Source organism: Lissotriton helveticus, chromosome 2_1 (assembly GCF_964261635.1).
Source record: "Lissotriton helveticus chromosome 2_1, aLisHel1.1, whole genome shotgun sequence".
In the NCBI taxonomy this organism is placed as follows: domain Eukaryota; kingdom Metazoa; phylum Chordata; class Amphibia; order Caudata; family Salamandridae; genus Lissotriton; species Lissotriton helveticus.
The window spans coordinates 1,416,450,371-1,417,027,086 of NC_136059.1; the positions used below are offsets into that span (position 1 = coordinate 1,416,450,371).

Below are 576,716 nucleotides of genomic sequence, written 5' to 3' on the forward strand. Positions count from 1 at the left end.
ACCATAAGGGGGCATAGTAGATCCTCGCTGACCCCCTAGGTTTGATGTGGAGGTTTTAAAAGGGCCCCGCGGTGCAAAAAAAAATAATAATAATAATAATCGAACGGCTGAATGGATTTGCACGAAACTTGGTAAAATATTAGGGACTGGTAGCCCGATGTGCCTTTGCTATGTCTCAATATATGTGCTTCAGTGCATTTTGAGAAATTAACGTTCAAAAACAAGATATATATCTGTAACAGCGCTCCGCTTCGCGGAGATAAAATTATATGTGTATTACCTAGCTGTTGCTAACACCAGTTAGCGACGGCTAGTAGGAGATAGCGACCATCTTGGGTCCCACTTTGCATGTGAGTGATATTTATCACTAATGACATGCAAAGTGGGCATGCCAAGATGTTAGCGACTGGAAACAGTCGCTAACATCGCTATCTCCTATTATCAACTTTTGGAAATATTCGAGATAAGCGCGAATATCTCCAAAAAGTAACAGCTGCCCTGAGCAGTTCTTAGCCATGTTATCCAATGGGAGGTGGATAACATGGCTAAGAGCATTAGCTCGGTAATGCATGAATATCGCGGAGTTTTCAGCGACATTAATGCATTGCGCTCGTTTTTTATCGTATTTGCGATAAACCTTGATAATAGCAAGGTTTATCTGCGATAATTTCTGACGGTAAAAAAATCTTTGCAATGCATCGTTAGGGATAAATATCGCTTAACTTTGGTAATATGCCCCAACGTCTGTTAACGTTCGATTCGAAGGAAATCAGGAATTGTTGAAAAACATTGTGTGCGCCATCTTGTCTTTTTTCAAATGCCACACTTTTGTCGTGCACGGCAGCCATTTTAGATGCCTTGACCAGATCCACTCTGTGAACGCTGTCGATCCTTAGCATGGCTCCCCACCCTCGCAAGCATCTCCCCCAGGCAGTGGTCACCCCCGCTCTCTGTTTTATGCATGGGTAATAAACCTCCCCCCATCTGCGCTGTTCTTCCCTGAGAATCACACCCTGTGCCCGCCCGACACCTCCCTTTCGCCCTATTCACTACCGCACCCTCTGACACTCCTTTTCCTCTGTGTCCGATTGTCCAGGCCGGTCCTAGGCTATCAGCTAGCCCTGCAGATGTAGTTTATGGCCACAGCTGTAAAGAATCACCCGTCTTCAAAGGAGTTATAGTAGATCAAGGCCCACACTCGATGAGATCCGTCACAGCAGAAGCGTTGCTATTATCTGAAAACCATTCTGTATTGTGATTGGGGAGGGGACCGAGCGTGAAGCGGAAGATTCCAGGGATGACTCTTTGTACATCAAAGTTTTTACAATTATGTGTCACATTAAAAATATATAGCACTCCGACAAAGTAGTAAGATTATAAAACTTTAATAATTTATAAATATATACAAGAAAACAAAAATAGTAATAACATATAAACATTTTTAGAGAAAAACAACGAAGTAGCGGTCGGCTGTGCGAATAGTCCCAACGCAGCACAACGTCCAGATTTCCGGCGTGGGGCGTCGCGGGGGGTGGGTGATCAGTAGCAAACTGTTGTGCGAATAGTTCCAAGGCAGCAGAACGCGCCGAAATCTAGATGACACAAAAGTGATGTCTAGTAAGTTGCCACTCAGCAAATAACGGCGTGGGGCGTCGCGGGGGGTGGGTCATCAGTAGCAAACTGTTGTGCGAATAGTTCCAAGGCAGCAGAACGATGGCACCAAGGTGATGTCCAGTAAGTTGCCGCACTGGTTTTGGTATCCTACAATGCTGCTCCGAATAACGGCGTGGAGCGCCCCGGGGGAGGCGGCGTGAACGGGCCTCTCCAGGTGGAGTCTCGTCTGTTGTAGTGGGGCGCCCCTTTACCGTTTCAGTTGCCATTCCGTCCGCTTTTGGTCCACTGTGTCAAAATCCGCCATTCAGCTGAGTTGCGCCCACTCTTGCGGTGCAGCGATAGGCGGCTGTCACAGGACTCTCAAAATGGCGGCAGGCTGTTTCCTTTTTGGGCCTGGTCCACTGAAATGGCCCTGGGACACCTTGGAAATCGGACGCTTGTCTGCTAGGTCTTGGACCCCATTCTCGAAAGCGTCCCCTCCGCCTTGAGAATTCATCAAAAGTTTTGGGGGCCCCGACTCCTGCAGGCTTCTGGTGGGGAGCGGCTGCCATGATTGCTCGCGGAATGACCACGACGGAGCTACGAGATGGTGGTGCTCTCATGGTGACGCCAGCTTCAGTCTGAAACATCCAGAAACAAGGTGGGGCTTTCATCGTTTGGGGGAAAAAAAACAGTTTTCATCCAATGAAAAGTGTTGTTTTTAGGTCATATGATCAAGCCTTCCATCATTAGGAAACCAAAAGTAAAATGAACCAATGAAAAGTTTTATAAACAAGTCACATGACCTGTTATGCGGCATAGGGTATAAAATGCGGAGAAAATACGTTGGCACGTGAGGCGGCGTCAGTAGCGGACCGATGTGCGAATAGGCCGAAGGCAATACAACGCGCCAAGATCCGGATGGCATCGAGGTGGTGTCATAGTTGAGAGTTCTGAGCAGCGGTTGTAACACTGTCTGAAGCTTATTTGCAGCTGCTGCAGCTTCACTACGCGCCAAGATCCGGATGGCACCGAGGTGGTGTGTAGGAAGTTGCCGCACTGGTGTGGCCATCCTACAATGCTGAAAGTCGGCGTGGGGCGCCCCGTTGGCCTGTGAGTTTGCGTCAGTAGCGGACCGATGTGCGAATAGGCCGAAGGCAGCACAACGCGCCAAGATCCGGATGGCACCGAGGTGGTGTCTAGTAAGTTGTCGCACTTCTGTGGCCATCCTACAATGTTGAAAGTCGGCGTGGGGCGCCCCGTTGGCCTGTGAGATGGTGTCAGTAGCGGACTGATGTGTGAATGGGGCCAAAGGCAGCGCAACAATATTTTCTACTATATTTCCGGTGTAGAAGAGACCACAAGGCGCTGAGATGCCAAGATCCGGATGGCACCGAGGTGGTGTGTAGCAAGTTGCCGCACTGGTGTGGCCATCCTACAATGCTGAAAGTCGGCGTGGGGCGCCCCGTTGGCCTGTGAGATGGCGTCAGTAGCGGACCGATGTGCGAATAGGCCGAAGGCAGCACAACAATATTTTCTGACTGACACCACAAGGCGCTGAGATGCCAAGATCCGGATGGCACCGAGGTGATGTCTAAGTTGCGGACTGATGTGCGAATGGGGCCAAAGGCAGCGTAACAATATTTTTTGTATGGAAGATACCACTAGGCGTTGAGATGCCAAGATTCGGATGGCACTGAGGTGATGTCTAGCAAGTTGGTGTGGTCATCCTACAATGCTGAAACTCGGCGTGGGTCACCCCATTAGCCTGTGAGATGGCGTCAGTAGCGGACCGATGTGCGAATAGGCCGAAGGCAGCACAACGCGCCAAGATCCGGATGTCACCGTGGTGGTTTCATAGTTGAGAGGCACTTCATCTGCAGTGGGGCGCCGAGATCCGGATGGCACCGAGGTGATGTCTAGCAAGTTGCTGTACTGGTGTGGTCATCCTACAATGCTGAAACTCGGCGTGGGTCGCCCCATTAGCCTGTGAGATGGCGTCAGTAGCGGACCGATGTACGAATAGGCCGAAGGCAGCACAACGCGCCAAGATCCGGATGTCACCGTGGTGGTTTCATAGTTGAGAGGCACTTCATCTGCAGTGGGGCGCCGAGATCCGGATGGCACCGAGGTGATGTCTAGCAAGTTGCTGTACTGGTGTGGTCATCCTACAATGCTGAAACTCGGCGTGGGTCGCCCCATTAGCCTGTGAGATGGCGTCAGTAGCGGACCGATGTGCGAATAGGCCGAAGGCAGCACAACGCGCCAAGATCCGGATGTCACCGTGGTGGTTTCATAGTTGAGAGGCACTTCATCTGCAGTGGGGCGCCGAGATCCGGATGGCACCGAGGTGATGTCTAGCAAGTTGATGTACTTGTGTGGTCATCCTACAATGCTGAAACTCGGCGTGGGTCGCCCCATTAGCCTGTGAGATAGCTGTTCTTTGGATTTGGGCCTGGGTCGTCTGCTGTAGTGGGGCGCCCCTTTACCGTTTCAGTTGCCATTCAGCTGAGTTTCGGCTGCTCTTGATGCTACAGCGACAGGCGGCTGCAACAGGACTCTCAAAATGGCGGCCTGTTCTTTGGATTTGGGCCTGGTCCACTAAAATGGCCCTGGGACACCTTAGAACTCGGACGCTCGATTTTTTTTTCCTTTCCTGTACATGCAAAAAAAGGTAAATGCCCGGTACGTTACACGCTTCATCTGCCACGATGAACTCTCTAGAGGAACCGAAAAAAAATATAGTTGTGGTAACTATACCATGCATCGTCATATGGAGAGGTGGCACCAATTAATTATAGTGCTGCATAAAAGAGAGATTTGGAGGAGAACCCCTGACCTGCTAGTACATTCATCAAAGAAGTGGCACTGAGAGCTTCAGAGGCAAGGGAAACGGTCCCAAATATTTAGAAGAACTTTGGAAAGATTAAAATGACATGTTTAGATTGTGGCAAATTTATTTCATGTGGACATCTGAGTGTTACTCTAATAAATACAGCATATGAACATCATCATAGTCGATGGTTGGTAGAGACATTTTGACTATATCCTGGACCTGCCCGTCCTCGCCCAAAATGGCGCCAGAATAAATGGGACTCGTAACTCCTTGTTGTGTACTGGTTGCAGAACCTTGAAATCACGAGATACGTATGCAGTTTTGAAGCACATGGCGGGCGGGGACGAGAATTGATTGAATATTTCGACATCCCTATTGATATTAAGTTCTGATGTGTTATTGATTACTGTACTGTTGAAAGTTCGAATTAACGTCACCCATGGTACTTGCCCGCAAATGTATATCTAGATAATTTTATTGTAACTGGCCCTGTCGTATTTTAATTATAAAATGTACGTCCACCGATTCCGTAACTGTTAGACACCTTAGTTCTTGCAACCTAATGGCCCGCCCGTTACGTTCCTCTACAGTGTAAATGTCTATTCATCATATACGATTACAGTTTGCTCCGTGGCCGGCCCACGTGGTTATAGGCTTGTATTTGTATAATGAAATTTTCACAATAAAGGTTTTTAAAAGAAAACATGGTAGTAGTATATACATTGGTAAAGTTTTTAATAATAGTCACTGTTTTAGAATCATTAAAAGGCAAGTGAAATAAAGCAGACCAATTACATGAAGGGTAAAAGGTATAATACGAAGGAACGCAGTAAAGATAAATGGTCAAGGGCTGTTGTGTTTTCTATTCCTGCAACATAAAGTGATCGATAAGAATCTCATATTCAGGCGTATCGGCGACTAAGACAGCAGGTCGACCCTCTTTTGCTCAACGGCTCCGTCATGGGACGAAGAAACGCTCTTTTTCTCGAAAAAAGAATATATTTTACTTGCAGGACAGTTGTAAAATTTCCGGGAAAGTACATTAGCCTGGAACATTATAACATATATTTAAGAAAAAATAATGTTCGGAAGTAATGAAAAGCGTAATTTTTAGGTCATATGACCAAGCCTTTCATCATTACAATAAGAAAAGTAAAATGAACCAATGAAAAGTTTTATTAACAAGTCACATGACTTGTTATGCTTACGTTACGCGCTGCGCGCCCCGGATGACTTCCGGATGCGCTAACGCGGCGCGTCATATGACGCATTACGCGACAACGCAGGTACAGAATATAGTCAAAATGTCTCCACCAACCAGCGGTCGGAACACAACCCCTTTCAGCAGGCTAAATAGTTCTGTTAAATGACAACAGAAGGGACAGGCAACAAGAACCATCAGTCAAAGAGGGGAGGGCTAGTTCTTCTCTACCGGGTTACATTGGGGCGCTACCGGAACTGATCGAATTGGTAGTCTACAGTGTTTCTGGATGTTTCAGACTGAAGCTGGGGTTAGCATGAGAGCAGCACCATTTCGTAGCTCCGTCGTGGTCATTCCGCAACCAATCATGGCAGCCGTTCTTTATCGTTATTTTGGGCGGGGTGGGTGGCGGAGCCGAGCTGTTTTGCAGCCATCATTGTGTGGAGTTCAGTTCATCTCACTAGTTTTGTATTTGTCATGAGGGGTTGTTCCTAATGTTTCTATTTTAGCGAGGTCAAAAAGAGATCCCATTAGTGGCCTACTGATTTTGCTCGATTCCTTTTCTTTTTTTTTACACGATTTTTCGTTATCTGCAAAGACTAAACAGAGTATTGCGACTCTGTGTTTGTTTGTAAATAGAGAATGAACCAAAGAGAACTAATTCTAAAACAGTAAATACTTGGATAACAATGAATCAAATGGAGAGAGAAGCAGGCACGACGGATTACAATGGGGGCAAAGACCTGCGTTAACTACCTTTCACTATCTGCAAAGAGAGAGTACTCCTAATAGAAATGAGGGGGGGGGGCACCATTCAAAGCAGATCAGTGTGCATAAACACGAAAATGTTTTCACTTACCACGTACTTGACATTCGACAGCTTATGATATTTGCTATTAAAAAACCATTGAAATTCACTGAAAAAACCATAGGTTATAGACCATATATAGTTAGGAATTAGCATTTACAAAACCTTGAAAATTCACTGAAAAAACCATAGGTTATAGACCATATATAGTTAGGAATTAGCATTTAAAAAACCTTATTTTACTCACACAAAACCATTGAAATTCCATATATAGTTAGTTGCACTAACTATATATCGCGCACCTGCAATCCACTGCTGATGATGTCACATATTACATCATTCATGACATGGTCAGTGACATCACTGATGACATCACTGATGACATCTCAAATGACATCACTGATGACATCACTGATGACAACATCCAGTGACTGTATGTTTCTGTAAAGTTAAAATGTGTCTTACATATTGAAGAATGAGTGGAAGTATAAGTGTCTGGACAAAGGATTTAGTAGGTGCATGACTGAATGCATGAGTGAGTGATTAAATGTGTCTCACTGAGTGCATGGGTTAGTGACTAAAGTGTCTTAATTTGTGCATCATTATGTCTGTTGTTCTGTAAACTGCTGCATGTTTTGATCAGTAGCTATATGATTAACTATATGGGTTACTGATTGATTGTCCAAGTATTTGTATGGGAGACTGAGTGTGTGTGTGGCTGGCTGGGAGGTGTGTGACTCTGTGCAGATCAATGTGTACTTGTATCAATGATTGTATAACAAGGTAAGTATGTGTTAGTATATGTTTGAAAATGTAAGGTGCTCTATGTTTAACTGTATAGACAAGAAAATGGAAGTGTCATTGATTCTTTACAGGACTGACTAGGTGTGTGAGTAACTCCATGGATGAGTGGCAGACTGTGAGTGTCTGTATAGGTGTATGAGTGCATATGATAGTGTTGTAAAGATGAGTGATTGTATGTATGAATGATAGTATGGGTGAATGAGTGAAGGTGTGTGTAGACGTAGGAATCAGTGAGTGCGTATGTAGTAACTAGTATTGGTGTGTCAATGGTTTCAAAAATTATATTCTGTATTTAACACTGGGTGAAACAGAGGTTATATTAAAATGTGAGGAGATGCATTGTATTGTCACATGAATGATATCATCAGTGATGTGGTCATTGATGTCAAATGAGATGTCATCAGTGATGTCATCAGTGATGTCATTTGAGATGTCATCAGTGATGTCATCAGTGATGTCACTGACCATGTCATGAATGATGTAATATGTGACATCATCAGCAGTGGATTGCAGGTGCGCGATATATAGTTAGTGCAACTAACTATATATGGAATTTCAATGGTTTTGTGTGAGTAAAATAAGGTTTTTTAAATGCTAATTCCTAACTATATATGGTCTATAACCTATGGTTTTTTCAGTGAATTTTCAAGGTTTTGTAAATGCTAATTCCTAACTATATATGGTCTATAACCTATGGTTTTTTCAGTGAATATATATATATATATATATATTACCTACCGGCGATAGCCAGTAGGTATATATATTTAGGATTGTTTTCCATAGGGAAATTGCAACATTCTATTGGGAATAACTTTGGCGCCGGTTGAGTAATCTTCCTGAAATTTTCCTTAACTTTGCCTTGCGACGCTCCGCTCCTTCCCTGAAAGTTTGAGGGGGATTGGTCAAGCGGGGGCCGAGATAAAAGGGGGGTCCCAAAACGTGTTTTCCCCATGTTAATTTCCATAGGGTGGTTGGACTCACTTTTAGCCCGAACGGCTGAATGGTTTTCCACCAAACTTGGCAAAATTGTAGGGACTGGTAGCCCGATGTGCCTTTGCTATGTCTCAAGATATGTGCTCCAGTGGTTTTTACGAAAATTAACTTTGAAAAAATATATATTGGGCTACATTGGGCTATATATATATGTTAGAGCCCAAATGTAGCCCAATGTAGCCCAAACATGGCCACCAGAGACAAAAAAAACAAATGTAGCCCAAATATCAGCCAGATGTAGCCCAACTATAGCCCAATGACAGAATATCCCAGAGTGTTCTAAAGAACAACTAGAGCGCTAACAGTCTTACTTATGACAAAAGTATGGCACACCTGAAGTCATCTTGATTGGAATAAAGTGTTAACACTTAAAACATTTAATTTGCAAAGGAACAAAATGAGGGGATTCATTTTGCCATAGAAATTATGATTAGTGCTGAAGAAAGAAAAATTAGGGCACATTTTGAGTGACTTCTCAAATCCTCTTATATTTCATTAAAAAAATTCTGATATGCAGTCTCCCAAGATGGCCACCAGAGACAAAAGAGCCCAAATGTAGCCCAAATATCAGCTAGATGTAGCCCAACTATAGCCCAATGACAGAATGTCCCAGAGTGTTCTAAAGAACAACTAGAATGCTAACAGTCTTACTTATGACAAAAGTATGGCACACCTGAAGTCATCTTGATTGGAATAAAGTGGTAACACTTAATACATTTAATTTGAAAAGGAACAAAATGAGGGGTTTCATTTTGCCATAGAAATTTTATATATATATATATATATATATATATATATATATTCACTGAAAAAAACATAGGTTACACACCAGTTATAGTTAGGAATTAGCATTTAAAAAACCTTTGAAATTCACTGGAAAAAACATAGGTTTCACACCAGTTATAGTTAGCTGGAAATTTTACTCGCATAAAACCATTGAAATTCCCACGTTATAGTTAGTTGGACTCACTATAACTTGCACGTCTGCAATGCACTGTTGATGACGTCACATATTACATCACTCATGCATATATTTAAATATTTAAACATTACTCGCTAATATATGTATTCACTAAGATACACTTAATAAGCCAGTTAACCAATCAATTTTTGTTTTTAAAACACTGAAAAAACCATAGGTTTCAGACCTTATATAGTTAGGAATTAGCATTTAAAAAACCTTTGAAATTCACTGAAAAAACCATAGGTTTCAGGCCTTATATAGTTATGAATTAGCATTTAAAAAACCTTTGAAATTCACTGAAAAAACCATAGGTTTCAGGCCTTATATAGTTAGGAATCAGCATTTAAAAAACCTTTGAAATTCACTGAAAAAACCATAGGTTTCAGGTCTTATATAGTTAGGAATTAGCATTTAAAAAAACCTTTGAAATTCACTGAAAAAACCATAGGTTTCAGGAGTTATATAGTTAGGTATTAGTTTTTAAAAAACCTTTGAAATTCACTCAAAAAACTATAAGTTTTAGTGGTGTTATAGTTAGCTGGACATTTTACTCATACAAAACCAATGAAATTGCTCCTATATAGTTAGTTGTACTAACTATATTTCGCGCACCCGCAATCCAATGCTGATGATGTCACATATTAGATCATTCATGACACGGTCAGTGACATCACTGATGACATCTCAAATGACATCACTGATGACACCACTGATGACATCATCCACGTGACAATCACATACACCTTTTCATACACTATTACAATTTTTCATCACTGTAAAATACAGAGTATCATATTTAAATCCATTGTCACAGCAATACAAGTATCTAAAAATCCACTCAGTGATTCATAGATGTATACACACATCTAATCACTTACCTATGGATTCACTCATACATGCTGTCAATGAACAATAGAACACTATCAAAAATACTTATACATCTATATCGACATTAAACAACAGCACGCATCCTATTCACATATGAAGTCATCCTACTCACTTATGCAAACAATGGATCATACTTACATATTTACTTAGCAAAACACTTATACAAACACCACTTCTTCTATTCATTTAGATAGTAAGTCATACTTAGTGAATTATAAAATCATTATTACAAGTATACAGTTATCCATACAGTCACTCACACAATCATTGTGTCTTATGTATACTTATTTATATACAACAACTGACACATACACTGCCTTTTATTTTTCTAGTTTGTTGGACCTGTACCTTTGAGAAATATATTTGCTCATCACCACACCCATAAAGAGATTCCCTCACCCAAACTGTTAGAACATGTAGTTTTAACTTCATATATCTACTGAATCAACTATTCACACATCTTTGGACAGTCACACACCCGCCACCGAACCACACACACTTTCACACTCCCATACAAATACTCAGTTAACTAATCAATAACTAATATAGACTTTCACATAGCTAGTAACCAACTGTAGAATCAGTTTACACAACAACTGACAAAGTGATACAGATATTCACACAGTTTAGTCACTATCCACTATATTTAGTGAGACATTATAAATTGGTCAAGTAAACAGTCAATTACACTGCTACTAAATCCTCCATCCAAATATTTATTTATATATATCCACTCATTCTTCAATGTAAATTGCTATATATATAATGCATATTTAAATAACAAAGCAAACCACATTCACTGGATGATGTCATCAGTGATGTCATTTGAGATGTCATCAGTGATGTCACTGACCATGTCATGAATGATCTAATATGTGACATCATCAGCAGTGGATTGCGGGTGCGCGAAATATAGTTAGTACAACTAACTATATAGGAGCAATTTCATTGGTTTTGTATGAGTAAAATGTCCAGCTAACTATAACACCACTAAAACTTATAGTTTTTTGAGTGAATTTCAAAGGTTTTTTAAAAACGAATTCCTAACTATATAACTCCTGAAACCTATGGTTTTTTCAGTGAATATATATATATATATATATATATATCAATTACCAAGTCCTCGAAACACCTCCGACCAGGAAAAGCCGGCGAAGAAGAAGAACAGACCACAATAAATCGGCAAGATATTCCGTTTATTTTCTTTTTGCCAAGTTTGACAAAGATGACGCGTTTCGGTCGCCAGTAGGTAGCTATAGTTAAGACCATATTTCCATCCAAAAAGATTTTTTGGACTCGTTTAACGAATTTTCACAAAATGTTCCCAAAAAAGTGTCTTAGTGAGTTTTGTGCATGGAAAGTATCAGAGTCATCATGTGGGAGCCGAGAAAAGCAGGGGGGCAAAAAAATGTATTTCCCATGTTAATTCCCATAGGAGCTTTAGACACGGCTGCAGCCCAAACAGCTGGACGGAATTACATGAAAATTTGTCAGGAAGGTAGAGTTTGGATCGCAGATCATGCTTTCTGCTATCCAGTGTAAATCCGTTCAGTAGTTGCTCACAAATCTAGGGAAATCCAAATTTGTTTATGTGCGATCGCAGCCAATTCAAGAATAATAATAAGGTTGTGCAGGGAAATGCAGAGCTCCGATTGGCTGCCAACACTTCAACCAGGAAGTATTGACATCTATTTTGGGACTCTGCTTCAGCTGAGTTCCACATAAAAAAAAAGAAAAAAGAACTGGGAGAGCTAGGAATGCCCTGACCCCAATGCCTTGGTCTTGGAGTCCCAGAAGGACCCCGGCAGTGCAGAAACGCATTAAAAGAAAGAATTGCAACGCATTTGCAGCAACAAAGATATTGGAGGCCCATGTGGCTAGATGCTTGTCTAAGTTCATTGAAAATTCCAAATACCTCGAACCGAACCAAGCCGGCTTCCGGCCTGCCCACTCTACAGAATCGGTAATTCTGGCGGTGATGGACACACTAAGAGCCAACGCTGACAAGGGAACCCCGCAGGCACTTGTGCTGTTAGATCTGTCGGCCGCGTTCGACACGGTCAATCATAACATCTTAATGCACCGTGTCGAACAAGCGGGGATCCGGGGAACAGCACATGGGTGGATAAAATCCTTTTTGACAGGTAGAACTCAGGCGGTGTGTCTTGGGAATTACACTGCCCCTAACCTGACTACCTCATGCGGAGTTCCTCAGGGTTCATCCTTATCCCATTGTTGTTCAATCTGTACATTCGCCCCCTGATTCACTCACTCAAGGCTAGGAACGCAACTGTATTCAACTATGCCGAAGACCTTCAGTTGGTCTTTAAGCTAGATTCCCAAAATGCGGCCGCTGAATTCCAAGCTACAATGCTGCATATTCAAGGTTGGATGGACCAGAACCAACTAAAGCTTAACCCCGGGAAAACCGAATTGGTGTTGCCTGGGAAGAGTCTCACTAGTTGGGGACCTCACTTTTGGCCGGGCGAATTAGGCCCCCCTCCTGTTCCGTCCCTATCAGTGAAAAGTCTTGGAGTGACCATAGACTCTGATCTCTCCTTGAGGGGCCATGTGGGCACGGCCATCTCTTCCTCTCTGTTCCAACTACGAAAAATAAGAAAGATCGCCTATCTGTTATCTCATCAAGCTTTGATCCAGGTGGTGATTGCGCTGGTACTCTCCCGCCTTGACTTTTCCAATTCTCTGTATACCGGCATCCCTCTTGGTCTGGTAAACCGCCTACAAATAATTCAGAATCAGGCGGCGAGATTGATCTATAGGCAGCCAAGATGGCAGTCTGCCAGGATGTTACTGCGCACTTTACATTGGCTACCTATGGCACAACGCTCCGCATTCAAATCGGGCTGTATAATCTTTAAGGCTTTGCATTGCACCAGTCCTAGATTTCTTAACAGCTTAATCTCGAGACATGTCCCCACTCGCAATCTTCGTCCCGCCCATCTTCACCTTTTGTCTATCCCATCAATCAAATTAAAACGACTAGGCGGGCATAGGTTTGCCTATTTGCCCCCAGGCTCTGGAACTCATTCCGACTCTCAGTCAGGAACTGTGATAGTCTCTTGGGATTCAGAAAAGCCTTAAAAACCTGGCTCTTTGGACAAACTGTTTAAACTGGAACCCCGCAGCGGCTAATGTAGGAACAGCGCCAAGAGACCTATGGTGTAAGTGCGCTTGACAAATTCATCTTAACATAACATAACATAACAAAATAACAAAAATTAAAAACACAAGCGCAGGTTCCCACACTTGTTTAGAATAGAGCCCCTAGGAGGGCATTTTTTAACAAAAAGATGCGGGCGCACTGGGCCCCCCTCCTTAGGCTCTTGGAGCCCCAGGGAACACCACCTTCCCAGGACTTTATTTGTAAGAAAAGGAGAGGGCTCATTGGGCCTCCTCCAGAGGCTTTCTAAGCAACGGCGACAACTACCTCCCCAGGGCTAAACAAACATTGATAAGGGGTGAGTAGACCCCCCGATTCCCAGGATCCACCACCTCTCCGGGTTTTCACAAAACATCATTGGCTTAACACCCCAACTGGGACTCCTTAACATCTGGGATGCTATAGGACCTCACGGAAGTGGAGCAACAAATGACCCTGCTGGGAAACACACTGGTGAAATGCACAATTGCAATGAAATGGAGGTTGAAGAAAGGCCATCACCGTAGGGTTGGACTAAGGAATTAGACAAGTGTATGATAGCAGAAAAAGAGGTGTTTAAATCAAGAGGCTGCCCTAAAAAATGGGGAAAAAATGGAGCAAGTGGAATGTATACCGGGGTGACCTGTGTATCTCACCTACCAGTGAGATTGTGATGAGGGACAATACCCGAACCACAATGGGACTTAACGACTGATTTACTACTGATTCCTATTGACTGTATGACAAATGTAACCGTATAACTGAATACAAACCAAGAAATGTGACTTACTTGTTTGAAATCAATAAAAGGAGTTTTTAAAAAAACACCATTGGGGGGCCCGGCGGACCCGCTCTGGTCCCTGGGATTTTCACCTACACAGGGTGGCTGGTGAACAAGAAAGAAGGGGGACCGCCACTTCCCCAGGGCCGGCTCCTGCTATGTCCTAGGGTGCCCACCCCTGGGCAAAAGCTGTTTGCTTTTCCTTAGCGTGAGCTTTGACAGCTCCCGCCATGCATAAGCAAACACTACGGTTCCAGCAGGCAAGAACTGTCAAAGTGCTGCTGGAAGAAGAGGTGCCATCTATTTCCCTGCCCACAGACATGCGGGCAGGGACAGAAATGATAAGATTGCTCCTGCATGGAAGGAGCTGCCTTTCCAGCAGCTACCTCCATGCAGCAGCAATGCCAACTCCCGCAAGAGGCTGGGAACTGGCTTGGAGCACAGGGGTCCTTTGGCTCCCCCTGCAGTTCCCATGCTGCACAATGGGTGCCCGGGGTACCCAGGAAATATGGTCAGGCCCTGAATGATGGGGTCCCTGGGGCTCAAATTGGCCCAAGGAGGGGGGCCGCGCAGCCTCCCTCCCCCATTTGTTTGTAGGAAAATCCCAGGGGATTTATTTATTTATTTATTTAAACCATTTGTAGAGCGCCTGGTTACTCAAAGACAGAGTGTCCCGCGCTGAAAACTGCAAAGAAGCTCAAAGGAAGTAGCACAGGTGAGGCAAGCATGGGCTGGGGAAGGGAAATGGACTAAGTACATGGGAAAAGAAAAGTTTTCAGTTTTCCCCGGAACCTGATAGCAGAGGGTTCCATTCGTAGCTCAAGGGGGAGCTCGTTCCAGCACTTGGCAGCCAAATAACTGAACGAGCGGCCACCCATCCTGGCTCTGGTGATTTTAGGGATTTTAAAAACCATTGTTCCAGAAGATCTCAAATTCCTGGTAGGACGATGTATTGTTAAAAGGCGTTGTAGGTATCCTGGACCAGTGCCATGTGCGATTCGGTGGGCAAAGCATAAGGATTTGAATTTAATTCGTTCCTTAATGGGAAGCCAATGTAGTTTGGACAAAGCAGATTTCCCTGAAGCTCTGCGAGGAATTTTGAGCACAAGGCGCGCAGCGGCATTCTGAGCACACTGGAGTTGGTGAATTCCTTTTTTGCTCAAACCAAGTAGCAGGGCGTTCCCATAGTCCAGATGGGGAGTTACTAGGGCATGGACAGTGGTCTTCCTGGAGTCCATAGCAAGGAGATCTAATACCTTCCGGAGGCCTCTCAGTACGCTGAAGCACTTAGCCGTGACCATATCAGATAGCCGAGACAGCAGCGTTGAGTGCAGCACGGTGTCAAAGGCTGCACTTAGATCTAAAAGTACCAACGCTGCTGTCTCTCCCTCGTCCACTATGTGCCGAAGACTCTCAGTGGAAAAAAGTAGGGCTGACTCAGTAGAGTGTCCCGCTCTGAAGCCTGATTGTGAGGGGTGCAGGAGAGAGTGTTCTTTCAGATAACTCATGAGCTGCCTGTTCACTACTTTTTCCACAATCTTAGCACAAAATGGGAGGAGGGAAATAGGTTGAAGATTTTGAAACTGGGAGATGTGGATGTTGGCCTTTTTTTTTAGGGAAATGACTTGAGCGGTTTTCCAAGCATCTAGTACCTGGCACTCTTGAAAGGAGAGTGACACAATAGGACTAATATAGTCAATTATTGTGGTCTCCAAGACTCCTTTACAGCGAGTCGGCGGACAGACATCGCTGGGGGAGCCAGATTGTATACTGTTTGCGATGCTAAGTAGCTCTTGTTTCTCAGGAGTGATGAAACACGTGAGACCAGGAGTCCCCGTGTTGCTGTTGTTAATAGCTTCAGGTTTACTCAAACTGGCCTCTTCCTTTATAAAAGTAGCATGGATTTTATCGATCTTGCTTACGAAAAAGTCAGCAATGGAGTCACATAGTTCTTTCGAGTAAATGTCTTGTGCTTCCAATCTAGTTGGAATCGTGAGTTCTTTATAGATCGAAAAGAGTTCTTTGGTGGGGTTATCAGCTAAATCTATTCTACTTTTAAGATGGCAGCTTTTTTCCGATCTCACTAGTTTATGGTATTTATTTAGTTCCTTCTTCTTTTTTTTTTTTTAGACCAACGGTCCCAGATTTTTTTTAATTTCACAAATCAAAACGTAAAACAAGCCAGTAGATCATACAATGTCATAGAAACGACAATCATTACCCAGTCGGTAACATTTTCGACATTTCGGTCGCATATAGGTGAAAATAAACAGTAGCCAGGGAAGATGCTTTAATCCGCAATTCTCAGTCTCAGGAGAAATCTTAGGTTGCAGTGCCTGCAGCGTATGTCACTGCAGAAGGGCCAAAGTGTTCATGATAGTCAACAGCAGTTGTTCCAGGCTGTGTTCCCTGGGTGGCACGGACGATGTCAGAGACAGGAATCACATCCCACAGTACCATATGGGATACAGGGCTATAGACGCATGATCATGGCAATATTGAATAAACATTGAAGAAAAGTGAAATGGAACGGGAGAAATCAACATCATCATGAGCGCAGCAGAAACAATGCCAACTGCCAATCAAGAAAATAAAGGAGAAAAATAAATAAATAAATAAATAATAGGGAAATAACGAAAGTAGGAGGGGAAGCACATCAATAACAATCGGACTAGTGTTTGCGTGTACAGCAGTGTATCGGTGACACTAATGTTTTATGTAACGCTGTATGTGGACAGTGTGGGGACGGGAATGGTCGTGGATTGAGGATCGCTGCGGCCATGTGGCGGTAGGGGGGAATAATAGCAAACAGACTTTGTCGGGCGTTGCCCCAGCGGCCGGGGGGGGGAGGGGGGAGAGGCACTTCGGGGTTTAGTTCCTTCTTATATATTAGTTTATCTTCAAGATTTTAGTGTTTTCTCCAGCTGCGCTCTGGAGTTTTGCATCTAGCTCTGGCAAGCTTAAGGTTTTCTGAAAACCAAGGAGCGGTTATGGATTGTTTAACCGGGGGTTTAGATGTCCAAGGGGCTATCTCATCCAGAGCAGTGGTCAACCATTTTTCATAATTTATCCAGGCCTCCTGAAGGGAGTTGCTTTGCGGGGGGGGGATTTTTTTGAAGGGCCTGTCTGAAGGCATCTTGGTTAAACTTTTTCCAATTTCTAAGCTTCAAGGAGGGAGGGTTAGAAAGTCTGTTTTCTGTAAGGGTATTATCAACCAGAAACGGGATGACGAAGTGATCCGACCAAATTATTCTAACCGAGGGGAAGATCGTAATACCCTCCCAATTGGCAAAGATAGGATCCAGGAGATGGCCATGTTGGTTCGATGGGGCATCAGATTGTAGTTTCAGCCCTAGTGATGCCAGAGCTGTCGCCACCTCCTGTGCCTCCTTACATTCCCTATCGTCAAAATGAAGGTTTAAATCACCTAAAATTATAAACTTTTTGTATCGGAGAGCTGGCTGCATGATAAGGTCTAAAAGCTGACTATCAAATTGTCTAGCTACTCCAGGCGGCCGGTATACCAATAGACCATTAATGATATTTCTCGGTCCGAGTTTAATGGTGAATAAACCACTTTCACTATGAAGTAAAGTGGCTTTCACTAAGGTACAATCTATCTCTGACTTATGAATGAGTGCTATCCCTCCCCCTCTTTGCTTATGTCTATCTAAACGAAGTAGGCAGTAGCCAGGGGGTGTAGCCTCCAGCGCTTCTGGAGATGATTCCTCGTCCAACCACATCTCGGTTAAGAAAAGCACATCGGGATTATTAGTGATTAATAAATCATATATTTCCAGTTTGTGTTTTCTCAACGACCTGCAGTTTAATAGTATCATATTAGGTTCAGATGTAACCTGTATATTGCTCTTAGGGGATTGAAAAATCTGGTCACAAAAGTCACAAGCCCTAGGTAATAGATCGGGTTGATAGCTGTGATCACAGCAGTTTGCCACACTAGGGCGTAATATAAGAAGCTCATGTTTAGTATATTGCATATAGTGTCTTACCGGTTCCGAGATATCGGATGGCATCAGGGGACTAAGAGTAATTAAGGAAATCAAAAAGGGGGGAGTGAAGAGGTGATGCCGGTGGGCACCGAGGTGGGCACGTCCTCCTCTTATCAGGGTTTTTGGTTAATCAGAAAGGGCCACCTCACATTAGGTGGATGTGTATCCAGATGTCATTGGAATACACCATCTTTGTTAAAATACCCCTCACACACCAAAAGGGCCCTTGGTGTCATGCTTCATCATCGGGGTCTTCCCGTCCCGCTGCGGGGCGGGGCAGTGCTGCGACAAGCGGATACGCTGGAGCACCTTTAGATGGAGGTGCTATGTGTTGGGAGTGAGTGTCAGTGGGGTCAGGGGTGATATAGAGTGTGAGTTAAAAAATACCTGGCCTAGTGGAAAAAAATAATTTTATTAAACACTGGCTGGTATTATTAAAAGAAAAAGTGAAACGGAGAGATGGAGCAGGTTAATGGGCTCTCTCTCCTAAGTGGGTCAACATGTTTCGAGGCGCGGGGCCTCTTCGTCAGGACCTAGGGGAGATCCCCCTGTCACTCACTAATGTTTCTCCACATGGGTAGAAAAAAGTGTATTTACAAAAAGTGAAAAAAATACGACTATGTGAGTAACTACAATTTAATAATTACAACACATATATGCTACCACACTAATAATGTAGTATGCCTGCAAGGTAAGGATAACAGATTAAAAATGCGCCGATCCCAAGGTGCGCTTAACTCTAATATACCTGTAATAGAAAATGAGAAACACACACAAATATACAAGGTGGGGGATCGTGTATAAGCATTGAAGATTGCTGTAGTATTTCTTCAGCACACACACAGTCAGTCACACAGACAATAAGTAGCACACAAAGGTTGAGAATAGCCAGGGCTTAGGGATATAGAAATGCATACTTACTCTTGACAAAAGTAATGATATGGTCATGCAAATACACACCATTAAAGTTATAGGGGGCTGGAAGGGATTGGACTTAAGGGGAATCTATACATGATATATATACACACCATTTAAATTTCAGGGATTGAACTTACAGGGAATTTTTACTGCAGTGCATGTATGCTTCAGTGGCAGAACACCCAACGTTGTTCTTTTGATAAGAGGTCTCTATCATTTGGGAAAGCCTCAATGACAGTCCACTTGAGGTCATGGACACTGTGTGTCCTACTGTGTGTATTTGCATGACCATATCATTACTTTTGTCAAGACTCTCCTCTGTAACATGTCAGTACAGTGTAACTCCATCCTCTCCAGTCCTCTCACAATGGACATCTCAGCTCTAACTACACATTGCCATATACAGATTACCGATACATATGGTGAAATTAATTCTATACTAGCCTCTCGAGCCACACAATGCTTAAAAACCTGACGGTATGGTCATTTCGTCATAGCGAGCATGAACGCTACAAGGGGACCACTATGCACATGCGCGCCGGCATCAGTGTCTGCCCGCCGCGCATGCGTGTTAGTGTAGTTGCTCCGGCACATGCGCAGTGACCACACGGTTAGAGCTTTGTGCCGAAGCGGATCAAACTCACTGGTCCGGGAACCCAGCCAGCTATAACTTGCTTTTCACACAAGAAGAGTGGCAACGATTGATATTATTTGGGTACCCGACCTGAAAAACCAACCCCTAATGGCTTTATCTAACAGTCCAACATGGCCGCCGCCTAAGTTACTTTTCTGGCCCCTTATATTCGGCGGGCTTTTCCGCTAGGCTTAATTAAGCAATTATCCAATTACTAACAAGTATATAAACATGCCGCCCTCTGCCTCCCTCATATCCACGGAAGCCGCGGACGAAGGAGGAAGCACAAGCGTGCTAGGGGCACAGTAAGTACGGCATAGCCGTCTCTAGGGAGATGATCCCAGCCTAACCTGGTTTAGCAAAACCATACCACTTGGAGGACTGGATTACATTATATATCCCCTCTTCTCCCTCTCTGCAGTTGAAACCCCACCATACCCTTCAGTCTTGAGCTGGCTCATGAGGCATTGACCCCCCATTTGATAAGTATGCATTTCTATATCCCTAAGCCCTGGCTATTCTCAACCTTTGTGTGCTACTTATTGTCTGTGTGACTGACTGTGTGTGTGCTGAAGAAATACTACAGCAATCTTCAATGCTTATACACGATCCCCCACCTTGTATATTTGTGTGTGTTTCTCATTTTCTATTACAGGTATATTAGAGTTAAGCGCACCTTGGGATCGGCGCATTTTTAATCTGTTATCCTTACCTTGCAGGCATACTACATTATTAGTGTGGTAGCATATATGTGTTGTAATTATTAAATTGTAGTTACTCACATAGTCGTATTTTTTTCACTTTTTGTAAATACACTTTTTTCTACCCATGTGGAGAAACATTAGTGAGTGACAGGGGGATCTCCCCTAGGTCCTGACAAAGAGGCCCCGCGCCTCGAAACATGTTGACCCACTTAGGAGAGAGAGCCCATTAACCTGCTCCATCTCTCCGTTTCACTTTTTCTTTTAATAATACCAGCCAGTGTTTAATAAAATTCTTTTTTTCCACTAGGCCAGGTATTTTTTAACTCACACTCTATATCACCCCTGACCCCACTGACACTCACTCCCAACACATAGCACCTCCATCTAAAGGTGCTCCAGCGTATCCGCTTGTCGCAGCACTGCCCCGCCCCGCAGCGGGACGGGAAGACCCCGATGATGAAGCATGACACCAAGGGCCCTTTTGGTGTGTGAGGGGTATTTTAACAAAGATGGTGTATTCCAATGACATCTGGATACACATCCACCTAATGTGACTAAGAGTAATCACCGCTCGCCCCGGTCTGTCGCGGACGGGCACAGACGGGCTGGACTCTGGCTTGACTCCGGCGCGAATACGGCACGCCCGCTGAACGCGTCCGCTGCGCGGAGCCATAGCCGTTTGTTTTTATACTGTTGCCTCTCGCCCCAAGGGAGGATAACCCTACCCAAGATGGCCGCTGCACTAACTCCGCCCGTGCCCCAGGTCAAGCAGCCCTAAAATCGGCCAGACCCTCTGTGGGAGACAGCGCTAAGTGGGGTGAGTGTAAGCCAATACAATTTAAAATCAAGATAAAAAGATGCCTTCACCCGAAATCGGTGTAGACAGCAGCGTCGCGCTAAATCCGCGCGCTAGTGCAGGGGGGAAAGGACACAAAGGGCAGTGCACACAAAGGTGGTTTAAAATAGGAGCAAATAGAAAAGAATGACTGCCCGGCTCAAGCCTCAGGCGACAATTGCAGATTTCTCGCGATTTTGTCCTTCTACTGTTTTTATACTGTTGCCTCTCGCCCCAAGGGAGGATAACCCTACCCAAGATGGCCGCCGCACTAACTCCGCCCGTGCCCCAGGTCAAGCAGCCCTAAAATCGGCCGGACCCTCTGTGGGAGACAGCGCTAAGTGGGGTGAGTGTAAGCCAATACAATTTAAAATCAAGATAAAAAGATGCCTTCACCCGAAATCGGTGTAGACAGCAGCGTCGCGCTAAATCCGCGCGCTAGTGCAGGGGGTAAAGGACACAAAGGGCAGTGCACACAAAGGTAGTTTAAAATAGGAGCAAATAGAAAAGAATGACTGCCCGGCTCAAGCCTCAGGCGACAATTGCAGATTTCCCTGGGGCAAAAATAGGCCAGAAAATGGGGCTGCAGGGCTCCCCTCCCTCATTAAAGAAATGTACATTTTATGGCCTGGTCTCAGGGGATAAACCCTGCTTCCTTTGTTTAAATCTGGGCCCTGAGGAATGGGGTCCCCGGGACAGAATCAGCCCAGGGAGGGGGTACCGTACGGCCCACTCAGCAACTCAGGCACCCTCTAAAAGATCCACTCAGACACTAATACATCCACCCACAGACCCACTCAGAGTCTCATGCACTCACTCACAGACCCAATGAGACACTCATACATCCATTCACAGATCCACTCATAGAGTCAGATGCTCACAGATCCACTCAGCAATTCATGCACCCACTCACAGTCCAACTCAGACACTCACGCACCCACTCAAAGGCCCAGTCAGACACTCCTGCACTCCCACAGAGACTCACTCACACACTCATGGAAGCACTCACAAAACCACTTAGAAACTTTTGCACCTATTCAAAGTCCACTGAGACACTCACTCAGGCACTCATGTACCCACTCAGACACTAACACTCACAAACACATTCACTCATGTAACCACTCACACACCCAGTGAGATACTCACGCACTGTCTCACACACCAACTGAGTACTCATACGCTCACTCACACATTTACTCTTAAAGGTTACAGTCAGGAAATAAAATGTAAAAACCTTAGAATTTTACTTTAAAAAACCAAAGGTTACAGAGACGTTATAGTGAGGAAACATTAAAAAAAAACGTAGAAATTCACTGAATAAATCTAAGGTTACAAGGAAGTTATAATTAGGAAATAGAATTAAAAAACCATAGAAATTCATTGAAAAGAACACTTCTGATTTTATGATATTATGGAACACAGAAATTGCATGTTTTGTGTCAGCCATCAAAACTTCGCTTTGGCCTGTTGCTGATAACATTTTCTTGATGTCTTCAGAGTGAAGTCTGTCCTGTGAATGTTCTTAGAATCTTTAGAAGAGTGACGTGAATTCAAATGGCTTCTTCCTGTGCTGAGCAGGTCCAATATTCACAGTACTCACGCCCCACGTCTTCCCGTACACAAAGCTCTGACCTGTGAGGAACAACATTATATCAGTTACTTAACCATATGGCAATCAATTGCTTACAAATTTGCTAAATCCAATGACAAAATGATCTATGATGTATTACATTAGGGGTAAATCTGGTTGCTGTGATCTGTCCGATGAGATATAGAAATGTAGACAGGTAAATATCAATCATAAGGAGATGGTTTCTGCAGGATTTTGGAGTGGTACCAAAACAAAGAGATTGAGCCACATACCATCTCACTAGTCATCAGCGATGAAATTCAGGCCTATAGAGATGTCTACTGATTTACTGTTCGATGGCTCACATTACGAGGGACCTGGCATTTCCAATAAACCTCTAACCGAAGTTTCCAGCTTCATTGGGATTACAAAATGTACAGTCACTCAGTGGATTTGTGTTCAAGCCAGGACTTGAGTGACAAACCAGAGAAAGAATTTGGCATTACGATGGGGACCAGGTATCGAATTAAATATGCTTTGTCAACCAATGACCTATCATGTACAATGGTGTTTTTGTGACGAGGAGAGAACAGTGCAAGCACATGCATGTGCAATATTCAACCACAAATAATTTAGAAAGCAAACAATTGCTCTTCAATGTGTACAGTAAGTGTTGAGATTGGTCTGGGGCAAACAGTCCTAACAACAGATGTTTTCCATCTGTGAAATGATCCTGAAATGCTTAGGTCACCTGTGTACAGTCAACATTTGGACTTGCAGGGGCTCAACGAAGATCCCACAAGAAAAGCTGTCCATGCAGTAGATAAAAGGATACTCAAACAGGATCGTAACTAAAGTCAAGGGCTCGGTAGTACATATATTGGGAATGCAAGCTTCCTTTAAAAGGGAGAGTTCTATGGAAAAGGCAATGTGATCTGTTATAAGTCAAGGTGCAGTGTTAGTTGAGCATTCGATGTCCACAAAGATCTGTCTAACCCAAGACTTGCTCTGCCGAGTCATGTGTGAGATGTCATCAAACAATACAAGCTCCACTATACGAAGAAATTAGTAAATAAAGAATATTCAGCTGCAAATCAGTTGACACAGACTTTACTTAATAAAATGCTTTGCAAATGACAACAAGCAACAGGGCTATGACAGGACTCCGCTGAATTAACATAAATCAGATGGAGGCGGAAATATATACACAAATAAAGAACAATATCTCTGTAGTATCCTCCCCAGCCAGGGAGCATGCAAAATGAATATGCCACACGCAGATCTCTGTACCAGATGTCTTTATTCCTCAGCATACGATCACACACTGTACTCTCCGTACGTGATAACCATTAATAACCACACCTTAACACCTCCCAGCATGTTACGGAATTCCTGTGTTGAGTTTGCCCTGAATTGCAAGGGTCCTAGCAGACAATCTCATAACACTATGGGGGCCATTATGATGTTGTGCGGATCGCCACAGCCCCGCAGGCGGTGGCGATCCACACGCCATCACAACACAATTTACCCCACCATATTACTATGGGGGGGGGGCCGCAGTGTACGGAAAGTTCGCCATTCGTATTAGTATGCCTGCAGTGGGTATGCCTTTCCATGGCGGAGACTTCGCCATGGAAAGGCATGCAGACATTGGGGGCCTGTTGCGGGCCCCGTGGGGGGCAGTGGGTGCCTACACTTAGGGGGTATCTATGGTATCCACGCACAAGGTGGCAGGCACCATGCGGTCCCTGTCACGTTGTGCCTGTCAATGCACTGAATGCAAATTCAACATTGTGGGGGTGCTGTTTACAGCACCGCCCGCCACAATGTTGAAGATGTGGGATGCGACTGCCAGGGTGGCGGTAGCATCCTAATTAGCCTAGCAGGACCGTCGCACCTCTGGCAGTCAGTCCCCGCCCGCCATCGTAATGGGGACCTATATCTCCCCCTTTCTTAAATAAAAAGTACAAACAACAGTCATGTTACCTTTCCTCAATAAGTCGCTGAAGCGCTCGCACTAGTCGGCCAGATCAAGTGGTATGAGACGGTTGAGACTCTCTCATTGTGCACCAATGGTACTGGGTCTGGTGCTTGATCTGGACTGTTAGGCGGGAGCACCTCATTCATGATTACAGGTGCTGACTAACGTTGAGGTAGGTACTTAAAAGTGTGATGAATCCAGTGAGGTGGACTCTCCGGGACAATGTACTGTCACCATGTGTCCTTTGCATGTCACAACCCTCATAGGATCGACAGCCGCTTACAGTGACCATCTGAATGCTCAGAGACACATTGTGGCCTATGGTAGTCAGAGCCTGTCTGACACAGAACATACTAAAACCCAGCCGGAGAAGGAGAGTCTTGCTGTGGTTGATTCTATATGGAAAACGTTTCACTATCATTACAGGCCATCAAGCACTGCTCACCATTTTTAGAAACTCGAAAGCCAAGATGCTCCCTCACATTGAGAGGTGGGGATTACGACTGCATGAGTACAACTATACCACTGTACACAAACAGGGTAAAGATCAGAACCCTGCTGATGACTTTTCACAAGTATTGTTGCATTCTCACAGTTTAACATCCAAAACCTCTAAAGAGTACATTAACTTCATTGTGAGGTCAAGCGTGCCAGCAGCCCTATCCATTAAACAGATTATTGCTGCTTCTAATGCTGATAAGAACATGGTTATCCTCAAAGACATAATTTCAACTCAATACTGTTTTTGTGCGTCACTGTATAAACTGAAATGTCAAAAACCTGCCTGAACCCGCGCAGTTTACTTTATGAGACAGTAGAAAGAAAGTGTTGTGGAAACTGCGGAGGCGGCTATCAGCAACTCCCTTACTCCGAAGATGACTGATTCAATCATTTATTTTGCTTTGTGTGTGACACCCCCACCATGAAGGGCAACAGTGAGCTGCATGTCTCAACAGCTGTAAAGTTTCAACAGAATACTAAATTCAAGATGACAGACAGAAAAATGCAGCAGCGAACAAGTAAGGAGAGCAGCAAGTTAAGTGTGGTTAATTGGGGCCAAATGAAGGTAAATCAAATTTGCGAATCCTTAATAGCGAATTTACCAATTCGCTATTGAGGACTCGCAAAATTGAATGTAGGTAGGAATCGCTAAAATATTAGCGAATCCTTAATATTCCTTAGTAGCGAATCGCAAATTGAGATTCGTTAATAAAGAATACCTACCCATTCATTCCTATGGGCTAGGAGGCCGAAAGGAATGAATGGGAAGATATTTTCCATTTGCGATTCGCTATTAGAAAATCGCAAATAGTGGGCGCGCTATTTCAAGGGTGCCAGGGTGTCAAAAGGACACCCTGTTGTACCCCTGAAATGTACATGTGTGCACATGTGGTGCACATGCATGCCCTAAGGGCATGAACGTGTGCCACATGGCACTTTAAAAAAAGCAAAAAAGTGCTTTTTTTAAAGGCAATCGCTAATTACCACCAACTTCAAGTTGGTGGTAATTACCAATTCCTTAAGGCTAAAGTGCACTTTCTTTTGTGCTACTTACATTGCATTTAAGGAATCGTAATTTGGGATTCCTTAAATGCAAGAGCAAAAAAAGGAATCGCAATTTTGCGATTCCTTATTTTGATAGTAGTTTTAAACTCACCTACATTGCTCGCAGCCAAATAGGGATCGCAAATGCTGAAATTTCAGCGTTGGCGCTCCCTATTTGGCCACCTACATCTGGCCCATAGTGACTTAAAGGTGAGTGCAAGATTAAAAAATACTGGGGGGGAATCAGAGCTGCCAGAAAAGATACCAAAATACTGGCCACGTGGCGCAGGGTTCAAAGGCATACAAACGTTTGAGAAAAACTGTAATACCGGTCAATGTACAAGACGTTTGACCTGGTGCGTAGGCCCATATGAGAAATATTGTATCTTGAAGGTTCTTAGGAAATTGTATTGGGGTCCACGGAGGAGGAGAAACACTTGTTTCCCACATAACTCAGCATGGGTATACAAGCAGCTGAGTGGTAAAAACCCTTGTTCAAGAAACACTGGGCTATTCAATATTGGATATATAAATATTTGCCATACTAATTCCACATTATAACTACTAAAGCTGTAGATGTTACTGAAACGGGTTCCCCATTACCCAAGGCTGACAATGTAGTAGTCAGTCCGAAATTAGCCAGTCAGTGTTTTGGCAAACTCTCCATCGAACCTGGCCGCTACTGTAACACAAGACCTTAGATTAGTTCCAAATGCTCTCACTCTAGCAGCATCATAAGCAAGTGGAGGCTCTAACTAAAAAACTAGAATTTAGAAACTATCCTAAACCGATCTTAACAAAAAGTTATAAAAGGACAAAGAACCAACACAGAGAGGGACTCCTGCAAAATAAAGAAAACCCTCAAGAAAATGAAACACTGACGTGTAACAACCTTTAATGCAGTATCTAATCTTTTTAAAAACCTAGTACGTAAGAACTGGAGAATAGTAAACTCGGGCAGTTTGAATTGGCCTATACCACGCTTTGCCCATCAAAAGACAAAAGAACCTTAGGGATCATCTAATTCACACCCAACTAAAGAAGAACGTTGTAAGGCAGGAAACAATTTCAACAATGCTAGGATTTCCTCCCATTCCCGGACACTATCCATGTGCACCTGCTTAGTTTGCCCTCTAAGAACAACTACAAAAGTACTACAGCTCACACCAAATTTCATATGGACTTTGAAGAGACACACACATTGTAAAACATCACACGCTATCTACATGATCACCTGCCTGTGCGGCTTAAGATATATAGTCATGAAATGTAGAAAAGTCAAGATACGCATTTGTTAGCACAGTACCAACATAAGTTGCAACAGAGCGACAACAAAAATGAGCCACCCTTTCATCACCACAAAACACTCAACTGAGGATTTGAGGTGGGTGATTTTGGAATCCCTAGATTATATATACACAAATGCTGAAAGAAAATTACTATAAAAGGAACAGCGTAGGGTCTACAGTCTAGGCACAGCCCACAAAGGATAAACAAATAAGGTGAGGGTTTTAGTGTATAGGAAGACTAGGTGCTCAGCAAATTTGTGTTACGTGCGTCAGGATAACCTAGTGGGGATGGTGCTAACCAGGAAGGGGAGACCCTTATAACCTCTCAATGTATGTAGGGAAGACCTTACAGCAATACAGTCGAGCTAAAACCTGTGCACACATACATGATAAAACAAGTAAATACAATTGTTGACATAAGCGATATACACAGAGTTCTTGACTGTAGCTGGAAGTTCTTTATTGTGGTGAAAAATGCAACCAGCCAACACGTGTTTCGTCAGGGAAGAGTAGTCCCTTGATTCTTCAGGGCTGTAGAGAGTTGCGTGACCTCAGTAATGACCCAGGGCCGGTGATAATTCCAACCCGGCAGGGCACGCTTAATGTAAAGTAGCAATTTAAAGTATAATACTTTGAGTGTCTGTCAGAATCCGAGTGATGCCACGTATGTGGAAAGCCGGTGATAATTCCAACCCGGCTATCTTGATGAGTATCTACTAATGGGTTGCCAGTAGATCGTGGTGGTCTTAGTTTCAATATCACAAGTTGCGAGTGCCGCGAGTAGGGGATAGGTCAAGTCTGAGTCCAAATCGATTACGTATATTAGCAGTGCTACTTTCAAACGGGTGGAGTCTGTAAATTATTGATGGCGTAGTCCAGGCATAACACGGGTGTGTGCTGCCAAAGTCCTGTCTATGTGAGAATAATTATGCGTCCTTGCAGCACCGGTTTGATCGTGGGAGTGTGCCCACAAAGGACTCAATGACAATATTTCTTGGGGATTAGTCATTTGAAATTGGCGCCATCTAGATTACATACTTTTCCGGGAATTTATAAGCGAATAGACAACAAGAGACCCGAAAAATGTATCTCTCTCCCAAGAAAACACTGTTTCACAACACAGACCCCCAGGATATAGCCGCATGAATTAGCAAATTTAGCGGCACAAATATGGAATTTAGCGGCATTTTTGCCGCCCTTTATTTTAATCATAATCATTCATTTTCAGCCTCAAACCAATGGGAACTGTTTTAGCAGAGTATTCCACTTTGAATAGGCAACCTGGGATATGGAACAGAGGAAGCAGTCCACAGGCGAAGGCTCCTTAACCACCGCCTCCCCTTTTACACACCCACCAGGCATTTCCGCTCTGCCCAACTTTGCCCTCCATTCATTCAGGCATCCACCAAGCAAGGTCAGACACCCACAAATACCCATAAGCGAGGGGAATACGTTTGGACAATGAATGCAGATTTCGCTTTCTTGGTAGAAGAGCACAGTGCATGAACAGGTGAGTGGACCAGTAGAGAGGTGCTTGTGGGCTCGTCCTATGTTATAACCTGCAGAGGGATTTTACTTCGGGGACAGTGCAAAGCCAAGAGGACAGGCAGCTGGTTCTGCTTTGGAAGTGTTATACACCCATTCAATGTTTTCCTGAGTATTAAAGTTAATTTTATTGAGTCAGCTCATGTACAAACCATCATTTATGAGGTTGGAGTCTCTGCTTCACTCTACGCGTAGGCGTGCACTGGTAGGGGGAAGGTTCTGTGCATCTTCTAGTTTGAATCTAATTTAGCTTCTAAGGACACGAGCGAGCCGTGTTGCTTTCAGAAGACATAGCATTGCCTGGTTGGCCCATCCTAAAGATCTGCCTCTGGATTCCGGAAAGAATCAGAATCTACAGGAAGGTTCTCTGCCTCACCTACAAATTCCACACCAATCCATCCATGCAACAAAGAATCCCCTTAAACACCATACAAAAACATGCGGATGCACCAAACTCCTCCTCAGCTCCACCCTGCAACTACCTGCATAAGTAGCAATAACAAATGCCATGAACACCAGACTCGCAAAATAAGTGCGAGCTCTCGCCATATTGTCCTCGAGCCAGGTACGGGGATCAGGGACAGGAAGAGGTTAGGGTACAATGGTCATATCTACATTTCAATGCAGTTCACCCCTTGAAAAGAGGATAGGAAAGGGCTAGTTTATGCAGTAAACTCCTATGCCCTCATATGGCGCCCCTCAGACCAGCTGCAAAGCATCATGTTATCTCCACAGAGAAGACGACGGAATCATCGAGTGTTCTGTCCAATGGTAGCACGCGTTCATTCAGCCTTCCAAAGGTCGCTGGACAGACAGAAAGTTGGTTTGCAGTGTGCTTTACACGCCACATATGTAAAAAACACAAAGAGAAGCGAAAATAACGGATCTTACAAAGGTGCAGAAATTATATTTAGTCCTAATATACGAGTAAACCAAGCACAACGCTAGAAACCAAACACCTCTACCCCGTAATTCTTTATTTTTTGTAATTAATCTTTGTTTCCTGTGTACAGACCAGAACGCAACATTGCAAAGAGGGCTTGCAGTACATTGTACAAACAAAATATTTGTTATGAATTAACATTTACACGAAGTTGAGGAGGGGGTATGTAACTATCTATAATCAGACTTAATAACAACAGCTAAAACAGGAGGATTTCTCAGGCACTTTTGTAAAAATCGCAGCATTTTTACAAAAGTGCCGATTTCACGGCAAACCAACGAAATCGCGATATCCTGGAGGGTCTGATTAAGAGCACATCACATATATTAAGATTAGTGACTCCTACATTCAACCACCATTTAATTTATGATCACTCTTTAAGATCAAAAGGTTCCATTACACCTTTAGAACCGGATGATTACACAGAAGTACAATCTTAATGACTTTAAAATAGTCACTAACACTGATACCTTGGGGGTACCAGTGAGCATCAACCACATTTTTTAGATCGGATAGCATAATTTTAAGTCTCCCGTGGGCATGACAAAACTGCTCTAAGTCCCCCAGGGACTGCATTTTTTGTTGTTGATCTCAATAAATGAAATTTGCATTCAACTACCATTGAATTCATGATTATTCTATAAGATAAAAAAAGGTTCCATTACACCTGTAGAACCAAATGTTTAGTACAATCTTAATGACTTATGAATAGTACAGGGTGTGGTCGCTATTGTAGATACCCCAGGGGCACCAGCAAACATCAACCTCTGTTTCAAGATCTCATAACGTCATTCTAAGAGCCCCTCCTGTCTTCCTGTTTTACAGTTTGGGAATACCTGGCAAGGAGCACAATGCTATAAAAGCTGGCAGCTCCGGCCACATGCTTTAAAATGCAGACTGGAGAAGATGTGTCATGGAGTGCACACTGAAGGACTAAGGTAAAGGTTTAAGATTTAAGATTTAGTTTATTGTACAGTTAATAAAAACTCACAATATTTAAAAACATACAGGGGTATATTATCAACACAGGCGATAAAATTATCGCTGCTTTTATCGGCAGAAAACTGCCGCTAAAGCAGCTTTTGCGGCAGAAAACTGCCGCTAAAGCCGCTTTTGCGGCAGTTTTCTGCCGATAAAAGCAGCGATAATTCTATCGCCTGTGTTGATAATATGCCCCACAGTTCTAAAAACAATCAGTGGCAAGAATTTTTCACTTAAAATAGCGGGTGGATTCCCCTTATTAGTTAATAAAAGCACAATTTGGTATTGTACTGTCCTTAAGGGCGGCTGGATGCTAGCAGTTTTTTTGTTTTAGCTAGTGCTTACGGTAGACCCTTCGGCTGTTTCTTTTAGTCTTTTGGCCACAATGTCAAAAAATCTCGTTATTCTGCAATTTAACTGAGTTTCTCCGGGATTAAAGCAGAGCATCACAGCCTGTCTACAGCTTGTTATTCCCTGCTGATTCCATAGGGGCCGAAGCAGGGAGCGTCTTATGTCCAAGAAAGTTTTGCAGATGCAGATAATGTGCATCAGGTCCTCTTTTCCAGAGCAACAAAATCTGCAACTATTTGCTGCGTTTTCTCTTTTCCAGGGTGCTAAGTGAGGCCTTATGGGTATATTGCCAAGGCGCATATTGAGGAACTTATTTTTTGTTGTATGAGTAAGGCCCGTCGTTAAGTACTGTTGTGGTTTAAGAGCTGTGTAGCCTTCCAACACCACCCATCCATGTGCTCTCTTGGCAAGAGTTGCTTTGTCCTCGTTGGATGAGACCATCTTGGTGACTTTCACTACCGTTTTTTTGAAAGTCTTGGGGTCTGTTGCTGACTCCCATAAGTTTGTTAGTCCTAGGGTCTCCAGTGATTCCATTAGATAGTTCCTTGCTGGTGAGTTATCTCTAATGGACAGTTCGGTCCAGAGGTGGGCGTTTAAAGATCCGTGCTCAGCATCTCTGATTTTCCGCCAGCTTTTGATATAAGCGCCTCTTCTCTCCACCGTTTGTTTCTGCAACCCGAATTCAAGACGAATTTGAGCGGGCGATGCATAGGTAGGCAGGTGGAATATTGCCCTGTAGACTCGACTGATGATATTGTCTAGTGTCGTTGCGTCTCTGCCACGCATGGGTTCGCTGCCATAGGTGAGCATTGGATGTAATCGAGCTCTTATTACCTGTAGTAGAGGGCCCAATGTCCGGTCGGGAAGAGCTTTCTGCAGCGGCTTTATTGACAAGTGGAATGTCGTGCCCTTTCGTCGGATGGCCTCTAGTTGTTGTTTGAATGAGCCGTTGCGATCTAGTGTGACTCCCAGGTACTTGTAGGAGGTTACCTGCTCTAGCTTCTGTCCGTTCAGTAGCCATGTGAAGTTCCGTTTTCTGTGGTGATTTATTGTCATAATTTTAGTTTTATTTAGGTTGATTGTCAATGAATTTTTTTGGGAGAACGTATTGGTTTGGTCCAGCAGGTGTTGGAGGCCGATAGGGGACCGGCTTATAAGGACTAAATCATCTGCGTAGAGGAGGTTTGACAGTGTGGTATTGCCCAGCCGTGGTGCATGAGATTGAACTACCCCTAGCTCACCGGGGAGGTCTGCGAGGAAGAGGTTGAACAGCGTTGGGGCTAAGACGCAGCCTTGTTTTAATCCTTTGCTGGTCCCAATTTCTCGTGAGAGGTGCGTGCCAGGTCCCAGTTTTATCCTGACCCAGGTGTTACTGTGTAGCAGTATTAGCTGCTGTAGAAGTGGGCCTGGAATTCCCCAATCGCTCAATTTCTGCCAGAGTTTGCAGCGGTCTACATGGTCGAATGCTGCGCTGTAGTCGATAAAACACAGGAACAGAGAGGTCTTAGTGACTTTTGCCGTGTCTGCCAGGAGAGTTAAGGTAAAGGGGAACTACAACTGGAGGATGACTCTCTAAACGTCTCCACAATAGGCAAAGTAAGTTTGAAACCCCTTTCACTCCTTCATCTGTTTATAACCTTCCAATCTCCAATTTTTATAGTGTCTCCTTTCTAATGAAAGGAATAGTAATACTGTGCTCCTGCCCACACCTATAAAGACCTTCTAAAACGGAAACTAGGGTACGCTGCAGAAACCTTACAAGACAGTTTTCTAGAAGTTTCTAAAGGGGTACTAACTGGACATTCTTTACTACTTCACTCCCTTAAAAACAACGTACTTAACATTGCGATCACCAATTCCTTTACCCTTACTGTTCGTTTTCAAAGCAATGTCTATGTTTATATCTACCTAGACTCAAACTCCTTATCATTTTGAAATAAAGTGAGATCTACACAGCATAAGTTGTCTGAAATTTGCGTAGAGGAGGCTTTGATAATAGAGCCCCCCTAAATTAAGATCCATCCTAGTATGGAATACATGAGCATTTATTACATTTGCTTTGATAGACGAACAACCCCAAAAGGTTTGAAGATGTTCGCATTTAATGGAGCACAAATACACCTTTACAGAAATCATTGGGTGCATGCATTGTTAGAAATATGGGACTACATCAGTACTAGATTCTAATACATAAGTCGTTGTTCTCCATGTCTTTTTGCCTCCTTCTAAGACTGGACAAAGAGTCCCATATGACCCAAAAAAGAAATAAACGTCAAAAGTTGGAGGGAAAGTGTCCCATTTGATTTGATTTAATTTGACTTCTTGAAGTGATCCTATAAAACCACCTTCCGGTCCTGACGAAAGCAAATGACCAATAGGGTGCAAAGTTGGCTGAAACATGTTGAGGTGGTTCTTCCAGAGATAGATGTAAGAGACACCTAATACTTTTCTTTTCACATCTCACATTTTTTAATCATACCACTACCTTGATTTTCTTAATAAAATGTGTCCTTTCTAAAGGTAGAAGGTATTTTCAACTTTCTTTCCTCACATGGTGGATCCCATATGGTCTCAGATTCAAGAGACAATCCCTCCTGGTGGAGGAAAAGACCCAATGATGTGACGATCAGTGGCTAAGTACACCAATGGGAGACATGTCTTTGCCGGAACAACACGGTTGAGGGTCTCACAACAATTTTGGTGCTGCCCACCCCACCCCCTTACTCATCACAACTCTTCCACTCATTTTGATTTTGCACAAAACGCAGTCACTCACAGTGCCAGAAAGTCAACGGTTGTAGTGGGATGACCAATTACTTCATGCTGTATGCTATAGTGGTTGGAAATAAAATGTGAATGACCCATGAACATGCCAATGAGTGAAGAGGGTTGACTGTATGTGAAATATGTATTATTTTTTTAATTAATTGTTTCGGTTACATAAGGCTGACAAGACAACCAACGCTGTCTCTAGATCAGCCCTTAAAAGGACAAGGCTTACACACGAAATGACACAACATGAAATCTTTACAAAAGACTTTAATGAGTGTGCTTATTCAAATTGCTAATGCTTTTGTGAAAAGGAGCAACTAATAGTTTGTTTTCATTTCACTCAATTGCTGAAGCTATAAAGTTAATTGAGATCATTAATAATAGCCGATTATTTGCACACACAATTGCCAATTCAATTCTTTCCTGTAAATGCCCATTGCACACCTTTTTATTCCAAAAGTTTTATGTTATTGTTTTCACTTCCGTACTGGCAAATGCATATTTATCCAAGCACGCTAGTGGGAAATACAAGCTGTATTGTTCCGTCCATATACTGTGATTTTTAAACATTCTGTAGCAAGCTGGAATGCAATGGCTAACACATTTCCTGCAGCTCCCTTTCATTGTCTGTAAAGATGCTAGGACACCGCGTTAGGTGTTAAACTTATTTATTAAATGCCGGAGCGCCGGGGCTGGCTTCCTCTAGCTCTCGCGCCAGAGAACAATGACCCCGCCTACCACATCCTGTGACGTGGTTCCTGTTCCGCTAAAGGAACACTAGAGCGCTACCACATCTCCCCCCTTTATGCACCATAAACAAATGTACAAAGTCTTACTTCCAGTCCATTTCATAGTCCTTGAATCTCTCAGGTACCTTAATTCTCCTCCCCGCTCGAGTCTCCACTCTCTCTCATTCCTTCTCTCTTCTCCCGTTGTCTCATGTTCTCTTCTTTCTCTCGTACCTTCTACTTCCTCGTCCTTCGTCTTCCTTTCACTCCCTTCTTCTCCTCTGCTTCTTCCTCCCGTCGTTTCACTCCGCTCTCTTTCTGTACCTGCCCTTAGTCCTTCTGTTCCTTTCTCATTCCTTCCTGTCCTTTCTTCACCTTCACTTTCTCCTTCCTCCAAGACATCCTCTGTTCCTTCTTCTACATCATCTTCCCATTTCAGTATCTTGCTGCATTTAGCCATTCTGTCCATCGACCAAATCTTACCATCGCTCAGGAGAGCCGATCTGGCGTAGGGTTCCACCACTTTTAGGGGAGGTGAGAACTTGCTCTCTCCCTTTCTCTTCATGATGGCTAACTTCACCCTTACCCAATCACCTTTGTCCAGTTCTGTGCTGTGAGTGTTCCGTCTTCTGTTGTAGTGAGACGTGTAGACTTCCTGAGCTCTCTCCAAATTTTTCCTGACCACCGCCGGTGACCACTTGCTCTGGACAATCAACTTCCTCCACGCTGCATTGTCCTTGGTGAACGCTTCTCTGCCTCTTAGGATCTTGAAGGGGCTGTAGCCTGTGCTACCCGGTGTGATTCGGTATGCCCAAATCATCTTCTCAAGCTCCTTTTCCCAATCCATTCCATCTTCAATGGCTGCCTGTATGGTGCCCATGATCACCCTATTGAAACGTTCCACTTGGCCGTTCCCCGCCGGGTGGTAGATCGGGGTGTGTTTCACTTCAATTCCGTTTCTTTTGGTGAAGGCTGTCCATTTTTCCGAAGTGAACTGGGGTCCATTGTCGCAGGTGATGATCTTTGGGATTCCTTCGCTGACAAACGTGGTGCGCAAAAACTTTATCACGGCTTCAGTGTCCACTCGCTCCAAGATTTGTATCTCAGGCCATTTAGAATACCTATCGATGGCAACCACCACATATTTTTGAGTGCCTTCCTTGTTCAGAACTGGCCCCATTATGTCCACCGACAACATCTCCCATGGCCCATCTGGAATCGGAAACCTTCCCAGCGGTGGTCTCAGCATGCTCTGAGCTTTGTCCGACTTTGCACAAGACTCGCAAGAGCGCACATGTCTTTCCACCTGCGCGTCGATGGCAGGCCACCAGTATGCTTGCCTGGCCAAGGCTTTCGTTTTTGTGATTCCCTGGTGCCCTTCATGTAGCAAGGACATCAGTCGTTCCAACAAGTCTCTGGGCGGTACCACCTTGTCCCCTCGGAGTAAGAATGTTGGATTTTCAGCCAAGGACAGTTCCTCTCGGACTTCCCAGTACCTCTTCAGTTCCTCCTTTAAGTGTCTTTTCTCTGGCCAGCCGTGAACTACATAACCTTTTACAGCTACTAAGTCTGTATCTTCACCGTAGGCCTCCTCCCATTCCTGGGCGCTTATCACCTCTTCAGTGTCCTGGATGGTGGCTACCACGTACCCATCCCATTCTTGTCTTTCCTCGTTCCGTGCTTCTTCCATGGCGGCTGCCCTACTTAGGAAGTCGGCTACTTTGTTCTGTGGTCCTGGAATGTGCTCGACTTCATAAACATAGTCCAATAGCCGTAGAGTCATCTTGGCTATCCTGGGTGTAGCATGGTCATGTCCGCTTGATGTTAGTACGCGAATCAATGGCTTGTGGTCGGTTCTCACGAGGAACTTGGCGCCCCACAAGTATTGTCTAAACTTCTCGACCGCCCAGACCACTGCCAGCATTTCTTTCTCCACCACACTGAACTTCTCCTCATTGGGTGAGAGCGAGCGGGAGGCGAAGCTGACAGTCGACATCTCTCCTGACTCCTCCTTCTGCATCAGTACAGCTCCCAAGCCTCGATCGCTGGCGTCCGTGGTGAGAATAGACTCCGCTTTGGGGTCGAATCCTTTGAGGGGAATGGCTGTTCCCATTTCCTGCTTGAGCGCGTCGAACTCGGTTTGCTCTTCCTTCCCCCATTGGAACCGGTTCTTTTCCTTGAGCAGTTGCCGTATGTGGTGCGTCTTTGTAGCGAAGTGAGGAATGAATTTGCTGTAGTATTCGGCCATTCCTAGGAATGACCGAACATCCTCTTTCTTTTCCGGGGTGGGTGCTTCCATGATGGCTCTCATGTTTGTTTTCTTCGGAGTTATCCCTTGCCCGCTCACCTCATGTCCGAGGTATGTGACTGACTGGACGCCCAGATTGCATTTGGTCCATTCGGCGGTCAATCCACTGTCCTGCAGCTTCTGTAGTACTTTGTGAAGTTTCACATTGTGTTCTTGCCTCGACTTCCCCATCACCAGAATGTCATCTTGAAAGAAGAGAACGTCTTTCAGGTCTTTCAGGAGCTTGTGCATGATTTTCTGGAACACGGCAGCGGCTGAAGCTAGGCCGAAGGGCATCCTCACGAACTCGTAGCACCCGAATGGCGTGATGAACGACGTGAGGTGGGTGCACGACGGATGGAGTTTGACCTGATGGTAGGCCGACGAGAGGTCCACCGTGGAGAACCATGCGACGTCCTTCGTTTTCGCCAGCATTTCACTGATGCGTGGTAAGGGGAATTTGTCTATGACAATGTTTTTGTTTAACTCTCTTAAGTCCACGCAGAGACGTACCTTGCCATTGGGCTTTTGGGCTACAATCAGGGGCGACAGCCACTCTGCGCTCTCTATCGCCCTAATGACTCCTTCCTTTTCTAGCCTTTCTAGTTCTGTTTGTACTGCCTCCCTGCTGCGGAACGGAATGTTCCTCACTTTGTGGACGACTGGTACTGCCCCTTCTTTCAGTTTGATGAGGTGTGTGTACTTGCCCAGCTCACCGATCTGCCCGTTGAATACCTTGGGATATGTCTTCCGCCACAGCTGTACGTCTTCCTTGATTTCCATATCCATGAGCAGGATTTTCTCTATGCCTCCTGGGTTGAGCTGGATCCCCAAGGCTCCTTGGTCCTTCCAACTCAGTACGGACGGGCCTCTCTCTGCAACGTACAGCTTGCACTGCGCATGACGGCCTCTGAATTCAAACAAGAGCGGGCAGTAGCCTAGCATGGGGATCTTTTGTCCAGTGTACGTTACCGGTCTCACATCCATGGGTAGGAGTGCTCCTTTGACCCTTGACGCAAAGTTGTCTTCCCACACCTGCCTCTGGACGATCGAGATGGGCGCTCCACTGTCCGCGATCATCTCCAAGGGTATTCCTCCTATGTGCATATCAAGCCTGGGCTTGTCTGAGTTGGAACCATCCATCTCCAGAATCTGGACGTCAATGTACAGGAATTCCTCCTCCTCCCCTTTGTCGTCCTGATCGCTGGAATCGTCTCGCTGATCCTGGTCCACCAAACGCACCACTGTATCCTTCGGTTTCCTGCGACACACCTTCTCGTAGTGTCCAAAGATGTTGCAATACGAACATCTAGCTTTGAAAGCAGGGCACGCCTTGTCGTTTCCTAGGTGGTTAGTGCTCCCACACCTGTAACACTGTTTTTTTCCTGTCTTGTGTGACTTGCTGTCCACCTGTGATTTGTTGGGGAAATCAGCTCTATTTCCTCCCTGGGTCTTCCTCGTCTCATTTTGCTTCCAACGGTCGTTTCTGTTTGGCGCCATTATTCTACACACCGCTTGCGATTCCTGGGCGTCTCTCTTCGCTGCTTGAGCGCACCTTCTCGATAGCTCTGCTTTCTTTACCATCGCCCAGATTTCCTTGAGTGGAGCGTCGCCGTTCACCCACAATTTCTCCTGTATGTGGGCACTAGAGGTATGCATGATAATTTGGTCCCTGATGAATTCATCCAGCAGTCCTCCAAATCTGCACGTGACAGCTAGCTTTCTCAGCGCTACAACATATTCATCCACTGACTCTCCGCTCTTCTGCTTCCTCTGAAAGAAGTTAAATCTGTCAATGGCGACGCACACCACAGGCCTGTAATGTGCGTCCAAGTCTTCGATGGCATGATCAAATACCTCCGTGTCCGTTGCGGCTCTTTCTCCTTTCACAATCGTGTCGTAGATCCTGAGCCCTTCTGGACCCAAGTTGTGGAGCAGAATCTTCTTTTTCCTCTTACTCGAGAATGGGGTGTCGCCTTCTTCTTCTAGCGCCTCCAGATAGTTAAGGAAGTACCTCTTCCAGTCTTCCCATTTCCTTTCCGGTTCTCCGCTTTTCGTGAGGAATGGAACCAGTTGGGTGAGGGATGTGCTCTGGCTCGCCATGGCTGGGGCGTTCCTCCTGGGCTTTGGTACAGTGACTGTTTGCCTGGACGGACTCCCTGGGGCGTCTTGCTCTCCTCCCTCGTCCTCTCTGTGCTCTCCCTCGCTGTCCTCTCCCAGTCCACTCTCTGTGGTGAGAGTTGTGGCTCGTGAGCTGCCTCCCACCTTCTTACTCGATGGGCCTGCGGTCTCCGCCAGCGTGCGCCTCTTCTCTCTGGTGCTGAGGCACTTCGAGGGCTTACCGTGATGTTGGCCAGGTACTTAGTGGATCCTCGTGGTGACGTCTGCAGCCTCGCAGTGCACACTACCCCCTCGGGATATAGTTTCTTCGGGCTGTGGCCTTTCCTGGGCTCTGGTGACTGTGTGGGGCCCCCTTCTGGCTTGTGTGCGTTTTCGGGCGTTTTTGGCGCTCTTTCCACGCTCTTTGCTGCCTTGCCGGCTCCTCTGCCGCGCTCCGTGTCCGTTTTTCGTATCTCACGCAAGATGCGTGCAATCGCAGGGGTCACGTGCGTTCGGGTATTAGTTATCCCATCCTCGTCGCCATTGTAAAGATGCTAGGACACCGCGTTAGGTGTTAAACTTATTTATTAAATGCCGGAGCGCCGGGGCTGGCTTCCTCTAGCTCTCGCGCCAGAGAACAATGACCCCGCCTACCACATCCTGTGACGTGGTTCCTGTTCTGCTAAAGGAACACTAGAGCGCTACCACATTGTCTGACGCTAAAATCATGATTAAAATTGAACATATTTTGAATGAACATGTTCAGAATGTTTAGCTGCCGAGAGGCATAATGAGAGAGTTTCAGAGCTTTTAACTCTCCCTTAGTACAGGACACCTGTACTTTGCAGCTACCAGTGGCGTCCAGGACCGTTTCCCATCCCAGCAATCTGATCACACTTTCCGTGTGGATATGATTGTACATCTAGCTGCAGTGTTTTGACTGACCAGGGCTGCCATGAGGGAAGTGGCTGGGAAGGGTGGGTGCCCAGTCAGAAGACAAGCATTTTGCTGTTCTGCCCCTTCACAGTGGAAGTAGTCGGCATCTTACTCTGAATGTGACAACTTGGATAGTTGGATTTGGAGAGGAATAAAGCTTGGAAGTATTGTAAGGTGTGTATAATGTCACCGGACTTGATTGGGTTGAGACAGGAGGGTATATGCACTGGAAGACAATATGGGAAAAGCTGAATTGTCAAATGTTAAGTAAAAAGGGGGGCAGGCTGTGGGTATAGAGCTGTTGAGTGGAGGTGAAGGGACAGTTAAGCAGCGTTAGCTAGTTGTGAGGACATAAATATCGTGTTTAACAAAGCCAAAGGTTTGTGTTAATGGTAAACTAACTTGCTCCTGATTGAAGTGGCCTCATTGGACTACAGTACAATATAGAACCTCTTTTGTAATCGTTAATATAACATAAAATAAGAACAATTTTTTTTTCATGAGATAGACCATCCTTAATTTAATATCAGACTTGTTAAATTGCATACACTTGGTAACGCATTTCTAATAGAATGTATTTAAAGATGGCCGCCACGTGGGAAGCAGGTTGCTTTAATGGACGCACACGCATGTCCCCATGGGCGCATCATTGTCCTCAGCTGAAGGAGAGTGAGCGACTCGGCATTTACCCTACAAAAGACGGGAACCCTGGCACCACCGCTATCTTTGGGAGAGAGAACCAGGGGTAGGCGCTGACCGCGAGGAAACAATGACATATCAGTAAGCAGAATAATATGCTACCGTATTTTCCTTTTTATTGTGCTACTATACCTGTTTCCGGTCAATGAACGGGTGCAGTGTTCTTGCATTACATGGGGGCCATATAGGGTCACAGGAAGAGTAAAACCCATTTAAAAGCGCTATATCTAGAGATCTATGATTCACATTAGGTATCAGTTCATAGATAAGTAGATATAACACAATTTGCAGTGCTAACTCTGTAATTGCATGAAACAAGCCTATGACTTAGTTGACACTTTAGGGCTTGGCACAGTTGGTCCTGGTGTAACGACAATCAGCCTATGTGCCACAATAATGTTTGTATGATTATGCCTAAATATAAATGTTGTTTTGTCTCTTGCTCCCGCAGGTACACGATAATAAGATCTCATAAATTCCACAAACTCCTGAGACTAACCTTGGGTGAAACATACATTTTATTTAGGAGTACATTTTTTGAGGCAAATTATATGAACTTTCCTCAAATCTAGATAGCAGTGCATTTTTTTGTGCTGGCTCTGAAGAAATGCCAAGTGACTTTCAAAGGCAGATGGGCGTACAGACCATGTGTGGATCAGACAGTAACTAAGATTCAATTGGTCCGTTTGTTTTTAGCGTTGTCGTAGAACACTACATGATTTATTAAAGATTAAGCTTAGTGTTTTCTACAGGCAATTTTAACGTATTCCTTCGCAACCCACTACCTCCTTCATTGCACTGAAACTGAGCATAAAACATATCTCCACCAAATTGCCCCGACAAGAGGCTTCCGCTGGGCATTGCACCACCCTCCTAGCATGGAGCAGATCACGACGATGAAGCATGCCACCTATGTGGGTTAGGCCTCTTCCATCCTGACATTTATCATCAGTGAAGATGACACAAAATTATGAATTAATTCCGCTTAGTCAATATAGGAGTAGAATATCTCAGATGTCACACATTTGGTTATAGGATTGTTATTCTTAACACACCCAGCACCTGTCTCGCCATTACCTTCCTGCCAATCACAAGTAAAAATGGAGGTTCTCCTGTTTACCACTTTTTCCACTGTCTCCTCAGTTATGTCCCAAGGCCAATCGTGCATACTCCAGTGTTCGCTCACCTTAATGGGCCATCTCATGTGGACCCTCCCCTGTATGCTCTTCTTCACCCTGTGCCCCGGCAATCCCTGTGTGCCCAACTACACTGTCTGTACCCTTCTATCTGTTGCCCTTACTGGCTCCTACCTGCTGCCTACTGGTTGTCCTGGCTGTTCTAGGCTCTTCCATTAAGCATTCTGCTTTCAGAGGTGGGGAGAGATCATCCTCTGCAAATGCATCAAGCAGTCTCCTGCTGTGTCAAAGCCGCCTCCTCCAGGGGACTCAGTGGTGGTGCCCTTGCCCCGTCGCAACAGTTCACTCTACTCAAAGCCTCTGCTGCCACTCAGCTGAGGGGACACCTTTGCTCTTGTTCTTAGTGCTTACAGAGGTAGTCAGTGATCCCAGTAGCAATGCTGTTCTACTCCTTCCTCTACTGTCAGGACTGTATCCTTTACCTCCACAGACACTGCCCTTTTTCAGTATGTAAGTATTTGGATTATAGTTGACATAGATTTTGAACCATTGTAGTGAATTTCTGACATTACCATGAAACCTATGCCATCAGCCACAATGTCTTAGATATATGTTAAAGAGCAGCAGCAAAGAGGCAATCCTTACAGGTCTAGATCATGGCCGGACTGGCTACCGGGCGTTTTGGCATGCTGCCAAGCTGGAGGCTGATGTCACTGCGGTGGGGGCTGATTTCGTTGATGGAGACCTACTTGTGCTTCGAAATAAACAAAGCAAAACGAATTTTGTTCAGCACACGCAGGTCCCCATCAACGAAATCAGCCCGGTAGCCAGTCCGGCCCTGGTCCAGATACTTGAGTACATCCTCAGCTCTTGGTATATTTTATTTCTTTAACTGAGATGTATTGATGGCCATGAGATGATTTCAGCTATTGCTTGGGAGTGTGTGTTGCCCTTGCAGCCCCCTCTTGACCATGACTAGCAGAATGGAATGGTCTTAGATGTCAGGCATCAGCTGCAAGATATTCTGCAGGTAGCAAAGCAGTACATATTGGTTTCAGCAATGTTCTCTGCTCTTTTCTGTAAAGTTACTATAGCAATGTATGTGCTTTTTTTGGATAGTGTGAGATTGCTAGTGTTCTCAAAACCTAATAAACTCCAAGTGCTTCCAAGAGCTTCAAGTTCCTGTTTTTAAGTAAGTCTCCCTTTGTGTATGTCATATGTACACGAGTGAAGCCTTCCTTGCCTTTATTGTTAAAAAGGTCACCAAAGGTGTGTATGCTGAGATTAAAAACCTACTCGCCACAGACCACTTAACTCAATATCCCAATAACTCAAACATGAACGCATCACAGTGGAAAGATAAATCGGTAACCTGTCAAAACAAGACCACACTTCTCCCTACCTTCTTGGGCAAAAATAAAATAGCTTTGGATATTAAAGAATGAAAGTTAATCGCAAGAGTCATACCTGGGGCGTAACCAGCATAATTTGGCAGAAGCCCACAGTTGCTCCAATATATAATTTTCCCTTGTCTCTTGCTGTCCTGTGTACCACAGGTTGTTGTCCGTGCTTTCACAGGTTTATCTTGCTGGGTGACTTTCAAGGGTGCCCTTTGAGGAGAACGAGCTCTAGGGAAGGTACGAGCACTTGCTGGGCACTGGAAGAAAACAAATGGGCAAAAGTGAACCGTTATTGATGATAACCACACTAGATTTAACTGTGCGCATACCACATATAAGATAACTCTTATCCGCCATTTTACTTAGAGTTCACCACAACTCCTAGCTTCCATTGGCTTCATTTTGGCCATGGAAAGAGATGCACATCATTGTACGAATCTATGCCTCGCTACTATGGATATTGTGGCATGACTTTATGATTGTGAGGTGCGAAATATGGTGTTGCGTGGTAGGGTTTAAGAGTATGAACCCAGTCATCAACTTACATGTGATAATAAGGTTGGTACATTATTTGCAAAGATTTAAAGCAGTGTCATGATGTCAAGAAGCATTGCATCAAACCAAAATGTCCAGCCTTAATTAACATAGTACCTTTCAGACCAGAGCATGTACTGCACAGATGTCCAACACAAGAGGGCCAGATCCATCACAAACGTACAGGATAACCACATAAAACAAATGTACCTGAACTGAATTTAAATGGAAGTTATTTACAAAGTCAGTAACGATCCTTAAATTTTGACCCGCGTTCAGCTCCTTTGGACATATGTTGGGCTCACCTAATCTACTATATGAGGTCTCATTTGAACTAGCTCAATCTTTCTTTGGGCATTGGTCTGATCATAATATGTGCTGTACTTTCCAACATCTCTAACTCTTACTGGTGTGACATTCTTAGTCTTTAAGAAAATAGGAGAGAGCCAAAACATTTTAATTACTGATATGTAATGCTCCGTAGGCCGAGTACATCATATAAAGTGCACTTTACCTTGATCACAGAGCAATGTAATTGGAACAGAGTGTATTTGGATTTTTTACAGAAGCATTCTAATACAGTGGTGAACTACATATCAATTTTTGGACGTCAAAGTGATTTAAAAATGCTCAACATATGTTACATTTTTAAGCTTCAGCTTTGCTGGGGAGAAAATCCTGCAGAGTTATATTAAGACTAGACTGTAGAATATGGTCTGATTCATACAATTCTCTGCACACTTTGGTTCAACTGAGATGCACAAAACGTGCCACCTGTTGGCATGATGTTAGATTATAATTCACATCATCAGGATTTTTGGACATTTAGATCAGACAGTTTGCAAGTTTGGAGGATTTTCTGCACTAGTATGTTTAAGTTTAAGGATGGAAACACAGGTGTTCCAAGCAGCAAGTAAAAGTTTACTGACAGGGTGATTAACAGCCGGGAAAACATATTTTTGCTGGTATTTGAAAGTCCTCCTAATGGATTTTCTATAAAATCAGCTCATTTAACAATAGTGACGCAGAAAGACTGTACTAAGTGAAAATTGGTCTAATTTACAAAGATTTTGCATATTGCAGCGCCGCAAGTCTTTTTGCAGTGCTGCCCTACGCCAAATCAAAAGGGCAGGGATGTGCCGTATTCCTGAAATATGGCGCATAATTGTCCTTTCTACCAATGCCGGCGCATAAATTGGTGCCTAGCGCCAACGCAGGCACACTTGCACCATGGTGCAAGGGTATCTGTGTTGTTAGCACTATTTTTTTGAGCAGGAAGGGGCACCTTCCCGTACAAAAATAACTGTTATACCTCCCCTGGGGAGGCGCACGGTTTTGACGCATTCCCAGATTTACACTGTGTTGTAAATCCAGAACTGTGTTTAATACCATATGTGTTGAGTGAGAACACCCACCACCATGTCCATGGGACGTCTCTCCAACACAGTGTTAGGCAACGCAGCGACTTGCACTGCTTTACCTTACACCATATCTATGAGGCCATGAAAAACCGCGCATGGTGGCTTTTCATGGCCTTGTAGATATGGCTTTGTGCAGCCGGAAGGTAAAAAAAAGTGATGTTTCTGCAGCGCATAGGGCTTGTAAATAAGTCCCCAAAGCTCTCCCTTATTTACTGAGGGTGTAAGGGAAAGTGATCCACCCCACAAGTACACATGCTTTTGAGATGGAGAAAATAAGTGAAAAAGGTAATTTAGACCACTTTTAGCTGGCAGAAAATCCACTGGCATAGGGTTAAGGCTTAGGCATAGAACCTACAATCATTTATATTCCCATGCGTAGGAATTTAGGGCATTTTTAATCCCAAAACCTAACTTTACAAAATCATAGATGTGAGCATACCAAAAAAGGTATTCTTTTTTTGTGAATTGGCACCATAGTAAACTATATAAAACATAATGGGCCAGATGTAGGCAAATTCAATTTAGTAAGTTCTTAATAACGATTTTTACCGGATCGCTATTAAGGACTCGCTAAATTGAATGTAGGTAGGAATCGCTAGAATATTAGCGATTCCTTAATATTCCTTAATAACGAATCGGTAATTGAGTTTCGTTATTAAGGAATACCTAGCCATTCACTCCTATGGGCTAGGAGGCCGATAGAAATGAATGGGAAGATATTCACTATTTGCGATTCGGTATTACAGAATCGCAAATAGCAGGAGCTATTTCAAGGGTGCCAGGGTGTCCAAAGGACACCCTGTTGCACCCCTGAAATGTGCATGTGTGCACATGTGGCGCACATACATGCCCTAAGGGCATGGATGTGTGCCACATGGCACTTTTAAAAAAGCAAAAAAGTGTTTTTTTAAAGGAAATCGCTACTTACCACCAACTTGAAGTTGGTGGTAATTAGCGATTCCTTAAGGCTGAAGTGCACTTTTGTTAGAGCTACTTACATTGCATTTAAGGAATCGCTATTTCCGATTCCTTAAATGCAAGAGCAGAATAAGGAACCGCAATTTTGCGATTCCTTATTTTGCAAGTAGGTTGAAACTCACCTACATTGCTCTCAGCCAAATACCGGTCGGTAACGCTGAAATTCTGCAAATTTCTGCGTTACTGCTCGTTATTTGGCCACCTACATCTGGCCCTATATCAGTGACTTACTTTTTTGGGATGGTGTAAGAGGCTGGCAGTTTTAAAACTGGTGACTTTGGGGTTCCAATTCCTTGCGATTCTCTTTCATGTAAATGTGATCAAATGCTGTATTTTTAGAATTTGGAGATTCTTCCTTTGCAGATTAAAGAAGTGGATAACTAGTCATTTTGCCATACAGTACTGTGACTGTCGAGTTTCCTGCCCAGAAATTCCTTTACCTTCTAATGTGCTGCTGAATCACAAAAATACATGAAATATACTTTTTTTCTTGCCACTTCGTACATTGTTCCTAAATATGTCTAACTTCTACTCTTCCTGGCTCAGGAGGGTATTTTCAGAGGAAGAGAGAGGGATGGGGTTGTTTTCTCTTCCTTACTCAATAATATATTTTCAGTTATTTTATTATTACGATGTATTTTAGGTTGTAATGTCCTGGGTTCCTCCGACTTGATGTGTTCTTTAACAGACTTTTATTTCTTGTACTCTAGAGTCATACCTCCTAGATTCACCAGGTCCTATTTTGGATGGGGTGGGGACTTTAATATCACTATGGACAATGAGCTTGACAGATCATCTAAATGTAGCAACACATCAACACCGAAATCAAGAAGACAACTGGCAATTATGTTGTATAACTTGGGCCTAGTAGATATATGGGGTGAGGGCAAAAGTACAGAAAGTCGTTACCTTTATCAGTTTCAAATATGGGCACCATGAAAGTACTGACTACATTTTGATTGACAAACACACAACCGAGATGGGTAAGTCTGCGACCTACATTCCACCAACATTATCGGACCACTCTGCCATAACCTTGACACTCTCGATAAAACAGTACTTTTGGACGAAACTAACATCAGTCAACTTAATGATAAAACAAAATACTATTTTGAGAAAGTATGTTCTAATAATCTCAGTTTAGTATGGGATGCGTACAAAAAAATTATTAGAGGGATCGTTTCAAAGCTAGTTTACAATCGAAATGTAAAGAGTCGAGGTGTAGAGAAAAACCTTTTAAATAATATAGCTGGGAAGCCACAATAAACGCTCCCTTGAGAATCCAGAATTTGAGATCCAAGCTGAAATTATCACAGGGTCGATTTAGAACAGAGGTAGACAAAAGAATACAGGAAAGCTGGAGAGACAGCAAGTTACAACATTTCGAATTTGGGGAAATGAGCAGAGCTATGTTATCCCTGAAAACTAATTTAGATTAAACTACAAACCATATAGGCTGGGAAATAGGTCCAGTAAAGGGGGAGGTGGTCCGCGCATTAAAGGAGATACATGAGATCATGTTACTTCACCTAACTGCTCTCTATACAGAGGCCATAGAACCTGATCTCCCAAACATCAGGGAATGGCTGCCCAATATAAATCTGCCAAGACTGGGGAATTCAAAAGTTTTGGATCTGGAGGGAGACATAGATGGAGAAAAGTTAGAATAGATGGGCCAACTTAAAAATGGAAAGGCAGCGGGTCCAGATGGAATCCCTCAAGAGCTGTACAAAACATTGAAGATCCACTTGGCCCTTTTCTGGAAAGCTTTTTTTACCCAAATGTATGTAGGCTGGGAAATACCTTCGTCATGGCACCAAGCCACGATTGTAATGATTGTAAAAACTAAGAAAGACCCATCTATCTCATATTGATACAGACCCATCTCCCTATTAAACTGCAATTATAAGTTCTTCACAGGTATTATAGCAAAGGGTCTAGCTACGGTTATTAGCTCTGCGATTCACCTAGACTAGCAGAAACCACTAATAGCTCAATGCAATAGCCACCCGAGACACTGCCAAATCCTTGGATATGTTAAGCTGAATGTACCTCTGGGTGGCATTAAATGCCTTCGGCCTTAGTAGTAAATTAATCAATGTAATTGAACGCCTCTATAGATCACCTACAGCCAGCATACTAATTAATGTGAGTCTAACCAGGTCCTTCTCAATCTTGAGTGGGACCAGGCAGGAATGCCTTTTATCTCCACTATTATTACACATTGAACCTTTTGCTCAGAAAATTGACCAGGATAGATCCATTTTACTATTTACTGCCCTGGGCTTGGAGTTGAAGATCGCACTGTACGCAGATTACATCATTTTGCAATCAACTAATCCTGGGTATTTGGTTCCAAAGTTAGAAACCCATGCTGAAACATTTGGGTACATCTTGGGATACTCAATAAATGAAAAAAAGACTGAGATTATGAAATGGGCAAATGCAGAGGGCACTAAAGGGATTCAGGAGGCCAAGGAGCAGATACGATAGTTGGGGATCATTGTGCTATGACGAAAGTGTCTGATTCTAAGCTATCTGCCTGCGTTTGGGTCCCTTCTCTGCCAGTGCCCGTATTTCCACCATCCCTGTATTTGCCAATGTAATGACAGTGCCTGCGTCTGCCCCTATCACAGAGGTGATTCCCCTGCCCTGTGTCATTGGTCGAATGACTGTGCCACTGCATTCCATACAGCTGGCCGAGTTCGCAGTATCCACTATCTATTGTCTGCAATGCTATCCTCTTGTCCTGCCCCCCCCCCCGCTCTGCCGCAAATTTTTGTCATCAATCTTAAAAAAAAAAACTTAGGCTCCAATTCGCAAAGTCGGCACGGGTGAACATACAAGGGCCGATTTCCATGTGCAATCACACAAGCAGGCAAAAAAGGGGCAAACATTACCTGTGATGCCATTGATTTCGCATTTTGGCTGAACTCCAAGGAATTGTATTCTGATCGTGTTTGATCTTTACATTATTAAACTTATCTAAACATAGCAAGATAAAGCATAAACTAAAAAGCAACTGCCCCTTGTTTAAGTCCGCGTGCGCTAAATGGTAGTTGCACAAAACATCACGCGCAATCAAGTGCTTGCTAAATACACAGATTGATGCTCTAATCAGTGGATATACAAAAGGTAAAATAAACAAGCTGTTACTATGATTCTTTCTTGTGCACAATCGTTTAAGCAAACAAAAAGCGAAGGAAAAAACTCTCGTTGAAACTGCACATGCACAGAAATAAAAAAGCATCCAATTAACATAAAACATAGAAACCAGCGCACACTGGCTGACGCCTAATGTAAGCAAAGGATGTGTGTGACTTTAGTCATTTCACTTTCTTTTATTAGCAGCAGCTGCTGCTCTGTCGCTGTAAGTAAGCCTTAAAGGAAACGACGTGTATGTAATCACCTCCTGTTCGGCCATGTCACTGTGATTGAGGAAACACCGAACGTGCAAAGAATGAAACCACGCACATTCCAGCATTTTGGAAGAGAAAAAGTGGTATCCTTAAAAAAACAATAATCGGGAGAATGTATTTTCTTCATTGATTTGTATCGAATCAGAAGCAGTGTGAGGAGGGAGACACCAAAATAGACACATTTGGCTTCAAAAATCGGGAGTATCCCTCCTGAATCGTGACTCTAGGCATGTATGCAACCATGATATAAAACATGTGATCATATATTACATCCGCTGCCGCGGGTCCCCAAAGCTCTATCACTCGCTATTCATACATATAATTCCCCATTTAGGGGAATTATATAGGGGAGAGGTGTGGCGCCGCGGCCAGGGCGACTGACGCTGGATTCTGGGGACCACGGTTCGATCTCCGGCGGCAGGTTAGCCCAGCACCATGTGACTCTGGGCAATAGCTCGCTTAATCTTCCCGACGGCCCCCAGCGCCTAGAGACCCTTATGGGTGATTGTGTGCTATACAAATGTGGACTTTACCATTTGTAAAGCTATGGTATTAGTGCGTGCTCAGGATGTGGTATGTGCGACAAGGTAAAACAGGGGGCGGGGTGTACTGCAGCACACGCCACTATGAAGCACATATGCCACTTTCCCACAATCTCATCCACATCCCATAAGCAGTGGCATTACACAACCAGCATTTACAATGCAATGGTTTTGCCTTTGTTAAAGTTAGAACTATTGGCATTGCTCTTGACATTATTTTTATTTATGGTTTTTTTAACATAAATAAATGGCATTGTCATTTACAATGCCACTAGCTTTATCTCTCGCAAATGACACACACAAACACCCACAGAGAGCCCCCCAAACACACACAGAGCCCCCCCACACACACACCCACACAGAGCCCCCACACACACAGCCACACAAAGCCCCCCACACACACAGCCACACAAAGCCCCCCACACACACCCACACAGAGCCCTCCACACACACCCACACAGAGCCCCCCCACACACCTTCTGGCCCATTATCTTTTCTCCTCATCAAAATAACTGCCACGCCCCTTTCTTTGTTCTGAAAATGTGCCTACATGTAAGAGTGCAAGAGGCTAAAATGTGAATCCACATGTGTTTAAGAGACCCATGGAACTTCAGTTCTAATTGATATCCTGATGCCGGTAAGCAGAAATGTCAGCAATAGATGTTGGCATTCTTTACATGCATTTCACTTGTCGCCGTAAAGCTCTACTTTCGCCTCTATTATGATGTTTCACCTTGAAAACACAGTGGCACTCTTCGAGTTGGTGGCACCCAGTAGAACACAGGAGCAAGGACTTCACACTACCTAAAATACATGGACGAGCTACAAATGATCACGTTCGCTGTCCCATGATAGCTACAGCACAACAGCTAAATAAATGGCATTGTCATTTACAATGCCAATAGCTTAATCTCTCGCAAATGCCACCCACATACACCCACACAGAGCCCCTCCACACAGAGCTCCCCCCACAGACACAGGGCCCCCCACACAGAGCCCCCCACACACAGCTCCCCACACACAGCTACACAGAGCCCCCACACACACTGCGAGCCCCCCCACACACCCACACAGAGCCCTCCACACACCCACACAGAGCCCCCCACACAGAGCCCTCCCACACACCCACACAGAGCCCCCCCACACACCCACACAGAGCCCCTCACACAGAGCCCTCCACACACCCACACAGAGCCCCCTACACACCCACACAGAGCCCCCCCCCACACACTGCGAGCCCCCTCCAGGCAAAACCTAAAAAATGCAAGTCCCAAATATTCATGGATTTACCACAAACATAGCACCTTTACGCAGGACCAGAAGCAATTACACCATGAGGCATTTAAAAGTTTCAGTACATTAGTTATTCAGTTGCCATGAAATAATGCTTTAGGCCCTGGAACACCAATGGTAAACACACGTAGCCGCCTGTCTCAGTCCCTGTGTTTTTATCTATTTATTTATGCAACTTTATATAGCGCGGACTTTACCCGAAGGTGTCAGAGCGCTTCACAGTAGTACCAATAATGAAATGAATGTGTGGTGACTTGTGGTGACATCGAGTTGCATCACTAGCCTGTGACATACGAGAAGGTCGTGTTTTTCAGCTGGCAAATGACGGAAGTAGAGTGCCCCATAGGGTCTGCTTCAGTGTTCATTGTTGGCTTTACCGGGGAATGCCCTGGCATTCTTCAAGCACTGCTCTTCATGCACACTCTCGTCCTTCAATTCCCTCCCCTAGTACTCTTCCCACACGGTCTCCTCCTCTTACACTACACTCTTCCCACCAGTCCCTCGCCCTTCGTCTGTTGTGAAGAAGATTGTCTATTGAGCAAGTGCTTGCTTGACTGTTTGTTTATTTTGCCTTTTAATTCGAGTAGCCTTTTTTCGCATTCAGTTGGGCCAGACTAGAAGCGATTTTGGGGAACCTTTAGTGGCCCCAACCCAAACATCACTCTCTTTAGTTAAGCTTAAAGGGCACTTTTGTCTGACACGAAACACACTTTCCTCTCCCTTCCACTGAAGCAGCTGCAGTTCGCCGTGAGTAACTAAACTTGGAGTCAGAGGAAAATGTGGTTCCTGGCTTTATCCCAATACAGGGTATTGTGGCGCATCGTCCATCGGCATAGAGTGAAGTTTCTTACCTGTTGGAAAGGGAGAGGAGTTTAAGCTGATTAGTGGTAACAGCAGCTGGACAGAGAGCAGCAGCAGGAATGAGCTATCCTCAATGACCCTCTGCGTTTAACCCGCCCTTTTCCGAAACGATCAGCTGAGATAGGCCCTGGGACTGTTTGTGTAGCCCACACAACCAATTAGAGTAAAGTACTGGACTCGTTTATTGCTCTTACTCCAGAGCGCGCCTCTTGCAAAGAAAGTCACGTAACTGCGCGGAATCCCAAAACGACAATGGGCACAGTTTATTTTTCCTCCCTCTTCTATTTAATTTTCGCACCATTGCACTTCGGGCAGTTTACGGAAAGGGACGGCTTTTCAAGTAACCGTCACTGCTCCTCCCTCCTTGGCAGGGAGTGCAATGAGGGCGGGTGCCGTCAATGCCAGCACAGATTCGGGGGCGTTCCCGAGAACAGGCTTTCGGCTGACGTAGCCAAAAGCCAAAAATTCTCGGGAACGCCCCCGAATCTGGTCCGAGATTGACGGACAGAGCCCTCTCCCAATGGCAGCGGAAGCATTTACGGGCCGGAAACACGGGGGGGGGGGCGGGAACGGGGCACACACGGACAGCGGGAGGGGGGCGGGATATCAAATCAAAATGCAGAGCACTCACCTGGACTTCTTGGAGCAACGAGAAGTCGACGGGCCCTGGCGCCATCTTCGGCGGAATGAGAGAACACGCCCTGACAGAAAAAAAAAAAACAACACGCCCACCGCCGAGATGAGCGCACAGAGGGGCGGAGAGCGAAAAATTCTCGGGAACGCCCCCGAATCTGGTCCGGCCTTGACGGACAGATCTCTGTTCCAATGGCTAGCCTCCATTTATGGAGCTAGCCAATGGAAAGATAGGGCGGATTCAAGTGTCCCTTACTGAAGACTACAGATTTCTCCTGGGGGCGGAGCTAAAGCTCCGTGCCCCAGGCAAAACCTAAAAATGGTTTAACAATTCATCAACAGAAAATGATGCTGACAATATTGCTGAAGAGATCTGCAGGCAGCACAGGTAACAAAGGGAGGCGTCCCCCAGACTAGTGAAGGAGAAGATAGTATGTAATGTCCCAGGGCCGATTGATTGAAGTACTGTCACAGTTTTCAGCAGAGAAAAGTATTCTGGCATAGCCAAGAGGATGAACAATCGGGAGAGGTTTAGGTGCACGCAAACATTTGGAGATGGAACAGCGTCTCTTTCGTGTGCAACGTGGAAGTGAACATGACAAATGTAATTATAATTAAGCTGGCGCAATGGTGAATCACATGCAGGATATAAAATAAGTAGTCCGGAGAAGAACAGATAATGACCTACTGAGCAAGTAAACTATAGTTGGCCGGTGCTCCATTAACCAAGAGGAAATAACGTGAGGGTGATGAAACGAGTAAGAGAAAATATTTGGAAACTAGGATTTTGGATAACATAAACTAGAGAAAGTGGACAATAAATCATTTTCTGAACTATTATGACCTCTGGAGAACCTAATACAAACTTTTTCTTTAAAACTCATATGAGTCATACTGTTTTTTGGCACAAATGCACAAACTCTTTTGCGGAATCGACATTTCATTGGAGTGGAAGTGGTTGTCTGTTGTCTCAGGTTATACCGATTGTTAAAGGCCTGCTCCCTTGTTACAGGCTTTCGCCTGTTTACAGCCCTGAACCAGAGTAATAGGCCCCAGCTGCAGTTTAAGGCCTATAATGAGGAAGAGGGCCTTTAACAAACGGTAAAGCCGAAAGCAGAAGTGCTATCGGGTTATTAGAACAGCGCATCAACTTAGGGTAGAATGTTCTAAATTAAAAAGGGACAAACAGAAAGACAAACGTTGTAATGTTTGAGCAGAAGGCTTACACAAGGCATTATTAGCCTTGAGCAGCTCCATTGTATTCACTGGAGCTTTCAACACTCAAATCTTCTAGTAAAGGTTTTGGGGAAGCACAGAAAAACTATAAACATGGGCATAGAAAACATTGCATGCTTGGCAGGGCTGTGCCACAAGGCATTCTGTCTCATGTTCTTACACTAATAACCAGAAATATTGCTTTTAAAGATCTGGCACCTTTATAGAATCTCTTTTTTTCTCTGATTTGTGGGGCAAGCACCATAGGTTGCTCTTCAGCATGGTGTCTCTGTCAGGTAAGCAAGGATCCCAAGATGGTGGCTTTCTCATCTCCTCTTTGACTGCTTCGATGGTTTGGATGGCCTCTGTTGTTCGAGGGTCCCCATCGCAAATGTAATATCTCATTGTGTCTTGATATTTGCCATCCTTTGGGTAGAAATATCCTGGAAAAGAACAAAACAGAAGCAAAAAACGGTAGTTAAACAGGCTGAATAAACTGCTCCAATTGAACATTTAAAGTGGGCTGCAAACTCAGCCCTGCCTCACATACTTGCTAATACATAATGCTGTGATAGTGGTTTAATCTAGTGATTGGGATTTGGATAAATACAGGTAAAATAAATATTGCTTGCATTACACCTAACCGAAATCCACTGCAGTAAATTCTAAACTGACAATTCTACTAGAATTTAGTTTTTTTAGTTGTTAATCTCATTTAATGGGTTTCTGCCCTGGAGTGAATCATTAAAATGTTTTCAATGTTTTTATTATATTATTTATTCTTTCATTTTTTTATCCACTCAAAAGAAATCCACTTTATCTCACCTCAGTTGACAAATTGAAAATTGAAAGACTAGTAAAAGCGGAAGGACAACCCCAACATTTACAGATTTATTTGTTGACGTGTAAATAGCACCAAATGGCATAACAACTAACAGGCTGACACAATCAGGTACTCCAGGAGAGTACTGTTGCTGTGGATGTGAAAATTCAGTCCCGTGGTTTCTTGTTTTTTTTTTGTCCTCATTTGCCTCAGCCCTCTTAGGAAAAGCGCCGACCACCATGCGTGTCTTTTCTGAACAAGATCAGGGGTCTTTGTATGAATGTAAACCCGGACCAGGACACGATTGGATGACTGGCGGAAGGAACATCCAGAGACAGAGGGTAGAAGAGTTTACTTCACCGAGGTAGTTTTCAACCTTTCGGACCATACTGTTTGCCGAAGAGACCTGAGGGACTGGTCCATGGAGCTGGAAAAAGGCATAATCATAGGACCCGGGGGGGGAAAAAGAAAGAAAAAAAACCCGGTCACCCTATTTCCAACATACCAGAAGATCCCAAAATGCAAGCTTTTTCTTACTGCAGGATCTAGCCAAGTCCACCCTAGATACCTCATAAAGCGAAGTCAGCCAGCCTCCTCCTCCTGAGCTTTTTCCACCCCAGTCTGGTCGCTTTATATTTCCAGATAAAGGAGTTTAGTTCCCGTTTGCTTTTCTCTATTTGCTTGGTATCAAAAACCAAAGGGATAGAATTAAAGAGAAATGTAAGTTTAGGCAGGATGGACATCTTTACTATATTAATCCTCCCCAGAATGGATAAGGGGAGAAGAGCCCAAGATTTCATCTGCTTTTGACACTCCCTGAACACGCGATCTAGATTGTGTTCAGGAATCTTCCCAACCTCTTGCGTAATTCTAATCCCCAAGTAACGCAAAGAGGATCCTATACTAAGTTGTGAGTTGGGAATATTGCAGGCCATGATTTCAGTTTTATTGGCGTTTATTTCATAGCCCGAGATCTTACCAAATTCCACCGCCGGTTGATAACTGTTGGGTAAGCTAAGTCGGGATCAGCTGTCAAAATGAGGATATCATCTGCATATAGGTCCACCCGCTTTTCCCATCCTCCGAATTTGAAGGGAGCGATGTTAAGATCTTCCCTAATAACCTGTGCAAATGGTTTGATGTAAAGATTAAAAAGGAGAGGGGAAAGCGGGCAGCCCTGCTTTGTACCCCTTGTGATCTTAAATATCTCTGTCAGAGAGCTGTTTACTAACAGTCTGGCAGTCGAGGCCTTGTACAAGAGTTCAATAGCTCAGCAGAATCTATCTCCTAGATTGAATTTCGACATAACCTCAGACAGGTACGCCCAATTGACCCTATCAAAGGCTTTGTTTGCATCGAGAGTTAGAACGGCCAACGGAAGTGAAAAGGTGGATGCCATATCAATAGGACCGACCGAATCGTACGTAAGATCCGCTAATTTACGCCCTTTGATGAAACCCTTTTGATCTGGGTGAATAATGGTACCAGCAACACCCCCCAACCTATTTGACAAGATGGTAGCAAAGATTTTTAAATCACTGTTGAGGAGTGAAATGGGGCGATACGACCCACAATCAGTCAGATCCTTACCAGGTTTAAGGATCAGCACTACTGTGGCCTCACTCCATGAACTGGGAGGATCGTCACCCTTAATGAGTACATTATTAAAGACTTTCACCAAAATAGGGATAATATCCTCCTTAAGTAGATGGTACAACTCTCCTGGTAAACCGTCTGGGCCAGCGGCCTTCCCTAGTTTGGACTGGGAGATAGCCTTGCTAACTTCCTCATCAGTAATCTCAAGCTCCAATCCTATCTTCTGGTCATTTCAAATTTTGGGTAAGGAGACCCCATCTAACCAAGTTTTCCTCTTTACAGTATCGACAATGATATCTTTTTTATTTTTTATTTATTGTTTTATGCAAGGAAAAAACAGTAAATACAAATCAAATATTTCACAATATTACAGTCACCTAGATAAGTTCATCAGACACCATTATCATAGTGCAAATCATAGAACAAATCATATCTGGAGCATCCCCAAATCCTAGATCCATTCAGTAATAGGTGCCCATATCTTCACTCCCTTAACCCTCCTCTTTAAGCCTTTGGTTTTATAGATAGCCAATTCCAAATTGTACATTGACAATAATATTTCACTCCAGCTGAAAAAAGAAGGAGGGTCAGGATTAATCCAGTCTCTTGTAATACAAGCTCGTATCACAGCCATGCAAATAAAAAGGAAACATGTAGCTTTTGGTCTTAGCTGACCCATAGTTCCTGAGCTACAGCCAATCAATACCATCTCAGCGGTTATGCTAATTGTACATCTCAAAATTACCCCCAAAAAAGTTCAATATGATGAAAAAATTCAGCAAGCTTAGGGCATTGAAAAAACATATGTACCGCATCAGCGGCATGTAGGCCACATCTGTTGCATTTAATCCCCGTTGTCGTACTCCATTTGGAGATCTTACTAGGGGTATAATATAAATCATGTATGCACATAAAATATTGTGATCTCATCATCCCAGTTATAAGAACTTGATTGGCTAACGTAATAGATTCAGAAAAATTGATTTCTGGTATCCCAACCTTGTTTACCCATTTTACTCGGCAATTTTCCAGGTCATCCGGAAATTCCTGCATCTAACACGAGTAAAATAGGCCAATTGATGTCTTTTTTGTCATATGCTCGATAAGGGGGATTTTACTCATTTGATGGTCTAATGATGATCCTACGTTCTGTAAAAAGCTACGAATTTTCAGGTATTTAAAAAAGTTATTTTTTGGTAAAGCGAACTTGATCTGTAAATCATTAAAAGAAACTAAGTGACCTTCTTTAAACAAGTCCCCTAAATGACAAATTCCTTTAGTACCCCATCTAATAGCTACTAAATCACAAAAATTATGGGGTAGTAGACCAGGTGCTTTAAAGGGTGTTTATATATTTAATTTTGCTATACCCAAATGTCTACCTCACTATTTTCCAGACGGCATATGCCACTTTCAGACTCTTAAATTTGGTCTTCTTGAAGTAACTAGGTTCAATTACCTTCAAGAAGCAAGCTTTCATCTCTTCGCCCATGACTAACTCATAAATTGATGGGGTATTGCAAAGAAGGATACAAGCTTTATCCCCAATTATAAGTGGACTAATAGATTGAAGAGTTGCAGCAACATAATAAAATAAAGAAATACGGGATAATCCACCCACCACACTCTTTAGAAAGGATCATTTTTTTGTAAGCTTTGCATTGCCGTTTGTAACCCCACAAAAATCTGGAGGTTGCCCTTTCTAAATTTTTAAAACAAGCAAGAGGAAATTCAATGGGTATTGTACGAAACATATATAACAATTTAGGTAGAATGAACATTTTTAATATGTTGCTCTGCCGTATAATGATAAGTAGAGATGGTCTAATCTTTCTAATGTCAGATTAATTTTAGCCACTGCCGGATTAATATTCAATTCAGGGATGTTAGAGACTAGAAGTGAGATCTTAATTCCCAGATAAGTAACTTCTGGGACAAGTGGAATATTAATAGGCGGGTTGTCTCCAACATACAGAGTCTGAGTTTTTGAGAGATTCAACTTATACCCAGAGAAGGATCCAAACTGTGCAGCTAAATCATTAATAGCTGGTAGCGCAGTTTCAATATCTGTTGTGACAACCACAATGTCATCCGCGTAAGCTAGGGCTCGATAATTTGTATGGGCTAGGTGAATTGGTTTTATTATTTCAGCCAAATTTAAGCGATTAACAAAAGGATCGATATAAAACGCAAAAAGTACCGGGGAGCACAGACACCCTTGTCGCGTGACACGGGTGATTGAGAATGGGGAAGAAGTTTGACCATTCAAACGAATAGATGCCGTAGGGAGATGATACATAGTTTTTAAGGCAGATAAAATACCTGGACCCAATCCCTTTCTGATTAGAATGTCCCACATATATGCCCAGGCAACTCTGTTGAATGCTTTCTCAGAATTCAACAGGGTTACACCAATAGTGGAGCGAGTTGCCTGAGCCCGATCCAGAAAAGTGATCAAACGGCGGATATGATCCGCTGTGTCACGTGCAGGAATAAATCTGTGTTGAAATTTCGACACAAGTGGTGTAATGACTCTAGAAAGACGTGTTGCTAAGATCTTGGAGTAAACCTTGCTATCCGCATTAATCAGTGATATGGGAGACGAAATGAGGATGGGAGCAAGGGAGGTTTGTCTTTTTTAAGAAAAACTGTGATTACTGATTCTTGCCACAAGGGTGGAGCCTTCCCTTTTTGAGCCTCCGTAAACAGTATAATTAATTATTGTTTTAGAATGTTACGAAAAAACCTAAAAAATTCAAGAGGAATAGCATCAGGTCCAACAGCTTTGCCAGATGCTAGTGACATTAGGGATAATTCTATTTCTTCCACGTGATAGGGGAATCCAATAGTTCAGACTCTTCTAATGATAAAGTAATATTGGGCAAGGAATCAATTAAATCTATTACCCTTTTTTCAATATCACTAGAAACATCTTCTGTATATAAATTGCAATAGAATTCACGAAAAAAAACAATACATCCGATGGATTGTCATGTAGCTTCCCTGAGTCATCCATGATCTTATCTATATTAGCGAATACCGCCTTCTGTCGAAGTCTTTTGGCTAAAAGCTTGCCTGAATTTTCCCCCACCTCATACAGCTCCGATCTATAAACTGCAATTTTTTGAGCCAGTTTCGTGGCAAAGCCCTGATAAATCCTGGCTTTTTGTACAACTAAGTCCTTTGAAATTTGCTCAGTGCACATCCCTCTGCTGCAGGCCATCATTAACTGAATTTCAATCTCTCGCAACTTGGTCATCTCAGCTTCGTCCACCTTCCTAATTTCCCACTGCTTATTTATTGAGTAACTTAAAAGCATCCCACACAATCTCAATTGATGTTGAACATTGATTATTCTCAAAAAATTCAGGGATCCATTTCCCCATATGTTCAGTATAAAGGGGTGTCGTAAAGAAGCTTCCGTTCAAAAGACCAAGGCTTCGGAGATTGTCTAGGATTAAGATCCAAATCAAGAATTATAGGGTTATGGTGGGAAATTAGTTGAGGGACAATTTCAAACCTAATGTTTGCAGTAGTATTAATGAATCGAGCCGTAGCAAAGAAGCAGTCTAATCGGAAATGTTTCTTGTGCGGAGCAGAGAAAAAAGTGCTCCCAGGGGTACCCCCTCCCTTTAAATATCCTACGTCCACTAACCCAAATTCATCGATAATCCCTTTGGTGGCCTTAAACACATTTTTTTTTCCTACCAGCGTAATGACAGTTACTAGAGATATCACATTTCCCATCCAGGTGTAGGTTAAAATCCCCACATAGGAGTAAAGGAGATGGCCACAAAGCTAATTCAATGCTCAATTGATTCAACATTTCCAGACCATCAGAATTGGGGCCATAGATGGAACAAATAGTCAACGGTGTGGCCTCCAATCGTAATTACATAATCACCCATCGCCCCAACGGGTCTTCTTTAACTCGTTTGCATAGCCCCAACCCATACCGCTTTAATTTAGCAACTCCTCTTATAGTAGAGCCGTGTCGAGTACAACCTGCTAATTCTAATCCTAGTTCTTTAAGCCAGTTTCTATTCTTCCACGGTATATGGGTTTCTAAAATACACAAGACGTCAATTCTCATAGTTTTCAGTATTTGAGCCATTATACCCCTTTTCCTCTTGTCGTTAAGACCGCAAATATTCCAAGAACATATTGTAAATCTACCCATCTTCACATCTGAATGAAAATATAGCATAAAGAACAGAACAGGCAATGCTCACTATGAAAATAACTACGGCATCAAAATAATACAAAATGGCGAACTCTAGAACTTGATTTGCACAAAACATTCTTTTACTGTTTTTCCTTGCCCCACACACCAAACCCCTTCCCACCTCCCCCACCCAATTCCTCTTCCCAACCACCCCCCACCCTCAGTGAACCCACCCAATGGAGACTTAAGGACCATGTCCTCAGTGATGGTAAGTGACCGTGTAGTGAGTGAATCCCGCCGTGTCCCGTAACCTATACCCTATGCCCTATGCCCTATCTACAGCCCATCACCAGACTACAGTCAGCCTCTCTTCGTATACCTTATTCCTGTTGCCATGTCATCAAATATTACAGGAAAAAAACTAATAACAGTTTCTAAAAGCACAGGAGAGCTAACCCAAACAATTTACGAAATGCACATCACATCATATCCAAAAACTCCTGTGCCTTAATTTCAGAAAAAAAATATGTTGTTTTCTCTTTATAAATCACTTTCAATTTGGCAGGGTTTAATGAAAAACACCTGCCCCCCTTTAGATTGAATAGGTGATATCATTTGCCTTAAGCGCCACCTCTGTTGTACAGTCACCTGACAAAAGTCCGGGTGCACGAAAAAGTCCCATCCATTGCCTTTCCTAGGCCGTGCTGGCCTGGCCAAATCATAGAGAATTTCACGAAGCAAATAATTCTGGAGACATATGAGAATTGCTCTTGGTTTCTCATCCCCACCTCCTGAATTTGGTTTCTGCACAAAAGGGAACCTATGAGCTCTTATAATCTCCTTATCCTAGTTCCAATCCTTTAAATTTGGGAAGGCAGTTGTAAATAGTTCCACCCCGAACCGTCGCGTATCGTTCCCCTCACTACCTTCCGGTATGCCTAGGACGCGTACATTGTTTCTACGTGCACGATTCTACAAGTCAGTGAGTTTCCCATCTACGTCCTGCCCAGTTTTCTGTAGTGTGGTTATAGAAGATTTTTGCGCAGAAAGTTGGTCCTCAACTGACGAAATCCGCTCCTCTGCTTCGTGTACTCTAGTAGTTACCTCTGTACATGACTTGGCAATGCGACGTACAGTGTTCTGCAGCTTACGTACCGCCCCCTGGGTCCGCAGCCCTTCAGCTTTGGTCTCCTCCCTATGCGCCATAATGATTTTATAAATAGTTATGAGTAATCTCGCCTTCTGGTTCAGCTTCATCGCCTACTTCGCCTTGATTGGCCTGCATACTGGGCGAGGTATCCCATTGAGGTAGATCAACCATGCTGGGTCTAGCGTTTGCAAGCGGTTTCAGTGATCCAGGTACTTTACGGACTGTATCTTGACCATCTTGGTTAGTTGCAGAATCTAGACTTAGAATGTTGTCTTCCAAAGATAAATTACCATCCTCAGCCCAGTCGCCCGAGTAACACAATCTGTCATTCTCATCTCATTCTCTGAGGTGACAGATACATCAGACATAGAATAGAATTGCCCCCCAGAACCGGCTGACTCTCCATCATTAACAGGTACCATTCCTATGCCATTATCTTGGTTGTCATGGTCATCTTTCCTATTCACTTGAGGTACCGGTACCTTCATTACGTCTAAGGACCCAGAAATCCCAGGAGTCACCTTCTCGGCAACATACAGACCCATATCTGGGGGGGTTTCAGTAGCGTTTGCAGCGGTTTTAGGAGAGACTCTAGAAGAGACTCTAACTTTATCCACGGCCTGACACAGTTCGGCCAGCGCGTCTTCTGCCGCATCTTGAGGCAGAGGCATCGACAGTAGCAACGTCATCACAATAGGTTCAGGAGTTGTCCCAGCAGTTGTCCCGTCAGTTGCTTTGCTGCCCCCACCTGAGAAAAAGGATGTAGGGGCTGTTTGTTTACCGGGTGGCGCAGTCTTTTTCTTAAAAATATCAGGTACTGTGCGTTCTTTTACCACAGTATCTGGCTGAGCCCCCATTTGCCCATTAAAGACACTGTGGACATTGAACCCATCCTCACCGCTTTTACTACTGGGTGGGTTGGGGGAACTTGGATAAATTACAGCATTTGATGCAATTAGGTTGCCAGATCGTCCTACCCCTTCTGTAATTGCCCCAATTGATGTGCTCCCACTCGCGGTAGCAGCAGCTGCTATGACCGCAGCCTTTGTCTTGGCCCCTCTTCCCTTTGGAGCCATTACTGCTTTGGAAACAAAGGGGAAACCAGAATCCACAAAGTAAGCTCAAGCACTCTAGTACAGCCCCGAGAGAGAGTCTCCACAAATAAAAAAAGTTGTTCCAGACTCACTGTACCGCACACAGACTCCGACCTCTTCCGATTTACTCTGACCGAGTCTTCAGATGCCTTCAACTGCCTCTCCTCTCTGCTCCTACTCCACTACAAACTCGCCGCACCTCAGAGCGGCTTCCTCCGCTGATGTACTCTGCCACGAGGCTTTCCGTGAGCTCCGCTCCACGTACTGGTGCTGTCAGGTTCTGGGGTCAAGTTTTGACATACAGCCTCGAGCACTCCGATTCAAAAAAGAAGAAACACACGGACTCCGACACGCCGCTTCAGCGGGTCACGAAGGGCACACTGTATCCAGGCGTGCCTGCCTCTCCGAGCCGCTCCGGGCGTGGATACCCCTCAGCACGCCACTTCAGGTGAAACACAAGCTCAAGCACGACTCTTCAACTGCTACAGGTGAGGGTGGACTCCAGCACGCTCACGGCAGCTCACGAACAAACCACTGCCTCCAGGCGTACGGCAAACTCTAAACCGCTCCGCAATATTTTTTCCAGGCGCGGGTACCCCACAGCACGTCGCTTCAGGTAAGGATGGACTCCAGCATGCCGCTCGCAAGGGATATACTGCTTCCTACGCTCCACAGTATTTTCTCAGGAGCGGATAGCCCTCAGCACGCCATTTCAGGTAAGAGCGAGCTCAAGCACACCGCTTCAACTGCAGACACAGGTAAGGACAGGCTCCAGGCGGGACTGCTCACTCACGACCTCTCACTCGGCCACACACGCGGCCGCCATCTTTCCCTACAATGATATCTTCCTTCCATATCTTTTGGAAGAAATCCCAAAATGCATCACCGATATTCAAATTAGATAGGCGGGGAGAGGTCTCACCCTCTACCATGATCTTACTTATGTAATTTTGCATCTGGTCAGATTTTGTTTTCCAGGCAAGTGACTTGCCAGCTGCCTCTCCAAATTCGAAATGGGAGATTTTACTCACTTCCCATCTACGGGCAATTCTTTCTTGCAGAGTAGATTCGAGTTGTTTTTTAAGAGAGTCTAATCTTTTACGATCCTCACTAGAGTCAATGTAAATACCTACTTTCTGCTCAATGATATTCATCTCTACTTCTAGGCCCTTGATGGCATCCCTAAATTTCTTCTTTCTATAGGAGGCTCTATTAGTAATAGAGCCTCGCCAGAAGGCTTTCAAAGCATCCCAGACGATGGAAGCCTTAGTCGAATGTAGATTTATCTCGAGAAAGTACTTAGTCTCGATACGGAGGAAACTGATTTCATCATCCTTTAGCAAGATAGTGCGATCGAAAGACCAAGAACTATGAAGATGCTGCTGTGTAGGTATCAGATTAAAAGAAATTGCGGAGTGGTCGGAGAGGTGAGAAGGCAGATAAACAATATCTTGAACTGAGTCTTTGAGGCTGTAGCTGAAAGGGGCATAGTCTATTCTAGACTTGTGTTTATACTTTAGGTTTTTAAACGATACTCCCAATTGATCTCCAGCCCTTTCCCTCCATATGTCAGATAGCACTATTAAAAGTAGTTGTCGCAACTTAGAGGGAACAGTAGCTCTTGAATTTGGGGATTTGTCTAGCAGAGGGTCTAACACAATATTGAAGTCTCCGACCCAGATTACGGGGTCCAGAAAGTCTAAAAGAAGAGAGCGGATAGCGTCTAAGTATGACGGATCATCCTGATTTGGGCCATAATACCCCCCCAGGGAGATAGGCATGCCCCCTAGGGAAACTCTCAATATAAGCCATCTACCGCTACGGTCTTCCCTGCATTCCAAAATTTGTGCCATGGCTGTTTTTTTAAATATGAAAAGTAGCCCTCTGATATTTGCTGTTTGATCTGTGTAGATAAAAGTTTCACTTCGTCTCTGGTTTTTTAGTAAGGCGATAGTCTCAGACTTAAGGAGATACGTTTCCTGGATGGCAATGACCTGCGCCTGGGAGTCTCTCAGATATTGAAGTATTCTATCCCTTCTACCCTTCATGCGCAGGCCATTGACATTCCAGGACAAACATTGAAGCGATGTCATAGAACCATATCTTCCCTACCATCCCCGCCTGTAAAAGCCTCCTACCATACCCTGAATCCAGTCCTGTCTTGACCCCAAAAAGCTACTGGATCCTCTGAAACTCATCCTGCATCGGGCTAAAAAGTACTTGGTACACAAAGAACGCCAACAAATGAGGAATTTTTACCCTTTCACCCCCCGTGACCCCCCCCCTCCCTTGGGAAACCCATCCCTAATTATTCTGGCTTGGTGTATAACCAGAATTTACGTCCTCCAGCTACCTCTCTCTACTCCTCTTCCCTAAACCCTAAACTATATCGCACACGCTAAGAAAACTAAAAGAAGAAACAAATAAAAGCAAATAAGAGTTAGGCACAGATTACCTCCTGCCTTAATCAGAGTGAGGGTGTATTTCTGGACCCCATAAATTCTATTAACAGTGAGACTTACAAGACATAGGGTCATAGGGTTAATCCCAGAAAGGTGATGAGCTTGACTTTTAACCATTAAATTATACTGTGCATTATATAAATCCTGTTTTACTTTCTTCTTCCCCTTTTTTTCCCTTTTGTTTTTCCTTCTTCCTTTTTGTCCCCTTTTTGTGCTTTCCCCTTTCCCTTCAACCCATTTATTTCCTTCTTTTTTTCCCCCTGAAATGAATTAATGGAAGTAACCATTATCTCAGCCCAAAATGGATTCATTCCTTCTCACGAGAGATGTCCCTTAAAGATGTCAACAAATCATCAGCCTCATCTGGAGATCTGATGTTGTACATTTTATTATTGTACATAATTTTCAAAAAGGCGGGAAATCTCATTTGAACCGTAGCACCCAAAGACCTAAATTTCTCCATTCTTTGGCCCAGTTCCCATTGGCAATGCAGAGTAACTTTGGATAGATCAGAACGTACCTCAAATGGAAAGTCTGGACCCTTTAATGATTTTACTTTTGTGATGTATTCCTATAGGTTCTGTATCGATCCCCATATTCCTGACCCTATTCTGGTTAACAAGTTAACTAGCAGCCATCCCATGAGGCAGAAAACCCCCATGATGCAGGAACCGTTATCTGATAAAGCCACACTACGGCACAGGAACGTGTTATCTGATTAGGTCATAACGCTTGCCATCTAATTAGACAAGCGATATTCCTCCAGCCCCTGATAAGGCATACGGAGTTCTCAAAACAAATCAAACCTATGACAGACCTGGGAAAAACCCTGCGGCCATTGTTTTGATTTCACCGAGAACTTCAGCAAAAGAATGTGCTAACGACCAGGTTGTATGACATCCTTATTGACGTATCTATGTCCATCCTTACGTCAATCTCGGCACCTTAAAGGTATAAATATTACCGATATTGCCCTATGCAAACACACGCGGTGGTGACGAGATCGGAGCAGCCAGACTTGCCGAAGCCCAGAGCAGAGCAGACCCCGCTGGCGCAGCCCCGCCTTCCTGACGCGCTGAGAACGAGACGCTGCTTTCTCCTGCCGAGAAATCCAGCTCCGGCGCTTCCGGGTAGCCCTCGCAGGCAGCCTGGAATATCGAGACCAGTGACGAGAGATACCATCCCTCATTCATCCTAGATTCCAGGTACAGAACTGAATAACCCCTTGCAGAGAATTCTTTAGTCAGTCACTTGGCAAAACAAACTTAACTTAAACTGTAACTTTCTATTCCCGCCCACGTATTAGGCTTAGGTCAGGTACACGGGGTAGGCGTAGTTAGAAACACCAGTTGAGTACGATTAGTCAAATGTAAATGTGTATGTATTCATTTTATTCATTTTAAACCTTCATATGGCTTAGAAACCATATCAATGTTTTTACAGTATTATTTTATACTTCTGCTTTTATTGTATGCACTTTACTTAACCATAAGTATTGCAATAATATCGATCCATTTCTCTTGTATGAGAAAAGAGACTGATCAATAAATAACATCTTTTATTGAACACGCCCGTCTCTTCCTTTTCTCTACAATCTGGTGAGACTAAGAATGCACGTACTGACTGAGTAAAATAAGTCGTCTTTTGTTTTCACACGACTCTAGAGATACACTCTTGATTAGGGGAGAGCAAAGTTGTCATGTTCTATGGTTGTCAGAAACTAAATCCCTTCTTGTCTATCCAGGGAGGTTCAACTCCTCCTTGCCTATTCGAGAAAGTTTCTAGTGAACTCTGAGCTAGCTGGCAAAACCCAAAACTTTAAGTCTAATATCGACAGTAGTAGACCTAGTTAACGTCTGGTCTAGGCCTATACTATTGAAGGTATTATTCCAATGCGCAGAGCCTATTGGGATAATAGGAACTACACTACACTTTCAGGGCTAAGTTTAAGATCTTCTCCTTTCATGAATAAGTAAGAAAGTTAATTAGAATCTTTCTTGGTTTTGTCCTAGCAGCATTTAGTCGAAAAGGATCTCTGTGAACCCTTTGAATATCCTGCTCCAGAAGATCAACAGGGTCCTCCAGATTCAGCGACTCCTTTAAGTCCTGTATTGTTAGTGTAAAATCTTTACATTGTTGAGTCTTTGTTATCTTGATATTATACAGAGAAACTGGAACTATGTATATGAACATGTCTACTTCTATATCAAACGGTTAATTCAAAGTAAGTTACCTAAAAAGTGGAAGACGCACCTTAAGGGTTCAAACAAGAGGTTCCCACTTTGACCACTGTTTGTGTCCTAGGTTTCTCATTGGTGCTCCCTCATGTGGAGAAAGAAGAGACCCCTGTTCTGTGTTGGTGTAAGTCTGTAGTTTTACTCACTAACAGTCTTTGATAAAATGAGGAGCAGGCCTCCTAGACACTCCATGTTCACCTAAACACTGCACTGTGGGCTGTCTATCTAACACAAGCTGTGTGGTGTTCTCGCTCTTTCAGGGAACAAAAACTTTGCTCTGGGTTACAAATGAGTCTTGGGAGGGTTCCTTAAATTTAACGTGCTCATGCTACAAGCATATTTTAAAAACATGACTTGTAAAGACCTTAATCGGGTGACTGTTGACATGTTTTACAGCCCTTGTAACTTCAGTAATTTCATCAAGACCTGAGGACCATTAATGAGAGACTTTGTCTCCAGATATACTCCAAATTAAATAAAACCACAATCAATGCAGACCGGTTCAATAGTGCCCGATGTCACTAGACATGCGCCACATCCGGACAGAATTCTGCGAATTTGGTCAGGTTGGACTGGGAGTTAGCACGCTAGGTCGCAGTGCACCGGCACCTTCCTTGTCACTTTATCGGTTCTATTTTTGTCTTGGGGCGGTAAAGGGAACATAAGTCGCTTTCCAAGACATTTTAATAAAAAAGTAAACATCTATTACAGTGAAGCAAGGCAACAAGGAGCCCGAGTGTCACAAAAGGAGCAGTTAGACCACAACAAAGTGAGGAAAACAGGCTGCAGAAATAGGGAACAACCGAAGCCCAGCAATTTAAGGAAGTTGTTCTGAAAGCAAATTGGATAGCAGATGCCCATAGAGCATTTTAACAAGAATGTCAAAACAATATCTCTGTCTTGGCTGTTGGGTTTTATGGAATATTTAACCATACAGTAGCCAGCGAATTCAGTCTCCAGACATTTTTAATATATTCTTACATTTTAAATTATTAAGTACAATTGAAAACACATCAGAAATCGCATTAAGGAGGAAATGACGTACCCATGTAATGCATGTAAGCCAATTATTAAATCCAGTCACCGCAAGACAAACACAAACTTTCTCCTGTGACAGGTGTATTCCAGTAGGGTGACAGCACTGTAGGGCAGGTTGACTACAAAATAATGCCTCCGAACTCCTTAGTGTGGCAAAACCTCTCCTGAGCAGAAATCGAGACAGTCATTAACTTTTTTCGACCAAAAGATTCAGTGGGTCAGCCGCTCGTCTGATCTCTTTCTGGGGGGTGCTGACCATCTTAAACCAGAGGGTCGCAGTCCACGACAGGGGGTGTCAAGCACTAGCATTCTTTGCCCCCTTGTTTACCATGTGAGGGGGCAGCCTGCACTCAGAGGTAGCCATGAAGGTGAACTATGAATGCAACCACAGCGTTATGAATTAGAATATATTTTCAGAGTTCTTTGAGTGTTCAGAAGCACAGAGTAGCAAGATGATGCCCTGGACTATTGTTACTAGTGACTGGTTAATGTTTTCTTCTCCTGTTCCAGCAAGGGTTTATGGTTATAGGTATCATTACCGGAACAATGAAGATACCATCATAACGCGCCAATTCTTCCAGTGGATCAATACTTATTTGATTATTCGATTTGCCAGCACCTCTAGATGTTGAATGGATCGAAGGGCACGTGACTTAACAAAGACATCATCTCTTCAAAGTCGCTACACAAATCAGTACTCGCTCAAATAACTGTGCTCTTTGAAAGTGGTGGAGAGTGAAAGTGAGGGGGGAGAGGGAAAAAGGAGAGAGAGAGGGAAAGTGAGGGGGAGAGAGGGAAAGAGGAGAGAGAGAGGGAAAGTGGAGGGAGAGAGGGAAAGAGGAGAGGGAAAGTGTAGAGAGAGAGAGAGAGTCTACCACGAATCTTGTGAACCACCAGCCTCTTTATCTTGACTGAAGGCTTCCTTGCCTTCCTGGAACCTCCCTCATTGGCCTGAAATGTTTCTATCACCGTAGACTTAATCCAGTGCCCTTGAGCAAAAGAGTGCCAGGATTTCCGGCATCACAAACATTTCAACAGGCGCGATTCAGGTGAAGACACCAGATTTTTAACGCAAACATGGCTTTATATTAGGGATCTCCTGCTTCAATTGCTTTAGTTTCAGTTTTTGTTAATAGGAAAAATGAAGGCATTGGAAATCTCACTCTTTATACTTTCGAAATATTGGGTTGTTTGGCATCGGCACTCGCGCTGTCTCAGCAGATCGGGCGTTTGTGACATTAAATGAAGACGGATGGGTGACCATGAGAAATGTACTTAAAGACTCTCAAGAATCATCCATTTTCCTCAGTAATTTTCACGACTTTCAATCCATTGGAGTCTCATTCCCTGTCTTTGTTCTCCTCATCCCATTCCTAACTCTAGGCTCACGGAGGCCCTGAGCAGGGAGTGTAGGTAGGGGGCCCGAGGCCGCCAAATCCCTGCCAGGGGCCGCCACGCAAATATGTATCTAAGGATATATATTGGCGTGGCGGCCCCTGGGGTTTGGCGGCCCTGTGCAGGTGCACAGTTTGCACATGCCTTAGGCCGGCCCTGCTCATGATGTGGTCCTACCTCCAGGCAGCCCCTTTATAATTAAAAAATATAAAGCCTTACCTTACCGGGTCCTGAAACCCGCTCCCGCGCGCTACATCAACGCCTGGCAGTGGCGGTGTCCCAACAGGAAGCAGCCACAGGCAGCCTCTCTCCCCTCCCCTAAGCCAATCACAACGCTGCAATGGCAGTGTTGTGATTGGTGCGACGCAGCAGAGAGCGCCCCAGCCGGGCCATTTTCTCTCAACAGTCAGTAACAACAACAGTGGGCAAGGCCCCGAGAAGGACCGCCCGCCCCCAATCAGGCACTCCAGGCACTTCTGCTTTCTCACAGTGCGAGAAGCAAAAACATAAGATGGTAGTTTTACCATTTTATGTTTCTGCTTCTTGCACTGCGAAAAAGCAGTAGGGCGACACTCAAACGCCCCTATGGAGGAGCCGTCACTGTGTGCCAGAATACTCAAACCCAAATGATTCGTTTTAATAATGAGGGTGGTTGAAGAGACTTATAAGATGGAAAGTGGTGCCATGTGATGCTGCGAAATGTATTGAAAGAGTGACCTATTCCTACTTCAGGTTCCCTTTGTAAGGCTATATTACTACAGACCCTTCACAGACAGGTACTGGCTGTACATTTTGCACATGGTTAACATCTGATTTTTCATTCCAGGCTGCACCTTCCAGACGATGGAAAACAATATTGATAATGAGGGAGCACCAAGAAAAATACTAAGGGGCTCATTAGGATGGCGAGCGGAGGCACCTCCACGGTGCTGGCGGAAAATATCATTTTCCGCACACGACAGCAGCAGTCCTTGCGCCCGCCATACTACAATGGGCAAATATAGCCCATTTCCCATCTGCCAAGGTGCGACATGAACCACCATAAAAATGACGTCCCATACGTCGTACAAATCATGATGCCCCAAACAGCCCGTCACACCGCAGCGGAGAAACCACCCAACCGGAGATGGCGGAAGCACGACAGCGGAGCTCGTAACCAGACTCCTGGTCCCCTCCACCCGGTCTGGATCGCAATGGATCCAGCTCTATAAGCCTCCACTGCTGTACCTGATTCACTACCAGCAAATAATGGACCATCACGGACAACGCCCCAGGTGCGCAATCACACAACTCTGCATACAACCGCAACACACAACTCCTGGGCTGATATACAGTTCCTGTCCACATCAGACACACTGGTGGGGACAGGAACACATCCCCAGGTGTACCCACACATGTCCTACCTGTCCCAAAATCACCCATCTGCTTCTGGGTCACCCATCAACCGCAAAATCACAGCAATGTTCCCGTCACATCACTGCAGCCGTGCAGACGTGTGAAAACCTGCTCACAATGTAGTAGGCAGGGTCAGCGCCAGGCATGGGCAGTCCACAAAGACTTGCAGGGCCCCACCTCCACCCTTCACACACTACGCCCCTCACACCCATTTGGGAACATGCTGTGTGCTCCTCCTGCACAATTCATCTTCCAGGTGTACCCAGACCCTGCACCACACACACCAAACAACCAGGGAACCTGTCTCAGAAGGTGGGGATGAAAAGGAACACCCTGCACAGAAGCTCAGGGGCAGGGCATTCCTCTTCCTCACACCTACCCTCCACTCATGTTAAGCAAACTGAGTCCAATCACAAAATAAAGACTCACACTGCATATGAACAACCACTGAACTGTCCATACTGCCTGTCAAGTCACTCAGACACACCCCACACTAACACACAGCCACATACACATACCAGATGTCAGTAGCAATGTAGGACAATAAATGGGCTAGTCAAAAGTGAAGTTGACAGTGCTGGAAAGCCATGGAGCAAGCCCCAAAGCATGTGTACGCCACTTGCAAGAGAAGGAACATATCACACCACCCTTATGCCATCAAATCAGACATAGTTTGCACAGTGAGTAAAATTAAATCAAAGTGAACTCTGTGCAACAACTTAGGGAGACATCAAGGCAAGCCATGCAGGAATGATATGAAGTGTCTGAAGTCAAATAGTGATCAGCCACACATCTGTGTCAACTTACTTGACATGTGTATGTCATCAACACAACACACATGTCTCATTGTCACACTCTCTGGCATCAAACACAAGTTGGATCACTTACGCATACCCCCCCTCTACCTACCTCACACCTGCAGCACTCAACACCAGTGTTAAACACACAGAATGGTGCAAATTATGTCCTGTGAGTACACTGACAACCAAACATACTCCCTGGGGTGCATCCGCAAACATCACAAACACTCAGGGAATGCCTAACCAATGCTGACACAAAAACAAAACCTCACAAACAACATACACAGAAGTCCAACAAGCCCACATATGGCCAACCAAACAGTGGAAAGGCAATGGGACCCCAGACAGAACAGGAGTACACAACATTGTCACTCGGGACCAATGCACGGACACCATACCTCAACACAAACAAAAAGTGCATAATCTCAAAACAATCATGAACACAAACTGGGATCAATGGGACAATAAGCTAACACAGACAGAGACACCACACCACCCATCAAGTCAACATGGTGTCATAGTGTACCACATACATGCACATGCACAATCCTGACAAGTGAGAAAAAACAAGGACCCCCTGAACAATGGATAGTTCAATTCCTAGGACAGGGACTTAAACTCCTAGGCAATGTCAATAAAGCAAACAATATACACAGTATCTATGACATTAAGAAGACCAAGGAAGACGGAAAAAATATATTCAAAGTTGTTACCATTTTAATAATTTCTTCTCATATTATCTAATCAAATTATATTTATACAAAACATTTAAAAAATGAAACATAATATGTAACACATCGCATTTAATCAATATGTATAAATAAAAGGTTAAAAAGTGGCAATATCTTCATTAACCCAACGTGCGTTTCGGAGTATATAACGCCTTCTTCAGGGTACTCTTGATTCTAATAAACGGCTGATAAAAATGCAGTGCACCGAATGTGCAACGATGTCTTATTTATTTGAAAATAAACGGTTTCACAAAAAGGTCGGATGTCTGGGTATCAAACAAGCCTCGTGTAGGTATATTTGAAAAGCAACCTGGTCCCGCTAAATGTTAAAATCAGTAGTTTGATATTCTGGAAAGCCTCTTGCGATAGAAGAGATTCAACGAAGAAACTGGAACAAGCGCTAGATATGCGATAGTGTTCCAAATATGTAGCTCAATAGGCATACACAGTAAAGGATTTATATGATAAAAGGAGGCTTCCGGTAGGACCAGGCAGAGGATGGCTGCTGGTAATGCCTTTGGAAAAGAGTATCCACACGGACAGCACTGCATGCAGGCCAAGCAGTGTGTGCACACCAACCAAATCAGTAGCACATACATCTCAGTGTCACACCATGTACTCCCACAACACAAAGCAGCACAGCACACCCAGAATGGGTAGCAGTACCTCAGCAAACACACATACAGCTAACCCACCACTCACAGATGCACAACTCAGGGACACCCAGGTGCAAACAACATGACCAGAACACTGTGCAGCACAAACAGTCGCACTGTGCATGAGCAACCATGACTGCAAACCAGTAGCAGTAAATCACACACAACTAATTGGTTAACTGTCCTGAGTGGCACGTTGGTCCTGTGCACAGATCAGCACCACAAAGCATAGTGTAACAAAGGAAGTTGTGGGGAGGCTCACACACTGGCAACCCAAGGGGTAGGTGACATGACGTTAAAGTGGTGTGTACGTCAGTAGTGGACAAGTCAGGAGTGTATATACACAAATACATTGAGGAGTCACTCACAATGGGTAGGCATGAGAAGCAAAGCTAGGGGATGGTATGACTCCACATTCCACATACCATACTGGAGTAAAAAATGGCTCAAGTGACAACTATGCCTGAGAAAACTCACCAACAATGTCAGTGTGGCTGAGCAGGTCTGCACAGTGAGCACAAACATGGCTGATCAACAAAACACAACACATACTTGGCTGTCACACACTCTGCATACTCACAACTGGCAGCAACAACAAGTAGGTGTCCCCCAGGAGTGCAAGGACACACCAACACACTGCGCAGTGCACAACCTACAACTCCTACATGTACACACAATCACAAGCACATGGCTGACAATTCAAACAAACAGGCACTCAGCTCCTGGGTCATACATGTCTGCAGTTGGCATTGCAGGGGCACACACACATCAACACTACTGACAAAGTCACCCCCTTCACACTACATGACCACTCAAGTGCACACATTCAAATCTATCCGTGTGACTAGGAATACAGGCCATCACAAGATGACCATACATCAACACTGCTGTTTACACATCAAGAAAGATCCCACAGACCCTGGCCAGCCTGCCTGTAATCCTGTGGATCGAATTCCCCTCTGTGCTGGTAGTGCATCCTAACATGACGTGTACAATTTAGCAAACCTGACCATATGATGAGTATGATAATAGTAGATCATCACAAACACCCATCATTACACCCTCAAGCCTCAGAATGAAGAAGAACTAAAGTGCCCCTCACCACTGATAAACCCTGAAAAGTAAAAGAAGCAATTGGCAATGTCAAAGTGCCATACAGAGCATGTGTCACATGAAACCACACCCATACAGAAAAGTTTTTACTAAGCAATGACACTGACAAATCAGACAACAGGAGTAACTGTCTGTATTACATATTACCCAGTTAGGCATCAGAAGTAGACAACAGCAAGGCCAGTGGCCAGTCCATAGTTCAAAGTAGGCACATGTGTTTATGAGAACCTGCACAGGGAATGGGCATCCATAGTTACAAACAGCAAGGCCAGTGGCCAGTCCATAGTTCAAAGTAGGCACATGTGTGCATGAGAAGCTGCACAGAGAATGGGCAAACAGAGTGACAAACAGCAAGGCCAGTGGCCAGTCCATAGTTCAAAGTAGGCACATGTGTGCATGAGAAGCTGCACAGGGAATGGGAGTCCATAGTTACAAACAGCAAGGCCAGTGGCCAGTCCATAGTTCATAGCAGGCACATGTGTGCATGAGAATCTTCACAGGGAATGGGGGATACTGTACACAAACAGGAGGCTAACTATCTTTGCAACAACGAAGGGAAGATTCCATATTTCTACATACTCCCTAAGATGCATAAGAACAAGCATCCCCCGCCTGGAAGACCCATTGTATCAGGCATTGGATCGGTCTTAGAACCTCTATCAAAGTTTTGTGATATATTTTTGAGGCCTCTAGTTCAAAAAACTTCAACATACTTGAAGGATACCAAGAATGTCCTACAACTACTAAACCAGGTGACAATTGACGACGAAACCATACTTGTCAGTCTAGATATAGAGAGCCTTTATACGAGCATACCGCAGGATGACACTTTGAAAGTACTAGAAAATGCCCTGAAAAAAGAGGTCTGGACAAACAGAACTCCAAGGAACTTTATCTTGGAATGTGCTAGACTAGCACTCAAAAAGAACTATTTCGAGTTTGAGGGTACCTTGTACCTCCAAATAGGTGGAACATCGATGGGAAGCACATTTGCCCCAAGCGTGGTGGGTCTGTATGTGTATGACTTCGAGGAGAGATTCATCTTAAGTGACCAGAACCCTTTCGCATCACACATCCTCCTCTGGAAGCGCTATATAGATGATGTGCTGACTATATGGCAAGGACCAGAAGAATCACTCCTGGCATTCCTACAGTGGATCAATACTCTGGATAACAATCTGAAATTCACACATACTAAGGATCCCACGACTCTGACCTTCCTGGATCTAACGATCACCAAAGAGGGAGGGCATTTGGAAACCAAGACCCATTTTAAACCTACTGCTAAGAACAACCTCCTGAAATTCGAGAGTTTCCACCCGAGACCCCTGAAAGAGAACCTCCCTTACGGTCAATATTTAAGAATTAGAAGGAATTGTAGCAAACTCAGTGATTACCGTAAACAGGCAGGTGATTTAACCACTAAACTCCAAGCAAGGGGTTACCCAGACACTATCCTCAAGAAATCCCAGCAACGTGCAAGGAACCAGCCACGAGAAGCACTACTAGAGAATAATACTAAAGAACAAGCTGGAACACCACTGACTTGCGTAACCACTTTTTGTACTGCATCAAACCTAGTGTCCAAATCCATAAACAAACATTGGAAAATAATAAACACAGGCAATTTAAAATGGGACAAACCCTTATTTTCCTACAAAAGAGCAAGGAGCACATGTGACAATGTAGTCAACACCAGACCAAAGAAGAAAAAAACTGAAGAAAACCCTACAGTACTTAACGCATGGGGCTTACCCAAGGTCATGGGACATTACAAATGTGGGAATTGCAGTGTCTGTCCCCTCACAGAGAACACTAAGACATTGAATCTGGAGGAAGGCAAAATCTGGACTATCAGATCGCATACCAATTGTAATAGCTCACATGTGGTGTACTTAATCACCTGTCCCTGCAAGTTACGGTATGTTGGCATGACCAGCAGGAGGATCAAGCTACGCATATGTGAACACCGTAGTACGATCCGTTGTCAGAAAACAATGACAAAACTCACAGAACATTTTTTGTCTATGAAACATGGCCCGGATGACATCAGATGGACTGTCATAGAACAAGTTGAGAAAGAGTCCAACCTCTTCGAAAAGGAAAAACGTTGGGTCTACAGACTGGCCACACACAAGACCGGCCTGAACGATAATATTCCTTGGAATTCAATACAGAACTAGTTTCCTCACGCATAACTTTGGGATTCCACTGTTATTTATCCTGTTTCCTGTACATGTATGACCCGCACTGGCCCTTGTACATTATAATGGTGTAATATAATCATGCTATCAAGTTATCATATTCTTTGAAATACTTGTAATTACCAACTGACCCGCTAGCTGGTTTTTCGAGTTGCACTTGTTTAAACACTGTAAAATGCACAGCTGACCCACGAGCGCTCACGCTCTGAATTCCGAGTCGCACTCGATATAATACACAACCGGCCCACGAACGTTCCCGCTCTGATTGGCCACCCGTAGTCACATGTAATTTCTCCACACACCCCCACGCCCCAGCCTCCCCATTGGTCTAAACACCGATGACGCTTTGGAGCTGACCGCGCCCAACCCGGAAGCTTCCCTTTCAACTACCGCTTCGGCGGCTCCTCTCAGTAACACACGGAGCACTCGCGGAGACGGTTAGGTGCAAACGGCGCCCTCCTTTCCTTTTACAAGTAAGACTGTCCCACTCAGGGGGAACCCATTAATTGTGGGTTCTTTCATGTTGGCATATCCTCAAACTCTGTGTGTTACTTTCTTGCCAGATCGTAACGAGGAAAGTGCCAGTCCCGAGTTCGCTCATGGAGCATTGAGTAGTAACGCTCCCAGTAAGACGTTCCGTCTTCCTCTACCCACACCTCTTATGTGCATGCTCCGTATACCGAGCACTTTCGCTCTTGTGTTATTATGTGGTCATTGTGGCACGTCCAGATTGGGGTTTTTAAATCACACATTGTTTACGTTTTGATTGAATGCTGTTTTAATCACGCGATGTCGTTTTTCACCACCACAACGACTTCGCTATCTCAGCCACTGAGACACAACACCCACGATTTCGCCCACAAGTGTTCTCAACACTAAGCGATCTCTGTATCCATGATACATTGGGTGCGCTACCACGTGGTATTTAACTCGCTGGTTGCCGCGGTACTGGGACTTACCTCACATGTCCCTCACATCAAAAATTATTGATGAACGATGATGTACATCACAAATCACTTATCGTGTATTATATGTGTGTTATATATATGTTAGTTCGTTATCCACAACCCTTTTCCCTCATTTTTTCCACAGGCTTTTTCTACAAATCAAAGAAGAATACAGCCCTTTGGAGATTCATTTTTAGTCTCTCCTTGCGTTACATACGAGGATAGGGTGCGCCTTAGCGTGCGTACACCGTCCCTTATGTATTCCATGGTCCTGACGAAAACCTGTTAAATTTACACATAGGTAGAAACATGTAGACCTTTTTAATCACACACCCTGTATTATAGTTTTTTTTCACCGACAGCCTTCCTAATTGGGCAACAGGTGCCTTTTTGTTTTTAATATTATTCGTTACACCCCAGAATAAATCACGTAAGTGGGCAGTACCGAATATTTTTAATATCACTTAGTTTCCTCTTTTTTCACACATAAAAATTAAATCCCGCTCCACTGTAATCAGGTGTCGCAGCACACCTGGATGGCATTCGGCTATCCGGGTGGGACCCCGATGATGAAGCATGTCACCAACTAGGTTGGTGAGTGAGGGGTCTTCCAAAGGACAAAGGAAGTCCTTCATTTGGATTGTGGTTAACACACAGACCCGCCTCCACTGAGTATTGGGTATATCCTCTAGGTGTAACTCCCTTATTGTTGTTTACTGATACTGTACACTGCCATGGGAAGCAACACAGCTAGGGGGATAACAATGGGCAGTCCAGGCACCGCTGTGGGAGAGACTGTCTCCCAAACGGAGGGGGACATAGCCTCAGACTTGGCTGCCAGTCGGACTGGGAGGTGGCTGATTGTCAGGGACAGTTGGAGGACTGGACCAGGAAGAGAGAGGACCAGCTGAGGTAGAGGCATCAGTGGCTTTTGGGAGCCATCGGGCTGCTTGGACCGGGTGGTGTGGTGGCACGTGGAGGCGGAGACATGCTGCAGTGAGACACAGTGTGTGAGGTAGAATGTGGAGAGACGCCTTTCCACTTCTTGGGGATTCAATAGGTGTTGGACCTGGCCCTTTTGGCAGGTTCACCCCGAAACTTTTTGCTTTTTCCTAGCCTGTTTCTGTGACCTGGTGTGGATGATTTTAGGCCTCTGCGCACTTTTTCACTGTGGTACAGTGTAAAGTGCGTTTGCTCTCTGTGTATGTATGGTGAGTGACCTGCCCTCCCATAGGAATGAACGGGGAATATGTATGTCCATGGTAGTTCCTGATGTGTGGGGAGTGCAGGGTCGAGTTTGATATGTGTGAACTCGTGAGATTGAATGCTGCGTAATGGTGTATGCGGCATGGTTGTGTCTCGTCTAGAAGTACCACTTTTAGAAGTTGGCATATTTGTGTAGTGAGTCTGCTGGCACGTGATTGGCTGGTGAGCCTGGCCCAGATTTCCTGGGCCTGCTTGTGGATTGACTGTCTGGTTTGAGTGTGACAGGGGCTGCAGAGCCCCAGGAGGTTGTCTGAGTCAGCCCGTGGATGAAAGGCAGCATCTGCTGCCAGGGAAGTGGGAGGAGATTAGCACCTGATAGTGAAGGGCTGTGCCTGCCTGCCACAATGCTGGCTCCACCCCCCGCTGGGTGACTGTCACCTCTGTCCCTGATACTGAAGGGACTTCCCTATAACCAGTCCTAGCTGGTTCTCACACTGCCTACACAAAGACTTCAAAGACTTTTCACTGTATAAGAAGGGGCTGTGTCCTCTTCCAAAAGGTTCTTGTTTCTGACTTGAATCTACCAGGGGCGGGCGCTGCCCAGCCTCTGGATGCCTGGAGGACTTCTGGGGGACCCCTCTGCCTTGCCTGGGCTGATGGGGGGACTTGACTTTGCCCTGGGCCCTGCCCAGCCCCTGGACACTTGATGGACTTGCCCTGGGATCCTTTGGACCTTCTTCTTATCCCCCCAGGACTTTGCTGCATCTCCTGGAAGACTTTACTGGACTTTGGATGTCCTTATAGCGCTGGGGGCGCTGTAGATTGATTCTTAGCGCTGATAGCGCTTTATTTTTAATCCTGGGCTTGAGGGCGCGTGTTCTTGCCCCTTTAGCGCTTTGGAGCGCTTTATCTTGCCCAAGCGCTTAGTAGCCCACCCGGCATTGCCCCGTGTTCTCACCGCCGCGGCCTGGGGGCCTGGAATTGAATAGGAGCCGCGTAGAGAGAAACGAAGAGGCCGCGACCCGATTGGGCGAGCCACGAGGAGAGCCGCGCTCTGATTGGCCCTTTGCCGTGGGCCTGCCCCCAGAGCCGTGCTCCAATTGGTCGATTCACCCCGCGTCATAGGGGCCTGGTCCAGGAGCCGCGCTGCGATTGGCTGACTCCTGGAAGCTGCGTGACAAGTGTGGAGGCTCGCCTCACGAGCCGCGACCTGATTGGCCCATTGGTGAGGGGCTGCTGCGGAGACGTCGAGGAGACCCGGAGAGTGGTGATGGCCGCTGCGGGGCTCCCATGCCCGAGAGGGAGCCCCGAGAGAAGAGAGGAGGAAGCGTGGCCTGCGGCTGTGGCTCCCGGTGCTGAGGGAGCCCTAGGGAGAGCGAGGAGACCGGCCGCCAGACCCGGTGAGTGTGTGGCAGCCGAGGAGAAGGGGGGGTCGGGACACATTGTCGATGCCCGCCCCCCTCCAGGTAGCGCGATCTCGCGCTCGTTGTTGACAAGGAGTGAGGGCTTCAAGGGCGGCCTTGGTTGGCAGTGGGTCGCCCCAACGTGTTTTGAGAGCTCCGTGGGGCCCAGTGTTGGCGGTGCAAGAAGGGCGGCCCCGGTTGGCAGCGGGTCGCCCCAACGTTGTCTAGAGCCCCGAGAGGCTCCCTGGGGGCATGTTTGTTACGAGCCCAGTGTGGCTCAGAGGGCCATTTTTGTGGTTAGAGCCACGGAGGCTCTAGGGGACATACATGATGTACGAGTCCAGCGAGACTCGAGGGCCATATTAGATAGAGCGGGTGTCGGGGCACATTGCCGGTGCCCGCCCTCTCCTGTCTGCGAGGAATGTGTTTTCAGAGCCTGTGTGGCTCCAGCATTTGGCCGCAGTGTGATGTCAGAGCCTGTGTGGCTCCAACGATTGAGCGCAGTTCTGTCCCTGAGGGCTAGTGAGAGCCCTGCCGCAGTTCTGCATCCCAGCTGCCCAGCAATTAGTGGGCAGCTGCACCGTTTAGGTCTTGTGTGTTCCCAGGTGCCCAGCAAGTAGTGGGCACCTGCTACGTTTAGGCTTGTGCTTGGACTGGCGCTGCATAGCAGCGCCCCCTGACATTGAGACTCAGGGCGTCCTAGCCCCAACAAGGCCAGTTGGCCTAGGGACTGCCACAGGTGGTGGCTTATGTAAGATTGTATAGTTTTTATTCCTGCATCTCTGAATGTTTTTAGACATCATGTGACTTTTGCGCTATTGTATTGTTATGGTACCTCTGAATGTATTTTTATTGCATCATGTGCTTTGTTCTTAACACCGCTGAATGTGTAGGTTTATGCATCATGTGTTTCCCTTTACTACTCCTCTGAATGTGTTTTATGCATCATGAGTAATGTGTTCTTTCTTAGACCCCTAAATGCTGTGTGATACTTAGGTGGTTGTTCTTTTTTAGTACGTGTGGCCCTAGTGAGGTCCTGGTCCCCGGCGTGACATCCTCCTAAGGTGTTTAGGGTTGCGTAGGTGGTACTTACCTGTCCCCAGTAGTTACTGGATGTGATTTACAACTGTTATCCTTTTTGCTATACTTATTCTAAGTTCTATAAGTGCTATTTCTATATCTACAAAGTGTTGATTCTGACAGTGGCCCATGTGGCCCTGTCCTGTACATAATCCCTTATGAATGTTGCCCGTGCCAGTTGGCACAATGTACATGTGTGATTTTTATCTGATGTGTTTTGACAATACAAAAGTTATTTTAATATAACCTTGTGTGGAGTTCCTTTTGTGGTGTGCCTAGTATGTTGTTGCTGTTGTGTGCTGGCGCAAATGCTTTACACATCGCCTCCGAGTTTAGCCTCACTGCTCGTGCCAAGCTACCAAGGGGGTGAGCAGGGGTTATCTTGGCGTGTGACTCCCTCGCCCTGACTAGAATGGTGGTTTCTGCCTGGCTTTGGCGTCAGCCTTAGCCTACCAGAAATAGACAGTTCTAACAATGTTGGTCAGCGGTGCGGATTTGGACTTGTGTTTGCGCAGTGCTACAGCGACAACTGGCTGCATTACAAAACTCTGCATTTTTCAGATAATCACATGTTTGGGATTATTGTTTATGATTTTGTTTTTCCTCAAGAGTGTCATTTTCAGATGGTGTTCCTGCGCTTTATGTTTAGTGGCAGATGAGAGAAAATGACAGGGCGGGACGCCAGTAGAGGGGGAGGTTCCCATAGATTAGGAATCCCTTGCTGGGTCCAGTGTCCAATCCCTATTCCTGTCCCTGTGTGGGTAGATGGAAGAGAGGGAGTGTGGAGAAGAAGTGACTTGCTTGGCAGGGTGGTTATCCCCTGAGTGTAGCGTGTGTGTCTGGATTCCCCAGTATGGTAGGATCCAGTGGTGGCAGCTAAAATGTGTCCAGTGCGTGTAGTCCAATTCCCAGTTCCCAGAGTATGGTGCCTGGTGCTCAGTAAGAGGGGTACAGGTTGAGAGTCAGGGGCAGTGAGGAACTGTCTCACCAGTCTTGAGGGGGAGTGTGTGGATGAGTGCTGTGTTGAACTGGAGGAGTTGGTGTGAGGTTTTTTTAAGGAGCTTGCACGTGAGGTGTACCTCTGGTGGTGTGCAGGAGGTCCTGCAGGGGCACTGGACAAGAAGGTGGATGTCTGGCGGTGTGCTAGATGTCTTGCAGAGGCATTAGGGAGTGATTCTAAAAGTAGTGGCTTGTGTATCTGATGATCCTGTGTAGGTGAAGAGGTTCATGTGTAGCCCAGCTAGGTCCCATTAGGATGGTAGGGGTGTAGGGGCTCACGTCCTGTCTCAGTGGAGGCGGAGTGAATGTGGGACGGTGTGTCTCACGTTAGCCTGAAACCCTGTCTCAGGGCCTGGAGGGTTCCCTAAGGGAGCGCCAGGTCAGGGGCCTAGGCTGTACTTACAAGTCATTTGAGGAGGATCTTCCTGTGTCAGGAGGACGGGGAGTGTCTGTAACCAGAACTCCGGCGGTCCTGGTGTTTGGCTTCCAGGGGTACCGCTCCAAGGTGGGAGGGTGCAGAACTCTGGAAGGGGGTGCAGAGGGACAGTGTCCTTACTTCTGACCCCGGTGCAACCTAAGGGTTTAGATCCTAGGTTGGGAGATTAGGAAACTTCTAGGTCAAGAGGAACTCTACCAAAGTGGATCAGCTGAAGAGATTGAGGGGGCTGCCCTTGCTGTGTGTTCTGGGGCCCACCTGCAGTTTGTTGTTTCCACTAAGGTAGAGGAAAGGGGATTTTGCTGTGTGCTGTGTCCCCCCACCTGCTTGAAGAGGGACTGTGCTGTGTGCTTTGTACCCCAGAAGTGGAATAGTTTCCAGGAGGTAGACCAGTGATGGAGTGAGGTCCTGATCTGGTAGGAGAATTGTGTTCTGGTGAGTGCTCCCCTGTGAGGGTGCGGGAACCCAGAAGTAGAAATAGGGTGGGGCATGCTTGCCCGTGACCTCTGGTCAGCCTGAGGGGGTGGTCCCTAGGTTGAAGGATCAGTGGTAGTTGTAGCTACACTGAGAGAGAGAGTGGAGAATGGCTATTGTGTGCCAGGGGTTACTGCCCCCCACTCTGTGGATTGGTTAGGACCTGTGATTTGGATGGCCTAGGGCCTGGTCCTGGCTGTGGATGACTAGTGTGTACCAGTGGGGTACCCTAGTTGTGCCAGAGAGCTTTCGTTGGGGGAAATCTATGTAGGTTCAGAGTGGCGAAAACTGGAAGGTGTCCCTGCCTTGCGGGCCCGTGTCCGTGTTTTGTCGCCCAAAGCAAGGAAGCCCATCAGTGGAGTGATTGGTCTACCCTGCGTTTTGGCTGGAAGGGGGTTGTGTTGGACCTGGCCCTTTTGGCAGGTTCACCCTGAAACTTTTTGCTTTTTCCTAGCCTGTTTCTGTGACCTGGTGTGGATTATTTTAGGCCTCTGCGCACTTTTTCACTGTGGTACAGTGTAAAGTGCGTGTGCTCTCTGTGTATGTATGGTGAGTGACCTGCCCTCCCATAGGAATGAATGGGGAATATGTATGCCCATGGTAGTTCCTGATGTGTGGGGAGTGCAGGGTCGAGTTTGATATGTGTGAACTCGTGAGATTGAATGCTGCGTAATGGTGTATGCGGCATGGTTGTGTCTAGTCTAGAAGTACCACTTTTAGAAGTTGACATATTTGTGTAGTGAGTCTGCTGGCACGTGATTGGCTGGTGAGCCTGGCCCAGAGTGCCTGGGCCTGCTTGTGGATTGACTGTCTGGTTTGAGTGTGACAGGGGCTGCGGAGCCCCAGGAGGTTGTCCGAGTCAGCCTGTGGATGAAAGGCAGCATCTGCTGCCAGGGAAGTGGGAGGAGATTAGCACCTGATAGTGAAGGGCTGTGCCTGCCTGCCACAATGCTGGCTCCACCCCCCCATCCTGGGTGACTGTCACCTCTGTCCCTGATACTGAAGGGACTTCCCTATAACCAGTCCTAGCTGGTTCTCACACTGCCTACACAAAGACTTCAAAGACTTTTCACTGTATAAGAAGGGGCTGTGTCCCCTTCCAAAAGGTTCTTGTTTCTGACTTGAATCTACCAGGGGCGGGCGCTGCCCAGCCCCTGGATGCCTGGAGGACTTCTGGTGGACCCCTCTGCCTTGCCTGGGCTGATGGGGGGACTTGGCTTTGCCCTGGGCCCTGCCCAGCCCCTGGACACTTGATGGACTTGCCCTGGGATCCTTTGGACCTTCTTCTTATCCCCCCAGGACTTTGCTGCATTTCCTGGAAGACTTTACTGGACTTTGGATGTCCTTATAGCGCTGGGGGCGCTGTAGATTGATTCTTAGCGCTGGTAGCGCTTTATTTTTAATCCTGGGCTTGAGGGCGCGTGTTCTTGCCCCTTTAGCGCTTTGGAGCGCTTTATCTTGCCCAAGCGCTTAGTAGCGCTTTTATTTGCATATTTAATGGAAGCCGGTGCCCACCCGGCATTGCCCCGTGTTCTCACCGCCGCGGCCTGGGGGCCTGGAATTGACTAGGAGCCGCGTAGAGAGAAACGAAGAGGCCGGGACCCAATTGGCCGAGCCACGAGGAGAGCCGCGCTCTGATTGGCCCTTTGCCGTGGGCCTGCCCCCAGAGCCGCGCTCCAATTGGTCGATTCGCCCCGCGTCATAGGGGCCTGGTCCAGGAGCCGCGCTGCGATTGGCTGACTCCTGGAAGCTGCGTGACGAGTGTGGAGGCTCACCTCACGAGCCGCGACCTGATTGGCCCATTGGTGAGGAGCTGCTGCGGAGACGTCGAGGAGACCCGGAGAGTGGTGATGGCCGCTGCGGGGCTCCCATGCCCGAGAGGGAGCCCCGAGAGAAGAGAGGAGGAAGCGTGGCCTGCGGCTGGGGCTCCCAGGTGCTGAGGGAGCCCCAGGGAGAGAGAGGAGACCGGCTGCCAGACCGGGTGAGTGTGTGGCAGCCGAGGAGAAGGGGGGGCGTCGGGACACATTGTCGGTGTCCGCCCCCCCCAGGTAGCGCGATCTCGCGCTCGCTGTTGACAAGGCGTGAGGGCTTCAAGGGCGGCCCCGGTTGGCAGTGGGTCGCCCCAACGTGTTTTGAGAGCTCCGTGGGGCCCAGTGTTGGCGGTGCAAGAAGGGCGGCCCCGGTTGGCAGTGGGTCGCCCCAACGTTGTCTAGAGCCCCGAGAGGCTCCCTGGGGGCATGTTTGTTACGAGCCCAGCGTGGCTCAGAGGGCCATTTTTGTGGTTAGAGCCACGGAGGCTCTAGGGGACATACATGATGTATAAGCCCAGCGAGGCTCGAGGGCCATATTAGATAGAAGGGGCGTCGGGGCCCATTGCCGGTGCCTGCCCTCTCCTGTCTGCGAGGAATGTGTTTTCAGAGCCTGTGTGGCTCCAGCATTTGGCCGCAGTGTGATGTCAGAGCCTGTGTGGCTCCAACGATTGAGCACAGTTCTGTCCCTGAGGGCTAGTGAGAGCCCTGCCGCAGTTCTGCATCCCAGCTGCCCAGCAATTAGTGGGCAGCTGCACCGTTTAGGTCTTGTGTGTTCCCAGGTGCTCAGCAAGTAGTGGGCACCTGCTACGTTTAGGCTTGTGCTTGGACTGGCGCTGCATGGCAGCGCCCGTGACATTGAGACTCAGGGCGTCCTAGCCCCAACAAGGCCAGTTGGCCTAGGGACTGCCACAGGTGGTGGCTTATGTATGGTTGTGCGCAATTGTATGGTTTTTATTCCTGCACCTCTGAATGTTTTTAGACATCATGTGACTTTTGCGCTATTGTATTGTTATGGTACCTCTGAATGTATTTTTATTGCATCATGTGCTTTGTTCTTAACACTGCTGAATGTGTAGGTTTATGCATCATGTGTTTCCCTTCACTACTCCTCTGAATGTGTTTTATGCATCATAGGTAATGTGTTCTTTCTTAGACCCCCAAATGCTGTGTGATACTTAGGTGGTTGTTCTTTTTTAGTACAGGTGGTCCTAGTGAGGTCCTGGTCCCCGGTGTGACATCCTCCTAAGGTGTTTAGGGTTGCGTAGGTGGTACTTACCTGTCCCCAGTAGTTACTAGATGTGATTTACAACTGTTATCCTTTTTGCTATACTTATTCTAAGTTCTATAAGTGCTATTTCTATATCTACAAAGTGTTGATTCTGACAGTGGCCCATGTGGCCCTGTCCTGTACATAATCCCTTATGAATGTTGCCCGTGCCAGTTGGCACAATGTACATGTGTGATTTTTATCTGATGTGTTTTGACAATACAAAAGTTATTTTAATATAACCTTGTGTGGAGTTCCTTTTTTGCTGTGCCTAGTATGTTGTTGCTGTTGTGTGCTGGCGCAAATGCTTTACACATCGCCTTCGAGTTTAGCCTCACTGCTCGTGCCAAGCTCCCAAGGGGGTGAGCAGGGGTTATCTTGGCGTGTGACTCCCTCGCCCTGACTAGAATGGTGGTTTCTGCCTGGCTTTGGCGTCAGCCTTAGCCTACCAGAAATAGACAGTTCTGACAATAGGTAATGATTGTCTTTGTAGGAGTGGGAAGTGTGGGGGGCACAACAGACTAACTCTCTACCACAGGTGCATCAGGTGCAGGTGGTGGCCCTCTTTCTGGGGATCTGCTGAATTGGGCGGTATGCTTGGCCTGGCCTTGCCTTTTCCCCTCCATCCCCTGTTGGCCAGGTGACCCCCCTACAGTGCCCTCCTTTCCCAGCTTCACAGGGGTGTGGGTGGGAGTTGAGGTTGTGGGTGAATCTGCCTTAGATTGCTTTTTCTGTGGACTCTTAGCAGGCATCAGCTTCACAGCAGGCATGGCAACTGTCTGCCTGTCTTTGGGAGATGCTTTTGGGACAGGCGTGTCCTTGGATGAGGCTGATTTTGAGGCATGTGAGCCTTAGGCCTGCTTCTTGGCTTGATGCCCCTGAGTGGCACCTGAAGGGCTTTTGCTTTTGCACACCTGTTTCACTTTAGTTTGTTTGGGGGATGGTGTCGGTGCTCTGGCCTGCTTGGGGTGCTGCTGTTGGGTGCTGCGTGTGGTGTACCTGGAGCCGGTGGGCTGTGGTGTGTGGTCACTCTCGTCAGATGTAGCCACTGGCAGGGGGGGTTGCCAAAGGGACCGGAGCTGGACTCAGAGTCTGTGACAGCTGAATGGCTTCTGTCACTATGGAGGACAAAGTCTGGACAGTCCTGTGTAGCCCACCCACGTCTGAATGAATGCCCTCCATGAAGGCAACTACCTGTGCCAACTTCTTGTCATGGTCTTGGAAGGCATTCAGGAGAGTTGTCTGACTGCACACACAGCTGGCACAAAAGGTCCACCGCCTCAACACTGAGGGCAGCAGGGGAGGCAGTACCTGGGGGAAGGACACTCTTTCCGTCTTACTGGTGCGAGCACATGCAGCACTAGTGGAAGTAGCTGGGAGGGTGGGCACTGGACGATGTGTGGTGGAAGAGGAGGCAGATTTCCCACTCCCTGTGCCGCCAACATCGAGGAGTCACCGCTGGCGTCAGATGATGTAGAGGTTGGTGTTTCTGGGCGTGATTCCTCAAGGACACTCCTGCCCTCCTCCGAGGCGCTGGTCACATCAGTGTCAGTGAGATCATATGTAGCAGTCGTGCAAGATGCCTTACCACTGGTGTCCGTCCCATGTCCTTCTGTGCCCTCGGTAGATGCTAAGAGAAACAGAGATGGAGGTTCAGTTTATTGCCATACACACAAACAACTTATGCAAGCAAAGCACACAACAAGATGATGATACCCCCAAGTTGCACACCACCCTGTGCAGTCACATTGTGCAACCTTCATAAAAAACTCAAAATATGCATGGTAAGATGCACACTTGGCATTATTGACCCATGTGATGTCCACACAGCCAAATAGATTGCCAGTGCCTCCGTGTAACCTCATATACAGATCCCTGTGAGCATACCTAGGTCCCTGTGGGTGAAAAAGATGCACATGCCAACATGTTGTCACAGTCACATATAGAGTCAACATAAGGGGAAAACACAGATACAGACTCCAAAATGTCATGTAGCAATGGCCATGAGCTCCTGACATCCACCATGTCATGCTTTGGTGCACAACTATAGTTGCACATTGGTGTCAGATGTGTAGTTCTCACAATTTTGAGCTCAGGCACTACACACATTGATGAAAGCACACTGAGATGAGGCACACTGCCGTTCGCTACCATGGGATGTCCCTGACTCACCTAATGCAGCCGATGCCATAAGGCCACAACTCAGAATGCAACGTCAAGGGCCATTACATCAATGACATGAGAAAGTACACGTAGCGAAAATGCATGACAGATGCACCCAACACAGAGGCCACTTACAAGCCATTGCATCACACTAGCAACATCACAGAGCTCAGCACTGGCTCAGGGTTGGAATACATGCAGTCACTCACAACCAAAGTCACCCGTCCCAGAATATTCACCCCCAGCTTGCTGCTGAGGGGCCCTCAAATGTTCATCCGGCTGTGTCACAGCCAAGATGCGAGCCATTAATGGTGTCATGCTCCTGAGTGCCAACCTGTCAGTCCGAGGGAGCAGCCCCAGCATCATCTCTGCCACGTTTTAGCTCAGCTGGCAGATGCCATAGCACCTCTTGTAACAGTGTGTGTGCCGTCGGTTGGAGACACCCAGAGCTTGCACCTTGTGTGCAATGGCCCTCCATACGGCCTTCAGCTGGTGGACATTGAGCTGTAGGCATGGGAGACAAGGGGAGCAAATTTCAGTGACACTGGGTTATGTACTACTGTGTCTCAATAAAGGAGCATGCACACACTCAGCACAGCTATTCAGATATGTTTAGCAGAGACAATACAGCATGACACATAGTACATTAGCATGAGATAATCATACCTAGATGCATGCAGGTGTGCGGATGGACACAGTACCCATCTCATACACATGCAGAATGCCAACACAGAAAGCAAGGTGAAGATGGCCCAAATCTGTAATGCTGTATGTGAGGTAGCAAGACATACATTACATTGCAAATGATGATTTGGGGCAGACTCACTGTGTCCGACACTGCACACCCCTCAATGCCTTGGCCTGTGAATGGCTACCTGTATCATGGAGGTCACATATAGGGACATGGTCTTATAATCTCACATCCTTATCACAAGGTCTGTCTTGTGTAATCCACAGGCGTAGGATAGCTCATTGAGGAATAGGGTAGCAGACAACCAATATGTATCACTCTGTCCATTCAGTGGTGGGTCCCTGACAAATTGGGCAGTAACTGTGCAGGCCAGGGGGCTCACGCTGCGGTCTAACGTGGGCCATCAGAACTATCCCATGCATGTACAATATGAGAGGGCAAACAGTGCCTACACATGGGAGTCAGAAAACATAATGATGAAAATGGAAGGGGGACATTTCAAAAGTACAACAATCTGCTGTGTCGTAGGTGAATTTCCACCAAGACTGTCACCCTCTGGCATTTCACTGTTGTACATAATGCTGACATATCCATGGTGGCAATATTAAGTCAGACACACTTCCATCAGTACCCTCTGGAAGGAAACTCTTTGTAATGTCACAGATGAGCCTGTGAAGAACCTCATGGACCCAAACATCCATTAGCACAGGCCATTTCTGCCCTTACTCCCACTTACCAAACTTGCAGTGTCACCGTATGGCTGCAAAAACACTGCATGTCCCTCCCACCCTGATATGCAGCCAGGGAAATGTGTAAAATAGGCTACAAACCCCTTTCCCCTGAAGTCAGCATGCTAGGCAGTGTATCACACATACCCTCACTCTCAGGCACATACTGCAGCAGATCAACTTCATTTGTGCACTCCCTGCACTCCCCTACTTTCACTCTGAAACACTTACCATGACATCAGGAGCACCTTATAGCCTCCCATGCTGTGTGAGCACCTCGTCCACCAGGACCTCCAGCTCCTCTGTGGTGAAGGGACGGGCCCTGATGTTTTCAGTCCTTGCCATCACAGGGTGCAGGAGACAGGAACAGCAGCAGTTAGTGGTGAGGTGTGTCAGTCAGCAGTGTCTGGAAGCAGTGGAAATGTGTGGCTCTCTCCCACACATATATAGCCCCCTGGGGTTGTTTCAGTGGTACTAAGCTGCTGCAATTGGTCAGGTCAGCTTTTTTCAAATGCATTCAATGACCGGGCCCGCGGTAGCGGAGCACGCCTACCGAGATTTTAAAAATCGCATTTGGCTACTGCGATTACGGATCCCATTGTCTGTAAGGGCATGGGTATTCGTGGTGACACACCGCAGGGGCCAGGTGGTTGCTACCGCGATCGTGCATCTTACACTTGCATCCAATGACCGGCCCGCGGTAGAGGGAGCATGCCTACCGCTTTTTTCAAAGTTACATTTTGTTACCGTGATTGCGCTTCCCATTGGCTGTAAGGGCATGGGCATTGGCGGTGGTACACCGCAGGGGCCAGGCGGTCGCTACTGTGATTTAGCAGCTTGATATTGGTGCCCATGGCTGTGATTGTGGTGGCAGAGCACACCAACTGGCATTTTACAATTTGTATATCACTACCGCAATTGCGGTGGGCATTGGCGTTGGCACACCGCTGGGGCCAGGCGATTGCTACCGTGATTTGACCGCTTGAGATTGGCGCCCATGGCTGTGATTGTGGTAGCAGAGCCCACCAACCTCCATTTTACAATGTGTATATCACTACCGCAACTGCAGTGGGCATTGGCGATGACACACGACAGGGGCCAGGTGTCACTACGGTGATTTGACCGCCTGATATTGGTGCTCATGGCCGTGATTGTAGTGGCGGTGCACACTTATGGTACCTATGGACACTTCATGCAGTGGCAGTGTCAATGGCCAGTTCAAAACATTGTACAGTAGACACATGAATCATGCCACCAGATAGTGCTAAGCAATGCTAGTGTGACATTTAGCCCACTGATGATTACACATGCCATGTCAGTGCACAGGATTACATATACGGGCATGTACTCACTCACATGTCACCTATAAAATTGTTGTGCATGTACACACATTTGAGGTGTGATGGACTCTCACAGGTGTACACATTTCACTGTGTGAGATGGCTAAGCAACATACAGTAATGAAAGTATGACAACATAATATGTCTATTTCACTGTGTAGATTGCTGAACTCATGATATTACTTGTTGTTTGTGCACACACTGTGAACATTGTGTTGTTAACGGGTGCCCTGTTTGACTTACTCAAGAAGATGTGGCAGGTACATCAGCTACATAGAGGCTAGCAGTGTTGCTGTCTCACATATGTGCTGTGTCTACTACTCTCAGGGCTGGTGACAAAAGATGTTGAAATGTACCTTTTGGAATTCACATAGTCTGATTCTGTTTTGGGTGTACTCACTGTGCGAATACTGGACAAGTGAGCAACTAGTTTAGATCAAGGTGTTCCTACACGTGAGTTGTGCTGTAAGCTGAAGAGTTTTTGCCAGTCATTGTTGGCGCTGTCTCAGTGAACACATAAGATGTTGGACACATCACATAGGGGGATTTAATTGACATGTGTGCCCTTTCATCTCACCTAGGAGACGACCAAATGTGCATCGTCCATTCACAGTGCTGGCGGACATGGAGGATGAGGACATCATACGGAAATTCTGTCTGGATCGATCTATCCTTCAAGACCTATGTGCTTGGTTGGAGCCCCATCTGAGGCCTCGCAGAACCTATCCGACTGCTTTGACACCAACGTATAAGGTGATGGCGGCCCTGCATTTCTTTGCTACTGGTTCATTCCAGTAATAATAATCCACATTTGTAAAGTGCAAACACTCACCCTTAAGGGTCTCTAGGCGCTGGGGGGCATCGGGAAGATTAAGCAAGCTATTGCCCAGAGTCACATGGTGCTGGGCTAATCTGCCGCTGGCGCAGGGGATCGAACCATGATCCCCAGATTCCAGCATCAGTCACCGTGGCTGCAGTGCCACACCTCTTCCCTCATACACGGTGTCCACTGCAGGTGGGATGTCGCAACCTATGTTCAGCATGGTGCTACGTGATGTCCTGTCCACTATGATGACCTACAAGGACCGATACAACCATTTACCCAGGAGGCATGAATTGGCGGCTGTGAAGGGTGATTTTATGTCCTTGGCCACATCCCTAATGTTGTTGGTGCCATTGACTGCACACATGTTGGCCTGGTCCACCACAGTGAGGTACTGGGTTTTTAAGCACCGGCACAGAACCGGTAACCCAGCGGTGTCAGGGTACACCCAGAGACCTCGAGTTCTTCCTGATTTAGACCACAGAAACTCAGAGTCTTCTAGGTGAAGTCAAGGATCGATTTTATTGGCTGCAACCAAAGTAACAAGTGTCCTAGAAGTACAACACATAGGAAGTATGTTCTCAGGAGACTGCTCGATTTTACAAAGTCAGGCTTCTCTCTTTATACAGAATATTCAGCTTCAGGCAAACATTGTTCGAATTTGTAGTATGTCATTTACAGTTATTGGTTACAAAGAAAAAGCAGAGTCGTGATGACATGTACATATTTCACGTCGTGCTGCCCACAACAAATCACCCGGCAAGGCCCAACATTTCATCAGATATCGGTGGACCCCCAATAAAACAGGCACCTCCCCACCATAAAGTAAGTGAAGCAAAAGAGTAGAGACAGATGTGAGCAAGATACGGCAGGTGTGCGCGCTGAAATGGTTTTATGGCTTGTTGAGCCTTGATGCTATCTTGCTCGGCCACTGGGAGGGGAACTGACCTAACGAGTTCGGCCTGGGGCAATGGTTCCAACTTGCACAGGTCATAGGAAAGTCGATTAAGGAGTATGTGTCCTTGTGGAATTGAATTCAGCTGGATTAAGGCCTATGTAAAGGGCAACACAGAAATGGAAGCCAAGGGTTCAGAACGCAAATGACGATTTCGAGGTGAAATCGTCATTCGAATATGCTGAAAATATTTGTACATGGTGTGCTCGTCATTCTCGGTTTTTCGATACCAAATTCGTCATGTTTCGACGAAGTTTAATTCTCGAGTCAAGAATAATTACACGAGTCCAGAAGTTTCAGAACCACAAATCCTCCTTTTGCCCTTACATAGGCAATTAATCTGTCCTCATGCTAATCTGAGTCCAGATCTATATTCCTAAAGTCATTGAGATGTTGCATTAGCATCATTCTAGTACTTAGTTCATCTCTTGATACAGGTTTCCTTACACATGATGTGACACAGAGGCCACATACTGCAGGATCACACTGCACGCATAGACAGAACAGGAAAAGAATGGCTAAGACCATCCCAATGACTATCAGGATTTTCCATCCCCGGGCGGATATCAGTTCCCAGAACCATCCCATTAACGACCAATCTCCTTTGTCCACATGAATAGATTCGGAAATCTTATGTAGTTTGGAGATGGCCTGGTACACCGTTGGAGCGTTATCTGGGATAAAAACGCAGCAACTCGATTGGATCAATCTGCATACCCCACCTCGGTCTGCAAGTATGACACCTAACGCGACCCTGTTCTGAAGGGTCATAAGTCGATCTGACTGGAGCTCAGCAGTCAAGTTACTAAGGGCACCAGCAGTTTCAATCACGGTGGACTCAACTACCCTTGTCAATTGCCTTATGTTCCTGCTGTTAGCCATGGATCCCCAGAACGGCAGAAAACCCTTTGCAAAGTCCCCAAATTCTTGACCTGCAGTGTCCTCTTCACTCAAGACACCTCTAACTATCCTTGTCCTGTGGTAGTCTGCCGCTGCTGTGTAGGTGGGAGGCAACAGGAAGGAAACAAAACATGAGCCCAAAAAGTCAGGGGGCAACCATGTATAGGCTCTATCGTGGCAGATGAAATAGGTACCCTTAGCTGCTAAAAACGCAGGGGAAGTCTGAGATCCAAACACATACGTTTCAGTACAGACACTCTTCCCTAACTGAGCCCTGGGATTCGTGCCATTATCTTGCAGACACAGATGACCCTGATGGGGTACAACCCAAATCGGGGACGATCACTTAGCTTGCTGTTTCTCACTCAGAGTAGCTCCATATCCAGTCATGTTCCATCCTATGTATACTAGTGTCTCATCTCTCGGGATAGTCTCATGAGAAATACCTTCCTTGATCATGTCTACTATACCCTTGACTAGAGCACTTTTTCTAGGATTGTCTGTTACAGAACGTAGGGGGTAGATTTCGTGTGCATATATGAACATTGTCCTATATGCCCATACAGAACCATTGCGACTGAATGGCAGGACCAGATAAGGGATACCTTTATCCGTTGTGTGAGGCATAAGACCACACACCCAACAGTTAGTTGTGTTCATTACGAGTTGGTGTTGGTGCAAGAGCTGAACAAAGGAGTTATTAATGAACTCCAATCTCCTATTGGATTCATGGTCAGGCAGAGGGTGAAAAGAATGGGAGGAAACAGTAGGAGGAGGTATGGGTGATGCAGTGGGTGCAAATGTTACACGAAAAGAGAATAAAACATAACTTATCAAAAATATCATTACGCTGAATAGCATAAAAATACATAATATTATAAAACTTTTCTTTGTCATCACGTTACATAATTTCAAGTTCGTTCGTTTGGCAGGTCTCTCCATATCGGGAAACTCCATCCTCTCTAAAGTGCTGCCCGCGGTGGGAGGTTGCCTCTGCTAAGGGATGCTTCTGTCAGTCTAGGACAACTCCCTTGGACCAACCAGAACTACCGACCTAACGTCGTCAGCTGCACCCCAAAGACTTTAATCAACCGCGGCCCTAGCAGCGGAACCCGGATGGCGGTTCGAAAAACAAAAATGAGCAAGTTTCTTAGATGGGAGAGCTGCACTTTCAAAAATAGTACTTGGGAGGTCTCAAATTATATCGTTGTTTTCCAGGTATTGTCTGATCCTGGAACAAAAGGTCAGGCTCTGTAGTGTTCAATCGCTTCGATGGTGGCACGGCTTTGTGCGAAATGTTCTCACTTTCTTGTTCAGAGTCAGTTCTTTTTACAGGCAAATCATTAAAAGGGACGGCATGTGGCACGGTATCAGGTTTTGGGTCAGCGACACCCTGCTGGACCCACTGGTCATAAGGCAGAGGAAAAGGGATTTTCTTACAATGGATCCCGTGGACCCAGTTGGCCTTCCCCTAAACCCGAACGGCTGATCTTGTAGAAAGAAGGACGAGGTAAGGCCCGGTCCACCTGGGCTGGTCGTTCTTCGTTCTTTGAAAGTTTCTGGCAAGAATCCAGGAACCAGGGTCAATGGCGTGACCCGGAGTCTCAGAGACCGGTGGCAGGGTGTTGTGGACCTGTTGATGCAAAACACGCAATTTAGCCGTCAATTCATACAGATAATCAAACAAAACAGGGTGTTCCAGTTCACTAAATTTTGTGGGTCTAGGCACTCCCCATATGTTGGCTGGCCGGCCAAAAACGATCTCGTACGGGCTAAGTTTCACTCGTGAATGCACAGTCATTCTTGTGGACAAGAGTGCTAAGGGTAGAGCATCAGGCCATTTAAGACCTGTGCTCGCTTGGATTTTGGCCAGTTTAAGTTTTAAAGTGCCATTGTAACATTCTACTAATCCAGCTGATTGGGGGTGATTTGCAGCGTGGAACTTCTGCCGAATACCTAGTCCCTCGCATACTCTCTTCATCACACGACCCACAAATTCACTTCCATTATCAGACCAGACCATTCTAGGCATTCCAAACCTGGGGAAGTACTCTTTCACAAGGGCTTTCGCTGTGGACAAGGCAGTATTGTCTTTTAGGGGATAGGCTTCTACCCATCTTGAGAAAGCACAAACAACAACGAGTACGTATTTTAAGTTGTTGCACCTCTCCATGTGGATGAAATCTAGCTGCAAAACCTCGAATGGATACGTAGGAGGTGCAAAATGACCAGCTGGAGTTGGGGTTCCCCTACCAGGATTGTGTTTCAGACATACCATGCAATTCTTGACAACATTCTCTGCACACTTGGGAATTCCTGAATTTTGCCATACTTGGGCCAACAACTCGCAAATCCCTTTCACGCTGATATGAGCCATTCCATGAGCCATCGTAACCACTGCAAGCACATATGCATCGGGTAACAACCATCTCTGATGCTCTGTCAATTCAATCCAACAACCATTGGCATCCATTCTACCCGTACTTTCTCTCCACGTGCTCAACTCTTTCTCTGTGGCCTCAGCTTGGATGGACTTCACACTCTCTATCGTGTCTTCACACATTCCAACATCACCAGTCCATCTTGCAGGGCCTGCAACATACATTCGGCTCATTACATTCTTTGCCGTTTCTTTCGCGATCTCATCAGCAAATGCATTTCCACGACCAACATCATCAGTCACCTTCTTGTGAGCACTACATTTCACAATCGCCATTTGCAGAGGCAAGGTCAATGATTCAAGAAGCTCATTCACCAACTGACCATGCTGAATCTTAGCTCCATGCGAAGTCAGGAACCCACGTTCTCTCCACAATCGTCCAAAACTGTGAGCCACTCCAAATGCATACTGACTATCAGTGTAGACAGTCACTTTCATTCCTTTAGACAACACACATGCTCTCGTGAGTGCAATTAATTCTGCTGCTTGAGCTGAACCATGTGGCACTCGTGCAGTTTCAACAATTGTGTGCAAAGTCGTGACAGCATACGCTGCAGTCGCGTTACCATTCGGGAGCTTGAAGCATGAACCATCCACCCATAATGTACCATCACATTCAGCGAGAGGAGTGTCGGATAGATCTACTCTCCCTTTCGTCTCTTCCTCTGTTCTGAGAAAACAATCATGCTGTTCTGAAGCATCTGATTCCTCTACAATTGGCAACAACGTAGCTAGGTTTAAGGTACTGCACCTTTTTATGTGCACATGACTTGCTAACAGCGTCAATTCGTAACTTGACAACCGAGCACAAGTTAAGTGCTGTGTCTTAGTTCTATTCAACAATGTGTCTACTGCATGTGGGACCATCACGACTAGTGTATTATTCATTACTAGACCAGCAGACTGCCGAATAGAGACAGCTGCTGCTGCTGTGGCTCTTAAACAACTTGGTAATGCTTTAGCTACCAGATCCAAAGTCGACGAAAAATAGGCACATGGACGCTGCCTACCTCCAAACAACTGAGTCAACACAGACAATGCACAGCCCTCCTTCTCGTGGACATACAATGTGAAAGGCTTACTGTAGTTGGGAGTACCTAACACAGGAGCCGAACATAATGCTGTGCGCAATTCGAGAAAACTTTTCTGACACTCTTCAGACCAAGGGATGGGATTGGGTGTATTTTTACACGTTAATGCCACCAAGGGTTTGGCCAATAACGAAAAATTTGGAATCCACTGTCTACAGTACGATGTAATGCCCAGGAAAGCACGCACTTCTCTCTGTGTTTTTGGCACACTCAATTTCGCTATTGCCTGAATTCTTTCTGGGGTCAGTTTCCTTCCCTCCTTCGATAAGAGGTGACCTAGGTAGGTCACTTCTTGTCGGCAATATTGCAGTTTGGAAAGTGACACCTTGTGATGTAAATCACACAGATGACGCAATAATGACAGCGTGGCCTTTTTACAAATCTCCTCAGTATCTGCAGCAATGAGCAAATCATCCACATACTGTACAAGAGTAGCACCTTTAGGTAAAACAATCGTATCAAGCTGTGTTTTTAGAGCTTGACTGTATATTGATGGACTTTCACAGTAGCCCTGAGGAGCGCGTTTAAAGCGGAAGCTGCGACCTCCTAAACTGAAGGAAAAAATATCCCTGCTCTCCTCAGCAATCGGGATGCTGAAGAAAGCATTCTTCAGGTCAAGCACCGAAAACCAAGAGGCAGAGGCTGGAATCATAGTCAATAATGTGGTAATGTCGGGGACAACTGGGAATTGTGGCACAACTATTTTATTCACCTCTCTAAGGTCAATCACGAATCTGTACACAGGTGGCTGAGAAGGGTCAGTTCATTTTAAAACAGGCAGAACAGGACTATTGCAAACATTGCCTCGTGTTTCTTCAATCACATCTTTTTTAATCAATTCGTAAACGATCGCTAGCAAAGCTTTTTCACCCTCACTAGATATCCTATATTGTGGAATTCGTGGCATTCGAACATTGGCTTTCAATGTTACAACATATGGTGGTATTTCCAAAAGACCTACATCATTAGGACCGGTGGCCCAAAGAATATTTGGAAGAAACGACAATTCTGCTGGAAGTGTATCCCTCGACAAATACATGGGAGAAACCACTTTCTTACCTAAAGTAAGTTGTACTCCTGAAGGAGAACAGTACAAAGTCGCATACAATCTTTTTAACAAATCCAATCCCAGCAAGTTTTTGCCACAACCTGTTGTCAGAATAAGGGGTGCTTCTAATTCACAAGGATCAACAGAAAGGGACAAAGGGTCAGAAATCGGATTTCTAACTGGGCCGCCAGAAAAACCTACAGAAACGTTAATTTTGCCAGACAAAGGTGCGCCAGGGAGTTTGGAGTGCATAATAGAACTCTTTGTAGCACCAGTATCCAACAGAAAAGGCTCTGACACACCTGATGTAATCACCTCAACGTAAGGTCCACTCTGATCTACTGGAACTGAAACAACTCCCTCTCTTTGTCTATGGCTGTCCTAGCAATGATTACCCTCCAAATACTCATCTTCTGTATAATAATCATCAACATAGTATTGAGCTGTCCTGTCAGATGCGTTGTTCTGCTGATTGAACCTATTCATAGAATTCTGTGGTGGAAGGGGACGTGTGTTTAGGGGGATGTTTCCGCGTCCTCTACCTCTAGGCGCTTGCTGAACACCACGACCTCTTACACCAGAAGCACCATTTGCACGTTGTAACAAAATAGGACAACTATACTTGAAATGACCCTCTTCTTTGCAATATGAACACTGGTTGGGGCCTACAGGGACACGTGGCTGAGTGTACTCGACTCTTTGCGAGTTCCTCTGATACTGTTGAGGCTGCTGAAAATTATTCTGGTAGTGATTCTGGCTACCATTATTCTGATTACCACCACCACATGGCGGATATGCTTGCTGTAGCAAAACCTTCGTTTTCAACTCCTTAGTTTTCTTTTCTGCTCTATCTTTCTCGTCCTTGTCTCTATTTTCGTAATATTGTGCAGTAGCCAATATCTGGGCTGAAGATGAGACTGCCCAAGAACTTTCTGAATTCTTTAACTTTTTACACAATTCTGGAAGCAGATTGTGCACGAATTTATCGACAAACAATCTCTGACCACCTTCTGTGCTCATATCTTGACCGCTGTGGTCGACAAATGTTTCTTCAAACCTGGTGAAGAAATCTGAGACAGTTTCTTCTTTCTTCTGCTTGCATGCAGACAACTTATCCCAATTTACACGTATTGCAGGCATTATCGTTTTCATGTAATCAACTATTTTACCAGGGAGTTCTGCTATCAAAGGCTCAGGCTTAGCACCACCAACTTGTCGGGCATCTGCAGCGGCAATATTAGCCCATGAGTCACCTAAGTCCTGATCATGATCTATATGACGAATTTTACCCCATAAAGGCTGTGGAACAACATTCCCAAATAGCATATCGATATCGGCTAAATTCATTATACATGACCCAGCAGTTTGCGACAACTCTTTGTAATACCCTGCAGGATTTTTACGCAGATCAGGTAATGTCTGTTTGAGTGCTAAAACTTCAGCTCGTTTCCATGGGACATGTACCCATACACGCTGAAAGTGTGGCAGAATAGGTGGGTTAGCAGTTGTGTCACCCTCTCTCCATTGTGGGGGAACTTATCTCATAGGGTATTGTCGCGCCTTTTTCCTACTAGATGCACCAGGCTCAGATTGTGACCCAGAACTGCTCCCCTTACTCCGATATGATAACAATATTTCAACCGCTTTCTCTACATCAGGACCTACAATCATGCCTTCTCCAAATTTAAACCGTACACGACACAACTCTTGCGGGTTGCATTCCAGATCATTGTCTTCCAAATCCTCACAAAGAAAAACACACATCTGTTCGAAAACATATCTCTGCGTCGGTGCTTCCCATTGATGGAAGACTTCCATGACAGACTCTACATCATATTTTACAGTGTCCATAACCCATTTCCGTGCTAAACGATTCAATGTGTCTCTCTCTTCATAGTCAGGCAGTCGACTTCGCAACTGTCTTCGTCCCATGTTAGGGGTCGTAGTAGGCGACCCAAAAAGAGGTGTGAAAAGGTTAGTAACAGTGCTGGCCATTTTCTGCCGAATGGAAGGTGAAACTGAAGGAAGAACGGGTGGAAAAACGGGGTGAAATAAGGCAGGGGCAGAGACAACAGCAGAGGAGGCGTCACGGGAAATAGAAGGAGCACTAGGCAAAATCGTAGAGGGAGCATTAGGAGAAGTAAAAAGTACAGTAGGCAAAATCGTAGAAAGCGCAGGTGGAGCAGATGTGGTTGGTGGGCCTGAAGCAGGCTGCACCATAGAGACAGGAGTCAGCTGGAGAACAGCTGGTGGGTGCTGTGGAGGAACAGGAGGCGTAGGTTGCACAACTAAAGGTTGCGGGGGTGCCGTGGCATTTTGCGCATAGGGGGGTGGCGAATTTAGTAAATGTGACATTAATGGGTCTTTTTCACGCTCTTTTGCTGCCTCTTGCTGAAGAGACGGCAAAACTGGATAGCATTTGTCCATTGCCATTTTACGTTGCCTGTGCAACTGCTCACTCATCTGCTCTTCTTCATTGTCTTTAAACTGTATAGCAGCTTGCATTACTGAGAGTCCCCCTTCTCTCTTATTTTTCTTAGCTAATTTGATTTCCTTTTGTTTGGCTTCTTTACGCCATAAGCGGAAAGAGTCAAACATCGCCGGCCGGGCTTTCTTTTTAAAGAGTTTAACTTCAAGGTTGTCTAAGATTTCGGTATCAAATATACCATATTGGGGCCATTTTAAAACACCATCTTTCCTGGTGTATTTGATCCACACTTCGTTGTATGTGATGGGGCCTACCCCATGTTTGACATATAGCTCGTAAGTCGGAGTTCCAACCGGAGGAACCGGACATGAGTCCTCCAATCGGGAGTCCCTATTATTATAACCAAGACAAAACAAATTTCCAAGTCCAAGACTAGGCATCTTCGCTCTCTAGTCTAGTTCCAAACTTCAAAGGATTATCAATTACGATATTTCTCGTGAATACACGAGTCCTTCGGTTTTGGTGCTTGCAAGTACCAACAAATTATCCCAAAGGATACCCAAGACTAAGACCAACTAAGGACTGGGAGACGCTCCACTTATACTTAACTGAGATATCGATGACGTCACCAGAAGACTCGTCTTAGTGTTTCGCTCTACCAAACTTCAAGGGTCCAAATCAGGGCGAAAGCCAGGGCAGCAGTCCTCTGTAGCCGTTGGGAAGCGGGTAACCTCGCAGCAAAGACCTTCGGACCACGTCGACATGCAGGGGTCGATGAGGTGGTTGGCCGTCCTCCGGAATTTCCACACAAAGCTCCTCACGAACCTCTGGCTGACTGGTACCACTGGAATCGAGCCCAACGTTGGGCGCCAGCTGAGGTACTGGGTTTTTAAGGACCGGCACAGAACCGGTAACCCAGCGGTGTCAGGGTACACCCAGAGACCTCGAGTTCTTCCTGATTTAGGCCACAGAAACTCAGAGTCTTCTAGGTGAAGTCAAGGATCGATTTTATTGGCTGCAACCAAAGTAACAAGTGTCCTAGAAGTACAACACACAGGAAGTATGTTCTCAGGAGACAGCTCGATTTTACAAAGTCAGGCTTCTCTCTTTATACAGAATATTCAGCTTCAGGCAAACATTCTTCGAATTTGTAGTATGTCATTTACAGTTATTGGTTACAAAGAAAAAGCAGAGTCATGATGACATGTACATATTTCACGTCGTGCTGCCCACAACAAATCACCCGGCAAGGCCCAACATTTCATCAGATATCGGTGGACCCCCAATAAAACAGGCACCTCCCCACCATAAAGTAAGTGAAGCAAAAGAGTAGAGACAGATGTGAGCAAGATACGGCAGGTGTGCGTGCTGAAATGGTTTTATGGCTTGTTGAGCCTTGATGCTATCTTGCTCGGCCACTGGGAGGGGAACTGACCTAACGAGTTCGGCCTGGGGCAATGGTTCCAACTTGCACAGGTCATAGGAAAGTCGATTAAGGAGTATGTGTCCTTGTGGAATTGAATTCAGCTGGATTAAGGCCTATGTAAAGGGCAACACAGAAATGGAAGCCAAGGGTTCAGAACGCAAATGACGAATATGCTGAAAATATTTGTACATGGTGTGCTCGTCATTCTCGGTTTTTCGATACCAAATTCGTCATGTTTCGACGAAGTTTAATTCTCGAGTCCAGAATAATTACACGAGTCCAGAAGTTTCAGAACCACAACAGGCACATCTACAGGAATCTGAAGCATTTCCATTCCATCAATGTGCAAGTAGTATGCCAGGTGGATATGATAATCTCACATTTCAGTGTCAAATTTCCAGGATCAGCCCACGATTCCTACATCCTGCATAACAGCATCGTACCACAACTGATGGCAAATCTACATTCAGATCGTGCGTGCATTGTGGATGAGTACACAGAGTCAAGTAGTGTGCTGTATGTGTGACATGCTGTTCTCAACTACTGTTTATATTACAATATTGGTCTGTGTATCTCACACCTAGGTGACTCTGCATATCCCAACTGGCCTTGGTTGCTGAGCCCATTGAGGAATCCCAGGACCCCGGGGGATGTCCGCTACAATGATCCCCATAGGAGGACACGTTGTGTGGTGGAGCGTACTTTTGGTCTACTTAAGTCATGATTTCGCTGCCTGGACAAGACCGGAGGTGCACTGATGTACTCTCCCCAAAAGGCGTGTTAGATCGTAGTTGCATGCTGCATGCTCCACAACCTGGTCTTGCACAAGAAGATCCCCCTGCTCCCGGACGATGATGAGCAGCCGTGGCCCTGCCTGCAAACCCCCACATGTCCAGTGACGAGGATAGTGGAGAGGAGGAAGGTGTTGACCTGCGTCAACAGCTCATCAACCGCTACTTCCCTTGAAGGTGAGTGAAAACATACAATGGTGCCATTGTCTGCTGATTTTGTTGTTGGTGAAAAGGCCTAGGTGAGCTTTGTGACTGCTGCCTGTTGTTGGCTCTGTGCTGGCTGCTAATGTGTCTGGGACAGGGTAGTCATGCACAGCTACAGGATCTCTATGTTGGTACTGTTGCTCATTGTAATGTATGTAGATGTGAGTACCTTGATGACAAATGTTGTGTAATGGCTGTGATGCCATCACCTGACAAGTGAATAGTGTTCTCTTGTGTTTTCCTAGGACCCTTCAGCCTCTCAATGCCTAAAAACAATCATTGTTCCTGGTACATTGTAAACAGAGTCAACATTGTACATTGTGTGATAAACATGGTGCTGACACAAAAACATAGGTTAATAAGAGTATTTATTTACAATGGGTATATGTGACAGGCAAGTGAATATTTACTCAAAGATGAAAAGTGAATCAATGAGTTGTCAGCGATGGTAGATGAGACAATCGAGTAGTCACCACATTGATGTGGTGACCCAGTCCAACAGACGCATGCTACTAACCTGGCAGTGTGGGTAAGGACAGTCAACAAAGTCAATGGCAAGGTGAAGAGGGGTGCCATCATTGCTGGCTCCATGACTGACATTTGGCTGGTGCTTTCCCACCGGATCCTCCCTGGGATTTCTTTGAACGGCCCCTTGAACATTTGGCAGGAGGGGCCTCCGCTGTGGGCTCAGCAGGGTCTGAGGACTCACCCCACTCTGTGGCCGCAGGGAAGGTGGGGGAACTGTCATCCTGCGAGCCACTGGAGGGAGATGGAGCTGTTGTTTGGGCTGCAGGGCTGTCTCTCAAAACCCCCACAAGCTGGCCCAAGAGGTCCACTATTTGCCCCATGCAGGTGTCTAGGGACCTCAGCAGCAGGCAGAGCTCACAGGAATCTTAAAGAGCCTGGCCCATGTGTCCATGGGCTCATTCATAGGCCCTAAGGACTCTGGCGATGTTTGCCAGGGCTCCGGTCCCAGTGTGCGGTTGGGTTTGACACCCTGTTGCCCTCCCACCTGCCCTTCTGTTCTGGACCTGTGGCATCACCACTCTATGCACCCACGTACTCTCCCTGCCCTCCACAGATTGTGGAATGGGGTGGTCATCCTCTGAGGCAGGGAGAGTGTTGCAGGCAGCACTGCTGGTGGTGGTAGTGGAGGCCGCACAGGTCATTACAGCAGGGGTCAACGTAGTTGTTGTTGTTGCTGAGGTGGTAGTGGGGCGACAGTGGGGTTCTGGGGCCTGTTGCGCCCTGGCATGCCTGATGGGCCAGCTTTTGGCTCCGTATCTAAGAAATCTAGGGTGTCTGCATCAGAGAGTCCATGTTCCGGGGCTGGAGACTGGCTCTGCAGGTTGGTGTGATCATCTTCTGCTGTCAGTTTTTGATCACATGTGGAACAGAGGGGAAATGGTCAATGAAGTCCACCCCTCAAGCTTGGTGTTAGATGTTTCTTATTTACAAGTTATACACCACACAGTTTACATTGATATCACATTGTATGTCTGCACAGTACTGTGCATCATTCCATGATGTGGAGGTACATACATTACTTGTCCATGGTGTGACATGGCATTAGATAGCATGTGCCACGTGCAGATTTTGTGATTACAAGGACATATTGTCATCTAACCCCTAGCAGCACAACGACTTTATGTGAAGCATCTTTGTTGACTACTCTGCATTGAAGACGTTACATCTGAGCATGAACTAGACATTGTAATACCTTTGTCATGTCATGTGCTTTGCTTTCTTTGTAATACAGACCATGCTTGTTTTGTTTTCATATGGGCCTTGATGCTCTGCCCCAATGGCACTTACAGATAGCATTCAGTGTTGTGCATGATTGTGCACTGGATTTCTTCAACATGTGAATTGGTGAGTCACACTTTGGTTTCTGTAACAGTTACATACGCTTAGCTGTCTGCACACTGTAAGTGGCAATTGGATCTGTGCTAATTTTGGTGGGAAGTGAGGGCTGGTGTCGTCATATGCCTCCATGCTTTTTGAGAGAAATGGCAGGGTGCATGCACGGTCTACTTAGCTGTTCTGTGGCACATTTGGGTGGAATTATGACACATCTTTTTGGGAGTGTGGTGGAGTGCTCCATCCTGCTGGGCTGTGGGACAAGGGGGCCTGTTGGGAGTTGCAGTACTGGCTTCCCACCCACAAACACCCCTCCCTAGGAAGATGGCTACCGACCTGTAACTTTGATGAGTGAGATTCAATGTCTGCCACATGGTTGTGGGTGGGTGGGAGACTACTACATCTTGCTCAGCTTTGGAACAAGGGGACCTGGTGGAAGTTGTAATGCTGGCCTCCAACCCACACACACCCATCCCTGTGAAGATGGCTACCTACATGTTAGTTTGATGAGAGTAATGTAATGGCTGCCACATGCTTCTGGGTGGGGAGGGGTGGGTGTTCCACCTTGCTGAGCTGTGGGACAAGGGGGCCTGGTGGGAGTTGGAGTGCTGGCTTCCCACCCACAAACACCCCTCCCTGTGCAAATGTCTACCTACCTGTGAAGTTGAGCAGAGGGAGGGAATAGGTTACACATGGCTCTTGGGTGGGGGGAGTGTTCCATCCTTCTCGGGGGTGAGACAAGAGAGCATAAGATGGCTACCTACCTGTTAGGTGAAGGAGAGCAATGCAATAGCTGCCACATGGTTCTGGGTGGGGGGAGTGTTCCATCTTGCTGCGCTGTGGGACAAGGGTGCCTGGTAGGAGTTGTAGTACTGGCCTCCCATCCACGAACACCCCTCTCTGTTGAGATGGCTACCTACCTGTAAGTTTGGTTGGTGGGATACAATGGCTGCTACATGCTTCTGGGTGGGGTGGGGTGGGTGCTCCACCTTGCTGAACTGTGGGACATGGGGGCCTGTTGGGAGTTGTGGTACTGGCTTCCCACCTACAAACACCCCTCCCTGTTAAGATGGCTACCTACATGTAAGTTTGGTTGGTGGGATACAATGGCTGCCACATGCTTCTGGATGGGGTGGGGTGGGTGCTCCACCTTGCTGAACTGTGGGAAATGGGGACCTGTTGGGAGTCGTGGTTCTGGCTTCCCACCCACAAACACCCCTCCCTGTTAAGATGGCTACCTAACTGTAAGTTTGGTTGGTGGGATACAATTGCTGCCACATGCTTATGAGTGGGATAGAGTGCTCCATCTTGCTGAGCTGTGGAACAAGGGTGCCTGGTGGGAGTTGTAGTGCTGGCTACCTGTACACATGCCCCATGGTAATGTTGCTAGCTACCTTTGGTGTAAATCAGAGGGAGTGAATGTTGGATTTTTAAGACATGTGTTGGGAAGAGTGCGGTGCAGATAAAAGGAATTGGGCCTAGGAGGTGTAGCTTTGTAGTTGTGCAAGACAGTACATAGCAGTGTGATGGTGGACATTTGTTTGTACTTACCAGCCTCTAGTCCCCCAGCTACTCCTGTGAGACTCTATGGATGCAGTATGGCAAGCACCTTCTCCTCCCTACAGTGAATGTTCTTGGTGGAATGGGAGGGCCACCCCCAGTCATCTAAGCCAACTGACGGTTCTTGTAGTTCTTTGCTTTCACCTTCCTCTTCAGGTCAGGCCACCACTTTATGAACTCATTCTTGGTTTCTTGGTACGTGGGGTGGTCCCTACTGCATTGACCTTGTTGGCTATCCTTCCCCACATTTGTACTCTGGTGGCTAATGGTGTCTGTTGGACAAACAATTGTGGTTCTACTCTCATTATCTCATCTGCCACGATTGACAACTCATTGTCAGTGAATTTGGGCATTTTCTTTCGTGCCATGGTGTGTGATGTTCAAATGGTTTGAGGTGCAGGTGTGAGGGTGGTGGGGGTGAGGTAGGTGGGGTGGAGTGAGTGTTGTTGTGCTGGTGAGATATATGGTGGTTTGCCTCTCCAATGTGCTGAAGGGTTTAGTTTCTTCAGGGCTGGATTAGTGCAAAGGATTCTGGTCAGGGAAGGGGCAGGTTTTATACTCACCTATGTGGGTCTGTCAAAATGGTGTATTGCTGTCAGATGTGTTGTGTGATTTGTATTATTTTAGTTGCCATGGGGGTGTGTCCTTGGGGTGTGTTAGGTGTTTTTGGAGACTGAGCTAGTTTGATGTTTTCACTTGGTGGCCTTGTTGTGTGTTTTTTTTGTCGACCGTCATAATAGTTCCTGTGCGTCCACGGCGGTGGGTATGCAACAGCCCTTCCGCCTGCTCTCCCATTCATCACGGTCAGCAATCGCGGCCGTCGGAAACAGCGGATCATTCCGCTGTCACCTCAATGGTATCCTAATTGTGCGTGTGGTTCACTCCGCTGGCCTTGCGGCAGGTTTGGGTTTTTCCGCAGAGAATCCGACCGTCGCAGATGGATTTTTACCTGCTCCGCCCGCTACTGGCGGTCTTTTGTGGCATCGTTCCGCCGTTGGTCTGATTTTTCTGGCGGCTGATCTTAATCTGACCGCCGGTTTTCCCGCGATACCTGCGGACAGTTCATTTCCGATGCCATGGTGGTCGGAATGTTTTTCCCCGCGCCGTCCTAATAGATCCCTAACAGTGAAGTTCCAGTGATGGGAACTACAACCCCCAGCCTAAAGGGAGGAATACACACACCGATGTGCAGAAACAAATCTCCTCATGACACTAAGGCATATTTTAGAAATATTTTAATCAAGGATTTGTTGACTCTACTTCTAGATGGAAATTAGTGCCACTTACCAGATATTTAATGAATGTATCAGTAAGTGGACATAAAGTCAGATGAAGTAAATGCACACCTAACAGCATCCACTGTATTGGTCGTGTTTCCATCGCCTACCACTGATGGGCTCATCAGTGGTATTCTAAGGGGCAGTAGATTTATGACAAGACCGGAGGCTAAGATTATTGCAAACGTCTTTATTGTGCCACCACAGCAGCTCCTTTAAAGAACAAAGAACATTAACAAAGTTCTAAGAATCCAACAAAGGGCCAGAACCACCAGCCATCTTCCTTCTTTTTTGCTTCGGCTCAAACAGATAAGTCTTGTGTGCTGTTGCTCTTGCTGTTGTATGAATACTAAGCATTTGTAAATTGATTAGAGTTTGTTTGCTGTGATGAATCAGGCATGTATGAGTGTAATTTAAAATAAGAGCCGAAATGGCAATGTATCTATGCTACAGCCTATTTATACTGTTTGGGATTCGTGAGGTTTTATTATTTAAATTGTTTGACGGCTTGTTGAAATCTTGTTCATGAAATTGGCATTAATTTGTGAGCCGCGTCACGATGCTCTAGCTCACGTGCATGTGAAGCATGTAGCGCTATGTCAAAATGTATGCTTGGATTGCAAATTTGTAGGAGCGGGGAACGCAATTCAATTAGGAGTGCCCCACTGTATCAGTATTTCCCAAGCCTTTATGTTTTTTCGTGTTTCCATCGCCTACCACTGATGGGTTCAGGCAGTATTCTAAGAGGCAGTAGATTCTTAGCACATTCACGCATTGAGATCACGAAGCTTACAACTGAGAAAACATCTCATATCTGTTTATGAAACCATTCCATGTGCTTCGGCGGTAAAGAAACAGTCAGATTATCAGAGGCATTGCACATGAAATGTCAGTGTGGGCTACATACGACTAGCATCTAAAATTATGGTACACTTGTGCGCAGACTAAGAAACAGAGGGGGATATATACAATGAAGTGGCAGTGTGTGTCATTAGCCTACTGGGCTTAACGACAAGCTCCACCACTTCAGGAAACGCAAGGCTTCACCATATTTACAAGAATGCGGTGCAGCCTTGCGTTTCCCCCTGCGATGGCACTAAGTTTAACAACTTAGCGCCAACGCGGGCACCCTTGCACCAGAGTGTAAGGGTGTCTGCGTGCATAGGTATAGGAAGGTGTCCTTTCCTGCACATAAACAGTCCTAAATGCAATTTTGTAACTTTCATTTGTGGTGCTTCATGCAGCACCCATGTAAGTTACAAAATGGCATTTTTAAAAAAGGTTTGTTTATGTACAGGAAGGGACACCTTCCTGTACATAAACAAACCATGGCATTTTGCTTTTTCCACGTGTGCTGCACAAGGCTGAACACAAGAAAAAAGCAAAAATGTGGAGAAATAATGCATTTCTCCTTGTTTCGCCAACTTAAGAACAGGCTTTTCCTGGTCTTAATTTTGGAACTGCCTCCTATGTACGCCACCCTTGTACATAGGGGGCAGCGTCAAATGCAATGGGTGTTGCGGTGGAACGCCCACCACAACACCCACTGCATGCCCCTTTCAGGTGAAGCATAGCGTGATAGGGTGCCGTATGTACAAGTCAGTGTCAAGCCACGGCTTAACGCTGCCTTGTACAAAAGGCAAGGCCCCTATCGCCACGGGCACATCACAAAAAGTGTTGTTCCTGTGGCGATAGGGGCTTGTACATATGCCCCAGAGTATAGTGTAGCAAAGTGTTCAGCATATAGGTTACAATAGCTGAATATAGTGTTGCAACACAGTACTGGGACAAGTGTGTGTGCTTGTCCGTAAACAACTATTCTGTATTCACTATAAACTTCCTAGAACAAGGTGATATTTACAGTGTGGCTGTCATATGAATCTTTCTGAGCACTATAAGGTTGCACAAAAGGAGTACCTTTGTTTATGTTTCGATCAGGCACTTGCCGTGCGTAGGTATTTATTTCTGGATGACCAAAGGTCTTGTTGATACGTTGTCTGGGGCCTGGCAATGCACATTCTTCTCCGTTCACGGACAAAGTTAGTTGAGGAGGCTTTGGCTGTCCTGGTTCATGGGTGAGGAGCCTGTGTGTGGCATTGCCGTATGTATCCCCAACCACACTTCGCAGCTTTGGAACATACCCTGTGAATCTTGGGAAGAAATTGTAATTCATGTGAGACTGAGATGGATATCACTCCATGGAAAAGTTTATTTCAACAAAGTTGAGGCAACAAAAGACGGCTAAATAGAATCATTGTTCTGCGAATTCCTATGCTCAAACAAAAAGCTCTGCTTACTACCCGTTTCTATTTTTCAAAAACGTCTTGCTTCTCGCTGAATGCGTATGCCTATGCTGGAAGGGTTGTGGATGATTCTCTTTTTTTAATGACATGCAGAATCTTTCCCAGTTCTTCACCAACCATCCTATTTCAAACAAAAGGCATCTGCAACAAACAGTTCTTCTGGGCTAAATCTACCTTCCACCGTCTCAAATCTAGATGAGGTTTGACAGCTACTACCCCACCATAACCCATTGCTGATGGCTCGGAGGTTGTCTAAGGCAACATTTGAAAGGGACTTTGCCTTAATTTCCAGACACCCCAAAAGCTGTGAACATTCTCCTCCCTTCTGAATACTTGAAGAAAGGGCCTGGAAATCCTTGACCAAGGATTGGAAACCATACAGTGCATACAGTTCTGCCCTCATACATATGCTTAACCCAGCAAATTCTCTTTTCCAAGCGCCTTCCACATTTGTATCCATTCGGTCAGATATTATAATATCCTCTGCTAAAAGGGAAGGTTGTCCTACCAAGTTAGCTAAGAGAGGGCCTATGACCAAAGATTGGTGAAACTCTAGTTCACTCTTGGCCAGAGTTTACTCATACATCTTGGGACCAAAACTCTATCCGGATCCTTCCATATCTTTTCTAAAAGCCCCTGCATGGCCAGGATGGAAAGGAAGTCCTTTAAAAAAGGCAAAATCATTCCCCATTGTGACATCTGGGCGCTGCAATAAAAGCTTCTTCAGTGGCAAATAAGTTTGTTGAGGAAGCAATTTAAATGCAAAACCTTTCGCTTTTGGAACATGTATATGTTGTGATTTTAAGTATTTTTGAAAACTATTTTGGTATTTTATGCTCTATCTGCTCAATAAATGGCGATGGACACCCTTGTCAATATAATTCAAGTTGCAGCATTTTAAGCAACGCTATGGATCACCCGAATTTTCACAAGAACTGCTTCTCTTTGTGTGGTGAACCAGTGTATTATTTATATTTGCAGAGTGTATTTTTTAACCAACACCCCTAACAAGATGAAACAATAGAATAATACTGTGCACACACACAATGTTTTTATGGAAAAAACAGTAAAATGCTTAGGCCCAGATGTACTCATGTTTTTTGTCGTGGGCATGTCATTTTTTGGCACAGCAATGATGCAAAGTCTTATTTGTGATTTACAAGGGCACTCAAATCTAGATTTGCATTGAGTTGTGTGGCTCGTAAAAATAAATGTAGCGCAAGGCAGCGCTGCCTTGCATTATCATGCATCAGGTAGGTGTTACATGGCTGGCGCCTGGATGTTCCTGTGCATCCACTCATGTATTTTAACAAAGACCCATATTTAAAAAGAGTTTAAACATGGGCTGGTGCCAGAATGGTGCTCCTACCTAAGCTTTATGTATCAAGGGCAAATATCTTCATTTCTCCTTGTTTTGCTTATCACTTTTTAAAAGTAGGTATTTTCTTGTCTAACCATCCTGTGTACTTCTGCCTTTTGTATATTCCCTGTCTGGGTTTAGAGTGACAGGAGCAGGAGATATGCATTCACACTAGATTGACACAAGGGGAGTTTGAGGTTTGTTCTGTCTTTCCTGGTGGCTCAAAGCCAGGCTGATTAGACCTAGCTGCATATAGAGTAGTGGGAGGAGTATTGCATATTGCGACCTCCTGACTGCTGCAACACTGCCAAGGAACGGACGTTCCCTGACGGCTGTGGCAGGGCAATTGTCCGACCGCCCTGATTGTTATACGGCGGTCGGGAGACCTTGCACTGCCAGACTCATAATCGACTCCAAAGTGTCTTCTTTTGTTCCATGTCACAGCTGTAACCTAACAATGGCATCCAAACATGGGGCCAACTTGAGGTGGGAGAGGAGGGGATTGGTCAACAAGAGGAGAGAATGTGAGGGGTATTGAGGGCCCGGGGGTGAGTCAGCAGCAGTTATATATAAGGGAACAGCCAGTTCTGGGACAATCAGAGCAAGATTTTACTGTTACCGCCACCCCCCAAGCACAGGTCCCCTGCCTTGGGGTGAGCACAGGACCTAGCCTACTTCAGTGAGGGGAGGGGGGCATGCCCGTCACCTAATGTCATGAGGAGGAGGGGATGTCTCCCGATCAGACTCAAGAAATTGGGACAGTAGCTGCTTGCAGACCAGGACCATGGGGCAGCAGCTAAGGCCCAAAGCATCCTCCTTATGCAGGGCAATCACCTCAGCTTCGCCCCAGCACTTCATCACAGCCATCCAATCTGCACTACAAGGGGGAACCACGGTCTTCTATCACAATGTGACAGTGCGTTTTGCCAAGGCTAGGGCCAGCTCTGTGAATCAGGCCACAATTTTGAATTTCTTCTGAAGTTTGTAGATTCCCAGCGCTACCGCCTCCCATGTGTCTAATAGCAGACGGCCAGTGGTTTAGTCTACAGTGTATAGAATTTCATGCCATTACTGGCAGAGGCTGGGGCAGTCCCTCAATACGTGTTTGAGGTACGCTGCTGGGGCCTGACACCGGGTACATGCGTCTGGGGCCCTTGGGAAGATGCGATGGAAGTGCTGTGGTGAAAGATAGGCTCTGTGAGGCACATAAAGTTAGATCAATTCTAGCGCTGCGTTGTGGGAGATCTTATTTTGATGTCCCAATAGCCTCATCTACTCCTTGTCATGCACAGCCTTACCGAAGTCCTCCTGCCAGGCATCACGGAGGGATTGGAAATGAAGTTGAGGGTGCATAACTATATCCTTTGTAAGTCATGTTACCAGTCACCTTCCGGCACCCAGTGTGTGGAAGCTGTGTACAAGAGCATTAGAGGATAGTTCGGAGTTATCGACATGCCAGCGCTCTCTCAAGAGGTTATGGAGGAGGTCATATGTTAGAAACTGACCCCGGTGTAGGCCATGTGAAGACATCAGTTACCTTCTATTTTCACACTCCATGATTGAGTAAAAGATTTTAGTTATTTCTCTGGTTATGGGTTAACTGATCAAACCTGTGCCCATGACATACTACCCTTATTAACAAATTGTTGTACTACCTATTGACCACTAGAATATTGTGCGACAAGAATATTGAAGGACAAATTACCGATATACCGCATATAGGCAAGTATACGTTTTCTATTTCTAACTCCACAACAACGTACCTTGAGGTATATATACCACATAGGCAAATATATGTGGAGTTGGGTACAGAAAATCTAGAGTCACTTACTTGTTTATATTTTCTTTTCAATATGTTGTCCTCAATAGTATGTCCCTTTGATATTCTAGGGCCGATATTCAGGATGCGCACCAAACAAATCACTTATTTTCTATTCACACTCTCTACATTTGAGCAGAAGATCTTAGTTCTCTCTCTGGTTATAAGGTAACTGATCAACCTGTGCCTGCAACAAACACCCCCTTATTTTAAACCACGTACATTCTATTCTCACCCTCCATGATTGAGTTGAAGATTTAAGTTTGTTCTCTCGGCATTAGGTAACTGATCAAAACTGTGACTCCTACTCATGTTGTATGCATACATTTGAACAAGTGACTTTTGATATGTGCTGAGATTTAAATAACATACTTAGGTATTAACATTATGAGGATATATTAAAAACATATGACAATGAATATAAATAATGTATTATCTAATGTTGCCATTTTTTTTTAAGGGTGGGAAATCGAATCTGGATTTTATGACAACAGTGAATTTTGTGACGATGAATATTTGTCCTATAAAAATGCATATACTTAGCTATTAATTCTTTCTGAGTGAATTGTTTACTTTACAATAGAAAGCAGAGTATATAATGATGTCAAAGCTCTAACTAGAAATGTATACCTATACCAAACATTTTTCAGATCACAATGAGCAAAGGAGAGTTTGATTTCCATCATTCTAACACATGCACCCATGCTTTTTTTCAAATATAGGTGAGACAACGGAACCTTCAAGTATAACCATATGAACTAATGAAATAACATTAATTGGGATATCTACCTTCATTATTTCATATAATTGCATAAAATATACAATTTACTTTGCAAAATTGTAAAACATAATCTGTTACTAGCTCAATACTTAATTTAGCCGTTAACAAAGTAAAAGTTATCAACAAATTAATGAACAGAAATATTCAGCTTTTTGGCAGAAATCTAAACCAGAATCACTGAGAAGCATTACAGCTCCTTGTCAAGATCAAAGATGGCTAGCTCACTGTGGAAGAATCAATTGGTTTTGGGAATGATAATTCATACATTCAGCATTGTCAAGAAATCATATATTATACCATCCGATGAAATGGGGAATCCTCCTAATAATCCTAATTAAGTGACGGGACACCTTCCTGAATTAAATGATGGCTATACTGTTAAGGGCACTATTCCTTCACTTATTATGGCTGATACTGCAACTGGGGTAAAGTATTAAAATATATAATGTGATTTCAGATCATTTCCCCATTCTAGAGGAAATCAGGTTAGCATACCACTTGCACCTAACCAGGGAACTGCTGGATGCAGATTGGATGTTCTTCTAGCAAAAACTAATTACATGAACGCAGTTAAAAAAATATTTGCCATATAAAAAAAACAATTGAATACAGATTACATTCATATCTTTATTAGGTGCAGTAAACTAGAAACATTAAAACGTTTCAGAAAATATACACCTAGTGAAAGGTGTGAATATAATGTAGATAATTGTTCTGTAGTGTGTAATGAATTTTCAAAAGTTTAAAGTACATCTAAATCACAGGGAAATGGAAAATAAGATCTCTATATATTAAGGGACTAAGTTTAGGGAGTTGAAAAACAAAATGGGCTCTACGCCTTGAACAATAGATTTCAGAAAGGCCTACCTTAGATTCACTGATAAATGGTACCATATGCATGACCATCAACCAGCATCAATGATTTGTAAGACTATGGATTAATAAAAGAACTTATAAGATTAATACATCTTTACTCGAAAAAAGAAATGACTATTTTGCAAAGCATCTTTGTGATACATATAATACTCATCACCTGCGTTATAACCAGACAATGTGTATGTGAGATAAAGTGCCCTCTGTCATACATTATACGGATATTGCAAGTCACCAAGGAGTCCCTTGACCATATAAGCGAATGAGGTCCAAGGCTGAGTTCCAGTATAAGGATATATAACTCAGAGGCGGCACTTGACACCTGTAGAGGCTCTAGATTGTTTGTGCAAGAAAGAACAGCCAAGTGATGTGGGAATTTATTGTCTAATTGCTCTAGTTGTGGAATGGCCGAATATGGAAAACCTCATTCCAGTCTATCGGTGAACAACCGTTACAACGAAACTTTTACAACGCACTACCATTACAACGCAGTCATTACAACGCAAACTATTACAACGCATTGCTCTGGGGGGCGCTCTAGGATAGGGAATAGGTTAATTTACTATCCAATAACCTTCCCTAGTGTCCACGGGGACTGGAGTTGGAATAGTAAATTAAACTATTCACTATCCAGCACCCCAAAGCGCTATGCGTTGTAATGGACTGCGATGTAAAAACCGCGTTGTAAAGGCAGGCGTTGTAATAGCCTGCGTTGTAACATCATACATCCCAGTCTATCACATGGGGTTTCAGCAAAGGTTTGGTACAACTGATAACCTAAAAGTGATTTCTTTAGTAATACACCAGCTTGTTCACTTCAGGGAAAGCACATTTATTGCTGTTTCATGGATTACAGGGAAACCTTGTGATGGGGTTGAATAATCCATAGTCTCAGGCAAGTTCAGAGCTTGGGATATCACGGATACCCTTTTGAGAACCATTGATTAATTGTATGTGAATATATTAGTTATAGTGAAGAAGGTTCTGAAATTATTTATGTCAACCTGAAACTCGAGCAGGGATGTGTGCTGGCAGCCTTGTTATTCAATCTCTACTCCCCCATCTCCCAGTTTCCCATTCAGCATACCACCGAATTGTATTTAATCACATAGTATATAACCTTAATATTGAATTTTAAATATCGTGCTACCAAAATATTATAGCTAGAACACGGACTGACAAAATATTGTGAAAGTAAATATATATAGTTAACTTCACTTTTACGTAACTTGACGCTATAGGCATATTAAGAGTACTTCATTGTGGAGATATGAAGAGTAAATTAACCTTCACAATCCTTAGAAGTCAATGTTTATGCTAAAATATTTTGACAGGATGATATTCTTGTGCTTGATATTCTGATGTTCAAACGATCATATAGCAAAGGACTTATAAAGGGCACTGGGTGCCGTGATTAGATAAAACAAAGCTATCAGTCTTGGTCAACATACATACAACCAAAATATTGGTATTTAGTCAGAGGTGTGGGAGGGCTGCCAGGTGGTGGTTGGATTCAACCGATTGTTAGAGAGAAGAGAGATACAGTACTCCTAGATCTTTTGCCATTTTGGTTATAAACTGTTGCAATGACTAATGGGCTTAGTGAAGTGAATGCAGGTTTAGAATGTTGAGTTTGCGGTTACACTAAGATGGATAAAGACGTGTAATACTAATCTCCCTGTGTGGCATAGTCATTGGCGGGTACACAGACCCTGGTGACATTGCCTGGTGAGCACGCTACAACTGGCAATGAGATAGGGGGAAAATAACCTGAAGATTGTCCTAGAGCGTTTGCCATGGTCCAGCAAACTGCTTGTGCATGTCATGTGTGCCTCGGTCGAAGTGCAGAATTAACGTTGTGCATAGGTTGGGGTCAACGCGCACTTCCAGCCAATGTGAAGCATTTGAAGCTAACAAAAGCTTCAGTGAGAAATCTATACATCGTTGGACAATAACCCCCTGGGTAGGCCGTATAGAGCGGTACCGGACTACTAAACAACCTAAAGCTATTCATCAGACAGAGTGATAAAGTGAAAGGGGGATATAACCAGGTTTTGAAAAAGATGCCTGAAAGCACAGCAATTCAAATACAAGAATCGGTCATCTACATTCCATAACGGAGTAAAGAGAGTCATCATATCACAGCGTTGGGTGGAGTAGCCCCTGAGGATGTGCCTGTGGTTGTACTCATGGAATTGTCCATACACACAGCGGCATACCACTAAAGCTGCCGGTTGGTTGCTCGAACCACTCCAAAGGTCTCCAGAAAAGTAAAGGGCTTCAATAGAGACCAAGAGGGATGTAAAGGTTCCACAGACTATCCAAGATGAGCCCTAGGCCAGCGCAGCATAGGGCCTTGAAGATGGCATGGATGAAGGGGTCCTAGTGGACAGTAGGCTGTGTCCGAGAGAACTACATCCTCAGTATCACCAAAATCTCATAAATGATTGCAATGCCACTGTCGTCTTGAAACCACCACTACCAGTCAATACCTTAAAAAAGCAAGATATTGGCAACATAGACTGCTTGGATCGAAACATTTGATGAGGTCATTAATGTGATAAAAGAAGCATATACCTTAAGAATTTGCTGGCGTAGGTGTAAAAGAAGTCATAAAGAAAATGCTGTGAGCTGACGAAATTACATACTATCAAATCAAAGCATCCTTGAGTCTCAAGTTCAATCAAATGCTAAATGTAGATTAGGAAAGGTGGATTTTTTGTCAAGAATGTCCGAAGGTTGGTTAAACCATTGACAAATTTGTTGAGAGAATGGATACGCTCATCAAACAAAGTAAGTTCAATAAGTCTCAGAGTTATTGATGGATGCCTGTCAGATTAATTCAGACGATGAATACTGAGAGAAAGTCTTAGTCTGGAGCAAGTTCTAATGGCTGCTAGAGCTGAAGAACGTGTTGATCGACAAGCTGCTGACATGGAGGTTGGAGTTGCCCAGAGTGAGTCAGTCATGAACCTGAAAAGTAAGCCAAAGCACAAAGCAGAAGGAAATAGAGTGATGTCTCCACGAAAAAAGAAGTTGTGCTTCAGGTGTGGATTTTTTTTCCTCACAACGGTAATTGTCCTGCCATTGGACAGATCTGTAAAGGCTGTGGGAAGGAGAACCATTTTGTAATGGCACAAAGATAAAATTGCCACCAGAACGTTCCGAAGGCGACATTCGACGCCCACCCACAAGGCCAAGTGACCCCATCAAACGAAGTTGATCATCTAAATTATTGTCAAACAGTTCTTCATTATCAATATCAAGTGAAAGTGAACAAGGTGGTTGTGCAGTGTCGATGTTTACCTCAGAGAAACGTGCGCATGTTGGACTGGCTGCATGTGAAGAAAAATACAGGTCAAAGAAAAGTCGAAATGAAAAGTACCAAAGTAATTCAAACATTTTCTGAGCATTATACTGAAAGTAAACAGTTGCTTAATACCTTTTATTATCGACAATGGTGCGTCAATAAACATTATGCCAGAGGAGAAATACAGTGAACAATCTCCATTGACACGACCTATGCCATCGAAAATCAAAGTGCATTAATGGGCTGCATCAACGGCATTAAAAAGTCAAGTTTCATTTGTAGCAGTGATAAAACTGTGTGTTTACCCAGCTTCAGCACTGCTGCTGATATATGAAATATAAAATGTATCAGGAAATAGTAAGTCAGCTCCCTTCATTGTTTCATGGGTTAGGAAAAAGACCATAAAAATACAATTACATATTAATGAGGATGTCTGTCCTATTGCTTAAAGATACAGACAAATTGCATTTCATCTACAGTAAGCTGTTGAAAAAGAATTTGACTACTCACTCAAACATTTTATCATTTAGCATTTCACTGGGTTGTCCGATAGTGGTAGTACCTAAAAAGGACAGTGAAGGAGTTGTACACATCTTTGTTGACATGTGTCAAGTGACCAAGGCAATTGAAAGAGAACAACATTCAGAACCCCACATTGCCGACATAATAACACAATTAAACAGTGTGAAGGTCTTCTTTCTCCTTGATGTGAATAAAGGATAGCATTAGTTGGAACATGAGGAGAATTGCAGGTACATTACAATCTTTTCTACACTTTGGTCTGTTCCATTATAAAAGACATAGGGCCCGATGTAGGTAACAGGGAAATACAGATTCCTAAATATCAAATTTTACCGATTCGGTATTTAGAAATCGGTATTTCAGATGTAGATAAGAATTCGGTAAAAAATACTGAATTCTTAATATTCGTTATTTCCGAATCGGTAATTGAGATTCAGTAATAACGAATACCTAGCCATTCATTCTTATGGGCTTGGAGGCCCATAGGAATGAATGTGAAGACATTCGGTATTACCGATTCGGTAATAGCGAATCGGTAATACCGGGAGGTATTTCAAGGGTGACAGGGACAACTTGAAGCTGGTGGTAATTACCGATTCCTTAAGGCCCAAAAGCACTCTTTTATGTGCTTTCTACATTGCATTTAAGGAATCGGTATTACCGATTCCTTAAATGCAAGGCCAAATCGGAATCGGTATTAAGGAATCGGTATTTACCGATTCTTTAACACCAAATCCTTCCCTACATCACGAATGCCTAAATACCGGTCGGTAACGGTGAAATTTGCCAAATTTCACCCTTACCGACCGGTATTTGGGCCACCTACATATGGCACTAAGTTCAATGAGTCAACAGCTGCGGAGCTTGTTCAAGATGTCATTCGACATATCATACAGCCTGTCATGAATGCTTTCAATTATAGTGATGACATTTTGATTTTCTGAGTTACAAAGGAGCACGATAAAGCCATCAAGCAATTGTGTTGTCTGCTCTGATGCAAGTTCAACTTTGAATGCTGAGAAATGTGAGTTCCATAAAACAAAGTGAAAATTCTTTGGCCATATCTTGTCTGATGGGGGTATGACACCGATCCAGCTACAGTGCAGGCATTGTCAACTGCCAGTCCCCCAAAGATGCTTCCATGTTATGATCATTCCTTGGCATGGCCAACTACTGTTCTGAATATATACGAGCGTTGCCACTGTCAGCGCTCTATTTGGAGACTTGGTGAAAAATAATGTTTTATTTCATTGGTCAAATGAATTCCAGCACAGCTTCAAGAAAATTGTTCAAGCTAATGAGAACGCTAATGAAAAAGCATCCTTTGATCCAAAGCTTCAATCCAAGGTTTTTGTTGACAATAGTCCCATTGGGCTAGAGTCCAGGGTTCTCCAAACCGGTCCTGGAGGGCCGGATCCATGCCAGATTTTTAAAATAACTACATGTATCTAAATGGGGATATGCACAAAATCTGGCATGGATCTGGCCCTCCAGGACCGGTTTGGAGACCCCTGGGTTAGACACAATCCTTGCACAGCACAGCCGACACGCAAATCCTCGAGACATATTGCGGCATATGCAAGCAGAAGTTTATCACAACCCGAAAAAGAAAGTTTAGCAGGGGTGTGGATTTGTGAACATGTTCACATATGCTTATATGGAATGCTTTTCACACTTGTGACAGATCATCAAGCATTCTTGATCATCTTTGGCAATCCAAAGGCAAAGATGCCTCCTCGCATTAAATATTGGGGTCTGCGATTACAAGAATTCAACTACGCAATCGTGCATCTGTCCAGGGAAAGATAAAAACCCTGCTGACTACTTTTCACAAGTGCCTCTACAGTGCCATGGTACTTCTTCCAACGGCTAAAGCCTACAAGTTTTATTGTGAAATCAAGCACACCAGCTGCCATTTCACTGAAACAAATTGTCACTGTCATGAGTCCAGATAGTGACCTGTTAAAACTAAAAGACATTATTACGGATCAGTCTTGGAACCAGCACACCGACTTCCTACCAGTGATAGAGAGCACCAGAAGTTTAAAAATGTCACAGATGAACTGTCCATTACTCATGAAGGCATTTTCCTGGGAGGTTAGAGAATTGTTATTCTAGAAAGTCTGCAACAACAGATAATTGAAGTGGTCCATGGAGGACATCAACACAAAATGAGCTCTCAGAGACAGAGTCTGATTTGCTTAATGAGACAGTTTTTTATATAACTGGCTTTAATCGAAAACCACTCACCACACCTTTAACATGTCAAGAGTTGCCAAAGCATGTATGGGAAAGAATTGCAGTTGACTTCTTTGGTCATCTTGACAATGGACATCACCTGATAGTGATTGTTGATGAATACTCCCATTTTCCATTGATCGAAGATCTCTACTCTATCACTTAAGAAAGAGTCATCAAAAGATTAGATGGCATCTTTGCGACATGAGGTGTTCCTGTGATCTTAAAATCTGACAACATCCCACCTTTCCACAATGAGAATTCAGTGACTTTATCAGTCATCTTAATGTGAAGCATCAGAAGAGCACACCTCTTTGGCCACTTTATGAGTACTTTTAAGAAAGCTGTTCTGCGGGTTGTATTGGAAAATCTCAACCTTAAAACTGCCTTGAATTCTACTCTTCGAGCTTACAGTTCGGCCCCTCACTTAACCACAGGTAGGACTCCTGCAACCTTAGTGTGCGGGAGAGCCATGACAACCAAGTTACCTCAGTGAGCCAACAAACGATCAAGTGCTAAGGAAGAAACCTGTATATCAGGCTTGGATCCATAAAGAAAAATGAAGGCCTATGCAGACAAGCGCTGATATGCAAAAGACATTACTTTCTCTAGAGGAGATGGAGTGCTTGTCCATCATTCTAGAAGACAAAAATCTGATGGTCCCTTCGATACTGAGCCCTTGCATGATGTGACGTGCAAAGGGCACATGGTGACTGCCAAAAAGCCTGGGAAGTCCATTACGCGAGATTCCTTCCATTTCCAACATGTGGCTCTTTGCTCATCAGGCACTGATGTCATGGTAGAGACCGGGTCTGAAAGGACAACTGACATTACCTTTCCCGCAGTTGTTCCTACATCACCAATGCAGATCACGGACACTTCTACTTCCTGTCCCTAGTTTCCAACAACACGATCAGGACGTGTGATCAAAGCGCCACAAAGACTCATCGAAGAACTATGATTATATACATGATTTTAAAAAGGTTTTTTATTTAACAGAGGGGGCGATGTAGTGTCATGTGAGTTAGCAATGAGAGTACCCTTTTGGCTCCTGATGGAATCCGTAGAACTGTAATATGTGTGTTAGAGCGTAGTGAGGTGAATGAAGGTTTAGAATGTTAAGTTTGTGGTTACACACAGATGGATAAAGACATTTAATACTATGCTCAATATGTGGTGTAGTCATTGGTGGGTTCTCAGGCTAGGAAGGACACTACATCTGGCACCTCCTGTCACAGTTCTCAGATTGTGTCTGGAACATCAACTGTTATTTGTGACTGAGGATGCTTCTGCCTTAGCATAGTCCTAGATCTTCCTAAAGACACCACTACTTAGGCAAAGGATGTGTAGCAGTGTTATGACCAGGAACACTTTTGACACTGCTCTTCCACTGTTGCTAGTCCCATCTTCTAAGAATGTGACACAGAAATGGTTAAAGAGCCCAGAGTGTGCTGGGCTCACGAATATTCTGTTTTTGAGTGCTACTAATCTTTGAGGGCCGGGCTACAAAACAAACTGCTGCATTAGGCTTAGTTCTCCAACCTTTGTCCAACCCATTCCTAGTTCTGGACACTCTTCAAAACATGTCATGCTTTTTACATTTCTGCTCATCATCATCATTAAACTGTAGCCTGTCAGAGCACTGGTTACAGATGAGGGAACACAGCCCCCGGCATGTGAAACAAGCTCATCAGGCACTCAAACTGCAAAAGTAGGCCTGCGGTCATCCCAAATCAAAGAATGCTGGACTAACCATCTGTTCCGAACAAACAAAAGAGAAAGTGAGCAGATCAATCTGTTGGCAATGGGTCTTCCTCTTGTCTCAAAGGCAACGACAGAGCCAACTGATACCATAAGGACTGACCCTTCAGTAACTATAGGTAAAGGTAAAGGTAAGTATACTTGTAAAGCGCACTGTTACTCCATCTCGGAGTGTCCTGGTGCTGTATACCGCTGGGGAACCTGTCCTGGCTTTCCCTGTGAGATGGTCCCTCCTGGGCACCTCCAAGGTGAAGCCAGGCATCCCCGGCGCTGCTGGGGCCGTTGTGGAGATTAAGCAAGCTATTGCCCAGAGTTGCATAGTAGGACCCATGGTTAGCGTAGGCACCTCGGCGAGAATTATCAAGTCCGCGGACATTGATCCAAGACCCTGCCGCGTCGGGAATAGAACCCTGGTGCCGGGCTGATTTCTGCTTCAGGGTCTGCCCCTCTAACCAGTGAGCCACACTTCTCCACACTTCTATAGGCATCCTACCCACCTCAGAGGCTAGTATGCCTCCAGGTGAGAAACCAGAACAGTAGGACTACAATATCTCTGAGAGGCTATGCAAATTAACCCTCATCCCAAAATACAAGTCTTGTGGGTAGTTTGACCTAATCAATAGAGGCACAATGCTCCGTATGGTGCAGGACATTCTGACTTTATGGCACATTAAAACAACAGCTGTTTAAACAGGTGATTTTTGCCATAGTCTGACATCTAACACAGAAGAATCTACCATAAACATCAAGGAAAATCAACTGCTTGCCGAGCATATTTGGAAGAAGAAACCGTCTTTTGGAAAATGGAGTATCAAGATCTCACTTCATGAGGATGCTGCATATCCTCAAGTTGTAATGCCTAGCCTCCCTGATCAAAGGCGTCTTCTCACAATTCCATCTAGAGCAAAGAGAAAACAAGAAATGTTGGTCCTTAGAGGGGCAAGGAGCCTCTCAGTGTCAACATCAAGCCCCAAGGTCAATAACAGCAGCAGCAACGGTGACTTGAAGTGGTCCCATAGCCAAATTCCAACTTATTGGGCACAGCTTCTGGGCACACTGCAACCAAACAGCTACGAAAAGCATTGACAAGAAAAACTAACTATTCCAGCAATTTTCTCTGCCTCCAAGGAGAAACGGAGGGGGAAAAAGATATTTGCTTTTTTGGAAGGGCAGCAAGTCTTATTGAATGCCTGTCCTGCGGAGATTACAGAGTCAATTGCAGAGGGAGGGGATAGCACTGAAAACACAGAGTTATCGAGGCATAATATTACTGCTACTACTGACATGATTTTAACCCCTGGTTTAGGGGTCAGTGAGGTTCTGATTAAGCAGAGTAATCCTCAGATTGCGAATGTCACCGGTGTGGAAGATATTATTTCAAAAGGTATAGAACAAACTGCTAAACCCCAGACGCAAACAGAAACTTCGCAGGAGGAAGAACACTTACAGGCAACGGCATATTCACAGGAAGGTGAATCTGGGGACTTTTTTCCCTCTCGGAACATTCTACTACTTCGTCGTGTGAAGATCTAGTGTTGCAATATTCTAGACAGATGAACATGGCTGATGATAGCGCTCACAGTAGTATCTGTTTGGGGGACTCAGGTGATTTTATCGAGGGTAGCCCCCATACAATGCAGAAAAAATGTGATACTATTTTGGATCTGGGGGGTGCACACACTGACCAACTACATTCCTTCAAAAAGAATATACTGATGAAGATATTACTTTATCAATGGTATATCAGTCCATTATGTCCTATCGAGATGAGACATGAGAGGAGAGCCAAAGGGTGCAAAATTCATGTCATAAGTTGCAGAATTCAGTACGACGGTTGGTCAAATCTCAGGCAGATTTTGCTTCAAGGTTCACCGAGGCAGAGACTAGAATTTCAAATTTGGAAGATGAACTGGTACAACAGAAGGTAATGACAGAGTCACTACGTAACATTAAAGAAGACACACAATGGCTGATTTTGAAAACAGGGCTCGACGAAATAATTTGAGACAGATGCAAAATCCAGAAGGGAAAGAGGGAAATGACCCTCGCAAGTTTATAGTTGAACTTTGTAAAAATGCCTTTCCTGAACATACTAAATGGGACTGGGACAGGGAAATTCAAAGAGCACATAGATTTCATTTTAATGTCCGCCCCCGGGCAGGTCAGGTTGAGGCTAAGCCTAGATACTTTCTGATTTCTTTCAATAGTTTTTTAGCTAGAGAGGAGGTCTTCTTGTTGGCACATCCTGATAAGGAAAGGGTTGGAGAGGGGTTTGAGTTTTTTGCTACTCCTGACTTTTGTCGATATACAATGGAGAGTCGTTGGCAGCTTCGTCAGCTTATCGCTAAATTTCAGGCCAAGGGGGCTCAAGCTTATTTAAAGTGTTGTAATTCTATCTAGGACCCTAATTCGATATTCCTGATTTATGCCCTTATGTGGTTATAATAAATAATATCCTTATAAAGGCATAAGAATCATATCCATATTTAGTCATAGCCCATGCTGTCCAAATTAAGCAAGGCTACTTCCCCAGACTCCTAGAAAGTACAACGAGTTCTGTAACCAAACCAAACCTCCAGCAACCTGGGAATTCCCCATGGCTTTTGTTTTGATTTGTCCTAGAACTCCTGTGAGCACTGTAAGAATGGTCAGTTCTTAGTGACATCTTTATTGACGTCTTATGTCCAATCTTACGTTACACCCGGCACCTTTCAGGTATTTTGGGAGTTGTAGTGCCGAACTAAGGCCAATGCAAAGTCCTCAGATGGACCCCAGCGGGTCGTTCCATCCTCAATCCTGCGCTGCTGTCTCCCAAATACAGCTCAGTAGATCTCAAGCCTCTGGGCCCCCAAAGTTACCAGGGTAGGGCTCTCCTGGCGGCGTGGCTACCGCCTAAACATCATGCTCAAGGTTGCCAAACAGTAGGAAAGCACTCTGACAGCAGTGCTATGCTTTACGCTTTTTATTAGGTACGGATGTCATGGCGCACTGAATTGTCCCGATATCTTGGCCTTATGCGTTTCAAAGTGTGTGACTTCTTCATCAGAGGCATACCGGAAACAAGCCTTTAATCCGGCACACCCTCTTCTTTATACAATCTAATTCTCCGCCCACAGATGGGCCGCTCCCAAGAGACAAGGCATGTTGGGAGTTGTAGTGCCGAACTAAGGCCAATGCAAAGTCCTCGAATGGACCCCAGCGGGTCGTTCCATCCTCAATCCTGCGCTGCTGTCTCCCAAATACGGCTCAGTAGATCTCAAGCCGCTGAGCCCCCAAAGTTACCAGGGTAGTGCTCTCCTGGCGGCGTGGCAACTGCCTATACATCATGCTCAAGGTTGCCCAACAGTAGGAAATCACTCTGACAGCAGTGCGATGCTTTACGCTTTTTATTAGGTATGGATGTCATGGCGAGCTGGATTGTCCCGGTATCTTGGCCTAACGCGTTTCAAAGTGCGTGACTTCTTCATCAGAGGCATACCGGAAACAAGCCTTTCATCCAGCACACCCTCTTCTTTATACAATCTAATTTTCCGCCCACAGATGGGCCGCTCCCAAGAGACAAGGCATGTTGGGAGTTGTAGTGCCAAACTAAGGCCAAAGCAAAGTCCTCAGATGGACCCCAGCGGGTCGTTCCATCCTCAATCCTGTGCTGCTGTCTCCCAAATACGGCTCAGTAGATCTCAAGCCGCTGGGCCCCCAAAGTTACCAGGGTAGTGCTCTCCTGGCGGCGTGGCTACCGCCTCAAACATCATGCTCAAGGTTGCCCAACAGTAGGAAAGCACTCTGACAGCAGTGCGATGCTTTACGCTTTTTATTAGGTACGGATGTCATGGCGTGCTGGATTGTCCCGGTATCTTGGCCTAACGCGTTTCAAAGTGAGTGACTTCTTCATCAGAGGCATACCGGAAACAAGCCTTTCATCCGGCACACCCTCTTCTTTATACAATCTAATTGTCCGCCCACAGATGGGCCGCTCCCAAGTGACAAGGCATGTTGGGAGTTGCAGTGCCAAACTAAGTTCAAGGCAAAGTCCTCAGATGGACCCCAGTGGGTCGTTCCATCCTCAATCCTGCGCTGCTGTCTCCCAAATACGGCTCAGTAGATCTCTAGCCGCTGGGCCCCCAAAGTTACCATGGTAGTGCTCTCCTGGCGGTGTGGCTACCGCCTAAACATCATGCTCAAGGTTGCCCAACAGTAGGAAAGCACTCTTACAGCAGTGCGATGCTTTATGCTTTTTATTAGGTACGGTTGTCATGGCGCGCTGGATTGTCCCGGTATCTTGGCCTAACGCGTTTCAAAGTGCGTGACTTCTTCATCAGAGGCATACCGGAAACAAGCCTTTCATCCGGCACACCCTCTTCTTTATACAATCTAATTGTCCGCCCACAGATTGGCCGCTCCCAAGTGACAAGGCATGTTGGGAGTTGTAGTGCCGAACTAAGTTCAAGGAAAAGTCCTCACATGGACCCCAGCGGGTCGTTCCATCCTCAATCCTGCGCTGCTGTCTCCCAAATACGGCTCAGTAGATCTCAAGCCGCTGGGCCCCCAAAGTTACCAGGGTAGTGCTCTCCTGGCGGCGTGGCTACCGCCTAAACATCATGCTCAAGGTTGCCCAACAGTAGGAAAGCACTCTTACAGCAGTGCAATGCTTTACGCTTTTTATTAGGTATGGTTGTCATGGCGCGCTGGATTGTCCCGGTATCTTGGCCTAACGCGTTTCAAAGTGTGTGACTTCTTCATCAGAGGCATACCGGAAACAAGCCTTTCATCCGGCACACCCTCTTCTTTATACAATCTAATTGTCCGCCCACAGATGGGCCGCTCCCAAGAGACAAGGCATGTTGGGAGTTGTAGTGCCGAACTAAGGCCAATGCAAAGTCCTCAGATGGACCCCAGCGGGTTGTTCCATCCTTAATCCTGCGCTGCTGTCTCCCAAATACGGCTCAGTAGATCTCAAGCCGCTGGGCCCCCAAAGTTACCAGGGTAGTGCTCTCCTGGCGGCGTGGCTACCGCCTAAACATCATGCTCAAGGTTGCCCAACAGTAGGAAAGCACTCTGACAGCAGTGCGATGCTTTACGCTTTTTATTAGGTACGGATGTCATGGCGCGCTGGATTGTCCCGGTATCTTGGCCTAACGCGTTTCAAAGTGCGTGACTTCTTCATCAGAGGCATACTGGAAACAAGCCTTTCATCCGGCACACCCTCTTCTTTATACAATCTAATTGTCCGCCCACAGATGGGCCGCTCCCAAGAGACAAGGCATGTTGGCAGTTGTAGTGCTGAACTACGGCCAATGCAAAGTCCTCAGATGGACCCCAGCGGGTCGTTCCATCCTCAATCCTGCGCTGCTGTGTCCCAAATACGGCTCAGTAGATCTCAAGCTGCTGGGCCCCCAAAGTTACCAGGGTAGTGCTCTCCTGGCGGCGTGGCTACCGCCTAAACATCATGCTCAAGGTTGCCCAACAGTAGGAAAGCACTCTGACAGCAGTGCGATGCTTTATGCTTTTTATTAGGTACGGATGTCATGGCGCGCTGGATTGTCCCGGTATCTTGGCCTAACGCATTTCAAAGTGTGTGACTTCTTCATCAGAGGCATACCGGACAAGCCTTTCATCCGGCACACCCTCTTCTTTATACAATCTAATTCTCCGCCCACAGATGGGCCGCTCCCAAGAGACAAGGCATGTGGGGAGTTGTAGTGCCGAACTACGGCTAATGCAAAGTCCTCAGATGGACCCCAGCGGGTCGTTCCATCCTCAATCCTGCGCTGCTGTCTCCCAAATATGGCTCAGTAGATCTCAAGCCGCTGGGCCCTCAAAGTTACCAGGGTAGTGCTCTCCTGGCGGCATGGCTACCGCCTAAACATCATGCTCAAAGTTGCCCAACAGTAGGAAAGCACTCTGACAGCAGTGCGATGCTTTACGCTTTTTATTAGGTACGGATGCCATGGCGCGCTGGATTGTCCCGGTATCTTGGCCTAACGCGTTTCAAAGTGTGTGACTTCTTCATCAGAAGCTTACCAGAAACAAGCCTTTCATCCGGCACACCCTCTTCTTTATACAATCTAATTGTCCGCCCAGAGATGGGCCGCTCCCAAGAGACAAGGCATGTTGGGAGTTGTAGTGCCAAACTAAGGCCAATGCAAAGTCCTCAGATGGACCCCAGCGGGTCGTTCCATCCTCAATCCTGCGCTGCTGCCTCCTAAATACGGCTCAGTAGATCTCAAGCCGCTGGGCCCCCAAAGTTACCAGGGTAGTGCTCTCCTGGCGGCGTGGTTACCACCTAAACATCATGCTCAAGGTTGCCCAACTGTAGGAAAGCACTCTGACAGCAGTGCGATGCTTTACGCTTTTTATTAGGTACGGTTGTCATGGCGCGCTGAATTGTCCCGGTATCTTGGCCTAACGCGTTTCAAAGTGCGTGACTTCTTCATCAGAGGCATACCGGAAACAAGCCTTTCATCCGGCACACCCTCTTCTTTATACAATCTAATGTCCGCCCACAGATGGGCCGCTCCCAAGAGACAAGGCATGTTGGGAGTTGTAGTGCCGAACTAAGGCTAATGCAAAGTCCTCAGATGGACCCCAGCGGGTCGTTCCATCCTCAATCCTGCGCTGCTGTCTCCCAAATACGGCTCAGTAGATCTCAAGCCGCTGGGCCCCCAAAGTTACCAGGGTAGTGCTCTCCTGGCGGTGTAGCTACCGCCTAAACATCATGCTCAAGGTTGCCCAACAGTAGGAAAGCACTCTTACAGCAGTGCAATGCTTTACGCTTTTTATTAGGTACGGATGTCATGGCGCGCTGGATTGTCCCGGTATCTTGGCCTAATGCGTTTCAAAGTGCGTGACTTCTTCATCAAAGGCATACTGGAAACAAGCCTTTCATCCGGCACACCCTCTTCTTTATACAATCTAATTGTCAGCCCACAGATGGGCCGCTCCCAAGAGACAAGGCATGTTGGCAGTTGTAGTGCCGAAATAAGGCCAATGCAAAGTCCTCAGATGGACCCCAGCGGGTCGTTCCATCCTCAATCCTGCGCTGCTGTCTCCCAAATACGGCTCAGTAGATCTCAAGCCGCTGGGCCCCCAAAGTTACCAGGGTAGTGCTCTCCTGGCGGCGTAGCTACCGCCTAAACATCATGCTCAAGGTTGCCCAACAGTAGGAAAGCACTCTGACAGCAGCGCGATGCTTTACGCTTTTTATTTGGTACGGATGTCATGGCGCGCTGGATTGTCCCGGTATCTTGGCCTAATGCGTTTCAAAGTGCGTGACTTCTTCATCAGAGGCATACTGGAAACAAGCCTTTCATCCGGCACACCCTCTTCTTTATACAATCTAATTGTCCGCCCACAGATGGGCCGCTCCCAAGAGACAAGGCATGTTGGCAGTTGTAGTGCCGAACTAAGGCCAATGCAAAGCCCTCAGATGGACCCCAGCGGGTCGTTCCATCCTCAATCCTGCGCTGCTGTCTCCCAAATACGGCTCAGGAGATCTCAAGCTGCTGGGCCCCAAAAGTTACCAGGGTAGTGCTCTCCTGGCGGCGTGGCTACTGCCTAGACATCATGCTCAAGTTTGCCCAACAGTAGGAAAGCACTCTGACAGCAGTGCGATGCTTTACGCTTTTTATTAGGTACGGATGTCATGGCGTGCTGGATTGTCCCGGTATCTTGGCCTAAGGCGTTTCAAAATGAGTGACTTCTTCATCAGAGGCATACCGGAAACAAGCCTTTCATCTGGCACACCCTCTTCTTTATACAATCTAATTGTCCGCCCACAGATGGGCCGCTCCCAAGTGACAAGGCATGTTGGGAGTTGTAGTGCCAAACTAAGTTCAAGGCAAAGTCCTCAGATGGACCCCAGCGGGTCGTTCCATCCTCAATCCTGCGCTGCTGTCTCCCAAATACGGCTCAGTAGATCTCTAGCCGCTGGGCCCCCAAAGTTACCAGGGTAGTGCTCTCCTGGCAGTGTGGCTACCGCCTAAACATCATGCTCAAGGTTGCCCAACAGTAGGAAAGCACTCTTACAGCAGTGCGATGCTTTATGCTTTTTTATTAGGTACGGTTGTCATGGCGTGCTGGATTGTCCCGGTATCTTGGCCTAACGCGTTTCAAAGTGTGTGACTTCTTCATCAGAGACATACCGGAAACAAGCCTTTCATCCGGCACACCCTCTTCTTTATACAATCTAATTGTCCGCCCACAGATGGGCCGCTTCCAAGAGACAAGGCATGTTGGGAGTTGTAGTGCCGAACTAAGGCCAATGCAAAGTCCTCAGATGGACCCCAGCGGGTTGTTCCATCCTTAATCCTGCGCTGCTGTCTCCCAAATATGGCTCAGTAGATCTCAAGCTGCTGGGTCCCAAAAGTTACCAGGGTAGTGCTCTCCTGGCGGCGTGGCTACCGCCTAAACATCATGCTCAAGGTTGCCCAACAGTAGGAAAGCACTCTGACAGCAGTGCGATGCTTTACGCTTTTTATTAGGTACAGATGTCATGGCGCGCTGGATTGTCCCGGTATCTTGGCCTAACGCGTTTCAAAGTGCGTGACTTTTTCATCAGAGGCATACTGGAAAAAAGCCTTTCATCCGGCACACCCTCTTCTTTATACAATTTAATTGTCCGCCCACAGATGGGCCGCTCCCAAGAGACAAGGCATGTTGGGAGTTGTAGTGCCGAACTAAGGCTAATGCAAAGTCCTCAGATGGACCCCAGCGGGTCGTTCCATCCTCAATCCTGCGCTGCTGTCTCCCAAATACGGCTCAGTAGATCTCAAGCCGCTGGGCCCCCAAAGTTACCAGGGTAGTGCTCTCCTGGCGGCGTGGCTACCGCCTAAACATCATGCTCAAGGTTGCCCAACAGTAGGAAAGCACTCTGACAGCAGTGCGATGCTTTACGCTTTTTATTAGGTACGGATGTCATGGCGCGCTGGATTGTCCCGGTATCTTGGCCTAACGCGTTTCAAAGTGCGTGACTTCTTCATCAGAGGCATACTGGAAACAAGCCTTTCATCCGGCACACCCTCTTCTTTATACAATCTAATTGTCCGCCCACAGATGGGCCGCTCCCAAGAGACAAGGCATGTTGGCAGTTGTAGTGCTGAACTACGGCCAATGCAAAGTCCTCAGATGGACCCCAGCGGGTCGTTCCATCCTCAATCCTGCGCTGCTGTGTCCCAAATACGGCTCAGTAGATCTCAAGCTGCTGGGCCCCCAAAGTTACCAGGGTAGTGCTCTCCTGGCGGCGTGGCTACCGCCTAAACATCATGCTCAAGGTTGCCCAACAGTAGGAAAGCACTCTGACAGCAGTGCAATGCTTTATGCTTTTTATTAGGTACGGATGTCATGGCGCGCTGGATTGTCCCGGTATCTTGGCCTAACGCATTTCAAAGTGTGTGACTTCTTCATCAGAGGCATACCGGACAAGCCTTTCATCCGGCACACCCTCTTCTTTATACAATCTAATTGTCCACCCACAGATGGGTCGCTCCCAAGAGACAAGGCATGTTGGCAGTTGTAGTGCCGAACTAAGGCCAATGCAAAGTCCTCAGATGGACCCCAGCGGGTCGTTCCATCCTCAATCCTGCGCTGCTGTCTCCCAAATACAACTCAGTAGATCTCAAGCCGCTGGTCCCCCAAAGTTACCAGGGTAGTGCTCTCCTGGCGGCATGGCTACCGCCTAAATATCATGCTCAAGGTTGCCCAGCAGTAGGAAAGCACTCTGACAGCAGTGCGATGCTTTACGCTTTTTATTAGGTACGGATGCCATGGCGCGCTGGATTGTCCCGGTATCTTGGCCTAACGCGTTTCAAAGTGTGTGACTTCTTCATCAGAAGCTTACCAGAAACAAGCCTTTCATCCGGCACACCCTCTTCTTTATACAATCTAATTGTCTGCCCAGAGATGGGCCGCTCCCAAGAGACAAGGCATGTTGGGAGTTGTAGTGCCAAACTAAGGCCAATGCAAAGTCCTCAGATGGACCCCAGCGGGTCGTTCCATCCTCAATCCTGCGCTGCTGCCTCCTAAATACGGCTCAGTAGATCTCAAGCCGCTGGGCCCCCAAAGTTACCAGGGTAGTGCTCTCCTGGCGGCGTGGTTACCACCTAAACATCATGCTCAAGGTTGCCCAACTGTAGGAAAGCACTCTGACAGCAGTGCGATGCTTTACGCTTTTTATTAGGTACGGTTGTCATGGCGCGCTGAATTGTCCCGGTATCTTGGCCTAACGCGTTTCAAAGTGCGTGACTTCTTCATCAGAGGCATACCGGAAACAAGCCTTTCATCCGGCACACCCTCTTCTTTATACAATCTAATTGTCCGCCCACAGATGGGCCGCTCCCAAGAGACAAGGCATGTTGGGAGTTGTAGTGCCGAACTAAGGCTAATGCAAAGTCCTCAGATGGACCCCAGCGGGTCGTTCCATCCTCAATCCTGCGCTGCTGTCTCCCAAATACGGCTCAGTAGATCTCAAGCCGCTGGGCCCCCAAAGTTACCAGGGTAGTGCTCTCCTGGCGGCGTGGCTACCGCCTAAACATCATGCTCAAGGTTGCCCAACAGTAGGAAAGCACTCTGACAGCAGTGCGATGCTTTACGCTTTTTATTAGGTACGGATGTCATGGCGCGCTGGATTGTCCCGGTATCTTGGCCTAACGCGTTTCAAAGTGCGTGACTTCTTCATCAGAGGCATACTGGAAACAAGCCTTTCATCCGGCACACCCTCTTCTTTATACAATCTAATTGTCCGCCCACAGATGGGCCGCTCCCAAGAGACAAGGCATGTTGGCAGTTGTAGTGCTGAACTACGGCCAATGCAAAGTCCTCAGATGGACCCCAGCGGGTCGTTCCATCCTCAATCCTGCGCTGCTGTGTCCCAAATACGGCTCAGTAGATCTCAAGCTGCTGGGCCCCCAAAGTTACCAGGGTAGTGCTCTCCTGGCGGCGTGGCTACCGCCTAAACATCATGCTCAAGGTTGCCCAACAGTAGGAAAGCACTCTGACAGCAGTGCAATGCTTTATGCTTTTTATTAGGTACGGATGTCATGGCGCGCTGGATTGTCCCGGTATCTTGGCCTAACGCATTTCAAAGTGTGTGACTTCTTCATCAGAGGCATACCGGACAAGCCTTTCATCCGGCACACCCTCTTCTTTATACAATCTAATTGTCCACCCACAGATGGGTCGCTCCCAAGAGACAAGGCATGTTGGCAGTTGTAGTGCCGAACTAAGGCCAATGCAAAGTCCTCAGATGGACCCCAGCGGGTCGTTCCATCCTCAATCCTGCGCTGCTGTCTCCCAAATACAACTCAGTAGATCTCAAGCCGCTGGTCCCCCAAAGTTACCAGGGTAGTGCTCTCCTGGCGGCATGGCTACCGCCTAAATATCATGCTCAAGGTTGCCCAGCAGTAGGAAAGCACTCTGACAGCAGTGCGATGCTTTACGCTTTTTATTAGGTACGGATGCCATGGCGCGCTGGATTGTCCCGGTATCTTGGCCTAACGCGTTTCAAAGTGTGTGACTTCTTCATCAGAAGCTTACCAGAAACAAGCCTTTCATCCGGCACACCCTCTTCTTTATACAATCTAATTGTCTGCCCAGAGATGGGCCGCTCCCAAGAGACAAGGCATGTTGGGAGTTGTAGTGCCAAACTAAGGCCAATGCAAAGTCCTCAGATGGACCCCAGCGGGTCGTTCCATCCTCAATCCTGCGCTGCTGCCTCCTAAATACGGCTCAGTAGATCTCAAGCCGCTGGGCCCCCAAAGTTACCAGGGTAGTGCTCTCCTGGCGGCGTGGTTACCACCTAAACATCATGCTCAAGGTTGCCCAACTGTAGGAAAGCACTCTGACAGCAGTGCGATGCTTTACGCTTTTTATTAGGTACGGTTGTCATGGCGCGCTGAATTGTCCCGGTATCTTGGCCTAACGCGTTTCAAAGTGCGTGACTTCTTCATCAGAGGCATACCGGAAACAAGCCTTTCATCCGGCACACCCTCTTCTTTATACAATCTAATTGTCCGCCCACAGATGGGCCGCTCCCAAGAGACAAGGCATGTTGGGAGTTGTAGTGCCGAACTAAGGCTAATGCAAAGTCCTCAGATGGACCCCAGCGGGTCGTTCCATCCTCAATCCTGCGCTGCTGTCTCCCAAATACGGCTCAGTAGATCTCAAGCCGCTGGGCCCCCAAAGTTACCAGGGTAGTGCTCTCCTGGCGGTGTAGCTACCGCCTAAACATCATGCTCAAGGTTGCCCAACAGTAGGAAAGCACTCTTACAGCAGTGCAATGCTTTACGCTTTTTATTAGGTACGGATGTCATGGCGCGCTGGATTGTCCCGGTATCTTGGCCTAACGCGTTTCAAAGTGCGTGACTTCTTCATCAGAGGCATACTGGAAACAAGCCTTTCATCCGGCACACCCTCTTCTTTATACAATCTAATTGTCAGCCCACAGATGGGCCGCTCCCAAGAGACAAGGCATGTTGGCAGTTGTAGTGCCGAACTAAGGCCAATGCAAAGTCCTCAGATGGACCCCAGCGGGTCGTTCCATTCTCAATCCTGCGCTGCTGTCTCCCAAATACGGCTCAGTAGATCTCAAGCCGCTGGGCCCCCAAAGTTACCAGGGTAGTGCTCTCCTGGCGGCGTAGCTACCGCCTAAACATCATGCTCAAGGTTGCCCAACAGTAGGAAAGCACTCTGACAGCAGTGCGATGCTTTACGCTTTTTATTTGGTACGGATGTCATGGCGCGCTGGATTGTCCCGGTATCTTGGCCTAATGCGTTTCAAAGTGCGTGACTTCTTCATCAGAGGCATACTGGAAACAAGCCTTTCATCCGGCACACCCTCTTCTTTATACAATCTAATTGTCCGCCCACAGATGGGCCGCTCCCAAGAGACAAGGCATGTTGGCAGTTGTAGTGCCGAACTAAGGCCAATGCAAAGCCCTCAGATGGACCCCAGCGGGTCGTTCCATCCTCAATCCTGCGCTGCTGTCTCCCAAATACGGCTCAGTAGATCTCAAGCCGCTGGGCCCCCAAAGTTACCAGGGTAGTGCTCTCCTGGCGGCGTGGCTACTGCCTAAACATCATGCTCAAGGTTGCCCAACAGTAGGAAAGCACTCTGACAGCAGTGCGATGCTTTACGCTTTTTATTAGGTACGGATGTCATGGCGCTTTGGATTGTCCCGGTATCTTGGCCTAATGCGTTTCAAAGTGCGTGACTTCTTCATCAGAGGCATACCGGAAACAAGCCTTTCATCCGGCACACCCTCTTCTTTATATAATCTCATTGTCCGCCCACAGATGGGCCGCTCCCAAGAGACAAGGCATGTTGGCAGTTGTAGTGCCGAACTAAGGCCAATGCAAAGTCCTCAGATGGACCCCAGCGGGTCGTTCCATCCTCAATCCTGCGCTGCTGTCTCCCAAATACGGCTCAGTAGATCTAAAGCCGCTGGGCCCCCAAAGTTATCAGGGTAGTGCTCTCCTGGCGGCGTGGCTACCGCCTAAATATCATGCTCAAGGTTTCCCAGCAGTAGGAAAGCACTCTGACAGCAGTGCGATGCTTTACGCTTTTTATTAAGTACGGATGCCATGGCGCGCTGGATTGTCCCGGTATCTTGGCCTAACGCGTTTCAAAGTGTGTGACTTCTTCATCAGAAGCATACCGGAAACAAGCCTTTCGTCTGGCACACCCTCTTCTTTATACAATCTAATTGTCTGCCCACAGATGGGCCGCTCCCAAGAGACAAGGCATGTTGGGAGTTGTAGTGCCCAACTAAGGCCAATGCAAAGTCCTCAGATGGACCCCAGCGGGTCGTTCCATCCTCAATCCTGCGCTGCTGCCTCCCAAATACGGCTCAGTAGATCTCAAGCCGCTGGGCCCCCAAAGTTACCAGGGTAGTGCTCTCCTGGCGGCAAGGCTACCACCTAAACATCATGCTCAAGGTTGCCCAACAGTAGGAAAGCACTCTGACAGCAGTGCGATGCTTTACGCTTTTTATTAGGTACGGTTGTCATGGCGCGCTGAATTGTCCTGGTATCTTGGCCTAACGCGTTTCAAAGTGCGTGACTTTTTCATCAGAGGCATACCGGAAACAAGCCTTTCATCCGGCACACCCTCTTCTTTATACAATTTAATTGTCCGCCCACAGATGGGCCGCTCCCAAGAGACAAGGAATGTTGGGAGTTGTAGTGCCGAACTAAGGTCAATGCAAAGTCCTCACATGGACCCCAGCGGGTCGTTCCATCCTCACTCCTGCGCTGCTGTCTCCCAAATACGGCTCAGTAGATCTCAAGCCGCTGTGCCCCCAAAGTTACTAGGGTAGTGCTCTCCTGGCGGCGTGGCTACCGCCTAAACATCATGCTCAAGGTTGCCCAACAGTAGGAAAGCACTCTGACAGCAGTGCGATGCTTTACGCTTTTGATTAGGTACGGATGTCATGGCGCACTGGATTGTCCCGGTATCTTGGCCTAACGCGTTTCAAAGTGCGTGACTTCTTCATCAGAGGCATACCGGAAACAAGCCTTTCATCCGGCACACCCTCTTCTTTATACAATCTAATAGTCCGCCCACAGATGGGCCGCTCCCAAGAGACAAGGCATGTTGGGAGTTGTAGTGCCGAACTAAGGCTAATGCAAAGTCCTCAGATGGACCCCAGCGGGTCGTTCCATCCTCAATCCTGCGCTGCTGTCTCCCAAATACGGCTAAGTAGATCTCAAGCCGCTGGGCCCCCAAAGTTACCAGGGTAGTGCTCTCCTGGCGGCGTGGCTACCGCCTAAACATCATGCTCAAGGTTGCCCAACAGTAGGAAAGCACTCTGACAGCAGTGCGATGCTTTACGCTTTTTATTAGGTACGGATGTAATGGCGCGTTGGATTATCCCGGTATCTTGGCCTAACGCGTTTCAAAGTGCGTGACTTCTTCATCAGAGGCATACCGGAAACAAGCCATTCATCCGGCACACCCTCTTCTTTATACAATCTAATTGTCCGCACACAGATGGGCCGCTCCCAAGAGACAAGGCATGTTGGTAGTTGTAGTGCCGAACTAAGGCCAATGCAAAGTCCTCAGATGGACCCCAGCGGGTCGTTCCATCCTCAATCCTGCGCTGCTGTCTCCCAAATACGGCTCAGTAGATCTCAAGCCGCTGGGCCCCCAAAGTTACCAGGGTAGTGCTCTCCTGGCGGCGTGGCTACCGCCTAAATATCATGCTTAAGGTTGCCCAGCAGTAGGAAAGCACTCTGACAGCAGTGCGATGCGTTACGCTTTTTATTAGGTACGGATGCCATGGCGCGCTGGATTGTCCCGGTATCTTGGCCTAACGCGTTTCAAAGTGCGTGACTTCTTCATCAGAGGCATACCGGAAACAAGCCTTTCATCCGGCACACCCTCTTCTTTATACAATCTAATTGTCCGCCCAGAGATGGGCCGCTCCCAAGAGACAAGGCATGTTGGGAGTTGTAGTGCCAAACAAGGCCAATGCAAAGTCCTCAGATGGACCCCAGCGGGTCGTGCCATCCTCACTCCTGCGCTGCTGTCTCCCAAATACGGCTCAGTAGATCTCAAGCCGCTGGGCCCCCAAAGTTACCAGGGTAGTGCTCTCCTGGCGGCGTGGCTACCGCCTAAACATCCTGCTCAAGGTTGCCCAACAGTAGGAAAGCACTCTGACAGCAGTGCGATGCTTTACGCTTTTTATTAGGTACGGATGTCATGGTGCGCTGGATTGTCCCGGTATCTTAGCCTAACGTGTTTCAAAGTGCGTGACATCTTCATCAGAGGCATACCGGAAACAAGCCTTTCATCCGGCACACCCTCTTCTTTATACAATCTAATTGTCCGCCCACAGATGGGCCGCTCCCAAGAGACAAGGCATGTTGGGAGTTGTGTGTGTTAGTGAGTGAATGACTGTCTCACTAGTGTCTTTATCAGTAACTACATATGTTTTAATGTAGTATATGTGAATATTGATGTATATTAGTGAGTATATGTGAGAATAAGAGATTGTAAGAGTTCCTGTTTAAATAAGTATGTTTTTCTATAAGTGATTGTTTAAGAGAGTAAGTATGTGTAGGTTTCCTTAGAAGTAAGGTGGTAGTGTGTGTATAGCTGTATATGCAAATAAATGGATGTTCAATAGTTTATTTGCATGTGTGAGTATGTGTGAGAGTATCTTTTGGATGACTGTCGGTGTGTAACAGAATGTATAGGTGTATCACGACATATGATGAGTAAGTATATGTATGAGTCACTATATATAACTGTTGGTGAATGAGTGGATGTGTACATAGATGTGGAATTATTGAATTTGTTCTTGTAACTGGTATGGGTATCTCCATTTTTTTGAAAATTTTAGTTTCTATTATTGAATATGTGTTTCAAGGGTTACATTACAGTGAAAGGAGGTCCGTCAGTCTGTCACAAGGATGGTGTCATTAGTGATGTCATGAGTGATGTCACTGACCATGTCATGAGTGATGTAATATGTGACATCATCAGCAGTGCATTGCATGCGCAAGTTATAGTGAGTCCAACTAACTATAACGTGGAAATTTCAATGGTTTTATGCGAGTAAAATTTCCAGGTAACTATAACTGGTGTAAAACCTATGGTTTTTTCAGTGAATTTAATAGGTTTTTTAAATGCTAATTCCTAACTATAAATGGTGTGAAACCGATGTTTTTTTTACGTGGATTTTAATGGTTTTTTAATAGCAAATCTTAATAGGTATAGAAAGTGAAACATTTTAAAACGAATTTTATATTGTATAAATATGTTAAAAAAAATATATATATTTTTTTTATTTGTAACCCCGGGGCGCTCCCGGGGCGCGTACCGGTGAACGCACGGGTAAGCGCAATGTTACGGCGCGCCCCGGGGCGCGTACCGGGGAGCGTCCTGTTAGCGCTATTCTCGCGAACAAAAACAACATCGTGACGTTTCGCGTAACCGCGTGATGCATCATATGACGCACAGCGTAATCGCAACCGAAAGCACGCGATCGCCTACGATCGCGAAACGTCCTGACGCGCTTACGCTACGCACCCGCGGGCGTGCCCCGGAGCGCGACTACGGGCGCGCCCCGGTGCACGTAGCGTAAGCGCTTCGGGTCATGTGACCTGAAAATAACACTTTCTATTGGTGCAGAATAGTTTTGGTTTCCAAATGAGTATAGCCTGGGTCTTGTGACCAACCTGGGTCTTGTGACCTGAAAATAACACTTTCTATTGGTGCAGAACAGTTTTGGTTTTCAAATGAGTAAAGCCTGGGTCTTGTGACCTGAAAATAACACTTCTGATTGGTTCAGCACAGTTTTTTTTCCAAATGCTAAAAACCCCCACCTTTCTTCCTCACTCTGACTTTGTCTTTTGACTGAGGAAGACCTGTTTCATCTACAGAGACAATTCTTTTGTACTTTGAAATGGCTACTGTAGCAGCAGCTGGAGCATCTGCACCACCACCACCACCACAACCACCAAGAGGACCACCACAACAATACATTGCTGGTGGAGAAGAGGAGGAGGAGGAAGAGGAAGAGGAGGAGGGGAGCAGATGGCTGCCGGAAGAAATTACCCCATACAAGCCAAAAGAACACATTGTATGGGAGTTTTTTTCTCTTCCAGAGGGCAAGAAAAAAGTTAATGCGGCCAAGGTAACATGTCGAATCTGTGGTGCAGAACTCTCAAGGGGCAATCCAGATAAAAAATATTCATTTGGGAATCATACCATGGTTCGGCATATGACCCGGAAGCATCCTGCTAACTATTCTCGTGCAGAGATCAGGGAACTGGCCAGTCACCTCCCCCAGTGTTCAAGGGGACCAGCTCAAAAAGAAAGCAACCCAGTCAATCGGACCCAGAAACAACGGAGACGATGCCTTGCATTCAGCAACAATTTGGTACTTTTAGAATCACTTGTACTGAATGTGGCAAGCTCATCGCCTATGGTGAAAAGAGTGTAAAGCTGATCGTCTTTGCTGGTCAGAATCACATTTGCCCCAAACAAAAGAAGTAATTTTTTTCATTTTTTGTTTTTTGCTCCAGTTGAGCCATTTTCAATTCCCTTTCTCTTTGTTTCTTCCCATGAAAAATACAAAAAAATATAAAACTGTTTTGAAAAGCCAAAAAAAGTACAAAATGTTCAAAAAACATTAACAAAAAAAAAATCAACAAAAAGAATTTAAAAAAAAGTTCTTTTCAGAACTACCTTTCATTTATAAAATTAAACCTATATTTTTAAAGGATCTCTGTCAATTTTTTGTCCTTAGGGTACGCGTACCGGGGCGCGCCCCGCAAAAAAATAGAAAAAAAAATGTAATGCAGCAGTTAGCATGAGGGAAGGACACAAAGAGAGTTATGTTAAGAGAAAAAGAGCTACAAGATGACCACAGAGGGATTGTTTATTACATAGTAAAAAATAGAGAAGGTGTAATTGGATGAAAGTGAGAAAAGTAAAATGACTAAAGGAGCGAAAGAAAGGAAGAGAGAGGAAGAACACTAAAGTAGAGATAGTGTGAGACTGTGATTGGCTGTTAAAAGTAAAAGAAAGGACAGTAAAAAATGGAGAATGAAGGGTAGTGGCGGAACCACGATAAATGAAGAACGATGAGGGAAAGTGAGAAAAGACCAGGTAGTATAAGTAAAGAGGGGTGAAAGAGGGAGAAAAATTGAATTAGGATAACACATGGGGAGTGACAAAGAGAGAGGACAAAGAGAGTAAAGGAAACAGTACCTGAATGGGCTTGAGTAAAACAGCAAAAAAAGATAAGTAATGCAGTGTGTGTGACTTATAGGTAGTCAGTGGGTGTAGGTCGGAGTGTGGGTGTGTAAGGTGTGTCTGTGGGTGTGGTTGTGTGGAGTGTTTTGGTGTGGGTGGAGGTGAGGGTATGTGAAATATGTGTGAGAAGTGTATGAGTGTGGGGTGTATATGTGTTCGATGTATGTGTGTGTATGGAATATGTGTGTATTTTTGAAGAGTGTGTGTGGGAGGTTTTTTTGTGTGTATGAGGTGTGTGTGTGGTGTGTGTGTGGGGTGTATGTTACAGGTGTGTGTATGTGTTGGGAGGGGGGTGAGGTGTATGTGTAGGAGTAAGGTAATAAATTAAGAAAAAGAGAATGAGTGAAGAAGCAAAGGAAGGGAACAGAGGGTAAGTTAAGTAAAGAATAGGGATCGAAAGAAGTTGAATATGAGAGGGGAAATAGGGAAAGGGGAGTAAACATGTAGAATAAGAATAAGTGAGAGAAACAGAGTAAAGATACAGGAGTGAGGTAGATTGAGAAAATGTTAGTGACCTTAACCCCTTTAAAGCGTTGTAAATAGACCTCCCCAGTGCTGCGCTGTCCATTGGAACTAGTGCTGAATGGACGTCCAACGGTCGTGCGCAGCACTGGGGAGGTAGTGGCCGTGACGACCGTTGGCCGACGGCAGCAATTAAGGGGTTAAAGCAAAGGGTGATGACAAACTACATTTTTTTAGTCACACTTACCATATAATAAATGTAACTTTAATTAATTTTTTTTTACTACACTTTGTATCTGTGAAAGAGAGAAGAAAAAATAAGTTATAATTAGTAAAATATGTATTTTAAATTAAAAGATACAAATGAAGAGGTTAAAAATCATAACGCTCTATTTAGAAATAAAGTTAGAGTGAAGGACACAGAAACGGAAATAAACTAAGGTAGAAGGACAAAAAGAGAGAAAAAGAAATAGAAGGAGAGCAAATTACAAAGAGTAAGGCATATAGATTCACTGACAAAAAGAGAGAGAAGCTGGCAGCAGAATACAAAGTTCCCCAGGAAGAGTGTGACAACGTGGAGCGCGGAGTTGGTATAGTCAGTACCGTGACTGGAAGGGTTCCCTAGTCGGAACTTAGAGAGCCTCACACACCCAGAGTATTAGGTGTGGAACACACCCTTACTGGAGGGTGTCCAGTGTCATCATCGACTCACTGCCCCTCGTCAGACCGGCGCTGCAATATCTGACGGAGTAACCAAAAGGTACTCTTTTGACGGGGTTCTTTTAGTTCCTTGCCGATGGTGGGTGTGAGTGAGGATGAAGAAAAGTGTAGTCAGTGCAAATGTGAGTGAAGGTTAAAAAAGGTAAACAGTCCACCCTCAATTTTATTAACGTGGCTGGTTCCTTAGTTAAAAGGGGTGAGAGGGGAGCTAGAGGCCGTATGGGTATACAGAACACTAACTCAACCCCCTAGTGTGGTCAACATGTTTCTCGCCAACCGGCGATTCGTCAGGACCTCAATAAAGTACTACACAAAAAATAAATAAAAAACAAATATGGACTCAATGCTCATGCACTATGATGAAGGCAAATACAACCTCTCTGGGTCGGAGGACAAGAGGGCCACGGGGTCCTGCTCTATTTAGGCGACCCTGAAGGGAATGAAATAAGGCCTCGCAGCATACTCCCGTGAGGCCAGCGCTCTTAGGTAAGATGCACCTTCAATGAAGCGCTGGTACGGCGGGACACCTACCCCTCATGCTCAAAAAAAAAAAAAAAAAAAAAGAGAGAGAAGAACAGAGAAATGAAATGAAGGTAAGAAAGATACTAAAACAATGTGAGTTAGCAAAACTAAATCAGGAAACAGAACTAAGTAAAAAGATAATGACTGAGACAGAAAACAGTCTAATTAAGGATGCATTTAGAAGATTGAGGAATAGAAGATAACTGAGAGTAAGTGAAGAACAGTCATAGAGTGAAAGGATGAAGGGAGACAGGATAATATACAACGATTGAGGGAAATGGACTGATGAAGTTATAAGGTAGACACACTAAGAGAAAAACTGAGTGAGGTGGAGTACAATGAGTGAGAAAAGGAAATGAGTAAGTGAGCAAAAAGAAGGAAAGAGAGGAGAAGACGACTAAACCAGTGATACTGAGAGAAAATAATTTGGTGATGAAAGTAAAGAGAAGGACATTGAAAGAAAGGAAATGAGGGATAGTAATGGAACCAGAGTAAAAGAAATGGGATGAAGAACGATGAGAGAGGAGCAGTGAAGTTGTTGTAAAAGAAGTGATAGAAGGTAGATAAACACAAGTGAAAATAACACAAGTAGAGTGCGGCACTGAGGACATAGAAGTAGTGAACGAAAAATAGAGAGAAGAGGTCAAAAGTAAGGAGCAAACAAAGATAAGCTAGGGAGAGTGGGTGATTTATAGTGATAGAGTGCAATAATACTGCTGAGTGAGTAAACAGGAATTACTAAAAGAGCAAAGGAGGAAAATACGGAAAAGAGAAGTAAAGCAGAGAGACTGAAGCTGAAAAGTTATGCAAGGGAGAGACGGGATACACACAGTTGAAATGAGAATGAGGGGTTGTCAAATAAGTGGAGTAAGGGAACGGGGGTTACAGGAGTGAGAGAAAGACATTATAAATGAGTAAAAAGAGCTGAAAGAGGATGGAAAAAGGAAAGTAAGTGTCACAGAATGGGAATACAATTTAATTTACACAATCCAAAGTATAAAATAACTTGTACAACATGTTACATAGTTTATTTTTGCTGTTCTCAGAATATATTGAATTTCACTTAAAACAGTGAGTTCAAATTACTCATCATATGACAGCGGGAGAAAAAACACAATCTAAAAGATTGTGTTTTTAAAAAAAACTTAAATACTGACAAATGACAAATGTACGCTAAAGTTAGATTGACTTACTTTTCCTTGAGGCCAAATACTGTATCATGGTGGTCCTTTTCTCGTTGGAAAGTACTTTGCTGTTCACTTAAAAATCCATTTCATCGACTTTCTATAAGAAAAGCTCCAAGAACATCTGAAATATTTTCAATATTTTCATATACTCCTTTTTTTCAGTCATGACTCTTTACTCATTCCTGCACCTTTCCATTTGGCCAAATAGTGTCAGATGTATGAGTATATGTTCAAATTAATTCTAAGGCACTCTGAAATGACCTTTTTCCCGACGTTCTGAAAGAAAGGCTCTACAACATTTTCACAATATTTAAGTATTTGTAAAACCATCTCTGACTCACTCATGTTCATCATTTTGTATAATACTAACATCACTTACTATGACATCCACTTACAGTACCTATATGACAAGTCAATTTTTTATATTGCCTGGATCACTTTTACTCAGAATATATTTTTAAACAGCAAAATAACCTTTATTAACTGCTCCCGTCTTCATTAGCCAATTACTTTTACCTAAATTTTGGCTGTAAAAACACTAGGTATGAATTTATAAAGCCAAAAGGCAAACGTTGTTTGAAAGTCAAATGAGTGTTGTTACATTGGGTCCAACCTTTAAAAGTTTTTAAATAGCATGTGTAATGCCCTGATGTTGTAGAAGGACCATCATGAAAAATAATAGCTGCAGTTTCAAAGGTTCTTCCTGATATCGATAACTGAGAAGCCAGAAAATTTTTAATAGAAGTTGTCAATTTAGTTCCATCAGGTCTACATCGTTGGAACATTAAAATGACATAGTGGCCATAATTTTGTAGAAATAATGTGGACAGCATTGTAGACTTACATTGGGTACACACCATATTGTGATCCGCTGCTTTAACTAGATTAGTAAAAGACACTGATCTGCAGTCTGGTAAAGTCAAATATATAAATCTTTCAGAGTCTATTCTAGTACTACTTGATGAAGCACAGTTATCACAGTCATGTTGCCATTGATAAGAAAGGTTAAAAAGATTGTTTATATCTACTCCTTCATCTTTCAATACATCAAACATATACATTAAAAATTCCTGACAATCCTGCTGAATTATCTGTGAAAATTGATTTTGACCTGAACATATGTCTACAAGATTCCTAATTTCTGTTTTTCCTCTATCACTACTACATTTCTCTAACACAGAATTCAATAAACGGCACAATGTTTGTTCCCGATTTTCGACAATCTGTTTTTGTAAATTTTGAAGAAAAAAAACAACATTAACTACTACATTAGCATAGCAGTTGACACCAGAACTGTTTCAAACTGAAATCCAACAACATCCTCAACAGAATCCTTTTTCCTTCTGCTTACAATTACAGTTTCATCTACTTTTTGTCTTTTTGCTACTACCTCACTGCAATTACTCTCATTTCTTCTTTTTCGGCCTACCACACATTTTTCAATCAGAGGATATTGAGGCAAATGTGGAGCATACTCTCTTCTTAACCTATTGTATTCTTTAACACAATCTAGATCAGCACAAATCTTTGTTTCATCACACTCAATCAAGTACAATCCTGATAAAGTTCTGACTCGTGATAAAGCCACATATGCCATACCCTCTTTAAACACAGAACTTCCAATGTTCACCAAAGCACTATCTACACTTAAACCTTGAGATTTATGAATTGTCACTGCATATGCCAAACAAATAGGAAACTGTTTTCGGCGAACATATAAGTCTTTCACGAGCAAAAATCTAGCTGAACAACGACAAATTTGTTCTATTTCATCAATGCCATCAAATTTAATTTTTATAATTTCAATTCCATCTCTATTTTTGTAATTCACAAAACCAACAACATGACCCATTGCTCCATTTACCAGACCTCTTTCAACATTTAAATGTCTTCGCAAAATGACAGGACAATTCAAACACACATTCAGAGTCTTTTCAAAACCAGCAGTTTTAGATATACTCTTCTCTAATGATTCCAATTTTGATTTCAAATTTTCAGACAAAACAATTGTTGCTCCCATATGCTCTATTTTATCTGTAGCTTCCAGTTTCACTATCTCTTCATTTTCTAAATTTAACATTTTGTTGTTGAACATGGAACATTCTTTCAGAGTTGGCATCAAACATATGGCAGATTTCCTCTCGTTAATTTTCTTAAAAACATTCTCTGGAAGAATGTTTTCATTTGGGTACAAATTTGAAATTAACCGTCCATGTAAAGCTTCTTTCCCTTGCTGACTTATTTTTCCTACTCTTACGTCTTGTAAAATATTTTTATAATCTTCATCCTTTGCCTGCCGCATATTTTGAAGCAGTTCTGCATATTTGAAGTTTAACCATATATTAACGTTTCCAATGCTTCCTAGACACTTCCTGGTATCTTCATGCGTGAGCATTTTGAACACAGGTTGTCCTTTCACTGGAGTCAACTGCAGTAGATCTCCAAAAACAATAATATGTTTTCCTCCAAATAAGACATCATAGTCTGTTCTAAGAATTTCTTGCATTCTCAAATGCACAAAAGCAAGCATTATATTTGACACCATGCTTACTTCATCAATGATAAGAAGTTTCATTTTCTTCAGGACTCTCGAAACTTCGGAACACGCATCTCCAGATAGCTTGTGATATTGCAATTTGTTATCTTGCTCCACTGGCAGCATCAGTAAACGATGTAAAGTAATCCCTTTAATATTATGTGCTGCCAGCCCAGTTGGAGCGGTAACAACACAAGACAGCAGTGATTCAGTTCTCTTCTGCAGATAAGATGCAATTGCTTTAATCAGAAAACTTTTTCCAGTTCCCGCTTCTCCACTCACGTACAGTCGGACAGGCTTAAATGATGTACATGAGCACTCTTTCTTCTCATGACTCAATCCATGTTCAGCCTGTTCTGTGACTTCGTCATATATCAGTTTCTGCTCAACGTTTAATTGTTTCACCAAATCTTCTAAATTAATTACATCCTCTTGAGCTTGCTCCATAGCTCTTTCCACCTCATCCATGGCAGTGGCAGCTTCATTTTGGATAATTGGTCCTCCTAGTGGATCCTGACTCAATGAAGCAGAACTCTGACGGCCTTGAGAACTTTCTCTCGCAATCTCTGCGGAAAATTTTTGCTTCTTGCTCTATTTATTCATTCAACATTCACAGATAATTTGGAAAAACAGGACATTCTATGGTATACTTCGTTGCAATAAAAGAGTCTTCATAACAGAGAAAATCTCCAAGTAGTTCCTCTTCTTCTCGCCATGGTTTAAAGAGTTGCAAAAGAGCCAAATAGTAAAATTCTCTTTTGTCTGGATTTTCACAACTCAATTTTCGATGATTAATCAAATGACCTTTTCTCTGTTTCACTAGACATCCTTCACATCCAATGCCAGCATATATTCCATTATTGATATCTTCTCTGATGTTCCTCTTATAAATATAGCTTTGAAGAACTTCATAGAGACAAACGTTCTCAAGATGAGGACTTCTATTTGGATAGTATGTATCCAACATGTTTGTCTTCAAAATATCTGTACTTTCTGGTTCTTTCTCCGCCAAATACTCTATCTCTTGTACAGATTTCAAAACTCGATTTCGTGTTGCAGCAAGACCTATACTCACCCAAATGATGGTTCTAGATTTGGCATAGAGACTTGCTGACGACAATCGATCAGAACATTCATATGCTCCAATTTCTTGATGCGACAACATCTTCAGACTGTAACTGTATAATTTCTTGCTTAGACTCTTTTCATGTGAAATGTCCTCCCACATTTCCTTCAGTTCTGTCTTTTCTTTTTTTGTGATGTAAGACGTCACATATCGAGCCACAGCAATAGAGTTGTCAGCAACGAACTGAATATCCATGTTAGTATTCCATATGGACAAAATCACTGGGTTGTAGTCGTTGATGTACTTGGACTCTTCGTTTCTTTTTAAATTGTATGTATTTTTTGGTGATTTCCTCGTCACAGTATGTCTCAAAGAAGACATCAAATTATTTACTCTTCCTTTAGAAATCACTTGTCGTGGAAAGCCGAAACGACATTTTGTGTAGAACTTGTCCTTGTTTCTGAATTTTCGACTACAGTACTTTCCACAACGATGGGATTGAAAGCGTAAAACTTGTTGCCTTAAACTGTTTTCCTCTGTAGTTTTCGGAACAGCACATGTTGAATACTCTTCAATGAAGCTCATCACTGTCTCATCCGAATCTGTTCCAAATTTGGGTGCATCTTTAATCCATAACAACATATGTATGTGAGGAGCACCTCTCGCTTGATACTCCTTTCTCCAAAAGAAATCCAAAACCTCTCCAAGGGGAGGATTTTTTTTGTTGGTAATAAAAGACATCATAGCTTCAAATCTATGATTGAAATATCTGCATACATTCACTGGATCCAAAGAACACAGTTCTCCAGGTGTTTTGATTTCTATATTTGGTATATTTGCATTTGCCTCTCGTAGAAATTGAAGTAAGTCGTCCCATGCATACTCGGCACAGCTAAGAGTGAGGAACCATGTAGGAGTTCCTAAGTTTCTTAGCATACATTTCAATTCCCCATGACGACGGTACCAATACTCGTTTGTACCATGCTGACATGCCATGAAATTGATTGGATGAGATTCTAAAATATTATCTTGCAGATTCACTTTCTCCATAAAGTCCCTCGCCGAAACATTTTGCAGATGTGCTCCACTTTTCAGTATATGGTTTACTGCATAAGAAAGCCCAGACAAGTCACTTTCATACAGTAGATGAAACAAATAGGGAATGCATTGACGAAACCTTGAATCTTCAGCATATAATCTTACAGTTCGATATTCAGATGCAGGAATTTGAAGTGGTCGATCATCATATCGTCCACCTCGACCTGTTGGAAATAGCTGTGGAAAACAACGAGCTTCCAAACTTTGTTCCCATACACTAATGGGACTTCCTTTTGCTGCTTTCATTTGAAACAATTCAATTGCATTCCCCATTACTTCTTTGGAATGCAAAGGATGAACAGTATAATGTTCATATATTTCTTCACTTCTAGACACATCAACTTTTTCAATGTGGCCGCCTGAACAATCACTGTCTTCGTCTGCAGCTGTTTCCTCTGCTGCAACACATACATCTTTGTAATACTCATTGTTTTTGACTAAATACAACGTTGCCTTTTTGACTTTCCTAACATCCACAAAATCTTGCCAGATTTTTTTATTTACTCTTTGTCGGAACCCCATTAACTAGAATAACTAAAGGTTCCTCTTCTACTTTTTCTATACCAATTGTATCAATATTTTTTTTTAAATCTAGGGGCAAATAAACAACTCTTCCCTTTAATCCTCTCTGCAAATCTGTAGGAGGCAATTTCCCTATCTTAGGCTCCATGCGAACAATTGCCTGAAAAGGATGGACACATTGAATCAAAATAGACTCATATGTATTTAAATCCATCAATTCACGGGGAATGTCTACCAACTCCAGATTATTATCAACAGCTCTAGCAGGCATTCTGTTTTGATTTAATTTATTATAACAATATTTACAAATACGCTGATCAGAACTCAAATCAAAACAATTCTCCACCCACAAATAAGTTGCAAAATCTTTCCACTCATAATTATTCATCTTTTCACTTTTTAAATATAAATCAACTAATCTAGTTTGATGCTTATAATGACTTCGTCGACAACACACACAAGTAAAATTCGACCTTTCACTTGATTTCACCTTAAACCTGGTAATTTCCTGCTCAAACTTTTCTGTATTTGAAATCTGTACATTGTCTTCCACATTACCTTGAATTGCTGTGTCAATTTCTACACTGTCCTCTTTTTCACGAAAATAACAAATCTCAATTTCTTCACAAATCTTCTTCACATCTAATTCAGTTCCATGCAAAAGAGCACTGTTTAATTGTTTAAGCTTAAGTGCTGGACTTTTTGCATAATACAACATTCTCACTAATTTCCTCATTTTGGTATGATGCACTGCTAACATCCTAAAATGATGAAAAACACTCTGACAGACTTTTCTAGAAAGACAAGCCAGTGAATGCCCTTGCAAACCTGTGTTTTCTCTCACTCTGCAAGGATCTAAGTCTTGCAACAACTTCACTTTCTGCTTTAGACTTTTCTTACTATATGTACGTAAGAAATTACAAAACAAATCAATTGATTCCTGTCGCACACTACAAATACTACTACACTTCCAAGTGTACACTGGACCCTTAGTACGTCTCCCTAAAACTTCATCAGTTAACACCTCTTCTGGTTCTCTAGGCAGAAGTTTCTCTTTTTCAATCGGACAACCGTCTTTCACTTCATACGCTCGACCACAGGTGTCAACTGCATGCACTAAATCATTATCCTGGAAGTAACTCTCCTCATTAAAAAATGGCTCACAACTTGAACTGTGCATCCATTCTCCCGAAAAAAACTTTACAAAAATTAGTCCGATTAATTACTCTTTTCCATCTACTGTTTGATTTGAAAACATCAATTGTCTTGTTAAGTGTCCTAATTCTATTGATTATTAAAATAAATAATTTTTTCTTAACTTCAAAAGCCTGATCAACAATCTTCTCTACACTTTTCTTTTTCTTATAAAAAGCAGCTCTCTGTTTACCTTTCCTAATGTTTTTTAACAAATTTAAAATCACCCTACTGCGAAACATTCATTTACGAATGTCTCTAAACTGATTCTGCCTTCTATTCCTATACATATTATTCTCTCCTGCTCTAGTTGTAGAATTCTTTGAGGGTCTCTCCTTCCTTTTCAAATTTACTCTCTCATTCTCTTTTTCTACATGCTGTCAATCATTTTTTTGCGATGTACATATGTTACATATGAAAGACTTAGTTCTCTTACCAGGAGCTTTGTTCCTGTTTTTTGAAGTATTTGTTGTGGAAGAGTGCTGTAATTCCGTTGCTCTTTTTGTTTTTTTGCGGTTATCTTCTTTTCTTCGCCTTTCCCTTGAAGGCATTTTGTCTTACTCTTGAAATCTTGATTCCAATCTGTGTTAAAGAAAAAAATAGCACATTATAGATCACTATTACCACACAACAAAGCAATGACAAAAACCAAACAGTCTATTCAGGGTTACAGATCAAGTCAGGATTCTCCAGGGGTGCAGAAGAGGTGAGGCCTGTATTGAAGAGTGTAGTGGAACACAGCTCTGTCCACAGGTACAAAGTAGGTGAGACCTGTGTCTAAGAGTCCAGTAGGGGATAGACTTCATAAAGTCTAGTCCAATGCACTCTTATACACAGGCTTCACCACCTATGCTTCCCAGGAAAGACCTCTCTCCCACTACAGTCTTGAACATAGATCTCACCTCCTCTGTCCCTCTGGATATGCCTCACCTCATCTCCACAATCTACTTCCTAATCTCAGGTGAAACAGGTGACATGATTGTGAAAAGATCATTTTTTTTTAATGTAATCATGCACACACAATTTATTCTGTCTCAAAAATGTAAAACACATTACTTTGCCCTATAAATGTTTCAGTAGTGTAATGAAAAGCTTATACATATCACCTTATCTCTGTTTTTCAAATTTCATTCTAAAAAAAGATTATGAGGCCTAAGCAGGACTGCTCATGTGATGAATCCTGTCCAGGGGAGCACAAAACGTGAGGCTTCTGTCCAAGAATGCAGTGGACAGGACTAAACTGGAGTAGTGTGCAAGAAAAAGATGAGCCTCATTTATAAAACCATGCGTCAGTTTTGCGCTACTGATGCGTCACTTTTTGTGACGCATTGGCGGCATAAAACATATGCCTTGTTGCACCATATTTAAAAAGTGACGCATGTAGGTAGATGCGTCATTTTTTAAACCTCTGCACCACATTATACCTCGGTCAAGTGTAATGTACTTTACAATGATGTTACCTGTGTTAACTCAGTGTAGGAACCATATTCAGTTTGTTTGCATAGAGGAATTGTATTTTGTAAAATAGTGAGGTTTCAGTAATGACATGGAATGCTTGTACATAGGACCTGTGCTGTGTTTCCTAAATGTGATGTCAAAAACGATTTTGGGGAAAATGAATGGCTTTTACATTTTTGAGTATAATGTGGCGTTGATGGCACTTTTTCCTCAAACTGCCTTGGTATATTCCAATATATGCCAAAGACAGAAATGGAAGTGGTCCAATCAATTTTGTCCACAATTTGAGAAAGCACGGAAACATGTGAATATTCCTCCTGAATTTAAGACTGTGCATTGGTACCTAAATCAGCCACAGAACCCAAAAGCCCTTTTCAGGGCTACCCTATCTCTGATCACTCCAAATGATTATCTTTTTCTAACTTTTTTCACTATTTTTCACCATAGTACGCTCCCCGGTACGCTTCCCGGTGCGCGTACCGGGCGCTCCCCCCGCGAAAAATAAAAAAAAATTTTTGTTGCCTATTTGGGCCTCCTAAGACCTCCTCAGAAAACCTAGAGGGTCAAGGAGTGCCTACGATGCCCCCTTATACCCATTCCCAACGTTGTTTGTCCTCCATTTTCTGTCTTAAATCTACCGAAAACAAAATGGAGGACTGCCGTAGCGCTGCCGGTACGCGTGCCGCGGCGCGCACCGGGAAGCGCTCTAAAAAAAATGTAAAAGTTAATTTACATAAAAACCACTGGAGACACTTTCACCAAATATAGAATAGCTCATACTACATACCAATCCCTACCATTTTCCCAAATTCGATGGAATTCCATTGAGCCATTTAGCCTGTAGACCTCTCTAAATACCCTGAGGTAAATTACTTCACAAAAACACATCTGAAGTGTTAGAATTTACAACCAATTAAAATGTTACTTTCATTTTCTACTTTTTTTTCCTGACATTTGATTGGTTATGTACATGAATATAAATGAAAAATGAGAGGGAAACACGGCCATTTTGACTACAACTACCTGAGGTACATCTTGAAAGGATTTTCGCATTTTGTCTTCTTCACCTCTCTGTAAAGTAAGTTGATAATTTGTAAGGGGCACTTTAAGTTAATTTGTAAAAACGTTTTCTGATAGTTATTTACTGTCCCTCTGCTATAGTTATAGATAGAGATAGGCTCCTCTGTTATATTTATGGATTGACTTAGTCTTCTCTGCTATAATTATGAATTTACTTACGCTTCTTCACAGGCACTTTTTTATATTTCTACTTCCTGCCTGTTACCATACACTGCCCAAAGTTAACTTCACTGTTAAAAAATCAAACCTACCTGTCTGAACTTAAACCCAACAGTGCCATATTTCTACTGATTTATTTTTTTTTAATGCAAATTTCAGCACAAAAATGGAAGGAGAACAAAACGTTTCCTTTGAAATTGTCCTAGAGATGAACAATGAAGAAATCATTGAACCCAATGACTTGGAATTCATGGATGAATCACGGGACCATGAACTTCTACAATGTGTAGAATCTGTGGATTTGTTAATTCAATATGAGGACGTTTCTGACAGTCAAATGATAGAAGTTATGTTTAATTTAGAAAAAGAATCTGAAAAATAAATGTATATTTAATAATTCTAAAATTGTTTGAGACATTATTCATTTTTATATGTAATTCTTAAACTAGTACCAAATTGATTATAATGTAGAGTCAGACTTATAGTATACTGTGCAACTTTTTTGGTTTACATAGTAATTTTGCTCATAGATACTTCCTTTCTCCCACTATATTATCTCCAATGTGTATTTGACATCTCTTTTTCATCTCCTGCCTCCATGTTCTTTCTGCTTTCCTGGCAGACTATGGTCTGGATTCCATATACCACAATAACTTCTATAACAACATGCAAATTATCTACAGAGGAAATGGTGTACATTGAATTTAAGAATCTGCATTGGTACCTACATGTTGGTACTTAAATCACCCACACAACACAACAACTCTATTCAGAGATACCCTACCTCTAAGCACTTTAAATGATTATTTTAGTGTTTCACTGAGTTTTCCCCATGTGTGGGGGTGGGGGAGGTGTGTGTGGGGGATATGCGGGGTGTGTCTGTGAGGTGTATATGTGTGTGTGTGTGTGTGTCTGGGGGGGATGAGGTGTATAGGTGTGTGGGGTATGTGGGTGTGGGTGGGGATATGGGTGTGTAAGGTGTGTGTGTGGGTGTGGGTGTGTGGGGTGTTTGGGTATAGCTGGGAGTGTGGGTGTGTGAGGTGTGTGTGGGGTGTGTGTGGGTGTGGGGGGTATGTGTGTAGGATGTGTATGTATGTGTGGGATGTGTGGATGTGTCTGTGAGGTGTGTGTGTGGGGGGGGTTGTGTGTGGGATATGTGGGATGTGTCTGTGAGGTATCTGTGTGTGCATGTGTGTGTGTGTGTGTGTTGGGGGGGTTAGGTGTGTGTTTGAGTGTGGGTGTGTGGGATGTGGGTGTGGGTGTGGATGTGTAAGGTGTCGGTGTCGGTGTGGGAATGTGGGGTGTTTGGGTGTGGGTGGAGGTGTGCATGTGTGAGGTGTGTGTGGGGAGTGTGTGGGTGTGGGGGTGTGGGGTTGTGTGCGTGTGGGTGTGTGTGGGACGTACTTGTAGGTACCTAAAACAGCCACAGAACCCAAAAGCTCTTTTTAGAGATACCCTACCTGTAATCACTCAAAATGATTATTTTACACTATTATTTTCACTATTTTTCACCAAAGTACGCTCCCCGGCACGCTCCCCGGTACGCGTACCGGGCGCTCCCCCCGCGAAAATCGAAAAAAACATTTAAAAAATGTGTCCCGCAAGAACCTTTCTATGGCCCCCACATCAAACCTAGGGGGTCAGGGGGGAGTGTACCCTGCCCCCTTTTGGTCATTTCCCCGTTTTGTTTTTAGCCACCTCTTGTGTCTCGGTCCCACAAGGTTTTGGACTATGAATTGCGGCGCTCCTCGTCGCGAGAACGCCCCCCTCTACTTTGGTGGCCACGGACCCACCTACCCAGGGTGCGTGGAGTTGGAAGTTTCATTGCAGGCATGGTGATTAAGCGAAACGCTGCTGTTTTTCTCCAGTTCAGCCCACTACGGGGAATGCATAATTTTAATATAGAACCGGCTGCCATCACTTTGAACAAGAATTCCACCAAGGTAAAGAACTCTGTGGCCCAGAATGCACTGTCGTTAGAAGGGCGGAGAGAGTGACGTGCAAAGTGCAGCTGTGGGCGTCTGTATTAAAGACCAGTGATCAAGGGCAGTGGCCCGAAACATGTATGGCGTATTTTTGAACTTGGAGGGAGTAACGCGCTTTCTGCTTACCTGCAATAAAGTATGAAAATGCTTCCACTGTGTTGGCGTTCTCGAAGCAAGTGAACCTTTGTTTTGGACTATGCATTGCGGCGCTCCTCGTCGCGAGAACGCACCCCTCTACTTTGGTGGCCACGGACCCACCTACCCAGGGTGCGTGGAGTTGGAAGTTTCATTGCAGGCACGGTGATTAAGCGAAACGCTGCTGTTTTTCTCCAGTTCAGCCCACTACGGGGAATGCATAATTTTAATATATAACCGGCTGCCATCACTTTGAACAAGAATTCCACCAAGGTAAAGAACTCTGTGGCCCAGAATGCACTGTCGTTAGAAGGGCGGGTATAGAGTGACGTGCAAAGTGCAGCTGTGGGCGTCTGTATTAAAGACCAGTGATCAAGGGCAGTGGCCCGAAACATGTATGGCGAATTTTTGAACTTGGAGGGAGTAACGCGCTTTCTGCTTACCTGCAATAAAGTATGAAAATGCTTCCACTGTGTTGGCGTTCTCGAAGCAAGTGAACCTTTGTTTTGAATATATATATATATATATATATATATATATATTCACTGAAAAAACCATAGGTTATAGACCATATATAGTTAGGAATTAGCATTTAAAAAACCTTATTTTACTCACACAAAACCATTGAAATTCCATATATAGTTAGTTGCACTAACTATATATTGCGCACCCGCAATCCACTGCTGATCATGTCACATATTACATCATTCATGACATGGTCAGTGACATCACTGATGACATCACTGATGACATCTCAAATGACATCACTGATGACATCACTGATGACAACATCCAGTGACTATGTTTCTGTAAAGTTAAAATATGTCTTACATATTGAAGAATGAGTGGATGTATAAGTGTCTGGACGAAGGATTTAGTAGGTGCATGACTGAATGTATGAGTGAGTGATTAAATGTGTCTCACTGAGTGCATGGGTTAGTGACTAAACTGTCTTAATTTGTGCATCATTATGTCTGTTGTTCTGTAAACTGCTGCATGTGTTGATCAGTAGCTATATGAGTAACTATATGGGTTATTGATTGATTGCCCAAGTATTTGCATGGGAGACTGAGTGTGTGTGTGGCTGGATGGGAGGTGTGTGACTCTGTACAGATCAATGTGTACTTGTATCAATGATTGTATAAGAGAGTAAGTATGTGTTAGTATATGGTTGAAAACGTAAGGTGCTCTATGTTTAACTGTATAGAGTAGAAAATGGAAGTGTGATTGATTCTTTACAGGACTGACTAGGTGTGTGAGTAACTCCATGGATGAGTGGCAGAGTGTGAGTGTCTGTATAGGTGTATGAGTGCATATGATTGTGTTGTAAACATGAGTGATTGTATGTATGAATGATTGTATGGGTGAATGAGTGAATGTGTGTGTAGACGTAGGAATCAGTGAGTACGTATGTAGTAACTAGTATTGGTGTGTCAATGGTTTCAAAAATTATACTCTGTTTTTAACACTGGGTGAAACAGAGGTTATATTAAAATGTGAAGAGATGCATTGTATTGTCACATGAATAATATCATCAGTGATGTGGTCATTGATGTCAAATGAGATGTCATCAGTGATGTCATCAGTGATGTCATTTGAGATGTCATCAGTGATGTCATCAGTGATGTCACTGACCATGTCATGAATGATGTAATATGTGACATGATCAGCAGTGGATTGCGGGTGCGCAATATATAGTTAGTGCAACTAACTATATATGGAATTTCAATGGTTTTGTGTGAGTAAAATAAGGTTTTTTAAATGCTAATTCCTAACTATATATGGTCTATAACCTATGGTTTTTTCAGTGAATTTTCAAGGTTTTGTAAATGCTAATTCCTAACTATATATGGTCTATAACCTATGGTTTTTTCAGTGAATTTCAATGGTTTTTTAATAGCAAATATCATAAGCTGTCGAATGTCAAGTACGTGGTAAGTGAAAACATTTTCGTGTTTATGCACACTGATCTGCTTTGAATGGTGCCCCCCCCCCTCATTTCTATTAGGAGTACTCTCTCTTTGCAGATAGTGAAAGGTAGTTAACGCAGGCCTTTGCCCCCGTTGTAATCCGTCGTGCCTGCTTCTCTCTCCATTTGATTGATTGTTATCCAAGTATTTACTGTTTTAGAATTAGTTCTCTTTGGTTCATTCTCTATTTACAAACAAACACAGAGTCGCAATACTCTGTTTAGTCTTTGCAGATAACGAAAAATCGTGTAAAAAAAAGAAAAGGAATCGAGCAAAATCAGTAGGCCACTAATGGGATCTCTTTTTGACCTCGCTAAAATAGAAACATTAGGAACAACCCCTCATGACAAATACAAAACTAGTGAGATGAACTGAACTCCACACAATGATGGCTGCAAAACAGCTCGGCTCCGCCACCCACCCCGCCCAAAATAACGATAAAGAGCGGCTGCCATGATTGGTTGCGGAATGGCCACGACGGAGCTACGAAATGATGCTGCTCTCATGCTAACCCCAGCTTCAGTCTGAAACATCCAGAAACACTGTAGACTACCAATTCGATCAGTTCCGGTAGCGCCCCAATGTAACCCGGTAGAGAAGAACTAGCCCTCCCCTCTTTGACTGATGGTTCTTGTTGCCTGTCCCTTCTGTTGTCATTTAACAGAACTATTTAGCCTGCTGAAAGGGGTTGTGTTCCGACCGCTGGTTGGTGGAGACATTTTGACTATATTCTGGACCTGCGTTGTCGCGTAATGCGTCATATGACGCGCCGCGTTAGCGCATCCGGAAGTCATCCGGGGCGCGCAGCGCGTAACGTAAGCATAACAAGTCATGTGACTTGTTAATAAAACTTTTCATTGGTTCATTTTACTTTTCTTATTGTAATGATGAAAGGCTTGGTCATATGACCTAAAAATTACGCTTTTCATTACTTCCGAACATTATTTTTTCTTAAATATATGTTATAATGTTCCAGACTAATGTACTTTCCCGGAAATTTTACAACTGTCCTGCAAGTAAAATATATTCTTTTTTCGAGAAAAAGAGCGTTTCTTCGTCCCATGATGGAGCCGTTGAGCAAAAGAGGGTCGACCTGCTGTCTTAGTCGCCGATACGCCTGAATATGAGATTCTTATCGATCACTTTATGTTGCAGGAATAGAAAACACAACAGCCCTTGACCATTTATCTTTACTGCGTTCCTTCGTATTATACCTTTTACCCTTCATGTAATTGGTCTGCTTTATTTCACTTGCCTTTTAATGATTCTAAAACAGTGACTATTATTACAAACTTTACCAATGTATATACTACTACCATGTTTTCTTTTAAAAACCTTTATTGTGAAAATTTCATTATACAAATACGAGCCTATAACCACGTGGGCCGGCCACGGAGCAAACTGTAATCGTATGTGATGAGTAGACATTTACACTGTAGAGGAACGTAACGGGCGGGCCATTAGGTTGCAAGAACTAAGGTGTCTAACAGTTACGGAATCGGTGGACGTACATTTTATAATTAAAATACGACAGGGCCAGTTACAATAAAATTATCTAGATATACATTTGCGGGCAAGTACCATGGGTGACGTTAATTCGAACTTTCAACAGTACAGTAATCAATAACACATCAGAACTTAATATCAATAGGGATGTCGAAATATTCAATCAATTCTCGTCCCCGCCCGCCATGTGCTTCAAAACTGCATACGTATCTCGTGATTTCAAGGTTCTGCAACCAGTACACAACAAGGAGTTACGAGTCCCATTTATTCCGGCGCCATTTTGGGCGAGGACGGGCAGGTCCAGGATATAGTCAAAATGTCTCTACCAACCATCGACTATGATGATGTTCATATGCTGTATTTATTAGAGTAACACTCATCTGTCCACATGAAATTAATTTGCCACAATCTAAACATGTCATTTTAATCTTTCCAAAGTTCTTCTAAAAATTTGGGACCGTTTCCCTTGCCTCTGAAGCTCTCAGTGCCACTTCTTTGATGAATGTACTAGCAGGTCAGGGGTTCTCCTCCAAATCTCTCTTTTATGCAGCACTATAATTAATTGGTGCCACCTCTCCATATGACGATGCATGGTATAGTTACCACAACTATATTTTTTTTTGGTTCCTCTGGAGAGTTCATCGTGGCAGATGAAGCGTGTAACGTACCGGGCATTTACCTTTTTTTGCATGTACAGGAAAGGAAAAAAAAATCGAGCGTCCGAGTTCTAATGTGTCCCAGGGCCATTTTAGTGGAGGACATGATACAGCGATAATGCCCTGGATAAGGACACTTCCTTCGGGCACCCCACGCCGTCTTTCGGCGCAGCATTGTAGGATGGCCACACCAGTGCGGCAACTTGCTAGACACCACCTCGGTGCCATCCGGATCTCGGCGCCCCACTGCAGATGAACTGCCTCCACATGGAGAAGCGGGAGAGGCTCGTTTGCGCCGCCTCCCCCCCCCCCTTCGGGCACCCCACGCCGACTTTCGGCGCAGCATTGTAGGATGGCCACACCAGTGCGGCAACTTGCTGGACACCACCTCGGTGCCAACCGAATCTCAGCGCCTTGTGTTGTCTTCCATTCCGAAAATATTGTTGGCAGCATTTTGAAAGGAAAGACAAACAGCCGTTTGTGGCCCTCACTACACCGTTCTCCTAGTGAGTCTCACATTGTTACATTTAGGAAGAATGTTGAAGAGTAGTATGTTGAAAATCTGAAGCCATTGTTATACAAACTCTCAACCAGCCTTGGATGGAAAAATCCTGAAGAATGTACAAACTGAAAACCAGTTTTTCTCTGTATAGCATCAGCAGCAACGCTTGAGTCAGCTTTGTGTGAAGCCGCCATTTTGATTCAATCAATAGCGTCCCCCTGCACACATTCAGGGACCTGGTCGTGTCTTCAGGTCAAACGGATTGTGGGACAAGATGCACAAAGGAAAAGGAAAAAAGTTCCGCCGGACCCCGGGAGGTGGCCGCCTATGTCATGGGCGATCTTAGGCCACACCAGGGCAATAGTGAAGCTGCAGCAGGTGCAAATAAGCTTCAGACAGTGTTACAAGCGCTGCTCAGAACTCTCAACTATGACACCACCTCGGTGCCATCCGGATCTTGGCGCCTTGTGCTGGTTCCGGCCTATTCACACATCGGTCCGCTACTGACGCCACCTCACAGGCCAACGGGGCACCCCACGCCGACTTTCGGCGCAGCATTGTAGGATGGCCACACCAGTGCGGCAAATTGCTGGACACCACCTCGGTGCCATCCAGATCTCGGCGCGTTGTGCTGCCTTCGGCCTATTCGCCACAAGTGCGCACGCAACTCAGCTGCATAGCGAGTGAAACACCAAGGGGCGCCCCACTGCAGCCGAGGAACCTCCATCTTGGGGGCGACGCACAGCATCACATTGCTTTCCAATGCAGTCAGATCCTCAAACAGCCCCCACTGACTGACGCGAACTCACAGGCCAACGGGGCGCCCCACGCCGACTTTCGGCGCAGCATTGTAGGATGGCCACACCAGTGCGGCAAGTTGCTGGACACCACCTCGGTGCCATCCGGATCTTGGCGCGTTGTGCTGCCTTTGGCCCCATTCGCACATCAGTCCGCTACTGACGCCATCTCACAGGCTAATGGGGCGCCCCACGCCGACTTTCAGCATTGTAGGATGACCACACCAGTACAGCAACTTGCTAGACATCACCTCGGTGCCATCCGGATCTCGGCGCCCCACTGCAGATGAAGTGCCTCTCAACTATGAAACCACCACTGTGACATCCGGATCTTGGCGCGTTGTGCTGCCTTCGGCCTATTCGCACATCGGTCCGCTACTGACGCCATCTCACAGGCTAATGGGGCGACCCACGCCGAGTTTCAGCATTGTAGGATGACCACACCAGTGCAGCAACTTGCTAGACATCACCTCGGTGCCATCCGAATCTTGGCATCTCAACGCCTAGTGGTATCTTCCATACAGAAAATATTGTTACGCTACCTTTGGCCCCATTCGCACATCAGTCCGCAACTTAGACATCACCTCGGTGCCATCCGGATCTTGGCATCTCAGCGCCTTGTGGTGTCAGTCAGAAAATATTGTTGCGCTGCCTTTGGCCCCATTCGCACATCAGTCCGCTACTGACACCATCTCACAGGCCAACAGGGCGCCCCACGCCGACTTTCAGCATTGTAGGATGGCCACACCAGTGCGGCAACTTACTAGACACCACCTCGGTGCCATCCGGATCTTGGCGCGTTGTGCTGCCTTCGGCCTATTCGCACATCGGTCCGCTACTGACGCAAACTCACAGGCCAACGGGGCGCCCCACGCCGACTTTCAACATTGTAGGATGGCCACACCAGTGCTGCAACTTGCTGGACACCACCTCGGTGCCATCCGGATCTTGGCGCGCTGTGTTGCCTTCGGCCTATTCGCACATCGGTCCGCTACTGACGCCGCCTCACGTGCCAACGTATTTTCTCCGCATTTTATACCCTATGCCGCATAACAGGTCATGTGACTTGTTTATAAAACTTTTCATTGGTTCATTTTACTTTTGGTTTCCTAATGATGGAAGGCTTGATCATATGACCTAAAAACAACACTTTTCATTGGATGAAAACTTTTTTTTTTTCCAAACGATGAAAGCCCCACCTTGTTTCTGGATGTTTCAGACTGAAGCTGGCGTCAGCATGAGAGCACCACCATCTCGTAGCTCCGTCGTAGTCATTCCGCGAGCAATCATGGCAGCCGCTCCCCACCAGAAGCCTGCAGGAGTCGGGGCCCCCAAAACTTTTGATGAATTCTCAAGGCGGAGGGGACGCTTTCGAGAATGGGGTCCAAGACCTAGCAGACAAGCGTCCGATTTCCAAGGTGTCCCAGGGCCATTTCAGTGGACCAGGCCCAAAAAGGAAAGAGCCTGCCGCCATTTTGAGAGTCCTGTGACAGCCGCCTATCGCTGCACCGCAAGAGTGGGCGCAACTCAGCTGAATTGCGGCTTTTGACACAGTGGACCAAAAACGGACGGAATGGCAACTGAAACGGTAAAGGGGCGCCCCACTACAACAGATGACACTCCACCTGGAGAGGCCCGTTCACGCCGCCTCCCCCGGGGCGCCCCACGCCGTTATTCGGAGCAGCATTGTAGGATACCAAAACCAGTGCGGCAACTTACTGGACATCACCTTGGTGCCATCGTTCTGCTGCCTTGGAACTATTCGCACAACAGTTTGCTACTGAAGACCCACCCCCGCGACGCCCCACGCCGTTATTTGCTGGGTGGCAACTTACTAGACATCACTTTCGTGTCATCTAGATTTCAGCGCGTTCTGCTGCCTTGGAACTATTCGCACAACAGTTTGCTACTGATGACCCGCCCCACGCCGGAAATCTGGACGTTGTGCTGCGTTGGGACTATTCGCACAGCCGACCGCTACTTCGTTGTTTTTCCCTAAAAATGTTTATATGTTATTACTATTTTTGTTTTCTTGTATATATTTATAAATTATTAAAGTTTTATAATCTTACTACTTTGTCGGAGTGCTATATATTTTTAATGTGACACATAATTGTAAAAACTTTGATGTACAAAGAGTCATCCCTGGAATCTTCCGCTTCACGCTCGGTCCCCTCCCCAATCACAATACAGGATGGTTTTCAGATAATAGCAACGCTTCTGCTGTGACGGATCTCATCGAGTGTGGGCCTTGATCTACTATAACTCCTTTGAAGAGGGGTGAATCTTTACAGCTGTGGCCATAAACTACATCTGCAGGGCTAGCTGATACCCTAGGACCAGCCTGGACAATCGGACACAGAGGAAAAGGAGTGTCAGAGGGTGCAGTAGTGAATAGGGCGAAAGGGAGGTGTCGGGCGGGCACAGGGTGTGATTCTCAGGAAAGAGCAGCGCAGATGGGGGGAGGTTTATTACCCATGCATAAGACAGAGAGCGGGGGTGACCACTGCCTGGGGGAGATGCTTGCGAGGGTGGGGAGCCATGCTAAGGATCGACAGCGTGCACAGAGTGGGTCTGGTCAAGGCATCTAAAATGGCTGCCGTGCACGACAAAAGTGTGGCATTTGAAAAAAGACAAGATGGCGCAGACAATGTTTTTCAACACTTCCTGATTTCCTTCGAATCGAACGTTAACAGACGTTGGGGCATATTACCAAAGTTAAGCGATATTTATCCCTAACGATGCATTGCAAAGATTTTTTTACCGTCAGAAATTATCGCAGATAAACCTTGCTATTATCAAAGTTTATCGCAAATACGATAAAAACCGACCGCAATGCATTAATATCGCTGAAAACTCAGCGATATTCATGCATTACCGAGCTAATCCTCTTAGCCATGTTATCCACCTCCCATAGGATAACATGGCTAAGAACTGCTCAGGGCAGCTGTTACTTTTTGGAGATATTCGCGCTTATCTCGAATATTTCCAAAAGTTGATAATAGGAGATAGCGATGTTAGCGACTGTTTCCAGTCGCTAACATCTTGGCATGCCCACTTTGCATGTCATTAGTGATAAATATCACTCACATGCAAAGTGGGGCCCAAGATGGTCGCTATCTCCTACTAGCCGTCGCTAACTGGTGTTAGCAACAGCTAGGTAATACAGATATAATTTTATCTCCGCGAAGCGGAGCGCTGTTACAGATATATATCTTGTTTTTGAACGTTAATTTCTCAAAATGCACTGAAGCACATATATTGAGACCTAGCAAAGGCACATCGGGCTACCAGTCCCTAATATTTTACCAAGTTTCGTGCAAATCCATTCAGCCGTTCGATTATTATTATTATTTATTTTTTTTGCCCCGCGGGGCCCTTTTAAAACCTCCACATCAAACCTAGGGGATCAGCGAGGATCTACTATGCCCCCTTATGGTCATTTGCCCCTTCGCTTTGGCCTCCTCTTGTCTCTCGATCCTACCGAGAGACAAGATGGCGGCCGCTACGGACTGTTTGGAATGTTTACAGACACCGGAGAGCCAATCAGCTTCGCTTCGCAAAGCTCCGTAACGCGAAAAGTACGCGAAGCGGTGCGCTGTTACAGATATATATCTTTTTTTGAACGTTAATTTCTCAAAATCCACTGAAGCACATATATTGAGACCTAGCAAAGGCACATCGGGCTACCAGTCCCTACAATTTTGCCAAGTTTCGTGCAAATCCATTCAGCCGTAAGATTATTATTATAATTTTTTTTTTTGCCCCGCGGGGCCCTTTTAAAACCTCCACATCAAACCTAGGGGGTCAGCGAGGATCTACTATTCCCCCTTATGGTCATTTGCCCCTTCGCTTTGGCCTCCTCTTGTCTCTCGATCCTACCGAGAGACAAGATGGCGGCCACTACGGACTGTTTGCGGCCACTACGGACTGTTTGGAATGTTGACAGACGCCGGAGAACCAATCAGCTTCGCTTCACAAAGCTCCGTTGCGCGAAAAGTACGCGTCCTAGGCCGCTGCCCGGTCCGCGCTTACAGATATATATCTTTTTTTAAACGTTAATTTCTCAAAATCCACTGGAGCACATATATTGAGACCTACAAAAGGCACATCGGGCTACCAGTCCCTACAATTTTGCCAAGTTTCGTGCAAATCCATTCAGCCGTTCGGGCTAAAAGTGAGGCCAACCGCCCTATGGAAATTAACATGGGAAAAACGCGTTTTGGGACCCCCCTTTTTTCTCGGCCCCCCCTTGACGAACCCCCCCCAAATTTTCAAAGGCTGCTCAGAAACAAAATGTGCCATTTTCCTGAAAATTTCAGCCAATTCCGTCCACAAACGGCAAAGTTATTAGACATAGAATTTTCAAAAATCCCATAGAGAAAAAATCCTAACTATATATACCTACTGGCGACCGCCAGTAGGTAATATTCACTGAAAAAACCATAGGTTATAGACCATATATAGTTAGGAATTAGCATTTAGAAAACCTTATTTTACTCACACAAAACCATTGAAATTCCATATATAGTTAGTTGCACTAACTATATATCGCGCACCTGCAATCCACTGCTGATGATGTCACATATTACATCATTCATGACATGGTCAGTGACATCACTGATGACATCACTGATGACATCTCAAATGACATCACTGATGACATCACTGATGACATCTCATTTGACATTACTGATCACATCACTGATGACATCATTCATGTGATGATACAATGAACCTCTTCAGACTCTAATATAACCTTAGATACACTCAGTGTAAACAGACACTCACAGACTGTCACTCATCCATGGAGTTACTCACACACCTAGTCAGTCTTGCAAAGAATCAATCACACCTCGATTTCCTCAACTATATAGTTATACACACCTTACTTATTGGAACATATAATAACACATATTTACTCTGTTATACAATCCCTGATACAAGTTCACAATAATCCATACAGCCACTCACACATTCACTGGCTCTTATGCACAGTTATTTATATATGTCAACTATCACATGTACTGTGTTTTACATATGTACTTACTTTGACATGTAGCACTGAGATATCCATTCACTCACCAATACACTCATGCACACAGTCAACCGCCCATACAGATGTTTCCACATGCACTTTTGAACCCATACATCTAGTGAATCAACTGCTCACACATCTATGCACAGAGTCATACACCTCCCAGACACCCACACACACACTCAGTCTCCCATACAAATACTTGGGCAACTAATCAATAACCCATATAGTTAGTCATATAGCTAATGATCAACACATGCATCAGATTACAAAACAACAGACACAATGATGCACAATTTAAAACAGTTTAGTCACTAACCCATGCACTCAGTGAGACACATTTAATCACTCACTTATACAGTCAGTCATGCACCTACTAAATCCTTCATCCAGACACTTATACATCCACTCATTCTTCAATATGTAAGACATATTTTAACTTTACAGAAGCATACAGTCACTGGATGTTGTCATCAGTGATGTCATCAGTGATGTCATTTGAGATGTCATCAGTGATGTCATCAGTGATGTCACTGACCATGTCATGAATGATGTAATATGTGACATCATCAGCAGTGGATTGCAGGTGCGCGATATATAGTTAGTGCAACTAACTATATATGGAATTTCAATGGTTTTGTGTGAGTAAAATAAGGTTTTCTAAATGCTAATTCCTAACTATATATGGTCTATAACCTATGGTTTTTTCAGTGAATTTTCAAGGTTTTGTAAATGCTAATTCCTAACTATATATGGTCTATAACCTATGGTTTTTTCTGTGAATTTCATTGGTTTTTTAACAGCTAATATCTGTAGCTGTAAAATGTATTCTTCTTTAAATCCAAAAATATATTTTATATGTTTATGAATAATTTTTTTTTTAAATATTTTTTTTTCTTCGTTCCCGCTTCGCGAATCGGGAAGCTTCCCGTTAGCTGACCTTGATGCCGCGAAATAGACCGCGAGCCGGTAAACGTTTCTTTACCGCAAGTGCCGCGTTAGAAAACAACATCGTGACGCCTCCCGTCCGCATGACGTTCCACGTTGTCGCGTGATACGTCATATGACGTGCTACGTTAGCGAACTGGTACGCGAAGCGAGTGCCAAAGCGCAGGTTTCTGGAAGCAAACCGGGAGGCCCTGCAAAGCGCTTAACGTAAACACAGCAAGTCATGTGACTTGGTAATAACACTTTTCATTGGTTCATTTCACTTTTGGTTTCCTAATGATGTAAGACTAGGTCATATAATCTAAAATGAACACTTTTGATTGGTTGAGAACTCTTGTTTTTCCCAAATGATGAAAATCCCTCCTTCTTTCCTCACTCTGACTTTCATCATTGTGAGAGAAAGACCCTTTGTGATCACTGAGCAATGGCTTCTTTAGTAGCTTCAGCTGGTGCTTCCCCACCACCTCCACCACATCCAAGGAAGAGTGGACCACCTGCTCAAGTTGTAATTCAACAAGAAGAAGAAGAAGAGGAACAGGAGGACGAGCACGAAGAGAGGCAGTTTTTGCCTGAGCAGCCCAAGACGTCTCACCGGAAAGAAAACTTCATTTGGCAATTTTTTAAAATTCCCAAAGGTCAGAAAAAAGTAAATGCAAGATACGTAACTTGCCTTATATGTCAAGATAGACTGTCCAGAGGGACCGACAAAAAATACAGTTTCGGAAACTACACAATGCATCGCCATATGACTAGGTGGCATCCTAACAACTACAGTGCTGCACAGTTTCGGAACGACCTAGATAATCTCCCTATTATGGCCAGAAGATCTGTTGTACCGGAAGTAACGGGACCAGAGGGCAGGGAGATGGTGCCAAATATACAAATGAGATTTGGTGAAGTAAAACACACCTGCGTATTTTGCGATGGATTCATTTCCTACGGAGAAAGAAGCATCACTCTGATCAACAGAGCTATTGACTATCATATGCAAGTTTGTCCGAAACGCCCAAAATAATAAATACTTCTTTTTTTTGTTTTGTTGCTCCTGTTGAGCCCTTTACAATGAATCGTTTTCATTGCCCCCTCCAAGAAAAACCCAAAAAAATATAAAACTGTTCCGAAAAATTCAAAAACAGTAAAAAAATGTTCAGAAAAATAAAAAAAAAAGTTCTTTTCAGAACTACCTCCCCGTTATTAAAAAATTGGTACAATATTTGGAACTGTGCCAACCTCTATTTCTCTTAGTTCGCTTCCTAGTTCGCTCGCTGGTACGCGAACTGGAAGCGAACCAAAAACAGTAAGTATAAGGGAAGGAAACACACACTTATGTTAAAAGAAAGACAGCTATAGGGGAGTAAACTAGAGATACTATTACCCATAATCCACTACTGATGATGTCACATATTACATCATTCATGACATGCTCAGTGACATCATCAGCAGAGGATTGCGGGTTTTTTGGCAACATGCCTTATCCACGGTTTAATAACGCTGCCTTTTGCTTTATATAAGTTTTCAAATTGTATGAAATATATACCAATAGGTCTTTATGAACCTTTAGGTAGTGCTTTTGTTCATGAGGTCTGGTCGCTTCCATACACATACAGATGTTTCAAAGATGATCAAGAAGTTTATCTGAATGGAGAGGAATGCACTGAGACGCCAGATCATTCACTAATGTGTAGGCACATACAGTTACACGATTCATGCAACAAACACCGACCAAATATGGCTTGCGTGTTGCAAGGCACGCCAGTTCCTGCTATCATCCCCAAGTTCAAGTTGTTGGAAAATGGTAGTTATTTGATGCTCAATAATGAAGATTGTTCTGAGTTAATTAAAAGTATTCCTTTTATCGTAACAGTAAGTGAACGGGTTATTTGCTGCAGAAATGTTCTATTTCCTCCCACACATGAACATAGGGAGTTTTCAATCTGGCCACAAATACCAACCTTGGGACACGTTTCAACGGCATGACAAGAATAAGAGCTCTTTTGTCTCAGAGAGAGGTGGCCTTGAGTTCGGCCCGTGAAACTTTCGTACTTCACATAGCGAACACCCGTACACAGGTTTGCCTTTCAATTTCAGCAACATGTTTCCGACTATCTTTAACGCATCCTCCACAAAATCCCTGGCACACTTTTTTAAAGTTGTTACCAGTGGTCTCGTGACTTCATTTGAGAAAATCTTTGGAGTCATCCCTGCTCCCTTTCATTGTATTTTCTGCACTCTGGTTCGTGGATTGGCATTTTTACTTGCATTACCAGCGGACGCTCTTGTGCTTTTTTACATTTTTAAATATGGATGTCCCTCCTATGCAACCTCCGACCCTGCAGCTGCTGACACTGTTCCGCAATCGCATGCTAGAATATTATGGCACAATGCCGTTGGCGATATTAAGCACGGCATATGGATTATCTTTTCGGTTCTCCTACTTCACCTGTGTCCAGCCTGTATTTCACTGCCTGACCTGTGATTTCGATTGGGCCATTGATTTGTGTCTCTGCGGACCGGTTTCTCCTGACGTCGACTTTAATCAGCTGATGACTCCTATCATTACTCACGAGTTGATTTGTCCTGGCGAAAGGATTATGGCTGTGGCATTGATGCATGGACTACTTGGTCCCTGGAATTTACTGGCGGCAGCACAGTCTTTCTTGGAACACAGCTTTCTTGAAAACCCACCGAGCTGTCCTCTGATGGTGATAGAGGATCCGGTGCTGGGAGAGCACGTATGTTCTTTTCCGCTTTTAAATTGGATGGCTGAACTGTTTTCGGATGAAGACGGTGACTTCCTATTGGAGGCTGTTGCAGCTTATTTTGCATACACAGTTATGTCATAGACCTTTTTCATGTTTGATATGCTGAGTACTAGCATTTCATTGACAATTCATTGACTTATTTGTCAAGTTTTTATTATTTACCTTGCCTATTGGCTTAAGACTCGATAAAGTACTTGGCTGTTTTATTTTTCTTTAGCATTGAATTTTCCTAGTTTTTAATGCTTTACCTTGCGGACCGTCCACATATAAACTTGCAATCTGCTCTCATGAGATGGCACTTCTATTATCTTATTCAGTTCGTTTCCGGATCATGAGGAGGTGTCATCTAGGTCCTGGATATCTTTACACCGTGTTAAGTTAGCATGGGCTCATTACCGGTTTAAACGCCATTTTTCCTTTTTTGCAACTTCTGCACACGACACTTAGTTGTTGCTTTAGCTTTCCACCTAGTAGTTCATCGTGGTTTACATGAGAATAATATGTTATTGGTCTACTATCTGCTTTACTTGTTAAACTATATCTGTACAGCGAGTGCTAAAGTTTCAAGAACAACACGATACAGAATTGTTATGAGGTCTGATCTCCACGACTTCATACTCATAACATAAGTGCAACTTCTGCCAATTCTGGGCATGAGGCGGGTTTTATATTGCTTTGCCGAACACACATACACAACAGTTGATGCGGTTCACATGAAGAGAGAGCTGGTGTATGCTGATGTGATTCCTTCAAATCTAAGACACTAAAGTATGGGCACGCCCTAAACCAACACAAAGAGACCTTCTTAGCAAATAATATAATATGTGTATTAGGGAGGGTGAGATATAAGCAGCCGCGGGCCGTGGAGGGAGTTACGATGGGGCAGGGAGGCGGGGAGGGGGAGAAGCAGGGTGGAGCCCTCTCTACCTTGCCCCTCCCCCTCCCCGCCTCCCTGCCCCACCGTAACTCCCTCCACGGCCCGCGGCTGCTTATAAGTGTTGCTAACTCTTATTCATTTACAGCATGTTAACATACTGTCACCATTCGCTTTTTATGTACTAGTAACTATGCTGGTAATTTTGCTACTGATAATATGTGTACTTGTATTCTCCACCCTGCTTCTCCCCCTCCCCGCCTCCCTGCCTCACCGTAACTCCCTCCACGGCCCGCGGCTGCTTATAAGTGTTGCTAACTCTTATTCATTTACAGCATGTTAACATACTATCACCATTCACTTTTTATGTACTAGTAACTATGCTGGTAATTTTGCTACTGATAATATGTGTACTTTTATTATCTAAGGTACTACGCCTGAGAAGACGGCATTAGTAAATAAACATTTCAAATACACATGTGTTCTTCTTAACTCCATGTTCTGGTTTCTAAGAAATCTATAACGACCGACTGTTCATGAGTTCCACGTATCCTGAGGTACTATAAGTTCATATTCTGGATTGTCTAAACATTGAGAGTTTGTTATATCCAATGTGACACTGTACCTAGCTTGCTAAATAGTTTTTGATTACTAACGTGACTTTTGGGACACCCTAATTCGCCGAGGTTCCAATCCTCTGTCCACAGTTCTGTGTGAGAACAGAAACCCTGCGACAGGGGCACCCCCGACCCTTGCTGGAGCTTCATCACACTTGCGATACAACTCCAGCAATGCGCCACCTTTACGGCACAGATACATCACGCATCTGTGCTGTTTTTGCCCCATGATGCGCCGCATTGTAAATGCAGCACACCATAGGTGACGGAACAGCGGCACAGAATGACTAACACATCCCTGGTGATGCGCCAGTCATCATAAATCTATCCCTATGCTTCTTATCTTGTTAGAGATGAACCGCCATATGTATCATCAAAGTTATTTGCATTTCCTAAATAGCGAACTTTAAGGAATAAATAGCGATTCTTTACCATTCCTAGTTTGCGATGAGCTATTTGCTAATTAGCCGAATGTAGCCCAATGAAGCCCAATGTAGCCCAATGTAGCCCAAAGATGGCCGCCAGACACACAAAAAAACAAATGTAGCCCAAATATCAGCCAGATGTAGCCCAACTATAGCCCAGTGACAGAATGACCAATCAGCTTCGCAAACCTCCGTTACGCGAAGCGGAGCGCTGTTACAGATATATATCTTTTTTTGAACGTTAATTTCTCAAAATCCACTGGAGCACATATATTGAGACCTAGCAAAGGCACATCGGGCTACCAGTCCCTAATATTTTGCCAAGTTTCGTGCAAATCCATTCAGCCGTTCAATTATTATTTTTATTATTTTTTTTTGCCCCGCGGGGCCCTTTTAAAACCTCCACATCAAACCTAGGGGGTCAGCGAGGATCTACTATGCCCCCTTATAGTTATTTCCCCCTTTGTTTTGACCTCCTCTTGTCTCTCGATCCTACCGAGAGACAAGATGGCGGCCGCTACGGACTGTTTGGAATGTTGACAGACGCCGGAGAACCAATCAGCTTCGCTTCACAAAGCTCCGTTGCGCGAAAAGTCCGCGAACCAGAGCGCTAACCGGTCCGCTGTTACAGATATATATCTTTTTTTAAACGTTAATTTCTCAAAATCCACTGGAGCACATATATTGAGACCTACAAAAGGCACATCGGGCTACCAGTCCCTACAATTTTGCCAAGTTTCGTGCAAATCCATTCAGCCGTTCGGGCTAAAAGTGAGGCCAACCGCCCTATGGAAAACTCAATGTTAAAAACACGTTTTGGGACCCCCCTTTTTTCTCGGCCCCCACTGGACGAACCCCCCCCAAATTTTCAAGGGCTGCTCAGAAACAAAATGTGCCATTTTCCTGAAAATTTCAGGCAATTCCGTCCACAAACGCCAAAGTTATTAGACATAGAATTTTCAATAAACCCATAGAGAAAAAATCCTAACTATATATACCTACTGGCGACCGCCAGTAGGTAATATATATATATATATATATATATATATATATATATTACCTACTGGCGGTCGCCAGTAGGTATATATAGTTAGGATTTTTTCTCTAAGGGATTTTTGAAAATTCTATGTCTAATAACTTTGGCGTTTGTGGACGGAATTGGCTGAAATTTTCAGGAAAATGGCACATTTTGTTTCTGAGCAGCCCCTGAAAATTTTGGGGGGGTTCGTCAAGGGGGGGCCGAGAAAAAAGGGGGTCCCAAAACGCGTTTTTCCCATGTTAATTTCCATAGGGCGGTTGGCCTAAATTTTAGCCCGAACGGCTGAATGGATTTGCACGAAACTTGGCAAAATTGTAGGGACTGGTAGCCCGATGTGCCTTTTGTAGGTCTCAATATATGTGCTCCAGTGGATTTTGAGAAATTAACGTTTAAAAAAAGATATATATCTGTAACAGCGGACTGGGCAGCGGCCCAGGACGCGTACTTTTCGCGCAACGGAGCTTTGTGAAGCGAAGCTGATTGGTTCTCCGGCGTCTGTCAACATTCCAAACAGTCCGTAGCGGCCGCCATCTTGTCTCTCGGTAGGATCGAGAGACAAGAGGAGGTCAAAACAAAGGGGGAAATAACTATAAGGGGGCATAGTAGATCCTCGCTGACCCCCTAGGTTTGATGTGGAGGTTTTAAAAGGGCCCCGCGGGGCAAAAAAAAATAATAATAATAATAATCGAACGGCTGAATGGATTTGCACGAAACTTGGCAAAATATTAGGGACTGGTAGCCCGATGTGCCTTTGCTAGGTCTCAATATATGTGCTCCAGTGGATTTTGAGAAATTAACGTTCAAAAATATATATATCTGTAACAGCGCTCCGCTTCGCGTAACGGAGGTTTGCGAAGCTGATTGGTCATTCTGTCACTGGGCTATAGTTGGGCTACATCTGGCTGATATTTGGGCTACATTTGTTTTTTTGTGTGTCTGGTGGCCATCCTTGGGCTACATTGGGCTACATTGGGCTTCATTGGGCTACATTCGGCTAATTAGCAAATAGCTCATCGCAAACTAGGAATGGTAAAGAATCGCTATTTATTCCTTAAAGTTCGCTATTTAGGAAATGCAAAAAACTTTGATGATACATATGGCGGTTCATCTCTAACAAGATAAGAAGCATAGGGATAGATTTATGATGACTGGCGCATCACCAGGGATGTGTTAGTCATTCTGTGCCGCTGTTCCGTCACCTATGGTGTGCTGCATTTACAATGCGGCGCATCATGGGGCAAAAACAGCACAGATGCGTGATGTATCTGTGCCGTAAAGGTGGCGCATTGCTGGAGTTGTATCGCAAGTGTGATGAAGCTCCAGCAAGGGTCGGGGGTGCCCCTGTCGCAGGGTTTCTGTTCTCACACAGAACTGTGGACAGAGGATTGGAACCTCGGCGAATGCATTGCTGGAGTTGTATCGCAAGTGTGATGAAGCTCCAGCAAGGGTCGGGGGTGCCCCTGTCGCAGGGTTTCTGTTCTCACACAGAACTGTGGACAGAGGATTGGAACCTCGGCGAATTAGGGTGTCCCAAAACTCACGTTAGTAATCAAAAACTCCTTAGCAAGCTAGGTACAGTGTCACATTGGATATAACAAACTCTCAATGTTTAGACAATCCAGAATATGAACTTATAGTACCTCAGGAAACGTGGAACTCATGAACAGTCGGTCGTTATAGATTTCTTAGAAACCAGAACATGGAGTTAAGAAGAACAGATGTGTATTTGAAATGTTTATTTACTAATGCCGTCTTCTCAGGCGTAGTACCTTAGATAATAAAAGTACACATATTATCAGTAGCAAAATTACCAGCATAGTTACTAGTACATAAAAAGTGAATGGTGATAGTATGTTAACATGCTGTAAATGAATAAGAGTTAGCAACACTTATAAGCAGCCGCGGGCCGTGGAGGGAGTTACGGTGAGGCAGGGAGGCGGGGAGGGGGAGAAGCAGGGTGGAGAATACAAGTACACATATTATCAGTAGCAAAATTACCAGCATAGTTACTAGTACATAAAAAGCGAATGGTGACAGTATGTTAACATGCTGTAAATGAATAAGAGTTAGCAACACTTATAAGCAGCCGCGGGCCGTGGAGGGAGTTACGGTGGGGCAGGGAGGCGGGGAGGGGGAGGGGCAAGGTAGAGAGGGCTCCACCCTGCTTCTCCCCCTCCCCGCCTCCCTGCCCCATCGTAACTCCCTCCACGGCCCGCGGCTGCTTATATCTCACCCTCCCTAATACACATATTATATTATTTGCTAAGAAGGTCTCTTTGTGTTGGTTTAGGGCGTGCCCATACTTTAGTGTCTTAGATTTGAAGGAATCACATCAGCATACACCAGCTCTCTCTTCATGTGAACCGCATCAACTGTTGTGTATGTGTGTTCGGCAAAGCAATATAAAACCCGCCTCATGCCCAGAATTGGCAGAAGTTGCACTTATGTTATGAGTATGAAGTCGTGGAGATCAGACCTCATAACAATTCTGTATCGTGTTGTTCTTGAAACTTTAGCACTCGCTGTACAGATATAGTTTAACAAGTAAAGCATATAGTAGACCAATAACATATTATTCTCATGTAAACCACGATGAACTACTAGGTGGAAAGCTAAAGCAACAACTAAGTGTCGTGTGCAGAAGTTGCAAAAAAGGAAAAATGGCGTTTAAACCGGTAATGAGCCCATGCTAACTTAACACGGTGTAAAGATATCCAGGACCTAGATGACACCTCCCCATGATCCGGAAACGAACTGAATAAGATAATAGAAGTGCCATCTCATGAGAGCAGATTGCAAGTTTATATGTGGACGGTCCGCAAGGTAAAGCATTAAAAACTAGGAAAATTTAATGCTAAAGAAAAATAAAACAGCCAAGTACTTTATCGAGTCTTAAGCCAATAGGCAAGGTAAATAATAAAAACTTGACAAACAAGTCAATGAATTGTCAATGAAATGCTAGTACTCAGCATATCAAACATGAAAAAGGTCTATGACATAACTGTGTATGCAAAATAAGCTGCAACAGCCTCCAATAGGAAGTCACCGTCTTCATCCGAAAACAGTTCAGCCATCCAATTTAAAAGCGGAAAAGAACATACGTGCTCTCCCAGCACCGGATCCTCTATCACCATCAGAGGACAGCTCGGTGGGTTTTCAAGAAAGCTCTGTTCCAAGAAAGACTGTGCTGCCGCCAGTAAATTCCAGGGACCAAGTAGTCCATGCATCAATGCCACAGCCATAATCCTTTCGCCAGGACAAACCAACTCGTGAGTAATGATAGGAGTCATCAGCTGATTAAAGTTGACGTCAGGAGAAACCGGTCCGCAGAGACACAAATCAATGGCCCAATCGAAATCACAGGTCAGGCAGTGAAATACAGGCTGGACACAGGTGAAGTAGGAGAATCGAAAAGATAATCCATATGCCGTGCTTAATATCGCCAACGGCATTGTGCCATAATATTCTAGCATGCGATTGCGGAACAGTGTCAGCAGCTGCAGGGTGGGAGGTTGCATAGGAGGGACATCCATATTTAAAAATGTAAAAAAGCACAAGAGCGTCCGCTGGTAATGCAAGTAAAAATGCCAATCCACGAACCAGAGTGGAGAAAATAGAATGAAAGGAAGCAGGGATGACTCCAAAGATTTTCTCAAATGAAGTCACGAGACCACTGGTAACAACTTTAAAAAAGTGCGCCAGGGACTTTGTGGAGGATGCGTTAAAGATAGTCGGAAACATGTTGCTGAAATTGAAAGGCAAATCTTAATTGAAAAGGGTGTGCACCTCTGTACGGGTGTTCGCTATGTGAAGTACGAAAGTTTCACGGGCCGAACTCAAGGCCACCTCTCTCTGAGACAAAAGAGCTCTTATTCTTGCCATGCCGTTGAAACGTGTCCCAAGGTTGGTATTTGTGGCCAGATTGAAAACTCCCTATGTTCATGTGTGGGAGGAAATAGAACATTTCTGCAGCAAATAACCCGTTCACTTACTGTTACGATAAAAGGAATACTTTTAATTAACTCAGAACAATCTTCATTATTGAGCATCAAATAACTACCATTTTCCAACAACTTGAGCGTGGGGATGATAGCAGGAACTGGCGTGCCTTGCAACACGCAAGCCATATTTGGTCGGTGTTTGTTGCATGAACCGTGTAACTGTATGTGCCTACACATTAGTGAATGATCTGGCGTCTCAGTGCATTCCTCTCCATTCAGATAAACTTCTTGATCATCTTTGAAACATCTGTATGTGTATGGAAGCGACCAGACCTCATGAAGAAAAGCACTACCTAAAGGTTCATAACGACCTATTGGTATATATTTCATACAATTTGAAAACTTATATAAAGCAAAAGGCAGCGTTATTAAACCGTGGATAAGGCATGTTGCCAAAAAACCCGCAATCCTCTGCTGATGATGTCACTGAGCATGTCATGAATGATGTAATATGTGACATCATCAGCAGTGGATTACGGGTAATAGTATCTCTAGTTTACTCCCCTATAGCTGTCTTTCTTTTAACATAAGTGTCTGTTTCCTTCCCTTATACTTACTGTTTTTGGTTCGCTTCCGGTTCGCGTACCGGCGAGCGAACTGGGAAGCGAACTAAGAGAAATAGAGGTTGGCACAGTTCCAAATATTGTACCAATTTTTTAATAACGGGGAGGTAGTTCTGAAAAGAACTTTTTTTTTTATTTTTCTGAACATTTTTTTACTGTTTTTGAATTTTTCGGAACAGTTTTATATTTTTTGGGGTTTTTCTTGGAGGGGGCAATGAAAACGATTCATTGTAAAGGGCTCAACAGGAGCAACAAAACAAAAAAAAGGAAGTATTTATTATTTTGGGCGTTTCGTACAAACTTGCATATTTTAGTCAATAGCTCTGTTGATCAGAGTGATGCTTTTTTCTCCGTAGGAAATGAATCCATCGCAAAATACGCAGATGTGTTTTACATCACCAAATCTCATTTGTATATTTGGCACCATCTCCCTGCCCTCTGGTCCCGTTACTTCCGGTACAACAGATCTTCTGGCCATAATAGGGAGATTATCTAGGTCGTTCCGAAACTGTGCAGCACTGTAGTTGTTAGGATGCCACCTAGTCATATGGCGATGCATTGTGTAGTTTCCGAAACTGTATTTTTTGTCGGTCCCTCTGGACAGTCTATCTTGACATATAAGGCAAGTTACGTATCTTGCATTTACTTTTTTCTGACCTTTGGGAATTTTAAAAAATAGCCAAATGAAGTTTTCTTTCCGGTGAGACGTCCTGGGCTGCTCAGGCAAAAACTGCCTCTCTTCGTGCTCGTCCTCCTGTTCCTCTTCTTCTTCTTCTTGTTGAATTATAACTTGAGCAGGTGGTCCACTCTTCCTTGGATGTGGTGGAGGTGGTGGGGAAGCACCAGCTGAAGCTACTAAAGAAGCCATTGCTCAGTGATCACAAAGGGTCTTTCTCTCACAATGATGAAAGTCAGAGTGAGGAAAGAAGGAGGGATTTTCATCATTTGGGAAAAACAAGAGTTCTCAACCAATCAAAAGTGTTCATTTTAGATTATATGACCTAGTCTTACATCATTAGGAAACCAAAAGTGAAATGAACCAATGAAAAGTGTTATTACCAAGTCACATGACTTGCTGTGTTTACGTTAAGCGCTTTGCAGGGCCTCCCGGTTTGCTTCCAGAAACCTGCGCTTTGCGACTCGCTTCGCGTACCAGTTCGCTAACGTAGTACGTCATATGACGTATCACGCGACAACGTGAAACGTCATGCGGACGGGAGGCGTCACGATGTTGTTTTGTAACGCGGCACTTGCAGTCAAGAAACGTTTACCGGCTCGCGGTCTATTTCGCGGCATCAAGGTCAGCTAACGGGAAGCTTCCCGATTTGCGAAGCGGGAACGAAGAAAAAAAAATATTTAAAAAAAAAATTATTCATAAACATATAAAATATATTTTTGGATTTAAAGAAGAATACATTTTACAGCTACAGATATTAGCTGTTAAAAAACCAATGAAATTCACAGAAAAAACCATAGGTTATAGACCATATATAGTTAGGAATTAGCATTTACAAAACCTTGAAAATTCACTGAAAAAACCATAGTTTATAGACCATATATAGTTAGGAATTAGCATTTACAAAACCTTGAAAATTCACTGAAAAAACCATAGGTTATAGACCATATATAGTTAGGAATTAGCATTTAAAAAACCTTATTTTACTCACACAAAACCATTGAAATTCCATATATAGTTAGTTGCACTAACTATATATCGCGCACCCGCAATCCACTGCTGATCATGTCACATATTACATCATTCATGACATGGTCAGTGACATCACTGATGACATCACTGATGACATCTCAAATGACATCACTGATGACATCACTGATGACATCTCAAATGACATCACTGATGACATCACTGATGACATCTCAAATGACATCACTGATGACATCACTGATGACATCTCATTTGACATTACTGATCACATCACTGATGACATCATTCATGTGATAATACGATAAACCTCTTCAGACTCTAATATAACCTTAGATACACTCAGTGTAAACAGACACTCATAGACTGTCACTCATCCATGGAGTTACTCAGACACTTAGTCAGTCATGCAAAGAATCAATCACACCTCCATTTCCTCAACTATACAGTTATACACACCTTACTTATTCAAACATATACTGAAACATATTTACTCACTTATACAATCCTGGATACAAGTTCACAATGATCCATACAGCCACTCACACATTCACTGGCTCTTATGCACAGTTATTTATATATGGTAACTCTCACATGTACTGTGTTTTACATATGTACTTACTTTGACATGTAGCACTGAGATATCCATTCACTCACCAATACACTCATGCACACAGTCAACCGCCCATACAGCTGTTTCCACATGCACTTTTGAACCCATACATCCAGTCAATCAACTGCTCACACATCTATGCAGAGAGTCATACACCTCCCAGCCACCCACACACAAACTCAGTCTCCCATACAAATGCTTGGGCAACCAATCAATAACCCATACAGTTAATCATATAGCTAATGATCAACACATGCAGCAGTTTACAGAACAACAGACATAATGATGCACAAATTAAGACAGTTTAGTCACTAACCCATGCACTCAGTGAGACACATTTAATCAGTCACTCATACAGTCAGCCATGCCCCTACTAAATCCTTCATCAAGACACTTATACATCCATTCATTCTTCAATATGTAAGACATATTTTAACTTTACAGAATTATACAGTCACTGGATGACGTCATCAGTGATGTCATCAGTGATGTCATTTGAGATGTCATCAGTGATGTCATCAGTGATGTCACTGACCATGTCATGAATGATGTAATATGTGACATGATCAGCAGTGGATTGCGGGTGCGCGATATATAGTTAGTGCAACTAACTATATATGGAATTTCAATGGTTTTGTGTGAGTAAAATAAGGTTTTTTAAATGCTAATTCCTAACTATATATGGTCTATAACCTATGGTTTTTTCAGTGAATTTTCAAGGTTTTGTAAATGCTAATTCCTAACTATATATGGTCTATAACCTATGGTTATTTCAGTGAATATATATATATATATATTCACTGAAAAAACCATAGGTTTAACACTTGTTATAGTTAGGAATTAGCATTTAAAAAACCTTTGAAATTCACTGAAAAAACCATAGGTTTCACAATCGTTATAGTTAGGAATTAGCATTTAAAAAACCTTTGAAATTCACTGAAAAAACCATAGGTTTCACACCAGTTATAGTTAGCTGAACATTTTACTCATACAAAACCATTGAAATTCCCACGTTATAGTTAGTCGGACTCATTATAACTCGCGCGCCTGCAATCCACTGCTGATGATGTCACATATTACATCATTCATGACATGGTCAGTAACATCACTGATGACATCACTGATGACATCTCAAATGACATCACTGATGACATCACTGATGTCACAGTGACAATACGATGCACCTCCTCACACTCTAATCTAACCTTTGATACACCCAGTGTTAAATACAAACTACCATTCCTGAAACTATTGACACACCAATACCAGTTACTACATACGCACTCACTGATTTCTAGGTCTACACACTCATCCACTCATTCACCCATACAATCACTCATACATACAGTCACTCATCAATACAACACTATCATATGCACTCAAACACCTATACAGACACTCACACACTGCCACTCATCCATGGAGTTACTCACACACCTAGTCAGTCATGCAAAGAATCAATCACACTACCATTTCCTCATCTATACAGTTATACAGACAACACCTCAGATATACAAACATATACTAACACATACTTACTCTCTTATACAATCACTGATACAAGTACACATTGATCCATACAGCCACTCACACAATAACTGGCTCTCATGTATAGTCATTTATATATGCCAACTCTCACATGCACTGTATTTTACATATGTATTTACTTGGACATGTAGCACTGAGATATCCATTCACTCACCACACAGCCATGCACACAGTCAACCACCCATACAGCTGTTTCCTCATGCACTTTTGAACCCATACACCTAGTGCATCAACTGCTCACACATCTATGCACAGAGTCACACACCTCCCAGCCACCCACACACATACTTAGCCTCACATACAAATACTTGGGCAACCAATCAATAACCCATATAGCCACTTATATAGCTATTGATCAACACATGTAATAGCTTATACAACAACAGACATACTGGTGCACACATTCAGACAGTTTAGTCACTAACGAATGCATTCAGTAAGACACATTTAATCACTCACTAATACAGTCAATCACGCACCAACTAAATCCTTCAAACAGACACTTATACACCCACTCATTCTTAAATATGTAAAACATATTTAAACTTTACAGAAACACAGTCACTGGATGATGTCATCAGTGATGTCATCAGTGATGTCATTTGAGATGTCATCATTGATGTCATTTGAGATGTCATCAGTGATGTCATCAGTGATGTCACTGACCATGTCATGAATGATGTAATATGTGGCATCATCAGCAGTGGATTGAGGGCGCGCAAGTTATAGTGAGTCCAACTAACTATAACGTGGGAATGTATGAGTAAAATGTTCAGCTAACTATAACTGGTGTGAAACCTATGGTTTTTTCAGTGAATTTCAAAGGTTTTTTAAATGCTAATTCCTAACTATAACGAGTTTGTAACCTATGGTTTTTAAAGTGAATTATTACGTTTTTTTAATAGCTATTTTTTATAGCTATTAATTATTATATTTTTTATAAAATTATTTAAATAATGTATATTTTTCTAAAATTAATTTTTCAATGTATTTTTCCTGTGTTTTTTTTTTATCATTTTACCCCGGAGCGCTCAGGGTACGCGCACCCGTAAACGCACCCGTAAACGTAGCGTAAGCGCTATTCCCGCGAGCGGACAAAAATATAAGTATGTATTTAAAGTAAATAATAATGGAAGACATTCAGTGGCATACTCATAAAAGTAGTATTTTTGATTTTAAATAACCGTATTTTAACTTTAAACGCATTTCTGAAAATCTAGCAAAACGTCATTCAGACGCGCCGTGTAAGCGACCCCGGAAGCGCCTACATACGTGCCTCGTAAGCACCCCCGTAAGCGCTCCGGAGCACGTAGCGTAAGCGCGTCAAGTCATGTGACCTTAAAATAACACTTTTCATTGGTTCATAACAGTTTTTTTCCACAAATATTGAAAGTCCCCACCCATATCCCTCACTACCTCTTTGCAATTGCTAAGAGAACACCTCTTGCCTGCTTCTGCTTCTAATTTTGGAGAGATGGCTGATTTACAAAACACTTCCTCTGATTCTGATCAATTCCTGCCTGAGGATCCTCCTACCAGGAAAGTGAAATAACACTTCATTTGTAAGTTTTTTACATTCCCCGAAGGGGAAAAAAGGTGAATGCACCAAAGGTGTGCTGTAAAATTTGTGGCACCACCTTATCACGGAGCAATCCTAATGAAAAATATAGTTTTGGAAATGCCACTTTAATTAGGCATGTGCAGAGAAGACACCCAAACAACTTTTCCAGAGAGAGTGTCAGGGACCTGGCACAGAATGCACCGAGAGATGGGGCCAGCACCTCGACTGGTGGTGCAACAGCTTTGGGAAGAGAAGGTGGAAGAATGATCCCGAACGTGCAGCCGGTGTTTGCACGCATCAAAATTCTATGCATGGACTGCGATGAACTGCTCTGTTATGGGGAGCAGAGTATTGAACTGATTGCTCGGAGGAGACAGGAACACCGCTGCCCTCCCCATCCCTAATTTTTCCCCTTTTTTTTGCTCCTGTTGAGCAGTTTTGGAATCCCTGGTTTTGTTTTTTCCCTGAAAAAAATACAAAAAAAATATAAAATCGTTATAAAAAAGTATAAAAAAAATATTTAAAAAAAACAAGGAAAAAAAAGTTATTTTCAGAACTAACTCCAATTCTCCAAAAAGAGCTATATTCTTTACAGATTTTTCAATTCTTTTTTTCAGAGAATGTGTACTGAATAAATGAATGAATGAAATGAGTGAATGATGGGGAGAAAGTGACGGAGCGAACAAGTGACAGAAGAGGAGTGAGAGAAGGTGAGTTGTAAACAAGAGTGAGTCGAAGTGGAGTGAACAAAGGAGAGTGACAGGGAGTGACGGAAAGAAATGAGTCAAGGTGAAAAAAGGGTATTGATATTGAGGGAAAGAGGGTGAGGGAGGATAGAGTAATGGGAGTGAGAGTAAGGCAAGGGGAGTGAGGGAGAAGGAAGGTGGAGTGAGTGAGAGTGAGTTGATGACAGTGAGGGTTTGAAGATGAGTGAGGGTGATTGAAGGGAAGTGAGAGTGAGAGTATAGAGGGAGTCAGGGTAAGACAGACGGAGTGAGAGGAGACCAGTGAAGAAGTGAGAGGGCAGAGGGAATGTGAGAAGGAGTGAGTGAAGTGGAGTACGGTGAGTAAGGGAAGGGGAATGAGTGAATGAGCGAAGGAAGGGAAGAGAGTGGAAGGGGAGTGAAGAAGGGGAACTGAAAGAAAGTGAATGTGGGAGGGGAGTGAGGGGAAGGGGAGTAAACATGGGGAATGAGGATAAGTGAGGGAAGCGGAGTAAGAGAACGGGGCTGATGGAGGGTGAGAGAAGAGCAATGAGGTTGAGGAAAGAGTAGTGGATAAAGGCAAGTGAGCGTGAGACAAGGGGAATGAGGGAGTGAAGAGTCAGAGGGAATGAGGGAGCGAGGAGACAGAGGGAATGAAGAAAAGAGTGAGAGAAGGGGACTGAGTGAGGGAGCAAAGAAAGGTAAGTGAGGGAGTGTGGGAGAGTTAAAGGGAGTGAGCATCAGGGAAGAGGAGTAAGAGAGAGAGGGGACGGAGAGAGTGAGGCTAAGAGAGAGGGAGTGAGGAAAGGGGAGTGAAGAAGTGAGAGGACAGAGGGAGTGAGAGAGCGAGTGAGTGAAGTGGAGTAAGGTGAGTGAGGGAAGGGGAATGAGTGAGGGAGCGAAGGAAGTGAAAAGAGTGGAAGAGAAGTAAAGCAGGGGGACTGAAAAAAGATGAGTGTGGGAGGGGAGTGAGGGAAAGAGGAGTAAACATGGGGAATGAGAATAAATGAGGGAAGTGGAGTGAGGGAACGGGGTTTAGAATGGGTGAGAGAAGAGTACTGAGGTTAAGGAAAAGAGTGATGAGAAAGTAAATTTTGTTTGTCAAACTTACCTTATAAGAAATGTACACTTAATTACATATTTTTACTAAATTTAATATCTGTGGAAGAGGAAAAAACAAGTTATAATTTTTATAATATATATTTCAAAATACAAGAGACAAGGCAGGAGATTAAAAGTCAAAAAAGGGTACTAAGAGATAAAGTAGGAGTGAAGGACACAGAAAGGGCAACAAAGGAATGGTGAAGGACAGAGAGAGGGAAAAAGAAATAGAGGGTGAGCATATTACTAAGAGGATAATGAGGTGGATAGATTCAGTGACAGAGAGAAAGAGAGGGAGAGAGAAATGAACTGAAGGTGAGTAAGATACTAAAGGAATGTGAGTTAGCAAAACTAAATGAGGAAAGCGGAGTAAGGAAAGGGGAGTGAGTGAGAGGGAAGGGGGAGTGAGTGAGGGTGCATTCACGACAATGACGGATGGAAGGTGAGTGAGAGTGAGTGAAGGGGTGTGAGAGAGTGAGGGGACAATGGGAGTGAGGGTAAAAGAGAGGGAGTGAGGGAAGAGGAGTTAAAAAGTGAGAGGGCAGAGTGAGTGAGAGAAGGAGTGAGTAAAGTGGAGTAAGGTGACTGAGAGAAGGGGAATTACTGAGGGAGCAAAGGAAGGAAAGAAGGGGAAGGGGAATGAAGCAGAGGAACTGGGAAAAGGTGACTGTAGGAGGACAGTGAGGGTAAGGGGAGTTAAGGATGGGGAATGAGGATAAGTGAGGGAAGTTGAGTAAGGGAACGGGGGTGAGGGAGGGTGAGAGAAGAGCAGTGAGGTTGAGGAAAGAGGAGTGATAGAGGGTGGATAAAGGCGAGTGAGCGTAAGACAAGGGGAGTGAGTTAGTGAGGACATAGAGGTAGTAAAGGAAGGAGTGAGAAAAGGAGACTAAGTAAGGGAGCATAGAAAGAAAAATAAGGGAGTGTTCGTGAGTTAAAGGGAGTGAGTGTGAGGGAAGGGGGGTGACAAAGTGAGGGGATGGAGGGAGTGAGAGTAAGAGTGAGAGAGTGAGAGAAGGGGAGTGAGGATGTAAGAGGAGAGAGGGAGTGAGAGAAGTAGTGAATGAAGTTGAGTAAGGTGACTGAGGGAAGGGGAATTACTGAGGGAGCAAAAGATAGAAAGAAGGGGAAGGGGAGTGAAGTAGAGTGACTGAGAGCTGGTAAGTGGTGGAGGGGAGAGAGGGGAAGGGGCGTGAAGGAATGGGGAATGAGAGGTAGTGAGGGAAGTGGAGTAAGGGAACGGGGTGAAGGAGAGTGAGAGAAGGGCAGTGAGGGTGAGTAAAGAGGGATGATAGAGGGTGGATAAAGGCAAGTGAGTGTGAGACAAGGGGAGTGAGGGAGTGAGGGGATAGAGGGAGTGAAGAAAAGAGTGATAAAAAGGGACTGAGTGAGGGGGCAAAGAAAGATAAGTAAGGGAGTGTGGCTGAGTTATAGGGAGTGAGCGTGATGGAAGAGGAGTAAGAGAGTGAGAGGATGGAGAGAGTGAGGGTAAGAAAGAGAAAGTGAGTGAGGATGTGAGAGGACAGTGGAAGTGAGAGAAGGAGTCAGTAAAGTGGAGTAAGGTGAGTGAGGGAATGGGAATGACTGAGGGAGCAAAGGAAGGGAAGAGAGGGGAAGGGAAGTGAAGCAGGGAGACTAAAAGAAGGTGAGTGTGGGAGGTGAGTGAGGGGAAGGGGAGTGAACATGGGGAATGAGGATAAGTAAGGAAAGTGGAGTAAGGCAATGGGGGTTAGGATGGGTGAGAGAAGAGTACTGAGGTTAAGGAAAAGAGTGATGAGAAAGTACATTTTGTTTGTCAAACTTACCTTATAAGTAATGTAAACTTAATGACATATGTTTAATACATTTAATATCTGTGGAAAAGGAAAAAAAATACTTATAATTTTTATTATTTATATTTCAAAATGCAAGAGACAAGGCAGGAGATTAAAAGTCATAAAAAAGATACTAAGAGATAAAGGAGTGAAGGACACAGAAAGAGAAACAAAGGAATAACGAAGAACAGAGAGAGGGGAAAAGAATAGAGGGAGAGCACATTACTAAGAGGATAATGAGGCGGATAGATTCAGTGACAGAGAGCAAGAGAGGGAGAGAGAAATGAACTGAAGGTGAGTAAGATACTACAGGAATGTGAGTTATCAGAACTAATGGCGGAAAGGGAAGTAAGGAAAGGGGAGTAAGTGACAGGGAAGGGGGAGTGAGTGAGGGTGCATTCACGACAATGAGGAATGGAAGGTGGGTGAGAGTGAGTAAAGGGGTGTGAGAGAGTGAGGGGATAGAGGAAGTGAGGGTAACAAAGAGGGAGTAAGGGAAGAGGAGTGAGGAAGTGAGAGGGCAGAGAGAATGAGAGAAGGAGTGAGTAAAGTGGAGTAAGGTGAGTGAGAGAAGGGGAATTACTGAGGGAGCAAAGGAAGGAAAGAAGGGGAAGGGGAGTGAAGCAGAGGAACTGGGAAAAGGTGACTGTAGGAGGACAGTGAGGGTAAGGGGAGTTAAGGATGGGGAATGAGGATAAGTGAGGGAAGTGGAATAAGGGAAGGGAGGTGAGGGAGGGTGAGAGAAGGGCAGTGAGGTTGAGGAAAGAGGGGTGATATAGGGTTGAAAAAGGTGATTGAGCGTGAGACAAGGGGAGTATAATATATATTTCAAAATACAAAATACAAAATAACTTGTAGAACATGTTATATGGTTTATTTTTGCTGTTCTCAGAATATATTGAATTTCACTTAAAACAGTGAGTTCAATACTACTCATCATATGACAGCGGGCAAAAAAAAACACAATCTACAAAAGATGATGTTTAAAAAACCCATACAACGTTTCAATAAATAATGTAAAATTTAGAAAAAACATATCTTAACCCACTTTTGATCCACATACTTTTCCACAAGGCCAAATAGTATATGAAAAGTCCTTTTCTTTGGAAATTACTCAATAGTACTCTAAAACTTCCATTAACCCGCGTTTCTGAAAGAAAAGCTCCAACATCTTTTACATCATGTTACAATAGTTATATTTCCACCTCTGGCTCACTCATGATTAACATTTCCTATAATAGTGATATCACTCACTATGTGATACACTTACACTACCTCTATGACAACAGAAGTTTTTTTATTATCTTGATCACTCTCACTCACAAAGTAATTTTGAACAGCAGACTAAGTTTTATTAACTGCTCCAATCTTCATAGGCCAATTACCTTTCCTAAAATTTCGGTTGTAAAAACACTAGGTAAGAATTTTGTAAGTCAAAAGGCAAACGTTGTTTGAAAGTCAATTAAGTATCATTACAATTAGTCCAGCCTTTTTGACATTTTAAATAAGCTGTGTAATGTCCTGATGTTGTCAAAGGACCATCATGGAAAATAATTGCTGCAGTTGCAAAGGTTATTCCTGAAATTGATAATTGAGAAGCCACAACATTTTTAATTAAAGTTGTCAATGTAGTTCCATCAGGTCTACATCGTTGGAACATTAAAATTACATACTGTCCATATCTTCGTATAAATAATGTTGATAGCATTGCAGATTTACATTGAGTACAGACCATGTTTTGATTTGCTTCTCTAACTAGATTATTAAAAGACACTGATTTGCAGGATGGTAAAGTCAAATATATAAATCTTTCAGTGTCTATTGTAGTAGTACTTGAAAAGGAACAATTGTCGCAGTTATGCTGCCATTTATAAGAAAGGCCAAAAAGATTTTCAACATCTATACCTTCATCTTGCAATACAACAAGCATAAACATTAGAAATTCCTGACAATCTTGCTGAATATTCTGTGAAAATTGATTTAGACCAGAACATATGTCTAAAACATTTCGAATTTCAGAAACACTTTCTATTTTTGTTCTATCACTGCTACATTTCTGAAACACAGAATTCAACAAACAAAAAAATCTTTGATCCCGATTTTCAACAATCTGTTCTTGTTAAGTTTGGAGAGAAAAAAACAACATCAACCACTACATTAGCATAGCAGTTGACACCAGAACTGTTTTCAAACTGAAATTCAACAACATCTTTAACTGAATCCTTTTCCTTTCTGCTTACAATTACTGGTTCATCTACTTTTTTTCTTTTTGCTACAACTTCACTACAATTTTTCTCATTTCTTCTTTTTCGGCCTACTACACGCTTTTCAAATAGAGAATATTGAGGTAAATTTGGTGCATACTCTCTTCTTAACCTATTATATTCTTTTACACAATTTAGATCTGCACTAATCTTTGTCTCATCAAAATCAATCAAGTACAATCCAGTTAAAGTTCTGACTCGAGATAAAGCAACATATGCCATACCCTCCTTGAACACAGAACTTCCAATATTCACCAAAGCACTATCTACACTTAAACCTTGAGATTTATGAATAGTCACTGCATATGCCAAAGAAACAGGAAACTGTTTTCGGCGGGAATATAAATCTTTCACAAGCAAAAATCGAGCAGAACAATGACTGATTTGTTGTACTTCTTCAATACCATCAAATTTAATTTTTATAAATTCAATTCCATCTCTATTTCGGTAATTCACAAAATCAACAACATGACCCCTTGCTCCATTTACTAAACCTCTTTCCACATGTAAATTCCGTTGTAAAATTATACGGCAATTTAAAGATGCATACAGAGTCTTTTCCAAACCAGCAGTTTTAGATATTGTCTTCTCTAAAGAATCCAATTTTGATTTCAACTTTTCTGACAAAATAATAGTTGCTCCTTCATGCGCTATTTTATCAATAGCTTCCAGTTTCACAATCTCTTGATTTTCTAACTTTAACATTTTGTTGTTGAAGATTGAACATTCTTGCAGAGTTGGCATCAAGCATATGACAGATTTGTTTTCAGGAATTTTCTTTAAAATATTCTCTGGGAGAATGTTTTCGTTTGGAAACAAATTTGAAATTAATCGTCCATGTAAAGCTTCTTTGCCATGCTCACTTACTTTTCCAATTCTTACATCTTATAGAATATTTTTATAATCTTCATCCTTTGCCTGTCGCATATTTTGAAGCAGTTCTGCATATTTGAAATTTAACCATATGTTAACATTTCCAATGCTTCCTAGGCACTTCCTGGTATCTTCATGCATAAGCTTTTTAAACACTGGTTGTCCTTTCACTGGAGTTAGCTGCAGTAGATCTCCAAAAACAATGATGTGTTTGCCTCCAAATAACACATCATACTCTGTTTTAAGAATTTCTTGCATTCTTAAATGCACAAAAGCAAGCATTACATTTCATACCATGCTTACCTCATCATTTTCATTTTCTTTAGGACTCTTGAAACTTCACAACAAGCTTCTCCAGATAGCTTGTGTTATTGTAATTTATTATCATGCTCTACTGGCAGCATCAATAAACGATGTAAAGTAATCCCTTTAATGTTATGTGCTGCCAACCCAGTTGGAGCGGTAACAACACAAGACAGCGATGACTCCGTTCTTTTCTGCAGATAAGTTGCAATTGCTTTAATCAGAAAACTTTTTCCAGTTCCTGCTTCTCCACTCACATACAGTCGGACAGGTATAAATGATGTACATGAGCACTCTTTTTTCTCATGACATAAACCATGCTCAATCTGTTCTGTGACTTCGTCATATATTTGTCTCTGCCCAACGTTTAGTTCTTTTTCCAAATCTTCTAAGTTAACTACATCCTCCTGAGCTTGTTCCATGGCTCTTTCCACTTCATCCATGGCAGTGGCAGCTTCATTTTGGATACGTGGTCCTCCGAGTGGATCCTGACACAATGAAGCAGAACTCTGACTGTCTTTGAGAACTGTCTCTAGCAATCTCTGCTGCAATTGTAGCTTCTTGCTGTATTTCCTTGTTCAACATTTGCAGATAATTTGAAAAAACAGGACATTCTATGGTATCCTTGGTTGCATTGAACGAATCTTCATAACTGAGAAAATCTCCAAGTAGTTCCTCTTCTGTACGCCATGGCTTAAAGAGTTGCAAAAGAGCTAAATAGTAAAATTCCCTTTTGTCAGGAGATTCACAACTCAATTTTCGATGATTAGACAAATGGCCTTTTCTTTGTTTCACCAGACAGCCTTCACATCCAATTACAGCATATACACCTTTATTGATATCTTGTGTGATGTTCCTCTTAAAAGTATAGGTTTGCAGAACTTCATAGAGACAAACGTTCTCAAGATGACTACTTCTATTTGGATAGTATGTATCCAACATGTTTGTCTTCAAAATATCTGTACTGTTTGGTTCTTTCTACGCCAAATACTCAATTTCTTGTACAGATTTCAAAACTCGGTTTCATGTTGCAGCAAGACCTAGACTCACCCAAATGATGGTTCTAGATTTGGTATATAGACTTGCTGATGATAACCAATCAGAACATTCATATGCTCCAATTTCTCGATGCGTCAACATCTTCAGACTGTAACTGTATAATTTCTTACTTAGACTCTTTGCATGTGAAATTTCCTCCCACATTTCCTTCAGTTCCGTCTTTTCTGATTTTGTGATGTAAGTAAGGGTGGGCGGGCAACTTTGCTACGCCCACGAAGTGGGCGTAGTGTTGCCTACTTCGCCCTTTGCAAAGTAGGCGAAGCAGGCAACACTACGCCCACTTTGTGGGCGTAGCGAAGTTGCCCGCCACCCGCCTCCCTCCCGCCCTCCCTAAATGCTTACAATAATTTATGAAATAACTATAAAACCACTTACCTTGTCCTGCCGCGTCCCCGGGGCTCCTGCTCGTCTCGTGAGAAATGCGCATGCGCGGCCGCCTGCGCATGCGCATTAGCATCCAGGACGCGCGCGCCGGCGGCGCAATGACGAGCGGGAGCCCTGGGGACGTGGCAGGACAAGGTAAGTGGTTTTATAATTATTTCATAAATTATTGTAAGCATTTAGGGAGGGCGGGAGGGAGGCGGGTGGCGCGTAGTGGGGCTACGCGAAGTGCGTGGGTGGGCGTAGTGTTTTGCCCACTTTGCGTAGCTTCACGAAGCCCCACTACGCCCACTACGCCCACCCTTAGATGTAAGACGTCACATATTGAGCCACAGCAACAGAGTTGTCAGCAACATATTGAATATCCATGTTAGCATTCCACATGGACATAATGACTGGGTTGTAGTCGTTTATGTATTTGGACTCTTCATTTCTTCTTAGGTTGTATGTATTTTTCGGTGATTTTCTTGTCACAGTATGTCGCAGAGAAGACATAAAATTATTCACTCTTCCTTTCGATGTTACTGGACGTGGAAATGCAAAACGACATTTTGTGTAGAACTTGTCCTTGGATTTGTATTTTCCACAACGATGGGTTTGAAAGCGTAAAACTTGATGTCTTAAATTGTTTTCTTCTGTACTTTTCGAAACAGCACATGTAGAATACTGTTCAATGAAACTCATCACTTTCTCATCCGAATCTGTTCCAAATTTGGGTGCATCTTTGATCCATAGCAGCATATGTATATGAGGAGCACCTCTTGCTTGATACTCCTTTCTCCAAAAGAAATACAAAACCTCTCCAAGAGGAGGATTTTTTTTCGTTTGAGATAAAAGACATCATAGCTTCAAACCTATGATTGAAATACCTGCATACATTAACTGGATCCAAAGAGCACAGTTCTCCAGGTGTCTTGTATTCAATATTTTCAATGTTTTTATTTGCCTCTCGTAGAAATTGAAGTAAGTCTTCCCAAGCATACTCAGCACAGCTAAGAGTGAGGAACCATGTAGGAGTTCCTAAGTTTCTTAGCATACATTTCAATTCCCCATGACGACGGTACCAATACTCGTTAGTACCACGCTGACATGCCATGAGATTAATTAGCTGAGATTCCAAAACACTGTCTTGCAGTTTGACTTTATTCTTAAAGTCCCTTGCCGAAACATATTGCAGATGTACTCCACTTTTCAGTTTATGGTTCACTGCATAAGAAAGTCCAGACAAGTCACTCTCAAACAGTAGATGAAACAAATATGGAATGCATTGACGAAACCTTGGATCTTCTGCATATAATCTTAAAGTCCGGTATTCAGATGCAGGAATTTGAACAGGTCGGTCGTCATATCGTCCACCTTGACCTGTTGGAAATAACTGTGGAAAACAACGAGCTTCCAAACTTTCTTCCCATACACTAATGGGACTTCCTTTTGCTTCTTTCATTTGAAACAAGTCAATAGCATTCCCCATTACTTCTTTGGAATGCAATGGATGAACACTATAATGTTCATAAATTTCTTCACTTCTAGAGACATCAACTTTTTCAATTTGCCCAGCTGAGAAATCACTGTCCTCTTCTACAGTTGTTTCCTCTTCTCCAACATATACATTTTTGTAGTAGTGCCTATTTTTTACCAAATACAACGTTGCCTTTTTGACTTTCCTAACATCCACTAATTCTTGCCAGATTTTTTTACTCTTTGTTGGAACACCATTAACTAGAATAACCAGAGGTTCCTCTTCTACTTTTTCTACACCAATTGTATCAATATTTTTCTTAAAATCTAGAGGCAAATAAACAACTCTTCCCTTTAATCCTCTCTGTAAATATGAAGGAGGCAATTTCCCTGTCTTAGGCTTCATGCGAACAATAGCCTGAAAAGGATGCACACATTGAATCAGAATAGACTCATAGGTATTTAAATCCATCAATTCAGAAGGAATGTCTACCAACTCCAGATTATTATGAACATGTCTAGCAGGCATTCTGTTTTCATTTAATTTATTATAACAATATTTACAAATACGTTGATTAGAACCCAAATCAAAACAATTTTCTACCAACAAATAAGTTGCAAAATCCTTCCACTCATTATTATTTTCCATTTCACTTTTTACATATAAATCAACTAACCTAGTCTGATTCTTATAATGAGTTCTTCGACAACACACACAAGAAAAATTAGGCCTTTCACTTGAATTGACCTTAAACTTTGTAATTTCATGGTCAAATTTTTCTGTTCTTGAAATCTGTACATTCCCTTCCACATTACCTTCTATTACTGGATCAGTTTCTGCACTGTCCTCTTTTTCACCAAAATAACAAAACTCAATTTCTTCACAAATGTTCTTCACATCTAATTCAGATCCATGCAAAAGAGCACTGTTTAACTGTTTTAGCTTAAGTGCTGGACTTTTTGCATAATACAACCTTCTCACTAATTTCCTCACTTTATTATGATGCACTGCTAACATCCTAAAATTGTGAAAAACACTCTGACATACTTTTCTTGAAAGACAAGCCAGTAAATGGCCATGCAAACTTGTTTTTTCTCTCACTCTGCAAGCATCTAACTCTTGCAACATTTTCATCTTTTGTTTTAGACTTTTCTTAGTATATGTCCGTAAGAAATTGAAAAACAAATCAATTGAATCCTGTCGCACACTACAAATACTACTACAATTCCAAGTATACACTGGAGCCTTAGGACATCTCCCTAAAACTTCATCAGCTAACACCTCTTCTGCATTTCTAGGCACAATTTTTCTTTTTCAACCGGACAACCGTCCTTCACCTCATATGCTCGACCACTGGTGTCAACTGCATGCACCAAATCATTATCCTGAAAGTAACTTTCTTCATTAAAAAATGGCTCACAACTTGAACTATGCTTCCATTCTCCAGAAAAAACATCACAAAAATTAGTCCGATTAATTACTCTTTTCCACTTACATTTTGATTTGAAAACATTGATTACCTTATCTAGTGTACAAATTCTATTGATTACTAAACCATATCATTTATTTTTCACTTTAAATGCCTGATCCACAATCTTCACTATGCTTTTTTTTTACTGTAAAAAGCACTCTTCTTTTGATACATCTTTACATTTTTTAATACATTTAAAACAATTCTGGTATAAAACATTTGTCTACGAATGTCAATAAATTGATTTCTCCGTCTATTGCTATAGAGAATATCATCTCCTTCTACAGGTCTAACATTTTTTGAGGGGCACAGTTTTTTCTTTGTATTTAGAGACAAAACTCTTTGTTTGCTTACCAGGAGCATTCTTTTTGTTCATTGAAGATTGTGTTTTAGATGAATCTTCTATTTGTGTTTTCTTGGACCATAAATCATGTTTATACATTTTTTGTCATCTTTCTTTCGTCTGCATATTCTTTTATCTTTCTATAGGTGATTACAATATGTGGTAAAGAAAAAATAATATATTATAGACCACTACAAACATACTACATAGCAATTACAATAAGTAAACGATATAAACACCAGTTTACAACATAAGTAAGTTTATACCACAGCAACAATGCAGTACAGTTTCATTATTAATCTCACTCTCTGCCTGCACCATCTCACTCTGTGCCTGTGTCTCATGTCACTCTATGCCTGTGTCTCATGTCACTCTGTGCCTGTGTCTCATCTCACTCTGTGCCTGTGTCTCATCTCAGTCTGTACCTGCCCCATCTCTCTCTTTGTGTGTGTCATTTCTCCCTTTGCATGTCTCATCTCACTCTATGCCTGTGCCTCATCTCACTCTGTGCCTGTGTCTCATCTCACTCTGAGCCTGTGTGTCATCTCACTCTGTGCCTGCCCCATCTCTCTCTCTTTGTGTTTGTCATTTGTCTGTTTGTGTGTGTCTCATGTCACTCTGGTAAATGTTTTATGGTAAAAAGTATGGCTTTAACATTTTTGACAAGGATCACACTGAATGTCTGTATGAAATAAGGAATTATATTTTCACTTTTGTCAATAATGTCACCTGTGTCCGCTCACAGTTTGCATCTCTAAACTTAAAGGGTACTCTGTGCTTGTGTCTCACCTCACTCTGTGCCTGCGTGTCATCTCACTCTGTGCCTGCCTCATCTCTCTCTTTGTGTGTGTCATTTGGTAAAATGTCTGGCTTTAAAATTTTGGACAAGGATCACACTGAGTGTCTGTATGAAATAAGGAATTATATTTTCAAATTTTTCAACAATGTCACCTGTGTCAGCTCACAGTTTGCAAAATAGGAGAAGTAGATGGGCTTTTGTAATATATCATCTCCCCCTATCCTCTTTTTTCATTCTGTAGATAATATCAACTACTACTATATCCAGACTGAACAAATGGGATATTTGTAGTTCTGAGCGTTGACCCAAAACAGGACACCTCTCCCGTTTTTAATGATTTAGACCTCAGAATGAACACCTGAGTGTGATACTTTTATATATATCTTGAGGTAAGATACTGTTAGCCTATAGATTGGGTCATACTGAACATTGACCACTAAAAGTACTATAACTTTTGAATACTTGATGCATCAAAAGTTTCCATTTTTTAATTTTTTCGCTTCCCACATGATTACCTGCACAACCACCAGTATAAAGTATTCAATATATAAATAAAAACCGGCATGCTTGAGAAATGTTAACTTTAGAAATGTCTGATCTGTAGAAATGTCAATATTGGTAAGGTAGACCAGTAGGAATCAGATGCTGTAGCCCACGGAGAGAATAACTTTTGCCTACATAGTTTGTGACAGCCATATACATTAGATAAATGTTTAAAGATACTGTGTATATGTTTCATCATTATGTAGTAATTTTGTGTTTCTTTATAGAAACTGTCCTGAAGAAGGTTTTTTAACCGAAACGCCACAGACTTGTGTTCTCATGAACATTTTTAAACGTATTATGTAATAACTGTATAACATGATGTACTCTACAATTGTATGTTTTTTTTTTAACTTGCTCAGAATGTGTAATAAACTCATGTTTAATTTTTTAATTTTGTTGTAGTGTCTTAACCTGTCACAAACTTTCATGAAATTGTCACTGAGTGCTTGATATTACTGCATGCGGTTGTCTAATAATAAAATTGATAGATATAGGATTTGTTGTAATTTAGATAACATTATCTGAGATACTTGGTGGTTGTGTCTAGAAATCATATTAGTGCAGTGGGTACCAAATCCCGGGTGATTATTCCCACGGGCATCCTTGATTTCAGGGACATTGTAACTTTTCTTCTCATTCCCCTGGTCCCAGACCGCATTTTAGGGGGCCTCCTATACTTTCTTTGGAATTTAAAAAATCAGCAATCATTTCTTCTCTTTCAAGGGCACTGAATCTCAACCACTTTTTTTTCATAACTCCTACTTTCAAACTGCCATTTCATTTCCACAACTCATCTGAATACAACCACATCTACCTTGAAGATGCCAAAAGTCTGGATTGTGGGTCATAGCTTTGTTCACTGGAGTGAAAAATATGCAGCTAACAGAGGTATTCCCAATCTTGATTTACCAAATGTGGATATTATGTGGATTGGCCAGAGAGGATTGAGATGTCACCAATTGATACCATTGGTAAAATCATTTATGCATCTACCACACCCTGACCTCATAATTGTGCACTGTGGTGGAAATGACCTGGGCACTTTGACTGGGGTAGGTCTGGAAATGCTTTTAAAGGACATCTTTGGGCAATTGATGTCACTTTTTCCAAAAACTGCCTTTGTATATTCTAATATATGCCAAAGGCAAAAATGGAACGGGTCCAACCAATTTTGTCCACAGATTGAGAAAGCAAGGAAACATGTGAATAAATCTGTTTCTGCTTTCCTCAGAGACTATGGTATGGGTTCCATATAGCACAACAACTTGCGTTACAACATGCAAGGCATCTATAGGAGACATGGTGTACATTTTACAGATGAGGGAAATAGAGTCTTCCTCCTGAATTTTAGACTCTGCATCGGTACCTACTTGTAGGTACAAAAAACACCCACATAACACAACAGCTCTTTTCAGAGCTACCCTACCTCTAAGCACTCTAAATTATTTTTTTACTCTAATTTTTTACACTGTTTTTCCCCGTGATGCGCTCAGGGTACGCGTACCGGGAAGCGTACATGGGAACGGACCCAGCGCTTACCCCGTGAATTTTTTTTTAAAAAAAATCGTTTTTTTGCCCTTCATGGTCCTTCTAGGCCCCCCTCAGAAAACTTAGGGGGTCAGGGGATGTCTACCCTGCCCCCTTTTAATCATTTCCCCTTTTTTTTTACACCTCTTGTGTCTCGATTCTACCGAGACACAAGATGGCGGACTCTCCGGACTGTTTGGAATGTTGACAGACACCCGAGAGCCAATAAACTTTCCGCTCGCGTACTTCCGTTGCGCGCCGGGTGCGCTCCCCGGTACGCGTACCGGGAAGCACTCGCAGCGCGCAAAATGATATATATTTGTTTTTGAAGTTGCTTTTCATAAAAACCACTTGAGCAATTTCAAACAAATATGGAAAAGGCCCTACTACGTACCAGTCCCTACCATTTTGCCAAGTTTGGTGTAATTCCGTTCAGCCATTCGGGCTGTAGCCGTGTCTAAATGTCCTATGGAAAATTGCATGGGGAAAACACATTTGAAAGTGTTGAAATTTAGAACCAATTAAAATGTTACTTTGGTTTTGAATTTGTGTGTGATGAAGTTTAATTTGTATGTATATATCTAAAATGAGAGGAAAACACGGCCATTTTGTGATACTACGGTCTGAGGTACATTTATGAGGAATTTTTGGTGCTCAATTTCTGGTGTTTGATTTACACAGTACTAACTCTTCTCCTACGTTCAAAAAGGTGAGTTGTTAATTTGTAAGGGGAACTATGTTCTACACTTTAAGATAATTTGAAAAATGTTTTCTGTTAGTTATTTACAGTCTTTCTGTTATAATTATGGATTATGATAGGATTCATCACATGCAGTGCTTTATATTTCTAGTTCCTGCCTGATACTATACACTGACCAATTAATTTTAAAGAACTAAATACTTGATAAAGCTAGATTTATACTAAGTATTACTAAAAACGATAAATGAAAGTGATTATTTTTTTATGCAATTTACAGCAAGAAATTTCAAAATAAAATGGATCACACTGAAGAGACCATGGAAATTTCTTTTGAATTTTCAACTACATTTATTGAAATTCTAAATGTCCCGGATATTGACAGCACCAATAATGAAATATTTTCACAAGGAGGAGATGACATGAATGATTTTTTTGATCAGTCTCTTGACGGCGAATTTATCGAATGTTTGGAAACCATAGAGTTACAAGAATCATCATTGCAGACTTTTCATGAGGAGAATCCTGATGATATGATTGAAGAGGAAATTCCTGATGAGGACATGTAACTAGTTCTTTTAAATTATGAAAATTCAGAAGAATAAATTTATATTTAGAAATTAAAAATTGTTTGAGACATTATTCATTTTCATTTGTAATTTATGAGGTTGTAGCGAAGTGATTGTAGTATAAAGTGAGACTTATAGTACAGAGTGCAACATTTTTATGTTACATAGTAAGTTTACTCATATTTACTTCCCTTCTCCCACTATATTATCTCCAATGTGTATTTGACATCTCTTCTTCATTTCCTGCCTCCTTTCTCTCACTGTCTGTCTCTGGTGCACCCTATCGCCACCATTTTGTGTAGTTACAGAAGAGAGTGAAATATAATAGTTCAGAACATGAAAAGGGGGCAGGGTAGAGTGCCCCTCACCCCTAGGCCTTCTCAGGCAGTCCCAAAAGGATATGTTTCTGCTTTCTTGAGAGACTATGGTATGAGTTCCATATACCACAATAACTTGCATTACAACATGCAAGATATCTACAGAGGAAACGGTGTACATTTCTCAGATGAGGGGAACAGAGTCTTTCTCTTCAATTTTAGACTCTGCATCAGTACCTACTTGTAGGTACTTAAATCACCCACAAAACACAACAGCTCTTTTTAGAGCTACCCTACCTCTAAGCACTCCAAATTCTTATTTTACACTATTTTCTTTCACTGTTTTTCCCTGTGGTACGCTCTAGGTACGTGTACCAGGAAGCGTACATGGTAACGCACCCAGCGCTTACCCCGCGAAAAAAAAAAATATATATAGTTTTTTTGCCCTTCAGGGTCCTTCTAGGCCCCCCTCAGAAAACCTAGGGGGTCAGGGGGTGCCTACGCTGCCCCCTTATAATCATTTCCCCTTTTTAGGTCTCGCACCTGCGAACGGATCGCGAAAGCGATCCGTCGGTGCGAGACTCTTTTGTAATCGTTTTACCTTTCAAGGAGGTACAGGGAGCGACAAGAGATGTGCACGCGCGGCCTGCCGTAATCCGATCAAGTCGCGCGCGCGTTCAACATCTCCTGTCTCTCTCCGCACCTCTCTCAGCACGTGACTTGCGCCCCCTCCGCTGTCCAACAATGCTTGCTGGTCCCCTCGCCTTTAAACATTCACCGGCTGCAAGGGGGGGGGCTCCTCTGACGGCAGCAGGACGTCTGTGGCTCTTTCGGCTGGTGGCCCCGGGCTCTCCACACTCCACGGGAGCCCCGGGCCACGGGAGGGTGTCCCTTCTTCTTCCGGGCGGGCGCTGGCCAATCACAGTGCGGCGGCGGCCGTCACTCAACGTTAGCCTCGCTGTCGTGCTCCCTCCTCTATGGTGCGCGCGCACCACTAGTTTTATTCATTGGAAAGGCTACTTACCTAGTGAATGCTCCTGAAATCTGCCTCTTCTATGCATGCTTTAACTTGGTATGTTGAATCCTTTCTGAAGAAGCTGGGTGCTTCCGGAGGGGGCTGAAGGTATGTGACTTTGTACCTGCCAAATCAAGAATCACTGTGACCACACGGCACAAGTACATAGTGTTTGCCACCACAGCCTAAATGTTCCTAAATGTTCACCACACATGACCGTTGAGGACGCCTTCTGTGAGTGCCTGTGACACTCTGCACTGCCCTTAGTGAACACGGGCTGGCGGTGCACAGAGCCCTCACAGTGCAAAAGCACAGTGCAGCACAGCAGAAGAGGACATGCACATTCATTCGGAGTAAACCGATTTAAGAATGCACAACTCAAAAGGTCAGCAGCAAAGAAACACACCTCTGTGTACAGCTGCCTGCATTCACATCCTTTACTAGACAAAACGTCACCGTGTACCCAGTCGTGCATGTATAGCAGAGCTGTCAGTAGGCAACATCGGTACAAAACAGCAGAAAACTTAAGTGCACACACCTCTCTCTGCTTACAAAGGAGCCTGGGAGTGCTGGCAGCCCTAGTGTGCAACGGAATGCCTGACGATGCATGTCACATTAGGTGTGCAACTCTGCACACACTAATCGGAGCTCCGAGTGAAGGCTCGCACACAGCCCTCGTAGGCTGCATAGAAAGCAGAATTTCCAGTGCCCCTCACATTGTCTCAGCCCTCCCAGACTTTTATACACAGTAGCGTTGCCTATCCTCCTTTTAAGAAAGGGCATCAGATGTTTGTTGTTTTGGTAACATTTCTTTCAAAGCGCTTAAATTATGCGTGCTTTTTAAGACTTTATAAACCTATTGTTTTGCTTTAAAACCAAAGCACGCTCGGGAAACAGAATGCTTTTACAGAAACAAAACAGTACTATAAAAACATTGCTTCCATCAGTGTGTGTAATTTTGAGTAGAAGCTATCCTTTGCTTATGTAATTTTATAACAGGCGAAATAAATTACTCGCTTTTAATAATTTTGTTTCCTGCAGCACTTCTTTGTACTTATTTTATCTTGGAAATGTTGCTGATTTCTTGGCTTTCTCTCGCAAAACTTTCTGCATTAGAGTCGCTGTTAAAAATTATTTGTAGACCCACAAAAAACCCACCCAACTAACTGCTGATGTTTTTAAAATTCACAATTAAAATTAGAATTTTGTTTTCAATTGGCGTGTAAACACTCCACATTTAGGGTCTTTTCTATTTTAATATTTTCAGTAATATGGTACACCTTTTTTGTTTTTCTTCAACCACTCCACTATCTACATTACTTTCAGCTAACTTCCTTTAGCTGGCAGCACATGGCACCTCTGCTAACTCTTAAAACAAGCACTGGCGTTGCCAATAGATCTCGCAGTAGGAAAGTTGGAGCTATTACAATTGCAAATAACAATGCCTTTTATTTTTGTCTTAAAAACCAAAACATAAATAAAGGCATTGTCATTTACAATGACCATAGCTCTAACTCACTTAAATGCGAGACATATTGCATTGCAAATGATTGTCTTTTATTTCATATGGGAAACAGTTCCACTGGTATTACTGAAGATACTCGTCCCTTTCTTCTGCAGGCCCATGTTTCACCTCTTTTATGGCCGTCCTATTTTGTCTATATTATTATACTTAATGCATGCCACTTCTGTTAGTGTTATTTGCTCAGGGAGTGTCTTAGGGGCACTACATATGAATCCTCTTAGCTATTGCAGCTCATGGACGGGGTCCTGACCTTTGTAACTCTGTAGACCCCCTCGACAGTTATGCAAGCTCTTATTTACTTGTCGCCATTACCGGCCTCTCTTATCAGCTTGTACTGTTCAGTCCGGCTATATTTCCGGTGATTGCATTCGAAGTTTATACCATTTTTGTGCCCCTTCCAGAGCACCAATTTAATTCTTCAGTATGCGCAATACCAGCAAAATCAACATAAAAAATGTAATGAATTGAACAGTGCATATTTAAATATTCATATTATTACATCTAGTAAACTATAACCTCCTCTTTCAGTGCTATAATATATTTTCGAGCTGCGGGCCCCGTACTGTAATAGAACTGTCATGAGTCTGTGGGAATTTGTGACAGAGATTGCACTGCCAATGCTGGCGCAGAGAGGATGTCCGCAGTCCCTCGGAGTGTGTGCGGTGCCCCCTTCCCCGGCACTGTCGCGCCGTCAGCCAGTTTGTCAGTCAGCTGGTGGCTCGCTGAGGTGCTGCGCGAGCGCCTGCACATCACCTCGCGCTCAAGGAAGGCCGGGGACTGTCCTGTCTGCTGCCTCACCACGCGCCGACGCCCGCGCATGACTGCCGCTTTTATGCCAGATAATGTACACCGCGGAATCCTGCCTACTCGCTCGTCTTCGCTGTATAAACTCCTTTCCTGCTGGAATAGGCAGAAACAGCAGTTTTCTTTGCAAGCTCTTATTGGGCTGTGTCATTGCATATTTCACAGTGTTTTCTATTTCCGAACACTTGCGCTGTATTGGCAGGAAGTCATAATAAAAACAAATATTTGGAAGGAGGGAAGGCTGTCAAAGATTAAGAGTTAGGAATGGGGTGGCCACAAACCGCTTATTTGAAGAAAAAAGTGCGAAGGAACAACAAGAACTGTGTGCAAACAGAAGAAGGTCCCCTTGTCTCTAGCTACCCGCCCCCAGCTCCCCGATGATAATTGCAGCAGGCGCAGGGGTGCTTCTAGTCGGAAGAGAGGGAGGTAGAGAGAGGGAAAATAAGAGAGGGTGAATGGATTTAGAGAGAGAGATTGAGCGAGGAGATTGAAGAACAGCAGTGGTCTGTGCTGATAATTCACTTGAGATGGTCGTCAGGAGCCAAATACGTTTTCACTCGATAGTTACTGCATTGGGCTGAAGTGTGTTGTTTATGCTGTCATAACAGATGTACTTCTAATGGGAATTCTCGCTAGAAGCTTTAATTTTGTATCAATAATTCAGGCCCTGTGGTCTTAGGTTCTGTTTCCATGAAATGAGCCGTAACTACAAGCACGTGAAGCGCCGCGCTTGCCAAGTGCTATGTGGAACATGAGGGCTACACTACATCATGCAGCAGTTAACATTGGCCCTCATATTTTTACATTCCTACTGTGGCAACCGATCCGGCTGATGAGAAATGTTTCACTGGTTCGTTCGATGATTCGCTTCTTGGCAATTGGTGTATTTAATAAAAACTGTATTGTTGGGCTAATGCAGTTCTCATGACTTAATGTTATTTGGTAATGGTCGCTTTATTTTTCGTTTCCCATATGAATTAAGCTGCAATGTGAACAAGACGGAGGGAAGGCAGAGAAGGGGAGCGGGGAGGAGAAATGCGACACGGCGGGCATGGGAGGGGGCCGAGCTGCAATGAGGGTGTGAAGCAGCAGGGGCCTGGGGGAAGCTGGCTGGGGAGGGAGAGAGATTGAGCGAGGAGATTGAAGAACAGCAGTGGTCTGTGCTGATAATTCACTTGAGATGGTCGTCAGGAGCCAAATACGTTTTCACTCGATAGTTACTGCATCGGGCTGAAGTGTGTTGTTTATGCTGTCATAACAGATGTACTTCTAATGGGAATTCTCGCTAGAAGCTTTAAGATGTAGAGATCAAGATGTAGAAGATAAATTGTGCGTATATTTGAAGACTAAGAGTTCGGAGTGTGGAAACAGCACTTATGTTGGCTCGGAAACACATTCCGTTTGAATGACTGAGCAGACTAGTTAGGTAACACGGGGAAACTGAATGTATAAAAAAAAGAAGAACTGAGGAGACATCGCAGACAACAAGGGCAAAAAGAAATAGCAATCCGTGGGGGAGAGAGCGGAGGGGGATGGTGTGTGGGGGCCGGCCTGCCGGCCGGCCAGCCGGCCATGATTAATTAGGGGAGGAGAAGCCTTAGGGGAGGAGAAGCCGCAGAGCGCACGCTGGGCGAAGCCCTTTGATGTGCTGTGCGGCCGTGAATGCGCGTGCTTGTTTGTTCACGTCATTCACGTGAACTGTAAGAAAACCGCAGTGCAAGAAGCCCTTAGTTTGACGAGGATTTCGAGCACTTGAATTCTCGATCCCTCAATGCGCTTGCGCGCATTGTAGGTCACGAGACCTAAAAAAAGTTTGGTTCACAGAAAAATAATATGTATTTTAAGGGTGCCGCTGCACCCCACGTGCCTTTAGTTTCAGTGCCTATAACCATGATGATAATTCCAACTGGTGCAGTTAACTTTTCTAAACTGTGAGCTCTCCTTACAGCCTTTCAGACACAGTAATGTTGTTTCTTTTCTTTTTAATGAACGGCACCACATTTGACATGTTTACACCTTGTCTGAGCTGGTTTTATCAAAAGGAGTAGATATTATGTTCCTGTGTCTCAAAAGCTGGAAGGGCTGGCATGCTGTCAGTAGACGGTACATTATTTGTGTTTTAGTAAATTATATACTTTACGCAAAACTTAAGGCTAGTATGCTTATGGCATTTTACTACATTAAAGCAGAACTTGCCATTCACTGACGTTGTCCCATCCCTTCCAGCTTTTCACACGTAATAACATGGTATCTCCTCATTTTACTGAAGGTCTATTTAGATACTCTATTTTATTTTAAATATGTGTTTGACCATAATGTGGATTAAAGCTGAAAAGAGCCTCCATATATGCTATTAGCTCAGTTGTCTGTTCTATTAAAATATGTGGTGGTTTATTTGTTATATTTAATTTGTTATTGCAAGCATCAGGGCACCGCGTTTAGGCTACATGTTTTCTTTTTTTGTAAAAATAAAAGTATGGCAAGATCTATTGATTTTTGCAAATGCTCGTTCTTTATAATGGCCCATCAGTTTTCCAGCAAGTTATACAACATAAAATTGCTGACTGCCAGTGAATTCTCCCATAACTGAAGCCACAGTGCTTCCGTAATATTCTAATGTACTTTGGCCGGAAAGCGAGGTCGCATTAGCTACTGATCTGTAAAGTTCAAGTTTGGCTAAATGTCTGCCATGTCAGCACTTTAGAAATTGAAGGCAAATGACAATTTGTGATGTGTGTCTGGGCACGTTCATTTCATGAGTTACTAAGCGAATACTGTAGATTGTTTATGTAATGTAAGTGAGCTATTCCTTTTTTTAAACTATTGTTTTTAGGTCTCGCCTCAGACAGCATTTGTTGCCTTCATTGTCACTTATTTCCTTACTTCTCATTGGTCAGTGTGCGTTGGATTAATTTTCTTCTTCTGGTGTTTGGCCCTTGGATGCAGCATTTACCAGGTTCTAATTAATTGCTTTGTCAGGATCTTTCTGCTGCTCACCTCTGATTCGGGTACTTTTTTTTTTTATTTGCCCCTTCTTCCGCCATCGTCGTTTCCTTATTGTCGTTGCTTGCCGGTTGCTGCTTGCACTTGCTCTCTCCACCAGCTCTGCCAAGTATCACGCATCAGGCATTAGATTAACGCATTTCAGTGCGGTGGTCCGCATCACAGCACTGAAATGCACAGAAACGCATATTACGCTTAGCGCCTGCCTCAGTTGTCAAGCCGTAGTAGCTCTGATAATGCTGACTAAACTAAAGGAGTGGAAGCACGCCATGTCTCCTGCATGCTGCTCCTGGCAGTCTTGGGGGCTGGCTGAGCTAGTAGCTGCTAACTGACTTAGCTGCTACAATTTGTTGATAAAAGGATAAGATTTCCGCTGTAGCCTTCATTGTGACTGTTGTCACATGGCCACGCCTAATGGGCGCGCACTGCGGGATGTCACACTCTGCTGCCACCAGCTGCAGTTAAATTTGTGGGAGGCCAGCTAAGCTGAGTGCAGTAAATCATGGTAGCGCCGGCGCTGCTTGGTGGTAAATTCAAATCGACGACCCCACGACAGCAGGACCCAACCTCACGGAACCCAACAGCCACTGGAGCCCACACTGTGCAGTTTCCTGCTGCTGAACCTGAGAGAGTGAGTCTGATGGCCGGCCGACTTGGCACATGTTTGCAGAGGGAGTGACGGGGTCAGGACTCTAAGGAGGCTGACAGTCGGCCTGTAAACCCAAATTGCCATGGCTCGCAAGTAAGTGTCAGTGCGTTTAAATCTAATTTGCTTTTAAATTAAGCTCTTAGCTCGCGATTAGCTACCTGCTGGTCAATGTAGTTCTGCAGTTGTCACTGGTGGTGTCAGCGGGCAGCTGTGACTTTTAAGTGTGTGCCTCAGCTGCCTGTCAGGCTGTCTTGCGCAAATTCCATGCTGTCTGCTGCCTCTATCTTGCATCATGGACGATCGGGAGTTCACACTGAGCGTGTCCCTTTCTCCACAAGGTAAATTGGCTCCCACTCATAGCCACCGATAGAGTTTTGTATTTTATTCTACTAGCGGGATGTACTGTTTAGAAATCGAAATATTGGTACTTTCCAAACTAAAATGCCTTTTTTAATAAAGTAGAGAATATAGAGTTGTGAAGGCTCTAACACAGATCTAACTTGTCACTGGAAACGGCCACAAAAACTCTGTAGTTTGCCAGCCAGCCCCCTTTTTCTAATTTTCCCCCACCATGTTATCAGGGGTTACAAGAACCTAAGTTTTCCCACCATACCCACCCTCTTCACTTCCCTCTCCATGACATGGATGTTCTGTAGTGAGCTCAGGATTCTTCTCGGTTAGACTGATCACAGCACTGTCATAATTCCAATAACTCTGCTCTCCCCCTCCTTGACTCTGGTCTTTCGTGTCTGATGGAAGTGCTTAGAAGCAGGAACTCTGGGTCATATGCATTGTCCATGCTGCTCAGTCTTTCCACCAGGGAGCTCGAATGGTTCTTTCTCACTCAGCATGCCCCTTGCCACCACTTTACTTCCTAAGTGCCCATCCATTTCTGGTGCCTTGTAGGAGTTTTAAGATCTTCTTAGTGTCTCGTTGCTCAATTGGGTGTAATTTCTGATATTTATGTTTCCCCTTAGTAATGCTTGATTTTGTTCATGAGATAGTGTCACTCAGTCGTTCAATTGTCACTCATAATTACACCGAAATTATGAAAATGTCACATCGAAATCTGATACCTTGGCAGCTATTCTCCACTTGTTATGCTTTTCCATGGAATGTTTTAAATGTAAAACTGAGTCTTGTACCAATGTAATTAACTTGTTGACCGAATGTGGCATATTAAGGTAAGTACGTTTTTAGGTCTCGCCTAGGCAGCGCTTGCTCTGTCTCTACGAGGCATGCTGTATCCAGGATATGTGGATAAAGCGCCGCTTACTTCCCGCCCATCTTTTCAAATGGCTTCTGTCACTGTCCTTTGTAAATGGTGGCTTTTCATTGGTCATTAGGCTTTCTAGTACCTCCTTAGTACCGCCTTGTCTTTTCTTGTAACCTTCCATGAGGAAACCCCCTTTTACATGTGTTGTTACACCCTATGCTTTAATTACAGCCTCAAGGCACTACTTTCTTAAAAGCCTCCAGCCAGGACACTCACTTAGTCCTAAACTAGATTGGCAGTTATTACTTTACTCGCTAGCACATCTCACGTTTATATTAGACCTTCTATAAATTTCCCTTCATCAGCTTCACAGAGTACAACCTAATCTGGAATTAATATAATAATTATTTTGTCACATTTCAAAGCTACTAATTGTATACATGGACATAGCTATTTGAATGTACCCGTGGTACTGTCTTGCATGCACTGCATTATGGGTAGGGTAGATTTACCATATCTTCAAAGTTTGATGCTCACTAGGGACCTCTGGGCACAGCTTGTGCTACTGCACTTAGACAAACAGTGCTGGTGCCTTGCTCACTAGGGACATCTAGCGCAGCTTGTGGTACTGCACCTAGAAAAACAGTGCTGGTGCCTTGCTCACTAGGGACATCTAGGCGCAGCTTGCTGTACTGCACCTACCACATCTGTTATTTTAGACCTATAAATTTCCCTTCATCAGTTCCACATAGAGTACAACCTAATCTGGAATTAATATAAGAATAATTTTGTCACATTTCAAAGCGACTAATTGTATTTGTACTTTGTACTTATATTCGTTGCTTATGAGAAAGTAGTCTGGCAGTAACTGCGCCTCTTTTACTGCCAGCCTTGCTGTTCATAAGCAAGGACTATAAGCACAAAGTGCGTGTTTAGGCACCGCTTGTTTCCCTTTGGAAAGATCTCAATTTATATTCACTGAAACTACGACCCTCCCCCCAGCCCCTTACTTGCAGGATTCTTAAAGGTACCACCCCATCATCCGTGCTATTTAACCCAGCGCATGACATCTCTGTGAGCTTTCACCTCACTGTCACCTCTCACTGTGTTGTAGTTCACTATTTGTATGGATTACACCCATCTGTTATTGATTGCCACTTTGCAGTTCTGCCTCACAAGAATACACCAGTGGATTCCTTATGCTTTTCAGAAACTAGAATTCCCTCACCGTGGCTCATTCGTGCTTCTTCACTAGGCAGTGCACCACTTGCAACCGCCCCAAGCCACTCTAAATCTCAGCCTCCGTGTCCAGAGCGGCATAATAAAGGTGCATTAAATATGCTTTTTGGAAAAACCAAGAAAGATTAATGTACTCATAACACAGAATATGTTTTGTTTGCCATGTCATGCATGCATTAGTACTTTCAGACATTAGTGGGGACAGTCCCACCATCTAGTTATTTCACTTCTTATTTTGCTAAAAGGGCATCGCACTTCATTATCATTAGGGTAAAGGAAATCTGACAGCATTACCCTTTGGCTGGCCACATGCTTATCCTATGGCTACCAACGATGATCATATAATGTACTACCTATGCTGCACCACATTCAAACGACTCATATGCATATAAGAACATCTTAAAATAGCCCCTGGGTCCGCATTTAACCAAAGCAAATATGCTATCAGTAAAAATGAAATGAAAAAACAAGCAAGACCAATTTTTCACTCGATGCCTAGAACATTTACTTACATTTAAGTGTGGGGTGGGGCACTCTTTACAGAGATGTATTGGCTAGGTTAAAACAGCGCTTGTCTCTTCCCCCCTCTCACCCTCACACTCACCCCTTCACCCTCACACACGCTCACCCTCACACACGCTCACTCACCCTCACTTTCCCTTACAGCCTCACACCCCTCACCCTCACAACCCTCTCACCCTCACACCCTCACCCACCACATCACTCAGGAACACCACCGCATCACTCGGGGACACCACCACATCACTCAGAGACACCACTCAGGGGTACCATCACGTCACTCAGGGACACCACCAGGTCACTCAGGGACACCACCACGTCACTCGGGGACACCACCACATCACTCGGGGACACCACCACATCACTCGGGGACACCACCACATCACTCAGGGACACCACCACATCACTCAGGGACACCACCACATCACTCAGGGACACCACAACATCAGCTAACCATTCACAAACAATGTTCATATACCAATTGCAAATTTAAAAAAAAATTAATGCAAAGCATTGTCATTTACAATGCCAGTAACTCAAACTTTAATGCTGCGAGACCTATTGCATTGTAAATGCTTGTTATTTTCACCTCTTGTGTCTCGATTCTACCGAGACACAAGATGGCGGACTCTCCGGACTGTTTAGAATGTTGACAGACACCCGAGAGCCAATCAGCTTTCTGCTCGCGCACTTCCGTGGCGCGCCGGGTGCGCTCCCGAGTACGCGTACCGGTAAGCGCTGGAAGCGCGCATATAGATATACATATGTTTTTGAACTTCATTTTCGTAAAAACCACTGGAGCAATTTTCACCAAATATAGAAAAGGCACTGCTGCGTACCAGTCCCTACAATTTTGCAAAGTTTGGTGTAATTCCGTTCAGCGGTTCGGGCTGTAGCCTTGTCTATTCGTCCTATGGAAATTAACATGGGAAAAACACATTTTGGGACCCCCCTTTTTTCTCGGCCCCCACTTCACGAATCCCCCTGAAACTTTCAGGGAAGGGGCGGAGCCGAGCTGGCCTAAATTTTGGAAAATTACACCCAAATTCCTCAACCGGCGCCAAAGTTATTCCCAATAGAATGTTGCGGATTTCCTATGGTAGCTAGGTCCTAACTATAACTACCTAATATATATATATATATATATATATATATATATATATATAGATATATATATATATATATATCGTTGTAGCGTTTTTTAAATATGCAAAATGTTCAAATATTGTGTGAAAATTATGTTTGAATAATTAGAGCTTTAATAATGCATAGAGTTGTAACCAATGAACTGAAGAGGTTGCACCTGACACAAGTTATCTAGGTCACTTAAAGTGTAAATAGTGGAATGAATAGGCATACCACAGTTTTGTGTAATACACCATTATTTTAAAATGGATGCAGTTTCTAGTGTTCTATTCAAATTCTGATCATTCCCCCTCCCAATCAATGCCCCACTGCTAAGCCATCTCTCACCTTGTTTCAGCAGAACATCAAATGACTGATGTTAATGTATTAGCGATTTATAACAGTTGTTAGAAACACATAAATTGAATGAAGCTTCCATCGTGTACCCAAAGTATCAGCTCAATTCAACATAAGCTTTATTCAACTTTTGAACAAACTATTAAAGCACACAAAATATAATAACAGGTAATATTCAAAGAACAAATCATAAAAAATATGCAGATTAGATGCAATTAAAAAACGTACCCACTAGTATTTAAAACCGAATTCAAAGTCGAGACATGACGTAGAAAGAAATTATATAATTGTCTACAAAAGCACACATTGGAACATGCCTGCAATTCGAAAACGTGTCCATCAGAGTGTATAGTGAATTACAAGTCATAAATGTTTCTCAGTCTCATTGAGGCTTTCAAAAAGCTGACTAAATACAAAATAAGTTCTCTCAAGAGCAGTTAGAGATACATGAGAGCAGGGCACACTTGGGAAAAGTGTGCCCGCTTTAATATAGGAATATTATAGGCCTTCCTATGGAACGGACAAAAAGTTCAGAACACATTAAAGTGCAGAGTATCCTGCAGACACATATTTTCGAGGCAGCAAGGTTGAAGAATATGGGGGCATATTACCAAGCAATAGTGATAATTATTGCTATTGCTTGGTTAGAGACAAAATTTTACCGCTGAGCTGCGGCGATTTTTATCGCAGATAAACCTTGGTATTACCAAGGTTTATCGCAAATGCGATAAAAAACGGCCGCAATGCATGAATATTGCTGAAAAGTCAGCGATATTCATGCATTACCGAGCTAATGCTCTTAGCCATGTTATCCACCTCCCATTGGATAACATGGCTAAGAACTGCTCAGGGCAGGTGTTAGCTTTTGGAGATATTCGCGCTGACATGCAAAGTGGGGCCCAAGATGGTCGCTATCTCCTACTAGCTGTCGCTAACTGGTGTTAGCGACAGCTAGGTAATAGGGAGATAATTTTATCTCCGCTTTCTTGGCTTTTAGAACCAAAAAAGCGGAGATAAACCCCCTTGATAATATGCCCCATGGTCCCCATTCCTGCTACAGGAAAAAACTAACAGAAAGTGATATAGATCCATCCTAAATCTAGTTAGCAAGAAACAGTAATAATTCAGCCCTTCTGTTAGGTTTGAAAATCCCATTCCTGCAATGTACTCGTTTCATGCTATACTAGGTTAGCAATGTGCAGCTAAATAGACGCCATTTGTATTCACATTATGCAACTCACTGAGTTATCCTCGTAATGTGCAGACTTCAGTTAGCAAGTGTGACTCCATTTTTTATTTCGTAATCCCTATTAGGCTGCATAGACTGTGCCTGAACTAGTCCTCATTACTCCTATTGCTTCACTCAACAGAACACTGTATTTCATTATTATTTTCTCTTCTGTTCAAGGCTGTTTTTCGATTTACTAATGAATAGGCCATTCTGCCCTCGCATGCCTATACGAGTGTCTAGTCCTGCTCCCACGTTAGGAGACACTGAGGCTCAGCACGGTAACCTTTGAGTTGCCGATAACATGTACCCATCTGGCAGGTGGTAGCTCATCCCTCTGTGCCCTCTTTGTTCATGTTCGGCCTAGGCCGGTAACTTTCCACTGTGGGGCGTGTCTGGAGGCTTTTGGGAAGAATTATTAAGTGTTGTAGACTGTTGGTGAGCCAGTCCCTCAGCAGACATCTTAGGGTGCAGGTCAGATTGGACTCCTCTGCAGAGTATTGCAAATAAATGTATGTTTGCATTCTCTACTGTCTGACTGACTCTTCATTATTTTTTTTTATAATTCTTTTTATTAACAATCATCGACATAAAACATACAGTACAAAGGATTAGGCATGTGTTCAAACAGTGGAGTCAGACAAGAAGTACAGTCGGAAGGAGTTGCACAACAGAAAGTATTTAGCAGAACGAAGGCTGCAACAGACAAGCATACCGTTGAAAAATAAAACGTTCCTATCCTGTGGGGGGTGTAATGACCAGTGCATCTACGATATCTTGAACCTCAAAGTGACAAGAAGGGACAAGCAGGATCCAATTAAGTGGAGCCCAATAAAAGGATAGCACTCGATATTAGAGGCTATAAACGAACCATAAAGGCAAAAAGGCAGCAGTCCAGCATTTTAAAGATTGTGCACACCTGTCTCTAACTCAGGAATTCCATACGACTTTTTAAACCAAACGTAGATCAAAAAACGTTTGCAGAAGGACTAATAACAACGAAAATACAAGAGATAGGAATCTATTTGTCTTGGTAAAGATGGGAGTATTTTGAAGATACCATTGAAACGCGTCGACGCTTTTTAGATGACATAATCTGTAAGGGAATATGGTCTTGGTATCTGACAAATAGAAGTTTAACCAGACTATGCTTTCACTGATTTAGACGATATGTCCTTGCTAATGACTAATGACTAATTTAGGAGTCTAAAATTGTGTTTTCTCTTGTCAATGTGTTTGTATTTTTATGTTTATGAAATGGTGAAATATGTGTTGAAATGATATTATGGAACATATGTAATGTATCAATATATTCTTTGGATTAATTTAGTTGTTTTTATGTGATTTTAATTAAAGAAACACTTTTGCACTGTTCTAATAGAAGTGTTAGAGTTTTTATTAATTTTTATGTCCATTGAATTGAGTGAAAATTCTTTTTTATTCATGTGATAGTTGTTTTATTAGTAGTGATAGTGTGTAAACCATTCAGATCTATTTGAAAGGGAATTAAATTGGAACTTGTGAAGAGTACCTCATCCCTTTGGTCAGAAAGGGATCTCTCTCTATAACATATACAATAAGTACAAATACAGCATTACTTTACATTGGATGCTACGGAGTAGGGTCTTCATCATCATTAACACTCCGTGGCAGGTTATATATGTTTCCCCGGTACGAATTCCAGGGGTTCCAGATTTTGGACCACTTTTGGGGGCAGCCTCGTGTTACGTAGACTGTCTTTTCCCTGTAAATGCACCAATTGTGGTCTTTTTTCCAGTCTACAATCTTAGGTGCATGTGGCGCTCCCCAGAGCTGCACAATATTCCTTGTGGCTACCATCAGCCCAAGTATGACCCATTGCGTTAGGTGATTGTTTCGGTCTGTCTGCTCCCAGATGTTCAGGAGGCGCCTACGAACCTCTGGGCAGAGAGCAACTGCCATCACTTATTTAAGTACATCATGTATCTTTTGCCAGTAGGATTGAATGTGCTCGCATTCCCAAATTATGTGGATAAATGTGCCTAACTTTGTGCAGCCCCTTCTACAGTCTCTCCCCCGCTGCCTCCCCCCCCCCCGGGGTACTCCCATGCACAGCAGCCACTGTCCTGTTACATACACTCTATGGAGAATCTTAAGTTGCACTAACCTGAGACTTGCGGGAATTGCGACCACCCTCGGGGAGGACACTGCTTCCTGCCACTCCTCATCATCTTTTTCGATACCATCCCAAGCCATTTATCTCGCAGTGCGTGTAGGGGGTTTTCCATATTATTAATCAGTTTTTTAATAAATTAATGATATTGTTTTTTTGGGTAGTGACCATCGAGAATCCTGTCTTCCAGTGGGGAAGCTTCAGGATGGGAGGATCCCCGTGGGAGGATTGATTGGAGTGCGTGTTGAGCCTGAGTGTATCAAAAGTGTTCAGAGTTAGCCAGTTCGTGTTGTTGTTGAAGTGTGGTAAAGGGCTACACCTCTCCCTTATCCCATAGGTCCCTGATACGCGAGATCCCAATCAGTTCCCATTTGTCAAATCCCTCTGATTTCCATAAGGCACCCAGCATTTGGGAATCCCACAATGGTGTAGCTAGTGTGGGTTGCTGCCCCCAACCAAGTCATCTGTTGGCCGAGTGCCAGACAGTAACCGAGTGTCCGGTAGGGCCTGAAAGTGGGTATCTACCCGGTTTTGAATAGAGCACTCAACGGTAATTCCCCCCTGGGAGGAGCCACCTGTCCATGTTGTATCCAGGGTCGTCAGGGCGACCATAAATGCCATGATAATAGCCGCCAAATGTGCTGCCCAATAGTATTTCTTGATATCAGGTAGGTTGATACCCCCATCATACCAGTTGAGAGCGAGTTTATGCAGTGCGATACTTGGTTTCCCATCCCACAATAGATCTCTCTGGTGTCCCTCGATTTCTTTAAAGTACGAGTTTGAGACCGGGTCTGACGAGTTTTGCAGTACATATAAAAACCAGTGTAACAACTTAATTTTAAAAAGAGCTGCTTTGCCCAGCAGCGATAGAGGAAGTGTCTTCCAGTTGGTTATATCTTGCTTGAGTATCTGTAATGGTAGAACAAGATTACGATGGGGTGGATCTCACCTGAGGTCAGAGAGGAGAGACTTCTGCCAGTTAACACTGAAACCGGAGTACCTGCCGAATATAGCCAGGATGTCAAGCACTGCAATCAGGGATTTTGAGGGGGAGGTAAGGTACAGCAGTATGTCGTCCACATATAGGGAAATACGGTCTTCCCATTCCAGAGATCACCGCAAACTGCGGACAACCGGATCTCTTCGGATCCATGCTGCGAGTGGTTCCAGGGCCAGCCCAAACAGTAGTGGTAAAAGGGGGCATCCCTGGAGAGTACTAAGTTGAAATGTGTCTGATTTCTTGTCATGGACTACGACTTGTGCCATAGGCTCATGATAGAGGAGACGTATCCACAGTATAAACCCTGGGCCAAATCCAGTATCAAATGCCATGGTGGCATCAAGAGAGACAAATACAGCCTGTTCTTGAAAGGTGACTGGCCTGCCCAGAACACCATGGACCCTGCGTAGGTTCAGAGACGTATTTCTATGCGACATAAAGCCTGATTGATCCGGGTGTACTAGGTCCTTTATTACTTTTACTAGTCGAGTAGCTAGAAGCTTGGCCAGGATTTTAGGTTCCGCATTAAGGAGCGAGATAGGACGATAAGACGCTCTGTCGGCTATAGATTTACCTTCTTTGTGGATTGTAACTATAATAGCTATCCTCTGGTCTAACAGTAATGATCCCTGCTCCCAGCTCTCCTCATACATGGTCTTTAAATATGGGGCTAGGTTATCAGGTCTAAGTTTGTAAACCTCAATAGGAATGCCATTGGGGCCCGGTGCCTTACCGGAGTTTAGCAACCGTATCACAAGTGCTATTTCATCCACAGTCACGGCGCTATCCAAAAATCAGTGACCGAAAGTGTGGGGAGAGAGATGTCTCTCAGGAGTTCGGTGGAAACATCTCCATTAGTTGGCACTATGGACGTATAGATGGTGTGAAAGTAGTCGGCAAACTGGTTGACAATGGCCTGTGGGTCCGTTATGGGACTCATTTCTGCGTTTCTGAGCTCAGGGACCAGTCTGCTGGCCCTATCTTTTTTATCCAACCAGGCTATCAGTTTCCCTGCCTTGTGACCCAGCTCATAGAGTCTGCCCATCTTGTCCCTCCCCAATGTTTTGGCCTTATCAGTCACTAGTTCCTCATAGGTATCTTGTATAAGACGGAGCAAGTGGACCGCCTCAGGTGTGACGTCCGTTTCTAATTCTCATTCTATACAGTAAATCTCCGCCTCCGTGTCTGAGATGTCTTTTTGCCTGTCCTTTTTCATTCCTGATATTAATGAAAGGGCTTGTCCCCAGATCACTGATTTAAAGGCATCCCACAAAATTTGAGAAGATTTCACCATCCCCACATTCTCCAGGAAGTAATCCTCAATGGCTTTGATCAGTTCTTTCCATATTTGGGGGTCTCGTAGATACCATGGGGTGATGGGGGCGATTCTTCCCACCTGTGTTCCGTTGAGAACTAGATGTACCCACAGCGGGGAGTGGTCAGAGATATCCCTAGCTAAGTGTCTGATTTCATGGATGTTAGTGATCTGTGGTGCGGGGACTATAATGTAGTCCAGTCTGGAGAGACTATTGTGTGCCCCAGAGTGAAATGTATGTTGTGTTTTATCTGGGTTGTACGCTCTCTAGCCATCAGCCAGCCACATGGCCTTAAAAACTCCGGCAGCCAGCGTGCAGACTGTCCCAAATCTCGGGGGTGGGGGTCGAACTAATGTGCCTGAGACTACGGAATTAAAATCACCGCCAAGCACCAGCAACCCATCGGTAGTCCTAGTAGAATAGCACTAAGGTCTTTAAATGTGGTGGTTTGCAGGCCCTGCGGTACGTAGATTGACATTAGAATAACAGTTTGTCCCTTGCATGTGCCTGCGACCCCAATATATCTTCCCCGATCATCAGACCAAGTGGAGTTCACCGTAAGAGGGAAAGATTTATTCATCATGATGCCCACACCTCGTGAACTAGATGTGAAGCCCACATGTGCAATCATTGTGAAGCTCCATCTATGCATTGCCTTACACGAATTCCCAGCCAGTTGTGTTTCTTGGAGCATAACAATGTCTGGAGTGTATCTCCTGACCTGCTGGAGAACAACACTATGTTTGATCTTGTCCCCAAGTCCGTTAACATTCCAACTTAAGATTTTAACTTTCTTTCCCACTGCGCACACATGACGTTTGAGATAGATGTCTAAGCCCCCTACAGTGAGGTCTACCTGTATTGTCGATGTACAAATCAAAACAATGAATAAACAACAATCCCCCACCCAACAACCCCCCTCCCTGCTCCCCTGCGCCTTGGGCATGAAACTGCCCATTGAAAACTTGCAGAGTGCCTGTCGCCCTAGTAAATAACTAAAGGTTGTTAAAGGTGGAGCGGTTTTGTCCCGTCCCCCTATGCCTCGCCTACAAATTGCCATTGTATAGTCCCCACAGGAATAGAAGGAGTCAATTAAAAAAAGTATCAGGTGGTTGGCTCAAAAAGAGGCCCCCCAAATGATCCCTAACCACCCTCAATCCCCAATACCTGAACCTCTGTCCCTCAGTGTCATAGGTGCCCTTGAATGTTGGTCCACATGCTATGTCTTTTCAGCCCCGTTGTTGGGAGGCGGGGTCGTCACCATCACCGTTGTTGTCAGTGGGTCGGATTATCCGGCTCTCCAGCCAGTCAGATGCAGCCTCAGGGTGCTCGAAGAACCTGGCTCGCCCAACAGATTCTACACGAAGGCACGCCGGGAAGAGCATCGCATATTTATACCCCTTCTCCCTGAGCTTCATCTTCAACCCCAGGAAGGATCATCTCTTTTTCTGCACCATTTGTGTGAAGTCTGGGAAGAAGATGACGGGGCCTTGTCGATGTAGAGTGGTGGTGCTGTTCTGGCTGCTTGAAGGATCACATCCCTGTCTCTGAAGTTTAGAACTCTTGCCAACATTGAACGTGGGGGGGGCCCTGGCCTAGGGCGTCCCCCCGGGACCCTATGCGCCCTCTAGACAACAACAAATTTGCTGAGGCCTTTAGGTTGTAGGTGTTTAAGGATGAGGTCCTCTACAAATAAGTCCGGTGACTGTCCCTCTGCCTTCTCCGGCACTCCCAAAATACTCAGGTTATTCCACCGAAGCCACCCTTCGTAATCATCCAGCTTAAGTTCTGTGAACCTATGGAACAACTGAAGGTCTTGAAGGTCGCTCTGGATCTGCGAGACAACTCCAATCAGGCTTGTTGCTGTGATTTCCACTTGTTTGACCTTTTCGTTCACTTTAGTAAGATCTGCACAAATTAGGTTTACGTCAATTGAAAGCGTGTCCATATTATGCTCGAGGGAGGTCTTCATGCCCAAGATAGCTTCCATAACATCTTTGAGGGTCAAGTCTGGACTCTCACCTGTGGAATCAGCCATAGGTTTACTTCTGGTGTGAGGGTCTTGCGGTGACTCCCTGGAGAAGGTGTAGCGGTCATGTTCTTACAGGCCCAATCCAAACGGGTCTCGAAACTGCGGCCAACATGGAGGTCGGAGCTCGGGAGACCCCGATCGCTGCACCACACACCGCCCTTCACAGATTACTTCCTGTGGACGTCGTATTATGTATGTGGATAGTCGTAGGGGAGGCACAGGTGACGGAGAAGACGTGTTAAGCGGCCATCGCGGTTTGCTGCTTGGCCACCGACTCTTCATTATTGTGTGAAGGCATAGCAGGTGGTTGTAAGTAACCCGAGTGGCCCCTAATGACCACTTCTTTCACTTCCTAGACTTTGCAAGGTTCCCTTAATGTACTTAAGCCAGGGGATGTAATGGGAAAGAGTCAAGGGACAAGCAATCCTTTAAAATATCCTTATTCAGTTTTGTCTCAACCCTAAACCAAATATCTATCCAAAGGGAAATAGGACAAAACGCGGTAATATCAGTTGTGTAGCCAAAAACAATTATTCATGCACTGCAAATGTTGAAAAGCTTTGGGGACACATAAAAGTCGTCTCAAGAAAATATTTTCTACAGTCAACAGCTGAGTCTGATTGGTATACCCCCAGACCTCACTCCCATAGACTACCTTTGAAATGTATTAGGCTATATATACCTGTAATAAATCCCTAATGGGCCTCCTGCCCAACCTCAAGGCCAAGTTTTCAAAACTGCAGCGTTGGTCCTTATATGGTTAGGATTATAGCTGTGGAGAATTTTTTCTCTTTGGTGCCCAGATTGAAGGAGAAAGGAGTTTTGGAGTTATGCCAACTTCCCAATGCTGGGTCCTCCTTCAAGGTTTATTACTGTGCAGTCCTGAATTAATCTGGAGAGTAAGTATGAATACGGAAACTTGAATGCATATGTTTTGTTATGCTGGAGTTCTGATTTTGTGGTGAGCTGTTTAGTTATGTGATGATGATTGTGGCTTTAATTGGTGGGTTGATTACCATTTTGATATTGTACTATTTGTACTTGTAAACCCATGTGATGTTGTTTTGTTTACAGTAAAATATTTAGTTGGTTATCTGATTTTGTTGAAAATCCAAGATCTCGAGATATTGTTACCTTGTCTGTATTGTGGTGTGTAGAGCGAGGCAGCACTTAAACATCGGTTGGGACCAGTATTAAAGAATTTCCTTCTTTCAGGTTTTAGAGATTAAGGGACAGCTGTACAACCATTCCATTTTGCGAGTCGCAAATTGCGTTGTTTTGTGACTCGCAAAATGGAATGTACAATAGTGTCTCAGACACTGTTTGCGACTCCCAACGGGGTCGCAAATGACCTGCCTTATTAATATTCATGAGGCAGATTGCAATTTTCAACGCCATTGGGAATGGCCAGCACTCACAGGGATGGTGGCCTGCTGGGGTCAGCAGACCACCAGGTCTGTGACTATTTTTTTAAATAAAGATTTTTTTTTTTAATGCCCCACGTTTTCCATAAAGGAAAATGAAATGCATCTAAAAAAGAAAAACAAAATGTTTATTTTTAATTTTTTAAGAGCAGGCAGTCTGCCTGCTCTTGAAGAAACAATTTCTCTACCATTCACAAAGGGGAAGGGGTCCCCTGGGGACCCTTTCCCATTTGCGAGTGGCTTTCCACCTTTTTGAAATAGGTGGTAAACCGCAAGTGTTTCGCGACGCAAGCACAACAATCGTACATAGAAGTGTAACTCACTTTTAGGAAGGGACGCCCATGGAATGCCCTTTCCTAATAGCAGGTTGCAAACCCTATTTTGCGAGTCGGTAATAGGTTAACGACTCGCAAAATAGGGTTTGTACATTGCACAGACCTATTTTGCGATTGCAAACAGGACGATTTCCGGTTTGAGACTGCAAAAAAACGGTTGTACATCTGACCCTAAATTTGCATTACCATGTTTGCCCTGAGTGCACGGGTATTGTACATTAAGTAAGGAATTAAAATTCTGCTCGACAGAAGTTTCCTAGCAAGAACTCAATATGCAGTTTGAGATTCAAGCGTGTTCTCTGGTATTGTTTTCTCTGTTTGCTCGAAATCGGGTTTTTACCACTTAGAGTATTCTGACTTGTGAAATACTGATTTATTTAACATTCTAGAGTAAAACAACAAGGGGTTTATTCATTTCTAGAGGTTCATTGTAGCTCTGTATTTATTTCCCTGTTTGAGGAGCAACCACACTGTAAGTGTGTGCTCAGCCAGGTTGGTTGTTAACCAGCATAAGCTGTGCTATGATAGGTTTTTGCATTTGTTTTTGCATTTGTTTTTGCATGATAGATTGACATTTGACTGAGTCGCGCTGCAATTGGCTGTTTTCTAGCTAAGTTCTTTTTTAGCATTATTTGGACTTTTTAGGTTGTTTTTAGCTTGGAGTACGTGTAAACATGAATGGGGTTTTTACAAAACTTAAAACTAAGGGGCATATTCTCAAGGAGCTATCACCGAGTTAACTGCACTTTATCGCAGCCAAAGTCGCGATAAAGTTATCGCCCCATTCACAAGCTGGTGCTAACAGCCCATAGAACCAGTTTACCTGCAATAGCAGCAGCAAAAGTCCTCGCCACAGATGACTCCAGCAACTATCAATAATGAGATGCAGAGTAGGCGTTCCAGTGCAAAAAGGCGCGACAGCACCACTCTGCAACATTCTCAACGACCAGCCAGATTGGCGATACGACCACAAAACATGCGATAAGGCGCATTAGCAGCAGGAAACAAACACCTCCTCTGATCTGGTGTAAAGTCGGACCACAGCCTGTACCAGAATAGGGAGCCCAGCCCAGAGCCACACCCGAAGGGCAACAGTTGCCATGGAGCCACTGATCATGCAACTCGGAGCCCCAGCAGGACCACAACACCCACCGCCACCACCCCCAGGGCCCTCCCTCCCCCGGCCCAAGACATGCCACATCAACTACACAGAATCATGTACCAAATAATCCACCTAATGTCGCACAATCACATCTGGTTACATGCATGAGAGGTCACAAAAATGAGCATCACACATTCACCTTCAAAGCAACAAATGAAAATGTATTAAAATAAACACAGAACAGAAATGAAGACACATGGCGGCTCCCCTCTGGACAATCCGTAGGTCACAGCCTGCAAGACAAAAATCACGATGAGAAGGTGTGTCCTGAGCACATCAAGGGACAGAGAGAGAGCGAGAAAGAGAGGGTAATAGACGGACAGAGAGGGGGAGAGAGAGATAGACGGACAGAGAGGGGAGAGAGAGAGGGGGAGAGAAAGATAGATGGACAGAGAGGGGGAGAGGAAGATAGACTGACAGAGTGGAGGAGAGAGAGATAGCCGGACAAAGTGGGGAGGGAAAGATAGACCGACAGAGAGGGGGAGAGATCGACGGACAGAGTGCGGGAGAGCGATAGATGGAAAGAGAGGGGGAGAGAGAGAGATAGACGGACAGAGAGGGAGAGAGAGAGAAAGACGGACAGAGTGGGGGAGAGAGAGATAGCCAGACAGAGTGGGGGAGAGAGAGATAGACGGACAGAGTAGGGGAGAGAGAGCTGAACAGAGTGGGGGAGAGAGATATAGACAGACAGAGAAGGGGGAGAGAGATAGATGGACAGAGTGGGGGAGAGAGAGATAGCCGGACAGAGAGGGGGAGAGAGAGACACAGAGAAAAAAAGAGAGGGACAGCTAGAGAGAGTGCCGACACTGCGCACCCTGGCCACACTGCTCACCTTCTGCCACCGGTGTGTCTCCAACCACGTGCCGGTATGTAGTGCAGTTCACCAGGTCCCACATCTGAGACAGACCCGTCATCTGAATCAGAGTCCAGATACATGAATGGCACAGTACATACAATTGCACACATCATCGCCTGTCCACCCCTGCGCACCCAGGCAGCTGCACTCCAGCCTCTCTCGCCACCTAGCAGTGCATCCCCGCCCCTGCACACCCAGGCAGCTGCAACCCAGCCCCTCCTGCCACCAAGCGGTACAAGCCCACCCCTGCGCACCCAGGCCTCACTGCTCACCTTCCGCCACGGGCGTGTAGAAAAGAGGGCCCACCATGTGCCGCTGAAAGCCACAAGCCCGGGGTCTGCGGACATGGCCCCCTCTACATCATGCAGCTCCACTCCGCTGGCCACCAGGTCTTACTTTTGATGCTGGATTTTGATTTCGCCATGGCAGAGGACATGCCAGTGCATAGGGCATCATCGCAGGCTGCACACCCGCTCAGCCCTTGAGGTGCGACTAACCCTGTGAACCACGAGGCCAATCCACGTGGCGGTAGGCCCCCACTGTCTGCTGGCTCAGGCTACACTGCGGTCCAGCAGGGCACACAAAACCTGAGCAGTCGGCACTGCCGGGACGGGGCATCATTGCAGGTTGCACACCCGCTCCGCACTTACGCTGCCCCTACCTCAGTGCACCGAAAGTCACCATCCTGTGGCAGTGTGCCTGTGCCAGCCACAGTGTATCCGGTGACAGCAAGTCTGTGCCCCGCTAGTCATGGACCCTCTATGATTGAGTATTGTGGTGCAGACGCCTTCATGTCACCTCCGGGCCTGCGGAATGTGATATTGCAGGCCCCTGGGCCCCCAGGCCTAAATGCACACCACACGGATACATCCCGAGAGAGGTTGGAAATGGCGTCGAGCACGTGCGCCCAACCCCTTTTTATTGGCAGGGTCACTTGTGCTGTGATGCATGTGCTAGATTAGTGTGGTGTGGGTGTACACCAGGCGTGAGGGATTGGCTGCGGCATGCTGATAACTAGATCTGTGAGCAGCAAATCACTACAGGGAAGTCCTGGCACATGTAGCGTTGTTGACCCCCCCCTGTGTGCGTAAACGTAGTGGGCTGGCCTGACGTATACCAGTCCAGCGTAAGAGTTTGAACAATGACCCTGGGGCTCTGGGCGTTGTTCCGTACGGAGCTGGACAAGGAAGTTACAAATGCGTGTGTCGCTTTTGTTGCGTCGGTGCCACCCAGACAACTTTCGGCAATGTGTCGCCCTGTGACCCAAGTCCAATGACATGAGCCACATGGATGTAAGAGGAATACACTGACCCTACATTCATCAATACTACCACCAGTGAAGCACTTACTAAATGGTATTGCATGGCAACAAAGAAAGAATAACAACAAATCTACTAAGAAATCTTTTAGGGGCTGGTTAAAGGCCAGACTAGACAATGAAGAGAAGGGATGGATTGGACAAAATGGAAAGTGTTAAACATTCGTTGCTATTGTTACAGAAACAGAACAGGCCAAAAGAAAAGAAAGATGAAGGAGATTCAGATGATGAGGTCAAATTCTTCAGTGAGTTGCTGATTTCGAGACCTCCTCCGTACGGCGACAGACAGGTAGAGCCGACACAGTCTACTGTTGGGAGTCGTGGAGGGGGCGACACAGCAGTGGTAAAAGCTCCTATTGGAGTTGTACCAAGTGCCCTATTAGAAGATGCAGTCACAGTGGCAATGCCTAATACAAGTGGGACGCAGCACACTGCAGAGACAGTGGTGATGGAGCCACCTTCTAAGGAAATCTTTAGTAGGATCCTTAAGATGGAATTTAGAGAAAGTCTTCAGACTACTGATATATAATGGTGATGAAAGTTGATATTTTATCATACAGATATCCTGATGATACAGAAAACCCTCTTGCTGTGCAATAAGACGCCCTACCTAGGGCGCTTCGGCTTTGTCCAGACTTACCACTCTGGCTTTACTAGAGGATCTCGGGGGTTGTGATATTAATCTATTGCAGAGTGTCATTTGTTCATAAACAGTCTTGGTCTGACCCCTTGGGCAGGTATTTAGTGGTGACAGGCACGCTATACGGTGAACGCCTCGCTCTAGTCTGTGTGTATGCCCCCCTCCCTTGTTGTCAACCTTGGTGGAGCGAGTGACTTCCCTTTGGGCTGAGCTTCCGCAGGGTCTACTGTTATCTGGGGGCGACTAGAATGATGTCATGTGCCCTTCATTGAATAGATGGCGTAGCCCTGGCCGCAGACTGGCATGCGCAAGTCAAAACTCCAAGCGATGACCCAGGGATTGGGGTGAGTTGATACCTGGCGGAAATTGCACCCAGCTGTGCATGAATACACATACTTCTCGAACATACATGACTCTTTCTCCCACCTTGTTTATATATTTATCTCTGCTCCTCACATCCACAAAATAGAGACATCCGAGATCTTGCCAGAAGCTTGTCTGATCATTTTCCAGCTACGCTGGCATGGCATTTAGGCCTTGGGCACTCCCCACCCAGCTGACGCCTCTCGACATGGCTACTACAAGATGATCCCTACCACCACCAGATGCATACCACCCTTACTGAATATTTTTCCCATAATATCGGCACTGTGGACTCCCCTGGAACTCTTTGGGAGGCCATGAAGCCAACGCTAAGGGAGTAGACATCGCTTTTTGCACCGCGCTGTGTCGACAGTGCCAGGAGAAGCTGCCCCGCACTCAGGGCCCAAATCATTGACTTAGAACGCAGAAGTAGAGATGTTGATGGCAGGGTAGCTGGCCACCAGCTCTCCATGACACAACAGATATACGCTAGAGATCTGTTGGACGAAGCCGAAATGTATTGGCTTGCCACGCGTAGCCACATATATCAGTGGGGGGATAACTCTAGTGCCCTTTTGCATTGCCTGTGCCAGCAGATGCTCTGACCAGTGAATCTTCCTGAAATCCTGGGAACGACAGGCAAGGGGTTTACAGACTCTGCTTGTATTGCTACCTGCTTTGCTGATTATTTCACAGACTTAAACACTCCACGGGAGACTCTCCCTGCAGCTTCTGTTGATCGGTTTTTGGCTGATCAGCCCCGAGGTCCCTGTCAGACTCTGTGCGTGACGACCTAGATACCCCAAATACGATTGAGGAAGTTCAGAGTGGCCTTGCGGATATGCACTCAGGTAAATCCCCGGGCCCAAACGGGTTTCCTTGCGAGTTCTGCAAGAAATACTCTTCTCAAATATCAACACATTTTTTGGCGGCTGAGGTGGAAGAAGGCCACCTCCCGGCTGATTGGCGTCATGCTGAAACAGTGATCTTCTTAAAACCAGGTCGACCCCCAGAACTGCATGCCTCATATAGACCGATCTCCCTACTCAATGTGGTGGCAAAACTCTTAGCCAAAATCATTGCGAATCGCATTGGCCCACACATAACAACATTAGTCCATCCTGACCAGGCGGGCTTTATGCCCAGTCGTGCCACCCGACACAGTATTCGTCACGCACATAATGCTATAGCCTCTGTAGATTGGCTGAATGAGCCGGCTGAGCTCCTTCTTGCTGATATTGATAAGGCCTTCAATTCCCTCAGCTAGACCTACCTCTTTGTACTCTTGAACCCCCTTGACATCGGCCCTTGACTTCTTAAATATATTGGCCTCCTATACACTGATATCACCGCCTTGGTACGGATCACTGACTCAGTCTCGCGGCTGTTTCGCATCTGCAGAAGCACTAGGCAGGGATGCCCTTTATCTCCCTATCTTTACGCACTTGCCATGGAGCTACTTGCTGCGTGGGTAAGAATCAATGCCCAGGTGCAATGCTTCCCGTGGTCATGTGAGGTCTCTGATCGCATAGCGTTGTAACCGGTGATGTATAGTCCTTTTTCATACGGCCAAATTGATCTGGCCCACGTCTACTTCAAATGATGCAAATTTTCAGCCAAAACTCCGGTCTCTATATGAATGCTCGTAAGTCATTCCTGTGGCCTCTGCGTGGGGATGATCAGCTCGGGACTTGGAGGCAAGAGGTGACGGTGGTGTCAGGTGGCTTTAAGTATCTTGGGGTGTCCTTGTCTTCGTCCCAACCCCTCTCCTGGACTAAGAATCTGGACCTTCTGTTGCCTTAAATCAGAAAGCAGGTGGGCCCTTGGTCACATCTGCCCCTGTCACATTGTTTGGCAGATCGGCTATTTTTAAAATGGTCTCGCTACCTTGCCTTCTCTACCAACTTCAAAACCATCCCTACCCAATACCACATACATGGTTTCGGCAATTAAATTCAGTCCTTAGTCATTTCCTTTGGGGTGGGGGGCTCCGTGCGTGTCGCACTACAAACATGCTTTCAGTCCACATACTATGGGAGCTTTGAAACCCCAGACATCCAGGCCTATCATGCAGCGTCCCACCTCCTCATTTTAAATGATTGGTGGTACGGAGTAGACGAGACCCTGCCTATGCTGTTGAGCGTTAGTTAATGGACTCTAAATCTCTACACACGATTCTATACTCTAGCGCGATGCTCAAGCCGCTACCGCCCGTAACCTGGACGATTTTTGTGATTTGGCGACAAGCACTGCGCAGGATGGGGTGGTGGGGCAAACTCACAAAAGAGACTCCTCTTTGGCCCAATGGCCTCTTACCGCAATTGCATGAACTGTGGGGATTCATAGGCTGGGACACTATTGGAATCTCAACGGTTGGCGCTGTCCTCCATGGTCGGACTCTGAAGTCATTCCAACAGTTACAATCTGACTTTCAAATGCCTCGGTCCCAATTTTATAGGTATCTGCAATTTCGCAACGCATTCTCCCCATACTTTGCTCTGCAAGACACCATTCCCGACTTTAATCCCATTGAGGCCAAAGTGTTTCTAGGTGAGATGGGTGCACACAAAATTATAGCATTATACCGCACTTTGGTCACTAACAGCCACACTACACTCCACAAGACCAGAGAGGCCTGGCAGGAAGACTTAGATCCACTTGATGAGGACAACTGGGTTGAGGCTCTTGAGTCCCCATGCGGTGCGTACATTGCTGTGCGCCTTTCGACTTCTACAATTTAAATATCTCTACCGGCTATACTTTACTCGCTACTGGCTTTGGTGCGTTGGGATGATTGCATCCCCCTTGTGCCTGCACTGCGGCTTGGCCGAGGGCACTTTCCTTCACATGATATGGGACTGTACTGCTTTATCGTGGTTTTGGCATGGGGTGCTGACTTTTCTCTTTGAGGTTCTGGGGTGGGATGTTCCACGTCACCGCAATAACTATGCTTCACATCACCGAGGGGATTGGAGGTAATAGTTACAAAAGACATATGCTATTCCTAGGGCTTACTCTGGCTAAGTGTGACATTGCTAAGGCTTGAAAAGTGACTCTCCTGTCATCTGTTGGGGTCTGGAAACAGGGCCTTGACTTCGCCATGGAGTTGGAAATTCTGATTTTTAATGCCGGGGTTGTCCCCAGAAACACCCAAAAAATATAGAAGCATTGGGACGATTATCGGTGTCTGTATCTTGAACCTATCCCTCCAGCAACTTGTACCGATGATTCGCCATTAAGATCAAAAGTTGGGTACTCTTAATGTGAATAACTGTATTTATACTCAAAATCACGTTTGGAGTCTCTGGTTGATAATGTATACATGGAAGTTGCGACACTGCTGTTTTTTTTTGTTTAGAATGTTCATATACGTTTAATCCAGTCTTGTACATCCTCATTTTCTCGATGAATGTATAGTGTAAAAGTTGACATCTGTATTAATGCAATGCTACGTATACAATGTATTGCCCTGGGACTCCCTGGGTGTATTGTGTCTTTCAACAATAAAATCTGTTGGGAAAAGAAAAAAAAGTTGATATTTGATCAAAGAAGCAGCGAGGCGTGCCAATGGAGCACAAGATGCTGGGTCCGGTAGGTCAGTGGACTAATGGAGCCACTGCAGGGGCCTGTGTTCGACCTCATGGTCACAGGTTCAAATCCCGGCAGATCCACTCAACCTTTCATCCATCTGAGGTCGATAAAATGAGTACCATTGAGTTGGGTAACAATGAACATCTGTTATTCAGCGCCAAGTTGCCTATGGGTGAACGTGCACTTTACAAATACACATCTTATGTTAAGATAAATTAGGAGAATTGGCAGATGAATTAGATGTTGAAATAAGTAAAATGAAGAATGTCAAAGGAAACTACTAAATGAATTTACCATACAATGAAATAAAGGAGAAAAGGAGATGGGTCTTCTTAAATTGAGAGCCCATATTAAAGATATGGTTGGCAAAACACAAGCCTGAAGTGATTTAAAGAAATATTCAGAAAAAATAACAAAGGGACGGTAAATAACAAAAAAATAAAGAACAGTGATGGGAAAGTGGGAAAAAATATAGCGAGTGATTAAGGAATGGGAATAAGTACGGAGGAGGAGTTTCCTTTAATAGAATTGCACAGATGGACTTTGGTGCATGTACCTTGAACAAGGGCAGGTTTGTTTGCCTTTATGCATAACTTTCCAAAGTTGAGAAAAAACCCAGCAAAGGGGTATGATGAGGTCCATAAATTAATATTTCTTTCTCAAAAGCTGTGGACAGATTTGAGTTCAGTGTTTGAAATTGTTGTTTAAGGAAATTTGTGGCTGGGGCGTAAGGTGGCTGAAGGGTGGCCAACAAAGAAACCACTTAGACAGGGTCCTAATAATGCACCATTGACAGATGTGGCTAATAACTATAAGGCAAAGATTGAGAATTTAAAGAAACAAATTCCAGAAAGATATATAAATTGGGAACAGATTTTGAGGAGAACATAAGAGTCTAAAGAGTCAGTGCATTCCTATTATGAGAGGATGATGCAGATATTAAAAAAGCTAAATGGAGTGGAAAATCCAGAGAAAGACGCTGTTGGAGATTTTGTTTCTCCTTCCACATATGGGTGAGATTAGCAATTACATTCAGCAAAATGAATTGAGCTATTCAACAAAGGGCATTGATGACATTTTGAAACTGGCTAGAAACAGTAGTGATTTGATTATCTTGAAAACAAACATAAAAGCTGAGAGAGAAACTGCTGATTGCTCAGACAAAGCACTATGAAAGGAGTGAGATGGGTTCAAATATACATTTTGCGGGGTTTAGCCGACTGGCAATGTCTGCCGGAGCTCCAGCAGCCCGAAATGTATCCTGACCGGAATCTTGCCCTTCACGCCACCATCTGTTGCTCGTTAACAGTGCCAGCCGCTTCATTTACGCTGTCCTTGCCCGAGTTGAGAGGTGAGTAAGACCTCTGACCCTCGGTCTAGGTCCACTCTCTCCCTGCAGCTCCGCTGTGCCGTCTCCTGACCTACAGATCCCGACCTCCTCCTGGGAGGTTCAAGGCTGTTGCCCGCGCCTGCTGCCCGCTCCAACTGGCAACCGGACTGCCCTCAGCCTGCTTCACGCCCTGCAGCCACCGTAACCGTTTTCAGCAGCTTTTTATTATACTTTTGTTATATTATTTTGCCCTGCTGTGCCACCACTGTTATTGTGTCCATTGTGTTCCAGCATTTATTTCCACCTCTGTTCTTTGCCTGCCTCCATACCGCTGCTGCTGCCCCTGCGGCCCTCCCCCGGAACACCCACGCTCCCGCCTCCCAGCCTCTCCTCCCTTCCCCCTCCCCTACTTAATGGTGGCCGCTGCATGGGCGCAGGAAGCTGGCGTGTCATAGGCAAGCCCGTCTGTGTACGTCCGCGACCCGACCACGACCAGCGCCAGGGAGCCTGGATCTCCCACCATCCACCGCTACAGCATAGCCACCCTCCACACACTCAACCCCGGAAGACTCAGGAACTACCAACAGGCCACGTCAAACAAGACCCACGGCCAGTTCTCCTGCATTCACTGCCGCCAGACCTTCACCGTCACCCCGGTCAACAACACTCCTGACGCCAACACCGGCAACACCCTAAGATGCGTCCTCCTCAACATGCGCTCCATGCACAAACAAGCCGTGGAGATATGGAACCTACTCGACTCTCTCTCGCCCGACATCGCCTTCTTCAAAGAGCCCTGGACCAACGCCTCCTCCACCCTCGACATCAACACCGCCATCCCGGACGGATATAAGATCCAGAGGAAGGACCGCTCCATCCCCCTTACCACCTCCAGCGAAACCTTCCCCCCCGCTGAACACCTGCAATTCCAGATCCAGACCAGCCTTAACTCCACACTCCGGGGCACCCCCGCCTACAGAACCCCCCCCGGCCCCAGGCCCCCTTCGCCGCCACCATCACCGACCTCTGCGTACCCCACGCCATCGCCCCAATGAACTACATACTTATTAGAGACCTGAACTTTCACCTCAACTATCCCAACTCCACCACCCTACGTGAAAACCTCGCCAACACTGGACTCAAACAACTTGTCACCACACCGACCCACAGAGCAGAACACACCCTTGACCCCATCTTCACAATAGGAAACAGCGTCCACATCAGCCACACAACGCAACCCTCATGGACCGGCACCACTGCGAACACTTCCTCGTCGACAAACCCAAGCCATCCAAACCAGTCCCACGCCCACCTCAAATCTGATTGTTGGATGTAATTCAGAAGCCAGAAGAAATGGCAGTTGTAAAGTGTCAAGCCCATAAGGCTGACAAAGATTTGGTTACATTAGGAAACAAGTATGCTGACCAAATGGAAAGGTATTTTGCTTTGCAGGAAGAGACCATAATTCAGGAAAATGAAGTTGAAATAATCGCAAATGGTGATGTTACGCAGAGTTCAAATAATGTAAACTTATTTTAAGGATCTAAAGTGACAGTTCCAATTGAATGTGGGTTCAGATGAAGAGTTGGAACTCCAGAAGCCCAGTTACCAAATGTTTAGAGTAAAGGACTGTTGACATGTAAAAGAGTGAATCATGGGTGGCAGCAAGAAGAAATAGACTTTGATCAAGTAAAATGATGAGCTTGACAAGTTGAAAATCGGAGTTAAAAAGACCTCCTTTGGAAGAAGAAAACTTGCTGTGGAAAGAGGAGCTAAAAGAAAGTCTGAACAATATACAAGATCAAGTGAGATCTGAAGTTCTGGGAGAAATCAAGAACTGAAGACTGACATTGAAGAAGTAAACGCTAAAGAAATTCTCAAGAAGAGAACTTGTAAGCAAAAACACTCTGAGCCAGAATCAAAAACCGGAAAACAGTCAGCCTGGGACTAAGGAGAGTGAAACATTACCTGGTAAAAGGTCAGCCAGATGGGGAGTTTCTAGTCATAAGTATGATTCTCTAGAGTTGGTATATGTGGCTACAATATCAAAGGATGTGACAGATGAAGATGATTAATTCCCATTGAACAGGTGACTTGATTACTATGAGAATGACCAAGATCTGGTGTCTGCTACAGAGGGAAAATCACCTTGAGGGTAAATTAGAGACCTTGAAATATTGGATTTTGACAAAAATCAAGATAAGACGGAGAAATTATGTTTAAAGCTTGACAATACTGGGGCAAATGGATACATCAACTGGACTACCCGAAAGAAGGTTTGCCTATGTACATCAATGGAATGTGTATGCACCATGGGTGTGGTCTCAACCACCATTTGTATGTATTCAAAACTAGCACATGCAGTAATACCTTGTACCACTGGATAAAAGTCTGGAGCTGTAAATTGTTTGACCTTAAAAATCACTAAAGTTGACTGTCAAAAAGAAAAGCTTGACAATACTAAAAGAGATTATATCCAATGAAAATCCTATGAGCCGATTTACTGGAGCTGATTTTGATTTGAAGTTTTTCTCATTAACAAGAACTGAGATTTGAAGCTGAAGAACTTTTTAGGAGGAGAAAATGAACTAGATATTTTTGCTATTACTTTTTCCTGCCAATGCTATAACAGAAGAAGATAAAGAAGAACTTGATTTGGGCTACAAGAATTTTGTTACGCCACTTGCTGTAAAATTTTAGGAATGACATTATTCACTTTAATATTAATTGGCATGTTAGTGAGCTTACTAACTCCCATGGGAAATGTTTCAGAACATATAGTTATTGATGCTGCATTTATAAATACCCATAAGGAATTTGGATAAGAAATATCAGTACATGACAAGCATTTAGTAAGTGGTTTTAGAGATAATGCGTATTCAAGAATGATCAGCAAAAATTTTAAGAATATGATGGTCAATGGCTGTTTTGTGTGCACTTTTCTTCCTAAGTCAACTGAGGAAGGAGCAACTTATGAGCAACTGGAGCTTGCTTACTCACTTTCCTGCAATGTGGCTGTTGCTATCTTAAATCATGAGGAGTTCCTTTCTTAATGCCTGACTGATTTTAATGTGACAATGGAAAAGTTAGATTCTCAAGTTTCCAGATTGAGAAAGGAGAGGGGAAATATGTGTGATAAGGTGTAGTCATATGGAAGAAGGTATGTCAGTATTTGTTGGTGAAAGCAAATGTGATCAAATCTATGAAGTTGGTGATGAGTTTCTAACTTGGAGAGAACCTGTAACAATGGGAATGTATTATGTTTGTGGGAAGACTGCTTATTTTAATTTGCCAAAGAATTGGGTGGGTTCATGTTCTTTAGCCACCAATCCTATAATGTATTATGTGGAGGAGTAGGTCAAGGAACACAGTTTGAGGAGAATGACGAGATGGTTTGGGTAAGTGGTTTTGGGCATATTGAAGACTAATATTCCTCTTACGGGAATAGTTGTGAATGATGTCAAGATTAGACGTTTGTCTAGAATTGTGGATAGACTTTGTAAGAAAGTGCCCTCTTTTTGCATGGTTGCCCCCACTTTTTGCCAAACTGCTGATATACTTTGACTGAGTGTGCCCTGGGTTCCTGCCAAACAGGTACCCAGGGCCTATGTTCTTTCCCTAAAAACTGCATTAAGACAAAACCCAATTGCACTCTTTGGCCACATGTCAGTCCCGTGTAAATGGTACCATAGTTTCCAATGGCAATGTGCCAGGGAAGGCCTATAAGGGCTGCAGCACTTGTTGTGCCACCCTTAGAGGTGTGTACCTTTAAACGCACACACACTGTCATTGCAGGCTGCATGTTTTGGTTCAGAACAAAGATAAGAGTCAACATGGCACACATCCCTGTGTGCCATGCCTACAAACTACTGCCCTGCAATAGGTCAGCCACCCCTCTAGCTGGGTGCACCATACCAGTGGTGAGGGTCCAGGTGCATGAGCCCTGTACCCCTACAATGTCTAAATCAATGCTTAGGCAACATAGGTGCAGTACTGCCATTAAGAGTATATGGTGCTGGGAGTTTGGCATTACAAACTCCACAGCACCATAATGGCTGGACTGAAAATTGTGAAGTTTGGTATCACACTTCTCAGCACATTAAACCCACATTGATGCCAGTGTGCAATCTAATGAAAAATGCACTCAGAGTGCATCTTAGAGATGCTCCCTGAAAAACAACTTAAGTCTACTATCCTGGCTGAGTGGCTGCTCACCACCAGCTGCCGCCACCAGACATGTTTCTGGACCCCTGGTTCGGGAGCCTGCCACTCTCTGGGACCTGAAACAATGCACATCCTGGGACGAGCCAAGCCACCTTCCCCAGGATGGGCAGGGCCCACAAAGAGGAAGCTTCAAAGGGTTGCCATCTTTGTGACCTAACCAGTCATTTGCTGTTTCCAACAACTGGCCCCCACTGGTTCTGACCCCCACTTAGGGTGGAAGAATCAGTGGGAAAACCAATTGAGGAAGGGAGGTGTGACCGCCTTTGCCAGCCCACCCCTCAAGTGGGGGAGGCGAGGTGAAGCTCACTCTCAGTCCCTGCCATCATGCAGGTGGGGGGACCCAGCCAACCAGAGAGAGGCATTTGTTCCCCCTCCCACTGGAGGATGGCATAATAGGGGGTGTACCCACCCCAAGTACTGGACCCATTGGTCCCAAACTTTACTTACCTGTAACGCCCCTAAATCTAATATTCAGGGGCAACCCTGAACTTCACCTCCCCAGACAAGAACTGACCAGAAGAAGAGAATAAGAAGGACCGAAGAAGCCATGCTGAACTAAGAAGAGGAGGACGCCCACTGACTTGGCCCTAGCCCGACTGGCCGGTCTGCATCTCGAACCTACTCTAGCAAAATCCTGGTGTGTTCTGCAGCCAGCAGCCCTCAAGAACCCGAAGGACCTGCTCTGCCTTCCAAACCCAAGACTTTCTCTTCTGTGAGCACCAGATTTGCTCACCAACAGACTCTGGCCATATCCGCAAGTCTGCACCACTCGGCACCCAACGCCCACGGCACAAATTCGAGTGGCCCAACACCATGAGGAGGTCTCTTTGGTGATCTTGACCAGAGATCTGGTCATCTCTGACGTGCCTTGAATCCCTAATCGATGCCTGCAGCCCCTTTCTGGAGGATCTCCCTCAACTGCGACCAGAGCTGGTAAGAAAACCCAACGACTAAAGACACCCCTGCACCTCACGTCCCACGGCCTTGGATGGCCCATCCGATGGTCTCCCAGCATCCCCAGGCATCCCAACTTACCGCTCCAACCAGTGGTCACCTCCAGAAGATCTTCTTCCCCGAGCCTACAGTCTTTGTTGCAACTGGAGAATCCCTATTGAAATCAACGGGGAACCTGATGCCAAAACAGCACCCTGCACCCAGCCGCCCCTGCGCCGCTGTGGGTGCACTTTGGGTGCTAACTTGGATCCCCCTTTGCCCTGAGCCTAACACCAGGAGCTTTGCTCCCACAACCTTATGGCCTGCTCGTGAGCAGCCACCAACCGGAGGCCTCCCTATTCCCAATTGGATAACATTGGGTCTCAGCACTCTGCATCCGGCCACCCTAGTGCAGCTGAGGGTGCTTTGACAGTGCATCCTTGACCCTGGGGAAACCCTGGTTCTAACCCCAGAAAACTAACTCCCAAACCCAAGTACTTACCTTGAAACCGATAACCTTATTTCGTCCAATAGGACTGCATTGACTGCTTTCTTGTGAAAGTTGTTGTGTGGAGTTGGTATTGTATGAGAACTTAAAAAACTGCAAATATCTAACAACTGCATTACTTACCTTTTCTCTAGGAAATGTCCCAGTGAGATATCTGGGCATATCACACTGAATACAAAAGTTAATCCATAAAGTAATCTGAGAAGTAATCAAAAGTAATCTAACAGTAATTTCCACTGTATTCAAAGTTGTTACAAACCTGTAACAAAGTCATGTTCATTCAGCTTGCTTGAATTGTTCAACCTGCATTGAAAAGTACCATTTACACTTACCTGTGCCATGCTTGCTTAATTCTAGAAAATAAACATATCTAAATAATATTTTTATACAAACAAATGTGTCTTTGAGTGAGTGACATCATTTCTTGCCTGAGTGTGTACAACAAATGCTTCACACTACCACAAATAGAGTGTAAGGTGCTATCTACTTTTACCTCTGCCTACCTTTGAGGTTCCATTGGACTCTGTGCACACTATACCTCATTTTGGTAAAGTAAATACAGAGCCAGCTTCCTGCAACTTGCCATAAATACAGCAGGGTGTCTTAAGCTGGTGACTGTAGCGATGTTGGCAACTAGAGAAATAGCAATGCAGAACCATCTTACCTTTGATGTTATTTCGGTGAAAGAGGGCACAGTATATAAGGTAATTGGGGCAAAGAAGTGTTCTACCTATGTCCCTGATTATAGTGGGGTGGTTGACTCATACATTACTAACATACCTTATCTGACACATGGATTAGATCATTAGTATAGTTAGGTGTCTGGGAAAGTAGGGTCCTAGATAAAGAAAATACAGAGGCCCTGATTCCGAATACGGCGGTCCGTAGGACCACTGTAGCCACGGTGGCAGTGCGGGCACAGACGCACCGGCAGTCTGACCAGCCTATTACATCTTGGGCAGTCAGATTGACATTGCACCGCCAGGGATTAGAGACCCCTGGAGGTGGCATGGCATTCTTGAGGCCGCAATATGCTGGGCTGGACCACCGTGATCTTGCCAAGCATATTACGAGTTTCATCTCTGCCACTGTTTTCATTGCGGTTACAACTCCATGAAACTTGTGGTAGAGAGGAAACAAAGAGGGCCTGAAGGGCCCCCTGTTGCATCTAGGCAATGGGGTGCATGCAGAAGGGCCAATGTTGTGCCCCTCCCCTGTGTGCCTGCACCCCAGTACCTGCACAGCATGGACTGCACCAGTCCATGTTGTGCAAGTACTACCTTTGATGTTCTCATTGCAGTGCCTATTTACATAGGCACCATTGTGGGACCACCAAAGAAGTGCCCTCCAGTGCCTGCAAATATCATAATCTGGCGGCTGGTGTGCACACAGGTTTGGCAGTGTGAGAGTGGGAGAGTGGCAGTCCAGCTCCATTGCCAAACTCATAATCTGCCCCCAAGTGTTTTTTTTTAGAATAGGTGAGTAGCTAAGTAGTAATGGCGATGGGGTTCTACAAGCTGTTCTAACACCAATAATAATAATGTTGATTTGTGCCATTACTTTCTTTTTCTTATTAATACTAATGTAGTGTGCAGTGAATGAAATCATAATAAAAAAGAAAAACACACAAGGCAATATAAAATCTCGAAAAAGGAGGAGAAGATTACTATTTTCAGGTGGATAATTATCTGGATCGAACGTTCCAACAGATGAGAAGTACGGGGGAGGGTGCTCGGATAACTAAAAAGCTGAAGACTCCAAAGATTAATACTTAATTAATAAAAATCTTAAAGGTGTTTTTAGTTACTATTAAAATAATTATAGGAAGAAGTGCTGTGGCATTTTTGAAATATGTCAAATGTGCAAATATTGTGTGAAAATTATGTTTGAATAATTGGAGTTTTAATAACGCATAGAGTTGTAACCAATGAACTAATGATGTTGCATCTGAAATGCATTACCTAGGTCATTTAGAAGTATAAATAATGCTATGAATAATTATCCCACATTTTCATATAACATGACATTATTTTAAAATGGATGCAGTTTCTAGTATACTATCCAACTTCTTCTGCTCATCATCTCCCCCACCCAGTCAGTGTACCTCTGCAAATCCGTCTTTCCCAATGTTTGCCTGAGCATCAAGTTAATGACTTAAATTTAATAGCGATATATAACATTTGAAAGAAAAGGTGTATTGCGAATGAAGCTTCCATCGTTTACCTAAAGTGTCATTTTCAAGGACTTCCGCTGGAGTGTTAGGGTAGTTGTGCTAATTCGATGAGCCATTTGTTAAAAAATGTTTCATTTGTATTACACATTTCAGGAGTGCAGTTGCTGAGGAAGCAAGCGGAAGATTTCTATTACCTTAAGAAATGGGTTAGTGCTAAATAATTGTGTAGTTTTTAATCATAACGTTGTTGCTTTTGATTTGTCAAATGTGACCCTAACCAGGATTATACCATGCTGAATTTGCAGAATCTATTATTAACTTGTGTGATTTGTCTATGAAACAGTAGGGATTCTATTTTCGTGGTATTCTTTTACTATTTTCATTGTTGGTGACTTGCCATGGGGCTCTTTTGCTTCAGTACTCTTTCTGAGTTTGACACTTAACATGTATGCTTAAGATTCTGCCTAACTAGGGTTTTTGATTTTGTATTTATCTGTACTTCTGTAATAAATATACTTTTTTCACTATTTATGATCTAGAGCCCAGTCTTTTATGCTTCTAATATTTTATTAAGTTTAACGCTGCAAAATTGTGTTTTTCCTGATGAGGAGTGTAGTCTCGAACCACTAGATCAACTGGAGACAGTAGAGACAAATTATTTTGGTAAATATTGGGTGGTAAAATATTGGGGTTCAGGTTGTTATTGGGGTTTGGCTCCCACACGGTATTCCAAAGTGTAAATGTAGAACAGGGAATTGAAAAAACAAGCATTTGCAATGCAATTGGTCTTGCCTTTGGGACCTTATATGTACTTAGCAATGCAACACATTAGACTGGGTGCTCAAACATCTACTGTTCTTTAACATGAAGAGAAAGTAAGCACCTAACTGCGTGACACGCCAGGTATGGGAACCCATGGAGAGAAATATTGCCTTTCAACCAGGAAATGGTATAGTCCAAAGCTCTGTTTTTAATATAAAATCAGGGCCTTCGGTGGTCATATCACTGAAAATGCAAGATTTGAAAAAAATATTATTGTCTACGGATGCTCGTGGAAGACAATTTCTATGGTCTGAAATCTAGAGAATGCTAAAGTGATTCTGGTATTTTACTGACCTCTGCTGGTCGTTTTCTATCAAGAAAGTTAAATAGAGGCAGGTGCCAGAAAAAAAAAAGGAAAGTCCCTCAGCAGAAAGCAATTCTGGTATTTTACTGACCTCTGTTGGTCGATTTCTGCCAAGACAGTTAGAGGCAGTTGAACAGAAAAAATAAGTCCCTAAGCGGAAGGAGGCAAGTCATAGGGCTGATCTCCGGAGCCCAAAAAAGTATATACACACATAAGTATATACTAAAGTATATACAAGAGGTGCGGCTTTGGGGTGGCAGATTTTTTTTTGTATTATTTGGTGGCGCAGTGCGCATATGTGTACCCTTGGTTTCACCCTGATGCCAGGATACCCCATTTGTGGCCAGAGGCTGACTCGGCGCTCCCGTCCTCCCTAAGGGTCTTCCCCGAGACCCACAGGACATACAGCCATTATCCACTACTTGCTGGGCCTGGGACAAACTTCGACGCCTCTTACTGCTCGAGAAACTGTACTCGCCAGCATTGCCGTTGCCCAACCCCCACTGGCTCCCCATCACAGGCGACTCGGTGGTGTGACACACGCTCTCCAAATATCAACTATGCACTGTAGGTGACCTTTTCCCGGACGGACATGCCTTTTCCCTCACTGAAGATCCCCGCTTCACGGACAGGACCTTCATGGACTCATTCGCACTGACCAGACTTCGTTCGATGCTTCGGGCAGAATTTCCCACATTTCCGCTCCCTCCTGATGACACCCCCGCGCTCACATTCATAATACAACACCAGACTGGGGCGCATGTAGTGTCTAAGCTATACAAGCTGTGTCTGGCCTCAATTCCCTCACTCGACACTAAGGTGCGCGCTGACTGGGAAGGCGACCTGGGTATACCAATCACAGACGACCAGTGGGCGGCGTGCTGTGCCACCACAGGGGATGTGTCCATTAATGCCAGACACAAACTTATACATTTTAAGTTCCTCAGGAGAGCATACCACACTCCGGCACTCGCCCACAGAATTGATCCAAGCAGACCGCACACCTGCCCTAAATGCCACGGCCCGCAGGCTGACTTTGCCCACCTTTCCTGGACCTGACCGAAACTACACGCCTACTGGCTGCAGGTGCATCGGGTTTTAGGGGAAATGCTTGAAATGGTTCTTCAACCCACCCCTGAAATTGCGCTACTTGGGTATGTAGCCGAGTTCCCGCGCCCGTTCCGGAGGTTGGCATCCATTGGCTTCCTTCTAGCTAAGCGTGAAGTGGCACTGCTATGGTGTGCTAGACGAGCTCCCACTGTCCGCACTTGGCTTCGTAGCATGGCATACTGCAATGTGAACAGCGTTGAGTACTCTGAGACGGTTCCAACAGCCTCCAGGCCGCTAGATATCTGGGGGCCATTTCGGAAATATATAGCAAAGATTACCCGGGAGGCGCAATCCCAATCTATTTATTCCTTTGTTCCTACGGGGGTGGGGTAAGCAGTATCACAGCAACACTAGAAAACTACTTCTGGCACTGTTTGACACTGGGGCATACTTGCTTGGCACTACTGGGCCACATGGCTGTCTGCACTGGTTCTTCTATGTGTACTCTCTATGGCCACACTGAGTGTTGCCTTCTTACTAGGTGGTTCCGGCGTCCTCTGGCTGGCAATTGACGAAAGATGGATCTGAGACTAACAGGCAGGTTGCTCTATTTGATATGTACCACGCTGTATCCAAGTCAAGATATTGTGCTGACTGGTTTGGTCGCTGCTGCTCGCAACTTTATTGTTCTCCAACGCTCTATGTACTTGTGTGACCGCTTTTTCTTTATTTCTCTTACGGTTTACCTTTTGATTTCTTTTTTTATAAAAAAGCGAAATTGTATTATCGCTACGAGTCATTCGGACAGTTTGCAATCCCGATGTATTGCGCCCCAAACTCGACTTTACTGCCGACAGCTTCTCATTTATGTGTGTAACAACTCAATGTATGTAATGATTGGATTGCTATTCTGTGTAATAAACAGATTTTTTTAAAAAAGTATATACAAGAGATCTTGAATGCTTGACCTTAAAACTGACACTTCAATGAGCTGAGAGTCTAAACTACTTTTCTCTCTACCAGGGTAACGTAATTCATAGTGAGAGACAGTGAGAAACGTAGAAACCTATACTAGACTTCAGGCTCCACTATCCTCCACCCAGCACCTTCCACAAGTAGGAAGTACACATTCAAAATGTTCCTAAGTACCCGGAAAGCAACTTTATAGTATGCTATATGCCATAAAATCCACCTTATAAAAAATCTGTCACGTTGTTGTTTTAAACAATCTTTGGTTTGCTGCCACGTCCGCCAAAAAAGGAAGTAAGCAAAATAGTAACCTGTCATGTTAATACGATGGCAAGATGGCCACTAGGGACCCGTCCAGACGTTAGCCAGTGAGAAAATGGTCTCTACACACTATGCCCCAATGTTACACGGTAAAGAAGAGTGACTCGTTTTGTGTATTTTTTTCTCAATATCACTTATTCTAGTCCAATTAAAAAAAATCTGCACATAAAACAAGTCAAGTAAACCTCTTTGTACAAAAACATTTTCTACAAACCACATTTTAAAGGTTCTCTGAGCAAGCTAACTCTAAATGAATAAGAGGTCCAGAGGACAAAAGGAGCTCTTGCCCTGCAGTCAGACATGCCTGCGGTGCCCTAGCAAGTAATATGGGTTTCCAGAGTCTCGCACGGGTATTATATATTAATAGAGGACTTGACCTCAGTGGCACAGAGCGTTTTTAGTTATTTTACAAAAGTGCTCTTACCCGGGGATGTAGCTGGGATCAAACGAAGGGAAGATAGCCTCTCTAATGTGTGGCAGAACGACGGGCATCTTCCCACACTCCCCTCGTTGGGTTTTCTTCGGTGAATGTTCCGCTTTCAGCCTGCGAGCGTGGCATGTGTTTCAGAGTGATCGTGGTGGCTGCAGGGTGTTGTCCTGCGAGGTAGCAACCGGAGGCTCCTAGTTTTTTGTTTTCACAACCATCCGGATCACAAGCTCTCGGTAGAACACGGGAGGGTAAAAATCGGCCAAAAAAGAGGAATTCAAAATTTAACAGAAATATTAATCCAAAAACGAAGTTTTAAAAATGTAGGAATACAATTTCTAACTTTAAGTTCATAATCAAAGGTAATTTCTTTCCACTAGAGATTATACTATTTACAATGTTTATTTAGACAAGAAAAAGTAAATGGAATGTTCGGGGAAAACAACGCTTTTCAACAAGCGCTTCTACTGTGATTGGCTACAGCCACATTCTGGATTGTGTTTGTCATTGTTTGGTCACTTTTTAAGTGTTCGGTGGGTTACGAAGGTCGGTAAGAAGGGTTTGTGATGCCTGGCAGGAAGGAACCACTGGTCGTGTGATACAACTAAATTAGCTTGAAAGAAGCAAGCACTCGCATTACAACAGACGCCCGTGTTTACAGTTGCTATAGCGACACTAGAAACGAAGAAATTCACATGTAAAGGCCACCATCTGGTGGTCATCTGTCAATACTGCTGCACTGTAGACGTCGATAAGAAATAGCTTGCATTATTTTCTACGGGTTTATCTTAAACAAGTATACCGAATTTCTTGTATTTTTTCTCTCCTGTACTCATATACTAAATTTATTGACTTTAATGACGCAAAGATGAGTGCAGACGAGCGGCATGTGTTTCTAAAACTATCAATAGTGACAAACACCAGCCACGGCTGCCGATTTTGCTGTAGCGACGGAAGGTTTGTGGGGGAAGTGTAATTTACCTTACTTCAGGGAGCGGAGTAAAGCGAATTTTTCACCATGTCCAGCACTGATGACGCGAGGGTCCAGTGGGCCAGTAGACCTTTGTACTATCTACCCATTCCTATGTGACTCTTAGAGTATATCCATTTGTATCTCCTCCTTATGTGACTTTACATCTTGTACATTTGCAATTTTTTCTGTTTTAGCCTTTATGTAACGCATGTAATCTAAATCCTTATGTTTCTCAACTGGTTCTTATGTAAAGCGCTCTGACACCTTCAGGTAAAGTTCGCGCTATATAAAATCGCAAAAATAAATAAATGTTACAAAGGGGGGGTCTGCCCTCCCGCTGCACGCCACGGCAGTGCTCGGAAGCGCACTGTGAAATAATCCACACCCACACGCTATTCGTACTTAGCGCGGACTGCCGTCCCAGATCCGCTTTCTTTATTTTATTTATTACGCGTTCAGGCCCGCCGGCGTGAACTCAGGGGCAGGGCTAATAACCCGCACCGGCGGGGAAAAACTGGTGCGCCAACTGTTACATCCCATCTCAACTCAGTCTTCGACCATGGTGTGAAAAGTCTGATTGTTCACTTACTTAACAGGCGCATTCTCTTAGGCGCGTGCTCGTTGGCGGGTTTGCTCTCAGTGCATACCTGGTGGCCCCTCTGCTAGCCAGGGGTGTGGGGGCCGGTGTCCCTGGGGTAGGGGCCACGTCTCGGTTGGCCTCGGTGACACTTGGGCTTTCCGACGCGGGAGGTTCGTCAGACTGTCGATCCTCAGCCCTTGGGGGATTGTCCGGACGCTTTTCAGTCTCCTCCGTGTTGTTCTCGCCGGTGGGGAGGGGGACAGGAGGATCTATTTGCTTGAACCAAGAGATGCTGCGGGTCACCCGTTCTCCAGCTTTCTCGACAGTCACCATTGTTCCTTGCGGCCGATCACTGTCCAGTGTCTTTGTTCGTAGCTTCTGTGGAATTTGCCTCCTGGTCTTCTGTCCCTCAGGATGACCGTGTCCCCGGGCCCGAGTGGGTGGACGGCCGCTCTCCGGGCTCGACTGGCCTGGCTGTTGCGATTCTCTCTTCTTCGGAACGCTAGTTTTTCGTCATATGGAGGTGGGGACCACCCGGGGGCAACGGGAATACAGTCCCGGCGTGGGCCGGAGAACATGAGCGTCCATGGAGCCTGTCACGTTGAACAGTGTGGCATGCTCCGGTATTCCTCTAGGAACCTCTGAAGTGCTTGCTCGGGTTCATTCTGTTCTGCCACTGCGATGCAAATCGATTTGTTTATTGTCCGCACAAACCGTTCAATCTCCCCGTTTGCTTGTGGCCATTGTGGGGTGATGAGCCGGTGTTGGATTCCGTGGTGGTGCATGAATTCACGAAATTCGAGTCCTTGGAATGGGGGTCCGTTGTCGCTGTGGAGTTCCTTTGGACATCCGAACATTCCGAATATCTTCTCCAGAGCGGGGCCAACATGCAGAAAAGCTGTTGAGGTCACTAACTCTACTATTGGGTATTTCGAGTAACTGTCAATGAGGGCTAATGTGACTCGCCCATCAGGAAAACCCCCTTTTTCCCAGTGGCTCTCCCCATGCTCTTCTGTGTGGATGGGTGCTGGTTTCTCGGGTCCGCTTGTGATTTGGCTTGACGGGCACTTGCAGACTAGTTCTTCGATCCGGGCATCCATTTCTGGAAACCAGACTTTCTCTCATGCGGGCTTTCATTCATTCTGTACCTTTGTGACCTCCGTGAGCCAGTTGTATTGCCTGCAGTTGCAGGGAAGCTGGGATGACGATCCGAGTCCCTCAGAGGAGGAGTCCCCCTTGGGTGAGGCTCAGTTTGTTCCTTATTCGCCACATGTGCACCAGGCTTTCCTTTTCTGGGCTAGACCATGTGTTCGCTGACTGAAGAAATTGTCTCCATAGCCCGCCTTGGATGGTGTTCTGGACGTAGGACGTCATCGGGTCATCCTTGGCCGCAGCGGTTATTTCTTCCAGTGTTAGTGCCCGGGGGCATGTCAGGGCTGCTAGCATGTCCAGGTGTGATTCTGTGTTATCGCTGTTCTGTTCTTCCTTTTCTTCTTTGGTTATGTCTGGCTGCCTTGACAGGAAGTCAGCTGGGTTCTTGGCCCCAGGTCGGTAGACCACCTCCATGTCGTAGTGTTGGAGCCTGATAGCCCACCTCTCGATGCTTGGGGGAGGGTGGGGCGCTGATCCTTTGAAGAGCGGCAACAGGGGTTGATGGTCTGTGACAACGGTAAAGGGGTGTCCACAGACGTATAAGTGGAAATATCTGCATCCCCATCAGATCGCCAGGGCCTCCCGTTCAATCTGCGAGTATCGCTTCTCCGTTGGCGTGAGCGCTTTGCTAGTGTAGGCTAGGGCAGCCCATCTCCCTGGTTCTTGTTCTTGCGTGAGGACTGCCCCTAGGCCTACAGGGCTGGCGTCTACAAGTATCTCGGTCCTCTTGGCGGGGTCAAAGTACACCAGTGTGGTGTGGTCGAGGAGCGCTTTCTTGACAGCTTGAAATGCTGTCTCTTCAGCCTGACCCCATCGCCACATGGCGTCAGCTCGGGTGAGGCTCCTGAGAGGCTCCGCAAGGGTGGCCAGGTCGGGGATGCAGCGGCCGCAGTACGTGGCCATTTCCAAGAAGCTACAGACCTCGGCGACTGAGAGCGGTGCAGCAGTGGTCTTGATCACTTGGGATTTCCGGGGGTCAACTTGTATGCCCTCTTGCGTGAAGGTGTATCAACATATTTCAATTGCCTGTTGGAATAGCAGGCACTTCTCCCTGTGCAATGTGACTCTGTGTTCTGATAGTCACTTCAGTGTCGCTCTCAAGGGTTGGTATTGCTCTTCAACCGTCTTTGAGTGGATAAGGATGTTGTCACTCACATTCAGAACACCAGGGAGTTCGACCAGGATTTCTTTCACTGCGTTTTGGAAGATCTCTGCATCGGATGATATGCTGAAATTCAGTCTGTTATATCTCCTGAGGCCTAGGTGGGTGCTGAACGTGTTGATGTACCGGCTGTCTTTGGCAAGTGTCAGTTGGTGGTATCCAGCATTTAGATCTAGTTGTGAGAACCACCGGAAGCCGTTTAGATCAGCTACGATGTAATCCATGGTTGGTGTTAGGTGACGTTCACGCCAAATTGCCTTGTTCGGGAGGCGCATATCTATGCACAGCCTGATCCTTCCTGGCTGACGGGGTTTTTCGGCTATTACCATGGGCGACACCCATGGTGCGGGTCCTGACACCTTCTCGATGACTCCCTGGTCTTTGAGCTTTTGTAGCTCCTCCTCTCCCAGCGACCGGAGGTGAAATGGGATCCTCGTGTGTCTCAGCGCTGTCGGTGGGACGGAGGTGTCTATATGTAGCTTGATTGGAGCCCTCTTGATCTCACCTAGCCCTTTGAATAGGTCTTTGAACTGGTCGAGCAGTTCTGCTGTCTGGTCTAGTTGTACTTTCCTGGCAAACATTATCAGCCCCCGGTCTGTTCGGCTGCGTGGCTGCTGAGTAGCGTGTCCACCTCTTGGTCGATCACGTGGATATCAATGGTGATTTTGACACTTCCTGACTGTACTGGCACAGTCATCTTGCCTTTCAGCAGTAGTGGCGTGTCACTGCGGTATGCAAATATTTGGCTTTCGACGGTCTGAGTGCAGGTTTGGGCATCAGCTTGTTGTACTGCTCTATTCCCATCACTATTACCGAGGCGCCGGTGTCGATCACTGCATTGACATCAGACCCAGCAACTTGAACTGTGCAGCGGGGTTGGGGTTGTCGTCTGCTCTTTAAGGATTTGGTGAATGAGACTAGATTTGTTTCTCCTTCGTCCTCTGACGTGGACGCATCCTCTTGGTAGGCAGGTTGTTCTCTCTTCTTGTTCCCAGATTGAAATGTCAACAAGACTTGCAACAGCTGGCGGACCATTTGTCTCATTGGTTTCGGCTGAGTCCCTTCCCTACGCTGCATTTTCCACCTGCACATGGTTGCGAAGTGATTTGAAGTTCCGTAGTTGGTGCATGTCTTCCCTTGTACCGGGCATGACTGCGAGGGGTGTTCCTCATACCCACAGTAACCGCAGTGGGTCTTCGGGGTCTGTGGCTGACGCTCTCGTTGCCTGTAGGACCTGTCTTTTGTCCTGACTGCATCTGCCTTATCCGTCTTTACCGTGGCACCCTTCTCTGGCCCTCTCATCAAGGCTACGTCCATCTCTTCTGCCCGTGCTGCAGACAAGTCATGGGACCGTGCTAGCACCAGGATGTTGTTCATTAGTATGTTCGGTTGCCTTAAGATGAGGCCGTGTAGGGTCTTACTGCGTATCCTTAGGATCAGCTGGGCTGTGATTTCTTCAGCTGCTAAATCCACGAGGTGCGTTGCGGCCAGCTCCGGATTCGCCTTCCCTTTGCTTTGCTTGTCTAAGCTTAAAGTGTTCAAAATCCGGGTTCATTTGGGGGTCAAAGTGGGCGTTCAAAGCGGTGACTGCTGCAGCATAGTCATCGGGGGGGCCTGTGTCCGGTAGGTGCTTGAACAGGAGGTAGCTCTCTTCTCCTGCATAGTGAAGTAGAAGTGATCGCTTCACTGCTCCGTCCTTTTCGCGCGTCACGATTAAGTAGTTCTCTAGGCGGCCAAGCCACGTTTGCCATCAAGGTGTGGCTGTGGTGGTGTCTGCAGACTCACTGAATGGAGGCAAGATGCCAAACGGAGGGTGGTGTGGTGCCGCCGGTGCTGGGGCCTGGGCAGCGCCGCCCTGATCTCCCATCTCGCCTGGCGTGGGCGCGGTTTGATGGCTTCTTGAGGGGGCTTGCTGCTGACGGGTGGCTTGCTGGAGTCGGTGCCACTGCACATAGCATTGTGCAGGCTTGTGTGCGGGCCAGTGTTTGGTACTCACTCAGACTGGAGTACCAGGGCATCTCTGTGGCTCTCCTCAGGTGTGTCCACACGTGGTATTGATGGTATGCCAGGTGAATGCGACAGGGAGCAGCTATGTGTGCTACTTTGGTTGGTTAAACACTATTGCCACGGTCGTGATTGCACTGGGTGGGGCCCACGTGGTAGGTCTGCTGATGTCTGCGAGAGCCTCGTGGCTCTAACCTTCCCAGTGCTGCTTGGTGCTGTCAGTTTTCCTTTTTTTTTTTCTCTGCCACTATGCTGGGGCATACCACCCTCGTCGCCAGTGTTACAACGTGGGGTCTGCCCTCCCGCTTCGCACCACGGCAGTGCGCACTGTGAAATAATCCACACCCACACGCTAGTGGTACTTAACGCAGACTACCGTCGCAGTTCTGCTTTCTTTATTTTATTTATTACGCGTTCACGCCTGCCGCGTGAACGTAGGGGCGGGGCTAAGGAACTCCCACCCGCGGGGAAAAGATGGTGTGTCAACTGTTACAGCCATGAGGCTCCTGGCAGAAAACGGCCTCATGGACCTCATGAGAGGCCGGGTGGGGAGCGCGACCTGCGCTGCATCATGGGGGGCGTGGCTGTCACGATCCTCGCGTGTTCGCCGCCGCAAGGCAGCGGCAAGAAAAGGCTTCAGAGGTGGGGGGGCGGTGGGGCAAAGGAGACCCCCACAAACAGGGGAAAACAGGGGGCTTGGGGGAGCGCCCCTCCCTGTCTTTTCTGGCACAGAAGTCTTTGGGCCCTCTGGTGTCACAGGGGACACAGATGCTGCAGGTGGAATTTGGGGGCCGGGACCAGTAGGAGGTGCCCCTGAGGTGTAGGAATAGGAAAGTTTGGGGGAGGACTAAGAAGGCAGATCATGGGCAGGAGGAAGGGGGGTCAGTGTCAAGGGTGGGCGGGTAACAGCCTGGGGGGAGGTATTGTTTTTGTGAGAAGTTGGCCTGGTATATGATGCTCACTAGTTCTAGTGATCACCTTGTACCATGCCAAGCAACCCTTATGATGATTGGTTGTAAGTCAACCTTATAGACCAGCTATCCTAGTAGCGTGGACAAAGAAGTCTTAGGCTAAACTCTGTAAAGGCATGTGAAGCAAGCTGTTTTACCATACACAATCCCCTTGAATACCAAATGAAAGGACACCACACAGATATATATTGAAAATATATATATTTATTTACTACAATTATCCCCTATACTCTTTATGAGCACAGAAGCAAATGCGTTAAAACAAAACACAGTTTAAATACACAAAAGTTGCACAATATGGATGAGCCCTAGGGGCCACTTAAACCATATACTAAAATAGTGGTATAAGAACCACCAATGGGAAAGGAAAGAGGCCTAGGGCCTGGGGAATCGCTGGAGCTGTTCGGGACTAGCAGTGATGAAGTCTGGAAAGGCCCCCGGGACTCGGGTGCAGTGCTTAAAGTGCACGCATGCACCAATGTTAAGTAAACGGTGCGTAAAAGTTACAAAGTTAGTGTTTAAGGAACCTTCTGATGGACCTAGAAGGACAAAACTTTAGAACTAGGCACTAGAGGTGTGTATCAGTGTAGGAACACCGGCGTTGCTGAGTTACCTCACCCACAGGAAGCGGATGCACAGGTGCCAAGTCGTGTCGGGTTTCGTCACGCAGGTCGATGGTGCCTGGAGATGAAGATGCTGCAGGCGGGTCGTCGAGGAGAGTTCCGGTGGATCCAAGGATGGATCTGAAGATGTGAAGACCTGAAAGCAGAGGGGACAATGTTCAAAGTCACTAGCCAGTGACTACCGTGGAACCAGGATGGAACCAGGCGATGTAGGGTGCAAACAGGTGAAGAGGTGCAGCTTGTCTTCGCAGCCACGTGGGCACGAAGAGGTCAAGGATATTTGATATTTATTGGTTTTTGTAAAGCGCTTCTTTCGCTCCGGAGGGAGCATCTTGGCGCTAGGCCCACAGCAGATCTACTTGGATAGCATGGATCAGATAGCTGCGAGAACTGAGGAGTCAGATTGAGAGTAAATCCATGTCTTCAGGTATTTCCTGAAAAGGCTTTCTGAGGGGGCATGCCTAAGATTAGGGGGGAGGCGATTCCATGCCCTAACAGCAAGGAATAAAAAGGTCTTTCCACCCTTTGTTTTTAATTTGATTCGGGGTTCAGAGATGAAATTAGCGCCTGATGACCTCAAGCAGCGAGTTGGAGTATAACGCTGAACGTCCAGAAGTCGATCACGAGCTGTCGCATAAAGGCTCTAGCTGATGGCGGTGTCGGCAACTTGATTGGAGCAAACAGGCCTTGGCTAATGCAAGCCACGCAGGTAGTGGAAAAAAGCTTATCACTCGGACCAGCAAGGTCAGAGCGGGTGCTCCTTTTCAGGGGAGCAAGGGCCAGTCTGGAGCAATCAGACCAGCGGTGTAGTTTGTAGATTTCGTTGCCAAGATGGCCGCTAGCCACGTGGCAAGTGGCCGGGATGGCACGTCGAGTAGCAAAGTGCAAAAGGACCCCACGCAGATTGTGGAGATGCTGGGGGGCTGATCTTTGGTGCAAATGCTGCTCGGTGGTGGGGCTTCTCAAACCCCAAAGCACACCGTCAAGGGTGCCTCGGGTGCTGCGCAGTCAGCTTCTCTGGGGTCTTTCAAGATGGCCGGTCTCACGTCTCTTGGTGCCTCCACGGGTTTCTTCTTTGCAGGGACTGTGGATCGGGCGGTGAGAAGTCTGGGAGTCTGGGTCTTGTCAGGCTCTGGGCTCGGGCTCCGGCGGGAGGCGGCGGCAAAGCAGATGTCGAGTTGCTGGTTGGTGCCTGTGTTCACAGGGTGGTCACTCCTTGGCCACAAGGGAGATTCTCTTCCGTCTTCTGTGCAGCAGAATGTCGAAGTCCAGTCTTCTTCTGTATTTCAAGTTGATTCAGGATGATCTGAAGTCTCAGGACACAGCTCCCACTCTTATTCGAATCTGGGGGGCCGGATCACCTACTAGGTCCCTCCTCTGGGTGGAACCAGGAAGGGGGGTGGTTACACCCCCTTTCCTTTGTCCAGTTTCGCGCCAGGACTGGGGCTGGAAAGCCCCAGCACCGGTTTGAACTGGCCTATGCACAGGGACACCTTGTGTGCCCCAGGCATGTCTGTTTCTTTTCAGCCCTGTCCTACCCAATACACAAAATCCTGTCTGGAGTGGTGCTAGCACCTCCCCAGGCAGGAAACCCTTTGTCCAAGCTGCCCTCACTGGAAGGACTCCCAGCAGCAGGAGGTCAGACTTGTGTCTGTGGTGGCAGCATCCATTTTGAGATGCTAAGGCTCTGTTTAACTTTAACCGGGGTTCAGGCTAGGTACATGTCGTGTCCCTCTAGAAGGGTGGAATGCTACCCCCGTCGCCAGAACTGGCGAGGGGGTAGTATTCCAATTCGTATGACACCTTACTCGACATGTTTTGATAAAGCCAAACCCAAGATAGCATTTAACCGCGAGGATTATAATGCACTTAAGAGTATATGGTATGGCAATATCATGGAACAGCTAAAGGACATGGTTCCGAAAGCTGCAGACAGGCTCAGCTCATGCCAGAGCACCATCTCACATATTTCCAAGCACTCTGCCTCCAGGATTGATGAGGCCTTCCATAGGAGTGGCTGATAGGAACATATGTGTCCATTTTAGGTTAGATATAGGCATACTATACTTAAGTAAGGGGTGATTACACCGACTTACCCCAGCTGAGTGATCAGCCAGTTGTGTCAAATATGGAGGCCAGGCCAGGGGTGCCACAATACGTGCTGCAGCCCCTGGTAGGCCTTGGAAGCACCTATGCCCTGGGTACCTAGGGTACACTGTTACAGGGGCCAATAAGGTGAACCAGTTCCAATTTTGCAATGCACCTAATGTGCATTGGCATTACTTTAGAGAGAGAACAGCAGGCTGTGGGTCTGATTAGCAGGCCCACAGCCACATTAAGTCATAAACCAGTGAAGCAAAAAGCAAAAATTTGGGGTGACCATAGGATAGCAGACCCTACTCTCCTACACAACCCCCCCCCAAATGCAGGGACATTAGACTAACCTTGACCAGTTGTGTCTTCATGTTCTAAGTGGAAGTACCTGGAGAGACCATTTGCATTACCATGGTCAGTCCCTGGGCGTTGCTCCACTGTAAAGTCCATCCCCTGTAGGGAAATGGACCACCTGAGCAGTTTGGGGTTTTCACCCTTCATCTGATTAAGCCATAAGAGGGGCTTATGGTCGGTCTGAATCTTGAAGTGAGTGCCAAACAAGTATGGTCTCAACTTTTTCAGGGCCCACACCACAGCAAAGGCCTCCCTCTCAATGGCTGACCAACGTTTCTCTCTGGGGGTCAGCCTTCTGCTAATAAAAGCAATGGGCAGGTCTTGACCATCTACATTAAGTTGTGAAAGCACAGCTCCCACTCCCAACTCAGAAGCATCTGTTTGGACAATGAACCCTCTTGAGTAGTCAGGACTCTTCAGGATAGGTACAGAGCACATGGCCTTCTTCAGGTCATCAAATGCCTTTTGACAGTTTACTGTCCACTGAACCTTTTTGGGCATCTTCTTGGATGTCAGATCATTAAGAGGAGTCACAATGGACCCATAGTTCTTAACAAACTTCCTGTAGTACCCAGTCAGGCCCAAGAAAGCTCTGACCTGAGTCTGGGTAGTTGGAGGGGACCAGTCCTTTATGGTCTGGATCTTACTCTCCAGGGGTTGAACTTGGCCTCCACCTACAAGGTGGCCCAAGTATACAACTTTACTCTGCCCTGTCTGGCACTTGGTGACCTTGATAGTGAGGCCTGCCTTTTGCAGGGACTCTAGCACTTCCTTCAGGTGGACCAGGTGATCCTCCCAGGTGGAGCTGAAGACAGCAATATCATCCAGATATGCTGTGCAAAAGTCATCCAACCCAGTAAGGACTTGATTCATCAACCTTTGGAAGGTGGCAGGTGCATTTTTCAAACCAAAGGGCATCACCACAAATTGGTAATGCCCACCTGGGGTAGAAAATGCTGTCTTGGCTTTAGACTCCTCAGCTAACCTGATTTGCCAGTAGCCAGCTGTCAAGTCAAATGTGCTCAAATACTTGGCAGAAGCCAATTTGTCTATGAGCTCATCTGCCCTTGGAATAGGGTGTGCATCTGTCCTGGTGACAGCATTGAGTCATCTGTAATCCACAAAGAACATCATCTCTCTCTTTCCATCTTTGGTGTGAGGTTTGGGGACCAGAACCACTGGGCTAGCCCAGGGTCTCTCTGAAGGCTCAATAACACCTAATTCCAGCATCTTTTGCACCTCAGTCTTGATACAATCTCTGACATGGTCAGGTTGCCTGTAAATCTTGTTTTTCACAGGAAGACTGTCACCAGTGTCCACCACATGGGTACACCAGTTAGTCTGACTGGGTGTCAGGGAGAACATATGTCTATATGACTGCAAAACTTGTCTACAGTCATTTTGCTGATGTTCAGTGAGGCTGCCATCTAAGGCCACACCATCAACTGAGCCATCCTCAGGGTTCTGAGTCAGCAGGTCTGGGAGAGGGTCACTCTCTTCCTCCTGCCCCTCATCTGTAGCCATGAGCAAGCCCATGTCTGCCCTGTCAACATATGCTTTCAGCCTGATAACATGGAGCACCCTGTGGGGGCTCCTGGGAGTTCCTAGGTCCACCAAGTAGGTAACCTCTCCCTTCTTTTCAATGATAGTATGGGGTCCAGACCATTTGTCTTGGAGTGCTGCTGGGGCCACTGGCTCCAACACCCATATTTTATGTCCAGGCTGGTACTCAGTCAAGACAGCCTTTTGGTCATGCCAAGCTTTCTGTAATTCTTGGCTAGCCTCAAGGTTTTTTGATGCCTTCTCCATGAACTCAGCCATCCTGGAGCGGAGACCAAGTACATAGTCCACTATGTCTTGTTTGGGCTTTTTGAGAGGTAACTCCCATCCTTCCCTCACCAAACACAGGGGTCCTCTTACAGGGTGCCCAAACAACAATTCAAAGGGGGTGAATCCAACCCCCTTTTATGGGACCTCTCTGTAAGCAAACAGAAGGCGGGGTAGAAGGATGTCCCATCTTCGCCTGAGCTTTTCTGGTAATCCTTGGATCATACCCTTTAGGGTCTTGTTAAATCGTTCAACAAGCCCATTGCATTGTGGATGATAGGGAGTGGTGAACTTGTAGTTGACACCACATTCCTTCCACATAGCTGTTAAGTATCCTGACATGAAGTTGGCACCTCTATCAGATACTACCTCCTTAGGAAACCCCACTCTGGAGAAAACTCCAAGTAAAGCCCTGGCCACAACAGGAGCTGTTGTGGTCCTAAGTGGAATTGCCTCTGGGTACCTGGTGGCATGGTCATCCACCACCAGTATGAATCTGTGCCCAGATGCTGTAGGGGGGATCCATTGGACCTACAATATCAATCCCCACTCTTTCAAAGGGGACCCCCACCACAGGTAGTGGTATCGGGGGGGTCTTTGTTGTTCCACCTGCTTTGCCACTGGCTTGGCAGGTTACACAGGAGCGACAAAACTCCTTTGTATCTTCAGACATATGAGGCCAGTGAAAGTGAGAGACAAGCCTGTCCCAAGTCTTATTCTGGCCTAGGTGTCCTGCTAAGGGAATATCATGGGCCAAGGTAAGAAGGAAGCCCCTAAATTGCAGAGGTATGACCAACCTCCTGGTTGTACCAGGCTTGGGGTCTCTACCCTCTGAATAAAGGAGCCCATCATCCCTATATACTTTATGGGTACCTTGAGCATTCCCAGCAGCCTCAGCAGAAGCCTGCTGTCTGAGGGGTTCAAGAGAAGGACAGGTTAACTGAGCCTGCCCCAAGTCTGCCCTAGAAGGTCCCCCTGTCCCCAGAAACTCAACCTGATCAGGTTCAAGCTCTTCAGGGACAGTTCCTTCAGGGGTCTCAAGATCATCTTCCAGTGAAGGCTGATCCTCACTTGTAGGCAGTTGGGAAGGCACAGCCTTTACCCTCCTGTTCTTCTTCTTGGAAGGTACTTGGTCCATTGTTCCAGGATCCAAGACCTGAGGTTCAGAGAGGCACTTTTTGGCCTGTGACCTGGTCACAGCAAGGACATGTGATGATATCCCTAACATCTCTGCATGAGTCCTGTACTCAACTTCTGACCATAGAGAGTTCTCCAGGTCATTGCCCAACAAACATTCTACTGGGAGATCAGCACTAACCACAACTCTTTTTAGGCCAGTTACCCCTCCCCAGGAAAAGTTAACAAGTGCCACACTATGTGTAGTAGTGACATTGCTGGCATTGGTCACCAGGTAATTATCACCTGGGATGTATTGTCCAGGGTCCACAAAGCTAGGTGTCACCATGGTGACACTGGCACATGTGTCCCTGTATGCTTGAGCTACTTTTTCATTAATCAAAGGCATCTGCCTGTACTTGCCCAGATTACTGGGACTGACAGTAGTGGACAAATCAATCTCCACATCACAAATCAGAACAGCCTGTGTAGGGGTTCTGACTAGGCCAGAATCTCCCTCAGTTCCCAAGGTGATACCTACTACCCCCTTAGTTTGTGGACCAACACTGCTGACTGTACTATTGGGTGCGGGTGCCTTAGGGGCTGCAGTGTTGGGGGCTCCACCCTTTTTACACTCACTGGCCCAGTGAGAGGTGTTTTTACAAGTACTACACCAGTGTTTTCTTTGACCTTCTTTCTTCTTCTTCTTGGAAGTTTGGGACCCACCCTCAGTATTAGTTTGGGGCCCTGTTGAAGACTTCTGGTCTTTAGCTTTCTGCTCCCCACCCTTCTGGTCTGTTTTCGTTTGGTCACCACCCTGGTTCTGGTTCTGGTTCTTTTGCTTAACTCTGGTTCTAACCCATTTGTCTGCCCTCTTTCCCAATTCTTGGGGAGAGGTTAGATCTGAGTCAACCAAATGTTGATGCAACTGCTGGTTCTGACAATTATTTAAAACTTGTTCTCTCATAAGCAAATTGTACAATCCTTCATAGTCTGTAACCTTACTTCCCAGCAACCAGCCCCCCAGAGCCTTAGTGGCACATTCAACAAATTCAGACCAGTCCTGAGTCTGTGTCTTCTGGGTGTCTCTGAACATTAACCTGTACTGTTCAGTGGTTAAGCCTAACCCATCATTTAGAGCACCCTTCAGGACCAGGTAGTTTCTAGAATCCCCATCACTAACTGCGAGGAGTCTGTCTCGGCCTCTACCTTCAAAGGAGAGCCACAAGATTGCTGCCCACTGCTCCTGAGGGATCTGCTGTACTCTGCATGCTCTCTCAAGTGCAGTCATCCATGTGGATATCATCCCCAGCTTTGTAGGGGGTCACAATCTTATTCAGGTTTCTATTGTCATAGGACCTGTCTTTATCCTTAGGGATAGTGCTGCCACCAGTGGATCCTAATCCACTCTCTCTAGGCTGTCTTGCTCTAGCAAGCTTCTCTTTGGCCAGGGCAACTTCTAATTGTGTGGGGGTGGCTGGAAGGTGTGTGACTCTATGCATAGATGTGTGAGCAGTTTATTCACTAGGTGTATGAGTTCAAGAGTGCATGTGGAAACAGCTACATGGGCAGTTGACTGTGTGCATGAGTGTATTGATGAGTGAATGGATATCTCAATGCTACATGTCATAGTAAGTACATATGTAAAACACAGTACATGTGGGAGTTGGCATATATAAATAACTGTGCATGAGAGCCACTGAATGAGTGAGTGGTTGTATCGATCATTGTGAACTTGTATCATGGATTGTATAAGAGAGTAAATATGTGTTAGTATATGTTTCAATAAGTAAGGTGTATTTAACTGTATAGTTGAAGAAATGGAGGTGAGATTGTTTCTTTGCATGACTGACTGGGTGTGTGAGTAACTCCATGGATGAGTGGCAGTGTGTGAGTGTCTGTATACACTGAGTGTATCTAAGGTTATATTAGAGTCTGAAGAGGTTTATCGTATTAGCACAAGAATGATGTCAAATGAGATGTCATCAGTGATGTCATCAGTGATGTCATTTGAGATGTCATCAGTGATGTCATCAGTGATGTCACTGACCATGTCATGAATGATGTAATATGTGACATGATCAGCAGTGGATTGCGGGTGCGCGATATATAGTTAGTGCAACTAACTATATATGGAATTTCAATGGTTTTGTGTGAGTAAAATAAGGTTTTTTAAATGCTAATTCCTAACTATATATGGTCTATAACCTATGGTTTTTTCAGTGAATTTTCAAGGTTTTGTAAATGCTAATTCCTAACTATATATGGTCTATAACCTATGGTTTTTTCAGTGAATTTCAATGGTTTTTTAATAGCAAATATCATAAGCTGTCGAATGTCAAGTACGTTGTAAGTGAAAACATTTTCGTGTTTATGCACACTGATCTGCTTTGAATGGTGCCCCCCCCCCTCATTTCTATTAGGAGTACTCTCTCTTTGCAGATAGTGAAAGGTAGTTAACGCAGGCCTTTGCCCCCGTTGTAATCCGTCGTGCCTGCTTCTCTCTCCATTTGATTGATTGTTATCCAAGTATTTACTGTTTTAGAATTAGTTCTCTTTGGTTCATTCTCTATTTACAAACAAACACAGAGTCGCAATACTCTGTTTAGTCTTTGCAGATAACGAAAAATCGTGTAAAAAAAAAGAAAAGGAATCGAGCAAAATCAGTAGGCCACTAATGGGATCTCTTTTTGACCTCGCTAAAATAGAAACATTAGGAACAACCCCTCATGACAAATACAAAACTAGTGAGATGAACTGAACTCCACACAATGATGGCTGCAAAACAGCTCGGCTCCGCCACCCACCCCGCCCAAAATAACGATAAAGAACGGCTGCCATGATTGGTTGCGGAATGACCACGACGGAGCTACGAAATGGTGCTGCTCTCATGCTAACCCCAGCTTCAGTCTGAAACATCCAGAAACACTGTAGACTACCAATTCGATCAGTTCCGGTAGCGCCCCAATGTAACCCGGTAGAGAAGAACTAGCCCTCCCCTCTTTGACTGATGGTTCTTGTTGCCTGTCCCTTCTGTTGTCATTTAACAGAACTATTTAGCCTGCTGAAAGGGGTTGTGTTCCGACCGCTGGTTGGTGGAGACATTTTGACTATATTCTGTACCTGCGTTGTCGCGTAATGCGTCATATGACGCGCCGCGTTAGCGCATCCGGAAGTCATCCGGGGCGCGCAGCGCGTAACGTAAGCATAACAAGTCATGTGACTTGTTAATAAAACTTTTCATTGGTTCATTTTACTTTTCTTATTGTAATGATGAAAGGCTTGGTCATATGACCTAAAAATTACGCTTTTCATTACTTCCGAACATTATTTTATCTTAAATATATGTTATAATGTTCCAGGCTAATGTACTTTCCCGGAAATTTTACAACTGTCCTGCAAGTAAAATATATTCTTTTTTCGAGAAAAAGAGCGTTTCTTCGTCCCATGACGGAGCCGTTGAGCAAAAGAGGGTCGACCTGCTGTCTTAGTCGCCGATACGCCTGAATATGAGATTCTTATCGATCACTTTATGTTGCAGGAATAGAAAACACAACAGCCCTTGACCATTTATCTTTACTGCGTTCCTTCGTATTATACCTTTTACCCTTCATGTAATTGGTCTGCTTTATTTCACTTGCCTTTTAATGATTCTAAAACAGTCACTATTATTAAAAACGTTACCAATGTATATACTACTACCATGTTTTCTTTTAAAAACCTTTATTGTGAAAATTTCATTATACAAATACGAGCCTATAAACACGTGGGCCTGCCACAGAGCAAACTGTAATCGTATATGATGAACAGACATTTACACTGTAGAGGAACGTAACGGGCGGGCCATTAGGTTGCAAGAACTAAGGTGTCTAACAGTTACGGAATCGGTGGACGTACATTTTATAATTAAAATACGACAGGGCCAGTTACAATAAAATTATCTAGATATACATTTGCGGGCAAGTACCACGGGTGACGTTAATTCGAACTTTCAACAGTACAGTAATCAATAACACATCAGAACTTAATATCAATAGGGATGTCGAAATATTCAATCAATTCTCGTCCCCGCCCGCCATGTGCTTCAAAACTGCATACGTATCTCGTGATTTCAAGGTTCTGCAACCAGTACACAACAAGGAGTTACGAGTCCCATTTATTCCGGCGCCATTTTGGGCGAGGACGGGCAGGTCCAGGATATAGTCAAAATGTCTCTACCAACCATCGACTATGATGATGTTCATATGCTGTATTTATTAGAGTAACACTCATCTGTCCACATGAAATTAATTTGCCACAATCTAAACATGTCATTTTAATCTTTCCAAAGTTCTTCTAAATATTTGGGACCGTTTCCCTTGCCTCTGAAGCTCTCAGTGCCACTTCTTTGATGAATGTACTAGCAGGTCAGGGGTTCTCCTCCAAATCTCTCTTTTATGCAGCACTATAATTAATTGGTGCCACCTCTCCATATGACGATGCATGGTATAGTTACCACAACTATATATTTTTTTGGTTCCTCTGGAGAGTTCATCGTGGCAGATGAAGCGTGTAACGTACCGGGCATTTACCTTTTTTTGCATGTACAGGAAAGGAAAAAAAAATCGAGCATCCGAGTTCTAAGGTGTCCCAGGGCCATTTTAGTGGACCAGGCCCAAATCCAAAGAACAGGCCGCCATTTTGAGAGTCTTCTTGCAGCCACCTGTCGCTGTAGCATCAAGAGCAGCCGAAACTCAGCTGAATGGCAACTGAAACGGTAAAGGGGCGCCCCACTACAGCAGACGAGCCTCCACCTAGGAAGGCCCATTCACGCCGGCCCCCCCCCCCTTCGGGCACCCCACGCCGTTATTCGGAGCAGTATTGTAGGATGGCCACACCAGTGCGGCAACTTGCTAGACATCACCTCGGTGGTAACCGAATCTCAACGCCTTTTGGTGTCTTCTATTCAAAAAACATTGTTATGCTGCCTTCGACCTATTCGCCGCAAGTGCGCACAGAACTCAACTGCATAGCTTGCTAGACACCACCTCGGTGCCATCCGGATCTTGGAATGTCAGCACCTTTTGGTGTCTTCTCTTCAGAAAATATTGTTGCGCTGCCTTTGGCCCCATTCGCACATCAGTCCGCTACTGACGCCATCTCACAGGCTAATGGGGCGCCCCACGCCGACTTTCAGCATTGTAGAATGACCACACCAGTACAGCAACTTGCTAGACATCACCTCGGTGCCATCCGGATCTCGGCGCCCCACTGCAGATGAAGTGCCTCTCAACTATGAAACCACCACGGTGACATCCGGATCTTGGCGCGTTGTGCTGCCTTCGGCCTATTCGCACATCGGTCCGCTACTGACGCCATCTCACAGGCTAATGGGGCGACCCACGCCGAGTTTCACCATTGTAGGATGACCACACCAGTACAGCAACTTGCTAGACATCACCTCGGTGCCATCCGAATCTTGGCATCTCAACGCCTAGTGGTATCTTCCATACAAAAAATATTGTTACGCTGCCTTTGGCCCCATTCGCACATCAGTCCGCAACTTAGACATCACCTCGGTGCCATCCGGATCTTGGCATCTCAGCGCCTTGTGGTGTCAGTCAGAAAATATTGTTGCGCTGCCTTTGGCCCCATTCGCACATCGGTCCGCTACTGACGCCATCTCACAGGCCAACGGGGCGCCCCACGCCGACTTTCAACATTGTAGGATGGCCACAGAAGTGCGACAACTTACTAGACACCACCTCGGTGCCATCCGGATCTTGGCGCGTTGTGCTGCCTTCGGCCTATTCGCACATCGGTCCGCTACTGACGCCATCTCACAGGCCAACGGGGCGCCCCACGCCGACTTTCAGCATTGTTGGATGGCCACACCAGTGCGGCAACTTACTAGACACCACCTCGGTGCCATCCGGATCTTGGCGCGTTGTGCTGCCTTCGGCCTATTCGCACATCGGTCCGCTACTGACGCAAACTCACAGGCCAACGGGGCGCCCCACGCCAACTTTCAGCATTGTAGGATGGCCACACCAGTGCTGCAACTTGCTGGACACCACCTCGGTGCCATCCGGATCTTGGCGCGTTGTATTGCCTTCGGCCTATTCGCACATCGGTCCGCTACTGACGCCGCCTCACGTGCCAACGTATTTTCTCCGCATTTTATACCCTATGCCGCATAACAGGTCATGTGACTTGTTTATAAAACTTTTCATTGGTTCATTTTACTTTTGGTTTCCTAATGATGGAAGGCTTGATCATATGACCTAAAAACAACACTTTTCATTGGATGAAAACTTTTTTTTTTTCCCAAACGATGAAAGCCCCACCTTGTTTCTGGATGTTTCAGACTAAACTGGCGTCAGCATGAGAGCACCACCATCTCGTAGCTCCGTCGTGGTCATTCCGCGAGCAATCATGGCAGCCGCTCCCCACCAGAAGCCTGCAGGAGTCGGGGCCCCCAAAACTTTTGATGAATTCTCAAGGCGGAGGGGACGCTTTCGAGAATGGGGTCCAAGACCTAGCAGACAAGCGTCCGATTTCCAAGGTGTCCCAGGGCCATTTCAGTGGACCAGGCCCAAAAAGGAAAGAGCCTGCCGCCATTTTGAGAGTCCTGTGACAGCCGCCTATCGCTGCACCGCAAGAGTGGGCGCAACTCAGCTGAATTGCGGCTTTTGACACAGTGGACCAAAAACGGACGGAATGGCAACTGAAACGGTAAAGGGGCGCCCCACTACAACAGATGACACTCCACCTGGAGAGGCCCGTTCACGCCGCCTCCCCCGGGGCGCCCCACGCTGTTATTCGGAGCAGCATTGTAGGATACCAAAACCAGTGCGGCAACTTACTGGACATCACCTTGGTGCCATCGTTCTGCTGCCTTGGAACTATTCGCACAACAGTTTGCTACTGATGACCCACCCCCCGCGACGCCCCACGCCGTTATTTGCTGGGTGGCAACTTACTAGACATCACTTTCGTGTCATCTAGATTTCGGCGCGTTCTGCTGCCTTGGAACTATTCGCACAACAGTTTGCTACTGATGACACACCCCCCGCGACGCCCCACGCCGGAAATCTGGACGTTGTGCTGCGTTGGGACTATTCGCACAGCCGACCGCTACTTCGTTGTTTTTCCCTAAAAATGTTTATATGTTATTACTATTTTTGTTTTCTTGTATATATTTATAAATTATTAAAGTTTTATAATCTTACTACTTTGTCGGAGTGCTATATATTTTTAATGTGACACATAATTGTAAAAACTTTGATGTACAAAGAGTCATCCCTGGAATCTTCCGCTTCACGCTCGGTCCCCTCCCCAATCACAATACAGGATGGTTTTCAGATAATAGCAACGCTTCTGCTGTGACGGATCTCATCGAGTGTGGGCCTTGATCTACTATAACTCCTTTGAAGAGGGGTGATTCTTTACAGCTGTGGCCATAAACTACATCTGCAGGGCTATCTGATAGCCTAGGACCGGCCTGGACAATCGGACACAGAGGAAAAGGAGTGTCAGAGGGTGCGGTAGTGAATAGGGCGAAAGGGAGGTGTCGGGCAGGCACAGGGTGTGATTCTCAGGGAAGAGCAGCGCAGATGGGGGGAGGTTTATTACCCATGCATAAGACAGAGAGCGGGGGTGACCACTGCCTGGGTGAGATGCTTGCGAGGGTGGGGAGCCATGCTAAGGATCGACAGCGTGCACAGAGTGGGTCTGGTCAAGGCATCTAAAATGGCTGCCGTGCACGACAAAAGTGTGGCATTTGAAAAAAGACAAGATGGCGCAGACAATGTTTTTCAACACTTCCTGATTTCCTTCGAATCGAACGTTAACAGACGTTGGGGCATATTACCAAAGTTAAGCGATATTTATCCCTAACGATGCATTGCAAAGATTTTTTTACCGTCAGAAATTATCGCAGATAAACCTTGCTATTATCAAGGTTTATCGCAAATACGATAAAAAACGACCGCAATGCATTAATATCACTGAAAACTCAGCGATATTCATGCATTACCGAGCTAATGCTCTTAGCCATGTTATCCACCTCCCATTGGATAACATGGCTAAGAACTGCTCAGGGCAGCTGTTACTTTTTGGAGATATTCGCGCTTATCTCGAATATTTCCAAAAGTTGATAATAGGAGATAGCGATGTTAGCGACTGTTTCCAGTCGCTAACATCTTGGCATGCCCACTTTGCATGTCATTAGTGATAAATATCACTCACATGCAAAGTGGGGCCCAAGATGGTCGCTATCTCCTACTAGCCGTCGCTAACTGGTGTTAGCAACAGCTAGGTAATACAGATATAATTTTATGTCCGCGAAGCGGAGCGCTGTTACAGATATATATCTTGTTTTTGAACGTTAATTTCTCAAAATGCACTGAAGCACATATATTGAGACCTAGCAAAGGCACATCGGGCTACCAGTCCCTAATATTTTACCAAGTTTCGTGCAAATCCATTCAGCCGTTCGATTATTATTATTATTTATTTTTTTTGCCCCGCGGGGCCCTTTTAAAACCTCCACATCAAACCTAGGGGGTCAGCGAGGATCTACTATGCCCCCTTATGGTCATTTGCCCCTTCGCTTTGGCCTCCTCTTGTCTCTCGATCCTACCGAGAGACAAGATGGCGGCCGCTACGTACTGTTTGGAATGTTTACAGACACCGGAGAGCCAATCAGCTTCGCTTCGCAAAGCTCCGTAACGCGAAAAGTACGCGAAGCGGTGCGCTGTTACAGATATATATCTTTTTTTGAACGTTAATTTCTCAAAATCCACTGAAGCACATATATTGAGACCTAGCAAAGGCACATCGGGCTACCAGTCCCTACAATTTTGCCAAGTTTCGTGCAAATCCATTCAGCCGTTCGATTATTATTATTATTTTTTTTGTTTGCCCCGCGGGGCCCTTTTAAAACCTCCACATCAAACCTAGGGGGTCAGCGAGGATCTACTATTCCCCCTTATGGTCATTTGCCCCTTCGCTTTGGCCTCCTCTTGTCTCTCGATCCTACCGAGAGACAAGATGGCGGCCGCTACGGACTGTTTGGAATGTTGACAGACGCCGGAGAACCAATCAGCTTCGCTTCACAAAGCTCCGTTGCGCGAAAAGTACGCGTCCTGGAGCGCTGCCCGGTCCGCTGTTACAGATATATATCTTTTTTTAAACGTTAATTTCTCAAAATCCACTGTAGCACATATATTGAGACCTACAAAAGGCACATCGGGCTACCAGTCCCTACAATTTTGCCAAGTTTCGTGCAAATCCATTCAGCCGTTCGGGCTAAAAGTGAGGCCAACCGCCCTATGGAAAACTCAATGTTAAAAACACGTTTTGGGACCCCCTTTTTTCTCGACCCCCCCTGGACGAACCCCCCCCCAATTTTCAGGGGCTGCTCAGAAACAAAATGTGCCATTTTCCTGAAAATTTCAGCCAATTCCGTCCACAAACGCCAAAGTTATTAGACATAGAATTTTCAAAAAACCCATAGAGAAAAAATCCTAACTATATATACCTACTGGCGACTCTTTGCAAAAGGACGATTCTATCGAAATCAAAATTGTCGACAACGTCGTTGTTCAAGACAAGGAGGCATACATGCGGGAAGCCTACTCGCAATTACAAAACCAGGAATACTACGAGAAACTAAAGACCAACCCTTTACCCAAACTAAAAGAAGATCTAGATACGAAATTGGATTTATGGTTTGCACAAAAATTATTGGATTTTGAAGAATACAAATATCTGCAAACAAAATACCCTAAAATGGCAACAATTTATTTTCTGCCCAAGATCCATAAACATCCCACTAGACCACCAGGAAGACCGATAATTTCTGCCAAAGGGGCACTATTAGAACCCATTGCCAACTATATTGATGTCTTTTTATTACCCTATGTAAAGGGTTTAACATCTTACATAAAAGACACTGGCGATATGTTGAGAAGACTACAGGATACTCCATGGCAACCCACGTACAAATTGATTACAATGGATGTAATATCTCTATATTCCAACATTGAAAACAAAATTGGCATGGAAGCATGTAAATCCTTCCTTAAAGACAGAAGTATACAACTGGCCGATCACAGCAACATGCTGCTGGAGATGATCTCGATGTGCCTGGAGCAAAATATCTTCTTATTTGGAAATGAAATCTATCGCCAAGCGAAAGGCACAGCGATGGGCTTTTCTTTTAGCCCTTCGTATGCCTGTCTGACAATGGGGCACTGGGAAAAGACATGGGCTTGGAGATCAGAAAACGACCAAGCTGTTCAAAAAACCATAGCTTGGTTGCGATATATAGACGATTTGCTACTCATTTGGGAAGGAACCAATGATGAGTTTGAAAAGTACTTTGAAATTTTGAACAATTCCAGTTTCGGTTTAAATTTCACCTACACCATCAGTGACTCCAGGGTTGTGTTTTTAGACACTGAGATTTTCGTCAAAGACAATGTTCTGCACACTACATTGCATCGAAAAAGCACCGCCACTAATGCGGTTCTTCATGCTCAGAGTTTTCATCAATCCAGTCTCCTGCGAAACATCCCGTATGGAGAATTTCTCCGAATCAAAAGAATATGTTCCATTGAAAAGGATGGACAAAAACACAAAGACCTAGCCAGGAACAGATTTTTAAAAAGGAAATACAATCCAGCATGGATACAAACTGCCTCCAATCGTTCAACAATGATAAAAAGAACTGATTTATTGGCGGATAAATCAAAACCAAAAGAGGATGAAGTAGATAAAATCCGTTTCATCACCACTCATTCAACGGCCAACCAAGCCATTAAAAAGATTCTTCAAAAAAATTGGCACATTCTCCATATGGACCCTACAGTATCTCAAATTGTAGGAGATCACCCAAATGTAACTTATCGAAGGGCAAAAAATCTGAAAGACAAATTGATTCATAGCCATTTTCAGGAACAAAAGAAACCGGAAGCATGGCGCAGACCCAAAGGATTTTACAAATGCTCAGGATGCAAAGTCTGTTGCATTGCCAAGACGACCAAGGAGATACAAATGGCTAACAAAAAAACTTGGAAAATTGAACAATTAATTAATTGCAAAACTCAATTTGTTGTTTATGCCCTTGAGTGCCCTTGTTCTCAGAAGTACATTGGAAGCACCAAAAAAGAACTCAAACTTCGGATTTTAGAGCATGTCCGTGCCACAATCAATTGTGATCGGAGTAACGCCATGGCGAAACATATGAAAAAGGAACACAAAAGTGATTGGAAATCCTTAATCTTCTACGGAATCGAAAGCGTTGGACCAAATCGAAGAGGTGGAGATCGTGAATTGGTGATGAGACAAAAAGAGTCCAAACATATTATGAATTTCCGCACCCTGAGCCCGTTTGGGCACAATCAGGACGAAGAACTACATTGCCATCTGTAAAGTTGCTCTTATCAGAGAATGACTGATGCCCACTGAGTATCCAATAATGTTTTTTAACAAAACTTTATTCTCACTATAATGTTTTTTCAGGACATATTGGATTACATAGTCAAATGCACAAGTATGGTTTAAGGTGCAGTACTGGTTTGCCCACTAGAGGGCGGTAATTTACAATTATTATTTATTTGAGTCGATATTGTTTCCAATGCATAAATCAAATGCATAATGGTTGAACTTGTGCGCAAATGGCAAAAATGGTTAAAAGCCCACTGGAGGGCTTCAATAATGGTTACGTAGCGAAAACGAAATTTTCTTTATGGTTTAATCATAATATCAATGCATGAAGTAAATGCTTTAGGTACAAGTTGAATAGAATCTAACTATATGTTTTGGAAAATGATTAACAAATTGCTAATCTGCACCACGTATGAAAGAAATTGCACAAATTTAATTCACTAAACTACATGTCCCAGAATACCTGTACAAGTTACAGGAAGTGATGTAATTCGAAAGGGTACCACCCCCCTTTCCCCTTTTTTTTCTTTTAATCAGTAAAATGGTGTCAAGCACATTTACCTGTGAGCAAGGTCTCCGTAGAGACCGAAACGCGTAGGGTTATGCTGGTTGCTGATTAAAGAAATTATATTCTGACTTCAAACCCGGTGTTGGTTTTGGATTTCTGTTACACGGGAGTGCATGAGGAAACGACTTCCCTACGGGAAAAACTGAATTGATGTAAATCGCAGCGGGTCCTGCTGCGCCTCGCGTGCACCACCCTAGAGCACCCGGGAGCCTCCGAGCTTGGGCCAGATCGAATTTGCTTTTAAAAGAAGGCTCGGGTGAACGCCGACATTGAAAGGCTGAAGACGAACGTTTGGCGGAATAAACGGAGAGGGAACCTGCTGGTGCAGGCTGGAAACGGGAGACGGCGGTTCCGGAGGGAGCGAGTCTTTCCGAAGTACCCTGTTGCCGGTAAGCGACCCAGACGTGCTCCGCCTGTATTGTCATTTGAGAACTAGTTTTACTTTACAGAACTGTCGGTTGGTCTCCTTAACAGTCCATTTCACTGTTCATAAACAATACGAGTGAGATAATACTCGGGGAACCAGATCTCTGAATATTGACAGTGTAAAAGAGACTGGCAGCAGTTTCACAGTGACTGAAGGAGCCGTGTACAACTCTAATAATCAGTTGAAATTTCCATTCAAAAACAGCCTGAAATTTTGTGAATAACCAGCAAACCATGGATAAAAGAGAGGCATCACGAACCACTCTGATACAAACTTGCTTTGAGGAAGATTTAGCCACAACAAGTAACGGAGCTGGCGCACGTAAATCAGATGTGAGAAATAAATTACGTGCATGGGAAAAATTATCAAAAAAAGAAATTAACAAGTGGTGGGAGGTTGCAGCCCTCAAAAAATATTTGGATGTGAACCGCATTCCGCGGGGACTACGCATTAGTTTGATGCCCAATCATCAAGACACCAGCAACGAATTACTAACGGAGTGGGGTGAATTCATTTTGAAATCGTCATTAGGACTAATGGAGATTCTTGTAAAACATATACAAATAGCTCTGGAAAAAATCACTAAACAGCTAAAAGAAATGGAACAAGAATTAGCTAAAATTGAATTAAATCCGGAAATGAAAAAATTCAAAGAAGATTTGGAAACATTTATTGAAAAACACGAGGAAAATGTTAGAACCAGGAAACAAACAAAGTTCCAAAGAGATAAGGAAGATTATGAGGATGGACGTATTTTTACGTATGCCAGAAAATACGACAGATTCAGAGATAATGAATTTGGAAGCATGTCCTCAGTCTCCTCCATTGTTTCAACAGAACCAAGCCTTAGTGGGGGGGGGGGAAGAATTAAGAGAAGCCAGAGCAAGAAATTCTTTTTTAGGCGATCTGAAACTGGCTCTCAACCAAAAGACTTGGGAAAAAACAATGGGTCCCTCCAGATACACAAATCCAAAAGGCAGAGGGAGGGGAAGAGGACGGGGAAGCACACCCCAAAACAAACAAGGAGAGGCAAGCGCAAATACGGCACAAGCTTCTGGCCAAGAACGCGTGGGAACTCTGACACGCAATATGAGGAAAAAATGGAATGCATAAATAACATCAATGAATTTCCAGAAACAAATCCCAATATGGTAAATACTGATCCAAATCAGCATGATCCATCTAAGGATCAAGAACTACAAGTCATTAACTTATCATCAAGACAACTAAGTGAATTGGAACTGAAGGTTCTACAACGTGGCATGAATTTTTGCCCTACGAGTGGTATGAATTTAGCTGAGACACGGATAGACCTCTATAAATTCATAAGAAAGATTAAACTTGCCAAACTTTTCATTGATAAACCGGATATGGCCAATTACAGGAGAAAAACCATACAACCAACCGTTCAGATTCCCTTGGAGGATGCTGAACACTTTGTAAACTTGATGGAATTAAGCCAAACGCCCCGGGAAGGAGGTGAACAAGTACAAACTTATTGCACACAACTAGGAGCAGGAATCTCAAATTTAAAACCAAAGTCCAGATTTTACCCACAACTCCCTCCTGGGAATAAAATTGATTTCTTCCAGGAATGCGTTGTAAAAGACCTTTATCAACTAAACCTTCCACCCACTAAAGACAATTTCTCGAGACAAGAACGCCAAGCACTGAACTCTTTGCAAAAGGACGATTCTATCGAAATCAAAATTGCCGACAAGGGTGGCAACGTCGTTGTTCAAGACAAGGAGGCATACATGCGGGAAGCCTACTCGCAATTACAAAACCAGGAATACTACGAGAAACTAAAGACCAACCCTTTACCCAAACTAAAAGAAGATCTAGATACGAAATTGGATTTATGGTTTGCACAAAAATTATTGGATTTTGAAGAATACAAATATCTGCAAACAAAATACCCTAAAATGGCAACAATTTATTTTCTGCCCAAGATCCATAAACATCCCACTAGACCACCAGGAAGACCGATAATTTCTGCCAAAGGGGCACTATTAGAACCCATTGCCAACTATATTGATGTCTTTTTATTACCCTATGTAAAGGGTTTAACATCTTACATAAAAGACACTGGCGATATGTTGAGAAGACTACAGGATACTCCATGGCAACCCACGTACAAATTGATTACAATGGATGTAATATCTCTATATTCCAACATTGAAAACAAAATTGGCATGGAAGCATGTAAATCCTTCCTTAAAGACAGAAGTATACAACTGGCCGATCACAGCAACATGCTGCTGGAGATGATCTCGATGTGCCTGGAGCAAAATATCTTCTTATTTGGAAATGAAATCTATCGCCAAGCGAAAGGCACAGCGATGGGCTTTTCTTTTAGCCCTTCGTATGCCTGTCTGACAATGGGGCACTGGGAAAAGACATGGGCTTGGAGATCAGAAAACGACCAAGCTGTTCAAAAAACCATAGCTTGGTTGCGATATATAGACGATTTGCTACTCATTTGGGAAGGAACCAATGATGAGTTTGAAAAGTACTTTGAAATTTTGAACAATTCCAGTTTCGGTTTAAATTTCACCTACACCATCAGTGACTCCAGGGTTGTGTTTTTAGACACTGAGATTTTCGTCAAAGACAATGTTCTGCACACTACATTGCATCGAAAAAGCACCGCCACTAATGCGGTTCTTCATGCTCAGAGTTTTCATCAATCCAGTCTCCTGCGAAACATCCCGTATGGAGAATTTCTCCGAATCAAAAGAATATGTTCCATTGAAAAGGATGGACAAAAACACAAAGACCTAGCCAGGAACAGATTTTTAAAAAGGAAATACAATCCAGCATGGATACAAACTGCCTCCAATCGTTCAACAATGATAAAAAGAACTGATTTATTGGCGGATAAATCAAAACCAAAAGAGGATGAAGTAGATAAAATCCGTTTCATCACCACTCATTCAACGGCCAACCAAGCCATTAAAAAGATTCTTCAAAAAAATTGGCACATTCTCCATATGGACCCTACAGTATCTCAAATTGTAGGAGATCACCCAAATGTAACTTATCGAAGGGCAAAAAATCTGAAAGACAAATTGATTCATAGCCATTTTCAGGAACAAAAGAAACCGGAAGCATGGCGCAGACCCAAAGGATTTTACAAATGCTCAGGATGCAAAGTCTGTTGCATTGCCAAGACGACCAAGGAGATACAAATGGCTAACAAAAAAACTTGGAAAATTGAACAATTAATTAATTGCAAAACTCAATTTGTTGTTTATGCCCTTGAGTGCCCTTGTTCTCAGAAGTACATTGGAAGCACCAAAAAAGAACTCAAACTTCGGATTTTAGAGCATGTCCGTGCCACAATCAATTGTGATCGGAGTAACGCCATGGCGAAACATATGGAGAAGGAACACAAAAGTGATTGGAAATCCTTAATCTTCTACGGAATCGAAAGCGTTGGACCAAATCGAAGAGGTGGAGATCGTGAATTGGTGATGAGACAAAAAGAGTCCAAACATACTATGAATTTCCGCACCCTGAGCCCGTTTGGGCACAATCAGGACAAAGAACTACATTGCCATCTGTAAAGTTGCTCTTATCAGAGAATGACTGATGCCCACTGAGTATCCAATAATGTTTTTTAACAAAACTTTATTCTCACTATAATGTTTTTTCAGGACATATTGGATTACATAGTCAAATGCACAAGTATGGTTTAAGGTGCAGTACTGGTTTGCCCACTAGAGGGCGGTAATTTACAATTATTATTTATTTGAGTCGATATTGTTTCCAATGCATAAATCAAATGCATAATGGTTGAACTTGTGCGCAAATGGCAAAAATGGTTAAAAGCCCACTGGAGGGCTTCAATAATGGTTACGTAGCGAAAACGAAATTTTCTTTATGGTTTAATCATAATATCAATGCATGAAGTAAATGCTTTAGGTACAAGTTGAATAGAATCTAACTATATGTTTTGGAAAATGATTAACAAATTGCTAATCTGCACCACGTATGAAAGAAATTGCACAAATTTAATTCACTAAACCACATGTCCCAGAATACCTGTACAAGTTACAGGAAGTGATGTAATTCGAAAGGGTACCACCCCCCTTTCCCCTTTTTTTTCTTTTAATCAGTAAAATGGTGTCAAGCACATTTACCTGTGAGCAAGGTCTCCGTAGAGACCGAAACGCGTAGGGTTATGCTGGTTGCTGATTAAAGAAATTATATTCTGACTTCAAACCCGGTGTTGGTTTTGGATTTCTGTTACACGGGAGTGCATGAGGAAACGACTTCCCTACGGGAAAAACTGAATTGATATATATATATATATATATATATTAGAGCAAATTGCGCAAGCGCTTCGGGAGGGCTCACTACTTCATCCGACCCTCCGGTCTGTATTAGGCTCCTCTGCAATGTTCACAGGTTCCCTTGAATTAAAATTGGGTCCGACGCGTTTCAGGGCCACAAACGCCCCTTCCTCATGGACTGTGCGCAGTTCAACACCATGTTCACTTCACGCTGGTCAAACGCGTTTTAGTTTGAGCAGCTGCCGTCGTCCTCCCTGAGTGGGTGGAGTATGGCAACACCGGGACTCTTGGTCAACGTAGTCCTGTGAAGTCAAACAAAATAGTAACCTTAAGTAGGCTGGCATGTCTGCACTTTCATTACTGTCATTAAGATCCTTAAGTAGGATGGGAGGGAAGCTGCGGGCATCACGTTTCATTCAAATGGATGTTGCGCTGACAGGCGAGTGTGCTTGATCTCGCCTCAGTCTATTAGGACAGGATACATGTTCCGCCATCAGAGTGGAGCTCCTTCCGCGACCAAGGCTGGCCGCCTGAATATAGTAGAGCAAATTGCGCAAGCGCTTCGGGAGGGCTCACCACTTCATCCGACCCTCCGGTCTGTATTAGGCTCCTCTGCAATGTTCACAGGTTCCCTTGAATTAAAATTGGGTCCGACGCGTTTCGGGGCCACAAACGCCCCTTCCTCATGGACTGTGCGCAGTTCAACACCATGTTCTCTTCACACTGGTCAAACGCGTTTTAGTTTGAGCAGCTGGCGTCGTCCTTCCTGAGTGGGTGGAGTCTGGCAACACCGGGACTCTTGGTCAACGTAGTCCTGTGAAGTGAAACAAAATAGTAACCTTAAGTAGGCTGGCGTGTCTGCACTTTCATTACTGTCATTAAGATCCTTAAGTAGGATGGGAGGGAAGCTGCGGGCATCACGTTTTATTCAAATGGATGTTGCGCTGACAGGCGAGTGTGCTTGATCTCGCCTCAGTCTATTAGGACAGGATACATGTTCCGCCATCAGAGTGGAGCTCCTTCCGCGACCAAGGCTGGCCGCCTGAATATAGTAGAGCAAATTGCGCAAGCGCTTCGGGAGGGCTCACCACTTCATCCGACCCTCCGGTCTGTATTAGGCTCCTCTGCAATGTTCACAGGTTCCCTTGAATTAAAATTGGGTCCAACGTGCTTCGGGGCCACAAACGCCCCTTCCTTATGGACTGTGCGCAGTTCAACACCATGTTCTCTTCACGCTGGTCAAACGCGTTTTAGTTTGAGCAGCTGGCGTCGTCCTCCTTGAGTGGGTGGAGTCTGGCAACACCGGGACTCTTGGTCAACGTAGTCCAGTGAAGTGAAACAAAATAGTAACCTTAAGTAGGCTGGCGTGTCTGCACTTTCATTACTGTTATTAAGATCCTTAAGTAGGATGGGAGGGAAGCTGCGGGCATCACGTTTTATTCAAATGGATGTTGTGCTGACAGGCGAGTGTGCTTGATCTCGCCTCAGTCTCTTAGGACAGGATACATGTTCCGCCATCAGAGTGGAGCTCCTTCCGCGACCAAGGCTGGCCGCCTGAATATAGTAGAGCAAATTGCGCAAGCGCTTCGGGAGGGCTCACCATTTCATCCGATCCTCCGGTCTGTATTAGGCTCCTCTGCAATGTTCACAGGTTCCCTTGAATTAAAATTGGGTCCTACGCGTTTCGGGGTCACAAACGCCCCTTCCTCATGGACTGTGCGCAGTTCAACACCATGTTCTCTTCACGCTGGTCAAACGCGTTTTAGTTTGAGCAGCTGGCGTTGTCCTCTCTGAGTGGGTGGAGTCTGGCAACACCGGGACTCTTGGTCAACGTAGTCCTGTGAAGTGAAACAAAATAGTAACCTTAAGTAGGCTGGCGTGTCTGCACTTTCATTACTGTCATTAAGATCCTTAAGTAGGATAGGAGGGAAGCTGCGGGCATCACGTTTTATTCAAATGGATGTTGCGCTGACAGGCGAGTGTGCTTGATCTCGCCTCAGTCTCTTAGGACAGGATACATGTTCCGCCATCAGAGTGGAGCTCCTTCCGCGACCAAGGCTGGCCGCCTGAATATAGTAGAGCAAATTGCGCAAGCGCTTCGGGAGGGCTCACCACTTCATCCGACCCTCCGATCTGTATTAGGCTCCTCTGCAATGTTGACAGGTTCCCTTGAATTAAAATTGGGTCCGACGCGTTTCGGGCCACAAACGCCCCTTCCTCATGGACTGTGCGCAGTTCAACACCATGTTCTCTTCACACTGGTCAAACGCGTTTTAGTTTGAGCAGCTGGCGTCGTCCTTCCTGAGTGGGTGGAGTCTGGCAACACCGGGACTCTTGGTCAACGTAGTCCTGTGAAGTGAAACAAAATAGTAACCTTAAGTAGGCTGGCGTGTCTGCACTTTCATTACTGTCATTAAGATCCTTAAGTAGGATGGGAGGGAAGCTGCGGGCATCACGTTTTATTCAAATGGATGTTGCGCTGACAGGCGAGTGTGCTTGATCTCGCCTCAGTCTATTAGGACAGGATACATGTTCCACCATCAGAGTGGAGCTCCTTCCGCGACCAAGGCTGGCCGCCTGAATATAGTAGAGCAAATTGCGCAAGCGCTTCGGGAGGGCTCACCACTTCATCCGACCCTCCGGTCTGTATTAGGCTCCTCTGCAATGTTCACAGGTTCCCTTGAATTAAAATTGGGTCCAACGTGCTTCGGGGCCACAAACGCCCCTTCCTTATGGACTGTGCGCAGTTCAACACCATGTTCTCTTCACGCTGGTCAAACGCGTTTTAGTTTGAGCAGCTGGCGTCGTCCTCCTTGAGTGGGTAGAGTCTGGCAACACCGGGACTCTTAGTCAACGTAGTCCAGTGAAGTGAAACAAAATAGTGACCTTAAGTAGGCTGGCGTGTCTGCACTTTCATTACTGTCATTAAGATCCTTAAGTAGGATGGGAGGGAAGCTGCGGGCATCACGTTTTATTCAAATGGATGTTGTGCTGACAGGCGAGTGTGCTTGATCTCGCCTCAGTCTCTTAGGACAGGATACATGTTCCGCCATCAGAGTGGAGCTCCTTCCGCGACCAAGGCTGGCCGCCTGAATATAGTAGAGCAAATTGCGCAAGCGCTTCGGGAGGGCTCACCACTTCATCCGATCCTCCGGTCTGTATTAGGCTCCTCTGCAATGTTCACAGGTTCCCTTGAATTAAAATTGGGTCCGACGCGTTTCGGGGTCACAAACGCCCCTTCCTCATGGACTGTGCGCAGTTCAACACCATGTTCTCTTCACGCTGGTCAAACGCGTTTTAGTTTGAGCAGCTGGCGTTGTCCTCCCTGAGTGGGTGGAGTCTGGCAACACTGGGACTCTTGGTCAACGTAGTCCTGTGAAGTGAAACAAAATAGTAACCTTAAGTAGGCTGGCGTGTCTGCACTTTCATTACTGTCATTAAGATCCTTAAGTAGGATAGGAGGGAAGCTGCGGGCATCACGTTTTATTCAAATGGATGTTGCGCTGACAGGCGAGTGTGCTTGATCTCGCCTCAGTCTCTTAGGACAGGATACATGTTCCGCCATCAGAGTGGAGCTCCTTCCGCGACCAAGGCTGGCCGCCTGAATATAGTAGAGCAAATTGCGCAAGCGCTTCGGGAGGGTTCACCACTTCATCCGACCCTCCGATCTGTATTAGGCTCCTCTGCAATGTTGACAGGTTCCCTTGAATTAAAATTGGGTCCAACGCGTTTCGGGGCCACAAACGCCCCTTCCTCATGGACTGTGCGCAGTTCAACACCATGTTCTCTTCACGCTGGTCAAACGCGTTTTAGTTTGAGCAGCTGGCGTTGTCCTCCCTGAGTGGGTGGAGTCTGGCAACACCGGGACTCTTGGTCAACGTAGTCCTGTGAAGTGAAACAAAATAGTAACCTTAAGTAGGCTGGCGTGTCTGCACTTTCATTACTGTCATTAAGATCCTTAAGTAGGATGGGAGGGAAGCTGCGGGCATCACGTTTTATTCAAATGGATGTTGCTCTGACAGGCGAGTGTGCTTGATCTCGCCTCAGTCTCTTAGGACAGGATACATGTTCCGCCATCAGAGAGGAGCTCCTTCCGCGACCAAGGCTGGCCTCCTGAATATAGTAGAGCAAATTGCGCAAGCGCTTCGGGAGGGCTCACCACTTCATTCGACCCTCCGGTCTGTATTAGGCTCCTCTGCAATGTTCACAGGTTCCCTTGAATTAAAATTGGGTCCGACGCGTTTCGGGGCCACAAACGCCCCTTCCTCATGGACTGTGCGCAGTTCAACACCATGTTCTCTTCACGCTGGTCAAACGCGTTTTAGTTTGAGCAGCTGGCGTCGTCCTCCCTGAGTGGGTGGAGTCTGGCAACACCGGGACTCTTGGTCAACGTAGTCCTGTGAAGTGAAACAAAATAGTAACCTTAAGTAGGCTGGCGTGTCTGCACTTTCATTACTGTCATTAAGATCCTTAAGTAGGATGGGAGGGAAGCTGGGGGCATCACGTTTTATTCAAATGGATGTTGCGCTGACAGGCGAGTGTGCTTGATCTCGCCTCAGTCTCTTAGGACAGGATACATGTTCCGCCATCAGAGTGGAGCTCCTTCCGCGACCAAGGCTGGCCCCCGAATATAGTAGAGCAGACACGCCAACCTACTCAAGGTTACTATTTTGTTTCACTTCACAGGACTACGTTGACCAGAAGTCCCGGTGTTGCCAAACTCCACCCACTCAGGGAGGACGACGCCAGCTGCTCAAACTAAGACGTGTTTGACTAGCGTGAAGCGAACATGGTGTTTAACTGCGCACAGTCCATGAGGAAGGGGCGTTTGTGGCCCCGAAACGCGTCGGACCCAATTTTAACTTAAGGGAATCTGTGAGCATTACAGAGGAGCTAAATTACAGACCGGAGGGTCGGATGAAGCGGTGAGCCCTCCCAAAGCGCTTGCGCATTTGCTCTACTATATTCAGGCGGCCAGCCTTGGTCGCGGAAGGAGCTCCTCTCTGATGGCGGAACTTGTATCCTGTCCTAAGAGACTGAGGCGATAACACACACACTCGCCTATCAGCGCAACATTCAATTTGAGTAAAATGTGATGCCCGCAGGCTCCCTACCATCCTACTTAAGGATCTTAATGACAGTAATGAAAGTGCAGACACGCCAACCTACTCAAGGTTACTATTTTGTTTCACTTCACAGGACTACGTTGACCAGAAGTCCCGGTGTTGCCAAACTCCACCCACTCAGGGAGGACGACGCCAGCTGCTCAAACTAAGACGTGTTTGACTAGCGTGAAGCGAACATGGTGTTGAACTGCGCACAGTCCATGAGGAAGGGACGTTTGTGGCCCCGAAACGCGTCGGACCCAATTTTAACTTAAGGGAATCTGTGAACATTGCAGAGGAGCCAAATTACAGACCGGAGGGTCGGATGAAGCGGTGAGCCCTCCCGAAGCGCTTGCGCATTTGCTCTACTATATTCAGGCGGCCAGCCTTGGTCGCGGAAGGAGCTCCACTCTGATGGCGGAACTTGTATCCTGTCCTAAGAGACTGAGGCGATAACACACACACTCGCCTATCAGCGCAACATCCAATTTGAATAAAATGTGATGCCCGCAGCCTCCCTACCATCCTACTTAAGGATCCTAATGACAGTAATGAAAGTGCAGACACGCCAACCTACTCAAGGTCACTATTTTGTTTCACTTCACAGGACTACGTTGACCAGAAGTCCCGGTGTTGCCAAACTCCACCCACTCAGGGTGGACGACGTTAGCTGCTCAAACTAAGACGTGTTTGACTAGCGTGAAGCGAACATGGTGTTGAACTGCGCACAGTCCATGAGGAAGGGGCGTTTGTGGCCCCGAAACGCGTCGGACCCAATTTTAACTTAAGGGAATCTGTGAACATTGCAGAGGAGCCAAATTACAGACCGGAGGGTCGGATGAAGCGGTGAGCCCTCCCGAAGCGCTTGCGCATTTGCTTTACTATATTCAGGCGGCCAGCCTTGGTCGCGGAAGGAGCTCCACTCTGATGGCGGAACTTGTATCCTGTCCTAAGAGACTGAGGCGATAACACACACACTCGCCTATCAGCGCAACATCCAAGTTGAATAAAATGTGATGCCCGCAGCCTCCCTACCATCCTACTTAAGGATCTTAATGACAGTAATGAAAGTGCAGACACGCCAACCTACTCAAGGTTACTATTTTGTTTCACTTCACAGGACTACGTTGACCAGAAGTCCCGGTGTTGCCAAACTCCACCCACTCAGGGAGGACGACGCCAGCTGCTCAAACTAAGACGTGTTTGACTAGCGTGAAGCGAACATGGTGTTGAACTGCGCACAGTCCATGAGGAAGGGGCGTTTGTGGCCCCGAAACGCGTCGGACCCAATTTTAACTTAAGGGAATCTGTGAACATTGCAGAGGAGCCAAATTACAGACCGGAGGGTCGGATGAAGCGGTGAGCCCTCCCGAAGCGCTTGCGCATTTGCTCTACTATATTCAGGCGGCCACCCTTGGTCGCGGAAGGAGCTCCACTCTGATGGCGGAACTTGTATTCTGTCCTAAGAATTTGAATTTGAATTTAAAAAGCTTGTATAGCGCAGCGTACACCATACGGTTTCTTGGCGCTTTTGGAGGCATGGAGAACAGAGGAAAAAGGGACAGTTAATGTGGGAAGGCCTGAACGAACAGAAGAGTTTTCAGGCCCTTACGGAAGAGGGAGTATTGCTTGGTCGCTCGTAGGTGGTCAGGGAGGGAATTCCAAAATACGGGGGCCAAAACAGAAAAATTGGAACCTCCCCATTTTTTCCTGTTATAGCGAGGAACCTGTAGAAGGGACTGAGAAGATGATCGGAGCTGTCTAGTGGGGACATAATCTTTTAATAGGGAGGAAATTAAGGCCGGAGCCGTTCCCTGCCGTGCCTGAAAAGCCATGCAGCCAGTCTTGAAGAGAGACCGTTGCAGAACAGGCAACCAGTGCAGCGCCTTCAGCAATGGTGTAGAATGATGGAAACGGGGGAGGCCATACACCAGCCGAGCTGCCTGGTTCTGCACAAGCTGGAGTTTACGTAGGCTATATGCCGGGATGCCGTTGTAAAGGGCATTGGCATAATCTAGCCGGGAGATCACCAGGGCAGACATGATGAGTTTGAGTGCCAGCGGGGAAAAGAACCGGGAGACAGAGCGAATAGTGCGGAGCATCAGAAAGCAAGAAGAAACAACAGAACTGATTTGTGAGTGGAGGGTAAGCTGATTGTTAATTTTAATGCCAAGGGTCTTAACCATGGAAGAAGGGACAGGAGGGGGACCAAGAGTAGAGGGCCAGAAAGAAGAGTTCCAGGGACTGGAAGAGCCACCCGTGAGCACCAACTCGGTTTTGTCTGGGTTCAGCTTCAGATGGTTGTGGCTCATCCAGTCCCTGATGAAAATCATAATAGCTTGAAAGTTAGAAATAGCGTGAGGGGAAGAAGAGAGGTTGAAGACAAGCTGGAGGTCATCTGCATAATTATATACAGAGACCTCCCGCTGCTGAAGTGCAAAGATGAGAGGATAGATATAAAGATTAAACAATAAAGGGGAAAGAGAAGAACCCTGGGGGACACCACAAGTGATCTTAAGTGAAGCTGCCGTGAACTCCCCCAGCCGGACCGCCTGGGTGCGATCCCGCAGGAAGGACGAGAGCCAAACTAGTGCTGAGCCCCCGATTCCCGCCGCTCCGATACGTGAAAGCAAGATGGAATGATCCACCGTATCAAAAGCGGCGGAGAGATCGAGGAGCACCAGGGCTTGATGTTTGTTTTGGTCCCAGCCCTCCCTGAGGTTATTCAGGACCAACACCACGACGGACTCAGTGGAATGCTTGGGACGGAAACCAGCTTGGCAGGGCGCCAAGCCTCCCGTAGCCTCTACATGGGCACTGAGAACCGAGGCAACATAGCGCTCGAGCACCTTGCCCAGGTATGGCAACAAGGAGATGGGCCGATAGTTGATAAGGATAGCTGGATCGGCACCTGGTTTCTTCAAGATGGTCACGATGGTGGCCGCTTTAAGGGCTGGGGTCACAACCCCTTGTGAGAGGGAACTGTTAAGAAAGGTGATCGGGGCTGTGTACAAACGGAAAAAATTTGTTGTAGGATACGGGCCGGACAGATATCCACAGGGGAGCCTGATTTGACTTTAAGAAGTGTTTCCCGAAACACTTCTTCCGTGATGGGAGGGATTGAGGTTAGACAAGGCGGAAGGATCGGCGGGAGGGGGTCAACGTAAGAGGCAGAAGGAGGAGGGATGTTGTTCTTGATATTAGAGATTTTATCAAGAAAATAAACATTCAAAGAATCACAGAGGGGTTGAGTGGGAGGGGGTTTAGACATGCTCCTATCTGAGAAAGCTAGCTCGTGTACAATGAAAAAAATTTCTCGCGGTTGATTTTCTGCTGTTAACATTTTTGCTGAGAAATAAGCGGTTTTGGCTCCTAAAATAGCTTTTTTGTACTCTAGCCGTAGTGTGAGGTAACAGGTTTTCAATAAGGGGAAATAATCCCTTCTCCATAACCTCTCAGCGCGCCGGAGAGACAATTTTTTTTCCTTTAAGTCTTTGTCAAACCACCGATTCGCCTCCTTGGGTCTTTTGATTGATATCCGGCGTAGGGGGGCTGATAAGTTGCAGCCTTCCACAAGCCAGGTGTCAATCCCAGTAGCTTGGGATGACGATGGTAAGCCAGCTAAATCGGGTGCGGAGACTAGGAGGGAAGATGATAGTGAGGTCGGATCGACACGGTTCCAATTCCGTGCCCAGATGTTTTTTTCCAGCGAGATCTTGACTGATAGGTTAAGGTGAAGGGAGAAGAAAATCAAGGCATGATCAGACCATGAACAAGGGGACACTGATATGGAGGAAATGAAGTAGTTAAGAGACCAGACTTGGTCTAACACGTGTCCACCAATATGTGTGGGGATTTGGATGCGGGGGATAAAGTTTAATGACTGAAGCAATTCAGTAAATTGCTTTGAAGCAGGGCATTCTGATGGATCGTTGGGCCAGTAGTTGAAATCACCCAATATAAGGACAGAGGCATGATTGACCGCTAGCGTGGCCACTAGGTCCTGAAATGCTGATGTAAAATGGAGAGTATTCTGGGGTGGTCGATAAGTTAGTAAACAGATGAGTGGAGGGGAAAAGATGACAGAGCGAGCCACGAGGTACTCAACAGAGTCAATAGGAGAAGAGGGGAGGAGTTGAAAGTTGTACTCTGATCTGGCAATGAGTGCCACGCCGCCTCCTTTTTTCCCTGCAGGACGATCGACCCGAAGGGCCGCGTAAGCAGAGGGGAGGGCCTGAGAGACTGAGGCGATAACACACACACTCGCCTATCAGCGCAAAATCCAATTTGAATAAAATGTGATGCCCGCAGCCTCCCTACCATCCTACTTAAGGATCTTAATGACAGTAATGAAAGTGCAGACACGCCAACCTAGTCAAGGTTACTATTTTGTTTCACTTCACAGGACTACGTTGACCAGAAGTCCCGGTGTTGCCAAACTCCACCCACTCAGGGAGGACGACGCCAGCTGCTCAAACTAAGACGTGTTTGACTAGCGTGAAGCGAACATGCTGTTGAACTGCGCACAGTCCATGAGGAAGGGGCGTTTGTGGCCCCGAAACCCGTCGGACCCAATTTTAACTTAAGGGAATATGTGAACATTGCAGAGGAGCCAAATTACAGACCGGAGGGTCGGATGAAGCGGTGAGCCCTCCCGAAGCGCTTGCGCATTTGCTCTACTATATTCAGGCGGCCAGCCTTGGTCGCGGAAGGAGCTCCACTCTGATGGCGGAACTTGTATCCTGTCCTAAGAGACTGAGGCGATAACACACACACTCGCCTATCAGCGCAACATCCAATTTGAATAAAATGTGATGCCTGCAGCCTCCCTACCATCCTACTTAAGGATCTTAATGACAGTAATGAAAGTGCAGACACGCCAACCTACTCAAGGTTACTATTTTGTTTCACTTCACAGGACTACGTTGACCAGAAGTCCCGGTGTTGCCAAACTCCACCCACTCAGGGAGGACGACGCCAGCTGCTCAAACTAAGACGTGTTTGACTAGCGTGAAGCGAACATGGTGTTGAACTGCGCACAGTCCATGAGGAAGGGGCGTTTGTGGCCCCGAAACGCGTTGGACCCAATTTTAACTTAAGGGAATCTGTGAACATTGCAGAGGAGCCAAATTACAGACCGGAGGGTCGGATGAAGCGGTGAGCCCTCCCGAAGCGCTTGCGCATTTGCTCTACTATATATATATATATATATATATATATCCACCGATTCGGTTCTCAATTGCAGACCCCTGGCGCTCCCGTCTCTGGTGCCGTACTCCTCAGCAGAGCCACGCTTTAATTTATTCAACAAACCTCCTTAGTTAAGGAAATGAGTACGCACTCACAAAGTTCTCCGTTTCCCATAGTTTTATTTGCAGTAATTTCCAGTAAACAAGCAAATAAATCCAATCCGACGCGTTTCGCTACAAACGTGTAGCATGCTCACTGTTAATGCTATGAAAAATGTTGAGCCCCTCCTATTTCTACGGAGGTCCCGCCAAACATTCTCTTTTGATTGCATCACTTCCTGTTACTAATACCGGAAGCAACTTGGGAAATGTAGTTTTTATACGCCATCTTACGTGTCACTATCTATTGAGGAATCTGGTATTATTTAATCAATGTTTTTCTATCTTTTTTTTGTGTGTGTATATTTTATGTATCTCATCTATGATCTACCTTGAAAAATTCCAGGGACGCCTATTTACTTTTAATAACGTATTACCGACCGTTTACGGCACTTGGTAAAGTCTTTGAAGAAGCTGAATAAAGGCATGATGGGTTTAGTAGTCCAGCATATAAAAACAGTTCATTTTGACCCACAGTGGGTTCCGCATTCACTGCATTCCTTTAAAGCATATTATTTCCTTGGTAGGAACCTGAAAGAGAAAGCGAGTTCATTACGTTAGGCTGGTTTCGCTGCATCAGATAGAAGAAGTTTCCGCCCCAGCCTCTCAGTTACCCAGGATGGTGCAGTCCTGCCACGGCGCGGGCCGCAGTGTAAATTGTTTGAAAACAATGGCCCTGAAGCTTTTACAGAATGCACTCAGCCACCAGCCTGCCATCCGGCCTTCAAAGACAACTCGCATCCCCTTCAAGGTAAAAGTAATTAGCCTGACGCTTTTCAAGACTCTTGGTCTATCTTCAGAGGCAGCTTACACGTGAGTGCGAAGGTTCTTATTTATTCAAATTCTACATGCTCAATGATTGGTTCATGTTCCTCAGTGGGCGGCATGCAGTTGGTGACAGAATAAAGGAATGATGGGCTTAGTAGTCCAGCATATAAAAACAGTTCATTTTGACCCAGAGTGGATTCCGCATTCACTGCATTCCGTTAAAGCATATTATTTCCTTGGTAGGAACTTGAAAGAGAAAGCTAGTTCATTACGTTGGGCTGGCTTCGCTGCATCAGACAGAAGAAGTTTCCGCCCCAGCCTCTCAGTCACCCAGAATGGTGCAGTCCTGTCACGGCGCGGGCCGCCGTGTAAATAGTTTGACAAAGGCTCGCCAATGGGACTAACTATTCCAGCATGCACAGCAATGGAGTTTGCACTAAGCAACGCCCACTGAGGGCACGTACTATACAAATCAGCATGCTAGAGCGTTCTGCAAGACTTTCTTTCAGCTGCCTTTGAAGAAGTAAAGACTTCAAAACGCGTCGGCACATGTACTTTTAAAGACCGGAATAATTCTGTTGGTTGCCATTAACTAATAAACCGCATGGTTTTAACAGCTTGTAGAGTGCATCCAGAACTGCTTTGGGCATTTTGTTGGACATATATATATATATATATATCGTTGATCGTGAACAAGGTATTTGTAATACCGAAACGCGTAGGTCTTAACATCTGCCTGAGTTTGTGGAATATGAAAAAATAAAAATTGCAAAATTGGCCCGTGGAGTGCGACCCATTTTGTCCCTTTGAGAGGGAACAGTGGCAAATATTACCTACTGGCGGTCGCCAGTAGGTATATATAGTTAGGATTTTTTCTCTATGGGTTTTTTGAAAATTCTATGTCTAATAACTTTGGCGTTTGTGGACGGAATCGGCTGAAATTTTCAGGAAAATGGCACATTTTGTTTCTGAGCAGCCCTTGAAAATTTGGGGGGGGTTCGTCCAGTGGGGGCCGAGAAAAAAGGGGGGTCCCAAAACGTGTTTTTAACATTGAGTTTTCCATAGGGCGGTTGGCCTCACTTTTAGCCCGAACGGCTGAATGGATTTGCACGAAACTTGGCAAAATTGTAGGGACTGGTAGCCCGATGTGCCTTTTGTAGGTCTCAATATATGTGCTCCAGTGGATTTTGAGAAATTAACGTTTAAAAAAAGATATATATCTGTAACAGCGGACCGGTTAGCGCTCTGGTTCGCGGACTTTTCGCGCAACGGAGCTTTGTGAAGCGAAGCTGATTGGTTCTCCGGCGTCTGTCAACATTCCAAACAGTCCGTAGCGGCCGCCATCTTGTCTCTCGGTAGGATCGAGAGACAAGAGGAGGTCAAAACAAAGGGGGAAATAACTATAAGGGGGCATAGTAGATCCTCGCTGACCCCCTAGGTTTGATGTGGAGGTTTTAAAAGGGCCCCGCGGGGCAAAAAAAAATAATAATAATAATAATCGAACGGCTGAATGGATTTGCACGAAACTTGGCAAAATTGTAGGGACTGGTAGCCCGATGTGCCTTTGCTAGGTCTCAATATATGTGCTTCAGTGGATTTTGAGAAATTAACGTTCAAAAAAAGATATATATCTGTAACAGCGCACCGCTTCGCGTACTTTTCGCGTTACGGAGCTTTGCGAAGCGAAGCTGATTGGCTCTCCGGTGTCTGTAAACATTCCAAACAGTACGTAGCGGCCGCCATCTTGTCTCTCGGTAGGATCGAGAGACAAGAGGAGGCCAAAGCGAAGGGGCAAATGACCATAAGGGGGCATAGTAGATCCTCGCTGACCCCCTAGGTTTGATGTGGAGGTTTTAAAAGGGCCCCGCGGGGCAAAAAAAAAAATAATAATAATAATCGAACGGCTGATGACCATAAGGGGGCATAGTAGATCCTCGCTGACCCCCTAGGTTTGATGTGGAGGTTTTAAAAGGGCCCCGCGGGGCAAAAAAAAAAAATAATAATAATAATCGAACGGCTGAATGGATTTGCACGAAACTTGGTAAAATATTAGGGACTGGTAGCCCGATGTGCCTTTGCTATGTCTCAATATATGTGCTTCAGTGCATTTTGAGAAATTAACGTTCAAAAACAAGATATATATCTGTAACAGCGCTCCGCTTCGCGGAGATAAAATTATATGTGTATTACCTAGCTGTTGCTAACACCAGTTAGCGACGGCTAGTAGGAGATAGCGACCATCTTGGGTCCCACTTTGCATGTGAGTGATATTTATCACTAATGACATGCAAAGTGGGCATGCCAAGATGTTAGCGACTGGAAACAGTCGCTAACATCGCTATCTCCTATTATCAACTTTTGGAAATATTCGAGATAAGCGCGAATATCTCCAAAAAGTAACAGCTGCCCTGAGCAGTTCTTAGCCATGTTATCCAATGGGAGGTGGATAACATGGCTAAGAGCATTAGCTCGGTAATGCATGAATATCGCGGAGTTTTCAGCGACATTAATGCATTGCGCTCGTTTTTTATCGTATTTGCGATAAACCTTGATAATAGCAAGGTTTATCTGCGATAATTTCTGACGGTAAAAAAATCTTTGCAATGCATCGTTAGGGATAAATATCGCTTAACTTTGGTAATATGCCCCAACGTCTGTTAACGTTCGATTCGAAGGAAATCAGGAATTGTTGAAAAACATTGTGTGCGCCATCTTGTCTTTTTTCAAATGCCACACTTTTGTCGTGCACGGCAGCCATTTTAGATGCCTTGACCAGATCCACTCTGTGAACGCTGTCGATCCTTAGCATGGCTCCCCACCCTCGCAAGCATCTCCCCCAGGCAGTGGTCACCCCCGCTCTCTGTTTTATGCATGGGTAATAAACCTCCCCCCATCTGCGCTGTTCTTCCCTGAGAATCACACCCTGTGCCCGCCCGACACCTCCCTTTCGCCCTATTCACTACCGCACCCTCTGACACTCCTTTTCCTCTGTGTCCGATTGTCCAGGCCGGTCCTAGGCTATCAGCTAGCCCTGCAGATGTAGTTTATGGCCACAGCTGTAAAGAATCACCCGTCTTCAAAGGAGTTATAGTAGATCAAGGCCCACACTCGATGAGATCCGTCACAGCAGAAGCGTTGCTATTATCTGAAAACCATTCTGTATTGTGATTGGGGAGGGGACCGAGCGTGAAGCGGAAGATTCCAGGGATGACTCTTTGTACATCAAAGTTTTTACAATTATGTGTCACATTAAAAATATATAGCACTCCGACAAAGTAGTAAGATTATAAAACTTTAATAATTTATAAATATATACAAGAAAACAAAAATAGTAATAACATATAAACATTTTTAGAGAAAAACAACGAAGTAGCGGTCGGCTGTGCGAATAGTCCCAACGCAGCACAACGTCCAGATTTCCGGCGTGGGGCGTCGCGGGGGGTGGGTGATCAGTAGCAAACTGTTGTGCGAATAGTTCCAAGGCAGCAGAACGCGCCGAAATCTAGATGACACAAAAGTGATGTCTAGTAAGTTGCCACCCAGCAAATAACGGCGTGGGGCGTCGCGGGGGGTGGGTCATCAGTAGCAAACTGTTGTGCGAATAGTTCCAAGGCAGCAGAACGATGGCACCAAGGTGATGTCCAGTAAGTTGCCGCACTGGTTTTGGTATCCTACAATGCTGCTCCGAATAACGGCGTGGAGCGCCCCGGGGGAGGCGGCGTGAACGGGCCTCTCCAGGTGGAGTCTCGTCTGTTGTAGTGGGGCGCCCCTTTACCGTTTCAGTTGCCATTCCGTCCGCTTTTGGTCCACTGTGTCAAAATCCGCCATTCAGCTGAGTTGCGCCCACTCTTGCGGTGCAGCGATAGGCGGCTGTCACAGGACTCTCAAAATGGCGGCAGGCTGTTTCCTTTTTGGGCCTGGTCCACTGAAATGGCCCTGGGACACCTTGGAAATCGGACGCTTGTCTGCTAGGTCTTGGACCCCATTCTCGAAAGCGTCCCCTCCGCCTTGAGAATTCATCAAAAGTTTTGGGGGCCCCGACTCCTGCAGGCTTCTGGTGGGGAGCGGCTGCCATGATTGCTCGCGGAATGACCACGACGGAGCTACGAGATGGTGGTGCTCTCATGGTGACGCCAGCTTCAGTCTGAAACATCCAGAAACAAGGTGGGGCTTTCATCGTTTGGGGGAAAAAAAAAGTTTTCATCCAATGAAAAGTGTTATTTTTAGGTCATATGATCAAGCCTTCCATCATTAGGAAACCAAAAGTAAAATGAACCAATGAAAAGTTTTATAAACAAGTCACATGACCTGTTATGCTGCATAGGGTATAAAATGCGGAGAAAATACGTTGGCACGTGAGGCGGCGTCAGTAGCGGACCGATGTGCGAATAGGCCGAAGGCAATACAACGCGCCAAGATCCGGATGGCATCGAGGTGGTGTCATAGTTGAGAGTTCTGAGCAGCGGTTGTAACACTGTCTGAAGCTTATTTGCAGCTGCTGCAGCTTCACTACGCGCCAAGATCCGGATGGCACCGAGGTGGTGTGTAGGAAGTTGCCGCACTGGTGTGGCCATCCTACAATGCTGAAAGTCGGCGTGGGGCGCCCCGTTGGCCTGTGAGTTTGCGTCAGTAGCGGACCGATGTGCGAATAGGCCGAAGGCAGCACAACGCGCCAAGATCCGGATGGCACCGAGGTGGTGTCTAGTAAGTTGTCGCACTTCTGTGGCCATCCTACAATGTTGAAAGTCGGCGTGGGGCGCCCCGTTGGCCTGTGAGATGGTGTCAGTAGCGGACTGATGTGTGAATGGGGCCAAAGGCAGCGCAACAATATTTTCTACTATATTTCCGGTGTAGAAGAGACCACAAGGCGCTGAGATGCCAAGATCCGGATGGCACCGAGGTGGTGTGTAGCAAGTTGCCGCACTGGTGTGGCCATCCTACAATGCTGAAAGTCGGCGTGGGGCGCCCCGTTGGCCTGTGAGATGGCGTCAGTAGCGGACCGATGTGCGAATAGGCCGAAGGCAGCACAACAATATTTTCTGACTGACACCACAAGGCGCTGAGATGCCAAGATCCGGATGGCACCGAGGTGATGTCTAAGTTGCGGACTGATGTGCGAATGGGGCCAAAGGCAGCGTAACAATATTTTTTGTATGGAAGATACCACTAGGCGTTGAGATGCCAAGATTCGGATGGCACTGAGGTGATGTCTAGCAAGTTGGTGTGGTCATCCTACAATGCTGAAACTCGGCGTGGGTCACCCCATTAGCCTGTGAGATGGCGTCAGTAGCGGACCGATGTGCGAATAGGCCGAAGGCAGCACAACGCGCCAAGATCCGGATGTCACCGTGGTGGTTTCATAGTTGAGAGGCACTTCATCTGCAGTGGGGCGCCGAGATCCGGATGGCACCGAGGTGATGTCTAGCAAGTTGCTGTACTGGTGTGGTCATCCTACAATGCTGAAACTCGGCGTGGGTCGCCCCATTAGCCTGTGAGATGGCGTCAGTAGCGGACCGATGTGCGAATAGGCCGAAGGCAGCACAACGCGCCAAGATCCGGATGTCACCGTGGTGGTTTCATAGTTGAGAGGCACTTCATCTGCAGTGGGGCGCCGAGATCCGGATGGCACCGAGGTGATGTCTAGCAAGTTGCTGTACTGGTGTGGTCATCCTACAATGCTGAAACTCGGCGTGGGTCGCCCCATTAGCCTGTGAGATGGCGTCAGTAGCGGACCGATGTGCGAATAGGCCGAAGGCAGCACAACGCGCCAAGATCCGGATGTCACCGTGGTGGTTTCATAGTTGAGAGGCACTTCATCTGCAGTGGGGCGCCGAGATCCGGATGGCACCGAGGTGATGTCTAGCAAGTTGCTGTACTTGTGTGGTCATCCTACAATGCTGAAACTCGGCGTGGGTCGCCCCATTAGCCTGTGAGATAGCAGTTCTTTGGATTTGGGCCTGGCTCGTCTGCTGTAGTGGGGCGCCCCTTTACCGTTTCAGTTGCCATTCAGCTGAGTTTCGGCTGCTCTTGATGCTACAGCGACAGGCGGCTGCAACAGGACTCTCAAAATGGCGGCCTGTTCTTTGGATTTGGGCCTGGTCCACTAAAATGGCCCTGGGACACCTTAGAACTCGGACGCTCGATTTTTTTTTCCTTTCCTGTACATGCAAAAAAAGGTAAATGCCCGGTACGTTACACGCTTCATCTGCCACGATGAACTCTCTAGAGGAACCGAAAAAAAATATAGTTGTGGTAACTATACCATGCATCGTCATATGGAGAGGTGGCACCAATTAATTATAGTGCTGCATAAAAGAGAGATTTGGAGGAGAACCCCTGACCTGCTAGTACATTCATCAAAGAAGTGGCACTGAGAGCTTCAGAGGCAAGGGAAACGGTCCCAAATATTTAGAAGAACTTTGGAAAGATTAAAATGACATGTTTAGATTGTGGCAAATTTATTTCATGTGGACATCTGAGTGTTACTCTAATAAATACAGCATATGAACATCATCATAGTCGATGGTTGGTAGAGACATTTTGACTATATCCTGGACCTGCCCGTCCTCGCCCAAAATGGCGCCAGAATAAATGGGACTCGTAACTCCTTGTTGTGTACTGGTTGCAGAACCTTGAAATCACGAGATACGTATGCAGTTTTGAAGCACATGGCGGGCGGGGACGAGAATTGATTGAATATTTCGACATCCCTATTGATATTAAGTTCTGATGTGTTATTGATTACTGTACTGTTGAAAGTTCGAATTAACGTCACCCATGGTACTTGCCCGCAAATGTATATCTAGATAATTTTATTGTAACTGGCCCTGTCGTATTTTAATTATAAAATGTACGTCCACCGATTCCGTAACTGTTAGACACCTTAGTTCTTGCAACCTAATGGCCCGCCCGTTACGTTCCTCTACAGTGTAAATGTCTATTCATCATATACGATTACAGTTTGCTCCGTGGCCGGCCCACGTGGTTATAGGCTCGTATTTGTATAATGAAATTTTCACAATAAAGGTTTTTAGAAGAAAACATGGTAGTAGTATATACATTGGTAAAGTTTTTAATAATAGTCACTGTTTTAGAATCATTAAAAGGCAAGTGAAATAAAGCAGACCAATTACATGAAGGGTAAAAGGTATAATACGAAGGAACGCAGTAAAGATAAATGGTCAAGGGCTGTTGTGTTTTCTATTCCTGCAACATAAAGTGATCGATAAGAATCTCATATTCAGGCGTATCGGCGACTAAGACAGCAGGTCGACCCTCTTTTGCTCAACGGCTCCGTCATGGGACGAAGAAACGCTCTTTTTCTCGAAAAAAGAATATATTTTACTTGCAGGACAGTTGTAAAATTTCCGGGAAAGTACATTAGCCTGGAACATTATAACATATATTTAAGAAAAAATAATGTTCGGAAGTAATGAAAAGCGTAATTTTTAGGTCATATGACCAAGCCTTTCATCATTACAATAAGAAAAGTAAAATGAACCAATGAAAAGTTTTATTAACAAGTCACATGACTTGTTATGCTTACGTTACGCGCTGCGCGCCCCGGATGACTTCCGGATGCGCTAACGCGGCGCGTCATATGACGCATTACGCGACAACGCAGGTACAGAATATAGTCAAAATGTCTCCACCAACCAGCGGTCGGAACACAACCCCTTTCAGCAGGCTAAATAGTTCTGTTAAATGACAACAGAAGGGACAGGCAACAAGAACCATCAGTCAAAGAGGGGAGGGCTAGTTCTTCTCTACCGGGTTACATTGGGGCGCTACCGGAACTGATCGAATTGGTAGTCTACAGTGTTTCTGGATGTTTCAGACTGAAGCTGGGGTTAGCATGAGAGCAGCACCATTTCGTAGCTCCGTCGTGGTCATTCCGCAACCAATCATGGCAGCCGTTCTTTATCGTTATTTTGGGCGGGGTGGGTGGCGGAGCAGAGCTGTTTTGCAGCCATCATTGTGTGGAGTTCAGTTCATCTCACTAGTTTTGTATTTGTCATGAGGGGTTGTTCCTAATGTTTCTATTTTAGCGAGGTCAAAAAGAGATCCCATTAGTGGCCTACTGATTTTGCTCGATTCCTTTTCTTTTTTTTTACACGATTTTTCGTTATCTGCAAAGACTAAACAGAGTATTGCGACTCTGTGTTTGTTTGTAAATAGAGAATGAACCAAAGAGAACTAATTCTAAAACAGTAAATACTTGGATAACAATGAATCAAATGGAGAGAGAAGCAGGCACGACGGATTACAATGGGGGCAAAGACCTGCGTTAACTACCTTTCACTATCTGCAAAGAGAGAGTACTCCTAATAGAAATGAGGGGGGGGGGCACCATTCAAAGCAGATCAGTGTGCATAAACACGAAAATGTTTTCACTTACCACGTACTTGACATTCGACAGCTTATGATATTTGCTATTAAAAAACCATTGAAATTCACTGAAAAAACCATAGGTTATAGACCATATATAGTTAGGAATTAGCATTTACAAAACCTTGAAAATTCACTGAAAAAACCATAGGTTATAGACCATATATAGTTAGGAATTAGCATTTAAAAAACCTTATTTTACTCACACAAAACCATTGAAATTCCATATATAGTTAGTTGCACTAACTATATATCGCGCACCTGCAATCCACTGCTGATGATGTCACATATTACATCATTCATGACATGGTCAGTGACATCACTGATGACATCACTGATGACATCTCAAATGACATCACTGATGACATCACTGATGACAACATCCAGTGACTGTATGTTTCTGTAAAGTTAAAATGTGTCTTACATATTGAAGAATGAGTGGAAGTATAAGTGTCTGGACAAAGGATTTAGTAGGTGCATGACTGAATGCATGAGTGAGTGATTAAATGTGTCTCACTGAGTGCATGGGTTAGTGACTAAAGTGTCTTAATTTGTGCATCATTATGTCTGTTGTTCTGTAAACTGCTGCATGTTTTGATCAGTAGCTATATGATTAACTATATGGGTTACTGATTGATTGTCCAAGTATTTGTATGGGAGACTGAGTGTGTGTGTGGCTGGCTGGGAGGTGTGTGACTCTGTGCAGATCAATGTGTACTTGTATCAATGATTGTATAACAAGGTAAGTATGTGTTAGTATATGTTTGAAAATGTAAGGTGCTCTATGTTTAACTGTATAGACAAGAAAATGGAAGTGTCATTGATTCTTTACAGGACTGACTAGGTGTGTGAGTAACTCCATGGATGAGTGGCAGACTGTGAGTGTCTGTATAGGTGTATGAGTGCATATGATAGTGTTGTAAAGATGAGTGATTGTATGTATGAATGATAGTATGGGTGAATGAGTGAAGGTGTGTGTAGACGTAGGAATCAGTGAGTGCGTATGTAGTAACTAGTATTGGTGTGTCAATGGTTTCAAAAATTATATTCTGTATTTAACACTGGGTGAAACAGAGGTTATATTAAAATGTGAGGAGATGCATTGTATTGTCACATGAATGATATCATCAGTGATGTGGTCATTGATGTCAAATGAGATGTCATCAGTGATGTCATCAGTGATGTCATTTGAGATGTCATCAGTGATGTCATCAGTGATGTCACTGACCATGTCATGAATGATGTAATATGTGACATCATCAGCAGTGGATTGCAGGTGCGCGATATATAGTTAGTGCAACTAACTATATATGGAATTTCAATGGTTTTGTGTGAGTAAAATAAGGTTTTTTAAATGCTAATTCCTAACTATATATGGTCTATAACCTATGGTTTTTTCAGTGAATTTTCAAGGTTTTGTAAATGCTAATTCCTAACTATATATGGTCTATAACCTATGGTTTTTTCAGTGAATATATATATATATATATATATATCTCTGACTCAATCCTCAATTCCAAATGCTTCATATAATATATATATCCACAGCCTTGGCTCGATTTTGTGGTCCAATGGCGCTCTACCCACCGGTGCCATGACTTCCAAGCAGAGCCACGCTTTGATGTATTCCACAATCTTTTTATTTTGTTGTCATTGCTCCAGCATTACGAAGTAAAAAACCAACGCGTTTCGCAACCAAATGTCACTTGTTCACGGTGAACAAGCAACATTTGGTTGCGAAACTTCGTAATGCTGGGGCAATGACAACAAAATAAAAAGATTGGGAAGAAACCTTTGTGAGTGCTGACTTATTCTCTTGGTAAAAGAGAGTTGTGGAATATATATATTACCTACTGGCGGTCGCCAGTAGGTAGTTATAGTTAGGATCGATTTCTATAGGGAAATTGCAACATTCTATTTGGAATAACTTTGGCGTCGGTTGAGGAATCAGCCTGAATTTTTCAGCAACTTTGCCTCGGGGCGCTCCGCTCCTTCCCTGAAAGTTTGGGGGGCATTTGTCAAGTGGGGGCCGAGATAAAAGGGGGTCCCAAAACGGGTTTTCCCCATGTTAATTTCCATAGGGCGGTCTGTCGCACTTTTAGCTCGAACGGCAGAATGGATTTTCACCAAACTTGGCAAAATTGTAGGGACTGGTAGCCCGATGTGCCTTTGCTATGTCTCAAGATATGTGCTCCAGAGGATTTTGAGTAATTTAGGTTAAAAAAATGTATATATCTAGAGCCGCGCCCCGGTACGCGTACCGGGGAGCGCTCCGGGCGCGCCACGCGACTTGCACACGGCAAGCTGATTGGCTCTCGGGTGTCTGTAAACATTCGAAATAGTCCGCAGCGGCCGCCATCTTGTGTCTCGGTAGGATCGAGACACAAGAGGTGGTAAAAACAAAAGGGAAAATAATGAAAAGGGGGCAGGGTAGACCCCCCTGGCCCACTAGGTTTGATGTGGGGGCCATAAAAGGGTCCCTCGGGTAAAAAGAAAAAGTAATTTTTTTTCGATTTTCGCGGGGGGAGCGCCTGGTACGCGCACCGGGGAGCGTACCGGGGAGCGTACTTTGGTGAAAAATAGTGAAAATAATAGTGTAAAATAATCATTTTGAGTGATTACAGGTAGGGTAGCTCTGAAAAGAGCTTTTGGGTTCTGTGGCTGTTTTAGGTACCTACAAGTATGTCCCACACACACCCACACAACCCTACACCCCCACAGTCACACACTCCCCACAAACACATTACACACGCACACCTCCACCCACACCCAAACACCCCACAGCCCCACACCGACACCTTATACATCCACACCCACAACCACACATCCCACACACCTAGACACACACACACACCTCACCCCCCCAACACACACACGCACACACAGATACCTCACAGACACACCTCACACATCCCACACACCGCCCCGACACACACACGCACACCTCACAGACACATCCACACATCTCACACATACACACTCATCCTATACACATACTCCCCACACCCACACAGACCCCAAACACACCTCACACACCCACACTTCCACCTACACCGAAACACCCCACACACCCACACCCACACACACACTTTACACACCCACATCCCCACCCACACCCACATACCCCACACAGATATACACCTCATCCCCCCCAGACACACACACACACATACACCTCACAGACACACCCCGCACATCCCCCACACACACCTCCCCCACCCCCACACATGGGGAAAACTCAGTGAAACACTAAAATATTAATTTAAAGTGCTTAGAGGTAGGGTATCTCTGAATAGAGTTGTTGTGTTGTGTGGGTGATTTAAGTACCAACATGTAGGTACCAATGCAGAGTCTTAAATTCAATGTACACCGTTTACTCTGTAGATATTTTGCATGTTGTTATAGAAGTTATTGTGGTATATGGAATACATACCATAGTCTGTCAGGAAAACATAAAGAACATGGAGGCAGGAGATGAAAAAGAGATGTCAAATACACTTTGGAGATAATATAGTGAGAGAAAGGAAGTATCTATGAGGAAAATTACTAAGTAAAACAAAAAAGTTGCACAGTATACTATAAGTCTCACATTATATTATATTCATTTTGGTACTATTTCATTGATTACATATAAAAAAGAATAATGTCTGGAACAATTTTTAATTATTAAATATAAATTTATTGCTCTGATTTTTCAAAATTTAATAAGACTTCCAACATTGTGTCGTCGGGAATGTCCTCATTTGGATTACATGATTCCATTTCTTCCACATATTTCAGAAACTCTTCATCAAGAGACTGATCCAAAAAATCTGAATCGTTATTCTCTTCCTCTGGATTGTCCTGAAGATCAAGTTCGAATTAAATATTACATTTATTTTGATCTCCTTCCATTATGTTGCTGTAAATTGCATTAAAAAAAAATATATCAGTAGAGATAGGGCACTGTTGGGTTTAAGTTCAGACAGGTAGTTTTGATTTTTTAACAGTGAAGTTATCTTTGGGCAGTGTATGGTATCAGGCTGGAAGTAGAAATATAAAAAAGTGTATGTGATGAAACCTAAGTAAATTCATAATTATACAAGACAAGCCTAAATCCATCCATAACTATAACAGAGAAGTCTATCTAAATCTATAACTATTACAGAGGGATAGTATATAACTATCAGAAAAAGTTTTCCATATTAACTTAAAGTGCACAATATACTTCATTTTTCAAAATAACAACTTACCTTTAAAAAGAAGTTGAAGTTATTAGTGAAAATCCTTTTGAAATGTACACCAGGAAGTAGTAGTCAAAATGGCTGTGTTTCCCTCTCTATAAGTAAAGAATTCCCTCATGGTCTTGTTTATTTTCCTCTAGACATTTAGTTCCTACTTTCAAACAAAAAAGCCCTTCAAAGCATGGCCAGTACAAGAGTGTATTGCATTTATATTTTTATTTTATATTCATTTTTTACTTTTTCTTTTCATTTCAAATTCATATTTCAAAAAGTGTTTTTTTTGGAATCCATATATCAAAAACATTTACATAGCATATACAAACATTTAAAATGAGAGATTCAAATGTATCTACATTATACCACACAAAGAGCACACCTAACATTCAAACAACTTACACACATCCTAATACATTCACTCAAAATAAATTCTGTATCCTGTATCTGAGGAGTCACAGATATTAGTGTGAACTGTCACGCTAGGTCTACGCGTTTCGGTGGGATGGAACCACCTTCCTCAGGACCCTTGACAGAACAGAGTTCTTCCCAACAGTTTGTGCTCTCTGTATGAGTATCCTAGCACGAGTTTTAGGCGATGACTTCTAACGAACAACACTTCTTTTCAAATGGGTACTTAGACCTTATTAAAATTCTCATACGTCTTGAGTTTCATAACATATATATCCTTATTTGATGTTCCATCAATTGGTATTAGTGCCCTTGTGATCTCATATGGAGTGTTGGTCCAATATTATTAAATAAGGTTGACCTTCAATTTTTTCAGCATTCTAAGTTTTCATTGGCAAAGAATCTGATGTCTACCAACACGGGTAAACCTTCACACGCGGTCAATCGCCGCTTCACAATAATCCAGTTACAATAACTCTGCTCCCACTCTCTTTCTTTATATATATTCAGGTACATAACCAATCAAATGTCAGGTAAAAAAAGTAGAAAATGAAAGTAACATTTTAATTGGTTGTCAATTCTAACACTTCAGATGTGTTTTTGTGAAGTAATTTACCTCAGGGTATTTAGAGAGGTCTACAGGCTAAATGGCTCAATGGAATTCCATCGAATTTGGGGAAATGGTAGGGATTGGTATGTAGTATGAGCTATTCTATATTTGCTGAAAGTGTCTCCAGTGGTTTTTATGTAAATTAACTTTTAACATTTTTTTAGAGCGCTTCCCGGTGCGCGCCCCGGTACGCGTACCGGCAGCGCTACCGGAGTCCTCCATTTTGTGTTTCGGTAGATTTCAGACAGAAAATGGAGGACAAACAACGTTGGGAATGGGTATAAGGGGGCATTGTAGGCACTGCTTGACCCTCTAGGTTTTCTGAGGGGGTCTTAGGAGGCCGAAATAGGCAAACAAGAAAAAAAAAGGTTTTATTTTTCGCGGGGGGAGCGCCCGGTACGCGCACCGGGAAGCGTACCGGGGAGCGTACTATAGTGAAAAATAGTGAAAAAAGTTAGAAAAAGATAATCATTTGGGGTGATCAGAGATAGGGTAGCCCTGAAAAGGGCTTTTGGGTTCTGTGGCTGATTTAGGTACCTACAAGTAGGTACCAATGCACAGTCTTAAATTCAGGAGGAATATTCTATTCCCTTCATCTGAGAAGTGCACACCATCTTCTCTGTAAATATCTTGCATGTTGTAACGCAACTTGTTGTTGTATATTGAACCCATTCCATAGTCTCTCATGTAAGCAGAAACAGATTTATTCACATGTTTCCGTGCTTTTTCAAATTGTGGACAAAATTGGTTGGACCACTTCCATTTCTGCCTTTGGCATATATTGGAATATACCAAGGCAGTTTGTGGAAAAAGTGCCATCAATTGATCAAAGGTGTCCTTTAAAAGCATTTCCAGACCTACACCAGTCAAAGTGCCCAAGTCATTTCCTCCACAGTGCACAATTAACAGGTCAGGGTGTGGCAAATGCAAAAAGGTTTTCACCAATGGAATCAATTGGTGACATTTTAATCCTCTATGGCCAATCCATTTGATGTTCACGTTTGATAAATCAAGGTTGTGAACATTTCTGGTACTAGCATACCTTTGAGCCCAGTGGATATAGCTATGTCCAATAATCCAGACAGAATACATGGTGAGAGGAGATTCTGATGCAGTCAGATGAAGTGTGGAAAAGAAATGGCAGTTGGAACAATAGGAGGTTGCAACAAAAAAAACCTGTGGAGTTTCAGTGCTTGGCAATGATTGGTAGAATGAGATAGGTGAAAACTGAAAGTTAGGGTGCATGGTTGTGTTCTGTGTAAGAAGTAATTTGAATGGTTAAAAAAAAGTCATTTAAAGAAACATGGCACCAGATAAGCTGGTGTATTTGCAGGTCAAACATCCTTGCAGAGGTGATTTGCAACATTGTAGAATAAACGTTTAACCCTGGCAGCTCAGTGAGGAAGAAGTTGCTATGGTAACAGGTAGAAAAGGCTGAGGGGGGGAAGGGTGTTGGTTTGAAAATACAGAGGGAAGAGTTTTGATTGGTTACCATGAGGAATATGTGTGTACAATTAGAGGATTTCTGTGCCTTTATGGTTTGCAGTGCCTGGAGAACATACCTTTTGCTCTGCTAAAGAAATATTGGTGTGTGTATCTGACACTGTTCTGAATCTCCTAAAGCATTTGTAAAGGTGAGTTATGATTCATTTAATATACATAGAGACTTGTATACTCTATGGAGAAGATTTGGAAGCAAATTGTGGTTTTTTAATGTTGCTTTGTGTCATGCTTTTTGATAATGCCTGGTAAAAAGTTTTTACGGCATAGAGGAATTGTATTTTGTAAAATTGTGACGTTTTAGTAGTGATATGGAATGCTTTTATTTGGGACCTGTGCTGTGTTTTTTAAATGTGAAGTCAAAAACGATTTTGTGAAAAATGAATGGATTTTACATTTTTTAAAAGGAATGAAGAATGTGTGTATGTTTAAAGAAACACATTTGACTCTTTACAATGATGTTACCTGTGTTAACTCAGTGTAGGAAGCATATTGAGTTTGTTTGCATAGAGGAATTGTATTTTGTAAAATTGTGAAGCTTCATGTGCAAGATTTTGCCTCAGTCTTATCCCTGCTGTGAGGCAGATGGTTGTAAATATGATCTGTGCTGTGTTTCCTAAATGTGATGTCAAAAACGATTTTGGGGAAAATAAATGGATTTTACATTTTTTAAAGGGAATAAAGAATGTGTGCATGTTTAAAGAAATATATTTGACTCTTTACAATGATGTTACCTGTGTTAACTCAGTGTAGGAAGCATATTGAGTTTGTTTGCATAGAGGAATTGTATTTTGTAAAATTGTGAAGCTTCATGTGAAAGCGTTAATTGTATTTTGTAAAATTGTGAATTTTTAGTCGTGACATGGAATGCTTCTACATAGGACCTGTGCTGTGTTTTGTAAATGTGATGTAAAAAACGATTTTGGGGAAAATAAATAGTTTTTACATTTTTTAAAAGGAATAAAGAATGTGTGCATGTTTAATAGAAATACATTTGACTCTTTACAATGATGTTACCTGTGTTAACTCAGTGTAGGAAGCATATTGAGTTTGTTTGCATAGAGGAATTGTATTTTGTAAAATTGTGAAGCTTCATGTGCAAGATTTTGCCTCAGTCTTATCCCTGCTGTGAGGCAGATGGTTGTAAATATGATCTGTGTTGTGTTTCCTAAATGTGATGTCAAAAACGATTTTGGGGAAAATAAATGGATTTTACATTTTTGAGTATAATGTGGCGCAAAGGTTTAAAAAATGACGCATACATGCGTCACTTTTTAAATATGGGAAAAAAAGATACATGTTTGGGCTTTCCTGGGGAGCCTAGGTGGTGAGGATTGTATCTAAGTGTGCAGTGGACTAGGCTTCATGTAGCATATCCCTGTCTGCATTCTTAGACATAGGTGTCAATTTGACTCTTTACAATGATGTTAGCTGTGTTTTAAAACAGTGTAGGAAGCATATTGAGTTTGTTTGCATAGAGGAATTGTATTTTGTAAAATTGTGAAGCTCCATGAGAAAGCGTTTGCCTCACTCTTATTCCTGTTGTGAGGCAGGTGCAAGATTTTGCCTCAGTCTTATCCCTGCTGTGAGGCAGATGATTGTAAATAGGATCTGTGCTGTGTTTTCTAAATGTAATGTCAAAAACGATTTTGGGGAAAATAAATGGTTTTTACATTTTTGAGTATAATGTGGCGCAGAGGTTTAAAAAGTGACGTATCTACCTACATGCGTTAATTTTTAAATATGGGGCAAAAAAGGTACTTGTTTGGGCTTTCCTGGGGAGCATAGGTGTTGAGGCTTGTGTCTAAGAATGCAGTGGACTAGGCTTCATGAAGCCTATCTCTGCTGCATTCTTAGACACAGGTGTTTTGAGGCAAAATCTTGCACTTGTCTCACAACAGGAATAAGACTGAGGCAAACGCTTTCTCATGGAGCTTCACAATTTTACAAAATACAATTCCTCTATGTAAACAAACTCAATATGCTTCCTGCACTGAGTTAAAACACAGGTAACATCATTGTAAAGAGTCAAATTGACACCTGTCTCTAAGAATGCAGACAGGGATATGTTTCATGAAGCCTAGTCCACTGCACTCTTAGATATAAGCCTCACCACCTAGGCTCCCCAGGAAAGCCCAAACATGTACCTTTTCCCCCCCATATTTTAAAAGTGACGCATGTAGGTAGATGCGTCATTTTTTAAACCTTTGTGCCACATTATACTCAAAAATGTAAAAACCATTTATTTTCCCCAAAATTGTTTTTGACATCACATTTAGGAAATACAGCACAGATCATATTTACAATCATCTGCCTCACAACATGGATAAGACTGAGGCAAAATCTTGCACCTGCCTCACAACAGGAATAAGACTGAGGCAAACGCTTTCACATGGAGCTTCACAATTTTACAAAATACAATTCCTCTAAGCAAACAAACTCAATATGCTTCCTACACTGATTTAAAACACAGCTAACATCACTGTAAAGAGTCAAATTGACACCTGCGTCTAAAAATGCAGACAGGTATATGCTTCATGAAGCCTAGTCCACTGCACTCTACGACACAAGCTTCACCACCTACGCTCCCCAGGAAAACCCAAACAAGTAACTTTTTGCTCCATATTTAAAAATTGATGCATGTAGGTAGATGCGTCACTTTTTAAACCTCTGCGCCACATTATAATCAAAAATGTAAAAACCAATCATTTTCTCCAAAATCGTTTTTGACATCACATTTAGGAAACACAGCACAGATCCTATTTACAATCATCTGCCTCACAGCAGGGATAAGACTGAGGCAAAATCTTGCACCTGCCTCACAACAGGAATAAGACTGAGGCAAACGCTTTCTCATGGAGCTTCACAATTTTATAAAATACAATTCTATATAACTATATAACTCTATATTTTCTCGGGAAGCATAGGTGGTGAAGCCTGTGTATAAGAGTGCAGTGGACTTAGACATAGGTCTGATCTTCTTTGTACTTGTGGACAGAGCTGTCTTCCACAATACTTTTTAATACAGGCCTCACCTTTTGTGCACCACTGGAGAATCCTCACCTGATCTGTAACCCTGTATAGATCGTTTGCTTTTTGTCATTGCTTTGTTATTTGGTAATAGTGGTCTATAATGTGCTACTGTTTTTCTTTAACACAGATTGAAATCGTTATTTGAAGAAAAAGCAAAGATGCCCACAAAGGAAAGGACAAAGAAACAACGTAACCGGGAAAAATCAAAAACAGCAACGGAATTACAGCATTCTTCCACAACAGATACTTCAAAAAACAGGAACAAAGCTCCTGGTAAGACAACTAAGTCTTTTTTACGTAACATATGTACATCCAAAAAAAATGATGGACATTATGTAGAAAAAGAAAATGAGAGAGTAAAATTGAAAAGGAAGGAGAGAACTTCAAAGAATCCTAAAACTGGAGCAGGAGAGAATAATATGTATAGGAATAGAAGGCAGAATCAGTTTAGAGACATTCGTAGACGAATGTTTCGCAATAGAGTGGTTTTAAATTTGTTAAAAAACATTAGGAAAGGTAAACAGAGAGCTGCTTTTTATAAGAAAAAGAAAAATGTAGAGAAGATTGTTGAGCAGGCTTTTGAAGTTAAGAAAAAATTATTTATTTTAATAATCAATAGAATTAGGACACTTAACAAGACAATTGATGTTTTCAAATCAAACAGTAGATGGAAAAGAGTAATTAATCGGACTAATTTTTGTAAAGTTTTTTCTGGAGAATGGATGCACAGTTCAAGTTGTGAGCCATTTTTTAATGAGGAGAGTTACTTCCAGGAGAATGATTTAGTGCATGCAGTTGACACCAGTGGTCGAGCGTATGAAGTGAAAGACGGTTGTCCGATTGAAAAAGAGAAACTTGTGTCTAGAGAACCAGAAGGGGTGTTATCTGATGGAGTTTTAGGGAGACGTACTAAGGGTCCAGTGTACACTTGGAAGTGTAGTAGTATTTGTAGTGTGCGACAGGAATCAATTGATTTGTTTTGTAATTTCTTACGTACATATAGTAAAAAAAGTATAAAGCAGAAAGTGAAGTTGTTGCAAGACTTAGATCCTTGCAGAGTGAGAGGAATCACAGGTTTGCAAGGCCATTCACTGGCTTGTCTTTCTAGAAAAGTCTGTCAGAGTGTTTTTCATCATTTTAGGATGTTAGCAGTGCATCATACCAAAATGAGGAAATTAGTGAGAATGTTGTATTATGCAAAAAGTCCAGCACTTAAGCTTAAACAATTAAACAGTGCTCTTTTGCATGGAACAGAATTAGATGTGAAGAAGATTTGTGAAGAAATTGAGATTTGTTATTTTCGTGAACAAGAGGACAGTGTAGAAATTGAGACAGCAATTCAAGGTAATGTGGAAGACAATGTACAGATTTTGAATACAGAAAAGTTTGAGCAGGAAATTACCAGGTTTAAGGTGAAATCAAGTGAAAGGCCGAATTTTACTTGTGTGTGTTGTCGACGAAGTCATTATAAGATTCAGACTAGGTTAGTTGATTTATATGCAAAAAGTGAAAAGGTGGATAATTATGAGTGGAAAGATTTAGCAACTTATTTGTGGGTGGAGAATTCTTTTGATTTGAGTTCTGATCAGCGTATTTGTAAATATTGTTATGACAAATTAAATCAAAACAGAATGCCTGCTAGAGCTGTTCATAATAATCTGGAGTTGGTAGACATTCCCCGTGAATTGATGGATTTAAATACATATGAGTCTATTTTGATTCAATGTGTCCACCCTTTTCAGGCAATTGTTCGCATGGAGCCTAAGATAGGGAAATTGCCTCCTTCAGATTTGCAGAGAGGATTAAAGGGAAGAGTTGTTTATTTGCCTCTTGATTTCAAAAGAAATATTGATACAATTGGTATAGAAAAAGTAGAAGAAGAACCTTTAGTTATTCTAGTTAATGGGGTTCCAACAAAGAGTAAAAAAATCTGGCAAGATTTAGTGGATGTTAGGAAAGTCAAAAAGGCAACGTTGTATTTAGTCAAAAACAATGAGTACTACAAAGATGTATGTGTTGCAGCAGAGGAAACAGCTGCAGATGAAGACAGTGATTGTTCAGGCGGCCAAATTGAAAAAGTTGATGTGTCTAGAAGTGAAGAAATATATGAACATTATACTGTTCATCCTTTGCATTCCAAAGAAGTAATGGGGAATGCAATTGAATTGTTTCAAATGAAAACAGCAAAAGGAAGTCCCATTAGTGTATGGGAAGAAAGTTTGGAAGCTCGTTGTTTTCCACAGCTATTTCCTACAGGTCGAGGTGGACGATATGACGATCGACCACTTCAAATTCCTGCATCTGAATATCGAACTGTAAGATTATATGCTGAAGATGCAAGGTTTCGTCAATGCATTCCCTATTTGTTTCATCTACTGTATGAAAGTGACTTGTCTGGGCTTTCTTATGCAGTAAACCATATTCTGAAAAGTGGAGCACATCTACAAAATGTTTTGGCGAGGGATTTTATGGAGAAAGTGAATCTGCAAGATAATATTTTAGAATCTCATCTAATCAATCTCATGGCATGTCAGCGTGGTACAAATGAGTATTGGTACCGTCGCCATGGGGAATTGAAATGTATGCTAAGAAACTTAGGAACTCCTACATGGTTCCTCACTCTTAGCTGTGCCGAGTATGCATGGGAGGACTTACTTCAATTTCTACGAGAGGCCAATGCTAATATACAAAATATAGAATTCAAAACACCTGGAGAACTGTGTTCTTTGGATCCAGTGAATGTATGCAGATATTTCAATCATAGATTTGAAGCTATGATGTCTTTTATTACCAACAAAAAAAATCCTCCCCTTGGAGAGGTTTTGGATTTCTTTTGGAGAAAGGAGTATCAAGCGAGAGGTGCTCCTCACATACATATGTTGTTATGGATTAAAGATGCACCCAAACTTGGAACAGATTCAGATGAGACAGTCATGAGTTTCATTGAAGAGTATTCAACATGTGCTGTTCCGAAAACTACGGAAGAAAACAGTTTAAGGCAACAAGTTTTACGCTTTCAATCCCATCGTTGTGGAAAGTACTGTCGTCGAAAATTCAGAAACAAGGACAAGTTCTACACAAAATGTCGTTTCGCTTTTCCACGACCAGTGATTTCTAAAGGAAGAGTAAATAATTTAATGTCTTCTCTGCGACATACTGTGACGAGGAAATCACCAAAAAATACATACAATTTAAAAAGAGACGAAGAGTCCAAGTACATCAACGACTACAATCCAGTGATTTTGTCCATGTGGAATGCTAACATGGATATTCAATTCGTTGCTGATAACTCTATTGCTGTAGCTCGATATGTGACGTCTTACATCACAAAAAAAGAAAAGACAGAACTGAAGGAAATGTGGGAGGACATTTCACATGAAAAGAGTCTAAGCAAGAAATTGTACAGTTACAGTCTGAAGATGTTGTCGCATCGAGAAATTGGAGCATATGAATGTTCTGATCGATTGTAGTCAGCAAGTCTCTATGCCAAATCTAGAACCATCATTTGGGTGAGTCTAGGTCTTGCTGCAACACGAAATCGAGTTTTGAAATCTGTACAAGAGATAGAGTATTTGGCGGAGAAAGAACCAGAAAGTACAGATATTTTGAAGACAAACATGTTGGATACATACTATCCAAATAGAAGTCATCACCTTGAGAACACTTGTCTCTATGAAGTTCTGCAAAGATATATTTATAAGAGGAACATCAGAGAAGATATCAATAATGGAATATATGGAGTCATTGGATGTGAAGGATGTCTAGTGAAACAGAAAAAAGGTCATTTGATTAATCATCGCAAATTGAGTTGTGATAATCCAGATAAAAGAGAATTTTATTGTTTGGCTCTTTTGCAACTGTTTAAACCATGGCGTGAAGAAGAGGAACATCTTGGAGATTTTCTCTGTTATGAAGACTCCTTTAATGCAACGAAGGATACCATAGAATGTCCTGTTTTTCCAAATTATCTGCAAATGTTGAATGAAGAAATAGAGCAAGAAGCCACAATTGCTGCAGAGATTGCGAGAGACAGTTCTCAAGGTAGTCAGAGTTCTGCTTCATTGAGTCAGGATCCACTAGGAGGACCAATTATCCAAAATGAAGCTGCTACTGCCATGGATGAGGTGGAAAGAGCTATGGAACAAGCTCAAGATGATGAAGTTAACTTAGAAGATTTGGTGAAACAACTAAACCTTGAGCAGAAACAGATATATGACGAAGTCAGAGAACAGGTTGAACATGGATTCAGTCATGAGAAAAAAGAGTGCTCATGTACATCATTTAAGCCTGTCCAACTGTACGTGAGTGGAGAAGCGGGAACTGGAAAAAGTTTTCTGATTAAAGCCATTGCAACTTATCTGCAGAAAAGGACTGAATCACCGCTGTCTTGTGTTGTTACTGCTCCAACTGGGCTGGCAGCACATAACATTAAAGGGATTACTTTACATTGTTTACTGATGCTGCCAGTGGAGCATGATAACAAATTGCAATATCACAAGCTATCTGGAGATGCGTGTTCCGAAGTTTCGAGAGTCCTGAAGAAAATGAAACTTCTTATCATTGATGAAGTAAGCATGGTGTCAAATATAATGCTTGCTTTTGTGCATTTGAGAATGCAAGAAATTCTTAGAACAGACTATGATGTCTTATTTGGAGGAAAACATATTATTGTTTTTGGAGATCTACTGCAGTTGACTCCAGTGAAAGGACAACCTGTGTTCAAAATGCTCACGCATGAAGATACCAGGAAGTGCCTAGGAAGCATTGGAAACGTTAATATATGGTTAAACTTCAAATATGCAGAACTGCTTCAAAATATGCGGCAGGCAAAGGATGAAGATTGTAAAAATATTTTACAAGATGTAAGAGTAGGAAAAATAAGTCAGCAAGGGAAAGAAGCTTTACATGGACAGTTAATTTCTAATTTGTACCCAAATGAAAACATTCTTCCAGAGAATATTTTTAAGAAAATTAACGAGAAGAAATCTGCCATATGTTTGATGCCTACTCTGAAAGAATGTTCCATGTTCAACATCAAAATGCTGAAGTTAGAAAATGAAGAGATAGTGAAACTGGAAGCTATTAATAAAATAGAGCATATGGGAGCAACAATTATTTTGTCAGAAAATGTGAAATCAAAATTGGATTCATTGGAGAAGACTATATCTAAAACTGCTGGTTTTGAAAAGACTCTGAATGTTTGTTTGAATTGTCGTGTCATTTTGAGAAGGAATTTAAATGTTGAAAGAGGTCTGGTAAATGGAGCAATGGGTCATGTTGTTGGTTTTGTAAATTACAAAAATAGAGATGGAATTGAAATTATAAAAATTAAATTTGATGGCATTGATGAAATAGAACACATTTGTCGTTGTTCAGCTAGATTTTTGCTCGTGAAAGACTTATATGTTCGCCGAAAACAGTTTCCTATTTGTTTGGCATATGCGGTGACAATTCATAAATCTCAAGGTTTAAGTGTAGATAGCGCTTTGGTGAACATTGGAAGTTCTGTGTTTAAAGAGGGTATGGCATATGTGGCTTTATCACGAGTCAGAACTTTATCAGGATTGTACTTGATTGAGTGTGATGAAACAAAGATTTGTGCAGATCTAGATTGTGTTAAAGAATACAATAGGTTAAGAAGAGAGTATGCTCCACATTTGCCTCAATATCCTCTGATTGAAAAACGTGTGGTAGGCCGAAAAAGAAGAAATGAGAGTAATTGCAGTGAGGTAGTAGCAAAAAGACAAAAAGTAGATGAAACTGTAATGGTAAGCAGAAGGAAAAAGGATTCTGTTGAGGATGTTGTTGGATTTCAGTTTGAAAACAGTTCTGGTGTCAACTGCTATGCTAATGTAGTAGTTAATGTTGGTTTTTTTCTTCAAAATTTACAAAAACAGATTGTCGAAAATCGGGAACAAACATTGTGCTGTTTATTGAATTCTGTGTTAGAGAAATGTAGTAGTGATAGAGGAAAAATAGAAAGTGTTTCAGAAATTAGGAATCTTGTAGACATATGTTCAGGTCAAAATCAATTTTCACAGATAATTCAGCAGGATTGTCAGGAATTTTTAATGTATATGTTTGATGTATTAGAAGATGAAGGAGTAGATATAAAAAATATTTTTAACCTTTCTTATCAATGGCAACATGACTGTGATAACTGTGCTTCATCAAGTACTACTAGAATAGACAGTGAAAGATTTATATATTTGACTTTACCAGACTGCAAATCAGTGCCTTTTAATATTCTAGTTAAAGCAGCTGATCACAATATGGTGTGTACCCAATGTAAGTCTACAATGCTGTCCACATTATTTCTACAAAATTATGGTCACTATGTCATTTTAATGTTCCAACGATGTAGACCTGATGGAACTAAATTGACAACTTCTATTAAAAATTTCGTTGCTTCTCAATTATCGATATCAGGAAGAACCTTTGCAACTGTAGCTATTATTTTTCATGACGGTCCTTCTACAACATCAGGGCATTACACATGCTATTTAAAAACTTCTAAAGGTTGGACCCAATGTAACGACACTCATTTGACTTTCAAACAACGTTTGCCTTTTGGCTTTATAAATTCATACCTAGTAGTATTTTTACAGCCAAAATTTAGGTAAAGGTAATTGGCCTATGAAGACGGGAGGAGTACTGATATATACTCATACATCTGACACTATTTGGCCAAATGGAAAGGTGCAGGAATGAGTAAAGAGTCATGACTGAAAAAAAGTAGTATATGAAAATATTGAAAATATTTCAGATGTTCTTGGAGTTTTTCTTCTAGAAAGTCGATGAAATGGATTTTTTACTGAACAGCAAAGTACTTTGCAACGAGAAAAGGACCTCCATGATATACTATTTGGCCTCAAGGAAAAGTAAGTCAATCAAAGATTAGTGTACATTTGTCATTTGTTAGTATCTAAGGGTTTTTTAAAACACAATCTTTTAGATTGTGTTTTTTTTCCCGCTGTCATATGATGAGTAATTTGAACTCACTGTTTTAAGTGAAATTCAATATATTCTGAGAACAGCAAAAATAAACTATGTAACATGTTGTACAAGTTATTCTATACTTTGGATTGTGTAAATTAAATTGTATTCCCATTCTCTGACACTCACTTTCCTTTTTCCGTCCTCTTTCAGCTCTTTTAACTCACTTATAATGTCTTTCTCTCACTCTCTGTAACCCCCGTTCCCTTACTCCACTTCTTTGACAACCCCTCATTTTCATTTCAACTGTCTGCATCACCTCTCTCCCTTGCATAACTTTTCAGCTTTCAGTCTCTCTGCTTTACTTCCCTTTTCCGTATTTTCCTCCTTTGCTCTTTTAGTAATTCCTGTTTACTCACTCAGCACTATTATCGCACTCTATCACTATAAATCACCCACTCTCCCTCGCTTATCTTTGTTTGCTCCTTACTTTTGACCTTTTCTATCTATTTTTCGTTCACTACTTCTATGTCCTCAGTGCCTCACTCTTCTTGTGTTATGTTCACTTCTGTTTATCTACCTTCTATCATTTCTTTTACAACAACTTCACTGCTCCTCTCTCATCGCTCTTCATCCCATTTCTTTTACTCTGGTTCCATTACTATCTCTCATTTCCTATGTTTCACACTGTTATGATTTTTAACCTCTTCATTTGTATCTTTTAATTTAAAATACATATTTTACTAATTATAACTTATTTTTTCTGCTCTCTTTTACAGATATAAAATGTACTAAAAAAATGTAATTAAAGTTACATTTATTATATGGTAAGTGTGACTAAAAAAATGTAGTTTGTCATCACCCTTTGCTTAAGCTCACTAATATTTTCTCAACCAACCTCACTCCTGTTTCTTTACTCTGCTTCCCTCACTTATTCTTATTCTCCATGTTTACTCCAATTTCTCTATTTCCCCTCTCATATTCAACTTATTTCAGTCCCTATTCTTTACTTCACTTACCCTCTGTTCTCTTCCTTTGCTTCTTCACTCATTCTGTTTTTCTTAATTATTTACCTTACTCCTACACACACACCTCATCCCCGTCCCAACACATACACACACCTCTGACATACACCACACACACACATCACACACACACCTCATACATAGAAAAAAATCCCCCCACACAGAAACTTCATATACACACACACATCCCATTCAGGTACTGTTACCTTTATTTTCTCTGTCTTTTGTGTTTGTCACTCCCCATCTCTTATCCTAATTCAATTTTTCACTGTCTTTCACCCCTCTTTACTTATAGTAACTGGTCTTTTCTTACCCTCCCTCACCGTTATTCATTTATCCCAGTTACGCCACTACCGTTCATTCTCAATTTTTTTCTGTCCTATCGTTTTCTTTCAACACCCACTCACATTCTCCCACTATCTCTAGTTTAGTGTTCTTCCTCTCTCTTCCCTTCTTTCGCCTGTTTAGTGATTTTACTCTTCTCATTTTCACCCTATTACACATTGTCTGTTTTTCACTATGTAGTAAACAATCCCTCTGTGTTTCTCCCTCTAGCTCTCTTTCTCTTAACATTACTCTCTTTGTGTTCTTCCCTCATGCTAACTCCTTCATTAATTTTTTTTTCTTTTTTTTTTTGTGCGCTCCCCGGTGCGCGCCCCGGTGCACGTACCGGTACGCGTACCCTGCAGAAAAAAGATTGATACAGATTCTTTAAAAATATAGGTTTATTTTTATAAAGTAAAGGTAGTTCTAAAAAGAACTGTTTTTTTTCTTCTTTTTGTTGTTTTATATTTTTTTAGACTTTTTAAAACGATTTTATATTTTTTGGGGGGGTTTTTCAGGGGAAAAACAAAAACAGGGTTTCCAAAACTGCTCAACAGGAGCAAAAAAATGTGAACATTTAGGGACTGGCAGGGCAGCGGTGTTCTTGTTTCTTTATGGCAATGAGTTCAACACTCTGCTCCCCATAGCAGAGCAGTTCGTCACACTGCGTGCACAGAAATTTGATGCCTGCAAACACCGGCTGTATGTTAGGGACCATTCTTCCACGGAGTGGTCCCGAAGGTGTTGCTCCACCAGTGGAGGTGCTGCCGCCATCTGTGGGTAAATTCCGTGCCAGCTCCCTGACACTCTCCCTGGCAAAAATCTTTGGGTGTCTTCTTTTGACATGCCTGATTAAATTGGCATTTCCGAAACTATATTTTTTTAGAGGATTGCCTCTGGATAAAGTACTGCCACATATTTTGCAGGTTACTTTTGGAGCATTGACTTTTTTTTGTCCTTCAGGGATGTCATAGAATTTCCAGATGAAATGGTCTTTTTTCTTCTGTTGAGGAGGGCTCCTCATCCAAAAATCCGTCGGAATCACTGCTGGATGACTCCCTTGCAGCCATTGCTGTAGATCAGGAAAGTAGGAGATGAAGACAGTACACAGAACAGCTCTTGCTCTCTCCAAGTACAAAGCAATAGTGAGAGAAATGGGTGGGTTTCACACAATTTGGAGAAAAAAAAAGTTCTGAACCAATGAAAAGTGTTATTTTAAAGTCACATGGCTTGACGCGCTTACGCTACGCGCCCTGGGGCGCGTCCCGGGGCGTGTATCGTAAGCGCATCGGTGCGCTTACGTTGCGCGATCGTATTCGCTTCCGGGTGCGCTTACGCGGTGCGTCATAAGACGCATTTCGCGGCTACGCGATACGTGTCTTATGACGCAAGACGTGGCGGCTACGCGATACGTCACGATGTTGTTTTCGTTCGCGGCAATAGCGCTATCAGGGCGCTCACCTGTACGCGCCCCGGGGCGCGCCGTAACATTGCGCTTACCCGTGCGTTCACCGGTACGCGCCCCGGGAGCGCCCCAGGATGAAAAATACAAAAAAAATACCAAAAAAAAGACATATTTATACAATATAAAATTCGCTTTAAAATGTATTATTTTTTATACCTATAAAGATTTGCTATTAAAAAACCATTGAAATTCACTGAAAAAACCATAGGTTTCACACCAGTTATAGTTAGGAATTAGCATTAAAAAAAACCTATTAAATTCACTGAAAACACCATAGGTTTTACACCAGTTATAGTTAGCTGGAAGTTTTACTCGCATAAAACCATTGAAATTCCCACGTTATAGTTAGTTGGACTCACTATAACTTGCGCATGCAATGCATTGCTGATGACGTCACATATTACATCACTCATGACATGGTCAGTGACATCACTCATGACATCACTGATGACACCATCCTTGTGACAGAGTGACAGACCTCCTTTCACTGTAATGTAACCCTTGAAACACATATTCAAAAATAGAAAATAAAATTTTCAAACAAAATGGAAATACCCATACCAGTTACAACAACCAATTCAATAATTCCACCATCTATATATACATCCACTCATTCACCAACAGTTCTATATAGTCACTCATACATATACTCACTCATCATATGTAGTGATACACCTATACATCCTGTTACACACTGACAGGCATCCAAAAGTTACTCACACACATACTCACACATGCAAATAAACTATTGAACATCTATTCATTTGCATATATAGCTATACACACACTACCACTTTACTTCTAAGGAAACTTACACATACTTACTGTCTTAAACAATCACTTATAGAAACACATACTAATTTAAACAGGGACTCTTAGAATCCCTCACTCTCACATATACTCACTTATATACATCAATATTCACATATACTAGATTAAAACATATGTAGTTACTGATAAAAATACTAGTGAGACAGTCATTCACTCACTAACACACACATATACACACTCATCCACCCATACAGTCTTGCACATATGCTGTCTTCAAAACACATACAAAGAGAGAGTCGGTAATTCATGCATCTATGTGCTAAGTAATACCCCCACCAAACCATACAAACACTCATACTAATACTAATAAAAACATCTAATAACCCATATACATACACATGTACCTACTCACCAACCCATGCAGCCACTTATACAGAAAGTGAAACAATAATACATATATTTAAATATTTAAACATTACTCACTAATATTTATTTTTCAGAAAGACACACATTCACTGGATGGTGTCATCAGTGATGTCATGAGTGATGTCACTGACCATGTCATGAGTGATGTAATATGTGACGTCATCAGCAATGCATTGCACGCGCAAGTTATAGTGAGTCCAACTAACTATAACGTGGGAATTTCAATGGTTTTATGCGAGTAAAACTTCCTGCTAACTATAACTGGTGTAAAACCTATGGTTTTTTCAGTGAATTTAATAGTTTTTTTTAATGCTAATTCCTAACTATAACTGGTGTGAAACCTATGGTTTTTTCAGTGAATATATATATATATATATATATCGGACTCAATCCTCAATTCCAAATGCTTCACAAGAAGTAGGCACGGACTCCTTCCAAGTGTAATTGTGGTTTTTTTTAGTTAATACATGTAAATAAACTAAATGCTTTGTCCATGACGTGATTTGACCGCAACCATGCAGTCTTGATCACATGATCGCGCTGTGGATACTAACATTCTTTTAACCTCTTGTGTAACAAGTGCTACTCACTCATAGAATAGGCAATAGACTTCAATTTTCAATGTTAATTATACATAGTTGTACGGAATCATGATATAATTTCAGTTTTTTCCAAACATCTAAAATATGGAATGAATAAATATGTCATTATTAACTTGTACCTAAAAATGATGTGCAAAGCAAATGATGAATATACCTTAATCCTCAAACTTTTGCTGCTGCAAATATCTAATATTGCCAACCTTCTTAAAGTGCAATGTGCTCACCAAAGTGCGAAAAATGTGCCACAGTGCTACGTAAGGGAAATATAGCAGCATCATAATGTTTTTCTCCAGAAGTTTTACAATGCTCTGAACCTTCAAAATCCAGCTCTCTTTAGATTGAATAGATTATTGTGCATAGAGTGGCCAGTGCAAGAATTTAAAAGGACGGAATCTTACTCCTCAGAATCATTTGCCTATTTGAAATCGTACCATGTTGTACTGCTCTGGGTTTATACCCACCATATTGCTCCATAAATGCATTTTTATTTTTAAGGTACCTTCAATCTAATCGCCTCAGTACTAACTGTTGTCAATACACATGTAACACAACCTATAAAACATTCTTAAATGCTAGTGTACTATATACAATAATCACTGTAGAAAGACTTCTTACTTTCATTTCATGTGTGAGGGCGATGGTTAAAACTTCCATTGAATATTATTTGAAAATTGATAGCTTCATTGTGGTATTGATAATTGGGTTACAGTGCTAAGCGCGTTACTCCACATTATAAAGTGACTTGTGCTTAAATTCTATTCAGAAATCTTTTTTTAAATGTAGGTAAGATATACAATGCAATTAAAAACGTGATTTTGACTTCACACCGAATCTAGATCACAGCATCACTATACTTAAATATATATCGTTGTTGGGAGCCATCTTGGACCAGGCTGCCCATAGGATTTTCTGTGCTACCTTTCTCCCATTTTCTTTACTGTCGATTGTTTTGTTGCCAGTGCTGAGCTCCATTTGGGTTTAAGTTGCCCTCCAGGTTTTCAGCGTGTTTTCATGCTCATAGCCAGCCCACCTTTTAGGAGATGGGCTATTGCAACATTAAGAGTCAGCGTCTGCCCTGGATTCGGCTCTCATGAGGAGTGTTAGTCTCCTGTCACTCTGTTGCAAGAATTAGCAGTATTCTTCTTCCTCTTATTTCCTTGTATGCCGTAACACAGCGTGGAGGTACCTGGCTCCATTATCTTTGGGAGCCATCTTGGACGAGGCGGGCCATAGTGTTTCATTGATTCTATGTGTTACCTATCTCCCATTTTTCTTTAATGTTGATTGTTTGGTTGCCAGTTTTCCCATCTGGAGGGGAAGCTTTTCAGTGGAGAGGGGAATTCAAAATTTGCAAACATACGTGACAAGAATTTTCAATTCTATTAAGGACAAGGAGGCGAGGATTATGCTTTCTCATTTCTTTAATGAAATGCTCAGCAGCCAATAAAAATAACCAAAAACTACATTTCCCATGAACATTAGGGAATGACCATAGAGACTACAGTATAAAAGGTCCCAACATTAGTCCTTCGTCCTCTTTCTTTGTTGTGGAAACAGTTCAAGGTCAAAATACAATCCAATGTAGAAAAACAATAACAACTCCAAACACGCCGCAGAAATCCAAAGGATCTGGAAGCAGGCATTAGAAGAACTCTGGGTCCGTGAACCAGGAGAATGATGAACTTCAGGAGGAAGGCGGCAAACTCTACTTCGGGTCTGAACCTGAAAGAGATATAGAGCCGTAACATCCAAATAATGCAAGAGAGTCAAAAGTAATCCAGGGGGGAAAAGAACAAGGAACAAAAGATTCGCAATAACATCAAATAAATTGCAGAATATAACCATGCAAATCAAAACATAGGGTGGGATAATCCTCGCCTCCTTGTCCTTAATAGAATTGAAAATTCTTGTCACGTATGTTTGCAAATTTTGAATTCTATGTCAGGACAGGAGGCTCCGATTATGGTTGTTTTAAGCTGTTCCACCACCACAGAAGCAACACTATCAATTGGCTTGTAATAAAACGATTTGAAAACTGAATCAGAAGACCAATCTGCGGCCTTCATAATGTCAAAAAGAGTAACCCCCATGGAAAAGGCTTTAGAAGCCATTGCTCCACGGGCAGAATGTGCACCAAACACAGATACATCAATGCCCGCTTCGGACATAAGCCAACGCACCCAGCGCGCCAGAGTAGCTGGAGCGACAGGGCGAAATGGTTTCTGTAATGCAATTAACAATTGACCCTGCATGTCTGAACGTAAAGAAGCAGTACTCACCTCATAATCTTTCAGGCACTGCACAACACAAAGATTGGGATGTGCGGGAAAAGACGGGTAAGTAATGAGAGTAGTATTACACTTAGTCCGTCTGGAAAGGCGAAAAGAAACACCTTCAGGCGTGAAACTGCGACCCGCGAGATCTAAGGCGCGGACATCCGATACACGCTTACAAGATAGAAGACATAGCAACATGGTCAACTTAGCGGACAGTTGTTTACGGGACAAGAATGAATTGGAGGGCCAGGCCTCCAAGAACCGCAGTACAATGGAAACATCCCATAGAGAGACATACTTAGAAGTGGGAGGTTTCGAGAGACGAATAGCTTTAAGCAATTTAGAAATGAAGGGGTGTTCCCCAGCCGGTTTGCCATCAATTTGGACGTGGCCAGCTGAAATAGCGGAACGGAAATTATTGACCGTCCTATAAGCCAGACCTGAAGAAGCCAGAGACGCCAAAAAATTAATGATCAAACAGACATCCGCTGAAACGGGATCAACTTCCCGTTGAGCACACCAATCGCACCACCGCTTCCAAGCACCTTTGTATTGCTTGTGAGTATTGGGAGACCATGCCTCACTAATGAACTTGGAAGCGTCGCTCGAAATGCCCGAGATCGTCCAGCGATCCCCGAGATTCGGCACGCCAGCAACTGGAGAGAGCCTGATAGAATCAGGGGATGCGGATCTTCTAGAGGATCCAACAAAAGATTCCCCTTCTGGGGAAGAAGGAGAGGTGGCTCGCAACACATTTCCAGGAGAACCGGGAACCAAGCTTGAGCCCTCCAGAGCGGAGCAATCAGAATCAGATCCGCTCGAAACCGTTTGGTGTAAGCCAGAACCCTGGGAAGGATCATGAATGGGGGAAACGCATAGCACAGAGTCGACGGCCAATGCTGAAGAAAAGCATCCGTGGCTAGAGCTAGCGGATCCGGCCTCCAACTGTAAAACATCGGTAGTTGTGTGTTGAGGCGAGAGGCAAACAGGTCTATGCGACACCGACCCCAAAGCCGAAGAATGGAACGGAACACTCGAGGATGAAGCCTCCAGTCGCTGAAATCCCGAAGATGTCTGGAGTGCCAATCCGCAACTTGATTGTTGCAACCCGGAAGGTACTCCGCAATAACAGTGATCCTCTGCTGTAGACAAAAATGCCAAAAATCCTTGGTAATCTCCGCCAACACCTTGGACCGAGTCCCGCCCAGTTTGTTGACATATCGGACTGCGGACACGTTGTCCATCCGGAGAAGAATGCAGCAACTGGTTTGACGCGGAGAGAAACACTTGATCGCAAATGAACCCGCTAGGAGTTCCAGACAATTTATGTGGAGCGACAACTCCTGAGGGGACCAACGACCTCCCGTCGAGACAGGGCCGCAACGGGCTCCCCAACCCCATTGACTGGCATCGGATTCTATCACCAGTTCCGGTGACGCCCCAAATAAAGCTCGACCATTCCAGGCCTCCATGTGGTCCAGCCACCACTGCATCTCCCACTTCACTTCCTCCGACAGAGGAATTTGATCTGAGTACCTGAGACCTTTCCGGAGATGCTGAATCTTCAGACGCTGCATTGCTCTGTAATGGAGGGGACCCGGAAAGATCGCTTGAATTGAAGAGGCCAACAGACCGACCACACGTGCCAACGATCTCAGTGACACAGTCTGTCTGGAAATAATAGACATCAATTCCCTCTTGATGTAACAAATCTTTTGTCTGGGCAAGAGGAGCTGGCAAGAGACAGAGTCTATCTGGAAACCCAGGAAATCTATAGACTGAGTGGGAGTCAAAACTGATTTCGGAATATTGATCAGAAACCCGAGAGATTGCAAAAGACCGATGGACCACTGCAGATGTAGCAGAAGCCGGTCCGGACAATCCGCCATAAGGAGAATATCGTCCAAATAAATAATCAGTCTGACACCCCGAGCTCGCAGATGTTCCACAACTGGTCTCAGTAGTTTCGTGAAGCACCATGGTGCCGACGAAAGGCCGAACGGGAGAACTTGATATTTGTACCAAACTCCCTGCCACTGAAACTGGAGAAACCGACGATGAGGCTTGAAAATCGGTATCGACAGATACGCATCTTTGAGATCCAGGCGCACCATCCAGTCCTCCTCGCGCAGGAGATCCCGCAAGAGATGGATGCCCTCCATTTTGAAGTGCCGGTAAACCACCCCACCGTTGAAGTCTTTCAGGTTGAGAACCAGACGAGATCCGCGTCCCTTCTTCTCGACCAGAAAGACTGAGCTGGCAAACCCCAACGGATGACGGACGGTCGGAAGAATCGCCCCTTTTTGGAGAAGAACATCTATTTCCTCGGAGAGGCAAGCTTGATCTTGAAGGGAAAAACTTAAACAAGGGGGAGGACGGGTCTGATGCACAGGGTGATAGAACTCTATCTTGAAACCTTGTACTGTTTCTAGCACCCATGCATCGTTGGAGATCATGCGCCAGTTTTCGAGAAAAAACTGTATCCGACCCCCCAACATCACATCGCAAGCATGAATCAGGCTCACCTGCTGAGTTGGAGTCCTGGTAGTGTCCTTGTTGTCCTCCGGATCGACCTTTTCCATATTGGCCCTTCCCCTTGCGGGAAGGATAGAAGTTAGCTCTGGTGGAGTATCCTGAGTCATGTGCTCCCCCACGATGAGAGGGGTTACCTCGGTTGGACTGTTGATCTGAGCCACGGCCGAACGAGCGTCCACGACCTCGTCCGGCCCTGGCAAAAACCGGACGCATAGCCCGGTGCAAGGACGCTTGCGCTTTGTCAATGCCACTGAAAGTTGAAACAAACTTAGTGAGTTCCTTTAGGAAGGGCTGTCCAAATAAGAGACCCTGCGCGTCAGGACCAGACTCCGACGTTGCAAGTTCGGACAGCTTCAGATCCAACTTCAAAAGAATTGACCTGCGGCGTTCGGCAGACACAGCGCAATTGGCATTACCCAACTGGCAGATTGCTCTTTGAGCCCATTCGATCAACTCGTCCGGGTCCACAAGAGCTGAGGCCTCCTTCGCCTGAAAGCCGAGATCAAGGATCTTGGTAAGAGGCCCAAGCATGTCCAACATCTTGTCCTGACAAGATCGCCACGAACGGTCAAGGCCCTTTTTCGGGTCCTTAGCATATTTCTTCAAATGTGTGACCATCATAGGGTCGACCTCCGGTGTCTCAGCCAAATGGTCAGCGAGGTCGGGCCTCGGACATTCCGAGCGGAGTCGTGCACGGATCGAAGCCTCAAAAGGCTGCCGAATATGGGCCTGAATGTAGGCTGCCACAACAGGCGAAGGCAACCATGAAGATGAATTTGGATGTAAAATGTCCGCTGGCTCAAATGTGAGCACCGAAGGACGTTCTGGAGCGTCCACAAAATGCTCCTTACGGACACGCTTTTTTGGCGGGGGCGAAGCATGGTCCGAAGACGTGGAAGAGTGCACATTGTCCGAATCAGTATCATGAGGAACAGAAGCACTGGAAGGCTTATTCGCCAACGTCTTGGCCAGTCTCTGGAAGTCTGATTTATGGGGATTAACTGGTGACTTTGTGGATTTTTTTGAAGGAGGCAGCCATCCCTGTTGCTGCGCATACATAGTTAAATGACGCTTTAGAGGATTAATTGCATGTACCAGTGCTTTATTAACCGACTGCTGGACTCCCTTGTCCAATTCCTCCACCAAATGATGCTCCATAGAGCCTTCTTCCTCATCCCCATAGTAGTAGTCATCATCTGCGTCATAATAATCTGCCATTGTATACAAATGCAAAACTCAGAGCCCACTAGATGACCACAAGAATACGGAGTGCGAATAACACAAGTCAAGGGGGAGTGTGAAACCCCACAGCAGGCTTAGAAAATAGAGCAGGCCTAAACCTTCACTCAAAACCAATTTAAATGTGGAGGGAGCAAAAGCCTGCGCAGACCAAAAAACACTCTAGGCAGAGCCTATGCATATAAAGATACAACCGGTGGCCTTTCCTGAGCACCGGCGTCAGTAGGGTCGAAAGTTCAACAAGCTGTGGGCGTGAACGCTCAAAGAACGTTCCTTCACTCAACCGGCGTGTGGAGAAACCCCCAATGCCGGAAATAATGCAGCGCGCATGCGCGAACTGCCGCCCGAGAACTCCGGCTCGAGAGCGCTCGCGCTCCCCTCGCGAGCCGGCAACCCAGCTCCCGCTCCACCAAAGGCAACCGGGCACAAACGGCCAGGCGCAGGGAGGCGAACACACGCTCCCAAGGGACACGCTGCAACGGACGATGAAACTACCCAAAACATACGAAAAAACGGAGCCGGAATGCTCCAAGCAGGCACAAATACCGCGCGTCAGAAAGACAGAGCAGCGGAATACAAAGGCAAGTGAAAGTCACAACAATAGTACAATAAAGTCAGCAATATGTATGAGAGTAAAGATAAAAAGACTTAACTGGCTGCGGAGCAGCAAAGAAAGAGGACGAAGGACTAATGTTGGGACCTTTTATACTGTAGTCTCTATGGTCATTCCCTAATGTTCATGGGAAATGTAGTTTTTGGTTATTTTTATTGGCTGCTGAGCATTTCATTAAAGAAATGAGAAAGCATAATCGGAGCCTCCTGTCCTGACATAGAATTGCTGTGCTCTAGTTTGATTTAAGTTGCTCTCCACGTGTCGTCATGCCCATAACCATGCCCCCTTTTAGGAGGCAGAATATTTTAGCACTAGACACACATACAGTGGTAATGCCTAATTACGAATGCACATCAATCTGTAAGGTCCTCCAGATCATAGTATAACAAAATTCTACCATGCCACTCGTCGCATATGGAGTCCCCATTCGCTGTAATTACCAGCCTCCTAAGTCCAGACTTGTTGGTCTGTCCTCTATTAATTTTGATTGGCCTTGAAAAAGTCCATGGGACGAAACAAGTGTCAGCTGCCAATGTTTTTTTTACTACTTACAGGAGAAGGAAAACAGAAAATAAAGAGAAAAGGAAAATTGAAATGGACTTTTTGTGATTACTAATATGGTCAATGCCCTGTAAACAGTATGGACTCCTTTGGGTGTGCCTCAGCATTTGTGTATGCAGAATATTTTAACATGAAAGGTGTGTGTCTGCATTGGAATCAGCTTTCATGAGGATCTTTAGTCTGCTGCAATATGTTGCAAGAATTTGCAGTATTCTCCTTCCTCTTTTTTTCCGTGTATGCGGCTACACCGCATGGAGGTGCCTGGCTCCACTATCTTTGGGAGCCATCTTGAACGAGGATGACTATAGTGTTTTATTGGTTTTATTTGTAACCTTTCTCCCACTTTTCATTAATGTTGATTGGTTGGCAGTGCTCCCATCTGGAGGGGAAGCCTTCCAGTAAGGAGGGGAGTTGCTGGTCTCCAGTTTGATTTAAGTTGTTCTCCTGTTTTTCAGAGTGTCGTCATGCCCATTTTCACACTCCCTTTTAGGAGGTGGGCTATTTTAACTTGAAGGGTGCGCATCCACATGCAGCAGGCGCACCACTGAAGTGCCAAAAGCTTGCCTGAGGCAAGCTCATCTGCGGCCGTCTGAGCCTGGACGGATGGTTGTTTTGGGTCAGCCCCCACACACCATACCAGACAGGAACGGTTGGATTACTTAGTGACCTTGCCTGATGCCTATAGCCATTCATTGAACCTTTGCAATACAGAAGCTTGTTGCAAATGTTGCTGCTTTTCAGTTGTGGCACCCACGCCTTCGTTAGCTGAGGTAAGTTTGGCATAACAGTTGCAGAACTTTGTTAAGTTTTTCTCCCTTAACTGTAGGTCGTTAGTAAAACATAAATTTGAGGTTCATGATTTTATTCAGAAGCAAGGATCGTATGCAATATTTCTGACAGAGACATGGTTAAATGAGGACTCTTCCCCAGACATACTGCAAGCTATTCCTCAAGGTCACGCTATTGTTAGGCTGGACAGGTCGGTGCAGAGAGGGGGAGGAATTGCTACAACTCTTTAAGAAAGGACTGCACTGCACCTTTTCTGGCCTCTAAATTGACAGCTGCAAAGTGTCCTTCATCTCTTTGGCTCGCACCAAATGTTGCTGTGTCAGGGACCTAGCTATATCACTCTTTGGGTCCTTTGTCAAATTTTTCACCTTTCTAGCAGATACCCTGTCTCCTTTAGTTCTCCGATACTCCAATTTCTTGATGGTAGGTGATTTTAATTTACACTTTGATAATGTCAGCTGTCTGGTAGTTAAGGCACTAATAGGCAACCTGGACAGTTTACAACTTATCCAGTTAGTCCTTAGTCCTATGCACATATTACTGCAGATTCTTGACGTATTTTCCAATCTCATTCAACTCGAGATCGGGTCACACTTCCCTCTAGGCTGGTCAGACAATCTTGCCATTCCTAAATTTGTCTCTGTGATGGGGCGGGACAACACAGTGAGGAGACAAAGACAAATGGGGACTGCTATACCTCTTTCTCCTCCTCTTGTCCCCTTTCAGCAGGAAGATTGGCTCCCTCAATCCCAAACTTTATTGTCCGCTGGCGAGGAACAGGCAGCAGGCGCCTTTAACTGGGGCTTCCTACAGAACAAAACTCCACCCCCTCATGAGGTCATCGCGCCTGGTCCGTCAAAGGAAGGAGACTTCAGGAAGATGACGTACAGCGTTACCGGAGGAGTAGAAGACGAAGAGTGGAGAACCCGAGAGAGTGACCAAACCATAGAAGAAGACGAGGAAGAGCGAAGAACGCGCCCCGGTACCATCCCGCCAAAGCCAGGAGGCCACCGGCACCACGAGCCGCCCTGCCAGGTCCCCAGAGGAGGAGCATGGCTGGAACAGGTACGGGGCAAGGTAGCGGGCTGGGTTGGGAAAAGAGACCCCCTGACCGCGTGAAACCTGTAGTGTAAATACTCCCTGTACATAAACTCCATCTTTCCTCCCACGAGCACTAGAGCACCCATCCTCGTCGTTTGTGTGCGAATTCACGCTATGCACAAAAGAAAGGTGTCTCCCTCACCCCCGGTCCCTGGTACCTAAATTACATAGTAGGACGGTTGTCCTGACATACATTTCTTTGTTTCCTTTTTGGTTGCGACGGGCTACTGCCACTGCCACGAGTCATTTTGTGCTACACTTATTCTAAGTTCTAGAAGTGCTATTTCTGCTAAGTGTTGATTCTGACAGTGGCCCACGTGGCCCTGTCCTGGTGTAAATAATCCCTTGTGAATATTGCCCGTGCCAGTTGGCACAATGTATATTATGTGATTGCTATCTGATGTGTTTTGACAATACAAAAGTTATTTTTATATAACCTTGTGTGGAGTTCCTCTTGTGGTGTGCCTAGGATGTTGTTGCTGTTGTGTGCGTGCGAAAATGCTTTACACATTGCCTCCGGGATAAGCCTGTCTGCTCGTGCCAAGCTACCAAGGGGGTGAGCAGGGGTTATCTTGGAGTGGGACCCCCTTGCCCTGACTAGAATGGTGGTTTCTGCCTGGCTTTGGCGTAAGCCTTAGCCAACCAGAAATCCCAGGTCTAACAGCGCCCATGTCACATAGGCATCCATCTTGTAACTTCACACCCGGTAATCACAGTCCCTCTGGGTCGTCCCGCCCACCACCTCTTTTAACGTGGAAACTGCATATAAATCAGGCAAGCATGCCTCTACCGACCTCAGTGTTACTTTTGACACTGTGTCCCACAACATTTTGATTGAAAGATTGTGGAGCTGCAGTATCAGTAGCAAGCCTTTTCTTTGGTTTGCCTAATTTTTGCAAGGATGCACCTTTCAAATTTCTCAAAAATCTTTCTATTTTAGGGTGTTCCCTCTGCTGCAAGGGGTGCCTCAGTGATGTTCCCTGAGTCCAGCCCTCTATAACATTTACTCCCCTCCCCCCTGGCTGAGGTCTTCCAATGCTTTGGGTTTGCCATCATCTCATATACGTATAATACTCAGCTTTTTATAACTCTCTCGCAAGACAGAAACCAAATGGCCTCCCATCTATGCCTGTGTCTTTCAGAAGTTGCAACCTGGATGAACTCCACATGTTTAAAACTGAACGCGGGTAAGACTGAGGTGTTGAACTTGGGTAAGCAGCCCATATATTTGGTATTCTGCTTGGAGGCCCAACCGCCTAAGCTCACTACTCCTCCCCAAGCCAAAGAGCAAAATCTAGGTATTTGGTTTGATGATAAATTATCTTTTAATATCCAAATTATCACATTAGCTGGGAAATGCTTCAGGCTGTTAAAACCCCTAAAGAAAATTCAATTCTTTCTTCCAGTGTTTTCTAATAAAAATAACTGCAGTTCAAGCTCTGATTATATCCAGGGTGGACTACTGCAATTTTCTCTACCTAGGCCTGTCCCCAGTGGCGTCACTAGGGGGGTGCGGGGGTGTGGCCCCCGTGCTGAGCTCCTCTGACGTGTCATGCGTGCCACCACCATCGCGCTTAGAATGAGTGGAGACAGTCTGTCTCGGCAGGGGAGTGCTGCTGGGCCGGCGATTTGCAGAACCCCTACGCTATGGTAGGGGCCCATTATCATACTATTTATTCATTTACTGTATTCTGGGCACAGCTGTGGGAACTTTTAAGTGTCTCGATTAATATTCTTTCATGGCGCTAGAAATGCATTTTGAAGGTTTTAACTAACTGTACAATAAATGTTCTTACACAAGGTCGCGTGCATTGCTTCTAAGCATGGGGAGATTTATTATTTGTTCAGGATCACAGTATGTTGATCCGACGCCCAGACTCAAACCTGGTTCCCCGTTCTAAAGCCTGCAGCTCTGGCCCTAAAGCCACATCCTGGGCCCTGGGCAGGGGAAGGGTGGCAGGTAGGTAGAAGCCATTTGATAGCTCCGCTGGTGAGCTTTACGTTCTATCAGCGCCTCGAGCTGAACAGGAGTCCGGTATGGGCCTGGCTTGAGCTTTCACTGCCTCGCCAGGCCCGGACAGGCCGTTTCGGGCACCAGGCAATCCCCCGGTGCGCCGCAATGGTGGGGGCCGGTTTTGGGCCCTGGGGGCCATTTTTGTTACAGGGCTGTTTTTGCAGCTCGGCCCTGTAACAAAATCGGCCGAAAACCGACCCCGGCAAAGAGCTCGGTCGCACCCCAGGGGGCCGGCCGAGCACTTTGCCAGGGCCGGTTTTGGTTCTCAGTCCAGCCCTGTGCCTCGTCCACCTCTGATAATAACTCCCCTGGGTTTCAGGAGCACCCACGTGCTTCATTGTGTCTGTACCGTGCGCCACAGGTCGCTTGTATTAGAAAGTAGACGGGAACCGATGTACATTGAACCAAGAGCCCTGCCTTATTATGTAGTTGTTAGGAAAGAGAAGGTTAACAAGTGATGCGTCATATTTATTAGCTTTCGATGACTGATAAGGCCTTTCCCTTAGTAACTCCCGCCACCACCGGTGTCCCTTAGGCACAGGCCCAGCACCCCTAATCACCTTGAGTTCCCAAAATAGGTCATGCGGGCATCCTTTTGACACCCTGGCTGAAGGCGCGTGAGCAGCTTGCGCCAATAACGCAATAACTCACAGAATGATGGCAATAAAAAGTGAGGAAGGAAGATCCGAAAACAAGCAGCGTTATCTACGTTGTAGCCCGAGCAGTCATGTGTGCCTCCTATGTAAACAGTGACATCATTTTGCTCCTTGACCAGGGCCGGCCTAAGGCATGTGCAAGCTGTGCACCTGCACAGGGCCGCCAAACCCCAGGTGCCGCCACGCCAATATATATCCTTAGATACATATTTGCGTGGCGGCCCCTGGCAGGGATTTGGCGGCCTCGGGCCCCCTACCTACACTCCCTGCTCAGGGCCTCCGTGAGCCTAGAGCCGGCCCTGCCTTGACGCAAGTCCGAATAGAATGTGCAGGGATATTATTGATGGAACAGTCCGTGGATAGTTCGCATTATAATTACGCACCGGGTGACACCAACCCTAGTGACGCCACTGCCTGTCCCAATCACGATTAAGCAGACCCCAAAGTGTCCAGAATGCTGCCGCACGGTTACTGCTTAACCTTCCTAAAGGTGCTTCCATCGAGGCTGACCTAAGCAAGTGTATTGACTCCCGGTGAGGAAGAGAATTGCATTTGACGCCCTCTGCTACTGCTACAAGGTATCATCTAACCATGGCCCACACTATCTTCATTGCTGGTTAAACCATTTGTTCCTTCCAGAAATCTCAGATCGGCTGAAGCTAAGCTCACCATCCTTCCGAAATGTAAAAGAGTCTGAATCGGCTGTAGTTCATTCAGCTACCTGGCGCCAAAAATCTGGAAATATCTTTCTCTTACAATCTTACAGACCCAACCTGAAGCTCATTTCAGAAAAAAAGCTAAAAACTCGGTTTTTCATGTCTGGTTGTTAATGGTTCCAGCTCTGTGTGTGCTCTTTTCTCATGGGAACAGGATCCTACAGCTGGGACACTTAATTTGAAGTAGCTATGCGCTTTACAAATTGCATCATTATTATTAAGTACATCTACTTACTCACCTTTCGATCTTTCGGTTTGATATTTTGTGCTCAATATTTCCATACCAAGCTATTATGTCTTTGATATTTAGGGAGCATGCCTATGTACTGTATAGCATTGGAACACTTGTTGTGTCAACGTGTATTAAAATGTGAGTACATCTAGGTAAATAATGCCATAAACCAAGCCCATGCTATATATTTTCTTTCCTTTCCCTATCAATTGACTTTTCTTGAAACATAATTAATTCAAAACTGTCCTCTATTGCAGCTAAAGTCCAGCAGCACTCATTGTGTCCTTCACACACTGTTTAATAATTCAACTAGCTATCCAGGCTGAAACTGCACTAATGGATAAACCCTACACTGGGCAGGATTGTTTGAAGGTGTTACAGGATGGATTACAGGATGGGTTACACAGTCTAACAAACTGCATTTGTATTTAATAATGTGTGGCAGTTCACTGAAAACACAAGATTTTTAGGCATTAATTAATCTAAATCGATTTTACCATAAATACAGTTCACACCATAAACTGAATTGTCACTGTTATTGGCTTAGGGCCAACTGAGAAGAACATGAGGAGTGAGGACTGACCACAAAGTCACCACTAGCCCAGCAGATATTCTGGAAATAATTTGTTTTCTGTGAAAGCAGGTATCAAAAACAGTTCTTGAAGAAATTCCACATTGCTTGGTCTCCATAACATTATTGGGCACATCAAGGATTCTGTCCTGACACCACTAAGAAAATGTGTCCACTATAATACAATAAGAACAAATGAGTCTGTCCTCGGGCCATTCTATCCCGGAAGGTATTCAGAGCCTATCCCCATGTGGGAATAATGCCAGATAATGAGGATATTGTGAGGGTGCAACTCCTATTATAATTACACCGAAGGCAACAACACATAATGTGAGGTACCAAGACACATCTACCTAAGTGGAAGATATTGTAGTACCCATAGAGTATACAAACATATAATCGCATGCTTTATGCCACATATGCTGCCCCGAATCCCTGTATACACGGTTTTGTGTTATTGCGATATTCTTATTTTTGCTAGAGCCTACGATGTTAGACCCCTAAAGTGACCTTTAATAGGCATGGTAGCAGTGTTTTCAGAGGCTTCAGGAAGATGATCAGTCTGCAGCCAGTAAGCCTTTCTGGATTAGAAAAGAGTGCAGAAGCCTGATGTGATGGACCTGGGCTGATCACGAACCCAGGATTGAAGGTAGTGATACATTGGTGGAAGTGACATTTGATGTAGGTAGAATTGAACTGATGCAAGTGGAAAGGGGCTCAGATGATGAGAGTGGGGAGCTCCTACCCCTTATCCTTCATGCCATACTTTGGTATTTGGCAATTGTGGGCCATCCATTTAATATAGACTGGGATATTTGTTGCCAGAGTTGAGCCCTGCATTGCAAACAGATTGGATTTTACTGCACTGCCCTTAGGTTTTCCTGGACCATGGTCATTCAGTCTGCATTTCTATTTACATTTTGGGACTTCTTGCAGAGCTTTGATAATGTGCATATATTCACAAATGCAAAATAAACAAATGATGGATGAAATGCTGAACAATGCAAACATTCACACACGGTTACAAAGATCTGGGTTTAATCCATTGTTCTTTTGCTCACCACACCATACCAATTTGGACCCAACCATATGCAAATCAGTCTTGACCCTGTTCCTCATGGGAACAGTCCAGCCCAAACTGCCAAGCCAGGTCTTCCCTGGACGGGAAACAAGCATCCTGGGACCGGTTTCGGGGCATCACTCCATATCAGCCAGACTAGCTTGAACCCCGAAACCGGTCCTAGGATGCTTGTTACTGGTCCAGGGAGGACCTGGCCTGACAGTTCGGGCTTGACTGCACCCATGGGGAACAGGGTCAAGGCTGATTTTCATATAGCAGGGTCTAAACTGGAATGGTGTGGCGGGCAAAGAAATGATGGAATTAACCGAGATCTGTGACTGGGGTGAATGTTCGATTGATTTAGCATACCATCCATCATCTGTTCTTTTTGCATTTGTTGCCCTAATTGGGAAGGGTATGCCTACACGTGGGTCCCGTGCTCACTACGCCACCAGATTCAAGCTATCCTGGCTGATGAGGGGTGAATCCCCGAAACCGGTCCTAGGATGCTTGTTTCTGGTCCAGGGAGGACCTGGCCTGGTAGTTCGTGCTGGTTCGTGCTGGGGGCAAGTAATTAAGGATAAGGCGGGCTCTTTGACACCAAAAATACCCATTGCTAATGGATTAAGACAGGGATGCGTGTTGGCCCCACAGCTTTTTTCGATCTTCCTGTCAGATCTTCCGGCACATTTAGAGGTGGAGGGTAGCGCCAGCCCCAAAATGGATGGCAATAAAATACCCTGCTTATTGTATGCTGACGACCTGGTGATAGTAGACCAGACCGAGAGGGGCCTCCAAAGGAAGCTTAATGCTTTCAATACATATTGTGCCAGTAAACACTTAACAATCAATTTGGATAAAACCAAAACCCTATGCTTCGGGAAAAAGAAAAGCAAATTTACTTGGTATGTAGGTGATCTCAAACTGGAGACAGTTAATGAATATCGCTATCTGGGCTTATGGTTCGATAGGGCGTTAAATTGGAACTCCCACCTGGATACCCAAAAAGCAAAGGCACTCTCTTCCATATGTGGTCTTAAAAGGTTTAATGGGGTCTATGGAGAGATGTCACACCGACCTATGCTGAGAGCTTTCGAAGCTATGATTCCTTCTCAAGTTTTGTATGGCGTTGAGATCCTTTATTTGAGCGGTAAGGGATCCTGGGACGTGATAGAGGGAAATTGCTTAAAAAGGCTCTTATCTCTTCCCCAATCTTCGATGATACAAGCCATCAGGATAGAAATAGGCACAAAATCGTGGAAAATACAAACCCAGTTGGCTGTGATTAGATTCTGGAAGAGATTGGAAGACCCCGAAAGCCAAAAAGTAGCACATTGGTGTCGCAATGAAATACTAAGAAGCGAGCTAAAATGGGCAAAGGCCTGCAGGGACAAACTGAAAGGAATCTGTAACTCATTAGAGTTAGATTGGGTCGAGGAAACGCTTCAGGTCCAAAATACCAAAGGGGAGCTGAAGCAAAGGGGGAAGGAAGTTTCTAAATCGATTGATATAGGATATCTAACAAAGAAAAAATCAGTGGCGCATATGATAAATGTTTGGTCCAACGAAAACTGGTTCCCCTACCTTGATAGATTACCTAACCGCGGGCTCAGGCAAGAGATCCTGAGGTGTCGAATTGGGATTAACCCGTGGATAATAAACAAAGAGCTTAAATTAAAATTGTTAGATCAAGAAGGTCGTTGCAGGTGTAAGTTGGGAACCAAGGGAGACTGGTCGCATATTCTATTGGACTGTCTGTTACTCCTTGAGCAGAGAAAACTATGGCTGCGCCCAGTTTTCCTAAAATATGGAATAAAAACAAGGTTGCAGGCAGCCAGCCTTCTAACAGAAATACCCTTTATTGATATTGTAATCGCCCTTGGGAAATTTTTAAAGGTAGCCCTGAGTGCATTGAGAACTAAGGAAAAAAGTAGTACTGTATGAATTCTAACTATTGAAACTGTTATGGTGGTAAGAAAGTGAATAGGTTTTAACTTTTATAATCAAGTTTTAAGGTATTTGCAATTTTTTTACTGGTTGTTAGTATTTTATAGTGTGGACTTTGTATTTTTGAAAATGAAATGTAGAATTGCTTTTTAAAGAACAACATCTTTTTTTAAAATAACCAAATATTTACTGTAGTCACCCCCTATTGCGTTATGCTCACTGCCTTGTTTAAAGACTACGGTCATAATAAACATACATTTTGACTTGACTTGACTCGTGCTGGACTGTTCCCATGGGGAACAGGGTCAAGACTGATTTGCATATGGCTGAATCTAAACTGGAATGGCGTGGTGGACAAAAAAAAGATGGATTTAACTGAGATCTGTGACTGGGGGTGAATGTTTGATTGATTCAGCATTCCGTCGATCATCAGTTCTTTTTGTATATATTCTCAAAGCCATCAAGAAGGGGAGTCGGGAAGTGAAATGCTACACCCACAAAGTCAGGTTATGTTTAAAACTTAACTCTCATGAAGAAGGGCAAAGTCTTACTACTTTGGCTGAGGAAAAGTATTACGTTAACCAACACACTACCTGAAGTTAAATGCATTGCCCAAGATGTATTGGACTAAAGGTTGCAGGGAATTGTGTTTCCCTGCTGTCACTCTGGGATGGTGCGAATAATGACAGGCCTGAAATACAATAACCAACACTTAGAAGTCTCCTGCCATTTATTCTCCACATGTCCACCTTACCTGTCTTGCTGCTTAACCACATCGACGCTGAGGTACACCTCTCGTACGCTCATGACGAGCTGAGCTCGTCATGAACCGCGCGTTTTTTAAAACTTTAGCGCACAGCGGGAAAATGCACCGCACCAATGCAGTTAAAGCATTCAAGAATAAGATGTACAAAGTGCTAAAAAGTCACCAGCAAGCAAAGGTAAGTGGCTTCTGTGCAGCAAACGATCCAAACTGGTGAACCTTTACCTTGCCGCACCTTACAATTGAGATAATACAACAGGTTATACCTTTACAGCTGACTGTTTTACACCATTGTACCTTGCGACGAAAAAGTGCTCATAAGTATTGTTTTATACATGTGTGTATGTGTGAGCACCGGGGTACCCACCAAATACGAAATATGCTGGCAATGTGTGCCAGCTGGGGAGCTGGATGGGGCCACAGGGACCCTGGGGTTCCCTCAGCTAATATTAAATATGTGGGTGTCCCGAGTGGGCGCTGGGATACATACAACAGTAGATTTATTTTAATAAAAGTGAATATTAAAGGAGTGGCAGGGCTGCTTGTGGTCCGAAATGCATAGGGACGCTGCCACTTACCTGCAACATTGTTTCCACTGCTGTTTTCTAGGCTTGGAGTCACACAGACTCAGTATCCCAGCAACTCCACCGCCTCTACACGCGCTGAAAAAGCACCAGCCGTCCCAGGAGCGGGGTTGATCGTCACACCGCCACTTGCCTGCCACATTGTATCCATGGCTGTTTCCAAGGCTGTGAGTCACCCGGACTCAGTATCCCAGCAACCCCTCCACCTCTACACGCGCTAAAAAAGCGCCGGCGGTCCTCCAGCATGTGGCGCGTGCGGAGACGCACCGCCCTGGATAAGGGTGACCCATCAACGCCCATCATTGCTGGGAGGAGGGCGGGCTGGGCCACCCCCCTAATGCCTTGTATTTGGCCATCCCACACCGTCCCACTTCTGAGATGGTAAAATGGAAGGCGAACTCAAATGAACCAGGGGTGAAATCATCAATATGCTAGACTCTCTACTTCTAAGAGCGGTGGCTGGCCTCTCAAAAGAGATTGAGATTAAGGAGTGGCGCCTCTCGCTTGAGGAGGCAAGATCCTGCCCGGACTTTTCTGGACCTGGCTCTTTCCTACCTACCTCAACCCCTGTGTTGCATTCTTGCTTTTCCTGTGCTTGTTTATTCTCTGTAATTTACCCATTGTGCTGGAGCCTGGAATGTGTGATGCGTGCTTGCATCCTACATCCTTGGTTCCAGATTCTACTCCAACTGTATTTTATCTCCTGCATCTTCAGCCTAACGGATGCGCTGTGCTTCTTCCATATAACTTGAAATAAACTACAATTTTTATATAAAGGAGCCTCTTACTTTTTTACACTGGCGACGGAGGAACCCTCATCTATTTTCTGCCACATCTCTTCGAAGCACAGGAGCAGAAATATAAAGAATCCACGTTATTATCATCAGATGTTGTTCTGTCTACTTCAGGAAGGAAACGGAGTATTTCCTACTTATTTTCCTGTTACTCTGGTGAAGCTGCGCTAAGTATTCAACTTATTATTGATTTCTTCGTGTTTTCCTTGGTTTTCTTCGTGAAAACGGCAACTGCGCTACGTCAGCAAACACCGACGCTTGGACCAATCAGCATCTTACAGTGTTTGCTACTCCTGATTGGCTATTGGGAACCAGTCTCTGTGAGTCATCAAGCGTCATCGCGCATTATCACGCATTGCATCCCAAGCCTTTGCGCAGCACGCAGGCCTGCCGTGTTTGTTGCCATAGCAACCAAATCACCGAGAGTGTGTTACACGAAGGATTACTTCAATTTCACCGGGCAAGCACATTTAAATCATTTTGCTCGAACCGGAAAGATAAAGGTACTGTTTTACACGCACACTCTCATTGCGTGTGTTCCTATAATTATTTATTTTTAAAAAATAATTTTTATGGACATAAACTTGAAAATTTTTCATCATCAATACTGTTTTGGGAATATTATTTTTGTGACTTAAATTATTACTACTTGGCTCCAAACTACTTCTATATTCCAAGTTTTATTCTGAAATTTTTGTAGAATCCTCAGTGGAAGTTTGTACTACTTTTATTATACTGCCATCTACTGGATATTTTAGTAAAAATTTTTGTTTCATTTCTATTAGTGTTATTTTCAGGTAGTTATTTTGATATTCATTTCTTCCTACTTCCAACATGCAATTTGATCCGCCATCAAAATTTTTACAGTCTAAGGGTGATCCACCCATTCCATGGACAAGATGGAAAGAACATTTTTTACATATCTCAAAGCCATGGATGGAGAACGCATGTCTGCGGAGAGGAAAAAGAACATATTTCTACACTGTCTCGGCTCAGAAGGGCAATTAGTTTTTAGAACCTTACCTCATGTAAGATCTGGGGGTGATAGCAATGTTTATGACGAAGCAGTTTCTAGGATTGAAGGGAGATTTAAGCCTATTACTAGTGTCGCACTAAATAGGTTTAAGTTTTATACCAGAGTTCAAGATGAAAAAGAATGTTTTGATGATTTTCTTACAGCTTTACGTGCATTATCTTTACATTGTAACTTTGGCCTTATGACAGACGAAATGATCAGAGATCAGATCATTGTACACGTAAAGAGTAAGAATGCCAACAGAAATGATGGGAGGGCTAGACAAATCTTTTGCTTTAGGTGTGGTAATCCTGACCACGTTGCTTCTTTTCCACATTGTCCAGCTATTACTAGACAATGTAATAAATGTGGACGCTCTGGACATTTTTCCAAAATGTGTAAGACTCCTACAAGACCGTTCCAAGACACTAAAAGGTCTTCCTTTCCTACATATAAACGTCCTTCTGGAAATGTATCATATGTCAATGACGAAGCTTGTATTGATTCAGATATTAAGGAATTTGGTATTGTCGTTTCTGTACAGGAATTTATAGACTTATCTCAAACAGACACATTATCTTCTCCTAAGAGTCCTGTTACGATTTTGGGCAAAATATTAGAGCTTATGGTTGACTCCTGTTCTCCTTGGACCATTATCACACATGAGTATTGTATTAAGTCCTTTGGGGATTTAATTGATATTGATTCTTTATCGAAGCCTGATATAGGTGGTTTCAATTTTGATGGGTCCAGGATCAATTTTATTGGCTTCAAGGAAGTTGTGCTTACGATCAAAAGTAATTCTGCTAATATAAAACTTTATGTTGCAAGGAAGGGAGTGAATGTATTGGGGTGGAGGGATCAAGCAAAACTTGGTGTTTCCTTAAACCCTAGGCTTAAAGATCCTGTGTTAGTTCTGGCTATATCTGATGGAGACTCTACTGAATCACCTGAGTTTACAGAAATCTCTAGTATCTTTCCTAAAGTATTTTCTGACAAATTAGGCAAATTGAACGGGTTTAGTCACAGGATCATGGTCAAACCCAATTCTGTACCTGTTAAACAGAAATTAAGGGGAGTGCCGATTAGTATTAGGGACGAACTTAGAGACATGCTTGATTCCATGGTGAAAGATGATATAATTGAGGAAGTGGAATCGTCCGAATGGGTTTCCCCCATTGTTTTGGCCATTAAACCCGATAAAAGTATTAGGCTATGTGTGGATTTAAGGGCACTTAATAAGAGCTTGGTTACGGATTGTCACCCACTTCCTAACATAAATGAAATGCTTTGCATGTTAGATGGGGCTAGTGTATTCTCAACATTAGACCTTAGATCTGCTTATCACCAGATCGAACTCACTGAAGACTCTAAACAATTTACTGCATTCATCACCCCTCATGGATTATTTCTGTTTAAGAGAATGCCATTCGGTCTGGCGTCAGCTGCTTCAGTGTTTCAAAGGGCAATGTATCACATTTTTAAAGACCTAACATTTGTTAAATGCTTTCAAGATGATATTCTTGTATTTTCCAAAAATAACTGTGAACATCATGCTCATCTTAAGGATGTCTGTGCAAAGTTAGAACTTTTTGGTTTAACTATTAAGGCCAGCAAATGTAAATTCTTCTGTAAATCGGTAGAATATTTGGGACATACCCTCTCTGGAGAAGGTGTGGTACCAAAAAAAAATCTTGTAGATGCCATTATGAAAGCACCAGCCCCTGATACTAAAGAAAAATTGCTCTCTTTTGCGGGGTTATGCGAATATTATAGTAAATTCATTCAAAATTTCGCTAACAAGATGGAACCCTTAAGAGAACTGACTAGGAATTCTGCCAAATTTGTGTGGACGGACAGGCAAGATGTTGCTTTCAAACAAATTAAGAGTGAGATTGTTAATGCTCCTACACTTAAATCATTTTGTATTAATGAGAGATGTATCATCACTGTGGACGCTAGTTTGTATGGCATTGGTGCTGTGTTGAATCAGAGTGCTGGGAAGGATGAATGGTGCGTAGCTTTTGCTTCTAGAACCTTATCTTCCACCGAAAGAAGATACTCTGTTATCGAAAAGGAGTTACTAGCCTGCATTTGGACTGTGGAACATTTTAGAAATTATGTGTGGGGGAACAGATTTGTTTTGAGAACGGATCACAAACCGTTAGTAGGAATTTTGTCCCCTGGGGGTGGTTGGAACTCGACTGCAAGGATTGCTCGTTTGTCTTCACGTCTTCAAGAAAAACGACTTTGAGGTCATATATGTTCCTGGAAAAAGCAATGTCACGGCAGATTTTCTTTCCAGGTTACCATGTAATGTTGATAAGGTTTCTACCATTGACCTGGATGTTGATGTAGTTGCTTCCATTGAAGATTGTATATCTCAAGAGTTCTTAACTTTAACTGAGGAAGAATGGTTTAAAGAAATGGGAAAAGATTCTATTTGTCAACAAATTTTGGACTTTGTAAAAGATGGATGGCCAAATAGTAAGTCCATTCCTACTGACTTGGCTTCTTTTTCCCAGGTTGCTTCGGAGATTGAAGAGTTTGGTGGTCTTCTTTTCAAAACTGGTAAGCTAATTCCCCCTGCCTCTTTACAAGAGAAGATTTTGTTGTTGGCCCACCAAGGTCATATTGGTATGTCATCTATGAAACGTCTGGTTAGAGAAAACTTCTGGTGGCCGGGCATTGACAAAATGATTGATAGGATGGTAAGGGAATGTTCTCAGTGTATTAGCAGCGATAAAATGCTTCATTTGTCTTCTGCTCCTCTCAAACCTGTAGATTGGCCTAAATTCCCTTGGCAAAAGGTGGCTTTTGACATCTCCGGCCCTTTTAAACAGTTGCCTTTGAATGCCCGTTTTGCCCTAGTTTTGGTAGATTACCATTCGAAATGGCCGGAAGTTAAATTTGTAAGTAATGTTTCTTCTCAGGCTGTTTTACTTTTCTTGAAAGAGACCTTTGCTAGGGAAGGTTTTCCTGAGACCTTTGTCACTGATAATGGTACGCAGCTGATTTCTTCTGAAGTAGAACAATTCCTCGACAGCTGTGGCATTAAACATCATACTGTTTCTTTATATGAACCTAGGGAGAATGGTCAGGTAGAACGTTTTAATCGTGTCCTCAAGGATTGCATTACTGGGATTGGTTCTTCTGACGATTCTTGGTTGAATGTGGTCAGGAATAGACTCTGGGTCTATCGCATCACTCCTCACTCCGTCACAGGTGTGAGTCCTTTCAAACTTCTAAAGGGTAGAGAACCAACTTCTGTCATTTGCCCCTGGTGGGTTAAAAAGCTTAATAAGAATGATTCTAAAGTTGATGTTGAAAGTGTTGCTAAACGTGTTGAAAATAAGCAACAATGTATGAAAGTTGTATTTGATTCAAAAATGAATGTCAAACTTCATGATTTTGTTGTAGGTGAGTGGGTGAGGGTAAAAAAACCTGGATTTCTGGTTAAAGGATCTTCTAAATTTTTCCCTCCCATTAAAGTGGTCAAAGTGTTCAAAAACAGTGTTGCCACACAAGATGGTAGAGTTTGGAATGTTCGTAGGGTGGCAAGATGTCCCAATTCCTCTAACTCTTTTCCATCACCATCATGTGCGCAAGTTAATGTATCTCCTCATGTGAAAGTAAATGGATCTTCCCAAAGTTTTCCCCATAAAGATTTGTCCGTTGCTTCTAGGGTCAAATCTGATGTTAGACCTAAGAAAACACCTAGTAGGTATCTGTGTTAAATTTTCTTTATAGGGATAAGATGTGTTGCATTCTTGCTTTTCCTGTGCTTGTTTATTCTCTGTAATTTACCCATTGTGCTGGAGCCTGGAATGTGTGATGCGTGCTTGCATCCTACATCCTTGGTTCCAGATTCTACTCCAACTGTATTTTATCTCCTGCATCTTCAGCCTAACGGATGTGCTGTGCTTCTTCCATACAACTTGAAATAAACTACAATTTTTATATAAAGGAGCCTCTTACTTTTTTACACCCTGCAGTACCTGCTGGCATTGTTTCATCTTCAGATATTGGTTTAGAACCCCAATCTCATTCTCAAGATAGCCCACTGATTGAACCTCCAGGAAAAAAGAGGAGGGGGAGGGTGAAGAAAATCATTGCACCAAAGACTGCACCAAAGACTGCACCAAAGATTGCAAGACCCTTGAAACCTAGCGATTGAGACACTGAGTCACTTCTTATGTCCTGTTTGGGGGTCACACCACAGTTGTTTGACGATCTATGTGGGAAGCTGGAACATGCTTTTTCTCTCCTCTTACAACCTCTTTTAACAAGACTGAGAAAAATAGAGGACTCTGTGTCTTTGTTGTGTAGAAGTCTTCCCACCTGTGCCGTGGGAGGGGGGGGAAGGTGAGGCAGGCACAGAGGATCCGAAGATGTGCCGGTCAATATCTAAAAAGAAGGTGAAAACTCACTTATTGGTTCATTTACAGGCCAGGACGCAAAATACTAATTTTAGATTTCTACAGTCAGATTATATTACGCTGCCCCAAGTATAAGAATGATTAATGTGAACTCTACCTATCTATCGTTTGGTACGAATCTTCAACATAGATATATTTTAATGGGATTTTGTTTAAATTATATCCCCCTTACGTCAGGTCATCCGGCCAAAACCTATGTGATTACTGCACTCCCATTCTGCCCTTGTGACAAGCGATCCATCCAGAACAATCTTCATTTTTTGTTCTTTTGTAAATTTTATAGTGACGAAAGAAAAAGATTCATTGTCCCCTGTATTTGTAAAATGAATTTTGAACAATGTCGTGTAGCCTTTTACTATTTTCGGCTATTGTCTGATCCCTTTACATGTTTCTCTTTGGCCTCGTTCTTTTTATCTGCTTTGAGTAAAAGGAGCGGTACAAAAGGGGGTGGTGATGGACGGAGCATCTGAACCAATCAAACACTCACACCCAGTCAACAGATCTGGGTTTAATCCATCACTGTTCTTTAGCCCACTCTGCCACCCCAGTTCAGACATGGCCATATGCAAATCAGTCTGATCCTGTGCCTCATGGGAACAGTCCAGCCCGAACTGCCAAGCCATGCCTTCCCTGGACCGGAAACAAGCTTCCTAGGACAAGTTTCTGGTATTTCAGCCGTCTTCAGCCAGGTTTGCTTGAATCCAGTGGCAAAGTGATCAAGGGACTCACGTCTGAGCATACCCTGCCAACTTATGGCAAACAAAGCGGTACAAAAGGGGGTGGTGATGGACGGAGCATCTGAGCTAATCAAACGCTCACACCCAGTCAACAGATCTGGGTTTAATCCATCACCGTTCTTTAGCCCACTCTGCCACCCCAGTTCAGACATGGCCATATGCAAATCAGTCTGACCCTGTGCCTCATGGGAACAGTCCAGCCCGAACTGCCAAGCCATGCCTTTCCTGGACCGGAATCAAGCTTCCTAGGACCGGTTTCTGGCATTTCAGCTGTCTTCAGCCAGGCTTGCTTGAATCCAGTGGCAAAGTGAGCAAGGGACTCAACGTCTGAGCATACCCTGCCAACTTATGGTGAACAAAGCGGTACATGAGGCACAGGGTCAGACTGATTTGCATATGGCCATGTCTGAACTGGGCTGGCAGAGTGGGCTAAAGAATGGTGATGGATTAAACTCAGATCTGTTGACTGGGTGTAAGTATTTGATTGGTTCAGATGCTCCGTCCATCACCACCCCCTTTTGAACCTCTCAGTAACAGCAAGCAGCGCCAACTTGGTGCTGTGTCGTGGATTGAAACCATTCTGAGAACTATCCAGAATTTGATAAGTCTCCAGAAAATTTGATAAGGTGGTGTTAATTAATGTGTGTCTCAGTGAATTTAGCGAGAAATGGCAGTAAGGAGATAGGACGAAAAATGGCTGGTTTGGAAGCATCCAAAGCAAGTTTTTTCAAAAGGGGAATGACTTTAGCATACTTCCAAGAAGCCGGTACCAATGCTGATGCCAAGGAAAGATCTATTAGCTGGAGACAGAGTGGAAAAGGACAATCCGGAAATTTAAGAAACAGAGCCGGCTGAAGGGGATCAGCTGGTGAGCCTGATTTGACTTTGTTGCAGAGAATCTGTAGCTGTTCAAAGCATAGCAGAGGAAGAAGGTGGCGCATGGCGGGGGGAACTAGTATGAACCTCTAACCTTAAATCCCTAGTATCAGAGGTAAAGTTAGAGTAAATATGTTCTACCTTACTAATACTTTGTCAGTTCCTCGCATTGGGGATTAGAAGCTATACAGGGCTCCGCTGCAAATGCGGGTTTCGTGAGACCATTGAGCAGAGAGAAGATGATTTTTGCAGGGTTACTACTGCTTTTTATTTCATTTGCAAAGTACTTGGCCCTAGATTACTGAATCAATGTATGATAGGACTTAATGGCTGCTCTGGTAAGTGTTTTTTAGAAGGATCGTTAGAAGTGTCTCCCGGTGCGTTCAAGAACCATGCAGTTTTTCTGGCTGAAATTAATGTCTCATTAAACCAAGGGCTGGCTTGCTTTCTCTAACTACAGGTTGATCTGTTAGGATGCATGTCAAGAGCATGAGTAAGCCAGTCATGGAAGAGACTATTTGCTGTCTCCACATTAGAGGTCAATTGGGGGCACTTCATTTGAAGATCTAGAAACTTGTTGGAATCAAGCTTGTGCCATGGGCGTTTAGAAATGGGGTCTGAGTAAGAGGGCTGTTTAAGGCCTTCTAAGCAAATGGATATAGAAATGAAAAAATGGTCTGTCCAAGTCATAGGGAGAGGGGTGCAGACTTTTAACAGGTAAAGGTTAGAAAAGATAGGGTTCAAGTAGGTCTTAGCGTGTGGCACCAGAGACACGTTGCATCATCTGGCATGCTGCAAGATTATCTAAAAAATTGGTGATATCGCTGTCCTGGCAGGCATCCAGATGAAGATTAAGATCACCCACAATATTGAATTTAGCTGACTAAATGGTCAGTGTGGCAACCAAATTAGTCAGTGCCTCCCTAAATGATTTGGATGAGCCAGGATGTTGATAAATTAGCAGTCCCAAAAAGGTAAAGTTATTATTAAGCGCAATTTTAAAGAGAGCGCTTTCACAATAGGGAATACTCCAGAATCTAAGGTTACAGGTATAGGTCTCTATTTAAAAATCATTGCAATGCCCGAACCTCTACTGCCCACTCTATAAAGGTCTTCAAAACATAGCCTTGGGGAAGAGCCACAACAGGTTCTGCTATGGTGTCCAGGTCTCCGTCAGAAACACAATATCTGGGGTCTGAGCCTGAATCAGGTCAAACACCTTGGCATGGAGCGGCAGTTCAGACTGAGTTTGTATTCGGTGGCAAGTGGGGGCGCTTATTAGTAGGGCCAACATCACTGGTCTTAAAGCCACAGAGCTTGCAGTGGAAAGATCGCCCATCTGGGATCCAGTCATGCTAATTGCTAAGTGTAGACCGAGTTTTGAAAGAAAGAAGCTCCATCTGAGAATAGACTTACCTGTGAGCATTTGGATATGCAGAGTGGCTGGCTGCTGGCGATGTCCAGGTGCGGACGGGCGTAGATGCGCCTTCCTTAGACGCGGCACGCCTGCTGCGCGCGTCCGAGCTGCGGCTTGCAGAAAGTACCCCGGGGGCTCAACAGGGTCCTCCCGTGCTCGCCTCTGAATTGACACAAACAACCAATCAGCGCGAAGCAAAGCCGTCAGGCTGAAATGCTAACAAGGAACTTCAAAAGAGTAAAAAGGTCGCAACACGAAATAAGCAGCAGCATTTTGACAATGTCATTTGTGGAGATGTCTTCCATTTGTATTGCTTGAAGGATTTAAATTAATAATGCTGATGTTGTGTGTGGAAGGAATGAGAACAATTTGTGTGGAAAAAGAACTGACTCATGATTAGTGGGGTTGTTGACAGATGACCTACGAGTACGTGAGTTTCTTCAGCAATGGCAACCTGAAGGGTTGGCACAGCTTCATCAGTAAAGAGTATAAAGTTCATACTTTTGTCCTCAGTGGGAGTACAGTTTCTTCCTTCAAATATTCTTCCTGTGGGACCCAAGATAATTGCGAGCTGAATGTTAAGAATGAACTGGCCCCTGCAAAGGGGATGGTCATGTTCAATCAATCAATCAATCAATCAATCAATCAAAAACTTGTATAGCGCGCTACTCACCCGGAAGGGTCTCAAGGCGCTTGGGGGAAGGGGGTCACTACTGCTCAAACAGCCAGGTCTTGAGTTGTCTCCTGAAGGCGAGGTGGTCCTGGGTCAGCCGAAGGTGGATGGGGAGGGAGTTCCATGTCTTGGCCGCCAGGTAGGAGAAGGATCTGCCTCCGGCGGTGGCTCTTCGGATGCGTGGTACGGCGGCGAGGGCGAGGCTGGCGGACGTGGCTGGCGGGTGGGCGTGTGGAAGGTCAGGCGGTCGTTGAGGTACTTGGGGCCTAGGTTGTGGAGAGACTTGTGTGCGTGGGTGAGGAGCCTGAAGGTGATCCTCTTGTTGACGGGGAGCCAGTGTAGGTTCCTCAGGTGGCTGGAGATGTGGCTGCGTCGAGGTATGTCCAGGATGAGTCGGGCTGAGGCGTTCTGGATGCGTTGTAGTCTTTTCTGTAGCTTGGCTGTGGTTCCGGCGTAGAGGGTGTTTCCGTAGTCCAGCCGGCTGGTGACGAGGGCCTGGGTGACCGTCTTCCTGGTTTCGATCGGGATCCATCTGAAGATCTTGCGGAGCATGCGGAGGGTGTGAAAGCAAGAAGAGGAGACGGCGTTGACTTGTCTGGTCATTGAGAGGGAGGAGTCCAGGATGAAGCCCAGGTTGCGGCGTGGTCTGTCGGCTTGGGGGCGGTGCCCAGGGCTGGGGGCCACCAGGAGTCGTCCCAGGCGGTGGGTGATGGTCCAAGGATGAGGACTTCCGTCTTGTCTGAGTTCAGTTTCAAGCGGCTGTTCTTCATCCACTCGGCGACGTCTTTCATCCCTTCGTGGAGGCTGGTTCTGGCGGTGTCAGGGTCTCTGGTGAGGGAGAGGATCAACTGGGTGTCGTCAGCGTAGGAGATGATGTTGAGGTTGTGTTGGCGTGCGATGGCTGCGAGAGGTCTCATGTAGATGTTGAAGAGGGTGGGGCTGAGTGATGATCCTTGCGGGACGCCGCAGATGACTTCGCTTGCCTCGGAACGAAACGGGGGGAGGCGGACTCTCTGTGTTCTTCCAGCCAGGAACGAGATGATCCATTTCAATGCCTTCTCTTGGATGCCGGTGTTGCTGAGGCGTTGGACTAGGGTGCGGTGGCAGACAGTGTCGAACGCGGCGGAGAGGTCCAGGAGGATGAGTGCCGCTGTTTCCCCGTTGTCGAGAAGGGCTCGGATGTCGTCGGTGGCTGCGATGAGGGCGGTCTCGGTGCTGTGGTTGGCTCTGAAACCGGACTGCGAGGGGTCGAGGGATCCATTCGTCTCGAGGAAGGCGGCAAGCTGTCTGTTGGCGATCTTCTCGATGACTTTGGCAGGAAACGGGAGGAGTGAGATGGGGCGGAAGTTCTTGAGGTCGGTGGGGTCCGCTGTTGGTTTCTTCAGGAGGGCGCTGAGCTCGGCGTGCTTCCATCTCTCCGGGAAGGTGGCGGTGTTGAAGGAGGTGTTGATGACGTCTCGGAGTTGGGGTGCGATGGTGGAGTCGGCCTTGTTGAAGACGTGGTGGGGACAGGGGTCGGTCGGAGATCCGGAGTGGATGGTGTTCATCATGCGGGCTGTGTCTTCGGTGGTCACTGCGGTCCAGGTGCGGAGGGTCGTGGCGGGGTGCGTTGGTTCGGCGGTAGGGTGCGAGGATGGTGTGCCGAAGCTGTTGTGGATGTCGGCAATCTTGCGGTGGAAGAACGAGGCGAGGGAGTCGCAGAGATCTTGTGAAGGGGTGATGTCGTTGTTGCCGGTGCTGGGGTTGGAGAACTCCTTGACGATGCTGAAGAGTTCCTTGCTGTCGTGGGCGTTGTTGTCCAGTCGATCCTTCAGTGATTTCTTCTTGTTGATGCAGATGAGCTGGTGGTGCTTGCGGGTGCGTGTTTGAGGGCGGTCATGTTGTCAGTGGTCCGGTCGATGAGCCAGGCTTTCTCGAGGGTGCGGCAGGTTTTCTTGGAGTCCTTGAGTTCGTCGGTGAACCAGGGGGCCTTCTTGCTTCTCGGTTTGCTGGGGGGTTCTTCAGTGGTGCGAGGCCGTCAGCGCAGGCTGTCAGCCACTGCGTGAAGTTGCGGGCTGCTTCGTTGGGGTCTGGTGTGCTGGCAGGTGGGTTCTGGCTGAGGGAGGTGGTGAGCTGGTCGGCGGTGATCTTGCTCCAGCTTCTGCGAGGAACCTGTTGCGGGTGGTGGTGGGTAGTGGTTTTTCTGAAGCTGAAGTGGACGCAGCTGTGGTCGGTCCAGTGAAGTCCGGTGGAGTGGCTGAAGGCGATGTGCTTGCTGGACGAGAAGACGGGGTCAAGCGTGTGGCCGGCGTAGTGGGTGGGGGTGTTGACCAGTTGCTTGAGTCTGAGGTTTGCGAGGTTGTCCAGCAGGGCGGCGGTGTTGCGGTCCTTGTTGTTCTCCAGGTGGAAGTTGAAGTCCCCTAGGAGGATGTAGTCGGCGGAGGGGAGGGCGTGTGGGCTGATGAAGTCCGTGATGTCTTCGCTGAATTGCGTGCGTGGTCCCGGTGTCTGTAGATGAGGGTGCCTCCGAGGGTCGTCTTTGGGTCGGTGTGAATCTGGAAGTGGAGGTGTTCAGCGGCGGTGAAGGTGTCGTCGGCGTCGGTCGTGATGCGGATGGTGTTCTTGTGGATGATGGCAATGCCTCCTCCGGTCTGGTTGACGCGGTCCCTCCTGATGATCTTGTATCCGTCTGGGAAGGCGATGGCGATGTCGGGGGATGAGGAGGCGTTCATCCAGGTTTCGGTGAGGAACGCGACGTCTGGTGATGTTGTGTCGAGCAGGTCCCAGAGCTCGACGGCGTGTCTGTGGACGGAGCGGGTGTTGAGCAGGACGCACTTGAGATCGCTGCTGGGGTTTGGCCTTGCTGGTGCGGTGCATGTTTGGAGGCAGGTGAACTTGCAGGTTGTGCAGGTGAAGGGTCCGTGGAAGCGTTTCGGGGCGGCTCGGCAGCAGGCGGGGTTTCGGCCGGCATTCAGTGGGTAGAGGGCGGCGGCGTTGTAGGTCAGTCGGGTCGTCTTGCGTCGGTGGGGGCCATGGGTTCTGGCGCTGGGCGCGGACGGGCGCGGACGGGCGCAGACGGGCTTACCTTTGGTGTGCCTTCGGCACACAATCGGCGCGCCCGCTGCGCGTGACCGCTGCGCGTACGCGCGGTCGCCATTTATGGCGAAGTGGGAGGGAGGGAGGAGCAGCTGGGAGGCAGGAGCGGGGAGGGCACAGAAGGAAAAGGGGGCGTGGCCGCTAGCACGGCGGCAGGAAGCGGGTAGCGGGGCGGGCGGACACAATACAAACACGGCACTGGGGGTACAGAATGCAAAAGGGAATAACCAGAAGGGGACGAAACGATTAAACAGCAGTAAAGGGAAAAAAACTGTCATTATACGGCACAGATGGTGAGAATGCAGACAAAGTGATGAAAAAACGGCACAAATGGGGAAAAAGCTTACAGAGTGATGAAAAACGGCACAAAAGGGGAAAAATAGGTACAGCACACGCAGTTGCGGCGAGGGTCGGGATCAGCGAGGCAGAGGGTCGGGTTAGCGAGGCAGGCTCTGCGAGCGGCAGTGGGGCGAGGAGCACACGCAGCAGCTGGTGGCCGTGAGGCACGGGGGTGTCCTGTTTGCTGTTAACGTTGCATTGCGTGACTCAGATGTCTGGAAAGAGAAATTTTTTGGTACCTTGTAGAAAGATAGGTGAACGTGAACATTTCTTATCTGAGTTGAAAGCCTACCATAGGAGTTTTCTGCCAAGACTAAGAAGGTTAAGATTTGTTATACCTTGATATTTCAATTCTGAGATGCATCTTCAAGTCTACATCTACTTTGAGCTTTGAAATTGTAATGATGCTATTTCAAATTAAGACACAATGAGAACCATTGTACAGTGTGTAGGGCAGGGGTCTCCAACCTTTTCTGTAGTGAGAGCTACTTCTGATCAGCGAAAACCATCGTGAGCTACTAGAGGCCAACCAGCTAGCGCATTTTACAAGAGATCCCCCTCGACACCCTCGCAGTGCAACCAAGCACAAACGCCATAGTCGTCACAGTACTGCCTGCTAACCTGCTGAAAAGTACTTTTCTCTATTCACTCTGACACATCCTGGATTAGAACCTTTCAAATAGTTACCCAAATATGACACTGGAATGCGAAAACTCTCACACAAGAGCTCTCAGCCTGGCTAGGAATGTGGTATCATACAATCAGTACAGGCAGCACCATGGACAACTGACCAGTCCTTGACAACTAAAGGGCAAGGCTGTCGCACCCATCTGTGATTAGAAGTAATATAAACACCTAATAGAATATATAGCGTTCTACTTGGTACATGTACTCGCTCCCAGGGTCCATCACAACTTGATATATGTAACCGGTTCTCAACTGGACTCCACGCACCATAATCACCTCCTTGTCCAATATAAATGTTCTTCATAAAGCGCTGCGCTGCTCACTTGCAATTAGTTCCACACTATTCTATGGCTTTTTGTCCACTGAACGGCCTACTAGCTAGTCAGAGGCACCTTGGACCTGTTGCTGATGGCATTGCTACAATCAGATACATCTTATCCAGATTTGTACCTCTCTAAACATTTGTGTTCCAGGGTGTGGGTCCGCCCATGGCACACCTCACTCCTCCCGCTCTATATAACATTTGCATTGGAACTGGCATCTCTGATACCCTCCGACAGCAGGGGCATGTAGGTATTGAACCAAATACATCCCTCGTGGTACCTTTAGGTGCCACATGGACTCTGTCCTGCAGTAATGCGAGAGGGGAAAGTTTACTTCTGTTCCACCAGTTGTACCCACGGTGCAGCACACAACCTGGGGTCCTCTTGAGGAATACTGTAGCAGAGCTGTAAGACAGCTGTCTGCAGTGCTCTTAATGTAGCACTGAACCTGCACCTTAGAAAGCTAAGGGCGGAGCTGAAGTTGCTTTTCCAATCCTTTTCCATTTAGGGTGTTTCTGTCCCCTGCTGATGGAGAAATCCAGCCTTTTTTTTTTTTAAGTCAACCGAGGTATTCGGTAGCAGACCCAGCAGCGCTCCAGCTGTCTCTAGGCACCAGCATTCACACCACAAGAAGCTGCCTCGAATCCATGAATAATGGTCTACTAAAATATGTAAATGTACATTTCTGTTGCTCGATTGTTAAAATGCACACCAGGTATTGACAGCAGTCTTTATTATGAGTGTAAGAATCACGGGGTAGGAGACATCAAGCAGGGAAAATTACCCTTTCAGGCCAGGCAGACTGCTCTTGAGTTTTTTTTTCCCTCGCTGCCCCTCCAGCTGCCACTACTCGCAAACTAACAAACTAAGAAATCACAACTTTTTGTGGCCAGGACTTACCAATTGATCGGCTGCTCCTCACGCAAATCAGATACGTGGTGCTGGAAAGGTAGGCTACTTACACGCTACCAAACTTTCCGGGCCCCTTCTAGCACACGTTGTGCGGGGTAAAAGTGCGGTGCCACACTGCAAAAGATCGAGGCAGGTGGCGCAGAGATCACTCCGATGACGAACTACATCATACTCTTAAGCCCAGCCCAGCTATTTATTGCTTCCTGACTATTGTCCTGTCCCCGGTTTCTTTGTACTGTCCTAATTCAACAACTGCTGCCTGCCTGCAGAGGTTGAAAGGAGCACTTTGGGTGCTCTGTGGGCGAGGTCGGGTGCGATGGAAGCTTGTATAGCGCCGAAACGCCTTTCCAGGCTCTACATTACCTCAGAGTTCATCCCTCCACCGGGAGGAGCTGCTCCTTTCGGTGAGCTACGGAGGCGCGGGTGGTTGAGAGCTGCCCCGCATCAGTGATGTCCACAGTGCGGTGAGGAGCATGGGGGTGTGGGCCAGCGCCGATCACCACTCGCCAAGGCCTCAGTGACTTGAAAAGGTAGGCTGCTTAAACGCTACCAAACTTTCCGGCCCCTTCTAGCACACGTTGTGCAGGTTAACTTAAAAGCGTGGTGCCAGACTGCAAAAGGGCGAGGCAGGTGGCGCAGAGATCACGCAGATGACGAACTACGTCGTACTCTTAAGCCCGGCCCAGCTAACTTCAATTCAGCCTATCGGAGCAGCTCATTTTGGTGAGGGCGGGCAACGGCTATTAAAAAAAACCAGAAAAACGTAAAATGACCAGAAGAGGTTACAAAACTAGGATGGAGCGAGCTACTCACCGGACCTCGGCGAGCTACCGGTAGCTCGCGATCGACAGGTTGGAGATGCCTGGTGTAGGGCATAGCTCATTTGCACCTCTAGTTGGAGATACACAAGTGATTTTGCCACAGTGTCTTGAATGCACTGTATTCACTCAAGCAGATGTTCAAGTGCACCAATGTGAGAGGCATTATCTTCAGACCTGATAAGGGAAACAAGCTCTATAATTTCCTGAGGGTCATTAGTCAATGGAAATAACTCATGCTGACAGTGTTGAATGTGAAGGTTTGATTGTATAGTCATTCAAAGACTTAACTCTGTGGGTGATTTTAAGAGCCTGCTGCTACATTCAGTGGTCAACAAGTTTGGACAGCTTGTTTTACTCTTTTGATTTTACTAGTTGTAGTCTTTTATTCATAATGGTAAGTGCAGGTGGGCTTTGGCATCAGAAAATACTTCAGAACAGTCCCTCAAAATGACATAAGTTGCTTACGCTTAAAGAAACATAGGAGGTATTGAATGAAAGGTGAAAGAAAAATGTGCTGACCCAACAAACAATGACAGGAAAACATTGGCACAGGAAAGCAAAGTATGAAAAGGCTTGGAAATACGAATGCCAAGGACACCCGTTTACAAGGATAGCAGTTCTAAGGAAAGGCTCATTGGAAATGGTGGGGCTGTCACGAAGATGGTAGCTTCATTTTTTTTTTTTTTTAAATATTTTTATTAACATTTTCAAAGTACTCACAGTACATCATGAGGCATTTGGTAGCGTCATAGTGGGACAAATACACTATGAAAGAAAGACAAACAAAATAGACTGCTTCCACATGCCTGGAACAATGAGGATGCTAGTACAATTGACATTGTCCAGATGTAAGTCCAAGGAAAAAACTGGAGGGATAAACTGTGGCTTTGGTACGTGGATGGAGAGGGAGGGGAAGAAGAAGAGGGGTGGAGACAATGTCCGGGATGCAGGATCATGGATAATGTCTGGATAGCAGCCGCTACAAGCCAGGAGGGGGGGCGCATTGAGCGTACAGCGGTTATCTGTTGGAGTGAACCTCCAGTCGGGGTGCAGGCGGCGGCGCATGTTGAAGTTTTCAGGCGACTGCTGGTGGGCGTGGACGGGGGAGGGGGGAGATAGGGGGGGCGCGAATGGCAATCATCGCCAATGGACCCTATTGCGGTGTAGGTGTTGTCTGGATCGCGGGAGGGGGCAGGGAAGTATCGGGGGTTGGGCACACATGCGCCTGTTTAAACTGGTGAGATAGCATGGCCCACTCCAGGTATATGGGGTGCTTGCGGTTGCCCTTGGCTTCCTCCTCTCGCAGGAGTTCCTCTTCCGCTAGTGCCCATTTCTGTACTGCCCCCACCCATGCTTCCAAAGGGGGTCCCGAAGTTGCCCGCCATTGCATGGCGATGTTTCTTTTAGCTAGAAGCAGGGACAATGCCGCGAAGCGGACCTGTACTTTGTGTGTTTTTGGTCTACGGAATATCCCCAGGGCAACTGCTTCCCAGGAGTCTAAGTCTGCGAGTCCCGTGAGTGTGCGGACAGAGGCGAGTATGGTGGACCAATATGACTGCAATATGAGCTCCAAAACATGTGTAGGAAGTGTGCGTCTGGTGAATGACATCTAGGGCAGAGGAATTGCGTATCGGGGTAGAAGCGCTGTAGTCATGCTGGTGTCTGATATGCTCTGTGTAAGATGTAAATCTGAATGTTCTTGAATCTCACGTTTCTGGACACCTTCTTAGGGAATTCTAGCGCCCTGACCCACTCCCCGTCATGTAGCTTGCGTCCGAATTCGTCCTCCCAGGTGACTCTCAAAGTGAGTAAGGGCTTGTGCGCAAGCTCGCGAATTGACTTATACAGCCAGGTAACAAGATGTCGGCCTATGCCCATGTACAGGATGGTGTGGACGACTGGGTGTGTCGCGGGTTGTCCGAGGCGAAGATCACAATGTGGCCAAAAGGTGGTGATAAGTTGTCGGTGGGTTAGAAACTGTCCAGGGGGGAGGTCATAGTCCTCCATGAGCTGTTTGTATGGGCGAAGCTGCCCTTCCGCAACAACCCCTCCACCTCCGTGATCTCGGATGCCGTCCACACACGGAGCATTGTGGGCACGAATTAAGTCTCTCCGGTTGGCCAGCCGACCAGCGGCAGCCGTGGGGAGTAGCACGGGGTCCCTGCCGCGATGTGATGGATCCATTGCATACATCGGCGAGCCACCGATACCTGCAAGGGATAGGTCCGGCGGGGGTTGGTGCCCCGGGAGTAGTAGCCGATGGAGCTCGGGGACGGGAATAGGGCCCTGCATAGTGTGGGTCTCCCCGGTATGCCGACTTGCCGTCCAGTACGACAGCCACTGAAGCTGTGCGGCCAGAAAATACGACTCAAAGGCGGGGGCGCCTAGACCCCCCTGGATGGTAAGTAGCTGTAGTTTGGTGAGCGCGATAAGGTGTCGGCCTGTCCCCCAAATGAGCGCACGGAGGAGTGCATCTAGTTCACGGAAGAAGCTACTCGGTGGGATAACGGGCAGATTTGTAAAGTAATATAATAGTCGAGGAACGATGATCATCTTGGCTATGGCCACCCTACCGATTGGTGTCATCGGAAGGCATCTCCAAAAATCCACTGACGACCGAATGCCTGCCAACACCTGACGGTGATTGCCCTCGTAGATGTCAGTGGGAGAGTGGTATAGGCGGACCCCGAGATAACGGGGAGTGCCCGTGCTCCAGCACAAAGTTTGTGGACCGATGTGTATCTCTCGTGGGGCTAGGGAGTGATGAAGGGGATAGATTGTGGATTTGTCCCAGTTTACCTGGAGGCCAGATGCCTCCGCGAACTCCGCCAAGGCCGTCCATATGGGTGTCAGGTCCGCAGCGATATCCCTAATATATAGAAGGAGGTCGTCCATGTACATGGAAACGCAGTGGACCGTGTCCGCTATTGGTATACTCCAGGCGGTTCCCTCTTGGCGTAGGCGGATTGCCAGGGGTTCCACCGCCAGGGCAAAGATCAGAGGGGACAGGGGGCAGCCATGCCTAGTACCCCTCCTGACCGGCAGCAGGGATGAAATGTGTCAACCCAGCCGGACCCGAGACGTAAGGTTCGTGTATAACAGGTTGGTGTATCGCAGAAGGGTGGGACCTATCCCCGCCCGTCGCAAGACAGCGAATAAGTATGGCCAGGTTAAGGTGTCAAAGGCCTTTTCAAGGTCAAGGATAATACAGGCCGCACGGGGGAAAGTGTCCCCTACCTGATCCTGAACGTGGAACAATCGTCTGATGTTCTGGGATGTGTTTCTGCCGGGGACGAATCCGCATTGGTCTGGATGGACCAAGGGACGTAGCATTTGTTCATACCGAGTTGCTAGAATTCTACCCAGGATCTTGCAATCGGCAGAGAGGAGTGTGGGGCGGTAGGACAATTGTTGGGGATCTCGGAGCGATTTAAGGAACGTTACTATGACAGACTCTCGAAGAGATCCCGGAAGTTCTCCTTTCTCAAATGCGTCCAGAAACATAGCGGTCAGATGGGGGACCAAAAGGGCAAAAAAAGTGCTGCAGTACTCGAGGGGCAGGCCATCTAGACCCGGCGCCTTGTTCCATGCTAGAGCGCGTATCGCGCCAGAGACATCCGCCGCCGATATTTTGCCATCTAGGGTGTCCCTATTGGCATCTGTGATATGCGGGATCGGGAGGGGGTCCAAGAAATGGCTGGTCGGTCCCTGCCTAAGGTTGTCAGAGTGTCATAAACCACAGCATAATGTTGCTGAAATGCGTTTAAAATGTCTAGTTGGGAGCGCACCAGGACTCCCGCGGGTGTCAGGATCTCCGTAATGGGTTTGGTGTCAGTATCTTGCTTCGCTAACCATGCTAAGAGCGTACCCGTTTGGTCCCGTTCTTTATGTACCCGGGTGGCGTATGCGGGAAAGTTACATTTGCGCAGATTCGTCAGAGCCGTGGAGTACTGCGTTTTGGCTTCCGCCACCTGGGCCGCTGTCGCAGCATCCGCATCCTCCTTTTTCGTGAGTGTTGCCAGCTTGTGTTCAGTGTCGACAAGTGTGCGTTCCAGCGTGCGGCGGACCCCTACCACTTGTTTGATGCATGTCCCTCGGGCCACTACTTTATACGCGTCCCATTCCACTAGTCTGGATGAGGCGGACCCTGTGTTATGAGCGAAGTATTCCTGGATACTTTGTGCATGGTCGTGCCGGAATGTCTGGTCGGTGAGGCAGTTCCGTGGGAGGCGCCATGTGGGCACCGGTGGGTGGGAAGGTCTCCATTGGATGCGTAATATGTGTGCGTCGTGGTCGGAGACTATCCGGCCCAAGTAGTCAGAGTGTTAAACCTGAGGTATCAGGGATGAGGTGCATAAAAATCTGCCTAACCGGACACGTAAATTATGGGGGATGGAATGAAATGAGTAAAGCTTTGTGTGAGGGTGATGGGCTCTCCACGCATCTACTAGCGCCCAGTGACTAACCCAGCGGCGGAAGCGCTCTGACCGTGTATGGGCCGGGGAGTGTGGTGGAGGCGGGTGTGATCTGTCAAGTGCAACGTCGAGTTCACAGTTGTAGTCGCCCCTTAAAACCCAGGGGAGGGATGAAAATGGAGCCAGCGCACCCGAGAGGGAGTCCCAGAACTTATCCTGTTCAGTATTTGGGGCATATATGCTGCCTAGCTGAATGGGTTGCCCGTCTAGCAGTCCCTCCAACAGGGCGTACCGTCCCTCCCTGTCCACCACCCTGCGGGTTTCCTGAAAGGGGGTGCCCGGGCGCACCCAAATGAGTGCGCCGCGCGCGAACGCCGAGTAGGATGTGGCACAGATAGTGCCGCGCCAGCGGGACCGGAGCTTGTCAACTTCTGGCGCCGTGAGGTGCGTCTCTTGGAGGAACGCGATTTGCGCATGTTAGCGTTTGATATAAGCATATGTGGCATATTTCTTGCGCGGTGTATGAATGCCCCGGGCATTTAGGGTGTGAAGGCTGACATCTGCGCACTGCATTGGGAGGTTTGGTAGGTTGGCCCCGCGCCGGGGAGCGCGATCGTGAAGGTGAGAGGCATGGACTCTAAGTATGGCTGAGCCGCATTGTTCCTACTGGAGGTCTCCGCCCATTCCCGCCCGGGTGTGCTGGCTGTCCTGCTGTACATGTCTCCTGTGAGGTGCAAGGGGTAGGAAAACAGGGTATAGAATACTCGTAACTGGTTGGGAAAACTAGCCCAATACGTGGGGCGTATCTGAGAACTTGATACGTCCAAACTAGCGCTCATAGTGCGAGAGAGCGAACAAACAATGCATGCGGGTGGCAGTGCGTGTCTGCGAGGCGAGATCCCGCAGGGGCGTTGGTAGGAGTAATGTTGGTTGTTGGAGAGTGTCGTATGGAGAGTGTGTCGCGACGTCTGGCGCCAGCATCTTCCTGGCAGAAGCACCTGGGCCCAGGCGCCCTTCGGTGTCGGCGGCCTCCAGAGTACAGCGTTCATCGTTCAGTTCCCTCAGCGGAGGGTATCAGTAAGGGGTGGAGTGGCCGGAGGAAGGGTAATAGAGTCAGCTGTGGGATGGGCACCGTTGCTGTCATCCTCGCTTCACGGCGAGAAAAGGTGGGGAACCCCCTCAGCGTCTTCCTCAGACTGGGGAGCCCCTAGATCAGTAACAGCCTGGAGGGTCTGGCGGCATTCTCGCATGATCTGTTTGAGGTCCGGGGAGTCCACCACATGGCGTCCCGTAGGCTCCCTCCAGGTATGTTGTGCTTGTGACTGAGGCTGTTGCGGAAAAGAAGTGCGTGGTTCCAGCGTATATGACTTTCAGGCAGGCGTTGGTCGGCGTTTCACCTCCAGGAAGGAGGCTCTAAGTTTTTGTACTGCTTTGGCGTAGTCTGGGAATATCATAATGTGCTGGTTTTCGACCAGCAGTGGACCCGGCACCTGGCGGCCCGTAGTACCGCGCCATGGTCTTGAAAATGGAGGAACTTCGCCAGCAGGGGGCGGGGGGCGTTGCCGGGAGGCGGCTTGCCTGATGGGACCAGGTGAGCACGCTTTATGGAGAAGAAAGCTGTGCGGGCGGTCCTTCGACGGGGTGAAGGATTTGACCCATGTATTTGATGGGATGCGTCCCCTCAACGCCCTCCGGAAGACCCAGCACCCGTATGTTGCAGCGCCGGGAACGCTCTTCCAAATCATCCAGGCGATCCTCCACGGTAGCCAGACATCCCAAGGTTGTGCGAAGAGTTTGCTGTTGCACGCTTAGGGTGGGTTGTATGTCTGCGCGTGTTCGCTCCCCCTCCTTCACCCTATCAGCCAACTTACGGTGATCATCACGGATTAGGTTGATGTCCATGGTGAGGGTGCCGAGGCGTTCCTCCACGGAGGCCCTGGAGAGTTCAATGGCTGCCAGGACTTGGTCTAATTTGTCCGAGATGGTTGGGTCTGGCTGGGCCGTGGGTGCTTTAGGGAGCGTGTTGGTTCTGGGCTGGTTCTCAGGTGCTGTCTCCGGGACTGATGTCTGTTGGGTAGCACTGGGTTTCCCCATGATGCCAGCCGCAGGTCTCGTACGCACCTCCTGAAGGGCGAGACGCGGTGGCAGGGCTAAGTCAGCGTGTCCCCGGGAGGCCGTGGCCCTGTTGGTGGACCTCTTGATATAGGGGGCGTAGTGCGCCCGTAGATCGCCTCCCCCCCAACGGGGTAAGCTCCGTCGCACCACCAGCCGTGGACTGTGGGGTGGCCGCGTCGCACATCACCGGATCCGAGACACCACTGTGGCCTGGTGACTTACACCACGGGTGGGAACTGTCCAGATACCCACCCACCGAGTCTTGTGAGGAGGGTGGCCGGTGTCCACCTGTTCAATGCACCTGGAGCATCCGGCCAAGGTCCGGCAAGGAGTTGGCTGCAAGCTGGCCCCCCAAGTGGCGTGGCCGGGCAGGGGCGGGGGAAACAGTCGCAGGGGTAGCGGAGAGCCAGCGGCACGTTTCTCACCCTCTGTGCCTCCACACGCCGGGTCTTCCGGATAGCCTGGCCACTGGATGTAGGGAGCGTCACCGGATGGGCGCCAACAGGGGGTCGGGTGGTCTTTTTGGTGCGGAGCCGCGCAGCCAGCAGCCGGGGGGGGGTTCTCCAGGTCACCCCATGTCGGGATACTGCTGGGGCCTCGTGACTCTCTCCCAGGGAGGAGGGGGGCCCGTTGATTGGGGCCCGCGAAGGAGGGTGGCCGGCTCCGGTCTGCTCAGGGTGGAGGAGTCGGCTGTATTCTGGCCCCTCGAGTGGCATAGCTGGATAGGAGGGGGGTTGCAGGAGTAGCGGAGAGTCTATGGTGTGTCACTTATCTGCCGTGCCTCCACGCGTTGGTGTCCCTGTGGCTGTCGGTCGCAGGGAGCGTGTCCTCATGGGTGCCATCTTGGTGTCAGGCCAGCGTTGGCGCGAAGAAGCGTGGCCAGCAAGGGGGGGCACTTAAATGCACCCTGCTCCGGGCCCGTCTCCCGCAGACAGCGGGGTATGGACCCCCCGAAGCTGGTGGGCGAAGATTGTCTCGCGGCGGCGCCGTCGGCAGCACAGGGCGCCGCCGTCAGTCACCGGCCTTCTCCGGTTTGCCCCCGGTATGCAGCAGAGTTGTGGCGGGTGGCAGCTAGGAACGCGGCGGGAGCCCCACGCACCGCTCGGGTGTCCAGCGCTTGCCAGAACCACCCCCGGCGGGATATTTCAGGCTCCGCTCCACTCCACAGGTTAGTCCGGGCTAGTATCGGGTGTCCGCCATGTTGGGTCCAAGTTCGAGATCAGATGCCATCGGCCACATCTCCGCAGATAGCGTGGAATGGCGCCTTCCGTCAGCATCCACAGGAGCAGCGAGGAGTCCGCCGTCAGCGTGATGCTTTTTCTCCCCTGGACGACAAGGTGGTACAAACTTCTAGGCCGCCCAGTCGCGAAGCCTCAGTAGACCGCGGCCGCCATCGTGGCTCGCTTAGCCACGCCCCCACTAAGATGGTAGCTTCATGACCAAAAAGCAGAATTAGCAACAATACGGTTGCTATGGTATGGAAAGCAGCAGAGGAAAATGTTAAAGTTCTCTTATCAGTAGGTCCTTCGTCAGAAGCTTTCTTAGCAAGGGTGGTCCCTTGCCCCTTTTCATAAGAGTGTTCTTGTTAGACCTGGCATGGTTTGCCCCCTAACATTATGCCATGGGAGGAAGATCCTTCTCCTACCTGGCAGCTAAAACCTGGAATTCACTTCCCATTCACCTTTGCCTCACTCAGAACCACCTAGCATTCAGAAAACAACTTAAAACTTGGATATTCGACAAGTAATTCCCCACCCTTCCTCAAGCGCCTTGAGACCCTCTGGGTATGTAGCGCGCTATATAAATTTTTCTGACTTGACTTGACTTGACTTGACTTTGTTTTTGCTAGTCTTAGGTGCCTGTGCATTTTACCACTGACAACCAGTGGTAAAGTGCTTGTGCTTTCTCCTTGAAACATGTTAGATTGGCTTATACCTAATTAGCATATTTAATTTACTTGTAAGTTTCAAGTAAAGCGACACTTCCCGTGCCATGGGCCTGTATATTAAATGTTGCTAGTTAGGCCTGCAGCACTGATTGTGCCACCCACTTAAGTAGCACTTTAAACTTGTGTCAGGTCTGCTATTACAAATGGTGTGGGCAGTTTCTAAACTGCTCATTCCAAATACATTAAAGTCATCCCTAGGTTAGGCCCTGGACAGCCCAGTGGGTAGGGTGCAATGTATTTTAAAAGTAGGACATGTACATGTACGTTTTACATGTCCTGGTAGTTAAAAACTCTTAAATGAGTTTTTCTCTTCTTCATGGCCCACCTCTCCCATTGGATAACATTAGAGGTAACCTATTACATTTTGTGTGTTTAATTACCAAAAGAAAATAGGAAGCTGGTTCATGTTTGGTGCCTGCGGAATTGTAATGAAAAATCCCAATTTATGGTGAAATCAGAAGTCAATTTACAATTTTGAAAATGCCTCTTTTAGAAAGTTGACATGTTCTTGCCTTAGCCATTTGTACCTTCAGTCTGTCTCTAGATCATATGACTAGGTGTAGTTGACTGTTGGGCTTTATGTATGCCTCTTAGACAGCCACATACAATGGGGACTTTAGGTATGACAGAAAGGGACATCACTGGCAGGATGGGAGGGAGGAGATGGGCCCAGCACCACTTACACCAGGCTATGTCCTGTCTCCTGCATACACCCTGTAGTTTGTCTGGAGCCAACTAGGAAAGCAGGGTGCCTGTGTACTTCAAAGGCATGCCTCAAGAAGTTTCTCCCTACTTCAAAGCCACAACTGGGTATAAATACTGAACCTCAGACACCAACACTTCAGTGCACTTCTGGACCTGTGGATGTACTGCCTGGAAGAAGGACTGCTGTGCTGCTGAAAGGACTGCAACTCTGCTGGACTGCTACTCTGAAGGACTTCTGCCCTGCTGTGCTGACCTGATGCCCTTATGCCTGAGTGAGAAGGACTGGACCTGCATCTCTTGAGCCCAGAACCCAGAGTTACTCTAAGGGCTAGTAGGCTGGCCTCTTAATCTGAAGCCTCTAGGACACAACAGCCTTGCACTTGCACCTGGACTCTGCCATCTGTGAGTCTTTCATCTTGGAAGTTTTTGGAAGTGGGCTGAGAGATGCCAACCTCTGTAGATGCAGTGGAACCGAAGCATCTCCTCTGCTATGCAGCACAAACTCAAGCAGAACTGACACATCGCCGCTGCTGCATGGATTGGGCCCATTACAAAGACGGGCATCACATCGCAGCTCATCGAAAACACTGCTGCTGATGGATCCTCAGCTCAGGCCCTCACATCCATTGTCAACAGCAGCCTCGAAAATGACACTGGATTCCGCATCGCAGCCTTGCCGCTTCTCGGAACCAATGTATCGCCTTGCCTACACCCACATCCCCGACGCCGGACTTTGTATCGCAAGTCATGTTGACTGGAATGACATAAGCCCTCACATCACAGCCTCGCGGCAAATCTAAACCAGTGCATCGCTTTGGCTTCCCGACACATCTTCAACTCGGATTCTCACAACATTCTGCAAACCCAGATTTAAGGTACTCTGTTCAGCCGCCTTAATTGGGGCACTGTAGCCAGCCCGTGCTCTGTCCCAGTTAGCCTGAACTTGTGACTTTATCCTGTCTGGCACGTCCAGATATTCACAGTTGGAGCTTTGCGCCTTTGGTGTTATTTTCCCTAAAATATTTAAAATTGCATATCTCTGGTTTATCTGATTGGATTTTTTTGTAGTTTTGGCCTTGTTTTATTTATTAAAGAAAGTTCTATTTTTTTAACATGTTGTGTTGCCCTTTTTAGTATGGTGTTTTCATTTTATTATTGTTTGAAATGTTGCACAACTACTTTACACATTTCCTCTAAATTAAGCCTCACAGCTCGGTGCCAAGCTATCAGAGAGTTGAGCGCAGGTTCATTTTGGATTGACTTGTGTCTCACCCTGACAGGGATTGTGGTAGCTGCTTGACCAGGACTTCCTCCTGGTATTTTTTCTGACTTGGTGTTGGTGGTTTTAGGACTCTGTACACTTTATCACTGCTGTCCTGTATAAAGTGCATTTGCTCTCTATCGTAAAACAAGGTAAGATTGGTCTACACCATTTTGGCATTTTTAACTTACCTATCAGTCCCCAGTAAAGTGGTATCTTATATACCAAGGGCCAGTAAATTAAATGCTATTGTGGGCTTGCAGCGCTGATTGCGCCACCAACCAAAGTAGACTTTCAAACCTGTCTCAGGCCTCTGCCATTGCAGGGTCTGCACGTGCAGTTTACTGCCACTGTGACGTGGCACAAAAAATGGGTGCCACGTCTGTGACTCTTTTTTACTACATAACAGTCACCCCTAAGGTAGGCCCTATCTAGCCCTATGGGCAGGGAGCAATGTAGATGAAAGGTGGGACATGTGGCTTAACTGTGTGGCATGTCCTGGTAGTGACAAACAGCCATTTTGGATTCTCACTGCTGTGAGGCTACCCTCTCATAGGAATGCATTGGGGATTCCCTCATAAGTGGTTCAGTGGTAATTCCTGATCTTAGAGGAGTAGCGAGATCAAGTTTGGTATGTTTGGAATTGTGGTAATGAATGCTGTGTAATAGTGTGCACAGATTTAGTATCACTATTTTAGAAATGCCACTTTTAGAAGTGAAAAAAGAACAACAGAAATGTCAGTACTGATACCTGTGCAAAGAATTCTTCTCAGAAACAGCACATTGAAATCAAACAACGTGTGCATCTTAGCCAATTCATAAAAACACTTACATCCCACTTATAACCATCCATTCAGCATGTAATCGTCATTATCAATACCACTCATGCAATCACCATACAAACCACTCATACATACGAGACACTCGCTGACCCTAATACAGAGGACTGGCCGGCGCTGCAATTCGAAGCCCGTGATTCATTCACATCGAACTTCGCTGCGTTTGACAAGTGTCCCTCTCGAAGAAAACAACAGCATTCTTGAAAAAAATCTTCGGCCAAAACCCTCCCCTTCCCCATGTGTATTTGGCCAACGTCCGAGTGGACCGTTCACATGTTGAGCTCTCATACAAGTTATGAGGTCCTGATGAGAACCCTATGCAATCATTAAGGGTTTGAAACGCGTAGACCATTCTACACCACCATAAGACTGCAAAAAATAAATTACTCTTCGTGTAATTTCTCAAAAGAAGCTGATTCACTTTTCCAAGAGCTTTTTTCGATGGTGTTCCCCCCCTTTGTTCCTTATTCATTTCTATTTAATTAACTAGTTTGTGACATTACGATTTGTATAATAAGTCTGGAGTGTATGGTGTGTATGAGAGAGTGAGTTATGGTTGTAAATGTTGATCAACTTAGGATGATAGTAGGTATTTTCACTAATTGTTGTGTTATCAATGTTTGTTTTAAGAAAATGTCATTTTTATGAATATTGCTCCCTGTTTTCTTTGTGTTCTAAATTGTGCAAAAATTCTTGGTGAACTTTGAACCAACTAACTTTTCGCAAAAATCTAAAAATAAGAGATTTAATCTGTGATCTGTGTCACTGCCCCGCATTCAGTTTAATTCTTTGCGCGTAGGTTACTTTAGCTAAATAGAGGTTACAGAATTGGCTTTCTGGTTGTTTTGTTGTTCCGTCCCCATAAGGGCAGCTGTGCCCCATGGTCACGGGCAGCTGTGCGCTTCTAGACGCGGGGCGAATTTGGTGTGGAGGTGGCATTGTGGGGTGAGCCCAGGACAAGCCCCTGTTTAGGAATGTGCTGTTGGGGCACAAAATGTGCAATTGTCAGCAAGAGGGGTGTTCCCTCGAATAATGGTGATTATGACATGTGCACTGTGGCAAGTGTTTGCTGTGGTACATTGTGCTGAGGACCTATATGTGTACTGTGCTATGCGAAGTACTGCTCTGATGTTCATGCCTCATGAGATGTGTACTGTCACTAGTGTTCACTATGGTGCTGATTATATTTATCATCATATGCTAAGTAATTATGATGTTTGCATAATGGGTTTATGGTGAGAGTACTATTGCCAGTAATTACTGGTTGTTTTCAAGTTCAATGCTAGTGCGTTCTAATGGTTATAACACTGGCGCGATGGGCCCTGTAATGTATATAATCCCCTGTAAAAGTCATGACAAGTGCCTTGTAGCAGAGTGTATATATGTGATGGTGTTATAATGTGTTTTCTGGGTAATACAAAGGCTATTTTTGATATAACCTTGTGTGGAGTTTCTTTTGTGGTGTGCCTAGTGTGTCGCTGTTGTGTGAGTGTGTTGCGCAAATGCTTTACACATTGCCTCTGGGATAAGCCTGACTGCTCATGCCAAGCTACAGATGGGGTGAGCAGGGGTTAGCTTCAGTGTGTAACTCCTTTGCCCTGACTAGGATGGTGGTTTCTGCCTGGCTTAGGCGCCTGCCCTAGCCAACCACAAATCCCATTTCTAACAATTTCTATGGTTTTTTTTAAACGTAAAGTAGTATTGTTTTATGATACGTCTGCGTCCAACCCCTTGCTATACAAGGTGTGAGCCACAAGGGTTGGCCACATAGCCTGGTCTCTGGCTAGGTCTTGTGCCCAACTGATCGCATTCATATCCTATGGCCATGACCATGCCCAGCATGGGTTAGGGTGCTGGGTGCATGGCCTGGCCATACATGGTGAGGTGGAGGTTTGGGATAGACCCTGCACCCAACCCCGATGAGCAGCCAACTCCTCACCACACACAGCCTTTAGGTATCAGCCAACAGACCCCACCACCTTTTTGAAAATATATATATTTCTTGTGAGACTCTTGGTGGACTCCTGCTGGAGTCCCACGAGATCACATGGAGGATCACGTAAGCACATTAGGTCCTGCTGGAGTACTAAGGGTAAGGGAGTCAGGATACCCATACCTTGCACGCTATTTTTTTTTTTACACCTTCAGGCCCAGGGGACCAAGTCTCTATATACTGTAATTGCAGCTTCAAAAAATTTTTTCTTGTTGTTGCCAACCAATCCTATCGCTTGCTCCAGATGGACTGTATGTCCTGCGCCACGGAGATTGGCAAATATGGGAAAAGCACTCCTGGCCAATCAGACTACTCAAATATTTGAATTTGCATCCTGTGGGGCTACCGCTGGAGTCTCGCTGGATTCACTGTTAATATATTTATAAATGTTTGCCATTCATTTCTCAAAAACAACTGAATAGATTTACACCAAATCACAAAAAGGCATTTTCTTTTTTTTTTTTTTATATATAATGTTTTTATTGTATTTTCATTTACATAAAGACATACACATAATAACATTTATACATGATTGGCATTTAATGCTTGCTGCTTAGTTTGGCATATGCAAATACAGGTCTTCAGCAAATTGTTGGTGATTGTTCGAATTTCAGTTGCATGGCTCTCTTGGTTCGGCCTATCATTGTACTCTTTGCAGTTAGCTTGGCAGTCTCAGTTCCATGTTTGTTCTTACACAATTAACGTAACGTACACACAAATAACATGTAGTTGTTGTTGCTGGTTGGTGATCGGCTTCTGGTGTCGTGATTTGTTTTGGGTGCAGGTATGTGTGCGGGTACTGACTACGGTGGTTTGTAAGGGTCTGGGGCGATGTCCAGTGAGGACCACATCTCTCTGTTTGGTTTCCTCCATGGAGTGTGTTTTAGAGCTGTGTTGTCTGCGCCTCTCAAGAATGTTATCCAGTTTAGCCACCCCTTAAATGTGGCCTTGGAGGTATCTTTCCAGTTGGCTAATACTGTTTTCGCAGCGCTAATTAGGGGGAAGTCCAGGAGGTTTCTGTCTTGTTGTGTTCTAATGTCAGTGTTTATGTGTGCTGTTGTTAGAGTACAGAACTCTTTCTTTAGGGTGCAGTTTAGTGTCTGGTTTGAGATGTTGAACACTTTGTCCCAGAACTTTTTTACTCTGTTACACTGGAAGACTACATGCTCGAGGTAACCAGTTGAGGTGTTACAGTTCCAGCACAGGCTGTTCTCTCATAGTCCTAATTTAGCTAGTTTAGACGGGGTCCAGTGCGTTTGGTGCAGAAGCCAGAATTTTGTTTGTGCTAGTGCTGGCGATATTATGTTTTTCGTGGGAGATGACCACATATCGGCTGCTTCCTGCTCTGTTAGGTTCCTGCCTATAAGGGCTTCCCAATATTGTTTGTTCTTATCATTGAGTTTCGAGGATGTGGGCCGTAGGAGTTTGTACAGGTGTGATACGTGGTGACCTGTCTTGTTCAGATTCTCTATAAGTTGGAAGATTGAAGGCGTTCGGCTATTGAGATTGGCTTTTGTGATCGCTGTTTTGATGGCTAAGAAGTTGTAGAGCTCTATTTCTGGGAGGTTGAACATGCTCTTATTGGTGTTCAAAGTGTGCGGTGTGCCTTTCTCTTCTAGGTGAGTTGGGTGTGCAAGGCCTAGTTTCTTCCATGTCTCTATGTCTAGGAGTTTGCTTCTGTATTTTATCTTGGGGGTTTGCCCATAGCGCTACCCATTTCGAATTTTTGAGGCTTACTTCTAGCTTCTGATCGACCTTGAGGAGTGCCTGCTTTGTTAATTTGAACACCAGATTGTTCTTTAGGGATTGTTTGTTGGAAGTTAGGAGGGTTAGGGGTTCTACGTTGTTAAGGATGGCTTTCTCTAGAGCTAGCCATGTTGGCGTGTATAAAAAGCAGCAATGGACCGCACACCGCTAGCCCCTCCTCCGGGTTGCCCCTACGCACTCTGGTATGTGCAGTGCCTGAAGTTCGAAGAATTACTGAAAGTTCGTAAGTGGCTCGTGTCCATTGGGGGGGCTCGTGTCCATTTCCTGTGGGGCCAAAGCTGCTGACATTTACCTGCTGAGTCGCGCCCCAGGTACTAGCGCTCCTTAATCCCCGCCATCGCCGCAGCTGTCAGGACACCGCAGCGCGGCAGCCGGGATAGAGGACTACATCCCCCAACAACCTTAGCGGCAGGACGCCGCCTCCAGCAACCAGGCAGCGCCCGAAGGCGCTTTAAAAGAAGGACTGCCCTCGGGGGAGCGGGGGGCTCGTGTCCATTTCCTGTGGGGCCAAAGCTGCTGACATTTACCTGCTGAGTCGCGCCCCAGGTACTAGCGCTCCTTAATCCCCGCCATCGCCGCAGCTGCCAGGACACCGCAGCACGGCAGCCGGGATAGAGGACTACATCCCCCAACAACCTTAGCGGCAGGACGCCGCCTCCAGCAACCAGGGAGCGCCCGAAGGCGCTTTAAAAGAAGGACTGCCCTCGGGGGAGCGGGGGGCTCGTGTCCATTTCCTGTGGGGCCAAAGCTGCTGACATTTACCTGCTGAGTCGCGCCCCAGGTACTAGCGCTCCTTAATCCCCGCCATCGCCGCAGCTGCCAGGACACCGCAGCGCGGCAGCCGGGATAGAGGACTACATCCCCCAACAACCTTAGCGGCAGGACGCCGCCTCCAGCAACCAGGGAGCGCCCGAAGGCGCTTTAAAAGAAGGACTGCCCTCGGGGGAGCGGGGGGCTCGTGTCCATTTCCTGTGGGGCCAAAGCTGCTGACATTTACCTGCTGAGTCGCGCCCCAGGTACTAGCACTCCTTAATCCCCGCCATCGCCGCAGCTGCCAGGACACCGCAGCGCGGCAGCCGGGATAGAGGACTACATCCCCCAACAACCTTAGCAGCAGGACGCCGCCTCCAGCAACCAGGGAGCGCCCGAAGGCGCTTTAAAAGAAGGACTGCCCTCGGGGGAGCGGGGGGCTCGTGTCCATTTCCTGTGGGGCCAAAGCTGCTGACATTTACCTGCTGAGTCGCGCCCCAGGTACTAGCGCTCCTTAATCCCCGACATCGCCGCAGCTGCCAGGACACCGCAGCGCGGCAGCCGGGATAGAGGACTACATCCCCCAACAACCTTAGCGGCAGGACGCCGCCTCCAGCAACCAGGGAGCGCCCGAAGGCGCTTTAAAAGAAGGACTGCCCTCGGGGGAGCGGGGGGCTCGTGTCCATTTCCTGTGGGGCCAAAGCTGCTGACATTTACCTGCTGAGTCGCGCCCCAGGTACTAGCGCTCCTTAATCCCCGCCATCGCCGCAGCTGCCAGGACACCGCAGCGCGGCAGCCGGGATAGAGGACTACATCGCCCAACAACCTTAGCGGCAGGACGCCGCCTCCAGCAACCAGGGAGCGCCCGAAGGCGCTTTAAAAGAAGGACTGCCCTCGGGGGAGCGGGGGGCTCGTGTCCATTTCCTGTGGGGCCAAAGCTGCTGACATTTACCTGCTGAGTCGCGCCCCAGGTACTAGCGCTCCTTAATCCCCGCCATCGCCGCAGCTGCCAGGACACCGCAGCGCGGCAGCCGGGATAGAGGACTACATCCCCCAACAACCTTAGCGGCAGGACGCCACCTCCAGCAACCAGGGAGCGCCCGAAGGCGCTTTAAAAGAAGGACTGCCCTCCGCGTCGCGGGCAGCGCGCGGGCAGCGCCGTGAGAAGCCCCGGACAAGGGCGGGGCCATCTAAGGCCATCATAGGCCAGAGGAGGCCGGGTCGGGTCATCCCCCCCCCCTTGCGTGTGGATTGCTTGATTGCGTGCTATGAGGAACACTGACTCAAGGTACCCTACCATCTGATTATAATTGTGGTATTCTACAGGTCCGTGTTAAGGGTCACTGTGGCTTCACACCCGACATTGTTATTGCTTTGTCTGTTACAAGCTGTTACACTATGTCTTGCAAGGGGGCCTGTAGAAAACAATCCCTGGAGGGTGACTTGCTCAGGGGAAAAATGGACTATTACCTCAAGAATGCTCTAACGCCCATTGCTAGTGAATTGGAAAGACTTGAACGATCTCCTGCCATGGACAGTCCTCTTAGCAAGGGCTCTCCCTTACAGACTGCTGATATAGTTCCACCTATGTCATTACTGGAGGAACTCAATCTATTGTGTAAAGCTTCGTATGCCCCTGTGAACATAGAAAATGTGTTAATTCCCTTTCCAATCTCCCCTATAGTTAAGACTTGTTCTGGTCCTAGTTGTTCTCCCCAACCGACCCAGATTCTACAGGACACATTTTACCCAACATCAAACTCCCCATCCATCACTTCAACCCAGGTGCCCTTTACCGCTATCACAAAAAATCCTCATTTACCTGTACAGGATTCCCTATTATCCGCGCTTGAAAATATCATGAAATCTATTATATCCCCACTGCTCGATAAAATAACTAGCCTAGGGGATAGACTAATGGGACTGGAAGAAGCATTAAAGGCTAACTCGCTTCCTATAAAAACCTTGGGAGGACCTGTACCATTGCAGTGCCCACCCCCCATTGAATCATCTGTTTCTATCGTACAAAACACACCTATCTGTAAACAAATAGATACTTTAAAAAACCCGAAAGCAGTGACGAAATCACAGTGTTCTTACTCCAGAGCTGGGCAAAATAAAGAAATGCCATCCCAAAATAGATTAGCAGCTAGCCATAACACCATCCTACGTAAAACTAATCATCTTCACTTGCCACCAGAGGCAGCTCCCATTGTGTCTGTCCTCGCAGGTATACCAGAACTCCAAAAGGGGAAACATGAAAGTCAGCAGGATCTAAGGAACAAGGTAGCGTTCTGGTTAACTAAGAATAGACCATTGCCCGCCAATATAGATGGCACTATTCTAAACGTCAGAAGGGTGGGCTGGCTAGGACCCCTTGTAAAAAATACTGTGGGCGATTTGGTCCTTGTAAAATTCAGCAATAAACATGTTGTCCCGTACCTCAAATCTTGGCAGCCACAATTAGGTGATGGTCCAATATCTACTTGGAGTTTAAGCGATTTTTACCCTAGATATTTATATGTCCCACCGCACCGTTAAGTAACTCAGAGTAACTTTCGGACGGCTAGAAGAGGTCTTGTACTGAATGGCCCCACTTCCCCCTTTTAATTTTGTTCATTTATTCTCTTGTCCAGTGATTAGCTGAAATTTAAACTTTAATTTACTGTGAAATGAAATGTCTTTTGTTATGTGGATGTATATATATGTGTCGCTGTTGCTTTTATGATTTTACATTGAAATCGAATAAAGCTAATCGAAACGAAGTGGTTCACCTATGTAGGTGCAAGTAGATACTTGTTATTCCCCCGATCTCTAGACCCGGGACATGTCCCGGGTTTCGGGATATCTTCCCTCATCAGTAGAGAAAGTCAATAGGGGTGGAAGAGAAGGCCGCCTCGTAACCGCCACGGGCCTCGTTGCCCAGCACGCAGGTGCCTCATCCAAAAGCTCGTCAGCTTGGGAGGCTCAAGGGAGCCCTTATGTAGAAAAAACAGCAATGGGCAGCACACCGCTAGCCCCTCCTCCGGGTCGCCCCTAAGTACTCTGGTATGTGCAGTGCCTGAAGTTCGAAGAATTACTGAAAATTCATAAGTGGTTCACCTATGTAGGTGCAAGTAGATACTTGTTATTCCCCCGATCTCTAGACCCGGGACATGGCCCGGGTTACGGGATCTCTTCCCTCATCAGTAGAGAAAGTCAACAGGGGTCGAAACCCGGGCCATGTCTCGGGTCTAGAGATCTTCACAACAACAAGTACTTACTTGCACCTACTGAGGTGAACCACTTATGAACTACACGTACCAGAATCCTTAGGGGCGATCCGGAGGAGGGGCTAGCGGTGTGCGATCCATTGCGTTGATTCTGCAAATGGGCTCCCTTGAGCCTTTAAGCTGACGAGCTTCTGGATGACGCACCTGCGTGCCGGTTAGGCATCAAGGCCTGTGACGGTTGCTTGGCGGCCTTCTTTTCCATCCCAAATACGTTCTCTACTGATGAGGGAAGATATCCCGAAACCCGGGCCATGTCTCGGGTTTAGAGATCTTCACAACAACAAGTACTTACTTGCACCTACTGAGGTGAACCACTTATGAACTACACGTACCAGAATCCTTAGGGCGATCCTGAAGTACTGGGTTTTTCGGAACCCAGCGGTGCCAGGGACACACCCTAAGACTTCGGGTCCTTCCTGTTTAGACTACAGAAACACAGAGTCTTCTAGGTGAAGTCAAAGATCGAGTTTATTGGCTGCAACCAAGTAACAGGCGTCCTAGAAGTACAACACGGTGTATATTCTTAGGAGACTGCTCAATCTTACAAAGCCAGCCTTCTCTTTTTATACAAAATATTATGCTTCAGGCAAACATTCCTTATTTTACAGTTGACCATTCACATATTTTCAATACAAAGAAAAAGCAGAGTCATGATGACAAGCCCATATTTTAGTTTGTTCAGCCCACAATCAATTACCCGGCAAGGCCCAGTATTTTCATCAGATATCGACGAAACCCCAATAAAAACGGACGCCTCCTCCTCGTAAAGCAAGTCATAAAAAAAGAAACAGAGGCAGGTGTGTGTAAGATTAGGAAGGGTTTGTGTGTGATGAAGGGTTTATGGCATGTTGTGCCTTGATACTATCTCGACCGGCCACTGGGAGAGGAACTGCCCAAACAGGTTTAGCCTTGGGCAGTGGAGTCAGCTTGCCCAGGTCGTGCAGGAGTCAGCGAAGGTGTACGTGTCCTTCAGACTCGGTTTTGGCCTTAGTCACCGGCCTATGTAAAGGGCAATCACAAAATGGCTGCCATTCACAAAATGGAACCCGAGGGTTCTGGGCGAAAAACTCAGAATACAGGGTGATTTCGTCACTTGAATATGACGAAAATGCTTGTGCATAGTCCACTAGTCATTCTCGGCCTGCTGATATCAAATTCGTCATGATACGAATATGTTTATGACACAGGTCCAAAATTTTCAGTACCACAGACCTCCTTTTGCCCTTACATAGGCAATAACCTATACTCATGCTAATCTGAGTCCAGGTCTATATTCATAAAGTCATTGAGATGTTGCTGTAGCATCATCCTATTACTTAGCTCGTCCCTCGATACAGGTTTCCTTACACACGATGTAGCACAGAGGCCACATATAGCAGGAGCACACTGTATGCATAGACAGAACAGGAAAAGAATGGCTAAGGTCATCCCAATGACCATCAGAATCTTCCATCCCCAGGCGGATATCAGTTCCCAGACCCATCCCATCAACGACCAACCTCCTTTATCCACATGAATAGATTCAGAGATCTTATGTAGTTTGGAGATGGCCTGGTACACTGTTGGAGCGTTATCTGGAATGAAAACACAGCAACTCGATTGGATCACTCTACATACCCCACCTCGGTCTGCAAGTATGACGTCTAACGCGACCCTGTTCTGAAGGGTCATAAGACGATCCGACTGGAGCTCAGCAGTCAAGTTACTAAGGGCACCAGCAGTTTCATCTACGGTGGATTCAACCATACCTCGTCAATTGCCTTATGTTCCTGCTGTTAACCATGGGTCCCCAAAACGGCAGAAAACCCTTCATGAAGTCTCCAAATTCTTGTCCTGCAGTGTCTTCTTTACTGAAGACACCTCTAACTATCCTTGCCTTGTGGTAATCTGCCGCAGCTGTGTAGGTGGGAGGCAACAGGAGCGAAACAAAACATGTGCCCGAAAAGTCAGGGGGCAACCATGTATAGGCTCTATCATGGCAGATGAAATAGGTACCCTTAGCTGCTAAGAACGAAGGGGAAGTCTGAGACGCAAAAACATATGTCTAAGTGCAGATGCTCTTCCCTAACTGAGCTCTGGGATTCTTGCCATTACCTTGCAGACATAGGTGACCCTGATGGGGTACAATCCAAATCAGGGAGGATCTTTTACCTCGCTGTTTTTCACTCAGAGTAACTCCATATCCGGTCACGTTCCATCCAATATATGCTAGTGTCTCATCTCTCGGGATAGTCTCGTAGGAAGTATCTTCCCTAATCATATCTACTATACCCTTAACTAGAGCACTATTCTTTGGATTGTCTTTTACAGAACGTAGGGGGTAGACTTCATGTGCGTAGATGAACATTGTTCTGTATGCCCACACAGAACCATTGTGGCTGAATGGCAGGACCAGATAAGGGATACCTTTATCCGTTGTGTGGGGCATAAGACCACACACCCAACAGTTAGTCGTGTTCATTACTAGTTGGTGTTGGTGCAAAAGCTGAACGAAGGAGTTATTAATAAACTCTAATCTCCTAGCGGACTCATGTTCAGGGAAAGGGTGGAAAGAATGCGAGGAAACAGTAGGAGGAGGTATGGACTGTGTAGTGGGTGCAAATGTCACATGAAAGGAGAATAAAACATATCCTATTAAAAACATCATTACACTGAACAACATAAAAATGCATAATATCAAAAAACTTTTCTTGGTCATCATTCTACATATTTTAGTATTAAAGTTCATCTCTATGGCAGGTCTCTCCAGCTCGAAAAACTCCATCCTCTCTAATTGCTGCTTGCGATGGTAGGGTGTTCTATGCTAAGGAATGCTTCTGTCAGTCCAGGGCAACTCCCTTAGATCAACCAGAACTGTCGACCTAACGTCTTCAGCTGCACTCCAAAGACTTGGGCAACCGCGACCCTACAGCTGAACCCGGATGGTGGTTCGAAAAACAAAAATAAAAAAGTTTCTCAGATGAAAGAGCTGCACTTTTCAAAATTTAGCAAAGAAAAGGAATTTTTTTTATTAGTTCATAGTTCTTGGCCTCAGGTTATAACGTCTTTTTCCATGTAGTGTCTGGTCTTGGAACAGTAGTTCAGGCTCTGTAGTGTCCAATCGGGTTGACGGTGGCACAGCTTCCTGCGAACGATTGTCACTTTCTCGTTCAGAAATTGTTCCTTTTATGCGTGCATCGCTGAAAGACAGAAAACGAGGCACAGTCTCAGTCTCAGAGTCAGCAACACCCTCCTGGACCCACCGGTCGTACGGCAGAGGCAAAGGGACCCTCTTGCAGTGTACGCCGTGGATCCAGTTCTTTTTGCCTTCCACTCGCACAGTGGATCTCGTTGACAGCAGGACTAGGTGGGGGCCGGTCCAGCGGGGCTGGTCATTCTTTGTTCGCTGGAAATTCTTGACCAGCACCCAGGATCCAGGATAGATATGATGTCCTGGAGCTTCAGAGACCTGAGTCAGAGTATCGTGAACCTGTTGGTGTAAAACACGGAATTTTAGCCGTCAATTCGTACAAATAGTCAAGCAGTACAGGGTGTTCGATCTCACTGAATTTTGTCGGCCTTGGCACTCCCCATATGTTGGCCGGACGGCCGAACACTATTTCATAGGGACTAAGTCCCACTCGCGAATGCACAGTCATTCTTGTTGATAGGAGTGCTAAAGGCAGAGCGTCAGGCCATTTAAGACCAGAGCTCGCTTGGATTTTGTCCAATTTTAGTTTTAATGTGCCATTGTAGCACTCTACTAGTCCAGCTGATTGGGGGTGATTTGCAGCGTGGAATTTCTGTTGGATGCCTAGCCCTTCACATACTTTCTTCATCACTCGACCCACAAATTCACTCCCATTGTCACTCCAGACCATTCTCGGCATTCCAAACCTAGGGAAAAATTCTTTGACAAGGGCTTTAGCTGTGGATAAGGCAGTGTTGTCCTTTAAGGGATATGCTTCTACCCATCTCGAAAAGGCACAAAAAACAACGAGTACGTATTTCAGATTGTTGCACCTTTCCATGTGGATGAAATCTAGCTGCAAAGCCTCGAACGGATACGTTGGAGGCGCAAAATGACCAGCTGGAGTTGGGGTTCCCCTACCAGGATTGTATTTCAGACACACCATGCAATTCTTGACCACATTCTCTGCACACTTAGGAATTCCAGCATTTTGCCATACTGGAGCCAGCAACTTACAAATCCCTTTCATACTGATGTGAGCCATTCCATGGGCCATTGTAACCACTGCAAGCACATACGCATCGGGTAACAACCATCGCTGATGCTCTGATAATTCAACCCAACAACCATTTGCATCCAATTTACCCGTACTTTCTCTCCACACATTCAACTCTTTCTCTGTAGCTTCAGCTTGAATAGACTTCACACTCTCCATCGTGTCTTCACACATTCCAATGTCACCAACCCATCTCGCAGGGCCTGCAACATACATTCGGCTCATCACATCCCTTGCTGTTTCTTGTGCGACTTCATCAGCAAATGCATTTCCACGACCAACATCATCAGTCACCTTCTTGTGTGCACTGCATTTCACAATCACAACTTGCAATGGCAAGGTAAGTGACTCAAGGAGCTCATTCACCAACTGACCATGCTGTATCTTAGCTCCATACGAAGTCAGAAATCCACGTTCTTTCCACAATCGTCCAAAACTATGGGCCACACCGAATGCATACTGGCTGTCAGTATATATGGTCACTTTCATTCCTTTTGATAACAAACATGCTCTTGTAAGTGCAATCAACTCTGCTGCTTGAGCTGAATTATGTGGGATACGTGCAGCTTCAATAATCGTGTGCAAAGTCGTAACAGCATATGCCGCAGTCGTATCACCATTCGGAAGCTTGAAACATGAACCATCCACCCATAAGGTACCATCACACTTCACAAGAGGAGTGTCCTGAAGGTCTACTCTCCCTTTCGTTTCTTCTTCTGTTCTGAGAAAACAATCATGCTGTTCAGAAGCATCTGTCTCTGCTACAATCGGCAACAATGTAGCTGGATTCAATGTGTTGCATCTTTTTATGTGCACATGACTCGCTAACAGTGTTAACTCATAACCTGACAATCGAGCACTAGTTAAGTCCAGTGTCTTGGTACGGTTTAACAACGTGTCCACTGCATGTGGAACCATCACAACCAATGTACTATTCATGACTAAACCAGCAGATTGCCAAATAGAAACGGCTGCTGCAGCTGTGGCTCTCAAGCAGCTTGGTAATGCTTTAGCTACCGGGTCCAAAGTTGATGAAAAATACGCACATGGACGCTGTTTGTCTCCGAACAACTGTGTCAACACTGACAATGCACAACCTTCTTTCTCATGGACATACAATGTAAAGGGCTTACTGTAGTCGGGGGTACCCAACACAGGAGCCTAACATAATGCATTGCGCAATTCGGAAAAACTTTTCTGACACTCTTCAGACCATGGGAGGGGATGCGGTGTATCTTTACAAGTTAATGCCACCAAAGGTTTGGCCAACAAAGAAAAATTCGGTATCCATTGTCTGCAATATGATGTAATACCCAAGAAAGCACGCACTTCTCTCTGTGTCCTAGGCACACTCAATTTTGCAATTGCCTGAATTCGTTCTGGGGTCAGTTTCCTTCCCTCCTTCGATAAGAGATGACCTAAGTAGGTCACTTTTTGTCGACAATATTGCAATTTGGAAAGAGACACTTTGTGATGTAAGTCAGACAAATGACGCAACAACGACAACGTGGCTTCTTTACAGATTTTCTCAGTATCTGCAGCAACAAGCAAATCATCAATGTACTGAATAAGTGTAGCGCCATCAGGTAAAACAATCGTATCAAGCTGTGCTTTTAAAGCTTGACTATATATCGATGGACTTTCACAGTAGCCCTGGGGAGCACGTTCGAAGCGGAAGCTTCGACCTCCTAAACTGAAGCCGAAAATATCCCTACTCTCCTCGGCAATCAGGATGCTGAAGAAAGCATTCTTCAAGTCGATCACCGAGAACCAAGTCGCAGAAGCTGGAATCATAGTCAATAGGGCAGTGATATCAGGGACAACTGAGAATTGTGGCACAACTATTTTATTCACCTCTCTAAGATCAATCACGAATCTGTAAACAGGTGGCTTAGAAGGATCGGTACGCTTCAAAACAGGCAGAACAGGACTATTGCAAACGTTGCCTCTTGTCTCTTCAATTACATCTTTTTCAATCAAATCATAAATGATGGCTAGCAACGCTTTTTCACCTTCACTAGAGATCTTGTATTGGGGAATTCGTGGCATTTTAACATTGGCTTTCAATGTCACAACATATGGCGGTATTTCCAAAAGACCCACATCATTAGGACCAGTAGCCCAAAGAATATCAGGAAGAAGCGACAACTCTGTCGGAAGTTTATCCTTTGATAAATACATTGGGGAGACCACTTTCTTACCTACTGTAAGTTGCACTCCTGAAGGAGAACAATACAAAGTCGCATACAATCTTTTCAACAGATCCAATCCCAACAAGTTTTCACCACAACGTGTTGTCAGAATAAGGGGTGCTTCTAATTCACAAGGTCCAACAGAAAGGGACATAGGACTAGAAATCGGGTTCCTAACCGGGGCGCCAGAAAAACCTACTGAAACATTCATTTCGCCAGACAAAGGTGCGCCAGGGAGTTTAGAGTGCTTAATGGAACTCTTTGTAGCACCAGTATCCAACAGAAAAGGCTCTGACACACCTGATGTAGTCACCTCAATGTAAGGTCCACTCTGATCTACTGGAACTGAAACAACCCCCTCTCTTTGTCTATGGCTGTCCTAGCAATCGTTACCTTCCATATTCTCATCTTCTGCATAGTAGTCATCAGCATAGTACTGAGGCGTCCTACCAGACGCGTTATTCTGCTGATCAAAACTATTCATTGAGTTCTGTGGCGGAAAAGATCGCCCGTTCTGTAGGAAATTTCCACGTCCTCTACCTCTAGGCGCTTGTGGAGTACCTCGACCTCGTGCGCTAGAAACACCATTCATACGCTGTAATAAAGCAGGGCAGCTACTTTTAAAATGGCCCTCTTCTTTACAATATGCACACTGATTAGGGCCTACAGGAAAACGTGGTTGAGAAAACTCGAACCTTTGCGAGTTTCTCTGAAACTGCTGAGGTTGCTGAAAATCACGCTGGCCACCACGAGGCGGGTAAGCTTGCTGTAAAAGAACCTTTGTTTTTAACTCTTTCGTTTTCTTGTCTGCTCTATCTTTCTCATCTTTATCTCGATTTTCGTAATACTGGGCAGTAGCCAATATCTGTGCTGAAGAGGAAATGGCCCACAAACTTTCTGAATCTTTTAATTTCTTACACAACTCGGAAAGCAAATTATGCACGAACTTGTCAACGAACAACCGTTGACCACCTTCTGTACTCATATCTTGACCACTGTGGTCGATAAACGTTTCTTCGAACCTGATGAAGAAGTCGGACACGGTCTCATCTTTCTTCTGCTTACACGCAGACAATTTGTCCCAATTCACTCGCAGCGCAGGCATCAAAGTCTTCATGTAAGTAATTATCCTACCAGGGAGGTCTGCCACTAAAGGTTCGGGTTTAGCACCAACTTGTCTGCCATCAGCAGCAGCAATATTAACCCATGTATCACCTAACTCCTGATCATGATCCGCATGACAAATCTTTCCCCATAAAGGCTGTGGAACAACATTACCAAACAACATGTCTATATCCGCTAAATTCATAATGCAAGAGCCTGCAGTCTGTGACAATTCCTTGTAATACCCTGCAGGATTTTTACGGGGGTCAGGTAAAGTCTGCTTAAGGGCCAATACTTCAGCGCGCTTCCATGGAACATGTACCCAAACACGCTGAAAGTGTGCCGGTATAACTGGGGGAACATTATTCAGACCAGCCGCTACTTCTTCCTTCCATACCGGAGGAACCTCTCTCATGGGGTACTGTCTCGCTTTCCTCCTAACAGAGGAATCATGCTCAAACAACGACCGAGAAACACCCTCACTCCTAAACGACAACAATGTCGCAACTGCTTTTTCAACATCAGAACCCACAATTGTGCATTTTGCAAACTCGTACCGTACACGACACAGCTCAGGTGGATTGCATTCTAAATCATTTCCCTCCAATTCCTCACAAAGAAAAACACACATTTTTTTTCGAAAACGTATCTTTGTTTCGGTTCTTCCCACTGATGGAAGACATCCATAACAGAATCTAGCTCATATCTCGTAGGGTCAGTAACCCATTTGTGTGCCAAATAATTCAATGTTTCCCACTCTCTAGAGTCGGGCAGTTGACTACGCAACTGTTTGCTCGTTGAAACAGGGGTCATACTTGTTGCCCCAAAAAGAGGATATAGAAGACTAGCGACAGTGTTAGTCATTCTCTGTCCAACAGAAGGAGAAGTCGACGAAAGAACAGGAGTAAAAACAGGGTGAGGCAAGGCGGATGCGGATGCAGATGCAGACGCAGTAACAGTAGGAATATCAGAAGAGGTAGTCGATGTAGTAGGCAAAGTTGTAAGAAGTACAGGGTGAGCAGGTAGCAAAGTCAGCGGCCCTTGAGGAGGCTGAGTCGTAGCAGTAGGAGCCAGCTGAAGAGGAGCAGGTGGTTGTGGAAGAACCTGGAGCACCACAACCGGAGGTTGCACAACTAAAGGTTGCGGAGGTGCAGTAGCACTCTGCGCATAGGGGGGTGGCGAATTCAATAAGTGAGACATTAACGGATCTTTATCAAGTTCTTTTGCGGTATCCTGCTAGAGAGATGGCAAAACTGGGTAACATTTATCGATCGCCATTTTACGTTGCCTGTGCAACTGTTCACTCGCTTGTTCTTCCTCATCATCTTTGTATTGCATAGCAGCTTGCATTATCGAGATACCCTTTTCTCTTTTATTCTTTTTAGCTAATTTAATTTCGTTCTGTTTGGCTTCCTTTCGCCATAGGCGGAAAGAGTCAAACATCGCCGGCTGGGCATTCTTCTTAAAAAGTCTAACCTCTAGATTATCTAAGATCTCCGTGTCAAAGCTACCGTATTGGGGCCATTTTAGAACACCATCCTTTCTGGTGTATTGGATCCATACTTCATTATATGTGATGGGGCCTACGCCGTGTTTCACGTAGAGCTCATAGGTTGGAGTTCCAATCGGAGGAACCGGACACGAGTCCTCCAATCGGGAATCCCTATTACAACCAAGACAAAACAAGTTTCCAGGTCTGCTAAGACCAGGCATCTTCGCTCTCTAGTCTAGCTTCAAACTTCAAAGGATTATCGATTACGATAGTCTCGTGAATACACAAGTCCCTCGGCTTTGGTACTTGCAAGTTCCAAATCAAAGATCCCAAGGGGATACCCAAACTAAAAACTAAGAACTGGGAGACGCTCCACTTATACTTAACTGAGGTATCAATGACGTCACCAGAAGACTCGTCTATCGTTTCGCTCTACCAATCATCAAGGGTCCAAAACAGGGAGATAGTCAGGGCAGCAGTCCTTCGTAGCCGTCGGGAAGCGGGGAACCTCGTAGCAAAGACTTTCGGACCACGTCGACATGCAGGGGTCGATGAAGTGGCGGCCTTCCTCCAGAATTTTCCCACGAAGCTCCTCACGAACCTCTGGCTTGGACCGGTACCGCTGATATTGCCCCACGTGGGCGCCAACTGAAGTACTGGGTTTTTCGGAACCCAGCGGTGCCAGGGACACACCCTAAGGCTTTGGGTCCTTCCTGTTTAGACTACAGAAACACAGAGTCTTCTAGGTGAAGTCAAAGATCGAGTTTATTGGCTGCAACCAAGTAACAGGCGTCCTAGAAGTACAACACGGTGTATATTCTCAGGAGACTGCTCAATCTTACAAAGCCAGCCTTCTCTTTTTATACAAAATATTATGCTTCAGGCAAACATTCCTTATTTTACAGTTGACCATTCACATATCTTCAATACAAAGAAAAAGCAGAGTCATGATGACAAGCCCATATTTCAGTTTGTTCAGCCCACAATCAATTACCCGGCAAGGCCCAGTATTTTCATCAGATATCGACGAAACCCCAATAAAAACGGGCGCCTCCTCCTCGTAAAGCAAGTCATAAAGAAAGAAACAGAGGCAGGTGTGTGTAAGATTAGGAAGGGTTTGTGTGTGATGAAGGGTTTATGGCATGTTGTGCCTTGATACTATCTCGACCGGCCACTGGGAGAGGAACTGCCCAAACAGGTTTGGCCTTGGGCAGTGGAGTCAGCTTGCCCAGGTTGTGCAGGAGTGAGAGAAGGTGTATGTGTCCTTCAGACTCGGTTTTGGCCTTAGTCACCGGCCTATGTAAAGGGCAATCACAAAATGGCTGCCATTCACAAAATGGAACCCGAGGGTTCTGGGCGAAAAACTCAGAATACAGGGTGATTTCGTCACTCGAATATGACGAAAATGCTTGTGCATAGTCCACTAGTCATTCTCGGCCTGCTGATATCAAATTCGTCATGATACGAATATGTTTATGACACAGGTCCAACATTTTCAGTACCACAATCCGGAGGAGGGGCTAGCGGTGTGCGATCCATTGCGGTTGATTCTACAAATGGGATCCCTTGAGCCTTTAAGCTGACGAGCTTCTGGATGACGCACCTGCGTGCCAGTTAGGCATCAAGGCCTGTGATGGTTGCTTGGGGGCCTTCTTTTCCAACCCAAATACGTTCTCTACTGATGAGGGAAGATATCCCGAAACCCGGGCCATGTCTCGGGTCTAGAGATCTTCACAACAACAAGTACTTACTTGCACCTACTGAGGTGAACCACTTATGAACTACACGTACCAGAATCCTTAGGGGCGATCCGGAGGAGGGGCTAGCGGTGTGCGATCCATTGTGGTTGATTCTACAAATGGGCTCCCTTGAGCCTTTAAGCTGACGAGCTTCTGGATGACGCACCTGCATGCCGGTTAGGCATCAAGGCCTGTGACGGTTGCTTGGCGGCCTTCTTTTCCACCCCAAATACGTTCTCTACTGATGAAGGAAGATATCCCGAAACCCGGGCCATGTCTCGGGTCTAGAGATCTTCACAACAAGTACTTACTTGCACCTACTGAGGTGAACCACTTATGAACTACACGTACCAGAATCCTTAGGGGCGATCCGGAGGAGGGGCTAGCGGTGTGCGATCCATTGCGGTTGATTCTACAAATGGGCTCCCTTGAGCCTTTAAGCTGACGAGCTTCTGGATGACGCACCTGTTATGTTATGTTATGTTATATATATTTCTATAGCGCTCGGCGGCCCCAGCAAAGGGGCATCCCGGCGCTTACGCTAATATAGAGAGAGGGTAACTGCAGATGTAGATTGCCACTATATAACATAAACATTTATTGGCAGAAGAGGTGGGTTTTTAGAGCTTTCCTAAAAGGCAGAAGGTCATTCAGACCACGGATCTGGGGAGGTAAGGTATTCCAGAGCTTGGCTGCCAAGTATCGGAAGGAACGGCCACCCATCCGGGATAGCTTGACACGGGGGACGACTGCAAGGTTTTGTCCTTCCGAGCGCAGTGTACGCCGCGGAGTATACGGTGTAAGTAGCGGACTCAGCATAGGTGAAGCAGCGGTTTTCAGTATTTTAAATGCAAGGCATAAAGTCTTGAAGTGTATCCTCTTCTCAACTGGAAGCCACTGGAGTTTGGTTAACGCACTTGCCACTGATTGATGCCGAGGAAGGCCTGTCAAAGCTCTAACTGCTGCATTTTGAACACGTTGCAGTCTTGCTTTCTCGGCTGTGTTTATGCCTAGAAGGAGCGAGCTTGCGTAGTCCAGCCGAGAGAGAATAGTTGCCTGCACTATGAGTTGACGCGTCAGAGGGTCAAAGAACTTAAGGATCGGCTTAAGGTTCCGTAGGATCCCGAAGCATGTGGCAGCAACCTTTTTTGTCTGATGAGTGAAGTTAAGGGCGGAATCCACCCATACTCCGAGATTTTTCACAAGAGTTTTTGGGTCGGGCAGTTTGCCGAGTGAGTCCGGCCACCAGGTGTCGCCCCAGGCTGCTGCCTCTTTTCCCACAACCAGTACCTCTGTCTTCCCAGCGTTAAGCTGGAGGAAGTTAGATGTCAACCAGCTGGTAATGTCGGTAAGACTCTGTTTGAAGTTATGTGCATTCAGGCCGTCCGTATCCCTTAGTGTCACCACTAGCTGTGTGTCGTCGGCATAGGATACCAGCGACAGCCCCCCTTTCCTGGCTACCTCAGCCAGTGGTCGCACATATAGATTAAATAGGGTAGGGCTGAGTGCTGAACCCTGGGGGACACCCTGTCTGACGGGACGCTCTTTAGAGAGGAATGGGGGGATGGACACCCTAAAGGATCTCTCACAGAGGAATGCTTTAAGCCAGTTGAGGGCTTGTCCCGATATTCCTGCCTCCTCTAGCCTGTCCAGCAGCACCTTGTGTGATACCGTATCGAAGGCAGCACTGAGATCTAACAAAATCAGTGCTGCCGTCTCACCAGAGTCTAATATGGCTCGCAGATGCTCTGTTACACTCAGGAGACCTGTTTCGGTGCTGTGGCCAGCACGAAAGCCATGTTGGGATTTATCAAGAATAGAATTGGTCACAAGAAATTTAGTCAAGATGGTATTGACATGGGACTCTGCCACTTTGGCTGGCCATGGAAGCAGTGATATAGGTCTAAAATGTTCAGGCAGAGTAGGGTCTAGTGTAGGCTTTTTTAGAATTGGGGAGACCCATGCCTGTTTCCACCTGGAGGGAATCTTGGCAGAGGAGAAGGATAAGTTAATTATATCACAAAGAGGGCCGAGTACTGTCCAGTCTGCTGCTCTAAATTGTGCAGGTTTTAGAGGATCTGCAGGTGAGCCGGAGTTGATTTTATCGCAGAGTTTGCAAAAGTTCTCTGGACTAAGCGCAGGTATGTCTGTGAGCTTGGGAGTGGTCATGACGTCCAGTCCTTTGATGTACGGTACTGTTGGAAAAGAGTTATAAATCTTCTCAATTTTATCCAAGAAGAAGGATGCTAAATTCTCGCATAGCGAGGGCGAGGGGTTAGACTTTTCAATCAATTTTTTGGTACTAAGTTCTTTTAGTATTTTGAAAATTGTTTTGGAGGTATTCTGACTACTGCTAATCTCCTTCGTGTAAAATGCGGCTCGCGTTCTGAAAATATTGCGATGGTCATTTTTTTGTGCTTGGACGTATATACCTTTAAGTACTGGGTCATATTCTTTACTCCATTTATGCTCGGCGGTTTTACATTCTTTCTTAAGGGAGAAAAGGTCTTCATTGTACCATGGGCTAGAATCCTGTGAGTGTGTCCTAGTCCATCTGGCCGGTATGAGGGTGTCTAGAGCCTGGTTGATCCAGCTACAGAAGCCCTCATATCCCAAGTTCGAGTCTACATTATCTATGTGAGGGTCGGCTATGAGGAGGGAATGCAGATCTTCAAGGCAAAGCTTTCTCCAAGGTCTTTTGAGCACTCACTGTGCATTATAGATATTGGGTATTTCTCCGGGGGGATTGTCATGGTCACCAATCGGTGGTCTGTCCAGGACATGGGGACAGGAGATTCTACAGTCGCGGCAGGTAGATTGGAGAAAATGGGGTCAAGAAGGTGCCCTCCGCCATGTGTGGGGCCACTGACTAACTGGCTGAGTTGGAATGCAGCCAAATCAGCCAGTAGAGTATCTATCTTCTTGTCACTGATAATGTCGAAGTGAATATTTAGGTCTCCTACAATATTAAAATTTGCTGTTCCTGTCACCAAGGCACATACTGTATCAAGAAGTGATTTTATGAAGATGTTATCTTGTCCAGGGGGCCTATATATCAGGATGCCCGAAAGAGTAAATTGTGGGTTAATTGTGGCATTAAAACTGCCACATTCACAGCCTGTAATGTCTAGTTTGGAAAATAGGCACGAGTATTTAGACTTAGCAATCATTGCTATTCCTCCTCCCCTAGCTTGTCTATTAAGCGTGTAGGAAGAGTAACCTATGGGTGTGGCTAGGTTAACGACCGAATACATGTCGTCTTGCAGCCAGGTCTCCGTGAGGAATAGAATATCTAAGGCGTGGTTAGTTATTAAATTGTGGACTTCCAGATGATGTTTTTGTAGGGACCTTATATTTAGCTGAGCAATTTTTATTTGTTGGGGGGCTTCTGCAGCATGGGACGGAAGCGTCAGGGTTTAGGAAGGGAGAAGCCGCAAGGGCATTTAAAACAGCCCTTCCTGCGTGTTAGGAGGAGCTTCTTACAGGTATCATTGGTGAGCTGGAAATTTAATAGCCTTTCCCTGGAGTAGCTTACTGTATCACTCCTAGAAATATCAGGGTTCATGGCGAGGTGGCGAGGAACTGGTGCAGACGGGCTTATCTTAGGCGAGTCTTCGGCATGCTGAGAACGTGCCCGCTGCGCTCCCGCCCCGCCAACCTCTTTGAACTTCTGAGGGCCCGTCTGATTGGTGCAAGATGCACAGCGGAAGTCGTAGTCACTTCCGGTGTGCTCCTGTAATAGTCTTCCCTCCACAACAAGCTGACCGAGTCAGTGGTGGACCGGGGAAGCGAGGAAATCAATTAGTTTAAAATACAGCGAACAGACAATTTAAAAAATAAGTAGCTCCAATATAAGCAAAAAAATGTTTGTAGGTAAAATGCAAAACAAACGCAGCGCGCCTCTCTTACTAGTAGTCAGCTAGGGAGTGCGATAGTGGCTGCAGTTTTTATGGTGCCAGGACCCTGATTGGTGCAGGATGCACAGCGGAAGTCGTAGTCACTTCCAGTGTGCTCCTGTAATAGTCTTCCCTCCACAACAAGCTGACCGAGTCAGTGGTGGACCGGGGAAGCGAGGAAATCAATTAGTTTAAAATACGGCGAACAGACAATTTAAAAAATAAGTAGCTCCAATATAAGCAAACAGATGTTTGTAGGTAAAATGCAAAATAAAGCGCAGCGCGCCTCTCTTACTAGTAGTCAGCTAGGGAGTGCGATAGTGGCTGCAGTTTTTATGGTGCCGGGCCCCTGATTGATGCAGGATGCACAGCGGAAGTCGTAGTCACTTCCGGTGTGCTCCTGTAATAGCCTTCCCTACACAACAAGCTGACCGAGTCAGTGGTGGACCGGGGAAGCGAGGAAATCAATTAGTTTAAAATACGGCGAACAGACAATTTAAAAAATAAGTAGCTCCAATATAAGCAAACAAATGTTTGTAGGTAAAATGCAAAATAAAGCGCAGCGCGCCTCTCTTACTAGTAGTCACCTGCGTGCCGGTTAGGCATCAAGGCCTGTGACGGTTGCTTGGCAGCCTTCTTTTCCACCCCAAATACGTTCTCTACTGATGAAGGAAGATATCCCGAAACCCGGGCCATGTCTCGGGTCTAGAGATCTTCACAACAACAAGTACTTACTTGCACCTACTGAGGTGAACCACTTATGAACTACACATACCAGAATCCTTAGGGGCGATCCAGAGGAGGGGCTAGCGGTGTGCGATCCATTGCGGTTGATTCTACAAATGGGCTCCCTTGAGCGTTTAAGCTGACGAGCTTCTGGATGACGCACCTGCGTGCCGGTTAGGCATCAAGGCCTGTGACGGTTGCTTGGCGGCCTTCTTTCCACCCCAAATAGGTTCTCTACTGATGAGGGAAGATATCCCAAAACCCGGGCCCTGTCTCGGGTCTAGAGATCTTCACAACAACAAGTACTTACTTGCACCTACTGAGGTGAACCACTTATGAACTACACGTACCAGAATCCTTAGGGGCGATCCGGAGGAGGGGCTAGCGGTGTGCGATCCATTGCGGTTGATTCTACATGTTGGCATGTACGTTTGGTTATTTATCACCCAGTGTAGGCCCTGCCTGGCAATACAGACTGTTTGAAAGGTCCTTAAGTCTGCCACATTGAGGCCTCCTAGTTCCTTCCTCAGTCTTAATTTTTGTAGAGCTAGTCTGGGTTTTTTGTCTCTCCAAATGAATTTATTCAGTGCCTGGTCTATTTTCTTGTTGAAGTCGTCTGTTAGTGCTAATGGGAGCATGCTGGCTAGGTAATTGACTATAGGTGTTACCATCATTTTGACTGTTTCAACTCTTCCCCACCAGGTGATGTATTTAGGCGACCAGTTTTCCAGTAGATCTTTTATCTTTTTGAATGTACTTTCTTCATTTCTTTCAAGCGTACTTCTTAGGTTTCTATCAAAGGTAATTCCCAGGTATTTTATCGACTGTGTTTGCCATGTCAGACCAGAGTCGCCTAGAACCTCTCTGGTTGTGTGGATGTTCATGGGCATGCACTCTGATTTGTCCCTGTTTAAACTGTACCCGGAGTGGGAGGCATATGAGTCGATGGTGCGCATGAGCGCTGGGATTGATGTTGTCGGATTTTCTGTGATGATCAGGAGGTCATCAGCGTAGGCCGCTAGTTTGGCCGTCGTTTTGTTAATGGAAATGCCTGCAATATTTTCATTGGTGATGATGTCTTAGATCAGGGGTTCGAGGGCGAGTAGGAACAGCAGTGGGGATAGTGGACAGCCTTGTCTTGTTCCTCTCTGAAGATCGAAAGGGGCCGAGGTGGTGCAGTTGATTGCAATCTGCGCTTTTGGCTTTTTGTATAGGGCCATAACCTTCTTGATGTATATCTCTCCTAGATTGTATGCCTTTAGGCACTCTTGTAAAAAGTGCCAGGACACCCTGTCGAAGGCCTTTTCAGCGTCTAGTATGATTGTAACTGCCGGAGAGAGTGATTTTGAGCAGTGTTCTATTACTTGGCAAAGGAGTCTGGTGTTGTCGCTGGACATCCTGCCTTTCATGTACCCTACTTGTGTGTTCCCTATTAGCTTTGGGAGCAGTCTGCATAGTCTCGTTGCGAGTATTTTGGCGTATATTTTGCAATCTATGTTGATAAGTGAAATAGGACGGTAGTTTTTTGCCCATTGTGGGTCTTTGCCTTCTTTTGGAATGACTATGATGTTGGCTTGTGACATTGTGGTGGTTAGTTCCCCTAGGTCGCCGCAATAGTTGAACGCTTTCGCTAGTGTGGGTACAATTTGGTCTTGGAAGGATTTGTAGAACTGTGCAGAGTAGCCGCCTGGCCCTGGGGCCTTGTTGTCTTTTAAGGACTTAATGGCTGTTTTTATCTCTAGGACTGTGAAGTCCTGGCCTAATGCTTCTGCTTCTTCCGCTGTTATTTTTGGCAGTGTTAGCTTCTCGAGGTAGGATTTCGTTCCATTAGGGTCAAGCCCTTCGTCTTTGCTGTAGAGTTCTTCATAGAATTCTTTGAAGGTGTGTACTATCTCACTGTGTCTGGTGTGTGTTTTGTTTGAGGTGTCTGTGATTGTTGTAATGCTGTGCTGCCTTCTTTTGCGTTTGAGATACGCGGCTAGTGTTTTCCCTGCCTTATTCGCTTCGCAAAGATTTATTTCTTTATATTTCCTTATCCAAAGGCCCGCTCTCTCGCTTAGTATTCTGTTGAATTCGTATTTCTTTTTTGTAAGTTGTGTTAGGGTACTTTGGTTTGCGGTGTCTCTAATGTGTTGTGCCTCTAGACCTTTGATGTCCTTTTCGAGCTGTCCAAGTTGGTCTTCGCCTCTCTATCTCTTCTCGCCTTTATTTCTATTAGTACTCCTCTTACTGTTGCTTTAAGTGCCTCCCATACAGTGCCGGGAGTTGTGTATAAGGTTCCATTGTCTGTGATGTAGTCTGTGATAGCTTTCTGGATTTTGATTCTGTCCTCTTGCTTGGCTAGGGTTGTGGGATTGAGTCGCCATCTGCGTGTTAGTTGTTCATTGTGCCTCCCCACCAGGTGTAGGCTGATGCATGCGTGGTCTGATAAAGTTCTGTCCGCTATGTCTGTGGGTTCGGTTAGGTGCAAGTGTGAAATGAGGATGTAGTCTATTCTACTGTAGGAATTGTGTGGGTGCGAGTAGAAGGTGTAGTCTCTGGTGTCAGGATGCTGCAGACGCCATGGGTCTACTAGGTCCCTTCTGTTACAAAGGTTCATTAGCGTTTTGTGGGCAGTTGGGGTGCGTGTTTTGGACTTGGTCTGTCTGTCTAGCGTCTGGTCTAGTGCCATGTTGAAATTTCCCGCTACTATCATCATGTTGTTTTGGGGGCTGGCTTCTAGCTCTTTAGTCACCTTCTCCCAGAATGGTGTGTCATCTGTATTGGGCGCATATATGTTGGCTACTAGTATTATTTCCTCTCTTCTTTTCAGCTGCGTGATTAGTAGTCTACCTTCATTGTCATGATGTACACTATCAATGGATATGTTTGATTTGCTGCTGATTAGGGTCACTACCCCTCTCTTTTTCCCCACCGCTGGAGAGCATGCAACCTGGCCAATCCATCTCGCCCTGATTTTGTCTGCTTCCACTAGGGATAGTTGTGTTTCTTGTAGTAGTATTATGTCTGCCTTAGTTTTGGCTAGGTAGTCTAAGGTGTTCTTTCTCTTAACTGGGTGGTTGAGCCCTTTGACGTTGAGTGAGATGATTTCGAGGTCCGCTAGCAGTGTCGTGCTACCTGTTTCTGTCTATGTTGGCTGCTTCTTGCGCTAAGTATACTGTAGTCTCTGACGGCCCTTCCCTCTTTACCCTGCTCTCGTTTTTGGGGATATGCTGCCTTGATGCCGAGGCCGATCTGTATGATTTGCTGACGGCCTCACTACTGGAGACCTGGACAAGACGAACATTGCTGACTTGACCTACTAGACAGACAAGACATACATGACACACATGAGACACACAATTACTCCCCCTGTTGCCCCCCTCCACCCTCCCTCCCCCCTCCCGCCTTTGGTCCAGTCTTTCATCGTGCTGTGGGCGCGCGACAGCAAGATCCCCCTGCTCCCGCTTCAACCCTGGGTTAACGAGACCTTCAAAACCTACTGACATAGTTATTTCCTACTTTAAATGATATATACATGATGACTGGGCCCTTCGTGATGGGTCCTGAGGTAGTTAATTGTGCTGTCCACAAGGCTGATCAGTGTACATTTCTGTTTGTGTTGTTCCTTTGTTGTCGCCGTTTGCGCTCCTGCCTTGTCATATTCCTTGTAATCCCTTCTGTTGGTTTCTTCTTTGGGTTACTCGGAGGTAGCTTTGTTGTGGTATCTGAGTTGTGAAGTTATTTCGATAGTTTTTATTTGTCTGCATTGTATAGTTTGTTTTGGTTGTTCCATCGAGGTGGAGTTGTATGCGTTGTGTTCTTAGCTTCTTTCTGTCACCGTGCCTGGTGAGGCGCTCCTTTTTGCCGTTGTTGTAGAGTCCTCCATTTCCTGGGTTGGTGGACCACGTAGGTATCTTGCGAGCTCTGCGGGGTCTTCGAAGATCATGACGATGCCTTTGCTGATTATTTTGAATTTTGCTGGGCCTGTGAAGGAGAAGGCGATATTCTCTTTCCTTAGTTTGTCTCTTTGGGCTAAGAACCCTTTCCTGATGTCTAATGTCGGTTTTGAATAGTCCTGCGTTAGAATAATTTTGTGACCATTCCATATTAGGTTGGGGTTCTTTCTTGCTACGCCGAAGATGGCATCTGTTTGATGAGAGCGAAGTGGTTTGCAAATTATCGGTCTGGGGTTCGTTCTCCCCGTTTGTTTGCTGGCAGGAACTCTGTACGCCTTATCCACTTCGAAGGGGCCTTCGAACTTCAGGTTAGTTAGTTTTGGGATGAGGTTTTGTATTAGTGCCACCCAAGATCCAGCTTTGTCCTCCTCTCCCTCTGGTATCCCTAGAATTCTAATGTTGCCCTTTCTGCTACGGTCTTCGAATTCCGCTGCCTGCCTTCAAAGTTCTGTGGTTGCCTTGGCTATGTTGCCTATGGCTTTGCCCGTCAGTTGCGCTCGATCTTCGATGTCACTCACTCTTTGCTCTATCATCTCCACCTTGTTGTTTGTTGCATGTATGTCCGCCCTGATAGCTGCTAGCTCCAGTTCGATTTTGTCCGTCGTTTTTTTTGTTGATTTGGCTAGTTCATGGACATCTGCCAACTTTCTGAGGATGCTTTCCAGTGTGCTGTTTATGTCTGTTTTTTGTTTGATGGGCGACTCATTTGTGCCCTCCAGCCTGTTTTTCTTTAGTTGTTGTGATGTTTTGCTGTCTCCCCCTGCCATGTCGATCTGGTTAGAGGGGACCGTACTTGTTGTGATTTCTTTGTTGTTTAGTTCGATTGGTTGTGCTAGCTTTTTGTGGTGGTTGTGGAGCTGCTTGTGTCCCATATGATGTGTTCTGGAGGTTTTGCGTTGTTTTACCAGCTGTCTTTAGTATTGCCTGGGTCTTGTGCTGTTGCTTACGGCGGTTCTACTGATTTGTGCCGCTGTGCTAGTTCCTTTGTTTGCGCGATGGCTTTAAGTTATAGTGGTCGTTTCTTGCTCCCTGTCGGCTTTTTTCGATCTTTAGTCGTATGTTTGCTTACTCGCCTTTGGATGGTGTTGCATGCACTTTTGCTGATAGGTTTGCTTTATTCCGTTCGCCCTCTTGTTGATGTCATACAGCGGTACAATTCTATCTGTGCTCACTCTGGCGGTTCCGTGGGTATCGTTTCCCGCCTAGCGCTGCGGTTGGTATTGCGCTGGACTTGCTTCTGTGTGTAAGTTACGATGTCTGCCGGATGGTCTCCCCCTTGGTGTTTACACAACTCTCCCAGGAAGACTGTGGGTTCCGTTTACGTTTTCTGGCCTCTTGGCTGGTAAGGCGCTGGCGCTGCGCTACAGCGCTTTCTCAAGGGTTATTTTGTTTTGGCCTCTTTCACCTCCCTTAGATCGCCCTTGCTGTCTTCTGCGCATGCACAACCACGCTTGTTGTGAGTTTCATTTTTCAAGCCAAAATGGCGGCGCCCATGGATGGTTTCAGTTTCGGCTTGGGGGTGCTGTTGCCTGAGCTCTCCGCTGTTTTATCCCTTATTAGTGAATTTTCCCCCTATTTTTTTCGAATATAGGCTTAGTACTGCTTGGATAGCGCACACTGACCTTGGGCTTCTTAGGTGCCTCCGAAGTCCTCTGTTGCGTTCGGCTGTTCTGCAGCTTAGTGCGACCGCGCCATCTTGAGTACTGTCCTGCTCTGCTTTTCCGTGCCGGTTACAGCGAGGGAGTTACTTTCCGCTGGCTTGTACTCTGTTCTTCCTCAGTGCGCTGTGCTCCTGTGTTGTTCCGATGTATGTTGGTCCATTTATCGGTTGATATCGGTCTCAGTTCTGGCAGTTAATTTGGCTTTTGGTCCTGGGGTCCGACGGAGCTCTGGATTAAGGCTTTCTGGTATATTAGGAGTAATTCTGTTGATCTCATTTATCCAATGAAAACTGCAAAGGAAAAAAGGTGTTTTGGATGTTTGGTAGGTTAATACATGTTATAGTTTTGATATTTAAAATTGCAATTTCGAGAATTTAATGCAATGCTTGAATTCTATTTTGCTTTTGGTGACAAGTTGTGTATGCCTAGCTTGTAGAACTTAGTGGCTTGTTTACTGTAGTTATTCATACACCAAACTTCATCCACATGTGGGCTCTTAGTTTCTTCAGACAGGGAACTCAAAACACAGGGTTAAGTACTATGCAGCTTTCATATTTTAAATCTTGTGATGCTCTCGAATGTACTCATAATAAACTTGCTAAACATGTGTGTGGTCTTAAGATCTGATATCACTTATTTTGATGCCACTTCTTGTGTTATCACTTCCTTCGATGCCACTTGCATACTGTCTAAATTGGTTAGTACCCCCACTTCTTTTTTAGGTTTCGGCTACCGTCGCACTGCGTAAGCAGTGGGCGGAGCCGAAATCTTATGTGTGTAGTATGGGGGCCTGAACACGCCCCTCTTCTCCATTGGCTGGCCTCGTAAATGCTGGCCAGCCATTGGAGGAGAGGAGCGTCACTTGACGCGATTCGGGGGCGTTTCTGGGTCTTTTTTTAAGTCCCGCCCTCTCCTCTTCCCATTGGCTGGAATTTTACCTTCCAGCCAATGGGAAGGGGAGAGGGCGAAAAACACGCCCCGAATCTCAAATTGACCTTGTTCTGTTTGTGTCTGTTATGTAACTCATGGACTCCGAAGTCCTTATGTAATGTAACTGGTCCTTTTGTAAAAACGCGCTGACACCTTTGGGTAAAGTTCGCGCTATATAAAATCGCATTAAATATAATAAATAAAATAAAAATTCCCTGTCTGTATCTGAGACCCTACGCGTACGACATGCCGTCACAAACTTCCGTCATGCCGCTCAAGGCACGCCGCATGCCTGAGAGTTCCGCTGCCCGCTCAAAAGTAAAGCTGAAAGTTTCTGCAGCCCCGGGCTGGGCTGACAGCAGCGGCGCCGCCTCGGCATTCTGCAGGTAGAGGCTTCCGCATCCGCCCGGGGAGAGGGGCGGCTGCAGCCGGCGACAGAGCGTTCTGAGCGGGGGCTGCAACTGGCCTCGCCGTACCCATGAGAGGCATGGACATAGAGGCGGAAGCCCTGCTGCAGGAAGCCCAGGAGAGCATCGAGGCTGCACAGAACTACGGACGGGAGCTGCAGCAGCGGCTGCACGGGCTGCAGCAGGCGCGAAGGCAGGTCAGAACCAGCGGCGTGGCGCCCGGGTTACGGGGAAGTTATTAGGGTACCTTGGAGTGAGGCAGGCACATCACGTGTCACTCATTGGGATTCTGCGCTCGGCCGCTGATAGTAAAGGGGAGGGGGCGCGAAGATGGAGGCTGCTGAGTGGTGAGTGTCTGCGCGGCGCATGTTGTTGACATGAGACCTGTTGGGGCCGCATCCCCCGGCGGCCTGGGCGCCGCTCCCTCCCCGAGGCTTTCTCGCGGGGCGGGGGCTGGTGTTGGTTGGAAAAGTGTGTATGTTTTGTTAATGCTTCTTTCAGGCGTTTGTTCGTGCTGGTCGCTCTCCTAGGTCTTTTAACGCAGGCGACGTGTTGGTTTGGCGAGGTCGCAGGGTGTGTTTACACTGTAGTGTGCTTCGCTGTGGCGCACGTGTCTATCACGGGAGCTTTTTTGTTGCTGACGGTGTGAGATTGTGGCGTTTGCTGCCGGCGAGTGGATGGATGGGGAGCCCTGGTGCAGGTGGTGCGAGCGCGGTTGATGGTGGTGGAGGCGCGGTGCGTGTTGTCGCGCATGGCGCCTCCTCCTCACTACTGCTGTGGGTGTCAGTGAGGGAAATTTAAATAGGCACTACGCAGTGTTGCTGCTCGCACGCGGCGGCCATGAGGGTAAAGGGGCTTTGTGCGGCGGGGCTGCAGCGGTGCGCTCCACGCGGGCGGGCACCCGTCCTGTCCCCGCTTCCCTTGTTTGGGACGCAAGCCGCGCTGCTCCGGGTATCTCTAGTACTGCGGGGATTGTGGCCGTGCAGGGTGCGCGGCCTCCGCCATGTTGGAGGAACAGGAGGCAGGCAGTGCTAGGGGGAGGGGCAGTGCCACGAGGATCGTCTCCTATGGCTTGCCGCTGCGCGCATCCCCTCGAGAGCGGTGAGCCTGGGTCCCTCCTATATTACTCTCCTAGAAGTGGCTTGCCTGGTTTCGTAACTGTTCCAGGAAGTGAACATTATAAAAGTGAGAACACGCCGGATAACTTTCGCCTCCCTGTCTTTCGATTTTGTCCCTGATTTTTAGTTTATTATGTTAAGCATTTTTATTATTTAACTTTCGGCATTATTTATTCAAACACTTCTGTTTTGAAGTAGAAAAAAATCCGACACTTACAAATTTTAGTTTGCACAGTGGCACGTTTTTAGTCATGTCAAAGAAGAGTAGATTAATACTGTTTTCCCTGCGTGCGACAGGCAGGACAATTTTCACACCTGCAATTCATTTGGTCACCCGTGTCGGGTATGGTTGAGTTGAGGGTACTGTTTATCAAGTAATGAGCATGGGCCGGAGGTTTTTAAGTTTCGCCTGTGTGTGTGTGTGACTGCTCCTGGGTGTGTGTGTGTGTGACTGCTCCTGGGTCTGTGTGTGTGTGACTGCTCCAGAGTGTGTGTGTGTGTGTGTGTATATGTGACTGCTCCAGTGTGTGTGTGTGTGTGGGTGACTGCTCCAGTGTGTGTGACTGCTCCAGTGTGTGTGTGTGTGACTGCTCCAGTGTGTGTGTGTGTGTGACTGCTCCAGTGTGTGTGTGTGTGACTGCTCCAGTGTGTATGTGTGTGTGTGACTGCTCCAGTGTGTGTGTGGGGGGGGGGCTCTGGGTGTGGCTGGCCTGGGTGTGTGGGTCTGGGTGTGTGTGTGTGTGTGGTAGTAATTGCTGTCTGCTGAGCTCGTCCGTAGGGTACAATAGTTCTCACATTTGCGAGATATTAAGCAATTGGCAATGTAAATGACAATGCCATTTATTTATCTGTTTTCAAAACCAACGCATAAATACAAATGTTGTCATTTACAATGCCAATAGCTCTAACTTCTCCAAAGGCGAAACCGTTGCATTGTAAATGCTTGTTTGTGTCTTGTGCGCCCTGCCCAAACTGATAACTAACTTCTGATCGCCCTTGGAGAGTTACCGTCTAACCCACTTTCCAGCAGTATCTACGTGTTTCCTGATATTTATATTTTATAGGTTTTGTGTGCTTGTTTGTTACTGGCTTTCATCTAACAGAAGCCATGCCATCAATATGTCAGCTGGAACAACCCGCTCAGGACTGGGGTGCCAGCATTTGCATTGAATGTATCTGGCCAGAAGGTGGCACTATAAAGTGCGGCATAACACACCATAACCTTGGACTGGTAAATGCAAGTAGGAGATGGGGACTTTGGGGAGATAAGGGGCGGGGGGACATCTCTTGTTTGCTGGAAGCGCAGACGCTCAGTGTAGGTATAGTATGTTTCTGTAGTGTAGAGCAACGGTTTTAACAGCTTCTACGTGCAGGCTCCTCAACGAGGGAAAGTCATTCTTCAGCGGTATGTAGGCGACCTTTCGAAATAAGGGACGTTTTCAAAGGGTATATGTTAAAAGCGTTAAAACGATTCAGTTCAGAAAAATATTATGGGTGCACTTGACAACTGCAAAGGAGGCTTGCTTGTTTTGAGCGATGGTGAAGGATATGGAGGGGGCACAGGACTGAGGGGGCACGTTGTCGCAGTCAGGGCGCTTGACCACCCCAGCAGGCAGCCACGTCACTGATCCAGATATCTGACGTACCTGGTAAGGACTGTCGCTGTTATATTAAAAGTGAACAGGGTGTCATGTTTGGCACGGCGCTATGACATCGTTCGTCTCCGGCACGCTGCTTCCACGTAAAAGTGGTTTATGACGTGTCACGGTGTACGTAAGCTCGAGAGAGCTCTCATCGTCGGGCAGTCAGCCATCCTGAAGCCAAAACGTTAGTTACCCTTTACACTGTAGTCCAGAGCTTGGCTTAGGGGGGTCCCACTCTTCATTTGGACTCCCCAGTACTAGCCCTTTTTACTAGGACTGTGAGATACCACAATATTTCAGCGGTTCCTCGCCACATTTTCCTTCCTCTCTCACTGTCATTCAGCGTTTCAAAAATAGGCCAGGCTCACTTCTTCTAAACAAACAATACGGGAAATCCATAATGCACAGAATTGCCAGCCACTCTCTCTGCTTGAGTTGACTCGACTGAGTTATTTTATTCTGAAGACATACTGAGGTCAGTATGATCGTTTGAGGGAGCTGGTGGATTTTGAATGTCCGCATTTTGGAATACATGTGGGCTAACTATGAATTATGAATTGGAAGTGCATTTCAACCATCAAAGTTACCATTTCTGCACTAGTACATTTACACTATTTTAGTTTAGGGTCCTTGGAGAGAATATTTTTGAGTTAAATGTTGGGGTAAAGTAGACACAAACAAGTATTTCGGCTGAAAATAATCACTGCCCAGGTAGTTGACTCGTAGTTGTAATTAGCATTTTTAACACTTCGGGGTAAAGGTGCCCTGTGCCAAATGACTTGTATTTGAATTTGGCTTGAGCAGGCCAGGCCTGTCAGTCAGCCACGGGCGACTGACAGACTGCGCTGGGAGCGCCAGCGGTGCCTGCGGAGGGTCGGGGCTGCCCTGCTGCGCCTGGCAGCCCGTGTGGGTGTGTGCTCAAGCCGAGCACCGCCCCGGTGCGTCCCCGGCCTCCGCCTCCTCCGCTCATTCCTCAGCAGCCGCTGCCGCAGCCTGCTCCGGGGGCGGAAGTGTGGCTCCCCAGCGCACACACGCTCCAGCGGACGGGAGACAGCGCGGAGCCGGCTCGGGCTGCCGCATCCTCCGGGGACCCCGGGCTGCTTCCAGTCGGAGGCCGAGGACGAGGTTCTCTCGCCAGGAGGCGGCGCGGCTGTGCACCTCGGAGCCTCTCTGGCCACTTGTGGATTGTGACACAGCCCCTCGGAAGCTGCCCGAACCTCTGCTCTCCTTGCTGCAGCTTTGCGTGAGGTTTAGAGGAAAAGGAGGGGCTGATGCCTGGCATCTGAAGGCTCGGCGGAGGCCGGGGGTGCTGCGGGTACGTGCCCCCACACCGAATCACCCAGCAGTCCCAACCGCAGCTCCGACGGGGAAAGGTTCACCAGTAACACACTCAGCGATTGCCGGCGTTTTCCCGTGGCCACCCCGGGGGCGTGGATCCCGTACCTTCGCACCCCCAGCCCCCGCCTCGCAGAAGAAACCATCCTCTGCTCTGCATCAGAGCCCCCACCCTTTATGACAGGAGCCGCAGCAGCTCCGCCGGCCAGCGCAGCCAGACACTGCCGCCCCCTCCTGTCTGTTTTCCTTTTTTTTAATAGGATGTTTGGATCCAACACTTGAAAGGAAGTGAAAGTCATTTGAAACCCCTTCTACATCTTGCACGGAAATGATCACCTGTCAGAGCGCCTACCCTCCAGGATGAGGCAGCAACCGCTGCGCCTGGCATTCCCCGGGGAGCCTGCAGGCACCTATTGCCTCTCCTGAGGCCGAGGGATCGCCCGTGCTCCAGGGGAGGGCTTCCTCAAACTATCTGATGGCCGCTCTCGGAGGACTCATGCCCCGCCTGTAGAGCCGCCGAGGTTGGTCTCTGTATCTCCTGGCAACACCGCCTCTTTCTTACTGCTCATTTATTGGAGACCCAGATTTGCTTCCTCTCAGAGGAATTTGTACCTGCTATAAGTTTGCACCCCTGGGCTTGCGGATGAGGACATGGCAGACGGAGCTCGGTCCCGTTTTGGCAACCTGGGTCACCGCAGCCCGGCGTCAAGCCCAAAGCTTGGCAGAAGCAAAAATCGTACCCAGCAACAGCCACCGGCACCCCCGCCTCACCCTCCACAGGCCACCACCTCCTCCTCGCCGGTGGCCAAACACCAGCAACAGGTGCTTATCTGCCCAGGACACAGCTTCAAGAAAGTGACCCTGACCAAGCCGACATTCTGTCACCACTGCACGGACTTCATCTGGGGGCTGGCGGGCTACCAGTGCGAAGGTAAGGCATGCTGCTTCTTTATATGGTCTCGGCCGACCTGCCAGATGCTTATTACAGAAATGACCATGACAGGGGATGGCTCTCTTATCAGGTGGGCTCCGCAAAGGTGTAGTGGCCATGTTCGAATTAGGGAACATTTACAAGTTACCACAGATAAATCTGTGGTATTTGAAATGTAAAAGACTCTCTTTAAGCCTGGTCCCATGGCACGCCACCAGACCTTTTCACGTCATATATCGGTGGTGCCGGTGAACTTCCCATGAGACAGCTGAAAAAGTGCAAATTAATTGCACACTGCTCTACAGGGCTCCCAGTTACTCTACAGTTCCCATATTTCCAATTCAAAAGCCTGGTATGGTAATTGTAAAAAAAGTGTGACGTAAGCACGACCGTGAACCCGTGTTCATTATTGGAGACGTGGGATGTGAGCTAATGCTCGATCAAGTCGCAGGTTCGACCATTATATTGTCCGAACACCGATAAAGTCCGTTTAGCCGTCTTTGTCCTCATGCCAATTTGTTGATCGTGACAGTCTAAAGAGCTAAGCAAATTAGTGGCTTGCTCTGTGTGGTGTTAGGCCTGAACTTGTAAGACAGGTTAGGCCATTTGTGTAAAAACAAAGTGCCGTAGGACTAGAGTGAGTTTGGGCGAGTGTTGTAATGATGTGAGGACGATCACTGACATTTGTACATAAAACAATAATGGTCTTTCTTCAAATAGAAGTCAAATAGTTTCATAATGTTATGTGGTTTCACTGACACAGTTCTTTCTGTACCTTTCACTAGTTTTGGTATTTTCGATGTATGCCTATGATTTTCGTGCACAACTGCTTTCTGTGGTTCGCTGATATGTGAGAAATGTTTGTATATACAAGCACTGCTTTGCCTGTAAAAAGAGGCCAGACAAAGTGCAGTAGAGGTTGGCGTTGAGGTTATTGTGGACATCACACGATTTATTTGAGTCCCATGTATGTCAGGACTGTTATGACCTGTATGACTGGACTGTTATGAGCCACATACCTTTTATACACAATTATATATAATCTTTTTAAACTTCATACATAAACATGTTTTTTATGTTGATTGTTGGAAATGGGCCTTTCTAGGGTGGTTTCCCTCAACTTTTTACCGCCTGGTTTTCTGCTGATCTATCTGCTAGCCTTAGGACTTTGAGCACTGTTGACACTGCCATTCAGAGCCAAAGCGCTGTACTTGTCATATACATACTGATGATTGGCATATACATAAATGGTTGATTTGAGTTAGATGTAAGTCCCTCGTCAACAGGTAAGACGATACCTATGGCATGTAACTCAAGTGCTCCTCCGGGGGCCTGCACCATTGGTTGTGCCACCCACAGAGGTAGCTATTCAAATGTGCCACATTTTTGCCATGACGGGTCCTGTGTGTACAGGTTACTGTTACTTGGCTTGGCATTTAAAAAGCTACATGCCAAGGTTTTGCATGTCTCTTGCTATATCGGAGTACTCCCCGTGGACAGGGTGCGGTTTTGGGAAGAGTTAGGGCATGTGTGCCGGGGGGCTACATGCACTAGTGGTGAATGCCACCGGATGGTGTGTGCAGTTCGATAAGGCCTGCTTGTCGCATTGGATTGTCATGAGGGATTTGTGGGAAGTCTGTTTAGCTGTATGTCCTACAGACAGAAGAGTGGCAGCATAGTGTTTGATATTGATGAGTTGGTTATGGTGCGTCCTCTCTGGTCGTGGGACTGGATTTGAGATTACTACGTTGGAAATACCACTTTGGGAAAGTGGGCATTTTTGTGCTTGTGGCTTTCTGCACTTGTCAGTCTTTGTCTCCAATCTGACTGCTGAGGGGACAGCTAATTCTGTGTGTTCCTGATCAGTCAACCACAAATTAGAGGCTCAAGGGAAACTGCAGACCTCTGACTCTGTGGGCCTTCATGGGACGGATAAGTGGGGGTGGAATTGAAACCTGCATTTCAAGGGCAGGGTCTTGGCCCCACTAAAGAAATTGATGAGAGGGCCCATGCATTTCAATGGTGGCCTTATGAACTGATCTCCTCTTCAAAGGCCATTGTGGGTATAACTACTGGGAGTCTTCCCTTTCAGGAGTTAGAGACGCTTGAGGGTTTAGAACTATACTACGCTGGGACATCAACAAAAGGAACTGCAACTGAATTATCTGCAGACTTGTGGTAGCCTGGGGAATGTCACTTGGTGGATTTAGCCTGAATGTTGCTGGCCTGCAGCTGATGACCACCTGTCCTGGCCTGGGTCCCTAAGCACTCTCCAAGGATGGGTTGGCTAGCCTCCTGTCCACGAGATCACTGGGACAAAAAAGATCTCCTTGTTTCTGCAAGACCGTAAGGACTGCAGGGTGCAGTGGAAACGGATAGAAGTGATTGTCGGTTGGGACAAGAACTATCCCGACATATGCCGTAATCACACTCTGCAGAGAAGTGTGCTTGTAAATATTAGTAGCCCACCTGGCGTGCCGGAAAATGAGAAGTTTAAGGAGTGTGAGGGAAGTTTGCTGATTCCGAGGGACCTGTGCTTGCAAGCAGAAAGTTGTGCTAGCTTACACTCCATAGCATGTGGTGTCAGTGGGGTGTTGGGGGAAGTTGCCAAATCAGCGGTACTGAGCTAGCTGCCAAGACTGTCTCGCCCTCCAGATCAGGAGGAGGTCAGTGCCTGACATTCCGGCCTCAGTCCTAGGTCGCTGACTTGGTTATAACTGTGAAGTATACCCTAAGTGTACGTTGTGTTGATTTCAATGTGCATGTAATACAAAGACCAGTGGTTTATACATAGATTGTGGAGTCTCGTTCTGTAGTGTACCCAATGTGCTGCAAGGGTCATGTTGTGCCAACACTTTACATTTTGACTCTTGTAATCCAAGACAAACTTTAATTGACCTGTAATAAGACAGCTTCACTTTATTTCACACCACACACAAAACTGTATGATAATGATGTGTGTAAGTAATTTGATTGTTTTGAAGATCCATTGACTCAATCAAAACTCTATTGTTAATAATACCTCATGCAAAGTCATGGGAGGGTGATTCTTGCCCGCCTTGAGCTCTGGGCTAATGAGGCCGGCCTAATATCCCGCTCACAATACGGCTTTAGAAAAGGTATGGGTACGAACGAACAATGCCTCAACCTGTCCCTAGTTATGGGTAAGTACATGAAGGCCAAAAGAGGATCGATCCACTTGGCCTTCATGGACTTATCCAGTACATTTGACACAGTTAACAGGGGGAAGCTGTGGTTATTCATGGAAAAGATGGGTTTTGAGGAGGCACTTATTAACCTTTTACGTAGGATGCATTTATCTACTTCAGTTTCTATACGCTATGGATCGGGTGGAGAAAAATCCAGATCCATTGCATCCACAGAGGGTGTAAGACAGGGATGCATTTTGGCCCCCTTTTTATTCCTTTTATATACGAACGGGGTGGGGAACTTTTTAATAGAGCAGCATTTGGATTATCCGACTGTAGGAGGTAACGTGGTTCCCTTGTTATCTTACGCGGATGACACCGTACTGCTGACGTTAACGGCTAATAGCCTCCAAAAAGCCCTGATCGCATTTACTGATTTTATGACGGATTTGCATCTCAAGGTTAATTTTAATAAGTCTTTTATTATGGTCTGTTGTCCTAAAAACACAAAAACAAGAACATCTGTGGTAAATGGTAGAACAATTGAAAAGGTCCCATCTTTTACATATTTAGGGAATGTTTTTAATAATAAATCACATTTGGACAATACGATTGCAACTAGGGCCCAACAAACAAGTAGAACTATAGAGGGCCTGTTTCACTTTGCGTGCAAATTTGGTCATATGCCAATGTCCGAAATACTTGTCTTATATAAATCAAAATGGCGGTCAATTACAACTTATGGGGCGGGAGTTTGGGGAAGTCAAAACCAATCAATTACAAATTTTGGAAAACAAATTTACAAAAAGATTGCTGATGGTTCCCATTAGCTCTGCCTCCAAATTTTGTCATTCGGAGCCTGGATTGGATTTGCTTGAAGATAGATTTAAACTAACACCCTTGATTCTATGGGAAAAAGTGTGGTCATCGGAAGAACTATCATTTAGCAGAGCAATCAGAAGGGATTTTTAAGTTTAGGAAATGCATCGTCTATTCCCTGGCTTTGTTATGTTAAAAATGCCCTAAGCAAGATTGGCTTAGGAAATTATTTTGAAAATCCTGATGGCATACTAACTAACAATAAAATAATGATTAAAAATGCCTATTATTACGAGTTAGTTTCATCTAACCTGGTTGAAAAGTTGATAAATTAATAAATTCTGCCACAGCACTATCTACCTACAACAGCATTGTATTTTTAAGATATTGTTTTTTTTTATATGTTTGCAAAATAACATCATGTATTATGTATGTGTACTATGTTTTTAATGAAATGAATGATTTGATGAATGAAATATCTTTATAGTTTTTATTATTATTTGCTTTTGACCTTTTTTAGTTATTTATATGTATAACAGACCCCCCAGGATATAGAGGCATGGATTAGGAAATTTAGCGGCACAAATATGGAAATGTAGCTGCAATTTTGCGGCATTTTATTTGGCAGTTTTTCCTACAACAAACACATTTATCTTAGTGGTCACTTTTGTAAAAATCGCTGCATTTTTACAAAAGTGACGATTTCGCTGCAAACCGCGAAATCCTGGAGGGTCTGATTTCTGGAGAAGTTACTGGAGTCATGCCAGGTGAGCGTTTTTTTTCCTCACAGAAGAATGTTTTCCACATGGAGAAAAAAGTTAAAAAGTCCAATTAATCGGAAGGCATTTTCACAAGCACGATTTTTCACTACATATATGTAGACATAACTGCTTTTGCATGGGCATAATTGGGAATACACCACACTTTTCCATCAGTTCTCTTGGAAAAGTCAGCAAATTCTAAAAAAATAATAAATCTTTACCCGCAGATTAAATCTAGATGGACCCAGATGTATTATTTAAAGAAAAAGAAACAACCATGTTCATGGAAAGGGTCCAAAGTCACAGGCAGCACGGATGCAGCAATGGGCATCTGGATTTCGCTGGCACTTTTGTACAAATCGCGTCATTTTAACAAAAGTGCTGATTTCGCAGGCACTTTTGTAAAAATCGTGGCATTTTTACAAAAGTGCCGATTTTGCGGCAAAGTGCGAAATCTCGAATCCTGGAGGGTCTGTATAATTAGCCTAAGATTGACTAATTTGACACTGTTTTGATATAGATTTTATATGTAATTGATTGTCTAGGAATTTACTCCACACAGGAAGTAAAAAAAAACAGCCAATTACAAATTTTGGAAAACAAATTTACAAAAAGATTGCTGATGGTTCGCATAAGCTCTCCCTCCAAATTTTGTCATTCAGAGCTGGGATTGGATTTGCTTGAAGATAGAATTAAACTGCAGGGGTGTGGAATTTAATAAAATATCTACTTGTCCATGGGGCAGGCTACTTAATAAATCGACTTGTACTGTAACAAAATCCACCTGTCCCCTTTTGTGCCATGTAGTCCAGAAAGCAAATTACGCAGCAATCTCATTATATAAGAGTTCTGATATAGCCTCTGATTATGCCAGAGTTCATACCATAGTAGTGTTTGAATACTAGCAATTCCCTTATGCTGCTATGTTTCTGCAGGTCTACATACTGGGGCTGAAGGTAGTGGTAAGCAATAGTTCCAGGGTTGGAATGCCCTTTTTAGTCTGTGCAAACCTACTAACGTGCATGTTTTAAGGGCTTTCACCAATTCTTCTCTAATCATTTCCTATACTGAGAACGGTTGGAAATTTACTACTGACAGTGGCAGACTTAAAACTTCTTCCAGGGTTGGGAAAAAAGTGGTTAGAGGAAAAGTGAACTTGAAAACATTCAGATTTTCACATAAGCAAATCTACACCTGCATATTTGCACATGCTAAAATACAGTTCACAAATATTTACTGGGAGTACTATTTCTTGGCCTACTTCTGTAATTTCTTGTGAATTCATGGAAACTGTACATATGCACTTAATGCAAGGATGTATACCATGGATGCACTTTTGAGACTTTCTTTAATAAATGTTGTGCTGTGCTAAATTTTATTAGAACTGTTTTGCGAATCAGGAAAAGATATGCAAACTGGGAAATAGGGCCTTATGCAATTTTTATTAACTATTTATTATTACACCCTTGGATTGATACAAAGAAAATGGTAGCTTATGGAAAATCCTGCGATGAAATGTTATATGTTGTTTTGGAGATATTTAGTATGTGTAAAATGTAATATGGATTAACTTTAACTATGGTTTTATTATTGTAACTGTGTACTTTAATGATTCACGAGAATTGAATAAAGTTTTTCAAACCAAGAGCTTGTTATTGTTTTAAATTAAAAGAGCCAATCCCGAGAATAACAATGACCCTGCTCAAAGTGGTTGCATTCATATCTGAGTATTAGATTCAGGCAGGGCTTTAAGTGGGCTGGGTCTCACTAGTGCTGAGCACTGGCAGTTTTTTCAACTGAGTCTCGATCGGGCTCTGTTTTGTGCCCTGGTACAGGCAGTCTGTTTTTTCTCGGGCTGCAGTTGAAGGACTGGACTTTTAACAGTACCAGCGGTGCCAGGGAACAACACCTATAACCTTCATGGGATACCTGTTTCGGCGCACAAACTACAGAGACACGGGACACTTCCTTCGGCGTCAAAGATTCAAGGTTTATTTACTGCAGGGAACACAGAAGTCACAACAAGTACAACACGTGCAACTTGGGGAGACTGCTTCAAATTGGTTCTGTGGAGCGCTCCTTTTATACAGAATTTACTCATAGGACAACATGGTACACAAAAGTTTACAACCTGGTTCCCATAATTATCCCTCAGAGGGGTCGCTTTGGTCACTTTAGTACACATAAGGTCCGGAACATAAGTGCGGAAACATTTGGCGGTTCCCAACTGTAAAAACCCATCTTCCCAACATTAGTGAATTCCAATCGGCAGTAAAACAGATCGAAATAGGGACAAAGACAGGTGCAGAGGAAGATGGAGACAGTGGGGAGATCGAAAAGGGTGTAAAAGGGGAGGTATCGGGAAACATGAGATACAGGCATCAAAGGGACGTGCCTAATGAGATGCACGGCTGAGACAATAAACCGGCACGGCAAGATGAGCCTCAAGCGGGGCCATCTGCCTTACAGTATCATCCCCCTCATCGTAAAAGATATTTACAAAGAACATGTGTCTTCCACAAATATCTTGAGAGTCCCAGGGTAACGAAGCGGACAGTGTCCGTTCGCTGGCTACTTGAGGGCAAGAGACAAAATGGATGCCGTATCTAAGATGGAACCCGTGGGTACAGATGAAAAACCCACATATTAAACGAACGGTTTAAGTTAGCACAGCGAAACTGCGCACACTTACTAAACTCGTCATTTGCGGTTCTTAGATACCAGACTCGACCATATTCGTGCGAGTCGAAAACATCACTTACAATTGTCACGGAACCTCAGACGCTCCTTTTGCCCTCATGTAGGCAAGTACTAGTCGGAATCATATTCGATATTCATCAGACCCTCGAGATGTTGCTGTAGCATAGCTCTGTCCAATCGAGACCCCTTGGTAACAGGTGGCTGTCTCATACACGTTGTAGCACAGAGGCCACATAAGGCAGGACCACACTGCACGCAAAGGCAACACGTGAACAGGAACGCTACAACAACTCCAATGATCATCAGAATCTTCCAACCCCAAGTCGACATCAGGCCCCAAATCCATCCAAGTAGCGTCCAATCCCCTACATCCACGTGTATGGATTCGGAGATCTTATGCAACTTCGAGATGGCTTGATAGACAGTCGGAGCGTTATCAGGAATGAAAATACAGCAGCTCGAATGGATCACCTTACATACCCCACCTCGATCTGCTAAGATCACGTCTAAAACCATACGGTTTTGTAACGTCATAAGTCTATCCGCCTGAAGTTCTGTGGTGATATTACCAAGGGCACTGGCAGTAATATTAGCTGTCGATTCTACCACTCGAGTCAACTGTCTCAGGTTCCTACTATTAACCATAGGTCCCCAAAATGGGAGGAAACCCTTGAAAAAGTCTCCTGCCTCTTGACCGGCAGTATCCTCTTCGCTAATTACGCCTCTCACAACTCTAGTTTTGTGATAATCTGCATCTACAGTAAACGTCGGAGGCAACAAGTTTGCGATAAAACATGAGCCCATGAAGTCAGAGGGCAACCATGCATACGCACGATCATGACAAATAAAGTATGTACCCTTGGCAGCCAAAAACACAGGGGACGAGACCATTGGCAAAATATAATTTTCAGTGCAAGCACTCTCTCCAAGTCGGGCTTTCGATCTACGGCCGCGACCTATTAAACAAAAATTGCCAATGTGGGGTACGACCCATATCGGAGGCGAGCTTTTAAGCTGTTTTTCACCAGTGAACACACTATATTCGCCTCTACTTAGGACCCTATAGGCTTGTACCTCTTCTTCAGGGATAAGCGAGGGATCATAGATATCACTATCTAAATCCTCTATTGCTATAGACAAAGATTTTTGGTACGAGGTAGGACCAGAGTAGGGGGAACGTGGTTCTCGAATGGGGTGGAAACCCAGTGCGCTTCGAAACATTGTTTGAAATGCTCGAGCAGACCCTTGGGAGCTATACGGTAACACCAGATATGGAATTCCCTTATCCGTAGTATGCGGCATCAACCCACACACCCAACAATTAGTAGTGTTAACCACTAACTGATGCTGATGAAGGAGCTGAATAAAGGAATTGTTGCGGAATTCTGCACGTCTAGCCTGCTCGTGTTCAGGTAAAATGTGAAAAGAATGAGGAGAAACAGTGGAGATGAGTTTAAGGTCAGGGGTAGGAGTAGGTATGGTAGAAGGCAAGAAGTAAGACATCGTGTAATATACTCCACCCGCCAATAACGCAGAAACAGTCACAAACAGTATGAACATTTGGAACATTTGGAACACAAAACATTTGGTACGACTGAGTTGCTGCAGCTTGAATCTTTGTGCTTGAGCTCTTTCCAAGTCCATCAGCTTCGAAAATGCCATTCCCTATGACCGTCCGCAACGTTTCTTGACGCACTTCGTTCTGTGTAGCAATAGTCAATTCCTAGGAGTTCCCAGGAACCGACGGTCTTTAACCTAGCGTCAAGACCTACTAACCAGAAGGAAGTACGCGCGCGGCCCTACGGCCTTTATTTCACAAATATATATATATGCGAAATCAATGTCTCTCAGCTGTGGAAACAAAAAGTGTAAGGAACGAAGCTCAATGAATATGTACCAAATAATTACAATAGTATGAGTGTTCAAACTGATCATGGAAAACGGGATAATGCACTTGTCAAGGGACAGAACGGGGTTTTTTATTAGTCTTTAGTGCTGGATCGCAAAAAATATCGGGTTTTCCCAGGACGTGTCTGTTCGTTAAACAAAAGATCCGTTGAAAGGACAACGCCCTGTTGATCAGCTGAATGTTCTGGTCTTGAGTCTTCTGATGACAAGTGTTCAACAATGCCTTTTTGCTGCACTGAGGATTCTCCGACAGGTTGTGCGTCGCTGAAAGGTACAAACGTCGGCAATCCTTCGGTTTCAGTTGATGCAATGCCTTTCCTCACCCACGAGTCTGCTGGCAACGGGATGGGGACTTTCTTGGTATGGGTGGCATGCACCCAATTCTTCCGCCCCTCAAGACGAACTGCAGTTCTCGTGGCAAGGAGGACCTGATAGGGTCCAGTGAACCTGGGATCCAAATTGTTCTTGCGCGAAAAATTTCGCGTTACCACCCAATCTCCGGGCTGGAGCTGGTGGCCTGGACCCTCCGTCTGTGTCGGCAATGCTTCGTGAACCTGTTGGTGAATTAACCTCAGTTTAGCAGTCAAGTCATGAAGATAATCGATCAACATTGGATACTCAAGATCACAAAAAGCACCCGGTCTAGGGACCCCCCAAACATTGGCAGGACGACCGAACACTATTTCATAGGGACTGAGCCCTACTCGGGAGTGTACAGTTGCCCTTGTTGACAGCAATGCTAAGGGTAAAGCGTCAGGCCACGAAAGACCTGTCATAGCCTGAATCTTTGCTAGTTTTAGTTTAAGGGTGCCATTGTACTTTTCAACCAAACCAGCTGACTGAGGATGATTGGCACTATTGAATTTCTGATTAATTCCAAGGCCCTTGCACACACTCTTCATCACACTCCCCACAAACTCACTTCCGTTATCTGACCACACAATTCTAGGCATTCCATACCGAGGAAAGTATTCCTTCAGTAGGATTTTCGCAGTGGACAAAGCAGTATTGTCTTTGAGAGGATAGGCCTCAATCCATCGGGAGAATGCGCAAACAACAACTAAAACGTATTTCAGGTTATTGCATCGCTCCATATGGATGAAGTCCAATTGGATCACCTCAAAGGGACATGAAGGGGGAGCAAAACTACCAGAAGGAGTTGGGGTTCCCTTACCAGGATTGTACAACATACATATCATACAATTCTTAACCAAGCGTTCAGCACATTTCGTAATACCATCATTCTTCCACACAGGAAACAGCAATTTACAGATACCTTTCGCGCTAATATGTGCTAACCCATGTGCCATAGTCACAACAGCCAGCACATACGCATCAGGCAACATCCATCTTTTCTGTTCCGATAAGTCAATCCAACAACCATTCGCATCCAACTTTCCCGTACTTTCTTTCCACTTCGTCTTTTCAGTCTCGGTGGCCTCATTCTGAATTGCTTTCACACTCTCGATAGTGTTTTCACACATACTTGATTCTGCAGGCCACCTAACCGAACTCGTCACATACATTCGAGTGCTAAGGTTCCGGGCAGTCTCCTTAGCAGTCTCATCCGCAAACGCATTACCACGACCAACATCATCCGTCACCTTACGATGCGCACTACATTTAACAATCGCCACTTGCTTAGGCAACGTAAGTGCATCCAAAAGATCATTCACAAGCTGGCCATGCTGAATCTTCGTACCATGTGACGTAAGGAATCCTCTCTCTCTCCACAGTCGTCCAAAACTATGTGCCACACCAAACGCGTATTGACTATCTGTAAACACATTCACCCGTTTATCTTTAGACAACACACACGCTCTCGTCAAAGCAATTAACTCAGCAGCCTGAGCCGAATTCTGACTTAACCTTGCGTTTTCCACAATCGTTCTCAATGTAACTACAGCATACGCAGTTGTCACATCACCGTTCGGCAACTTGAAACAAGAACCATCCACATACAAAGTACCATCGGGGTCTGTCAATGGAGTATCTTTTAGGTCAATGCGACCCTTAGTTTCCTCTTCAGTTTTGAGATAGCAGTCATGTACTGCTTCATCACTTGATTCTGTGTCGATCTGCAGCAATGTTGCTGGATTCAACACATTACATCGTTTTATCCGTATGTGACTGGCCAGCAACGTCAACTCATATCCAGACAATCTTGCACTTGTCAGATGTTGAGTTTTCGTTCGGTTCAATAGAGTGTCGACTGCATGCGGAACCATTACCGTGAGCATATTATCCATGACTAGACCTGCGGACTGTCGAATGGACGCCGCAGCTGCCGCTGTTGCCCTTAAACAACTTGGCAGAGCTCTTGCTACTGGGTCTAAAGTCGAAGAAAAATAGGCACATGGGCGTTGCTTACCACCAAAAGGTTGTGTTAAAACACTCAACGCGCAACCATCCCTCTCGTGAACGTATAGTGTAAACGGCTTACTGTAGTCAGGGGTACCCAACACAGGAGCCGAACACAACGCATCACGTAATTCCGAAAAACTTTTCTGACATTCTTCAGACCAAGGTACTGGGGATGAAACATCCTTGCACGTAAGGGCTATCAATGGTTTCGCCAACAATGACAAATTTGGAATCCATTGTCTGCAGTAGGACGTAATACCTAAAAAGGCGCGAACATCTCTCTGAGTTTTTGGCACAGTCATTCGGGAAATCGCTGCAATTCTTTCTGGGGTCAACCTTCTCCCTTCTTTTGACAATAAGTGACCTAGATAGGTAACTTCTTGACAACAATACTGTAGCTTTGAAGGTGACACCTTGTGGCGTAAATCATGTAGATAGCGTAACAGTGATACTGTAGCCGTTTTGCAAATAGATTCTGTATCAGCTGCCACTAAAAGATCATCCACGTATTGAATCAGAGCTGCACCCGTTGGTAATACAAAGGCATCAAGTTGACCTTTAAGTGCTTGGCTGTAGATTGACGGACTCTCACAGTAGCCCTGTGGAGCGCGTTTTAGCCTAAAACTGCGACCACCTAATGAAAATCCGAATAGGTCTCTGCTTTCCTCTGCAATTGGGATGCTAAAGAAAGCATTCTTTAAATCGATCACTGTGAACCAGGAGGCAGTTGCCGGTATCATTGTTAGTAAGGCCGTAATGTCGGGAACCACAGGAAATTGCGGAACTACTATTTTGTTTACCTCTCTCAAATCTATAACAAAGCGATACACAGGAGGTTTAGTTGGGTCAGTTCGTTTCAGAATCGGCAATACAGGGCTATTGCACACGTTTCCACGAGTTTCTTCAACAACACCTTTTCCAATGAGATCATGAACGATTGCTAACAGCGCTCGTTCGCCCTCAAGAGAAATACGATATTGAGGTGAACGCGGTAATCGCGCATTTGGTTTCAATTGAATCACATAGGGTGGAATGTCTAACAGGCCCACGTCATTGGGACCTGTGGCCCATAGAGACGCAGGGAGGGAACTCAATTCCGGTGGGAATTTATCGACTGACAAATACATGGGAGAGATCACTCTCCGTCCTAATGTAAGCTCCACTCCTTCGGGGGAACAATACAATGTTGCATATAATCGTTTCAACAAATCCAGGCCCAAAAGATTTTCACCACAGCCTGTAGATAGAATCAGTGGAGCCGTTAGCTCACGAGGTCCAATCATAAGAGGCAAAGGGTTAGAGACTGGGTTACTAACAGGGGCGCCAGAGAATCCAACGGAAACGTTCGTTAAGCCAGACAAAGGTGCGCCAGGGAGTTTTGAATGCATGATGGAACTTTTCGTCGCACCAGTGTCTAACAGAAAAGGCTCAACCACACCCGATGTAGTCACTGCAACGTAAGGCCCACTCTGATCGACCGGAACTGACACTACTCCCTCTCTTTGTCGTTGGCTGTCCTAGTAGTGGTCATTTACAACAGTCTCATACTCTGCATAATAATCATCCACATTATACTGTGCAGATCGAACTGACCCCGCATTGCGCTGGTCAAAACAATTATTTGCATCCGATTGATTTTGATAACGATCACTCTGATTGTGTGATGAACCACGACCTCTACCACGTGGTGCTTGTTGGGGACCACCGCCACGATTTCCTCGTGCTGACACACCATTCAGACGGTCTCGTAAGGCTAGACAATCATATTTTAGGTGTCCCTCTTTCCTACAATATGCGCACTGATTATACCCAAGTGAAGATCTGTAATCAAAGTTGTCAGAGCGCGGCTGTATTCTATCGAGCTGTGCTCGTTGTCGATACTGCTGTTGTGAATCATTTTGGTTTGATCGTGGAGGGTATGCTTGCTGCAACAAAACCTTCGTTTTGAGTTCTTTCGTTTTCTTTTCTACACGATCACTTTCTTCCTTTTCCCTATTCTCATAATACTGGGCCGTTGCTAGTATTTGCGCAGGGGTTGAAACTGCCCACGCACTTTCTGAATTCTTCAATTTGTTGCATAGCTCAGGCAACAAATTCGACACGAATTTGTCAACGAATAATCGCTGGCCTCCCTCAGCGCCCATGTCCTGGCCGCTGTGGTCGACAAACGCTTCCTCAAACCTTGTAAAGAAATCTGAGACACTCTCGTCTTTCTTTTGCTTACAAGCTGATAACTTATCCCAGTTCACCTTCATCGCTGGCATGAGAGTTTTCATGAGCGTAATTATTTTCTGAGGCAAATCCAAGATCAACTGTTCAGGCTTGGCCCCACCGACTTGTAATGCATCAGCTGCTAGCAGTGCAGCCCAATCACCCCCTAATTCAACTGCGTGATTGGCTTGACGAATTTTAGCCCAAACTGGTTGCGGTACAACGTTGCCAAACAACATGTCGATGTCGGCAAGGTTCATAATAGAAGCTTCTATCAGTTGTGATAACTCCTTATAATAACCAGCCGGATTTTTACGCGGATCAGGCAAGGATTGCTTCACTTGCAAAACTTCTGATCGTTTCCATGGAAGATGTATCCACACTCTTCGAAAATGCGGTAGAACCGGAGGGTTTGCATTAGGATCGCCAGGCACCCACAGTGGCGGAACCTCTCTCATAGGATACTGACCAGGAACCGCTTTCCAGTTCTCAGTGGTATCATCTAATGACACCCGAGAATGTGCTGTGGGTCTGAACGCTAATAAGCGTTCCACGGCACGTCGTACATCGTCTCCTATAATCATACCGTTCGAAAAGTGACTCTGAAGTTCAATTATGTCGGACGGTACATTATCTACATCATCATTATACCACTCTTCTCTCAAAAAGTTACACATCTCCTCAAATACGAATCTCTGCGTAGGCTCATTAAACTGAGAAAACGTATCAAAGACTACACGTGGAGTGTAATTAGCAGGATGTTTCATCCACCTATGTGCCATTGTTACTAACGTCTCTTTCTCCCTACCACTAGGGATCTGACTCCGTCTCTGAGGAGTTTCAGATGAATCAGACGAAAATAACGGACCAGAGAAAGGTGAATAAAGGGTAGCAACAGAGTTAGGAACACGCTTACGAACAGAAGGGGAAAGAAAAACAGGGGCAACAACACTGGAAGTGAAAGAAGGCATAGTAGGAACAGACAAGGTAGTCGGAGTAGCAGAAACAACAGTCTGCGAAGGTACAGGTACAGGAGCAGTAGGAACGAGAACAGGTGGTGAAACAAACGTAGGGTTAACAGCGGGCTGACCCGCAGCCGCTGGAGCAACAAGAGGTATAACAGGAGGTACTACAGGAGCAACTACAGGAGCAGTAGCACCCTGTACATAAGGAGGTGGTGATTTAATCAAATATGATAACAAGGAATCCTCCTTCAAATCTTCTTCTTTCTTTTCTGATTTATTCGGTAAAACTGGGTAACATTTATCTATTTTCATGTGATGCAATCTAGTAGAGATTTCCATGTCCTTTTCTTCTTTGTCTTGTCTACATTCTTTTATCGCTTGCATTACAGGAACGAACTCTTGCTTTTGATCCTTTTTAAGTTGTTTGATTTCTTTCTGCTTGGCCTCTTTACGCCATATCCGAAAGGAATCAAACATAGCTGGCCTAGCTTTCTTTAAAAATAGTTTAGCCTCAAGATTATCTAAAATCGAAAGTTCAAAAGTTCCATGTGTTGGCCATCTAAGATCACCGTCTTTCTTTGTATAACGGATCCAGTAATCATTATAGATTATAGGACCTACCCCATGTCGACTATAAAGATCATGTATCGGAGTTCCAACTGGAGGTATCGGACACGAGTCCTCCAACCGGGAATCCATTGCGCAACATTTGAAAATACGAAACAAACCACTATGGCTAGGCATCGTGCACACTAACCTAGTATCAAACTTCAAGGATTATCGAAGCAATGAAACCTCGTGTAAGTCAAAACCCTCGGTTTTTGGCAATTGCAACTGTCAAATAATACTAAGAACCAATACTAAGAACCACAAATGCAATGGAACCATGCAATACAACAAAGCCTTAAGGCTATCACAAAGCTCGGAGAGCTAACCACAAAGCCTGAGGAGGCTATTACAAAGCTCAGTGAGCTATTACAACAAAGCCTTAAAGGCTAACAACAAAGCTTTCAAAAGCTAGAACAACCACTAAGGACTGGGAGCGACCCACAAATACTTAACTCAGAACTTCAATGGCGTCACCAGGAAGGCCCGTCTATCGTCTCGCTTGTACATAAGGTCTACGCCGGGCGTCGAAGACAGGTCGACAGTCAGGGCATCGGTCCGTCGCAGCCGTCAGGAGGCGGGAATCTTCGCAGGGAAAAACTTCGGGCCACTTATTTCGACAACAGGATCGATGAAGCGGGGTGCACCTTCCCTCGGAGATTTCACACGAAGTTCCTCACGATCATCAGGCTTTGGACCGGTACCGCTGAAGTCGCCCCACGTTGGGCGCCAACTGAAGGACTGGACTTTTAACAGTACCAGCGGTGCCAGGGAACAACACCTATAACCTTCATGGGATACCTGTTTCGGCGCACAAACTACAGAGACACGGGACACTTCCTTCGGCGTCAAAGATTCAAGGTTTATTTACTGCAGGGAACACAGAAGTCACAACAAGTACAACACGTGCAACTTGGGGAGACTGCTTCAAATTGGTTCTGTGGAGCGCTCCTTTTATACAGAATTTACTCATAGGACAACATGGTACACAAAAGTTTACAACCTGGTTCCCATAATTATCCCTCAGAGGGGTCGCTTTGGTCACTTTAGTACACATAAGGTCCGGAACATAAGTGCGGAAACATTTGGCGGTTCCCAACTGTAAAAACCCATCTTCCCAACATTAGTGAATTCCAATCGGCAGTAAAACAGATCGAAATAGGGACAAAGACAGGTGCAGAGGAAGATGGAGACAGTGGGGAGATCGAAAAGGGTGTAAAAGGGGAGGTATCGGGAAACATGAGATACAGGCATCAAAGGAACGTGCCTAATGAGATGCACGGCTGAGACAATAAACCGGCACGGCAAGATGAGCCTCAAGCGGGGCCATCTGCCTTACAGTATCATCCCCCTCATCGTAAAAGATATTTACAAAGAACATGTGTCTTCCACAAATATCTTGAGAGTCCCAGGGTAACGAAGCGGACAGTGTCCGTTCGCTGGCTACTTGAGGGCAAGAGACAAAATGGATGCCGTATCTAAGATGGAACCCGTGGGTACAGATGAAAAACCCACATATTAAACAAACGGTTTAAGTTAGCACAGCGAAACTGCGCACACTTACTAAACTCGTCATTTGCGGTTCTTAGATACCAGACTCGACCATATTCGTGCGAGTCGAAAACATCACTTACAATTGTCACGGAACCTCACAGTGACTGCCCACACATCATGTGGACATGCTCACACTGCTTACTTCTCACTAGTGGAGAAGTTACGGAATGACTTCTTACTGGGTGAGCATTATAGAGGAAGGGAAATCCTTTAAAGAGAGTCCTTATCTCTCTAAATTTCCGTTCTCTTTTTGAAATTCAGGCGCAGAAACATTAACATTGTCGTGGTGTCACCAAGTGAGAGCTTTTTCAATAATATTATATATGTCAAAGTTGCTGCTTATATATCTTATGCAACTAATAACCATTGACAAAGATAATAGTCCTAACTTGTTGTAGGTATGATGTTACTTGTTGTATCATACATGTGGATGCAATGACAGAAACAGCAAAATGCAAGTCCAGCGGCACACAATGCTAAGCACAGATTTTTAGCTTATGTGTTTTTAAGCCAGGCCCTTAATTACATTGGCCACACCCTTTGAGAGACACCCCCCCCTAATTTTTTTCATCCCACTTAAAGCCCTGGATTCAGGCATGTACATTACGCTCAGTGCATGTATGCAGTCACTGTGACATAATATTCTACATACTTTATTTAATAATTCAGATGTATCATGCATATATCAAGAAAGAGACATTATTGATGACAGCCGAGGGAAAAGTTTTTTTCCCAAGACACTCTAGTTTCATGTACACATTGTAGAGCGACCCTTCATCATTGGGAAACAATGTGCACTGGATCTGGCGCCTTGACCTCACTTCATGCACAAGTCCATTGAAAGTTCATTGCTAACAATGGGGGAAGAATGCGAGGTCCTACATTCCAGACTCATTCATGCATTCCAACACGACCCCTCATCAGGTGCGGTCACCTTACTTCGTCAAGATAGTGGTCCAGCGTAGAACTTAATTTTTCACCGTGAGCCCGGTTGGGTGCTGTTGTGTTGCCATCACACTCTTATGACAGCGCAGGATTCCTGGTGGCCCTAGTGTGTCTTCCCACTACACGGACCCATGTGTGTAGTGACTCAGAGATCATCATAGGAAATGCTGCCCCCAGCAGATGCGGGCTCCTAATACTAAGAAGCCCCAGCATTATCCTTGTGCACTTTAACCATATGCAGATAATGTGCGTCCAATGTAAATTTAGAATGGATGTGTTTACTTTTCAGAGTGATTAGCATTCTTACACAATTAAGAACACCGTATGTTTATAATGGGAAATGCTTGTTTATTGTGTGGTAAGTAAATCAGTGTGCAAATAATGGATGTCTCAATTCAAATTTCAAATGGATGCCTTTCTCTGCATTAGTAAGCATTAGGCATTATTAAGCGTGGGAGGACACCACATTATTCAAATGGGAAATGCTTGTTTTTTGTGAGGAAATAATGTACCCCCAATCCAGTTTGTCATGTATGTGTTTACAATGACAAATATTCTTAAACCAGTGAAGACACCGCTTTGGTCAAATGGGAATTGGTTGTTTACTGTGAGCTATGGCAAATCCAACATGGTTCCTCATTCTTTCCATGGCATATTCATTCTAAGCCATGATTTCTGAACATCTCTTTACAACATAAGTAGTCACAATGGATGTAAATGGAAGCTTGGTGGGAATGCCTTGACCCTGTGGTATATAATACAAAAATGAGAGGACTGTCAAACCATTGGTTTATTCATTAGTACTAGGGTTATGCCATCCTTGTGGAACTTTGTGATAATATCTTGTGTGCCTTGACAAAGCCTGAGGTGTTCTTTTGATGCTGTTTAGCACTATTATGCAACAACACCGAGGGTTTCTTCACATATCAAGGCAGAAGACTGAAAAAATACTATTTTGTGATGTTATAAAATTAAGTTAGGTATGTGTAGTTGGTAAATAATGCTCCTTTTGCCCAATTAATAGTTTTTGATGGATATTTTGTTCTGCCAGTACATGATGCAACTTCCCAACCTGTCTGTCCAGTGTTTTTGTGTTAAATAGGTAGATTCAAATAATCTTTTGAATCTAAACATTCTTATTATATACAGTGGGTTTTTAAGAAATGGTGGGCCACCGTAGTCTCATGGGGTATATATCTTTTGTTTGTACACTACCAAGTTTGGTTCCACTCTGGTACAGATGATTGTAGCTCACCCATGAAAGAATCCGCTGCAAGCTTTCTTCAGTTTAGGGTATCTGCTTGATCATTTACTAAAGTTATTGGGCTACTAGATAATGTTGTTCTTTGTCCTATTGCTATCTAGGCGTATCTGGTTGCAGTCTGTGCTTTTCCATCCGAAAAAACACCGAAGTAGGTACAAATAAGTGGAAGCATTGGCCCTCAACTGGGAGGAACCCCAACCTATGAAATCTGCCTCAAATGCCCTCCATTGGCTTGTGACGGACGCTAAGATTACATTTAGTATGCTCTGCACTGTGGCATATGCCTTTTGGAATTAAAGCCCCATTATGCAGCCTGAAACTGGAACCTAGTTGTATACCAAACAGGACTCTCAGATGGTCCAATGTACGCACACACACCATCTGGCAATACAAATTTGTGTGACAAAATGTGGTCAGATCCCTTGGATTACTGAGTCGGAGTTCTAGAAAGCTCTCTGGTCTGACACACTATCTGCTACTCAGTAACTCCAGAAAACACTACTCTTCCAGTAATCATATGAGCAAGATGTAAGACCTCGGGAGGCAGTGACAGAGGGTTGATTCAAATCCTTGCAGCCTCTGCTATCATTGTGTTCTATTTGCACTAAGGGGTCTTTTCTAGGACCCATCTAGTACAAAAGCCAAATCTATGTGACTAAATAAACCGCTACTGCAATGTAGTGTATCAACTGTCCACTAAAACTAAAGAACATCTGTACAATCAAGCCAATAAAGCACCTTTGTGCAGCAAATGGTAGGCATCCTTGCCTAGATACTCAACAATTGTTTGCAGTTTTCTTTATAGTGAAAACCTGGCCTAGGGGTGTTTTTAGCCGCAGAGACTTTAAGTGATTTGCCCAGAATCGCAGGATGTTGAGTTTTGAATCTGGGTCCCAACATCCAAAGTCAGCAGCTATAGCCATTAGGGTTCAACTCCTGCTCGTAGTTAAAATATATGTACTGCTGCAGTGGGGACGGGAGTTGCGCCATGTAGATTCTTGGCACAAACTCAAGTACACAGTGTAAATTCCTAGGGCAACTCAAAATTGATACAACACTAAATTATAGCATTTCTATTATATGGAGGGACAAGCACAAAAATGTGTATATTGAGAAGTACAAAAATGGTTCTTTATTGAGAATTTTACATAAATATATATTCAAAAATGAGTCTAAAACAATCCACAAACATACCACATCCATATCATCATTCATACTAAGCAGTCATACTGCGAACATCACGGGCAAAGTGAACACCTGAAATAGTTGTCATTCGATACATTATGTACATATCAAAAGATATATATTGCCGTTATGATATTGATTTAAAAAAATTCTATGAGTAAGCCATGGATACCTGCTTTTAATTCCCAAGTTAGTGTCTGTGTCACTGAGTGGCTATGACTCCAGATGAGTACAACCTGCAGATGGACCTTTTAGTCCCAGATCGAGGCTTAACATCAAGACATCAACAATACATCAATAACACTGAAGCACATTATACCCCACAAGGATGACATAGAGTAGTAGATTTGCAAACCGTGTAGGTTTATTAGCAGATTAGTAAAATTACCAACTCAGATCGTTCAAATTAGTCCAAAATCTATGATCATTAAATAAGTACATTGGCTAGTGTATTCAAAGTGGTTCAAAATAGTAAATAAAAGTATCTACTATTTAAAGTTATCGTAAGCAAATCAAGCACATTTCAGTTTCACATAAAGGGAAGATCCCCTTCTGTGTCAAACTAAGAAGCCAAAGAAATGGGGAAAGCAGAGCAGAAGGTGTCATAAAATAAAGCCTTTGAAAGGCAGAATCAAAAAAAGATTCAGTCAGATGAGTGAGAATGGACAATATACAACTCGCCCACTGTTCTCAGGGAAAAGAGACCAACCAGGATCACATATTTCACGATATCTTGGATGAACCCTCTTCCCAGCCATCACACTGTGGAAGATTTGTGCTGCACAGCTTTCAAGTAATATTTTGTAGCAGGATGATAGATTGTTGTCAGCATGTCCTAGGTACAGTTTGGAAAATTCACTGTTCACTCTACGAAACGCATACAAAAAAATGATTCAAACAGAATCCAAAACATTTGTATCATCATAATTACCCCAAACGACTTCAGCTTAGCTTCTGAAACGAGAAAAAAAAACAGCAGCCACAAAGTAAATTTCCACGTTGACATGAGTCCTTTAAACTGAGGCCCACATAAAGTAAACTTCATACTTTATATACATAATGCGGAGTGTATGTTATGCAAAACATAAAAGAGTGTCAGAGTGTCACCAGTGCAAACACAAATAAAAGATGATTTCTTTATGCAAACATGTTTGATTTGTGTTTGATCGTCATGAGGAAGAGGATGAGGCACTGCACATCACTGGAAAGCACAGAATTGCTGCAATGGTAAATAGCACAGCACTGAGTGCATTGTGATCCGAGGTGTAAATCATTTATCTATGATTCTTTTGAAATGTGTAGCATGAGGTATAACTGCTGAATGAGCTCTTACTGGGTAATGTAACCGAAGGGATAGCGCTGCAGTGTAAAGGCTTGCTAAAATATTTAAACTGAGAGATGGCTCTGCTGTCTCTACTGTTGCTGTCTATTGTGAGCGACATATGTTCTGCCTTATCCATCACAGATGGATAGCTCTTTTGTTTTAGACATGGGCTTTCACGATGTATTACATAAGGGATCATGCTAGCAATGCTTCAAGCTGGTGTAACCAGAGAGATGTCTCTGTTGTCTGTGGACCAACTCGGAGCTATGTAGCTTTAGAGGTAGCTCTACTGTATCGGTCATTCTTCAAAGCGGTTTAAAACATTGCCACTTCTCAGCCCAAGATATAGCACAAATTCTTAAGTGAACAGAAGCATAGAGGCCAATCCCAAAGATGCTGTCATGTTTTTTTGTCTGTGTTAACCAAGACTTTCTGATTTTACTAAAATTATAGAATACTTACTTATAGAGACTTTCAGCCGGCTGTCTTTATCCATTGGTCTGTTATTGCTCGATTCACATTTTTCGTCTGCAGAGTGCAGCATGGGGCAGTGGGTCAGCTAACCTTTAGCTAACTTCACTCTCAGTGACAGCTTTCTTCTTTCTGCATAGTGCACATCCACACACAAAGCACATTCTTCAGAGCCTGGAACTACCATTTAAACGTGCTTTTTTGAGACCAACTTATTTTTACCTTCAGCCAATGTTCTTTTTTTAAAGATTGTTGAGGACAGCATCCCAAACAATAAGGCTTTGGCAAAAAGCTCCACTAGGGGTCCGCTATGCGATCCCACCTGCCGGCATTTCGCTTACGATTATCAAACTTCATCAAAAAACATTGTACTGTATTGACTAAAAAAAAACATAGGGGGCAAGACGGCAAGCAATGCTCACTGAATTGGGCTTCAGTGGTGCATGTGTCTTGTCATCCACTACATCCACTCTCTCTGAAGTGATGTAAGTTGCCTGCTTGTACAATGACTGTAGATTGTTTTCAGAATGAGCCACTGTAGTAACCGTTCATAACAATCCCCTTAGTGACGTATGCAGCCTGCAGCAGATAAGTACGTTGTCTGTGCCCAAAACCTAAACATGAAGGCTGCCTGAAAGGCTTATGTAGCAACACCCTTTCTACTGCTTGCAGAATGCTTTTGGCAGTTGCCCAAGAATGTCCAAGGTGACCCAATGTGAACGATAAGAATGAGAGCAATGCACAAAAAGAGGCAAACCCGGTTCTGCGACAGGGCAAGCCTCCAGCGAAGGCGCTGCAAAAGGAACAGATGGTGTAAGGTCTTATTGATATATTGTATTGATTTACATGTTTCTACACAAGAAGAACTGCACGCTTTCCTAATGCCGTTGTGATATCATGTGTTTCCCCATTCCCTGTGTCTGAGCTGGTGCTGGAATGCAGAGAGTTGAAAGATGTAACAGAATATTGATGAGTATGGAGTGCAAGCTAGGGAGGTGACAGGGCGATGGAGTACATGTTGTTCTTGTAACCGAAGTACCGAACATGAAATGAAGAACGTACTTCCTTCCTAAATGGCCCCAGACTCTTCTGCATAGAAGACCTTGCTCCTCTGACTTCAGCAGTCCTTTAGGGAACTGAATTCTATATTTTGTAAGATTAACACCTAAAGTTGCTGGTAATCGTACATTAAAGTTTACTATCGTATGTCTCACACTTTTGGTTGGAAATGGTATTACTCTGTACACTACACACAGGAAAAAAGCCCAACATCTTGTTTTTTGAATATGCATAATGCATGCTCAACTATGCATAATGTTGGTGCTTAATTTGTGCCGGTGGTTGCAGTTAGTGGGCTGTGGTACTCATTTTTGTGGGATGGCAGTTATTTTTCATCATCATCAGGCTTTGCCCCAGAGCAAGAGCGAGAAATGCAGAAAAGGGAGAAAGATATGAAAGTAGTGACAAAGGAAGAAAGTAGGAATGAACCCCCTATAAGATAGACTAGGTGTAAGGTGAGGGGGAAGAAGGCATGAGTGGAATCAAGTCTACAGAACCTGGGTATTCAGAAACCTCGGAATTCCGCAGCACACTCCTATGTGTTTGGAAAAACACTGCACTTACTATTTTATTTTAATACATTAAGCACCGAGTAATGTTAACAGATCAAACATGCCGTTTATTTGTATTTCTTACTAATCATGATAATTAAGAACTTTATAAGGCTTTCCTTTTACACCCTGCTAAAACAATTGCTATAGCAATACAGCTTGTCATTTCATCTTCAGACGTAAGCCAAGTTAGTGCATCGTTTGCAATGTAGGAATCGGACTCCAAATTTTGAATTACATAATTTGTTTCTTCAAATTGAGAAACAGATGGAATGAAAACAGTGTGTAGTCGTTTCCAGAATCCTTTCCTTATGTGAACATGGTTTTTCCGTCAGTGCCTTCTCCTCCCATCTTTACTGCAAGTTATCCTCACCTGAACTTTCGAGTCTCGCACGGTTCAGCCGAGAAAAGGCCAGAGTATAAGCAGATTCTTCTCACCTAATGTAGTTTAAAAGATAAGAGCAGCTAGGAAATCTTTTGTTCCTTCATTCCCACTTTATAGTGTTCCCAGTTTGCCTCTGCAGCTGCTTGTTTTAATAATTGTTTGGCGTCATTATGCCCCTCTGTTAATCGTTGTAATAGCAGACACCACCACGTTTAATTATTTATGTCTGTACCTTTGCAATGGGTTTTAAATGTGAATATATATATATATATATATATATATATATATATATATATATATATATATATATATATATATTCACTGAAAAAACCATAGGTTATAGACCATATATAGTTAGGAATTAGCATTTAAAAAACCTTATTTTACTCACACAAAACCATTGAAATTCCATATATAGTTAGTTGCACTAACTATATATCGCGCACCCGCAATCCACTGCTGATCATGTCACATATTACATCATTCATGACATGGTCAGTGACATCACTGATGACATCACTGATGACATCTCAAATGACATCACTGATGACATCACTGATGACAACATCCAGTGACTGTATGTTTCTGTAAAGTTAAAATATGTCTTACATATTGAAGAATGAGTGGATGTATAAGTGTCTGGATGAAGGATTTAGTAGGTGCGTGACTGACTGTATGAGTGAGTGATTAAATGTGTCTCACTGAATGCATGGGTTAGTGACTAAACTGTCTTAATTTGTGCATCATTATGTCTGTTGTGATGTAAACTGCTGCATGTGTTGATCATTAGCTATACGAGAGGCTATATGTGTTATTAATTGGTTGCCCAAGTATTTCTATGGGAGATTTAGTTTGTGTGGGGGTGGCTGGAAGGTGTGTGACTCTATGCATAGATGTGTGAGCAGTTTATTCACTAGGTGTATGAGTTCAAGAGTGCATGTGGAAACAGCTACATGGGCAGTTGACTGTGTGCATGAGTGTATTGATGAGTGAATGGATATCTCAATGCTACATGTCATAGTAAGTACATATGTAAAACACAGTACATGTGAGAGTTGGCATATATAAATAACTGTGCATGAGAGCCACTGAATGAGTGAGTGGTTGTATCGATCATTGTGAACTTGTATCAGGGATTGTATAAGAGAGTAAATATGTGTTAGTATATGTTTCAATAAGTAAGGTGTGTTTAACTGTATAGTTGAAGAAATGGAGGTGAGATTGTTTCTTTGCATGACTGACTGGGTGTGTGAGTAACTCCATGGATGAGTGGCAGTGTGTGAGTGTCTGTATACACTGAGTGTATCTAAGGTTATATTAGAGTCTGAAGAGGTTTATCGTATTAGCACAAGAATGATGTCAAATGAGATGTCATCAGTGATGTCATTTGAGATGTCATCAGTGATGTCATCAGTGATGTCACTGACCATGTCATGAATGATGTAATATGTGACATGATCAGCAGTGGATTGCGGGTGCGCGATATATAGTTAGTGCAATTAACTATATATGGAATTTCAATGGTTTTGTGTGAGTAAAATAAGGTTTTTTAAATGCTAATTCCTAACTATATATGGTCTATAACCTATGTTTTTTCAGTGAATTTCAATGGTTTTTTAATAGCAAATATCATAAGCTGTCGAATGTCAAGTACGTGGTAAGTAAAAACATTTTCGTGTTTATGCACACTGATCTGCTTTGAATGCTGCCCCCCACCCCTCATTTCTATTAGGAGTACTCTCTCTTTGCAGATAGTGAAGGGTAGTTAACGCAGGCCTTTGCCCCCGTTGTAATCCGTCGTGCCTGCTTCTCTCTCCATTTGATTGATTGTTCTCTTTGGTTCATTCTCTATTTACAAACAAGCACAGAGTCGCAATACTCTGTTAAGTCTTTGCAGATAGCGAAAAATCGTGTAAAAAAACAAAAGGAATCGAGCAAAATCAGTAGGCCACTAATGGGATCTCTTTTTGACCTCCCTAAAATAGAAACATTAGGAACAACCTGTTGATAATACCAATGTGTATGTACATAAGCGGCGTTCATTTGTGTTCACAGTACCCCTTGTTGATTGTTTGAATCGAGCATTGAATTGTTCGAAGTTGGTTCTCTTAAGAATCTTCTCTGCCTGCAAACGAGGAAGAATAGGAATATTCTCTCTCCCTTTGCAGATAGTGAAGGGTAGGTAACGCAAACCTTTAACACGTCGTGCCTATTTCGTTCCTCATTGATTGATTGTTTCCCCAAACATTGACTGTTTGGGAATTGGTTCTTTTTGGAGGTATTCCCTGTTTGCAAATATACGTAGGAAAATCTTTGCAAATATTGAAAGGGTACGTAATGCGGACCTTTCTCCCCCGTTGTAATCTGTCATGCCTATCTACTCCCCACTGATTGATGCACCTGTTTCACCCGGACCATTTACTAGAGATACGTCATCTGGCCCGACCAGAGAGCACCCCTAGTGAAAAGGACATATGCAATAATAACGAAGTGATCACTGTATCCTGTTAACAGAAACTTTAGCATGAAACAACCTGGAAAGAAAAGAATAGGAAAACGAAAATCAGTAGGCCACTGATGAACATGAACTTTTATTAAACAACGAACAAAGAAACGATAAAATAACGTAATGATAAAACCTATTAATGTCCTAGAAACAAGAAAACGTTAAAATATGCCAGTGGTGAGAGACCAGAAAAACAGTAAGAGAAACCAAATCACCCCTCGCTGTCCCACCGCCTGCCACGCCAAAAAAATCGATAGACTAGGGAAAATGCAAGTCAGTAGAACATCCGCCCCCACTCTGGAAACTTCCAAAGTGGGGCAGGGTTGCGGCTACGCCCAGCCGGGAGCGGCCCATATAAGGCGGGTCCTGCTGCCACGCCTCGGCCAGGAGATCCTAACGTAGGGTGTAGCCGGAGGAGAGGCCGAGGCCAGCGGGACCCGGCCAGGGGATTGCCTTTACAACGCTGAAGAGTTGCAGGGGGGGGAATATCTCCTCGACCCTCCCCTCTCTCTCCCAGTCCGGCCGCGGTGGCCCTTGAGAGTTTCAGGTAGTCCCGCCACATGCTCTTCCGGTCCGGCCACCAACGGTCGGGGGGCCGAGGCCGACAGGATCCGGCTGCAGCCGATAAACCAAGGAACCCGTTCATGGGGCCAGAGCCAGGGGCGTCCGGCCGACATCCACCGGAAGCCCGGCCCGAAGACGGACGGGACACTTCTTCTTTCTTCAAAAATGGCTTTGACAACACTGGGGGGGATGTCTTGCACATGCCTCCGACCCCCCCCCCTCGTCCTCATCGCCTGGTCCGGCCATAACAAATCTCAAGCGAGACGCCGTGGGGTGCACTGGGAGGGAGAGACGGTGCGAACAGGCCTCTCCCGCCTCCCCAGGTGGAGGCTTCCCAGCTGCACCCTCAGCGCTCCAGGCGCCCGGAAAAGGGTTCTTCCACTGTGGCCATGCTGCAACGTCTCGCCCGGCAGGGTGGAGCCCGTCCGCTCATTTGACCCCGCGATCGCCAGTAGCTACCGAACTCTCAAAATGGCGGTCGACCTGGCAAGAGCGGGCCCAGCATAAAGAAATGGCCCGGTCACTGGTTGACTCCACCACCGTAGTCCTCCACGACCTTGAAGATTCTAGAGGAGCCGCGGGAGTCTCCGACCCCCGATGGGGAATGACTGCCATGATCGCCCGTGGAGTGACGAAACTGTATCCGCGGGACGTCGGCGCTCCCATGCTGGCGCCAGCCTCACTTTGAATTACTAGAATCCTCCAGACCTCAGTTCCGGTGAAAGCACAGTGTGACCCGGTAGGAAAAATTGTTGCACCCCCTCCCCTTTTTGACTGATAGTTCAAACCACCGATCCTTTCCTTTGCCCTTTTAACGGAACTTTGGACTGCCTCCCCCTCTTTTACATTTTCTAGAGAAAACAAAACATTAACCACTACATTAGCATAGCAGTTGACACCAGAACTGTTTTCAAATTGAAAACCAACATCTTCAACAGAATCCTTTTTGTTTCTGCTGTGACCCTGCTACAGCACAGGCATTGTCCCCAGCAGTAATTCTGCAATGCCGGTAAGAATAGCTGTGGTGCCTACTGGACTCACTCACCCCCGCGGCGCCCCACGCCGTTATTTGCTGGGCGGCAACTTACTAGACATCACTTTCGTGCCATCTAGATTTCAGCGCGTTCTGCTGCCTTGGAACTATTCGCACAACAGACTGCTACTGACGACCCACCCCCAGGCAACATCTTCTGAATTTTCATAATTTGAAAGAACTAGTAACATGTCCTCATCAGGAATTCAAAAGAAATTGCCACGGTCTCTTCGTTGTTTAAATGTTTTTACTGTTTTTGTTTTGTTGTATATATTTATATGTTATTAAAGTTTTATATTCCTACTACTTTGTTGGAGTGCTATATATTTTTAATGTGACACATAATTGTAAAAACTTTGATGTACAAAGAGTCATTCCTGGAATCTTCCGCTTCAGGCTCGGTCCCCTCCCCAATCACAATACAGGATGGTTTTCAGATAGTAGGAACACGTGTGGTGTGACGGATCTCATCGGGTGTGGGCCTTGATCTACTATAACTCCTTTGAAGAGGGGTGATTCTTTACAGCTGGAGCCATAAACTACATCTGCAGGGCTAGCTGATAGCCTGGACAATCGGACACAGAGGAAGAGGAGTGTCAGAGGGTGCGGTAGTGAATAGGGCGAAAGGGAGGTGTCGGGCGGGCACAGAGTGTGATTCTCAGGGAAGAGCAGCGCAGATGGGGGGAGGTTTATTGCCCATGCATAAGACAGAGAGCGGGGGTGACCAGTGCCTGGGGAAGATGCTTGCGAGGGTGGGGAGCCATGCTACGAATCGACAGCGTGCAGAGAGTGGGTCTGGTCAAGGCATCTAAAATGGCTGCCGTGCACGACAAAAGTGTGGCATTTCAAAAAAGGCAAGATGGCGCAAACAATGTTTTTCAACACTTCCTCATTTCCTTCGAATCGAACGTTAACAGACGTTGGTGCATATTACCAAAGTTAAGCGATATTTATCGCTAACGATGCTTACCAACAAATTTTTTACCGCTAAGCATCGTCAGAAATTATCGAAGATAAACCTTGCTATTATCAAGGTTTATCGCAAATGCGATAATAAACGGCCGCAATGCATGAATATCGCTAAAAAGTCAGCGATGTTCATGCATTACCGAGCTAATGCTCTTAGCCATGTTATCCACCTCCCATTGGATAACATGGCTAAGAACTGCTCAGGGCAGGTGTTACTTTTTCGAGATATTCGCGCTTAGCGCGAATATCTCCAAAAGTTGGTAATAGGAGATAGATATCTTGCATGTTGTAATGCAAATTATTGTGGTATATGGAACTCATACCATAATCTCTCAGGAAAGCAGAAACTGATCCTTTTGGGACCGCCTGAAAAGGCCTAGGGGGTGAGGGGTACTCTACTTTGCCCCCTTTTCACGTTCCGAACAATTTTATTTTACTCTCTTCTGTAATTACACAAAATAGCAGCGATAAGATGCATCGGAGACACACAGTGAGAGAAAGGAGGCCGGAGATGAAGAAGAGATGTCAAATACACATTGGAGATAATATAGTGGCAGAAGGGAAGTAAATATGAGTAAACTTACCATGTAACATAAAAATGTTGCACTCTATACTATAAGTCTCATTTTATACTACAATCACTTCGCTACAACCTCATAAATTAAAAATAAAAATGAATAATGTCTCAAACAATTTTTGATTTCTAAATATAAATTTATTCTTCAGAATTTTCTAAATTTGAAAGAACTAGTAACATGTCCTCATCAGCAATTTCCTCATGAAAAGTCTGCAATGATGATTCTTGTAACTCTATGGTCTCCAAACATTCGATAAATTCGCCATCAACAGATTGATCAAAAAAATCATTCAAGTCATCTCCTCCTTGTGACAATATTTCATTATTGGTGCTGTCAATTTCAATCAATGTAGTGGAATCATTCAAGTCATCTCCTCCTTGTGACAATATTTCATTATTGGTGCTCTCAATTTCAATCAATGTAGTGGAATCATTCAAGTCATCTCCTCCTTGTGACAATATTTAATTATTGGTGCTGTCAATTTCAATCAATCTAATGAAATCATACACGTCATCTCCTCCTTGTGACAATATTTCATTATTGGTGCTCTCAATTTCAATCAATATAGTGGACAATTCAAAAGAAATTGCCACGGTCTCTTCATTGTGAGCCATTTTATTTTGAAATTGCTTGCTGTAAATTGCAGAAAAAAATAATCACTTTCATTTATCGTTTTTAGTAATACATAATATAAAACTAACTTTATCAAGTATTTAGTATAACAGAAGGACTGCAAATAAATAACAGAAAACATTTTTCAAATTATCTTCAAGTGTACAACATAGTTCCCCTTACAAATTAACAACTCACCTTTTTAAAAGTAGGAGAAGTGTTAGTACTGTGTAAATCAAACACCAGAAATTCACCACCAAAAATTCCTCACAAATGTACCTCAGACAGTAGTATCACAAAATGGCTGTGGTTTCCTCTCATTTGACATATATACATAACCAATTAACTTTCATCACACACAAATACAAAACCAAAGTAACATTTTAATTGGTTCTAAATTTCAACACTTTCAAATGTGTTTTCCCCATGCAATTTTCCATAGGACATTACATACGTCTACAGCCTGAATGGCTGAACGGAATTACACCAAACTTGGCAAAATGGTACATCAAACCTAAGAGGTCAGGAAGGATCTACTATGCCCCCTTATGGTCATTTGCCCCTTCGCTTTGGCCTCATCTTGTCTCTCGATCCTACCGAGAGACAAGATGGCGGCCGCTACGGACTGTTTGGAATGTTGACAGACGCCGGAGAACCAATCAGCTTCGCAAAGCTCCGTAACGCGAAAAGTACGCGAAGCGGAGCGCTGTTACAGATATATATCTTTTTTTGAACGTTAATTTCTCAAAATCCACTGGAGCACATATATTGAGACCTAGCAAAGGCACATCGGGCTACCAGTCCCTAATATTTTGCCAAGTTTCGTGCAAATCCATTCAGCCGTTCGATTATTGACATTTAGATACGTCTACAGCCTGAATGGCTGAACGGAATTACACCAAACTTGGCAAAATGGTACATCAAACCTAAGAGGTCAGGGAGGATCTACTATGCCCCCTTATGGTCATTTGCCCCTTCGCTTTCGCCTCCTCTTGTCTCTCGATCCTACCGAGAGACAAGATGGCGGCCGCTACGGACTGTTTGGAATGTTGACAGACGCCGGAGAACCAATCAGCTTCGCTTCACAAAGCTCCGTTGCGCGAAAAGTCCGCAAACCGGAGCGCTGCCCGGTCCGCTGTTACAGATATATATCTTTTTTTAAACGTTAATTTCTCAAAATCCACTGAAGCACATATATTGAGACCTACAAAAGGCACATCGGGCTACCAGTCCCTACAATTTTGCCAAGTTTCGTGCAAATCCATTCAGCCGTTCGGGCTAAAAGTGAGGCCAACCGCCCTATGGAAAACTCAATGTTAAAAACACGTTTTGGGACCCCCCTTTTTTCTCGAACACCCCCCCCAATTTTCAGGGGCTGCTCAGAAACAAAATGTGCCATTTTCCTGAAAATTTCAGCCAATTCCGTCCACAAACGCCAAAGTTATTAGACATAGAATTTTCAAAAATCCCATAGAGAAAAAATCCTAACTATATATACCTACTGGCGACCGCCAGTAGGATATATATATATATATATATATATATAATTACCTACTGGCGGTCGCCAGTAGGTATATATAGTTAGGATTTTTTCCCTATGGGATTTTTGAAAATTCTATGTCTAATAACTTTGGCGTTTGTGGACGGAATTGGCTGAAATTTTCAGGAAAATGGAACATTTTGTTTCTGAGCAGCCCCTGGAAATTTGGGGGGAGTTGGTCCAGGGGGGGCCGAGAAAAAAGGGGGGTCCCAAAACGTGTTTTTAACATTGAGTTTTCCATAGGGCGGTTAGCCTCACTTTTAGCCCGAACGGCTGAATGGATTTGCACGAAACTTGGCAAAATTGTAGGGACTGGTAGCCCGATGTGCCTTTTGTAGGTCTTAATATATGTGCTGCAGTGGATTTTGAGAAATTAACGGTCAAAAAAAGATATATATCTGTAAGCGCGGACCAGGCAGCGCCCCGGTACGCGTACTTTTCGCGTAACGGAACTTCGCGTAGCGAAGCTGATTGGCTCTCCGGTGTCTGTCAACATTCTAAACAGTCCGGAGCGGCCGCCATCTTGTCTCTCGGTAGGATCGAGAGACAAGAGGAGGCCAAAACAAAGGGGGAAATAACTATAAGGGGGCATAGTAGATCCTCGCTGACCCCCTAGGTTTAATGTGGAGGTTTTAAAGAGGTCCCGCGGGGCAAAAAAAAAATAATTTTTTTTTTGTTTTTTTTCGTGGTTAGCGCCCGGTACGCGAACCGGGAAGCGTTCTGGGGAGCGTACTACAATGAAAAATGAATGATAGACTTTTCAAATGCTGTATGTTAATTGATTGTTGGATTTGTTGATTATTTATTTTTTTATTTTTATTTTTTAAGCATTTTTTATTGTGTTTCATAATTTATTAAACTTTCTAACATTTCATTGTCAGAAATTTCATTATTATCATGGAATATACATTGTAGTCTCTGAGGTTGTAAAATGTCCTCATTTGCAAGGAGGTTATCTACTGCTTGTACACATTGCAGTAGTTCTTGGTCCCAAGTTTCATCCATAAATTCAATCTCATTTGGATCAATGATTTCTGTGTTGGACTCTGGAAGGACAATTTCAAATGAAATTTTTTGTTCACTTTCCATTTTCCCTGAAATTTGCATAAAAAAAAAATATATTAGTAGAGGTAGGGCACTGTTGGGATTAATTTTAGATAGGCAGTTTTTAACAGTGAATTTATCTTTGGGCAGTGTATAGTATCAGAGTGGAAGTAGGAATATAAAAAAGTGTATCTAAATTTATAAGTACTACAGAGGGATAGTATATAACTAACAGAAAAAGTTTGCCATATTAACTTAAAGTGCACAATATACTTCAGTTTTAAAAATAACAACTTACCTTTAAAAAGAAGTTGAAGTTATTAATGAAAATCCTATTGAAATGTACACCAGGAAGTAGTAGTCAAAATGGCTGTGTTTCCTTGTCTTCCTTTATATATATTCGGGTACATAACCAATCAAATGTCAGGTAAAAAAAGTAGAAAATGAAAGTAACATTTTAATTGGTTGTCAATTCCAACACTTCAGATGTGTTTTGTGAAGTAATTTACCTCACGGTATTTAGAGAGGTCTACAGGCTAAATGGCTAAATGGAATTCCAATCAAATTTGTGAAAATGGTAGGGATTGGTATGTAGTATGAGCTAATCTATATTTGGTGAAATTGTCTCAAGTGAATTTTGTGTGAACTACTTTCCCACCTTTTTTGATGGTGCGCTTCCCAGGAAGCGACCCGGTACGAGAACCGGTGAGCGCCCCGGTACGCGGACCTTAAGCGTTCCGGGAGTCCACCATTTTGTGTTTCGGTCGAATCAAGATACAAGATGGAGGGCAAATAATGTTCAGAATGGGTAGAAGGGGGCACGGTAGAGTTATCTTGACCCCCTAGGTTTTCTGAGGGTGGCTGAGGAGGACCATAGTTCTTCACTCTTGTTCACTCTCTCTGTTTCTATTAATGTCACTGTTTATGACTGATCATAATTTTTTTTTTTTAAAAAGAACAGTAACTATAAGGGAAGGAAACAGACAGTTATGTTAAAAGAAAGACAGCTATAGGGAGTAAACTAAGGATACTGTTACCTACAATCCACTGCTGTTGATGTTACTGACCATGTCATGAATGATGTAATATGTGACATCATCAGCAGTGGATTGTAGGTAACAGTATCTCTTGTTTACTCCCTAACGCTGTCTTTCTTTTCACATAACTGTCTGTTTGCTTACCTTATACTTACTGTTCTTTTTTTTAAAAAATATTTTTTTTGGTTAGCTTCCGGTACGCGTACCGGGTAGCGCTCCGGGAGCGAACTAAGAGAAATAGAGGTTGGCAGAGTTCCAAATATTCTACCAATTTTTTTATAATGGGGAGTTAGTTCTGAAAAGAACTTTTTTTTTAATGTTTTTGTTGTTTTATATTTTTTTTAGTATTTTTTTTACATTTTTTTACTTTTTTTGTATTTTCTGAACGTTTTAAAAATTTTTTTGGTTTTTTTGGGGGGGGGGAAACAAAAACGATCCATTGTAAAGGGCTCAACAGGAGCAACAAAAAAAAAAGAATTTATTTTTTGGGGCGTCTCGGACAAACATTAACATGATTTTGAATAGCTCGTAAAATCAAACTGATGCTACTTTCCCTGTAGCAGATGAAAGCACCACATTCCACGCACACTTGCTTTACGTGCCCAAACAACATTTGGATGTTTGCGATCATCTCCCTCGCCTCTGGTCCCGACACCTCTGGGACAACCGATCTTCTTGCCATTGGGAGGGGATTTTGTTGTTCGTCACGTAGCTGGGCAGCACTATAATTATTTGGGTGCCACCTACTCATATGCCGATGCATAGTGTGATTGCCGTAACTGTATTTTTTATCAGTTCCCCTTGACAATCTATCACCGCATATACGGCAAAACACGTAGCGTGCATTCACTTTTTTTTGCCCCTCTGGAATTCTATAGAATTGCCAGATGTAATTCTCCTTTCGATTGTACCTCCTGGGCTCCTCTGGCAAAAACTCAGGCTCTTCCTCCTCTTCCTCCTCTTCCTGTTCTTCCTCTTCTTGCAAAATTACTTCTGCAGGTGGTCCTCTCTTTCTTGGATTTGGTGGAGGTGGTGGGTTAGCACCAGCTGAAGCTACTAATGAAGCCATCTCAAAGTCTAAATAAAGGGTCTTTCTCTCACCAAGATGAAAGTCAGAGTGAGGAAAGAAGGAGGGGTTTTCATCATTTGGGAAAAACAAAAGTTCTAAACCAATGAAAAGTGTTCATTTTAGATCACATGACCTAGTATTACATCATTAGGAAACCAAAAGTGAAATGAACCAATGAAAAGTGTTATTACCGAGTCACATGACCTGCTGTGTTTACGTTACGCGGTCGGCGCCGCGCCGCGGATCGCTTCCGGTTCGCGTACCGCTACGCTTCCGGGTACGCGAACGTAGCACGTAATATGACGTATTACGCGAGAACGCGAAACGTCATGCTGACGCGAAGCGTCACGATGTTGTTTTGTAACGCGAGAGGTGCGCAAAAGGAACGTTTACCGGTTCGCGTACCGGGTCGCTCCTCCGGATTGAGCTAACGGGAAGCTAACCGGTACGCGTACCGGGAGCGAAACAAAAAAAAATTTAAAAAAAATTGTATTAAAAACATATAAAAAATATTTTTCTATTTAAAGAATAATACATTGTAAAGGTTTTGATATTAGCTATTAAAAAACCAATGAAATTCACTGAAAAAACCATAGGTTATAGACCATATATAGTTAGGAATTAGCATTTACAAAACCTTGAAAATTCACTGAAAAAACCATAGGTTATAGACCATATATAGTTAGGGATTAGCATTTAAAAAACCTTATTTTACTCACACAAAACCATTGAAATTCCATATATAGTTAGTTGTACTAACTATATATCACGCACCCGCAATCCACTGCTGATGATGTCACATATTACATCATTCATGACATGGTCAGTGACATCACTGATGACATCACTGATGACATCTCAAATGACATCACTGATGACATCACTGATGACATCTCAAATGACATCACTGATGACATCACTGATGACATCTCATTTGACATTACTGATCACATCACTGATGACATCATTCATGTGATAATACGATGAACCTCTTCAGACTCTAATATAACCTTAGATACACTCAGTGTAAACACAGACTCACAGATTGTCACTCATCCATGAAGTTACACACACACCTAGTCAGTCATGCAAACAATCAATCACACCTCCATTTCCTTAACTATACAGTTAAACACACCTTACTTATTCAAACATATACTAAAACATATGTACTCACTTATACAATCCTGGATACAAGTTCACAATGATCCATACAGCCACTCACACATTCACTGGCTCTTATGCACAGTTATTTATATATGTCAACTCTCACATGTACTGTATTTTACATATGTACTTACTTTGACATGTAGCACTGAGATATCTATTCACTCACCAATACAGTCATGCACACAGTCAACCGCCCATACAGCTGTTTCCACATGCACTTTTGAACCCATACATCTATGCAGAGAGTCATACACCTCCCAGCCACCCATACACACTCTCAGTCTCCCATACAAATACTTGGGCAACCAATCAATAACCCATATAGTTAATCATATAGCTACTGATCAACACATGCAGCAGTTTACAGAACAACAGACATAATGATGCACAAATTAAGACAGTTTAGTCACTAACCCATGCACTCAGTGAGACACATTTAATCACTCACTCATACAGTCAGTCATGCACCTACTAAATCCTTTGTTCAGACACTTCTACATCCACTCATTCTTCAATATGTAAGACATATTTTAACTTTACAGAAACATACAGTCACTGGATGTTGTCATCAGTGATGTCATCAGTGATGTCATTTGAGATGTCATCAGTGATGTCATCAGTGATGTCATTTGAGATGTCATCAGTGATGTCATCAGTGATGTCACTGACCATGTCATGAATGATGTAATATGTGACATCATCAGCAGTGGATTGCGGGTGCGTGATATATAGTTAGTACAACTAACTATATATGGAATTTCAATGGTTTTGTGTGAGTAAAATAAGGTTTTTTAAATGCTAATCCCTAACTATATATGGTCTATAACCTATGGTTTTTTCAGTATATATATATATATATATATATATATATATATATATATATATATATATATATATATATATATATATATATATATATATATATATATATATATCACTGAAAAAACCATAGGTTATAGACCATATATAGTTAGGAATTAGCATTTAAAAAACCTTATTTTACTCACACAAAACCATTGAAATTCCATATATAGTTAGTTGCACTAACTATATATCGCGCACCCGCAATCCACTGCTGATCATGTCACATATTACATCATTCATGACATGGTCAGTGACATCACTGATGACATCACTGATGACATCTCAAATGACATCACTGATGACATCACTGATGACATCTCAAATGACATCACTGATGAGATCACTGATGACATCATCCAGTGACTGTGTGTTTCTGTAAAGTTTAAATATGTTTTACATATTGAAGAATGAGTAGATGTATAAGTGTCTGGACGAAGGATTTAGTAGGTGCATGACTGAATGTATGAGTGAGTGATTAAATGTGTCTCACTGAGTGCATGGGTTAGTGACTAAACTGTCTTAATTTGTGCATCATTATGTCTGTTGTTCTGTAAACTGCTGCATGTGTTGATCAGTAGCTATATGATTAACTATATGGGTTATTGATTGATTGTCCAAGTATTTGTATAGGAGACTGAGTGTGTGTGTGGCTGGCTGGGAGGTGTGTGACTCTGTGCCGATCAATGTGTACTTGTATCAATGATTGTATAAGAAAGTAAGTATGTGTTAGTGTATGTTTGAAAATGTAAGGTGCTCTATGTTTAACTGTATAGACAAGAAAATGGAAGTGTGATTGATTCTTTACAGGACTGACTAGGTGTGTGAGTAACTCCATGGATGAGTGGCAGAGTGTAAGTGTCTGTATAGGTGTATGAGTGCATATGATAGTGTTGTAAAGATGAGTGATTGTATGTATGAATGATTGTATGGGTGAATGAGTGAATGTGTGTGTAGACGTAGGAATCAGTGAGTACGTATGTAGTAACTAGTATTGGTGTGTCAATGGTTTCAAAAATTATACTCTGTATTTAACACTGGGTGAAACAGAGGTTATATTAAAACGTGAGGAGATGCATTGTATTGTCACATGAATGATATCATCAGTGATGTGGTCATTGATGTCATTTGAGATGTCATCAGTGATGTCATCAGTGATGTCACTGACCATGTCATGAATGATGTAATATGTGACATGATCAGCAGTGGATTGCGGGTGCGCGATATATAGTTAGTGCAACTAACTATATATGGAATTTCAATGGTTTTGTGTGAGTAAAATAAGGTTTTTTAAATGCTAATTCCTAACTATATATGGTCTATAACCTATGGTTTTTTCAGTGAATTTTCAAGGTTTTGTAAATGCTAATTCCTAACTATATATGGTCTATAACCTATGGTTTTTTCAGTGAATTTCAATGGTTTTTTAATAGCAAATATCATAAGCTGTCGAATGTCAAGTACGTGGTAAGTAAAAACATTTTCGTGTTTATGCACACTGATCTGCTTTGAATACTGCCCCCCACCCCTCATTTCTATTAGGAGTACTCTCTCTTTGCAGATAGTGAAGGGTAGTTAACGCAGCCCTTTGCCCCCTTTGTAATACGTCGTGCCTGCTTCTCTCTCCATTTGATTGATTGTTCTCTTTGGTTCATTCTCTATTTACAAACAAGCACAGAGTCGCAATACTCTGTTTAGTCTTTGCAGATAGCGAAAAATCGTGTAAAAAAACAAAAGGAATCGAGCAAAATCAGTAGGCCACTAATGGGATCTCTTTTTGACCTCGCTAAAATAGAAACATTAGGAACAACCTGTTGAAAATAGCAATGCGTATGTACATAAGCGGCGTTCATTTGTGTTCACAGTACCCCTTGTTGATTGTTTCAATCGAGCATTGAATTGTTCGAAGTTAATTCTCTTAAGGATCTTCTCTACCTGCAAACGAGGAAGAATAGGAATATTCTCTCTCCCTTTGCAGATAGTGAAGGGTAGGTAACGCAAGCCTTTAACACGTCGTACCTATTTCATTCCTCATTGATTGATTGATTGTCCGAACATTGACTGTTTGGGAATTAGTTCTTTTTGGAGGTATTCCCTGTTTGCAAATAAACGTAGGAAAATCTTTGCAAGTAGTGAAAGGGTACGTAATGCGGACCTTTCTCCCCCGTTGTAATCTGTCATGCCTATCTACTCCCCACTGATTGATGCACCTTTTTCACCCGGACCATTTACTAGAGATACGTCATCTGGCCCGACCAGAGAGCACCCCTAGTGAAAAGGACATATGCAATAATAACGAAGTGATCACTGTATCCTGTTAACAGAAACTTTACCATGAAACAACCTGGAAAGAAAAAAATAGGAAAACGAAAATCAGTAGGCCACTGATGAACATGAACTTTTATTAAACAACAAACAAAGAAACGATAACATAACGTAATGATAAAACCTATTAATGTCCTAGAAACAAGAAAACGTTAAAGTATGCCAGTGGTGAGAGACCAGAAAAACAGTCCGAGAAACCAAATCACCCCTCGCTGTCCCAACTCATGCACTCTGAAAGTTCAAAGTTTTGAGGAGTGCTTGTAACATTGTCTGAAGCCTATTTGCAATTGCTTCATCTTCACTATTCTTAAAGTAAGTGGGGGCTGTTGTGATGCGGTGCCACCCTGAACCGCTTGACGGAGGCCCCCGAGGGACGGTGTCATGTCGCGGACTCGGAGGGGGCGCTTGGCTCCGGCCCCCTCCCCAAGTCGTGTTGCCCTGGTGTGGCCTGAGATCGCCCCCGACATAGGTGGCCGGCTCCCGGGGTCAAGCGGAACTTTTTTCCTTTTGGTGACTCTTCCATTCTTCACCTTGTCCCACAATCCGTTTCACCTAAAGACACGCTGTAGTGGGGCACCCCTTTTCCGTTTCATTTGCCATTCAGCCCGCTTTTGCTACACTGTGCCTCTTCCGCTATTCAGCTGTTTACCGCCCGCTCTTTCGACTACAGCGTCTCGCTCACCATGTACTTGAGTTGCTCCCGCTCATGCGGTGCAGCGATAGGCGGCTGCCACAGGACTCTCAAAATGGCGGCCATCTCTTCAGATTTGGGCGTGGTCCACTAAAATGGGCCTGCGACACCTTGGAACTCGGACGCTTGTCTGCTAGAGCTTGGGCTCCATTCTCGAAAGCGTCCCCTCATCCTTGAAGATTCTACAAAAGTCTTGGGGGCCCCCGACTCCCGCAGGCTTCTGGTGGGGAGCGCCTAGCATGATTGCTCGTGGAATGGCCACGACGGAGCTACGAAATGGTGGTGCTCTCATGCTAACGCCAGCTTCAGTCTGAAACATCCAGAAACACTGTAGACTACCAATTCGATCAGTTCCGGTAGCGCTCCAACGTGACCCGGTAGAGAAGAACTTGCCCTCCCCTCTTTGACTGATGGTTCTTGTTGCCTGTCCCTTCTGTTGTCATTTAACAGAACTATTTAGCCTGCTGAAAGGGGTTGTGTGCCGTCCGCTGGTTGGTGGAGACATTTTGACTATATTCTGGACCTGCGTTGTCGCGTAATGCGTCATATGACGTGCCGCGTTAGAAAGTTTAATAAATTATTAAACACAATAAACAATCCTTAAAAAATAAAAAAAAATAAAAAATAATCAACAAAACCAACAATCAATTAACAACAGTATTTGAAAAGTCTATCATTCATTTTTCATTGCAGTACGCTGCCCAGAAAGCTTCCCGGTTCCCGGACCGGGCGCTACCCACGCAAAAAAACAAAAAAAATTTTTTTTTTTTTTTTGCCCCGCGGGGCCGTTTTAAAGCCTCCACATTAAACCTAGGGGGTCAGGGAGGATCTACTATGCCCCCTTATGGTTATTTGCCCCTTTGTTTTGGCCTCCTCTTGTCTCTCGATCCTACCGAGAGACAAGATGGCGGCCGCTACGGACTTTTTGGAATGTTGACAGACGCCAGAGAACCAATCAGCTTCGCTTCACAAAGCTCCGTTGCGCGAAAAGTACGCGTCCTGGAGCGCTGCCCAGAGCGCGCTTACAGATATATATCTTTTTTTAAACGTTAATTTCTCAAAATCCACTGGAGCACATATATTGAGACCTACAAAAGGCACATCGGGCTACCAGTCCCTACAATTTTGCCAAGTTTCGTGCAAATCCATTCAGCCGTTCGGGCTAAAAGTGAGGCCAACCGCCCTATGGAAATTAACATGGGAAAAACGCGTTTTGGGACCCCCCTTTTTTCTCGGCCCCCCCTTGACGAACCCCCCCAAAATTTTCAGGGGCTGCTCAGAAACAAAATGTGCCATTTTCCTGAAAATTTCAGCCAATTCCGTCCACAAACGCCAAAGTTATTAGACATAGAATTTTCAAAAATCCCATAGAGAAAAAATCCTAACTATATATACCTACTGGCGACCGCCAGTAGGTAATATATATATATATATATATATATATATATATATATATATATATATATATATATATATATCTACCTACCTACCTACCTGTCCGCCCCAGTCCTTGGAACGGCACCACACAGGCTCGGACCTCACAGTGTCTCTCAAACTAAATCAAGGACCTCCACACCAATATTCGTGGAAATGCAGTGCAGATTTATTGCGGCAAGTAATAGCAAGGACAAGTGCCCTCCGTGACGCGTTTCGCACCTTGTGTGTTTAAAAGGATTCATGTGGATTTCACAGCGTGACTGTTACTCTGTTTATTTTCAATCAAACACACAAAGAAGGGCCTGAGGAGGTTTAAAGACCTGCAGGGGACTACTCCCCTCTATCAAAACTTGAAAACACCAGATGGAACCCTGGGTCTGATGTAAGGCAGAGTGCTGAAGTGTCCCTTTTCCAGGACTGTTTCCCTAACCCACCCGAAGGTGGCATCCTTCATCATAGTACAACCTCCTCGCATTATGAACCTAGTCGTAGTGCGAGCTACATCCCCCTCTCTGAGAGGAAGGAGCTCAGGGATGTTTTGTGAAAAAAGAGATATCCTAAAACCTATAGAAGAGTGGGTTGTAGCCCGCACTATGAACCGGTTCATAATAGGAGGAGGTTGCCCTGTGAGGAAGCATGCCACCTTCGGGTTGGTGAGGGAAACCGTCCTGTAAAAGAGACACTCCAGCACTCTGTCTTAGATCAGACCCAGGGTTCTATCAGGAGCTTTTACGCTGTTTAGTTTGACATTGCGCTGCTGCCTGTGAGATTAGCTGATCCGGTCAGAAATACATTTCGACCATACAAAGTGGTTTTAGTCCATTCTAAATTGAGTGATATTGTCCAGACAGATGACAACTCATTTGGAATTGTAACAAATTAAATGTTTTCCAAATGTAATAGTTTTTCTAATATAACACTATCACCATCAATAGTTTACCTAAATTAAGAGGTCTCTTATTGTGTGAGTTTACACATGAGACATAGTTGGGAAAAAGTAATATTTTTCCTGCGGTACTAGTGAAATTTCAATTTTAATTAGGTAATCTTCAACTACTGTGTTACTTCACACACACCAAACTCTAATCTGGTGGCCACCATTTGTGGAACATTGATTTGACCAGTGATGGTGTAAGAATGGGGCACTTAATAGCACTGTAATTTACTAAAGCTCCCTGTGTCCCAATGAGACTGTCCCTTACATTAATATACGCATAGCCATGTGCAGAGAATACAAGTCAATATTTCGACCTCCCACGTATACAAGCCAGACGTAGCCAAATGGGTTTTAGTTATTTGGATACCACCGTATTTTGCTCAGGAAAGCCTTTTCCAGCAGATAATTCTGGGCTGACAACTTCCCTACCTTCTCTAATATTACTCTTCTCAAATTGCACCTCACACTCATCTGTGTGTTCATGAACATTTAGACGTTTTTGACAATGTTAACAGTCCTGGTAGTTTGATTACAATAATCCGCAGGGCTCTTAGTTGATGCTGGGAAGCTGCTCTATCATAAGGATCATGAAATCTACAAAGCAATGTGCCAGACAGTGCGCTACTTTCCAGTTAAACGTTTACTACTAAACAGGTAGTATGTTGACGCGCCTTATGACTGCCCATCCAACTTGTCATTTGAATGTGTAACAGATTAGAGATTCTAACGACATTGGTTTTTAACCTATTTTATGATGTGTATATTTAATATTATTGATTGATAAAGTCTATCTATAATGTTTCTATGTATGGTGTTTAAAGTATTTGTTTTATGACAAGAACTACAGTAAGAACATTTGTATTAGAAAATATTTTTGATAAATGAGATCTTTTTATATAACTGTGTTCAGTGTTTAGGTAGATGAGTGATTGTGAGCAAGGATACATTGAGATCTAACTAGACCCTATAAAATGAATTTGTATAATTGAGAATTAGAGTGAGTGAAACAAAAGGGACTCCTTTTGGTTTTTCGCATACAACTACTCTGCCGCTGAAAGACTGTCCAGGATCCTTTGCCCATATCGCGATGCATCCACTTAGGATACTAGTGTGAAATTTAAGAGGCTGAAACAACCCACGTAAGGCCTAACCAGTCCTTGGTTACCTAAACAGGCATTACATTGACATGGGGCTTATACATTGGACATCCCTCACTGATGGTGCAACATCCATGTTTTTGCTAGATAGATTGATATAGTAGCTGAGCCCTCCTACTCGCCATAGGCAGAAGGTGTCGCCATTGTCAATAGTCTGCACCATGCGACTATATCTGATGCTGAATGTAGATATCTTATTTTACAAGGCAAGCTCTAGGGGGAACGCACCGTATTGGCCTGTTTCTGTGCTCCCGGATGTATGACATTACAACGCATGCTTTTACATCGCATGCTTTTACAACGCGAGTTTTACAACGCATACCATTACAACGCATAGTGCTTTGGGGCGCTGGATAGTGAATAGTTTAATTTACTATTCCAACTCCAGTCCCCGTGGATAGTAGGGAAGGTGTTGGACAGTATATTAAACCTATTCCCTATCCTAGAGCGCCCCCCAGTGCAATGCGTTGTAATGGTTTGCGTTGTAAAAGTTGCGTCGTAAAGGCACTGCGTGGTAAAAGTTGCGTTGTAAAGGTTGTTTCCCATTTGGGGATATAATTTCACTGAGATCTTTAAAGTCTACAGAGTGTTTAATACTTGGCGTTCCAGACACCCTGATATATGTGAAGGCGCCAGCTTTTCTACAGTGCACAACCATTGATCTAGAATCGACTCATGAGTAGTCGCCTTCGACATTGGCACTTACACTACATTTGTCAAATATTGGCCTACAACCCTATCCAATCATATCCAGTCATCTGGCAGTCACCCATCTCGTCTAGTGCCTTGAAGCATTCTCTGGAGGCTGCCTGCACATGCTCTGCAAAACTATTTAAAAATTAGCTTTCTGCTGCCATACATAGCTCCTTTACCAGTAATAATAAGTCAGTGAACTCAGCTGCAGTCCTACAGGAGGTTTTAAGTAGTGATCAGAGGTGTCAGCACCTCTGAGCAATCGGGGATATTAACCACTTGGATGCTAAGCCTATTTGTTCTTCTTCATGTAATTTCCATTGAAATCAATGGAAACTCCATGACGAGTTACCCTTGTCATTAGCACTGAAGGGGTTAAAAGATATACTCCTGCGCATTCTTAGATTAGATAATGAGCTGCATGGTCTGTTGCATCTGGGAAACTAAAATGCTGCCTGATCTAATGGCAACGCTTGAGGAATATAATGAAGAAGCTGAGGGTGAAGCTAAACTCCTTGGAAGAGAGACAAGGGTCAGAACATACGGGGAAGGAGATCGAACCAGTAAAACACATGCCTGCCTTCTAAACCTTCCCCCTGAAGAGCACTGATGTAGTCCCAACGAGGTAGAAGGCATTTTACAAGAATTTGTTCATTTTTATGTGGACCAATACCGTAGTCTATTAGCACAATTCTAAGAGAAAACCATGGCAGAGCCATCACCGACCTCAAACACCAGATCATGAAATAGATTAAAGTACCACTATTGTTGGTCAGATTAGCTGTAGCTAAAATGTTAATCTTCTGAACTTTCTTTATTTGTTCACAAATATACTTCTCTCTGTTACACAGCAGTTTTTCCATCGCTTATGCTGCTGCATGATCCAACTTGCCTGGGCTGGCAAGCAAATACAATTGAAATTGGTAACACAGCCTTTTCCTTTGACCAGGTGGGCCGATCCGCACTAGACTTCGAGTTATACTATATTTGCACCCAGGTTTACTATGCGCACTTTTGGTATCACCTTCTGCCTTTTCAACCACACGTCACAACTGAAATTGACATGGATGATCTAGTCCACTCTCAGTATTGTGATGTTTAAACCTACCATTCTTCCTGGGAGCGAGTTGAACACAGTACAGTGCTCCTTTTCGGCCTTGGATAGACTTAAGCTATAGAACTCAATTGAATCAACTATATGCTCTGGGATTTCTGCTTGCTATGAACTCTCGTTTGCTCTCACATGCAAGCCTAAGGCGATCAGACTGTCACATTTAAAGGTTCATGGGAGAACTTTACCCTACATAGAAATTCTCTCTCTCAAAACTGTGACTCTTGTTCAATAAAGGGACAGGTGAGGTTCTTTTCTGGCCCAGTCACTCACAAAGCTACTGTCACACCTACACTGACTACTCAGAGAACCACTCACACACACCCACACACCCCCATACAGCCTCTGATACATCCTCTCACACACCCACTCCCATACAACTACTCACTCACCTACTCACTCATCAATAGAGCCACTCACACTCCAATACAGCTATTCACACAACCACTCACTCGCCCATCCAGCCACTCACACAGCCTCACACTTACCCATACATCTACTCACACACACACACACTTATTCACCCATATTGCCACCTATGCACCAACTCACTCACCCATACAACCTCTCAATGCAGCCACTTACTAATGCAACCACTCACCCACCCACCCACTTACATATCCATTCACACATCCATACAACCACTTACACACCCACTCGTTCACTCATACAGCCACTCACACAGACACTCTCCTTCTAATACAGCCACTCACACACCAATTAACTTGACCAAACACCTACTCACAGCCATTCACACAACCATGCACACATCCAAACAACCACTCACACACCCCTACAACCATGGACACAGACATATCCACTCACAAACCCCATTCACAAACCCATACACCCACTCATATACCCACGTACAGACCTAGACAGCTACTCACACACCCACTGACATCCATACAGCCACTGAGACGCCCACTCACTCAGGTGCACACTCATGCACTGATAGTCACACAGTCACTCAGGTGACATGTGTTAGAAATAGTATCACTAATTAGTAGTACAGAAAGAATAGTAATTTAACTTGTGCACTTTCTTAGTATATATCTTTATGTCTCAGAAATGTTTACGAAACATACTCACTGGATGATGTCATCAGTGATGTAATTTGAGATGTCATCAGTGATGTCGATCCATGTCATGAGTGATGTAATATGTGTGGTCATAAGCAGTGCATTGCAGTGGCATAAGGTACACTTAGCCCAGGTAACAATAACTGTTGAATTTCAATGTTTTTGTATGAGTGAAATCTCATCCTAAATATAAAGTCCCTGTAATCTTTTGTTTTTCTAGTGAAACTATAATATATGTTACCACCACTCTCAGAATCATGTTGCTCCTGCTTTCTGTTCTATTACCTTGACCTGAATGACTATCTAGCTGGAAGACATACATGCTTTGCCTCTGTGCATTGATGCACTCATACTGATAGGTGGTTGTTTGCTTACAAGCTGCCCTCGCTGGAAGCTTTAGAAATGTGAATCACGTAGGCACCTCCCTGTTCCTTCTGCAAAGCATAGTTTAATGTGGCTCAGGGTTGGGTGTGGCATCGAAGCTATTCAGAGTTCATTGCACCCGAAGGCAAGGTTGCCTAATCACAACACCGTTCGCTTTGGGAGTTGTGTGCGAGTCGAGTCAATTAAAACATACTGAGCATGGTTAACATCACTTATTAAATTAACACTTCTGTACAGAGAAGCCTAAAAGAAGTAACCTGGGCAGCGCACATAATCTCATCTACATTCCTTGGTCCCAGTCCTGACATACAGGAAGGATTCTCCTCCCCGTTCTGTAGTACAATTTAGCTTTTATGTTTAAAAAAAACAAACAAAAAAACAGCAATCGCTCTGGGCCAAGTGTAAGGAAGCAATTTCTTCCTGTTTGCAGCTACCATTGCTCACAGCAGAATCTGCAGACTAGTAATACGGAAAGGGAAGAATAAGGCCTGTCCTGGCACGAGGAAGTTGTGAATCGTAAAGAATCTAATCTGCCTATTTTTATTGAGGGGTGGTAAACCCAGGAAAAAGGCAAACACATTAAGACTTTGGCGTGATAAATAGAGAAGTTGATAAATATAGAATCTGCATGTTGTGGCTTATTTCCTGGGACAAAATGAAGAATAGGATGTATTTACTATGCCCAGTAAAAACTCTCAGCGGGTATGGATAAGTACCGGGTGCAATCAATCCCATTCCTAATTCAGACCATCTCATGATCAGGGCCTCTCTGACAGTAGGAGAGCGTTTTTCAATGAACAGTGTCACTGGTAAACACAATTTCAGGTGCTTTTAGGCAGCGGTGTGGTAGCGGCACCTGTGATTTAGCATCATCTTTGACTCTATTTTAAGCACTTGCCATGTTTCAGCTGGGTTGCGAGGCAACGTCAATAAGGTTTTTCTAGACCATTCTCATTATGCAAGTATCACCCATATCCACCGGCTTTCCTTCGTTTCTTAGTAGTACTTTTGAAAACAATATATACTCTGTTCAATAATTAATTCAATGGAATGCCTGAGAACATAGATTAAGGTTAAAGGGGAGTATCACCACCATTGAATACATTACTGTTTCTTGTATTTAAATAAGCTTTAGCAAATACAATAATTCAGACATTTGATGCCCGCCTTTTGGATGTACCAATGCTTGTTTCGTTCCAGCCAAACCTTATTGTTGGGGAAGCTGCTGGCGCTCCTCAATTTGGGGAATAAACCATTGGCAAATTATAATTTTTGGTCTCAAAATGCACACATTGCCACAGTAGTGTTTGGCCCTGAAGGGAGCTACTTAGTTTGCGGAGGTGCTCCTGTGAAGGAGCATAATGCCAACACTCTGCTCTTTGCTGAATTAATATCTTGCATTACCATGGCTGCCAGAGCATCCAGCAGTGAAGAAGACACAGAGGGATTTCTGGATGAAGAGGTTCCTCAGCCGAAAATAAAAGAACACTTCATATGGAAGTTTTTTTCCATTCCACCTGATCAGAAAAAAGTAAATGCTCCAAAGGTGGAGTGCAGGATTTGTAAAACTGTCCTGTCACGGGGTGACCCCAGAAAGAAGTATTCATTTGGAAACTCGACGATGATTCGACATGTCGAGAGGAGGCACCCCCAGAACTTTACCCGGGAGAGTGTCAGGGCTCTGGCACGAGAGGCTCCCAGTGATGGGGCCTCTACTTCAACCGGAGGACAAACTGCATCAGGTAGGGAGCAATCACAAGAACAGATTCCCAACATCCAGCCTGCTTTTAATAAAGGCGTTATTAAATGCAGATATTGCGATAAGTTACTGTAGGAGAGTAGGGTCTGCTATCCTATGGTCACCCCAATTTTTTGCTTTTTGCTTCACTGGTTTTCGACTTAATGTGGCTGTGGGCCTGCTAATCAGACCCACAGCCTGCTGTTCTCTCTCTAAATTCACAGACATGTACTATAGGTACATAACCAATTTGGTACTGGACACCTTGTCAGCCCCTATACAGTGCACTATAGGTTCCCAGGGCATAGGTGCATCCAAGGCCTACCAGGGGCTGCAGCATATCTTTTGCCACCCCTGGCTGGTACTTAAATCGACACAACTGGCTGTTCACACAGCTGGGGCAAGGTGGTGTAATCACCCCTTGCTTAGATGTAGTATACCTATGTCTGAACCTATATCTGGACACATGTATACCTATAAGTCACTCCTATGGCAGGCCTTAACAATCCTGGAGGCAGAGTGCTTGGTTTTATGTGAGATGGTGCTCTAGCATGAGCTGAGCCAGTCTGCAGCTTTCGGAACCATTTCCTTATGGCTGTTCTAGTGATACTGCCATACCATATACTCTTAAGTACATTATAATCCTAGCGGTTAATGCTAACTTTGGTTTGGCTTTATCAAAACATGTCGTGTTTGGTGTCATACATTTTGGAATACTACCCCCTCGCCAATTCTGGCGACGGGGGTAGCATTCCACCCTTCTAGAGGGAGAAGACATGTTACTTACTGCAAATGCGGTTAATCCTAACCAGAGCCACAGCATCACAAAATGGATGCTGCTGCCACAGACACATGTCTGACCTCCTGCTGATGACCGAAACTTGGCAGAGGACGCCTGGACAAAGGGTTTCCTGTCACAGGGAGGTGTCACACCACCCCAGACAGGAGATAGTGGATTGTAGCAGGGAGGGTTGAAAGAAACTAGACACTGCCTGGGGCGCACAAGGTGTCCCTGGGCAGATTCCAGTTAAACCGGTTCTGGGGCACTCCAGCCCCAGTCCTGGCGGCAAACTGGACAAAGGAAAGGGGTGTAACCACCCCCTTCCTGGGTCCCACCCATAGGAGGGACCTAGCAGGTAATCCAGCCCCCAGATTTGGAATATAGGTGGGAGCAGTGCCAATGCACATCAGATTATCCTGACTGAAACTTATGAAACGAAACTCTGGACCCTTCGACATCCCACTCGATGTGGAAGACTAAAGAATCTCCCTTGTGGTCAAGGAGTGACCACCCTGTGCAAACAGGCACCATCCAGCACCTCGACGTTTGCTTTGTTTCAGTTCCCGCTGGAACTCGAGCGACAGAGACTGACAAGAGTCAGCTATCCTGCCTTCCAACAGCCCGATCCACAGTCCATGCAGAGCTGGGACCCGTGGAGGCGACCTGAAGCGTGGGAGCGGCCATCTTAAATAAACCACGAAGCGCTGACCGTGCAGCACCCGAGGCTCCCTCGAAGCTGTGCATTGGAGTTTGAGAAGCTCCAGCCCCGAGCAGCTTTTGCACCGAAGCTCACCCCTCCACACTCGACGAGTGCTGCGTGGGGCCATTTTGCATTTTTCTGCTCGATGCGTTGGTCCGGTCGCTTGCCCATTGGCTAGTGGCCCCAGAACCTACGAACCTTCAAACTTGAACAGCTGGTCTGGTTGCTCCAGACTGGCCCTCGCTCCCCTGAAAAGGAGCACCCGCTCAGACCTTGCTGGTCCGAGTATTAAGCCATCTTCGAATCCTGCGTGGGTTGCCTTTGCCAGGGCTTGTTGACTCCGATCGTGAAGCCGACACCGCCAACAGCGAGAGCCTTCGTGGGACAGCTCGTGATTCACTCCAGGACATCCTCGGTGCCCCAGAGTCCACGTGGCAGCGGAGACAAGGCACCCGACATCGACCTGATTGCGCCCGACATTGCCTTGTTCATTCCTGGTTCCTTCCTGGTCACTGCCCAGTGACCCAGACTCTGTCCCCTCTGCTTTCAGGTACCCTTCAGCTTCGATCCACCCTTGGATCGCACCGGACACTTCTCTTCTGGACGCCTGCAGCACCTTCATCTTCAGGCACCATCGAACTGCGTGACTAAACCCAACACACTTTGGCACCTATGCACCCGCTTCCTGTGGGTGAGGTGACTTACTAGCGCCGGTGTTCTTACACTGGTACACACCTCTAGTGCCTAACTCTAAAGTTTGGTAGTCCTAGTCCAGTCGGAAGACTCTTTAATCTGTGAAACGATAACTTTTACGCACCATTGACTTTACATTGGTGCATGCGTGTGCTTTCTGCACTGCACCCGAATCCCGCGGGCTACTCCCGTCCTAACTGTGGTTAGTCCAGTGTAGTCCTAGCGATTCCCAAGGCCCTAGGCCTTACCCCTGATCGATTAGTGATTGTTATACCACTTTTTTGATATATGGTTTGAGTGGCCACCGGCCTCATCCAAAAACGTGCAACTTGTATGTTATATTGTGCTTTTGTTTAAACGCTTGTGCTTCATTGCTCATAAAGAGTAGTGGGGATTATTCTGAGAATAAATACATATATTTATATAACTTGTGTGGTGTCCTTTCATTTGGTATTACAGGATTGCATATGGTAAAACAGCTGGCTTCACATGCCCTCTTGAGTTAAGCCTTTAAGGCTGCTTAGTCCATGCTACCCCTAGGATAGCTTGTCTAGAAGGTTGACTTACAACCATCACCATAAGGGATTGTTTGGACTGATACAAGGTGCCCACAGAACTGTGGACATCATACATCGGGCCAACTTCTCACAGTTACTTTGCTATGGGGAACAAAGTGTTCTGCTCATGGTTCGAGCATTGGATAACCATCGCTGCCGTTCCCAGCCCTAATTTTGTTTTGTTTTTTTGCTCCTGTTGAGCAGTTTCCCATTCACTGTTTTTGTTCTAAAAAAAGAAAAAAATAAGAAAAAAAATAGTTCTTTTCAGAACTACCTCCAATTCTCATCAAAGAGCTGTATTCTTAAAAAAATGAAAAAGAGTAAGTGAAGTGGAGTGCATTGATAAACGAGAAGAAAATGAGTGAGAAAGCACAGAAAGGGAGAAGGGAAGTGAACTAGGGGGCCTGAAAGAAGGTGAGTGTGGGGAAGGAGAGTGAGGAGAAGGAGAGTGAACATGGGGAATGTGGATATGCGAAGAAAATGTAGTAAAGGAACGGGGGTGTGGAAGGGTAAGAAAAGAGCAGTGGCTTAAATTATTATTTTACTTTTTCACTGGGTTTTCCCCATGGTACGCTCCCCGGTGCGCGTACCGGGCGCTCCCCCCGTGAAAATCGGAAAAATAAAAATAAATGTTGCCCCGCGAAGCCCTTTTATGGCCCCCACATCAAACCTAGGGGGTCAGGGGGGGTCTACCCTGCCCCCTTTTGGTCATTTCCCCCTTTGGTTTTGCCACCTCTTGTGTCTCGATCCTACCGAGACACAAGATGGCGGCCGCTCCGGACTGTTTGGAATGTTGACAGACACCCGAGAGCCAATCAGCTTTCCGCTCACGAACTCGCGTAGCGCGCTGGTACGTGCCCCGGTGCGCGTACCGGGGCGCGCATATAGATATATATATTTTTTTGAACCTAAATTACTCAAAATCCACTGGAGCACATATCTTGAGACATAGCAAAGGCACATCGGGTTACCAGTCCCTACAATTTTGCCAAGTTTGGTGGAAATCCATTCAGCCGTTCGGGCTAAAAGTGAGTCCAACCGCCCTATGGAAATTAACATGGGGAAAGCACGTTTTGGGACCCCCCAAATATCTCGGCCCCCGCTTGACGAATCCCCCCCAAACTTTCAGGGAAGGAGCAGAGCGCCAAAGTTATTTCCAATAGAATGTTGCGGATTTCCTATGGAAAACAATCCTAACTATAACTACCTACTGGCGACCGCCAGTAGGTAATATATATATATATATTTTGTGAAATCATAAGTCCTTGGCTAACACCAGACCTAAAAATGCAGCTTCATCACTCATCGAGGAAATGGGTACGCACTAAATGTGTGAAAATACTTCCATGCAGCAATCCCCCCCCATGCCATGCCTGCCTGCACATCTGCATGTTCTTCTGGCTAGACACATCTGGTAACATGATGCAAGGTACCGGGCAATTGATATTGTTGAGTGGTGCATTCTGCCCTCCAGTCTACAAAGCATAATTAAAGTTGAAGTGCACAAGCACCTTCAGCCTTTTTTTGACACTTTTCAGCCCACTTTGTGTAACTCTTCCATGTTACTGTTTTATGTTACTCGCTGCTGTATAGTTGAAGTGAAAAAAAGACTTTCTCAAGGCTTCGGGTACCAGAATTTCACAATGGATGGGATTCCTCCTCTGGATACCCCAGCAAAACACTAGAGACCAACTTTGTAATGTTCTACTACAAATCAACAACAGTCCCACATTTGAGCGACTATTAACATCTTTGGTGGGATGGCAATGTAGATTAACTGCATAATACAAATTGATGCTCCTCTACAAAATGTTTTGAGTTATCCCATTGATCATCCAACTCTGTGATTTACAATCTATAAAGCAAGCATGCTCTGGTATCTAGACTCAATGAAGCAGGTCCACTCTGTAATCAAGAGTCTGTAAGACAGGTCTTCAAAACTCAGCTATAGCTTAGTTAAAATCTTTTTGGGGTATCACATCTTGGATTGTTGCCTTGTGTCCTTTTAGTTCCGTTGTGTAGGGCTTACGTACGGCTCTTCAGGGATTTTCTTTAACATGCATCTCACTCTTCGAGTTGATTGGAAGTAGGCGTCTTAAAATACATGGACAAAACCCCATTTTTATCATGATGGAACCCTTCACTTCTGCTGTTTGGGTGAGCTTGCCTTTTTTCCTGTTCTTTATCATTGGCTGTAGGTGCATAAACGGCATCATGCAGGGACGGACATTATGCTAATAGGAGTCTGTATCTAGTTTGCTGATCTGATGAATTCCCATGTCCTCGGTGCAAAGGGGAAAAACATTGTGGTGTGGTTAGATGCAAAACCGACATCACCTTGCCCACTTGTCCAGCCCTATTTACCATTTGAAGTTGTTAAAATGAAGTTGACATCTATTGTGCTACACCCATAAATGGCCGGCTATAATGGCACTGGACCTGTTGTGCATTGAGCATGATCATGGCATTTACCTTGACTTGCATCCTTTTTTCTGTTGAAACTCCAAAAACTCGAGAGCATTGCAGCCTGTTTCTTGATGAATACCCTATGTAGATACAGTGGGAAATCTGAAGAGAGAACACTTTGTTGGCCTCTGGTCTGTGAGAGAATGTATTTCACTTCTTTTTACATGATTCATCTAGACACTCTTAAAATAGGCCATATCTGTAGGTAGGATAAATTGGTGCTCTATGTACCAACCCAGATGGTATGTTTTTCAGCTACTCTCACTCCCTAGATTCAAGGTACAGTAGGTGTCTTCTTTGGAGTTCAGAATGTCTGGTCCTGGAATTCACTTCTTTTGACCATCAAAATGACAGAAGACCTTTTACCCTTTATGCATCTTTTAAAGCCTGCCGTGTCTCTTTTGGCACTATCCAGTACACCCTTTTTCTCAATATCTTAAGTCCCATTTAGGTTAGCTCTTGGAGGCTTCTCTGAGTGTTGGAGATCAAAATGCTCAAGAAACATGAAGGTGTGCCAAACATACTTATTTATACTAATCTGTATTTCTGATAGATACATCTGCCAGTGGATTCCTCCCCTTGTGAATATCCCCTGCGCCAGCAGCATTCGGAAATTTTTTGTAGCTCTCCATGCCGACGAGGACGACGTCACAGAAGCATGGCTCCGCTCGCGACTCCGCTGACGTCACTGGAACCATAAGAGAGCCTCGTCGGCGTGATGACGTCAGTTCCCTTTTTTCCGCGCCGTCGACGCTAACGCTTTTTCTTGGACTCTCCCTAGTTTCACTTGCTACTTTGTGTTTTTACTTGTCTTTCTGGTCTTCATCTTGTTTTCTTTTCGAGGATGTCGTCGAGGAAGTCCGGGTTCAAGCCCGGCAGGGAATGCGGAGGACACATGTCCATTACAGATCCACATGAAGATTGCGTCTGGTGCTTGTCGTCGGATCACAACGTCGGGGAATGTGCCTGCTGTAGAAAAATGAACCCGAAGGAGTTAAAGGAAAGAGAAGCAAAACTCTTCATGGCGAAGATGAGGAAGGAGAAAAGAGGTAGAAGAAGGTCAAGGTCTCGTTCCAGGTCGGGTCGGGCTCAAAGACGACGTCGGGGCATGCTTCTAGATCCAAGAAGCATAAGAAGAAGAGGCATGGTTCAAGACGCGGTTCAGATGAAGATACGACCCGAAGTCGACCTCGCTAGCTTCTCGTCGTCATAAAGACTTTGTGTCACCTTCTCCCTCAAATCAAGGTTCGCCGGTAAGATCGGCTTCGCCTGTGGGTTCGCCTGCTCATTCTCCCACGCCGGCTCCATCCCCGTCTTCGGCTCATTCTCCGGCTCCGGAGGAAGAAGTTCCAGTGCCAGATGAGTTGTCGACTCCAGTGGCTCCACCGTCAGCGCCGACAGGCCCGAGTCCGGTAATGCCTGCCCTTCTACAGGCGCTTACCCACCTTTCCCGGGGCGCGATCCATCGCATTTCTTGAATGCAATGTATGGAGTCTTCATAAGAGCTATGTAACCCTCTGGAGCACCTTCGGGTCCCATGGCGTTTAATCTGGGCGTTCCTCAAGCCTATGCTCAGGCTCCCTTTATGCCATTTCTGCCAGTGGCTCAGTCTTGGCATTTCCCGGCGCCAAGTACGTCTACGCCGTTCCCCTCATCTCGGGCGCTGTCAGCTCGACCTCGTTCGACGCAGGCTGTGCCTCCGGATCCGTGTTCGACGCCGGCTCCGGCTCTCTGTCGGAGTCGTGTCCAGCTCCATCGACGCCGGTGCCGAGAATGAGATCTAGGAGAGAGGCTCAGAGGATTTTAGAAGAGCAGAGGTATCATTTGGAGGAAATAGAGGAAGGTGAGATTGAGGAGTCGGATTACTATTTTGTTGAATTGAAGGAGGCAAGTGGCCTTGATATGTCTCCAGAATGGGAGCTTTCACCTCCATCTGATGTTCCTTCAAAGGAGGGGGCTCCTTACCACACGGTGATAAGGAAGGCAGCAGAACTTTTAGACCTCCAGCTTCCCACGGCTGAATTTAAGTCAAACATCTTGACGGAAGTTCTTCATTCACCTGCTACTGTGGTGGAGCCTTTTCTACCATTCAATGATGCCATCACTGAGCCTGTAATGGAAGTTTGGCGTAAGCCCTTTTTAGCTCTGGCAGTTTACAAGTTTGTTGCCAGGAGATACAGGGTGGCTCCTGGGGTCACGGACTTTTTAACTTCCCATCCTCCCGAAAGTCTGGTGGTTCAAGCTGCCTGTTCTAAAAGGTGTTCTGGAGCTTTTCCTCAGGTACCTGGCAGTAGGAAGTCTGAGAAACTTGACCAGTCTGCAAAAAAAGTGTTTTCCTCCGCAAGCATGGCATTGAAGTCCACAAATGCCACCTGTCTTTTGGGACGTTACATCCATGCCCAGATGGACTCTGCTAAGCAACTTGCCCCTAAGTTGTCTGAGGAGGACAGACTGAATTTTAATGAGTTCTTATCGGGCACACAAGCAGCTGCTCGTCAGGTGATACAAAGTGGTCTAGATACTGCAGACTCTGTTGCCAGGATTATGGGATCTGCAGTCGCTACAAGAAGGTGTGCCTGGCTTAAATCATCGGAGTTTTCCTCAGATGTGCAGGCAACACTTTTGGATCTCCCTTTTGATGGTTCAGGGCTGTTTGGGAAGAAAGCGGATGTAGCCCTGGAAAGGTTTAGGGACAGTAAAGCCACTGCCAAATCTTTGGGCCTTCAGACTCAGCCTAGAGGGTCTTTGTACAAGAAGTACTGGATCATGTTGGTCCTGTGGGGGGTCGGCTTACTCATTTTCTTCAAGATTGGGTATCGGTCACCACAGACCTTTTGGGTTATCAATCTTGTAGAGAATGGGTACGCTCTTCCCTTTCGGGCATTCCCTCCAAATTACCCTCCTTGTCAAGGGGCTTGCTCGGAGGACCACCTTCTTCTCCTGCAGGAAGAGGGGTTAACTTTCCTGAAAAAGGGTGCGATAGTGGTGGCCCGGGAGCAGGAAAGGGGTCAGGGATGCTACTCTCGGTATTTCCTGATTCCCAAGAAGGATGGCAGGTTACGTCCAATCCTGGATCTCAGGATCTTGAACCTTTTTCTGAAACAGGAGAAGTTCAAGAAGCTTACCCTTGCACAGGTTGTTCAAGCGTTGCAACAGGAAGATTGGATGGTGTTGATCGACTTGCAGGACGCGTATTTTCATATCCCAATCCTGAAGTCGCACAGGAAGTATCTCCGTTTTACGGTAGGGTCGCAACATTATTAGTTTGCAGTACTCCCGTTTGGACTTACTACTGCACCTCGAGTCTTCACCAAGGTGATGGCAGTGGTGGCAGCCCATATCAGGAGATCGGGGATTCCGGTTTTCCCCTATCTGGATGACTGGCTGATCAAAGCAGAGTCGCCAGAGAAGGCGCTTCACCATCTGCAGGTTACAACTCAGATGTTGTACAAAGTGGGTTTTTCGATAAATGTGGCCAAGTCTCACCTGGTGTCCTCTCAGCACAACCTGTTCATAGGGGCAGTACTGGACACTACTGTGTGTCGAGCATTCCCACCTCCACAACAGATTCTCGACATACAGGAAATGATTCCCTTGTTTTGCTACGGAGCGGTCGTTCCAGTCCTGAAGGTCCTTCGCCTGCTCGGTCTGTTTGCTTCCTGCATTCTGTTGTTTGACCATGCACGCTGGCACATGAGGGCGCTCCAGTGGTGCCTCCGCAGGCAGTGGTATCAACACAATGGAGATCTCAGGGAGTCTGTGAGGATCTCCAGAGAAGCTGCAGCGTATCTGTATTGGTGGAGCGTGAAGGGCAATCTGCCTCAAGGAAAGCCCTTCAATCTACCTCCATCGATGGCTACAGTGATCAAGGATGCCCCCACTCTTGAGTGGGGTGCTCATCTGGAGGATCTGGAGATCAAGGGTCTTTGGTCTCCAGAGGAGGTTGCTTCATATCAACCTTCTAGAGTTGCGGGCGATAAGTTTGGTGCTCCCTTCCCTTAGTGGTCTGTCAGTTCAGGTCCTGACGGACAACACAACCGCGATGTGGTATGTCAACAAGCAGGGAGGAGTAGGGTCACATTGTCTCTGCTGAGAGGCTCTGCGTCTTTGGTCTTGGGTTCACGACCACCAGATTTGTCTGATGGCAAATCATCTGGTCAGAGTTCTGAACGTGCGTGCAGACAGTCTCAGTCGACAGTTCTCCGCCGACCACGAGTGGAGGCTTCATCCAGAGGTGGTTCGTCACGTCTTTTGGACGTGGGGAACTCCTCGGGTGGACCTGTTTGCCACTCACGAGAACGCTCACTGGCTGTCATGCTGCGGTCTCCAATATCCGTTGCAGGGAAAGTTGGGGAATGCATTTCATTTGAGTTGGGGATCACAACTCCTTTACCCGTTTCCACCCATACCCTTGATTCCTCGGGTTCTGAGGAAGATTCGCCAAGACCGGACCCAAGTCATAGTGATCGCCCCGGATTGTCCAAGAAGGGTGTGGTACACAGATCTTCTCCACCTCTCCTCGTGCCCTCCGATCCGTCTCCCTCTCAGGGCAGACCTCCTCTCGCAGTCGCAGGGGCAGGTTATACACCCCCACCTCCAGAGCTTACACCTTCATGCCTGGAGATTGAACAGGGCAACCTGAATTCTTTTTCTCTTCATTCTGACGTAGTGGACGTTATTTTGTCTGCCAGATGTCTCTCCACCAAGTCTATCTATTCCTATAGGTGGTCCAAATGTGTTCCTTGGTGTGGGGAGGAGTCTATTGACCCTTTGAGGACTCGCTTATCAAAAGCATCCTTCAATTTGCTCCTCCTCTTGCCCAGCAAGGCTTTGCTGTGGCTACTGTGAAGGGCTATTTATCGGCTTTGTCGGCGTTCCTTTGCTTGCCGGACCAGGCGTCTTTGTTTAAATCACCCATTGTGGTAATATTCATTAAGGACCTTACCATCAAATATCCGCCCACTCCATTTATTGTGCCTCCATGGGACTTAAATCTTGTCTTAACCTTCTTGATGGGTTCTCCTTTTGAGCCCTTGCACAAGTGTCCCTTGAGACTATTGTCTTTAAAGACTGTATTTCTAGTTGCCATTACCTCGGCAAGGAGGGTAAGTAAGCTTCAAGCTCTGACTTCAAAACCCCCATTCCTGACTATTCATGCTGATAGAATGGTTCTCTGGACCAGGGCTGCCTTTCTGTCTAAGGTGGTAACTCCCTTTCATCTGGGGCAGTCCATTACCCTTCCTTCTTTCTATCCCCCCATACCCTTCCAAGGAGGAGGAGCGGCTTCACCGCTTGGACTCTAAAAGGGCGGTGACTTTTTACCTCGATAGGACTAGAGACTATTGTGTGGATGACAAGCTCTTCGTGGGCTTTGCTGGCTGCAGGAAAGGCAGAGCGGTACACAAGCGCACCCTTTCCAGATGGATTATCTTGTGCATCAAGATCTGTTACTCTTTGGCTGGGAAGGATCCTCCAGAGGGTATAAGGTCTCATTCTACTAGAGCGAAGTCTTCAACATCTGCCTTATCTAGAGGTGTTCCTGTGGAGGACATATGTAGAGCGGCAACTTGGGCCTCCCTCCACACCTTCGCGAAGTATTACTGTTTAGATTCCGAGGTGAGGAGGGACGGTCACTTTGCGCGTTCCGTCCTACAGGACTTTTTGGTATAGAAGGGTGGAACCCTCCTCTGGGAGTGAGGACTGCTGTGGGACTCTTCACAAGGTGAGGAATCCACTGGCAGATGTATCCATCAGAAGAACAAGTTACTTACCTTTGTTAACGCTTTTTCTGGTGGATACAGTATCTGCCTGTGGATTCCTCACTGACCCACCCTCCTCCCCGTTGTCCACCCTTGTATACCTACAATGATGTTATTTTATGTCTGTTGTTTTCAATGGAAGTGTTTAATTCTTTTTGCTTTACTATATTGATTTCACACTTTATTTGTTCGTTTGAATACTGTGTACTGTGTATACTGTATATATTTATGTCGGTCCGTCCGTGTGCCTCGAAGGCACGGAAAAAAAGGGCGGACCTGACGTCATCATGCCGACGAGGCTCTCTTATGGCTCCAGTGACGTCAGCGGAGTCACGAGCGGAGCCATGCTTCTGTGACGTCGTCCTCGTCGGCGAGGAGAGCTACAAAAAAATTCCGAATGCTGCTGGCACAGGGGATATTCACAAGGTGAGGAATTCACAGGCAGATACTGTATCCACCAGAAAAAGCGTTACCGAAGGTAAGTAACTTGTTCTTTAGAGATAGGAAAGTGGTATTTAGTAAATTAAGTCCTACGATTTATATGGTTTTGCCCAGTGGTGCTGGAACAATTTTCAGAGTGAAGGTGCTGCCATAAATGGTATATTACGGAATTCAAGGGGACTGTGAAAAATCCAAGCAACACGCAAAGAATAAGTGTAGCAAATGTACCACGTCCATTAAGCAGGAGAGTGATATGGGTGTAGTATATAGCTGGTGGTTCTTTTTGGCGCACTGGTGTGGTAGTTTTATAGCGCACTAAACAAAGTGTGGAAATCCGGTTTCAGCTAAATAGCTATGATTTGCATATCGCCAAGTAAATTGTATTAGTTTGTTTTGATCCTACTAAAACCTTTGTTTTCAGCACACTTCAGAATTACCAAAAATTTGCTCCATTTGTACTTTCCTAATCACTGACATATTTTGAAATCTATAAGGTTATTTACTGATATTTAAATGTTGTGTGATTGAAACTAGATGCCATCCTGCAGCCTTTCTTTTACTCCCTGTACCCCAGCAAGATTGTCACCTGGGTCACTTTTCTAAAATCCTCTCCCTACTCTTTGCAGTCCGAGAAAGAAAAATAAGCACACTTTTCCTTGTTAAAAGAATAAGCTGCAATTTGTGTCAGAAGACATAGCCTGACATTTGACCTTTGTCTTTGATTTTACTGTAAATGGGAAATGCTAAACACAAAATAAATTTAAAGGCATCTTTATTACTCATTCATTTTCTGAACTCCAACCTGAATATTTGGGGGTGCTTCAGCACCCCTCTCCTGAACACCAACTACTAGCACGTATGCTTTTGACAAAGAAGTGGAATCTGTGAACCATTATGAATCTTTGCATTTAAGTCTGCAAGAAATGTTGTACGGAGGAGAAACTTCAGGATGACAATACAACTCGATAACACTAATTTAAATGGGGCCGCTGTGGCTTTATTATGAGTTTGAAAGTCAAGCTCCTTAACATTATGCCAACTTCTTCAAGGTGGACATTGTGCCTTTGAAGTTTGAAATGATGTTTGAGGACTTGCAGCCCATTCAAATGTGGCATCTGTTGAGAGTTATAGGTACACTGGGGGACACTTCAGCTTCTGCATTGCACTTAGAGCAAGGAATTGAATCACTAGGTCTGGAATTATATATTTTTTTAATTTGCGATTTGAATATTTGCCAATGTACTTATAAAAATGATAGTGTTTTAAATATGTCAAAATAAATTGATCTTAATGAGATTAACGAGGAACATACTTGGCTAAGTGCATGTGTGACAGGAGGTTTAAGATTTGAGGAACTACAGGCCTCTGGGAATTGAAGAAGTAAGCATGCAAGGTCATAAATGAAGTAAGAAAGGAAAAGCTCAAAGAGAACGGATCGTCACACTGGGAAAAGTTCAGACACGTGAAACTTTGAATAATTGCTCTGTATTCTGTATTCACAAATCCCTCTGTATATAATGAAAATATATAAAAGACCATACACTCTGAATCCAAGCTACACGATTTACGTTAAATCTATAATTTCTGGTCGAATTAACTTGCTCTGTGTCCAAAAATTTCTCCATGTCTCATACATACCATACTTGAGTGAATGAAGTAGAAATTACAATGCAAATTATTAGCAGTTGTTCTAACTGCATTGTGTTATGATGATAGATTTTGGGGTCAGTGTTGACACACGAAACATTTTCTCACCAATTAACAATCATCATGGAGGTGTTGTGGGGGGGGGCAGGCACCTAAAGTTAAAATAATAGGTCAAGCTAACGAAGTAGCAGCTTAAGTGTATTGAAAAAACAACAAATGGCATATTTACCAAAAAAGCCACCTTCGCTGAGTGGCAGCCTCTGCGGCTAGTGGTTGGGCCAACAGGCTCAAGATATACAGACAGTGTCTTGAACCTAGGATATAGGTCAATTGAAAGGCGGGTGGATTATCATAATGCCTGCCCATGAGAAGAACTGCTCAGTGATTTACAAGCTAGTGTATACATAGTTAAGAAAACTCAGCTGGGTTAAAAACCGAATACGGAGGATAAGAAAGGTCGAAAGTGAAGTGCCTCTCTTAGTCGGGTCAAATTAGAGAGCACTAATATATGCTATAAACAGCGTTGTAGTAAATAGATAAAATGGGCCCATCCGGGTTCCACAAAGTAAACAGTAACGTTATTATTTGCACAATTAATTCGAGCACGGGGGAATAAAAAGAAGAAACAACCACGGACTCGGTGGTTACAACGGATCAATTCTAAAACAGTAAGATAGCACCGAGGCTAAACAATACATGTTGAAAATTGCGGTCATTCAAAATACCTGGGATAAAGCCTTATCCTCGAGTGTGTTGGGAATGCCTCATCGCGCAAATAAGGACTCTCACACAACTCTGAATATAGCATAAAAGGTCACCTTTATTACCAGGACAGCCAAAGACAGACCCACAACATACTTTTCCAAACCAAGCTTTTGCTTTTATTTTTCTCCAAACGTTTTTCATATAAACATTTCCTTTTCCAATGCTTTATTACCCAATAACCATAACTTGTTTCCATACCATCCGTATGTTTTCCTTCTTCTTTCCATTTCTTCCCAAACCTACCCTCCCGAGCCCTCCCCCTTAGAGAAAGGATGAATCCGCTCTAGATTATCCAATCCCCTTCACACACGCCGACAAAACAACAAAAGAATCTGCCTGCGGTGTCCTGAGGTGACATCCTGACAATTTTGTCATGTAACCAGAATAATTATTCATCTCTGTATTTATTTAATTATTGCTGACATACTGCATTTCTTTTTTTTTTTTTTTTTATCACGTAACAACAAGAACACGGGACATTTGACATAAAACACCCTACCCTTGAATTTTGCAACCAGGGTGGGTGGGAGGGTCAAAAGCGACACCACCGCTCCTCTCACCCGCTCCGAGTGACGTCAGCCCTCCCTCCCCACCCTTCACTTGGACCTAACCCCTCCCACCACCCAATCAGGCTGCGTGAGGTCGTCCCTCGCGCGAAATACCCCAGGGGACATTGGCTTTGCCAAGTGCCCCTGGGGGCTCATCGCGCAAATAAGGACTCTCACACAACTCTGAATATAGCATAAAAGGTCACCTTTATTACCAGGACAGCCAAAGACAGACCCGCAACATACTTTTCCAAACCAAGCTTTTGCTTTTATTTTTCTCCAAACGTTTTTCATATAAACATTTCCTTTTCCAATGCTTTATTACCCAATAACCATAACTTGTTTCCATACCATCCGTATGTTTTCCTTCTTCTTTCCATTTCTTCCCAAACCTACCCTCCCGAGCCCTCCCCCTTAGAGAAAGGATGAATCCGCTCTAGATTATCCAATCCCCTTCACACACGCCACCCAGCAAAACCCCCGAGTTTTCCTGCCCCACCCAAAAACCTCCCTCCGTCGTCAGAAATGGACCGCTCAAGTCAGTATACCAATCACAGTAAAGGAAAACACTTCTTTTTTTTTTTTTTTTTTTTTTTTTTTATAGAACATCCCCTCATTTTCCTTTTGGTTTGGAGCACCACAAATCAACACACCACAGATTGGCTAAGGTGTCTTTGAGTTCCATCAGATAATAAGACTGACCCAATCTGCGAGAGATGAACCCCATCATTCCTCAACAAATGCAGCATTTCCTTGTTAAAATGCTCATGTGCAATGACCGTGATGCCCATTGCCACACAGTACGTTTTCAAAGCCTTATTAACTTTCTTGCGGGCCCGTTTCACCGCTGCCTGAACCCTAGCTCCTTTCCACTGGCTCCTGAACAAAAATTCCGTCCACACTACCCTGGTCCCCTCCCATCTGTCTTTGATCACCGCCAAATCAAGTTTCATTTGCTTGATTAAAGCTAGTCCCGACCATTCAACCAGATCATTTTCACCTAAGTGCAGGATCAGCAAGTCTGGAATGCCCCATGCTTCAGCCATTTTGTTTAAAACCTGGAACAACTCCCCCCATTTCATCCCCCCGACACCTTTCCAAATCACCTCATGTTCATTACCATACAATCCCAGACCTCTCCCACACAGCTGCTGTTCAGCAAAGTTCGCCGCCCACTTTACTATTGAATGGCCGACAATCCTGGTCCTCTTTTTCCGAGGAAAATCCGCCACTCGACCTGTGGTGGAAAAGTAACATTAACCAACCAAAAACCTTCTTTTGTGCAACATTTTTTTTTTTTTTTATTTTTTTTTTACAACCTAACATATTTAAAACAACAATTTGACTTCCATCGTCCAATTCGCTGCAACTCCTCTTTCCCCCAACCCAACCTCGCTGCTTCAGTAGCTGCACCGATTCTGAACGAATGCGTCCCAAAACTGTGCGGAGTTTCCCCCACCAATACCAACGCCTTCCTTAAAACCGCTAAAAATTGAAAACAAGTCAATTATGTTTTGTTCTTATGGCAAAATATCCCACCCTCTTGGAATACCCCCGACTCAACAAATGCCTCCCACTCCCCCACCGGGCAGCAACCCCCAACCCCGCTCCTACCAAGTCGCACCAACATCCCTTTCCCTTTCTGGTCTGTCTTTGACTGCTTCAATGTAATTTGCAATACTCCCATACCCAGAATTTCAATATCAGATGTCTGTATCCCCTCCTGATTTCGCAAACCCAATAATTCCGATATCCTAAATGCACCAAAGAACAACCATACCATACATAACTTGAATCGAAACCATTCCCACTCATCATAACAGCACGCGGGCAAGACGCCCAACAATTTTTGTAACAATGCAAATGTAATGAGATTTCTCAACTTTTTCGCCTGCCCAAATGACCTCCCAAAACCTTTCAACATTTTTTGTAAACGGAAACCCATTCGAACCTCACACCCCAAAACCAGTTGACTATAAAATGAAATCCCAACGACCCAGCCGCGTCAGAGAATATCTGCACTGGCCAGACCGTGTCTTCTGTCACAAAATTGACGGACACACCATTGAACTCGTCCAAAAATCGCAACCATATGCTCAAATCCTCCTTAATTTTCGATGTCAAACGGATGTGATGGTGTGGCAAGCCCGCCCCAGCCATAGCAAAACCCAAACGCCTACAAAAGGTCCTGCCTGCCCTGACAACTCGACATGCAAAATTCACGTATCCCATAAGCCTCTGGACTTGCCGCAACTGCACTTTTTTGGCTCCCAACATTTCCTGAAGAAAAAGCCTGATCTCCTGCACTTTCGCTCTAGGCAATCTGGCCACCATTTCTTTTGAATCTATCTCAATGCCCAAAAAGGTCAACATGGACGTTGGACCTTCCGTTTTGTCTACCGCCAACGGCACACCAAACTCCCTTGCCACCTCCTTAAAACATGCCAAAACTTTGGCACACTGCTCCGTATCCGCTTTGCCCACAAACAAAAATCATCCAAGTAGTGACATACCGCCACGTGTCCTGAACGCTGGACTAAACACCACTCCAAAAATGTACTAAAGGTTTCGAACAGTGAGCAAGAGATAGCACAGCCCATGGGTAGCACCCGATCCACATAGTAATCTCCTTCAAAATCCCCAAAACAACTTGGCCGCTCCTTCCAAATCCGGATACCTCTCCAAAGAACTCAACATGGCCTGCAACCCAATTGGGGTAGGCGCCTTTTGACATAAGAGGCGGCACTGATCCTCGCCCCCCCCTCTGACCTCTACCATGATCTCCCGGGTGCTGGTTGGGAAAGCACTGAAAGATGGCATGTCTGCCCCCGCACTGAGCGCATTCATGCTTGAATTTACAATACTGGCGCACACAGGAACCTCTATTAAAGCTCCAACATGCTCCAGTTGTGGGCAGCTGACCTCCTCCGACACCACCCGCCCCCATTGTGGCGGGACGCTGAGAAAAGGGCCGGTAAGGAATCGGCAACCCACCTGCTGTATGTATCGTGTTCGCAGAAGAATGACCCGACAACCACTGCAACCACAACTCCTGATCAACCTCCCCCCATGGTTTGTCGTGAAATAAACTCATTCTCGCCCGAAACTCCTCATCGTAGTTCAACCACGCATATCCCCCCGCCTGCAAATGCGCCCTCCTAATGACATCCAAGTATTTAAACAACGAAACCGCCCTCTCAGGGTAACGTTCGCAATAAACGCTGGCATAAATAAGGAACGCCGCTGTCCAATTTTCTATCGTTTTTGGCACTTTGGGGCGACGGGACAATTCAGCTTCCTCCTCTTTAGACCCTTCCTTTGCCTGTAAATCCCTATGAAGTAAACGGAAAACATCCACGTACTCATGGTTCCAAATACGCTGCCTAGTTCTGCTTGACAAATGTATGCCCAATGGCATCGACACCCCCATATAAGGCAGTTTTGTACCACTCAATCTCGGGGTCTTACTCTGTCCTAAACTAGTAACCGACGAATTTGGGCTCCCACCCCCTTCCTTATCCGACCTCCCCCCTTGCCCTGCCGTGGACTGTAGACTTTCACCATGTCTCGCCCCCAAACCAGCACTATCACCCCCCCCCCCTTCCTGCCTACCCTCAACAGGCGCCACACCTGTACCACCTGGCAACGGCCGTGTCCAAGCAGCCCACCAGTCTGTCTTACCTGCTGGTAACTGCGCAGCCCGTTGACGAAAGTCTTCTAGACCATCACGCTGATGATGTCCGCTCTGATTCACACGTGCCGGTGAGAGAACCGCTCCAGAACTCTGAAATACACTGGCAGAAGTTATTCGACTCACTCCCCTCCCAGCTCCCACCCTACCAACATGAGACAGCCCACGTCTTGCAGAATACTCATTTTCTTTATCTGCTTCACCAACAATACCTTCCAACTGTTGTTCATTTCCCGACATAGCAAAACTCATACCTGGCCTAGTGCCAGACGCCAATTGATGAAACCTACTGTGAACCTCTGACTCAGGCCTCCGTGAAAAGCGCCCAGTCGCAGGTAGGAAATCCGCACCAGATCCGCTTGTTAGACTAACCCTTCCCCCAATCACCGCATTCTGCGGCGCCGTCTGAGAGAAAAAGCACTGCTCATCCGTTAACAAATCAGCAGCCTCCGTAAGGTACTCGCCGCTCGAGCGAGGACCCATTCCATACTTACCCGATACCTTCGAAGCTGAGGTGCCAGCCCTTTTTGACACTGGCAGCTCCGTGTGCTCCACCCATACCCATTGACCTTGCGAAATCGTAGCCCCCACGTCAAAAGCTACTTCAGGACGCCCAGGCGGGGGTCTGTCCTCTGGAAACAATGCAATGGTATCCTTCATCTGCCCGCTCCCACCCCTGCCACCTGCGTCCCCCCACCTCCCACTCCTGAGCTGCCTAAATCTAGGCTTCCCCATCAAACCCCTCCTCAGTTGAATATCCTGTGAAAAATGAGCATCATATGTTACATCTACATTAACATCCTCATCTATAAATTGCTTCGGGGGGCCTCTAGGCTGAGGGACAATAATGTCCTGGTAGTCCATAAACTCCTGCTGGGGCTGCTCCTCGACATCTGGTGCAGCGCCCCTTCCATCGTCGCCTTCCTCAACTCCTGACAGACCATATTCCTCGGATTCACTATCGCTGGAATAGTCCACCAAAATCTGTCTCTGCCTGTCAGCCTCTAAATCTGGTGCTATATCAAGTCTCTTGCCTCTCACCAGCGGGCCGACTGACCTCATGTGCGTTCCAGTCACCACCTTCATACCGGGTCGTGACCAAGCCACTCCGGGCTCCTGTGACACAGTGACCATTTGTTCCTCACAAGCCCTGACAGCCTCTCCCTCCGCCAGCTGCACATGTGACACGCGCCTGTCAAAAACACCATCAGCGCTGCCGCCGCGCTTGCCAGCCCCTCGTCTGACTGGCGCAGTAACTAATTTACGACCCCCTTGCAACGCACTTGGGGCCGATGACGAGCGCAGGGGTGGCAATTTCTTACCCCGACCTCCTCTGCTCGACGATCTTGCTCTCCTGGCTCTCGTTGCCGGCACCTTCGCACCGCCTTCCTCCTCAGAAAAAATATCGGGGACATGCTGACAGGCGGCCACAGCTCTCGACACTCCTTCCGCTGCTAAGCGACGCGGACGCTTAACAGCTACTGAGATATCCAACACTGCGCCAGACCTCAGCAAATCACCTCGCCCCACAGCCATCAACGCTCTAACTGCCTCTAAGGCAATTTCCTCCTCCGCCATTCTTCAAGTACTGACCACCAAATCGTCAGAAATAGCTCACAGAGAAAGTGACAGCGCTAAATCCGACACTCCGACACTGCTACACAGCTGACAGAAATCACCTCAAGAGCGCCGCCTCAAAAGCGACACAACCGCTCCTCTCACTCGCTCCGAGTGACGTCAGCCCTCCCTCCCCACCCTTCACTTGGACCTAACCCCTCCCACCACCCAATCAGGCTGCGTGAGGTCGTCCCTCGCGCGAAATACCCCAGGGGGACATTGGCTTTGCCAAGTGCCCCTGGGGGCCCAATGGTTCGATATGGGCATGAAACGGATTTCAATTTATGAACAGGAGAAAGACTTGTAGTGTCTAAATCCACAGTTGGGCAATATCTCACTACGTTTTGAAAAGGGGTCGAAATAGATTCTTACCGCCGTGCGCTCTGTCCAAACCTCACGCTTGAGTCGTGAAGAGCGCAGGCGGGCAGTGTTCCCTCCTTATCTACGCTCCAAGAGCGTGCAGCCGCAGCAGCTGGATGCTGCTGGTGCACCGAGCTATTGACATGGAAAAAAGACTTGCCCGTGACAAGAGGGCTGGGGCCCAGGATAGACATACGTCAGTTGACATTGGTTAAGTGATTAAGAAAAAACAATAAATAAGTTTACATAAACATTCAAATCCCAGATGGCAACGGATATGTAAATACATGTAAGTATATGCACCAGGCGTGGGCACATAATTGAGTTACAAGGTAAATTAGCATAAAATTCAACGATTTGAGAAAAACAATAATTATATATATAAATTCAAAGCATAATATATATATAAACATTCAGACCATTAGAATAAAACAGAGTAGCTGATTATTTTCTCTTGATCTGCAGAGGGAGATAAAAGACACAGTATCGCAGAGACAAATGGCAAAATGGTCACAGATTCCATTCAGTGCAGACATGCTAACTGGGCAAAACTTGCAGCTTGTTCATTTAAACCGCCATGTATAGTATCAAAACGGGTCATCCATTTGCTCTCTCTGAGCGTCAGGATAGCACCAATATTGCCACCCCTGGGGCCTAGGGATACCCTCTCAAGTACCACCCATTTCAAGGACTCGGGTGTATGGTCAGCTATTTTACAGTGTTCATGCCAGCGGTGCTCCTTGAACGTCACACCTTACTCTACTGTGATGTTGGAGTATGCATGCTTTTATCTTTTGTTGGGTTTGGCCAATGTAGGCCAGACCTCAAGGACATACGATGCAATAAATCACGCAGCTAGTGTTACAATTTGTGAATGATCCTAGGTCTATTTTTTGTTGGCTGTATGTAAATTGTTTTATTTGCATGGTTGTTTCACAGGCTTTACATTGGCCGCATTTGAAGTGGCCCACTGTCGCCGGCAAATTCCACATTGATTGCAATGTTGGTGATTTAGGGGTGTCCAAGAAAGAGCAGACCACGTGGTCTTTTACACTTTTTGCCTTCTTGAAGGAGTGCATGGGGGGGGGTCATGCTGGCCAATATCATCGGCAATCAAGGCCCAGTGTTTATTAATAATTTTGCGAATCGCATTACTCTGCGTGCAATATGTATCATTCTAGTTGGGCTTTCATTATTCTTTTCTTTGGTGGTGAGGAGTGCCTCCCGGGGGCTGTACCAGGCCCGCTTCTGTGCTCTTTTGACCAATCGCCTTGGGTAGCCTCTGTCCAGAAGTCTAGATCTCAGAACTTCGGATTTAGTCCTCTCTCTTCGTGCAATTTCGGCGTATTCGCAGGAATTGGCCTACAGATAAATTATCCCTCAGGCCACGCGGATGGTGGCTATTGTATTGCAGTAAAGAGTTGCGTTCGGCAGGTTTTCGGTATAATGTAGTACTTAGTTGGTTTTCCTCATGGAAGATGGTAATGTCCAGGAAATCGACCTTGTTTTTGTCTGACTGTAGGGTGAACTGTATGTCTTCACTCTGTTGGTTTAATCAAAGGTGGAATAAATCCAAAGAGTCCTTAGTGCCTGTCCACAGCATGAGGACATCGTCGATGTAGCGTTTCCGCCATACGATGTTGTCTCGGGGGTTGGTGTGGCTTAGGACATTTTCTGTTCGAAGTCATCCATGTAGATGATCGCCAAATCCGGTGCGAAGGCTGCCCCCATGGCGACGCCCTTAGTCTGGAGGTAGAAGCAATCTTGAAAAATGAAAAAATTCTTTTTCATGGCAACTGTCAGGAGCTCGATAATGAATTCTGTGGGTACATTCATGGGTGCCGGTCGGTTGTTTAATATTTTCCGCATAATGTTGATGTCCTCCGTTTGCGGGATGCTAGTATACAACGAGACTATATCGCATGTAACTAGTAGCTGTTCTTTGGGGGCAAAATGCAAACCATCTACCAGTGTAATTGTCTGAGTGGTGTCTCGTAAGTAAGTCTCAGTTCCTTCAGCGATCGGTTTGGGAAATACGTCAATGTACTTGCAGAGTGGTTCTAAAATGGACCCACATCCGGATACGTAGTTTCTGATAGCTTCCACCATCATTAACTTGTTTCAAAATCTCAAGTTTGTATTGGCCAATGTCCTGTATTACTATGGCACCCCCCTTGTCGGCCGGTTTTATAACAATGTCTTTGTTATTTTTAAGGGTGGTCAGTGCTTTCCTCTCTTCAATGGTCACATTGGTCCTTGTGTGTTTGTGTACTGCTAGAATATCAACTACATTCTTGAGTACTGTGTGTTCGTAGGCCAATATTTGGTTGCTCATTATACCAGCTGGTGGTATAAATGTAGAGGGTATTCGAAGTCCAGTATTGGATGTGTTGATGCTGGGTGGGCTATTCCTAAAGAAATAGCGCAGTCTAATCTTGTGGAAGAACTTCATCAGCTCTGTTCTAATTGTAAATTGATTTGGATACGCAGTGGAGACAAACGATAGTCCTTTACTTAGAATCTTTACCTCGTTGTCTTTCAGGGTATATGATGATATGTTGACCAGTGGGTTTGAAGCTCTCGTCGCCATCTGTAGACTTTCCTGCGTGTCGCTATATCTCCATGGCTCTCCTGTGGGAAATGGACTTGTTTCTGTGTTTTCCCTCGTTCTCTCTCCCAGTTTGAGTTGGGAGGGTGCTGTCCTCGCGATGTTCCTCTTTGCCAGTTGCCCCATCCCCTCGGTGGGGGCCATTGGCCTTCCCCTTAAAAAAGGGGGAAATGGTCCTTGTGGTTGATTCCAGTCTCCTTGGTAGTTATAGCCTGCGCTTTAGCCTTGTTCAGTTTCGCTGTCTGTACTGTTCGATGAGTCAGAAGGTCGTGTAGTTCCTCCGACCAAGGTATACGCCTCTGGCGGAATTATTGAGCATTGCAAAACATTTCAAAATTGTTCTCCAGACATGGAAATAATCCGTCCTTGTGGAGCATATATTTGATTTTTAAGCTTTTGACTTTATACATCGGATCCACAGAGAGTAACTGTAACATTCAGGAATTTGATTTTGTATTACATTTTTTTATCAATGACACATTATGAATGAGTGGAATACATTGCTTTTGTTGTGTTTGGGTATTAGGTGTAAGAGGTTTTTATTTTGTGAAAATATTTAGTGGAAGAGTTCGAATTATAGTATGTTACTGACTGACTAGCTGAAGTAGTATGAGATATGTGATGAGTGGAATGCTTATATTAATATCAATGCTGAATTACTCTCAGGCACATTCCAGTCCATCATGTTTTGCTCACTATACCACTTACAGGCAGGGACTCACCTTACGGAAATCAGCCTTGGTGCAGCTTCATTAGTGCTGTCCTGCTGGAACCTCCAGGTCATGTCACCTTTGAATGAGAGCACAAGCATCCTAGGCCAGTTTCAGACTTGTTGGGCCTCATAAGTGAGATGCAGCTTGATCTATCCCACTTGTGGGGGGATCTGTATCTGGTAGAGCTGCTCAAGGCCCCAGTTGTATCTTACTCAGGTATCCTCAGACATTGTTTTGTTTGCTTTGTTCATAATTGCTGTATGACTTATTTATTTTGTAATTGTGCTTATTTTATTTAGGACTCTGTTTGGGTTATGTATATTTGTTCTGTTCGCATTGTGTTCAGAGGTAGCCCGCATGGCGCCGTAGTACTGTTATGTCATGGCTATCCACTGTAGATGTTAATGCTGTGATGGTGCCACGTAGTTGCTACAGTGTAATAGGTGAATGGATTTAAAGGTTACGGCACAACCCCAGTGTGGCGTATTATATAGAATGGCAAATACCCAAAGTGTACATGAAAAAATAGTCCTCCAAGGGCATTCTGTAATATGGATCTGTAGGGTGTTAAATCACAGGAGCCCATGTTAACTTCGATAGATGTTGTGTGTGGTTAGGGATTCACTATTCCATATAGCCTTTCTGTAAGCAGTAGCTATTTGTTATGTGTACAGCTCAGTGGTGTTAATTTTAATGTGTAAATAGTTTAGAAAATCCAAATCACAATTCAAGGTAGTTTCAAAGGTAACGTGTGTTTGGGCGTAGATCGAGAATCCCTGCACATGTCCCCCAGTTTGACACTTGCATAGAATTGTTTGATTGCAAACCTCAGCATGTTATGAGCTTGGAATGGGAGCATTAAACAAATGAAGTTTGGGACATAGAGTCCTACATGAGAAAGTAGTAAATTCTTCACTGAAGAGGATTTAGATTATTTTGTCCTCAGTGCATTCTTAGTGCAAAGTTTGAGCGTAAATCCAGTAAAAATTACAACTGATAAGTCGATCAAAAACTGAGACTTCAGCCAATTGGTACCCAGCATTGTCAGAATAATTAATAGGTTTACAAACTGTACACTACACCACTGAACGAATGCAATATTTCCATCTTCACTGACTGAAAATGCAGTGTATCAAATTCAGTTTATAATACAAAGGAAACGACATCTGCAATTCCAAATATAGTTATTCTGTCACTTGAAAGATAGTGAGAGCATGTGCCCAAAATGTGTCAAATGAATCCTATTAAAACAGAATTAATCTATTACAACAACATCTTATAGTTCCTTTGAATTTGTTGAGCTTCATCACTGAAAATAAAACAAGATATTTGGTCTTAGTTTCTCCAAAGTTTTTGCTTCTGAACCTGTAGACATTTATTTATTTATTTATTTATTTATAGACTGTACATGTTCAAGACTTGCCACTTCCTGGACACACAGCCCCAACCAATGCATCTAAAAATACATATATGTGCATAGTTTGCTATTTTGTCAATCTCAAGGAAATTGATTACATTTTCTGGCTTACGTTTAAAGTTTAAAAATGCAACCATCATTCCAGTTACCAGGTTTTGAAGGTAGGCCAGATTGACAGGTCTTGATTCCGAGGTTCTGCGATTCCATTTTCATAATGTTCATCTCTGTATTTCTTGCGTTTTTAAATTATGATACTTGGATGTTTGTTGCTACAGTATTACATGGGTTGGTTCTAATACTGTAATGTTCTTGGTTGTGAAAAGGTGAATCTAAAAAGACTTTCATTTATCCATGGTACAAGTAAATAATTCTAGAAACGTAAAGTGCCTGCCTGTTTCAAAGCATTGTAGTAAACTGGAATAGCCCTGGGCCTGAATTTACCCAGAATCAATATTCTGTTGGGCAGTTGATAAAAAAAAAAAACACAATTAAAAAAAATCATCGGTCAATTCACAGAATTTAGAGACATGACTAAATTTACTAATATCCATTCTGGCCTACATGTACAGATGAAGGTCCACATTTTAAGAGTTACAGCTGGAGGTAAATTACAGCACTGCCCTAATTAGTGCTTGGCTGAGATTGCCTCCACTCCTTTCACTGTTGAATTACTGCTAGTGTTGAATACCAACATCGGGGGTTTACTATAAGGCTGTAATAAAATAGAGCCAGAACACTACATATAACCATCCTGTTAGTGGCCGAGTTCTGCTTGAGAACAAGGAAGATTACCATGCACTTCAATTAAAGGTACTGCTGTGTGATATAAAATATATGCTTAGGTAACCAGATCAGAAATGTTTTAATTACAGGAGCTGAGTTAGTGTCACAATAAGCCACAACACTCCCGTGAACTTACATCAAAAATACTTCACATTGTTGAAGCTTTTTATACATTTTAAATGTTTAAGATCACCTTAGAATTCACCTTTAATTCTCATGGTCGATGCCTTCTTTTTTGACTGTATTTAATTAGGTCTTGCCTGCCTACATTGCATGCACTGTTGTTGTAGAAGAATCTAGGACTCTAGTTAAATATTCCCGATTTATGCCCTTATGTGGTTATATCAAATCATATCCTTATATAGGCATAAGAATCATACCCATATTAAGACATAGCCAATGCAGTCCAAATACGGCAAGGCTACTCCCATAGATTCCTAGAAAGCACAACGTGTTCTTAAACAAACCAAGCCTCCAGCAGCCCGGGAATTCCCCCTGCTTCTGTATTGATTTGTCCTAGAACTCCCGGAGTCCTGAAAGAACTGCGAGTTCTTAGTGACGTCTTATGTCCAACCTTACGTCAAACTCGGCACCTTCCAGGTATAAATATACCAGCATCTGCCCTAGCAAAACACACGGTGGTTTGGAACAGATCGAATATCTACTTGTCCGACGCCCTGCTGTAGCAAGTGCCGAAGGAAGCCGACCCTCCCACTTATGCACTGAGAGAGACGCTGTCTTTTCTCCTGCCGAGAAATCCAGCTCCAGTGTTTCCCTGTCACCCTTACGGGTTGCTGGGAGATCGAGTCCTGAGAGAGAGATACAAGACCTCCTTCATTCTATAACCAAGGTACGGAGCTGATTAGACCCTTAGAGAATTCTTGATTTAGATTCTTGGCAGAAACTACCTTAATTCAAAACTATATCTCACTTACTCCTTCCCATGTACTAGGCTTAGGTTAGGTACACCGGGGTAGGCGTATCTTAGAAGCACAAGTTGAGTACGTTTAGTACTTATTTTATCATTGTATGTATTGTAACCATTTTAAACACTGTATGGCGTAGAAACCATACCATGCTTTTACAGTATTACTTAGTAATACTCCTTTTACTGTACGCAATTCACTTCTCTTGCATGAGAAAGAAGACTGTTCAATAAATATCCTCTTTTATTGAAAACGCCCATCTCTTTGTTTCTCTGTTCTTTTCGGATGAAACTAAGCATGCACGATTGACTGAGTAAAATGGCTATCTATTGTTTCCGCGACTCTGGAGGTATAATCCTTATTCTGGAGGGAGAAAAGTTGTCATGTTTATGCGGTTGTCAGAAACTAATCCCTTCTTGTGTACTCGAGAAAGTTTCCAGTGACCTCTGAGCTAGCTGGCATTTCATAATTAAGTCTAACATATTTAATAGAGACCTAGTCGACCTAAGTCCTACGTCTAAACTATCGTTTATGTTATTCCAATGCGCAGAGCCTATTGGGAATATAGGAACTATACTACACTGTCACTGTGTGGGGTATTGCTTGCTATGAAAAGGGATGGGAACCCGCCCATTGCTTACTATTCGTTGGCATCATTGTGTCTCTTCTTTGCTGCCTCCTAATTGGCAAGTGCGTTCCAGGCGTCACTTCTTATTCTTTCTGTGGAGCAGGTACCAAGCACAGATTGATTCATCTTAATTAATGTCCATCCTCTGCTTGTGCTGTCATTGAGCTACTAGTTTATCTTCTCCTCCCACCCTCCTTGTCCATGGCGTTTTTTCCCCATCTCACCCACCCCTTCCCAGGGGTGCTTCTTTCCCCCCGCCCCAACGTCTGAGTCATCATAGACGCTCCCCATCAGAGCCACCTCTGAGCACTCCGACTGACGCGGCGCCAAAACAGGGTCCGCCGACACACCACAGCCGCACATCGGCGGCTCCAGACCCAGCTCCAGTCGCTCACCGTGTCCTCACCATGGGGGCCCCGCTTAGCAGCCGCCCGGGGCCTCGCGCAGCCCACCAGCGTTCCGTTACCAGCGCGGGGCGTCCGGCGCAGCACTGCACAAAATGGCGCCTGTGGCCGCCCACGCCTCCGGGTCTCCCCTCCGGCTGCCTCTGCAGCTATTCTCCGGCTCCGCAGATGTCATCCAGAGGACAGGGTACTTCTATAAGGCATCGGACACCTGGGGCCACAGCCCCCGGGGGCCATAGCAGCGCCAGAGGGTCCTCTCCACACCAAGGATTTATGGTTCTCCTGGACCTGCAGGATCACCATACAGCCCCCGCCGAGAAAGGTGAGCCCTGGCCGCCCCTCCTCTGCGACAGCCCCCGCAATTCTGGGCCAGTAGAGAGGGCCCGTGAGGAGCGGCCCTTGGGGCACCCGCAAAACAAAGGAGCGGGGCCGTGAAAACACCAGATGCAGGCAGCAGCCCTGCAGCCACATTCAAATGAAAGAAACTATGCCACGGACTCTCCTGGACTTCTTTACTTTTTCTTTTGTACTGGTCGCCATTTTGCTGCTGCTCTCCGCCGCTTTTCTCTGGACCCTGACCCGCCATCTTGCCCATTCCCTCGTCCTTTAACCCTTTTCCCTCGTTTCCCCCTTGACGATCCTCAAATGTTTCTTCCCTTTTCTGATTTGCCTTCTCTCCATACTCGTGTATCCCTCCCACCGTCCCTTGATGTTGTGACTGCATCTCCCTCTGACCCCACTTAATGGAACTTTGCTTTTCTGTATATAAAGATAACTCTAATCACTAGTATATGAAGTAGACCTTTGTACTCTCTACCATTCCTTTGTGACTCTTAGAGTATATCCATTCGTATCCCTTCCCTATGTATATAGAGATAACTCCAATCACTAGAATATGCAGTAGACCTTTGTACTCTCTACCATTCCTTTCTGACTCTTAGAGTATATCCATTCGTATCCCTTTCCTATGTATATAGAGATAACTCTAATCACTAGTATATGCAGTAGACCTTTGTACTCTCTACCATTCCTATGCGACTCTTAGAGTATATCCATTCGCATCTCTTCCTTGAGTGACTTTAATATTTGTATATTTGCAATTTTTCTTTCTGTTTGTATCTCTTCCTTGTGTGACTTTACATCTTGTACATTTGCATTTTTTTCTGTTTGTATCTTTTATGTAACACATGTAATCCTTAGTTCTTATGTTTTGCAACTGGTTCTTATGTAAAGCGCCCTTCGGGTAAAGTTCGCGCTCTATAAAATCGCATTAAATAAAAATAAAAAATAAAAATAAATAGAGCTCGCTGATTTTAAACTCTGGAATATCCTTAGTTTAAACGTCTGACAGTCTGTTCTGTTCACCTCTTTTCACAAGGCGATTGTTACTCACTATGATGATTGAGTATTGAGCATGTCTGTTACTTTTTTTTGGAAACAGCTTTTAAAATGTGTAACTCCACAACACTGCCATCACCTGGCTCCATCTCCTGTATCCCCAACTGGTGTGATATATGTTGCTCTCACGCCCACTAGTCCCTCCCGGTCTAAAACTCATTTATTTGTAAATAAACCAGTTCTTGCAGAAGTGATGAATATACCAACAGGCTCCTGAATTGGATCAAAGGTATTAGATATTTACAGATTGTAGGTCGAGATAATTGTTAACACATTGTAATATAACTGCATTTATATAGCACAAGACTTAAAGTGCTATAGGGAAATTCATAGTCACCTTGGCCAAATTTCCATATCACACGCCACTTCATTCCAACCTGTGCCAAACAATGCCATTCTATTCCATGCCACACACTGATATTCTACTCCAATCCATGCCACACAATACCACTGCACTCCAAGACATGCCCCACAATGCCACTCCACTCCAAGTAATGCCACCCCACTCCTCGTCGCACAATGCAACTCCACTCCTTGCAGTGCCACTTCACTCCACACCACACAAGGCCACTCTACTCCATGCCACACAATGCCACCCTACTCCATGCCACACTGACACGCTACTCCACACCTCTCAATGCCACTCTGCTTGGTGCCAATTCATTCATGCCGCACAATGCCACTCCAAACTATGCCACACACAATACCAGTCAATTCCATGCCACACAATGCCACTCCACTCCATACAATGTCATTTCTCTCTACTTTATAAAATGCTACTCCATGCCGCACACTGTTCCTCCACAGTACCACTCCACGCCATGCCACACAATGCCACTCCATGCCACACAATGCCACTCTATTCCATACAACACCACATAGTGACACTCCACTTCACACAATGCCACTCCACTCCACACAATGCCATTCTACTCCACCACAAAGTGCCACTCCACACAAGCTACATAATGCCCCTGCTCTTCACGCCAAACAGTGCCACTCCATACAACAATTTGTCACTCCACTTAATGCCGCTTTATGCCACTCCACTCCACACAGTGCTATGCCACTCCACACAATGCCTCTCCACACCACATGACTCTCCACTACATGTTTCACAATGCCACTCCACGCCTCATAATGCTACTCTAATCGACACCACTCAATGCCACTCCAGTGTAATCCATGCCATACTGTACCACTGCACTGTAATCTATGTCCCCTGTGCCACTCAACACAATGCTACTCCACTCCACACAGTGTTACTCCATTCCACTCATTGTCACTACACGCCACCGAATGCCACTACACGTCACATAGTGCCACTCTTCTCCATGCCACACAGTGCCACTCCTCACCATGCCAGTCCATTCCACTAAATGCCACTCTAATCCACTCAATGCCACTCCACTGAGTGCCCCTCCATTCATTGCCACTCCACTCTTTTCTACACCATTCAGTGCCACTCCACACCACGCAGTGCAACTCCACACCATGCAGTGCCACTCCATATGACACAGTGCCACTGCACTCCATGCTACGCCACACCAAACAAATCCATTCCACTCCACACAGTGCCACTAAACGCTAATCAGTACCACTCCACTAAACAGAATGCCACTCCACTCAGTGCCACTTCACTCTACTCAATAATAATTGTATTTATAGTGCACTTAGGGCTCAGCGCACTCGCGCACATTTGTTGATCTGCTAACATCTTGTGTAAGCGCTAAGGAGAATACTCGCTGCAAGCAGTGTTTTTAAAACTGTTGTGTCGTGATTTACTGTTTATTTTAAAACTGTTATTCTTACCCTTATTTCACACGCTGACTCCTCGTTCCACCGCAGCATTGTGCTGTTTGTTGTGGAGGGAGGTAATCGCGTACTCACTTCCTGGTTACTCCACGCTGGGCGGCCATCTTTGGTGGGTGACGCTCTAGTCTTTGCCATCCCCTCTGACTACTTAAGGGCTCAGCGCACTCGCGCACATTTGTTGATCTGCTAACATCTTGTGTAAGCGCTAAGGAGAATACTCGCTGCAAGCAGTGTTTTTAAAACTGTTGTGTCGTGATTTACTGTTTATTTTAAAACTGTTATTCTTACCCTTATTTCACACGCTGACTCCCCGTTCCACCGCAGCATTGTGCTGTTTGTTGTGGAGGGAGGTAATCGCGTACTCACTTCCTGGTTACGCCACGCTGGGCGGCCATCTTTGGTGGGTGACGCTCTAGTCTTTGCCATCCCCTCAATCTACTTATACCTCGGATCTTCCGCGCAGCGGAAGCGCCGAAGAGGCGCCAAAGAGAAGCCAGTCTGCGCCAGTCCGCGCCCAGACGCTTCCAGCTTTCTGCTTTCTACTGGCCTGACACCATGGTAGGAAACCGCCGCATTTATAGCTCCTCCTCCCTACACTCGTTATGCCCCCCCATCAACTCTCTGTGTTTCCATTCGATCTCCCCGTTCAATACTGGGTCGCAATGCTCCTCATGTAGCTGGAGTTTATCTTCAGTGCATCTTGATAAACTCCCACCCCTACATAAGTGGAGAATGTTTCTCCTTAACTGCTGGTCCCTACCAAAACATCACACAGAGCTTTCTATGCTGATAGAAGAGCTACTTCCTGAAGCTCTCTTCCTTACAGAAACTTGGCTTCAATTGGAAACGACCCTTCCACGGTATGGGCGACACCAGAAGGTTACACTATGAAACGCCTAGACCGTCAGATTGGGAGAGGTGGCGGTCTCGCCATCATATACAGAGATATTTTCAAATGCCGCATCACCCCCTCCACTATATCTAAGTGTGAGAGTTTCCATTTTTCCCTAGAACTCTCGCCTACCACCACATTCTCTGGTATGCTGGCTTACCGCCCCCCTGGTGCCCTTGGCAACTTTATTCCCAACTTGACAGACACTGTCGCTAGTGCCCTGCTCTCCACAGCAAATTTTACGCTACTGGGGGATTTTAATTTGCACCTGGATGACCCGCGTGATTCTTCAGCCAACAACCTTAGGCTCAACCTTCAGGCCATGGACCTTTGCCAAAAGGGTTTTCTTGCAACTCATAATAAGGGACACCTTCTGGACCACATTTACAGCAACCTGGATAATTTAAGAGTGGAGACCCCCATTCCCCTTCCATGGACAGACCACTGCTTAATACCTTTTACCTGGTCTACGAACCCCTCTCCCACCACTCATAAGCCCAATAAGCACTGGGGAAGGAAATGGTCCGCCCTACCGCTTTCTGAGTGGGAACGTGCCCTTATCGAACATCCGCCACAGAGGTCCATTAACCCTAGTGATGCCACGACTAACTTTGACACCTGGATCTCCAGTACCCTTGATCAGGTTCTTCCCTGCACCCCCCTAAAATGAATATCTAGATCCAAAGTTGCCCCGTGGTACACACCCGCCCTCAGAACCATGAAGCAATCATGCCGCCGACTCGAGAGAGCGTGGAGACAAGACTACTCTCAACAGAGGAAGGCTGACTATAAAGTCGCCATCAAACTGTATAAGAGGGAAATTGCCGCCACTCAATCCCGTTTCTATAATATGAAAATTAATATAGCGGCTAACGCGCCTAAGGAGATTTTTAAAATTGCTAAATCTTTGATATCTCCACCTTCCGAGCGACCATCATCAGACGGCGCACAATCCCGGTGCAATAATCTTGCTACTTTTTTCTCCCAGAAAATCCAGGCAATTTATTCTTCATTCATCACCGGCGATGACAATAATAAATCCATTCCCCTCTCTGTCCCTGTCACCCCCACCCCTTGCACACTCGAAACACTTCCATTACTTGATTCGGTATCATTAGACAAACTGATCCCTAAAATCACCTCGGGATCCCCTAATGACCATGCTCCCCCTCACGTGCTTACCAAAGTCTTGGACGTTATTCGCCCAGTCATCCTTGACGTTCTGAATGCCTCCATCGCCTCCAACACCGTCCCGCCTCCATGGAAGTGTGCAATGGTAAAAGCTTTGCTGAAAAAAACGATGTTGGACCAGAACAACTTGGCCAACTATCGTCCCATCTCTTTACTCCCATGGATGAGCAAGCTACTTGAGAGGCACGTCAATAACATCCTAGTGGACTTTCTTGAATCCAACTGTCTGCTCCGTTCCTCTCAAACAGGGTTCCGTCCACAACACGGTACCGAAACCGCTCTTTTGGCGGTGACGGAAGAGGCTAGAACTGTGCTGGACCAGGGAGGGAAGGCCGCCATCATTCTACTCGACCTCAGTGCCGCGTTCGACACGGTCAGCCACTCTACTCTTCTCCATCGGTTGAGTGGTTTGGGCGTGTCGGGCGCGGCCCTGAAATGGCTTGCCTCATTCCTGGACGGCAGATTTTTCCAGGTGTTTGAGGGTGAGTCTGTCTCCCCAAAACACCCTCTCAGTTGTGGAGTACCTCAGGGTTCCTCCCTGAGCCCTACTCTTTTCAATGCCTATATGGAGCCCTTGGAGAGGATAGTCCACCCTTTCGGGGTGCGTATTGTCACCTACGCAGATGACACCCAACTGGTGGTCTCACTGGACGAATCCGCGGGATCCTCCTCCACCTTAGGCCCTTGTCTAGAGGCTGTTGCCAGATGGATGCAATCCTCATTTCTTAAATTGAATGGGGAGAAAACAGATATAATGCTGCTGGGCAACCCCTCTCCATCTGCCCTAGCTTCCATCTGGCCTCCATCTCTGGGCCCGCCCCCACCTCCCAAACCCCAGATTAAGAGCCTGGGAGTTTGGCTGGATAAAGCACTGGATTTTTCAGTACAGGCCACAAAAACTGCCTCCACCTGCATTGGAATGATGAAGATGCTCCGCAAGGTGCTACCCTTGCTCCCATTCCAGGCCAGGAGGATCATGGTCCAGGCCCTGATCCTCTCCCGCCTGGACTATGGGAATGCCCTGTACATGGGAGCCCCAGCGGCTGTGACCCGTAGACTTCAGGTCACACAGAACTGCGCTGCCCGTCTACTTTACAACATCCCCCGTTGGCAGTCAGCTAGGAAAGCTCTGAAGGAGCTTCATTGGCTCCCCGTAGCAGCCAGAATTCAGTTCAAGGCCATGTGTATTACGCACAAATCTTTCCACCGCACCGGGCCTGCAATTCTTCACACCATAGCTACCCCTTACGCTCCCTCCAGAGCCTTACGTTCCAGCTCCTTGCAACTGGTAACTACCACCAAAATCAACAAAGCTCGCTGGGGCGGCCGCTCATTTTCCCATACTGCGGCCGGGCTCTGGAATTCCCTTCCCCTCTCCCTTCGAGAAATCAACAACCATCTTTCCTTTAGAAAAGCTTTAAAAACTCATCTGTTTGTAAAGACGTGTTGATCCCCCTGAGCCTACACCAGAATTCAGCTTGAAGCGCTACGAGGCCTCCGGGTAGATACGCGCTATACAAGTGCAATTTAATAATAATAATAACTTACTACCCCTGATGAGGTATTGGAGCACTTTGCAACATGTCACTCCACTCCACTCAGTGCCACTCCACTAAGAGCATTTCTACTTCACGCCACACTGTTCCATTCCACACGTTACCATTCCACTCCACTCTGCACAAGGCTACTCCACCTAAACTCCACACCACACAATGCCATTCCATTCCACACAATGTCACTCCACTCCATATAAAGGCACTCTACTCCATTCAGTGCCATTTCACACCACACAATGTCACACAATGTCACTTCACTCCATGCCTCACAGTGCCACCCCACGCTACATAATGCCATTCCACTCCATAAACACAATGCCACTGTATGCCACACAGGGTTACTTCACGCCAAACAGTACCACCCCACTTCGTGCCATACAATGCATTTTACTCCTTGCTGCTCCAACAAAGCCAATAGGTCTCACATAGTCGAGACCTATTGGCTTTGCCCACGCTTGTTTTTCTAAAGGGATTGCTGGCACGAAAATAGTAGCAACCAGCGGTACCAATGAATGTAACCAGGTGGATTGGATTTTAGGGATACCTGTATTTTCTCCTCTTGTAATTGGTATTATGGTGGAGAAGTGTGGCTCACTGGTTAGAGGAGGCAGACCTGGAAGCAGAGGTCAGCCTGGGACAAGGGTTCAATTCCCAGCTCGGCGGGGTCTTGAGTCCTAAAATGTCCATGGACTCGACAATTCTCGCTCCAGTGCCTACTCGATTCATGGGTTCACACTCTGCGACTCTGGGCAATAGCTTGCTTAATCTCCACAACGGCCCCTCGCGGCGGGATGCCTGGCTTTCACCTTGCGGATACCCTGCCGGGGTTATCTCACAGGGGAATACCAGGACGGGTTCCCTAAGCAAGCGCTTAGAGACCGCTTGGTGATTTGCGCTATATAAATTCCTGTACATTTACATATTATTAATAGTCCAAGGGTAAATATACATTACAGTGGTGATATGCCTAAAACACATTGGGCCAGGGAGTTCCCGCTATTACTTTTGTTTGCTTGTAGCTGGGAGTAGAGAATCGGAGGTTATTCTAGACTAGTGTCGCTGATAAAATCATGTATTTATAGAAAGCAGATAATTAACCAGAGTTTGATTTGTGAAAAGCTATATAGCCTTCTTACGACAGCTTCTCCAAAGTTAAGTCTAAATTTAGTGAAGCTCACATTTTCTTCAGTTTTAGGTCGCATAGTTTCTGTTGTGTAAAGTCAAGAGGATTTTTAGCCCTTATACTTCAGTTGAATACATTTTGACAGGGCCAACCATTATCCAGTTGCCTAGGTACCAAAACAGAGTGAATTATTTACACATTTCTACAATGTTCCATTCTACCCCTGTAGCTGTGCCATAATTCAATCTATATCCTGAAGTCAGAACACACCTATTCATAATCTGGTATACAGTCGCCCATTCACTCTCTTAATCTTGAAAAAGCAAAGCCAAAGTTCTCATGTTTCCCAGGGTATATGTTAATGTGTCTATAAACAAAAGAAATGTGATGGGAGACAGTTGATACCCTTGTGAGAGACATTCAGCAGCCTTGTGAGAGTGCGTAATTTTTGCCAATAAGGCAAGATGTACTAAGGCTTTTTCAGTCATAAATTGTCCTATTCGCAAACTTTTACTATTATATGAACAGTGATATTTTGTAAAGAGCTCAATTGCCCTAGGGCGCCTTGGCGCTTGCATCAGTTATTGATGTTTTAAGTCTTTAATTTGTTTCCTGGGATGCAGAAGAATGGTTTGAGCCTTAAGGTGCAAAGGCAACTTATTCCGCGGTTGAATCGTGCGTACAGAAAGGACTTCTTCCTCCTCAGGATGCTTTCCTGATTTTGGTAATTACTACCAGCTAGATGTATTTCTCTTTCTCTTTCAATTTCTCATTCTCTTTTTCTCTTTCTTTCTTTTTCTTTTTGTGACCTAAAAATGGCCTTATCGAATGCACCAAACCCTAATTGCAATTCAGTACAGATTACCGAATCCCAATTTGGGGTTGTCTTTACGTACCAAGTCAGTATTTGGAAGGGGACTATTTTTGATGTCTTTAGTGATTTGGAATAGGATGTATCAGTGTTTGTAACCGAAATCCAGTTGCAAAACATTAATATTTTACCAACTACTGAAAGGTACTGGTAAACCATTCACCAATGGAAATAGGTCCCTTAAGGACACCTTCCCCTTTGTAAAAAGCGGATTAAAACTGTTTTAAGAGCAAGCAGGGTACTGTGTAAAAAACATATATTGTTTTATTTATTTTAGGTCGGTCGAGTTTTCACCCACTACGATTCAGTGTTTTGTGAACCAACCTATTAGTACAGAGGTCGGTTCGCAAAATACCACACTGGTCTCAACCTGCAACCAGTGTCTAGTACATCTGTCCATAAAAGCCTTATTGTGATCATAGAAAAATTCAGTTTTACAAATGACACCTACTAAGGCCCATTTGACTCATTACCTCAAAAGGACGTACACATTCATTCTCTTTTGAAAGCTATTTCTGTGTCTAACCTAGGGTCAACTAGAAGGAGTTTCTCATGAGAAGTAATGTCGATAATGTAATAAAGACGATTTAGATGATGGAAGATATAACCAGATGAAGAGTGGCTAGATGTATTGTTGTAAATATTTTGTATCTTAATAAGGAAGGTAGGTGATATGAGACACAAATATTTGAATCCGTATATTCTGATGCTTCTGTATGGAAGATTGCAAGACTTGTTTTGGATGAGCACAAACACATCTTAAACTGAGACCAAATAAAAGTAAACTGAAGATTAGTATGGCTAATAAAACTAGCTCATATGATTTATGTACTTTATTTATGCAGTCATCAAAGACTGCTCCTGAGGAATTTCTCAAATGGGACATCTTCTGACCCTTTACCTTTTTGTCACTGTGAAGATTTAACTTGAAGGCCAAAATGCTTATTATGAGTGGGGTATTTTGCAATAGATTGGTCTTTTGACTCAATTCTAAGCAATACATCTTATTAAAAATATACTGAATCTAATGCTGTATTGCCAAATCGCAAGTCACCTCTGCTCGTGTGGGAGGGAATTGAATTTCTGTTAAATTTTTATTAGCTGGAATGTTATTTTTCTTTCCAAGTTATCTCCCCAAACATTTTTGTCTAGTATTTCAAAAGCTTGTGTTGTTTATATTCTGACTTTGTTATGGCTAATCATTCTCAGTTCTTTAAAAAAACGAATACCACCTTGTTATAAACCTAAAGGGAATGTAACAATTATTTAGAGGGACTATAACAGATGTGTATCACAAACTTCAATATTAATGTTTGGTAGAAATCCAAAGTAATAAATAATACATCACACATCTAAAATATCATCAATGAAGAACAAGCAATGGTAGAAGAGTCTTACACACTATCTTGAAAGCTTCCATAATGCTTAGATGTCTTCATTGTATTGTATTCTAACAGGCGTTATTCATTGTCCATTATTTACAATAAACGTTATATTTTCATTGATATTTAAATTCCAAATAGGTTGTTTAAATATTTTATAATTAATCAATATTTACTATTTGTATTTTTTTAACATTAACTTATATTTATTTACATTTTTAACTATCTTAAATAATCAAATGTAATGTACCATTATTTCATATGGGGTTTTACTTTCAGCCCCTACCTCCAAATAATTTCCGTCAGAGGGTGTTTCAGTACCAGTGATTGCCATGTGTAGTACTGGACTTACTACTGTTTTTGTTTCATAGTAACATGCCCTCGACGTTTGTAAATACTGAAAAGTAGTAAACATACTCAAAAATGTAAACTTGCTCAAAAGTGTGAGTTATCTTTCTAAGTTTGGCTCATGGTTTTTATATTTGTTATGTGTACATGCTCATTTGGCATCTAGTACTGCAAAGTCATACTAATCACAATGTTTGTGCTATAAAGAGTAGCAACCTAAACTGCTTGAGGAAATGCCTTTTTTACCTTGCTTTTATTGTGATTGGTAATATGTTCAAGATATTGCTCAAATTAGAAAGGTTTTAAGGTTTGGGTAAAGTGGACAAGTGCAAGGGACCTTAACTTCCAAGCCCCTTCCTCCCCTCCCACCAAAACTAATATCCCTCTCTTCAATCTAACCTCCCTCTAGTTCTTTTACATAGCCGCTCTCCCTTCCCTTTCACTGCTTAGGTCCACCTCTCACATTTTCTCACTACCCAGGGTTGTTCGAAGGATATTTAGAACTCTTGGGCAAGAAATATTTGAAATGTTTTTGTGTGACCCCGTTTCTGACAGTATATGCCAATATTGGTTGGAATAATGCGGCCTTGAAGTAGAAAAAATGTGTAATAACCGACATAATTGTTCGGAAGAACGACCCCAAATTATGTAATGCCCAGGGCCCCACAAAATCCTTAGGGTGAAGCTGGCTCCATTGTATTTAATAATTGTATTGTACCAGTGGTTCTTTTCACGTCGTGCCATCAGATGATCACCATATTATTTCCAATAATATGCTCATTGTACAGCAGCAGGGTGACTTTAATTGTCTTGTTGCTGAGCTTCTTGAATATGACGGGCAGTGAAGTTCTGCCCAGACAGACTCATTTGTTAATTAGCGCCAGTTCATGTGCAGTTCTCTGTGAACATCCAAAATTCCCACTACAGAGGCTCGTTAGACACAGTTAAGATGATTTTACAAGAAGGCTTATGTACTGAGAAACAAATGGCTCCCGAGCCACACCAGTGATATTCACTTAATGCCACTGGAGTGATAGAAGTTATTTGTCCACAGAGCACCAGAATACTCAAACTAAATATTTAGTTGCAAATAGTAGCTCATACGATTACAATCAGCATACTTTTAAAAGCAATATTGGACATCTTACAACAAGAAAAGCTCAATAGATACCTTTCTTAATGTGGAATGTTTAAGTCTCCCTATTAATGTATTTTTTCAACATAGCACGGTAAAGCATATTCTTTTGAGTACAAATACAAATCACAACATACACTTCGGGACCACTGAACAAATCCCGGGAACAGTTTTTAAATAAGCAGGAGATTTCCAACATTCTGTGATTCATATGTAATATTAAATGTGAACCAAGTCAATTCTCACTGGTGCATTGAGAGGAAGTGATCTCCTGCGGGTGTGTGTACTCTGTTGTCACCAGTGCAGCGACTTCACTAGTCATGTGTTTTATCACCAACATTGAGCATTAGTATCAGTTCACATAACATCCCCTGTTAACTGGGCATGTCAGTTGTTGGCTCTCTCTGGATCCTAGGCACTGGGGGGTGTTTCTCAATTTCAGGTGAGCTCTAGTTGATTACCTTCCTAGATAAACAAGTACCTTTGCATACAAGCAGTGTCTGCTGTTTAAATGGAAACATATTAGATAACCTTTTGCTTTCATTTAGTGTGATTGCCTGTACATTTGAGGGTCAATCTAACTTATCTGTTCAAGATCACCCATGTTACAGAGGGCTTTTTTTGCTATTTGGGATGGAAGCTAACATTGCCAGCTCCTATTGCTGTCTCTTGGTTCCATAAGTGGACAGAACCTCTCTGGATCCCCCTGGGTTTCTGGGGATGTACTTTGATCTTTTGTGTCCATGATCTTTGCTGTCCATTGTCTGGTCTGAATTTTGTATATCTGTGACAGCCTTTCCCACTCCCACATAATATTACTTGTCAGCTTGGACCTCTTGTATGGCCCAGTGTTGTATAGTAATCTCATTGGCTGACAGTTTGGTTCTCCTATTTCTTTGGATCATTTTCCATTTCCTATCCTAACTCTCTTCAAATCTTCAAATGTGAAAAGAACATGACTCAACAGGGGCTTTTGTTTCTCTGATTTCAGCTTTATTTCGCCATTATGTGGATGTTCAACTCACACATTAACCAGTAGGTACATTCAACAAACGTATATCTAAAATGTGTAACCTTATAGTGTAAAGTTGACCACTCTGGTGTTAGTCACTCGGTTGCAAACCAATTGCCCTAAAAACTGTTACACTAGTGTAATTTTGCCCCACACAGCATCTCAAAACCATGATTATGTTGATATAATAATCCATTTTTATGGCCTATGGTCTGACTTGACAGCACAGCTGTCACCAGTCAGTTATGAGAGGCTTTGAGTCCGCCCACATGTTGAAAGCAAGGAGTACATATTTTGATTGGGCAAAAATTGTGTGCTCTCACAAAAACGTGTTTGCCCTCCGCCAGCTGTGATAATGTTATTTATTTATTCAGCTGGCTTAGCTTGAACTTTCAGGAACACACATATGACATAGTAATGCTGTAAACGTGTTGTAGAGAACGACACACTTTATGGTGTTTGTTTTTCACCGGCAGCAGCACAGTTGGGAGAAAGACAGTCATTAATCTACATGGATTTTATGGCAAGACAGGAGGCTATCATTATGCATACAACTTTTATTCACCCACTTCTGAACTGCATCTTTAAAAGTTCCAAAAGTAGAATACAACTACATCACAAATTAAAACCGAACTCTCAAGTCCATATAAAAGCCCATGACTCCTGTGATCTTCCTCTTGTGTTTGCTGCTTATGAGCAAATAAGTATTACTCATCCTGTTACTTCTTTTCTTTAATATTCAGTGCTTATATCTGATTCTACACTTCAATATAAAAAGAGGTGGTATTTAATAATTTAGTATAACAATATTTATAAACACAATTTATGGGTTTGGGGCATTTAGTCTTATTTATGGTTAACCTTGCACTTATTGGGGGCGTGGCCTAGCAACATGGCCGATAGGACATGAGCTTCTCAGCTCCCGGCTGGCCCGCCGCATAATCCGGCCAAAATCTTGCAGTCCAGACCCGATCAACAGCCTGGATCACAGCATTATTGTAACATTCTCAGCGAATCTGAAGCACTGACATGAGCCTGGGAAACGTAAAAACGACTAAGATGGTCGCGGGCCCTGCTTAGACCTGAAGCGGGGCAGAGGGCTGTGTCGCTGTTGGAAAGTGAAGGGACCGCCTACACGCCAGCCTGGATTGTCACTGCTGTGGTGTGTAGTGGCACTGTTGTGGGTCTTACTTCCCACCTCCCATCCACCTTAGGCTGCATGGAGAGTTTCGACGGGTCTCGGGTAGGCCTTGCTGAGGAGGATGGGCCAAGCGTCCCATGTGCTGGGACCGGAGGCTGAGTGATCGTAAAGGCGAAGAGGCAGCTTTCTGCGACCATCAGTGTGCGCAGGCCCCTGCGGGTCTTGTGAGGGAGACCCTGTCGGCTGCTGAGCTGCTGCTGCCGAATCAAAGGGACATGGCGCCATCGTTCTGAGGTGCGCATACTAGCTGCAGGGGCACAGCACTGAAAGGCTGCAATTGGTGGTGGCGCCCCGACTGAGCTGCCGGGGACTGGAGCTGGACTGTCCTGGTGCGCTTCGGGGTGAATGTTTTCCCCCTCCTCCTTTAGTTGATCTCTACCCATCGCGGGTCCTGGGTACCTTAACCACCCCATAACATGCCACACACCCACCAGAAACCTTCGTTACACCCAACTGGCTACCATCTCATGTATCTGCAAGACCACGACTGGAGAAAGATCCTTCTGCTACTTTGCAGCAAAAACCTGGAACACCCTTTCCACCTCAGGCAATCACAGCAATTGCCTCAATTCAGGAAGGACATTAAGACCTGGCTCTTCGACTGAACAACAGCACCTCTGGCATACCTGCTCTACACCCGCTCCTTGAGACCCTTATGGGTGAGTAGTCGCACTTTACAAGTTGCCTGATTGATTGTTCATCCATCCAAGCAGTGTTCTCTGAGCCCTTACATTACAGGGCTCTACGGAGGTTAAACAAACACAAGGAGATGATGGACAGAGCGCTGAAACTTTTCAGACACTCAACCCCAGTCCAAAATCTGGGTTAAATTCATCAAAATTCTTTAGCTTACTTCGCCACCTCATTTTAGGCCCAGCTGTATTGCAAATCAGTCTTGACCCTGGGGCTGGACTGTTACCATGAGGCACAGGGTCAAGACTGATTTGCATACAGCTGGGTCTGAACTGAGGTGGCGAAGTGAGCTAAAGAATTTTGATGAATTCAAACCAGATCTTAGACTGGGGTTGAGTGTCTGAAAGGTTTCAGCGCTCCGTCCATCATCTCCTTGTGTTTGCTTTGTTCGCCTTAAGTTGGCAGGGTATGCCCAGACGTGGGTGCTTGCTCACTTTGCCACTGGATTCAAGCTAGCCTGGCTGATGAGGACTGTTAGCTCGAAACCGGTCCCAGGATGCTTGTTTCCAGTCCAGGGAAGACATGGCTTGGCAGTTTGGGCTGGACTGTTCCCATGAGGCACTGGGTCAGGACTGATTTGTAAATAGCTGTGTCTGAACTGGGTGGGCAAAGTGAGATAAAGAACGATTATGGATTCAACTCAGATCTGTGACTTAGGGTGAGAGTCTGAAAAGTTTCAGCACTCCGTCCATCATCTCCTTGTGTTTGTTTTCTGCAGAGGTTAAGGATAGCAGCCTTGGCAAAAAGTAACATGAAATCCGCCACCTATCTTCTTACGAATAATTCCTAGGGAAAGAGGGTTCACTCATGGCACCCAGCCCAGATTTACAATTCCAACTAGTAACCACTTTGAAATTATTAACACCCTGGAGGACATAGACTGACTACCTCATGACGAAAACCATTGTAGACTTGTTGATGGGCAGAATGGTCAGCAGGGAGATAGAGCGCTAATGCAAGCGAATATACTACAATCTCCAGTTGAGGACTTTAATCCAATACCCTCCAAGGAACATAAAGCTGCCGTAGTTAAGCCCCAATGGCCCTATTGCTGACCTCTGATTTCATCTTTAGATCAGTTAACTGTATATAGTGCAGGGGATGTGACCTATGCTACTGGTTCATCTCCTAGGGTACAGATATCACCAGCAGCATCCCCTAATGTACAGTCTGAAACAGGGCAGCAGAGAAGTTATGACTTTAGCAATACTCTTGATGTGGTGGTAGACAGTTCCCTCTCTATTGATGTGAAAACTGGATGTAGTCTTATATCATGGAACATATCAGGATTACGAACCAAGATTGGCAATCTCCAGTGGTCTGATTATATTTTAAACTTTTAAATAATTTGTCTACAGGAGACATGGTTGAAGGATGTAATCCATAATAATGGATACAGAACTTTCAACAATCAATCGATATGGGATTCCCATGGTAGATCCAAAGGTGGACTTTGTACATACGTATCGAACAAAATTTCATTAAGATCGAGTGTCACATTGAATCCCCTTATTATCAATTGCTAATTTTGGCGACTGCTTCTTATTCCACGGTTTTGGTCAACTTTATAATAACATTCCATCTGACTGCGTCTGTAAGGTGGTTAATACATTGCATAATGATCTAAGAACTCTTTATGAAGTAAACAGTACTGTGAAAATGCTTATCATGTGTGGGGATCTTAACTATGCACTGTGTCCCACTGAGGACGGCAGGTTATGTGGTTTTAATGTAGAAGAAGGTACAAGTAATACCCACTTCTGCCATTCAAGCACAGGGAAACTTTTTAACATACTCGTGTTTAATCTAGATCTAGGTTTTGCAAATGACCTATGTACCAATCCTGCTGTGATGCCACATACGTTTAATGGCAGGGGTTTTAGCTCTACTATTGATTATATTTTGTTTTCAAACATGTTTGCTTCCAGACTCCTCACCTTCTCAGTTGGTTCGAATTCAGGTAGCGACCATTTAACCTCTATGTATCACTTTTAGTTTCCCTACGAGTATCTAAGGAAGAGATGATCAGAATGTAGACGAGGCCTTAGCTAATTTAAAACTTGATAAAGTGAACGGATATACCCTTCATTGGAATATGCTGGATCCCGACGTAGTAATAAATAACTATTTTACAAGGTGTAGATAGGCATTTGACATGTGCCTTAACGAATTAGCATCCCCCGAGAGCATTTTTTCCTCATTTCAAGAGGTGGTGGCAGCAGTTAGGGAAGTAATGTTTAAACAAGGCAGAAAAAGGTTAGCCCCCCAGCGGTGGTTCGATTCCAACTGCACTCGTGCACATTCCATTCTGAAAAATGAGTTGCATAAGAGCTCAAAGGATATTGTTAAAATCAAACAGGCCAGAAAAATTTACAAACTGACCCTTCTAGATAGGAAGAATGCCCTCAGAAATGAAGCCTGGGAGTTGCTTACCTCAGCCTCGCAAATGAAAGATGGCGCTGCTTTCTGGAAAGTGGTCAGAACTCCATTCCTGGTTCCAGTTGGGGTCCAACAATCGAAGTGTCCATTACAGAGGGTCAATGAATTGAACATTTTTCCAGGATATATAATAGCTATCCCAACATTCAGGGCCCTGATTGTGAATACCCCGGAGCTAATGCGCAGCCACCAGATTTACACTTCAACATTGACGAAGTAAGTAGGACACTCTCCCTAAGTGCTGGTGGGAAGGCCTCGGGTCCTGTTGTGATCCCAGTGGACCTTTAGAAGTCCAATGTTACCCTGTGGATACCCATAATCACACAAATAATTAATGCAAGTTGTCAGGTTGCTTTCCCATCATCCTCGGTGGAGTCTATTATAGTCCCCATCTTTAAAAAGAGGGACCGTCAAGACCCCACATGTTACAGGCCCATCTCCTTATTAGAGTCTATGGCCAAGGTTGTGGATCGCATCATCTTGTAACGCCTACAGCTCTGGGCAGAAGAAACCCAAGTTTTATCTGACAGCCAATATGGTTTCTGTGAACGACAGGGGACAGTGGAGCAGAGTCTAAATCTGGCGATTTTCATGGGGAAGTATATCAGGGCCAAAAAGGGAGACCTGTATCTAGTTTTCATCGACCTTTCGGCCGCCTTCGATTGTGTAAGGCACTCAAAGCTTTGGGAGATTTTAGAAGCAATGGAGGTTGACAAAAACATAATTCACTTTATCCTCCAGCTCTATAATAGAGCGAAAACACGTGTGCGATTTGGCCAGGGAGGAGAGTGTACTGCCTCTTTCCCTACCAGGAGGGGGTTTAGGCAGGGCTGTGTCCTAGCCCCCTTCCTTTTTATATTAACGGGTTAGGACAGGCACTCCTTAAAGACACTCAAGATTTCCCGAAATTAGGTAATCATCCCATCCCAGCATTGCTATATGCGGACGATTCTGTGATTATGTCCCGTACCCAGATAGGCCTACAAAAGACCTTAAATAATTTTTCAACTTTATGAAGGATTTGGATCTTAGAATTAACTGATGTATGACGTTACAACGCATACTTTTACCACGCATACCTTTACAACGCGGTATTTACAACGAATACCGTTACAACGCATAGCGCTTAGAGGTGTTGGATAGTGGTAAGTATAATTTTCTATTCCAACTCCAGTCCCCGTGGACACTAGGGAAGGTGTTGGATAGAAAATTAAACTTATTACTTACCCTAGAGCGCCCCCCAGCGCAATGCGTTGTAATGGTATGCGTGGTAATACCTGCGTTGTAATGGTAGTGCGTTGTAAACGTTGCATACCAGAATTAACATCTCAAAAACCTTTAAAATGAGATGTGGCTGTGGGATCCAGAAACTTGAGGGTATATTTGTGGAGGGAATTCCAATTGCCCCAACCAACAGTTTTTCATATCTAGGCATTCTGTTTAGTCATAATGACACATGGACAAAGCAGTTGCAGGCAAAAAGCTAGCATTAATCAGAACAACAACTGCTCTTGTTAGCTTTGCAAGAAAATTGGGATGTAAACCACCCATTGAACTTTTGAAGATGTACAAAGCTAAATGTGTCTTAACTGTTATCCACGGAGCTGGGATTTGGGGCTTTGCTGACACTAATTTAATCCAATTAGTTGAGAATTCTTTTTTGAGATATGTTCTGTCGGCACCCACTAGTACATCCACCTATGTCTGTCATACGGAGCTGGGCCTTCCATACATATCCAACCTCATAAAGCTTGAGCCAATTCTTCTTTGGCACAGGATCTGGTCTAAGGAATAGACTAAACTTAACAGGGACTTACTACAAGATAGTCTTATGCTGGATGGTGCCCAAAGAATACCTTGGGTTAAGTACATCCGAGATTTTACTAAAGATATGGGCAATCCGAATAGTTTACTAACCCTAGCAGGATCACTTTGGTATCCAGGAAAGATCTTAGAAAAAAGATCTTTTCCTTTTTGGATACCCTACAACTGTCGGGGGAAATCATTAAGCCCAATGTCCTGCAGCACCAGATGTACCATCTTTAATCTTCAACCTTTAATCTTCAGCCATATTTAGTATTCGTTCCCGGTGTTTTTGATTGGGCCAGAGAGTTACAACTATGTCCATGTGATTGCTTGTCAAATCAATTCTCCCTACACTTGGTTTTATTCTGTAAATTTTATAAGGAGCTAAGAAAGATCTGGATAGTCCCGATTTTACAGAACTGGGGCTTGAGACAATGCCGCCCTGCTTTCATTAAACTCAAGCTCTTAGAAAATGAGAATGTAGCCTGGAGGATGTCTGTTTTAAAAAAAAAAAAACATTGCACATTGCATCAAAGAAAGATCATTGCCATCTAGGAATGAGGAGGTGGCTCATTTTAGATGTATTGTTTTTTTTTCTTGTATCTTTTTATTGTACTTCTGAAAACATTTGAAGTGACTTAAATATACATGAAATGTATTTCTTAGACAAAAAATGTTTCTCTCATTTTAAACTTGTGATGGAAATTTCTGTATGTACCATATGTTTTATTTGTGCTTTTTTATGATTGTTACAACACAACAGAAATAAAGCTTTGTTTTGATTTGATTTTTTTGAACATGAAATACAGAAACAAAGGAAGAATTAGGATGGTGGATGGAAAATTTGGAAGAATGGAATGGACATGCAATATTTGGAACAAGACCAGATTTTGTTCTGGAGACAGATGGCAGTATGTCAGGATGGGGGGGGGCAACTTGCTCAGATCAGGAGACGGGTGGCATTTGGGATATGGTAGAAAGTATGGAACAAATCAATTGTCTAGCGTTTAGGGCAGGTTTATTTGCCCTTCAAAGCTTCAAACAGTCACAAGGCAGATCAGTTTTATAGAAAATATGACAGAAGTGACAGACGTGACATATGTGAACAAGTTAGAGGGGACCAGATCGAAGACATTAGCAGACTTAGCATTCCGAAATTTTGTATTTCTGTTTGGAGCACAAGATTGGATTGAGAGCGGAATGTTTTCCTGCCATGCACAATATAGTGGCAAGGAACCTGATAGATTACAGCGATTGGAAGCTAGAGGTTGGTTATTTAAAAAAAAAACAGAATTTGCTAGGTCCTCTGGATGTGGATCTTGTTGCATCCAGGTTGAACTTCTAATTACCAAGTTATGTCAGTTTGAGACCGGATCCGTGGTCGATGGCAGCAGATGCATTCGTGCTGGACTGGTCAGGGATGGAAGCTTATGCATTTCCCCCTTTCTCAATGATACAGAGTCCTGTTACCGTGCAGGATACAGAAGTGTCGGATTGTCTTAGTGACACCCTTTTGGAGGACTCCGGCATGTCTCCCAACTGCATTGGAATTAGCTATGCAGACCCCCTTTTTTTTAATAAAGTTCAAAATGGGTTCGTTAAAATGTTTGGAAAGGAGAGAGCATCTGTTAATTCTATTAGGTTTGCTCAAACTTCTAGTTTGGAAAGTGTCAGGGGATCAGGAAGATTCATGAAACGTTTGGAGTCAGCTGCAGGATTAGTCCATGAGTCGTGGGCACCAGGAAGTAGGAAGAGATAGAAAAGCGCATGGGGAGTTTGTTACATTGGTGCATGGCAAGGGATCTGTATCCCATGGAGGCTGATGAGATAGAAGTTGCTAATTGGCTTACAGAACCGTTAATCGGTATCGTTCTGCGGTAGCGGCAGGACATTCTTTGATTCACTGTATTTCAGTGAGAAGGACTCCTCTAATTTACAAAGTGATGAAAGGGATCAGATTGAGAAGCAGTATGAAACCGAGGTATCAATCGCTCTGGGATGTAGAATTAATACTGAAATTGTTTCAGAATTGGCCCAGTAATAAGTATCTTGGAACGAGAGAGTTATCCTGGAAGCTAGCGACTTTATTGTGTTTAATATCTTTCATTAGAGTATCAGATGTGGGGGCCTCGAAAGTGATGAACATATTATATTAACCAACAGGGGTCTTGTTTAAACTTTTTAAAAGAACAAAAACTATGTCTACATCTATATTCTATCCTATTTTAGATAAATTACCTAAATTATTTGTTGTTATATGCATTAAGTAATCCAAATATTGATTTATGGAGAAAAGAAGTGCAGGTGTGGAACAACTGTTGATTTAATATGTTAAACCTTTTTCGTGCGGTTGCAAATGCAACAATTGCAAGATGGGTGAGATCCGCTTTGAAAGAGGCGGGTATTGATTACGTTTGTAGCTGACTCAGTAAGGCATGGCATAGCAAGTAAAACTTTTAAATAAGAGGGAAGGTTAGATGAAATTATAAGGACAGCAGACTGGTCCAATGAGGATACGTTTAGGAAATTCTATTTTAAACTTATAGACAATGTTTCTGCTTTGAACATTTTTGAACATGCATAATGCTGGCCTCTTGTCTTGCCATAAAGTGTAGATTCTTAAAGGGTAACTGTATAAAGAATTGTCATTTTATTAAAGACAAGGAGGCTAACGTTATCCCACTACACCCTCCCTGGTAATATGGAGGAAGTGGGATTGTTATATGTATTCATATTAATGTTGCATTAAATCATTTCTTTGTATAGAATAATCCTTTTCGTATTGATAAGTATTGATGTATAAAAAAATCTAAAAACAATTGAATTACTTATAATCTTATATTTGCATATATTTTTTCAGATAAGTGAAAGATTAATATTTGAAGAGTAAGAAAGAAGAGGATATTTTGGAGAAGATAAACAAAAGAGGACAATTGTTGGAGGCATGGGCTTTTATATGGACTTGAGAGTTCTGGTTCACTTTGTGAAGTAGTTGTGTTCTACTTTTGAAACTTTTTAAGATGCTGCTCAGAAGTGGGTGAATAAACGTTTTATGGATAATGCTATCCTCCTTGTCTTTAAAATTTCATGATTCTTTATACAGTAAACCTTTTAAGAATCAACATTTTTAGTTCTGGCTTGAGAGTTCAAGTATCACTTGACCTTTTAACCTACACCAATATTATTCTACAGTTCTTTTCTGCCATAAACACATATTTTTTCCCATGCTATTTACTTGTAATGCTTCGCATTACCATACAACACTACTTTAAAACAAGACCTATTGGCATTGCCAGTGCTTGTGTTTTTGAGAACGCATAGTTTCCCTTTAAATTAGGATAGTCTTCATTTGCAGCTGATTTCCGAACCTTCTGCACATGTTCTTGGAATATATAGAGCTCATTTTACAATATAGAACAGCATGCCAAGATCTGTTGGCTATTCAGTATTCTATATTATTAAGTTAGCTTACCTTTAATTTTGCCCTTCCTTTTAGCTAGCGAGGCATATTTGGCAAGATGTGCCAATTAACCTCGTAACTTTTACAAGGCACTCCACACTACCATACCTTCAACGTTTATTTTGTCTCCTGTATGAGCAAATTCCCAACCTGGTTACTAGTTATATTTTTCAGATTTGTGCCCTGCAGTATTTGAGTTAGGCTATAAAAACTTTGTTTAAAGGACATTATATCCACTTATGTAATGTTCCCAGGGCCGACATTAGCACTGGTGGTGCCTGGTACGCCAATCTGTCATGGCGCCCCCACTTCTCCCAGACCTCCTTCTCAGATTCCTCAACTGCCACCGGGCAAAAGTGCTCCTTATTCCATAGCCCCTCCCTCAAATGTATTTCATTCCATTTAAAGCACTCGCTAATAAAAATGTATATATATATACCCAAACGATGCTTGTTTAGCAACATTAGGAATAGCTAATGAAAGACTGATTTAAAAAAACTATAACGTCTTAACTAATTTATGCAGTTTGCATATAGCTCTTTGATGACAGTTTGTAACAGTCACTGTTCTATATTAGAACTACATCTTATGTACTGCAGTTACTCAAGGATCTCTGTGACAAAAGCAATAATCCACTCAGCTCCACATAAAATACAGGTTTGTGATCTGCACGGTATGTGTTCTCTGCAGCAGACTTATTAACCCTCCGTACTACTTTATGCCAATAGACAAAACTCGCTCTCTCTAAAAAACCTTAATCACAAGAATTATGTATGTGTATTACTGCTTGAAAGTGGGATGCACAAGGAACTCTGCAGCAGGTGGTTTGAAATCGTACGTTATTGCCAAGCACAACACCCCCTCCAAGTCGCTCAGCTCTTCAGCCGGCCCTGAATGTCCTATCAAGGTGCCTTTTTTGTATTCCAAATATTTTATTACATTTTAGAGAAAAATGAGAAGACCATACATAAAAGAGCACAGAAAGAGGTACAAAGCGTTTACATTGATTATATAACAGAACTTATCAACAATAAACTGTAGGATACTATCAAAATAGAAGCCATTAATGTACATGAAAATTATCAATATAAATAATGTAATAAAAATAAAAGGAAATAAAAAAGGGAGGAGAAATTATCATTCTAAATAAGTCTTAATCCAGCTGCTAAATATAAACAATATACCTATATATGAAACAATTAGCTGCTTATCAGTAATACATATTTAGAGATGTAACGCAATATAATCATCAGTTCGTTTCTAAATTAAATGATAATTAGGAGCATTGTGAACGACACCTGAAAGAGTCCGAATCAGAGTCAAATTTGTACCTCTTCTGGTAAAAAATATCCAGGACCACCATGCATGAACTGATAATAATGAGGCATTTTTCCAGTTGGTAGTAATTGATTTTAAAGCTGCCAAAATTAAGAAATCTAGAAGTTTGCTGTTGAGAACAGACATATTGGAGATAAGTGAAATCGATTTACAAATTTATAAATGACTAGCAGCCTGTCCCAACGTTGTCCGGGCACTTACATGCCACACACTGCGTCAGTGTCCGCTCCCGCCCGTCCCGAAGTTGTCCGGGCACTTACACGCCACACACCGCGTCAGTGTCCGCCCCTGCCAGTCCTGACATTGTCCGGGCACTTACACGCCGCGTCAGTGTCCGCTCCCGCCTGTCCCGACGTTGTGCGGGCACTTACACGCCACACACCGCGTCAGTGTCCGTTCCCGCCGACGCCCCTACGTGATAGAACGCTATCCTCCTGATGCCGATGCTGCAGGCATGAGTATCAGATCGCACACGCCCACAACGCTAAACGACACGCCCAAAACGCTATTCGCGACGTGATAGAACGCTATCCTGACGCCGATGCTGCAGGCGTGAATATCAGACCGCACACGCCCACAACGCTAAATGACACGCCCAAAACGCTATTCGCACGCTGTATAATGGCTTTTCACATGCCCACCTCTGAGCTGGTGCCACTCCTACGGACTACTTTGCCCCACAATGTTTTTTCCCCTTACAAAGTATATGTTGGGCTGCTGTATAGCCTATGTCCATCTGCTGCAACCCCCCTTTACAATGCTGTATTGGGTGTTGTGATTGGTGCGGTACGTCTTGAGCTTACCTGCCTCAAAGGTTTCAGCTCTCTCTTTATAATAGTAGTATAGAAATGACAGATTATCTGCAGTGTTCAAAATTTTTGTAATGATTTACCAAACCTCTTTCACAAAATTACCAACATTGCATTCATGAAGCCTATTTCTTAATGAGCCTTTTCTGAGAGAACAATTCCAACAATCAAGAGAATTTAAAGGTTTTGCATTCAAAACATCAAAGGAATCCATAAACAATTGAATAAAATGAAGGAATTAGTTTGGTATAGAGAAACAGGTAGCCATTCAGACCTATTATTTAACCAGATTTTTCTCCATACATTTTAAGGTAATGATGAATCTAGTTCCTTATTCCAGAATGAAGACAGAATGTTGAAATGTTCCCCTTTGTAATTATTAATTTATTTATAAAACAATGACAGCATGGAATGATGAAGCAATTGTTTGCATGCACCATTCTAAATCAGTGGTATGATTAAAAGGAAAATTATTTAAAAATGAATCAAATATTGAATTGCCTATGAGTTCAAATTTGCAACCTAAATCTTTGCTGTAATTCATCAAATGTTAAAAAGGCACTGGTATGATAAATATCGTTTAAGTAAAAAAATGTCAGCTTTATTCAGGGATGTGGAATTCCTATAGCCCGATGGCCAGGATATATCGTTTTGGGTCAAGGGCAAAAGGTTTTCATGTTTAATAATTCTTGTTTTTATATAATTCAGAAAAGAAAAGTGCAAATGCAGCATGTCAGAATATACATCAGTATATTTTGAGAAAGCACAAATTCCTTTAAATTAATCCATAATATAAAACTAATGAGATTCATTAATCAATGAAAACAGGGGTACCCACATTAAAAAAATATAGGTTTGACCTATGCAAGAGCAGGGGGCTACAATCATTTAAGTTGCAATAATAATAGACCACTATATACCTGGGGTAAAAAAGTGACAACCCAAACCGGGGCTAAGTACAGAAAAATATATCCTAGAATTCATCACCGTGCTTTATTATATATACAAAAAGCATAATAAGTCACAGCCTTCAGATTCATTCAACCTGGGCAAGTAGAGTAGTCCAGGCGATTAAAGACCCCCAGATCCTATTCCCTTTAATCCTTCCCCTTTTCCTCTCCAACCATATAGTGCTTTTTCCAAATTGAATATGTGCAGAAATCGGCCTTTCCACTGCTGAAAGGTCAGGGGAGAAGGAACTAGCCAGGCTCAGGTAACACAGAGTCTGAGAACTGCCATTGCTATAAATATAAGCTCTTCTCCAGTTTTCCCATCTTGTTCAGTTACGCCTAATAACATAGGCTGAGGTGAGAGTGCAACATTCTCTTTCAGTACATGCCGCAAAAACCTAGATATTTCTCGGCCGATCGATTCTATGCTAGGGCATGTCGATAAGATATGAACCAGGTCCACACCATATGTCTTACACCTAAAACAATGAGTTCCTCCCTCTCCTCCCCATTTTGCAATTTTTGCAGGTGTTATATATAGATCAAAAAGGGTTTTTAAATGTTTTGCCCACAAATTGGCAGAGCATAGTATGGAGTCGCCCGTATTTATTGATTCCAAAAAGCGTGAGTCCGGCACCTCTAGCCTACGCTGCTATTTTAGCCCATGCTTGTCCAGATCGTCCGTGATTCCTTACAACAGGCAGCTATACAATTGTGAAATTGAAGATCCAGAGGCCCTTGATAGTACTTCAGTCAGGGTTTCCACACACCTGCCCAATTACGGAATGCAGCAATTAGGGTCTTAAACCTTCTTTTTTTTAAAATAACTAGGTTTGTAATTTTTTAGAAGGCAGCTGTTGACCCGTGATCCAATCAGAAGCTCAAATATTGACGGGACAAAACTGGGATCATTTTCTTCCCTTGCCTTGATTCCAAAGAGAGGCCAATAATATTGTAGAGATGCGGCGAGGTAATATAGTTTAAAATTAGGTAGCCCGAGTCCACCTCTATTCCTAGGAAGGGACAAAAATGCATTGGACCTTCTAGTCCTGCTATATGACCAGATGAATCTAGCCACCTCTCTCTCAATTTGCCTGAACCAATCATTATGTATTTCCAAAGGAATTGTACGAAATATATAGAGTAATTTTGGCAAAATCGTAATTTTAATTAAATTGCATCTACCAATTAATGATAGCTTTAAATTGTCCCATCGCGGCAGATCGTTCTTAATTTTCCCCATTATAGGAGCCAGGTTTATATCCACAGTATCTTCCACTTTTGCCCTGATGTGTATGCCTAGGTAAGTTGCTTCCTCCACAATCCTACTGTCAGAGGCAGTGGTAAATCTATTTATTACATTCTCAGTTTTTGTTATATTCAGTGGCTGAACACTGAGTGGGTAGGTCTGCCGACTTTTTTACCACCGAGCAAACAACGCTAGGTAATTCCAAGTGTCAGTCCTGCCGGGTGTTGATGCTGTAAATTACCGACCCGATTAGTGTTGGTCATCCAATTACAGGTACCACACTATAGGTTTTTAGGTTGGTTTGTCAGGGATACATCACCAGACAACCACTTGTCGTGTAGATAGCTTTGAATTGTTTATACTTGTCCTGATGAATCCGCGCTAGATCTGAGGACTACTAGGCGAGAAACATGTTGACCACTTGACATAGTGCCAATACTAAAACATCACTTCAGAAGTGCGCCACCTCGTTTGAATCTGGTTGGAAGCCCTGTAGATAATAAATTGTTCTCTCTGGTACTTCCAATTCCTGTTTTAACTTCCCTTGATTCATTCACCTGCACTCCTTTCATCTACACACTTAGGCCCCTCACCCCCACTGCACCAAACGGCATTTTGGAATAAAAGAAATCTGCCAAAGAGCCCCTCTTAGGGAGCCCTTCAGGTATTGCAGCGCCGACCTGACGAGGAGCATGCCCTATGATGGAGCATGTGTGAGGGCCCTAATTCCAACAGGAGGAATTCCCCGTTCCCCCCGTAATCAGGGAGGACTACTCCCCACCAAGCCCCCTTGTCCCCCTGAACCAGTTAGGAACTGCATACATCTCTGTACCTACCACTGTATTCGTCTCATTCTGCTAATTTTGGCTTGTCACATTAAATGAGACGATGCCCTTACACATCGGAATGTTTATAGACTGTTAAATATATTTCATAGAATGGTTTTGTGGCCAAATTGAACGATTGGTCCAGACATCTCGAGCTGTGCCCATGTGATTATCATTCATGCCAGTCCACAATCCACACTGTTTTTTGCTACAAATTTTATTCAGAATTGATAAAAGTGTGGCTGGTCCCGCTTGTAAAAGCTTATGGATTAAGACAGTGTCACCCCGCTTTTTTAAAACTACAACAATTAGAAAATGATCATGCCGTTTGGAGACTTACCATGTTTTTAAAGAAAGTATTTTATCTAAGGAAAAGACTGAGTAATACTGTTGAATTATACATTTATAACTAAATGGTCTTTTTTTTTAAATCTTGATGGATTAACCTTGTTCGTTTTTCTTGATAGCGTTGTTTGCACAGTACGAAAGCTGCCACTCTGTAAAAAAAAAAAAATTGCTTCTAATATAATAATGATTTTAATCTGTGCTTTTATGATTGTAATTTTGTAACAATCGAATAGAGCTTTATGAATTTAATTTAATTGAATTGACTGTTCCTAACATGTTTCTAGCTCCTCTCTGATTGATCTGCTTTGATATTACTCAATTGTGCCACCGACCTACCAGGAGCCTGAAGTCTGGTTCATGCAATTGTCCATTTTTGCTAGACTGTCACTCACTCTGAAAGTGGATTTGAGGAAGTCTCCATTCTGATTATGTAACCGTCATATAACCGGATTGGTCCAACTCTTACTTTGGCCAATATTTTGTGTTTTGGCTCGACTGTATAGCTTGCTCTTTCTCTTCCTTGGACCTTTAGAATCCTTACAACTAGCATCAGAAAACTACAGGCCCATCTCACCTTCTGGACAACCCTGAAAATGTGACTATTCCTTCTACTGCTTCATCAAGCACTCGGTGCTGCACTAACCACCTCAGAATTCCCAGTAAGCTGTATAAATGGGCGGTCATTCTTTGAGCTACTCTCTCCCGATCGTGGAATGAATGGCATGGATCAGTAAAGTAATCTTGCAAACCTGACTGGGGTGCACATGGAATATCAACCAGGAACAGGTTACGCATGGTATGCGTGGAAAGCATAATGTATATTTTTTTTTAAGGTTTACTGCAGTGCTACTGCATCGAGTTGTGAATGGTGTGCTTTACATTGAACCATAGTTTACATAAAACATTTTCGAGAAAGTAACATCAACAACTTGAGAGTATCAGAAGGTCTAAGCAGAGTATATCAAGTGATCAAAGTTTACTCAAGGTGGCAACGAATAAAGGGTGATTTTATTAATCTCCTAAAAAATAGAAGACCAGCTTCAGTTTCTATATTGACGGGGGATATTGTTCACAATCGTAGTTAGAGCGTATATGAAGGACTGACTTATTGACCTGGTTAGTTGAATGGATAAGTATGCTGCAACAAAGTTGAACGTCATCTCTATCATGCATTAATCCACGTTTTTGCTCGAACGACAGGCCCAGCCACACACCTAACTAATCACTCATGTAGGTAGGCCCATTCTCCCTTACCACTCTAAATCCTACTTTGCCACATTAGCATGCTTAGTTAGACACAGTGTCAAAAGACACAGTCATCTGATCAAAACATTGGTCTTGCCCTCACACAGCACACATATGACACACTTCACCCATGCATCTTTCCGCCCAGAAATACAGATATCAGGTTGTAGTTTCTCCAGCGCAAAACAACAATGCAGTATTGCTATATGAGTGGCTTGTGTGTACTACACAAATCCTAGGTGCATACCAGACTGCAATTAAATGTGTTAAATAGTGTTTGGGGTCAGCCAGACTCCAGATTATATGATAACCTTGTTCAACTTCTGTTGGCAATTGAATTTAGTTAGCAGCTCTCACGTGTCGTGTTATTTTCCCCTATTATATGAGTTTGTGTCATTCTGTGGTTTAAAGTATTCTGGTGAGTATTTTTGCAGCTGCTGGATTTTACAATCCTTTAAGAGGATGCATGTGGCCTGTGGGATCTTTTTGGGTTGAGTATTTTAAGTGTGCATTTTAGTTGGTGCAGAGGATACACTGAAGGTTTAAATGAATGCTGAACAGGTGCCATGTTTTTATCTCAGCTCCAAATGTATTGTAGTTTTACTGAAACTAACTCCGAAAGTGAGTGTTCGTTCCAGTAGCAGCTCCAACTACTGCGAGGGGAGTATTACATGAACTAAATAAAAAGTTACTTACTGTGCAGCAGCCGTCCTCCTTGCTCCAGTCCTCTTCTTCTCTGTGATGCCAGGTCCCCAGCCAACTCACTTAATCGATCTTGACGCTTCTCTCATGCTGTAAACTAGCATGAGAGAAACGCCAGGACTGGAGGGAGCGGCCTCTGTCGGCGCACCCAAGGGCACTGGAGGCCTGCATAAGACAGCTAGGTCGACAGGTTTAAAGTGAGCATGTCTGGCTGGCCATCGCAAAACGGCCTGCCAAAGGGACATGCGCACTTTAAACAGTGCACAGGCAGGCAGCCCACCCCTCCTCCCTGCTGCCAGCAGGCACCGCACTGGGTTTGGGACGGGGTGACAAAAAGTAAAATGCTATTAAATTGACTTAATTACCATTTTATTTTTTGTCTCTGTGAGCATTTTATTGGGGCGATGTTCCCATGCCGTAAATGAGGAGCCACCCCAGGTTAGTTTTAGGAAAACATAGTTTTCTCCCTGTGTTTCAGGGCCATTGTGTCTTTTCTATTTTCGAGGCTACCAAAAGACTGCCACAGCAGTTCTAAGCGGAAACATTTAGTGAAGAATGTGGGTGGGGTCACCACCACAGTGACCGTGCAGCTCAGTGGCAGACAGACTATGAAGCCAAAGGTTTCTGCCTGTGAAGCCAATGGAGAATCTTTCGGCAGAAGCTCTGCGTTGCCCCTACTTCCAAATGGGTTAGGAGAGCCACGAGGTTAGTGGACAAGACATTCACAGGTTTTGGGCCAAACGGCATCCATAGTTTTGGCAGACACTACTCATCTGCCAAAAGTCTCAAAGAGTTGGTGCCAAATGAAAAATATTTTTCTTTTGTCAAGAACAGTGATACAAACTACATTGTCTATGTTTTTCTTGAGGTGAAGGCCAGTGATTTGAATTCTAAAAGGCGATAGTAGTTAATTTGCCCTTCAATTTAAACTATTCTAGGTCATTCAGCTGTAAGAATGGCAGTAAGCTATAAGAGTGGCGGTTCCTATTCATTTTTTATATATATTGAAATACTAAACACAGTGTTGTGCTCTTCTAAAAAAACTCTACAAACTGCACCCCGATTTGGTAGGCCGTCATAGTGCTTGTGTTGACAATTAAGTTTCGGGCCAAGCACCAAAAACCACTGTCTCAAAATGAGCTCTGCATGCTGTGCTTTTATTGGTATAGAGATATCAAGGCTCAAAAATACTTTATTCGTATAGGACCATATCCATAAAAGCACAATCACATACAGCAGATTAAAAGCACAAATTCATATTCCCAATAAATAGATTTTAGTAACATTGGTCATAAGTGCAAAATATTTAAAAACACATACAGCAAGTTTCTGACGGAGCCCTCGCGGTACTCTTCATGGGTTACACATTGTTTTGTGAACCCGTTTGGAGATATGATGAAGCCAGACCTCTGGTGACAAGCTCACTGGCTGAACCCAACCTGCTCAGAAGGCCTATGTTTAGCCGTCTCTATTATGCTGTGGGGCACTTGACAACCTTTAAGGGCCCTTTTTTTAGGGTGACACTTTGACGTCATTCATCATACCTGTTCTTTGATCAGTGCAAGGCTGTGGCAGCGCCAGCAGAAGCAGTAATTGTTGCCAGACGGTTGGTACAGCTGAGAAACTGGGAAAGGATGCAACGTTGAATTGCTCCTGCTTATGCGCATGTTTTTAGAGGACGACTGTGGGAATGTGCGTAATTGGCTCTGATCAATAAAGGCAGCCACATGAAACTGTGTCCTCCGCTTCAAGTATACCTCACAGGAGTGTTTTTAAAGTAATAGAAGATGTGGGTGATCTTGAGGAATAGAACCCCCAAAGTCAGTGACACTTAAAAGAAGCATTTGCTATGCAATAGGTCCCGCATTTACGCAAGTTTAAGCTATTGGCATTGTAAATGACAATGCCTTTTATTAAAGTTTTAAAAACAAAACAAATTTCAAAAGCATTGTTATTTGCAATGTTAATAGCTAAAACCTATGTAAATGCGAGACCTATTGTATTGCAAATGCTTGTTTTTAGAATATTAACGTTCTCTCCTCCTAATAATTCCTCCCTTGTCTAACTAGAGCCAAGTACGAACTGAACATTTCCCAATATTGCATTCTTTTCCACAAAATCAATGTTTCCCTCTCTTGAAATAAGCACCGGTCCTTCAGAACTACCACAGCCACGGATATTAGGAAGAAAGAGCTGTAAGAAGAAAGTTTCAACACTGTGCATTGCCTTTTGACCCTCATTAACCGGTATTTGCACAGCAAACACCTCAATACTGCCAGCTGTACCAGTGATACATGCTCGTTTCACTTCATAAGTGTCCCGAAGGCCAGAGAAGGGGCCAAATTATGATGACGAAACCGGGTTTAACGATTCAACGGCGGACCACTACTACTCTTAAAAGTAAAATTACAACTTTACTGGCTTGGCACCATTGTTGGCGTGCTGAATACTAATCAGAACGTCACAGAGCCTATTCCAACTAGTGCAAAGGCAGCGTCCAATCAGGTGGCATTCTCACTCAACCTTAAGCAGACAACGTGTTGTTGTTGCGTTTGCATAGTGCCTCGTACCCCCTAACACGGTTCAGAAGCACTTTCAGGCGTCATCAGCAGGACAATAATCAGTTAGTTAAGTGTCACATATAGAGCATGTGTTCATAGAGAGGAATATGAGGAAAGAGTTTTGGGATCATGTGTGACTTCCAAAGGGGTGCCCCAAAAGTGTTGGGGCACACTTACTGCTTCGCTTATGAGTGGAGGAAAACAAGGAGGAATTAGACATTTGCATTTTGTATGTAGTTTGTGCACGCCTTGTGTCCTACAGTTCAACCCCGCATGCTACAACCAGCCCGGGCTAGTAAAAGAGGCCCAAGCCACAGTGCAAGTGGTTCATAAGGAGGTTAACGACCTTCCATGGCCCCTGGCGTGACTGCCGACAGTTGCCCTACCTTCGAGCCCTGACGTTTCCAGGCCAAGCCTTTCTCTAAGTCTCAACATTGAATTCCAGACCTGAAAACACTTGATTCCAAATTATGAAACAACTGACCCTGCATCCAAAATTAGCAAATGTCTCCAGCTGGTTCCCAATTTATGCATCCCAAATTAGGAAATATCTGCCCCTCTATTCCAAATTTGCAATTGCTTCCGACTGGTTTCTAAATTCACAAATTCCTAGCATAGGATTCTAAAGTAGCATGAACCCTGCCCTAGGCAGCAAAATAACAAATCACGGACACTGGATTGCAAATCTGTAAACACTGGATTCCAAATTAGAAGATGCTGGGCACTGCACACCACGTTTACTTAGTGGTGGGGTGGGGGGGGTATTAATAAATGTTGCAAACTTGCTAGTGCAGCACATTTGGGATCTTCAAAACAAATATAGCCACAAATATATATTTTAAAAGAAAGAACTTGCTACAATGATCTTATGAGACATTGAAAGAACATCACAACATCTAACACACTTAAAGAGAAGCAGGTCATTCTATGCATGCCTTTTATTCGCAAATAATAGCGCACTAAATAGCATGCAAATACTAATCACAGAGTGAGTTTAAAACGTACAAGACAAATTCACCTCTGGTAATTAATTTTGGGGTGTTCTGTGCCAGTGCAGGTACTTAATTCTGCAGAAAAAAACACGTTTTCTTCAAAAGAGAGGGAGAGATTCTACGATTTGGAGAGTAAAATAGCAGCAAAAGTTGCAAGTTGAAGATGTATTGGCATATTCGGCTCAGGTGTTTCCCACTGGGCCTTTCTGTACCTTAAGGACACTAAAGACGGATTTAGGAAATTAAAACAGTGATTTCTCCATCCAGCTGGCTTTCACAATACTCTTTAAAAGAAAAAAAGACATTTTCTGAGATTTTAGGGAGAAAACGAGCTTTCAAAGTTGTTGGCAAAGTACGTTTTTCAAAGGTCATGTGCCTCAAAATTGGGGGCCTCAGCGGACTTAAAAATGATCCCAGGGAGCCTTTATTATAGTCTGTCTTATGTTTTTATGACATAGAACGAAAGGTAGCAATTTAAAAGAAGAGCAGAAGAAACAAGCGCGGCGTGACCCGAAACAGATGGCGCACTGCGCGCCGCTGCTAATTAAACAAGGAATACGAGGTATGCAGCTGGCACCCACCCGCGATGCTGCTCGTTCCTGAGCTCCCTAGGCCAGGAGAGAGAGAAGACGGGACATGCACCCTCCTTTAGCCAATTGCGTGCTGTCTTTCTTAGAAAGACGCACGCAAAGGCCAATCGAAGACGGGACATGCACCCTCCTTTAGCCAATTGCGTGCTGTCTTTCTTAGAAAGACGCACGCAAAGGCCAATAGCGTGAGCGACAAAAAAAAGCCCACGCACGGGCGTGTGCTCTGAGTTTAAAGACCTTATTAGAAGGCTCGCAGGGTAGCGAATGCGCGCTGGCTCAGGCGAGACCTAAAAAGGAACCCGTCCCTCTGTGGAAGGGGCCAATGGGAGACTAGACTGAAAATACCATGAAGCATTAGTCTGTAGCTGCCATTGATCAATGCAGCCTGTGGTCCGTAGAAAAGCACATTGAGTTGAATGTTTGTTGCTGAAACATGCAGTTATTTTCATGCCACGAGTTCAAATCTAGAAAAGGTCAACTTGGCTTTCCATCCTTCCTATGTCAGTAAATTAGTACCGCAATATTGGGTAATCTGTTTTGTACAGTCCTTGGAAATGGTAAAAGTGGGATATAAAGCGCTACTTAAAACAAGATATTAATATTGTTATTGGACAGTGCAATCTTTTATTCTGTCACCTGCCCCAGTATGACATAAATTAAATACAAGACCTTAGTGATACTGTCAAGAGAGGAGATGTTTTAAAAGATTTGAGTCCCCAGTGAGCAGGAAGGGCAGTATTTCTGTACATTGAGAAGGAAGCTCACCAGATTACTACTTTGAAAGGCACCCTATTTTCTACCAAAAAGTCTCGAGAACCTGCTTTGTGATCGGGGTCGAATTCCAGTACTTTCCAAGGAAGAATATCCAGGATGTAATCGTTCTGAAGACTGTGATTTAAGCAGGTACATTGTTAAACTTCTTTGTTTATTATTGTTAAAACAGCGTGAAATACAAACATTCAAAATGTTAATCTTAGGTTCAACTGACATCCTTAAAATACAGAAAAGAGGCCCATGACTTGTTTTGTACGTATGTCTTATTTAAAATAAGTCTTAATTGGGTGTACCACATATCTGTAGTCTAAGGTGAGAGTTTGACACGCCGTAGCATGTCATCTTCAATTCATATGAAGCAATTTGTGACCTGCGCATATTTATTTTTATTTCAATATTTTCGAAAGAAAAGTACATTGAAGCTGGGTTTCATCTTTGGGCTTCTTTTTTCAGTTCTTAGTCCTTCGTTTGCAGCTGAGCTGATTATCCCGGTATGCCTGGAAAAATATCCATCTCTTTTTTTGTAAGAGATTTTCTGGTTAATGTAATGTTGTGCAGTAAGCAATATTATTTTAAAATAGGAAAATCTGTTCATAGGCTTTCTCTATTTGCTTTACTTATATATTACTCTGGAGCCAATTGTGTAGAAAGCGCCTTTTTGAACAAATCCTGCTTCCTAGTCATGGAAGTTGAGTCAGTTCTCTAAAACGTTGTTTGATCCTTGTAGTATGCAACAGCGTGGTCAAGCAGGAAGCGTGTGGGTTTAGACGAGCCTTGATATATCTCTATGGTGTATTTGACTGGCCCAGTGGTTGACAAGAGGTTTAGACAAAAAGAGGCTGTGCTCTGTCGTCGTCGCTGTCAAGCAGGTGGGGATCGATTGTTTGCTTGTTAATCCAAAAGACATTCACCTCTAATATCTTGAGCATTTTGACTCGCTTATGTAGTTTTAAAGTCAAGTTCATTATTGTGCCATCCAGGCTGCAGAGGCACCCTTGACAGCTGTTTAGGATAAGCGTTGAGTCTGTAAACAAGTCCCATTTAATTGTATGTTCTTTTCTGTAATTTGGGTAGCATGAAAATCTGACATGTCTTTTAACTGTTTTGGACTAACTGTGTCTTGTGTTTTTCTCTGTCTTTTTCTGTGTTGGTCATTGCGTGCATGGACCAGTGATGAATGGGCTGCAATGGCTTCCCGTTTTCTCAAGAACAGAGCGGTTGCTCTTGGTAGATTTCCCACCTCAAGAGCCAGTGACCATGTGCAATAACTCCTCGGCCAGACTGTTAAATATTTATACAGCTTGTACCTATCTTTTGCAAGAGCTTGCATTTTTAGTATGTGGCGGAGTACTTTACAGATGCACAGTTCTAGCTTTAGAAAGCATAACAGTACTGAGCCAAAGCAAGTCAACATTTTATTCAAATGATTTACAGTACACCTGTGCACAAATATTTAAACTAAGCAGCCTTACAGAATGTTTCATAACTGCATTTTTAAGTCTCACCTACTAGACAGATTTTATTTGTCTGCTTACAAATTACCTTTTGTCATCAATACCAAGAACGTATATTGGGTTTAGAGCCCGCCCACTGCTTCCATTGGGTAACTTTATTGTCACTCATTTTCTTGATTCCTTCTCTGCAGCTTTCCTTCCTCTTCTTGTATTTGTTCCTCTGTGTGAGCGTAGCCTTTCCACCATTCTTTTGATGGGTTAACCTGTTTTCGTCCACTTCTCAGATTTAGGGAGCTATTTTTTTCTTTTTCGGTAGTCACTCCATGTGAGGGCATGAGTTTTCTAGCTCTCTCCGTTGTGTTTTTTGTTCATACCACCAAATACCTTCACCCATACTGAGCTGTTCTCTCCCTCGTATGCTACTCTGTCTCACGTGTGCTTCTCCCTTGTCAAACTCGCCCCCGCCTCAATGCCCCATGCTCTCTCCACATGAGCTGTTTCCTTCTTGTCCTCACTGGCTTTATTTCACCCCCACCCTCACTCTTACTTACCCCACCCCCCACCCCCACTCCTCAATTGCTCCCCAACCCTTGTTTGGTATTTAATTTTTTTTGTAAGTTGCATTTTTTTGAGAACCCTGCAGATGCCATTTGCTGCAGATGGATTGTAGTGAGCATGGATACACCCTCCGTCTCTGAGAATTTGGCTGCAAGCAATTTGTTGGAAAGCAAAGCAGTGCTCGTGCGGGTTTGGAACATCGTAGAAATGTGCTGCGAGAATCATTTGTGGCTACATCAAACTGTTCTGCATGCCACAGTGCCACCTTTGCACAGCTCACTGAACAGCTCTACTCCCACATAGAATTTGTCCACTTAAAGTTTATAACCTTTATGAAGGAGTGATTGGAAAAGCTCCCAAACAAACTTTGCTGTAATTCCTAGCGTGTAAGGGCAACTTACTTGATTTAGAGCAGATGCCTTCCTTGTATATACTCTCAGGCTGTATACATAACCAGTGGAACTCTCACACATCATTTTGATGCAATAACAAACTCTTTTGCTTGGTATGTACTCCCTGCACAGCAGCCGCCCTTTGTATGGGATCAATTACTCATCAATGGCTATATTCTTTCCCTGAGTATAAATCTCTGGAACCCAGCCAGACCAATATTCCACAACAGGCCACATTTTGAACAACCTGTGATGGTCTGGATGGTCTCAGGGCAATGCAGCAGAAGTATCACTGAAATGCAGCAGCCACTGCAATAGTAAGAAAAACTATCTCTGCTCATGACCGGTGACAAGTTGGGTGTTACCCAAACCATGCATGTAAACCAATAGTTCTGTCCACTTGGTTTGTGCACTATCCCCATTTGAGCGTATGACCCAGAAATGTCTTCAAATCTCCAAATGAAATGGAAGTCCAACAGTGTGCTCTACAACAAGGCCCAAGAAGACCCCCATGCTTCCTAAGTAACTGTTCACCACAAAATCTATTTTGGGCAAGATTTTCTCAAGAAGTCAATATCCGGAAAGAAATGGACTCTTCTGTGGGGAAAAAGATCAGCTGTGTTGCCTTTACTTTCAGTGTGTGCAGTAAATTAGGAAGATTGTCAAGAGACCATGCCTACTTTCTTGGTTGGTTTCCCTGCCACTGTCTCTCTGCTGAACAGATTGTGCCTGCAGAGGGGCATCACAACTGCCATGACCATGTTCCTCAGAATCATTGAAAGACAAGTCATCAGATAGAAGTCCGCTGACTGAAAAATGGTTCCAGATTCTATTCCATTCTCTTTTCCGTCGGATACTGTATCTGTATCTGAATCAGTTGTCTTCCATAGCTCTGGTTAGGAGCTGGGCAGCAGTCATCCACTGAGACGCCATCTCTGTTAACTGTCTAAAACCTTCATTCGGAAACACAATGTCCTACGTAGAAGGCAGACATATGGGGTGGGTGAGTGTGTGAGGGTGATATGTCAAAGTGGAAAAGCAAAAAAGCATTTAGTTTCTGGATGCAGCGATTCACAGAACTCCTCCAAAGACTCTAAATGAGACAAAAAAGAACCAAGTATTATTTCAACGTGCCACATACCCAATACCACAGCCTATTGCAAGAAAAAGTGCGGGAGTTGTGGGGAGGGTGTATGTGTGCTTCCTTCCACTGGAAAAAACAACAGTTAAAGTAATGTTCTAGTTAGGTGAAGGTGTCAGTGACAACATTACGTTTTGAACTAAATGAAAACACAGAAAATCACCACGTGTAGTTATCTCAAGGAACTGAAACTCGTGGCCCCAATGTAACTATGACTTGTTCTCCCAGTATGTACAGTTTTCTCATCAATAATTTGATTGCAAATGCGAGTTATGGTGCGTCCAAAACCCGTTTGTGGATGGCCTTTGGCCAAGCCCTGCATCAACACCCTGCGGGCAACCAAGGCCTGGTCACATTCCCAACATGATTGAAGTAACTCACCGTAGACACTCAGACCCAACCCAATTTTTCTATATTTGTAAGTTACGTTGTCACTGACTTTCTATGTCTTTTTTAAAACTTATATTTTATTACCATTGGTAACACCGCTCATGCCCCGTGGCAAGACCCTGCGTACACACCCCCGATGTGGCAGCCAACCCCCTGCTGCGCGCTACCATTAGCCTTGTCCAGCTTGGGGTTGTCACAGTGTCTGGCATTTGGCCAGGCCCTGCATCCAACCCCCTGTGGGCATCCAACCCCTGCTGCGGATGCCCCTCTCCCCCCCTCCACATACCGCTACCCTTCCCCTTTATCATTCATTAAGTTTGGATATTCTAGACCCTGGGGCCGAATCTCTTTTCATGTTGTGGCCTGCCAATCAGAGAATGAGCTCCCACTAGACTTGCAGGAGCATCTCACCACTGCAGGAGCAAGCTGGTCGACAGGAAAGAAAACCCTATTGACCTACTTTTGAATTAGCATGGTCACTGAACTCTTGCGAGCCTCTTGCAAAGCCAAGCGTTCAGAGTTACAAATATTTTTAAACCTTAATTTCTCAAAAACCGCTGGAGCAAGATTCAGCTTCCTGCCAAATTGAATGTAATTCCATTCAGCCATTTGGAACATAGCCCTTTTAAAAAAAAGACTACGGAAAATGCATAGCGATTTTGCATATTAGTGCCCCTCTTTTTGTTGACCCCACTTGACGGATCACCCTAAAACTTTCCATGAAAAAATGAAGAAAAACAGAGCACTTTTTTAATGGAAAGTTTTATAAAGATTCGTCAAACTGCACCACAGTTATTAGCAAACGAAAAAAGAAATTTCCCATGGAAACGCAGACCGAACTAGAACTTGAGAGTGTTGACCGCCGATCTGATATATAACTCTGATGCAGTATTACTGGTATAGTTAGGTCAGCTGTTCCATAGGAAAAGCATTTTTTGAGTTGCTGCTAACATTGGCCCCAGTTAACAAATCTCCACAAAACCTTTGAAAAAGGTGCTACTTTTTGATTTGTTTGTGCACGCAAACCTTTGAAGGGACTGAGAAAAAAGAGGGGTCCTAAAACACAAAATCCCTATGCATTTTCCATAGACTTCTTTAAGAAATGCTACTGCAAAAGCTGCTGACCGGAATTATATCAGATTTGGCAGGAAGCTAGATCTTGGTCAATAGATTGTGCTTTTTGTGATTTGGTTTAAGGCAGTTCATTAGTTTTTGAGAAATTAAGGTTAAAAGATATTTGAATATATGGATTATTCGGCCTGCTAGAGGCTCAGGAGACTCTTGTGGGAGAGCCAATTAAAAAATGGAACATTTTTATTGGCCCAGGGTGCGTTTTTTTTCCACTTGGGCCATCTCCCTCCTACGGGAGCAAGCATGATTGTCTAGCAGCAACATAATAACAATGTTGATTGCAGCTATTGCATGACCGAGGGATTTGGTCCCCTGTCCTAAAGTAACATTTTTAAAAAGTGATAAAAGGCGGCAGGGTAGGGATACTCTGCCCACGTAGGCCTCATGTGGAGAATGACCTAGAGGGACACCCTCCCCGGGCCGAAATACAGAACCAATCACCCTGGGGATGCTCTGTTTATTTGAATGGAGAGGGGCACGCAGCCCCCTCTCTAAGCCATCTTAAGCCCTAGGGAATCCACCCACGGGTGCCGATATCTTCTTCTAATAGCCCAGGGCTGCTTCCTATAATTAAAGGGAAGAGGGACTGCACAGCCCCCTTCCCCGGGCCAGGGACTGCACAGCCCCCTTCCCCGGGCCATTATAGGCCCCAGAGAACCCTCCCCTAAGGCCAAAACGTACCAAAAAGGGGATGAGAGCATGCAGCTTCCATCACAGAGCCTTTGAAAGGCACTGGCGCATGCAGTGAAACTTGTGTTTGCTCCTGCCTGGCGGGAACATTTTTAAAACTACCACCAAATGGGAGCAAACACAAAACGTGCTTCCAGTAGGTGGGGGCTTTAAGATTACTCCTTCCAGCAAGGAGAAGACTTTTGATCTGTTTCTCTGTCTCATTGATTGATTGGATTTGTAGAACATTTGGATTAGGTTTGAACTATACCGCTTGTATACAATAGAACTCTTAATCTCTTGGAAATGGAAGAATATAATGTATCACATTGATTAGACATTATTTCTAAAATGTCAAAGATGTGAGGGAGATTGTTTGGAGATTTTGGTACGTCACCATTATTTCCTTGCCTTTTTTTGTTCAAAGATAATCTGCATCCAGTAGGACATATGTAAAATGAAAAACTTGGTGCGTTTAAGCTTGAGGATTTAGATATACATGTGTATATATAAAAAATAGGTTTTGTCTCGATTTGGAAATAAAGTTTTGTTGAGGTGTAGTTAGGAGCATTTGCTCCTGTAAATGGGCACTCTGCACACACATCTCTTTGGCCCTGTTGAAGGCTACAGCTGAAACGCCTAGGCCATTTCAAGCTGCTGCTGCACATGGTGAAATGAATAAATTAACTTGTTCCAGGAAACTGCTAGGAGGTGCTGTGTCCTGTTTTTGAGGGCTGAATGAATATGCTGTTTGAGAATTCGAGCATTCATTGAACAGACTGAAGTCACTCAAAATGTGCCCTAATTTGTCTTTCTTCAGCACTAATCATAATTTCTATGGCAAAATGAACCCCCTCATTTTGTTCCTTTGCAAATTAAATGTTTTAAGTGTTAACACTTTATTCCAATCAAGATGACTTCAGGTGTGCCATACATTTGTCATAAGTAAGACTGTTAGCGCTCTAGTTGTTCTTTAGAACACTCTGGGACATTCTGTCATTGGGCTATAGTTGGGCTACATCTGGCTGATATTTGGGCTACATTTGTTTTTTTTTGTCTCTGGTGGCCATCTTTGGGCTACATTTGGGCTCTAACATATATATAGCCCAATGTAGCCCAATATATATTTTTTCAAAGTTAATTTTCGTAAAAAACACTGGAGCATATATCTTGAGACATAGCAAAGGCACATCGGGGTACCAGTCCCTACAATTTTGCCAAGTTTGGTGGAAATCCATTCAGCCGTTCGGGCTAAAAGTGAGTCCAACCGCCCTATGGAAATTAACATGGGGAAAACACGTTTTGGGACCCCCTTTTATCTCGGCCCCCGCTTGACGGATCCCCCCGAAACTTTCAGGGAAGGAGCGGAGCGCAGCGAGGCAAAGTTAAGGAAAATTACAGGCAGATCCCTCATTCGGCGCCAAAGTTATTCCCAATAGAATGTTGCGGATTTCCTATGGAAAACGATCCTAACTATATCTACCTACTGGCGACCGCCAGTAGGTAATATATATATATATATATATCAGTACTGTTTGAATTGAGACATTAGAAAAAGACTACAGGAGAAAGTTGCTTATTTTCCTTGACAATTGTTTGTACATAGTCTAAAAATCTAAGCTCACAATGCTTTTGTCCACCATTATTCTGGTGCCCACAGAGCCCATTCTGGATCTGCGTTAATCTTTATTAGTTTCAGGTTAAAAGGTCGGTCCATTTTGAGATATTTATGGCCAAAATGCCCTCTCTCTAGTGAACAGGTAGCACACCATTTTGACAGTGTTGCCATTAATTGCTTTTAAATAGTTTTTATAATATTTGAAAATGAGCCTGTTTTGTAGTCCTCTGAATCAACCTGACCTCGGCAAGTAGTGTTGATGGGAAGACTGGCCACACCTGAGGCAAAAAACTCAAAAGGACAATTGGAATGAGCCAAAGTGACAAAAACCTCAAATCATCTACATAGATGCAGGCAAAATGAATAGCAAAAGTGTTTAGCAGTTAAAGTGTTTGGTTACAGTGTTTGCCTCAATGTTAGTAACTGGAGAACAGCTCTGTTCAGCAACAATACAGACATTACAATATTAGGATTTTTCAGTTGACCTTGAAATCAATAAGGTGGTCTTTGGTCAGTTCTGATTGGGTGAACTTCACAGTACAGACATATTAGATAGTAGGTCCAGACTGACCACATTTCTTCAGGATCCCTCAGTATCTAGGGCGAAGACAAATTTCCAGTGCAGTGTGTGTTTGCGGGGCCGCAACTCGTACTCCCAAAAAGTCTTTGGAATATAAACGTGTGTGCATATCGTTAATATGTGCATAAAGATTCTGTTAGAAGGATCTGGTACTTTAGGTGCTGGTTTTGACCACCTTTACATTTCTAAAAGAAGAAAAATAATACATGGCGTTATTAGACTCTGATTATATTGGCAAAACCAATTTTGCAAATGCTGAATGAATACTGTCTATACTTCAGTCATTGAATTGCTACTGCACCCATCATCAAAACATAAGAAATGGAAGCGTCTTCTTACCACATGTTTGTGTATTATTTGGTCACTACTTTAGTAGGGCAAGCAACTGAGGGATATTGTCATCACTTTGGCCAGTAAAATGTATATTCTCTGACTATAGAGCAATCTAAAAATCTGCTGAGGCTCATCCTGCCGACCAGTTGTCTCCTCCAGCCTTACACCTACACATTTTGGAAAACATACCATTCTAGGTCTGCAAAACAAATTGAAAAGCAGACTGTTGATTTCTTACAACACAAACTGACGCTGCGCTGGTAGAGCTGGTGAAGTTTTGGGCAGAGAACGGAGAGGCTGCGGGGCACAAGGACTACAACCCCCGGAGACCGCCAGGGCGACGCGCACACCACCAGCCCCTCCCACCTGAAAGCGGGACTTTTAAATACCTCTTGCGGAGACGCTGCGCTGGTAGAGCTGGTGAAGTTTTGGGCAGAGAGCGGAGAGGCTGCGGGGCACAAGGACTACAACCCCCAGGAGACCGCCGGAGCGACGTGCACACCAACCGCTCCTCCCACCTGAAAGTGGAAGTATTTCACTGAGTACCTCCTCCCACCTCGCGGGACGCGCGCGGGCATGCGCCGGGCAAGCGCCGGGCAAAGCTCGGGCCAAGGGCTGGCCCGTTTGAGGCCGGGAGAGGCTGGGCCACCCCTCTAAGATCTTGGATCAAACGCCGAAACTAACCTGTCAGTAAGTGGGTCTTTTACATCTGAATCCAATACCTGATTAACTGTGAATACTCCCGCCCCACTAAATAGGAATTGCATTGACTATTTCAAAATGACAGCACGTGAGGGAAGAGGGAGGAAAGGCACAGGGTTGGGTTATGTAGCTGGTACTCTTGACCAGTTCATAACCAGGGCTTCATCTGTACTAGCACATGAGATTGCGATAACGGAAAGACGCCTGTCTTTGGAGCCAGCGTCCTCCAAACGCTCGTCCTTGGGAAGCATAATCAATGCTTGTACCCCGGAAAGGCCATGCGACACTGTTGCCACTATGGAATTGCAGCCGGAGAATCCAGTTGCACATCATGCCCGACCCAAGCAGTTACCAATATGGAAGGAGATTCTTTGAATGTAAGGGGGCCGCAAGGAGGAATTATGCCGACCCAAACTAGGAGCACAGTAGTTTGCATGGCAGAAGTCCACAATGAACTCTCACAATCAATGGACCTCACAAAAGGCGAGGGCGGGAAGAGAAAAAGAGGGGGCAATCGGGAAGGACCGCAGCAAAAGGGAAAGAAAGCAAAGATTGCCAAGTCAACTAAACAGAGCAGGTCACCGCCCAAGGCCACACCAACAACCGAGGCCCCACAAGAGACTGTACCTATCGTAACTACCGCCGGAGCAGATGACACCATAATCGACCTAGTGGGCCCTGAAGATATCCACCTGCAAAAATTGGGCGATCTTGTATCATCAATATTGAGGCCATTAATGGATAAATTGACACTGATTGAAAACCGACTGGTGAAACTTGAGGGTTTGATAATGCCCACTCTAGGACGCACTGAAAACGGTGCGGAGACTTGGGGCCGTGGAGGGGAAGGAGGGAGGGATCCTGTCGCCTGCTCCAGTAGGGAAAAATGCCCCACTCACGGGCCCGGTTACTCGACCCGTGGGTCAAGAAAAGATAAGAGGGAGGTAGTGAGCAGAGGTCACATAGTACCGCAAAAGGAACGAGGTATAACCCATGGCAAGGATAGCACCACAGAGAAGCGGGAGACGAAGATTTTGTATCCTCGCCTAGACTTGCCCCCCGAATGCACTCCCTATGTGGTCGTTTTGACTGGTGTGCCAGTATTGAGGGAGGGCATATTTAAATCCCATGAGGAACTAAAAAATAAAACAACGCATTGGTTAAACGTAAACAGACCATTGCCTCAAGACACACGGTGTAAAATTCTCTCAGTAAGGAGAGTTAACTGGGTAGGAAGTAGGGAAAAGACTACTATAGGTGACTGCATCGTCATTAATTTCAATGACCCCAGGGTCGTGGAGCATATCTGCTGGGGCCCTTGGATTAATGAGCGTTCTTATGTCAAAGCCCGGAATTTAAGATACTTCTATACTCCACCAGTCTGTAGCACGAACCCTGAAGGTTATAATGAGGACAGGGGTAGTCTTGCTAGGATAAGTAGACCCATTGAAAGGATGGAAGGTGTGAGGAATGATGCCTGGTCTGGTAGGCCAGGCAGAGGGAATACTCATGTCCAGCAGAAAATGCCATGGGGGAGGGGCTTGGGTTGACTCTCCCTTTGTACAACAGATATGCTCTGCTGCAATGGGGAGGACACCTCAGTGAGGTGGACTGACTCCAGGGGGCGGCAGCGGGGAGTGAGACTGTTTGGAGGCCGGATCCTACAAACATAAATTTGCAGGTAGGGGCGCTGGATAGGGAACCCAATTCAAACATACATCAGACTGCTCCCCATATAACAAGGATTCGTGAAACATTGGCCCACCCAAGTTCTGAGAAACCTAGTATAGGCCCTATTCCCGACGCTGGGTGCACAATCAAATTAGTCTCATGGAATATCGCAGGATTGGCATCTGAATTCCAGAACGTGGAGTGGCTGGAATACATTAGAAAGTTCCAAATAATGTGCTTCCAAGAAACCTGGGCTGTTGATTGCACGGAGTATCATATAGTGGGGTATAAATCGTTCTCAATGCCTGCATGCACTTCGACAGCCGGAAGAGCGAGGGGTGGTCTCTCAATTTTTGTAGATGTGTCATTAGGGGGGAGATGGGTCGATCTAAAATGGAACTCGAAAGACTTGTTGGGGCTTGGATTTAAAAGTAGGGATTTTAACATAAACTTGGTCAATTTCTATAATTCAAGAAGCTCAAGATTTAGAGAATTAGAGAAGAGATTAACCCACTTGAAGGAGCTGAAGCAGGACCAAATGGTACCAATGCTCTTGGTTGCAGGGGATTACAACTGCCATTTGTGCCCAAACCTGCTACCGATTAACGAAGTCTGGTCCTCTTGTAATGTCGAGGATGGACCACATTTCGAGCACACGCTGGATGGCAGGGAATTGTGTAGGCTGATGGGTAAACATGCGCTCGAGCATACAATGGATCATTTGGCCGTAAATCCCAACAAGCGGGCAACTCCAACCTTTAAAGGGAGGGGACGGAGCCCCTTTATTGATTTTATCCTAGTATCCCATCAGCTAAAGAACCGGGTAAAAGATTTTGCCATAGAATCAAGCAGTTTCAGCGACCACAACCCCCTAGTATTGTCTTTATCAGCACCAAATGTAAGTAGGGTAAACAGGAGGGAGGGGGGCATAAATAGGGTAAAAATTATAGATCAGGGCAGGCGCCTGAAGTGGGCAAGAATTAATGGGGAACATTTCTATAGCTCACTTGTAAACAAGGGCGGACATTTTTTAGAGAAATGTTTTGACCTATCAGTGGAAGGGACAGACTTAGTGGCTGCTTTTGAAGAAATGGGCCAAATATTAGATGCCCTTCTAAAAATATCGGGACAAGTAAAATTAACAAAAGAACCGTGTTGGTTTGATAAAGCCTGTTCCCTTGTACAAAGAAAGCTGAGAGCTGCCCTTAAGGGTCACCCTAGGGATAAACAATGGGTGGTGCAATGTAGGGCAAAATATAAACAGGCTCTTAATCGACGTAGAGAAGCCCTCCAAATGCAAACATGGGAGGACCTTAGAGAGGCGGCAGAGCTGAAGGATACAACGGCTTTCTGGAATATAATTAATAACCCTTGTTTCCAAGAGGCCAATAGCCCGCAGATAGGTTCCAATGTTCTCCCAGAACAGTGGGTGGCGCACTTTGGAGCTCTTTACAATAGAAGGCATAAGGAAGAGTTACAAAAGGGTGAGGGGGCCGGGCGGTGGAATGTAACATTACAATTTTCCATAGAGGAGGTTACGGCTGGCATTCAGGGCCTCACTAAAAATAAGGCACCAGGACCAGACGGGATTCCACCGGACCTACACTTAAGTAAGATAGACCTTTGGGCCCCAATTTTAACAAGAATCTTAAATGCCGCGGTAGCCAAAGGGCTCCCGCGCTCTTGGTCCACGGCCACAATAGTGCCCATTTTTAAGAAGGGCAATAGAGATAATCCCCAGTGTTATCTCCCAATCTCCCTCATAGATGTCACTGCCAAAGTCCTTGGACATGTAGTTCTTAACCGTCTTATAGACTAGGCGGAGGAAGAACATATCATCACTGATGTCCAATATGGGTTTAGGGTGAATAGATCGACCACTGATCAATGTTTAAACCTCTATTTATTGGTGGCCAAATAAACTATGGCTAGCACTGAAACTGTCCATTTAGCTTTTATGGACCTCACCGCAGCATTTCACTGCGTCAATAGGGAAAAGCTGTGGGATCTAATGAGTAGGCTGAGGGTAGATCAGGACCTTGTAAAGATTTTAAAGGCCCTACATTGGAATACGACGGCCAATGTAAGATATAACTTGGAGGGCGGATGCACAGATTCTTTTAATTGCACAAGTGGCGTGAGACAAGGTTGCATCCTGGCACCATTTCTCTTCTCGTTATACATAAATGGCCTAGAACAAGCCCTATTAATCCTTAATGTGGATTCACCAAGAGTAGACAGAAGAGCAATCCCAGTTTTACTTTACTCCGATGACGCAGTATTGTTGTCACGCACGCCATGAGGTCTGCAAACACTAATAGATGGCTTTGTGGGTTTTATGAATAACTTAGATCTATCTACCAATTTGACCAAGTCATATGTCATGAAAGTAGGGTTAAAACCAAAAAAAAGTTTTAACTATAGAATAGGAGATCACAAATTGGAGAAGGTAACAACTATCTCCTACCTAGGTATTTTATTGGATGGGCATTTGAATTTTAAAGCTCTACAAGAGGAGCGTAGCAATAGGATATTGTCCAGCACAGGGGCAATAATGAACTTCGGCCGCAGACTGGGAAGGTGGTCCCCGGAGCAAATGATGATTTTTTATAACTCCATCTGCTACTCCAAGGTGGCATACGGAGCGGAACTCTGGGGGTTCACCAACTTAGACAAACTGCAGGTGGAGGAGAACAATTACATGAGAAGGCTGCTCAGGGTCCCAAAGGGTATCCCCGCCTATATTGTTCATGAAGAACTGGGGGGAGCATTCATTGAGGATAGAATTCAAATCAGACCCCTGTTAGCATGGATAAAGATCTGGGATAACCCGGAGGCTGAGCTAACGAGGCAAATAATCACTTACTGTCTCAGTAGGGATAAGGGAATGGAAATTCCATGGCTTAGGTCTATTAAGGCTGTTTGCGGAAAAATTGGCTGTATGGAACTCTTCACAAACCCCACTGGGGGAGCAGCCTGGGATAAGACCATTGTAAAGAAGTTTTTCATCACATATAAAACAGCCTATGGAGAGGAAAAGGAATATGGCAAACAGTCGGTTAGAGCTTACAATTTAGTGAGGACTAGCGAAGGAATGGAACCATACCTGGCCCTTACACACAATGCTCAGGATAGATTTTTAATCACCCGTTTTAGGCTCAACATTTTACATTATTTATTAGCTGAACCGGCAGGTTTTAGTGTCGAGCCAAAGGGTCCCTGCGGCTGCGATCATCGATCTCCGCAGGATACCCTTCACTTTGTATTACTTTGCCCTTTATATTCATTGCCTAGGCGCCTGTATTTAATAAGTTTATTTAAAAAATTGAAATTCAGGCATGCAAAGATCGCCCTTTTACATTTACAAATGGCGCAAGATCCACTTACTCTGCTTTCCATTACAAGTTTTTTAAGGGTTGCCTCAAAGTTAAGAGAGACAAGAGGTTCCATGTAAAGACGTGGAGGGTTGATAGGGGATTAACAAACTGTAATGAATTGTAATGAAGACTATTATGCCCTTTTCTTCTTTTAAATACTTCTTTTTACCTGTATAGATGATAATTAAGTGTGTATTATTGGTGTTTTTATCTGTAACTTTTATGGTGTTTTGCACAATGCCGAATAAAGGAAATTATCTATCTATCTATCTATCTATCTACAACACAAACTGAGCCTGAGTACAAAGGTTGAGTTGCAAAGCAGTTGCTATAATATTCTTATAGAGACTGCTTTGCGACACATCCTCAGTTTTATACTGCAGTAGATATACACACCCATTGTAGCTCAATAGGACCATTCAGTAGTATTTGCAGAATACTATCGCCTTAATATTAATGAGTAGGGGTTTCATTCCCAAGAGGAACAACAGACCTCTTCCATGCTTCATCGTTAACAGAATTCAAACTTTTTTCTTTAATACAATCACTGTCCATTAAATCAACAGCAGTAACATAAAAAAAATGAATGGGATGTTGTGAACAGCATTGGGGTCTGTCTCCCTCTACCCACTGCCTACAGCCCACATTCACAAAGTTTAAACTGCCCATCGTCAGAAAATGAGATTCCTTTCATGGGTACCCTAACATCATCTGATTTGCAAAGAATTTCAAAGTGTATTTTGAGAGGTGGAGAGTCCTTTCAAATTCACAGAGTAATTAACCTTTTGTGGTGTCAAACCCTGCCATGTGCATAACATAGACTTTAGTACAGCAAAAAGGGTTTGTACATTACACCGATAGTCACTAGAAATGTAGTGAAAACTGACCAGACCTCCGCAACGAAGCAAAGCTTGAATCTAGATGGATCCAACAAAAATGTCAGTATTTCATGATATGGCACATATTTGCCAAAGTTTGTTTTATATTATTTCCTTCTTTTAGTCCTCATCCTTCATTCTTGCCTCTCTTTTTGAGAGAGCATGATGTAACATGGCAGGAGCCTTTCTAAGGCTTTCCAACTTTGAGAGACTAGAGTTTGTAATTAGGCCTAGACAAGCTGCCAGTACTAGCCATCTGCTTCAACAATATACATTAGTATTCTTTTGAGCTCAAGGTAATATACCAAACAATTATATCAGTTTGTTAGCAGTTATTTGCCCCATGTAAAATGTATTAAAAATGTATTCTGGCCACTATGGAGCTTCTCCTGAGTACTTTAGTAGGTTGGCTGGTAATAAGAGTTTCTTCTTCCCCACATAACCACCATACTCAAACATAATTATACAGCATATCCCTCTGCATTTAAGCATTTATTAGGACCATAGATGTGTACCTACATATGTGTATTGCTTTGTATAAACATGTATATTTATATTTTTAAATATTTAGATATTAGTTATTCTGCTTAACAAGTGTACATATTACTTATAGTTATATTATTCTGTTTAAAATGTATATAGGTGCATAAAAAAGTAGCGGTTTTGTCATAACTATGTATCTACAATTGCTTCACTATTAAGTTACAAAAACAACAGCAACACAAACCAAATAAATAAACTTTATAGGAACACTTGAAAGTCTGAATTTATTAAATACAACTTAAATGTAAATATAATACCTCCCTTATACATACATACCTTCCATGTACTTATGCTTCTAATTCAGCATCTCCAATGCACTATCCTATATCTCACCCTATACCTCTCTCAATATCACCTCTACCTCAACTCTGACTCATCTCAAACCTCATTCTACTACTCTTTCCAATGCACTACCATATTTCTCACCCTATACCTCTCTCAGTATAGTCTCTACCACCACTCCCTCACTCATCCCAAACCCCATTCCACTACTATGACCCCCAAAATAACCCTTTCTAAACCCTTCCCTCCTCTACCCCTCCTTTCATCATCTCATACCTACTTTACTATTCAGATCTCCCAAACAAGCCTTTCCAAACCCTTCCCTCTGACTCTTCCCCCTCCACCTCCGATTTACTCATCCCAAACCTCATCCTACTGCTATGAACTAAAAAAACACTTTCTGGACATTTTCCTCTTCTATCACTCCACTATTCATTTTCAATCCAAATAACAGACTAAACTGTCCACCTCTCAAACTAATTTCATATTTCCCTATACTAATTGCCCACTAATCCTGTTTAGGTTCCAGAGTAGCGTGCTACCTGCCGAAAGGCGCTTCAACATCCCATGAGGGGTAGCAAGCGTTCTATAAATGCAAACCCTTCCCTCCCTCCACTTTCCTTTTTCAATCCAAATAACAGACTAACCTGTCCACTGTTCAAATTAATTTCATATTTCTCTTTACTAATTCACCACTAATCCTATTTGTATTCCGGAGTAGCTTGCTATTCACCGAAAAGCACTTCAACACCTCATCAGGGGTAGCAAGCGTTTTATATAAATACAAACCCTTCCCTCTTCTATCCCTCCACTATCCTTTTTAATCCAAATAACAGACTAACATGTCCACTGCTCATATTAATTTCATTATACTAATCCACCACTAACCGTTTTTGTGCTCCGAAGTACCGTGCTACTTGCCAAAAAAGTGCTTAGATGCCTCTTTAAGGGTAGAAAGCGCTATATAAATGCAATCCCAATACTATAGAATATGTTCACTAAAAAAAACAAAGGTTACAGGGGCATTATAGTTAGGCTCAGATTTCACTCGTACAAAACCATAGAAATTCAGCAATAATAGTTACCTGAGCTAACTATAACTTACGTCCCCGCAATGCACTGCGTATGAACTCACCCATTACTCGGTCGCCAGTAAGTTGTTATAGTTAGGACCTAGTTGTCAGAGAAAAAAAGTTTTGGGACTTGCCTACAACTTTGGCTCCATTTGACAAATCTTCCCGATAGAGATGGGGTCCCCATGCCCCCCCCCCCCTCCCTCCATTGACTTGTGGCCGGGTCCCGGGTGATTGGGTCCCGTGTCTAGGTTTGGCCCGGGGTGATGGGGACAGCTGTGTAGGAATCTGTGTGCATTTGTGTGGTGCGAACTGCCCCAATCTGTCCTGCACCACACAAATACAGTTTGAGAATATTCACTGATATATTTAGTAGTGGGTATTTGGGTGGGTCTAGTTATAGCAACTACGAGCCCTTGCAACTCCAAGTTTCAGACATACACCAGCATTTCTGCAGAGTAGGTAGGCCAAAGTCTGATGAATGTTCTTGGTACATTTGTGGGGGTGGGCCTTTTCAGGGGCCCACTTGTGCAGGGGTTCGCCCTTCTTTGTCCTTAAGTCCTTAGACTAACAAAATAGAGATTGGCACGGAAGCTGTAAAATCAAAGAAAATAGATTTATTAACCTCTCATGAGAGAGACTATGTCAGTACAGTACCCTGAGGCCACTGTAGGAGGTAGCCCAAGGAGTACAGAAACCATGTACCTTTTATGGCCAGTTTATAGCTGAGTAAGCATGAAGACTCAAAAAGAGGCAGTACAAGTATACATAAGAATAGTTATTCACATATATAGACAACTGGAAACTACTTAGTCAACAGAGTGGGAGGAGTAACAAAAGCCCTTACATCAGTTTGAATAGCCTAACAGTTACATACTAAGACAGATGCATTTTGGCAGCTACAGGCCTTTCTGAGCATGTGCAAGGCTCTGGCTCAGTGCTGAAAGAGTTAATTATAGTTGATGACTCAAGCTAAATACAAGGGCAGGCAACACTGAAGACTGGCTTGGTCTAATACATATTGGGTTTTGGTAGGTAGGTAGGAATACAAGTGGACACACAAAGGGAACAAAGCATCGGGCTACATTGTATGCATAGACAGCATTACAGTAGGATCGCAAAGAATATACATAGAATTGTCAACAGTTTCCAGCCCCAAGTAAATGAAATGAAATGAAAAAGATATGTAAAGCGCATGGCTTCCCGGGGGCGTCCCAGCGCTACGGAGTGTGCTAGAGGAAACAATGGAGTTTAAGGGAAAAGACAGGTTTTCAGTAGTTTACGGAAAGATAGAAGGTTGGATTCACTGCGGATGGCAAGGGGCAGGGAATTCCAAAGCTTGGGGGAGTTGTAGGAAAAGAGACGACCCCCTGTGCGTGCCTTCTTGATTCTGGGCATGACGGCTAAATGGAGGAGGTCAGACCGTAACTTTCTATTGGCTTTGTATGGTTTAATCATGTCTTTTAGGATGGGGGGGCCCTTGCCATGAAGGATCTTGTGAGTAGTGCACAGGGTTTTAAAGTGGACTCTCTCTTGTATTGGGAGCCAGTGGAGAGATCTTAAAGCGGGCTTCGCTGAGCACCGCTTTTTAGTGCCTGTGAGGAGCCTGACTGCAGAGTTCTGAACTACCTATAGTTTAGCGATGACTGTTTTAGGAGCACCCAGGTACAGGGCATTGCCATAATCCAGTCTGGAGAGGATAAGCTCCTGGATAATAAGTTTCCTGGAATCAGGCGGTAAGAGGGGAAGGATTTTGCAGGTTGTTCGGAGAAGACCAAAGCAAACGCCTGCGGTATTCCTTGCTTGGGTATTAAACGTGAGGTCCTGGTCAAGCCATATTCCCAGGCTTTTTATGTCTTCTTTTGGGATAGGTGCTGGTCCCATGCAAGATGGCCACTAGTATTGGGTGTGAATTTAGATCGGTTGCCCAATACTAGGATCTCTGTTTTTTCACTGTTCAATTTGAGGTGGGAGCTGTTCATCCAGCAGGTAATGTCTTTGAGGCAGGAACATAGATCTTCGGGGGAACGTTCCAACTGATTCAGTGATACGATAAGCTGGGTATCATCTTCGTAAGTGACCCGTTTAATACCATAAGGGGTAACTATTTTCTCCAGGGGGGACATTTACACGTTGAAAAGTGTAGGGCTCAGAGATGAGCCCTGGGGAACTCCACAGTGGAGAGGAGTCGGTTGGAATTTAGTGTTGCCCTCAAGGACTTGGAAGGTTCTGTTATGTAGGAAAGATTTCAGCCAGGACAAGGCCGACCCGGTGACTCCCACTCTGTTGAGCCGGTGAACCAAAGTGTGGTGGTTCACCGTGTCAAAGGCTGCGCTCAGATCCAGGAGGATCACTGTAACGGATCCTTCTGAGTCGAGGATCTTTCTCGCCTCTTCCACTACTGCTACCAGGGCGGTTTCAGTGCCCTGACTGGGGCGGAAGCCCGTCTGGGAGAACTGTAGGAGTCCACCGGACTCGAGGAATGCGGAGAGCTGGTAGTTGACACATTTTTCTGCCACCTTACTGATTCCTGGCAGTAAGGAGATGGGGCGGTAGTTGCCCAACTCAGTGGGATCCAGATGGGGCTTTTTTAAGAGTGCCTTTACTACGCCCTTTTTTCAATTCAGGGGGACAGTGCCCTGTGATAAGGAGGCGTTGATCAAATGAATGATAGGGGGGATGATAATGGGTGAGGCTAATTTTAGGATGTTGAGCGGAGCTGGGTCGAGCGGGTAACCGCTTTTTATTGATTCTAGAATGGGGAGAAGTGTTTCCTCTGTGATGAGGGAGAAAGATTCTAAGCTAAGGTCCTTGTGCTGGGGTGTTATTGGTTGGGGTTCCGGTGAGTGATCAGTATTGTTGGGAGGGAGGAGTTTAAGAATATTTTGAATTTTGTTGGCGAAGAATTCTGCCAATTCATTGCAGCGGTGGCCGGAGGGGTCAAGGGGTGGGGGAGGGTCGGGAATTTTTAGGAGTTTTTTTGCAATGCAAAATGTTTCCCTGGAAGATTGAATTTTTTCTTCGAAGAAGGCAGCCTGAGTTGTTTTGAGGGCCTTTTTGTAGACTGAGATAGATCGTCTGTAATCTGTTTTTTTATTGGTAGATTCATCTTTTCTCCATGCTCTTTTTGATTTTTTACATTTTTTTTTAGGATGCAAAGTTCTTGGGTGAACCAAGGGGATTTGATTGTTCCACCTTGTTTTGGAGTGTCTTTTCTGGGGAGACCTATGTCCAGTGAGTTCTCAATCCATGAGGAGAACTTCATATCTGCTACTGAGGGGTCGGGTTGTGTGAAGATGAGGAGAGTTCCAGTAGATGCCTCCACTCTTCTAAAGCCAATTTCGACCAGGTTCGTTCTAGGGTACCTGGAGCTGGTGTGGGGGTGGGGGGGCGGTGGGGGGGGATGAGCCAGATGAGCGGGACTAAAAGATGATCAGACCAGAGCACTGGTACAGGCTCCAACTCTTTTAGTTCAGATAGATTCGAAAAGATAGGGTCTAAGAGGTGACCTTTCGTGTGTGTGGGTTGAAGGCTCATAAGGCGTAGCTGGTAGGCTGCAAGGTCAAGTGCTAATTTGCTTGCCACTTTGTCCCCAGGGTTATCAAAGTGGAGATTCAAGTCTCCTAGGATGGTAAAGTTGGGTAAGGTGCTGGCCAGGGAGAGGGAGGTTTCAAGTAGTGAGCTGCAGAATTGCCCTAGTGCTCCCGGGGGGGCGAGATAGGAGGATACCAGATAGGGACTTAAGGGGGGACGATTGAATAGTGAAATGAACGTTTTCACAGTCTAGAATTTAGCTGTCCAGAATACGACAGGTAAGGTGTTTTTTAAATACAATTGCTATTCCTCCCCCCTTGCCACCGGTTCTGTCGCGGTGTTGGATCAGGTACCCCGGAGGGAGAGCCTGGACAACCTCTGGGTCGGCGTCTGGGGAGAGCCAGGTTTTCGTCAGAAACAGAACCTCAGGGAGGAGAGAGTCTTGTAGGAGCATGGAGATCTCCAGAGTATGTTTGGGCAAGGACCTGCAGTTCAGCAGGGCCATGCTGATTTGATGCCCTGTTGAGTGTTGAGTATCTGATGGGGACAACTTGTAAGAGCAATGGGAGCAGTGACTTTGCAATTCCTCAAAGGAGTTTGAATGAGCACAGTGAGGCTTTGGTACCTGTCTGAGTTGAAGAAGTGTTTCCCTGGGGTAGTGTAGGGGTGCCATGAGAATAGGGGCGGAGGTTCCTGGCCCTGGGCCCTGTCTGGTGTGGATGGGCGCAGAAGGGCTTACCTTTGGCGCTCCTTCGGCGCGCCGCGCATTCATTTCATGCCGATTAAGTAGTGCTCCACCTGCCGTCTAGCCCAAGCGTCAGACATCCCAGGGGGAGTGTCAAGCCGGGGGAGTGTCAGGCCGTGTGTGTCCGCCCTCTACTCAAGCAGCGTCAGCTGTGGCGGACCGGGGTCGGAGCACAAGAGCCTGTAACAAAGTGCCTAGTGCGATCTAGTACAGTGCAATGAAAAGGAATTTTTAAAACAGGGAGCAGCGTTAGCAGCACAAAGCACAGTTAAAAGATGTAATTTCCTTTCAAAACAAACGTTCGCACTAGCAGCACTCACATCAGTCCGTTGCGCCCTCGGTTCATGCCGATTAAGTAGTGCTCCGCCTACTGCCTAGCCCAAGCGTTAGACGTGCCAGGGGGAGTGTCAAGCCGGGGCAGTGTCAGGCCGTGTGTGTCTGCCCTCCACTCAAGCAGCGTCAGCTGTGGTGGACGGGGGTCGGAGCACACGAGCCTGTAACAAAGTGCCTAGTGTGATCTGGTACAGTGCAATGAAAAGGAATTTTTAAAACAGGGAGCAGCATTTGCAGCACAAAGCACAGTTAAAAGATGTATTTTCCTTAAAAACAAACGTTCGCGCTAGCAGCACTCACATCAGTCCGCTGTGCGCTGGGTTCGTGCCGATTAAGTAGTGCCTCGCCTGCCGTCTAGCCCAAGCGCCAGACGTGCCTGGGGGAGTGTCAACCTGGGGACGTGTCAGGCCGTGTGTGTCCGCCCTCCACTCAAACAATGTCAGGGGACCGGGGTCGGAGCACACCAGCCTGTAACAAAGTACCTAGTGTGATCTGGTACAGTGCAATGAAGAGGAATTTTTAAAACAGGGAACAGTGTTAGCAGCACAGTTAAAAGATGTATTTTCCTTAAAAACAAATGTTCGCGCTAGCAGCACTCACATCAGTCTGCTGTGCGCTCGGTTCATGCTGATTAAGTAGTGCTCCGCCCGCCGTCTAGCCAGAGCGCCAGACTTGCCAGGGGGAGTGTCAGTGCCAGGGGGAGTGTCAACAAACAAGTAACAAACAATGTCCCTAACCAGCCAATTCAAGTCTAAGTTCCTATATCTGGATGAATTTCAGTGTTTGTTTTAGGCCGATTGGAAATAGCCAACAGCACATTTTGGATGCAATGTGTACATAAAAACATTTTTAATAAACCTTCCAGTGTTTTTCTTTATGAGTGCTAGGGTACCAATGATATGTTCGGGGGGAGAGGAGTAGTATTTATCAAAGTCTGCACAAAATATTTTTCTTGCAGATACAATAATATTCTGAATGCAAATAATAAAGCAACTACACACATTGTCAGAAAACAATCTTTGTGTTGGGGGACCAGGAGGACCAAACGGGGCCATGGGAATTAGGACAAGGAACCGCAAAGGGCTGCTCCTCCTCAAAAATGGGACGACCAAAGGGGTACATTGCTAAAAAGTACTTGAAGAATAGAAGCAGCTGTACAACCAGCCAGAGGGGAGTCTTCTCCCTGTGTCCATCTGAGCTTCACAGGCAGGCTCTTATTGTTGATCAAGTGTTCACCTATACCACAGTGGAGCTGCACAACTTGCAACTCAGAAAAAACAATCACGGCCCAGTTTTAAGGGGAAAACGTTTCTTCTCTCAGGATAGGGCAATCACCTTCCAGGGCAACACCCTCAACGATCCTGTCCAGTGTCTCAGGCTGTGCACCAGTATTCTTCACTTTAATCTAACAGGCACCAAAGGCACAGCACCTGTACCCTGGACTCAAGTCAGTCCCTAACTCCTGTTTTGCTCCGCTGGCGCACTGCTCTTTTCTCAGGGCCACAGTTTGTAACCAATGTGCTCAGGCACCTCTTGATCAGCAAACAGAGGTGCAGACTTGCATTCACTTGGGGACCAGGACTCAAAGGCCTGATGCTGGAGTATCTGAAGCAACCCTTGTTTCAAAAGGGGTCACCTCAAGCAAAGCCTCCTTGCAGTCCTTATCGGTCTGTGACTCACTCAGCTGGGCATCTAAAACTGGATCAACGCAAAGAATTCTCCGTCCTGATTTGAAACCCCGTCTATCGTCCAAGACAGTGGCAGGGGTACTCACTTCACGTCCCTTTTATGGACCCAGTGCTTCCGGCCTTCTACCTTCACTGCTGTCCTAGTTGCCAGCAACGCCTGTGCTGGTTCCCTTTACCTCAGCTCCAAGCTGGACTGGCGCTGACTTCCCCGGCTGGATCTGATGTTCGGGCCCATCTGGCAATGGTTGTAGGACAGCAGGTATCTATTGGTGGACAGAACAAAAAATCTTTAGACAAGGTATAGAAATAATCTATCAACAGAGAGGATACTCTGTTTTGGAAAACTTCTTTAGTCTCGGGGCACCCGATACATTAGCAGGGCACCCAAGAACCACTTCAACTATCTGAGTGTAAAAAAAAAAAAACACCCTGGACCTATTAGCGAGTATAAAAGGAACTTTTGGTGAACTGACAAGAGTAAAACGTTACACAATTTGATTTGTTTCTCCCAATCCCAAGCAGCCAAGGCAGTCTGTGTTTATTTAGTACATTCTGAGGGAAAAAGAAAAACAATACGGACATACTCAGAATCCTTACATTTGTGTATTCGTATATTACTCATCTGAAGAACCTCAAGAAAGGGAATTTTTAGAACAAGCATTCTTTTGTGCTTCTGGTCTTAAGAATTATTTTTCTTACGTAAAAACACCTACATTTTATGCTTAGGACCATGCTCTCATGTTATAGATGCGTCGAGAAAATCTAAAAACTGCTCATTTAACAGGGATCCTCACTACATAAATAACTAACAAAACCTCAACATAGTGGGTACATGAATTTCTCCATAAGAACATGTTGTGGCAAACAAACTACTATAAAGCAATATTTTCCTTCAAAATCTTTGCTGGGGATCACACGGGCGTCTTTCCTAACATTGTGATTCTTGTGCATTCTACTTTTCACGATCTGGACTATGTAACATCATTTTCAGAGAAAAAACCCTATTCACCAGCTCTAATAAGGGCTGTCCGCTCAATTACACAGACTAATTAATAAGAGACTAGTGATGCCTTTGCAAAACTGTATATAGCATGAGAATAACATAAACAATAATGGTGTTATCACCTGAGAATTTTAGTACAAAAACTACTCACATATTGTTCCCCTTAACGGTCAAATAAGGGAACATCAATCTATTCTACTCATTCTTTCATAATTTCGTCAGACAGGATGGGCAGTAACATAGCGTATTTATTTATTCATTTTATTAATCTTAACAATTTTAAAACACTATTACTGAATAGCCAATTAGACGTGGTATTACTGAATAGCCAATTAGACGTGCACTGGTGAGGTACAGCATCCTGTGGAATGAATGAGTAAAGCGAGCCAAACCAATTATCTCATGGCCGTTCCTAGACAGCTTAGACAGGCTCAAGAGATAGTGGGAAAAAGAGAGAGAGAACATACAGTTGCTTACCCTTAATTTGCCCAGGAGCTAGTCTCCTTTCCCTCCTTCCGACAGTAGGTAACCTAAACAGGTGACCTACTATCGACAATATTTACCCCCCTTTTTGGCAGCTGGGCACAGACAGACTTGTAGGAGGTAAATATCACATTGAGCTACCTAGAAAACATTATTAACCAACTACCAATTCCTTTAGCAATTGTACTAGTTTAACATGAGGGCGCATGAATACAAACTGAATTTCATTGCCTCCTTATTTTAGCCCTTGCACAGTAATGTTTAAACTAAAACCATTATTTCTATATGGCAGAGCTGTTCTCTACACAGGGCCCACATACTCTACTGCCTCTCATTCTCTCTTGTGACTTTGTAGAACCTGCCTGGTCTTTTGCCAAAAATAATAAGCAAAGCTTCTCTCTTTCTCTGCGCTGTCACCACCTTCTTCAAATTCTTTTCCAATTTCGAAGTGCCAGAGCAAGCGTTACCTTCAGCCCTGCTAGTTTGCTAAATACAGAACTCGACCTCAGACCCTTAAACCTGCTGTCCCTTGTCTTTGCAAAGCTATCTCCACGTGGCATTTACAATTCAAAGTAACTCTCGAGAAGTATGGCTGAAGGGCATTTCTGCTCCGTGCCTGTGTGCTGATAATTTAAAGGTAGGATGCAACTTGTATTCTTTATTATTTATTTATTTATTGTGCACTGTGCATTCTAGCACCTAAAAAATTGGCTACAAATTTCAGTTTTCAGAATGCCATAATTTACTCAGAACTATCGTGCATTAAGGCGTGCAATGTAATTCTCATATCTGTACAGTTACTCTATGCATGACTTTTAATAGCCTTTGTATTTGACACTGCAGCCATTAGGCCATACTACATTTTAAGTTTGTCACTAAGAGAATATTGGTGTTGTTAGATTGACTAATATTCACCCTTTTAAGTTGGTGCCACAACGTAACCAGTTGGAAATAGAAGTCTTAGGGCCCGATGTAGGTAAATCTTTTTCACCACTTCTTAAATACCGATTCATACTGAATCGGTATTTAAGAAGTGGTAAAAAAGAGGGGGAGATGTAGGTATTTCTGATTCGGTAAATACCGAATCGTTAAGATTCGGTATTTACCGAATCTGTAAATACCGAATCGGTAATGCCTATTGATTCCTATGGGCATTGAAGCCCATAGGAATCAATGGGCATTACCGAATCGGTATTTACCGATTCGGTAAATACCGATTTTAGCAAGGGTGCAGGGGGTGTCACTTTGACACCCTCTAGCACCCCAAATACAGGCATGTGTGCCATGTGGCACACAGACATGCCCCAAGGGCATGTCTGTCTGTCACATGGCACAGGTGTGCATGCACAGATGAGCATGCACACCTGGATTCGGTATTTCACCACCCAATTGGATTGGGTGGTAAAATACTGAATCTAAAAGGTCTGTAGCACTGGAAACAGTGCTACCTACATCAGGAATTTTCCGAATCAGAAAAATTACCGATTCGGTATTTTACCGAATCGGTAAATTTACTGATTCGGTAAATTTACCTATTCTGTAAAATATAGCCCCCTACATACCATTTACCGGTCGGTAACGGCCAAATTCGGCCGTTACCGACCGGTAATGGCCACCTACATCGGGCCCAAGATCGCACCAACCAAACAGGAGGAGGCATCGCTATCGTCCATAAGAACACCATCCGCATCACGACCAGTTCCGACGATAACCTCACTTCCGCCGAACACCTTCACTTCCAGATTCACACCGACCCCAAAACCACACTCAGAGGCACCCTCATCTACAGACCACCAGGACCCCGCACACAATTTAGCGAAGACATCACTGACTTCATCAGCCCACATGCCCTCCCCTCCGAGAACTACATTCTACTGGGAGACCTCAACTTCCACCTGGAAAAGAAAAACGACAGCAACACCACCACCCTCCTAGACAACCTGGCCAATCTCGGACTCAAACAACTTGTTGACACCCCCACCCACCTTGCCGGACACACGCTCGACCCTATCTTCACCTCCAGCAAGCACATCTCCTTCGATCACACCACAGCTCTCCATTGGACGGACCACAGCTGCGTTCACTTCAACTACAAAAAGACCACGACCCACAACCCTACACAACCTATTCCTCGAAGAAATTGGAACAAAATCACCACCGACCATCTCTTCACATCGCTTCACCAAAACCCCCCTGCCAAATCATCGGACCCAAACCAAGCAGCCACTAACCTCACACAATGGATCACCCACAGCGCCGACGAACTAGCACCCCTGAAAAACCATCTAATCAAGCAAGGTAGCAAAAAAGCCCCCTGGTTCAACGATGACCTTAAGAAATCCAAGAAGCTCTGTCATACTCTCGAGAAAACCTGGAGAAAAACCCAACCACTGACAACCTAGCCACCTTCAAGAACGCCACCCGCAAACACCACCAACTGATCAGATCCACCAAGAAATCAGCATTCAAGGATCGACTTGACAACAATGCCCAAAACAGCAAGGAACTATTCAACATCGTCAAAGAATTTACTAACCCCACCGCCGGCACCAACGACATCACTCCCTCGCAAGATCTCTGCGACTCTCTATCCTCATTCTTCCACAACAAAATCGCTGAAATACATAACAGCTTTGAAAACCAGTCCGAAGACCAGTCCACTCCACCTACCCCCGAACCAAAACCGCACTCTAGCAGCCTCTGCGCTTGGAACCCAATCACCACCGAAGACACCATCCGCCTGATGAACTCCATCCACTCAGGATCGCCTACCGACCCATGTCCCACCACATTTTCAACAAAGCAGACTCCATAATCGCACCCCACCTCCGCGATGTCATCAACTGCTCCTTCAACTCCGCTACCTTCCCGGAAAACTGGAAACATGGCGAACTCAGCGCCCTTCTGAAGAAACCCACAGCAGACCCCACCGAACTTAAGAACTACCGCCCCATCTCGCTCCTCCCATTCCCCGCCAAAGTCATTGAGAAAGCCGTCAATAGTCAGGTCGCCGCCTTCCTCGAATCCAACAAATCCCTCGACCCTTCACAGTCCGGCTTCCGAGCCAAACACAGCACCGAAACCGCCCTCATCGCAGCAACAGACGACATCCGAACACTACTGGACAATGGAGAAACAGTCGCCCTCATCCTACTTGACCTATCCGCAGCCTTCGACACAGTCTGTCATAGCACCCTCATACAACACCTCAGCAACGTCGGAATACAAGGAAAAGCATTGGACTGGATCATCTCATTCCTCGCCAGAAGAACCCAGAGAGTCTGCCTCCCCCCTTTTAAATCGGAGGCCACCGAAGTCATCTGCGGCGTACCACAAGGATCATCACTCAGTCCCCCCCTCTTCAACGTATACATGAGTCCCCTCGCATCCATCGCACGCCAACACAACCTCAACATCATCTCTTACGCAGACGACACCCAGCTGATCCTCTCCCTCACCAAAGGCCCAAACACCGCCAAAACCAATTTACACGAAGGAATGAAAGAAGTAGCCGAGTGGATGAAGAACAGCCGTCTTAAACTTAACTCGGACAAAACGGAAGTCCTCATCTTAGGGTCATCCCCCTCTGCCTGGCACGACTCATGGTGGCCACCGGCCCTGGGAACCGCACCCATACCTACGGACCACGCACGTAATATGGGCTTCATCCTGGACTCCTCCCTCTCGATGACCAGACAAGTCAACGCCGTCTCATCATCATGCTTCAACATCCTACGCATGCTAAAAAAAATCTTCCGTTGGATCCCCACCGAAACAAGAAAGATGGTCACCCACGCACTGGTCACAAGCCGACTGGATTACGGAAACACCCTTTACGCCGGTACCACAACCAAACTACAGAAAAACTCCAACGCATCCAAAACGCCTCAGCCAGACTCATTTTGGACATCCCTCGGCAAGCTCACATTTCCGGCCACCTGAGAGACCTCCACTGGCTCCCTGTCAACAAGAGAATAACGTTCCGTCTCCTCACCCACGCACACAAAGCCCTCTACGACCTAGGACCCGAATGCCTCAACACGCGACTTTCCTTCTACACCCCCTCCCGCCAACTACGATCGTCCAACCAAGCCCTCGCCGCAATTCCGCGCATCCACAGATCCACCATGGGAGGAATTCCCTCCCCACCCACCTCCGCCTTACACAGAACCACCTCTCCTTCAGAAAACAACTAAAAACCTGGATATTCGAGCACCTCCCTCCCTCAAGCGCCTTGAGACCCTCTGGGTGAGTAGTGCGCTGTACAAATTTTGGAGCTTGAACTTGTACATTGAAATCTGAATATATACTTTGCACAGGATAATTTTTCTACAGTGCTAAATACTATTACATTCTCACAATAATGTTATTAAACATTATAGTGAGCATGATAAAACAAAAACGATTTTAGTGCAATGATTTTTAACAGTTTTTTTTTATGTAGTCATTTTCTTTTTTAATAATGATCATTAACCCTTTTGGTGTTTCCACATATGAAAAGCAAGCCTTATTCCTTTCCTTTTACCTTTAAACACATTTATTTATAACACTAAGCACAGAAGCTTTACTGAAACCTAAAAAGTGTGTATCACTTTTTAGAGGGCAGTCATTATTTACCATCAGATCCACAGATGTGCTTTATTAGGAAAGCAGCAAGAAAGAAAGTCCTTACTTTTAAATCCTTTCTCTTCTATCTAAAATAGTAAAGCTGTATTTCTAACTTTTCAAAATCAGTAGTCTTTAATGCACGTGCCTTCATACCATGTTGTACTAACTTAAAACCTAGTTCCCACAGCTTGATCTGTAGCTTATGAGCCATGTGTTATTTACTCAGCTATGTTTCACATCCAGCAGGCGTTAACTTCTACGCTTTTTCAGGAGAAAAACGCCTTGCTGTATTCTAATGTCCGCACAGAAACCCCAAAAAGTTGATAAACCTTTCATTACCTCCGTCTGTTCTGACAGACAGCTTCCTTCGGACAGACAGCTTTGAACAGCTGTTAAAAGCTCTCTTTCTAGCGCTGGGAATGAGCACAATTTATTCTATTTAAAACCCATGCATTCCAAGCCAGTCAAAATATATTGTTAAGCAATGTGGTACAAAAAGGACGCTTTTGTTTTAGCAGCAAACAATTACTCAGATAATGTGAATGCCTTTTAATATTTAATATAATGTATCTAAGAATAATGCTGAAACATTTTGTATCGAGTCCTAGTTGTGTAAAGCACACAAATTCATTTTTCTTTCTTTCTGTGAGGACTATTTTTTCCCTATTGAGTGTTAATTATAATTTTGTGTTTTACCACTGGCGCGATATAATAATTGCATGTGCGCACATCTATACCTTGTTACTGCTTTACTTTTAATAGCAGCGTGCAGCAATTTAGCACGTGTTATAGAATTCAGCCGTTGAATGTTAAAGTATAATTCTTCCAATGGCATCTGAAGAACACAATGATGACAACAAACCAAATTGAGCTCATTCCAGACATTTTCAAGAAGGGGGCCATACACTCAGAACACCCAACACTGCTTGCTAAGGCAAGCCATTCTTACACAAAAAGCACAGTTGCCAGTCACTCAAACAAGAACTTCACAAGCATCACCACCGGTGTTAGTTAACAAACCACATAGACACTCCAAAAAAATAAATCAACCCACAAATCAACACTTAGGAGGCAGCCCACAGACTGTCCTCAAACCAAACCATTTGTAAATACCAATTGTAAATCATAGTTACAAACAAAAGCACTTCTTAAAAACAGTACAGAGGCTGCACCAAGACAAGTAAACAGCCCCAAGACTGCGCCATGTTCAAAAAGACAGGCTCTAGCCCCAGACCTTTTCTAAAATACACCAAATAACTAGTGGAGCTGGCGGAACACTCAAAAGAGCTCCATATTACCATTTATTAATTTTACTAAGTGTGTAGATCAGGATCCTTTTTGATGTATTTGTTCCACATTATGGAAGAAATAACATATTTAATGTACATACTCCTATTTAGGTATCCCCTCTAGGGGAGCAAGCTGAGTACTTTCTAAATCCATATTGGTACCACCAAAACAGCAACACTTTTTACAAAGTGCGCTAAGAGCAGGCATGCCAAAAATATTACAATGCAATATAATATTCTAATCAAAGCGTATTTATCCTGAGAATTATCTAACAGCATAGAAAAATATCCTCATTACCTGCCTTTATTTGTTGCAGCAAACAAACAAACCAAAATCTTGGCCAAGCTATTCCAAAACAAGAGTGTTGCATCTCGACCTTACCAAATAAAAGTCTCCAGCTTCCAACTGCCAAGCTCTGAATCGACCTAATGGTCACTGTGAGAAGAACGCCAAAGGGATCTCAGTCAGGGACCGGTCACCACCTGGAGGGTCCAATCAGGAAAATCGGAAAAGCACTGTCTGTAAAGACAAGGGTCTCATTGTGCAGTGTACATCCTCACCGAGATTCCAATCCTCCACCGAGACCACTCTTTAGGGCGTCAGCGTCTCCGATTAGCCCCACGTTGGGTGCCAATTTGTGGGGGTGAGCTTTTCAGGGGCCCACTGCTGCAGCGGTTCGTCCTTCTTTGTCCTTAAGTCTTTAGACTAACAAAATAGAGATTGGCACGGAAGCTGTAATATCAAAGAAAATAGATTTATTAACCTCTCATGAGGGAGACTAAGTCAGTACAATACCCTCAGGCCACTGTAGGAGGTAGCCCAAGGAGTACAGAAACCATGGGCCTTTTAAGGCCAGTTTATAGCTGAGTACGCATGAGGACTCAAAAAGAGACGGTACAAGTATACATAAGAATGGCTATTCACATATATGGACAACTGGAAACTACTTAGTCAACAGAGTGGGAGGAGTGACAAAAACCGTTACATCAGTAGGAATAGCCTGACAGTTACATAATAAGACAGATGCATTCTGGCAGCCACAGGCCTTTCTGAGCATGCGCAAGGCTCTGGCTCAGTGCTGAAAGAGTTAATCATAGTTGATGACTCAAGCGAAATACAAGGGCAGGCAACATTGAAGACGGGAGAAGCAATACGGCGAGCATATGGCTAACTAAAAAGGCTTGTGAAAAAGGCCGAGGGAAACCCAGGGCCTGCCTGAAGCACAGCTAAAGACTTGTCAGTCTCTACTAATTATCGATATTTTCAATACAAGCTTAAATCAAAACCATTTTAACCATTTTGAAGAAACAAACTCAAAAACATTTGAATTAGAGTTATTGTCACTCTCTTGTATTCAACAAGTTGTATTTGGTAAACATTCTCAATACATTATAGATGTTTATCATATGTTTAAAATGAAAAGAGGAAACATATTTTGAATCTTAACAAACAATATTACAATATCAGAGAGGAAAAGGAACGTAAATGAGTGCAAATCCTGTCCAATGTAGGTGTCTACTAACACATTTTCATCCGAATAAGATATGCATGTATTGGATTAGACAAACTTCTTCAGAGAAAACATAATTCATAGTGATCATTCAGACCCCGAGGGATGATGGTGCCTAAATGCCTAATCCAATAGGTCTCCCTACATGCTAAAATTGTGTTTATTTCAATTCCAGGGATCATACGAATTTTTTCAAGAATAGTGTACCTCAGCTGGGGGATTGTGTGTAGGGTGTTCACCCAATGTGCTACCAAAGATGAGTTTAAGTTCTTATTCCGGATTCTACTCTTGTGTTCTATTATTCGTGTTTTGATCTTACGGCTGGTTCTCCCTATATAAACCAGCCCACATGGGCATTTGATGGCATAAATTACCCCCTTTGTATGGCAAAGTTTTAGTTTTTGGCCTGTGTTTGGATGATCAAACGTGTCACCTAAAATTACTTTGCTGCATTGCCCACAGTTGTGACTCTTCCTCATTCCTTTGTGAATAGATTTATCTTCAAGTTGACGAGATTTCAGGAGTTCCCTCAGATTCTTCAACCTGTTGTGTGCGAATAATGGTAGATCTCGAAATAGTCCTGCAAAATCACCCTTTTGTTCAATGATGTCCACCATTTCCTTATGATTGCCTTAATTTGAGGGGCTTGAACAGAGTGTTTTAAGACAAACACTTCACGTGTATTAGTAAGTTTCATCAACGTTTTTAGTAAGTCTTCCCATTTTTTGGGGGCTAATGTGTCCGCTGCTGCCTCAAGCACCTCTTCTGGGTACCCTCTTTCTCTATATTTATCCAACTGTACTTTTATGGTGGTCTCACATGTTGCATCATCTGAAGTTATTCTTTTAATTCTTGTAAACTGTGATACTGGTAAATGTTTTTTCAAAGAATGGGGGTGAGCACTTGTGTACTGTAGTGCGTTGTCCACATCTGTAGGTTTCCTGTAAACTGCCGTTGCCAGTCCTCCAGCAGATTTACAAATTTCAATATCCAAAAAATGAATCCGTTCTGATTGAATGTCATAGGTAAATTGTATTCTATGGTTACAATTGTTCAATTTTTCAATGCATTCTTCCAAAAGTGTCTTAGATCCTCTCCAGATTACAAGTATGTCGTTGATATATCTTAAGAAGATAGCCGTATTGTCACGCCATACCTGGTTTGTTATAATGTGCTGGTGCTTAAAATAGGCCATGAATGTATTAGCTTAGGCTGGGGCTCCGGGAAAACCCATTGATGTACCCTTTCTCTGTAAATAATAGTTGCCCTGCCAAATAAAATAACTGTGGTACAACGAAAAATGCAATAATCCAAAAGAAAAATTCCCTTCTCGTGTGTCAGTGAAGATTGTAACAGTCTCCATTCCACCGCCTCAAGCCCCTAATTGTGTGCGATAGACGTATATAGAGCAACCACATCAATGGTACATAGTAGAATTTCCTCATCGAAATGACGTCTTACAGCTTCCAATTTCAACAAACAATCCGTTGTGTCCTTGATGTACGTCTCCCATGATTGAACAAGCGGTTGCAAATGGTGATCTAAGTAAAGTCCAACCGGTTCATGGATCGACCCGCATCCAGCTCCTATTGGTTTAAAAGGGGGATGTACTCTGTCCTTATGCATCTTAGGAAGCATGTAGATATGTGGAGTCTTAGGTGTCGGATTTTGCAAAAACTTCTTGGTATTCTCATCAATTTGACCATCTTCTAATCCTTTTTGCAAAATCTTATTCAGAAAGTCCATGAATTCTCTCGTTGGATCATGATCCATCAGAATGTAAGTATCCACGTTATTCACATGATCATTGACATTTTGTGTGTAGTACTCTGTGTCAAGAACCACCAGGGCTCCCCCGTTATCAGCTGGTTGGAATGTTATTTCCTTATCCTGTCTTAATGCGTTCAGAATGCGTGATTCCTTCTGGGATAAATTGGTGTGTTTCGGTTGCATGTATTGAATCTTTTCCAGGTCTTTCTTCACCAGAATCTCAAAACTGTCCCAACGTTTTATGGGAGAGTGGAGACATAAATTTGCTCTTCGGACGGAATGGTTGTGGAGGTTGAACTTGCCCATCCTGGACAGTATTGGTAGCAAAGAGCCATTTTAGTCTCAATTTTTGCATAAACCTAAAAAGCGATATTTCAGTCTCCAGACTTTTGGACACATATGTTGGAACAAATGAAATTCCTTTATTCAAAATCCTAATTTCTTCTGAACTTAGTACCCTTTTAGAGATGTTCGTCACAAGGGAACTCATTTCCTGAGATTTCTCTGCAGTCTGCCTGTGTCCGACGCCTTTTTTTGATTTTCACATCCGGATGCGCTGTCTGTTGGTACGTTGCCCTTGTCTGGTGGTAACCTCAACGATTGGCCCTCTGCCTAAAAAGACGGTTTAGTAAATGAAGTTGTGGCTGTTCCTTCCACGTGTCCACCGGATTGTTCTGTGGCTGAACTGGCCGATGGTCGTTGTAGAGACAAATCCTGGTCGGTGACTACACTTTCCTCCGATGAGGTGGCTCCTGGTTTTTAAAAAAAAACGTTTCTGGGCATAGGCTTCCGCCCATGAATACACCTCATCCAATTTGTAGTCAATAGTGTCCTGTCGAAATTTTCTGATCTTGCGTTCATGCACCTCTTTTGCATGTGCATCTAGTCGGTTGTTATTGTCTTCCAAAACTTCATCCCAATGTTCATGCTCCATCTGCTGAGATATATCATCTTTAAGTTTACTAATGTCATGTGCTAATTCCGTAAGTATGGTTGATAGCTCTTCAATAATCAATAGGATCAGATCCAAAGAACATTTGTTTAAAATCTCGTACCAGCGAGACATTAATGTTTTGTTGAATTTAAATAACATAGGCTGTAAGGTATTCCTCAATCCTCTAGGGATTCGCTTGACTTTGTGGTACTCAATGAGTGTGGTGGCGTGGAGACATTGGTTGATCTCCTTCCTCATCATTTATTCCAGTTGACGTAACTGTTGTGCTGTAGTTCCTACGGAGGAACTGAATGTGCGTGCATCAATGATTAATGAATAGATTGATTCTACATCATCTGTAGAATATTCTTTAGTTTCTGCTTGATTAGTCGTGAGGTCTGCAATGTCCTTCCACGACATGGGTGCAAGGCCACAGTAAGGTCTCAATGTAAACAATACTATTTATAAGGGTGGGCCTGCACACCTGAATTTCTCAATTCTAATCAAATCTGAAAATCTAATGTATTCTATTTATAACGCTGTTTGGCATGCTATTCACGCTATGGGGTTAGCCCAAATCCCCTTTTAGGTAAAATTGCATGTGAAAAAGGCAGAGGGAAACCCAAGGCCTACATGAAGCACAGCTAAAGACTTGACAGTCTCTCCTAATTATCGATATTTTCAATACAAGTTTAAATCAAAACCATTTTGTAGAAACAAACTCAAAAACATTTGAATTAGAGTTATTGTCACTCTCTTGTATTCAACAAGTTGTCATTGATAAACATTCTCAATACATTATAGATGTTTATCATCTTATGTGCAAAATGAAAAGAGGAAACATTTTGAATCTTAACAAATATTACAATAGGACCCAATGCATTTTGGGTTTTCAAAAAACCTTCTTCAGGGGTAATCTGATCCAAGAATTCACAACTAATTGACGAAATGTCCTCCGTGCAGGTGAAAAATGCGGTTAAAGTTGCTCGTGAATGAGACACTGACTGCTCTCCATCACCATTGCCCCGTGTGAACTATTGTGCTGGATTGAAATATCAAGAGGCAACTTTCCGCTTACCACCGATTCAACTTAGTGCTCTGATAACTGAAGATCTGAGCAATGCGGAATACTGTAAAAACAACACCACCCCAATGTATATCGAGCGTATACACATCAACCAAGTTATATCAAAAGGATACGGAGTGGCAGCCTCCGCCACCTAAGTGTGAGAGCGCTTACCGATACAAACAACAGGACCGCAAGTGTTGCTCCATAGTGAACTGGAGGAAATGGAATTTATATTCTAAAACAAACTAAAAGGAAACGTTATGTCAGGTTTCTCTACGAACACCAATACTCATCACAAAACTACACATAGCAGAAAACTCACCCGTAAAATGCCGTGAGATAGACCACAGTGCTCGAATGTCGACGCCCGCAGCATGCGCGATGACGTGTGTTACGCGACAACCATTTTTTAAAGAGCCAGACCGGGATAAAAAAGGTTAACTTGCTTGAAAACTTTATGTGCCACATCTCCAGGGACAGGGAAACACCATCTGGTGAATGCAACATGTCTACCACGCAATCAAAGCCATGAATCCCGGCGAGTATTACATTTTCTATATATATGAGACTACTCAACAAAACAGTTTCACAAACGCGATCTCCAAAAAGCCTCATGTGAACCCCCTACCTAGTCACCACTGCCGATTATACAGGTGCGATCTCCGCTAAGCTTCTTGTTAGTCCCAAGCCCAGTAACATGTGTAAAAAAATGCTCAAAACCATGAATCCCAAAAAGTATAACATTTCTTATATAAGACTGCTCAACAAAACAATTTCACGAGCGCGATCTCCATAAACCTCATATAAGTCCCATACCTAGTCACCACTGCCGATTATATGAACGCGATGACCGCAATGCTGCTTGTAAGTGCTGTAAACACTGCTGAAGCTCATACTTATACGCGCATCATGTGCGTATGCATCATGTGATCCCTAACTTCTGTGTGACACTAAACAATCTAAATGATATATCAGAGATGAAAAGGAACGTAAATGAGTGCAAATCCTGTACAATGTAGGTGTCTGCTAACACATTTTCATCTGAATAAGACATGGGATTAGACAAATTTCTTCAGAGAAAACATAATAATTCATAGTGATCATTAAGACCCCGAGGGATGATGGTGCCTAAATGCTTAATCCAATAGGTCTCCCTACATGCTAAAATTGTGTTTATTTCAATTCCAGGGATCATATGATTTTTTTCAAGAATAGTGTACCTTAGCTGGGGGATTGTGTGTAGGGTGTTCACTCAATGTGCTACCCGAGATGAGTTTAAGTTCTTATTCTGGATTCTACTCTTGTGCTCTATTATTCGTGTTTTGATCTTACGGCTGGTTCTCCCTACGTAAACCAGCCCACATGGGCATTTGATGGTATAATTTACCCCCTCTGTATTGCAATCAGAAGTGTGGCAAAGTTTCAGTTTTTGGCCTGTGTTCGATCAAACGTGTCACCTAAAATTACATTGCCCCTTTTCCCACAGTTGTGACACTTCCTCATTCCTTTGTGAATGATGATAAACCTATTCACAAAAGAATGAGGAAGTCTCACAACTGTGGGCAAAGCAGCAAAGTAATTTTAGGTGACATTTTTGATCATCTAAACACAGGGCAAAAACTGAAACTTTGTCACACTTCTGAAAAAAGTTGAATCGGCGGGTAAGCGGCAAGTTGCCACTTGATAAGAATGTTTGCCAATGACAACTTGTTGAATACAAGAGAGTGGCAATAACTCTAATTCAAATGTTTTTGAGTTTGTTTCTTCAAAATGGTTAAAATGGTTTTGATTTAAGCTTGTATTGAAAATATCGATAATTAGGAGAGACTGTCAAGTTTTAACTGTGCTTCAAGAAGGCCCTGGGTTTCCCTCTGCCTTTTTCACATGCAATTTTACCTAAAAGGGGATTTGGGCTAACCCCATAGCGTGAATAGCACGCCAAACAGCGTTATAAATAGAATACATTAGATTTTATGATTTGATTAGATTTGAAAAATTCAGGTGTGCAGGCCCACCCTTATAAATAGTATTGTAACAAAAATGGCTGCAGTAACCAAAATGGCTTCCGCTTATGCTAACAGCGATTTCTGCTAGTTTCCACACATGTACAGCCTCTACTTTGTGCTTGTGGCCTACTTCTTCCATGCCAGTTACTGGGATACTGTGAATACTGTGCATAGCCACTATGTATATGAATCCAATGGAGTCTCCAGAAGAAGGAGCTAAGAATTAACATTTTCTGATCATATGCGATGCAAAGTCACAAAGAGGCAGTAATGGAAGAAGGATGCTGGTGGGGCGCTGTTAATTATTCCAGAGGACAGGTGGTGGACTATATGAATTATTCTTGTCACATGCATCCTTTTAGAAAAAATGTTTATATAGAGCAAACTTGACCAAATATATCAGGTATCAGCGCTTTACACGAGCACTAATTGCGTTACAAGACGGACACATTCATTTTTGCTAGGCACTGGAAGATTAGGTGATTTGCCCAGATTCACAGAATACTGAGCTTTGTTGCAGAGACTCGAACCCGGTTCCTCAGCTTTCAGGTCGACCGCTCTAACCGTTAGGCTACATCCTCTCCTTAAATCCTGATGGCATTTTACAGTTCTGTGTCTCATCAAGCTCTGATATCTGCTTGATCCAAACATGCCGAAACAAGTTGTGGAGGAAAGTGCATGGTTCTGACACAGATTCATTCAGCCTCCAGGTGAGAGATGCTGCTTGCTGGTTTTAAGCGCTGGTGTGTGTTAAGAGGTTTCTCGAGATGAGGCCAGGCTGCACAGACCCAAATCAGGGGCCCAGCACAAATCCGAGATTGGCTTTACAATTCTCGTCGGTATGTGGAGGCGCTTCTGTGCCCTAGGCAAGCGCTTTAACCAGGATGGGCCACTCTGGCTCTCGGAACTGACAGTAGTTACATTGAAATGGGTCCTTTTTTGGCCTTATATTCGTGCCCTTAACTATGTAGGCTAAAACAGTGATTACTTTCTGAAAACTGTTTAGGTAAAGTAGGTCAGTGCTGTTCATCTTTACATTTCACGTTATGATGAATCTTGGATTCCCTACGAGTGTTTGCTTTTGCCAGGATGTTGTATTTCTGTAGTTTTTTTTCCATGCTGCATAGTACCATTGTACTGTTTGTACAGTGAGCCTAGTTACCTCTACGTGTCAGTGTGTTCAAGTTGGCTTCCTATTTATAATGGGTCACTATTGAGAGCTATGGAGTTGATGCTGAAGTCATAACGAGTTTCTCTCAGTGCCTATCAGTCGGTAATAAATGTATTCAAAATACATTCCTAGCCAATCCCTGCACTCTACAGATCGCATGGCACAATATGATTCTGTGTGTGAAGTTGGTACACAGCTGTTGAAATAGTGACTGAGCAAGGTAAGTGGGTGTGTTGTGTGTGTGAGGGATGTCGAAGTGAAGGAGATGCAAAGAAGTACATGCAGGAAAGATAGAAAAAAGGATACCGCGCAGGAAAACAAGTGAGTGTTGAACTGCACACATGGAAGGCACAAACGCGAGAAATACAATTGGTAATAAAAAAAGATTGTAATATTCTCTTTTCCCACATGTCTGTTGATAAAACTGGTACCTCACTTGTGTGGGTCGTCGCCCTAGTATACCCATGAGGAAAGGGCCCAAAACACATCATGGACACCACATTTTGTTTCATTGAAAACTGCCCTTTTTATTGTGGCTAACTGTGAATTTTGGGCCCAAGCTCAGTCGACACAGAGGGAAACCTTGGGAAATCCAGGGTGGTGTACCTTGTGTGACTCCCACCAGGTTTTCCCACCTTGAATCCCTTGCAAACCTCAGAGTTTGACTTAAAACACACATTTTCCTCCCATTTCTGTGAGGAAAATTTCTAGAATCTGTGGGGAACCATACATTTCCTACCACTTAGCATTCCCCCAAATCTCCCGATAAAAATGGTGCCTCACTTGTGTGGGTATGGCTTGTGCCCTCAACTGGAAAGGCTCCAAAATGCAACACGGACACATCCCATTTTTCTAATGAAAATACACCCTTTTTTGGAATGTGGCTACCAGTGTTTTTTAAGCCCTAGCTCAGCCGGCTCCTATGGAAACATAGCAAACCTGTACATTGTTGAAAACTAGATACCTAGGGAAATCCAGGTTGGGGCGATTCGTATGGCTGCCACCAGGTTTTCCTTCCCAGAAGACAGACCTCAAAGATTGACTGGAAACACACATTTTTCTCACATTTCCGTGATTGAAAGTTCTAGAATATGCAGGGAAAATCACATTTCGTACCACCTGCCATTCCCCCAAGGCTCTCAATAATAATTATACCTCACTTGTGTGGCTGGACCTAGTGCCTGTGACTAAAACATATCACAGCAAGTTCAATGAGTGTCCCTTTGTGAGAATTCCCATTGGCATTAGTTTAATCTTTTCCTGCCTCAGGCATTAGGCCCAGCCATACAAGTGGGGCAGCATTATTTGGGGGACAAGTGGATGAAGGGAAGTTGGTCGGAATTTTGAAATTCCTTCTGACTCTGGAAGAATATATCACAAAAATGCAAGGAAAATTTACACTTTTAGTCAAATTTTGAGGTTAGTAGGGCACTGCTGGTAAGAACACTTTGTGGGATCTAAGAGAGGCACACCACAATGTACTCCCCTGGGTATCTCGTTTTCAGAAACCCTAAACAGTCACAGGCACAGTACATTCATTCTTGAATTGTTCTGAGCATGCGGACAACTCTTTTGTCTGAAAATTTAAATGTGTGTAGTTTATTACTACACAAAGCACTGATCTGTGGAAGCGCTTCCGCTGCCATCCCTGGTGGGGGCTTGTGGCAGGGGGCCCACAGTGTGAGCACCAACACTTCCCCCGCGGGTGGGTGCTAGGACGTGCTGAACATGTCCTCAGCACCAGAGCGCTAGCACTGAGGATGTGTCCAGCATGTCATTAGCGCTCAAGGGGTTAGAAGTGTGCCCCGTAAGGGTTTACTAAGTACAAGAATAATGCCTCAGAGGAAAACTGTGATAGGTTGGATATTTGATACATTATGAAAAGCAACCTTTTGTGAGGCAGTAGCAATCACGTTTTAGGTTGAGCCTACCAAAGAGCATTGGCTGGTTGCAAAAGACCTATTGTGAGCTTACAAAGAACTTTCAGGGGCTTACAGCCTGGCTATTGCTAACCATTGGTTGATTTGTTTGTCCCTCTCATTTATTGTCTTCTTATTTGATAGTTTGTCTTCTCCCAGTTTATGTATCTTATGTTGATTCCTCAACTGGAGCCTCTTTACCATCTCTCTGATTTGCATTATTCTATCCTTCCACTGCCACTTTTTTGGCATTTTACTTGTGATCCAGCTTGATCTACTGAGGTGGTCCCTGCTGATAATCCTGCATACAAAGGCCACTAATGGTATCTTTCCTGAAGTGGTTTATTGTTAACATCGATAATTTATGTTAGTAGCTCACAATTATTTTATTTTTATGAAACATCACTAGCTTTACTATACGAAAGGTTTTAGATCCCAAAGGCTAGATCTGTTGTCTTTGCCTATGATTGTTCTCTTGTGCAGTCATGGAAGAAGAGCGTTTCTTCATTTCACTTCTTATTTATTTATTTGTTAAACATACAGAGGCCAAAAACATCCACATTTCCTGTTTATTTCACCCTTGAAGATTATTTTTCATCCTTGCCTTCTCCCTTTATCACTGCTTTCCTGTCTTTCTCTTCATCTTTCCTTCTCCCTTTTCAGCTTGTTAGTTTCTTGTCCTGGATCCAAGACAGATGATAAAAAAGAAATCCTGTTCCCAAAACCATGAGTGTGGATTGCCAACATCTGCAATCCCTGGCACAAGTTAAGCACTAAGAGATCTAGTCTGAGCAGCTGGATACCTTCGCTAACACGTTTATGGCTGAATATGCCTTCAAAGGGGAAATAATGAGGAATTAAACATTCATATTTTTTTAGTTATGGCTTCTCCTTTCTGATGTGTTCATCTATATCTAGGTAGCTGCAGTGTATCCTGGGAGAATGTTAACAAGTTTCTAAGCAGCATGAAAAGGAGCCCCAGGATGTGATATTCGATGGAAGCAACACCATTATTTCACTGCTGCAGGTCTTTTCTAGCTTATTACGGCATAATGCCATTTTCAGTACTATGGCTGCACATGCCACGGCTAATGATACATTCTGGGGGAATGAGTTCAGCCATGATTCAGCTGATGCGATCTGTTCACAGTGGCTGCCAGATTGTCGAGCATGCTTTAACAATGCATGGATTCTACCACAAGTTCTTCTTCAGCGTAACCTCAATTGGTCTTGTTTTACAGAAAATACTCCGAGGATGGTGCGAGGGTATTATTTTTTAATAGATGCATTTTTCTGGGTGAGGAGGGACAGAAAGGTGGCAAGGAGACTTCGTAAATATCTAGCACTGTGAAGCCTAATTTTGGTGACTGAACACTCTGTGCAAGGGCTCACATTGGACTTCTTTTAACTGTGTGTAGTCTATTAGAGCTCATAGAAAAACATGCGTATCAAGAGGCCTGGGAAATATGGCCGTGTAATAGGACTTAACCTGGCAAAAAATAAGGCATGCAGTATGCTGTGGTGGTAGTTTAAATTCGCTATAGGACTCCTTTTTCCAAACCGTTATGGTTTCAATGATAGGAAGGGGTGCAACTCTCAAAAAGAATTACTGTCTATGTCCTTATACAGAAGTGGCAAAGAACAATCACCTTGTGACGTTGAGTTGTGTTCACCCAATGCTGGTTGGTTATGATGAGGCAGTTCTACGTGCACTGGAGCCCAGATGCAACAACTGCTGCCACACATCACCCCGCTCCACAGCAGGACCGTTGACCTGACTCTCCTGCCTGTGCTTTGCCACCACAGTACCAGTCACCCTCACGGAAACCCGCGCCGTCTAACAGCCGAGACCTCCCTGGAACAACTCCGATGCCTTCTGATCAACGCCAGATCACTGTGCAAACATGCCACACAGGTCTAGAACACCATCTCCACCCTTTCCCTAAATGTAACATTCCATTGCAATTCCCAATGGCTACAAGATGAAACACAGTGACCACACCAACAGACACGAAGGGGCATCTCCATCATACACAGGAAATTAACCGCGAAATGCAAAACCACTTTAATCATGGAACATCTGAACTTTCAACTCCACACCGATGACGAAACCACCATCAAGGGTAACCTTGCACACAGACCCCCAGGGCCTTGAACCCTCCTCAGCAAAACGATCACAGAATTCCTCACCCCGCTTGTCATCGAATATGAACACGGTCTTCCTGGGGGACCTCCACTTCCACCTCGACGACCCCACAGACACCAACTCCTTAAACTTCCTGGAACGAATAGAAAACATTGGCCTCATGCAGCTTATCACAGACCCCACGCACAGAGCGGGACACACGATGGACCCAATCTTTACGTCCAGCAACAGAATCGGATACAGCCACACAATGGAACTTACTTGGTCCGACCTTTCCATCGTACACTTCACCGTCGCTGGGTCCCCTCGTACCACCCCCAATCGCCACAGCGCCTCCTTCAACTGCTGCACCAATGGACCGATGCCTTCCGGTTCACCTAGCCTGACGTCTCCACCAACCTGAATTGGCCAGTAGAGAACTTCAATGCCTGGATCATCAGCGCCCCGACCGAGTCACCCCCACCAACCCAGCCAAAACACACAGACGCACCAAACGAGCCAGCTGGTACACCCCAGAACTCAGTGCAGATGCCATCAATTGGAAAGAAGATGGCGCACCAGCAGAAACAACACTGATCGAGCCACCTTCAAGTTGACCCTCAGCAACTACCACCACCAACTCAAAGTCGCAATAAAGGAGGCCCTGACACATCACATTATGGCCAGTGCCAACTGGACCAAGGAACTCTTTGCCATCGTCAGAGAGTTTACCTGTCTCTCAGACACCGAAAATTCGATCCCTTCATCACAGGAACTCTGTAACACTCTTCCCAACCATTTCCACAACACAATAACCACCATATAAAGAAACTTCAAGCACCAACCCACCAACCTCCTCAGCCTCTCTCCTCCCAGAAAGACAAGTGCCAACCACCCACTCACTACATGGGAAACAACTCAGCACATCCAATACTACGTCCCTAATGAACTCCTTCCACTCTGGAGCTCCCACCGACCCTTGCCTCCCTTCAACTCTTCAACTTCAGAAGTGACGTGATCTGCCACCAGCTCACCACCATCCTCCATGCCTCTATCGCTGCAGTCACCTTCCCTGATGCATAGAAACACAGAAGTCAGACACCTCCTCAAGCAACCCTCTGCAGACCCCAGTGATCTCCGGAACTACCTACCCATCTCGCTGCTCCCATTTCCCACCAAAGTCCTGGAGAAGGCCATCAACCTCCAACTCACGGAACACTTGAAGACAAACAACCTGCTAGACCCCTACTAATCAGGATTCAAATCTAACCACATCACCAAGACATCCATAATCGCCATGACAGACGACATCCACACCCTACTCAACAGAGGTGAATCAGCCGCCCTCATCCCTCTGAACCTCTCTTCAGCCTTCAACCTTCTCCCACCACACTCTCATCAACCGACTACACCAGATCGGAATCAAAGATGATGCTCTTAGATGGATAGCATCTTTCCTTATGGGACTCACTCATAGAATCTGTATCCCACTCTTTACCTCACAGCCCAAGACCACCATCAGTGGTGTCCTGCACGGTTCATCCCTTAGTCCCACCCTCTTCAACATCTACACGACGCCGCAAGCAGACATCGCCAGAACCCACGTCATCAACATTATTTCCTATGCCAACGCCACCCAGCTCGGCCTCTCACTCTCAGCAGACTCCGTGGATCCCACCACGACGAAAACTAACTTCCACAACTGCATTTAGAAAGTCTCAACCTGGATGAAAGACACCTGCCTGAAGCTCAACATGAACTAGACCGAAGTGCTGATTTTCTGCAGCCACACCTCCCTCTGGAACAACTCCTAGTGGCTAGCAGAACTCAGATGTACCCCACTGTAGGAAAGTAGGATCTGCTTTCATGGTTACCTCCACTTTTTGCTGGTGTTCTACTGTTTTGCTGACTAGTCTGCTTATCAGGACCTCAGTCACTTTGCTTCCTCCCTAAATTGGCTATGGTGAGTATCTTGGTGCAGACCTAATTGGCTGCTGGTGTATCCTACTAAGTCCCTAGTATATTGTACTTAGGTACCTAGGGCCTAGGTACATCAAGGGTCCCCCATGGGCTGCAGCATGTGTTATGCAACCCATAAAGGACCCTCCAAACTCAGACTACAGGCCTGCCATTGCAATCTGTATGAGTTGGTTCATGCACCTCTCATGAAAGATATAAGTTCCCTTATATCCTACATCACTGCACTTGAAACCTATAAGTCACCCCTCTAGTAGGCCTTTTAATCCCAAAGGCAAGGTGCTCAGTTCAGAGTCTGTGGATGGCCCTGCGTGAGCACACCACCCCTACAATCCCCGGAGTCCATTCTCCATTTGTAAGTGAATCAGCCATTACGAGATAGAGAGGCCATGTGTCATTACTCGATGACCATCTCTGAACTGGCTGAAATGAACCTGGGCATGTTTGGTATCAAACATGTTGGAATCATACCCAACACCGAATCCGGTGTTCGAGGTTTGATTACATGCACGGTAGGGCCCGTCCGGGAAGCCCCTCATGCTCCCTGGACTGATCTTATTGAGCCTGACAACAACCTAGGGCTGCTTCCGACCACAGACATGATTCTGCCCTCCAGCTGCTGGGCGAAGCCCGAGCAGGGGCTGGTAGGACAATAGGTTTCCTGACACAGGGATGTGTGACCACCTCCCAGGCGGGATTTAGTGTATTTGGCCGGGTGGGGGCGCTTGCCAGCACCACATAGTCCACTGGAAGGGCACATTTGGTGCCCTCCTCTCATACTCCAGTTCATATCAGCACAAGAAGCCGTTGGTTCTCACTCTGGCACGAAACTGGACAAAGGACATGGGAGTATCCTCCCCACTGTCCAACCCCTCCTGTGGGAGGGACCCCTGAATCATCCCAACCCTCACCTTAGGGTATGCAAGGGCTTAACTGTGGGTGGGTCCCTAGATTCATTGTGGGATCCAATTCAGATCCAACTCTACTTTATCTTTGACCATCAGAAGAACATCCTGGCTGAGTTGTGCTGACCGTGCTGGACTGATCGCAGCGTCCTTTGTTTTAGGGACCGAGACTGTAACTGAGAGGACTCTGTCTGCGCCTGACCTCGTCTTCCTGCAAACCCGCTGCACCATCAGTGTCCGTACTCTATACAGGTTCCGTCCTGGGCCTGTGGACATCCAAAAATATCCAAAGGAATCTCACTTGGAGTGATGAAGTCACTCACCTGCATCCGCAGGCACTGCAACACGATCGACCGGTCTGCCGAACCTGGGCTCCCCGGACTCCGAAAGGCTCAGCAACACAGGTGGTGGTTCTGCATTCCTTCGAGGCCTGAGTTGCTCTCTCATCTAGTTGAGGCCAGCATCCCTCGTAGAACGCCCTGCAACCGAACCCTATGCACCGTGATGATGCATCGCTTCATCACACGGTAACCGCATTGGTTACCACAACTGACTCATGTCAACGGAGTCGGACGCATCGAAAGGTTCTGTTAATGAGTCTGTCCCCGCCATAACTGACCGGTGGGGACGCAGTGGTTTGACAGACGGATTCAGTTGTCTTCAGCATCATGGTGGCTCGGGCAGAGCTACCGATTTGGTGTACCCATACTTGAAGCCTCTTCATCAGGTGACGTGTTTCATTGAACTCGAGTGGCCTTCGTCTTCCGTGCCTCCTAGCTGCTCCGGAGTGGCATAGACTCTGTCCCCTCTGCTTTCAGGTACTTTTCGACACAAACCCGTGCCCCGGTTCCAAAAGACTCTTACATCCTTCTGCAACAGCGGCCTCGTCCTGAAGTCCTCGATTGTGCTCGATAGTGGTTGTAGGTATCCTGATTCCGAGGGTATCGACGGGTAGGGTAGCTCCTCAACCTTTTGTCTTCCACTGGAAATCTAAGGGGGCCACTGGGAAGGGTCTTTCCTCTTCAAGACAGCAACCGCAACGTACCCGGAGTAGTATTCAGTATGCAGTCTTGTATCCTCTGGGCTTATATCTAACGGTGTTTCCCTAGACTGTCACCTGGGGTGGTATCTTGGGGTCCCTCGCTATCTACACCTTCTGGGTCCAGTCTCACCTTCTGTTGTGGTTCGCCTTCCACTATTTTTGCATATGGTTTTGTCTCCCTCTGGGGACCACTGTGTACTAGTGCTTCTTACTGTTCTGTTTTGAAGTATTGTGTGCAATGTCAGTATATCTCCGGGCAGGAGATATTGTATAGTGTTAGTGAGTAACTGTAATAAATATCTATTCTTATAAGTACACTGTATTGTTCTTTTTCACTTAGCCTATACTAAAGATTGGATACTGGTGAACCAAGCTGTTTTACACTCCTCCTAGACTAAGCCTGAAGGCTGCTCTCCACAGTTACCACTTAGAGAGCCTTTCGAAAGTTGTCTAAACTACTAAAGTCACCATTAGGGTCACCTGGATTAGTGCAGGGTGCTACACTTACATAAGTGAGCATCATATACTAAGCCAGCCTCCTACATCACTCTGAAAGACAATGCAGTTAACCTCCATGAAACAGCATGTCAGCACCATCTCCTCAGCTTGCTTCCACACACTCTGCATAATCTTCAAATGGCTTCCCATCACCACCAGGAAAACAGTGACACAGGCCCTCATCACCATTCATCAGGACTATGGGAACGCACTTTATGCAGGCACCACCAGCGACCTCTTGAGAAGACTTCAGATGATACTGAACACAGCAGCCAGCTGATCCTCAACCTGCCTAGAAGGACCCACACATCACCCAGCACCTGAGAGACCTTCACTGGCTCCCCATCCAGAAAAGATGCAATTCAAGCTTCTGAGCCACACCTACAAAGCCCTCCACGACCAAAGACCAGGATACACGAACCACTGCCTGAACTTCCGCCCAGCATCCATAAACCTCTGCTCCGCTCCTTCGCCCTCACATAGACTCCGCGAATCCAACGATGCCACACCGGAGGACGATCCTTATCCCACCTCACTGCTAAATCCTGGAAGACCCTTTCCCTCCACCTTCGAACATTACTCTTGTTGACAGACTTCAGAAAAAGACTTAAGACCTAGCTCTTCGACTGAGACCCGCAGCCCTGAGCCTGGATACCCTCATGGGTGATCAGCCGTGCTATACAAGTAGTGATTGATTGATTGATTGATTGATTGAATGATTGATGAAGGAATCCAACTTCTAAAGCCCCCATGAATGGAGAACATAGGTCAAAATAATTAAGTTTTTTCTGGTGTTATCCAGCCTCCCCTTCTGAACTTCTATTCCTGCTCCCACCCCTGACACAGTATTTGCACTTTGGGCCACCAACATGGGATTGTCCTTTGTGTCTCTGTCCCGGGCCACTTGCGCATTCTGAGGAGGATGTACTAAGTCACACTCACATCCACCCTCCTTTATCCCACTATCCTTGAACCTACCAGCCAACAATAGCCTCCTTGTTTTAGTTGACAATGTAGCTGCCACCACTAATCATCAAATTAAATAAATAGGGCAGTTACTGAAAATTGCTTTACTAAACAGGGCTTCAAGAATCTTGCCTTGTAAGGTTGTAATAGAAGGTAAGTCACTTCAAAGGCTCCAACTCCATGACACCTAAGACTATTCACTACAGTTGCAAGAGCTTTTTTTGCAGAGCATGGCCCTCTTTAAAGTTTTATCAAAAACAGCTATGTTGCACTGAGATAAGTATCATCTTGTTACATTAGAGTAGAGTTAGGGATATTTAATCTGTAACTTTTTCCTTTCTGAAGGTACTACCTCCTTGGGCATACTAACTAAAAGGAGGGTCAGGCAGGAGAAGGGCTGACACACAGTGGAACATCCTGTCAGAAATGTAATAACCACATTTGTCCCATGAATGGCTGGAAAATAAATATGCGTTGATAGGCTGGACAAGTCGGTGCACAGACTGCAGAGGAGTAATGTGTGAGCTATGAATTAGGCTGAGGACTAGTCTGAAAGTTGCATTTTATGTTATCTACGAGCCAGATAATGCAAAAAGATCATGATGCAGACCTTTTCATTTGTAAAAAAAAAATAAAAAAAATAAAAATGGAAGGAGCACTTGAATCAATCATAGCCACTGGTGATCACTCAGGCAGCTTTCCAGTTCATTGTTTTTTTTTTGCTGCGACGTCTGCATAAAAAAGTTGCTATAGCCAGAGCAGTTTTTTTCAAATGAATTTACTTTTAAAGGCTTCCGATACAGTGACCTAGAATCCCATGGTCAATTTGGCATCTAAAATCAGCCACAAGGCGCTCAATCATGGACACTTACGTAATGAAGGGGTGTCCAGGATTCCACCACTTCGCACACCAGGACTCCCTAACATGCGTTCGCGCTTGCTTCCTTGGGAGTCCTGCTGTTTTTTTCTTCTACTTTGCATGTCAGCGATATTAATCTCTAATGACATGCAAAGTAGGCGTTCCTCACCTAAACTTCATGGTGACAGTCCCAAACACGACTTCGCCCTATTAACAATGCCAGCCCGGACCCGCGAAGCGATAGGAAAACTCGCGCTAAGCGCGTTTATCTCAGGAATCTAACACCTGTTTGAAACTTGACTTAGGCATCCTGTGAATGGGAGGTGTATTAAATGGTTAAGTACACACATGCCTATTATCAAGGTTTACATTAGCGATGGATGATCATCGCAGGATTTCACACGATATTTCTGCTTATCGCTGGTTTTGACATCGCCTCTGTGCAAAGCGTTGCTAATACGCCGCTGACACGCCGCTGACACGGCGATGTCAACAAGCAATAGACGGGGATAATAAAAAATGCTCTAAGCGCGATTAGCGATAATTATCGCATGCTGTTGTTAATATGCCCCATAGCCGTTTAGATCTGGCTTGACAGTACAGTCATCAGCTAGACCTATTGGCATTGATAATTCTTTTTAAAAGACGCTCTAGGCAACAGGCTCACATATAACATGCACTTCCAAAGCTAAAGATTTTTCCTTAAGAAATTATGGAATTAATTAAACAGCCTGCTTGGCTTGACATAGTGCTACTACTAATGGCCTAAAGTATTACTCCCCCTCCCCAAGTGAGGACTACCACATTTTTGATATTATGATGTTGCTGCGAGTTTTAGTAGAGTATCCTATTTTATTTTTTACAATTATTTCGTCACATGCGTGTCTTTTTGGGTCTCGCTGGAAATGCATCCGTAGGATGCATCCAGCTGGAGACCAGTAGCGATCACTCTGGGGGGAATGACGGACCAGAGGGTGCACAAGCTTTTTCTCTCCTGGATTCGTGTGCGCGAACGCGCACGTCGCGTCCCGCGCCGTACACATCGCAGACAGACACTCACTCGCTCACACACACACACACCCTCCCCACAGTCACACACATGCACTCCAAGACACATACACACACACACACGCACGCACGCACACACACACATACACAGGCCGCCTCTCCCCCCCCCCCGCCCGCCCGCGTACATGCTCCCCCCCCCCCGCCCCGCCCCGCCCGCCCGCCGTTCAGCAACGCACTCACCGGCTTCCTCTCCTCAGCTGCAAGGGCCGGCAGTAGGACTCTTCTTCCCTCCTTCGCACCGGGGCGCAGGGTAGGCTCCTGCCTGCTCCGGTGCTCCAAACACGGCTCCAATCGCGGCTCTTCCGTGGGAGGCGGGGTAGGCTCCCGCCCTCCTACTTCCTGTTTCCTGTTGTCGCGCCGGCCTGCCTGACTTCCTGGTCGCAGGCCGGCAGAGTAACGAGGATGTTTTGCGGTATTTATTTATTTATTTAATTATGCATTTTTATATAGCGCAGACTTTACCCGAAGGCGGTATTTATTTATTTATGTATTTATGCATTTTTATATAGCGCGGACTTTACCCGAAGGCGGTATTTATTTATTCATGTATTTATGCATTTTTATATAGCGCGGACTTTACCCGAAGGCGTCGGCTTCACAACAGGAACAGAAATGAAACATAATAAGAAACATTACAAAAGAACAGGTTGCAAAAACATACGTTACTTACATAAGGTAATAGTGACAATTGTGAGCAAACAAAATACATGAGGTAGTCAAAAGTGCACCAGAGGAAATGAAAGTGACAAGTGTGCAGTTATAAGAGAAAACAGAGTATGATTAGAGGTATAGTCCTGCAATAAGTGCTAGACACTGAGGCTCAGGAACAAGCGTTACATGGGCAAGGTGGCACTTGTGCAAGTATCAAAGGTAGCCCGGAATACAGTACCACTGTGATCACAAAATTCTTAAGCACCCTGCAACACTGGGGATTTACAGGAATCCAAACACCAGCGTAAAGTACTCGAACAACAATGACGTCTGTCTTATAAATGTCACAAAAAAAGTTAATATTTCACTTCTGTTCTTGGATTTTCGTAAAAATACAACACATATTGCATTACAAATGCTATAGGTGTCACATTTGTGAAAGTTAAAACTATTGGCATTGTAAATGACAAAGCTATTACTTTAGCTATTACTATAGCTATTTTCACCACCAACACATAAATAAAAAAAATGTAATTCACAATACCAATGGCTCAAACTTTCCTAATGCGAGACCTATTGCATTGCAAATGCTTGTTTTATACTGCACTTAGACTTCTTTGCTCTCTTTGCTTCCATATCCTGAGAGATCCTTTTCAGCTTTGCCTGTTTTACACCTTGATTATCGATCAACGTTCACTTTATTTGTATTTTTAATAATTACAAATTTTATGTTGTCTAAAAAGGCAAAAAATACTCGGAAATATCTCACAAAATGCTGTGACCTAAATGCAAATCGATTAATTTAAAATGACAAAATGGGTAGTCTTAATCAGGCAGTTCTAAGGCTTTCAAGAAGAGTAAAGCGGAGTAAGAGTTAGGTGAGACAGCATACTGTGTCTCTGCAAATGCCCCCTACCCACTAAACAATCCGGACAAAACAATTCACAGCTACCATGGAGTGGGCTTTCAAAAAAATGTTTTATCTGAGGCTGCAAAGATTTACTCCTAAACATTATAGAGCTGTCTTCTGGTACTCTCGATTCACCCAAATTCCAGGCATACACAAAAATATTTATGCAATTTGGTTAACGTTTCTTCTGCCTGCTGCCTCTTCTTCCTCAAACTATGGGCATTGCTCATATTATGCATCTGGACGGTTATAGAAATAATGACTTTTTAAAGCTATCTTTTCAGTTACTTTTTTATTTTTGGAAAACATTTATCCTTGAAATAGACATTCATTCCGGTGTTCTTGTGGAAATGGGGTATAATGCTGTAATTTCCTCGTCTTTCCCAAATTTATGAGGGTGGAGGGATATAAGTGCAGCTATGTTTAGGAAATCCATTGCAGATGTTTGTGAATTCCCCCAAATGTATGACGGTTTGGATGTTCAATGAAAATGCGGTGTATTTCTCTGCCTATTCTCATGTCAATATTCCGTGACCTTTTCCATGTAAACATCAGGTGTTACGTATGGATGCAGACATTTTTACCTTGATTAGGTTCTTCATTCATAGACAAAGAACCGGATGTATGTCAAGGCCACTGTAAGAAGCTTCTATAGGGCACCAGCACAAAAGGCTACTAGTTTGCTACAAATGGCGTCAAAAAGGAGCTTTTTGCTGGGGAAAGGAGAGCCCCCAAACAGCACTGTGCCATTTTTACTGGAGCTTTAAAAAGCGGTCATTGGATGACACTTTCACGTACCTAACAGGCGTTCTTAACAAAACTAAAACCTAGCTAAACATCAAATGTAACTAACCAATGTTCGCGTCTCCTGCCCTGACTGTTCCCCTCCACAAGCCTACACTCCGTGCTTAATTTGTATAAAAGAAGTGCCAGGGCCCTTGTCAGGAGACCACTGAAGCCTGCACTACCCATTGCCCCTGCGAGCGCTGGCAATATTAACTACCGTCATGACACTTCCACAAGGCTGACAATTTGAACCTTTCCAGGTCCAAGCTACAAGAATGGCTTGGGAAGCAGGTATTACTCATTTGTAATTCATAAACAATTATTAAATAACTGTTGTGCTCATTGCAAAATTAGACAGCGCCACCATGTGGTGTATTGTCATAAATAACGGCGCTGACAATTAAGTGCTGGTACCGAGCACCTGAAACCACAGGCTCAAATTAAGCACTGCTATCTCTTTTAACTGTAGCGCATTTCAACATTTCAACTTTATATTTCCCCAGCAGCCTATAACTGCATTTATGAACCCCTAAGCAACCAAGCGTCCTAAAATGAAACTTGAACTACCTGCCTCGCCTCCCTTTGGGCATGGTTCACCAACTAACCACGCCAATCAAACTTCTGACACGACCTGCAAACCTTTTGAGACACCCACAAGCACCTGTTACAAGCAACAGCGTACAGTCACAACAACCCTTGGGCACATGTTTCAACACCGTAGCCTGAAGGGAACAAAAACTACTGCCATAGACCCTGCGAAAACCCCTAGCTAAAGACTGGGGTGGAGAAACTTGCCTAACTCACTCCCTGTCACCACTCATCAGATCACCTGAACTTAAAATGGTGACATGAAACCCAAAAATCCACCTATTTATATTTTTGACTATATTGGGCTATGAAAGTAGCCCAACAGAAAATGGCAGTTCATAGACACAGTGGTTTTGAATGAGGGATGGACACAGCAGTTTGTCTTGTCACGTTTATAACTAATTTATATATGATTATAAGTATGTCGTTTAAGATTCTTTTGTTGATGCCGATGAGCTTACGTTTACATTCTAGTTACCCCTGAGGAAGGGCTTCACAGCCCGAAATGCATTGGGTGAATTTTCTTCTGGTTGCCCAGGATGTATTGTAGACTTCCATTGTGCTAATCGATAAAGCTTGGATGAGCGTTTAATTTGGCATTTGAAGCTTGGAAATATATTGCCTCTGTTGTGAACTTGAAACATTTTTCAGAAAGTGATGGAATACAAGTGGATTCTATATAGTTTACATGGACGAGTTGATACAGTTGTTTGCCAATTTGTATGACCTGCAGTGCAGCTTAATTGGTGTATGAAGATGCACCCATCATTTTCACAAATGTGACTTGTGCTTTTGGGACAGAGCACATTAAGCGTGCACGCAAAAACATTGCCTTGAGAATTTGATCCTTGGGAGAATAGACAGAAAAATTGGTGTACATTCCATCATCTATTTGGATATAGTTCAAAGACTGCACCACCCTGCCAATCTGCCCAGGGAACAGACCTCCCTGTGGTCAGCTGCCCCCCAAGTCTACCCTGGGAGAGGGGTGCGCAGCACATATCACTGACCTCTTTTTTGTGTGAATACGGGTGCTTCATTGAAACAAGTGCACATCACAACGTTTCCTGGCAAACCGCCTTCCAAAACGAAAACCTAGCTAAACATCAAATGTAACTAACCAATGTCCCCCACCGCCACCCTTACTGTCCCCCCACAAGCCCACCCCGCTGCTATCTCATTTAACTGTAGTACATTTCAAAGTTTGAACTTTATATTTCCCCTACAGCCTAAAACTGCATGTATGAACCCCTAAGCAGCAATACATCCTGAAATGAACGTTTAACTACCTGCCTACCCTCCCTATGGACATGGTTCATCAACTGGCAATGCCAACAAACCTTCTGACAAGTCCTGAAAAACCTTTGAGACTCACGCCACCCAGAAAAAGAGAGCCTACCGACTTTTTCTGCCCCCACACATCTCTCGATCCCTTAAGAAAGCCTCTCTGGATCCCCTTATTCCAGGGAATTATCGTCCCATCTCCCTTCTCCCGGCCATTGCTAAGGTCTGTGAGAAGGTTGTCAACAATCAACTCACAGAGTATGCGGAGACAGAGGGACTCCTGCACCCAGCACAATCAGGGTTTCGTGCCTCTCACAGCACTGAGACTGTCTTAGTGGAGGTGATGGAGGCTATTCGGGAGTGTCTTGACGCGGGCGGGAGGGCAGCATCAATTTTGCTTGACCTCAGCCGCGTTTGACACGGTCCCTCATGCTCTCCTTCTGGCCCGACTGGCGGAGATTGGGGTTTCGGGAGGGGCCTGGGGCTGGCTTAGGTCCTTTCTGGAGGAGCGGGTTGAGCAGATTTGGCTCCCCCCTTTCTCTTCCTCCCCCCAGCTGGTCTCCACTGGAGTCCCTCAGGGCTCTTCCCTCAGTCCGCTCCTCTTTAACATTTATTTTACGCCACTTATATATCTGGCAGAGGAGCTTGGGGCTAAGGTGATGGCCTATGCTGACGATACGCAGTTGCTGTTCACCTGGGATAAGACATCCAGCTCCGTCTCAGCAGCTCAACAGTGCCTAGTTTCCATCTTTAACTGGCTGGCAGATGCACAGCTAAAATGCAACTAACAAAAATCCGAGATCTTGCTTTATGGCAAGTTTCCCGTTGATTTTCGTGAGCAGCTGTGGCCACCCGACTCCCCGTTCCCCCCTGTGTCGGGACAGCCCGCAAAAAACCTGGGAGTCTGGTTTGACGAGAGTCTCTCCTTTTCAACCCATATTAAGAAACTGGCAGGTTGCCGCTTTGGCCTCCTTAAGACTCTGCGGACCTTTTTCCCGCTTCTCCCTCAAGCGGCTAGAGAAACTGTTACATGTGCCCTGATTCTATCTCGCTTGGATTATGCCAATGCTCTTTTTGTTGGGTCCACTGGATATCTGCTTAAAAAGCTTCAGGTAGTCCAGAACGTGGCCGCCAGATTGCTATTGGGCATCTTGGCAAGGAATAGCGTGACCTTTGAATTACGCTCCCTTCACTGGCTTCCTGTTGCCGATAGGGTCAGGTTTAAATCTTTAGTTTTGGCCCATCGTGCTCTCCATGGCCTTGGCACCCTTTATCTTCAGAAGCGGTTTTCCTTCTACTTCCCGACGCGTGCTCTTTGATCTATGACCCAGTGTTTTGCTCGGGTTCCTCGCTTTAAGCTTCAGAGGATGGGTGGCAGTTCCTTTGCGGTGAAGGCCAGTGCAGCCTGGAATGCCCTCCCCTCTCCCTGCGGTCTATTCAGAATCTTGTCGCATTCAAAAGGAAACTTAAGACCCACCTCTTTGTTTGTTAACTCCCTCTTGTACCCCTCAAGCATCGCGCCGGGACACTCCTGAGTATCTGTGCGCGCTACAAGTGGACATAAAATAGAAAGAAAAAAAATAGAGTGCCTCAGCTCCTGATGGTCAGAGTCCTAGGCTGGACCTCCCTCAATTCCAATAAGTATAGGTCAATGCCGACTTGTGACAGATGCACCCCGTCACTGCGGAAAAACTCCCTATCCTCAATTTGTTTCTCAGAATGATAAATTTGACCACAGTCAGCCTCCCTGCATATACAGGCCATTTCCCGAGTGACCTTCCTGCACGCTCTGTCAATGGCCGTGGGCTTGGTTACCCCCCTCCAAGACCTCCTCGGGATAAACTCTGTACATAAGACAAAGCAGCCGGACCAATTCGCGGTAATTTGGAGCAAATTCTTTTTCATAGCCCTAATTAAAACCACACCCTTCTCCTTCACAAGATCCTTTTCTACAAAGTGAATAATTAACACATCTGGGTGCCTGCCACCCTATATGATAGCGTTTAGGCACTGTAACAAATACCTCCAGCGGATCCCAGTTTTCCTTTCCAAGTTATCGAGAACAAGTATTTATTAAAACCCAAATTGGCCCCAAAATCCCTCTGATGAGATTGTACCTCCGCCTACCTGATGAACGAATGGCCATCTACTCAGATGGCCATATTGTTCGCCACCGGACCTGCCGCAGAACCTGAAAGGAAAAAAAACAGCAGTGAGGGATTCAAAAAGGCTGCCCTCCCACCCTTCCTTTCTCCCCCATGCCCTCACATAGCGTCTGTAGCAATCAGAAGACCAGTGCCCAAGCGCATGATGTCCTCACATGTCCAACCCAGTTCCCCTGCCTGGGTCGCCGTGCCAGTGCGGAACAAATGTGTTCCAAACTCAGCAGGGGTCTACCCCAATCTCACAAGAGCTTTCCACAACACTTATAGCAGCTGAAGCGCAGTGACCTTCTTCCCAGATCTATGTCTGAAAACCAAACCAATGTTAGATCCCCAGCATAACGGCCAATACTCTCCTAACAACACCATGCATTGTCCAGGAGATTCCACTGCATGCAATACTACGCTCTTACCCTGTGCTATTAGGTCTGTTTTTGGAACTGCAAAGCCAGACCTCCCAACTACCAACTCTCCGAGAGACAGCCTCCCACCCCTCTTTGTCCCCTGAAACCCAACAAATCCAACACCTGATAAGAAGAAAATCCTTGTCTTAAGAGCAGAGAACAAGCAAAATTCTGACGCCTCGTTACACACTTTTGGCAACTGCCCCAAAACGCCGCATAGCAACTGCCACGTTATCGGTCTCCTGATCCGCTCCCCACACCAGAGTTCTCTCACCCACCCTTCCAGCATCGTGCAGCCCAGCTCACCCACTGAAGGAGCATATCCCCACAACAGTTTGCCCATGAACATCACTCCTGCCTGTTGTAACCAGAAAAAGGCTGTTATCGATCAAATCCTGTATAAACTAAATCACATGCGCTCTAAAAGAAATATCATGACACAAGCAAACCAAGACACATTTGCGCAGCAGTTTTAGCACCTGCGCACCCCTGGCTGACTGCCCATTCACTACCTCAACTAGAGACATGTTATCAACTCTGAATAGCACCTTCCTGTGTGCCAACTCTGCTCCCCACAAAGTCACTAATGCCACCAAGGGGAATAACTCCAAGAAAAAATGCTCCTGCCCATATTTGCCAACTGTTCAGGCCATGGCTCCGTGCACCACCTGCCTTGCCAAAAAAGACCAAAACCCTGTTCCCTGATTGACTCCGAGAATATCTGAAAATCCCTGCTCAAATTATCTTGCCGTGCTAATGAAATCCCATTAAATGAGTGCAAGAAAAAACACCACATCTGTAGATCCTCCTTGACCCATACTGTGAGCCTTACATGGTGATGAGGTAATTAGAGACCCGATAGGGCCGGCAACAGCCTTTTGCAAAAGGTCCTGGCTGTCCTTACCACCCATGTGAAAAAGTGATTAATTTTATTTATTTTCGTTATAAGGTGAAGACTATGTGTCTAAGGGTTCCGGTGTGTGCTCTCTTCGCGGGTGGTAGAAGGAGAGCACTATGTGCTTTTAAAATACCCCTCACACACTATGAATCCCATAGTGTCATGCTTCATCATAGGGGTCTTCCCGTCCCTCTACGGGGCGGGGCGTCCCGCGACCTACAAACTACGCGGGAGCACTGAAGTAATGACGATAGGCTATGTGTGGTGTAGTGGCAGTGGTGAATGGTGAAGGTGGGGAACTTCACCATAGGTCCTGATGAATAAGCAGAAGGGGTCTGCTTATGAAACATGTCATGTCGACCAAGTAGTTAACATATTCTGTTCTACTCCTTTCTAACCCCTTTTTACTGTTCCCAGCCAGAGAAGTGAATACATGTTTTTTTCTACTAGCCAGGGAATTTTTAACCTTTTTAGTATTATCACCACACTTCAGTAGGTCCCCACCTTCACCATTCACCACTGCCACTTCACCACACATAGCCTATCGTCATTACTTCAGTGCTCCCGCGTAGTTCGTAGGTCGCAGCACGCCCCGCCCGTAGAGGGACGGGAAGACCCCTATGATGAAGAATGACACTATGTACCCTTAGACACATAGTCTTCACCTTATAACGAAAATAAATAAAATTAATCACTTTTTCACATTGATAGAATCCTTTTGGTTATCTACAACGTATAGGAGGGTGATTCTATCACTACTGCCTCTACACTTCCTCAATTGTTTTTTGGATGTCCTTACCACCCTGCATGCAAAGTTCAGGTGACCTAACAGTACTTGAACCTCCCTCACTTTCACCTTCTCTCAAGCGAGCATGCCCTCCAACATTCTTAACATCTTGTCTTTTTTCTCCTGTGGCAACTGCGCTTCTATGACCCACAAGCTCTTGGAACCTTGCCAGCAGTAATTGGCAGTCCACCAAGCCAGGTGCCCTCACAAAAAAGAAATCGTCCAAATAGTGGGTTACCAACTGATAGCCCGTTTACCATGTAAACAGCCACTGCAAACAAGAGCTTACATTTTCAAGCAGCACGCCTCGAAATGGAACAACCCATGAGTAAAGCTGCATACCAGCATCCTTCAAATTGTATACACAAGAGGTGCAAGTCATTGGGATGCACCGGAAGCAGCCAAAAAGCGGACTTCACATCGCACTTTGCCATTAATGCCCCTAGGCCCGCCATCAACACCAGTGACATGGCCACATCAACAGAAAAATAGGCCACAGAGACCACCTCTTCTGCAATAAAATCATTCACTGGCCTCTCTCGCCTTGCTGTTCTGGTGCCAAAACTTGTGTGGGTGCGCAGACGGGAGCAGCAGCCAGTTGAAAGGGCATGGTGATCCATTGGCAGCCTAATTAAAGAACTCCGATAGAAGATAAAAGATGGGGAGGCATAAGAAGTGAGAGTAGCCGGCATAGTATTCCCCTAGTCAATGCTCCTCATTAGCGCACCAGTTAGCTGAGCCTGCCAAAGCCAGTTGTTTCAAGTTGCCTCCTGTTCCAGGCTGTATCAAACAGTTATAGGCTACTTGAACAACCACCTCATTCAAGCACCTTGCAGTTTCATGTTTTGTCTCCCAGATCCCCCATGTAATTTCCAATTATTGGGCAGCATTACCTGCAGGTGAAAGCAGGAGTCCCAGATTCCAGTCTCTGCATTCCCATTGATATGTAGGTTAATCCTTGGCTAGTTTGTGTTTTCTTTGCACCTGTTGCTCAGCCACCCAGCATATTTAGAAACATGTTTTCAGGCACACATTCTGTGTAAATATTAGTAAACAACAGATGTTTACTCTATGTATTTTATTTATTTGTGAATATTATGAGGTGGTTATGTAGCCGCTGTGCCACTTTTCATGCACAGATCTTCTTACCTAGCTCTTTGGTGTTGCAGCAACTTGAATCTACTTTCCCAGTACATCTTCTTGTGTGAGGTGCTGTGCCGGTTTTCATGCATTGGCTTTCTTTGTTGTAGGTGAGATTTGTAAGGTCAGAAATCACTATGGCAACAGCAACAAGCGCATCCATCATCTTGCTCAGACCTCTCCTAGAGGTCGTGATCGAACCGAATTTTGCTCCATGCTTGGCTCATGTGCCACTTGAAATGCAGACCCCGGTACTGTTTTGGATATTTGGTGTAGTTCGCACTTAGGCCTCCATAACTGTTGAAATAAAAAATATTAAAAATAAGTGGGGAAAAAACAGCCATTTATGACAACTTTTTCATTTGTAACATCTTGTCACAACGGCCGATTTACAAAAGCATTATACATTATATCCGTCAGACCCCTCTGGTTGCGGGATATATAGGGTCTGTAGGTTTTCCAAGTTCCCAAGATACCCAGAGCCAACAACTGAACTGCACCTTACAGCGGTCTTTCATTGTGTACCGGGTATAGAGCAATTCATATGGTAAAATATAATGACTAAAAAATGTGTATCAAGGAAACCTATCTATTTCTGAAAAATACATCAGAGACAGGGTTTAGAAGCAGTGGTCAGGCCCGGACTGGCCGTTGTGGGCACCGGGCAATCCCCTGGTCGGCCGCAAGGGTGGGGGCCGGTTTTGGGCCCTGGGGGCCGTTTTTGTTGCAGAGCCGTTTTTGCAGCATAGCTGCAAAATCGGCCCTGTAACAAAATCGGCTGAAAAGCGGCCCTGGCAAAGCGCTCGCCCCCCTCCCGCCCGGGGGGCGGGGGGGCTGGACGAGCACTTTGCCAGGGCTGGTTTTGGTTCCCAGTCCGGCCCTGGCAGTGGTTATTTGTACATCTCAGAATTTGTGAGTGCCCATACTAGCATGTGATTCAGAGGGCATTTTACAAAATATCTTCTTTCTTACACTATGGCTTACAGTTGGAAGGCACAAATGCAGAGAAATACAATTGGTAATAACAAATGTTCTGCTATTCTGTATTCCCACATGTCCACCAATAAAAATGGTATCTCCCATGTGAAGGTGGGCCTAGTGCCTGCGACATGAGAGGGCCCGAAACACAACATGGACATACACATTTTTGTCACTGAAAACAGACCCTTGTCTCAATGTGGGTTGCTGTTGATTTTGGGCCCTAGCTTAGTGGGCACATTGGGACATCTAGCAAACTTGTATGAAAACTAGACACATTGGGAGTTCCAGGGTGTGGTGACTTGTGTGGCTCTCATCAGGCTTTCCTTCCCAGAAGCCTTTACAAACTTCAATTGTTGACTAAAAAGATACACCCTCCTCATAGTTCTGTGAGGGAAAGATGTAGAATCTTCAGTGCCCCACAGATTTTGTACAACCTACCATTCGCTCAAGTCTCCTGATAGAATATGGTATCTCACTTGTAAGGTTGTTTCTAGTGCCCACAATGGGAAATGCCCCAACATTTTAGGTGGAGAATTCAATATTTCCTGTCACAAAAATGATCTGATTTGGCAATGGGGGAAGCAACTTTGTTGTGGCCAGGGATTGACCGCCACCCTGGGAACCCTACCAGACTCAGACATTTCTGAAAGCTAGACACCAATGGGAGCCCAGGGTGGGGTGCCCCAAGTGGATCCTACAAAGTTAGCGTAATATTGCGACTTTTTCTTGCATTTCTGTGGCATAAATTTCCAGAATCAGCAGGAATCCACACAATTCCTACCATCCAGCATTCCCCCACTTGTCCACATAAAACACTGCCCCATTTGCATGTCTGGGCCTAGTGCCCATGACATGACCTGACCGAAGCAAGATCAGTGGGTGTCCCTTAGTGAGGATTTCCATTGACCTTTGATCTGTTCCTGTCGCAGGAGCTAGTCCCATCCACGTGGGCTCATCTGTGCTCCTCATCTAGCTGCTGGATGAGGAGCACGGATAGGTATTGGGCACGATGGGCCTCTTGACTAATGTGTGACTACAGAGGACATTTTCTCCTCCCAGACCACAGCGAGCCCTCCACGCCATCCGGGAGGCAAGGATTCATATTCAGTACTGAGCAGTAGGCATTGTAGCTGTGACAGAAGGCATTATGCTGGTTTCGGCCGGCGGAGCTTCAGTGCAGAGCGGCCATCTCGGTTGGCTGCCTGGCCACGCCCCCCATGAGGTGCCCCTTTTAGAGGATATGCCAGTAGTACAGCAAGAGCAAGCTTGGTTGCAGTCAGTGGCTGGAAGGGTTCTCATTGCAAGTGCTGATCCCTGGGTTCCCCCGAATATGGTGCAGCCTGTTTTGCCTACCTTTAGCGGTGCAGCAGGGTGTAGAGTCAATACATAGAACTTTTTTGCTATCACATTTTTCCTTCTTTTTATTGACGAGGTGTTTTGGAGGATATTGCTGAGCAGACTAATTTGCATGCAGGACAGTTTTTGAGGGACATCAGTGCCACACTTAAGCCCACTCTAGAGTTACCCGATGGACTCACACAAATATCCAAGAGATTAATAGGTGACTGTCACTGAGGTCACAGGGCCCTTGAGCAGGGAGGCTCTTGGGGAGTGTGAGTGCACCAGGCGCTGACCAGCCGCAGTCTGTGCAGGTAACCGCGGTTGGCCAGAGGGACGATGCAGAGGGAAAATTACATAAATAATTAATTTTCCCTCTGCACCGTCCCTCGAAATCCCCCCTTGTCCAGCCCCATCACCCCACTGCTGTTACCTGCATTGACCACGGTTGGCGCTGACTTCAGCTGGGGGTGTCGTGTTTGCAAGTATAAAATGGTTTTAAGAGTACTTGCTGCCTCCTTCCTGGCCTCCAACAATTTTCGGCAACAATAAACATGTCATGCTAACTCCAGTGATTAATGTTCTTAGTAGACAGATTGTGTTGTATCTTGGACGTTTTCACTCATGGAAAGAAAGCTCAGAGGGTTAATGTGCCTGCTGCTAAGAACATGTAACATGCAGATCACAAAGTGCACATAATGTAAATAGGTCAGTGGGTTACTGCTTTTGTCAGAGAGACCCTATTGTTATTTGCATTTAATAAGTTAAAATCCTAACATAGAACAGTGAGCTCTTAACTATCATGTAAGTGCTGCATGCAAACTGCAAGGTATAAATTAGAGCATTATGGTTTTTCCCCAGTCTTTGATTATCCTAATTTTGCAGAAAAAGGGTTCATATGGGTAGAAGTAAATTCTGATTATTAAGGAGACCCCCCAGCCATGGTATTACGTTTTAAATTCAGAGTTTGTGTTTCTCCAGACCACTCACTATTAAACTATGCTGCCTACTATTATGGTTGTCATGTGACTCCTACATCTTGTAGCCCTTTGTCTTATGTAACATTTCCTAAACAGTGATTTACACACGTATTATTGATTGTCTCTGTGTAATATGTGTGATATAAAATGCTCTTACACCCTACACTGGTATTAGTGGTGCTGTAAATTTTCTGATACTTTATTATTTTGTCATTTTTGCACATGCTAACAGTCTCTGCAAAGATGTTTCCTTGTTGGCTGTACGTGCCTGCTAAAAACCTCAAAGAGAAATAAAAACTCGACCGTAGATTCAGATCCTGCCTCGGTGCAGTATTTGGGAGAAAAACGCAGTGGCTCTGCGCCTTTAACTCTCACTTGTTGTAGGAGAGTAGGGTCTGCTTCCTATGGTTACCCCCACGTTTTGCTGTGTTTCACTGGTTTTTCGACTTTAGTATGACTGTGGCCCTGCTAATCAGGCCCACAGCCTAGCAGTTCTCTCTCTAAATTGATACCATGTACTTTAGGTACATACCAGATTGGTTACTGGGTCCCCCTTATGAGGCCCTGTATATTGTACCTTAGGTACCCAGGGCATAGGTACCACAGAGGCCTACCAGGGGCTGAAGCATGTATTGTGCCACCCCTGGTTAGCCTTCCAAACTGATACCACAGGTCTGCACTGGCAGCCTGGGTAAGGTGGTGTAAGCACCCCTTACTTAGATATAGTAAATCCATATATACCTTTACATATAGACACATAGTAACCTATACGTCACTCCTATGGCAGTCCTTGACAATCCTGAAGGAAGAGTGCTTGGCTTTGTGTGAGAGGGTGCCCTAGCATGAGCTGAGCTCCTCTGCAGCTTTCGGAACTATCTCCTTATAGCTGTTCTATGATATAGCCATACCATATACTCTTAAGTGCATTAAAATCCTCACGGTTAATGCTAACTTTGGTTTGGCTTTATCAAAACATGTTGTGTAAAACACTTTGGAATACTACCCCCCACCAGTTCTGGTGATGCGGGTAGCATTCCACCCTTCTAGAGGGAGAAGACATGTACATACTGGTAAACCCAGTTAAAGTTAAACAGAGCCCCAGAATCACAAAATGGATGCTGCTGCCACAAACACGCGTTTGCCCTCCTGCTGCTGGATGAAACTCCGGGTGGGGAGGCCTGGACAATAGGTTTCCTGTCCAGGGAGGTGCTAGCACCTCCCCAGACAGGCTTTAGTGTATTGGGGCAGGGTGGGTTGCATTCAGTGAATGCTTTTCAGACACTGCCTGGGGCACACAAGGTGCTCCATGCATTTCCCAGTTCAAACCAGCCCCAGCTCTGGTGCTAAACTGGACAAAGGGGAAGGGGTGTAAAGACCCCCTCCCCAGGTCCACCCATAGGAGGGACCTTAGAGTTAGTCTAACCCCTAAACTTAGTTTAAGTATAGGAATCCAGTCCCTAGGACTTTATATTACCCTGGACGAAACTCTGCAACATATATCTTGGACCTTCGACATTCCATATCGACTGGAAGACGGAAGAAATCTCCCTTGTGGTCAAGGAGTGACCACCCTGTTCAAACAGGCAACAACAGCATCTTTGCCGGTCTGCATTTTTGAGGCTCCTGCCGGATCCCGAAAAATCTGCGACACAGGATATGGACTTCCAGACATCTCTGAAGCTGACCCGAGCTCCCAGCAAAGCTGAGACCCGTAGCTGACACAAGAGATGTGGGACCGGAACTCCTGGACATCCTGCATTTTTGCACCTGCACCTACTTCCTGAGGTATCCCAAAGTTGTGCATTGGGGTATTTGAAGCCCCTGCCCGAGCACCTTTTGCACCGAAGTACAGAGGCCAACACTCCACAAGTGACCCGTGAGTCCCCTTTCTTCACCGCAGCTTGAGGTCCCTTCGCGGTTCATAGTCTGTTGGCTGGTGAGCCCCCACAAAGGCCAATCCTTGATTCCTTGAGCTTTCCTGGTTGCTCCAGATGTGCTTTGACTCCCTCCAAAGGAGGAGTCCCCCAGACCTTGCTGGTCTGAACCGAAGCCAATCTCGACATCTTGCGTGGGATGCTGTTGCCAAGGCTTGTTGGGTCCAATCCGGATTCTGACCCTGCAGCACTCGACATCCTTCGTGGGACAGCTCAAATCCAGCTCCTGGTTGTCGTCGACGCCTCCTGGTCCTCGTGGCTGAGGAGACAAGCTTCACCTCTTTCACCTGAAAACACCGATATTGGTTGGCATCTTCTCCTCGCCATCCTGGTCACTGGCTAGAGACCCAGACTCTGTCCGCTCTTCTTTCAGGTGTTCACAGCTCCAATCCACTCTTGGATCCACCGGGACACTTTTCCTCTGGACGCCTGCATTATTTCTTCGCAGCCCTCCATAGGAATCGACGACGAAACCCGACACCAAAAGACACCTATGCACCCGGCTTCCCTGGGTGAGGTAAGACAAGTACTCCGGTGCTCCCGTGGGTCTTGACTCTCGAAGTGTCCTAGTCTAAAAGGGTTCCATCGCAGTTCACCTCCAAGTGCCCTTAACCTTTAAACTTGTAACTTGTTCGTTCTCCATAGAAAGTCAATGGTGATCCGCGGTGTGTTTAGACACTGCACGCGTCCCCCGTGGGCCTCCTGTGTCCCTACCTTGGGTGGTTCCTGGTAGCCCCAGTGGTTCTACAGGTCCTAGGCATGCTTTGTAACCCTCACATGGTTCTTATACCACTATTTTAGTATATGGTTTGTGAGGCCCATAGGGCATAACGTATACTGTGCAACTTATCGTATGCTAATTAAGTTCCTTGTATTGTACTTTTACCTCTGACCTCATAAAGAGTCCAGAGGGGTTGTGTTTAGAATAAATACATATATATATTTGATACATACCTTGCGTGATGTGCTTTCTTTTGATTATTCAAGAGGTTATAAAAAACAACTAGCTTAACTCGCCTCTAAGTCTTAGCCTGAAGGCTGCTTTCCACAGCTACCACTAGGATAGCTTTCTATAAAGGGTGACTTTAAACCTACCATCAATAAGGGTCAGTTGGACTGGTGTAAGGTGCCCACTAGAATAGTGGACATCATATGCCAGGCCAACTTCTCACACTTGTTACACCCTGTCCCAGCTCCTCACTTTGCCTTCCATGCTCTATGCAAACATTTTATTCTGGCTGATCTGTGTCTCTATCATACACCCTGTTTCCCTATCTCTCATTTATTTTCTCGTACTCTCTTTCTAATTGTCTCTCTCCAAATCTCGCTCGTCCATCCTCCCTCTTTCCCAATTTGCCAGCCCACACATCTCCCAATCTCTCCCTCTCTCTCTCCTCCCTCTCTCTTTCTATCTAACATGTCCCTATCCCTTGTCTCTTCATCTCTCTCACCTCTTTGACTTTTTCACCTTACACATCCTCTTATCTTCATCCCACACTCTTTCTTCGTCTTACTTCTAAACCCGTCAACCCATCTCTCTCTCTCCCTCCACCTCTCTCTCACCTTACACATTCACCTCTACCTTTTCTCTCACCTGTCTTCATCTGTCTCCCTTTCTCTGTTGCTCTCTGTGTAGCTATCCTCCCATGTTGCCCCATCTCGCTCTCTGTCCTTAACATCTTTTGTTTCTTTAAACCTGTATCTCTATTTCTCCCTTCTGTGTTTTACATATCACTCTCCTCCATCTCACACACTCATCTCTCTCTATTGTTATCTCCATCTATCAGCTGCCCCGTCAAAGCACTTCAAATGCTTACATTTGCAAAAAAATTAATATTTCATTCAAGACACCTCACAGGGGTGAGACAAGAAACACAAGAGTGTGTGCGTGTAAATGTGTGCGTGCATGCCTGCATGCATGTGTATCTGAGTGCACATATGCGTAGGTATATATAGTGCCTGTGTATGTGTGCTTGTATGTATCTGCATGCATGTGTGAGTTTGTAAATGTATCTCCTCTTGGTAATGCTGTATATGTATGTGCATGCTTGCTTATGTGCTTGTCTATGTGAGCGTGTGTCTGTGCTTCTATGTGCTTGTGCCTGTATGTCTGTGTGTGTGTGTATGCTTGTGTGGCTGTATCTGTGTATGTGGCTGCAGCTGGCTATTTCCAAATGTGTGCATTTCGATGCATGCGTTTGTGTATACGTGTTTCTTTCTCGCCATGCTTGCACGTTTGTGTGTGTCTATCTGTGCATCTATGTTTATTTTGAAAGGGTTTTTTTTATTGCACACTAGCTTACCCGTCGGGGCGCTGCTGCGATCTCCGAAGAAAGGAAATTCAAGGAAACTCGTCATGATACCATTCAATTTACATTGTGTCATTTTTATTGAAACGTATTCATTTTAATATGGAAAACATTTCAAAGTGTCGTTTTAATTCTATTTATATATTAGAGTGCTTGTGGATACACGATTTTTTGTTTTTCCGTCTGGTGCGTACATCAGTATTCGAAAGATTATGAGGGCCCTGGGGGGGGCCGATATTTAAAAAATGTTTTATGGCAGAAACCTTCGCGGGAGTGTACTCAACAACTTCCTAAAGTTTCATGGCGATCGGATGAATGGTGTTTTAATTCTATTTATTTATTCGAGTGCTTGTGGATACACGATTTGTTGTTTTTCCGTCTGGTGTGTACATCAGTATTCGAAAGATTATGAGGGCCCTGGGGGGCCGATATTTAAAAAAGATTTATGCCAGAAAGCTTCGCGAGAGTGTACTCAACAACTTCCCTAAGTTTCATGGCGATCGGATGAATGGTGTAGTAATGCATGTGCCTGAAACCTTCGCTGGAGTGTACTCAACAACTTCCCAAAGTTTCATGGCGATCGGATGAATAGCGTAGTAATGCATGTGCCAGAAACCTTCGCGGGGGTGTACTCAACAACTTCCCAAAGTTTCATGGCGATCGGATGCATGGTGTAGTAATGCATAAAGGACAAACAGACAGACAGACAGACATACATTTGTGTTTATATATATAGACTAGCTTACCCGTCGCGCGTTGCTGCGATCTCCGAATAAAGGAAATTCAAGGAAACTCGTTATGATAACATTCAATTTACATTGTGTCATTTTTATTTAAACTTATTCATTTTAATATGGAAAACATTTCAAAGTGTCGTTTTAATTCTATTTATTTATTCGAGTGCTTGTGGATACACGATTTTTTGTTTTTCCGTCTTGTGGGTACATCAGTATTCGAAAGAATATGAGGGCCCTGGGGGGGCGATATTTAAAAAAAAATGTATGCCAGAAACCTTCGCGGGAGTGTACTCAACAACTTCCCAAAGTTTCCTGGCGATCGGATGAATGGTGTTTTAATTCTATTTATTTGTTCGAATGCTTTTGGATACACGATTTGTTGTTTTTCCGTCTTGTGCGTACATCAGTATTCTAAAGATTATGAGGGCCCTGGGGGGCTGATATTTAAAACCAATTTATGCCAGAAACCTTTGCAGGAGTGTGCTCAACAACTTCCCAAAGTTTCATGGCGATCGGATGAATGGTGTAGTAATGCATAAAGGACAAACAGACAGACAGACATACATTCGTTTTTATATATATAGATAAAAGACTTTGCTAAAAACAATGTCTGTAACAAAAACTACTGGATGGGAAAAGATTAACCACATTAGTACCAGTTTAGCACTTAAATGCAACAATCAGCAACTCACGGTGCCAAATTAAACTTTAGAGAGAACGTGCCAGTGCCCATCACCACGTGTCATGCTTTTTTTTGTTTGAGCTACAATGTGTTGTAATCTAAGATTATGCAGAAGGTTGTGGAATATGTGTCATGTTTGTGAAATACATAGTCCAGTTTAAAATCTTGAGGCTTCAAGAGCATATAATTCCATAGTTACTTTTTTCTCCACAGCCAGCATATAACTCTTGTTTCCCCTCCCCCTTATAACCTATTTCCCATTTTCTGCTTGTCCAGCGCCGCACGGTTATATGAACAGAAATAGCACTATGCAAATATCATCAGTGCACTATATATAGAAAACAAAATGAAAAACCATTGTAATTTCTAATACCAAGAGCTCTAATTTTCAAAAATTGCGAGACCTATTGCATTGCAAATGCTTGTTATTTTTCAGCTCTGGACTGGGGCTCTTCTTTGTGGGGCGGCGCTCCTCCACTCAAATGGAGAAGCCGCACCTGTCATACCCACAGTCGACCAACAACCCCAATTTTTTACAATGTTCAAAAACAATTAAAACAGATCAAAAAGGACTGCCCCCTTTACTAATAGAGGCTTGTATGTTTCAGTCTATTTTTGTTGGTCTTTGTAAGAATGTGTATGGGTGCACATATGACTGGGTGGGTAGCCTGGTGCTCTTTAAGGTCATCATCTACAATTTACTGTGCTTTAAAAGTTGACATAATTAAATATGTAATGAAAAATGTGCTTTAAAATGCAACATTTTGGTCTGTCTTTTTTCAAAATTTTCTTGGGAGGGGAAAGCCCCCTGAACCTTCCTAGTAGTGGTTAGGCTCGCTCGCTTGCAAACCGCCGGACGGGGGCTGGTCTGGGAAAATTTGCCAGGGCTGCTTTCAGTTCCCAGTCCAGCCCTGGCTGTGACCATTGCCTCAGAAAAACGCAAAAATACAGCAGCATTAGAGGCCTGTTGCTGCTGGGGGCGTGGCCAGCCAGAATGATCTTGCGAGCCCTCGAGTGCGGCCTATAGATCCCCGGCCTCGAGTTGGACCTGGCGGCCGTGAAGTCTGAAATGGCGTGACCCCCGCCTGGGTTCCAGATTCGGTGAGTGCGGCGCTCGGCGGGCTTTATCCCCACCCCGTTCGCTGAATTCCCTCGGCGCGCCTTGGATCCCCGCTGGGACCCGGAGTGTACACGCGAGGTCATCCACACTTCCAGAGGACCCGAGGTGATAGGGACCCCGGGAGAGTCTGGGAGGCAGCCATCCGGCTGTTTGACTGCCACTACTGTAGGGGGGACAAGGCTTCGAGGGCTCACCACCGGCAGATGCGACAACACACGACGGAGACCGCAGCATGGTGCTGGCCTGAAGGCCATATCGACTGTCGTTCAGGTACTGTGGGATCAGTCCGGAGGGAGCTAGCACTGCAGTCGCCATTTTAGGTGATTCGGACGCCCCAGGAGATCTTGGAGACCCCTATTTCCACAACGCCGTACATGATAGGACTCACATGCCGCCAGGAGCAGCTTGCTCTCTGTGTTTCCACAGTAGAGGTGCCTCACAACATGGCTGTACCCTGCAGCCTCTCTAATTCCTGCTGATCACCCATACGACTACTCTGGGCTGCCCATGGCCATACTAGTTGGTGCTTGCCATATCTCGGGTTCTGCACTGCGGTCTGGTTGATGGTGAGGCCCACTCTTCGCCCAGCTGAGGCGCCGGCACACTCTTGAAAATCAACACGGCCTCCCTTCAAGAAACTGTCCAGGGCGGAATGGGCTGTAAAGACCCTAAGCAGTGCCTGCTATCTTTTGACAAACCTGCATAGAAGCCCAGTGAGCAGGACGTCACCATGGCAGAGGGCGGTCCGGACACCGCCCCCACTAACGACCTGAATGCCACCCAGTATTCCCTTATTGCAGAGCTCAGAGCTTGATTCAGAGCCTTGGATGGCAGATTAGACTCCCTCGAAAAAAGGCTGAATGCCATGGGGGCCAGACTGGACATTCATTAGCGCTGTTTGGACACCGTGGAAGGGAGAATATCGGACCTTGAAGATGGCGCCGCGCAATCCATCAAACGCCTGGACGGAATGGAAAATATCCTAAAGGACATGGCTATAAAGACTGAGGACCTTGAATCACGTAGCAGGCGCAATAATCTGCGTATTCTTGGGGTCCCCAAGTCTACAAACACTGGCCGCATAGACCTCTTTGTGGAGTCACTACTCACAGATCTTTTTGGTAAGGACTTGTTCACCCCATGGTTTGTTATAGAGCAAGCACACCGCTCCATGCGTCTGCGGCCTAATCCTGGCTGCCCTCCAAGACCCATAATGGCTAGACTCATGAACTTCAGAGACAGAGATATGGCTCTTCGCCTGGCCCAAGAGCAAGGGGAGACCGTTTGGCAGGGCTCGACAGTTGCACTATACCTTGATTTCACTGCCATGATGCAAGAAGCACTGAGAAAGTACAACGGGGTGAAAGCCACCCTTCGAAACCTGGGCCTTCGATACAGTCTTTTATACCAAGCCTGCCTACCGGTTGATGTCTATGCCTGCTCTCACATCTTTGAGTCTCCTACCTCAGTGCAGGAATTTTGTAAGACCTACAAAACCAACAACAGCGACAGAGTGGGCCCGGACCCAGTTCTTCCCCCCCTCATAGCGGTTCAGTCGCCAGCTTTGACCTCTTCTCCACGTAATAGCATACTCTATCCGCTGGGACTAGCAGTCTTTTCAAAATAGGACTAGTCTAAGTTGCCTTGACAGATTCTATATACTTGATAGGACATTTAAGTCGCTGGAGGCTAACGGGCCGTTGCCACCTCCCTGAGAGTTACTCATGTTCTTCTGTTTCTTGATGGTAAAGCATTGTGTGGTATATTGGCATTTACAGTTAAGATGTTTATTGGAGCATTGAGTCATGGTTCAATGGGGTGGGTTCCTGATGTCTACTGGTGTGAGGTTGGGTGGGGGAAGAGGGATGGGAATGACGTGCAGATCTGTTTCTCTGGGGTTACATTGAAAAAAATTGGTTGCTACGCTGTGCTACACTTCTCCACTATCGCTACATTGCTCCTCAACCAAGGTAACGATAATGCCTCCTCACTTGGCCGACCACACCTGCCTCTCCCTAATCACATGGAATGTCAGGGGTCTCAACAACAATAAGAAAGGTAAACATGTACTTCAATACCTAAACAGGCATCACATAGACGCAGCGTTTCTGCAGGAAACCCACCTCCCGAAACCCACGGATAGTCATTTTGCAGCTAGTTGGGGCCCTCACCGTTTCTTTTCCAACTTCAGCTCTTACGCCTGCGGTACAGCAATATTAATACACAAGCGGCTCCCCTTCCACTTACACAGCTCTCACTGCAAAGCTGACGGCCGCCACATCATAGTGACAGGGACAGGGACAGGGACATTCACCTGGTATGTATATATGCCCACAACACTGACAGTCCAGAATACTTCCATGATCTTCAAGCTCTGGTTCTCCGCTTGGGCGCCGATCTCATATTGATGGGCGGAGACTATAATCTTCTATTACACCCAACTTTAGACAGCTCCTCCGCCGCCCCAGATGCCAAGCCACGAGCACGACATGCACTAACAGAACTGTGTGACTCATTAAATTTGTTTGATATCTAGAGACGTCACTATCCCACGGTCAGTTTTTACACGCTCTACTCAGCCCAGCACGACACCTGGACAAGGCTAAACTATTGGTTATGCTCCCCAGGCTTAGCAACATGGTACACCTCCACCACGACGCTCCCTAGAACATACTCCAACCACTCCCTGGTGGTATTACAGCTCTGTATCCCCAGACCTGAAGTTCACGAGCGGCAGTGGCGGTTTCCGGGTAGGGCCCTGAATGATAACCTATTCTTCAATAAAATTAGAGAGGCTATAAGCGAATATTTTGAAATAAACACTTTCATCAGGGGCGTTAGCATCTCAAAACATTTGGGGGTACTGAAGGATCTAAGGGGGACACTAGCTCGCTTAGAGCAACTGCCCGATGCTATTGATCACGCACAATGGCACTCCCCTCAACCTGATGATACCAGACGGCGCCTGGCACTACTCACAGAATTCCGTGAGGCGGCAGACAGGGAAATCCATTTTCTGAGTAAATACTCAACCACCCGCCGATATGGCGAGGGGGAAAGACTCGGGCGCACTCTGGCATGACTCTTGAAACCCCCCTATTGCAAATCCTACATTACAGAACTAAAATCTCAGTCAGGGCAGGGGGCGTGGCTTGGCCGGCTGCAAAATGGCCGCACCTTGAGTGGGCTCTGCCGGCCAAGCTTCACTATCCGTAAAAATCCTGCAGGCTGAGCCATCCTGTCCTTACCTCGACGCTGGTGCCGGATCCTGCTTGGTGCCGGGAGCAAAACGAGTCGACTCCTGCCCTTCGGCTCGTCCGGGCCGCCGAGAAACACCATCTCAGCTTCACTCCCGGCCTCCGCGCTTCTTCACCGACGGATCCACTGACTGGCTCCGGAGCTGCGCGGGCTCCTGGTCTCCGCCCACTGATTGCCGGACGACGTGAGCACTGCGGCACCCGGTGAGTGGCGCTGCATTGGGGTCTTGTTCGCGGGTTG

The 576,716-nt window shown here is 44.7% G+C and overlaps 2 protein-coding genes across 2 annotated transcripts in view; one reads left to right on the top strand and one right to left on the bottom strand.

Moving 5' to 3' along the window:
* Nucleotides 1-22,357: 22,357 nt before the first annotated feature.
* On the bottom strand, nucleotides 22,358-241,755 carry LOC144819781 (CIMIP2 protein GA14893-like). Its single transcript, XM_078677531.1, has 5 exons — nucleotides 241,581-241,755; nucleotides 110,413-110,645; nucleotides 54,508-54,731; nucleotides 43,460-43,649; nucleotides 22,358-22,761 (listed from the first exon to the last, which is right to left on the bottom strand). The coding sequence occupies exons 1-5, from the start codon at nucleotides 241,646-241,648 to the stop codon at nucleotides 22,661-22,663; spliced, it is 816 nt and encodes a 271-aa protein (XP_078533657.1). The 5' UTR covers nucleotides 241,649-241,755; the 3' UTR covers nucleotides 22,358-22,660.
* Nucleotides 241,756-390,964: 149,209 nt separating this feature from the next.
* Nucleotides 390,965-576,716, top strand: part of DGKQ (diacylglycerol kinase theta) — a 1,501,752-nt gene continuing 1,316,000 nt past the window's right edge. The window contains exon 1 of the mRNA XM_078676348.1: nucleotides 390,965-392,262. Within this exon, the coding sequence (XP_078532474.1) occupies nucleotides 391,983-392,262 (280 nt within the window). The 5' untranslated portion in view covers nucleotides 390,965-391,982. The remainder of the gene's footprint in view (nucleotides 392,263-576,716) is intronic.

Coding starts and splice junctions, on each gene's coding strand:
- LOC144819781 (XM_078677531.1), bottom strand. CDS start 241,648: ATGCCCGTCGTTCTGCCACACATTAGAGAGGCTATCTTCCCTTCGTTT. Junction 54,732..110,412: donor TGATCGAAACATAAACAAAG/GTACTCCTTTTG, acceptor GTTCTTTTCCAG/GATATTTCTACCCAAAGGAT. Junction 43,650..54,507: donor AAAAAAGAGATTCTATAAAG/GTGCCAGATCTT, acceptor GTTTTCTTCCAG/TGCCCAGCAAGTGCTCGTAC.